This window comes from Phyllobates terribilis, unplaced genomic scaffold, assembly GCF_046119375.1.
Source record: "Phyllobates terribilis strain yellow unplaced genomic scaffold, ASM4611937v1 Scaffold_8__6_contigs__length_399053987, whole genome shotgun sequence".
Classification (NCBI taxonomy): Eukaryota; Metazoa; Chordata; class Amphibia; order Anura; family Dendrobatidae; genus Phyllobates; species Phyllobates terribilis.
In genome coordinates, this window is record NW_027362768.1 from 134,568,778 (window position 1) to 135,145,493 (window position 576,716).

At 46.3% G+C, this 576,716-nt stretch overlaps 1 protein-coding gene across 8 annotated transcripts; it reads right to left on the bottom strand.

Annotated features, from left to right (window-relative positions):
• Positions 1 to 77,985: 77,985 nt before the first annotated feature.
• RASAL2 (RAS protein activator like 2) lies at positions 77,986 to 374,410 on the bottom strand. 8 transcript variants are annotated; one of them, XM_073643345.1, is made up of 19 exons: positions 273,787 to 274,608; positions 231,689 to 231,816; positions 218,816 to 218,942; positions 144,326 to 144,432; positions 129,637 to 129,749; positions 114,954 to 115,107; positions 114,759 to 114,857; positions 113,145 to 113,699; positions 101,061 to 101,205; positions 100,801 to 100,945; positions 98,313 to 98,549; positions 93,647 to 93,848; positions 87,880 to 88,079; positions 85,188 to 86,049; positions 83,861 to 83,998; positions 82,817 to 83,019; positions 82,645 to 82,732; positions 81,378 to 81,405; positions 77,986 to 78,419 (listed from the first exon to the last, which is right to left on the bottom strand). In XM_073643345.1, the coding sequence occupies exons 1-19, from the start codon at positions 274,385 to 274,387 to the stop codon at positions 78,343 to 78,345; spliced, it is 4,209 nt and encodes a 1,402-aa protein (XP_073499446.1). In that variant the 5' UTR covers positions 274,388 to 274,608; the 3' UTR covers positions 77,986 to 78,342. The 8 variants fall into 8 exon arrangements, with proteins under 8 accessions (XP_073499446.1, XP_073499448.1, XP_073499447.1 ...); XM_073643347.1 differs by lacking the exons at positions 81,378 to 81,405; positions 273,787 to 274,608 and adding an exon at positions 373,974 to 374,410 and having other exon boundaries at positions 87,880 to 88,058; XM_073643346.1 differs by lacking the exons at positions 81,378 to 81,405; positions 273,787 to 274,608 and adding an exon at positions 373,974 to 374,410.
• Positions 374,411 to 576,716: the final 202,306 nt, after the last annotated feature.

The window sequence follows — 576,716 nt, forward strand, 5'->3', positions numbered from 1 at the left end:
CAATACCTTGGCCACTTTGTCATGTTCCTCAGACCATTCCTGGACAGTTTTGCTCCTGCTGAGCATTAGGGAATACCACTGCCATAAGGGGATACTTGGTCAGTACGTGTCCATCCACATGACCACCAGGACCCTAAGATTCCCAATAGAACATCGTCCCATCATGCAGCTCGTCTTACTCCTATTGTATGTCCTAGTATCACATCTCCCCCAGGTAAGTGACTTACACACCTGTCCGTCCACATGACATAAAAGACAATGTCACTCGTCAGTCCAGGCCTCGCTCTCCATTGCTCCATGGTCCAGTTGTTCTGATGCTCATGTGTCCATTGTAGATGCTTTCGATGGTGAACAACATGAGACTCTGGCCTGCCTGTGGCTGCACAGCAAGGAGCAATGCTCTGTGATTTCTGCCTTCTTCATATCATACCCAGCAGTAAATACAGTACAGACCAAAAGTTTGGACACACCTTCTCATTTAAAGATTTTTCTGTATTTTCATGACCTTGGAAATTGTACATTCACACTGAAGGCATCAAAACTATGAATTAACACATGTGGAATTATATACTTAACAAAAAAGTGTGAAACAACTGAAAATATGTCTTATATTCTAGGTTCTTCAAAGTAGCTACCTTTTGCTTTGATGACTGCTTTGCACACTCTTGGCATTCTCTTGATGAGCTTCAAGAGGTAGTCACCGGAAATGGTTTTCACTTCACAGGTATGCCCTGTCAGGTTTAATAAGTGGGATTTCTTGCCTTATAAATGGGGTTGGGACCATCAGTTGTGTTGTGCAGAAGTCTGGTGGATACACAGCTGATAGTCCTACTGAATAGACTGTTAGAATTTGTATTATGGAAAGAAAAAAACAGCTAAGTAAAGAAAAACAAGTGGCCATCATTACTTTAAGAAATGAAGGTGAGTCAGTCCAAAAAATTGGGCAAACTTTGAATGTGTCCCCAAGTGCAGTTGCAAAAACCATCAAGCGCTACAAAGAAACTGGCTCACATGAGGACCGCCCCAGGAAAGGAAGACCAAGAGTCACCTCTGCTTCTGAGGATAAGTTTATCCGAGTCACCAGCCTCAGAAATCGGAGGTTAACAGCAGCTCAGATTAGAGACCAGGTCAATGCCACACAGAGTTCTAGCAGCAGACACATCTCTACAACAACTGTTAAGAGGAGACTTTGTGCAGCAGGCCTTCATGGTAAAATAGCTGCTAGGAAACCACTGCTAAGGACAGGCAACAAGCAGAAGAGACTTGTTTGGGCTAAAGAACACAAGGAATGGACATTAGACCAGTGGAAATCTGTGCTTTGGTCTGATGAGTCCAAATTTTAGATCTTTGGTTCCAACCACCGTGTCTTTGTGCGACACAGAAAAGGTGAACGGATGGACTCTACATGCCTGGTTCCCACTGTGAAGCATGGAGGAGGAGGTGTGATGGTGTGGGGGTGCTTTGCTGGTGACACTGTTGAGGATTTATTCAAAATTGAAGGCATACTGAACCAGCATGGCTACCACAGCATCTTGCAGCGGCATGCTATTCCATCCGGTTTGCGTTTAGTTGGACCATCATTTATTTTTCAACAGGACAATGACACCAAACACACCTCCAGGCTGTGTAAGGGCTATTTGACCAAGAAGGAGAGTGATGGGGTGCTACGCCAGATGACCTGGCCTCCACAGTCACCAGACCTGAACCCAATCGAGATGGTTTGGGATGAGCTGAACTGCAGAGTGAAGGCAAAAGGGCCAACAAGTGCTAAGCATCTCTGGGAACTCCTTCAAGATTGTTGGAAGACCATTTCCGATGACTACCTCTTCAAGCTCATCAAGAGAATGCCAAGAGTGTGCAAAGCAAAAGGTGGCTACTTTGAAGAACCTAGAATATAAGACATATTTTCAGTTGTTTCACACTTTTTTGTTAAGTATATAATTCCACATGTGTTAATTCATAGTTTTGATGCCTTCAGTGTGAATGTACAATTTTCAAAGTCATGAAAATACAGAAAAATCTTTAAATGAGAAGGTGTGTCCAAACTTTTGGTCTGTACTGTATGTGTTAGCAATTTGTGCTGAAAAAATAATTATTTGGTGGATTTGAACCAGACAGGCTACTCGTCACTCCCCACAAAAATCATTGGACACTTAATTGCCTTATGTCCAGATCACCGGTTCTCCATCCTTTTGGTAGATGCTCAACACTGCAAACTGGGAGCAACATGCAAGACCTTTCATATAAAGGTGTTGTCCAGGACCTTTCATATAAAGGGATTGTCCAGGACCTTCCATATAAAGGGGCTGACCAGGATCTTCCATATAAAGGGGTTGTCCAGGACCTTCCCTATAAAGGGGTTGTCCAGGACCTTCCCTATAAAGGGGTTGTCCAGGACCTTCCCTATAAAGGGGTTGTCCAGGACCTTCCCTATAAAGGGGTTGTCCAGGACCTTCCCTATAAAGGGGTTGTCCAGGACCTTCCCTATAAAGGGGTTGTCGAGGAACTTCCCTATAAAGGGGTTGTCCAGGACCTTCCCTATAAAGGGGTTGTCCAGGACCTTCCCTATAAAGGGGTTGTCCAGGACCTTCCCTATAAAGGGGTTGTCCAGGACCTTCCATATAAAGGGGTTGTCCAGTAGTTTTATATTGATGGTCTATCCTTGGGATAGGTCATCAATGTCTGATCGGTGGAGGTGCGACACCCGGCACCCCCACCAATCAACTGTTCCCGGTGTCAGTGGTGGCCAGAACTACTCAGCTATCCATGGAATAGTGGTCGCAGCCAGGTACTGCACATCCACCCCTTATTGATTTGAATAAGGGGCCGATGTGCAGTGCCGTGGTCACTATTCGGTCAACGGAGCTGTGTTGTGCAGCTCTACAACTGAGCAGTACCAGCCACTGCTGACACCAGGAACAGCTAATTGACGAGGGTGCCGGGTGTCGGACCCCAACCAATCTGACATTGATGACCTATACTAAGGATAGGCCATCATTGTTGGGGTAATGGGGTAATGCACATGGTGCATTTTTAAAGAGTTTTTGCTGCAGTAAATCCGTGCAGATTTGGCCCCAAAAACGCACTTCAAACCTTATCCCACCATTTTCTATGGGATTTTGGAAGATCTGTGCACATGATCAGGTATTTTCCTGACAGGATTTCATGTGCGGAAAAAAAGAAACAGCACGTCCATACTTTGTGCGGATTTTCCAGCGTTTTTCCTGTACAATGCATTGGAAAAAACTCATGGCAAATCCGCAGGCAGAAACGCACATAAAACGCATGTAAATGCAAAAAAATGCATCGAAACACATCGAATTTCTGCAAGCAATTCCTGATCATGCGCACATAACCTTAAAGTCCCAGACATCCCCTTTAAGAGACGCTCTGACCCATAGGCATCTAGACATCACAATATGACCTGTGTCAAAGATTCTCCGATCCTTACCTTGCCTTTTTTGCTTCCAACACATCAGCTTCAGGAACTGAGTGTTCATTTGTTGCCCATTGACAGGTGTCATTGTTACAAAATAATCAATGTTGTTCACTTCAGCTGTTAGTTGTTTCTTACTGTGTTTTATACATATAAATTCTTTATGAATCACTCTGCTTGTGGATCCAGTTCATGCTTTGGGGATGAATGCAGTGTCATGCAATCTCGCACACTGACAATACACCCAGTATCGTAATGCAATTACCCATAGGGTGCCATATAAATTGCATGGCACTTTGTGATTACTTTTCTTGACCCTCAACAACTGAGCGCCTCTCCTAAATTTCAAAAGTTACATGTACAATCACTTTACTGTTCCCTGCGATGGGATCATGTTAGATTGTATTGTGGTGGCCCGAGTGATATAATACCATGGGGCCTCATCATATTATGGGCACTTATAACGAGTAACTGCTGCTTGGTGCACGTGTGTTAGGCTATGTGCCCACGTTGCATTTATGAAGCAGAAAATTTCTGCTGCATAAATGCAAGTCCTCTCCAGGAAAAACGCATGCGGAATTCCGCACGCGTTTATCGCGCATTTTTCGCGCGTTTATCACGCGTTTTCCACATGCGGAATTGCCTTGCGTTTTTTATGCATTGGACAAAGGCAATTCCTCTTGCGGAAACGCAAAATTAAATGACATGCTGCGGATTTTTGAACGAGGCATAAACGCTGCGGAAAAGTCCGCAGCATGTGCATAGAACTTGCGGAATCCCATTGGGGACCATGGGGTGCGGATATACATGCGTTTTTCAAGCGTTTACGCTGCGGAAATTCCGCAGCATATACGCTTGAAAAATGCTACGTGGGCACCCAGCCTCAGGGCTGGTGCAGAAGAGCATTTTTTTGGGTTCAAGTGTGATCAGACAAATGTTGGATTGCACTCAGACAATCCCTTTATGTTATGGGGCTGTGCATATGTCAGATCAAGTGGTCCAAAGAAAAAAATTGCGGCACGCACAATTTGTCTGTGATAATTAAAACGCACTCTGCAATTCAATTCTATGGGTCTGAGAAAAAAACATCAGATCCCACTCTGATCATACTCTGATCAGAGTATGATTAGTATTATCAGACCGTTATTCTCAGATGGAGAACTTAGTCGTGTGGCCCTAGCCTTAGGGCATATTCAGACGTCTCTGCAAGTTGGTCCTAGATCGGACTGCAATGCACGGACTGGCCATGGGTCTCCTGATCTCAGCGTGACAGTTTCATATATTTCTATGAAGCTGTCACACTCGGGTCGGGAGATCCACGGTCAGTCCGTGCATTGCAGTCCGATCTTGGACTGGTTTGCAGGGACGTCTGAATGTGCCCGTAGGATGAGAATGGTCACTCTCAGTTCAGCATGTTGGAGGGTACGGTTCAATATATCAAGTGCGCAATGAATGCCCATGACATCATCTTCAAATTGGCTCCAAAGGTGAAGCGTAATTTTACCTTAAAAGCCTTGTGGACATGGATTGACGACAATGTACACAATGGCAGAGGTGGGTATTTGTGCAGTCCTGAGCTGTCCTTGGAGAATATTGACTCTTGAACAGTAGGAGAGTTTGCTAATCTGGAGTCGTATATATGGCGTCAGTAATAGTGACACAAAGCAAATATTTCCTAATTTTACATTTTTTTTTATTTAATTTAAACTAATGCAACTGGGCTGCTCCTAAAGATGATGGCTGGGGAACAAGACAAAGCAGAAATTGAAGATTAGGAAAGTTTTATAGAATGGAAGAAAAACAATCACTGGTCAGCTGCAATGGCTGCAAGTTAAAGCAGATCTGTCACTAGAGTTCACAACAGAAATTCCATACATTAATAGTAAATACACCTCATCAAGTTTTAAAAATAAATCTATTTATTAAAGTCCATGTCAGGATGACTCTATAATATCTGCTTACCTAGCCTCAATGTTCCTTCTCCCTGCTGCAGATTCTGTTCCCACCTAACCTTAATAAAATTGGACTCATGAACTCTTAGACTCATCTTAATATCAAGATTACACAGCAATTCTGACATGGATTTTTACAGTAAGTATACTAGCCTCATCAGGTCTAGGACATCTATATGCAGTTTGGATTAGGTATTAGGTTTTATTTACTGCTGATATACAATTATGACATTATGATGTGGCGAAACAGTGGAAGAACTTGTAGAAAGTTTGGAGGACCTTCAAGTATGCAAACATGTTTCAAAAGTGAATTTAATTTATTTTATTTTTACTTCTTTTTATTAAATTAATAGGAAGAAGGGAAATAAATTGCAACATTCTTGCTTAGTAAAATAATTGGCGATTTCAGTTTGTAACTATATTGAGCTGCAAATTTAAAGGTTTCCATTCACAGGGTGTATACGGCTGCTTACCCCTATCCCCATGCACCGCTGACTCTGCCTATTCCTATTACTTTCCTATTAGCTCAGAACAGCTGAAAATTCATAGCAGAATTGAACAAGTTACAGGTGAATAAATACATCAAACCCATACATTTGCACAGATTTGTTTTCTACATCGTGTCAATAAGACTTTTGTCGAAGCCCACTCTTATATAATGAACCCACTCGGACAGATTCACACAGACTATGCATAACATGGGCATCCATTGATTTGCAGTCAATATTAGCTGATTGCTGGGAGCAGCAAGAACTGTCCATGGGTTGATCAGGTGATTGCAAGGTGGCTTTATTTTTTTTTTATTAATGGTCAACTTTGGAAAACAAGCCATTTACCTCTTAAAAAGGACCAGTTGCATAGATATGTATGTGTGGCTTTTATTTATTTATTTTTATAAACTTAGTGTAAATGTCTATATTATTATTTATAATGTTTTTATTCCGCAGCACTTTGCAGACATTATATAGCCTCTTGCACCCCAATTTCTGCCTTTTCTTCACTCCTTTTACTTTCCGGACATATACAGTGCTCACTTTGGGGATCCTATAGCTTTACCCTGAGAAATATAAAGTCTCTTTACCCTGAGAAATATAAAACTCGGTGATTACTTCACCGGATAATTGGTTGTTAAACATGAATGCACCATATCATTATCTTTTTAACCCTATTTGCTGGAGTCCTGTAATTGAGTTGCTAATGTAAGGTGTTCAGGCCAATATTAACAGGAAGTCCTGTTTCTTTAACTTTCGGAGCCTGAGGGTGTAGGAGGGGGGTAATTAGAAGGGAAACTTAATTATACAAAATGAATGGAGTTTTAAAAGGAAATAACAAATGTAACACTGTGGCATTGTTTAGCCAACAAAACTTGTCAATGCACCTATGAAGAACAGTCATCACCTTTGTCATGGGTTTGGGTAATGTCACAAGCAAGAAAAATCTATGTACAGACAATAAATGATAATGGTATTGGTACAAATAGTCCGCCATGCTTTACACTCCAATCCTGGTAAATCGTACACTCACGCATCAAGGGTTAATTATGGCAAAACAAATTTAATTGCAATTTGTGCAGATTCCCCAAATATCTTCCATCATCAAACAGCCTGTATTGGACATTACAGATACCTGTGATCCGTGCAGATCAACTACTTGAATATTTTTGATAAATAATACTGCTGAGCGAGTACGCCTCTTTAACCCTTTCGGCAAGCACGCTCGGGTGCTCGCCGAGTATTTGGCGTGCTCGGTGTTTCATTCATTGTCGCCGCGCCAGCAAGTGTCACGGCTGTTAGACAATGTATGAAACGCCAAGCACGCCAAAATACTCGGCGAGTACCCGACTCTTAGGATAGCTGCTTCCAATAGGTGGCGCTAGAGTTCTAGTCTTCTTCCTCGGTGAAGAGGCAATTTGCATATTTAATTTCCCAGAGAAGCATGCATGGCTTATAAGTCTCCTCACTCTGACATGCCAGGATTGTCACTCTCCTCAAGGAGAAACGTTACTGTGGCACCCCTGCGGGTTCAGTCGCCACAGAGGTACTGCATCTCACCCAGAGGTGTGGTATCCCACTCTCAGATAAGGAAGGAGTACTGCCCAGGACCCACACACTTGCATCCATTACACTCCACTTCAGAGGGAAGGGCGAGATTTCTCCTAAGGGAGAGCACAGTCCCTGGTCCCTAGCTGGAGGGTGGAACCATGTAGTGGGTGTGGGTGGAGGAAGGAGTTTAGGGGAGCACTTCAGTAGGAGTATAAGAAGGAATGGAACCATCTAGAAGGAGTTCAGTCAGAGCCAGTCCTGCTCACTGCTCAGGAGAGCAGTGGAGGAGGTCCAGGCTCCTGGCTCCAGTGCTTGGAGTAGGAGTTGAGAGGAGAGAGAGAGGAGTGGGGCCTAGCCTGAGAGGCCCAGGAGAGAGAGTGAGAGAGGACGGGAGCAGAGGGAAGGCTCCAGAGACAGAGGGGATCCCAGGGGCACGGGAAATGTGGATGCCACCCGTGCGCCCGAATCTGCAGGAACGTGGAGGGATCAGGCCGCAGAGGGGACCGGCCCCTAAACTAGTAGAGAACTGCAAGCATCAGCTGGAAACCGGAGGCTGCTGTACTTGCAAGGTGCAACTGCCAGCCACCACAATTACATCGCTGAAAAGGTGGCCACAGAGGGTCCAGGGGACTGCAGGTCGCCCGACAAGACCAGAGGCTATCTGCTTAGGACACTGATTGTGAGGCGCAGGGCAGGAGGGTGAGAGCCAGTGCAGGAAGACGACCGAGGAAGGCACATAGAACGGGGTCCCGTTTAAGTACTCCTGAGATACTTGAGAGCTGCAGAACCCCTTCCTTGGTGAATGCAGGATGACGTGGGAGGTTACCCTGGTCCTGGTAACCTGGAGTTCAACAACTGTGAGTAAATCTTGAAGACTGCACCCCACTGTGTCCTAGAATTATTATCTGCGCCATCACCTGCACTACACTGCACAGCAACATCTACCTCATCATTAACCATCACAGCACCTCCCTGGAGCTTAGCTCTACCTGTGGAGAGCTGAACCAACTCTGCTGCATTTACATCAGCTCCAGGGGATCTGCACCGCAGCGGCGGCCCCATATAGCCGCATACCACAGGTGGCGTCACGAACATTAAACTATAAAATCTATAATCCCCTTTTATTGACCGCCCTGGGTCACGGACCGGGTCACTGCCACTGTGACATCCCCTGTACCGACCGGCCCGGCATTGAGTACCCCACGGCCCAGGGGGCGCGTCATTACTTCTTAGACTCTAGTCCCTTTCCTAATTTTCACCCATTCATTTGTGACCTACTGCCTTTTCTAAATTCTTTTTAACATAATCCCTTTCTCCTTTGCTTCAATTTGTTCAACCTAATTATAAATTATATAAATTTCAAAGTGATTCTTTAATATAAAGTGTAAGTTACAATTATAATTCCCTAATGATAATGCCTGTAAACCGCTGTGGAATATGATGGTGCTTTATAAGTAAGTAAAATAAATAAATATAAAGTCGCTCACTCTAAATGGTGCTGTCCACTAGTGGATATCTCATCGTTACTGGGCCCATGGAGGTGAGCAAAAAAATGATACTAATCTCCTGGACTGGCGCCACTGCTCTGTACCCTGCGCTGAGTCTTCATCGCTAAAGTTACGACCCTGTCTAATGCTGATCCCAGCAGACTGGCGGGGGATAAAGCACTAAATACGGAGGTCCGTCTAGTCCATGAAATGAGTATTAATTAAAAAAAAATACATCCTCCCTGGGCCAATTAATAGAGTCCGTCCAGTGGTGGACAACCCCTTTAAAAGTTCTTTGTTTGCTGTATTTCTTATTCCGTGATATAGTTAAAATCACCTAAAGTCTGACTTCCAAATTTAGCATGCGAATCATGAATGCTTAAAAAAAACAAAAAAAAAACAGAAAAAGTAAAAAAGAAAATTGTATAAATATTTTAAATTGAATTTCTGCCAATAGTTTCCTTTTTCTAACTTGGTTACATCTCTGTACATTTAGTAGCGGCTGCACTTGGTATTTTTGCTGCGGAGTCCTCCTGATTACACTGTATGCAGAATTATTAGGCAATTTGTATTTTTGATGAGTAATTTTATTATTGAACTACTACAGTGCTGTCTGTCAATCCAAAAGGTTAAAGGGAACCTGTCACCTAATTTTCCCAATATAAACTACAGTCACCAATTTTACAGCCTCTTTTTACAGTAGTCTAGCAACCTGCATATAAGCCCCCAATCCCATCTGCCTACCCCAAAAAATACTTTTTATAATTCCCCCCATTCGGTGATGTCTGGCCTGATGGGCGTCGCTGGTCTTCCTCAGCGCGTCGCTGGTCTTCCTCAGCGCGTCATTGGTTTTCCTAAGCAATTCCTCTCTCCCAACAATCTCTGTCCTCCTGCCCTGCTTCATGTGGATGACGAATCCTATGTCATCCACACAGTGTCCTCTAATCGCGCTCCTGCGCAGGCGTACTTCACTCTGTCCTGCTGAGGGCAGAGCAAAGTACTGTGCATATGTCAGCTTTACTTCTGGGTCACCGGATTTTTTTGTCCTCTCCCGTGCACGCACATTACAGTACTTTGCTCTACCCTCTGCAGAATGAAGTATGCCTGCGCAGGAACATGATGGGGACACTATGAGAGAGGGTGTGATGGGGAAGAAGTATGGGAATGGGAGACACTAAATGTGCGGTTAGTGAGGTACGAGGCGATCCAGGAGAGGGCAGTTCCTCCTGTACTCCGTACCCATGCCTCTGACCCTCCGGTCAGCTGCTGCAGACTCGGTCACTGCCTTGGAGTGGTACCTGGTGACTACCGGTGGCAAAGCCTATCCTCACCATTAGAGGCGCTAGTAAATAATAATAATCTTTTTATTTATATAGCGCCAACATATTCTGCAGCGCTTTACAATTCAGATAATTTACAGACATTAACAGTACTGTCCTCATTGGGGCTCACAATCTACATTCCCAGTATGTCTTTGGAGTGTGGGAGGAAATCGGAGAACCCGGAGGAAACCCACGCAAACACGGGGAGAACATATAAACTCCTTGCAGATGTTGTTCTTGGTGGGATTTGAACCCAGGAACCCAGGACCCCAGCGCTGCAAAGCAACAGTGCTAACCACTGAGCCACCATGCTGCCCATAATACCCAGTAATCACTTAAATACGCCCCTCCAGGGTAAGCCCGGCCCGTGGCGCATTGGGTTCACACCCACCAGTGTTACAGTTAGTAATTTTGAAAAGACCTGGGAGTCTGAACTGAAATGTAAATTGATGTGCATGCAAAATGTAAATGCATGTTCACATAAGGCCATTAGAGAGTAAAAAAACAAAGACAAAAGCTAAATACACTAATACCTAAATGTAAATGGATAAATCGCACAGTGCATAGAAATAATGATAAATAATAAAGGGTATTTAGTTAACAGTTTTTTTCTTTGTAGTCTAATGTGCAGTAGTGCATATAAGGGTGTGGCCACCCTTTGTCCAGCACAATTTAAAGGAAGAAAACTGTTGTATCTGCTCTTCTAAGACCACAAGTGTTTGATAGGACTTTGTAGTGAATATTCTAACAGTGGGGGACGTGATCTACATAAAATGACTATATTTACCAGGTCACGTTGTGTCTTCTTAAGATCTGTCCAGCACATCTGATCCAACAGTTCAATTGTTTACAGAAAGGGCTGTATTGTGAGAGACTTGGGAAGTTCGAAAAATGTGTTGGAGGCGCACAAGAGTATATCTAGTTATTAGTCATTGCCTTCTCTTTGGAGGAGCATATCTTCTTTCGTCCTTGAGACTATAGTTGGTTTTTCTTTCCTCTGCTTTGTGAGTTGTTGCTCTAATTGAAAAAGTGTGTTCTAGAAAAAGAAAACATGGAACAAAGCAGATAAGGCAGGTGTTCCTGGGACACGACTCCTCACCAAACATATGCAGCCACAGAACAGACCAGCTGTTCACAGCAGAAACTTTTCATTCATGTCTCAGTAGATAAACAACATATTGAAACTTTCCACAAAAGCAATAATAAAAATAATAATACTTGCACATTATTATTGTAGTGGCATGGGAGACCAGGACTTATTTTTGCTGTCCCAAGACTGTGTCCAATCATTTCCCTAAAGAAACAATAAATGTTTCAATTTAGCAAAAATTATAATTTCTGCGGGATCGTGAAACAGTCTCAAAAATCCTGCAGAGGACACAGGAGTTCATCTCCTGCTCATGCTTCTTGGGCTGGTGGCAAAATTAAGCCTTACCTATCTTAGGCAAAAAAGTTAAGCTTTCCAATTTTTTGTCCTACTGCAGAAAGAGCTGAGGGGAGAGACTCCTGCTGCAGCCAGATGTCTTAGCCTATGTGCCCACGATGCAGAAATGCTCCGGATTTTTTCCTGAGCGTTTCTGCATCTCCCTGGCAGAAAAAACGCATGCGGATTGTACATGCGGATTGTACATGCGGATTGTACATGTGGATTGTACATGCGGATTGTACATGGGTTTTTCCTGCCAGGGACAAGCGGATGTGAAGCGTTCTTCACATGCATTTCCGCATGCGGGTTGACAAGCGCTTTCCAAGCGATTTTAGCATCACTTGGAAAGTGCTTGACAACTTGGTCACACTATATAAATCCATGCAACCGGCATGGATTTATATACTGTGACCGTAAAGAATGTTAAAAAATAAAAAATAAATCTATACTTACCTTCCGATGGCCCCCGCAGTCTTGCTTCGCTCCGTCCTGGCTTGCCGGCAGCTCGCGGTACACTACACTGAAGGACCTGCCGTCACATGACTATGACGTCAGCGCAGGTCCTTCAGTCCACCGCAAGTTGCCGACAAGGACAAGGAGACCGGGGGCCATCAGAAGGTAAGTATAATATTTATTTTTTATTTTATTCTTTTTTTTACAGGTTCTATGGTACCCGGGTCCGGAGGAGAGTCTCCTCCTCTCCAGACCCGGGTACCATCCGCACATTGAAACGCTTGGATTCTGCATGTACAGATGCAGTGATGCGTAATCCATGCGTTCCAATGCAAGTCAGTGGCAGCGAAAACGCAGCGCTTCCGCAAAATAATTGGTAGTGCTGCGTTTTTTTCCGCAATGATAATCCGCAGCGGAAATTTCTGTAGCATGTGCACAGCACATGCGGATTATCATTGGGGAACATGGCAGACCTTCTACCAAGCGTTTTTTAAGCGTTTCTGCAGCGTTTTTGCCGCTGCGGAAACGCTTAAAAAACGCATCGTGGGCACACAGCCTTATAGTCAAACACAGGACAGTAAGGAGGAGGAGGGGAGACATGGCTGAGCTCCTGAGACACACAGAGAACATCTCTTAATATATTTTATTGTAGAGTAATAAAATATGAAATAGAATTAAAATGAAGGAGGAGATTAAGGGAGGAGATGCTAGGAAAGTGATTATTTTTAATGGGCATGAGATGGAAAGAAAATTATACACTTTTATCCAACAGATCCATTTAGAAACTGCAGAAAAATAGGGAAAAAAAATTCACAGTTGCTTCGCTTTTCAGGAATGAAATGCGGCTGCTAGAAAAATAGTTGTGAAGGTGAACAAACCACATACAATTACAGATATTTGTATAAGAAAATGCAATCACATGTGCAGCATGCATCTTATTCATTCATTGGTATAACACAGCTTTTCTTGTAAGGAAAAGTCAACGTTATAAAGTAACCATTTTTTTAAAAATCAACAGTACTTGTGAAAATAAGACATTTTGTAGTATTTAATAGTATAATATTAATTTTCAGAATTCATAATTAATGGAAAAATCTGTATTCATTGAAAACAAATTTTTACATTACTGAGATAGGAGATGACAGTGAGTGCTTGTAACATTATATATAGATGGGAAAGGGGAGGAGCTCTATCTTTGGCTCCCTCCCTACATAGAATGTTACAAGCACCAACTGCTATCTCCTATCTCAATGTTTTCGCTGAATACAGATTTTACATCCTGGAGGAGAAAGAAGCAGATTTTACGAATAATATATATCACAAAGTTCCTTATTTTCATGTGTGCTGTTGATTTCCAAAATACAAAAATTAAAACAACGGATACTCTTTAAAGTAACATAATTAAAATAATTAGTTTTGATTTGTATCTATTAATTAATAATCTATATAATCTATTTGGTATTAAAAGTAGTGATGAGCAAGCACTAAAATGCTCGGGTGCTCGTTGCTCGGGTCGAGCACATTGGAATACTCGGGTGCTCGACCTGAGCAACGAGCCCAATGTAAGTCTATGGGAAACTCGAGCATTTTTCAGGCTGCTTCCCCCGGCGGTCTGCAGAGGGCCTAAAGATTGCCCAAATCGTTGGGAACAGTGCTCAAATGACATGGGGACAGCATGGGGAAGACCCCTGGAAGCATTTCTGACTCCAAGGTCACTTCTGTCAACAACGTTGCCAGAGGTATTATGCCACTTTTACGGACTCACAATAAAACATACCAAAACAAAACAAAAATGGATTTTCCTGAGAAATATGTTAAGGAACATCCTTTCCAGGGTAATGACTTGTATATAAAGCAAAATAAATAACCAAAAACAAAAATGCTCCTCCACACCTTGGGCTATGTTCACACGTAGCGTTTTTGATGCGTTTTTTTCACTTTTGCATTGCTTTCAACCGTGACAAATGCATTCACTGGGAAATGTAATTTTAACATTTTACAACCTTATCTGGCCATGTGGTGTGTGAGACATGATCAGACACATCCTGTTTCATTTATGAAGGAGGGACTCTGAAAGTCACAAACTCTATTTTTATAGGGCCATCAGGTGGCCTTTACTATTCTTAAAGGACCAGCAGTCGGCCCTCACTATTCTTAGAGAGCCATCAGCCGGCTATGTTTTATTGTTCCCATTAGTAAAGAGTGGGTCTCCTATACTGTTATTGCTTATGCAGTGAGTGCCAGGGCTGCCCAAAATTTGGACGCACTCCAATACCACTTTGAAAATTTGGATGCACCCCAATACCCCTTTGAAGAGACTTAGAGGAGGGCCTCCTGAAAACAATGTTCCCATTATTAGGAAGTAGGTCTCCCATAGTGTTGGCTTATGCAGTGAATGCAAGGGTTGCCAAAAATTTGGAGGCATTCCAATGCTCCTTGGAAGAGACATGGAGGTCAGAGGGCCTCCTCAAAACAATGTTCCTATTATTAGGAAGTGGGTCTCTCATAGTGCTGGCCTATGCAGTGAATGCAAGGGTTGCCAAAAATTTGGAGGCACTTCAATGCCCCTTGGAAGAGAAATGGAGGTCAGAGGGCCTCCTCAGAACAATGTTCCCATTATTAGGAAGTGGGTCTCCCATAGTGCTGGCCTATGCAGTGAATGCAAGGGTTGCCAACAATTTGGAGGCACTTCAATGCCCCTTGAAAGAGACATGGAGGTTAGAGGGCTTCCTCAAAACAATGTTCCCATTATTAGGAAGTTGGTCTCCCATAGTGCTGGCCTATGCAGTGAATGCAAGGGCTGCCAAAAATTTGGAGGCACTTCAATGCCCCTTGGAAGAGACGTGGAGGAGGGCCTCATAAAAAAATGTTCTCATAAGAAAGGAGCGGGCCTCCTATACTTGTAATGCCCATGCACTAAGTGTATGGGCTGACAAACATTTACCTCTTGGGGGTATACATGAACATACTGTATAAAAAATTTTTTTTAAGGGCATCATAAACACTCTTTAAAAAAATTATGTGGGTGTTGCATCACGGACCACGGTCACCCTGGTGATATGGTGGTGGAGGGTGAGGAGAAGGAGGAGGACAAGAGCAAATAGCCAAAATCAGGAAGCGTATACCCATGTCTGGGTGTGAAAAGGTGCATGGGAATACACCTCCCAAGAAAAGACACTGGATTTGAGTTTATGTTATGCTGCTATCATTCGGTGGTGTTGAAAAGTCTGGCCCAATGCAGCCCTTGTTCATTTTTATAAGAGTCAGCCTGTCAGCATTTTTAGTTGACAGGCGGATGCACTTATCAGTTATAATTCCACCAGCGACACTAAAAACTCGCTCTGATAAAACGCTGGCGGCAGGGCAGGCCAGGACCTCCAAGGCATAGAAAGCCAGTTCATTCCACGTATCCAGCTTGGATACCCAATAATTATAAGGAACAGAGGAATCACGGAGGATGTTGGTACGGTCGGCAAGGTACTCCCTCAGCATCTTCCCAAACTTTGCACTCCTTCTGAGAGTACCCTGCGCCTCAGGGCCTGTGAGATGGGAGGGGCTGAGAAAACTCTCCCAGAACTTTGACAGTGTTCCCCTGCCTCTGCTGGATTGAAGTTGTGTCTCTCTCGCCTGTACTCCTTGGTTGTCCAACAAAGTGTGCCCTCTGCCGCCAGCGTTTTCAGATTAGAATTTTTTTAACAGTTCCGCAACGAGGGCCTTCTGGTACAGACCCTTTTTTGTAGACCTGTACGCCTCAGGAATAAGAGATATAAAGTTATCCTTGTAGCGTGGGTCTAGAAGTGTCACCAACCAGTAATGACCGTCACCCAAAATTTTGAAAACGCGAGGGTCATGGGAAAGGCAGCGTAACATAAACTCAGCAATGCGTGCCAGACTGCTAACAGGCAAGACTTCCGTGTCCTCACCAAGAGGATGACTGACCATGCTCTCCTCCTCCTCCTCTCTGTCCTCTGGCCATCCACGCTGAACAGTCGGTTTGACAGCTGTGCAGGTAGTACCGTCTATAGCGCATGAAACTAGCTCCTCTTCCTCATTGTCACCCAATCCACGTTGGGATGAGATGAGGCTGGGCTGTGTGTAATCACCCTGTATGGTTCCTTGCTCCACCTCATCGTGCTCCGCCTGCAATGCATCCTCTTTGATTGTGAACAGAGAGTGTTTCAGAAGACAGAAAAGCGGGATGGTGACGCTAATTATGGTGTCATCGCCGCTCACCATCTTGGTGGAGTCCTCAAAGTTTTGGAGGATGGTACATATGTCTGACATCCATGTCCACTCCTGAGGTCTTATGTGTGGAGTCTGAACTGAATACCGATGGCCTTGTTGATGCTGGTACTCAACAACTTCACTCTTCTGCTCACAAATCCTTCCCAACATCTGCAGTGTAGAGTTCCAACACATGGGGACATCACACACCAGTCTGTGAGCTGGAAGCTGCAAACGCTGCTGAAACACGGCAAGGGCGGCGGAAGCCGTAGGTGACTCTCTAAAATGGGCACACAGACGGCGTACTTTAACAAGCAGATTTGGCAGTTCCGGGTAGGATTTGAGAAACCATTGAACCACGAAGTTAAGCACATGGGCCAGGCATGGTACATGTATGAGCTCTTCTCGCCTCAGAGCTGCCACCAGGTTCCGGCCATTGTCACACACGACCATGCCTGGCTGTAGGTTCAGCGGTGTGAGCCACAGATCTGCCTGCTCTTTCAGAGCTGTCTACAACTCTTCAGCATTGTGCGGTTTGTCACCTAAGCATATTAGGTTCAGCACAGCCTGTTGCCGCTTGGTCGAGGCAGTGCTGCAGTGCTTCCAGCTTGTGATTGATGTGGTCATGTCGGAGATGGAGGCTGAAGAGGAGGAGGAGGCTGATGTGGATGAGGTGCAGGAGCTGTAGACCATGGGGGCAACCCTGATTGACCTAGGGCCCGCAATCCTTGGTGTCGGGAGGACGTGTTCCGTCCCAAGGTCCGACTGGGTCCCGGCTTCCACTATGTTAACCCAGTGTGCCGTCAGCGAGATGTACCATCCCTGCCCATAAGCACTTGTCCACATGTCCGTGGTTAGGTGGACTTTCCCGGAAACTGCGTTGTTGAGAGCACGGCTGTTTTGGGACACATGCTTGTGTAATGCGGGGATGGCACACCGGGAGAAATAGTGGCGGCTGGGGACCGAGTACCGAGGGACGGCCGCCGCCATCAGGTTGCGGAATGCTTCCGTCACCACGAGTCTGAAAGGCAACATTTCGAACCAAGCAGTCGTGAAGTGTGAGAATTTAGTAGTGTGGCCTGTGGGGTGTTGGCTGCATATTTGCGCTTGCGTTCCAAGGACTGGGGTATGGACAACTGAACGTTGCGCTGGGACAAGGACATGGACGTGCTTCCTGATGCTGCTACTTGAGAATGTGCAACGACAGGTGCAGGGCAGGAGGCATCTTCGCATGCACCATGGACAGGGGATTGGCTTGCATGCACAACAGCGGAAGAAGCAATGGTGCCACCTGCAGACACTGTTCCTGGACCCTGGGGTTCGGCCCACAAAGTCGGGTGCTTTGCTGCCATGTGCCTGATCATGCTGGTGGTGGTCAGGTTGTCGTTTTGCCACCCCTGCTGATGCTGGCCTGGCAGGTGGTGCAAATGGCCTTTTTGGGGTTATCAGCAGAGTCTTTAAAAAACAACCAGACTCGGGAAGACCTAACAGTTGTACTGGCAACTTCCTTCGTGTTGGTGTTACGGGGAACGGTTGCCTGCCTTCTGTCTGCAGCCACCACACTGCTTCTTCCTCCCTGTTGGGGTGCTCTGCCTCCCTCCCACTGTGTGCTGCTGCCCTCGCTCTGCATGTCCTCCTGCCAGGTTGGGTCAGTTACTATATCATCCACCACCTCGTCTTCCACTTCCGCACCCTGGTCCTCCTCCTGACTTTCTGGCTATTGTGTCTCATCATCGTCCACCTCTTGTGACACTTTCCCACTGTCGCCTTCGTGTGACCGTGGCTGATCAAATATTTGGGCATCGCTACATGCGATCTCCTCTTGCCCCGCTTTAAGTGGACCGGGTGAGAGGCCCGAATCTATAAATGGAAAAGTGAACAGCTCTTCAGAGTGTCCAAGTGTGGGATCAGTTGTCTCCAGGCACTCGGCATGGTGGGAGAAAGAAGGATCAGGGTGAGGAATATGCGGTCCAGACTCACTGCTACTAAGACTTGACACTGTGGAAGACAGGGTGGTGGTGGTGGTGGCTAAGTGACTGGAAGCATTGTCCGCTATCCAACCAACAACCTTTTGACACTGCTCTGGGTTCAATAGTGGTGTGCTGCGATCCCCTAGGAATTGGGACAGGAAGGTCGGGCGAGAAGATGTGGGTGTTTGTTGTGGCACAATTTCAGCTTGCCCACGGCCTTGTCCTCGACCTCTGCATGCACCATCACCATCACGTCCAGTTCCCCGTCCCTTGCCATGTGCCTTGCCCATTTTAAATGGAGGACAATATCTTCCACACTCACTACAAATGACTGAGTTTGGAGCGAACTTATATGTGATCCATGTGACAAAGAAAACAGAGTTTTAAATACCTGGCCTGTAGGTATCTAGTTTGACAGCAAACCGGTGTCAAAAACTTTGCTGACACAGTGAAAAAAAATTGGAATGGAGGCCAAAAATGGCAGTATTTTCTGAAAACGTATATGTGATCCGTGTGACGGAGAAAACACAGTTTTAAATAGCTGTATTTCTAGCGCTGCAATATGGAAAGGACCTGGCTGTATTCTGCAGTGCCAACAAGCAAATGACGCAGAAAAACGGTGTTCTCTGGATTGCTTTTTAAGCAAATAATGAGGATTAAGATCCCAAAAAAATTATTCCTGGCCCCTGAGACCTGGTCCTTTGTATAGAAATATCTAACAGCAGCAGAATGCAGAATTGGAATGGAGCCTCTTGTGCTATATGCACTGCAGTCTGCTATATACACTGCCTGCCTGCCTATATACACTGCCTGCCTGATATCTCTGCAGATGGACTAGTCCTCAGAAGAACTGTTTGTTAAGATGGATATGTGTAATGTACGGTTTTTCTCCCTACACTACCTAATACACAAGCAAATCTCTCCCTGACGCAGCAGCACCTCTCCCTACTCTGCCTGATTCCGGAGTGACTGTGACGAGTATGGCGGCACCAGGTCTGATATAGACCTGATGACGCTGTGTGGCCAGCCAATCACTGTAATGACACAACCTCCATGGCTGCGGCATTACAATGAGTGGCAGGCAATCCCTGCATGTTCATTGGCTCTCTAAAGAGCGTGAAACATGCAGGGAGGGGACCCGAGCATCCGTCCGAGCATCTCGCAAGTACTCGGCGAGCTCTGAGCATTTCGAGTACTGAGATGCTCGGGAGAGTACCGAGTACTTGTGAGTATGCTCGCTCATCACTAATTAAAAGGTATCTTTCACAAGATTTTTTCATATAAACAGAGTACCTCCTCCAGTTGCTTCTCCATTGTTTCTGGAACAGTTTTCCATTTTCTTCTGACTGCCTCCATTGGAAAGGTATACCCCTCTGGTAATAATGGTACAAATTGTTCTTTCAACCAACTGGACGTATACCACAAAACTTCCCTGTGGTCATTAGCTTTTTCTCCTCTGAGGCTGGCCAATCTTAACACGGCCGTGCCAACAGACAAGTTCAGTGTTATACACCCAGTTGATTTAAGGGAAAATCTGCACCTATCTTTTCGGAGGGCATAACTGGAATGCAGGGGCTCAGAGAAAAAAATATTCCCGAATCTTTGGAGCAGCAGCAATTTGCACTTTTATTTTTGGGGGCATAACTTTGGAATGGAGGGGCACAGGAAAAAAAATATTCCCAAATCTTTGGAGCAGCATCAATTTGCACTTTTATTTTTGGGGGGCATAACTTTGGAATGGAGGGGCACAGGAAAAAAAAAATATTCCTGAATCTTTGGAGCAGCATCAATTTGCACTTTTATTTTTGGGGGGCATAACGTTGGAATGGAGGGGCACAGGAAAAAAAATATATTCCTGAATCTTTTGAGCAACACCAATTGAAGGAGATACTCAGTTTACATTAAATAATCCAGCGAAAGGTCTCCTTTAATCTATGTAATAATATCCCAAAATAATCCCCTTTAATTGAAATTTGTTAAGGTGAAATTTTCCTTTAGGTGAGACGTGACCCACAAGGGAAAAAAATTCTGGAGTATTGTTATTATTCCTATTATAATCTATATATTACAGCGAGTGAATGAAAGTTCAACAAGTGAAAGCTATGTAAGAGGAGAACGCATGGAGACATTGTTATCTGGAGCTTGGCCAAGCGTCCAGGCATCTGTTTCTATGATCTGCTGCTCAGGAATGCACTTAAAAGTAACTTTTGCTCATCTGGGTTCAGCATTGATGTAGTTTTATTTTGGATTCCACAATGAACAGTTGGGGGGTTATGTTTGGATAATGTAATACAAACCAGGATTGGACATATGATTATTAAACTGGAACATTGTGCTATGGATAACCAGTAACAAAATTTAAACATTTAAAGGGTACCTGTCACAAAGCATAGTCCTCATCCACAAGATAAAGCTTCTTTTTGTACCATACCAGTTTAATATGTCCAGCAAGTATCATGAATTCTTTATGCTCTATAATTTGTAATCCATTTGTAATGCAGGTGCCGGAATGCAACGCACAGAGACACAAGGCGAGAACAGTCAGAGATGTTTGTAAACAGTTTTATACAACAGGTATACTGAAACAAGGGATTAGCAACAAGGGTAATGAACAGTGGTTTGAAATATCAGAAAAATACGAAATTTCTCAAAATAAGGCGCAGTCTCTTAAAATAAGGCGCAGTCTCTTAAAATAAGGCGCAGTCTCTTAAAGTAAGGTGATGCCCTCAAGCATGAGAAGCACCACACAAGTTCTTTAACCGTGAATTTGGCCCTAGCGGGGGTCACCGGTTATTCCCGCTAGGCCGTGAGTCTCTTTCCGGATGAATTCAATTAAATCACGTTGTGCTACTTTAGCCCCAACCGTCCCCCTCCCAACCTGAGTACTTAAACCCAATTGTCCCCGGTACCGTGGGTGAGCAGTGGAAGTGACGGCCCTGCTCACGTATGCAGCTCCTCTCTGCTTGGCTGTTGGGGGCAGTCTCTCGAGCCTTGGATAGGGGGGTCCAGGCCTCGTCTGTCGGCGGCCGACGTCGGGTTCCGCGAACTCACTCAGCACAGCGATCAGGTTCCTAGTATCCTCAGCAGGCACAGCACTCGAGTCACAACTGTGAGGGATCCGGAGCTCTTTTACCGGTGCCCGGCTGGAGCACCTCTCAGGCCTCTGGATTTGGCCTGTCACACGGGGTTTCTCAGGACGCAGGGAGCACGTCTGCTCCTCTCTGCTGCTTGGCGCCAAAGACCCCTCAGGTTTGGCGCGCTGGCCTCTTATCTCTCTGAACTCCTTCCTGGAAGTCACCTGATCGGGTCCAGCCTCTGAATCTCTCCTGCCTGCAACTTCCTTTGTGTATTTTGGTTCCGCTTGACTGTCTCTGGCCAGTAGATGGCAGTCTCGCTCCATCCTTGAAACGTCATGTTGAAGTTCTGTTACAAGCTTTTTAGCTCGTTCTACATTCCTCCCTCCTTTTTGCTCGCCAGTCCTCGGGCGAGTGGACTCCTCGCAGAATTGATGTCTCCTTCCAGGCAGTGCAAGCTCAGACAGGAGTTGGGCACACTCCTGCGTTTTCTGTTGGATTCGAGACCAGATAAACTCTTCCTGAGCATACCGGTTAGGATGAATTCCGGCATTAGCCCGCTCAGTTCTGCGGGGCTCTTCTTGCGGAGGAGACTCCGGGAGATCCGAGGAATCAACTACTGGGGATTGCAAATCATTTCCTGACTCATTCTGACTTCCACTCGGGAGTGGCACCAACGGTTCTGACGGGCCCAACTGCATTGTGGCCCACCCTTCTTCATCCCCCAAGGTTCCTGTATGTGGCACTTCAGCCAACACGTCTGAGGGCCCAGCCCTGTTACAGACTTCTGCTTCAGAGGAGCAAGGTCGCAACATATTACGGTGCAACACCCTGGATGTCGCGGTGTCATCCCCTTCGGGCCTAACCTCGTAGACGGGGTTGTCTGGGTGAACCTTCTTCACCACCCGATATGGTATTGCCTCCCAACGATGGTCCAGCTTACTCCCAAATAGTTTAGCCCTCACCAGCACTCGGTCTCCTGGCTGAAGCGATCCACCTGTGGTCGGGGGCCGAACTGCATGCTCTACTTCCTGAAACTTCTGAGCAACCAGTCTTCTCACGGTATGGAGTCGACGCTGGTGTTCTCGAATCCAGGTACTTGGGCTACTGCCCGGACCGGGGTCTTCTGAGTCTAGCTCCAGTTCGGTGATTTCTCGGCCACTTCTTCCAAACAGCAACATGTAGGGGGTGTAGCCGGTGGTTGCATGAACTCGATTATTATACACCCACACCAGCTCGGACACGAATTCGGGCCACTTCATCTTTTTGTCCGCTTCCAGTGTTCGCAACATTTGCAACAGTGTTCGGTTAAAGCGCTCGCAAGCCCCGTTCCCTTGCGGGTGGTAGGGCGTTGTCCGGGAACGGTCGATCCCATAGATGCGGTATAGCTCATCCATCACTTGTCCTTGGAAGCAGGCCCCCTGGTCAGAATATATTCGCTTCGGGCACCCATAAATCCGGATGAAATCTTGACAGATGGCCTTGGCTGCGGCTTCTGCCGTCTGATCTTTAGTGGGCGTCACTACTGCAAACTTGGTGAAGTGATCAGTCATGACTAAACAGTGTCCATAACCGTTGTATGAAGTTCCTACCATCAAGTAGTCAATCATCAAGACTTCCAAGGGGGCAGAAGTTCGGATGGTCTGAATGGGAGCTCTTTGCTCCGGGGGCTTGTTCAACTCACACTGGCGACATGTTCGGCAGACCCCCTCGACTTCTTGTCGCAGTTGAGGCCAATACACCAGCCGTTGCAACCACCGGAAGGTCTTTTCTACTCCGAAGTGAGCACCTCTTCTATGAGCTTCTTGGGCTAGCTGTGTTACTAGTGCTCCTGGAACTACCACTTGCCAGGTAACATCAAACTCTCGAGGCAGCTGGATTCTTCGGCATAGCAAGCCATCCTTCAGGAGGAGCCTCTCCCACTGGCCTAGGATTTGTAGGGTAGTTGGAAGTGAAGCGGCTCTGGTTTCCTGGTCGGGTCTCTGATTAAGGGCGACCCATTCTCTCAACTTTGCTAGCTCCGGGTCGGATTGCTGCAGATGTATCCATTCGTCTCTTGAACGTCCCAGAATCTGAGTGGGCCTCGGCTCCCCTCTGGTCTCTTGGGCGTCGACCACAGCAGCGGCGAACTGGCTGAAATCCGGGATCTCGTTGCCTTCGAGCTCCTCATCTCTGTCCTTCTTCGGCCCCGCCTGAGTGACCCGGGACAGGGCATCTGCATGTGTGTTCAGGGCCTTGGACCGATAGGCGATTTTATACTGGAATTTGGACATCCTTGCGACCCACCGCTGTTCTAACGCGCCCAGTTTGGCGTTCTCCAAGTGGGCCAAAGGGTTGTTATCTGTCCGCACTTGCACTTCTGACCCTGACAGGTACTCAGCAAACTTCTCGGTCATGGCCCACACCAGTGCCAGTAGCTCCAGCTTAAACGAACTGTAGTTGTCCGGATTTTTCTCCGTATCTCGGAGTGACCTGCTGGCATACGCGATCACTCGCTCTTTCCCTCCTTGTACTTGAGCCAGCACTGCTCCCAGCCCATGCAAGCTTCCATCAGTGTACAACATGAACGGCTGCGAAAAGTCAGCGTAGGCCAGAATCGGGGCATCTGTTAGCGCCATTTTCAATGCTCGGAATGCCTCTTCTTGTCGTGGGCCCCACTGAATGGCCTGCCGCTTGGCTCCCCCGGCTGTTCCTCTCAGCAATTCATTGAGCGGGTTCGCAATCTTAGCGAAGTCTTTAATGAATCTGCGGTAGTATCCAGCGAGCCCCAGGAATGCCCTTAGTTCCCTTAGATTGGCGGGCGTGGGCCACTTCTGCACGGCAGCTACTTTCTCCGCAGTGGGGTGCACCACTGCACTGGACACAGTGTGCCCCAGATATTAAATTTCTCGTTTGAAGAGACGACACTTACGAGGCTTAATTTTCAGACCGTGCCTTTGTAGCCGTTCTAACACTTGTTCCAATCGGCGGAGATGATCCTCAAACGTTGCGGAATAGATAATTATATCGTCCAGATATATTAAAGTGGCTTCAAAGTTGAGGTCCCCCAAGCATCTCTCCATCAGCCGTTGGAAGGTTCCTGGCGCATTTGTTAGTCCGAACGGCATTCGATTGAACTCAAACAGGCCCATAGGGAGAATAAAAGCTGTCTTCGGACGATCCTTCTCAGCTACTGGGACCTGCCAACAGCCACTGGCCAGGTCGAGGGAGGAGAAGAATTTGGCGCTCCCTAGTGCAGATAGAGACTCTTCGATTCGGGGGAGTGGATAGGAGTCCCGTACTGTACAGGCATTCAGCTTCCAATAGTCTACGCAGAATCTCAGGGTACCGTCCTTCTTTCGGACCACCACGATCGGAGCCGCCCAGGGGCTCTGGCTTTCACGGATCACACCGTTCCGCAACATGTGGGCCAATAGCTCTTTCACCTCCTGGTACATTTGAGGCGGGATCTGCCGATATCTCTCTCGGATGGGAGCAGTATTTCCGGTGGGTATTTCGTGCTGAATGTCCCGAGTGCACCCGAAATCATCTTCATGCTGTGCAAACACTCCCTGATATCGCTGTAGAAGTTGTTCGATCTGCCTCACTTGTCCAGCAGAAAACTCAGTCAGGTTAGCTTCCATTTCTTCCAGGAGGTGGCGTCCAGCCAACGGTTCTCTTCCATGTTCCTGGCTATTGAGGGACACCTCTAGGGTCCATGGCTTTCCTTCCACAGGTGCCAGCCCTATAGCGTCAGCTCTAGTAAGGGCCTCCGGCATTACGCACACTCGCGCCACCTCTTGTCGGGGCAACAACTGTAAACTGGTGCCACTTAAATTGATGCAGCGCACGGGTACTCGACCGTGCCGCACGGTGGCCAGAGTTCGAGCAATCAGGAGTCCAGAGGGCGCTTCTTCTCCCTCCATTGGTTCAACTTGAATGTCCACGCCCTCTAAGGACACATGTGCCAGCACCGGCAAAGTGAGTACAGTCTGTCCCACCGGCAGTGTTATTGTGGCTTCGGGCGGTATCGATACCTTACCAAGGTACTGGGAGGTAGTGGGCAACTTTTGAATCTGACTGACCCGCACGAGGTGCTGGAACACTCTCTTGTTAGCTGGGTCTCGAGTGGCGCGGGTCCAGTTGTTTTTGCTACAGCCCTCAGCCAGGAACTGTCCGACTTCTTTCAGCACATTCATGCCCAGGGTTACAATGGGCCCATCGCCTCCGGGCCCGGTGGTCAGTACAATCCCTTTTCGACCGAGGTCCTTTCCACATGCCCGCACAGACATCCATACTACTCCCGCTACTGGGATAGGTAGTTGATTAGCCGCCACCAGTTTGACAGTGGGTTCCCGGCAGGAACGAGCGACTTTAGGAAAGTGACTTTGGAAGTACGTCTCAGGCATAGTGGTCACTTGAGACCCGGTGTCCATCAAACAACGGATCCGCTGCCCATTGAATTCAGCCCAGATAATGGGCCTCTTGGAGACAATGTCTTCAGAGCTCCCTCTTCTACTCTCTGAAGCTTGAGACCCCACGGTATGCTCCACATCCGTGGGGCATTTTAGTTTAACGGCTGTCCCCTCCTCCTCCTTTCTCGGTTGGGACAGTCTTTGGAGATATGCCCCCTACCTCCGCAGGTCCAGCACTCCGGTCCTCGTTCTGCCGATAGGTCGGGTACATGTCGTGCTGGGGCCGGATAGGAACGTCTTTCTCGTTCTGGTCTCCGTCCGCGTTGAGCAGTACGGTCTGTCGGCAAGGGGGCAGTAGGAGTCTTCCTAATAGAATTCAGCTCACCCCGAATGTCTCGAATTTCCTGACGTATTTCCCGTACCCAATCAGGCTCTTGGTTGGTGAATCCAGGAGCAATTGCCTCATGACTTCTAACTGTGGCTTTGAGAACAGGAACTTCTCTCTCCAGGACTCTAGCTTCAGCCCCTACCTCCAGGAAGCCCATATCAGGGCTCAATCGCAGCCGCTCCTTCAGGATCTGCCTCAGGGAAGGGTCTTTCAAGCCAGCAATCAGTTGGTCACGCAACACCTCATCCAATGGTCCCAGTCCTCGGTTCCCATCTCGAGTTTTCTTAGTGATATGGGCCGTCACTTCCTGTAATGCATTAACATACTGATTTACTGTCTCATTTTCCCCTTGGACCCGCTGAAACAACCGTAAGCGCAAGTGTCCCAAATCTGTAGTGTCACCGTGCATGTCCTCTAGAATTTTTATCACTTTATCCACGGTGTCACGGTCCCCAGGTGGGCGGTACATCACAGTCTGTCGGGCCTCTCCATCAAGGGTTAGGAGGGCCAACTCCGCCTGGGCTAGAGGGTCAAGGGGATACATACGTAGCATACTTCTCAGTCTTTCTGCCCAGTTCCAAAGTGACATGCCATCCCCTGTAAACTTGGGAAGATGGCTGAGCATAGCCCCCAGGGGTATATGGCTCCGGCCGGACCCAGCCATAGACTGATCCGCCATCTCTGTGTCTGAATGTTGCATCCTGCCGACTACGCCAAATGTAATGCAGGTGCCGGAATGCAACGCACAGAGACACAAGGCGAGAACAGTCAGAAATGTTTGTAAACAGTTTTATACAACAGGTATACTGAAACAAGGGATTAGCAACAAGGGTAATGAACAGTGGTTTGAAATATCAGAAAAATACGAAATTTCTCAAAATAAGGCGCAGTCTCTTAAAATAAGGCGCAGTCTCTTAAAGTAAGGCGCAGTCTCTTAAAATAAGGCGCAGTCTCTTAAAGTAAGGTGATGCCCTCAAGCATGAGAAGCACCACACAAGTTCTTTAACCGTGAATTTGGCCCTAGCGGGGGTCACCGGTTATTCCCGCTAGGCCGTGAGTCTCTTTCCGGATGAATTCAATTAAATCACGTTGTGCTACTTTAGCCCCAACCGTCCCCCTCCCAACCTGAGTACTTAAACCCAATTGTCCCCGGTACCGTGGGTGAGCAGTGGAAGTGACGGCCCTGCTCACGTATGCAGCTCCTCTCTGCTTGGCTGTTGGGGGCAGTCTCTCGAGCCTTGGATAGGGGGGTCCAGGCCTCGTCTGTCGGCGGCCGACGTCGGGTTCCGCGAACTCACTCAGCACAGCGATCAGGTTCCTAGTATCCTCAGCAGGCACAGCACTCGAGTCACAACTGTGAGGGATCCGGAGCTCTTTTACCGGTGCCCGGCTGGAGCACCTCTCAGGCCTCTGGATTTGGCCTGTCACACGGGGTTTCTCAGGACGCAGGGAGCACGTCTGCTCCTCTCTGCTGCTTGGCGCCAAAGACCCCTCAGGTTTGGCGCGCTGGCCTCTTATCTCTCTGAACTCCTTCCTGGAAGTCACCTGATCGGGTCCAGCCTCTGAATCTCTCCTGCCTGCAACTTCCTTTGTGTATTTTGGTTCCGCTTGACTGTCTCTGGCCAGTAGATGGCAGTCTCGCTCCATCCTTGAAACGTCATGTTGAAGTTCTGTTACAAGCTTTTTAGCTCGTTCTACACATTCTTTTTGAGTAGGCAGTTCTTTTTCATCCTTCCTCTCACATCCAAGCAGACATTGCTCCTGACATTGTCCCATGACTTGCCTGCATTGAACTGAAAGCCCACCATCAGTAAGCCTGCCTGCAGATTAACAGAATAGCAAGAATAGAGAGGCAATCATTTGCCTCCACTTCCTTTAATCTGTGGATTAAATTAGACAACATGCAGATTACACAGAAGTGAGACACTTGGTGGCCAACACTTTGGAATTATTTTCCAGGGGTATGAAAGTACACTGACAATTTAACTGCATTTTAATGCAAAATGATATATGTACATATATAAGTACCGTATTTTTCGGACTATAAGACGCACCAGACCATAAGACGCATCTAGGTTTTAGAGGAGGAAAATAGAAAAAAAACTTTAAGCAAAAAATGTGGTCATGATGAACTGTTATGGGTTTGCTGTTGACACTGGTATTGGGATAATTCTGATAATATCCCCCATCCTGGTATATATGCCCCCCCTTCCTGGTATACATGGCTCTCATCCCCATGCTAGTATACATGGCCCTCACCCCCATCCTGGTATACGTGGCCCTCATCCCCATCCTGGTATGCATGGCACCCAAATATCCCATCCTGGTATGCATGGCACCCCAATATCCCATCCTGGCATGCATGGCACCCCAATATCCCATCCTGGCATGCATGGCACCCCAATATCCCATCCTGGTATGCATGGCACCCCTTGATCCCCCATAGTGGAATGCATGGCACCCTTGGATCCCCCATCCTGGCATGCATGGCACCCCTTGATCCCCCATCCTGGTATGCATGGCACCTTTTGATCCCCCATCCTGGCATGCATGGCACCACTTGATCCGCCATCCTGGTATGCATGGCACCCCTTGATCCGCCATCCTGGTATGCATGGCACCCCTTGATCCGCCATCCTGGTAAGCATGGTACCCCTTGATCCCCCATCCGGCATGCATGGCACCCCTTGATCCGCCATCGTGGTATGCATGACACCTCTTGATCCCCCATCCTGGTATGCATGGCACCCCTTGATCCCCCACCCTGGCATGCATGGCACCCCTTGATCCGCCATCCTGGTATGCATGGCTCCCCTTGATCCCTCATCCGGGCATGCATGGCACCCCTTGATCCGCCATCCTGGTATGCATGGCTCCCCTTGATCCCCCATCCGGGCATGCATGGCACCCCTTGATCCGCCATCCTGGTATGCATGGCACCTCTTGATCCCCCATCCTGGTATGCATGGCACCCCTTGATTCCCCATCCTGGCATGCATGGCACCCCTTGATTCGCCATCCTGGTATGCTTGGCTCCCCTTGATCCCCCATCCTGGGCATGCATGGCACCCCTTGATCCTCCTCATCCTGGTATGCTTGGCACCCTCTGATCCCCATCACGCTGCCCACAAAAAAAAAAACCAATCATACTCACCTCCTCTCTCCTCCAGCGCTGTGTCTTCCTCTGCTGCAGACAGGGATCTCACTGTGTGAGCAGCGCATGGTGTTCCTGCCATGCACCCTCACACAGTGAAGTGCTGTGCCGGAATAGTCACTGCTCCCCCGCGCCGGGACTGTGTGCATGGGGAGCTGTGACCATTTACTCTCTTCAATAGCCGGCACACTGTACCGCAGCGCGGCTCCTGCTGCCGCTCTGCGGTCTGTGTGCCCGCTATTAAAGACCATTCATTTTCTTTAGCAGCTGTTAAAGGGAATGTTCATTTTCTTTAGCAGCGAGCACAGCGTAGGCTGCAGCAGGCGGCTCCATCCTCCTGTGCCACGCTGATCCCCTACACCACCCACAGCCACACTATATAGTACGGACATTTATAGTTCGGGCTATAAGACACGTCTTATAGTCCGAAAAATACGGTGTATATATATATATATATATATATATATATATATACTGTATTTGCTAGTACATTCTGATGGGGAGGAAACTGTATTTATATTTCACAGGGATGGTGCAGGCACAGGAGATGTAATATACAGCTGAGCGTCCTCTGCAACAGCTGGGTCTAGAGCAGGGATGTCAAACTCAAATACACAGAGGGTCAAAGTTAAAAGCTCGGACAAAGTCGTGGGCCAACCTTGATATTTATTACAAAATGTCTACAATTGAGGAAGTTTTTCCTTATCAAATATAACAATTAACTTCTTTATATGGAAACAAACTTAAATGAGTTGTCCCACGAACAAAGTACAATTTAATTAATAGATCTTAGAATAAAATATTTGAATAATATAATATGTTATATAAGAGCAGTAAAAAGCATATGGACAAATGGTCTAATTTAAATATTTAATAACCAAGGATACTGTACACATACTGGCTGGCGACCAGTTCATGTAGTGTTATGTACTTACGCTATTTAGTATATTAAGGCTGTATTATACAATAGTTGTATATTTTACCTTTTGTGTCTCCCCTATTTCCTTATAGACTGTAAGCTTGCGAGCAGGGCCTTCACTTCTATTAATATCTGAGTATGCTTATTCTGTAATGTCTTTTTGCCTGTTCAAGGCCCCCCTAAAATTGTAAAGTGCTACGGAATATGTTGGCGCTAAAAAAAAAATAAAAAATTATAATTTATTATTAAAGGATAAAAACCTTAAATAAAACACATAATAAAGTATGATGCCAAGAAAAATGTCCCCCAAACGCAGTATGACACCCCCACAGTGAATTCCTTCACAGTACCCTCCACACATACAGTATGATGACCCTACAGAGAACAAAAGGGTTAGACAATAGGATACAGACATCTTAGATCAGCGTTTCCCAAACTCTTGTCCTCAGGGCCCCCAACACATCATGTTTTCAGGATGGAATTATTATTAAGGCATCAGAAATGGCCACAGTTTCTCTCACCTGTGCAATACTAGGGAAATCCTGAAAACATGATGTGTTGGGGTCCCTGAGGACAGGAGTTTGGGAAACACTGTTGGTTGGCCGATTCTGGTGATAAATAGACAAAGAAGGGGTCTGGCTTAGCCACTGGAATAAATGGTCAACCAGCACATTTACAGACAACTCTAGTCATGTGCAGACACTGAAATCGCTCTCACTGGAATGCAAATCATAAGTTTAATTTCCGGGACAGCTGCCCATATATCTGGAGGTATGGGCACTTCTGTTAATTGAAGCATCTGAATACATTATCTTTAAGTGTTTATAAAATAACAGCATTCAACTTAATGTCTGAAATGGTGGAAAGTCTAACTCATTAAGTTGGTAATAACTGTTGTTCCCGCACGGGCGTCCTAATGGTTTATACGAGCCCTTCCTTTAGGTGACATATTCTTACAAACATTAAATTAATAATGTCTTACGTCTTTTGCAGTGGGTGGCATTGACAGGATGCATTCTGTGTGAAGGCCAAAGAGGTACATTTATTTCAAATTACAGATAAAATCATGTTTAACGCACTTTGAATTCTCCGGGATTAAAATAGTGCAAGCCATGAATTCCATTTGCACTACGTTATGTAGAAGAGCTGATAATTGGGAGTGAAGGTGTTGTGTGATAGGATACTTTCCCGTAGCTGGTTTTACTAAGTGGAAATAAGATTTTAAATTCCATAAAGACAAAAAGATTAGATATTCCCAAAAGCACATCCCTTTGGCCAATTCCTCCCACTGTGCTATTAGAGGGTGTGACACTAGAGAGAAAAATTTACATGATAATTAGGAAGAATGAAATCCACAAATGTATTTCAGGTTGGTTGTTGTCAATACTTTTATGGCCAAAATTGACAAAAGTATTCTCGGAGTGATACCTTTATTGTCTAACCAGAAAAAAATATATATGCAAGCTTTCAGAGCACAGAGGCTGTAACAGGGCCGGGAGGTGGAACCTCTGAGCTGCAATACAAAGGGGAAGTCCTTGTAAGGAAGCGGGTGACTCCCAGGGAAGGCAAGCAGGTAGCCACAGCAAGTGACGGGGACAGTCTCTGGGTAAGCAGGCAGGTGGTGACGGCAAGTGACGGGGACAGTCTCTGGGTAGACAGGCAGGTGGTCATGGCAAGTGACAGGGACAGTCTCTGGGTAGACAGGCAGGTGGTCACGGCAAGTGACGGGGACAGTCTCTGGGTAGACAGGCAGGTGGTCACGGCAAGTGACGGGGACAGTCTCCGGGTAGACAGGCAGGAGGTCACGGCAAGTGACGGCAGGATCTCCAGGCAGGCTGGCAGAAAGCAAGCAGGTGCTCCCAGGAGAGCGGGCAGACAGACGAGGCGGATACCTGACAGGTAACTGGCGGGCGCTCCCAGGTGAGGGGGCTGACGGAGACAGCAGGTAACAGGCAGGTAACTGGTGGACGCTCCCAGGTGAGCGGTCTGACAGACGAGGCAGGTGACAGGCAGGTAACTGGTGAACGCTCCCAGGTGAGCGGTCTGACAGACGAGGCAGGTGACAGGCAGGTAACTGGTGGACACTCCAGGTGAGCGGTCTGACAAACAAGGCAGGTGACAGGCAGGTAACTGGTGGACGCTCCCAGGTGAGCGGTCTGACAGACAAGGCAGGTAACTGGTGGACGCTCCCAGGTGAGCGGTCTGACAGACAAGGCAGGTAACAAGCAGGTAACTGGCGGATAACAGGCTGGCAGGCAGGACGAGAAGTCAGGCTAGCAGCGGGACCTGAGGGCTGAAGCACAGGAAGACACAGTGCAAACAACTTTGCTGGGGCACCTCCATTTTGGAGGAGGTGCCTTATATATGGGAGATCCTCTGGCAATTGGCCGGGGACTCCTTAGGACGGCGCGCGCGGCCCCTTTAAGAGAGAGGGAGCGCGCGCGCGCGCCCTAAGCACAGTGCCTGGGAAGCAGTATGCGCTGCCAGCAGCGCGGGAGGAGGACGCCGAGCACAGAGCAGAGAGGTGAGGGGAACGGCGTCTCTGCCTAGCAGGGGGCAGAGACGCCGATGCTACAGTACCCCCCCTTTAGGCCCCCCCTTTCTTATGCCAGAGAGAAATTTATCAAGGATGAGCGGGGCATGGATGTTCTCCCAGGGCTCCCAAGTTCTCTCCTCAGGACCAAACCCCTTCCAATCCACTAGAAAAAAGGTCTTTCCTCTTACCCTCTTGATGGCCAGAATGCTCTCTACCTCAAACTCGTCTACAGCGGAGACCGGAGCAGGAGGCATACCTGTAGACTTGAAAAAAGAGTTAAGTACCACGGGTTTGAGGAGAGATACATGGAAGGAGTTGGGGATCCGCAAGTTGGCCGGGAGTTTCAATTTATAGGCCACCGGGTTCATTTGCTTGATAACTTCCAGTGGGCCGATGAACCGGGGCCCTAACTTGTAGGAAGGAATCTTGAGCCGGACATATTTGGACGATAGCCAGACTTTATCTCCAGGACGGAATTGGGGCGGATCCAGACGTCTTTTGTCAGCCTGTTTCTTCATCCGCTCGGAGGACTGAAGAAGTGTGGATCGGGTACTCTCCCAAATGGAGGAGAATTTGCTAACAAGAGACTCCGCGGCCGGGTTGTCCACGGAGGTGGAGACGGGAAACGGGATCCGGGGATTTTGACCGTAGACTGTAAAAAATGGTGATTTGGAAGAGGATTCACTCTCGTGATTATTATAGGAGAATTCGGCCCACGGTAAAAGATCCACCCAGTCGGAATGGTGGGCATTAACAAAGTGCCGGAGGTAACTGGTTAAAATTTGGTTGATCCGCTCTACTTGACCATTGGACTGTGGGTGATAAGCAGAAGAGAAGTCCAAGGTGACCCCCAGCAGTTTACACGTGGCTCTCCAGAAGCGAGAGGTGAACTGGACCCCTCGATCGGACACGATGTGGAGAGGAAGACCATGGAGACAGAAAATATGATGAATAAAGTCCTTAGCCAACTCAGATGCAGACGGAAGACCCGGCAGGGGAATGAAGTGAGCCATCTTAGAGAAGCGGTCAGCGACCACCCAAATGACCGTACAACCAGCAGAGACAGGGAGATCCGTTATAAAGTCCATGGCTATATGCTGCCACGGGGCAGCAGGTACGGGAAGAGGCAGAAGGCGGCCGGCTGGCAGATGTCTAGGAACCTTGTTGCGAGCGCAGGACGCACAGGCCGAGACAAAGTCTATTACCTCCTTGCGCAGGGTAGGCCACCAGTAATGCCGGGTAATAAGCTGGAGGGTCTTCTTTTGGCCAGCATGGCCAGCTAGCTTAGACGAATGTCCCCAGTGCAGAACCTTCTCACGATCAGGTACTGTCACGAACGTCTTACCGGGTGGAAGACGATTCAGATCCACGGGGGCCACCTGCATTACCTTGGCGGGGTCGATGATGTGCTTTGGCTCCTCCTCAAGATCGGAGGACAGAAAGGATCGGGACAAGGCACCGGCTTTGATATTTTTCTCTGCCGGGCGGAAATGAAGAATGAAATCAAAGCGGGCGAAGAACAAGGACCACCGGGCCTGGCGCGGGTTAAGTCTTTGGGCACTCTGGAGGTAAGCCAAGTTTTTGTGGTCCGTATAAATTATTACCGGATGAAGAGCCCCCTCGAGCAAGTAACGCTACTCCTCCAGTGCCAACTTAACGGCTAACAATTCTCGGTCTCCTATAGAATAATTGCGCTCAGACGAGGAGAAGAGTTTGGAGAAGAAGCCGCAGGTTACCATTCTCCCGGATGACGACTTTTGGGTGAGTACCGCTCCGGCTCCGGAGGAGGAAGCATCTACTTCTAAGAAGAATTGTTTGTTGCAGTCCGGACGGTGCAGCACAGAAGCGGAGGAGAAAGCTTGTTTCAAAGAAAGGAAGGCCTCCTCTGTCTCGGGCGGCCATTCTTTGGGACTAGCGCCCTTACGGGTGAGCGTGGAGATAGGGGCAGTCCGGGAAGAGAAGTGCGGAATGAAGAGGCGGTAGTAATTGGCGAAGCCCAGGAACTGCTGAATAGCCTTCAACCCCTCCGGTCGGGGCCACTTCAGGATGGCAAAAAGTTTCTCTGGATACATTCGTAGGCCGGTCTGGGAGATGACGTAGCCCAGAAATGGAAGCGAGGTCTGCTCAAAGAGGCACTTCTCAAATTTTGCATAGAGGTGGTTTTGCCTGAGCAGGACTTGACGAACGTCCCTCCGGTGTGTGGGAAGATCCGGAGAGAAAATCAAGATGTCGTCCAGGTACACCACCACGCAGGAGTAGAGAAGGTCACGGAAGATGTCATTGACCAACTCTTGAAAGACGGCGGGAGCATTACAGAGGCCGAAGGGCATTACGAGGTACTCATAGTGGCCGTCCCAGGTGTTGAATGCCGTCTTCCATTCATCCCCCCGACGGATGCGGACCAGGTTATACGCCCCACGGAGATCCAGCTTGGTGAAGATTCTGGCACCCCTCAGACTGTCAAATAATTCAGGAATGAGCGGAAGGGGGTATTTATTCTTCACCGTGATCCGGTTAAGACCTCTATAGTCAATACAGGGACGGAGTGAACCATCCTTTTTTTTTAACGAAGAAGAAGCCTGCTCCCGCCGGGGAGGTAGATTTCCGAATAAATCCCCGGGCCAGATTTTCCTCGATATATTCAGACATGGACCGGGTCTCGGCAGCGGACAACGGGTAAATACGCCCACGGGGTGGAGTAGCGCCGGGTACCAGGTCGATTGGGCAATCGTATGGTCTATGAGGGGGTAATGTCTCAGCTTCTTTCTTGTTGAAAACATCAGCATAAGACCAATAAGGGACCGGTAGGCCGGGTAGATTGGCTGGAGAAGGAGAGGGACAAGCAGGACGAACAGGAACTAAACAAGTCTTATGGCAGTCCTGCCCCCAGCGTAGGACTTCTCCGGTCTGCCAATTCAGCACGGGTGCATGTCTCTGGAGCCAAGGTAGGCCTAACAAAAGGGCGTGAGAGAGTCCAGGTAGAACATGGAAGAAGATGCTCTCAGAGTGCAGCATTCCCACCTGCAGAGTTATGGGTTTGGTGATGAGTTTGATAGTTTGCGGTAAGAGACCCCCATCCACGGACGCGACAGATAAGGGTTCAGCCAGAGGTTTAGTGGGAATGCGGTATTCCTCTACCAGGGATTGAGAAATGAGATTTCCGGCAGCTCCAGAATCAAGTTGAGCTAGTTCAAAGTAACGGTTCTCCCCGCAGATGATAGAGACCAACAGCATCAGAGATGGAGAGGGTTTACTCTTGTCTAGGACGACCTCTCTGAGCGATCCTAGACACAGGCGTTTCCCGGCCTCTCTGGGCAGGAACGGATCCGGTGCTCCTTACTGCCACAGTAGAAACAGCTCTCCTCGGCACGGCGTGACTCTTGACGGGTTTTGACCATCTTGGTCTGGTCGACCTGCATGGGCTCTGGTGAGTGCGTCCGGGGAGTTACAGGTGAAGAGACGGGTCTCTGGAAAGTAGGAGCAAGGCGGGGAAACTTCCTCTCACGGGTGACCTCTTTGGTACGCTCCTGGAACCGGATGTCAATCCGGGTGGCAAGTGTCACCAAGTCATCCAGGGTGGTTGGAATGTCCCGATCGGCAAATTCATCTTTAATCCGGCTGGATAGGCCCTCCCAGAAGACGGACACCAGGGCCTCGTTATCCCAGGCAAGCTCGGAAGCAAGGGTACGGAACCTTATGGCATATTGGCCCACGGTGAGACTCCCTTGGCGGAGGCGAAGCAGAGAGGAGGCAGAAAAGGTCTTTCGTCCTGGTTCGTCGAAGACTTTCCGGAAAGCCGTGAGAAAGGCTGGTAAGTTGGACACCAGGGGGTCTCCTCTCTCCCATAGAGAATTTAGCCAGGCCAGTGCCTCCCCAGTGAGATGGGACATGATGAAGGCCACCTTGGTCCGGTCGGTGGTGAACTGGTGTGCCAAAAGTTCGAAGTGCAGGGTGCACTGGTTAATGAAGCCCCGTGCCAGGCCGGGGTCTCCACCAAAACGAGGCGGGGCGGAAAGGCGGGGACCGGGAAGGGATGCCATGGTATTGATGGGCAGCGACGCTGCCGGGATAGTAGTTGTGCGAGTGGAAGCAGCTCCTGATGAGGCAGTCAGTGTGTTCAGGCGGGAGTTAACACTACGCAGGTGACTCAGGATGGACTCCTGTTGGGACCTCTGACGGGATAATTCATGGCATAGGTCCGAGAGTGAGGGAGCTTGGGTGCCACCGGGTTCCATGGCCCGAGCAAACTGTAACGGGGCCGGGAGGTGGAACCTCTGAGCTGCAATACAAAGGGGAAGTCCTTGTAAGGAAGCGGGTGACTCCCAGGGAAGGCAAGCAGGTAGCCACAGCAAGTGACGGGGACAGTCTCTGGGTAAGCAGGCAGGTGGTGACGGCAAGTGACGGGGACAGTCTCTGGGTAGACAGGCAGGTGGTCACGGCAAGTGACAGGGACAGTCTCTGGGTAGACAGGCAGGTGGTCACGGCAAGTGACGGGGACAGTCTCTGGGTAGACAGGCAGGTGGTCACGGCAAGTGACGGGGACAGTCTCCGGGTAGACAGGCAGGAGGTCACGGCAAGTGACGGCAGGATCTCCAGGCAGGCTGGCAGAAAGCAAGCAGGTGCTCCCAGGAGAGCGGGCAGACAGACGAGGCGGATACCTGACAGGTAACTGGCGGGCGCTCCCAGGTGAGGGGGCTGACGGAGACAGCAGGTAACAGGCAGGTAACTGGTGGACGCTCCCAGGTGAGCGGTCTGACAGACGAGGCAGGTGACATGCAGGTAACTGGTGGACGCTCCCAGGTGAGCGGTCTGACAGACGAGGCAGGTGACAGGCAGGTAACTGGTGGACACTCCAGGTGAGCGGTCTGACAGACAAGGCAGGTAACTGGTGGACGCTCCCAGGTGATCGGTCTGACAGACAAGGCAGGTAACAGGCAGGTAACTGGCGGATAACAGGCTGGCAGGCAGGACGAGAAGTCAGGCTAGCAGCGGGACCAGAGGGCTGAAGCACAGGAAGACACAGTGTAAGCAACTTTGCTCGGGCACCTCCATTTTGGAGGAGGTGCCTTATATATGGGAGATCCTCCGGCAATTGGCCGGGGACTCCTTAGGACGGCACGTGCGGCCCCTTTAAGAGAGAGGGAGTGCGCGCGCGCGTGCCCTAAGCACAGTGCCTGGGAAGCAGCGCGCGCTGCCAGCAGCGCGGGAGGAGGACGCCGAGCACGGAGCAGAGAGGTGAGGGGAACGGCGTCTCTGCCTAGCAGGGGGCAGAGACGCCGATGCTACAGAGGCTCCTTCTTCAGGCAGGATTACTGCCTGAAGAAGGAGCCTCTGTGCTCTCAAAGCTTGCATATATATGTTTTTCTGGTTAGACAATAAAGGTATCACTCCGAGAATACTTTTGTCAATTTTGGCCATAAAAGTATTTACATTGATTTTTTCTGGCTAACACGGTACCACAAAATAACTTTTTATTGTACATCATGATTGGTTGTTAAAAACTCACTGGCAGTCAACAAGTATAGAAAGTTGGAAGCATGTCATGTGTATGAGAAGACATGAGTAAGGAAAGAGCATCTGTATACTTATGTTTTAGTAGTAATATTATGGGTATGTTCCCTTGGGATATGTGCACTGCAGAAAATGTACAGATTTTATGCACATTCTAAACCGTTCACCTTTTACATTACAAATCCTCAGGACATGCCAGTTTCCGCTGATGACTCACCCGAGAGTGTGGATGGGATTTATTTTAAAGGTTATCATCATTTGCAGAATGTATAGTGTTTTGAAGCATTTTTTTAGCCAAAAACACTGCATCTACAACCCTTGGCAAAAATTATGGAATCACCGGGCTCGGAGGATGTTCCTTCAGTTGTTTAATGTTGTTGAAAAAAAGCAGATCACAGACATGGCACAAAACTAAAGTCATTTCAAATGGCAACTTTAGGGCTCTAAGAAACACTTAAAGAAATTAAGATTAAAAATGTGGTACTCAGTAAGGGTAATTTTTTTCAGACCAAGCAGAGGGAAAAAAATATGGAATCACTCAATTCTGAGGAAAAAATTATGGAATCACCCTGTAAATTTTCATTTCCAAAACTAACACCTGCGTCAAATTAGATCTGCTCGTTAGTCTGCATCTAAAAAGGAGTGATCACACCTTGGAGAGCTGTTGCACCAAGTGGACTGACATGAATCATGGCTCCAACACGAGAGATGTCAATTGAAACAAAGGAGAGGATTATCAAACTCTTAAAAGAAGGTAAATCATCACGCAATGTTGCAAAAGATGTTGGTTGTTCACAGTTAGCTGTGTCTAAAATCTGGACCAAACACAAACAACATGGGAAGGTTGTTAAAGGCAAACATACTGGTAGACCAAGGAAGACATCAAAGCGTCAAGACCGGAAACTTAAAGCAATATGTCTCCAAAACAGGAAATGCACAGCAAAACAAATGAGGAACGAATGGGAGGAAACTGGAGTCAATGTCTGTGACCGAACTGTAAGAAACCGCCTAGAGGAAATGGGATTTACATACAGAAAAGCTAAACAAAAGCCATCATTAACACCTAAACAGAAAAAAAAGGTTACAATGGGCTAAGGAAAAGCAATCGTGGACTGTGGATGACTGGATGAAAGTCATATTCAGTGATGAATCGCGAATCCGCATTGGGCAAGGTGATGATGCTAGAACTTTTGTTTGGTGCCGTTCCAATGAGATTTATAAAGATGACTGCATGAAGACAACATGCAAATATCCACAGTCATTGATGATATGGGGCTGCATGTCAGGTGAAGGCACTGGGGAGATGGCTGTCATTACATCTTCAATAAATGCCCAAGTTTACATTGATATTTTGGACAGTTTTCTTATCCCATCAATTGAAAGGATGTTTGGGGATGATGACATCATTTTTCATGATGATAATGCATCCTGCCATAGAGCAAAAACTGTGAAAACATTCCTTGAAAGAAGACGCATAAGGTCAATGTCATGGCCTGCAAATAGTCCGGATCTCAATCCAATTGAAAATCTTTGGTGGAAGTTGAAGAAAATGGTCCATGACAAGGATCCAACCTGCAAAGCTGATCTGGCAACAGCAATCAGAGAAAGTTGGAGCCAGATTGATGAAGAGTACTGTTTGTCACTCATTAAGTCCATGCCTCAGAGACTGCAAGCTGTTATTAAAGCCAGAGGTGGTGCAACAAAATACTAGTTATGTATTGGAGTGTTCTTTTGTGTGTTTGTTTTTCATGATTCCATATTTTTTCCTCCGAATTGAGTGATTCCATAATTTTTTCCCTCTGCTTGGTCTGAAAAAAATTACCCTTACTGAGTACCATATTTTTTATCTTGATTTCTTTTAGTGTTTCTTAAAGCCATAAAGTTGCCATTTGAAATGACTTTAGTTTTGTGCCATGTCTGTGAGCTGCTTTTTTTCAACAACATTAAACAACTGAATGAACATCCTCCGAGCCCGGTGATGCCATAATTTTTGCCAGGGGTTGTAGTTGTTACACTAAAAGGGAACCTGTCATTCATGCTTCCCTGATCCACAGGCAGCATAGATCAAAGCTTGGCTGTGTTATTACAGCCTTGTATGTTTTCTTCTGAAATGCTGCGATATTTTAGAGAAAGCATACTTTGATAAGTAGGCCGGGGGCGATACATCTTGGCTGATTAGTCAGAGGCCGGTCTAAAGTTGCTTCTCCCGCTGTGCTCTCCTAAGACTGACAGGTATCGCCAGGATTGGACTGGCCCACCAGAGAACCGGAGAATCCTCCGGTGGGCCCTGGCTTGTCATTCAGGAGAGTTCATAGTGCAAACCTTGCAGCTGCTATGGGGCTCTGAGTGGGGGAGAAAGGTGGGCCCTCAGAATCAAATCCTCTGGTGGGCCCAATGTTCTTCAGTCTGACACTGGGTATCTCCCTATATGTGTGCACATAGGGAGAAACTGGTAAATGGGATTAGTCTGGGAAAAGCCCCCGGGTACCTGCCTCAGACGATCAGACTAGTTAGTTAAAACACATAGAAGCCGATTCATTATTATTATTATTTATTATTATAGCGCCATTTATTCCATGGCGCTTTACATGTGACAAGGGGTATGCATAGCAAAAACAAGTACAATAATCTTGAACACAGTGTGACAGCGACTGGTACAGGAGGAGCGAGGACCCTGCCCACGAGGGCTCACAATCTACAAGGGATGGGTGAGGATACATTAGGTGAGGGTAGAGCTGGTCATGCAGCGGTGGTTACTGCAGGTTGTAGGCTTGTCGGAAGAGGTGGGTCTTCAGGCTCCTTTTGAAGGTTTCCACGGTCGACGAGAGTCTGATATGTTGGGGTAGAGAGTTCCAGAGTAGGGGGGAAGCACGGGAGAAATCTTGTATGTGATTGTGGGAGGAGGAGATAAGAGGGGAGTAGAGAAGGAGATCTTGTGAGGATCGGAGGTTGCGTGCGAGTATGTAACGGGAGACTAGGTCAGAGATATATGGAGGAGACAGGTTGTGAATGGCTTTGTATGCCATGGTTAGGGTTTTGAACTGGATTCTCTGAGCAACGGGGAGCCAGTGGAGAGATTGACAGAGAGGAGAGGCCGGGGAATAGCGGGGGGACAGGTGGATTAGTCGGGCAGCAGAGTTTAGGATAGATTGGAGGGGTGCAAGAGTGGTAGAAGGGAGGCCACAGAGCAGGAGGTTGCAGTAGTCAAGGCGGGAGATGATGAGGGCGTGCACTAGTGTTTTTGCAGATTCATGGTTGAGGAATGTGCGGATCCGGGAGATATTTTTGAGTTGGAGTCGGCAGGAAGTGGAAAGGGCTTGGATATGTTGTTTGAAGGAGAGATCAGAGTCCAGGGTTACTCCAAGGCAGCTAGCTTGAGGGACTGGGGAGAGTGGACAGCCATTGACATTGATATATCGGTCAGTTGGGGGGGGTGAATGGGATGGCGGAAAGATGATGAATTCTGTTTTGTCCATGTTAAGTTTTAGAAATCTAGCAGAGAAGAAGGATGAAATAGCAGACAGGCATTGTGGGATTTTGGTTAGTAGGGAGGAGATGTCGAGTCCAGAGAGGTAGATCTGTGTGTCATCAGCATAGAGGTGATAATGAAAGCCATGAGACTCTATGAGCTGTCCCAGGCCTAAGGTGTAGATGGAGAAGAGCAGAGGTCTGAGGACTGAACCTTGGGGGACACCGACAGATAGGGGGCGAGATGAGGAGGTGGTGCGTGAGTGGGAGACAATGAATGTCCTGTCTGTTAGGTATGAGGAGATCCAGGATAGGGCTAAGTCTGTGATGCCGAGAGATGAGAGAGTTTGTAGTAAGAGGGAATGGTCCACTGTGTCGAAGGCAGATGACAGGACTAGGAGGAGGAGGACGGAGTAGTGTCGCTTAGATTTGGCGGTTAGTAGGTCGTTGGTTTATTTAGTCAGTGCAGTTTCAGTAGAATGGTGCGGTCGGAAACCAGATTGTAGGCGGTCAAAGAGGGAGCAGGAGGAGAGGTGGGAGGACAGTTCAGAATGGACGTGTTGTTCCAGTAGTTTTGAGGCATAGGGGAGAAGTGATGTGGGGCGATAGCTAGTCAGAGAGGATGGGTCAAGGGAGGGCTTTTTGAGGATGGGTGTGATAGAGGCATGTTTGAAGCATGAGGAGAAGACACCAGTTGTTAGTGACAGGTTAAAGAGGTGGGCTAGGGTTGGGATGAGGATAGTGGTAAGGTTTGGGATGATGTGGGACGGGATTGGGTCAAGTTCACAGGTGGTGAGGTGTGATTTGGAGAGTAAGGAGTAAAGTTGATCTTCCGTAATGGTGGAGAAGGTGGTTTTGGAGGAGGAGGGTTGAGTAGGTGTGGAGAGGGGCTGTGGGGGCTTTAGGCAAAAGCTTTGTCTGATGGTGTCAATCTTCTGCTTGAAGAATGAGGCAAAGTCTTCGGCTGAAATAAGAGGAGAGGGAGGAGGCACTGGGGGACGGAGGAGAGAATTGAGGGTGTTGAATAGTTGTTTGGGGTTGTGAGACAGGGAGGATATGAGAGATGCGAAGTATGTTTGTTTTGCTGCAGTGAGTGTGGACTTGAAGGTAGTGAGGGATTGTTTGAATGCAATGAAGTGCTCATTGGAGTGGGACCTTTTCCATCTACGCTCAGCAACCCTGGAGGCCCGTCGCAGTTCTTTAGTTAGGCTGGTGTGCCAGGGTTGTCTGTTGATTGTGCAAGCCTTGGTATGTATGAGGGGGGCGACCGAATCGAGAGCTGCAGCTGTTGTGGTGTTGTATAAAGTGGCAGCAACATCTGCATCATGTAAGGAACTAATGTCTGTAAGAGGGAGGAGGGATTCAGAGAGTGAATGTAGGTCAAGTTGTCTGAGATTTCTGCGAGGGTGTGCAAGTTTGTGGAGTGGGGATTGTTGACCCGGAGAGGAGAGGGAAGAGAATGAAAGTAGGTTGTGGTCAGAGAGAGGGAGAGCTGAGTTAGAGAGGTTAGATAGGGAACAGAGGCGGGTGAAGATGAGGTTCAGCGTGTGGCCGTCTTTGTGGGTGGGTGTGGAAGACCACTGAGTAAGACCGAAGGAGGAAGTGAGGGATAGAAGTTTAGAGGCAGCTGAGAGGGAAGTGTCAATGGGGATGTTAAAGTCACCCATGAGGATAGTGGGGATGTCAACGGAGAGGAAATGAAGTAGCCAAGTGGTGAAGTGGTCAAAGAAAGTGGTGGTTGATCCTGGAGGGCGGTAAATGACAGCCAGTTGGAGGTTGGAGGGGGAGTAGATACGCACGCAGTGCACTTCAAAAGAGGGGAGAGTAATTGAGGGCGGCAGTGGGATATGGGTGAAGGAGCAGTTATCTGAGAGGAGGAAACCTATTCCTCCACCGTGCTTACCGGTAGGGCGGGGGGTATGGGAGAGGTGGAATCTGCCGTACGAAAGTGAAGCAGGAGAGGCCGTGTCAGAGAGGGTGAGCCAGGTTTCAGTGATGCTGAGGAAGGAAAGTTTGTTAGTGATGAAGAGGTCGTGAATGTAGGAAAGTTTGTTGCAGACAAGAGCGAGCGTTCCATAGAGCTCCTGTTAGTGGGACTGGGGAAGCAGGGGCTGGGCATATAGGTATAAGGTTAGAAGGGTTACGAGAGTTTGGGGTAGATCGTGGGTAGGAGGTGGAAGTGATTGTAGGGATGTGGTGAGGAGGGCCAGGATTTGGAGAGATGTCACCGGCAGTAAGGAGGAGCAGAGAAAGCGTTAGTAGGTGGGAGTAGGAGAGGGCATGTGGTGGCTGTCTGTGTTTGGAGATCCAGGATTGAATGTTGAGGAATAGCTCTGAGGAGGAAGTGATGTGGGTGGGGAGAATGGAGGGAGAGATGAAGAGTTCTTTACTAGGTGTAGGGATTAGGGTGGTTGTATGAAGTGAAGGATTAAGGGGGTGAGAGTATCCAGTTCCCTTCAGGTTCAATTCAGGATTAATTCTTATTTCTCATACTTCAGCTAATGGTCATACTTAAGGTAATGGCCACGGACTAACGTCTAACAGATTCCTGGCTCACAATCTATTTGCAACAGAATGCATTCAGCTGTGAACCAGAGGGGAGTGCTCTGTGCTCATCTTGATCAGCTGATTAGGCTGAGCCAGATGCTGGATAGTCAAAGACTGAGTAAACAAGGTCATAAATGAAAGTGGAGGGTAGCTGGTGTAACTTGGAGAACATACCATTAGTACATAGGAGCAGAGAGGTATAGAAAACTGCATGGAAGTCAAGATGGCAAAGCTTTTATGACAAACAAATGGAGTAAAACGCTTTGAAAGGTAAGTTGCAACTTTTGTTGTTTTCAGTTTCAAGCGTTTCCTCCAAAACGTGTGGAGCCCGTCAACTTCATTAAAAGTGTCGGCGTTTCTTACGCCAGAAATGCCACTCCAGTCCCTGAACACTTCAAAGACTCTTCAAAACCGCTTCAGGAAAGAGAGAAATTCTTCCATAAACTCCACAAAAAGGACAGTTTTTTCTGAAGCGGCTCCTGCTGGAAAAACTATTAGTGTCTGAAAGTCTAAAAAATCTCCATGTGCCCATAGCTTTAGGAAACCAATAAAGAAAAAAGGACGTCCTTTGTTTTTCTTGTGTTCGAGCTGTGTTTTTGACGCATAGGACATGTTCCCGTTATAGCCAGGGTGGATGTTCAAATGTCGTATTATTAGTTTTTTGCAGACCATTTGTGCACAAAAAAATGGGAAACATGTCTGTTTTTGATCCTAAGCTTATTCACATGAATAGGTCATTAAAAAAACCATCACCACCTGGAAACGGCTTTACAAAATGCCCGGTGATATCTATTGGAGTCTACTGATCTCTATAGATTCCTGCAGAACTTCATAACTAAGGAGTCCATACACAATACAGTGGTGGCCAAAAGTATTGGCACCCCTGCAATTCTGTCAGATAATACTCAGTTTCTTCCTGAAAATGATTGCAATCACAAATTCTTTGGTATTATTATCTTCATTTAATTTGTCTTCAATGAAAAAAACACAAAAGAGAATGAAGCAAAAATGAAATCATTGATCATTTCACACAAAACTCCAAAAATGGGCCAGACAAAAGTATTGGCACCCTCAGCCTAATACTTGGTTGCACAACCTTTAGCCAAAATAACTGCGAACAACCGCTTCCGGTAACCATCAATGAGTTTCTTACAATGCTCTGCTGGAATTGTAGACCATTCTTCTTTGGCAAACTGCTCCAGGTCCCTGATATTTGAAGGGTGCCTTCTCCAAACTGCCATTTTGAGATCTCTCCACAGGTGTTCTATGGGATTCAGGTCTGGACTCATTGCTGGCCACCTTAGAAGTCTCCAGTGCTTTCTCTCAAACCATTTTATAGTGCTTTTGGAAGTGTGTTTTGGGTCATTGTCCTGCTGGAAGACCCATGATCTCCGAGGGAGACCCAGCTTTCTCACACTGGGCCCAACATTATGCTGCAAAATTTGTTGGTATTCTTCAGACTTCATAATGCCATGCACACGGTCAAGCAGTCCAGTGCCAGAGGCAGCAAAGCAACCCCAAAACATCAGGGAACCTCCACCATGTTTGACTGTAGGGACCGTGTTCTTTTCTTTGAATGCCTCTTTTTTTTTCCTGTACACTCTATGTTGATGCTTTTTCCCAAAAAGCTCTACTTTTGTCTCATCTGACCAGAGAACATTCTTCCAAAACATTTTCGGCTTTCTCAGGTAAATTTTGGCAAACTCCAGCCTGGCTTTTTTATGTCTCGGGGTAAGAAGTGGGGTCTTCCTGGGTATCCTACCATACAGTCCCTTTTCATTCAGACGCCGACAGATAGTACGGGTTGACACTGTTGTACCCTCGGACTGCAGGGCAGCTTGAACTTGTTTGGATGTTAGTCGAGGTTCTTTATCCACCATCCGCACAATCTTGCGTTGAAATCTCTCATCAATTTTTCTTTTCCGTCCACATCTAGGGAGGTTAGCCACAGTGCCATGGGCTTTTAACTTCTTGATGACACTGCACACGGAAGACACAGGAACATTCAGGTCTTTGGAGATGGACTTGTAGCCTTGAGATCGCTCATGCTTCGTCACAATTTGGTTTCTCAAGTCCTCAGACAGTTCTTTGGTCTTCTTTCTGTTCTCCATGCTCAATGTGGTACACACAAGGACACAGGACAGAGGTTGAGTCAACTTTAATCCATGTTAACTGGCTGCAAGTGTAATTTAGTTATTGCCAACACCTGTTAGGTGCCACAGGTAAGTTACATGTGCTGTTAATTACACGAATTAGAGAAGCATCACATGATTTTTCAAACAGTGCCAATACTTTTGTCCACCCCCTTTTTTAGGTTTGGTGTAGAATTATATCCAATTTGGCTTTAGGGCAATACTTTTTATGTTTTTTCATTGAAGACAAATTAAATGAAGATAATAATACCAAAGAATTTGTGATTGCAATCATTTTCAGGAAGAAACTGAGTATTATCTGACAGAATTGCAGGGGTGCCAATACTTTTGGCCACCACTGTAGATGTCAGTTCTCGATGAGAGGTCAGCTGTCAGACTCCTCTGGCAGAGGCTTATATTCCGGAAAACAATAGGATGGGCTGTTGAAAATACGGCGAGACAGATCCTTCTCTCCCCGACATCATTTGTCCTGGAAGTTTTGGGAGGCCCGATACTCATTAGACTGTCGGCCGATTCCCCCTACACATTAGGCTGAGATCACCTATCAATAAGATGTGATTTGCTTATTTCATGGATTGGTGTTTGACCATTAGATACCAGCCTTTCCTATTCTGTGCTGATGACCTAAAACGACTCGCACACTATAACCGGATGTCTGACTACACAAAAGTGTGACATCTCCTGCAGCAATTGTCACTGGAGGTGGTAAAAATTCATTGGATCCTATAAAGATTTATAGAGCGTTAAACTCTCCTCCTCCATCCACTTACGGGATCAATGGAGTTTTACCTGTGTTTACCAACAGTAAAAGATGCAGGTAGACATAACTGTGATGTCAGAGGGGCCCATGTGCAAGGACAGGTTTTTGGAATTTTCCTAGAAGCTGTTCTTGTTTAGTGACAAGTTCATGACATCACTTAAGTATTTGCAGCGGTTATATCTTCTCATCAGTGCAGGCAGGATGGGGGCGATTTATAACAAGCAGTGTAACATATCTGTCTTGTTGATCGGAAAAAAATGTGAAAAAATACAACATAAAATTGCAATTGTGAAGTGTCCTGCTTCTTAAGGTTACTTGGTTCTCTCGCTCTAAACCTATGGAAAAGCATGGTGGAGCAGCCCTAAGTTTCCACAATTTATGGAGCACGTGCCAATCTATTATGTCCAAAAAGTGTCCCAATTCTCTTAACGTGCGATCCATTATTTTTTACTAGGCCATTCCTCTTCATCAACATTCTGCATGGCTGCCAGTAGTCCCAAATTTTACAGGGCTGTTCCTATTTTTCAGATATAGTCCCTGCAAATTCAGGGTTGTCACAGACTAGAATAGGTGCAAAGTCAAGAGGGTTGGGGCATTCTCATTTGGGGCAGTCCCATTCTCTGGGGGGTTGGGACTATACTGTCCCTATTACCACAACACTAATGTTGGTAAGTATGCATTCTGACAGCACTATAATTGCTAGAACTTCGTTTCCCCATACTTACCAGGATTCATTATTCCTGGTCTTATCCTGTGACTTGCATGCCCCAAAATAAAAGCACGCCTCTCTGTTATACCTGTATGCAGTACGACAGGAGAGCAGGAGGAGAGAGACAAAGACTTCTCCCCATTTCCTGTAATCCATCTTGGCGTCACTGCTGCTACAGACAGATTACACTTGACAACAGGCAGTGGACAGCAAGTTAGAGAGAAAGGAGAGAGACACCTTGTGGCCGGCACTTTGGAGTCTTTTTTTTGGGGTGGGGCGACAGACAGCATAATTTTTCAGATGAGATCAAACTGTCTGAGAGTACAGGGACTACTTAGGTTTCTGTAGTTCAACTTGTTAAAAATGTATGAATTGCTGCAAAACTTTTTCAAAACTTTTTTTAATACAGATGAAAGTAATAATCTCATACAAATGACTCAGTTGCTTCATTTTTTTAACGATTCTGCTGTGAATAGTGTGTTGCATAAAGCAGAGTACAGGCAGCTACTGCTGGTAATAGCCTCTGCTGTGAATAGTGTGTTGCATAAAGCAGTGTACAGGCAGCTACTGCTGGTAATGGCCTCTGTATGAACAAGATGCATTTCCTGCCGCTGGACTCATTTGTTTATTTATATTGACTTATGATTTTCTTGGCACATGATGGCGGCATCCTGTACATGTACTCTTCCTACTGAAGGAACAAATAAGGCAAAACATTACACACAGAAAGTGAACATTAGTGTTGATGAAGGAAATTGTGGTAAAGTTGCTGTTGGGTTTAGACTCCATGAATTCCTGATAGTAATAAGTCACAAGCGACCAACATTGCCAACAAAAGTCATATGATGCTTGTGACTTTTTTTATTTCAAGGTACCTGATCCTTTATTACCAGGAATGATAAGATAATTTGGCAATGCCTAACTCTCCTTGCATTGAAGATAATCATGTGTGGCGCCCCTGCAGGTTCAGTCGCCACAGAGGTACTGCATCTCATCCAGAGGTGTGGTATCTCACTCTCAGATAAGGATGGAGTACTGCCCGGGAGCCTAACACCTGCATCCAACACTACATTACTCCAGACCAGCAGGAGGGGCAAGATGCGTCGCTCTCCTGCTGAGCCCTGTCCCTGGCTGGAGTCACCCGTACGCCCGAGTCTACCAGGCGGTGGAGGGATCGAGCCGCAGAGGGGACCGGCCCCTAACTAGTGAGAATTGCAACGTTCAACTAGGTAACCGGAAGTTGCAGCATTTCAGGTGCTACAGCCAAAAGCCACATCTAACTCACCGAAAAGGTGGCCATAGAGGACCCAGGGGATAGAGAAGATGTCGCCCGACAAGGCCCGCGGTCACTGGCTTGGGACACTGGGTGTGAGGTGCAGGGAGACGGCCAGAAGGAACACACAGAAGGGGGTCCCGTTATGTACTCTGGAGGCACCTGCGGATTTGCTGAACCCCTCCCTGAGTAAGTGTAGCACCCCGAGGACTCGGCTGCTACAGGGGTATTGCACCTCAAACCAGAGGTGTGGTATTCCACTCCCGGGTAAGGATGGAGTGTGGGACCAAGCTCAGTTAGTTGCATGCACTACACTCATCCCATTTCCGGGGGACAGAACAACGGTACTCCCACTAGGTAGATGTGCAGGTACGACAGCGTCTGTCCCTGGCTGGAGTGGGAGGGGGGGGGGAACATCCCAGTAGTGTAGGAGCAGTCAGGGGAGGGACTCTGGGCATAGGAAGGAGCCCATTGGGTGCTAGTCACCTGGGCTCGGGTGTCAGAGGGAGTATAAGAGGTGGGCACCATCTTTAGACAGAGTCCTGTTCAGAGGAGAGCCTGTGCAGAGAGGAGCTCAGCCAGAGAGGGCTGACAGGGAGGTGTGGCTCCGGCTGGGCCCAGCTCCAGGGCCAGGCCTGAAGCGCAGAGAAAGAGGAAGAAGAGGAAAAACCCAGTGAAAGGCCCAGAGACACAAGCAGAGGGAACCCTGAGATCCCACAAGTGAACTAAGACGGGTGAAGGGTTGGCAGCAGAGGGTACCGGATCCCAAACTGGTAGAGGCTAAACATCCTTAGCCAGGAACCGGAGGTCGTGGACAAGTTTTGGCGCGACCCCTCACCATATCCACCAGGAAGGCAAACCACGCATAGGGTCAGGGAAGCCGGGAAAGGTTTCGCCACCAAAAGACCCGAGGGAGCCGGACAAAGGGGGGTCCCTGGTGAGGACGGCCCGTATGAAGGAATAGAGGGGAGCTTGGGACCACGCTCTGGAACTGCCTGGGAGTTGGCCGAGTCCCGCACCTGGTGGACGCAGCACGGCTCGGGTGGTCACTGCTGGCCGAAGTGACCGGAGCAACACCTGTGAGTAAAAGCCTTGAAACTGCACCACACGTCTCTGAGCTTCCTTGCTGCACCATCACTACCACTATCATCCACATCTGCTGCCCTGAGGCCATACCCCTCCCGTTGGGGGTTATACCATCAACGCTGCACATCCGTACCACCGGCCTCAGCGGTCTGCCCTGCAGCGGCGGCTTCATAGCCGCATTCAACGGGTGGCGTAGTCGAACATTCTAACATCTACTGCTAAGACTGCCGCTCAGTTTGACTCCCTGGGCACGGACCGGGTCACCGCCACGAGACTACTACCCCATCTGATCCGGCTCCGGGTAAGCCCCCGTGCGCACGATGCCGCACGACACAGCAGGCCCAGGGGCGCGTCATCTTTGGCGTAGTCGGCAGGATTACGTGCCCGCAACTGACGGGTACTGCGTGCCTGAAGAAAAGTTCACATTTACCGTAAAAAGGAGTCTCCCGCCAATTTCGGAGGGTCCCCGCCATCGGACGCCATCTCGGATCGTTTCCCGCCGTTTGCCCGCCATCTGCAGCCTTTTCCCGCCATCCACGGAGTTTCCCGCCATAAGGAGACGATTCCCGCCATCTGAGACGATTTCCCGCCCTGGCAGAGCGGACTCCATTATGGGCGTGCCAGAGGGTGGCAAGAGGCCGCCTCCCATCGTGGGCCAGGTCCAGGAATGGCGCCAAAAGCGGAAACCGCCCCCACCAGCAGAGACTGCAATGATAGAAATGTCCATCAGCGTGAGAGGGCTGCCCCTGGAACTGACAATCACTAAGTTGCCCCGGGACCACCCTCAATGGGGGCAGATACAGAACAAAACAGAGAAGATGGGTGCGGCCTGGAGGAGTCTGGACAGATCGCACCCGGAGATGGAGGGAGAGTCGATCAGCACCGACCCTGTGGTCCGGAACATGTTACAGGCTGCCACCCCAGAAGGCCTGGTGGAGATCCTGGCACAGCTTCCCAGAAATCGGGAGCGTGCACAGACCGCGCTGGAGGCCTTGGCCCGGAAGATGGCCCGGGTACAGCAAGAAGCGCTGGCCGAGTGGAGGAGAGAGATGATCCAGCAGGCTGGAACCCGCCAGCAGAGGATGCCACCCGCAACGAGGAGCGTGTCTGCCCCTGAGGATGGTGCAGGAGGAACGGAGGCCGGAGACGACGCCGCGGAGGGAGCCGCAGAGATGGAAGCAGGTAATGGGGACGTAATCACCCCATGCCCCGTAGCCGCAAGCCTGCCCCAGCTCCCCGTCGCAGAGCCCGAAGTTCCACTTACCGCGCCCGTTGCCGCACCGCCGCTGCTTCCAACTAGGCCTCAAGCGGCAGGAGCCGCGGTCGTGCCCTCTGTTACGCCACGCCCCTTGACCCTGAGCGCGGCAAAAGAGGAAGGGCCCCCGGCCTGGTCGCAGGGCCGAGTACCCCCGGGCGCCGCAATCTCCACAGCGCCCTCTACCTCCACAGCGTCACCGGCCTGGTCGCAAGGCCTGGTGAATCCGGGCGCCGCTGCCCCCACCGCGCCCTCAACCTCCACAGTGCTGCCCCTGGGTGAAGACCTATTCGCACAGCACACTTGCCCGGATGGGCAGTCCTTCGTGTGGCCACCGGAGTACACCAACCCCCGACTCCGGAAGGAGTGGCCCCAGTGTGAGCCTCTGATCCTGGCTCCAGCGCCCGCCAACATTGTCTCGCTCCCATTGGAAGAGGCCCAATTTGCGTGGGACCCCACCGGCGAAGACCTCATGGGGTTCACTCAAGAGACCCGGGCGGCCGCAGCCCAACGTGAGGAGTGTTGCCGACAACAACTGGAAGTCTTTCAGAGGGAACGGCGAGAGAGGCGGGTCCGCGAGGAGCGGCTGCAGGTCCAAAGCGCGGAGCAGAAAAGCCGGTCCCGACGAAGCCGCCGTGCGGCCCACGGTCCCCGCGCCACCGGGACTGTAATAAAGTTTCAAATGGAGCACGGCTGGGGCTTTATCCGGGATCACAGAACCCCCGGCGACGTCTTTGTCACCCGCAGGGATGTCGAGTCTCACCTGCCGGAGGGACACCGAGGACGTGACCTCTACCCGGGTGATGAGGTTACCTTCACCCGGCACCAGTGTGCCAAAGGACCATACGCCCTTCACGTGCACCGGTTGACGGAGGAGGAGTTGCAGTATGGGGAAGATCAAGAGGACCCGGACGGGTCTGAAGACTATCCTCAGGAGGAGACAAGGAGAAGACACCGCTACTGAAGGGAAGTAGCCCAAATAAAGTACTGTAAATAGTTACCCGTAAGGGTACTTGACATGCTGCTAATCAGAGTATGGTCCCCGTTGGGACTAGTGTGGAACTGTTTAAAAGAACTGTTTCCTGTGTGCCCCTATCCCTTACCAGGCTGAGGACTGTGAGCAGCCATTTCCCTATTCCCCACTGGCCGAGGACTGAGAGCGGCCATATCCTGTAAATAGTTGCGCTTCCTAAAGCGCCCCCTTCTGGTTTTATAAAGAACTGTTTTTCTCTAGTGACTGTTGCACTTAACCCGGTCATAAGTTGCACCGTGGCCGGAGGAACAAGAATGCTTTATATGGAAAAGTTTTATATCAAAAGTTTATGATGCTAAGAGAGTTAATGATATTTTTCTGATAATGTTTTCGTAATGTTTTATACCCGTAAGGTTAAAAGAGAAAAGTACCTCCCATAAAGGGATGAGTTTGTAGTTAATGTTTTATATGTTGGTGTATACTTTAAAAATTTTGTATGTTTTGTTTTATTCTTTTACAGCCCGAGGACGTGCTGTGGTTTACCAGGGGGGAATGTAGCACCCCGAGGACTCGGCTGCTACAGGGGTATTGCACCTCAAACCAGAGGTGTGGTATTCCACTCCCGGGTAAGGATGGAGTGTGGGACCAAGCTCAGTTAGTTGCATACACTACACTCATCCCATTTCCGGGGGACAGAACAACGGTACTCCCACTAGGTAGATGTGCAGGTACGACAGCGTCTGTCCCTGGCTGGAGTGGGAGGGGGGGAGGAACATCCCAGTAGTGTAGGAGCAGTCAGGGGAGGGACTCTGGGCATAGGAAGGAGCCCATTGGGTGCTAGTCACCTGGGCTCGGGTGTCAGAGGGAGTATAAGAGGTGGGCACCATCTTTAGACAGGGTCCTGTTCAGAGGAGAGCCTGTGCAGAGAGGAGCTCAGCCAGAGAGGGCTGACAGGGAGGTGTGGCTCCGGCTGGGCCCAGCTCCAGGGCCAGGCCTGAAGCGCAGAGAAAGAGGAAAAACCCAGTGAAAGGCCCAGAGACACAAGCAGAGGGAACCCTGAGATCCCACAAGTGAACTAAGACGGGTGAAGGGTTGGCAGCAGAGGGTACCGGATCCCAAACTGGTAGAGGCTAAACATCCTTAGCCAGGAACCGGAGGTCGTGGACAAGTTTTGGCGCGACCCCTCACCATATCCACCAGGAAGGCAAACCACGCATAGGGTCAGGGAAGCCGGGAAAGGTTTCGCCACCAAAAGACCCGAGGGAGCCGGACAAAGGGGGGTCCCTGGTGAGGACGGCCCGTAGGAAGGAATAGAGGGGAGCTTGGGACCACGCTCTGGAACTGCCTGGGAGTTGGCCGAGTCCCGCACCTGGTGGACGCAGCACGGCTCGGGTGGTCACTGCTGGCCGAAGTGACCGGAGCAACACCTGTGAGTAAAAGCCTTGAAACTGCACCACACGTCTCTGAGCTTCTTTGCTGCACCATCACTACCACTATCATCCACATCTGCTGCCCTGAGGCCATACCCCTCCCGTTGGGGGTTATACCATCCACGCTGCACATCCGTACCACCGGCCTCAGCGGTCTGCCCTGCAGCGGCGGCTTCATAGCCGCATTCAACGGGTGGCGTAGTCGAACATTCTAACATCTACTGCTAAGACTGCCGCTCAGTTTGACTCCCTGGGCACGGACCGGGTCACCGCCACGAGACTACTACCCCCATCTGATCCGGCTCCGGGTAAGCCCCCGTGCGCGCGATGCCGCACGACACAGCAGGCCCAGGGGCGCGTCATAAGCACAGGACGACATGGGAAGTTACCCTGGCCCTGGTAACTTGGAGTCTAAAAATCGTGAGTAAAACCCTGAAGACTGCATCCCACTGTCCTTGCAAATTATTACTGCGCCATCACCCCCCTGCACTACACTGCACAGCAACATCTATAACATCACCATTTCCTGCCCTGGAGCTAAGCTCTGCCTGTGGAGAGCTGAACCAACTCTGCTGCGTCATCATCAGCTCTAGAGGTTCTGCACCGCAGCCGCGGCTCCATATAGCCGCATACCACAGGTGGCGTCACAAACTGTATATAAGAACTTTAATTCCCCTGTAAATATCCCCTTTTATTGACCGCCCTGGGTCACGGACTGGGTCACCACCACTGTGACATCTCCCCTAGCAACAACCGGCCCGGCACTGAGTACCCCACGGCCCAGGGGGCGCATCATACTTGGTGTCACGAACAAGATATGAACCCACCCGTTATCACCGGGTATTGTGCACCTAGAGACTGTGTTCTATACTGAATGTGGCGCCCGCCCCAGAAGAACGGGCGCCATTATGTGCGTTACCAAAGACAACAAGAAACCACCTCCCATCGTGGGCCGGGTTCCAGAATGGCGCCAAATGCGGGGCCCGCCCCGAGCAGCAGTGGACATGTATGTAGATGTGTCCATCAAGGTGGGGGGGCCGCCCCTAGGTGTGGCCGACAGCAAGCTGCCATGGAACCGCCCCCGAAAGGGGAGAGGAGAAGAGAAACAGTGGAGACAGGGTGTGGTCTCCAGCAAACCAGACAGACCGCACCCGACAGGCAGCAAGGAGAGGAGTCAGGAGCAAGCTCCCGTCCGTGGCCTGCAGCATGCTGAGATGCCTCTTACCCTGGAAGAAGTGATCTCAAAACTATCCCTGGAGGACACGGAGTTCCTCCACGCCGAGGTACGGGAGCTGGGCCGCAGGATGGAGAAGGCCCAGCAGGCTGCAATCGCAGGTTGGAAGGAGGAGCTGCTGGGGAAGATTGCGACCCGGCAGCAGCCAACACTGTGCAACATCGGCAGCGTCCCCGCCCCGGCAGAGCCTGAACGGAGCCAGGAGGCAGAAAGCAGCACAGGAGCAGCCGCGGGAGCAGGTAAGAGGAGTCTCCCTGTCCCGGGCGCTGAGAGAGCTGACCTGCTCCTGGGCCCCCTGGCGGAGCCTCCAATCCCAGGCGCCTATTCCACAGACCTACTTCTAGGCCCCCTACCAGAGCCACCTGCCCCCGCACCCGAGTGGGTGTACGGAAGCCCCGTCTGTGACTGGTCCGCCAAGTTTGAGGACCAGCAGGGACTCCCTCTGACACCCACACCCCCGGTTGCCTGCCAAGGGGGAGAGGAGTTTCGGTGGGACAACCGGGAGGGGAACCTCATGGGGTTCCCATGGGAGACCCAGACCCAGGCCCTCAGGAGGGAGGAGCACTGCAGGCGGGAGCTCCTGCGGTTGGAAAATGAGCGGCACAACCGGCAGGTGCGTTGGGAGTAAATGGAGGCCCGGAATATGGCGGCCAAAACCCGGGCCCGCAAGATGAGATCTGCCACGCCCAGTCCCCATCTGGAGGGGATTGTGGTAAAATTTGACCTGGAAGCCGGGTGGGGCTTCATTAGAGAGCCACAGATGTGCCGGGACGTCTTCGTGAATCCGCGGTTCGTCGAACCCCATCTTCAACAGGGACATCCCGGCAGAGACCTCTGCCCCGGTGACCGTGTCACCTTTACCCGATACAAGGGAGAGCGTGGATGGTGTGCTCTCCAGGTGTACAGAGTAGTGGAGAAGGGAAAGGACATGCCCCCGCAATGCAAGGCTGATGACCCGGCTGGGCCAGCCTACAACAGCGAACAGGTGTCCCCCAGGAGGGAGCACCACTAATAAGTGACTTGAGAGAAGCGGAACTGTAAATAGTTACCTGGGAGGGTATAGCAGAAATGCTGAAAGTTTAACAGAGTTATGTGTGTGTTTACTTAATTACCCGGTAAGGGTACCAAAAACTGACAGGCTGAGGACTGTGAGCAGCCAAAAACTTTACCTGTAAATAGTTGGCACTTATTAAAGTGCCTCTTATTGGTTTTATATACAAAGACCTCAGAACAAAAAACCGTTTGGCGTGGCCGAAGACGTGGTCCAACGACCGGATCAGCTATGCCCTGCAGCCACGCCCAGGGCATACGTTTAGGGTTTTCGGACAGGACCCTCATGTTAATCAGAATTGCACCTTGTTTAGTGGAATGGACACCCGGTTACAGATCGCGCTGTAACCTGCTAAAAATGTTTTATCAGTAAAATGTTTTACATATATGAAGAAAGTTTTATAATGTTTGATAGAAATTAATAAGAAATATGTAACATTCAAGAAGTTGTTTGAAAGTTCTTCTAAGTGATGTATCTAAAAATTGCATGTCTTTAATATTGCTTGTTTTTACTCTGTTCCAGCCAGTGGACGTGCTGTGTTTTACCAGGGGGGTATGTGGCGCCCCTGCGGGCTAAGTCGCCACAGAGGTACTGCATCTCACCCAGAGGTGTGGTATCTCACTTTCAGATAAAGAAGGAGTACTGCCCGGGACCATAACACCTGCACTACAACTATAACACTACATTACTCCAGACCAGCAGGAGGGGCAAGATGCATCGCTCTCCTGCTGAGCCCTGTCCCTGGCTGGAGTGGGGGGAACCAAAGTAGGGGGAACCATGTAGTGGGTGTGAGTGGGGGAAGCAGATTAGGGGAGATCAGTAAGAAGCGATATAAAAGAGAGGGTGGAACATTCTAGAGGGGAGTCAGTCTGAGTCTGAGGAGATTGAGTCAGAGGAAGAGTTGGGAGCAGGAGCTCTGCAGGAGCTCTGCTCAGGGAAGCGCGGGCCTGAGTGAGGAGGCTCAGGAGAAGGAGAGGAGGAAGGAATGGGAGCAGAGGGAAGGCTCCAGGAGTGAAGAAAGGATCCCAGGGGTACGGGCAGTGCTGGAGGCCACCTGTACGCCCGAATCTACCAGGCGGTGGAGGGATCGGGTCGCAGAGGGGACCGGCCCCTATCTAGTTTGAATTGCAATGTTCAACTAGGTAACCGGAGGTTGCAGCATTTCAGATGCTGCAGCCAAAAGCCACATCTAACTCACCGAAAATGTGGCCATAGAGGACCCAGGGGACAGAGAAGACGTCACCCGACAAGGTCCGCGGTCACTGGATTGGGACACTGGGTGTGAGGTGCAGGGAGACGGCCAGAAGGAACACACAGAAGGGGGTCCTGTTATGTACTCCGGAGGTACCTGCGGGTTTGCTGAACCCCTCCCTGAGTAACCACAGGATGACGTGGGAAGTTACCCTGGAAGTTCACTTGGTAATGGATTAGTCACATCACATTACTCATCTGTCCTGCTTCCTGGATTCCGCCTTTCCTCCTGTGCACCAGGTTGCCACAGTGACCTGGTTCACTAGAATGACATCATCAGCCTAGGTCATTTAAACCTGGCTCAGACAGAAGTATGCTGCCTGAGCATTTTGGTAGTTGGAGTGCTGCTGCTGCTACTTCGTGATGCTATATCATCATTTATTGGCGATCCATCTCTGCTACCACAGCCATCATTGTTCCAGCTCTACTACATCTGATATAAATGAAAGCCATGTAAATGTGTACAGAGCCTGGCATCATCCTTTATCCCAGCTCCCAGAGTTTTGCAAAAATATAGTGGTTAGCTAGCTGGCATATTTTTATTTCTGTATATTAGTCAGACCTCTTATAGAGATGTTCTTGCAGGTCAACTTGCAAATTTGGTATACAAATCAGACTATTGCTATATGACCCCGATTGTTAGGTATAAATCACTTGTTTGTGTGCTATAGATTTTAATATATGGAAATGTGCATGGGGAGGGAGTGAAGAACATCTGTATGTAACCACAAGTATACAAGACAAAGGACAGTTCAGCTGCTGTAACAATGTGTCCTCCATGGTTTCTAATTTATCTTTCCACTGCAGGTAAGAACCTAGGAATATCCTAATATTTTCATACAAACCCAAAGGCACAATACGGGGCTCCAACACTAACCTCTAGGAATCTGCCATTTACCTTTCACTTGTTATACACACTTTCATAAAGTATAGTAACTTGTATTATATGGATTGGATACATATTAGCTGAACTTTTCTATTTACTCATGTTCTTCTCCTTTTTTCATGATTGGATCCAGTGATTTTGCTGTCAGCTCCCTGTAAAGCAGGTAAGAAATTGCCGGCTGTAGGTTTTAAAGAACCTAAGTTGGCTGTACACATGAGGCATTTGCCATTGATTCCCATATATGTACAGTACAGACCAAAAGTTTGGACGCACCTTCTCATTTAAAGATTTTTCTGTATTTTCATGACTGTTAAAATTGTACATTCAGAAAAATCTTTTAATGAGAAGGTGTGTCCAAACTTTTGGTCTGTACTGTGTGTATATATATATATATATATATATATATATATATATATATATATATATCTCCATCTATATAGATAGATATATATCTATCTCTCTCTCTCTCTCTCTCTCTCTATATATATATAGTACAGACCAAAAGTTTGGACACACCTTCTCATTTAAAGATTTTTCAGTATTTTCATGACTTTGAAAATTGTACATTCACACTGAAGGCATCAAAACTATGAATTAACACATGTGGAATTATATACTTAACAAAAAAGTGTGAAACAACTGAAAATATGTCTTATATTCTAGGTTCTTCAAAGTAGCCACCTTTTGCTTTGATGACTGCTTTGCACACTCTTGGCATTCTCTTGATGGGCTTCAAGAGGTAGTCACCGGAAATGGTTTTCACTTCACAGGTGTGCCCTGTCAGGTTTAATAAGTGGGATTTCTTGCCTTATAAATGGGTTGGGACCATCAGTTGTGTTGTGCAGAAGTCTGGTGGATACACAGCTGATAGTCCTACTGAATAGACTGTTAGAATTTGTATTATGGCAAGAAAAAAGCAGCTAAGTAAAGAAAAACGAGTGGCCATCATTACTTTAAGAAATGAAGGTCAGTCATCCGAAAAATTAGGCAAACTTTGAATGTGTCCCCAAGTGCAGGTGCAAAAACCATCAAGCGCTACAAAGAAACTGGCTCACATGAGGACCGCCCCAGGAAAGGAAGACCAAGAGTCACCTCTGCTTCTGAGGATAAGTTTATTCGAGTCACCAGCCTCAGAAATCGCAGGTTAACAGCAGCTCAGATTAGAGACCAGGTTAATGCCACACAGAGTTCTAGCAGCAGACACATCTCTACAACAACTGTTAAGAGGAGACTTTGTGCAGCAGGCCTTCATGGTAAAATCGCTGCTAGGAAACCACTGCTAATGACAGGCAACAAGCAGAAGAGACTTGTTTGGGCTAAAGAACACAAGGAATGGACATTAAACCAGTGGAAATCTGTGCTTTGGTCTGATGAGTCCAAATTTGAGATCTTTGGTTCCAACCACCGTGTCTTTGTGCGATGCAGAAAAGGTGAACGGATGGACTCTACATGCCTGGTTCCCACCGTGAAGCATGGAGGAGGAGGTGTGATGGTGCTTTGCTGGTGACACTGTTGGGGATTTATTCAAAATTGAAGGCATACTGAACCAGCATGGCTACCACAGCATCTTGCAGCGGCATGCTATTCCATCCGGTTTGCGTTTAGTTGGACCATCATTTATTTTTCAACAGGACAATGACCCCAAACACACCTCCAGGCGGTGTAAGGGCTATTTGACCAAGAAGGAGAGTGATGGGGTGCTACGCCAGATGACCTGGCCTCCACAGTCACCAGACCTGAACCCAATCGAGATGGTTTGGGGTGAGCTGGACCGCAGAGTGAAGGCAAAAGGGCCAACAAGTGCTAAGCATCTCTGGGAACTCCTTCAAGATTGTAGGAAGACCATTTCCGGTGACTACCTCTTGAAGCTCATCAAGAGAATGCCAATATAAGACCTATTTTCAGTTGTTTCACACTTTTTTGTTAAGTATATAATTCCACATGTGTTAATTCATAGTTTTGATGCCTTCAGTGTGAATGTACAATTTTCAAAGTCATGAAAATGCAGAAAAATCTTTAAATGAGGTGTGTCCAAACTTTTGGTCTGTACTGTATATATCTATATCTATATCTATATATATCTATATATATATATATATATATATATATATACACTACCGTTCAAAAGTTTCGGGTCATTTAGAAATTTCATTATTTTTGAAAGAAAAGCACTTTTTTTTCAATGAAGCTAACATTAAATGAATCAGAAATACACTCTATACATTATTAATGTGGTAAATGACTATTCTAGCTGCAAACATCTTGTTTTTATTGCAATATCTACACAAGTGTATAGAGGCCCATTTCCAACAACCACCACTCCAGTGTTTTAATGGTACATTGTGTTTGCTAACTTTGTAACAAGGCTAATGGATGTTTAGAAAACCCTAGCAAACCCTTGCACAAGTTGGTTAGCCCAGCTGAAAACGGTTCGGCTGATTTGAGAAGCTATAAAATTGACCTTCCTTTCAGCTAGTTGAGAATCTGGAGCATTACATTTGTTTGTTCTATGAAACTCTCAAAATGGCCAGAAAAAGAGAACTTTCATGTGAAACTCGACAGTCTATTCTTGTTTTCAGAAATGAAAGCTATTCCATGCGAGAAATTGCCAAGAAACTGAAGATTTCCTACAATGGTGTGTACTACTCCCTTCAGAGGAGAGCACAAACAGGCTCTAACCAGAGTAGAAAGAGAAGTGGGAGGCCCCGCTGCACAACTGAGCAACAAGACAAGTACATTAGAGTCCCTAGTTTGAGAAATCGACGCCTCACAGCTCCTCAACTGGCAGCTTCATTAAATAGTACACGCAAAACGCCAGTGTCAACATCTACAGTGAAGAGGCGACTCCCGGATGCTGGCCTTCAGGGCAAAGTGGCAGAGAAAAAGCCATATCTGAGACTGGCTAATAAAAAGAAAAGATTAATATGGGCAAAAGAACACAGACATTGGACAGAGGAAGATTGGAAAAAAGTTTTATGGACAGACGAATCAAAGTTTGAGGTGTTTGGATCACACAGAAGAACATTTGTGAGATGCAGAACAACTGAAAAGATGCTGGAAGAGTGCCTGACGCCATCTGTCAAGCATAGTGGAGGTAATGTGATGGTCTGGGGTTGCTTTGGTGCTGGTAAAGTGGGAGATTTGTACAAGGTAAATGGGATTTTGAATAAGTAAGGTTATCACTCTATTTTGCAACGCCATGCCATACCCTGTGGACAGCGCTTGATTGGAGCCAATTTCATCCTACAACAGGACAATGACCCAAAGCACACCTCCAAATTATGCATGAACTATTTAGGGAAGAAGCAGGCAGCTGGTATTCTATCTGTAATGGAGTGGCCGGCGCAGTCACCAGATCTCAACCCCATTGAGCTGTTGTGGAAGCAGCTTGACCGTATGGTGCGCAAAAAGTGCCCATCAAGCCAATCCAACTTGTGGGAGGGGCTTCAGGAAGCATGGGGTGAAATTTCTCAAGATTACCTCAGCAAATTAACAGCTAGAATGCCAAAGGTCTGCAATGCTGTAATTGCTGCAAAGGGAGCATTCTGTGACGAAAGCAAAGTTTGAAGGAGAAAATTATTCTTTCAGATAAAAATCATTATTTTTAACCTTGTCAATGTCTGGACTATATTTTCCATTCATTTTGCAACTCATTTGATAAATAAAAGTATGAGTTTTCATGGAAAACACAAAATTGTCTGGGTGACCCCAAACTTTTGAACGTTAGTATATATATATATATATATATATATATATATATATAAATAAACATACACACTCACAATTATATAGAAGCTAGGCATGCATTAAAGGGAACTGTCAAGAAGATTAACCCCCTATATAATGCGCCCACCACCTGAAAAAAATCTTTCTGAGGCTATGTTCACATGCAGCGTTTTTGCTGCTTTTTTTCTGCAGCCAAAACCTGCTCTCTTGGCAGGAAAAAATGCTCGTTTTCAGCTTTTTTGTTGCATTTTTGCCACTTTTTTGCAGCATTTTTAGATTACATGTCCTTTGTCTATAGTATGTTTAATAAAATTAGTTTTAATCACCAAAAACGCTGTTGCATTTTTGCAGTATTTTTTTCCACTTACTTATTGATTTCTATGGATGAAAAAATGCAGCAAAAAAATGCTAAAAGAATTGACATGCTGCAGATTTAAAAAATGCAGCAGTTTTCCAATTTAGTCAAGAAAAAAATCAAAACAAGTGTGTGCATGAGATTCCTGAAATCTCATAGCTTTTGCTGGTACTTTAAAAAGCAGCTTTTAAAGATGCAGCAAAAAATTTAGGCAAAAATGTAACATGTGAACATAGCCTTAAGCAGTCATTTGCAGTAGTGCATGTTTAATAATAATAATAACATTGTTTGTAGATAATGCGTCCCTTGCTGGCTGTCTAAGGGTGTGTGCACATACTGTCTTTTTAAGGCAGATTTTGCCTGAAACCTGGATGAAAAAGCTCTAAAAAAGCCAAAAAGAATTAACATATGCACAGAAAAGGCAAAACGACTTGCTGTGCATAGCTTCTGTCTTTTAACCACTTCAGGCTGTGATAGCCATGAAGCCGCTAAAAGAAGTGATTGCTGCTGTTTTCTGGCAGCTTGGACGCCTCCACTATGTTATATACAGGATTTAAAAAAAAAAAAAAAAAAAAAAAAAAGTTGCCAAGGACGTCTGTAAAATACTCCAGAAATACACTACAGTGAAAAGCACCACTGGCGTTTTCCTGAAACGTCTTCTGCTTCAAAAAACGTTACGTGTCCTAAGTAATCTTTTCTGACTTGTCCATTTTAGTTTTAAAGTCACTTTTTCTTTTGTCTTGTGGTAATTGCGCAAAGTTGATGACACACGGGCTCTATTTTAAAGAATTGAGCGCCAAAAAATGGCGAAGTAATAAATCATCTTTATTTTTGTCATTAATCCTTAATGCGACTTTTGAGCGCAAAAAGTCACATTTAGCAAAATATTGTAAAAATTGCTGTCATACATAAAATCTCTCCAGGGAAGGACTGGAGTTACATAACGCGCAAAATAATTGTAACTTTTTGAAAAGTCGCAAATGATGAATTGGGGAAAAAATATCTGGAAACGTCAAACCCCACACACAATGCTGAACTAAAAAAATAAAATAATAAATATATGAAAAAAAAACAGCTTTAAAAAAAAGCTCAAATTAAAAGAAGAATTACCGTAGGCTATATTCACACATGTTGTGTTTTTCAGCGTTTTTTGCTGCAGATTTTTATGCAGATTTTCAGCTGCGTTTTGCAGTACCAGCAAAGTCTATAAGAAACCAGAATTCTCTGTTCGCACATCATGCTTTTTTTTTGGTTGCATATTTTGTGCCTCGGTTGGGTTTTTGGAAAATAGAGAATGTCAAAAAAACCACCAAAATTTGCATCAGCGTTTTTGATGGCAAAATAGAATGGGGTTCTCTTTTTTTCACAGAACTTTATGTACATGCATAAATAGAGACAGAAGGACAGTGAAAAAAACAAGCAGCAAAACCTGCATTTTTTACACAGCTGATTTCCTGCCAGAGATCAGGTTTGCTGCAGATTTGTGATGTAAAAAAAAACACAACGTGTGTGAACATAGCCTAAGGCGCAAATAAAAACCAGGTGTAAACCAAAAACTAGATAAAAAAAAGTGCAAATGCAATAATGATATGGACCCTTAATTTATGTGTTGCCGGCCATTGTAAGATGTTTCTTTTGTATAAACTGCAGTAAAACTCTGGCGCATTTAGGGTATTAAATCTCCCCCAATGGGTCCTCTTTGTCAAAACAGTCTATAGGAAAACACGCTTTTGTTGTCCATAGCAACCAATCAGAGCTCAGCTCTTATTCCTCAAACTGCTCTGATAAAATGAAAGCAGCCCTGTGATTGGTTGCTATGGGCAACACAGACAGGTTTTATCTTTTAGTCAGTTCGGATAGCTCTTCGTCACTGAGCTCAGTCTGACTATAAATTTCACTGGTTACAGAGTATTAATCTTCAAGCGTACAGCCGTGAGAGGGTTAACTGCTCCTGACTGTATATATATCGATAGATATGGGGTCTGACCGCGTAATTGAATCCAGAGATGATTATTGATTGTAAACAACCATTTGCCAACGAAAAGAAATCCATTTTCTTGTGAATTGTATTTGAGGGAGGATTAAAAGTAAAGTCCTGTCCTCCTAAGTGGCCTCTCCTCACATTGACGAGCACTTCGGATAGGATGACGCCATATTTACTTACTGAGCGCGTGACATCAGAGAGATTACAAGAAATGATGTCATAAGTGCGGCCCTCCTCCCCCCACCTAACACCTCCGAATCCTAAAGATCCTAAATTCACAATCCAGACCCTACCAGCAAAATATATTCCCAACCCAGGCCACATCCAGGCCATTTTTATTGCTTTTTTTAGGAGAAGTCAAGTATTTAAAAAAACATGGATTCTGCCTTTTTTCCCCTTTCATTTCAGCATGCACCGTACAGGATGAATATTTAAAGGCGTTGTCCACAGGTTACTGGAGGGATTAGTGAAAAAAAATGAAGATTAAACTCTCCACTGCCCCCTTGTGGTTACAGCTAATATATGCATTATTTGCAGCCTCTGCCCAAATTCTAATATTCATTCAGATTTATGCAATCCTAATAGTAATCTGGTTATATTATTTTATGTTTCAATACTTTACATTTTGCATACTATTCTAAACAATATTATTAAACTATGAAAAAGGGCACATTACGCTAAAATCACTGTAGTCTGCAGAACAGGCCCCTGTGTAAAACAGCAGGGTAGTAATGGAAGTAGAGATAAGCAGGGGCATAATTATAATAGGTGCAGGGATTACAATCGCACCCGGGCCCTGGAGCCTAGGGGGCCCCAAAAGTCCTTTTTGCTTATATAAAAAGACCAATGCTATTAAAGACTTGCAATATTTGGGGACCCTATTGGAGCTTTTGCATTGGGGCCCACGAGCTTCAAGGTACGCCACTGGAGATGAGCAAAAAATATTTGCGGTACCCAGCTCCAGCCAGACTTCACTTCTGCAGCTGGCATCTTCTGGGTGCTGGTGTTGACCAAGAAATGTTGCAAGGCCTAGGAAGCAACAGAGGCGCCAGCTGCAGAAGTGACTGCAAAAGAGGAATGGACCAGAGGTCGGAACGGAGTAACAAGTCTTTTTGCTCGTCCCTACATGAAAGTGTAAATTTGTGCATTAAAGGGGCTGTTCAACATGAAAAAATACCTATAAAAGTGCTTTAAAATAGGAAAATATACAATATACTAATGTCAATAGAAGGCTCCTTGACCTCTGGAGACCAACGCTGGTGTCCGAAAAACGTCACTTCTGGCTTGGGTTTGAAAAAAAATAGAATATCCTGTGTCGAGACATAACAAAGAGTGGGGACTGGCTTAGCTACTTAAAAGAGCCAGTCAGCCAGCCCCCCACATATCACTGGTAAATGCCCTCCTGTGTTGGGGGTAGAGCTGTGGAGACCCAGGACCAATGCTCATAGTGGGACACCTTTAGTAAATTAAATATTTTACTAAGTTGTATATCGTTCTGTTTTAAACACATTAAAAGATAAAGGTTCCTGTTGATTCGGGTCTTTACCCACTTACACCCTTTATCTTTGTAGAACAGGGGAGCCCCCATGTTGATGAACCCTATAGCAGCTGCTTAAACCCCTACGTTGTGTAACCCACTGCTACATAGATTATAAATTGGGAATCAGTTATTAGCTGAAGTTTTATATAGGTTTTTATTATTTACGAGTATATAACCGCTCCCAAAGTTGACAATTCAGCGCCAAAGGTGGAATCTGATTCCGTGCTTTGAGATCATGGATCCTACAGTGATCGGTGGTGGAGCAATGAATAACAGGGGGTGCACAAAATCTATCCCGATATGTTCTCCTTATGTTACAGATTTTGGATGGCTGATCTTCAAGGTGGATTTCATTCCTATCGGTGACACAGAGTTCACGGCGGCAGCAGACTCGCTTGTCAACATGGTGAGCATAAAACCACTCTCTGGATCCTGTAATGTTCTTTAGAAATGACGACTTTATAAATTTATATCTTTTTTTGCTCATAAATACGAGATTGTCCAGTACAGGACGGCAGCTGCCTATGTCAGTCAAACCCAATAAAGCAACATATAATGTAGCAATGCAAACTGCTTTTACCAAGGTGCCATTTGCGACTCACTGGTTTACCTACAGGCAGTGTCAGTTTTAGCTGGAAACAAACTAAGCCCCTCCGTTTCAGAGCCCACCCATCTACCTTAAGGATAGGACCCAGAATTTACTGCCGAAAATTGCCTTATGTAGGCAGGGACACAAAAAAAAAAAAAAGTGGTTTAGGCTATGTGCCCACGTTGCATTTATGAAGCAGAAAATTTCTGCTGCATAAATGCAAGTCCTCTCCCGGAAAAACGCATGCGGAATTCCGCACGCGTTTATCGCGCATTTTTCGCGCGTTTATCACGCGTTTTCCACATGCGGAATTGCCTTGCGTTTTTTATGCATTGGACAAAGGCAATTCCGCTTGCGGAAACGCAAAATTAAATGATATGCTGCGGATTTTTGAACGCGGCATAAACGCTGCGGAAAAAACCGCAGCATGTGCATAGAACTTGCGGAATCCCATTGGGGACCATGGGGTGCGGATATACATGCGTTTTTCAAGCGTTTACGCTGTGGAAATTCCGCAGCATATACGCTTGAAAAATGCTACGTGGGCACACAGCCTTAATGGGGCACCTCGTTCACCAGTCCTGTCTGAAGGACCAGACATTTTGACAAGTGTCTGCTGTAAATCTGTTTGTAAATTCCTGTAAATGTTACATCCCTAAATCATAGAACTTTATGCAGACTTTTCACTGGATTTTTCTTTTATTTAAACTGAGTGCCTCTGCTCATTCTGGAAAAGGTTTTGATTTTCTTCTCTTATAAAGTTATGGAACAGAATAAATAAAAAATAAAAATAAAAGTTACAAATTTTCTCTTCAGCCCTCTGGGCATGTACCCACAGAACTTCTCTGTGGGCACGGACATATTTTGATTGGCCAGCATTAAAGGAGAAAAAAAGATCTAAGGGGTAACATTTCTCCTTGTGGAGAGTGACAAGCCAGGCCTGGCATGTCAGAGTGAGGAGAAATTAAATATGTAAATTGCCTCTTCAGAGAGGAAGAGGCTTGTCACTCTCCACTAGGAGAAACATTACCCCTTATATCCTAGTCTTAAGCCTCTCACCTAGCCAAATCAGATCTCATACTTTGCACTGATGAGTGGCAACACCCAGAAACAAATTTGTTTGCAAATTGAGATTCTGATTTGGCTTTTATTCTAGGTCATATGGCAAAGCTCATTAAAGGGTCGATATTGACTTTTAGGATTGCTACTTCCAATAGGTGGCGCTAGAGTTCTAGTCCTCTTCCTCTTGGAAGGGACAATTTGCAAAGGAGAATAATCAAACACCCACAGAAAAGTTCTGTAATATACGCCCAGCTGGTTGAAGGGAAAACGTGTATCTTTATTTCGGGGACCATAACTTTGGAATGGAGGGGCACAGAAGAAAAAGAAAAACTGTTCCAGAATCAGTGGAGCAGCACTAATTAGAGGAGGTACTTAGCTCAAAATAAATAAAAATAATAAAAAAATCCAGTGACCAGTTCAAGGCCATGTTCACAAAAAGTTTGTAAAGTTGTAAAGATATGCCGCTGATTTCTGGATTTCAGAAAACTGTATAAAATAAGAAAATAACCGTGCCATGCCCATAATGTGTAACCCAACCATAATATTTTATACAATGATCTTGCCTTTGTTAATTCAACAATGACTGAAGCACACCATTTGTGTATTGTTTTTTTTTTCTCCTGCAGATGAGTAGACTATTGTCCACAAAAATCCCAAATGGAGAGTTTAAATTGGTGGTGATAAGCAATTCTACAAAATAATGAAATTATCGTAACTTCATGGCTCATCTAGGGGGAAGCGAGAAGATCCATCCTGAAGATCAGCTTTCTTGCCCGACTCCTTCATACGCAGAACGCTCCCGTCTTCTCCATGAGCCGCTTGCAGTCTCCTCTTGCAGAGGCTTTTCTTCCAGAGAACGAAAGGATCTGCCATTGGAAATCCAATAGGTTGGACCATTCTCTCCCCCGACATCATGATGACATGTCAGGGGAGAGTTAGGAAGCCCACAAACACATAAGACTGTTAGCCAAACCCATCGCTATCGGCTGACTTTAGACTAATGTGTATGGGGGCCTATACTTGACCATGGGTATCATATTTGCTTAGATCCACCTCCACAGCTTTTCAATTATCCTCTTAATATAATGTCACCAAAGTGTTCAGTATCTCCGCACTGTCTCCTCTCTACTAATGACTTATGTCTTATGTCTTTGCCTGCTCCGGACAAAGCCACATCAGAACTTTACTGTGGTACATCTCTTTTTGTTTATGGCACCATCACCCACCTCAGCTGTCAGAGGTGTGCCACATATCAAATGATAGTGAACCATAGAAGTTAATTTGACAACCATTACCTTATAAAATTCTTACAAATCTATTGCAATTTATCATCCGATTGTGGCTTGTAGAATTCCATTAACATATTGCAAGAATCTACTGTGTGTAAATTCATCCTTAAAGAGTTATTCCACAAAAATGAAGTTATCCCCTATATACAGGATAGGGAATATCTTTCTGATCGCTGGGACCCTCCGCAATCCTGAGATCGGGGCTGTATTAGGAAGTCCTATAGATAATAAATGGAGCAGAGGCTGAGCAAGTGCACTGCCGCTCTATTCAAGACCAGATCTCAGGACTGCCTGGGATCCCAGAGGGTGGATCTCCAGCAAATTACCTCCTATTCTTTGAATAGGAAATAACCATTTAATGATAATTTCAAAAAACAATGTAGTAAAATGCTGCACTACCAAAATCAAGACTTTAGACATTGGCTGGAAAATATCATCTATGAGACTAGGGGATGAATGGAAGGGATGTAATTAGATTAACTGGATTGTTCAGATTTTATTAGTTCTCATTCACACACTGTTATGGCACCACAGAATCTCTGTTTCTTGTGCCAAAGCCATAGGCATTCCTTGTGCCACCATAATGTGCCTCCATATCGGCAGTGTTCAAGAGTTTTATATTTTACTAGATGGTGGCCCGATTCGAACGCATCGGGTATTCTAGAATAGGTATGCGGCCGACGGGGCGCAATTAGCAGAGCGGCGTTTAAATTTGGCGCCCAAATCGCTGATTGGTCGCGTTAGGCAACTGCGACCAATCAGCAAAGCGGTGTTTAAATTTGGCAGCAATATCGGTGATTGGTCGCGGGCGGCGGCCGCGACCAATCAGCGAACCGTGTTAGTGAGGAATGGAGAGCGTGTTTAAATTTGGCACCAAAATCGCTGATTAGTCGCGACCACGACCAATCAGCAAAGAGGTGTTTAAATTTGGCGCCAATACTGCTGATTGGTCTCGGCCGCCGACCGCGACCAATACGCAGAGCGATACAGAGCGGGGTTTAAAATTGGCACCAAAATCGCTGATTGGTCGCCGGCCGCGACCAATCAGCAGAGCGGTGTTGAAATTTGGCGCCAATCTCGCTGATTGGTCGTGGATGGCGGCCGCGACCAATCAGCAGAGCGGTGTTTAAATTTGGCGCCAAAATCGCTGATTGGTCGCGGGCGGCGGCCGCGACCAATCAGCGAACCGTGTTAGTGAGGAATGGAGAGCGTGTTTAAATTTGGCACCAAAATCGCTGATTAGTCGCGACCACGACCAATCAGCAAAGAGGTGTTTAAATTTGGCGACAATACTGCTGATTGGTCGCGGCCGGCGACCGCGACCAATCAGCAGAGCGATGCAGAGTGGGGTTTAAATTTGGCGCCAATCTCGCTGATTGGACGCGCCTGGCGTCCGCGACCAATCAGCAGAGCGTTGTTTAAATTTGGCGCCAAGCTCGCTGATTGGTCGCGGCTGGCGTCCGCGACCAATTAGCACAGCAGTGTTTAAATGTGGCGGCAAGATCGGTGATTGGTCGTGGCCGCTATTTAAATGTGGCGCCCAAATTGGTGATTGGTCGCGGGCAGCGGCCGCGACCAATCAGCAGAGCGGTGTTTAACTTTAGCGCCAAGATTACTGATTGGTCGCGTGCGGAGAGCGCGACCAATCAGCGAATCGTATTGGTGAGGAGCGGGGAGCGGAATCGTATTAGTGAGGACCGGGGAGCGCCGCTGCCTGTGCGGCTACTTCCGCTGCGAGAATCCGGGGCATGAGCAACTGCTCGCAGCAGAAGTATCCCGACCCGCAGCGCCGCTCCCCGGTCTTCCCTTCACACCCTAGCCGCTAATCTCCCCACAGTATCCGCATGGTGTTACAAAGGTCCGGACATTTGTGTTAAAAATCGCTGATTGGTTGCTGGCGCTGCCTGCGACCAATCACCGATTTGGGCGCCAAATTTAAATATCGGCCGCGACCAATCACCGATCTTGGCTCCACATTTAAACACCGCTGTGCTGATTGGTCGCCGACGCTGGGCGCGACCAATCACCGATTTTGGCGCCACATTTAAATAGCGTCCACGACCAATCAGTACAGCGGTGTTTAAATGTGGAGCCAAGATCGGTGATTGGTCGCGGCTGATATTTAAATTTGGCGCCCAAATCGGTGATTGGTCGTGGGCACCGCCAGCGACCAATCAGCGATTTTTAACACAAATGTCCGGATCTTTGTAACAGCATGCGGATACTGTGGGGACATCAGCGGCTAGGGTGTGAAGGGAGGACCGGGGAGCGGCGCTGACATCCAATTGGTCGCGGCCGCTATTTAAATGTGCCGCACAAATCGGTGATTGGTCGCGGTCTTGGCCCGCGACCAATCACTGATCTTGTGGCTAAAGTTAACCACTACTGTGCTGATTGGTCGCGGCCGATATTTAAATTTGGCGCCCAAATCAGTGATTGGTCGATAAAAGTCTGAACGACCCCTTAGACTGAAGATAACCACAAGGGGTTTGCTGTGTCACCAACAATGTATGTCTAAGGGTCGACTACCAGGACCGTATTGCAGTGATATTTTCTCAGTCTATTGTGGCAGCTATTTCCAGGCTGGCCGAACTTTCGTGACCAGAAGTAACAGCATTGTACAGTAGTGTTCAAAATAATAGCAGTGTGATCAAAAACATGAGTTAAGCACAAAATCTTTATACTAGTTTTTATTTCCATGCATTTGGAACATTGCACACTGTTTTATAATTCAAAACATGGAGAAATATACACTGCTCAAAAAAATAAAGGGAACACAAACAACAGAATATAACTCCAAGTAAATCAAACTTCTGTGAAATCAAACTGTCCACTTAGGAAGCAACACTGATTGACAATCAATTTCACATGCTGTTGTGCAAATGGAATAGACAATAGATGGAAATTATTGGCAATTATCAAGACACTCTCAATAAAGGAGTGGTTCTGCAGGTGGGGACCACAGACCACATCTCAGTACCAATGCTTTCTGGCTGATGTTTTGGTCACTTGAATGTTGGTTGTGCTTTCACACTCGTGGTAGCATGAGACGGACTCTACAACCCACAGAAGTTGCTCAGGTAGTGCAGCTCATCCAGGATGGCACATCAATACGAGCTGTGTCAAGAAGGTTTGCTGTGTCTGTCAGCGTAGTGTCCAGAGGCTGGAGGCGCTACCAGGAGACAGGCCAGTACACAATGAGACGTGGAGGGGACCGTAGGAGGGCAACAACCCAGTAGCAGGACCGCTACCTCCGCCTTTGTGCAAGGCAGAACAGGAGGAACACTGCAAAATGACCTCCAGCAGGCAACAAATGTGCATGTGCCTGCACAAACGGTTAGAAACCGACTCCATGAGGGTGGTATGAGGGCCCAACGTCCACAGATGGGGGTTGTGCTCACAGCCCAACACCGTGCAGGGCGCTTTGCATTTGCCACAGAACACCAGGATTGGCAAAGTCGCCACTGGCGCCCTGTGCTCTTCACAGATGAAAGCAGGTTCACACTGAGCACATGTGACAGACGTGACAGAGTCTGGAAATGCCGTGGAGAGCGATCTGCTGCCTGCAAAATCCTTCAGGATGACCGGTTTGGCAGTGGGTCAGTAATGGTGTGGGGTGGCATTTCTTTGGAGGGCCGCACAGCCCCCCATGTGCTCGCCAGAGGTAGCCTGACTGCCATTAGGTACAGAGATGAGATCCTCAGACCCTTGTGAGACCATATGCTGGTGCGGTTGGCCCTGGGTTCCTCCTAATGCAGGACAATGCCAGACCTCATGTGGCTGGAGTGTGTCAGCAGTTCCTGCAAGATGAAGGCATTGAAGCTATGGACTGGCCCGCCCGTTCCCCAGACTGAATCCGATTGAGCACATCTGGAACATCATGTCTCGCTCCATCCACCAACGTCACGTTGCACCACACACTGTCCAGGAGTTGGTGGATGCTTTAGTCCAGGTCTGGGAGGAGATCCCACAGGAGACCATCTGCAACCTCATCAGGAGCATGCCCAGGCGTTGTAGGGAGGTCATACAGGCACGTGGAGGCCACACACAATACTGAGCCTCATTTTGACTTGTTTTAAGGACATTACATCAAAGTTGGATCAGCCTGTAGTGTTTTTTCAGTTTAATTTTGGGGGTGACTCCAAATCCAGGCCTCCATTGGTTAATAAATTTGATTTCCATTTTTGATTTTTGTGTGATTTTGTTGTCAGCACATTCAACTTTGTACAGAACAAAGTATTCAATGAGAATATTTCATTCATTCAGATCTAGGATGTGTTATTTGAGTGTTCCCTTTATTTTTTGAGCAGTGTATATAATTTTTAACTACTTTACAGAAAATAACAAAAAATGAACATTGGGCTGTTCTAAAAGATATCAGTGTCTGTATTTGTCTTTACAAACTCACAATATGTACTCTCTTATTTGAGGATTTAGCATTCCTGTGAATCACTAACCTAATATTTAGTTGTATAACCACAAGTTTTTTTTAGAACTGCTTCACATCTATGTTGCATAGAGTCAACCAACTTCTGGCACCTGTCAACTGTTATTCCAGCCCAGGATGCTTTGACTACATCCCACAATTTTTTGGCATTTGTTGGCTTTGCTTCAGAAACGGCATTTTTGATGTCACCCCACAAGTGGTCTATCGGATTAAGGTCAGGGGATTGGGTTGGCCACTCCATAACCTCAATTTTGTTGGACTGGAACCTAGATTTTGCTCATTTACTGGAGTGTTTAGAGCTGTTGTCTTGTTGAAACATCCATTTCAAGGGCATATCCTCTTCAGCGTAAGGCAACATGACCTCTTCAAGTATTTTAATATACGAGGGTCAGTCAATAAGTAATGCCTCCTATTTTTTTCTCCTTTTAATTGGCAAGAAATTCAAATGCAATTACATAGGTTGAAAACCACAACATTAACGATTAATTTGTCACTTTTCAATATAATCTCCATCCATTTCCACAGTCTTGGTCCACCGTTTAACAAGGGCATGTATTCCAGCATGGTAAAAAGCATTCTTGGGACCCACCGTGCACCAACTTTTCTGTATCCCAGTTGTCCAATAATTTTCATCACACTGCCCTTACTGAGGCAAATAATGCCACACAATTCATCTGCAGTCATCCGGCGGTCACCATGAATGATGTCATTGACTCGCTAAATGTTGCTTGGAGTCACTGCGGTTACTGGCCTGACACTCCGCATTTTGTCAGCCAATGGTGATGGCCCTTCAGCTGTGTTACAGCGACGAACCCATCGTCTAACAGTACTGACATCCACTGTTGAATCACCGTACACATTTTTCAGTCTCCCCTGAATTCGAATGGGCGTTTCACCTTCTGCATGCAAGAATTCAATCACAGAACATCGTCTAATACGAACATCGATGTCAGCCATTTTGCAAACGGATACAGTCCTGCCACCTGTTGGTGCAGGAAGTTGCAATTGCTGTGGATTGGAGAAGAAGGTTTGAGGAATTGTGCCAAATTCGAATATTTAACATAACTACCTTATTTAAGGAGAAAAAAAATAGGAGGCATTACTTATTGACTGACCCTCGTATGCAAACTGGTCCATGATCCCCGGTATGCGGTAAATAGGTCCGGCACCATTGCAATAGAAACATGCCCATATCATGATGCTTGCACCACCATGCTTCACCGTCTTCAGAGTGTACTGTGGCTTGAATGCAGAGTTTGGGGGGTCGTCTGACAAACTGTCTGCGGCCCTTGGACCCAAAAAGAACAATTTTACTTTCATCGGTCCACAAAATGTTTCTCCATTCCTCTTTAGGCCAGTTGATGTGTTCCTTGGCAAATTGTATCTGCTTCAGTGCATCTCTTTTTTTTTTTATCAGTGGGACTTTGCGGGGACTTCTTGCTAAGAGATTAGCTTCACACAGGCGTCCTCTAACTGTCACAGTCCTCACAGGTAACTTGAGACTGTCTTTGATCATTCTGGAGCTGATCATTGGCTGAGCCTTTGCCATTCTTCGATCCATTCGAATGGTAGTCTTCCGTTTTCTTCCACGTCTCTCTGGTGTTGCTTTCCATTTTAAAGCATTAGAGATCATTTTAGCTGAACAGCCTATCATTGGCTGCACTTCTTTATAAGTTTTACCCTCTGCAGTGAACTTTTTAATCAAAATATACAACATGTGCTGGCTTCACCCTTAAATAAGGGCCCCCTGATTCACACCTGTTTCTTCACATAATGATTGACCTCACTAATTGAACTCCACACTGCTATTATTTTGAACACACCCCCGTACAATTAATTATTCAAAGACAAACTCAAACATGCAGATCATGAATGCGGAGTCTGTTGGTTTTCTTACAATCTACTGCAACAACTCGTAAATTTTTGACATGAAGTAATTAGTGTTGAGCGAGTATGTTCTGTCCGAGTACGCTCGGGCCGAGCTCCGAGTATTTACAGCTGCTCGGTGATATGTATGAATCGCTCCCGTGTGCATGATTTGCAACTGTTTGACAGCTTTAATACATGGGAGGAATGACGGCAGACGTTGATACAAAGTAGCACAAAGCAAACGTGACTCCAATCATTAAGTACATAACTTCCTTTTATTGTAGATATCAACAATATTAAAATAGCTAATTTCCTTACTGGTTTCAAAAACCACTTTAATTATCCACAAAATCCCTGGATGTTACAGAGGAGAACAACAAATAAAATGAAGAAAATCAGCGGAGGGATGAGAAATAAATAAATAAAACACGTGCGCACGTCGTCCTCTCGCATCAGTCACTCTAGAATCCGTTCACACCGGTTGATTAGCCCTTTTTGTAGAGTTTGGTATCTAAAATCCATCAGAAACCGTAAAGTCAGTACACCCCTCACCCACTTTGTTATACGGACAGTGGATTAAGAAATCCAAAAAGATGATTGGAAAAAGTCTTTACTTTAATATGAGCGACAAAAATGGTGCCGTACCCAGGTAATATGAATGACCCAAATCCTAAGTAGGGTACAGGAAATGGTGTACCCTACATAAAAAAGGGGCACTGTGACATCACGGAGATATTGAGGCACTAAGACATTGTAAAGTTGGCCTAGAGATCAGTTTTAATTGTTAAATTGGACTATAAAAACCGAAGTGGAGCTTGGGTTGGATGCAATATGGCCGGGTATACAGTTTTGATAAATGATGCCCATGATTACCGGTAAAGGGATAGCATTGCCTAAATAGTATAGTTAATGATAAAAAGCTGTCCAGTGTCGATAATTCATCCAATCTTACAAATTCATTCATCACATAAATCCGCAATCATACAGCGCTATGTCATTAGTCCCAAACTCTCAAGATTCATGCCTTCCTACTATTAGGTGCAAAACATTCTGTAACAACCAGGGTCTCCACAGATTTACATTGTACAAGATAGTTCACAAAATCTGCAATATGGCCCTTGAAACTAACACTCTTAAATCAGCAGGAGATGGGTGTGCTTAATCCCTGACCAGAAAAAAATGTAATAGGGTTTCAATAGGGAACCTGTCCTGTGAAAAATGCATTATTATCTACAGGCTGCATGTTACAGAGCAACAGGAGCTGAGCAGAATAACATATAGGTTGATATATATATTTTTTAAAGATTCTGTATAACTTGTATTTCACTCAATCTTTCTTCCTAAGCTTAAGAGTCCAGTGGGCGGGTCCTACCTTATTTATAACCGCCCACTGGACTCCTAGAAGAATCGGTTGTTTAGATCAGGGTTCCCCAACTCCAGTCCTCAAGGCCCACCAACAGGTCATGTTTTCAGGATTTCCTTAGTATTGCACAGGTGATGTAACGATTGCCTGTGCTGATGATGGAATTATCACCTGTGCAATACTAAGGAAATCCTGAAAACATGACCTGTTGGTGGGCCTTGAGGACTGGAGTTGGGGAACCCTGGTTTAGATCACTGCTTTATACAAGTTATACTAATTCTTTTGAATAAAACAATGTATCAATCTGCTCACCTCCTCCTATTCTATAGGCTGCTACCCTGCAGTTTTAAAGTGAGGGGTTCCTTTAAAGCGTAAAGAATTGAAAGATATGAAATGAATCGATTGCTATTGTATCAATGAAAGTATGAGAGCTCTTCAGTGCTTACTCTAGACCGTCCATACATCAGTAGCAGTGTGAAAGTCATCCATCAATCAAAGATTATTCTATTGTTCTGTACACTTTGGGATAAAAAATATAGCAGTATGGGCCTACGAATCCACACAGGGACACATTCGGCTGCGACTTCCTTGTGTGGCGATAATGTCGTCATGGGTGAACTGTAGAATTTCATTTTACAACCAAAAATATACATATATACACATCTGTAAACTTCAAAATGTAAAAAAAAAAAAATATAAAGCAAAATCAATAAAACTATTTAGGGGGTATGGTCCAGGGGCTTGTGAAATGTCGTGACCTAGCGTCATCGTCCTCAGTTTGCAGCCATTAGTGTTACGTCTACTCCAGCGGAAGGCACTTGCAACGTAATGCGAAATGCTTTGCTGGCATCGCCATGCATCAGAGTCAGGTCTGAAGCTTCTACGAAAGAAAACATACTCGACTGGTTTGGTCTTTTCTGCATTTTGCCCTGCAATATACATAAAGAGAACCTGTCACTTGACATAAATATGCCATGTCTTTACCCGGTGTAAATGCTGCTGTTCTCCTGAATCCGGCGTGGTTTTTCTTTCGCTCCTGCGCCTCTCCTAGCCTGAGATTTGGCCTCCTCTTCCTTTTTAAGTGAATCTAGTCTCTTTAACAAGTGGGTGTGGTCTTAAACTGTTCTCTATTGGATGCTGCTTGTGCACCACACCCACTTGGCTAAAAGACAAGATTTATATACAGGAAAGAAGAGGCCATATCTTAAGGATGGAGAGGTGCAGGAACAAAAGAAAAACAACGCCGGATTCAGGAGAACAGCGGCATTTACACTAGGTAAAAAAAAAAAGACATTTATGGCAAGTGACAGATGTGTGTGTGTGGGTATTGGTGTGATATATACAGCTCTGTCTACTACACTTTTATCTGATTGTTTCTCTTGACAAGTGGTAAGCTAACACAAATAAAAATATGTAATTTTTTTCGTGTTTTTTTTTTCTTTATACATATAAAAAGATCTTCTACATATTATTAATTTCCATTTGGTATGTTACATATCAATTTCTGTACAGAACACAATGCAGTCACTCTGTATTTACAGTGCGCTATGGCGGGAATCCATCCATAGCCGCAAAAGGCGTAGTTAGGCGTCACTCGTCCATGGACTCTCGCTAGTCGTTTGGTTTAGCAGCATTGGAGAGATGGCACGGAGGTCCCGACTGGAGACTAGCAACTGCTGTTCTTGAACTCTCCGTTCTCGGTTATGGACAGTTTGGTGGGGTTGGTTGGAGAGATTCCGTTCCGCACTTGTGAGCTATAGCGCTCCTTCACTTGCGTTAGTGCACTCATCAGGCGCGTGTTGGCTGCGTCCAGCGACATGATCCTCTTCTCCTAAAACAGATCAGACACCTTGTAAGAAATTGCAGATGTATGTTCTCCGGAGGAGTGCACCGGGCAGACCTGACTACTTTCTTTTATGCAAAATGGAACCTTCATCAAGCACCTAAAATACTGTTGTCATACGGACTGTCTCCATCATTAGGAGTATGGACTGTCTCCATTATTAGAAGCCAGACTCTTGGTATGTTTTAGCACTTCTACCAGGCGGAAACAACCTACTAACTGGAAGACATTGAAAACAGATGTGTACCTATATTCTGCAGTTATGTTCTAGCCTCGCTCCACTGTTGGTGAATCTAGTAGCCCATTAATGTGCACAGAGTGCCGCTACCATTGCTGCAGTGGGCATCCTCTAATATTATTGTTGTTGGCAGGAGGTCGCCTATGTAAATAGGGTCAGTATGATCTCTGTAGGGACAGTATGATCTCTGTAGGGACAGTATGATCGTATTATCAATCATTCTGTTCCGATAGGTTTATTGGACGTAACCGAAAGCTTGTTCATCAGCAGAAATCGTCGGAATGGGTCTCACCTGGGACCTTTATGGCATATCGATCGAATATGTCACAAATGTCCGATACAATTGGGGTCCCTGCTGGGACAATGGGGTCATGGTGCACACTGTTAAGAATGGAGAGGAGACATTCCCAATAAATATGGTAACCTCAGGGTATCCATCTGGTTTGATCTCCAGAGATTAAGTGGTGGAGGCCGGCAGGTGGCATTCAATTCCGCTGCAGCGCCACCACATGGAAAATGAGACATTGCACAGTGCCTATTGATAAATCAATAGGATATCTGTGTAACGCATGGACATGATGAGTCCTCCAGAGTTGTAGAGAGGACCCAGATCAGGACATCTCCACCTAACTTTTTAGGATTCCCTGAAAAAGTACTTAATAAAGGGGATCCCCGACCTTACAGGACAGCACTAGGATTGCGCTAGGGCTACGAATAAGGCGTTAATGTTCCAAAATTACTAATTGTAATACTTAAACGGAGATGTGCATTGAATGTTTCATTTTGCAAAGAAGAAAATATGCTGTGAATGGACGCAATCATTCAGGGGTCTACAAGGAGGACACAGAACCTAACAGGAGACAGTGTAACGGATGGCTTGTTTCGCCGGCAGCGGAGGAGACACAGCGACATAGGAGTGAAGCAGCCAGAAGCTGGAACTGAAAGGTTGTTCTGAGCGTGGGTGATGGGAAGGTAGTGAAGGTTTGCTCAAAATAAATCAGAAAAAAAACAATAAAAAAAACAAACATAAAGGACCAAAAATGCACTGCTCCAACCCCATTCCAGCTCAGAGGGTGTGGGAAGGGAAATGGGGGCTATAAGCCTGCGGGGCTCGGTAACATACCATCCTTACACCTGCACACATTTAAGGCGGACTCCATTGTAGATTAAGAAGGCACCGGATTGAATATTGCTTTCTACACGACTATCAATATAACCTAGTAGATACAGGACTGGAGAATACACAGAAACATACAGAGTAGAAGAGGTCTGTACTACAAGAAACGTGATCTCTGCAGTAGATGGTGCACAATAAATGTCCTAGTCCATGGAGTTGTGAACCATCCTGATAGCTCCCAATACCACGCTGATCTAGGCCCCCATAAACATTCAATTATCGTGGGATGGACCTGCTGATTTCGGCTGGAATGGACACCATCTAATGAGAATTATGGCCTCCCAACTCTTCCCCAACAGATGTTTCAGAGTTAATAAAAGTTTGGGCATGTTGAACGCCAACGCCCGATCCTTTTGTTCCCGAGGGAGATAAGTTGTCGATGCCAGGGGTTTCTAGCAGCAGCATATTTCCATGTCCGTATTGAGAAAAACAAGCATGCTCAGCTAAACTGAAAGTGCACACCCATGGGGGCGTCGGGCGAGATAGCGGTCAGTCAAGCAAGTTTTTGGATGACAGCTATCTAAGGTGTATTGGCTCATAACTTGGGATAGCCAACGGGCTTGATACTGGTGATTATAACAGTGAGGGGCCCTTTAAAATGCCTGAATAATAGTGTTGACTGCAAGATGGCGGTATTCTTTTTCTAATATTTTAGCTTATCCTACTATAAGAGGTTTGTAACATGGAAAGATGATTTGAAGAAGATAAATGAAGCTTAAAAGGGATATTCCCATCCCAAGATCCTATCCTAATATGTATTAGGTGTAATAATAATAATATTAGCAAATACCTCCAATTAGAAATGTAGTATAGTTCTTCTGATTTACTGTCTCTTTCCTCATGTGCAGGGCATTGCAGGACCTTAGGTATCCATAGTTACGACCACTAAAAGCTAACTAACTGTCACCATATGAGTGGTCATAACCATGGATACCTAAGGTCCTACAATGCCTGCACATGAGGAAAGAGACAGTGCATCAGAAGAACTATACTACATTTCTAATTGGAGGTATTTGCTAATATTATGTTTATTACACTTACTACATATTGGGATAGGATCTTGGAGATGGGAATACCCCTTTAAACTTCAAAGCTTGGGAATGGTGAAACTACCAAAAGACAAGACCTCTATGAAGACAATGGATCCAACGATCTTATAGTAAGGCAAGAATAAACCAGGAGAGGTTTTCTTTGCTAACAGGACTAATATTGGACTGACTCTATAATGGAAGGAGTAAAATGTTGACAACGTTACCGCCCAGCTCCGGCCCCTGCTTATCACCCCCTGCGGTGCCCTAAATGAGCCATAACCCTTAAAGTGGCTGCCTGCACTAAATGTATGAATGGAGCAAGCAATTATGGGAATGTAACGTGGTGTGTGAGGGATGTAGTCTGTATACGTCTATTATAGCTATAGGGTCAGGGCTCAATGAGAACCCTGAAGAGAGAAGGAGCTGGAATGTGTAGGAGGTCAGGCACCGGCCATGTCTGGGGACACTGCTTAGCTATTATGCGCACGTCTTTTACTTGCCTGTTTGCGTTACACTCCCATTAATGACCTGTAATTTAACACAGTTGTGATGAGACTAATATGAGAGAGAAAGTCAGTGGTTATTTTATTTTATTTTTTCCTTGGCGAGGAAGGAAACCGGAACCCCACACTGGAAGCTTTGCCGACGCCATATAATGACACAAGACAGATGGTGTGAGGTTCACAAAGGACACGGACATCTATACAGGGAAGTGATTTTTATACTGGCTCGACCAGCCCTCAAACGCTGAGCCATAGCTAGACTTTCTTTTACCTGGGTTAAAGGATTGGTTTTCTGCTTTTAGCACTATGTCTCTTTTTCTCACCCTTGGGGAACATGCCCTTTTCCCCACCCCCTCCCCATATCTACACCCCTGCTTACATTGAACGTGGCACTGAATAAAACCTTACATTCACAGAGGGTTTTAGAATTATCATCTCGCCAACATTTCGGCCAGAAATAATCAGCTGACCTAAAAACGGAAGGTATCGTCATACAGAGGAGGATTAGGTGAACTTCGGCTTTCCAGCTGTTGCTGGATTTAAACATGTAAGCGGCCAAACTGGTTACCTAACTGGTGCTGCCCTCTGCTAAGGATCCTTTCCATCAAGATAGTAAAGGAAAACTGCATCCCTTTAAATAGTGGGGACTTGCACGGAAAGTCAAAACACTTTGTTTTCAATTCTATTTTACCCCTGACTGCTCTTCCTGGCACTGAAATGTCATGTATAAACCCTTCATAAGAGTACTGGTGCACAAGCAGAACAGCCTGATCCGTGCCACACTTTTACGAATGGAGCATGCACGAGATTTGGGGCAGTGGAGGCTGCTGTAATGCTTGATTGACAGTGCTGGCTTCTGCAGAAATCTTGCGCATGCGCCGTTTGTAAGAGTTCTAGCATGAGCTGATCAGCTTTTATCCTTGGAGTCGTTGTGCAACCTGTTCTGCGCCAGTACTTGACGCACGTTCAAGATTTCAGTGGAAGCAGAGTTGGCAGGTGCTGTCAATCAAGTACGACAGGGGCGAATGACATGTACATGAGAAGGTGCACTGAGTACCTAATTAGCATCTAGGAATAAAGGATGATTTAATAAAAATAAGGCAACAGGTTTTAACATAAAAGGTCTGATTTTTCTCGCAGCCTTGGAAAGCGAAATCCAACAAGGAGAGGTAAATAACTATGTTTTAGCTGTTTCTTTTCACCTTTCCATATACGTGAAGTCAGAATAAGTGCAGTAAGGTGCTCGGCGGGGGAAACCACATACCTGTGCATCGATGATTTTCTGCTTTGCATCGATGACAGCCTGCATCTCCGCATGATCTTTTTTCAGTTCCTCTTCCACGGCGATCAGCCTGGAAGGAAAGAACATAAGTGACGTGAGACGTGGCCTACATGCAGAGATAAGGAGAAGCTAGAGCCTCTTGTCTGAACCTCACCTGCTGATGACACTTTTCATTTGGCTGTCCTTCTCCTCCTGCTGACGCCGCAGTCGATCCTCGCTGTCCTCTAGCCTAGATTTGTATTCCATTAGTAGCTTCTGCATCTGTTGCTCCTGCACCAGGAGCCGCCTCTCATATTCCTCCAGGCGACGGCTTGAAACCTTCAACTTCTCCTTTAGTTTGGCAATCTCTTGCTCATACTGGGAAGCAAAGCAGAGCAAGTTACTGGGGACACAAAAGTCCATTCTGTGTCACTTGAAGATACAATTATCAAAGACCGATTGTCACTTCCAAACAGAACAGGTGCATATTAAGAATAGCCATCTCCATATATAACTAACAAATAAAGTAGCACTATGTAGCGCTATAGCACGTAAACATGAAATATATGAAATTGGAATTCAATTTCTGCTCTACAAAACAGAAAAAATGAAGATACTTAGTGTATAAATTGGCCAATTCATGTATGCCCAGCAGCCACGGCAAGGCGATCTTCTTTGCTGGGGACCTATCCTAATGTGATTTCTCTTCTGGGCTGATCACCTACATATATATATGGGTAAGTAGGATCCTGCTTTAATTAAAACCCGGCTGCTGGGCATACAAGAATTGGCCAAATGATGTGCTAAGTATCTTCATTTTTTTCTATTTTCTAGGGCAATAATGCAATTCCAATTTCATATATTTCATGTTTGCATGCTATAGCGTCACAGAGTGCAATATTATTTGTTACTTATTTGAAGATACAGATTGGACTTATTTTACGTCAGTTCTTAAAATAACTTTATAATATGCCGGTTGGTCACTCCTGATTGGGGAAGTGGTTTAGTTTTACAACCACAAATGACTTTACAACTGCATGTACGATCTTTCGATGTTGCCTAATATTGACTGACAAATGAGTAGATAATACAATTCTAGACTATATTAATAATGGACGTAATAAAGAATTACTTTACGCCATCGGTGCAGAGAGGCTCATATCCATAGACAATGGACAGAAAGGCAAACCTCCTGCCATCCATTTATCTGTGCACTCACCTTCTCTGCAGGTTTTGCTTCTTTATTACTTTGGTCCGCAGTTTCCTCTTCCTCATCTTCATACTGGCCATTATTCAGCACCCACGCGGCGGTCCTCTCCACCGGGGACATGGTTGCAGACTCCACAGGTGACTGTACCTAAAGAACAAAAAATGACAGGTATAAGGAAACAGAGAATTCTCCTTATATACCAGTGCAGTGAATAAATAAGTGGAAATAAAAGCACTATTTTAGTGCATCAGCCACTCTTTTGCTTTAAACTGATGGAATCAGAGAGTCCATTCAGCATCTAAACACATTCAATATCAGCATGGTTTTCCGACATGTGCACGTTTTCATATTGTTCACGAACATGACTTTACAACTAACAGCCACAAGGAGGCAGCATTGTGCCGGCAGACTGAATCACACTGTATACAAGTTACCGCTGCTGCTTTAAAGGGCTCTGCAGCAACAAAGTCTTATTTTATTTGAGTTATGCAAATGTTAGTTATTTCCATAAATTGATAAAGCTCACAGTATATTACAGGTCTATTATTATCTTCTCTGCACCCGAAAGCCTTCACCCACCCAACTTCCTGAGAAGCAATATACAGCAATTAGGCAGTGACAGAGCCCTGTGACTTCCGGATGGAGAAGCATCGCCTCCTGAGCCAGGGCAGACCTCCGAAGCAGCCTGCACTAGATTCATGAGGCTGCAAGTACATGAGTAGGTCTCTGTAACTCCACTCCACTCTTAGAGATGAGGTTCCTTATCAGTCTACTATTACATAGGTTATCCAGTTTGTATTTATATTTCCCTGCAGCACTCCTACAGGGGAAATTGAGTATTACACATTGCCCCTTCAGATCAATTATCCATGTAATGAAGGCTAAGTCAGGTTCTCCAGTGATGACTCCTCTAGGTAACTCCTTTCCGTACTGGCCAAGAGATGAGGATACCGAACAGAGGACCCCTGTCTATTAACTTAAAATTTCCAAAAAATATGTATGAAATAAATAGGCCATATAAACTGGATAACCCATGTAATAGTAGATTGATAAGGAACCTCATCTCTAAGAGTGGAGTGGGGTTACAGAGACCGTCTCTCGCTCCTTAGGACCCCTCCTGACAACCATTGATCTGAATGTGGTAGTGGGGGCTGCAGGGAAACTAAACCTTTACTTCCGGGTTTCCCATTGACTAATACATCATTGGGGTCCCAGCAGGACCCTTTGTAGTAGCGATTGTCCAAAGCAGAAAACCTCTTTTAAGTATATAAAGCTGAAGAGATCAGATAGACGAGTGAACAGGGCACGTGCCGGTGATAGATGCCCACTCCCTTACCTGCTGCGTCTGCTGGCGGTGAACGGCTCGTAGTTTGGGTACAGGGCTCTCACGGGACGAAGTTGACTGCTGTCTTGACCGGTTTCCATTCTGCACAGGCTCAGCGAGTAGTGTGGCAGAAATGCCCGACATGCTGCCTGTGCTACGTAAGGAGGCACTGTGTGGCAGAGACTGTGGGGCCTTGGCTCGAGCACCAAGAGCCGCCTGGTCGGTCTTTCGGATCTGGGCTTGCCCTGTGCTGTTCTGTCTTGGCAGTGCTATAGGAATGGGTCTTTCCGGCATGGTGTGCCGCCTGCTGAAGTCCTCACTTTGGGTACTCCTTTTGGTGAAGTCTTCCATACTGCTGTTGCTTGGTCCGCTGAGGATGAATTCCTCACTGTTGCTCTGGCTTCGAGAACTGGCAGTGCTTAGGTTTTCAAGACTAGAGTCCACAGATGCTTTGGGCATGGTTGGCGGAGGGTTGTTGAGGTGGTACACAGGGTTTTGGAAAGATAGGGGCTGCAAGCTGCTCTGCTGACTCAAGGCTGGGTGCAGGGGTCTACGAACTTGTGGAGCACTTTGTGGCGTGTTCTGGTTATCCCGTAATTGCTTGATGGTGGCTACATGTGCAATAGACAACTGGCTGCCAGTTAAACGCAATGGTGGCTCTTGAACGACAGAGGAACGCTCGCTGGTATTGACTGTAGAGTCCTGCAGGTCCATCAGGGACACGCTACGCCCATTGGGGAGCACATTGTCCCTCTCATCTTTGTCAGAATAAGACATGCTTTGTGTTGATGCTTGCTGCACAAGAAGCAATGTTTTCCCCCTGAAGTAGTTATCTGCATTTTCAATGGCTGGAGACTTCAGCTTCAGAAGGTCACTGTACAAAAATAACCTCTAATTAGACATCAGAAGCCGCGGCAAATTACCAGGTAAGAACTCACATAATGACATTTCTGGGATCGCTGCCCTCCTCAGCTAATGTAACCAAACTAAATGTTTAGCCCTGATTATGAAGACTCAATGTAATTAATGCCTAAAAGTATTACAGGAAAGGACCGTAGTCCAGCACAGGAACGGTCACATCAAAGTTACGTCAGTTGTCACTGATGCATATTAATAAAATCCTGATAACGGCGACTGATTGCCCCAGAGAATTCCTTTAACGGTTCAGCCACCTGGTGCACACAGGGGCCAAAGTTAGAAGCCTGCACAGTGTCTAATATGGGGCGATAGTGCTGGATACTGAAGATACAAGCATGTTTTAGGAAAGTGAGAGATGCCATTTGGAGATTTTTTTTTTTAAAAACTGTAAAAGGAGTCACTCCATCGAAGACAATCCCTTTAATATAAGAGTAGCTGTTAATTTAAAGGAGTTGTCCACTACGCAGACAACCCTTTCTCACCCTGAATGTTTTCCTGCGTTAAAATAAAAACAGTTATACTCACCTCCAGTGCAGGCGCCATTTTAGCGGTATCAGCAGTCATGTTCCCGGGGCACAGGGATCACTTGACATAATTTGAAGTGAGCCCCGGGAACATGACTGCTGATACCGCTAAAACACTAAATCAGCACTGCAGTCACTGTGTCCGCCTTCGGACAAATCGAATATCAAGAGGAAGTTAGAGAGCAGCCGCGGCCCAGATTTCCTGTTGATGTTTGATACGTCCAAAAGCGAGGACAGTGAAGGCGGAGCTGATTGAGCGCAGGGCTTGCGTGACATAATGTCACGTGAACCCTGAGAACAGGAGTGCTGTTCCGTATGGAACAGCGCCAGCATGGGAGGTGACTAAGTTTTTTTATTTTAACGGGGGCAAACATTCAGATTGAGAAGTGGTTGTCCTAGTAGTGGACAACCCCTTTAATAATCATCAGATGCTCATTTTACCTATAGAGACCACTAGAGGAGAAACGTAGCATTACATGTAGCCATGAAGTTGTCTGCCAGAGCCCTTGGATGGCCACACACAATTATTACATATTGGACAAAACACCATTTTTAACCAAACATCTAATGTGTATGATAATCTCTGATGGCGTTAAAGATGGTGCAGATAGATTTCAACTGACTGATCCTCTGGTTCTTGAGAAATCTGTCAGCAGCTTACTCATCTTGTCTTACTGAAAAATACGCATGCTCGGCCAAGCTAAGCGTACATGTGTATAGGGGTTACATAGGTTGAAAAAAGACCTAGGTCCATCAAGGTCAACCTTCCTCCACCAATTCTTGGGTCAGGAGAGATAGCAGATTGGCCAAAAGCTATGTAACGTGTGGGAACAGTCTTTCAAGATCCAAGTATGAACTGCAATGTCCGGACTGGCTGTGGGTCTTGTGACCCGAACTCAACACCCCAATCAATGCCTATGAGGCTGTCGAGTTCTGGTCAGGATACCTGAGGCCAGTACTCAGATCCCGAAACATGGATGTGTGAAACCATCCTTAGTCTTGAGCAGGGGACCTCATGTACAGCTCTGGCAAAAATTAAGAGACCACTGAACAGTTTTCTATTGGAAAGCATGGAAAGACTGGTGGAAAGCATGTAGACTTGAGCTGCCCAGATTGGATCACTACATCACACACAACAAATTTTGGCACTTTTGCTGACTATTCAGCACAAATGAAAATAATTTGCATTACATCTGAACATATTGTATAGACCACACCAAGAATAATCCAAGGATAATACACATTGACTATATGCTGCTCACCTGTCTGCAGGGTCCTCAAAGATTTTCTGGAGGCCTGAAGAGAGGCTGCCACTTACATTCGGAGAGGAGCTGTGCTCACTGAATCGTCGTAACTGTTGCTGGATGGGAGTGGGATTGGTCAATGATTTGGTGATGTCCGTAAGGATACGTGGTAGCGGTCCCAGCTTTTCCACGGTGGCCTGTAGGAAGGAATTTTCACCCTGATTGGACAACATGCGTGGCAACGTCCGCCATTGTGACGGGGAGGAAGGCCAGGAGGGGTTCGGAGGGCAGGTGTTGTATTTGTTTGTTTGTTCATATGAATATGTGAGCGCATGGCATGAGCGGAGAGCCATATTATCAACCACGATGTGACGGATGGAGGAGACGGGGTGTAGCCAGGCATCGGGGGAGGAGAGGGCAAGGGAGAAAAGGAAATAGAGAAGAAATTAGGACTGCTCAAATCCAGAAGGAAAATAATTAATTCATGCTTAACATAGCTAAAACTATAGCCATTCCAACTCAAAACAGACATGCAAAGCTAACGGACTACAAAAATGCCAGGAGAGACGAGGGGAAGGTGGCACGGGGTCCAGAAGTTACATGGGCCTCTGGGTTAGAGAGTGGGGGCATGCGTCCATTCTAGTGACAGGAGGAAGGACAGAAAGGTTCACGGTGTTAAGGGGAGGATGACTTCTCTAAGGGATCAGCCAGGTGTGGTAGTCAGTCTGTTACTGATGGATGATGTCAATAGGCCATGGAGATACTGTATGTGAGATTGGCTGATCGTGGCGGGAAGAGGGGCACAATCGGTGAAATATGAGGGGGTATCAGACATCACAACACAGCTAGCGACAAAACCGCAAGTCAGAAGACAGAATACATAGTAACCCATTGGAAGAAAAGCAGAAATCATCACGCTCACTTAACAAGCCAACTTACCAGTAAGTGCTGAGAGAGATGGCATCATTTAAGAGAATATATCTTTAGGACTCATTTTTATGGTATTCACATGAGATCTATAACATATACAGTAGTACAGTTATATGAAAAAGTTTGGGCATCCCTATTAATCTTAAGCTTATTGTTTTATAAAAATTGGTGTTTTTGCAACAGCTATTTCAGTTTGATATATGTAATAACTGTTGGACACAGTAATGTTTCTGCCTTGAAATGAGGTTTATTGTACTAACAGAAAATGTGCAATCTGCATTCAAACAAAATTTGACAGGTGCATAAGTATGGGCACCTCACCAGAAAAGTGACATTAATATTTAGTAGATCCTCCTTTTGCAAAAATAACAGCCTCTAGTCGCTTCCTGTAGCTTTTAATGAGTTCCTGGATCCTGGATGAAGGTATTTTTGACCATTCCTCTTTACAAAACAATTCCAGTTCAGTTAAGTTTGATGGTCGCCGAGCATGGACAGCCCTCTTCAAATGATCCCACAGATGTTCAATGATATTCAGGTCTGGGGACTGGGATGGCCATTCCAGAACATTGTAATTGTTCCTCTGCATGAATGCCTGAGTAGATTTGGAGCGGTGTTTTGGATCATTGTCTTGCTGAAAGATCCATCCCCTGCGTAACTTCAACTTTATCACTGATTCTTGAACATTATTGTCAAGAATCTGCTGATACTGAGTGGAATCCATGCGTCCCTCAACTTTAACAAGATTCCCGGTGCCGGCATTGGCCACACAGCCCCAAAGCATGATGGAACCTCCACCAAATTTTACTGTGGGTAGCAAGTGTTTTTCTTGGAATGCTGTGTTTTTTTGCCGCCATGCATAACGCCTTTTTGTATGACCAAACAACTCAATCTTGGTTTCATCAGTCCACAGGACCTTCTTCCAAAAAGAAATTGGCTTCTCCAAATGTGCTTTTGCATACCTCAGCCGACTCTGTTTGTGGCGTGCTTGCAGAAACGGCTTCTTTCGCATCACTCTCCCATACAGCTTCTCCTTGTGCAAAGTGCGTTGTATAGTTGACCGATGCACAGTGACACCATCTGCAGCAAGTTGATGCTGCAGCTCTCTGGAGGTGGTCTGAGGATTGTCCTTGACTGATCTCACCATTCTTCTTCTCTGCCTTTCTGACGTTTTTCTTGGCCTGCCACTTCTGGCCTTAACAAGAACTGTCCCTGTGTTCTTCCATTTCCTTACTATGTTCCTCACAGTGGAAACTGACAGGTTAAATCTCTGAGACAGCTTTTTGTATCCTTCCCCTGAACAACTATGTTGAATAATCTTTGTTTTCAGATCATTTGACAGTTGTTTTGAGGAGCCCATGATGCCACTCTTCAGAGGAGATTCAAACAGGAGAACAACTTGCAAGTGGCCACTTTAATAGCTTTTCTCATGATTGCATACACCTGGCTATGAAGTTCAAAGCTCAATGAGGTTACAAAACCAAAAAGAGTGCTTTAGTAAGTCAGTAAAAAGTAGGTAGGAGTATTTAAAACAAGAAAATGATAAGGGTGCCCATACTTATGCACCTGTCAAATTTTGTTTGAATGCAGATTGCACATTTTCTGTTAGTACAATAAACCTCTTTTCAAGGCAGAAACATTACTGTGTCCAACAGTTATTAGATATATCAAACTGAAATAGCTGTTGCAAAAACACCAATTTTTATAAAACATTAAGCTTAAGATTAATAGGGGTGCCCAAACTTTTTCATATAACTGTATGTAAAAGTTTGGGCACCCCTGGTCAAAATTACTGTTATTGTGAACAGTTAAGCAAGCTGAAGATTACATGATCTCTAAAAGGCCTAAAGTTAAAGATGACACATTTCCTTTATTTTTTAAGCAAGAAAAAAAAAAAGAGTATATATGGTCATTTTTTACATTTACAAAAAAGGGAAAATTGGCCGATGCAAAAGTTTGGGCACCCTGCATGGTTAGTACCTAGTAGCACACCCTTTTCCAAGTATCAGGGCTTGTAAACGCTTTTTGTAGCCAGACAAGAGTCTTTTAATGCTTATTTGAGGGATTTTCTTCCATTCTTCCTTGGAAAATTCTTCCAGTACTGTGAGATTCCTGGGTCGTCTTGCATGCACTATTTTGAGGTCTAGCCACAGATCAGGGGACTGTGAGGGCCATTGTAAAACCTCCAGCTTGGGCCTTTTGAGGCAGCCGATTGTGGATTTTGATGTGTGTTTAGGATCATTATCCATTTGTAGAAGCCATCCTCTTTTCAACTTCAGCTCTTTTACAGATGGTGTTTTGTTTGCATCAGGAATTTCTTGAAATTTCATTGAATCCATTCTTCCCTCTACCCATGAAATGTTCCCTGTGCTATTGGCTGCAACACAACCCCAAAGCATGATTGATCCACCCCCATGCTTAATGGTTGGCGAGATGTTCTTTTCCTGAAATTCTGTGCCCTTTTTTCTCCACACATACCTTTGATCATTGTGGCCAAAGAGTTCTATTTTAACCTCATCGGTCCACAGGACTTGTTTCGATCTTCTTTCGCATACTTCTGACACTGAATTTTATTGTGAGGATGCAGGAGAGGTTTTCTTCTGATGACTCTTCCATGAAGGCCATATTTGTGCAGGTGTTTCTGAACAGTAGAATAGAACAATGTACCATAACTCCAGAGTCTGCTAAATCTTTCTGAAGGTCTTTTGCAGTCAAGCAGGGGTTCTCAATCCTATGAGCAGCTCTCACTGACATTTTGCTTAGTCTTCCATGCCTTATCTTGACCTCCACTGCGCCTGTTGACTGCCATTTCTTAATAACATTTCAAACTGAGGAAAGGGCAACTTGAAAACGCTTTGCTATCTTCTTAAAGCCTTCTTCTGCTTAGTGGGCCTCCACCATTTTCAGAGTGCTAGGCAGCTGCTTAGAAAAACCCATGGCTGCTGTATTTGGCACAAGGTTAGAGGAGGCTGGGTTTTTATAACGCTGGGAAATTAGCATCACCTGGCCCTTCCTAACGATGATAGTGAACAAGCCATAACCCTAACAGGATAATTAAGGTCTGAAATCTTGGTCAAAGTTATCTGAGCACACAAATCTCCAAAGGTGCCCCAAACTTTCGCATCGGCCCATTTTTCTTTTTGTAATTTTTTAAATGCAAAAAAATGACAATATTTTTTAATTTTTTGCCTAAAATACAAAGGACATGTGTCATCTTTAACTTTAGGGCTTTTAGAGATCATTTCAACTTCAACTTGCTTAACTGTTCACAATAATAAGTAATTTTGACCAGGGGTGCCCAAACTTTTACATGCCACTTAATATAATGCATCTTTGCAGCAGCTTTTCTACATTATTCATTTCCATACACTGAACACTCAATTTCCCAAAATTGCTTCTTCTATTCTGTAGGAAGACACATCTGCCATCTGAGATGATAAACAGAGCCACTTTAAATGCCCTGTACACATTAGATAAAAGCAGATCAATGCTACCAGCCATCTAATATAGATGATGGGGAGGCCTCCAGAATCTGCCATGACAGATTATATCGGAAAGACATAAAGATCAGGCGGCTGGAATTCAATCTTTCAATTCTTTTGTTAAGCGGAAAGCTAAAGCCGCTGCCAAGTGATTCTGGCAGCGACCCTTTCATCGAGAACACAGCAGAGCTCCTGTGTATGGAACGGAAGATATTGCAGTCAGCCGAAAGATATTTGTGCCGACTGCTTGCTAACGTGTATGGCCATGGTTCAGGTTTGTCTTATCATGGACAACACATTTAAAAGGGAGCTGAATGTAGCAGGTCTGGGTCCCGGGCGAGAGCTGATTTTGCGAAATATTTCAGCAGAAGTGGGAAAGGAAATTTACTATTACAAGGCATCTGTATTGAGGAGCGCTGCTTGTTAGTGTCTCTCCACTTCAGGTTATAGAGGGGAACACATTGACAGAGGAGGTCCTTGTGGGACATTTTCAGGTTATGGTCACGAGACAACTTTTTCGTCCAGGGTACAGAAAATCCACCGCAAAAATTGACTGGGGTGAAAAAAAAAAATCACATATCGGTGCTCTAGAAACCTCTAGTAGAAAAAATACATAAATATATAAAATGGGCACAAGAAAAAAGGATGATTTTTTTGTGCCTATTCATTTGCTTATGAACAGAGCTTTCTTGAGTGCTGCGGCAATGATTTGGCTTGATAGAGAAAGATTAAAAATCCTGTAGGTGATAGCGTGTGGGGAGACTGCCATGGGTAAAGCTAAAGAGGAACATCATGCTTCCATGTGAACGGACTATTTGGGCTAATTTTTCATCCAGGGCAATTTTCTTTGTCAACCAAGTCTGTGTCATGTCAGAGTCACCAATGTAATCGGTGTAATGACGGGTTTGGCTTTCATGTTAGAAGATGATCCAGTAAACGTTGTGTGGCGTAATCACAGAACGCTATAATCACCAGCATCTGCACCTGGATGATGGGATGTGTTACTCATGGAAAAGTATGGGTGCAAAGTGACCCATCTACCACACCACAACTCCGATGGAGGATAAAACAGCTCTATGGTGACTAAATACACTCTCACAGTCCAGCGTTATGGGATCAGTGGACAGAAAACCATATCATATAGTCTAATTTCATCCACTAAACGGAAAATCCACTTTATCAGACGGTAATGACATTTCAGGTCCGGCTGAATCATCAGCGATCAGTAGAGAACGAGGCGCTGCCGGTTATCCTACAGCGCCTTATGCAGAAAATCTAAACCTCCATTAAGATAAGAGATTTCTGGCCAATATAAATAAAAACTAAACTAGACATTTTCCAGGCGAAAAGGCCCCCCGGTCCTGTGTGCATTTTACCTTATCGAGCTGAGACACCACTTCCCACAGGAGGCCGTGCAGCACCGAGAGCTCCCGGCCAAGGTCGATGTAACCTTCAAATCCCGGCGTGTTCGAGATGGTATCTGGGTTGGAGATTTCTTGGAGAAAACGTTTCATACCACCCCACTCGTGCTCCAAGAAGTCGTTCATGAAAGCCATGTATTCTTCCTTATTGCCAAATCTGGTTAAAAAGAGAGACGACACTAAAGGTAATAATACGGACTGCAGTTTGCAAGGTCATTATGTGCGATGTGGCAGCACGTGGGGGATTTTTGTCTACTGCCTGTCATTACATGTTACAACAGCCACATCAATCAGGCACATACAGGTGCCCCCATTACTTTCCTGCATACATGACCTGGGATCACCGCAGGCAGCACGGGAACATCGCAGGTGGATACACAGACGGCCCGAAGGCTGCACGACGTCATGTAGAGAGTGGCTGTCTAAATGCTGACGTAGGACAGGACACTCACTTCAGGCAGGATCACATGTAGGGAACTTAATGCAAAATTTATAACAGGAGCAGCAAAGTCAAAATGGATGAAATGTGAACAAATTTCATCCAAATGCTGCGGAAATTTTATGCATAGACTTTCTTCTTTGAGTAGCATGAAAATTTTTTCATTTGCAACAATCTCCAAATCTGCAAGTTTATTAAGAGTATGAAATACCCGCAATGATATTTGCTCAAAAATAGTCTATTCTCTAGCACTAGCAGAAATGTAATTAAAACTTAGCCTTTAATACTAGAGGATAAAAACATTGGTGGAATGTGCACATATTAAAATAAAACTAGAATACTTACGCGTTTCGGGTAAAGAAAAAACCTCTGATAAAGGTTTTTTTTTTTTTCTTTACCTGAAACGCGTCAGCATTGTACATTTTTTTTTAATATATGCACATTCCACCAATGTTTTTATCCTCGGTTATTAAAAGTTTAACTACCTTTTTGCTGGGGCTAGGGAATATTCTCTCTTAAAATATTTTTTAGCTATCTGACCTGGAAGCCAGACCATAATCCATGCATCATGCCCACACCACAGATTGGCTACTCTGGAAGTTTCCTGGGATACTTTTTCCTAATAATGGAGTAGTGAGCTGAATTGACATTTTCTTTAATTTTTAGCAATGATGTTTACTACTGTGGATATCATGTCAAAAAATGGTGTGTGTGAGCAGCATATGTCGCCTTTTATATTGTAAAGGTTAAAATACTTAAAGAGGCACTCTCATCAAAGTTTTTATCCTCTTAATATATTGAAATTATCATATTATATGGCACGGTGTACTTACAATTGCTCATTTTGCCTTTCTACCCAGATAATTCTTCTCTTTCCCATTGAGCCTATGACATCATGTGATTAAAAACTGACTAGCTGAATCCTTCTAAGCTCTATGTAGAAACAGGAGGTCAATTTTCTCTGCACAAGTCATAAGTCACTGCAAGAGTCCCTGGCAGGGGGGATGAGGGAGCAGCGGGGTCAGGAGTTGAAAAGGGGAATCATTTTTGCAAGGACAAGAAACTTCCTGTTTCTACATAGAGCAGAGAAAAGAGAAGAATTAGCTGGGTAGAAAGGCAAAATGAGCAAATGTAAGTACACAGTGCTGTATAAAATGATGATTGCAATATATTAAGAGGATAAAAACTTTGATGGAAGGAGGAGGAGTGCTTCTTTAAGGGTATCAGCAGTATAAATTGAGATGCTGCAGATTTCATAAACACAGCATTGGTCAATTTATGCTGCAAATATTTTTTGTACCATGTACATCAGATTTTTGGAGATCTCATTCACAATGCCGGTACTGCAGCGTATTTTCTGCACATAAATCCACAATGATAAATTTGCTGTATCGCCCCTTGGGAATGTAACCTACAATAAAAAAACTCAATGTATTCAACGCTCCTAGTGCTCCCATGGCAAAGCTTCTCTGATCCCCCCCCCATTCCAATGATGACGTGTCATCATAAGTCAGCACTGCAGCCAATTATAGGCAACAGTGATCACATAATATCATGTCAATGAAGGAGGCCGGACCAGGTAGCATTACCACAAAAGTGCCAGGGAAGCAGCAAATCTGCACTAAAATCCACAAGATCAGCCACTCCGGATATCCCTGCAGCAAATCCTCTACATGGGAACCTTCCCTTTGTGATGCACATACTGTTTGTATTCATCGTAGGCATAAAAGACCTTACAAGTGCTTAAAAGGAATGGAAAACGTGACACACTAACAATTATCAGTAAAATAATGTCTCGAGCTCCAAGTGCATTAAGGACACATGCAGAAATGACAATCTCTAAAGCAGGGGTCTCAAACTCAGCTGGCGTTATCGGCTGCACACGGAAAAACATTTAATTTGGGGGGCCATATTATTTGCATGACAAAGTGACATTTTTACTGATACCATTTTATTTTCTATACACCTTTTGAACTGGTCCTCATCTTGCAGACATAGTCTCCCCCTCCAGGTCCCCCATATTGCAGACATGGTCTCCCCCTCCAGGTCCCCCATATTGCAGACATGGTCCCCCATATTGCAGACATGGTCCCCCATATTGCAGACATGGTCTCCCATCCAGGTCCCCCATATTGCAGACATGGTCCCCATATTGCAGACATGGTCCCCATATTGCAGACATGGTCTTCCATCCAGGTCCCCCATATTGCAGACATGGTCTCCCATCCAGGTCCCCTATATTGCAGACATGGTCCCCCATATTGCAGACATGGTCCCCCATATTGCAGACATGGTCCCCCATATTGCAGACATGGTCTCCCATCCAGGTCCCCCATATTGCAGACATGGTCCCCATATTGCAGACATGGTCCCCATATTGCAGACATGGTCTTCCATCCAGGTCCCCCATATTGCAGACATGGTCTCCCATCCAGGTCCCCTATATTGCAGACATGGTCCCCCATATTGCAGACATGGTCTTCCATCCAGGTCCCCCATATTGCAGACATGGTCCCCCATATTGCAGACATGGTCCCCCATCCTGGTTCTTATCTTGCAGACATGTCCCCCATCCAGGTCCCCGTCCCCCCAACACTGCGCACAGGGTCCCCATCCCCCCAATGCTGAGCACAGGGTCCCCGTCCCCCCAATACTGCGCACAGGGTCCCCGTCCCCCAATACTGCGCATAGGGTCCCCGTCCCCCCAATACTGCGCACAGGGTCCCCGTCCCCCCAATACTGCACACAGGGTCCCCGTCCCCCCAATACTGCACACAGGGTCCCCATCCCCCCAATACTGCGCTCAGGGTCCCTGTCCTCCCATACAGCACTCAGGGTCCCCGTCCCCCCCATACTGAGCACAGGTCCCCTGTGGTGTATTTCACATGACGGAGAAAAAAAAAAAAAAAAAAAAAGAAAGATTCTCACCTGTCCTCCGTTCCCTCGGCGTCCTTTCTGCACCTGTGGCCCGCAGGCACATAGACCCCGTAACTATCGCGGCTCTCTCCAGCAGCTGGCAACATCAAGCGCTGTAATGCAGTGCCGGCTCTCTGCACAGCAATACCAGTGTCAGCCGCCGGCCTATGAGAGGCCAGCAGCTGACATCTGCACATGGCAGTGACGTCATACGCCGCTGCGCTGGGACGCAGATGTCAGCTGCTGGGCTCTGATAGGCCGGCGGCTGACACTGGTATTGCTGTGCAGAGAGCCGGTCTCTGCGCGGCAATACACTGCATTATAGCGCTGATGTCGGCGGCTGCTGGAGAGAGCCGCGATCGTTACCGGGTCTATGTGCCTGCAGGCCTCAAGAAGCAGCCGGAGGGGCCGCGTGTTTGACACCCCTGCTCTAAAGCATGGATGTCAAACTCAAACACACAGAGGGCCAAAATGAAAACCTTGGAACGGGCACCAGTCTTTCATACAGAATATTGGGGCCCACACAATCCTCCATACAGAATAATGGGCCCCACACAGTCCTCCATACAGAATATTGGGGCCCACACAATCCTCCATACAGAATAATGGGCCCCACACAGTCCTCCATACAGAATATTGGGGCCCACACAATCCTCCATACAGAATAATGGGCCCCACACAGTCCTCCATACAGAATATTGGGCCCCATATAGTCCTCCATACAGAATAATGGGCCCCACATAGTCCTCCATACAGTATAATAGGCCTCACATAGTCATCCATACAGTATAATGGGCCTCACATAGTCCTCCATACAGTATAATGGGCCTCACATAGTCCTCCATACAGTATAATGGGCCTCACATAGTCCTCCATACAGAATAATGGGCCCCACATAGTCCTCCATACAGTATAATGGACCCCACATAGTCCTCCATACAGTATAATGAGCCCCACATAGGCCTCCATACAGTATAATGAGCCCCACATAGGCCTCCATACAGTATAATGGACCCAACATAGTCCTCCATACAGAATAATGGCCCCACATAGTCCTCCATACAGTATAATTGACCCACATAGTCCTCCATACAGTATAATGGGCCCAACATAGTCCTCCATACAGAATAATGGCCCCACATAGGGGTGGTGGTTCTGGTGTCGGGGGCCAGGTTTGACCCACAGGCCACACGTATGCTCTAAAGAGAAGAATTATGGCAGAAAGTGATTAATAGTGGTTGGGAACCGTTTATGGTCATCACTTACTTTGCAAAGTTGGCAAGGTTCTGGATCACCTTGGCTATGAGTGTCAAAGTCCGGGAAGTGCGATCATCAGGATATTCCTGCATCAGGCCAAACAGGCTGGGGGACATGATTGATGGGCAGAGGAACCGGAGGAACAGGGAGGCGCTGATCAGCCGCTCGCTGATATCTTGCTTGCCCCTATTGATACATTGTTGCTTCCAAGATGCAAAGACTTCTTTCAGCTCCCTGGGAAAAACGCTGTAACAAAACGGAAGAAATGCAATGTGAGAAGATGAAACCCACATGAACTATAACGGCTGCAGCAGCTCCAATACAACATCTAGAATGGTCGGATTCACTCTGCAGATCGCTGGTTGTGACGCCATTCTCTGCAGCTCATATAAACAGATGACATTTAATTTTGGACTAATAATCCATCGGTGTAACTGGAAGGGGCGAATAATATTAATAAATAGGTTATATTTGTCCTTTGGGTTTATGCAGCAACCACAGAAAGTGCACAGTTACACAAGGAGTTCTGTGTGATGTAAACACATCCAATCATTGTGCGGGGAAACAAAGGCCGCATTCAGCCCGACATAAAAGGCATTGCCACCATTATAACGTGGTGCTGTGACAATGTGACGGAGCTTGGCACGTGCTCAAACTAGCATTTTTTTCTTTCAATAGGTCCGCTATGTTCTTGACATTTTCGGGCTACCTGTGTTACGCCATCTGTTATGAGGCTACATTTTCCAAAAATCTCTGACAGCCTGCAGACAGTTTCCGAATTTACCTAACCCCGCTGAACACACTGCATTGCTCATGGAGTGGACATTTAAAGAGAAGCAGTCATATTTATTTTATTCTCTTTACCAATGGAAGATTGATATAATCTCGTTATAGAGCCTTGTAGGTACGAGTAGCTGCTGGCCATGAGAGCCCACTGGAATATAGCAATAAAGGCGCGTCTATGGAATAATTATATAATATATTTGAAAAGGGAATCTTTCAACAGGTTTTTGCTATGTAATCAGAGAACTGCATGGTGTAGGGGCTGAGACCCTGATTCCAGCGATGTGTCACTTCCTAGTCTGTGTTTTGCTGTTTCTGTAGTGTTTTATCAGGAGATTAACACTACAGGACTAGGTGTCTCGCCCCTCCTGGTCCAGCCACGCCCCCACACTGTAAACAGAAAGCAGCCAATCAGAGGTGTAGGCGGGGTTATACAGGGCTCAGCATTTCGAGCTCTGCTAGATCTGCAGCAGAGAAAACATGGATTCTATCACAACTGCTGCACATAGTAAACTAACTGCTACATCGCTGGAATTAGGGTCTCTGTCCCTTATCATGCTGCTCTCAGATTACATAGCTAATTCCTGCTGACATATTCCATTTAAAGGAAGTTTCCCGCTATAGATGAGAAGGGTAAAAAGTACTTTGTTTGTCTTTCTTTTCTTATAACTGTCGCACCATATGGAGCAAAGCTTCCTAAATGAGGCCCTTTAACCATCATTCTGACCCAATACAATTTAGTCAGCCTTGTGTGAATGGGCCATAAATGATCACTTGTATATGGTCGGTCATTTAACACCCATCAAACAGCATAATAACCCAAGGATATTATCTTACATATGCCTGTCACAAGGGGATTATGAAGTAGGGATTAGTGAACGGCAGGGGTTCCTCAAGATGATATTGCTCTTGAGAAGCAATGTTTAGCCTCGTCTGAACAAAAATCTCCTCTAGTTTGCTTGGCTAGATCAGGAGGGGGTTTTATTTCTATCTAATCGGCCCAGGTTTATTTATTAGGTTGAACTGGCCAACTTTGGCAGGACCGGTAGACAATCTTACAGGAAAAGCAAGGATTGGTCATGCAGAATTTTAAGACCCGATCCTTTAGTTTTCAGGGGTGACATGCCGATGAGGCTAACTCCCCTGCGCCCATTGAGAACATTTGATGGATCAATAGATGGATCAAAAGGAAGAGATGTCAGCCAAAACGAGCCTTGGGTCACCAGCTACAGAAGGTGTATGGCTGACCATTGATCATGAGCTTACAAAAGAACAGAAAAACCATTTAAAAAGGCCCTGTCTGGTCTCCTAATTTAGTAAAACAAAAAATTGCATTTCTCATGAAAAATTCTAGATCTTTTTCCCATAACTCTGTGTTGTGGCTTTTCAATTATTCCTCTAAATTGGCTATTATCAATTGGGAGTCCAATCAGTATAAAGGTGTATGGGGACACACACCTTTGAAAATGGGAAAGGTAACACCCAATTGTCACTTTATTCATACATTTCGAAGGGGAATAACAGAGGAACAATACAATGCAGAGTTCTAAGAAAAAAAGGGCTCCAGAACGGTTATATTATGGGGAGTAGAAGTATAAGGCGAGTCAGGAGATCAGACCGGTCCTCCACACATCACATTTCCTCATTAGGGCACAGGAGGAGATGTACACACCATGGTCTTCCTCTAGCACGTTGGACTCGTTGGGTTACTTACCAGTAGGAATTGATGATTTTACAGAAAGCCAGCTCGCAACACATCTTTAGGTTGCTCTGATGCTCATGGAGCTCGCTAGACGAACATTTACTGGGATCCACCTCGCAGTTCTCGTCTGACTCATACAGAGCCTTGATAAACTCCCCTGAGAGAGGAAATGGCAGATACAAAAACACAACGTGAAGAATAGATGGAGAGCAAAAAAAAAAATAAAAACACTATAAAGCAGCAGACAGGCATCGCAATATGCCGACACTTACCGAGAGCATCGTGCAGGTATTTCTGTCCCACCAATTTCAGATACTCCTCGATGGCTTTAGTGGCGAGTGTATTTTCCCTGAAGATTAAGACATCGTGGTCACCGCACCGGTCCACCTCTGACATCACCAGGTCGGTCAAGAAGTCCTATGAATAAAACACAGCACTTCAATAACGTTACGCTGTCATTAGATTAAGTTCTTTTCTTTCTAGAAGCAGCACCACTCTACAACTCATAGGCTGCATTTAGTATTGAAACTCAGCCTTCAATACCAGTCACAATGTGCTACAATATACGTAAAGAACAAATTCAATCCAAAAAATCCTCTAGGATATATATATATATATTTTTTTAAAAAAAGGTCTGTGCCAACTATTTACTCATGTGGTGCCAAAAGACCTAAACTGGCAGCTCCTGAACTGAAACACCTGGCCTGGCATACAGGGAAAGAAACCTTCCTGTGCAGAAGAACATATATCCATGTAAGTATGAAGAAATGGTGAATACGTTCTTTATAGTTCACTGTAACCTGGACGCCATAGCTTCCTAAGTCTGGAGAATAATTATGTATGTATACAGAGCAATGGCCACTGTAGATGTATACTCTGCATTCCCAGGTATACATTGGAATAGGATTACAAAAGTGACCAAACTGGGAAATAATATGGTTCGTATATTCAACAACAGTGTCCATCATTTCCATGCCATTAATTTACCAGTGAGATATATAGTTACAGCAGTGCAGAAATGTGGCGGATGATCTAGAGGGAGGTACAGGGAGGCAGGTGGCAATCAACAGCGAGGCGGGGGGACGGCAATCAACAGCGAGGCGGGGGGACAATCAACAGCGAGGCGGGGGGACAATCAACAGCGAGGCGGGGGGGGCAATCAACAGCGAGGCGGGGGGGGGCAATCAACAGCGAGGCAGGGGGGCAGACAACAGCGAGGCAGGGGGGCAGACAACAGCGAGGCAGGGGGGCAGACAACAGCGAGGCAGGGGGGCAGACAACAGCGAGGCAGGGGGGCAGACAACAGCGAGGCAGGGGGGCAGACAACAGCGAGGCAGGGGGGCAGACAACAGCGAGGCAGGGGGGCAGACAACAGCGAGGCAGGGGGGCAGACAACAGCGAGGCAGGGGGGCAGACAACAGCGAGGCAGGGGGGCAGACAACAGCGAGGCAGGGGGGCAGACAACAGCGAGGCAGGGGGGCAGACAACAGCGAGGCAGGGGGGCAGACAACAGCGAGGCAGGGGGGCAGACAACAGCGAGTGAGGGGGGCAGACAACAGCGAGTGAGGGGGGCAGACAACAGCGAGTGAGGGGGCAGACAACAGCGAGTGAGGGGGGCAGACAACAGCGAGTGAGGGGGGCAGACAACAGCGAGTGAGGGGGGCAGACAACAGCGAGTGAGGGGGGCAGACAACAGCGAGTGAGGGGGGCAGACAACAGCGAGTGAGGGGGGCAGACAACAGCGAGTGAGGGGGGCAGACAACAGCGAGTGAGGGGGGCAGACAACAGCGAGTGAGGAGGGCAGACAACAGCGAGTGAGGGGGGCAGACAACAGCGAGTGAGGGGGGCAGACAACAGCGAGGCAGGGGGGCAGACAACAGCGAGGCAGGGGGGCAGACAACAGCGAGGCAGGGGGGCAGACAACAGCGAGGCAGGGGGGCAGACAACAGCGAGGCAGGGGGGCAGACAACAGCGAGGCAGGGGGGCAGACAACAGCGAGGCAGGGGGGCAGACAACAGCGAGGCAGGGGGGCAGACAACAGCGAGGCAGGGGGGCAGACAACAGCGAGGCAGGGGGGCAGACAACAGCGAGGCAGGGGGGCAGACAACAGCGAGGCAGGGGGGCAGACAACAGCGAGGCAGGGGGGCAGACAACAGCGAGGCAGGGGGGCAGACAACAGCGAGGCAGGGGGGCAGACAACAGCGAGGCAGGGGGGCAGACAACAGCGAGGCAGGGGGGCAGACAACAGCGAGGCAGGGGGGCAGACAACAGCGAGGCAGGGGGGCAGACAACAGCGAGGCAGGGGGGCAGACAACAGCGAGGCAGGGGGGCAGACAACAGCGAGGCAGGGGGGCAGACAACAGCGAGGCAGGGGGGCAGACAACAGCGAGGCAATCAACAGCGAGGCAGGAAGGCAGACAACAGTGAGGCGGGGGGAGGCAGACAACAGTGAGGCGGGGGGAGGCAGACAACAGTGAGGCGGGGGGAGGCAGTCAACAGAGAGGTGAGGGGAGGCAGACAACTGGGGTTCTTTCTCCAACTGTATTCTATGGTAAAGGGGACTTCCCATTATTTAGGAAATGAATTAGCAATAGGAAATAAAAATAAATAGAATTAGAGCAAATATTACTGATTGGTTAAAACAGCCCCTCCTCCAGTGTCGCTCCAGTGCTGATGCTCCGCTAATCCCTGCCAGCCTTTGCTTATTCAACGTGCCACAGATACAAATAACTGCTGCAGCCAATCATTGGCCACAGCAGTCACTAAAGTTAGTGATTGGCTGCAGAGGTCGCATGGAAAGCACTTGATTGTTGCAGAAAGAAAAAAATAAAGAAACTAAAACTCATAGGGTCCATTCAGCATTTGCAGTTTTTAAATTCACTTTTTTTTTGTTGTTTTGTGCCAAATTCTTCAAACTTGTGCACGGAGGTTCATAAATTTTGCACAAAATAAAAACATGCTTTAACCTTTTCTGCGACTTTTTTAAGCTCAAAAAGTCACAAGTTCCGATAAAATGTTGCAAAACTAAACACAAAACAAATCCAGGCGTACATTAAAATCACTACCGGAATACATTTATGGCATTCTTTTGTGACTTTTTAAAAAGTTGCAACTGATGAAAGTCTGAAAAAATATGGAAATGCCAAACCCCATCCACAGTGAAGAACATTAAAAAGTAAACAAACACATAAAATAAAACTTTAAAAAAAATAGTAAATCAAAAGAAAAATGAGGTGCAAATGAAAAACAGGCAAAAAAAAAAACAAATAACACCAAAAACTAAAAATGGGCAACTGCAATAAAGAATCAGGTGCAAGGTTCTAAGAAAGAATGTTTCAGAATCATTAATTGATGAAGAATGCAGATATTTATTACCCGCAGTGGTCAGCCTGGGCGCAACATGTGGACCCAAAAATAGTGAAGGGCATCTACAATCATCCTATTATGGAGAGGATATTATAAAGACGACTGCAGGGTCTCCTATTCCCTCCCTGCACGTTCCCAAACTTCTGCTAGGACTCACATGTTCTAACAAATGGCAGTAATGAAAGCCACGTGCACAGACCGCTCACAGCGCAGTTCCTGATAAGTGTACGCTCTGCCCAAAAATTGACAAAAATTATGGTGAAATTAAATCTTGCGATGCTGCAGAACAATCGGGTTTTTATGTGATGTTTCTATGAGCAATTACATCTATTCATTGCGCGTTGCAGCGATCTTTATGTAAACTACAGGAAAAAAAAACAACCACAAAAAAAAAAAGAGAAGTCATTGGAAATTTACTGGTGAGAAATGTTCTCCGAAAGCTCGACAATCTGTAATACAAGCCCGACAAACACTTCCAAGTGCTCAGCGTGTGAACTCCGAGATGTCGACGCAAGTAATCAGTATAATAAAAACGGATCACAAAGGGATTAATCAGAAGATTAACTTCAGCGGAATAATTACTTTGTGGGTTTTTTTCTCCACTTTTTCCAAACGAACAAAAACATTTAGCGCCATTCAGAGTCACAAAGGAAAGTTTACGTCTTTGTACTTGAAGGAAAGCAATGATCAGCATAGAAATGTTACACTCGCATCCTGAGAAATTCAGGTTAGCTGCAGTTAAAGTGCACAGATCCTTTACCAAAGAAAAACCCGTAGAAAAGCCTGGTCTTGTCCACCTCTGATATACTAGTCTACAATGTCCAGGAACTGTCCTAATTCTCATACTTGGTATATTGCCATCAACTCTTTTAAGGTGGACGTTTTTTCTTTATCTCCACTCTACCAGAACTATAGGTGTTGGATCAACCCATTCCTCATTTCCCAGCATATGCCTGGTCTGAACTGAAAGCCTCTTTGTTATGCAGTCTGCAATCTCTTCATATAAAAATTATGTTGTCCACCAAACAATCACTTCAAAGTGCCGGCCACTAGGTGTCTCCCTTCAATCTAACTAGCTGTTCGCTGCCTGTTGTCGAGTGTAATCCGTCTCTAGCAGAAGAGGGTAGATTTTTGTGTCTCGGCTCATGCTCTCCTGTCTAACTGCATAAAGGCAAAACAGAGAGACAGCTTTCAGTTCAGGGCAGGTATACCATTAGACAAAGCAGAAGCAGTGTCTGGTGGGAGATGAGCTGACAAGTTAGTTTTAGCACCTATAGTGCTGGCAGAATACTCATTAGGAGGAAATAGCCGATGAAAAAGACTAGTATGCGCACCAAAAGCAGTTTTATCTGGTTGTGGGGGATAGGGTCAGTAAGGCCCTGTGAGTCTATGGGTTATTGTGTTAAATGACAAGATTTAAAGGAGTTGGTCTAAAATTAGAAGAAAAAAAAAAAAGATTTGTTTTGAAATTTTCCCCCCCCGGAAACAGTGCCATTTTTGCCTAGTGGTTGCGTTTGGTATTGTAGCTATGTACAAGTTAAACAGACGAAAACAAGAAACAAAAAATAGTAATAATCCAGATCAACCCCTTTAAAAAAATGTGTTTTAAGGGAAAACATTTCATCAGGTGTGGTCACTATGGAGTCTTTGAAATAAAAGGGACAATATTAGCAAACAATAAAAACCCTTTATGGGAAAGCAGAGTGAAGCGCAGAGGATTTGCAGGTATCAACAGATCTAAATGTCTTACACTGATGCCGTGCGTGTCGTGTAGCAGTGGTTGGTACACCAGGGACCTTACTAACGCAAGGTACAAATATAGCAGTGTGTCTATGGAAACATGGGGCCGAGGTATTGTGCGCAGCTATTCGAGAACGGCTGTGTCCCTGAATGTTAGCATCATACAGGAAAGCAGCCTGAGAAATATGGGAGGCATCAGGGCTGCCATTATCTTAGTGCCGCGCTGTAAACCTGCGTTATTATAGTGTCTGTAGGCAGCGACGGGTCATCAGCACTAAAATCACTGACAAGCAGCAATAACTATCTTCAGTATCGCTTTCTCGGTAAGAGATACGGCACTGCGCAGACATTTCTGTAGGAAAGTGACAAAAAAAGGAAATCTTGCTGCTTTCTGTGTTATCCATTGGGCTGTATGTGAATAATGGCGCCAATACACTGTAGATAACAGTCTGCGGCTGACCGCCATCTCCCCCGACCGGCCATACACATGAGCACTCAATCAGGGCGAGTGTGCACGTGTTTTTCAGTGGGGATGAGTAGATATATTTTCACTTTTTGGTCTGTTTCCTAATGATATCTATTTTGGGTGGGTAGAGGCTACAATGACAGGCATTTTATATGTCACCTAACTTTCCCAAAAGCAGATATTACTAAGAGAAGGAACTCTGTGTCGGCACTCGCGAGCCCGGGACTCTCGTGTTGTTATGTCACAGGAGCCCTGAACACAATCAGCGCTGGCGTCACTGTCCCCACCTTCAGGTAAATTGATCATCAAGAGGAAGTCAGAGATCAGCTGCAGCCCGGACTTACTGTTGATGTTTAATATGTCTGTAGGCGGAGACTGTGATGCCACACGAGAGTCCCGGGACCGCGAATGCCGACACCGGAGGCGAGTATAAGTGTTTTTATTTTAACAGGGCCGAACATGAGGAATGAGAAAGAGTTGTACTAGTAGTGGACAATCCCTTTAAGTATTTTTTTCAATGTCAGCATTTAATCACACGATTAAAAGGGAGTGAAAATGACTGTTCAAACCAAGCACAGGTGCTCTGTGCACCTTCCCACCTACTTGTTTTATACCTATCTCAATCTTCCTTTTCATTGACTGATAGCCAGGGGAGGGCAAAAGGTGGAAAAGAAGAGAGCTGCTCGGCCACCTCAAGAGGGGCACCGAGTGCATGTGCTTGGTTTGAACAGTCATTTTGTTTCAACACGCTCTATTTAACAGGAACCTACAAACAGCCCTTGCTGAAGCTTATATGGGGGCTAAGGCATCCAACACCATTATCAGGGTCACAGCTGCTCGCACTGTTCTAGGGGTCACTGCAGCAGACCACGAGGGGCTATTGCGACGGATGTTGATATAGGATGGGGAGGAGTCACTGAAGCCATCACTGCTTCATCTCAGCTTTGAAAAATTGCATGATCAAGAGCGGTATAATAAAAGATATGCAAAAAAACATCTAATAGAAAAGCAATAAATGTACTAAAATTAATATTTCTTATAAGTGAAAGCCATAAGGGATGACATGACACATTTCGGTGTGTACCTGTCCTTTCACCATAATGTGTACAAAAGCAAAGTTTTGCTGCCCTCATCTCCCACAAGTTAAAACGGCTTTTTGTACACGTATCAGTCTAATATGTCCAGGAACTGCTAAGTAACTTGCCATCAATTCTTTTCAACATTCTTACAGCACTCTATGTGAAGGAACATCCTTTTCTTCAATTTCATTTTATCAATGGTTTGCCTGCCCAGACCTGAAAGCCCACCTCTCTAGGATGCCTGTTGCATTTTGACAAATAGGAGAGCAAGAGTGCAAAGACAAAAACTCTCCCCCACTTCCTGTAATCCATCTTCGCTCGGTATCTCTACTGCTGGAGATGGATTATACTTGACAATGGCAGCGGACTGAAAATTAGATAGAAGGGAGACACCTGGCGGCTGGCACTTTAGGGTGAGTTTTCAGGGGTAACAACAATTTTTGCATAAAGTATTTTCTCAGCCCATCAAAAGAGATCATGTCTGAAAATACGGAGGCATTGAAGAGTATTTTACATAGAGACTTTGTTACTATTCCCCATGAAACTCGTAGTGTAACATGCAGGCATATTCGTTTTTTTACTCTGCACAAATAAATAAGGGGACAGTCATGATCTCTGTCAAGGAAAAGTGAAATATTATATGTTGACCCACTAGAACAGAACTCTTAATGGACAGCAGACATTACAGGACGCACGCTTGTATTACCAATCAATAGTCATAAAAGCAAGAGGAGCTGCATATAATGTGTGTCTTCTACCAACTGTAATCATCCAAGCTAATGTGCTGGTGTATCAAAGCCTGAAAATTATTAAAAAAAAGGCCCCACGGCTCCTCACTTCTCATGGATGTATTGCATTGATATTTTAACATCAAAATGGAAAAATAAAAAAGCCGTACAACAGGCATGATGGCATAATGATTGGCCACTTTTTTGGATACGGTGCTTTATTGGTACATTATGAAGTGAGACTGACTACAATAGTACACCTGTGTTTGTTTTCTTAAATCTTGCCTTGTTCAACCCATTACTAGATTATGTAAAGGGATAGCCTAGGGTTGCAAAATCAGTGCCACTCCTATTCACAGGTTGGGTGTGGTATAGCAGCAAGGCTCCCTTGATGTGAATAGGGTAGAATGTTTTTATTTTTGGTGTTAATTTTTAAAGCAGATCAGCCATGTTTTTCTAATCCTAGCCAACCCCTATAACATAGGATTGGTAGAGAAGTCGCTTCTTTTTGCATTTAGTAAAATTCTGAGTAAACCAGCAGAATGCTTAGGTGCATCACAAGAGGAACTTCCACCAGATAAAGTCTCATAAGATTTAAATACATCATTTTTTTTTTGAAAAGTGGCAGAATCAAGGTACTAATATTACAATTTACTGTACAAATCAGCTGTACTGTACAGCTGATGAACTACAAATTACTGTACAGCTGATGAACTACAAATTACTGTACAGCTGATGAACTGGTTAAAACTAACAGAATGGTAATATCACTTTTAAGCAGGTCTTGGATAGTCTCCAATCTACTCTAAAATCTCTCTACTTATGGTAAATATTTCCTGCCATCACTTTTCTATATTTGTATAGTTTAATTCTACTCTTGTAAGCACATTAATTTCATTGCTTAGACTTCTGTAGAAGTTATGATACAGATAGTCGTAAGTAGTTGTAGCGAAACAGTTGACATGTAAATCTGCACAGTCACAATAATGAAAACTGAAGAGCAAATCCGGGTTTGTTAAAGGATAAGACACACTGCGGTGGTGGCCATTCGTAATAGCTACTGAGCATTTATCACGTGGAGGAGACAAAGTAGCTCAGAAATGGTTAACAATTGAAGGGAAGTCGAAAAGTCTCTGCAATTATTGAAACACAGGTTTAAAGAAGACCAGTCATCAGATCAAAAGTGGCCACTTATTGCCCTTATTTTAATCCCGCTCCTCCCCTGAACATACCAATGTTTGTTTCTTTTAAATCCGCCATACGGTTCCAGAAATATGGGCTTTTTTATTTAGTGCTAATTTTTATTTAGTCTTCCCTGAGGAGGCGTGGCTCACAGGGTAATAATGCAGAAGACACGCCCCCAGAGAATCCCACCAGCCACGCCCCCTTAGGAAAGAACATAAAAATTAACACTAAATAAAAAGACCAATATCTCAGGAACCGTAAGGCGGATTTAAGAAAAACAAAAAACTGTGTACTCAAGGGAGCATCGGGAATAAAATAAGAGCAAAAACTGGCCACTTTTCACCAGGTGATAGGTCTCCTTTAAGGGCTTCTAACTACCTGAAATATCATGTCTATTTTTTAACCCTTTGTGATACCGTACAGGTATCTTAGTAGAGTAGATTTCTTATAAAAAATTTGTATCCATTGCCTCCTATCACCCAGCTACGACAGCGCACACGTACTTCACATCCCATGGTAGTTAATGTGCTTTCCCAATTAGGTGTTTGGTTGCTATGGGCATGAAGGTTATTTATAAAGCTTTCTAATTGGGAAATCACCTGTGCCTATTACATAAAAGCATTAGAGGACGGTGCCTTTACAAAGCCTATAAAATGTCCTTGCTGATATTAGCAATTTAACAGGAGCCCGGCTACGTGGCCAACAGACCGATCGTTAAAGATGGTTGTTTTAATAAAACTTGTGGCATTTCTGTGGGTCACTGGAGAGTCGGGCAAATAAAGATAGTGAGAAATGCTCCGAGCTGAAATCTTCACTGGTTACCGAGCTGGAACATAACAGATCTGATATACTGACATCAATACAAACCCTTCCCAAGACTGCAATTCTTCCCATGCATTATGGGCTGCCCGACTCAAAGAGTTAGGTTCTCTGTCTCTTAAACACCACAAAAAGCATCATTTATCTGGGGAGGCGTTACATATATCTGGAGATGGGAAACTTTCATTTAACTGAACAACGATCTGCAGTAATAAAGTCTTTAATACATTCCCAAACTCATGGCGGCAAACTTTCAGAAGCGCTTACGAACACCAACTCCTGCCTGCAGATGATAGGAGTTGTATCAAAAAGATTTGCAGGACCCTGGTCCAGTGGCCATGTTGGTAGTCAGTAGCCACCGGACCACAACCCTGCAAAACGTCTTCATACCCATCGTTCTGGCACAATATGCATTCATCTACTAATCTACATGCCGGCGTCCCTGGCGCCTCTTGAAGCAGCTTCTGGCGGCCATGGGCTACTGACCATGATCCTACAAATCTTCGAGTTGTTTTGATTATTTTGCTATAAAATCGGGTGGTCCTCATTTTGAAATTAAAGTGGCCTGGTGACCCATCTGATCATCTCAGGTTTGGCATCTAAAATCCCTAAGGATCAGCAGGCACAGAGGAGGGACAATGATCCAGCCATAAATTTCCACCCGCGGTTGCTGTAACATAAGAATTTTGGATCGATTTATAGACATTATGGGATATGTGACCAACACGTGCATAAGGAACAGAAACTGGGATAGAACTGAGGACACTTAGAGCAGAATGCTGTGGTTTTTTGGATGGAAGGTCTGAGGTCCACACTGTCCCAGACTGGATGCATCACGTACATTTAGCCAAAATATTCTCTATACAATAGAAAACACCACCGCATATTACTGTGCTGCCGATGTCTCCATGTAGCTCTAGTATAATAATAAAAAATGCACCAAAAACATTCCTCGTGTGGTCCCACGAGCACAGAAACATGGAACGACATAAGCTTAAGTGCCGGAGAAGCAGCAACATCCATGTACAACCTGTGAGTGTGTCTGAGCTCTTGCGAAACATTTCTCTATTCTATATCAGAAGATATCAGGGGTAACAATAAAGTTGTTTCAGTGCGAAATTTCCTAAGGTGTATAAAATTAGGAAGAAGTAGGGCAGCAAAAAAAGTTGCGATCTGCTAAATCAGTGCAGGTTTTATAGTCGCCCTCGAGGGTCGCAGGAAAAGGGGCTGTCATTGTGGAAACCACATAGGTGGCTATAATCCAACCACACTTTCTCCATGCAGTTTGATGAAGGACCCTTGAGGTCTGAAACGTCGCTTGTTTTTTTGTGAGGCTGGAGCTACAAAACCCGCACTGATTTAGTATCGCGGCGTCCTGTCCTACTTTCTGCATCTTATTCGACCCGGTGGGACTTGAACCAAGCTCTACATTAGGAGAAGAAGAGGGGACTGCCTGAACAACACATCAGATATTCCCTTTAAGTATAAAAACACATTTTAGTTCCAATTCTGACTCTGTGGAACAGAATATCGGTCTCTTGGTAATGTACAAGAAGCAATTTGTCTTATTTTATGTAAAAGGTCATTGCTTGGAGCTAATGAGACGAAAAAGTAACCCTAACAAAAACATTTAAAAAGATCAAAAGTCATAGATACATTTACTACCAAGGTTAGACCTGTGCCTTCCAGAGCAAAAAGATTTGCATGATGTAGCCCTGAACTCCGTGGCATCCAGACCATGGTCCTCGGCCCGCACTGGAATGCCGGCATCCAGACCATGGTCCTCGGCCCGCACTGGAAGGCCGGCATCCAGGCCATGGTCCTCGGCCCGCACTGGAAGGCCGGCATCCAGGCCATGGTCCTCGGCCCACACTCAGGCCATGGTCCTCGGCCAGCACTGGAATGCCGGCATCCAGGCCATGGTCCTCGGCCAGCACTGGAATGCCGGCATCCAGGCCATGGTCCTCGGCCAGCACTGGAATGCCGGCATCCAGGCCATGGTCCTCGGCCAGCACTGGAATGCCGGCATCCAGGCCATGGTCCTTGGCCAGCACTGGAATGCCGGCATCCAGGCCATGGTCCTCGGCCAGCACTGGAATGCCGGCATCCAGGCAATGGTCCTCGGCCAGCACTGGAATGCCGGCATCCAGGCCATGGTCCTCGGCCAGCACTGGAATGCCGGCATCCAGGCCATGGTCCTCGGCTAGCACTGGAATGCCGGCATCCAGGCCATGGTCCTCGGCCAGCACTGGAATGCCGGCAGCCAGGGAGCCTTTCCTGATAACGAGGCCCCTACAATGTTGCGGTGTGAGAGTCATCATGATGTCACATCAAGCCTTGTGACAACATCATGATGTCGCGGTGGCTAAGTAGTAAGAAAAGACGGGCAGGAAGTTTGCAGGACCCTGGCCCAGCTGCCACACAGTATGGCGTGAATGTTGGACCAGGGTCCTGCAAATCTTTTTGCTTAAAGAGGTTGTCCACTACTTTTTCCTTGATGGCCTATCCTTAGCATAAGTCATCAATGTCTGATCGGTTGACGTCTGACACCCAGTCAGACCCACAGCTGGAATACTCATTTGCGGAGCTGGCCATCTTCTGATAGTGGCCGAGGCTTGGTACTACACATCCGAGTCCTATTAAAGTCAATAGTAGGCAGATGTATACTACCCTGCAGCAGCCACTATCAGAAAACGGCCAGCTCCACAAGTGAGTATTTCTATCCGGCAGCCGCTGACCCTGATAACAGCTGATCGCCGGGGGTGCCAGGTGTGGGACCCCAACTGATCAGGCATTGATGACATATCCCAAGGATAAGCCATCAATGGTAAAGTAGTGGTCAACCTCTTTAACTCTAGCATTTTTTCAGTCACTGCAAACCAACAAATCCATGCATGCCCTAAAAGTGTCTGTTAGGGTATGATGGGAGTTATTTCCGCAGGTTTTGCGCAACTATGATGTAAGGATTCTTACCTTGGCCCTTCCTGTACTCTGCAGGATGTGCACCAGGGCACAAGCCATCTCCTCCTTGTTGCGGACGCTGATCACTGGCTCCAGCACAGAACAAAGCATTGTATAGTTCACGGTAATAAATTCTGCAAACTCCTTGTACTGCTCCATAGGTAGAATGGTGATCGTCTGATACCGGGACTTGATCCGGATAGAAGGTCCCACGGTTTTGCCTTTGTTTATGGTCGGTGTGCTTACAGGGTACCACTTCTCTACAAACTGTCTGCCAGTCACACTGGCCATAGGAATATTCACTAACCCCACATAATTGTTCTTATCTTTCTTCTTTTTCTTCTCTACGTCCTTGTAGATGTGCACGGTGATATTGTGGAGAGGGGGCAAACCATAAAACTCAAAGTGCTCTCCCCAAAAGATATTGTCTGCCTTCGTTTTGCTTGTGGTGCGTGCAAACAGAGTATCGTCCAGACAAAGCTCACAAAAATACTTCTTTTTAGGGGCCAAGTCCTTGGCCTCGATGATCCACAGGCGCAAGACATTTTCTGCCCGACGGCAATTGTCCTAGGGGTGCGAGAGGAGGTTAGAACATTATTTTTTGCAATTTCTTTCTACAAGTGCAAGAGGCTATTTTCATGTTTCCACTGTCTTTACATCAAGCACATGCCATCTTGTTCCAGCCCAAATCCAGGATTCAAACTGGTTTATTGGTCATCCCGGGCTCTGACATGACAATATGACTAGTCCACTTTATGGGGCTTGAGGGGGTCAATATTTTTGGGTTATTGAAGATGTGACCTGTATGCGAAATAACAGTTCACAGTGCAACAAAAATTGGACATTTTCCATTTAGCTTTATAGTGGCCTCTCAAACATATTTACTGGTGGACCCTCAAGGAAGCATCAATGATGACCATTGCATTCATTAATTGGTGAGGCCCCCGGACATCCGGTACAACTGCTGAGTTACTCATTAAAGTCATACCAGAAATAGGGGGTCTACATAGGGAAATTCCTTCCAGCCCCTGGCACTGTTACGTGAATTTCAAGTAAATTGGGGACTGCCAAAATCGCAAATATCCTGCTTTGTGCACAGAATAGGGGATAAATGCTCATTGCCGGAGGTCTGAACGCTGGCACCACCAGTGATACTGAGAATGATGCTCTGGAAACCCCCAAAAATGGGTCTCTGCCGAGTCCAGTGATAAATAAAGTGGAGGTGCACCTGCTCAGCATCTGCTCCATTCATTGTTCATTCATGGGACTGCTGGAAAAAGCAGAGTATTTCCATCAGTCTCATTGGCAATGAATGTAGAGTAGGCCGAGCAAGCGCACCTCCACCCCATTTAAGATATGGCTTTTGAAAACCCCCAATCATGTGGTACTCAGAATCGCTGGGGTCCAACTACTGAGACCCCGATCTCGTGACTCCCTATGGATATGAGATTCTGGGGAAACCCCTTTAAGACATCAAAAGCAAAAGAAACCTCTAAATGCATCTTATAACCTTATCTCTCATAGCGTTAAGTGGGAAAATTCCCTGCGTATTCTTGAAGATGCACTTAATCCAGTTATGGAAGCAGGGAGACTTTCCACAGACGGCTCACTTTACTTTTCGCTTACCTTGTTTGGCTGAACTGTTCGTCGTAGGTTTTCCATCCACTTATCTCTCTCGGCAGCTGAGGAACAGCTGAAGCATTTACTACCACTGGAGTAAGTTACCTGGTGGAGGAACAATGGGGAGAGAAACACAAAGAAAGGTCACAAAAAAGACTGAATTTAATCATTTACTCTCATAATAATACATATTTATGTTACCTCAAAACAGAAGTCTTGTCCCAGGATGCTGCTGTGTAACGGTTTTACCAAAATTTTATCTTCTGATCCCAGATCCAAAGCTTCTACTGCACTTCCAGGACTCAGCAAGGACTCATGAGAACGGGATTCTTTCAGTTTGGGTAGCCCACGTGTTCTACATGGAGAAGACAGTCTCGTTAGCATGGTGGGCGGACATAAGGACATAACACTTATGCAAGCCCAAGTAATGGTCCTACCAATTTGGTCTCGAAACGATCTCCATTAAAAGCCTCTAATCAGTCAATCAGAACCACACTCTGCAATAATGGGTGACAAGGGGCGGTCATTGGGCGACAAGGGGTGGTCAATGAGTGACAAGGGGCGGTCAATGAGTGACAAGGGGCGGTCAATGAGTGACAAGGGGCGGTCAATGAGTGACAAGGGGAGATCTATGAGTGACAAGGGGCTGTCAATGAGTGGCAAGGGGAGATCAATGAGTGGCAAGGGGCGGTCAATGAGTGACAAGGGGCGGTCAATGAGTGACAAGGGGCGGTCAATGAGTGACAAGGGGCGGTCAATGAGTGACAAGGGGCGGTCAATGAGTGACAAGGGGCGGTCAATGAGTGACAAGGGGCGGTCAATGAGTGACAAGGGGCGGTCAATGAGTGACAAGGGGCGGTCAATGAGTGACAAGGGGCGGTCAATGAGTGACCAGGGGCGGTCAATGAGTGACAAAGGGTGGACATGGACTTATGCGGTAGCTACCTCCAATAGGTGGCATCAGAAAGACAACTTTCTTCCTAACTTGCTTGCCTTTTTCCCAGGGAGCATTTTCTGGTCTATAAGCCCTCAATATCCCAATCTGGTCATCTCTACCAGGCCCCACCTAGACAAATGATTCTTTACAGGGTCAAACACAGGACAGAGGGTGGCCGTCAGCAAATATTAAAATGGGCCCCTATCATTTTTATTTTTGCTACAGTCTAAAAGTGTCCAGTTATTTTCCTCATAAATCCTTCTCCATAATCCTTAGACCAATTGGCCAATGAGTTGCACAGACTTACACAGTAATGGTTGGGCCCGGTCTCCCTATGGGCCCCATAACATATTCCCCCTTCATCCTTTGAGACAGGCGTTAAAATTCAAGAAACATTTATCCAATGGGAAACAGATTGTTAAAAAAAAAAAAAAAGCTCCCAAGTATTTTCACGCACTTTTCCCTTAGCTCAATTCACTTATCTATAAGTTGAAGAATGAATGTTATTTTGCATTGTTTTCTCCAACTCTCATACATTTTATTTTACATTTTTCCCAATAAAAAACTTAAAAGCAAAAAAATTATCATAATCATTAACGATAATTATCTGCATTAAAACACAAACTTATTCATTGAATCCTTAGTAACAAATTGCCCAAGAGGACTCTAATGCCTCATTTTCACAGATAGCACTTGTTCTAGTGATATTCTATGGGGCTATCCAAATGTCTGATTTTGTCCTCAGGCCAAGAGACATGTCGGATTTTGATCCGAGGGTTGGATCAAAATAGGAAAAGCAAGTCTATGGTTCCATTAAAAAAATTAGACCGCACTTGGGTGGCATTCAAGTGTGGTCTGATTTTCACATAAGAAAGGAGAAGGTGGAGAAACTTTTTATTATTTTTTTTAAATTTCTCCACGTACGATAAAATCAATAACACTTGAACCACACTCTGATCAGAATAATCGGTCCGTTTTCTCATACGTGGAAAAATCAGATGTGTAAATGAGGCCTAAGCGAAAGAGTAAAAAAGTGCAAATAGTCTCATTTCCATAATGAAGATAAAAATGAATGAAGTCTGAGTCTCAGCTGGAATATTCTCCACCGATGGTGAAGCCGAAGCTCTCGTTTCTGCAGGTCTTCCTCTTTTGTACACTTATCTTCTAGTTACATAATAAAGTTATGACTTTTTAAACTGCTTTTACGTCGGACTCTTCCATGGTAACGAGCCAATCTCCGCCGCTATGGAAAGTGCGGGCCTTCTACAAATAGCACAGATGAATTTTTAAATACCCGTTGACTACGGATGCATTAGTACAGTGAAAGTTATGCAGGTTGTGATCCCAAAAAATAAATAAAAATAAAATAAAAAATGGACTTACATGAAGCAATTATACAGCCACCTAGCTGAGCATGCCCAAATCATTGCTAGGATTCATGTCATTGAGTCTCGCCCATCTTCGTCCCTTTGCACGAAAGGTCGAGGGTCACATGCCACCGCCAGGAAATTAAATCTGCCGGGAGGAATGATGTCCAATTGCCAAGTCGGGCGTATTATCTGGTTGGAGATGTCTTCGGAATCTCTTAACATTAAAGAAAATGCTGAATTCCAATCATTCCGGACTCGAGGACCGAATTGGCTGCCAGTGGAATGAAATCTGGCTTCAAATAGCTGGCTACTGCGTCCTTCCCCCTCCTCCTCCTCTGTCAGCATCCCGCCCCTCAGGTAGCACAGACGGAGGTCCCGGTGTGCCCGGGCTGCTGCACTCTGGGCCTGTTGCTATGACGATGCACCTATAAGCAGATTACCGCTTGCAGGCGAGGAGCAGGCAGAAGCTGCAGCCGGGTTGGCTCAGAGAGCATGCTCTGTAAACATTGCAAAGGTGACCTTTCCAAGCAGCTTCCCTTGCATAAACCCAACCCGAGCAGGAGGCAGCTAATATGGGAAGGAGGAAAGGAAGAGGTGGAGGGGGGGTCCTTAAACAGTGCGCTGTGGTCCCAAGAGGGGACAGATCAGCGACATTCAATGCGTCAAACCTCCTGGAAGCATCTCCTCTGGGAGAAATCATCACCTTTCAGCCTTTACAGACATCTGCTACATTTCCGACTAACCTCTAAGTCATGTCAAGAAAGTGAAAAATTTGAGACGGGAGACCGTAAAAAGATGGGGGACCATAAAAAGATGGGGGACCATAAAAAGACGAGGAAGCAGAGGGGCCATAAATCTGCAGTACAAATTCCCTGCACACAATGTCTATTCTCGCTTCCAAAGCAACGTGCATTGGGTACCACCGCCTGAGGATATACTGATCCAAGTGGGAAGAAAAGGGTTAAAAGCAAAGAAAAAATCCAAGTGTCTAACGCTTTAACCCTTAAGTAACCGTAGATCAAACCGCCCGAAGCCAAGTGCACGATCCAGGGAGGATGGATTACAGAGCTCTTCCCGTATTACTGGAAAACTGAGCAGTGCTTTGCTGCCCCTGTACACACACGGGATAATCCCAGGGAAGCAGGATTACAGTAAACTGCACGAGCCACAGAGGTGGGGAGGTGGTCCTGAAAAATCATCCTTCCCACAATATCAATCTGCGTCTGCTCCGCTCACAACAAGCAACATGAGCCTAATGGTTAGTGCCCGGTATCGGAAGACGCCATCATTAAGTTGGTTGTCTGATACCGGAAAAGTAAAGCCATTGGTGGCACACAGCCTACAGGCAAGCCATCATCGTACTCCTCCTTAGGGATCATTCAGACATCTGTGCAAATCTGTTTGAGATCGGACTGCGATGTATGGATCTTCTTACAGCCTCATAGAAATAAATGAAGCGGTCACTCTCGGGTCGGGAGAGCCGCGGCCAGTCTCTGAGAGGTGCGGTCCAATCTCGGACAGATGTGCAAGGACATCTGAATGAGCCTTAGGATGAAAAGTCAGACTAATAAAAAAAACTGATTATATGGTAGCTGTCCAGACCAGTGACCTCTGGGAGCATCGGTGGTCTCATGGCCTCACCTCTCTGTGTCAACCGGTAGCTAGGGCCAAGTATCGGCCTCCATTACTCAATGTCCACCTGCTCCCATACTGCTGGTTACTCACTGCAGTCCTTGCGTATATGCCGGGAGCTTATCATAGGCCCATTTACCCAACAGATTCCCAAAGAGTACCCTTCCAGCCTCTGTTCGGTTGGTGCACCTTCTTCCTGCTGAACGGAATAGAGCAGTCAATGGAGGGGGCATCTAGTAAAAAAAAAAAAAAAAAAGTATACCGTGTGGTACATGGTTTATACTCAACATGGAAGCCTTGGACTATAGATGCCCCTCGATGCCTATTTAGCGAGCAAACTTCCCAGAAAGGAGTAGAGCTTACCCGATCTCAAAAATATAGCACTGTCACGGCAATACTTACTCTAGTCCACCCCATTAAAATGACAGGGGGACCAAGTTTTCCATTGACTCCTTACTTCTATGCCAATGTTGCTATGAAGCTCAAAATAAACCCAGAGCTTTAACTAGGCTTTCCTCTACCTGGGGCAAAAAAATATAATATAGTGCCCTCACCCTGTATCTAAACACCCTGATCCCAGGAAATATATCTCTATGAGACCAGGCACCACCAGATAAATCATGCACAGACTCACTCTGTCCATGGGAAAGGGACATGAACCCGTTTTCATGGAACCCAATGCAGTCACATGGGGTACCTCATGCCCCGATGACTTCCCTAGGCCAATGTTGGAACTAGTTTTGGGTCCCATATGTCGGTATCATCTCTTTACATGTTTGACTGCTGGTCCTTGTAGTGGCAAAGTCACGGGATCGGTGGGCATCCAACCCAAAGACCGGAAAGTCATCACCTATTCTACAAATAGTGATCTGGGCATTTATAACCCATCTGTCTGCTCCGTCATTTGCCCTGGCTGTTACTTTTGTCTTACCGTTACGTCCACATTGCCCAAGCATATGAGGACTTATGTGGGAACTGTCATGGCTATGTCGTAACCTCAGCCTTCTATCCGCAGGGTTTCATGTAAACACCATTAGAGAATAAAGCAGCATCTGGGAAATGGGTGGTTGGAGCTAATTACTTTGGTGCCACTGCTGAATTTGACCCATTTAACAACTTGGCTAAAAGAGGAGGGAGCCTGTTGCAATCACTCAGCGAGCTGTAGGACTTTATCATATTGCACTGAAATCTGCCTGTTAGGATTATGAAGCAGAAAAGGATAATGCGGCATTAATAGAGCCTCGCAAACCATCAACAGCAACGACTCGCATTACATCCATTAGCCGATAAGGAGACAAGACGAGACTGGCATTCTGCGGAGCAGCTACCGTACCGCACTCATCCTCCCGGTGCCAGCCGTCAGCTCTGCTTTACTGACAGCTAATCTAACACAGCGCCATGCCGAGACCAAACACTTCAACGAGGGCACTGTAAGCAATGTGCCAACTGATTCCTGGGCCCCGTCAGACTGCACGCCCAGGTACAATTAAGGCTGCGGCTCTCGTATGCTTCACCCCGTCTAGTTTTCATTTGTTAATTACTTAAATGCCCAGTCTTCCCTGCCAACCCACTGGGGAGACGTGGCAGATCGCAGACATTGCATCTTAAGTGCTCGAGATTTATAGGGCTGAAAGGGAAGGGATGTCGGGTCGGATACGGTCACAAAAATGATTTTTTTTGTTCCCGTCTGCTGGTGCCAGTTAATGTTTAATGCAGCTTATTAACCTTATCCGTCAGTTCTTCCATAAAAGCTTCGGAGAGAAGCACCTACCGGGGATGTGTATGGACTCACATTACATTATCAAGAAATCAAACTGAAAATTAGACCTCTTTGTAACCTTTCTTGCTACTTAAGCTTTACTGGAAATGCAGCTTTTTTCTCAATAATTGTACTGGTGGATGCCTCCGAAGTGGACTATACCAGGATATATCGCTCCTGTAGGACCCTACTGGGAGATATTTACTCAGTATTAGTTATACCAGACGCTGGAAATCCAAGCTGTGATCCTCAAAAATCCTCAAGGCACGTAAAATATTACAAATGAGAAAATATCTGCTATCCTTACTGCTTATGTGGCAGCAATAGATTGTATAACACGGCACAAACTGTAATCACAAGTCCCTTGTGTCTCAGAGTCTGATATCAAAGATGCAAAAAACTATTTCATAATAAGCCAGAAAACTTCATCAAAAAGTTCCTACACTTTTTTTTTTACTTTAATATGTGAAAGACTTGCAGGTCCAGCATCTAAAACCCCCATCAATTGCTCAAAACACTTGTCACACCAGCGCTGCTCAGGAAGCAAGCGTACTGAGCTGCAGGGGATCGTAGACTCGCCAGGAGCCTGTACATTGTGGGAGCAGGACACATGCGACAAGTGTTCCTAAGCGATTGATCAGAGTCTCTAGAACTGAACTTCCACCAATCTGCATGACATTTTAGAAAACAACAAGGGCAACAACAAAAAAGTACCCTTTAAGTTTTTGGAGTATGGGAGGAAACCACATTACCCCACAGGAAGCCCCAAACTCCTTGCATATGATGTCCATTGTTGTACCTGTGCCAGTGGTTAAGTCACCATAATTTTGCAGTGCGAAATCAGCTGATGGCATCACTGTTGCAGCACATCTCACCAAGCAGACGGGATGTGCCACTGGCACTACGCAAAGTGTATGGGGGACTGATTGATCATATTAAGAATCATTTAATCCCACATACAGCTTGCATGGGTCCGCATAACAAGGCCTTTAGTTATAAATCAGTTGTGGGAAAATACTCATTTGGTCAGACTATGTACTATGTCTGAATTGGCTGTGGTGTTCACCACTGACATATGCCACCATATAGCAGCATGTGTCTTGCTAGTATACCACGCTATATACATCCTTTTTGCAGCGTTCCTTTGTGCAGGGAAGCACATTTTGATGAATATCACCCCAACAGAAACCAAAAGGACACCTTTGGCCTTCACTGGGTAAATGGGGCCCTATAGATACGCTGGACTGGTGGACATAGACAGAAGAGGGCCCAAGTGCAAGAACAGTAATGGGCCCTTTACAGTCCATCATATTGCACAGTTCCACCTGTTTGGAGGCGGATGTGATCCCCTTACCTCTTGGTCCCGTGCGGCTGCACAGGTGGCACCAATGATATATCCCCCACTTCGCTGGACATATACACCAGAAGCTTTTCCAGACATTTTCACCAATTGTTGGTGCAGCGTGAAAGCCGGTTCCCCCATCCCAAAAACATAATGACAAACCAGGCTTGGCATGCCATTATATGCACCCCTGATAAAGAGGCATAACGACATATTATACTGGTGATAATCCAACCGTAGGAGAAAAATAATAGATTATTTTATATAAATGGCCTTGTTGTGTGTATTTTTCAAAGCATTTCTCCATATGGCTTTTCCCTCGACTGCTTTCCTATAACATACGCTGGGCTCGGAGTGTACGGATCAGTGGCTGTTACTGGCCAACGGCAGGATAATGCAGCAATGGTAATCTTCTGCTCCTTGCACATTTACACCGCGGAGTGGCACGCTCCATCAGAAAGTCACATGCAAATACTAGGCGGATTATGCCAAGTGTCAGAGCGCACATTCTACTTTCTGTGTTTTGGGCAAAATTGATTTTGAAACTACTGTTCATGAAAGGGGTAATACATAAAGTACAATAATATGTGCAGCCTATTGGGCTCTGCCGGGCATGGTGTATGAGTCTGCCAACGGAGACTGCAGCGGTGAATGAAGACTTACTCTTCCTGGAAATGTAGGAGTACTGTGACAACGAGGGGTTATATTTACCATCGTTGGAGTGTGACCTTACACAACCTGATAGTCTCACCCTGGACAGAAATGTCGTACTAGCAAGGGGAATAGTAACAACGAATGGTGTCCCAGATGGGTTATTTCATAGACCTGTAATGAAAGCGGATTGGCAGCGGCCTATCCAGTACTTAAGTCTAAATCAGGGATGTCAAAATCAAACAGAGGGCCAAAATGAAAAACTTGGACAAAGTTGCGGGACAACCAGTATACAGTATAATGGGCTCTACATAGTCCTCCATAAAGAATAATGGGCCCCATATAGTGCTCCATACAGTATAATGGGTCCCACATAGTCCTCCATACAGTATAATGGGCTCTACATAGTCCTCCATAAAGAATAATGGGCCCCATATAGTCCTCCATACAGAATAACGGGCCCCACATAGTCCTCCATACAGAATAATGGGCCCCACATAGTCCTCCATACAGAATAATGGGCACCACATAGTCCTCCATACAGAATAATGACCCCACATAGTCCTCTATACAGAATAATGGGCCCCACATAGTCCTCCATACAGTATAATGGGGACCACATAGTCCTCCATACAGAATAATGAGCCCCACATAGTCTTCCATACAGAATAATGGGTCCAAATAGTCCTCCATACAGAATAATGGGCCCCACGTAGTCCTCCATACAGAATAATGGGCCCCACGTAGTCCTCCATACAGAATAATGGGTCCACATAGTCCTCCATACAGAATAATGGGCCCCACATCGTCCTTCATACAGAATAATGGGCCTCACATCGTCCTTCATACAGAATAATGGGCCCCACATAGTCCTCCATACATTATAATGGCCTCACAGGGGGGGGTGGTTCTGGTGTCGCAGGCAAAATAAAACCACCCTGCGGGCCAGATTTAGCCCACGGGCCAGAGTTTGACATGTGTGGTGTACATGTAGAAATATGGACGGGGAAAGTTGGGTAATCAAGAGGCGTATCAGAAGGGAATTCAATGTCCTTTAAAAGGGTTTTAAAGGGATTGTCCAGCTCCACTCACTTCAGCAACCGAATTGAGCAGTGCCGATGATGTTACGGCCTTGAACATCTGCCATGATTGTGCACGTGTCCGGTTCATTAGATACACATGCACACGTCTTCGTAGCGTCATCGGCATTGCTAACCTCTAATGCGGAAGTGGGCGGCACTGGATAACCCCTTTAATATTGACTTATCTTAAACATAGACCATTAAAAAGTGATCGGAGTGCATCTGACCCCCGGGACCCTGAAGCTCTGCACAATAAATGGGTGCGGTGCAGCAGCCATGTCCCCCCACTGCAGTACCTAAGGGGTGTGCCGGACACTGCTGTGCTGCTTTTCATGCGGATAGTGAGGACTGCGAGGGTCCGACCCCACAAATCACACATGGATGTTCTATCTTATAAATGTTAAAACTGGGAAAAATACAGTTTTACCCATACGGAGTTCTTTTTTCCATATTCAACTGTTCATTCTTTTGGGGCAAATATTTTTCCAATGGGTTTCTCTATAAGAAAATTTTGCAAAAACGCAATGATTGATTGCATGGCATATCTTGAGATGGCATTTAAAAATGGGCATACCTGGTAGCATCAAAGCTGATGGTGCTGCCACACGTCCGTCATTGCTCCAGGACAGTCATTGGCGCTAGGAATTTAACAGATGAGTAATATTTGTTTTATAACCTTTCCTGCAGCAACTTTAATGTCTTTTATACTCTTGGACGACCCCTTTAAGAGGCATTGTGCACCGTCAGTGTAGTGGAGGGAGAAGAGCAGTCATTCTGGCCGTCAGCACTTCATGACATCTCCTCTCCTCTGACCGAGCACAAATGCTGTAAATAGCGCTTGGATTCTGCTGAAGGAGCTGGGAGATCAGCGGGGCCGAATTCTTGGGAGAAGCCCTCCAATATTACCCCAAGTGCTCACACTAAAAAAGTAGAACTGAAAACTATGGGTCATGGATGGTGACATATAGGATGGCTCACGCACAGCAGTGCACTGTCCGGCACAATATCGTGCAAAAATGTGAAATGCTGAAGATATCAGATTTTCATTTTAAGAGTGGTCATTGGAGAATAGGATTCCCCCAAAAATGTCAATACAAGAAATAGTTAATATTTAATCATGGCCTCCAAGAACCGAGCAGTATGTGTCGGCACATGAAGTCCTGATCGTTGCATTAATAGGTAGCGGTGAACTTACCTGGTGTAGAACGAGCAGGCAGAGCGGCCGCCCCGGGGTCTTCTGAGAGTAAAAGCCATGTCAGTGGTCCGTCATGTCAGAATGGCTGGTGTGAGGCTAGTGCGCTGGTCAGCCGGCACACACGGTAATGCCAGAAAATGACTTTCACTTAATCTGCAGGAATCTGTCCCACGTGTTCAGCCGTCCGGAGGGGAAAGGAATCCAGCCCAGCTGTCAGAAGAGGCCGAGCTGCAGCCCTCCCATATCGCTTACATACATATTCCTCAGCTATTTACTAAGCTATTTTGAAAATACATACAACTACCGGCACCGTACATTGGCCCATACAGATGTGTAATAAAAGGGTTTTCCTACCAGTAGAAGCCAGGCCATAAAGATAAATGAGAACGGTCATCAGCGTGGTGGTCTCCAAAGGAGAAACTATACCCTCCCAGGCCCCCATCAAAGGCCGCTCACCCAGTGAGTTACCCAATACCCTGCTCTACACTGATGAGGGGCATAAATGCCAAAACATGCCGTCTACAAATGAAGACTTTCTTTGGCAAGAAGGCTCATTAAAGAGTTGGACGCTGACTTAGAAGATAGAAACCTCCAATGAATGGATGGTGCTAATGTTACTTTAGTGATAGGATCCTGGAATAAAAAGGTTCCTTCCAAGTGACCATTTAAGTCCTTCTAGATGTCATTGCTCTCCAGATTTCTGAAACTCATGATGTTTGTCAATACTAAAGAAGTAATACCATCTTAGAAGTATGCAAATAGCCCCTTCACAGAGGAAGTGAACGCAGTCTATTGCGCCACCTATTGTAAATAGCAATCTGATAAGTGGGTATTGGCCCTTTAAAGAGCCATATGGAATGTATCGAGGAAATTATGCCAAACCACAACCTCCATTTGCAGACGGTTTCACGGTAGGAAACTGGTTGACTGGGTGAGAAGCCTTCGACAGGGGTAAACACTGCCAAGCTTGCAGAGGGAGACTTATAGGCCATGCAATAATTCACATCGAGTATGTGCTACAAGTCTCCCTGTGCCACCGTGGCGGTCAACTCAAGGAGAAACTTTACCCATCTTAGAAAATGTGATAACATATCTCAAGACTGGATCCCCCAGCAATCGCTGAGGATGAAGGTGACAGTGCCCCTTCAGCGCGGTGTTCCCGGCCACTCAACCCCGCAGAGAACGGCAGCCTGGTCAAGAAACCTGGGAGGTGGGAATAACCCTTTTAAAGTGGATGTATAATCAGATAATGACCTATTGTTTAAATCAGGTTCTAGTGGCAATTGTATATTTTTTTACATGAGTGATTTTTTTTCCATATAGCTACCGGCATTAAAAAGAAAAATCCTAAAAAATTACACTGACCACTAGGGCCATTTTTAAACTCCCACTTCCTGTCTTAGAGTAATGACTTTTCAGCAGTGTCATTATCATCACAGATCGAAAACACATCTATACAAAGCTAATAACACATGATCCACCAATCACAACAGGGGATGTCACACCACCCTTCACAATGACCTTTGCACACACTCATTAACTGCATCAATATAATAGCTACAGCCTGAGCCTGTTCACTGCAGCTAATGTGCATGTTAATTTCCGGAAACAGCAGGAAGTACAAGTCTAAAATATCCCTTGTGGATAAACATGAAAATTGCAAGATTTCTACATATATTTCTTTTTTTGCATTGTTTATTTTTTTTCCACTTTTTTATTAAAAAGAACAAAACATTTAGCATAACAAGGATTTTAACAGTAGGTAATTTTCTGATCACAGCTTCCCTTTAAGCACCATCACAAAATGTGGGCTGCAAAGGCCTCTGGGAGCTCGAACCAATAAGTCAGACGTTACGAGCCGACAGGTATTGCTGTATAGAAGGCAAATTACTTTTGAGAAGATAAACGGGAATATGAGCTAACACATTCATGCCAGAGACTTCATGCCAAAACTAGAGCTGTAAAAGGAACATTAACTTTAGAGAATAGTCCAACAGATACAATTGCTACTAAGCATGAATACACAAGGAACAATAAAGCCCAGATTATGAATGCATCGCACAGTTGTGTTAAGAAAGGAAACATTTACGGAATTCGCCGAACAGAAAAGCTGGGGGCAAGTTACAAGAGCAAAACGTACAGACTCTCAGCGAGCCCTGGAGGGTGGGGAGGGGGGAAATGTTCTGCAACAAAGGGAGAGAAACAGCGTCTGGCTGGTGGGAATATATTCCAAGAGAAAAGTTTCACTGCACCTTTTGTGGTTGGGCTCTATGGGCTTGGGAAAAGTAGACATGTGACCTATACATATACCCTATGGCAATATTTTGTAGTAATTAGTGGCCAATCATTCTATTGACCATTGATCTCAAACATCATCCAAATTTGCAAATATCACTGCACCAGACAGTAAAACACATCTGTGTCTATGAGATGCGTTATATCAGTACCAAGGGTAGAAATCCAGTTTACAATAGAAAAGGAATCTGTCAGCAGCATGATGTAGGGGCAGAGACCCCGATTCCAGTGATATATCACTTAGTTTACTGGGTGCAGCAGGTGTGATAGAATCATAGTTTTCTCTGCTTCAGATCTAGCAGAGCTTGGAATGTTGAGCTGTGTATAACCCCGCCCACACCTCTCATTGGCTGATATCGGTGTACACTCTATATTGACAGAAAGCTGCCAATCGGTGGTGGGGGCATGGTTGGACCAGGAGGCACAAGACATCTAGTCCTGTAGTGATAATCTCCTGCTGATAAAACACAATCATTGTATTGAAACGTAAAACACAGCCCAGTAAGTGACACATCGCTGGAATCAGGCTCTCAACCCCTACATCATGGGAGTCTCAGATTACATAGCAAAAACCTGGTGACAGATTCCCCTTAAAAGAAGAATCTTCAAGGTGACCCTCTAGTTCACAATAAATGCATAATGCCCAATTAAAAAACTCGGTGCCCCCATTTTTAATTTTACCAGTATGACTGGTCTGATTTTCAGTCTCCATTTTCTTTCTAAAGTGCCAACTTTTCAGACCTATTGTGCTTTAGTAGTCCGAGACACTTGCCCCCCCCCCCCCTCAGGTCTGGTCAAGAGTAAAGGGTGAAAGTGTCCCAGACTGGAGACTATGCACAGTACTAGGAGACTATGCACCGTACTAGGAGACTATGCACTGTACTAGGAGACTATGCACCGTACTAGGAGACTATGCACCGTACTAGGAGACTATGCACCGTACTAGGAGACTATGCACCGTACTAGGAGACTATGCACAGTGTGCTTGGAAAGTATGAGACACCCCACCCTGTTCCCAGTAGGTCCATCCATGAATAGTGGGGAGTCTCAGACTATTCAATATCACTGTGCCTAGTCTAGTCTGGGATGGTCTCCCCTCCTCTTGAATGGACCAGCCCTGATCAGGGGGAGTGTCTTGGACTACCAATGTAAACTATGCTTAAAGTAGTCACAGAACCTAGTAGTCATTTTACAGAAATAAAACAAGGAACTGAAAAATTGGAGAAACCGCATCAAAAAGATTAAGAAGGACAGATAAGTTACTGTACAAATTTGATTGAGAATCTTAGGGTCCCTTTAATTATTTTGCAGGCTATTACAACCAAACTATTATTATACGCACATTGGGGGATCGCTGATCCTCATTCTTAACTCTGTGTGTCGCTCATATTGCAATTAAAAAGACGGTACTGAAAAATTACATGAAGAGATTCCCTAAGTGACCAATCAGTAGAAGAAATGATTCCAGAGCATTCGTTTCACACCTAAGGAACATGACTTTTTTAAGTATGGCGGTGCTTGATCATATTATCTCAGCAGTGTATAAACTGTGGGTCCTGTAATGTGTTATCGACTAATCCATGACTTTTAGTGATGGGATACAATTAGCAGACACGGGTTCCGAGTACCAATTACACCGTTAAGCAAACATCAATGAAATACTTCAAGGGGTATTCCACTTTAGCTACATTTTAAGCCATTAGATTTGTGTGGGTCTGATGACAGGGACCTCAAACAATCCAAAGTACGGGGGATCTATGTCCCTCATGTAGCTCCATTTGCTGGAAGGAGTTGAATGGAGTGGGCTGGTTGTACATGAGCACTGATGAGCATAGCATTGAGATATGGTGGTGGGTGGGCTCCAGTGGCTGGACCTGCACACTCCCGACAACCAGGACCTGCACACTCCCGACAACCAGGACCTGCACACCCCCGACAATCAAGACCTGCACACTCCCAACAATTAGGACCTTTATAGCTATAACTTTTTCTTATGCGATTGCGAAACAGTCCCTGGTCCAATGAAAACGCTCCCCACAAAGCAAAATAAAATCACCATTATGACCTACCTCTATACAGCCAGCAAAGAATGCTGGGAGATTTCAGCTCTGAAGCCTGCAGACTAAAAATACAGCTCTGACCTAGGATACAGGCTGTATATCTGGATCAATATCAAGTCAATTAATTTATTTTTATGATTCTATTATTGTCCTACATCTATTAAAGCAAGTAGACAAGTTGGAAAAAAAATGTGCAAGAGACGACAATCCTGTCTTCTGCCACAGACCGGGATCCCACCGGGTCAGATTCAGCCCAATTAGTCAGCTAATTGCTGTAATAAACCCACCTTCGTCCTGTGAAGATGCTATAAATCTCCTCCGCTATATTTTACATGTAGACATCGCCCCTTGGGATGCTCGTCACAAGTATTTTATATCCTGGCCACAACTCTGCAAATTAATAAGACTCTGGCCGCTTCTCTGTGCGCCAGATTTATGGTGCTATACATCACTCAGCAATGGGAGACGAGAGGACTGGGTCACATGAGTACGCCGCAGCGGTACGCCAGGGCCGCACGAAATTGCCAAACACATCATCCAAATTGGCGCAGCCAATCTTACCTGTCACTGTCCGCCGGCCGCAGTGATGGGAGGCGGAAGCTCGTGTTTCTGTCCAGCTTTGACTGACTCTTTGTCCTCTTTATTGAGCCTTTTAGACGCTTGCTGAAGAAGCCCTGCGGGGAGAAAGCGGGAGGTGGTGAGAGCCGTGCACATCTGCAGATGGAAACCGGTCCTATCCTCAATGTCAGATCTGCTAGATAGAGGAGACCACAGATTTCAGTGGAAGGCCTCACTCAGACGTCCATGTTTTGGGGATAACATTTCTCCTTGTGTAGAGTGACAAGCCAGGCTTGGCATGTCAGAGTGAGGAGACTTTTAAGCCATGCATGCTCCTCTGGGAAAATAAATATGCAAATTGCCTCTTCAAAGCAGAAGAGGACTTGAACTCTAGCGCAACCTATTGGATATAGAAATCCTAAAAGTCAATATCGACCCTTTCCATATGACCTAGGATAAAGCTAAGGCAGAATCTCAATTTGCAGACACGTGTTTCGGGGTGTTACCCCTCCTCAGGGCAAAGTATCAGATCTGATTTGGCTATCTGAGTTTTTCATATGCCCATTATAGTCTATGGGGCTGTTCATATGTCAGGTTCTTTTGCCGATCAAGGGACCACAAAAAAAACAAGAGACATGTCCGTTTTTGATCCCACAGATCTAGCTCGCTAATGCAATGGGTCTGTGAAAAAAAAAAATGGATAACCTACTGATCTGTGCTTCATCCAGGTGTATGTTTTTTTGGTTTAATAAGTTAAAAGCAGCTCCAAAAGGTTTTATTTTTTTTAAAACAAAATGAAGCTTGGAGAAAAAAATGCTGAAAAAAAATGCTGAAAACATATATACAAAAAAAGAAGGGACGTATGAATGGAGTCTTACTTGCTGACAATAACCGTGATAATAATGCCAAGCACAGCAGCATTTTACCATGTAGTAGGGACTTAGAGCATTACACATCCCGAGCCTCCTGATTCACAAAGCCAATAAGGCTGTCTGCACATTGCATCTGTGCCCTAAACCAGCAAGAACAACTGGCGCACATGTATGTAGAGAGCTCCATTCACCGAGAGAGTCCAAAAGAGTGCGCCCGTCTATATCGTTTTTTTTTCACAACTATAGGAAAGCGTTGCTGGCTGTGCTATTCTATCCAGAAGGCTATCACACAAAAAAATTGTGCAATACCGGAGGACCATCCTTAGGGGCGCTGCAACGGCTGCCATTAGTATTTGTCACTGCGCATCTCTGACTTCTCCAGCAGACCAAGAGAATACAGAGGCAGCTCCATAAAATATTAAACCACTTCTTCACACAAGGGGATAAGTCAAAGACTAATATTTCCAGGTGTAGAAGACATAGGGATAAATGCCCCGTAACGATCAGGATGCTGTCACATTGAGTGGAGCTGGATACGTCCCTTGGAAATTAGGAAACCTGCGCTAAACAGAAATGCTCCAGTTACAGCGATGCCACGGGGACTGATCTTAGAGGACGCGTCGTCTGCAAATGACTCATTTTTTAACCCACCGTGTAACAAGTGACTGGGCTGGAATATCACATCCAATTAATAGAATACAAGAAGGGGTCGGTCAGAGAAAAAGACACCATTTCCAGCAGCTTTTTCCTTTGGCTTAAAAAAGGGGGTCCCTTGTGCCCCAATATGATAAAGACCCCCTTTGAATGCGTTGTGCCCCAGCGCTACTGGAATATGATCAGGGCAAAACCTCCACGATCAATGAAAAATTAATTCTATTCACTGACAACAAGCGGAGAAAATATTTAAATACCAAGGAAATGACAAAAAAAGAAAGAATATGAAAGTTTTCTAACTTTATTGACCTGAAACTAATTATACGAGTCATTACACAAAAAACTGGAGAATCCTTTTAGAAATCTGATCTAAGATACTAATTAAAGTCTACATGTGAATGATAACCAGAAGAAGTTCATTGAAGTCCTGCTGAAATTAACAGATCTGCTGTGTCCGGCCCTGAAATGAGTGGTTCACAGATGGAAACTGAACAAAGTTTTTATAAGCGTTTCCTAGAACTGCGTAATGGTACCGTAAACTAAAACCAGATTAAAAATAATATAAGTACTGCCTTTATCTACCAAAAGAAGTTAAAACTGCTTTTGCTGCACATACAAGTCTAATATGCCCATAGACTGTCACAATTCACATGCTCGCTAACTTGCCATCCACTCTTTTTAAATAGATGCCCTTTCCAGAAACATTCTTCCAGCACTATAGGTACTGGAACTTCTTTACCCTCACTTCTCAACCCCGAACTGTAAGCCGCCTTCGTTATGACTGTATGCAGTGTAACAGACAGGAGAGCAGGCACAGAGAGAAAGATCGGCCCAGACTTCCTGAATCCATCCTGACTGAGACAGATTACCCTTACGCTGAAGGCAGGCACCTAGTAGCTGACATTTTGAAGATTTGGGGTTGGAAATATAGTTTTAAAAGGAAGTTATAGTCAGAAAATGACCCATTGCTTAAATCAGGTTTTCATCTGATTGTTCAAAAACAAATATAGTAGTTTAGCAATTTTCACTTTTAGACCCATACTTCCTGTTCTTTCAGGAAGAGCTTTCAGCAGGCTTCTTTATCTTATCAACAGTCAGGACTGCAATTACTGGTAACACCTCTATACAGAGCTGATAATATAGGATCCACCAATCATCATAATAGATGGTTTCCTCCCACACTCCAAAGACATACTGATAGGGAATCTAGATTGTGAGCCCCGATGGGGACAGCGACAATAATGTATGTAAAGCGCTGCGGAATATGTTAGCGCTATATAAAAATAAAGATTATTATTATTATTATTATTATGTAATTACTCCCCCTCCTTTCACAACATTTGCACACGCTCATTAGATGCTTCAATACAAACTATAGGGTCTCAACATTGCTGCCAATGTACATGTGTTATTTCCTGAAACATCAGGAAGTTAGAAACTATAAAAGCCCCAATGGTCAGTGTGCAAACATGGCAAAATTTCTATTGTTTTTTTTTATATTTAACACAGATTATAATATGGAAAAAAAATTATATTTTTTTTAAAATACATGCAAACACAAAAACCTGATTTAAACAATAGGTCATTTTCTGATGATGGCTTCCCTTTGAGTAAATAAAATCCCTGACAGTTTTTTCAGTCGTTGCATTGGCCACCAAATAAAACTATGTGATAGGAGAGAAAAAGAAAGAAAATATCAGAAAGAGTATAGTATTCAACATATGCAGTAATAGCAGGGAAAGTATTGCTTTCACTGTCAGGCAGCTCTGCTTATGAAAACCTGTATGGCATCCATAGGGCAGGCTGTATGAACAAGTGCCAAATACCTGCAAATCCTTGGAAACAACTTCAAAAGAGCTTAAAAAGAACCCGTTAATTGCAATTAATTTGTATTTTTCTTATGTGGTCTAAATGGGCTTATCTGTTCCTGGGATATAGCCTCCTCTATCCTGTGTGTAAATCTAGTCTTGTTAGACAAGTGGGTGTGGTCTTCAACAAGGCCCTCAAAGGATGACAGTCTGGGACTGCGCCTCCTTGGCTAACCAGACTAAATTTGCATACGAGAAGACGGAATATTTTTCTTTATTTTTTTCTATTCCCGGAGATACCCTTTAATTTGAGCGCAGAGGATATTGGGGTACATCTGGTGCGCAGCTCAAGTCCTGTTAATTAAACCTTATGCTGTTTTACTCCTGCTAATAGCAAATTAATCAGCCGCATACCTAAAATTCATCTCACTTGGTTTACAAATTATCATCAAGTTGGTTGTCGCTCTTTATATAAATCATCCCGACTTAGTCTCTGTGAATAAAACCCGCTATTGGGTCCTGTAATTAGACAATCAATGTTAATAAGCTAGAGATAAACCTCTAACGACGCTCCGGGCGTTCTGCGCAACAACGCTCCGATCAGCTCCCATAAGCAATTTCATGCACAATATGTCTGTGTGTTCAGCCGTCAAAACAGACATGCAACGAAAAAATGGAAATGGTTGGAAATATTTGGAGATTTCATGAGGACCATTTGCTGCCGATTCAGTGAAGCAGAAACGGTGATTTTCTTCTAGTCATTAAACATATGCTTATAAAGATAGATTAGATAAATGAGAAGAAGAATCCTCGTAGACATCTCCACAGTCTTAACTCATAGGTTTCAGGATTCTGCACGCCATATAAGCCTATACTAATTCATAGAAATGTATCAGCTGAATAATATCTAATGTCTGTGGCCTGCTTATGCTACATAGTAAAAATGTATTTGGCCTGCTTATGCTACATAGTAAGAAAAAAACAAACAAAACAAAACAAAAAAACAACAAAACACTGGTTACCATTTTTCAATGTCCCAGTCATTTAAATAAAAATCTTCAAAAATTAATAGTGCAAGTAAATATATATATATATATATATATATATATATATATATATACATACATATACACATACACAGTACAGACCAAAAGTTTGGACACACCTTTTCATTTAAAGATCTTTCTGTATTTTCATGACTATGAAAATTGTACATTCACACTGAAGGCATCAAAACTATGAACTAACACATGTGGAATTATATACTTAACAAAAAAGTGTGAAACAACTGAAAATATGTCTTATATTCTAGGTTCTTCAAAGTAGCCACCTTTTCCTTTGATGACTGCTTTGCACACTCTTGGCATGCTCTTGATGAGCTTCAAGAGGTAGTCACCGGAAATGGTTTTCACTTCACAGGTGTGCCCTGTCAGGTTTAATAAGTGGGATTTCTTGCCTTATAAATGGGGTTGGGACCATCAGTTGTGTTGTGCAGAAGTCTGGTGGATACACAGCTGATAGTCCTACAGAATAGACTGATAGAATTTGTATTATGACAAGAAAAAGAAGCTAAGTAAAGAAAAACGAGTGGCCATCATTACTTTAAGAAATGAAGGTTAGTCAGTCTGAAAAATTGGGAAAACTTTGAAAGTGTCCCCAAGTGCAGTTGCAAAAACCATCAAGCGCTACAAAGAAACTGGCTCACATGAGGACCGCCCCAGGAAAGGAAGACCAAGAGTCACCTCTGCTTCTGAGGATAAGTTTATCCGAGTCACCAGCCTCAGAAATCGCAGGTTAACAGCAGCTCAGATTAGAGACCAGGTCAATGCCACACAGAGTTCTAGCAGCAGACACATCTCTACAACAACTGTTAAGAGGAGACTTCGTGCAGCAGGCCTTCATGGTAAAATAGCTGCTAGGAAACCACTGCTAAGGACAGGCAACAAGCAGAAGAGACTTGTTTGGGCTAAAGAACACAAGGAATGGACATTAGACCAGTGGAAATCTGTGCTTTGGTCTGACGAGTCCAAATTTGAGATCTTTGGTTCCAACCACCGTGTCTTTGTGCGACGCAGAAAAGGTGAACGGATGGACTCTACATGCCTGGTTCCCACCGTGAAGCATGGAGGAGGAGGTGTGATGGTGTGGGCGTGCTTTGCTGGTGACACTGTTGGGGATTTATTCAAGATTGAAGGCATACTGAACCAGCATGGCTACCACAGCATCTTGCAGCGGCATGCTATTCCATCTGGTTTGCGTTTAGTTGGACCATCATTTATTTTTCAACAGGACAATGACCCCAAACACACCTCCAGGCTGTGTAAGGGCTATTTGACCAAGAAGGAGAGTGATGGGGTGCTATGCCAGATGACCTGGCCTCCACAGTCACCAGACCTGAACCCAATCGATATGGTTTGGGGTGAGCTGGACCGCAGAGTGAAGGCAAATGGGCCAACAAGTGCTAAGCATCTCTGGGAACTCCTTCAAGATTGTTGGAAGACCATTTCCGGTGACTACCTCTTGAAGCTCATCAAGAGAATGCCAAGAGTGTGCAAAGCAGCCATCAAAGCAAAAGGTGGCTACTTTGAAGAACCTAGAGTATCAGATATATTTTCAGTTGTTTCACACTTTTTTGTTAAGTATATAATTCCACATGTACTAATTCATAGTTTTGATGCCTTCAGTGTGAATGTACAATTTTCATAGTCATGAAAATACAGAAAAATCTTTAAATGAGAAGGTGTGTCCAAACTTTTGGTGTGTACTGTATATAAAAAACAAAACTTTGCAATATATTTCATTACGATGATATGATTTTTTTCTGTGCCACGGCTTCTTCTCCACCTGACCTCCCGAATTCATCGCTTGCTCTAAAGAACTGCAGAAAATCCATTTTATTTAAAAGAGGACAGACCTTTTAAGATCCTTAAGAAACAAGGGGAAGGAACAGGAGGAGAGAGAGGAAGACAAACAAGTCATGCTTCTCCTTTCTTGTATCCAACCCTGAGCTTGATTCAAAGCTACAATGCTCAGTACTTCTGTATAGTATCTTCCATGCTGTGCTGCTGTTTTTGTGGTTCAAAGAGAAAAGAGGACAGACTGATGAATTCACACCTTGCCACCCACCTGATGTCACAATTACATCAGACGGATCACGTGATACGGATCTGCCCGTTGAACCAACGTGATATTCCACAGCCCCTCAGGGATGTGTAAGGTCAGATTGGTACAGTTCTACACAGACACCCCCTTTCCACACGGGTACATGAAGGCACCGGGAGTGAGAAGAGGCGGCCCACTCAGTCACTGAAGTGGCACCACATTGACTCCCCTGACAGGCTGAGCGGTCCCTTCACTAGCCCCAGTGAAGCAGAACATTGTCGGCCTGGGAGAGCTGCCACCAGTTTCTATTAGATATAATTCACGCTAGGACCGGTTGATTATATCGGGCCAGAATCCAGCCCGGTAGCGTGTTCGTTGGACCAAACAACGGACGTGAGTGTTCATAGATCGAGATAGAAGAGCAGCCCAAAGTTAAATTATAAATTTAACCACCTTAAGGGCACACTAGACAATACACTATATACATAAGGGTTATACATACATAATGGTCAGAGATGCAAACACAATAGTAGTGGTACAAAAGGTATAAGCAGTTATGAAGAGTCAGTTACCAGTCAGATGGAAGGTCTGGCTTGCGGGGGAGGGACTGCCACATGGGAGGCTTGTGGTCCTCTTTGTTGCAGGACTTCTCCCACACGATGTGTCGTTGCGACCTCCCAGGAAAAAGACACTGAGCTAGGGCTACTGGAGCTCTTAACCCCTCTGGGTCACTCCCCCTCCTGCCACCTGGCTGGACTTAGATCTCCACCCCTGGTCTCTCTCAGCTACAAACGCTAAAAACGACAATGGGCTATACTTCTTTAATGGACGGTCATAGGGAGCAGGTTCTGATGTCATCAGATCCAGCTGGCTGTGCCGTATATCTCCTCAACCCTGCGCGCTAGACTGTGCTGGGAGCTAGGGTGACATTCCTCCTGTTCGTGATTCCAAAAATCTATTTGGTGTATGGTTGGGATGTATCGTATTCCCATAACTCTGTATTGAATTATACTTGTCTGACACAAAGGACATGCCGCATTGCTGGGGTCCACAGGGGGTCTTTCTGTGGCAGCTCCACAGCAGAAGGTGGGGGTTTTATCACTCACTGTTCCTCAGCCCCCTCCCTTCTTGTTTAGCTGCAAACATGTCCGGTTACAGCTGTATATTGTAGAACTCTATAATCCCCCCGCCTAACAGGGCACAATGATTGACATGGGGTTATATCTACAATATTCTTCACACACGCCTTTTAAGATCCTTGAGAAACAAGGGGAAGGTACAGGAGGAGAGAGGAAGAGAAACAAGTCATGCTTTTCCTTTCTTGTATCCACACCCCTGAGCTGGATTCAAAGCTACAATGCTCAGTACTTCTGTATAATATCTTCCATGCTGTGCAGCTGTTTTTGTGTTGCAAAGAGACAAGAGGACAGACCTTTTAAGATCCCTGAGAAACAAGGGGAAGGAACAGGAGGAGAGAGAGGAAGACAGAAAAGTCATGCTTCTCCTTTCTTGTATCCACCTCTGAGCTGGATTCAAAGCTACAATGTTCAGTACTTCTGTATAATATCTTCGATGCTGTACTACTGCTTCTGTTATTTGTGTTACAAAGAGACAAGAGAAAAGGAATCCCCCATGTCTCCATGTACTTTGTATGGGAAAACTTTTTTAGCACCTAGTTTCTACCCATTAGTTCAGAGGGAATTGAAAATTAAAGAAAGAATGCGGAGGGGAAAAAGTGGTGACATCTGCCATTTATAGTAGAAATCCATTTGGACTAGTACCCGTCCAGCATGTATACAGTATTTCACCTTGCTGTAAAGAATAGATAATACCAGACACTGTCCAATGGCAGGAGTGCTGCAGTTTCATGAAAGAAAAAAAAACTTTTTTTACAATTCTGGACAACTCTTTATTAAAAATGAGTAATCTCTGCCATTAACAGGTAGGGCAGACGGATAACAAAAATTGAACTTAACGTAATTTCCCTCTCATCTATTTGCAAATCATGGGGAAGATATTTTAAGATTGTTGGGTTAGTTATTTTGGGCAGTAAAAGCAACACCCGTTTTTGCAGAAGACTTTTTTTTATGGTTTATACAGTTGTCACCATTTTCTAAAAAGTACACTGCTCAAAAAAATAAAGGGAACACAAACAACAGAATATAACTCCAAGTAAATCAAACTTCTGTGAAATCAAACTGTCCACTTAGGAAGCAACACTGATTGACAATCAATTTCACATGCTGTTGTGCAAATGTAATAGACAATAGATGGAAATTATTGGCAATTATCAAGACACCCTCAATAAAGGAGTGGTTCTGCAGGTGGGGACCACAGACCACATCTCAGTACCAATGCTTTCTGGCTGATGTTTTGGTCACTTTTGAATGTTGGTTGTGCTTTCACACTCGTGGTAGCATGAGACGGACTCTACAACCCACAGAAGTTGCTCAGGTAGTGCAGCTCATCCAGGATGGCACATCGATGCGAGCTGTGGCAAGGTTTGCTGCGTCTGTCAGAGTAGTGTCCTGAGGCTGAAGGAGCTACCAGGAGACAGGCCAGTACACCAGGAGACATGCAGGGGGCCGTAGGAGGGCAACAACCCAGCAGCAGGACCGCTACCTCCGCCTTTGTGCAAGGAGGAACAGGAGGAGCACTGCCAGAGCCCTGCAAAATGACCTCCAGCAGGCCACAAATGTGCATGTGTCTGCACAAATGGTTAGAAACCGACTCCATGAGGGTGGTATGAGGGCCCGACGTCCACAGATGGGGGTTGTGCTCACAGCCCAACACTGTGCAGGACGCTTGGCATTTGCCACAGAACACCAGGATTGGCAAAGTCGCCACTGGAGCCCTGTGCTCTTCACAGATGAAAGTAGGTTCACACTGAGCACGTGACAGACGTGAGAGTCTGGAGACGCCGTGGAGAGCGATCTGCTGCCTGCAACATCCTTCAGCATGACCGGTTTGGCAGTGGGTCAGTAATGGTGTGGGGTGGCATTTCTTTGGAGGGCCGCACAGCCCTCCATGTGCTCGCCACAGGTAGCCTGACTGCCATCAGGTACCGAGATGAGATCCTCAGACCCCTTGTGAGACTATATGCTGGTGCGGTTGGCCCTGAGTTCCTCCTAATGCAGGACAATGCCAGACCTCATGTGGCTGGAGTGTGTCAGCAGTTCCTGCAAGATGAAGGCATTGAAGCTATGGACTGGCCCGCCCGTTCCCCAGACCTGAATCTGATTGAGCACATCTGGGACATCATGTCTCGCTCCATCCACCAACGTCACGTTGCACCACAGACTGTCCAGGAGTTGGCGGATGCTTTAGTCCAGGTCTGGGAGGAGATCCCACAGGAGATCATCCACAACCTCATCAGGAGCATGCCCAGGCGTTGTAGGGAGGTCATACAGGCACGTGGAGGCCACACACAATACTGAGCCTCATTCTGACTTGTTTTAAGGACATTACATCAAAGTTGGATCAGCCTGTAGTGTGTTTTTCCACTTTAATTTTGGGGGTGACTCCAAATCCAGGCCTCCATTGGTTAATAAATTTGATTTCCATTGATGATTTTTGTGTGATTTTGTTGTCAGCACATTCAACTTTGTACAGAACAAAGTATTCAATGAGAATATTTCATTCATTCAGATCTAGGATGTGTTATTTGAGTGTTCCCTTTATTTTTTTGAGCAGTGTAGGTAGGGATTAGCTGGAGGTAGCCCAGTAGCGGGCTGACAGATTTACTATAGGTGCAGACTGTGCTTGTGTGCTCACTATTGGTTATATACATTCTGGATGTAGGTGTCCAATATTGCGCAAAAACAAACAAAACAATCCAAACCTAACCCTAAACTCACAATTGCAGTTTGCATAAAATTTACACCAGAAGTTTCCAAATTATAGCAGAAAACTATGATGGCTATAAGCAGCTATTTTAACCAGTGGTGCATGGACCGCCCAAGAAGTTTATTAGTGGGCATGCACATGTTAATGGGAATCTGTCAGCAAGTTATTTTCTATATAATCTGAGAACAGCATGATGTAGGGGCAGAGACCCTGATTCCAGCGATGTCACTTACTGGGCTGTGTGCTGCGGTTTCAATAAAACCAGTGGTTTATCAGCATGAGATTATCACTAGAGGACTAGGTGCCTCGTGTCTCTTTGTCCAATCCTGTCGACACCACTGATTGACAGCTTTCTGCCTATGCACAGTGTACACAGAAAACAGCCAATCATTGATGCGGGCAGGGTCATACACAGCTCAGTATTCTGAGCTCTTCTCTATCTGCAGCAGAGAAAACTGTGATTCTATTACAACTTCTGCACCCAGTAAACTAAAGGATACATCACTGGAATCAGGGTCTCTGTCCCTACATCATGCTGCTGTCAGATTACATAGCAAAACCTGTTGACAGATTCCATTTAATAAATTTGGCGCATCTTATTCCAGAAGACTACTGTATAACTCATTAGTCTTTTCGAACATAAGTGTTTGCAGCAGTCTACAATCCGCGTTCTATACTGCCATAAACCATTATCGGATTGTCACGCAGGTGAAGCAGAGTCGCACTTCATTTTGGGTCATTCTTGCTACTAACGGAGTTTATTCATTATTTTTGAGCATTAACATTGCAGGTTGCAATAAGCCGCCTCGTCTGTGGTCTCCAATGGCTGTGAAACCACAACTCCCAGCATGTACCGACAGCCACAAAACTTACTTATAAGATAGGAACCCAAGACCAGAAATGGCTAAGATGATATCTTACTGGAAGCAGCAGCCTCCCAAGACTGATGGTAAAGCCGATGAGTTACGGCATATAATCGGGATATCCCAGCACAGAAGATATCCAAAACAGCAGCTTATTGTATTAAAGGAATATTGATCCAAGATGGCGGGAAATCGTCTGGAGGAAGCCGCGTTAATGCACGGTGGCACTGGTGCAGGATAATTTCATCATAATAATGCAGAGTTGGGAATCACTGACTATAAGTCAGTAATGTGAGACCAGGCAAGAAAGAGAGAATAAGACACCCCTGCTGAGAAGAGCAATGTCTAAATGGCTCCATCATTGAGAAGATTGTGTGTCCATCACAACCTGACCCGGGGGATGGATGAGGGGCTGGGGACCAAAGTCTTTATGGAAAAAAATATTCAGAATTACAGTCCACTGTAAACGTGCAGCGAGCAATCAGCAACAATTCACTTGTTTGTCGCTGACCGCTTTTTAGACTGATCCAAAAATTATCATTTTTTTTTTTTTGGCAGAGCATTCACTCATGTAAGAAGCCATATGCTGTTCGATAGTTATGGAAACCGCATAAGAGGAGGAAAGACACAAATTATTACAAATATGAGAAAAACCCACACAAATATTAGAACATATGAGTGCGATTCTTGCAAACGCTAAAAATTGTGGGTTTTATTAATCACTGACTCTCCAGTAGGCTATGTTCACACACAGTTTTTGAGATGGTAAAAAAAAAAAACACAAGAGTTTCTTTTAAGGCTGTGTGCACACAGAGTCTATTTCCTGAGTTTTCATAGTAGAAACTGAGAAGAATTGATCAGTTAAGCAGTTTTAAGATTTGAAGGGTTTCCAATGCAAAAACTCAGCAAAAAACTAAGCGTGCATATGGCCTAAATGGAAATTGCTTCAGTAAATTCTCTTGTTTTGGGAAGTTTTTATTTTTGTGAAATGTTTGCTGAAGAAGTTTCGTAAAGTTTTGGAAGAGTTCTTTTCCCGAAGCTTTCTTTGCAGCCTTGTGATTGGACAGTGCAAAGTTTGGAGAGCTTTCCTTCAGGATTTACTTGTAAAAAAAAAAAAAAGTGACATGCACTTTCTTTCTTCCACCAAATGTTGGTTAAATAGGGAAATTTAAAAAGCATATAGATGAGGAAGCGCTAGATATATTCTAACTTTATAATCTGTTCACTGCCATTGTCCATACTGATGGTGGTTATGTGGAGGGAAGCAAATGTTAAAGGGAGCCTGTCAGCAGGATTTTGCTATTTAAGATTAGAGCAGCATAATGTAGGGGGTGAGACCCTGATTCCAGTGATGTATCAATCACTGGGCTGTGTGTTGTAGTTTCAATACAATCAGTGTTTTATCAGAAGGAGATTATCACTGCAGGACTAGGTGTCATGTGCCAGGCAGTCCAGCTAATCTGTGTAATCCCGCCCTCACCCCAGATTGGCAGATTTCTGTATCCGTTGTCAGCAAGCTGCCAATCAGGGGTGTGGGCGGGGTTATGCTCAGCTCAGCATTGTGAGCACTGCAACATCTACAGCAGAGAAAACTGGCATTCTATCAAAACTGCACCAAGCAAAAAAAAAAAAAAAATTAATTCTGATTAACTCAGCTGTCAAAATTGTAGCAGCCGTATTAAATTGCACCAAATTTGGGCCTAAAAGCATTCCAAAAAAAAAAACATCATCATATTAGCGGGAAATTTCCACGATTTGATCTCATTAAAGAAGATGAACGTCTACTGATCAAACGTCATAAGAAAACAGCCTGCGAGACACGCCGGTGAGACGCAATGATGGGACTAAACCCGGCCAGACTTCATTTTACAGCAAAAACTTGTCACTCAAAACGGCGGCAGGTTCCCTGGGAAGCAATTAAAGCTGTAATGTTAGCATATGTCAGACCCAACTAGAGCAGAGCTAGCAATCCGTATCCCCCATTAGGATTTCATCTGCCCGTCTAGCAGTTCGGCTACGCAGCATAACTGAAATGATAGAAGGAGAAAAAGAAAGTTTCTGGGGAAAGCAGCTACAAAGTAACGCAATCTGCAGTGTGTGTATTCTTCTATATCATGAATTGGGAGATTATGGGGGGGCTTATCCCGCAGATCTGTACCCAAAACTCACTGACTACACGTAGGATGTTTAAACATACCCTTAATTTTTCTCTTAAAGGGGTTGTCCACTTTCTATCAAAGTGTGTAAAATGTGGTGTTCAACTTAATAATTAATCTTCTGGTGGCATTTTCGTTCCTGTGGTGACGTGCGCGCTCCTCATCTATATTATATACTTGTGGCCATGTTGGTCTCCAGCTGTAATTCCATCTGTGCAGGCGCTGAGCTATACCGCTGCATCCCGGGCCATGGACACTCATAGTATATGCAACATAAGCTCCTGTTCGCACTCCTGTGACGTCACGCACAGGTTTCCATGCTCTTCATTAGTACCGGAAATGGTGCCAAATGCCCGCGTGCAGCTATGCCGGCTGTACATACGGGACGCCTACCCGCCTGCCACTAGCATTTGTGGTCCAGGAAGAAGGAGGCTTCATGATATCGGTTTTTACAAGATTTGCCAAAGTTGATATTTTTCCGGCTTTTGCATTTTGCCAAGTGCTGCAGAACGTTGGCTGCTGCAGGTCAAATTAATAATATTAACGTTCTTTCAGGGATGAGCCGTTTGGATACTGTAATGTGCTTTATACAGGTACATGGTACAATGTAGGTGAGTATACCGTCATATTGTGCACTTCCTGCCTTGCAGTGCCGGACGGGCACATAGAGGTGGGTAAAGATCTGGGACTGCGGAAGATAGGAGCACCAGCAGCTGGAACATCTCAGCAGGTTTTTCCTGACCTTCACTTTTGCTGACTGAGTTGGCTTTTGTTACATTTCCCAGGACCAGAGGAGCTAGCAGACGGCATTCCCTCACATCCAATTACACTCTCTGCTAGACAAAAGTAGGTCCTTGCCGCATCGGTATTAACACTACCAGGGGCATTCATACTGCACCTAATGTACCATCATACTGCCGTAGTGATTCTTAATCAGATTGGGCACTGATGGTTATTACTTGCAGAGAAACCTGACATCCTGCTCCTTCCACCCAGCTACTAAACTATGCTAATGGTAGAAACCAGCTTAACCCCTCCGCTACCTGCACTTAGTAATACCGCTATACTCTGCCGTAGGGGCTGGAAACTGAACGGCACCATTATGCAATGTCATAGTGGTTGAAAAACTGTCATTGATCATCTGTTCCCCACGTGGGATATCGGCGTGCAGGACACATCTATATGCATGTGCATGCTACATATGATGGAGGATGCGCAGCAAAGAGTGAAAAATTACTGACCGGAGTTTCTCTGCCATTTTCTAAATTAATGCAGCACTATCTTCCCATATATGAATCCAGCAGATGCTGCAGATCCGCTGCCGGCTCGTTCTGTATGCAGCACACTCGGGAAAGCAACGTCTAACACACAAATCATTACAAGCCACTTACGGGGACTTTAAATGGAGAGGTGCTTGCAGGGTCCATGGAGTTGGCCTTGTCGGATGTACTGGTCCCAGAGATACTTCTCCTTCGCGGTGACCTCTCGGCTGGCACCTCTGCGGAGAGGAAGAACGAGAAGAAAGACAAGACATGAGAAAGAGGGAAGCTGTCAACATTCTGCACCCAGAACAAGAATGACAACCTCATGACCAGTAATAGCAAGCATCTTTTTGTCTAAACGTCCGGGGTGAAAAGATAATTGGTCTTTACATTTCACAGTTGGATTCCTTTGAGCAGAGAGAAAAAAAAAAAAAAAGATCTTTGCAGATGCCGAAAAATACACATCTGTGGGAGCGGAGGAGAATATACCTCGACGCGTTGAACAGGTGAATTCCTACGAGTCGTTACAAGGCGAACAGTTCACGGAAACTTGCACACAACTTGTAAAATCGGGAAAAAAAGTGCAGAATACAGAACGAACATCCTTATATGATCCATTCTGCCTTGCCGTGATGTTACACACTTGTAAAGAAGATTTTACGCATTAGATAAACACATAAAAACAAGTTATTGCAATGCTCTGAATGCACAAGACAAACATAAAAAAAGGCAAAAAAAAAGCAAAAGATGTTTGCATGTATCACGATAAGCAATGTCTGGAATTAACATGTCATTTAAACGACCAATTTAAGGGTTAAAAATAGCCTCCGGGACGCTGCACATGCTCAAAGGAAATGAGAAAAGAAGTCGGCCACATTCTTTAGTACCTTTATCACAAGTGCTACCCATTTCTACGTCAAAGGTTGGGCTGTATCCAACTTCTGAGATGCAACAAAGAATCCCACACATGGAAGCGGGTTTATATCTTACGCAGCCGTCTACCGGTCCTTGGGAATGGCAGGAGCGATCGCTGAGCCCGGGCAGCCTGGCATATTCCACTCTTCCAGGGGAATCTGGTGCAGGAACGACAAACAATCCTGGCCTTTTGGCCCAAGGGATCCGTGCTACTTCCAATTCTGAAAGAAGCAGGATCCGATCCGTCTGCTCCCCCTCCCCTGCCAGTGTGCAGAAAGCAAGGAGCTACACACAAGACTGCAGCTATTCAATCAATTGCCTGAACTGCACATCCTCATTAGACATCAAGCTATTTACAGATGCTGGAGCACTCTGGCATTTAGTGGGAGAAAGTGTCATCAGTGCTCCCCCAGTCTGTGCAAATAATAAGCACTTACTGAAAAGTGCTGCCAGCCTGTGCCAGCGCAGAACGGCTCCCCCCGAAAGGAGAAATGATCAGCTATCCAGGCAACGACACCCTCCGAGGAGGTAACTATACCCCTCCATAAATGAAAGCAACATGGAAAGCTCAATGTATCGCTTGGCACAAAAAAAAAGATGCAGAACATAATAACAGTAAACACAACATAAACACAAAAGAAAATAATATGGAAGAGCAAACTGCAACAGAAAACTACTGTTCCTTCTGCACCTGGAGATCCAGGACTCCAGAGAAAAGAAAAAAAAAAGGAAAGATTCTTCTTCTCAGATCTACTCGATACCCAAGACAACAGGACAATTAGGAATTTTTCCCAAGACCCAAGAAGAGCAAAATTGTAGCAGGGATAAAGCAAACAAAGTCAAAGAAGAAAAAAAAAGATCTCATGGTGTCCTGGATAAAAGCACAATAGTCCAGTTCCCCCCTTTAATATTCCACGATAATTGTCTCCTCTGCAAAATTACATCTCACTCAGCAGCCGGAGAAAGGGATGTTTGTTAACGTGAAGGTGCAGTCCCAGGCTCCGATATTCCCAGCCTGAAGCTTGGACTGGAGGTTTTTTCTATCTTGCATATCACTGGCAGATACAATGTTTCTCATTGCTGATTTTTTTTTTTTTTTTGTTAATATATTCTGAGCTGCCTGCCATGCAGATCTACCAGAAAGTTGTTGCTATGTTGAGCTCAGGCTGCGGTTCCTTCGAGCTGGGGAGAGAAATCTATACCATCTCAGCTCTTCCAAAATTAGATGTCCCCCCCCCCCCCCCAAACCGTCCACCCCGGCTTGCTACTATTGCATTATCACCTGCTGCAAAATCAATGCAGCCGTCCTCTGCTCAATGGCTTCTATTTCATTTCTTGTCATCTGCACTTAGTCCGGGGAAAGAACTGGCAGGCGATAAACACAAAAATGAGCACGAATAAAAGAGGGGTAAGAAGAGGCACCGTCCAGTCTCTGCCGCAGTCCAAAGCAGGGCAGGTCAGCCCGGTACACCGGCCAGGAAATAAAAAGAACAACAGCAGCAAAAGTCCTCTATTTATTTTTTAGATCAAAATAATACTGAACGGTATCATTATCCAAAGTTATTATCGACCTGAGCAGGTTGGAGAGATTACAGGGAGAACAGACAAAACTATGTAAGGAATTCACAAACTAGAAATAATACAGGAAAAAAAAGATAAGATATATAATATTGTTTTTTCTTGCATTATTTCTAGTTTGTGAATTCCTTACAGATATTATATACCATATGTGCGTATATTAAATATATATACACACATACATATATACACACACACGGTATATAATATCTGTAAGGAATATATATATATATATATATATATATATATATATATATATATAAAAATATATGTTATTTATTTTATTGTTTATTTTAAGTACAGGCAGATTTGCTGTGAAGAAATCTGCAGCAAAACTGCATAGAAAAAAAAAAATCTGCAAAATAACCAAGTGGGTGTTAACATGGATTTTACCTATTCTAAAGCAGAACAGATCTCACTACAGACATGAAAACATTTACTACTTTACATTTATCTGTACCAAAAGTCTTCAACAAATAAGCCACATGGAAACGTAAAGAGACTTAGAAAAAATGGCTTTGTTATGCATTTAAAGCGAACATGTTCTTTCCCCACAAAACCTGGAGAAAAACATGGTCTTGCTACCTTCATCCCCAGAACAAGACACAAACTGCTTGTGGTGAACATAAAGTCTAATATGTCCAGGAACATTCCCAATTCAATGTTCTGTATCATTATGGCTAGAGCCTCTTTATTAACTTTCTTCCAGCACTATAGGTGCTGGAACTTCCCTCAGTTCCTAGCCTAAATCTTTTCCTACCCCAAACTGAAAGCCCGCCTCTCCGTTATGTCTTCATGCAGTATGGCAAGACAGGAGAGCAGGAGCAGAGAGACAAAGATCAGCCATCACTTCATGTATTCTATATCTAAGTCTCTGCAGCTAGAGACGGATTAGACTCAACAACAGGCAGTGGGCCAAGGATAGACAGAAGGGAGACATCTAGTGGCCGGGACTTTGAACTGATTTATAGATTATTTATCGCATTATCTACCAAATGAAATCAAGTTGTCAGGACAGTGATCACTAGACTAGGCCCGGTTTGCCAAAACTTATCCTAAAAAATCCTTAAACTTACCCAAAAATTATCCTTGTGAGAAAACTAACATTTTGATCCTCATTGAGGGGTGTAAAGATGTCCCCATAGGTTTTCACTAGGTGCTCAGAAATCCATGTGGCTGTTTTTAAAATATTTTTCAGCTCATGAATGTGGTCAAATACTAAATACCTGAGTGTTCAGTTGATTTTTATAGAGGTATCCTTGCATTTCCCAAAGGACAAGATACCAAATGAGGGACTGAACAGTGATTAATCTTGAATCAGAGGAAATTATTATTACATCTCTACTCCAAGAAGGTAAAAAAATTTAGATTATAGAGAAGCTGCTTTTTCTGACCAGTAACAGTGCCACCATTTGCCAGAGGCCAAGCCTGGTATTGCAGCTTATTGCAGCTTAGACTGTTTCATTTGAAGTTTGCAATACCAGACATAGCATGGATGCAGAATTCTTTTTCTAATCTCCGACAACCCCTTTGACATGTTTGCATACCTGCATGTGAAAGCTTTTAGTATCACTTATAGAACGCAGCTTGCTTTTTAGCTCGGTGGTCTTTTAATTGATGTGGTGCGATGCTTCCTTCCACAGAGCGTGCAACCACCGCAGCCTATAGAGAGCCTTTAATCATGGAGGCAATGACAGTAATAGCATCATTTACAGGTTGGAAGAACCGTCCCATCAGACGAGACTTCCATCATCTCCTTCTTTACTGTCTTTGGAATAATAGAAGGAAGAAACAAGGATGGATAATTGGATATTCTTCCTTAGTGATGTGACATTTCCGACATCGAAACGTTACTTAAAATAAGCAGATAAATGCTTTGTGCCTGAAGGTCGCCGGAGCCAGATCCATTTCGGCAAATTGAGTTTTTGAACTTTTTTAAATTTTTTTTTATAATGTTAACCCAACATTATGTGACCATAGAAAACAGGAGCCGAGTAACATGAAGACAAATGACATCAAGGTAGAAAGGAAAAGCTTCACTGCGCGACAGATCAACCGGCGATGACGGGAATAGATCGTCCGGGAAAAGTGCAGAATCAGGATTTCGCCCCAATCTGCTATTTTTTTTGTATACTTTGTAGGGTTTTTTTTGTTACCGTGGAGCTTAGTGTATGAAGGGAGTTGTGATGATCACCCGACCCGGAGATATAGCAGTGCAGGCTCGTGTACATCGACAAGCTGTAAGGTCGCTCAATATGTCATGTTGCAATATTTATGCTCTCTAGAAGATTGCTAGATCAATGCAAAACCATTGTATGTTTCCAAGCTTGCTGTTGTGCTACAGTGTAATCATTACTTGTAAGGGGAAAACGCTCAACCGTACCCTTCTGTTGATGGACGTGACAAGTGGTTACTGACTCATAGCCATGCTATATACGTTAATGGAGCTACATCAGGGGCAGAAATTATGGTTGTATTTGTGTCCTATCATACATTTTGCATTAGGGTCCTAAAACTTCTATCAAAGTGAATCTGTCAGCAGATTTTTGCTATTTAATCTGAAATCAGTATGATACAGGGATAGAGAGCCTGATTCCAGTGATGTGTCACTTATTAGGCTGTGTGCTCAATCAGTGTTTTATCAGCAGGAGATTATCACTGCAGGACTAGGTGGCACGTGCCAGATAGTCCAGCTAATCTTTATGACCCAGCCCCCGACCACTGATTGGCAGCTTCTTGTGTACATTGTGAGCAAGCTGCCAATCAGTGGTGTAGGCGGGGTTACATACAGCTCAGCATTCACAGCACTGCTACATCTACAAAAGGGATTTTTATCAAAACTGCACCAAGCGGCCTAGTAAGTGACACATCACTGGATTCAGGCTCCTACATTATGCTGCTCTCAGATTCCCATTAAGGGCTCATTCACACATCAGTGATTTTTCTCGTACGCAAAAATCGGTCTGGGTTTCATCAAAATAGACTGACCCATACATTTTAATTGGCGAGTTTGACCTGACATTGGGATCAGACATGTCCCCATCATAGGTTTGAGTGCTATCCGTGTACGAGAAAAACGGACGTCTGAATAAGCCCTTACGCTTCTGTGCTACATTACGATTTTGCTACCCCAAAGGTGGCTATCCATAGTAGCCAACATATATCTTTTATTGGCTAACCTGCAGTAAGGACAGAGAAAGAGGCCGGTCGGTGTGTAGGGCCATTGTCCTTCATCAAGGATGTGTTCACGTATGATCAGGTTTTCTCACAGGTGACAGCTGTCACCAGTCCACACCAATGTATGACCATTGATGACATTATTTATGGGACTTTGCTTCAAAAGAAGTGAGTCTGGATGAGGCATGCCCAAACTAACATTTTTCCTTGACGTGAGAAGAACATATAGTGCCGAGATAAGGTCCCTGATATTATTCTGGTGCTAAAATAACCTTACAAGTATGGTTTCACCAACATCTAAAGTTGGCACGGAGCAGCCATATTCAGACCCCACAATGCTCAGCTGGCAAGGGGGGGGTCTGATCCTTTCTTTCTGATGAAAAAAAAAAAGTCAATGAACTGAAAACAAATTTAGAAGAATAGAACATTCGGACGAAGAACAATATCAAAAGTTTCTTGTTGTTGCATCTCCCCAGCAATGGCCCCATTCTTGGCTCAACCATGGCATCAGGCTGCAAAATCTGACCTCGTATGGCTCCCGTAATACTTCCCTATGCCTGAACCTCAAATCTATCCATATATGCACTATATATTATTTATTATTATTTTTTGAACATTATGGTCATACTCAGGAATACATGAATACTGTTTTCTGGGGGCGAGAGACCAGGAACACATTTGAGAGCTGCTTATGAAATGCACTACTGATGACATGAATAAATTAAATGAATAAACTGAGGAAAAATGACGCTCAGCTAAAAAAATAAAGCTGACCCCCCTGACGAAGCTAAAGCGAAACGCGCGTCGGGGTACTGGGCAGTGCTGGTAGGTAAGGGGTCCCTGAACGGTGCACTTTAATGGTTATTAGGCTCTATTCAGGTGATTAATTGGTTGCTGTTTTTTTCCAGTCAATTGTTGGGGTCATTGTTTACATACCAGCTTTATTTTTTAGCTGAGCATCATTTTTCCTGAGTTTATTCATATAATTTAATTTTATATATGGTAACCCCTCTTCTCTTGGTTATTGTGTTTGACTTTTCATGATATGTGTATCATTATTTGTTATATATTATGTGTTGAATGTCACAATGCGAGTTCATTTTGACCAAACTGTCCCTTTTTCAGGTTTTATTGGGTGTTTTTGTTCTTTAGTTTTTGTGTTTTTTATAATTAATAAAATTATAATTATTCCGGATTAAAGATTTTTGGGGATTTTGGTACTTTTTTTTTTATTTTGATAGGTTATTTATAGGTCATAGGTCATAATATCTACACAACAGTATCTAATTTTTCGTCTACAAAAATGGATCTGTGAACGCGGACGGCTTCCGCAAGCATTCATTTTTTTCCACCACTCCCATAGATTTGAATGGATGATACCATTTCACAAAAAAAGATCAGGCAGTGAAAATCAACATGCCCGATCCTTCTCTATTCCAACATCAGCTGTTGGTGAAAAGTTTGGAGTCCCCCAAAAACATTTGATAGTCATCCGTCCGGCCAAATGACAACTTTTGGACAACTGGACAACTTTTCTTTGCACGTAGGGGGTCCTTCTTCATTCATTACCGATTCGGGGGTCTTTACTTGTGCACACATTACTGTCTATTGTAGCATTTTCCTGCAGACTTATTAACAACATATTTCTATCCTCTCCATAAACGAGAATCTGGAGTCCCGGGAGTCTATTTTAGATGCCCAATTTCTAGAGGATCCTAATAAATATTCAATGCCAACACCACAGAGCAGTTTAATAGATACAATTCTTTGTGATTAAAGTTCCAGAACATAGAAAAAAAAAAAAAAAAGAAACCAACATACATCCCACGGAGAGGCAGGAAATTACATTGCCATCTCTGCGGCATCTGACAGATGCAAATACCTGCGTGTCTTAGGCGAGCGGCCGACACTCGACAGTGCTACAAATTTACTAGTAAAATGAACATCGACAAAGAAAACCGAGGTATTCATGTCGTTTTTTTTAATGTAGAAGGATGAAACATCGCAATGTAACATCAAGTCGCTTATTCCTTTCATAATAATTATTTAAAAAAAATAGTATTTAAAATTTTTAAAGTTAATTTTAAATTGAATTTAATTTTAATTTAAAAACAATATTTGATTAATATGCATTGGAGCAAAAAAAAATAAATAAAAAATTGCTAGTGATGGTTGTCTGACGTGACATCATCCTGGAAGCACGCATCAAGCCTGGGATACAGAATGCAACACAAGTGCACCCGACCTTGCATCCAAAGCCTGTAGGAAAACATGCTGTTGTGGCGCCATCAATGTCAAAATTGCTTTTAGCGTACGCACTAGTCTGATAAATCTAGGAAATGTCCAGATTCTTATGCTCTGTGATTTGCCATCCATTCCTTTTCAGATCCTCCTTATCAGCATTCTGCCAGCATTATAGGTGCTGGACCTTCCTTTCCCAGGATGTATTGATCCTGCTTTTGCCCAATGGTTTGAGTCCCCTGAACGCTTTGTTATGGCTGTATTCCTCTGCGCCTGTGCATAAAGATCCGCTTGCATTTCCTGTAATCAGTCACGGTGTCTCTGCTATAGTGGTGGATTACACATGACTACAGGAAGTGGACTGAAAGTTACGCAGAGGAAAGACACCAAGTGACTGAAGCTTAGAAGTGATTTTTTAAAGGGTAAAGCAAAACGTATTTATTTTTTTTTTAAAGGGATTTGCAGATTTATTAGTTAGCGCTTTTTTAATCAAATGAGAAAGTTTTCTGAAAGAAAAATGGCAGAAATAAAAAGTTTGCAAAGTAAATGTCGCCATCCTCTACAACTGAATAGGCTAGCCAAGCTGCAGTTCTCAACAGTGGCCACTACACAGTGCTGTCCCGACACCATACCCTGCTGACAGATGATCGATGGGGTGTCAGGCCCCTGCAGACTTAATATTGATAAAATACATTATTTAGCATTTATGTACTCACTGCTTTATACTTGCAAAAAAAACATAAAAGGACAAAATCAACATCAAACTATCACCATGTACAATCTGTATGTCACCGGTTTCACACAGCGCCTCCTGCTGGTGACTACAAGAAACACAATGAAAACACAACTGAGAACACACAGATGTAGCAGTACTGAATTTGCGGTCTAATCAATTAGGGCTGCATTGTATGTGCCTTGTAATGGAGCAGGTTGAGATAATGCATATTCTTATGTCACAACAAACTCCATTCTGCTACATTTGCGTGTAAATGAAGCTAAACAGCCGCATAAATATTGATAATATAAGCTACAAAAAAGCACCTCCTAGCAAAACTAAATCAGGCTGCGTTGACTACATTGCACCAACATGGGAACAAATACAACTACACAGAGCACTTAAGAAAATGCGAACAATGAATATAATAAGAATTGTGAACTGCACTGCGCCCACATTTTGATCAAATTATGTGAGCCCATCTACTGAGCGCCCCTCCTGCCAGCCGTCCCAAGCTGGTTTGTAATTAGAGCTAGATCCTACCTGCTCTTTAAATTTGTAGGTCTGTACCTAAGAAAGGTGTAGGTTCTTATTTAGAGAGGTCGCCTTGTCGTTGGCAGATGGGCCCAAACAATTTGATCAAAATGTGAGCGAAGCACCTCGGCGTTATAACTATAGTCTACACAGCAGTAATGACGGTCACTATTCACACATTCAGTGCTTACATAGACTTTACAGCACTCAGAGGCTGGATTTGATTAGTAATGTAGCCTTTAGTCCTGGCTACAATCTTAATTGTGCAATGTGATTTCTGGCACAGATCGGTCACACAACTCAAGTGAAAAGATAAAATTTTGCCCCACTACTTTATAAATCAAATAAATGTCCACTACCTGGACAACCCCTGAAATCTCAGAGCAGCATGATGTAGAGGCCGAGACCCTGATTACAGTGATGTGTCACTTACTGGGTTCAGTTTTGCTCTTTCAATAGAATCAGTGTTTTATCAGCAGGAGACTATCACTAGAGGTCTAGGTGTCTTGTGCTTCCTGGTCCAACCACACCCCAAGCACTGATTGGCTCCTTTCTGTGTGCACTGTATATTGATAGAAAGCTGCCAAACAGGGGTGTGTAGGCGGGGTTACACAGGGCTCTGCATTCTGAGCTCTGCTAGATCTGCAGCTGGCAAAACTGCGATTGTATCACAACTGCTGCATCCAGTAAACTAAGTGACACATCTCTGCAATCGGGGTCTCAGCACCTACATCATGCTGCTGTCAGATTGCATAGCAGAAACCTGCTGAAGATTCCCCTTAAAGACTGATGTGGAACTTCCTTTCACAACTCCTTTTATCCATGCGAGGTCAACTCAGGAATCGCTGGAATCAGGGTCTCTGTCCCTACATCATGTGGCTGTCAGATTACATAGCAAAAACTTGCTGACAGATTCTCTTTAAATGCCCCATAAAAAAAAAATAAAAACAAACTTTATACTCCTTTCCAGCACTGGCAATGTCGACGCTGCGTCTCCTGGAGCTTATGTGACATTATGTGAGCTCTGAAGCCAATCAGTGGTCGCTAGTGATCTTCAGAACTCAAGCCTCCCACAGACGTATGAGCTGTGTCCGAGAGCAATGTGAGCACCACAGCCCATTAGTGGCCGCTAACTGGCTGCGGGGCTCACGTGGCATAATAATGTCAAGCAAGCACCAGGATGCCCGGCGGTGCACCCATCGCTGTAGGGGCACTAGTGCGGGAGGTGAGAATCTGTCACAATGCCTGAAAAGGATAAAGCGTGGTCTTCTTTACAGGGAGTCTGCCAGCACAAAATGACTGTTCAAACCAAGCACAGGTGCCCGATGCACCCTTGGGGTGGCCGAGCATTTCATTGCCCTTTCCCATAAAATTAATTGCATTTATATCCACCCTCTCTTCCTTGATTAACAACTTTTTTTTTTTTTTTTTACCAGGAACGATAGGAGGCAGAGATAGCTAGAGAAAAGTAAGTGGGAAGGTGCCCTGAACTGTTCGGTCACACCAAGAGTGCACCGAGCGCCTGTGCTTGGTCTGAACAGTCATTTTGTGCTGACAAAGCCCCTTTAAGCATTTTCATTATGCTCTATTTTTTTTTTTTTTGCTGTCCACGGACAAAAGTTCTGAAAATTTCTAAATCCAGTGATGGTATAGGAGACGCACACTATGGATGTTGTCTTTATATCAGCGTTTTGTTTAGGAACAGTGAAGGAAAAAAAACAAACAATTCTATAAAATATTAATGGGTGTCCTCATCAAAGTGGTAAGTGTTCATCTAAAGTGAAACACTGCTGACAGTTCGCGGGAATAAAAAAAAAGAAAAGAAAAAAATCACGTGAAAGACTACATTATCACCTACGTCATCAAGCTTTTCACATGCAGAAAATCTGTTTTAGCAGCCCTGAATCTGTGACTTTTTTTCCCCTTTATACTGATGGGTAAGTCTCCACTTAACCGCTTTGCTCACATAATCGAGCGCAAATATAAATTCTGAAATATTCCGAAGAGAAGATAATTAAAAGAAAGTCTAATTGAAGAAAAAGGAGTTTTAATTTCCCAATAATTATCACTTCAACATGTATTAATTATTTAGGTAGATATGGAGCTCAGCAAGACACGTGCCAGCGCCGGAGAATCTATTACCATACATATTAGCTGAACAGAAATTATAACATGACAGGTCTGAGTGGTTACACCCATGGGGAAACAAAATAAAGGCCCCTTTACATTGAGCCCGTGCATAAGCACAAATGTGAAGCGAAACAACTCACATATTCTACAAGTGATGGAGCAATGAAATCTAAAGTCTAAAACTAATGACAGCGCCACCTAGGAGCAAAATTTTGTGACAACGCCAATAAGGATGCAACGATCTTGTTGTAAAGAAGAGAGAAAACTCTAGAAGCAAAGCTCGAAGGATAAAGCAGCATGAAGCCTCTGACAATCTATAATCACTAGTGCAATTATGTATTGACCATCATCCATTTCGCCTTCTCCGTATTAACCCTTTCTGATGCAAAGTGGACTTCAATCAATACCTAATGCACGGCTAAGGCTATGTGCCCACGTTGCATTTATGAAGCAGAAAATTTCTGCTGCATAAATGCAAGTCCTCTCCCGGAAAAACGCATGCGGAATTCCGCACGCGTTTATCGCGCATTTTTCGCGCGTTTATCACGCGTTTTCCACATGCGGAATTGCCTTGCGTTTTTTATGCATTGGACAAAGGCAATTCCGCTTGCGGAAACGCAAAATTAAATGACATGCTGCGGATTTTTGAACGCGGCATAAACGCTGCGGAAAAATCCGCAACATGTGCATAGAACTTGCGGAATCCCATTGGGGACCATGGGGTGCGGATATACATGCGTTTTTCAAGCGTTTACGCTGCGGAAATTCCGCAGCATATACGCTTGAAAAATGCTACGTGGGCACACAGCCTAAGACTATATTCTGAATTATCTAGTAGATAAAAGGCACAAAAAAACGTTTGACATAAAAACAAGTAAAACAAACCAACAAAGGGAAACATAAAAATAAGTGTATAAACAAAAAAAAGCATCAAGCATAACTTTACTCCTTTGAAAAGTTCTTCGAGCCAATGACCCTACCAAGAAATGACAGAAGGCTCCTCTCTTCCTCTGTGCTGCTGTCCAGCCAGTCTCCATCCCCGGGTGAGAGGAAGCTCATGTTTGAAGCAGAAAACTTCACCACGTGGTGCACCTGACCTCGAAAGCTAGGCGGGATATGCCAGCTCTTAGGATCAGGGAGGTGGGGGGTCAACAGGACAGTCTCGCTATGCAAAAGGATATGGATTCCCAGGGCATTCCCGCCGCCGGATCAATAGGGGTAGGCCTTGTTTAACTGCTCTTTGAAGCGGAAAGGATTGAAGGCACAGCGGGAGATTAACAGGCTCCTAAATGAGGCGAGGCGGCTGGATCCAATGAGAACAAAACGGAAAAAAAAGGATAAGTGAATGGAAATCTATTTCTCTGAGCTGAAGGCGAATTCTGGTAAATGTTCCCATTCATCAGATGTGATGGCTGGAAAATGCTGGGTCAAAGAGTTCTTCGGAAATGCTACCAGCGACAGCAGTAGTCCTCTCCGCTGGTGATGGGATGGAGCATCCTCCCTTCTAAGCCTCCTTCGCTCTCTGCACAGGCAGGTTCATCAATCTCTGATTAGGAGGCACCGGATGCTCCCGTCCTCCCTCCTTTCTCCAGCCTGTTTTCCACCCCCTTTGCAGCCCCCTACCTAGCGTGTGACGGCCGCATTGATCGGTAAAAATGGAATAGGCAGTTAAACTGCCAAAAGCGACATTATGGACCACTCCACAGCGCTCTCATCAGAAGAAAGAAGTGGACTGGTTGGATGCCCGGCGGTGCTTCCGGTCCTTCTGCCCGGTGGGAATAGTAGGCAGGGGAGTGTTATGTGCAGAAGCCTCTGCGCTGCTCTTTCCTGTACACAGCTTATAATGCACGGGGCGGACGAGAACCTATTTTTGTAGTGTTATAACAGCCCTGCCTATTTTTCTTTCCAGATGACAACACTTCTTAAGTTTAGCTAGGAGATGGCAATATATGCCTGGCACCGTGCCCCACAATGCAGCAAGTATTTGTACAAACCAAAACTTGGCCTGGGAATTTTTTTTTTTTTACTTCAATACATAAACACATTTTTTAATTGTTTGTTAAAAGAAGAGCTGGGCAAGAGACTTTTCAAATAGTTTGCCCAAAGTTTTCGGTCTATATTGAATTAAGGAAAAAAAATAAAAATAAAAAAAATTATATATATATATACATACATATACACAGAAATAAATGATATATATATATAAACTAATTATATATATATATACACACACTTTTTATTTCAAAAGATAAAAGGGAAAAGATACATTATTATATTTGGAAAATTAGAGATAATGTCCACATTTTAAACTAGATTTTGAGCTTTGACTTCCACATCTGAGCCCTCTTTTAAATGGACTAGGTGTCCACGTGCCAGGTAGTCCAGCTAATCTGTGTAACCCCACCCCCACCACTGATTGGTAGCTTGCTGACAGTGTACAGATGAAGCAGCCAATCAGGTGTGTGGGCGGCGCTATACACAGCTCAGTATTTATAGCACTGCTACAATCTACAAAAGAGAAAACTGTGATTTAATCAAAACTGCACCAAGAAGCCCAGTAAGTGACACATCGCTGGAATAAGGGTCTCTGTCTCTCCATTATGCTGCACTCAGATTCCATAGACAAAAAAGCTGCTTACATATTCCCTTTAAACACAATTTTCAGTTTGTCTGAAATAACTTTTTTTTAGTTGTCTGGTGGTAGTTGCTGCTCTTTTCACGCCAAATTTCTCAAAATGGTGTACAACTATTGATACATTTTTCTGCAAAATTAAAGAGGTCTTTATTATTTTACTTTTTTTTGGTGACGTTTCAGAGCAAAAAAGTCACATGTTCTAATAAAATGGTGCATATCAGTCTTCAACTGTGCAAAAATAAAATTAGACAGGTTTTGTACTCTGCTAGGGTTCTGCAGTACAATTGCACCTCAATTTTGCAACATTTCAAAAAGTCACAAGAGAAGAATTATCCTAAGGGCAGGTGCAGATGACTGTACATTCTAGGGTCGACTATGCAAATCACAAACTCTGAGCTTGATCAAAGTGTGATCCGATTCTGTCAGATGAGAAGACGGGAGAAAAATATTTCTCCATTCTGTTAGTCTGTGAAAATCAGACTGCACTCAGATGTCATCCGAGTGCAGTCCCATGGTTTCCTCGGGTTCATTGGCTTGCATGGCGGAGTACAGTCCAAATATCCAATGAAACTCTGACATTCAGTGATTTTTTTGTTCCTTGGACCTACTCTGTCAGAGAAAAAAAAAAATCGGATGTGTGCCCAGCCCCATAGACTAACATTGGTTTGAGTGTGATCCGATGTTTTGTCTGCTCACACTCGGACCGAAAATACGTTTGTCTGCACGAGCCCTAAAACATCTGAACAACCCAAAAAGTTAATATAAAAACCATTTTTACTCCAGATAAAAAAGGAACAAATACAATGATGAATCGGGATTGTAGTTTCCAAAAAACGCACCAGCGTACAGTTTTATCGCAAAATGCTCTATTATGTTCACCTTGTGAGATAACAATGCTGACATGAGCAATCCATAACTCTAAAATGATGACAAAACGCAGAGGTGGAAATACCATTGGTGCGACATGTACAGCTGCACAGGGGCCCAAGAGTTAAGGGGGCCACATCCACCTCCAAAATGATAAACTATTGGGCTCCAAAGGGCCCATATACTGTTCATGCACAGGGGCCCTCTTTTGTCGCTGTCCTTCCCTCGTAGAACGCCATGACAGCGCAGTTTTCAAATGCAGCAACAACCACTTTATGTAGATATACTCTGTATTTAAACCTTAAAGGGGTATGTGACGCTAGTCACTACTCAAGGACAAGTCATGACGCTGGGTAGTCAAGAAGTCTGAAGTCAAAAGCCAAAAAGAGTACGTCATAGACAGAGGTGAGACAAAGGCGTAGTCAGGAAATGGTCCGAGGTCAGAATTCCAAGAAAATAGCAGATCATGACAAAAGGGCTAGGCAAACGGATGGTCAAGGCAAATCCAAGGTTGAGCAACAAAGATCAGAATACAAGACTAGGAGCATAAAGCAAACACACACCTCATGAGCAAAGCTACAGTTGGCAGCAATCAAAGGCAGAGAGCGGACTAAATAGCCAGGTAATTACTCTGAACAAGAGACACATGGATAAAGCCCCGGCACACCCTCGTCCAGATTGGACGGCTAAACTGTCAATCACCATACTGACAGCTCAGCACGGCTCTGTCCTAGATTGGATGGCAGAACAGTCATTCACTGCGTCAAGAGACACTGATAGGAGGAATCGTGACAGAGTACTTCCCATATCAAGACATTTATGGCATATTCAAAGGGACCAGCACCCATTTTCTTCGGAACTACTACACGAGAGTCACCTATGTGCGGCGTCCTCGCTGTGTACTGAGGAGTGGGATTCGCATCTGTCAGACATTTATGTACATCCTGTGTTAGGTTGGAATACTCCTTTAATTAAATATTTTTTTCCACTTTAAATGGCAGATTACACATAGTGGAATTTTTTGCACCATGGTTTTGTATGACGTGGCATTAATGGGGCATGTACGCCCACCTTCTCTAATATGGTAGCAATTGCCGGAAACCTAGCTGCTTCACCTCTAATACCTGTAGATGATGAGCATTGTAATACCTACAAGTAATTACAGCGCTGGCATCGGTGGAAACGTTCGCACTATACTTACTGTCAAAAATTTGCATGAAAACAGAAGTATTGATGTTTAGGGCGATCAATTGACAAAACGCAAGCCCAGCAAATATGTCAAGGTGATATGATCCAGTGCTCTGGCGCTGAGATGTGCCTTTAAAATAACCTTTCACGCTACCCCCGGTGCAACGTCAACCAGACTGAATTACAGTCAGGAGCATATTGAAAGGAATGGTAATACTGGGCACGGAGGGTCCGGCATGAATCTGATTTACCAGCTCAGGAGGAGAGAGGACACAACCTGAGAACTACAAAGGAACGATGCCCCCATTGCAAAGAAGTCTACATCCATGGCACCCTACCCGTATATACATATATGTGCCATTGATTTACATAGTTGCCAACATTTTTTCGAAGTGTTTCGTTCCCAAACCAAATTCACCCATGCCCTCCCTGGAGCAGCCCACGCGTTCTGGGAACAACCCCGATCCACCCCTAGGGAAATCAGGAGAGTTGGCAACTATGGATTTCTAAACTGGAGAAGCCCCTAATATCGGCATCTGTCTACTACGTCAAGGAACAGAAGTATTTGTCTTCCGCTCTCCTTGGGGTTCTTCCTATCCTTATACAACTTCCGAAAGGTGTTCTATTAAGAAGTATAAGGACCGGAAAAGCTGGAAAGTTTCCTTCAGCTCGTTTAAAGAGAGAGAAGACCAGTAATAGCTACCTAAAAGTAAGTGCTCATGTACCACACTGAAACAATTCACTAGCACTGCACTGGAGGAACTAACCCACTGGTGGTATCCTCTGTGGAATTTATCCAATGAAATATGCAGCAGCAAAAACCACTACAGATGATATTGCGGAAGTGCGGGACTCTTTGTATTGCAGAGGGTAAAATCTGCACCAACATTCACAGCATGAAAATACTCGCTTCATCAGGGTATGAGCACGCAATGTCCTTTTCAGTTGGGACGGCTCCAAAATCAGCTTCAAAAACCAGCGGTCAAAAGAAAAGACAAAAAAGCGCTCAGAAAATAACCAAAAAGATGCCAAAAAAAAATAAAGAAGACGTGTCCTGAAGTGTCTTCTTTTTGGAAAACTGTGAGTTCGCCTGCGTGTAACACTAGTCCTTTGCACAAAAAGGATCTTGCTCTTCCAATTAGAAGCTTGAACCACCTTAAATGGAGTCTATTATAACAAAATGACTGTTCAAACAAAGCACAGGCGCTCGGTGCACCTTTGAAGGGTCAAACAGTTCAGGGCACCTTCCAACCTAACCTGCTTTGCATCTGTCTCTGCCGGACTCTTATCTGATTTCAACAGCTCTGGTTTGACAGTCAACAAAAAATCTGCTGGGTTTGAACAGTCATTTTGTGATGACAGACCTTTAAAAACCTAACCATACAGATAAGTATAAGCCATAATATGGACACACAGTTTTATGTCAGATTGACAGAAAAAGTTCTCCCCCAAAATTCCTATCTGATCATATTTTTGGCCCATTGACATCAGTCATCGTAAGCACTGATGGGCTGAAGGGGCGACAACTGGCCAGTTTATCCACATTTTTAGGGTGCTGAGCTGTTACATTGCTTATAAGAAATAATTTGGCACACCGCTGAGAATGTGGTGCTGCGGCAAACCCCCATAAAATGTTCCATATCGCTCCTCCATGTGATCAACGCTCTCCTCATCATACCGAGCACTCACAATATACATGTCGAGCTGACTGATGTGCAGCATAAATGGGGAAAAAAACACATTGTAAAGTATGTGGCTCAGCCACAATCAATATTTTTCCAAAGGGAAAGACAATAGGAAATGAAGTCTGAAGCAATTTCTTCCGCTCTGCCCTGTTTAACCCTCTCTCTAAATGAATACTTTGCACATAAAGCCATAATTAATCAGGAATGTGGAGCTGTCACCATACCATCGCACAATGGCCATTCATTATAGTCTTAGTCGTCAACCCCACAAACAGGATATAGGAAACAATCATCTGGGCATGGAGATGTCAACAATGACGATATATGGACAGACCAGTTTAACATGTAACTAAAAACAGAATTAAATATTCCAGGAAAATAAAGCTTGTTTGTTTATTTGTTTTTTTTTACCAACAGCGCCACTTGTCATAATAGCTTGTGCCTGGTATTGCAGGTGAACTTGAATGGAGCGGAGTTGCAACACCAGAAACAACCCTTAGGGCTTGTGCACACAACAGATTTTCTCATACGAGTGCCATTTGTGGTTTGTACGGATAGCACTCGCACCTATGATATTCTATGAGACTGTACACGCCTAATGAAAAATCGGAGACGTGTCCAATTCTGATCCGAGTGTTGGATCAAAATCGGCAATGCAAGTCTATGGGTCCATGAGAAAAATCGGACCACACTTTGATTACATCTGAGAGTGGTCCGATTTTCATGGACTTACAGAATGGAGAAGGTGGAGAATTTTTTTTTTCTCTCCACGTACAAGAAAAACTGTGGACCACGCCGTGGACCAAGCCGTGGACCAAGCCGTGGACCAAGCCCTGGACCAAGCCCTGGACCAAGCCCTGGACCAAGCCCTGGACCAAGCCCTGGACCAAGCCAGCCATATCCCCACTGCAAGGTGTAAAATTATGCCACATGTGACACAACACATCTATTCCATAGCAGCCATCAAAAGGTGCAAGTATTACTAATAGTGGACACACATATTACAAGAATGTCAGGCAAACTCATTGCCGATCCTTTAGTCTAAAGGGAGATAAGACGAGTACAGAGGTTTGTGGCAGTGGTAAATGCCATCTTCCTATTCAAAACGCATTAGTGCCTGGCAAAAAGAAGTATATATGTGTATGGAGAAGTCGGAACGAAATGTTGCTGACCAAATTAGCAATCTGCCAACGGCTATTGAAGGTGTACAGCCAACAATGTCTAGAGAGGTCAACAGAAGTTGATCGATTCATTTTGTGCCAGACTTCACACAACGCAAGTACAAAGAGCAAACAAAACAGAAAACGTGCTGAACAGTCCTCTTTACCAAAGGATTTTCTGCAAATGTTTGGATTACTAGGTGAGAGGGCTACCCCATGAGCTAAGCTGAAGCCACGTCACGACGCGGATATCAGAGCTGGGGGAAAAGTTCAACAAAAGTAAACAGCACAAACTTTTGTGGTTTTTAGCTGAATGCCATGATGCAATGAATGAGGTCGTCATCATCGCAGTTCAGTAGCTGAAGAGGTGGTTACCGAAGATAATTAATTCATCACTCAAAGTTGTTTAGAATTAGAAAATATTCTCAATCCTACGCCACCTCCCCTCCCCAAAAAAATCCATCCATCCCAAAAATACCATTGGGCCAGACTGCAATATCAGTGCCAGATTTCGCTGTGGAAAATCTGCAACAGATCAGTCCTACTTGCATGTTTCTTTAAATATTCAGTTGCTCAGAGACTTAAGGTCTGTGCATATGTTGCGTTTTTTGTCGTGTTTTTGTCCCAAAACCAGAAGGATTTCCTAGTCAGAGCAGAGTGAGTGAGATTCTTGAATTCTCATGGGCATGTTGCTTATTTTTTCCTTATAGATTTGCAGTGGATTTCAATCTGCAGCATGTAAATTTTTTTTGCTGCAGATTTCACCCATACTAATGAATGGAAAAAACGCATAAAAAAAACCATGCAAAAAAAAAAGTTAAAAAACTTGCAGCAGATTTGAAGCAATTTTCCTCCTCTAATCTCCTCCCTTTCCTTTCATCCCACTGTGCTCCATATTGCAAATAAAACAAAATATATGGTTAGCACTGTAGCCTTGCAGTGCTGGGGTCCTGGGTTCAAACCCACCAAGGACAACATCTGCAAGGAGTTTGTATGTTCTCCCCGTGTTTGTGTGAGTTTCCTCCGGGTTCTCCGGTTTCATCCCACTCTCCAAAGACATACTGATAGGGAATCTAGATTGTGAGTCCCAATGGGGACAAGTGCCCATTAGTGTTGAGCCACCCCCGTAGTGTTCGAGTTCGGTTCGTCGAACACCCGTGTGTTCGCCGAACTGTTCGTCGAACACCTTCGAACACCGTTAAAACCAATGGCAGGCAAACAAAAACACATAGAAACACATAGAAAACACCTTCAAAGGTGTCCAAAAGCTGACAAACTGCTCAGAAGACATAACTAACACATGGAAAAGTGACAAGTACATATAGTCATGAGAAAAGAACAGAGGTGGAGGAGTAAAAGGAGGGGGAGACACAGATATAGGCATGTCATGCCCTTCTAAAATCCAAAAAGTGAGAAGCCGACACGTTCAGTCCGCTCCTGCCCGTGCCACCTCCGTGTCGCCGGGTTTGTGCCAGAGCCGCGGTGAACCCTGACGGCCAGCCCCCCTCTCCCAATACTGGTGCCTGTCCGCTGGTGGGTCGAGCGAGCCCCCCTGTGGTGGAGGCAGCTCTAAGCTTTTTAATTTAAATTGTCTCTCTAATTTGAATGAATACACTTTAAATCCATTTACAAGGATCTATTGGAGGGCAAGTCTCATGCCAGCAGCCGCGGTAATTCCAGCTCCAGTAGCGTCCACTAAAGCTGCTGCAGTTAAAAAGCTTTTATAAGGATCGAGCTCGGCTGTCCACCGCAAGGCGTCCTACCGCCAGTCCCAGCCCCTATGCCTTGGGGTGCCTCCTGATGCTCTTCACTGAGTATCCCGTGGTCCCGAAGCATTTCCTTTGAAAAAATTAAGTGTCCAAACTACAGGTGGTGTAGCTTGCTTAACAGCCGGGATAATCCGCTGACTAGCAGACACTGCTACTAGGCACAAAGTAATTCCTGGGCTAGATGCAGTTAAAAATTTGTAATTAGATACTCTCGTTGGATGCTGAGAAAGCATTCCATAAAGTCTCCTGGCACGCCATATATGATTCTCTTAAAAAGCTTGGGGTAGGGGTCTAGGGGACCCTTTTATAGCCAAAATCACGGCCCTGTATCGCAATACGTCACCTAGGCTGAAGATAAATGGAACTGTAGCACCCTGAGGGCTCGGTTGCTACAGAGGTATTGCACCTCACCCAGAGGTGTGATATCTCACTCTCAGGTAAGGATGTAGTGTGGATCAGGACCCGACACCTGCATGCATTACACCACATTGCCGTGGGGCAGGGCGACCAATATGCCCCTGAGATGGGCACGACAGTCCCTGTCCCTGGCTGGAGTGGGGGGAGGGAACACTGAGGAAGGGGAACCCTGTAGTGCAGGAGCAGGGAGGAAGCAGTTCCTGGGTGCATTGAGAAGGGAGTATAAAAGGTGGGCACCATCTTAGTTCAGTGCAGAGAAGTCTGAGCAGAAGTGGCAGGGAGCAGGGGCTCTGCATGAGCTCTGCTCCGGAGGCGGGCCTAGTAACAGAGGCCCAGGCCTGGAAGAGGGAGAAGGAAGGAAGAGGAGCGGAGAAGGCTCCAGGAACGAGGAACGAAGGGATCCCAGGGGTGCGGACGGGCGAGTCGCCACCGCACGCCCGAATCCACCTGCGTGGAGGGGTCAGGCCAAAGGGGGAGACCGGTCCCCGAAACTAGTGGAGGCAGGAAACGACCCTCAGCTAGAAACAGGAGGCTGTGACATTTTATGTGGCGCAGCCCCTCGCTACACCCGCTAGGAAGGCACCACATAGGGTCAGGGAAACTGGCGCCAAATTTACCAAGAGGAGGCCCGAGGCAGCCGGACAGAAGGGTTGGTAAGAAAGGCCAGACAAAGGACACACAAAGGGGGTCCTGTGAAGCGCTCCAAAGTTATCTGGGAGTTGTCTGAGCCCCTCACCTGGTGAGCACAGTACGACGTGGGCAGCCGTTACCTGCAGACGTGGTCTGGATAATAAGAACTGTGAGTAAAGGCCCTGGACTGCATCACTGACTCCGTGTCATTACTGCTGCTGCCCTGCACCATCACCCCCATCCTCCGCATACACTGCCCTGAGGCTATACTCCTCCCGTGGGGAGTTATGCTACGCTCTGCTGCACCCACAACACCAGCCTCAGCGGTCTGCCCTGCAGCGGCGGTTCACTCTGACCGCAATCCACGGGTGGCGTAGTCAGACATTTAAACATCAAAACCACATAAATAGTTCCGCCACTGGTTTGACCGCCCTGAGCCACGGAACCGGGTCGCCGCCACGGAGACTACAACCACCAGCATCCACCAAAAAGGGTCCGGCTCCGGGTGTCCCAAGGCCCAGGGGGCGCGTCAGAACATTTTCATCACCTTTCACAATCACCAATGGGACAAGGCAGGGATGTTCTCTGTCCCCTCTCTTATACATCCTAGTGACGGAGCACCTGCTCTCATCAATTCGCCATAACCCCAATATTAGGTGGATTGAGGTGGGAGACACAGAGTACAAGTGCTCTCTATTTGCTGATGATGTCCTAGTATATATCACTCAATCACATATATCCATCCCTGCTGTTATGGCTGAAATAGATCACTTTGTTACATGGTCAAATTTTAAAATCAATGCAGCGAAGTCTGAGGCCCTCGATGTCTCCCTCCCCAAATCCATATAGGATTCCATCCAGTCCAACTTTCCCTTTGCCTGGCCCTCACAGGGTATCAAATACTTAGGAATTCCTATTCATAGAGACCTCTCCCATCTATGTTATCTTAACTTTGGGCCCTTTATTGAACAACTCCATACAGACCTCGGTTGGCAAGTTAGAACTGTAAGATTCACTACGTGAACCACTGGTGTTTTGTGGAAAAGCACATGTACACTGCGTTCCAAATTATTATACAAAAAGTGTTTAGGAGTGATAAGGGAAGAATTTGTTTGTTTGTCAGTTAAACTCATTGATGGTGATGTGTGTCAGGGCTCTTTATATCACTGTAAGCAATTGCAGACACCTGTGCTAATTAGTTTGGCAGGTGTGTCCAATGAAAGGCAAGACTACTTAAGAAGGCTGTCTCACATTATTAAGCAGCCTACATTTTCTGCCAAAATGGGAAAGAAAAAGGATGTGTCGGCTGCTGAGAAGCAACAAATTGTGGAGTGTTTAGGTCAAGGCATGACTACAATCAACATTGTGCGATGATCAGGATGAAGTGTCTTGGCAATCAAGAAGTATGTAGCTGATTCACAGTACACACGTGTGCGTGCTGATAAGGGCAAACTGAGGACTCTTTCCTACAGGCAATTACGTCAGGTTGAAAGAGCAGCGGCAAAAAAGTCTTGTCATAGCAGCAGACAAGTTTTTGAAGCTGCTGGTGCCTCCAACGTCCCCTGAACAACAAGATGCAGGGTCCTTCAGAGGTTTGCAGCTGTGCATACGCCATCCTGTCGACCTCCTCTATCCACTTCACACAAGCAGAAACGGCTCCAGTGGGCCAAACATTACATGAAGACTGATTTCAAAACTGTTTTGTTCACGGATGAGTGCCGTGCAGCGCTCGATGGTCCAGATGGATGGAGTGGAGGATGGCTGGTTGATGGACACCCCACACAAACACGGCTACAGCGCCAACAAGGAGGAGGTGGAGTAATGTTTTGGGCTGGAATCATGGGGAGAGAGATTGTCGGCCCCTTTAGGATCCCTGAAGGCGCTAAAGATGAACTCCATAATGTATGTGGATTTTCTCAAACAGCACTTCCTGCCATGGTTCAAGAAGAAGAGCCGTGTATTTCACAGCAAGATCATTTTTCTGCATGATAATGCACCATCTCATGCTGCACATAAAACATCTGCATCTCTGGCTGATATGGGCATAAAAGGGGACAAACTTATGGTGTGACCCCCATGCTCCCCTGACCTCTACCCCATTCAGAACCTTTGGAGCATCATTAAAAGGAGTGTCTATGATGGCGGGAGGCAGTTCACATCTAAGCAACAGCTCTAGGAGGGTATTCTGTCCTCATGCAAAACAATTGAAGCAGAAACCATCCAAAACCTGACAAATTCAATGGACGAGAGAGTTCAGAAGCTCCTTTCGAACAAGGGGTCCTATGTGAAAATGTAACATCACCTAGAATAAAGTTTTGAGTTGAAAACTGTTTGATTTCAGTTTCTAACAACCTGCTAATGCTTATAATTTCAAAAATGACCATTTTTTTGGTCTTTATTAAAATGAAAAGGTTGATCGAAAAGTTTGGGGGATCTAAGAGTGTGGCAACCCAGTAGTCATGATTACTTCGAATTCTGACAATATGAGGGTCATGCTGCAGGTAGTGCAGCAAGAAGGCACTTATGTGTCTTGCGCATCTCGGAGCCCCAAAATTATTTTCCGGGCTAGATGCAGCTAAAAATTATTATTAATTTTAAATCTGGTGAAGCTTTAGTATAGATGGCCTAATAGGATCAGTGCTGCACACTGCTACAAAGCCCAAATTATTTTCCAGTCAAGATACAGATAAACATGATTAGTAATTTTAAATCTGGTGGAGCTTATTATAGATGGCCTAATTGAATCAGTGCTGCACACTGCTACAAAGCCCAAATTATTTTCCAGCCAAGATACAGATAAACATGATTAGTAATTTGAAAGCTTAAAACGGTTGGTAGGGTGATTTTAACCAATCATCAAGCTTTTACTCTCCCCAGGATGACACAGGGGTAGAAACGTCGTTTCGGATCCATGATTTGTTCATCTTTATGAACGTGAGTCTGTCTACATTATCAGTGGAGAGCCGCGTGCGCTTATCTGTCAGCACACCACCAGCAGCGCTGAACACACGTTCAGACAGAACGCTGGCTGCGGGGCATGACAAGATCTCCAAGGCGTAAGTGGCTAGCTCCGGCCATTTATCCAGATTGGAAGCCCAAAAAGAGCAAGGGTCCAGTGACACAGTCGTGGCTTCAATGTTTACTTGGAGATACTCCTGTACCATCGTCTCTAGGCGTTGACTATGTGTCAGACTTCTTGTCTCCTGTGGCCTTGCAAAGGATGGGCTAAAAAAGTGGTGAAATGATTCCGCAAAATTGATGTTACCAGCAGATACTGTGGTTCTGTTACGGTTTGAGTGCTGAACACTTGACGGTCCCACAGTTGGCAAGTTGGAACTGTGAGATTCACTACGTGCACCACTGGTATTTTGTGGAAAAGCACATGTAAGATTCTGCAACAGTCTCTGCTGATACTCCTGCATGCGTGCATCCCTTTCTATGGCAGGAATAATTTCTGCAAATTTACCTTTGTACCAGGGATCTAACAGTGTGGCAACCCAGTAGTCAGGATTATTTCTAATTCTCACAATTCGAGGGTCATGTTGCAGGTAGTGCAGCAAGAAGGCACTCATGTGTGTTGCGCATCCAGGAGCACCAAGTCCCTGTTGTGTTGGTGGCGAGGTAACAATCATGCTTCCTTCCTCTGTCCTCTCCCCCCAACCTCGCACAACAGAAATGTGATCAAGGTCTCCCTCATCTGATGAGTCTTCCATCAGTTCGTCCTCCACTTCTTCCTGGGCTCCTGCACCTTCCTCACTAGTTTGGCTGCTACCATGCGCCCTGGTAAAACCATCTCCCCCACCCTCACATGCCTGCCGCCTTGGTGCTGCCGACCGTCTGGACCTTGCAGATGTTAGCCCTTCCGCATACAACTCCTCCTCCTCTACTTCCTCCACCTCCTCTTGTGCCACCACCTGACTCCGAATGCTCCAGCATGTAAATCACCGGAATAGTCATGCTGATAATGGCATCGTCAGCACTAAACATCTTCGTCGCCATTTCAAAACTGTGCAGAAGGGTGCATAGGTCCCTGATCTGAGACCACTCCTCCAGCGTGATTTGCCCCACCTCTGGATCTCGTTGGCCCAGGCTATACGTCAGAACGTATTGCACCAGGGCTTGTCGGTGCTGCCACAGTCGCTGCAACATGTGCAGAGTTGAATTCCACCGGGTAGGCACATCGCATTTTAGCCGGTGAAGTGGCAGGCCCAACGACTTCTGTAGAGATGTAAGTCGCTGAGCTGCGGGATGCGAACGGCGGAAGTGAGCACACAGCGACCGTGCCCTCTGCAGAAGGCCATCTAGTCTGGGATAGTGGGCTAAAAATTGCTGGACAACCAGGTTCAACACGTGAGCCATACAAGGCACGTGTGTGACATTGCCCCGGCGAAGGGCCGCACCCAGGTTTGCAGCATTGTCGCACACGGCCTTCCCTGGTTTCAGGTCCAGTGGAGACAACCATTCATGAAATTGGTTCTCCAGAGCTGACCACAACTCCTCAGCTGTGTGACTCACATTTCCCAGACATTTCAATGTAAAAACCGCCTGATGACGTTGAGCCCTACTGCCAGCATAGTAAGGAGGTGTGCAGGATCCCTTCTGCGCAGTTAGAAAGCTTGTGGCATGACCAGACAGGCTTTGAGTGCAGGTGGAAGACCGAGAGGAGGTTGAGGAGGCAGAAGCAGTGGAGGAACTTTGACATAAAGAGGATTGACGCACAACTCGTGGGGACGGCAAGACTTGGACAGCAGCCCCTTGTCCTGCTGTCACCATAGTTACCCAGTGCCCAGTCAGCGACATATAACGCCCCTGTCCATGCCTACTCGTCCAAGTGTCTGTGGTGAAATGCACCCTGTCACACACAGAGTTTCTCAAAGAAGCGGTGATGTTGTGTGCGACATGCTGGTGGAGCGCAGGCACACCTTTCTTTGAGAAGTAGTGCCGACTGGGCATCTGGTACTGGGCACTGCGACGGACATAAGGTCTCGAAAATCCTCTGTGTCCACCAGGCGGAAAGGCAGCATTTCTGTAGCCAAGAGCTTGCAGATGGTGAAATTCAACCTCTTAGCTTTCTCATGGCTAGGAGGAAATGGTCTTTTACTTGTCCACATCTGAGGGACCGAGGGCTGGCTATTGTGCTTAGACGGGGTTGATAAGGGTGTCCCCGGCAAACTGCCGGTCTGTGAGGAAGATGCAGGCGGACATGTTAGGTTGCCTTCATCCAAAGGTGGTGCTATCGATGTCGGACAGCGCTCAACACCAGCTGGTGTTACCACCTCCAAAGAAAATGATGACCTGCCAATCACGCTGGCTGTTGCGGGTAAAGAGGTGGCAGGTCTGCGCCCCAAAACAGGTGTGACTGCTGTCCCCCCAGTCACAGAGGATGAAGAGGCCGCGGATGCACAAGATATGGCAGACGGTGGTTGGCCCGGCCGGCTAGGCCGCATTGTAGCACACTGAGCTTCCCACTGCAACTTATGCTTCATGTCCATGTGCCGGTTCATGCATGAAGTACTCAAACTATGTATTTTTGGGCCTCTACTTAGCTTTTGCTGACAAATGTTACAGATAACAAGAGTTGGGTCATCTTTATCGATCTGAAAAAATGCCCAGGCTATGCAAGGCTTAGCACCCATGCGACCTGAAGAGCCACCACGACTTGTGGTGAGAGGCAGAGTTGTGTTTGAGGATGCAGTTGTTGACGTGCTTCCAGTACTACGTCTCTGTCCAGGAAGGCGCAACCTGACCTCGTCGTCACTAGCATTCTCCTCCACCTCCTCTGCTGACCTCATCTCTTGGCTGACTGTGGGTTGACAGTAAGTGGGATCTCCGACCTCATCATCATCACCCTGTGCGTTATCACACCCGTCGTCCTCAGAGCCAACCTGTTCCTGCCCTGACAAAAAACTAAAGTTGTCGCTCCAATCAGGTATTTGAGTCTTATCATCGTCTTCCTCATTGTCTCCACCAACAGGAGTTACAGTTTGGGAATGAGGGTCTACATTATGGTCAGAACCTTCTGCGTCTGGTCCTGGATCCGACTCAAAGATTCTTGGCATCAGTGCAGATCATTTCCTCGTCTGGATTCACAGAAGCGCTGGAGTCGACCTCTGATTCCCAGGCTATAGTATGAGTAAACAGCTCTGCAGACTCAACCATCTGTTCTACCTCATACTCAGACGGGCAGCTGGAGATTTGGGAGCTGTGAGGAAGCAAGTGCGATTGGGGTGACACCTTTGAGGACTGGAGTATTTGTGATGTTGAAGTTGATGTGGAGGAGAGCCCACTTAAAGGAGCACTTGATATCCGTTGAAGCACCTGCTGTTTTTGTGCCTCATCTGGAATTTGTAGCGATTGGCGTGGCCGTAAGAAAGGGATCTTATCACATTGTCCGCTAAAAGAAGTAGACATTTTAGTTTGGCTGGAAGATGGTCTTTCTTCTGCAGATGTTACTGTTGCTTTAACACCTACCCCACGGACACAACCTTTTTTCCCCTTCCCAACACGCCTATTCCCCTTTCCACCAGCAGCAGGCCTTTTTCCACTCATTTTGGTGGTTGACTAATTCACAACTCTGGAGTTGTTTGCACAAAAAAACAATGGATGGGAACCGAGCAGAGCTGAGTGGCCAAACTGTGGTATTAGGCCAAAACTATTGGCTGGGTTAGATGCAGAAAAAAATTATATTCAATTTGCAACCTGATGGAGGTCAGTATAGATGGACTAATAGAACAAGTCCCACACACAGCTAGAAGCCCAAATATTTTTTCAGAGGTAGATGCAGAAATTTTTTTTATTCAGTTTGCAACCTGATGGAGGTCTGTATAGATGGATTAATAGAACAAGTCCCACACACAGCTACAAGCCCAATATTTTTTCAGAGGTAGATGCAGAAAAAAAATATATTCAGTTTGCAACCTGATGGAGGTCAGTATAGATGGACTAATAGAGAAAGTCCCACACACTGCTAGAAGGCCAAATATTTTTTCAGAGCTAGATGCAGAAAAAAATTATATTCAGTTTGCAACCTGATGGAGGTCTGTATAGATGGATTAATAGAACAAGTCCCACACACAGCTAGAAGCCCAATATTTTTTCAGAGCTAGATGCAGAAAAAAATTATATTCAATTTGCAACCTGATGGAGGTCAGTATAGATGGACTAATAGAATGATGCTATGCCCAAAAGATTTTACTTCACTAGGTGCAGTAAAAAAATTGGTATTCTATACACAGGTGGTATATCTTGCAACACAGATAGTCTACTCCACTGACTAACACACTCTGCAATAGGCCAAAAAGGATTAGCTTTGCTAGATTCAGCCAAATGCTGTGAAAAAAACTTGCACATCACTGGCACAGACCTGCCTGGCAAAAACTGATAGGAACTGATGTAACCTAGTCCTGAAAAGGACTGCAATTACAATTAGTCTTTACTCCCACAACCTATCTATTTAAGAGCACAGACCTGCCTGATAAAAGTCGTAGGAAATGCTGTAACCTAGTCCTTAAAAGGACTGCAATCACAACTATTCCCTACTCCCAAGCTATCTGTAGATTTGTGCGAAAATTGGCTTGAAATTAACAAGGTATAGCGCACACAGCAACAGCGGTGCCGTCTAACACGCAGCTGCAGCAGTGAGAAAATGGTGGCGACGGGGAAAATGGCTTGGTCTTATAGGGCAAGGACATGTGACATACACTGCCAATGACACATGCCCTTGCTTGTGTGAAAAAAAGCACTTCGCTCCGTGTGTGCGCTGCTGATAGGCTGACATATTGCACCTCCCCACTGCAAATGCGGGAAAGAGAAAAAAAAAATGGAGATCTTCATTGTTCCTGCAGAGATCCATCCCCTGCCCCTCCCCCCACCCCGCTGTACACTCAAACTGCGTATTAACATTAATTTTCATCATTACTGAGAAAAAATCCAGTTATGATTTTGGTGCACGAACAGTTATCGAACATAACCTCGAATAGCCGAATTTTTCTCAAATTGTTCGTGTTCGCCAAATGGCTCGAACACCGCCCAAAACAGCTCGAATTTGAGATTGGCGAACAGTTCGAGTAGAACAACGCTCATCTCTAGTGCCCATAATGTCTGTAAAGCGCTGTGGAATTAATGGCGCTATATGAGTAAAATACATAAAATACTTGTCACAATTGAACAGTAATTTCTGCCCTCCACCTCCTCCTTATTGCATTGTGTCTGGCTGTAAGACAACTTGCTGCAGCAGGACGCAAAGATTGTTGAGTCCCATCCCTTGGCTGTTCATCAGCCAAAAAAGGAACAGATTAACTATGTTGTCTAAATGAATTCCACAAGAACTACTAATGTCCAATCAATGGAAATCAACTCTAAAGGGCATTGTGTACTTTTTTGTTTACTGAGCAGTTTATGTTGATTTCCATCTTGATATTTGGATCTGAATGTTTCCCCTCTCCCTGTGAGAGATGGGCTTTCCAGCTAAACAAACCAAGTGCACATATAGAAGTGTGATATCAGAATTAAATTTCGAGCCCTCGGGAGACGAAGAAAGCTGCACCTGAATACACCACGTAAGTTGGAGAAGCTGGGACTTCGAGCGCCGCCACAACTGGAGCGCCACAGGTTGTTTATTCTGCAGGTTCCTCAAGAGATCGGGGCCTGCAGGAGAGGAAGGGGTTACTGCATCCTGCAGGGGAGAGGTCTTATATTTAATTTAGGACACAGCCGGCTTTGTCTCCTCTCATTCTTATATGCAAGTGCAATGTTATAAATATTCATTGTCCTTCGCTGCCGAAAGAAAAAAGCAGTTTTTAGATAATTGGTAGGAAAATAAAGGAAATGGAGACAACAATTCTGGCCGGCTTCACGCCTATTATTGCTATTTTTTCTCCATGAAGCTATGTTATACATAACATATACTGTGCTGGTGAAATGTCGATGCGGCTAGGCTCCACGTTTCGTGGAATGGGATTCGGACTGAGGCCTGGTGCCATCTGTGCTGGGGGAAGGGGGTTAAATTTATGGGGAGACCATACAAAGCAGACAGCTAGCAATGCAGATATTTAAGGAAAAGCCATTAATGGAAGATCAAATGCCGGTGCAGGATGTATAGAAAGTTTCATGTAGCTCTGGATGTGGCTGCTGAAAAGACTTTCACACAAATTAAAGATGTTTCACGCTGAAAAGTCAAGACCGATGCAGCGAGACCTTAACGCGCGTCGCCGTGACCTGAACTTTCCGACCCAGGAACAGCTGACAGGATCCAGCAGTGTAAAACGATCAAGTGTTGAGATGAAGACCTCTACTGGTTCGTAGGACATGGATGTCCTCAGTTGACCTCACATGGATAAAAGGAGTTGTGATAAAAGTTCCACATCAGTCTTTAAGGGGAATATGTCAGCAGGTTTTTTTGCTATGTAATCTGACAGCAGTGTGAAGTATGGGCTGAGACCCTGATTCCAGCGATGTATCACTTAGTTTACTGGATGCAGAAGTTGTGATACAATCCCAGTTTTCTCTGCTGCAGATCTCAGAATGCTGAGCTCTGTATAACTCCGCCCACATCACTGATTGGCTGCTTTCTGTCAATATACAGTGTGTACAGAAAGCTGCCAATCAGTGGTGGGGGCGTGATTGGACCAGGAGGCATGAGACACCTAGTCCTGTAGTGATAATCTCCTGCTGATAAAACACTTTTTATTAGAACAGGAAAATACAGCCTAGTGGGTAACATCACTGGAATCAGGGTCTGCTCTCAGATTACATACCAAAAACCTACTGAAAGATTCCCTTTAAGCAATTTGTTGGGTCACTTCTATGATATAAGAAAAAGATTGAAATGATGTAATTCGGTCTAAATATGATAAAAGTGTAATATCATTTGCGTAGGCGGCTGATTTTATTTTTACCATTTCTGGTCATCTACGCTGGTTTTTATTAAAAACTAGGCCAAAAAACATGTAAGACCAGAAGAGAAGTGGCCAATGTACAAATTACAATGCATTTTCACAGCTCGTGTTGTAGTACAGCTGGAATCAGAGACTAAATAGGCTGTAATCCATGTCATACCGGGCATATGTGATATATTGATTAAAGTTTACGATGGCGGTTAACAAAACAAACAGGTTGATGCAGTGAGTAATCCGGTTCACAGACAGGATTAGACAGCTCTGTAATAGGATATTGAGACATCCAGAAGCATCATAATACTCGTGACCCTCTATACAATGAGTGGGGGACCCTACCTGCCAGTATACAGCCCACAGGAAAGCTGGCCCAGAATGCTGGTTTTTACTTTAGGAGACACACCATCGGCCGGGGCAATCGCCATACAACTTTTACTAGACTGCTAAACAAAAACAGGAGGCTTCAAGGAAACCAGATCAAAGTCGAATACAAGGGGTGATATGGGTTACGATAAAGGAGGACTTTTAGATTGACCAATTATCATGATCTGCTGATTATCGGCCAATATGAGATCTGCTATTGAATGTACCATTTGCCTTGTTTAGTAGCTCAGCAAAAAGAGGTTTAATAGCGATCAATATAAAGTAACCCCACAACAGCAGAAAATATCCAAGGCTATATTTATGTGATGGAAAAAATAAATCAATAGTAAATTTTGCTGTAGATGTTCTAGTAGTTACATGCAGATGTTGCTGCAGATGTTCTAGTAGTTACATGCAGATTTTGCTGTAGATGTTCTAGTCGTTACAAGCAGATTTTGCTGCAGATGTTGTAGGAGATGCATGCAGATTTTGTTGTAGATGTTCTAGTAGTTGCATGCAGATTTTGCTGCAGATGTTGTAGGAGATGCATGCAGATTTTGTTGTAGATGTTCTAGTAGTTGCATGCAGATTTTGCTGTAGATGTTCTAGTAGTTGCATGCAGATTTTGCTGTAGATGTTCTAGTAGTTACATGCAGATTTTGCTGCAGATGTTCTAGTAGTTACATGCAGATTTTGCTGCAGAAGTTCTAGTAGTTACATGCAGATTTTGCAGTAGATATTCTAGTAGTTACATGCAGATTTTGCTGCAGATGTTCTAGTAGTTACATGCAGATTTTGCAGTAGATATTCTAGTAGTTACATGCAGATTTTGCTGCAGATGTTCTAGTAGTTACATGCAGATTTTGCTGCAGATGTTCTAGTAGTTACATGCAGATTTTGCTGCAGATGTTCTAGTAGTTACATGCAGATTTTGCTGTAGATGTTGTAGGAGATGCATGCAGATTTTGTTGTAGATGTTCTAGTAGTTGCATGCAGGGTTTACTATAGATGTTCTAGTTACATGCAGACTTTGTTGTAGATGTTCTAGTAGTTACATGCAGATTTTGAAACAGAGCTCGACGCATTGGAAAAACTGAAATAAGTGGTGAAAATCCTCAGAAAGAACTGACATGAAATGAAGTTATAAAAAAAATGCAGCAAAAGTCAATTTCTGCAAAATAATTTATCCGCAGCGTGTCAATGAGTTTTTTATTTTAAATCTGCAACAACTGTAATCCACAAATCCAGAAGAAAATCCACAGCAAATCTGCATCGTGTAAGAGGGCCTTTTTACAAGTGCCTGTAACAAGCACTGACCTACGATATGGCGAGCTGATAGGTGCTCTGCTACTGACATTTACACGCTGCAAATATTCTCAATGTGTCATGGACGATTGTTTGTCTCCATACAGATTCATTATTATCGGCACCACTGGGAACGGGCTGCCGACAATAATGGGGGATGCGCTGCAGTCCATGATTTTTATGCGTAAAAGTGAGCGATGAATTGCAAGCGAGCAAGTTGACAATAATGGGAGAAGTGCAGCAGACAATGATTTTATGCATAAGAATAAGTGATCAATGACAAGCGAGCAAGTTGACAATAATGGGGGATGCGCTGCAGTCCATGATTTTTAGACGTAACAAAAGCAATCAACGACAAGCGAGCAGGCGAGTGAACCATACAGTGCAATGCAGCGTCTACCTGTCTCCTTGGATCTGTAGAGCGTCAGGGTTACATTTATTTAGGCCTTTTGATAGCTTACATAAGAGGATACGTAACAACCTCTCCACAATCCTGTAGTAGAAACCTGCTCTTAAAAGAGTTATGGGTGTGTGAATCTTTGTTGGGGATGTGCCATTAAAGAGTTCAGCGACCCTGCCCAAAACACATCGCCCACATGTGAAATCTGGAAAGACTTCACAGAGCCTGAAGAGGTATCCGGAGTTAGTATGGACTGATCGAGAATCTGACCAAATAGTATATATAATGATCAACGCCTCAGTATCACAAGGTCATATAATCCCAAATTGTGTGTTCACAATAACATTAAACTTAATGGTCTGCATCTTATTACTAGAATCAGCGCCACTACTGTCCGCGGGAAATGACTGGGATGGCAGCTCATGTAGTAAATTGGCAGAGCTGCAATACTAGATACCGCCTGAAGCCAAGAGTGGCGCTGTTTCTCAGGTGGAAAACAAGCATCCATATTTATTTCAATAGGTAAAAGGGGGAATACACTGCTGCTGGATACATCGGAAAATGACTCGTCTCTCACAGGATACGTCATATTGAGGGACAGTTGTGATATCGGCTGCTCCAACCTGCACCAGAGAAAATCTACGGACAGGTACGGCACAGTTCCTGGAAGAAAACAGCCATGTTTCCTAATCGGGAACAATTGCTTAAAAGTACATCTGCTCTGTCTTTTCACCTGTAGAAAAGCACAGTATTGCTACCCTCACCCCGCACAAATTAAAGGTTCTTTTGGCCTGCATACCCAAGAAGTCTAGGAACGGTCCTGATACTCAAGCTCTGCCACTTACCATCCATTCCTGTTAATTGGCATTTTTTCTTCTTCATCAGCATTCTGCCAGCATTATAGGAGCAGGAACTTCCTTTCCCTCACGTTGCAGCATGCACTGCACCTACTGTAAAATAGCTTGCCTGCTCTTTATTGAAAGCCTTTCTCCCAGTTATCCAAGTGTACAGTTTACAGAAGCATATCAACTTTTCCCCATCACCTGTGCCTCGTCTCTTTATCAGCATTCTGCCAGCATTGTAGCACCAGGAACTTCCTTTTCCTCACTTTCCAGCATGTACTGCACTTGCCTACTCTTTATTGAAAGCCTTCCTCCCGGTTATATACATGTATAGTTTGCAGAAGCATACAACATTTCCCCATCACCTGTGCCTCGTCTCTTTATCAGCATTCTGCCAGCATTGTAGCACCAGGAACTTCCTTTTCCTCACTTTCCAGCATGTACTGCACTTGCCTACTCTTTATTGAAAGCCTTCCTCCCGGTTATATACATGTATAGTTTGCAGAAGCATACAACATTTCCCCATCACCTGTGCCTTGTCTCTTCATCAGCATTCTGCCAGCATTGTAGGTGCAGGAACTTCCTTTTCCTCACTTTCCAGCATGCACTACACCTGCCCTTGTTAAATAGCTTGCCTACTCTTTATTGAAAGCCTTCCTTCTTGTTTTGTACATGTACAGTTTGCAGAAGCATACAAACAAAATCCTCCCCCATCACCCGTAACCTGTCTCTACTGCCAGAGCCGGATTACACGTGACAACAGGCAATGGGCAGGTCAGACATAACAAAACTCTGATGGCCGGCACTTTGGTGTGATTTTGAAGGCTAAAATGTCATTTTGGGTAAAAAAAAAAAAAAAGTACTATGCAGTTTCGTTAATCATTGCATTGGCCATCGGATGAGCCCAAGTTTATTGAAACGACAGCGGCTATTTAGGTTGGTTCAGACTTTGTGACTTGCAAAGCAGTTTACAAACCAGTAAGTGCTGACAATCTAGATGTTTCTTCCATCCACCTGCACTATATATTTCATTCTTAGCTGCTGGCGATGCGCCCAGGACATGGAAAGATAGAAAAGTAACCTTCCGACTGGGTTCTCTGTGGTAAATATGGGATAAACATTTCATACTCACCTAATCTATTCCTTCCAGTGTTGTGTGGAGAGGCAGCAGTGGGATGTGGAAGACGAACATTTCACATCTAATCCTCTCTCCGATGGTATTTTAGTACAGAATACCAAGCGGTGCTTAGGTTTAACCCTTAGTACTCCCAAAGGGGTCATCCCAGCCACAAAACAAATGTGTGACAGATCTGCCTCATTAAAACTGGGGATCCCGACAATCCCGACGATGGTACACGATTTAAATTGAATATTGAATGTAACCAGAGACAGAATTAATGTGTATGGTGTTGATTTGTACTGTTTCCCAACGGCAGATTTTGGGGCAGAAAGATAAGCTGGACATATTGGATTTCAACATGCCCAATCATAGAGTGTTTGAATTGGAAGATACCTCCAGGGTCCTGGTGTCCATCCCCCTGCTCAATGCAGGAGTCACTAAACCATCTCAGACAGATGTCTGTCCAGCCTCTGTTTGAAGACTTCCATTGAAGGAGAACTCACCACCTCTCCGGCCGCCTGTTTCACTCATTGATCACCCTCACTGTCAAAAAGTTTTTTCTAATCTCTAATCTGTATCTTCTCACTTACAGTTTCATTCCATTGCTTCTCGTGTTTCCATGTGTAAATGAGAATAAGGATGATCCCTCTACAATGTGACAGCCCTTCAGATATTTACATGTAGACAGCTATTAAGTCTCCTCTCAGTCTTCTCTTTTGCAAGCTAAACATTCCCAGCTCCTTTACCCGTTCCTCGTAGGACATAGTTTACAGTCCGCTCACCATCCTGGTAGCTCTTCTCTCTACTTGCTCCAGTTTTTCAATGTATTTTTTAAAAAATCTGGAGCTTAGAACTGGACACAGAACAAAGCCCAGAACAATCCTTTTGTTCTCCCGGCTCTCCTCTGCACCTTGAGAAGTGTTAGCAGATCCAAGCATGCAAATAAAGGGGGGCAAGAAGGGAGGCAAAAGTTATCGCCGTCAACGGAACAAGCTGTCAACCAACTGCTGCCTTATGGCACTGCATCTCCCACTATAAGTAAAGTCTCAAGGGGGGAATACATTTGCAATATGGCTTCTGATGGAACATGCCACAATTTTGTTCCATTTGCTTTAGGAATTGGAAGCACATGGAGGTGCAATATGGGCTTCATAGTACCATAGAACACGGATCCATAACACAGTAGTGTACAGGAGGTCTAAAGACGCGGATGCCACAGTAATTTGCAAATTTTAAAGGTGTTCTCACAGACTGCAGAGGTGGCCGGTACCCTAGACAACAAGCAGTACAAAAAAAGATTTTACAATCCCTCCTGTTCTTTGGAGCGCAGAGGATTTCTTCATAAGTAAATTGCAAAGTTTCTTGTTTTAAACAAGCACTTTGAAACTTTACAAACTATGTAACGGACGCCTTGAAAGCCAGAAGAAAACTATAATAAAGCGCAGAACACACCTTTACAATATAAGCTAAAAAAAAAAACCTGTCCACAGATCCAAGAGTAAGTCAATGCCGGAGAAACCTGCCCTCTTCTAAGTGCTGTCGAGTCAAAGGAATCAACCCGAGTTCAAGACGTTATCTTTATAGATTTTATAAATGTTATAATGCACCTTCCGAATAACACTGCATTGACTTTATGTGTGACCAAATACTTCTGAAATGCCATTTTATAGGGCATGAGGTTGGTACAAAAGATCTATTTATATTCAGCTCCCAGTATAGTAACAGATGATTTAATGTGCACTTTAAGAACAGCCAAACTATTTAAAAGGGCTATAAAAAAAATCAATGCACATCATAAGGTGGCTATGACCAAGCTGTGATTGTCCTGCTGTTAGAGAACCACAACTCCCATTATGCTTGTTAATGCATTTTTGCTTCTTTGTGCACTCTTAGGGGCTAATGCACACTACATATACAGTACGATGGCACCAATAGACTCTAATGAGCACTCCCATATACCTCTGATTTTATATGGGGGGCAGATCTCATGTGCCATGTTTTTTAAAAGGCAAATTCACGCATGCAGCACTACACATAATGGCTATGGCAATGTACTATGGAGGCGCAGGGTCTCCGCGTGCCTCTATTCTCCACCATTTGCATGAGGACTTGAAGGAAAAATTGCTAAAATATGCTACTACATAAAGTTCGCTGGGGGTTCAACCTCTGGCATACCCAACCACCTATGTCAACGCTATTTGATTCAAGTGCATGAGGTCAGTTTCGCTGCCCTGCATGGCTACGTGGGGTTCCCGGTGTGCAGGGGAAAACCGTAAGGCTATGTTCACACGTTGCGTTTTTGCTGCATTTTTCCCCACAGGCAAAACCTGCTCTCTTGGCAGTAAAGAAGCTGCTTCCAAAAAGCAAGTTTTACTGCTTTTTTGCTGCGTTTTTGTCAGGGTACATTTGTCTCTTCTGCACGCTGATAAAAGTTTAGTGCATAAATAAAACATGATTCAACTTCCTCAGGTTTTTGCACCAAAAACACAGCAAAATCTGATACCTGCGGTTTGCACTTACCCATTGCCAAAAACCCAAGGTGTGTGCATGAGACTTCTAAAATCTCATAGACTTTGCTGGTACTGTAAAACGCAGGTAAAAATTTGCATAAAAAGCAGCAAAAAAAACGCAGCAAAAAAGCAATGTGTGAACATACACTAAAGCTACCCCTTCATTCTCACGATTGGTGGGGGACACAAACTTCAGTCTCCTAGCAATCATTAAAATAATGGCAAATCCTCGCAGGATGATATCACTTAAAGGGGTGGTCTGAAACTACACATTTTATTTCCATCCTAAACTCTAATGTCATAATCTAACTCTCTCTCTAATATACTTTAAATTAAAAATTCCCTATCCTTCCCTAACTTCCTTTTTTATGACTCTTCGTTTGAGAATCCCCAGTGCATGCAGGGATGCTTAAATGAGCTGTCATCAGAGGGCAGAGGCTGAGGTCACGGTCGCACCCTCTGCCCGCTCCCTGAAACAAAGAATCATCAGTGACGTCAGTTTCAGGGGCTGGGCTAGTCCCCGCTTTACAGAGCATGCATTGTTTGTCAATTCCGACGTATGCTCAGTAGGTTCTTGTCACTGTACACTGTTCTTCTCAGTGCACGGTGACAGTGCGCTCTCGCCGGCTCTGATCAGAAGTGATGAGCTGGCAACAGAGCGCACTATCATTGCACAGTATAAATAAAGAACAAACATGCAGAGACAAGCGCCGCCCCTGGAAATGACTTGATCAATGTCAGTTAAACTTCGTTATTTTGGGGCCCACTTGATTATTTAATGTATACAATATGTGTGTACTAACACTCCCTTGAAGGTAGACATTGGGGGTAAAGAAGAATTGGACTTGTAAAGTTTCAACACGCCTGATCCTTTGTTTTGATGGGAGACAGGTCACCGGTAGGGATGAGCGGACGCGTGGAAGTTCGGGTTCAACCAAACTTTAGTCCAAAGTTGGGTTCGGAAACCAGAACTATACACAAATTTGAACAAGGACCCCACAGAAAATGATGGGAACCGAAATCAATCTTTCTCTCTCCTCCCAAACTGTAAAACGTCCATGTCTCGAGTTCTTACAGTTCACTGATGTCTAGTCACCAGCAGATGTATCCATCAGTGGCCATTTCTCGTTTTCTTGTTGATAACGCGAAGGTCCCCATATAAATTAAAGTCCGGAACTATTAGCGGTATCATCCAACAATTTATATGTTTGGGGGCCTCCCAACTCTCCACCTCGACAGATCATGTACTGGAAAAGAAGAGTTTGGCCACTGGAATACCAACGACCGATCGTTTTATTTAGTCGGTAGACGAGTCAGTAGAGCTGAGTGTTCCTGTGTATGGAGAAGTCTGGAGAGGAAGCCCTGGGCTAAACGATCGGCTGATGGCTATTTAATACAGTCTCATTTAAACTCCATAGCTCTGTAATATCTAAGGCCAGTGTAAGGTTCAACCGAAAGTCTAGATTTCATGTGATCATGCTGTACATGAGAGGAAGCCTGCTAATCTCCTGACATCTACCCAGACAGGTATCCCTGCTGCCGAGAGCAGGACAGGATGACTGACAGCCATGTTATCTGAATGCTGGATTATGTCCTGGCATGCCACTGAAAAAACACCACGGGGGACATATAGTATCTGGTTTTGGATCAGTGTCACATTCAAAGCCCCAAGGAGGAAAGTAAGACACGTTAATAAGAAAAAGTTACATACAACAACCTGTTCACTATAAATGGGGCGAGAGGGTCAGTTTTATCACAAAAGCATAGGGACCTTAATTAAAATAATAGTAATAATAATTATAAAAAAAACATGGGGATATATTCCCTTTAAACTACTAAATAATGTCTGTAAAGCTCTGTGGAATTAATGGCGCTATATAAGTGAGTAAAATAAATAAAAAAATAAAATACTTAGGGCAATTGTGTAGGTGTAGGAAGAATTTCATACTGGTCAATTTCACACATCAGTATCGCCCCTGGTACAGAATATTGACCACAGTAATTCTGTGAGAAAGTCGCCTTATAGAAAATCTTGCAGCACCGTGTCATGTTCCCTAGGAACTTGCTAGAGGAACAAAGGCGGATGATGTGTTGTGAACATACTGTTTCTTCTGGAATGCAAAAGTCGCACATCAGCTCTTAAAGGGAACCTGTCATGCTGAAAATGATGATGTCCTGCTGATTGGCAGGAAGGATGATATAAAGGAGGAGCTGATCAGATTGATAGACATTTTTGTGGCAGAAGTTTCAGCAAGTTCTTCATATTAATCCGTGGTGTTTGTACACATGAGTCCAGTGGGCGGACCTATCAAATGATTGACCGTCTTCCCTATATGACTGTGCATGCAGAGATAGCTGTCAATCACTCATAGTCCTGCCCACTGGACTCCTATATACAAGCACTAGGGATTTCAATGAATAAAATACAAGATATACTTAATCCTTTCCAACAAACCGATATATCATTCTGCTCGGCTTCTCCATCTCTCTTCCCTGCTGCACGTACATGAGAGGTTCCCTTTATTTCTGTAATCACATATCCAGCACATACTCATTAAATCTAATATATGCTTTACATTCAGCACCAATAACCATAAGGAACTCTAATAAATACCTCTTTTCATGTGACAAATCCGATTTATAAGTGCGACGCACAAACGCGCCCGAGGCACCGGTCGGGAATGTCAGCTATGCACAGAAGTTATGTTTTACACCGCCATATTATGTACACTATGCCGGCCCCGATTCACGGCGTGTTCCAGATAATAAAGCATCTTTTTATATTACGCCCTTCTGCGCTTCGTAAAAGCTTATTCCCATGGTATCAGAGGGAAAGCTCGATGAGCGACGAGATCCAGGAAACCTACTAATTGACCGTGTTCTGCGGAGTAAGCCTAAAGCAGGTTCTTATGTAAGGTTGAGGGATCAGCTATGATGAGAAGTCTGCCATGGAAAGCTCCTTCCGCACATTACACCGCAAGAAGAACAAACCCTTTGAGTAACAGCGATGAGTGTATTACAAGCTTAAAGCGATCACCCAGTTTCAAACGCCTCAATTACACAGATTACGGCACAATCCCCCTTAATGTTTGACTTCTTTATTTTTTTTCCCTAAATTATGGCACATACGGGGGATAATCCTCTCATTACCTCCTCACCTGGCCTGATTCCCGTTTCAGGCTCCATGAGTCACTTTCTTAAAAGGAGAGTAGAAGGATGGGCGAACAACGTGAGCTTCATTGTTCTGCGACATAACAAGGCCGACATTGGAGATTGCCGGCGACCCTCGGAGCTTCAGCGGGTCACAAGTAGCGGGTGACGCACGGCTGCTGGGACGCTTAGTCACGATGCCAGCTAGCTGAAACTTATTAAACTATTGTTAAAGGGCATTTCCTCCAAGAATACAAAAATACAGAGTAAATTTTTGTCCCCTAGTCATTGTGTTCTGTGCAGTCATTAGAAATTCCTCTCCGTTGTATAAGATTCTGGAATGGTTGGGTGACAATCAGTATGGTGGCCATCATTAAAACCCATTGGGATTGTCACCTGATATTTCTTGAGATGGTGACATCACCTTTACCAAGATTTTTTTTTTTGCTTGGGATTTAAAAAACCATAGAGACAAAAAAGTTTTTTTTTTTCTGCTACATCCCTTAGGGTCCCTTTACATCATACATGTCAAACTCTGGCCCTTGGGCCAAATCAGGTATGTATGGTTGTCTTACTTGGCCCGCGACACCAGAACCACCACCCCTATGTGAGGCCATTATTCTATATGGAGGACTATGTGAGGCCATTATTCTATATGGAGGACTATGTGAGGCCATTATTCTGTATGGAGGACTATGTGGGGCCCATTGTTCTGTATGGAGGACTATGTGGGGCCCATTGTTCTGTATGGAGGACTATGTGGGGCCCATTGTTCTATATGGAGGACTATGTGGGGCCCATTGTTCTATATGGAGGACTATGTGGGGCCCATTGTTCTGTATGGAGGACTATGTGGGGCCCATTATTCTGTATGGAGCACTATGTGGGGCCCATTATTCTGTATGGAGCACTATGTGGGGCCCATTATTCTGTATGGAGCACTATGTGGGGCCCATTATTCTGTATGGAGCACTATGTGGGGCCCATTATTCCGTATGGAGCACTATGTGGGGCCCATTATTCCGTATGGAGCACTATGTTGGGCCCATTATTCTGTATGGAGGACTATGTGGGGCCATTATTCTGTATGGAGGACTATGTGGGGCCCATTATTCTGTATGGAGGACTATGTGGGACCCATTATTCTGTATGGAGGACTATGTGGGGCCCATAATACTGTATGGAGGACTATGTGGGCCCATAATACTGTATGGAGGACTATGTGGGGCCATTATTCTGTATGGAGGATTATGCGGGGCCCATTATTCTGTATGGAGGACTATGTGGGGCCATTATTCTGTATGGAAAACTATGTGGGGCCCATTATTCTGTATGGAGGACTATGTGGGGCCCACTATTCTGCATGGAGGACTATGTAGGGCCCATTATACTGTATGGAGGACTATGTGGGGCCCATTATTCTGTATGGAGGACTATGTGGGGCCCATTATTCTGTATGGAGGACTATGTAGGCCCATTATTCTGTATGGAGGACTATGTGGGGCCATTATTCTCTATGGAGGACTATGTGGGCCCATAATCCTGTATGGAGGACTATGTGGGGCTATTATTCTGTATGGGGGGCTATTATTCTGTATGGAGGACTATGTGAGGCCATTTTTCTGTATGGAGGACTATGTGGGCCCATAATACTGTATGGAGGACTATGTGGGGCTATTATTTTGTATGGGGGGGCTATTATTCTGTTTGGAGGACTATGTGAGGCCATTATTCTGTATGGAGGACTATGTGGGGCCATTATACTGTATGGAGGACTATGTGGGGCCCATTATACCGTATGGAGGATTATGTGGGGCCCATTATTCTGTATGGAGGATTATGTGGGGCCCATTATACTATATGGAGGACTATGTGATGCCCATTATTCTGTATGGAGGACTATGTGGGGCCCATTATTCTGTATGGAGGACTATGTGGGGCCCATTATTCTGTATGGAGGACTATGTTGGGCCCATTATTCTGTATGGAGGACTATGTGGGGCCCATTATTCTGTATGGAGAACTATATTGGGCCCATTATTCTGCATGGAGGACTGTGTGGGGCCCATTATACTTTATACTGGTTGACTCTCGACTTAGTCCCAAGATTTTCATTGTGGCCCTCTGTTTGAGTTTGACATCCCTGCTTTACATGGACATATTTCCACCCTTGATTAGCGCTGAGCGCTGATCGACAATATAACAAAATCGATCCCTACTCGTTTAAAGGCCCTTTTACATGGACTAATGCAAACTGTATAAGAACATGCAAACATTAAACAGGTTGTCTACTCTTGGACACTCCCTTTTTTTAATGGTGCTAGCCTGGTGCATAAATGTAAATGTTACCTCCTTTACCGCCACCGCTTCTTCACTTTCAGCATCTCCTGACATAAACAACGTCATGTGACCACTGCAGTCAATCAGCGGCCACTGATTGGATACAGCGTTCATAATTATGTCGAAGAGGTAAAAACACTTTTTTTTTTTCATTTATGCTCCACTAATATGGGGTTTTTCTTTAGTAACACCTTTAAGATGATTGTTTGGCCCCCATACAGGTTGCACAATGTGTGTAAACAGTCGACAAAAGAGCAGTCTCTCGTTCGTCATCCGAATGCTTCTTTTATGCAGGCCTAAAAAATAATCGCTGTCGGCAGCACATCAAACGGTGTATACAGATGCGGTGCTGATGACAATTATTTCTGCGAAATGGGTGAAAGAATCAATAGGCTCATGAACAAGAGTTTGTTCTTTCGTTGGTTGATCATGGCTAGGTTTGCGCAGGGCAATGGTCAGGATTCAGGGGCTCGTATTAACTTTTTTGGAAAATGGCCAGAATACAGAATATTAGCTCTACCTAGAGGGAGCCGCTGCAGAACTACTGAGCTTTGTTTTTGATGAAACTAGAAAAGCCTGACCCATTTTGGAGCTCTAGTTACCACCATTTAACCGGCTTTACCAATAATAAAATATACCAAGAGCTGGTTCTTAGAAAAAATAAAAAAAAGAGGGCAACCCGCATACTTTATTTTTACGACACAGTTGTGATTCTGTCTTATTGCAGTGGAATGACACAGTCATTGTCATAAACCAGATCAGGAATTCAGCAATAACTGAGAATTACACATACACATCCTCTATCACTGTTCTCTGACCTAGAATCACACATGGCTTTATGACGATGAACCGCACTTGTATTCTCGCATAAACCGGCTGCTCCCATGCATACCGCACTCACGTCATACTTCGCATACTATAACCATACCATATAGGTCTCATCTGTGATATATTAACAGTCTTATGGCTAGTAAGGCTAAATAATATTCACCTATTTATATCACATTAGGCCTATAAGTCTCCTTACTCTGACATGCCAGGCCTGGCTTGTCACGCTCCACAAGGAGAAACATTACTACTTACTAACCCTAAAAGAGTACAATGCAAAGAGACTGTGAGACCCTATAGCTTCAAGCTGGTGCATGGGGACATAGTGGGCCTCACATATGGCAGTACATTTATATCAGTCATTTCTAGCATAATTTGCGGTGATTTTCATAATTATGTCAAAAATGCACCCACTTTTGTTTATAAAAAAAAAAAAAAAAAAAAAAAAGCAGAGTATTTTTTTTCTTGATGGATTGTCCATGCACATGATTCGGTGAGCATGCATGTACTACTACTCCGACAATACCCACCAGCTATAATGTCTCTAGGCACAGTTTGTTTTATAAAAGCCTGAGCTAAACGCTCACCGATCGACTATATATATATATATATATATATATAAAAGCCGTTTGTTGGAATATTTGGACGGGTCGACCCGAATTCATCCGCATAGAACGATTGTTAATACCATGTTATCGTCAGCACATTTCCGTGCAAACAGGCAATGTGCTGCCGATAAATAGGATTTTTAAGCTTGCAAACAGTCATTGCACCCGATGAATAAGCATTGGATAATCCCATAGTCGGGAGTGAGTTTCCCAATTATCGGCCTGTTTATCTGGGCCCTCACAATTACTGCATTTATAGGACACTTCCTCCTTCTAAACTCCTATCCAGGGTTGAAAAATTGCATATTAGCCCCGCTGAGATCCGTCACCCAATCAGGAGACAAGAGAGGGGATTTAAGTGACCATCCACAAATTGTAATAAACTGGACGTCTATCAAACAATCTGAGAATCAAGAAACTTGTCCTAACGAAACTTTGTATCACAATCTAAAATGTGTCAAACTTTCTATTATTTGCTGCCAAATCGGCAAAAATGTCAAATTGACTTTTACTTAGTTTCAAACTTTTTTTTTTTAGGATGTCATCACGTGTGCGGCTTTCCGACAAATATTCTATCAATCAATACTGGACGTCTAATGTGGACGTCTACAGGTCACCGGCCGTCCTCTCATTGCAAAACACAGGAAATCCCCAGAAACTAGGGCCGAATTCAGACGTCCTGGAAAAACAATCCAAGTTGATATCTGGACTGATCGCGGATCTCCTGATCCAAACTCAATGGTCTCATATGTCTACGATGCTGCAGAGTTCTGGTTAGGAGAGACCCGCATTCAGACTGGACATTGCGACCCTTACTTGGACCATTTTAATAGAAGACATATTTCCTCTGGAAAGTCAGCGCCGAAAACCTGCAGCAAAATCCGCATCGGCAAAGAAATCTGCAGATTTCATTATGGAATTGCTGCCGATTTGTCACATATTTCGCCAAAAATTGACAAATGGGGGGGGGGGATAGGATTTGAAGTCTGGACAATTTACACAAACCTCCGCAGGTAAATGACCTCACCATGTATATAGTACGTCGACAATCAATGCTGATCTCATTACAGGCAACTAATAACGTACAAGAAAATGACTTCAGAGTTATGAGATGATTAATCTGATCAGATAAATCGCTTACGATACCGCACATATAATTGCCAGCGCGCCTCTTACCTGTAAACTGCATTTCATCCCGGGATCACATTGCAGGACACCGAGCAGAGAGTCAAACACACACACAAAAAAAGTTTCCGGCTCCTATTTGCCTTCCTGTCTGAGAACAGCCTCACATTGAGGAATGCAGAAAATCAAGAGAGTCCAAAGCCAGAACAACCCAATGAGATCCCCGATCTGCCACATCCAAACAATGGCTGTCTCAGAGCACACTGACGAGCCTGATCCACCCTGGGAAAACTATGCTACAAACTCTCAGTGACACTAACAATGTGCCCGGCTCTTCCTCCTATCACCAGGGCGGGTGTTAGCTTTTGGGAGGTGTGGGAGGAGGGGGCAGGGGTGGGAGAAACTCCAGGGAAAGAAAACCTTCATTTTATTAGATCAGATCCTTCCCAGAGTGCTCAGATTGTTTTCCTCTAAATACTGACACATCCCTGTAACATACATTGATCCGTACATATTGTTGTATCTTATTTACATAATATACACTTTATTATGTTTTTAACATTTATGCTTAAATATAAATAAAGCGAAACCTCTCCAAAAGATCACCCCTCTAATACAGAGATCTACATGTGGATGAGTGTTTATATTATCAATTATTCACATTAGTTTTATATGACTGATATATGTACGTCAAGATTTAATTTCAGCAGAAAATAAGTGGTTGAAGAGGAAGTCCAACTAGAACAAGTTATTATCACCTATCATTAGGCTAGGGTCACACGACCGTATATTCTCTTATCCGAGAGAATCGGGTCTATTATTCTGAGCCACACTCTGAGCCACACTCTGAGCCACACTCTGAGCCACACTCTGAGCCACACTCTGAGCCACACTCTGAGCCACACTCTGAGCCACACTCTGAGCCACACTCTGAGCCACACTCTGAGCCACACTCTGAGCCACACTCTGACCCGATTCCCTAAAATGAAAAGATGAAGAAAAAAATTTCTCCATTCTGCCAGTTGGTGGAAATCAGATCGCACTCAGATGTCATCAGAGTGCAGTCCGATGTTTTGCATGGACTCACTGACTTGCATGGCTGAGTGCAATCCGAATATCGGATCAAAATCCAGCATGCTGCGATGTTTTCCCCGGTCTGGCTCGGTCTGAAAAAAAAAGGACATGTGCATGGCCCCATAGCATATAATTGGTTCGAGTGCGAGCCCTTGGGATAGATCATAACTTTTCGATTGACTTGAACCCTCATTGACTGCCAGAATCAGGCACTCTAGAACAGAGCAGCAGTGAGCATGCTCAGCCGCTCTCCATTCACTCGCTATGAGACTGCTGAGCGCTCTATTCAGTTTTCTCTGGCAACTCGCATAAGGAATGAATGGAGCGGCAGTCGAGTATCTGCACTGCTGTTCTGTTCACATGGGGATAAAAATGTTCCATTTTGGAGATCGGTCAGCATTGCCGCAGTTGTACTTGATGTTATCACCTATACTATTAAAAAAAAAAAGTTATGATTGGCACTCGAGGTATGTGGTGGTGCCAGGATGGAAATCCAGACAATATAGGAAAGAGCACGGCACTCCCACAGAACGCTGACTACTCTGATTTACCAGGCTGTGGCTAAATTCCAGGTGGACCGAAACATTGGCCACCTTGTAAAGTGTGGTACCCCTGAACATGACACGCTGACATATCAATAAATGTCATTTTTTTTTTTATTATTGGAATAAAAGAGTGCCTTTCCTATCCTAATGCTTTATTCCAACCAGAACACCCCTTTAAATGTGTTTTTTATAAGCTATATATGGCAGAATCTATGTATGATGAATCATGTCATGCTCCAAAGTTCGGTTCCTGTACAGTGTTACATTGTGGAGTATTTTTTCGGCATGATGATTTTTCTGCAGCCCTTACCTCTCTATGATGAAAAGGAAGAAATCCACGGTCAAAATCCGCAACAGAAATTAGCATGCTAGTAATTTTAGGGCAGGACCTTTTGCATTGGATTTCCTAAAGAGGAAAATCTGGCTTGAAATCTTCAGTTGTAAAAAAAAGAAAAACTGCAGATTTTGTTGCAGAATTGCAAAAGGTGAAATCCGTAATGGTATTCATTGCATAAACTGACATGCCGGTACTGTAATACGCTGTGGATTTTCCACTCACGGATCTGCAGCAAAGAACCAGCTGGGTGTTAGCCCCATGGGAACAAGCTGTTAAAATCCACATTGAGGGTCAACTTTTCTGTACTAGGTAGATGACATTTGGTAAAATCTCACTTGCCTAATACTGGAAACTATTGCAGATTTTACCTGCTCAAATGGACAGGTAAAGTGTAAAATATAGCTAGTCCGTGTGGTCTTATAATATACGCTAGTAAAATGGTGAGATTAAAGGGAATTGAACAGATCATTGTGATTAAAATCAAACTATTTTTTTATTTCCTCTTCAAAATTATTCAGCTGATAAACCTGGGTTAGGAAACTTAGACCTAGCTGCTGCAGAACCTCAAGTGGCCCTATGTGGAAGCTGGAGCTGCATGCTGGGACTTGTTCCCTGCCAGCTAAGGGCTGCAAACCCTTAAAAGTGAAGTAATGATAACCTGGATATTGGCACGTGCTTCTAGTAAACCTAACACACAGGAATATCTGGATCATTTTCTCCCAGGATTTTGGGTGGCGGAGTTCAAAAGATTTTAATTAACAGGCAGCAAAACACAGAGCCCATGTTGAAGCTGCTTGGGATCTCTCCATATCATTTTCAGCCCATAGTTTGTTTGTTTCTTTTGCACTGAAGGGCTCCACACATACTGAGGGGCCTTTTCTTCAAGGGTCTCCCCTCCCCCTCCTGATGGTCTGTAGTTCCCCCCAGCAGGAAGGAGCTGTCCTGCCACACACTCTCTGGGAAATTTCCATATAAACAGCAGGCCAGTCCATGAACTATGCAGTGAGGGGGGGAATCATTGGCATTATACATATTTATTAAAAGCTCAGCTGTAGCATCATCATCATTATCCTGCAAAACAGATATATATATATGTTTTGCAGGATGATTGTAAACAGCTATCGCGGATATCCACTATCAATAGTCAAAAATGGAGTAGCAAACTAGTATTAAAATATAGCATTTAATAGATATATATTAAAATCAATATTTAATAATCTCAAAAATAGACAAAACCAGAAGTCTTCCACAAACTTAGGGTCTTCTGATTCAACCATCAACAGCTAATAGCCGTGCATACGTAACGTATATACTGAAATGCCAAATCACAGATATATAGGGTTCAATAATCAACCTCTGCTGTATAAAACACAAGTGTGTACAGTTTAAATATTAACCCCTATTGGCATTTAAAGTTCAAATTCATCAGGGGATAACATAATTATGCTCAAAGGGACATATACTGTGTAATGCTTTCACTCAACACCCGAGTATATATGATTCCTGTGGATAATCTCCAATGGTGTATGCCATACATTCATATACTTATAAACTGTTAATGCATATATAGGAGATACCAGGATTTAAAAATCAGTGCATATTGAAATCCCACATAGCTGTAGAAAACATAATAATAATTATATAATAATATTTTTTTATTTTTATAGCGCCAACATATTCCGCAGCACTTTACACATTTTAGGGGGGACATATACAGACAATACAGAATAAGCATATCTCATATCGAAAGGAGTGAGGGCCCTGCTCGCAAGCTTACAGTCTATGAGGAAATGGGGGAGACACAAAAGGTAAAAAGTACATATATTGTATAATGCAGCCTTGATATACTAAATAGGATAAATAAATACATAATGAAACAGTCTCACCCAGTCCTACAGTGTACCATGGCTTAGAGCGTCCTGGTGTAGTATCGTCCATCTATGTTTCACCACCAGGAATTATATGGAGGTATGATGCTCCCAACGCGTCTCCTCCCATTTAGATTCTTCAGGGGAGACTTAAGAGGCGCTGAGGGACTCCACCACGAATATCAGCCCTTATCCTCCTCTCTCCGGGTACATACAGAAGACCCAGAGTTCCATATTGTCTCCCACTAGGGAGTCCCCTTTAAATTCAGCCATGCTATCACCACGTCACTTCCGGTCACGTGGGCTGGTACATCCGGTATTTGGAGCGCATCCACCTTCCGGTGGAACGCGTCCAGCATCTCACAGGCGTCATCCCCTCACAGTGATGTCATCCCTATTTCCGGTTACTGGAAATCATATTATCCTCATCAATAGCGCTTCACTGGTATGGACCGCCTCTCCCAATCTGGAGTTTTCAGAGGGAGGACAGACATAGGCAATCTACTTTAAAGGTCCATACGGAGGGTATATAATATACCTCCTCATATCCACACAGACGTATTGATCATATTCATCATCATATGGCAGATACAAATATTGGGAACAACATTGTCATGGCAAATCGACCTTTTAATGCGTCGTCCCACCCCTTTAGGGTTATGCAACCACAAAAATATCAACACCAGCAGCTGGGCAGGCAAAACTGGAGGCTAAATCCCCACATACATTTGACCATATTAGAACTATTTCATGTCAAAACCTGAGATAAGCAAAAAATGTAAAGAAACAGAGATCGGGCAATCCAAAAAATGTAATTAAATAAATAAATAAAGGGACCCTGGCAAAGGTAAAGTAGCACTGGTTATGTAGGGCCCTAAATGCAGAGATAGTAAAGGGTGCACACTGCAATAACACTAGACAGAACCTACACATCTTCCCATACCTATCAGTGGAGGTTGGCACCTTAAAAACCTGTGCAGTGGCGCCCCCACTCCACGCCGGCTATCCCTACACTCCTATCCCTACAATGTCCCTCATCCTACAGAAAACATTTATAGGAGACTTGCCCACTGGGTGCCAGTGTAGGTAACTCATGGATCCATTTAATGGCTCTCTGAAGTAGAGCTTTGTCCCAGTCCCCACCTCTCTGTAGTATCCTGATCTTATCAATACCTACAAACTTAACACAATCAACTTGTCCCTCATGCATGATGCTGACATGTTTAGCTAGGGGTGTTTCCTTTTTCTTGATAATATCACATAAATGTTCTCCTATACGCTTCCTTAGTTCTCTCTTAGTTTTACCCACATATTCGATGTTGCACTAGCATGTGGCCTTATAAATAATCCCTTTTGATCTACAGTTGATAAAGGAGTTAATGTCATACACTTTTCCAATCACCTTGCTGTCAAAAGTTTTGCTTTGTGTGATCGCCTTACAGGCCACACAGCCACTACATGGAAAGCATCCTTTGACAGTGGATTGATGCCAATCGACACCTGATTTTGAGATGTAGTGGCTGTGTACAAGCCTATCACGAAGGGATCTCCCCCTACTGGTATGTGACCTGTGGGGTCGACTTGACATAACTCCCTATGTCTTCGTCCATCTGAAGAATTTTCCAATGTTTCGGGAGAATTTTCTGACCTCATGTGCCTTATTTGAATAAGTAGTTATCAATCTGCACGTGTCATTCTCCTCCTGATCTTGTGGGGATGGGTAAAGAAGAGCAGTACGATCCTTCGCCAGGGTCGCCTCATAAGCTTTGAACAAAACTTTCCTTGGATATCCTCTTTCAATGAATCTATCTCGTAGTTCGCCAGCCTGCTGATCAAAAACTGCATTATCTGAACAGTTTCTACAAACTCTCAAAAACTGGCCCTTTGGAATCCCTTTCTTCAAGGGCAGGGGGTGATTGCTCTCCCATTTAGCGAATTCGTAGCTGTTTTTTTAAGGTACGTCCGAGTGGAAATGCTGCCATCCTCATTTTTACACAACAAGATGTCTAGAAATGGTAATGTGTTATTACCTATCTCACAGGTAAACCGTAGGTTAAGGGTATTTTGATTAAGTGACCTCACAAAAGTGTGAAACTGTTCAGAGTCTCCCTTCCCAAAAATTAGGATATCATCAATATATCGTATCCACAGGGATATCCTATCACTGCCTTCCACGGGATATCCTCCGAAAATGACTGCTTCCTCCCACCAGCCCAGGTAGAGATTAGCGTACAACGGGGCACAGGGACTCCCCATCGCCGTCCCCCTGAACTGGTGGAAGTACTCATGGTCAAACAAAAAACATTTCTGTTCAGGCAAAACTCAAGTGATCTTATAAAGACTCATTGTGGTTGGCAAATTGCCACCCTCTGCTGCGTAAAAAATAATCCACCGCCTCCAAACAGTGGCGTACCGCGCCAATGGCGGCAGACCACGCGACTGCTATGGGGCCCGTGAGCTGGGGGGGCCCATAGCAGTCCAGGGGCGGACATACCGCTGCTGGTGCAGCTGCGCCGGGGGGCCCGCCGATGCAGCGTCTCCCTGCTCGTGGCGGGCAGGGAGCGATCCCTGCAGTTCTGCTGCAGACAGGACAGAATGGCAGCGGAGCTGCAGAGATCCGTCCTCTGCTTCCTGCCCGCCGCTTCCTCCCTCACACAGACACGCGCTGCTTGATGACGTCATCATGCAGAGCGGGCCTGTGTGAGGGAGGAAATTGCAGACAACAAGGATGCTGCAGCTTGTGGGGGAACGGGCAGAGAGGTAAGTGTTTTTTTTTTAATTTTTACTGAAACGATGGGGAGAGCAATAATGGGGATGATGGGGCAGGAGAGAGCAATAATGGGGCTGGGGAGAGCAATGGTGGGGCTGGGGAGAGCAATGGTGGGGCTGGGGAGAGGGCAGATGGAGCTGGGGAGAGCAATGGTGGGGCTGATGGGGCTGGGGAGAGCTGATGGGTCTGGGCAGAGGGCTGATGGGGCTGGGGAGAGCAATGGTGGGTCTGGGGAGAGCAGTGATGCTGCAGCTTGCGGGGGAACGGGCAGAGAGGTAAGTGTTTTTTTTTTATTTTTACTGAAACGGGCTGATTGGGCTGGAGAGAGCAATAGTGGGGCTGATGGGGCTGGGGAGAGCAATGGTAGGGCTGATGGGGCTGGGGAGAGCAATGATGGGGCTGGGGAGAGCAATGGTGGGGCTGGGGAGAGCAATGATGGGGCTGGGGAGAGCAATGGTGGGGCTGGGGAGAGCAATGGTGGGGCTGGGAAGAGCAGTGATGGGGCTGATGAGGCGGGGAGAGCAATGATGGGTATTAGTAGACCAATGATGGGGATGGGGAGAGCAATGATGGAGGTGCTGGCAGAGCACTGACGGGGGTTGCTGGGAGAGAACAATGACGGGGGTGCTCAGAGAGAGCAATGATGGGGGTGCTCAGAGAGAGAATTGATGGGGGTGCAGGGAGAGAGCAATAATGGGGGTGCAGGGAGAGAGCAATGACGGGGGTGCAGGGAGAGAGCAATGACGGGGGTGCTGGGAGAGAGCAATGATAGTGGTGCTGGGACAGAGCAATGATACCAGTCAAAACAGGCCAATAAACGACCATTGCATGGCTGACCCCACTTTGGATAGGCTGCTATTGTTCTCGACAGGACCATGTGCTGCTGAGAACGATGATCTTTTGTGCAAACCAAAAGATAATTTCACCCGACAAACGATCATTTTGCTTGTTTGTCAGTGGATCGGCAGCCGGTTTAGACTGCACAATTAATGTATAACGAACGTTTAGCAATCGTGAAATGAGCATTTAACATCAAACGAGTGTTTCAAGAGCCACAAGCCAAAACCTGTGGGGGTTATCTGCATGCAGGAAATCCTGGTCAATACTGGGTATTCTCTGCCCCTTATCAGAAAGCCAGAAAAGATAAGGATGTGAAACAAGTGCAGGGAGCTCAATTATAAAAGACCACTGATTTCATATTACTAAATGGTTTTAAATTCTGCCATTTAAGTAGCTATTTTAAAAGCGGGATAATCAATTACGGTGGCCAGAGACTTGGGAGATAACCTGGTCCAGTCTGATCGATAACTGGTCGGACTGGTAATCAATACTGCCATCACGACCACGTTTGGCTAGGAGGTGAGGGTAGAGCTCCAGCCATAGCTTTAGTTGAAAACTGGTGACAATTAAAGGCCATGTGCACACATTAAGTATTTGCAGCAGTAAAATCTGCTGAAAATACTCCAGTGTTGGCAAGAAAAACGCATGTTTGTAATGCATTTTTTTATTCCCTTTTTTCCCCCCAACTCATTTTAATAGATGAAAAATGTTGCAAAAATACTGATGGTATTGACATGCTGCAGACCCGAAACTGCTTCAAATCTGCAAGGAAAAAATAAGCAAGGTGTGCATGAGATTTCAAAAAATCTCTCGTTGCGTTTCTTCGCTGAAAAACAAAATGTGTGAACAAGCCTTAAAGTCTCCACACACAAAAGAAAACCGTGGAATCAACCAGATATCTATTATACATGGGGGTCTCGTATCCCTCCCCTCGCGGCTGTTGGGGGAGAAAAGGATCGGGCACCTCAATTTTCAATGCCTGATCATTTTCTTCCCTTGAAAAATAAAATGATGCCACTATCCCAAACACTCTGCCTAGGGGGCATCGTAAGTGACAGCTGCCGGCCAAGGGAGCATTCAGCCAACAGTCATCTAAAGCGCGTGGGCGATTTAACATGGGTTACACGAGGTTAAAAAAACATGGCTGATGTCTCCCACAAATAGCGTCGCACCTGTTCGTTGGTTGCATCTGGTTTTTGCAGCTCGGCTCTATTGAAGTGAATGGGTGGAATAAGCTGCAATACCAGTCACAACCTTTAGTCATATGTGGCGTTGTTTTTTTGGGAGGAAAAAAGCAGCTATGTTTTTGTGACTGTAGAAACTCCTTTTGAATAGGACAGAAACAAAGGCCACCTGAACAGTTAAAAGAGTTGGCGGAGGGCTACTTGACATATAAAGCCAGATTTGCCTAATTTAACCTGGCATTAGGGGTTGACATGACATTTTTTTTTTTACATGTTAGTGGTTACTTTATTGCTCTAAGTTTCAGTCTGCAATCTTCATTCATTTTTAGTCCCTCCCTGATGCATTTTACAGCCTGACCCAAGTTTCAGATTTTTCTCTTGTGGGAGTGTCTCTCCCTGTAATATAGGCTGGATGTGAGGCCTGTGTTTATCCAGGGTGCTGCTGATATATCAGCACAGCTTCTATCCTGTTCACCTTCATGTGCTTTACTCCTTTTCTATAACCTGCTTTCTTTACTCTCCTTGAGATATCTTCTTCCCTCTCTAATCTGCCGAAATCTGTGTACAACCCCCTCCACAGCCTGCTGCTATCTCTAACAGTGAGAGAAGGGATGAGAGAGTAGAGAGGGAATCAGATTCAGGAGCAGAAGTTCTGATGGGCTTTTTGCAGATCGATCAGCTAGATAAAAGACTTATGAACACCCAGATGTAGCAAAATGTTAGAAATGTTTTTTTTTAATAAAGATGATTTAGAAAGTTGCTTGTTTTTGCATTTTTCAAGCAAATATGCAAAGTTAAAATTCGGTGCATAGCTTTTAAATACTACCCCATAAATAACTAATAATCCACAATACAGGACATTAAATATTATTAATATTATTTATTATTACAGAGAACCCATCAGGTCCGATTGGTTCGGGATCTAAGGAATACATACACACCTCCATAATTAAGCTTGGATATTTTCTAAGAAATGTGACATCAGCACAGAAAATGACGGCCTCCAGGCGACAGGTGACCTTTAAGTCTTCTGTCCTATATCAGCATGCCTGAAATACACCAGAATTGTCAGCCACCACAAAGATATGCTAACAGTTTGCACATCTCTGATTGTTGAGTACCTAGAAAAAGTTATATTTTTTTTCCCAGAAACAGCGCCACTCTGGTCCTTAGGCTGAGTCTGGTATTGCAGGTCATCTCTATCATTATTAAAGGGAATCAGTCACTAGATTCATACTGCCTGAACCACATGAATCAGAGTCTGGCTGCGCAATTGTAGAAAGGTATGTCTTCAGAAGAAACAGGTTGAAAAGCCAACCGGAGACTATAGGGATAAACCTGACGAGTCTGGTGCTCCCCCAGCACCACTCCAGTTGATTGACAGGTCTCCCCATAGACATACCGAGCTGCATGCCTTTAAAAACTCCTAGAACAACAAAAAAACGAAACTCCTTCCATACTGCAAAAAGTTTCTAAAAGGATTAGAAAAAGAAGGGTAAAACTATATATAGATGCCAAGTTATAGTCAAACATGGCACAATGCATGCCCCATCTATGCCCACCCTCGCTGCTCTGAACAATGCCAGCGCTGGCAGCTCATTTCTGCCCACCGCATTCCACATAGGTCAAAGCCTCTGTGTGACAATGGGACTGCAGCTAATTAAGATCCCAGTAATTCAGCACTCACCCACATAGTGCTCGCCCCTCCGTCGGGGGGTCTTCTTTGAGAGGGATTTGTGAACTTAACACAAATACAATGTTTTTATCCCCAAACCTCTTAAGGGACCGCTGGCCCGCATTACCTCAAAGGAGATTAGAACTTCATCTGTTGACCTGACACATTTACGGGTGCATTATTGTATGGCGAGGGCTCAATTTAACCTCTCGACAGGACGCATTTAACTATTTAGATTCAAGCAGGAGATCTGTACCTTTTGATTTACCGTTTATACTGCATTACACTCGGTATGGATATTTTTACCCAAAAAGTTTGGGTAAATATATAGCCTTTATCTGCACTGCAGATAAAGGCTATATACAGTGGGTACAGAAAGTATTCAGACCCTTTAAAATTTTCACTCTTTGTTTCATTGCAGCCATTTGGTAAATTCTAAAAAGTTCATTTTTTTTCTCATTACAGTACACTCTGTACCCCATCTTGACTAAAAAAAAAAACAGAAATGTAGAAATTTTTGCAAATTTATTAAAAAAGAAAAACGGAAATATCACATGGTCATAAGTATTCAGACCCTTTGCTCAGTTTTGAGTAGAAGCACCTTTTGAGCTAGTACAGCCATGAGCCTTCTTGGGAATAATGCAACAAGTTTTTCACACCTGGATTTGGGGATCCTCTGCCATTCTTCCTTGCAGATCCTCTCCAGTTCCGTCAGGTTGGATGGTGAACGTTGGTGGACAGCTATTTTCAGGTCTCTCCAAAGATGCTCAATTGGGTTTAGGCCAGGGCTCTGGCTGGGCCAGTCAAGAATGGGCACAGTTGTTCTGAAGCCACTCCTTTGTTATTTTAGCTGTGTGCTTAGGGTCATTGTCTTGTTGGAAGGTGAACCTTCGGCCAAGTCTGAGGTCCAGAGCACTCTGGAAGAGGTTTTCATCCAGGATATCTCTGTACTTGGCCGCATTCCTGTTTCCTTCAATTGCAACCAGTCGTCCTGTCCCTGCAGCTGAAAAACACCCCCATAGCATGATGCTGCCACCACCATGTTTCACTGTTGGGATTGTATTGGGCAGGTGATGAGCAGTGCCTGGTTTTCTCCACACATACCGCTTAGAATTATCACCAAAAAGTTCTATCTTCGTCTCATCAGATCAGAGAATCTTATTTCTCATAGTTTGGGAGTCCTTCATGTTTTTGTGCAAACTCTATGCGGGCTTCATATGTCTTGCACTGAGAAGAGGCTTCCGTCGGGCCACTCTGCCATAAAGGCCCGACTGGTAGAGGGCTGCAGTGATAGTTGACTTTGTGGAACTTTCTCCCATCTCCCTACTGTATCTCTGGAGCTCAGCCACAGTGATCTTGGGGTTCTTCTTTACCTTTCTCATCAAGGCTCTTCTCCCACGATTGCTCAGTTTGGCTGGACGGCCAGGTCTAGGAAGACTTCTGGTGGTCCCAAACTTCTTCCATTTAAGCATTATGGAAGCCACTGTGCTCTTAGGAACCTTGAGTAATGCAGAAATTTTTTTATAACCTTGGCCAGATCTGTGCCTTGCCACAATTCTGTCTCTGAGCTCCTTGGGCAGTTCCTTTGAGCTCATGATTCTCATTGGGTCTGACATGCACTGTGAGCTGTGAGGTCTTATATAGACAGGTGTGTGCCTTTCCAAATCAAGTCCTATCAGTTTAATTAAACACTCCAATGAAGGAGTAGAACCATCTCAAGGAGGATCACAAGGAAATGGACAGCATGTGACTTAAATATGAGAGTCTGAGCAAAGGGTCTGAATACTTATGACCATGTTCTATTTCAGTTTTTCTTTTTTAATAAATTTGCAAAAATTTCTACATTTCATTTTTTTTTTCAGTCAAGATGGGGTGCTGAGTGTACTTTCATCAGAAAAAATGAACTTTTTAGAATTTACCAAATGGCTGCAATGAAACAATGAGTGAAAAATTTAAAAGGGTCTGAATACTTTCCGTACCCACTGTATTTACCCAAATATATATATATATATATATATATATATATATATATATATATATATATATATATATATATATATATATATATATATATATATATATATATATATATATATATATATATATACATATATATATACATACATATATACATACATATATACATACACAGTGCCTACAAGTAGTATTCAACCCCCTGCTGATTTAGCTGGTTTGATAAGATGCAAATAAGTTAGAGCCTTCAAACTGCAAACGAGAGTAGGTTTTATGAACAGAAGCATAAATCTTGCAAACCAAAAAGTTATGTTGCTCAGTTGAATTTTATTAAATTTTAAACATAAAAGTGTGGGTCAATTATTATTCAACCCCTATCTTTAATATTTTGTGGAATAACCCTTGTTTGCAATTACAGCTAATAATAGTCTTTTATAAGACCTGATCAGGCCGGCACAGGTCTGTGGAGTTATCTTGGCCCACTCCTCCATGTAGATCTTCTCCAAGTTATCTAGGTTCTTTGGGTGTCTCATGTGGACTTTATTCTTGAGCTCCTTCCACAAGTTTTCAATTGGGTTAAGGTCAGGAGACTGACTAGGCCACTCCAACACCTTGACTTTTTCCCTATTGAACCAGGCCTTGGTTTTCTTGGCTGTGTGCTTTGGGTCGTTGTCTTGTTGGAAGATGAAATTACGACCCATCTTAAGATCCTTGATGGAGGAGCGGAGGTTCTTGGCCAAAATCTCCAGGTAGGCCGTGCTATCCATCTTCCCATGGATGCGGACCAGATGGCCAGGCCAGGCCCCTTGGCAGAGAAACAGCCCCACAGCATGATGCTGCCACCACCATGCTTGACTGTAGGGATGGTATTCTTGGGGTCGTATGCAGTGCCATCCAGTCTCCAAACGTCACGTGTGTGGTTGGCACCAAAGATCTCGATCTTGGTCTCATTAGACCATAGAACCTTGAACCAGTCTGTCTCAGAGTCCTCCAAGTGATCATGAGCAAACTGTAGACGAGCCTTGACATGACGCTTTGAAAGTAAAGGTACCTTACGGGCTCGTCTGGAACGGAGACCATTGCGGTGGAGTACGTTACTTATGGTATTGACTGAAACCAATGTCCCCACTGCCATGAGATCTTCCCGGAGCTCCTTCCTTGTTGTCCTTGGGTTAGCCTCGACTCTTCGGACAAGCCTGGCCTCGGCACGGGAGGACACTTTCAAAGGCTGTCCTGGCCGTGGAAGGCTAACAGTAGTTCCATAAGCCTTCCACTTACGGATGATGCTCCCAACAGTGGAGACAGGTAGGCCCAACTCCTTGGAAAGGGTTTTGTACCCCTTGCCAGCCTTGTGACCCTCCACGATCTTGTCTCTGATGGCCTTGGAATGCTCCTTTGTCTTTCCCATGTTGACCATGTCTGAGTGCTGTTCACAAGTTTGGGGAGGGTCTTAAATAGTCAGAAAAGGCTGGCAAAAGAGATCTTTAATCCACACATGTGAAGCTCATTATTCTTGGTGCCTGAACTACTTCTTAATACTTTAGGGGGACCAAACAGAATTCTTGTGGTTTGAGGGGTTGAATAATAAATGACACTCTGAATTAACTTTTAACGTTTTTAAAAAAAAAAAAAAATTTGCTGCAGTGCATTTCCCACTTCCAGGCTGATCTACAGTACAAATGTCACAATGCCAAGTTAATTCCGCATGTGTCAACCAGCTAAATCTGCAGGGGGTTGAATACTACTTGTAGGCACTGTATATATGTTACAGACATACATATACATAATATATGCATATATATTATATATATATATATATATTAATCATAGTGATCTTAAATAGGATATATGTCACCAGATCCAAAGTGACCAGTTTTTGCTATTTTTTCCCCACTACTCCTGAGTATTCCATTCTTTGTTAACATTTGCCAAGCGTTTCCAAAGATATGGGCCTTTTTATATAGCGCCAATTTTATGGTCTTTACAAGGGGGCGTGACTCAGACAAACCTCGGGGGCATGTCTTTAGGCAGCTATGCATTATTACCCTGTGAACTACACCCACTTGATAAAGACCATAAAAAATAGCACGAAATAAAAAAGGGCCATATCTTTAGAACTGTATGGCGTATTTTTAAAAAAAATAAAAAATTAAATTAAATACTCAGAGGAACAACAACAAAAGCAAAACTAACCACTCTGCAGACATCACTGATGGATGCTGCCATGTAATGTTCTAGCTGTGGGACACTGTGAATAAAAATATTTCATTCAATTGTAGACTCTAGGTGGCACTGGTGAGACTTAGTTTGCATATTTAACTTAAAAGGTAAAGTTTTTCATATGGAAGTAGGGGTACGGGTTTACAGATGCTTGCATCCCAATAAAAATGAAAACCATTTTGTAGATACGATGTACCGGTCATGTGAAATCTCGCCACATGCAGATCAGGGTGGAAGTGCACTGGGGGCGTAGCATTGTACCAAGTACCCCCAGTGCACTTTTAGTCTCATTTGCATAGGACTTCAACACTAGATTTCTCATGACTAGCACATCAGATCTCAACAAAAAAAAAAAGGTTTCATTTCTATTGCGGTCCATGCACCTATGCAGTCATACAAACACTGCCATATATAAAACTTGTGGACATGTCAGTTGGAAAATAGTGCTGGACCTGAGGCCACTATTTCACAACTATAGAGACACTGAGTGGCGGGGTGCAAACATCTGATGAGGTGTTAGATGTGTCAGAACGTGCTTTGTGTCGGCGTTCATGACTAGGAGGCTGGTGGATTCATGACATCCATTGGTTACTCCTTTCTGCCGCTGGATTGACAGCTTTTTTCCCATCAGCTCTATAGGGAGAATTCTGCGAAGGGATGGTGCAATCTTGGGAAAAAATGCAGGACAATGAAAGAAGGATGGCGCGTTAGCACCCCTAAGAAACTGCCATCTTATCCGTTGTTATTCTCTTATGACTTTGAACCAGTACCCTTTGTGATAGCCAAGTGGGAGGAGTCAATGTGAGGTCCTAATCTTAACGAAGTTTTTTTAAAAATATATTATATAAACAGATTCCAATAGAGTTGAGCAAAAAGATTTGCAGGACCCTGGTTGGTTGTCCACTTCGGTACTCACCGACAGCCAGACCAGAGCAGTGGGAACTCTCAAAACGTTTACTAAGCCCTGCAATGTCCTGGACAAGGAAGGTCGCATTGCCCTGATCCAGCAGCCAAGGAGTCCCGATGAGGATGCCGGACCAGGGTCATGTAACTCTTTTTGCTCATCTCTAATCACTGAAAAATCCTTCTAATTTTATGCTTTTCCCAGCAAAAAAAACACAAACTGTGCCTTACTCACTCTCCTCAGGTCCGGTGATGAGTTTACCCTGCTACTCCCCATGTCTGTTATTGTTTCATAAACTCTAAACTTGGCGTTTCTGCCCAAGTTGAAGGCGCAACTTGCCAATCTCATTGATTGGCTGCAGACAATAACAGACACTGGGAGCAGTGGCGGAGATTCAGCGCTGGACCAGATGAGAGTGAGTAAAGCCTATAAAAAAAAAAAGCAAACTGCAGCAGGGGGTAAGGGGTTTTCCAAAATGTTCACTGTTAAAATTGTAGCCCTCGGCACTCAGGTCCTTCAGCCTTGGATCTGAGACTGTTCTCATTAGCCGCTCCAATGCACCGAAGCTCTGTAACCTGTAGCAGCTAAAGGACTCAAAAAGAAGTTGAGTAACGAGTTACATGCCAACAGGTGGCACACGAAATGGACGTTATACATCCTTCGTCTTTCCAGTGCATGCAGGGTTAATCCCAAAACAATGAAGTCACCATCTGCGGAGCTTGCGACTGAGTGTTTAATGGCAGCCTCAATCTTGTATGTAATGAAAGAGAAGCCGATGAGAATGATATTCTTTGACTCATCCGAAATCAATCCAATTCATTCTGTGCGCAGATGGAGGAAGCGATCTGTTGCTGCCCGAACAGCTAATGCCTGGCGCAGTGCGAGAGACCAACATCCGATAAATTAACTCTCTTATACCACAAGCCGTTCAGTGACGTACACAAGGAACATTAGCCTTACAGGGTTAAACATTGCAGGATAAGCAAGAACTTAACTTTTCTTAAAGGGATATTCCCATCTCCAAGATCCTATCCCAATATGTAGTAGATATAATAATAATAATAGCAAATACCTCCAATTAGAAATGTACTATAGTTCTTCTGATTAGCTATGCCGCTTTCCCCATGTGCAGGGCATTGCAGCAGCTTAGGTATCCATGGTTATGACCACTCATATAGTGACAGTTAGCTAGTTGCTAGCGGTCATATCCATGGATACCTAAGCTACTTCAATGCCCTGCACATAAGGAAAGAGACATGGCTAATGAGAAGAACTATATATTTGCTATTATTATTATTATTATTACTATTACACCTACTACATATTGGGATATGATCTTGGAGGTGCTCCTTTTTTCCCATACTTTCAGATATGAAGGTTTTCAAATGTGCTTTTAAGTCTAGAAGAACTTTTCTTTTTAAATCGGTAACGCATACATCTTCTAAAGAAAAAAAAAAAAAAAAATCATAAAAATGTAAATATAAAAGAGGTAAAAAAATAAATAGATATTAATCAATTGGCAGCCAAAGGAAAACTGAAGGCACACGATGATCATGGCGAGAGGAGGACAAAGCACCATGTTCAATATGAGCCTCTTGGACTGTTGCAGAAATGTAAAGCCGCCACTGTTGGTCCTTTATGCTCAAGTGCTTTACATATACATTCACATAGCTGTCAGACAGAGGCCAAAGGAATACACTTTTAAGCCCTATGGGAACATTAAAGGGAACCTGTCATGTTGAAAATGATATTTGATCTGGAGGAGTTGGAAAAATTTCCATGAAACTCGTATTTCATTAATTGAAGTCCCTGGTATTTGTGCATGAGTCCAGTGGGCGGTCCTTTTCAGTCTTCCCTTCATGGCTATGTATGAAGAGAATGCTGTCAATCACTAGTAGGACCGCCCACTGGACTTATGCACAGAAACACCAGGGATTTCAATGAATAAAATAAGAGTTTTACTCAATTTTTTTTGCAAAAAACAATAGACTTCTCTGCTTGGCTTTTTCTCTTTCCCATGCTGAACACAATTTGGACTGTATGAACAACAAAATAGGATCCCTTTAAAGTATTTTACGACAACAGCTCTTGAAGTTTACTTTTGCGTCAGTGCATGAACAAAGCGTGCATGGACCAGCTGATTTCAGACGCCTATCGAATATATACAAGTCGATCGGCGCTCGTTTAAGAGTCTGCTCACATAGGTCACCGAAACAGATGGGAACAGAACAATTGTTAGGATACTGTTCTGTTCCCATACTGTATCATGTTGTCAGCAGCACATTTCTGGTTTATACAGGGCGATGTGCTGACGATACCAGTCTAAACAATTTGACTTCCCGACAAACAAGGGCTTTGTTTGTTCGTTGGGCGACAGCCGGCACATTCACATGGGTCAATAACTGCAAACAAGCGTTTTCAGTAATGGTCGTCCAGAGATTCTCAACCCGCATAAAATGCACCTTTAAGCCCTTCATACATATTACGGTCGATAGTTCAGCCGACAGCTACCCCCCCCAACTTAGATCGCTCAGCCGACAGCTACCCCCCCAACTTAGATCGGTCAGCCGACAGCTACCCCCCCAACTTAGATCGGTCAGCCGACAGCTACCCCCCCCAACTTAGATCGGTCAGCCGACAGCTACCCCCCCCAACTTAGATCGGTCAGCCGACAGCTACCCCCCCAACTTAGATCGTTCAGCCGACAGCTACCCCCCCAACTTAGATCGTTCAGCCGACAGCTACCCCCCAACTTAGATCGTTCAGCCGACAGCTAGACCCCAAATTAGATCGTTCAGCCGACAGCTACCCCCCCAAATTAGATCGTTCAGCCGACAGCTACCCCCCCAACTTAGATCGTTCAGCCGACAGCTACCCCCCCAACTTAGATCGGTCAGCCGACAGCTACCCCCCCAACTTAGATCGGTCAGCCGACAGCTACCCCCCCAACTTAGATCTGTCAGCCGACAGCTACCCCCCCAACTTAGATCGTTCAGCCGACAGCTACCCCCCAACTTAGATCGTTCAGCCGACAGCTACCCCCCCAACTTAGATCGTTCAGCCGACAGCTACCCCCCAACTTAGATCGTTCAGCCGACAGCTAGACCCCAAATTAGATCGTTCAGCCGTCAGCTACCCCCCCAACTTAGATCGGTCAGCCGACAGCTACCCCCCCAACTTAGATCGTTCAGCCGACAGCTACCCCCCAACTTAGATCGTTCAGCAGACAGCTACCCCCCCAACTTAGATCGTTCAGCCGACAGCTAACCCCCCCCACCCCCCCACAACTTCTCCTGTGTTGTCTATGAGAGATCCGCTGGCAGGCGCCTCTGGGAAGAGGATTATCTCCCAGGAGAACAAAAGGCTATTGGAAATCTGACTTGCCAGAGCCTTTCCTGCCCCGACATCATCTGTTAGGGGGAGAGTCATGAAGCTTTAAGAAAACCTTTTTTTTTTTTTTTTTATTTCTTTCCAGTGATCTATATACAGCATTTCTGGGCACTTGGAAGATGCAAAGGAAAGAAAAATAATCCACAGGTATCAAAGTAAATTCCTTTGGTATTTGGATTAAAGACGGGCGGAGGGTAATGTCATGTAATAACACCTATGATGGCATCACCCGGTTTTTTTACTAAGAGAAAAACAGAGTCATCATGGTTTTTTAGAAAGAGACACATATTTTATTAACAATCAATTAAGACAAATCTTATAATCAGAAAAACAAAAGAAAATTGATCAAGAACAAGTGAAAAGGCAAGGTGGACAATGAATTATCCACATAAGCCCAAACGGACCTGCCCCAATATTAGATGCTATAATCAGAAGTAAGCACAACTCTTGTAGCTAAAAATAAGAGGGGATTTCTCCACGAGAAAAATGGAAAACCCGCTGCACCTAGAATTTCCAACCAATACGATTAAAATAGCATAAATGATGGACCAATAATTTATCTCAATGGAATAACAAGATTGAGGGACTGTCATTAAATTTAAACGCCTAGTGGCGCCCTATAGTATAATGAAAAACAAGCATCAAAGACAGACCCATCAATTAAGGTGCAGCGTGCATATTAATGTAAACTGTAGAGTTGGACAAATAGAAAAGCATCTCCACATATTTCCTCCCATCCCCCAAACGCCCACTCCTACAAAATAAAAGGAGGGGAGAGTGACCTCTTAGACATTTCAACATAAAGTGCCATAAAGGGCATGACACTTAAATAAACAATGGGGGAGATGTTACTCTTACCAGGGGTGGTGGTGGTGGTGGGCAGTCAAATGGGCTTTGGGACAAATAGTACGTCCCCCGACGCGCGTTTCGCGGCGATTACGGCCGCTTTCTCAAGGGGCAGTGTAGATAGAGAGGGACAAGCACCCTTTTTAAATCATTAGTGCCGGTCACGTGAGTGATCACGTGACCGGTCACATGTGTGATGGGGGCATGCACTGGTGCCCTAGCGACGCGACGCCGGCGCATGCGCCCGCCGTAACCCGCGCCAGGCCACGCCCCCAAGCCGTCAAGACATCATCGCGCACGCGCGGGCACGCCGCTCATAGAGCGGAGGTGCCCGACCGTGCGCGGACGTCATAATGACAGCCGGAGGCGCGCCCACCAGCAGGGAGGCCGGCGCATGCGCACCACGTCCCAGGGCAGCAGTGCATACAACAAAGTAAATGTACACAAGAACCAAGGAAGGCAAGGCAGGAATTAAACAGGAAATTTCCTATCATGACACCATATCCATGACAATTTATCCATCAGGCCCTTTTCTTTGTCTTTTTCCATATTTCTGTCATCCCATCCTTAATTTCTATGGAGCATCTGCATCACAATCATATTGAAATAAATGAAGATTGATCCGATAGGGTGCTAAGAGAGGAGTAATATGGTTATCTAAAAGAAAACTAAGAAATGTATACAGTTAAAAACACAAAATTGATTTAAAACCAAACAAAAAAAGAAAAACATGAAGACAGATATAACCCCAGACAAACATATATATCCCTCGAACACAGTGAGGGTAACAGGGAGAGGGTAAATTGTATGAATTTACCAGAAAATCAACCAGAAAAAACCAACATCACAAAAAGGAGGAAAAAGAGAGGGACTCATTAAGTCCACGGGGCGACAATGTCCCAAGTGTTACTATCCACTTAGCTTCAACCTGCGCCAAAATCTTTTTGACATTGCCGCCCCGTGAACCCAAATGTATCACGTCTATCCCCCGCACTTTGAAACAGCGAGGGTCGCAATTATGGACAGCCCTAAAATGCCTAGGAATACTTTTAAGTTCGCTAACATCGGTCGCTGTCCTGGCCGCACCAATGTCGCGCACGTGCTCACGCACACGTATTCTCAGTTCTCTGGAAGTAAGGCCAATATAGATTAGGGGGCAATCACATGTGGCATAATAGATGACATTACTAGTGCCACATGAAATATAGTGTCTTATTTTAAAGAGTCTGTTGCCATCTGAGGACGTAAACGTGTTGCAGCGCGCGACATTGGTGCAGGCAAGACAACGACCGCAGGGAAAGGTTCCAAGGGTCGGTCCACGAGAGCCAAAGGGATTTGGTTGTGTCGGAACATAGTGGCTCGACACTAAAAAATCTTTAAGATTCTTGGCCCGTCTCGGTGTCATAAGGGGACGATCCCCAAGAATTGGTCCCAGGGAGGGGTCGGTTGCCAAAATGTCCCAATGCTTGGTCATAATCCTCCTCATATTCTCCCACTCATGGTTATAATTCGAAATATACCGAATTTTTGCCTGTCCGGTCTCCGATCCTCTAATAACGTTGGAATATAATAAATTGTTGCGTGGGGTTCGTCTAGCCCTGTCATATCCATGCTTGATACATCTGTTACTGTAACCTCGTTGTTTGAATCTGAGCCTCAAATCCACGGCCTGACGCTCAAATCTAAGGTCAGAGGAGCAGATCCGCCTCGCCCTCAGGAATTGCCCGACGGGGACGGCCCTTATAGTGGTAGGGTGGTGAGCTGTATCAGCGTGTATTAGGGCATTAACTGACGTAGATTTTCTAAAAATGTCGGTCTGGAGGCACCTCCCACCATCAACCTCCAGCTCGACATCCAGAAAATCAATTTTAGTAGTATGAAATCTATATGTCAGTTTAATGCCCCATGTATTCTGGTTCAATTGGACCATAAATTCATCGAGCTCCTGCACCGTCCCTCGCCAAAAAAACAAAATATCATCAATATAGCGGAGCCAGCATAAAATTTGGTCCGTGGCCCCCGCGCCCTCATCGCCAAAAACTTGTCTTTCCCATGCCCCTAAAAAAAGGTTAGCATACGAGGGCGCGCAGGCCGCCCCCATCGCTGTGCCCCGCCTTTGCAGATATACTGCATCTTTAAACAAAAAATAATTATGGGTCAGGACTAATTGCAAGAGCTCGATGATTAACCCACACAAAGGGCCGCCCAGGTCGGACGCCCCGAGGAAGAGACGGACCGACTCCAGACCAATGGTATGCTCAATGCAGGTGTACAGACTTTCAACATCTGCTGTAACAAGCAAAACCCCACTGTCCAAAAGGACACCATCGACCCGCGTAAGGACGTCCGCCGTGTCTCTGATGTACGAAGGAAGCGTCTCAACAATTGGCTTCAAATAAAAGTCAATAAATCTGCATATGGGTTCACATAGACCACCCAGACCTTTTTTTTTATTTCTTTCCAGTGATCTATATACAGCATTTCTGGGCACTTGGAAGATGCAAAGGAAAGAAAAATAATCCACAGGTATCAAAGTAAATTCCTTTGGTATTTGGATTAAAGACGGGCGGAGGGTAATGTCATGTAATAACACCTATGATGGCATCACCCGGTGTAGTCATTCATACAAGTGCTAATGCATTCAGGCCGTAACCACTGGAGGACACGAGGAAAAACAAAAACACAACCCCATGCCGAAACTGCGAGGTGACGTCGGAGCGGAGTGCCGGGTAAGATCTACTCACTAAATAAACAGGACATATCGCTACCAGGTAGGGACCGCGACAGGTGTGAAGAGCTCCAATAAGACAAAAATGACTTCATATCGAGTGTCATTCATATGTATGTTTTAATGGAGAGCACACACATTATAATCTATGGCACAGAGATGTGTCTGAGTTTGGTCCGATTCTTGGACCAAACTTCTACGAATCACTTCAAGACGTGAATCGATAGTCTGTGGACACCACCTCTACGTCTGATGCAATCACAGAAGTGTGAATTTGGCCTTATACCGGACCAGGAATAATACTGCTACTTCCGGACTTGTATCATGGGTCCTCTATGCTGCACAAAATGTGTCTTACACCCCTCTCCCCATGGAAGACATAACCAAGTGCGCAGATATCTGTATGAGGGACCAAAGAAATTGCTGTTCTGTCGACAGATATCTAAGGTGTATGGTGATTTTATGCCATCTAGAGATGGCTTATCTCCTGGGAGAGCACAAGGATTGGGCATGCTGTAAGTGAACATGCCTGACCCAACATCCGCCGTTATGGAAAGGTCGGGACATTCCATACACATTTCTCTAATGTATGTTGGCACCTTAAAAAAATAATTTTCCTAAATGGCCGAGCAAATGGGGCAACTTTAAAGAGGACCTGACGCCAGATCAAAAGTGGCCAAGTTCTGCGCTTATTTTATTTCTGCTGCTCCTCTGAGTATACACCAGTTTTTGATTATTTTTTTTTTTATCCGCCATACAGTTAGTTCCAGAGAACTGGGCTTTTATATTCGGTGCCAATTTTTATGGCCTTTACAAGGGGGCGTTGTTCACAGAATAATTATGCAGAGCAGCCTAAAGACACGCCCCAGAGGATCCCGTGAGCCACACCCTCTTGGCAAAGAACATAAAAATTAGCACTAAAAAAAGGATTATATTTATTTATGAAACCGTATGGCAGATTTGCCAAAAGAAAACAAAAAAGCCAAACAGAATACTCTGCGGAACAGTAAGAATAAAACAACAGCAAGTACCGGCCACTTATGCAATTGTTGTTTTAAGACATTATCTGTCAGAACAAAGTGTTGCTTCAACTAGTAGCAGAAATATCTATGGCGGCTCGTGTTATTCATGACATTATATATTTTCATTTCCTCTGAATCCCAGATCCGCCTGCCACCCTCTACACGGGATGTAATGTACCACCACCGCTATTTAAAACTATAAATGCTAGAAGCCAAAGATCCTCTAAATACCTGCAGTGCTAATAACATTTCCTGTATGATAAGTGAAAACATCTGGGGAATTCAGAGGTGACGCGGGGTCGCTCAACACCTTGCCGTGAGCTGTATTCTTGAAAGAAATTAAATTTTTATTTTCGGAATGTGTGAAAAGGCCCCAGAAATGTGGAGAGGAACGTCTACGTGAAGCCACCAGCATGTGAGAGACTGATGAGATCACAAGTCCTGCTAAAAACACATTATCAGACACTGGTGTTTTTGTAGCTATTTATACGACGTGCTAATACTTCTGCTTGTTGAGCACTTGGAGCAATCAGAAATCCCTTGTGGCCTTTAAATAAAAGCTTCCATTCATACATTGTCTCCCTATGCGTCATTAGGCTTTGTACAGTCCTGAGCCAAGGTACAAGAAGACGGCAGATCAACAAGGTCTTGTGTGATTTGTGATGATCCATTTGCCAATTCTAGATATAAATAAAAAGTTGGATGACAAGGTTGTGGCCACCCAAATGCTCCTGGAACCGGGAGAATCCACATTGTCTTCTTCTATGCCAGGTGGCCTTTGATGGACATTGGACACTTCCTTTTTCTTCAGTTGACCATGCTTCTTTTCTTTAAATCTGAGTCAACCAGTAATGATAGGTATCCTGGGTGGTTATTTGTATGAAGTCCATGGGTGATATATGGTTTTGACCCAGTTTTTTCCAAAAATCCATGGCTTTAAAACAGTTATGAAGCTGGACCGGTAACCAGCAGATCGCTGTGGGCCTCACTTCTCGAATCCTCGGCCATCAGCTGTCATTTCTGGAGGAAGCCCTGTCTGACCTGATCTTTCCCCTGAAGCAAAATTGTAGAACGAAGCAGAGCAAAACAGGCGATTAAATAATGGATCGTCATCACATGGACTGGTGGTGCCTACCAGAGCGGTAGCAGCTCTCCATACTTGCTTACAAAATACAGGGGTGATGTTATCAGCGGACTACTCTCATCTATGATGTCCCTAAGCTACAGAAGAACATATGGACAAGGGTTAAATTCAGGAGACGACCTGAAACATCCAGCAGACATGATCATCTGGAAATTAATTCAGGACTGGAAATTAAGGTAAATTCTTCTACCAATTGTGATAGATAGTAGCAGAATTAAAGATGGATGGTCTGTAGAGATGAGATGGATCTTCACATCTCTGTCCCAACCTTTAAATAACATTCAAGGTAGAACTTAACCTTTGATATTTTCTAATGAATCGATTCTGCTTTTCTACGACAAAGTCAAAAACGGGAGGAAATGCATCTACCAGGAGAAAAACTATATGGAGAAAAGTACTGGGACAATACTGGTCAATCATTCAGTCCAGCTGCCCCGTTGTATAACCACCAGCCCCTCGTTATGCCGTCTACTAACATGGTGGGGCAGAGCTCACTGATACCAGTGCGGTCCTGTAATAGGAGCCACCGGGGTAACAAGTCCACTCATGAAATTTCTTTCTTCATCCCCTGTGAGTGATAGTATTGAGAGGTGGAAGGAACCGCAGAAGCTCAGCCACTAAGTGGAGACCCCGTAACGTTACAGAGCGGGGTCACCGAGTGCTGAGGAGCAAAGGGCAGAAAAGTCACCATCGCTCTGCTGACTCCATAACTGCAGAGCCCACACCTCCTCTGGTATTACCATCAGCACCAACACTGCGCCCCCGCCGGGAGCTTCATGGCCAAGCCTTACATCACCAAGCACAATTCCGAGCATCAGATGGAGTGGTGTAAAGCTGCCATCACTGAACTCTGGAGGAAACGTGTTCTGTACAGCGATGGATCACACTTCTCGATCCAGCGTCTGGTGGATGAGTTTGGGTTGTTGAATGCCAGGAGAACGTTACCCACCTGACTGCATTGTACCAACTGTGATGTGTGGAGAAGCAGAGTTAATGCTATGGACATATTTTTCTGGGTCAGCTTAGGCCCCTTAGTTCCAGTTTTGGAAAATTGTAGTTTACAATTTCCTGGGAACAGTTTGGGGAAGGCCCTTTTCTGTTCCCCATGACTGTGCTCCATGCCAAAGGTCCATACAGACATGGTTGGCGGAGTTTGGTATGGAAGAGCCTGACCAGCCGCACAGGGTCTGGGCCTCAACCCCATCTAACACCTTTGGGATGAGCTAGAACGGAGACTGTGAGCCCGGCCTCTCCTCCAACCTCACAAATGCTCTTCTGGATGAATGGGCACATATGCATCATAGGACAAACTCAGTAAATGACATCATCATATTTAGGATTACATCACAAGATGATTGTGCGGTTACGTTGCTTAGATTGAGCAAGATCCAATTTATAGGTGATCTCACAGATCCGCATTTCTTTCCATATAATATGCTGAAAACCAAATGTACCAGTATTGCAGGGGGTCACAAAGTTATGGGGCTAAAGGCAATAAACAATATCACCTTACGACTGACCTGAGCAGCAATCCATCCTTCCATAGGATACACACAGACATACAGGGGCCGCACACTGCACTACTTACCTTGCCCTGATCCTGAGTCACCGCCTGCACCGTAGCCCAGAGCTGCAGTCACAATTCAGCAGAATTCTCCCAGCTTTCTGTGCTGGATGAACATCAGCTTGTTGTGATGATTTGCATTCTGGGAAGTGTAGTCTTTACAGGACACAACTATCCCACCCTGCACTGGAGCTCAGCAGAGCAGTTACGATGGGGTCTAATGACAAACTGCTTGACCGATTCCAATGATAAAATGAGTAACTGTGATTGCTGCTCTGGGGTAGAGAGAGATGTAATGCAGAGTGTACACAAAGCTCCATGTCGGAGCCAAACGGTGGGAAAACTCCCATTTGAGTCCAAGGGATATGCCATAAGTGTCTGATAGATGGGGGTCTCTTACATGGTCCCACCGCAGGCCACCAAGTACGTAGAGAAAGCCGCGCATGTGGATCCAACTCCCCCACCCACGGCGGTGACAGGAGAGCCCAGCACTTGAGGTAGGTGGCAAAATCTAAAGCTGTAGACCACCACAAGAAAAAAAAGTCTCAATCTGGCCACACACATTAGATGGCTGTCATATGGAAGAAGCTTTGGCCAATTGTTTGGCCGACAGCCATCTCAGCCGTCTCCCCCATACACAGATGCTCCGGTGTTCTCCATGAGAAAGCCGCCATCAGACATCTCTGCCAGTGGCTCATTCCCGGGAGAACCATGTCCAAAATCGAACATTTGCCATCAACATCTCTCCCGACCATCAGTCGTCCGGCGCCCTCCATACACATTAAGCTCTGGGCCGATCCTGTAGATATTGGCAGGATCCGCCAGCATTAGCCTAATATGTATGGTGGCCTTCAGCGACTGTGAAAAATTTATTGGAAACTTGGTGCCTGATGACCCAATTTCTTGCAGTGACGAATACTTGTGACCTCACGAATCATTATAAAGAGGTATTCCCATCTCAAATACTATCCCAATTTGTAGTAGGTGTAATAATAATATTAGCAAATACCTCCAATCAGAAATGTAGTATAGTTCTCCTGATTAACTATGTCGCTTACCCCATGTGCAGGGCATTGCAGTAGCTTAAGTATCCACGGTTACAACCACTCAGTGACAGTTGGTTACTTAGTTGTTAGTAGTTGTAACCATGGATATCTAAGCTTCTGCAATGCCCTGCACATGAGGTAAGAGACATAGCTAATCAGGAGAACTACCCTACTTTTCTAATTTGGAGGTATTTGCTAATATTATTATTACTACTCCACTTACTACATATTGAGACAGGATCTTGGAGATGGGAATACCCATTTAAACACTGTGATTAAACTAAGGTGGTTCTTGCGGAAAAAACAGTGCACTAAAACAGCAAAGCCACCACAATTTTTAGTCAAACTAATTGCTTTTTTTTTGCTCCATGCAATTTTACCCTACGGGGTAAGGCTATGTGCAAACAGAGTTGTTTTTTTTGAGGTGGTCAAAATAAAGAGTTTTTAGTTTAAATCGTTTCAGGAAATTCTCCTTCTTTGGGGACTTTTTGGAGGAGTTTTTCGTTTCCTGAAGCAGTTTTTGAAGCGTTTTTGGAGTCTTTTTTTATGCAGCCTTTTGATTGGCCAGTGCTTAGTTTGGAGCGGATTCCATCACGTGCCCATTCAGTGCAGCGTGCAAGAACTCAAAAGACTGAACATGTGAACAGCCAAGTGGTTTTACTATAGAAATGAATAAGAAGAGTTTTGATTTTTTTGTTTTTTTTAACAATTTTTCAAGCGTTTTTCTGGAATGGACCAGACTCCTCAAAAAACTTTGCATCTATATTCCCCAACACTCTCAGCTCAAAGTAGATCTGTCACATTGCAAACTGCGCACATTATTAAACTGATCTCTTAGACCTGATGAAGCTGGTTTATTTACTTTGGAAATCCATGTCAGACAGGCTGTATAATTGGTTGTGAACACTTCCCTGCCTTACATTGAAATGAGCTTTTTTGATCATTTTAATATCAGGATGTTTCGGCCACTCTGACGGGAATGTTCACAGTAAGTACACCAGGCTCATCAAGTCCAATAGATCAGAGTTTATATTGTGAAATCTGATGACAGATCCTGTTTAACCGTTACGTATGAATGAACCTTCAGTCTGACAGTATTAGTAGTCGTTCTTCTGGAGCGATTGCTTATCAGGCGTCTTCAGCAGATGAATAATTTGCTCGTTACAAAATACGACATAATGACACTAATTGTCTAATTTGTCTCGACTCGGATCTGCGCGGTATGTACAGTCGAGAGGGCAATTAACGAGTGCGACACATTCCCGGAGTCAGGGCTCTACAGCTGTCAGTCTCCAGACACGCACCGAGGAAGCAAAATCGTCTGCGGTCACATATGGCCACTACATACATGATTAGGACTTACCCAGCTTTGAGGCGCCCTCTGGCGGGTATTCCGGAAACTGCCCCTCAGAGGGGACGCTCACTGTCCTCCGGAGGCTCCGACTTTTCGTAGATTCGGGAGTGGAGTCCTGCACGGTTTCCGCAGACATCTACAAGTAAATGAGAGACAGGGTGACTATGTACAGTAACAAGTGCTGCTAATCTCCAGATAAGTCGTCCCCCCCACTTGATCTCTTTATCCTGCGTGTGATTACAAGCCGAGAAGCGATTCCCATGACTAATGAGCGCCCTCTAGAGGACACAGGTGGTAGCGCGGCTGTTTAACCTTATCTGATTTGATACCTTGTAAAACAAGTCGGTGTAGATGGTAAAGACGTATGAACGAGTTGGAGACAAAACCATTTACCACATTCCTTAAGAACAGCCTGAAACCCTACCCAGAACTTGTGTAAATCATGATCCTGTAAATGTGTCATGTCGCCTGTCACTAGAGCCAGTCCTATGGGACACTTTACATACTGTCTGAATGGCGTCATAGCAGAGAAAACGGATTTTATAAGCAGGTCTGTTTAATGGCAACATCACATAAAATCCTGTGCAGGCAACGATACTTGGTGAAAACATGAGGACAACTCCGAGAAATGGCCAAGAAGCACCAATTATATGACCGGATCACAAGAGAGCCAGCATCTCCCATAGGTATCCACAGCCCCCATGCTCCCACAGGTGTTCACAGCCCCCATTCTCCCACAGGTATCCACAGCCCCCATTCTCCCACGGGTATCCACAGCCCCCATTCTCCCACAGGTATCCATAGCCCCCAATCTTCCACACATATCCATAGGCCCCATATTCTCCTATACATATCCATAGCCCCCAATCTGCCACACATATCCATAGCCCTCAATCTTCCACACATATCCATAGCCCCCAATCTTCCTCACATATCCATAGCCCCCAATCTTCCACACATATCCATAGCCCCCAATCTTCCACACATATCCATAGCCCCCAATCTTCCTCACATATCCATAGCCCCCAATCTTCCTCACATATCCATAGCCTCCATTCTCCCACAGGTATCCATAGCCCCCAATCTTCCACACATATCCATAGGCCCCATATTCTCCTATACATATCCATAGCCCCCAATCTGCCACACATATCCATAGCCCCCAATCTTCCACACATATCCATAGCCCCCAATCTTCCACACATATCCATAGCCCCCATTCTCCCACAGGTATCCATAGCCCCCAATCTTCCACACATATCCATAGGCCCCATATTCTCCTATACATATCCATAGCCCCCAATCTTCCACACATATCCAGAGCCCCCAATCTTCCACACATATCCATAGCCCCCAATCTTCCACACATATCCATAGCCCCCAATCTTCCACACATATCCATAGCCTCCATTCTCCCACACATATCCATAGCCCCCAATCTTCCACACATATCCATAGCCCTCAATCTTCCACACATATCCATAGCCTCCATTCTCCCACACATATCCATAGCCCCCATTCTTCCATTTCATATCCATAGCCCCCATTATCCCATTGGGGGTCTAAAGAGTGTTCTTTTCGCCTAAATTGGACGGGTACACGTTTGTTATACTGTTTATCCACAGACATCGGCGTGGTATTTTTTTTTTTTTACAATGGGAGACAGATGACATTGCAGTGGCATCTATTGGAGGTAGAAACGTTGGCAGATCCTCCCACAGACACTACAAAATGCATTGTGAAGGTGCAGCATATGGTCCCATGTCAGAATAGTATACTCAGTCATATCTCATCATCAGCTGGAGTCAAGAATTGGTCCTCTAAGGCCATGTGTTCTGACGGCCGTATTTGACGATCTGTAAATGTACAGCAGTGCCCAGACTGATTGCGGGACAGCAAGTATATATGAGGTTAAGATCTGGTCAGGAGACCAGAGTTCAGTCCGGCATTGCAAACTGTATATATTAATTTTTATTTTTATAGCGCCAATATATTCCGCAGCACTTTACAATTTAATATGACCCCTGAGGAAGCAACCTCTTGCGGCGATACACTTGGCATTCTCAATCCCACATGATGTTTCTTCCATGAGGCAATTCTCCTCGGTGACTACGCACATGGCACTTTATTGCACATTGTCAGTGCTTACTTCTTTTATATTATTTCATACTGCACCACTTATGTATTATCTGTACATGTGCATTGCAAGGCATATATAATGCAGTTGTGTCCGGTGAGGAGACTGGCGGCCAGTCTGGAAATAAAGGTCTGTAATCAGGATGAATTCAGACCTCAGATTATCACAGTCCAAGACAGTCATGGCACTTGGTGCGCTTGTCGCACACGTCCAATGACTGTCTGCTGAGAAGTGGTTTCCTAAATGTTGCAGTAGCATCGTTAGAAGTTCATCGCCGCATGGTTTTGCTGGATTTTGGTAATTAATTCACATCAATAATTGGATACCCAAAACTAAAAGTGAAAGTTACACAGAGAAACATTAAAATGGAGAGACTTCCACAAGATCTTCCATGATTTGGATCCACTCTTGGTTTTAGCTTGCAAGCTCTATTGGAAAATACTGACCAAAACATTGTAAAATATTCATGGAAGAGAAGAAGTCTACGGCCAGCTTGGGCTTCTCTCCACCCTATCACAGACCGTGAGACACGCCGACATCCCTGCCTCATCGTGGTAATATATTTGAAGCTCAGTAGATGTGGATTATCAGTCACAACTTCATGAAATTGTTTTCTTTGAACGAGCAGAAAAGCCAACAATCACCACGTGCAAGACCATGTGTTGGCTGGAGTGGTGTGAGGCGCCCTCCTCCACCTGGACTCTGGAACAGGACAAATGTATTCTTAGGTAATGAATCCATCTTATCGTCTGGCAATCCGCCATCATGATCCTGGTTAGGCGACATGTGTAGGAATATCGCATCTAATAATTTCCTATGGTGTCACTTCGAGACCTGCGATCTACAGTGATGGAGTCACCAAGGATTCCAGACATGTTCGATTTCCAAAGTTGGACACAATTCACTTGCCGTAGACTTTACCGCAAGCTGCAAGCGACTTATCTGTGACAGCAAGTTGCGCAAATATTTTGGTCTGAGAATTGTTGTCATGCAACAGGTCACGGGGAAGCCACAGCCTTAGGGCGCAGTCAGACGGCCGTATAAATTGGACTGAGATCAGAACGCAGTGCACGAACCGGCTGGCGGCTCTCCTGACCTTAGAAATACATGAAGCTGTCTGCCTTACGTCGGGAGAGCCGCCAGCCAGTCCGTGCACTGCTTTCCGATCTCGGTCCGATTACTAGGGCCGTCTGACTGCGCCCTTACTGATCACTGGAGAAGGACATCATATTCGGAAGAATAGAAGGAACAAGAAGAAAAGGAAGAACAGTAAATTAGGAAGACCAGCTAAATTTTTGGCACAGTTTTGTGCCAAAAATTGTGCATCAACAATTGCAACTTGACTGCAAAATTACAAGGAAAGTGGATAGTAATTTTAGTGCACCCGGCATAGTACACCGTACATTTTGGTTTTCTATCATAGTCTCAAAAATGGCAAATCAGTAAGGAGGCATATGCATCTTCATATAATTTAGTGCATTGCTCCAACTAAATCCTTTAGGGCTAATGCACATAACCATATAGCTGATATATTCTCTTGTCCGCATTATGGTTGCGGGTCGGGGCCGGACTGACAGCTTCATAGGCATATGATGAGACGATTGACCCACGGACGGGTTGGAACTTGTGGCTTTGATATAGATGAAAAAATATGACTGCTATATGGTTAAATTAATCCTCCGTTGATGGGACTGGTTTGGGACATGTTGCCAGTGCGGAGAAACTGCCATATTTCTTGGTATACCAGCCTCCATATATTTTAAGAGTCCCCTTTGTGGTCACTTTTCGTTATACCCATGTACTGAAGGTCTGACACACGAAGTACGCCGTGGTAAATGTTTTTTTCTCTTCTGCACGGATTTAGAAGATGCTTCACGTGTCGCTAACAAGACTAAAGAATCCGGACTTGAAGGTAAAATGACTCAGTCGCACCATGACACGACCACAGAGCTATTTATTTAAGCTGGTTTACATGGTAGGTAATAATTAGGCACAAGGAGATAATAAAACACAGGAATTAACTGCACCGAGCTGCGGGAGCCTTCCAGAAATAAAACGAGTACGTCAAGCTTAGTAATTGTGGCTCTACAGAAGCCATGCGGTGCCCGAGCCGCAGGACGCCCGCACACACTGAAGACCTCTTCTGCCCAAGGAAGCAGATCGTGGTGGGATATTAGCTCTATAAATATCAACCCAAAGGATTTGCTTGATCCGGGAAGACTTTCCGCAGGTGCGGTCAGGCTAGAAGACTCGTAACGATAGATAAATCTGCGGGCTGTCGTACAAGTGCCAATCACTTGCTGGCGACTCAGAGACGAGAGCATGTAATTGTAATTACGCAGTGAGAGAGAAGATCCTTCTTTGCCAGCTCCGGGCACAAACAGCAACAGGAAAACAATTTTTTTGGCAGAAGGGCGCGTTTTCTGGAGGGCTCCCTTCTGTGTTTCTTATCATTACGGTGCTGAGTAATCTGTTCAGCGGTGGCTGACGACTGATTGTAGAGAGGCTGATGGGACTTGGAGGAGGAATTCACAGAAGCTGGATGGTGGAGATGCCACCGAACAAGCACAGGTGTCAGGTTAGGACCTCGCGGGGCATGCAACTGCAAGTCTCAGACAAGGCATGAGGCCAAAACATATGTGGCACTTGCTGTAGCCATAGACTTAAAGGGATTGCCCATATTTTTTTTTTTTAAATTCTACAAACAGGCCCATGGTGGTCTTCCAGTGGGAATAGATCTGTTACACACGTGTCCTGGGTATCCCGGGCTCTGCTCCCTTCTCCTGGGTCTGCTGCCCTCAGTTGTGCTCCACATCAGGTTTTCAAGGATGACATAATCTGCCTAGTCCTATTTAAGGCCCAATGACACACACCTGGGTTTAGGGATTGCGTTTCTAGACCTCCATGGTTGGCGAGATCCGCCTTTTGTGTATACTGAGTTTTAGCCGCTTGCACTCCTGCTGGGTTCCACCTCATCCGACCAGCAGCTCACGAGGGTTCCTGAGTGTACCAAGTCTGCGCTGCTTATGTGGCACCCCAGGGGTCTGGTTTCCACAGTAACGGCAGTGTTATGTCTGAGAGCAGGTGGGAGGTCTCTTGGTCAGGAATCCTATGCATGCCACACCTCCTGCCCAGTCCTGGGAGGGGAAGGACTTCCCCTATATAAACCTCGGGCTGAGGCAGGGTTAGAGAGTTGAGAGGGAGAGTTCAGCCAGGAGGGCTGACAGGGAGCTGTGGCTCCGGCTGGGCCCAGCTCCTGGGCCATGCCAGCAGTAGAGAAGAGAAGCAGCATAGGAAGAAACAACAGGAGCTCTGTGGGAGCAGTGTTACAAAGAGTCAGGGGCTGGCAGCTGCAGAGCTCGCCCTGACTGAGAAGATTTCTTACCGGACCCGGAGTCCGAGGCTGTGGGGACTAACTCCTACCCAGCAGCAGAATCCGTCAGGCAGGGGATTTCAGGTCCTCTGGCCAAGAAACCCGAACGCACGGTCACACGCATGGGACCAGCACCGCCGTTGTGGAGCGGAAGCTACTAGAAGGCCCCGAGTCAACGGCCATACGGGTGAGCACCACACGGTACACTCAGGGACGTGGGCTACTTATACTCGCTTCTAGCAAGGTAGCCAGAAGAGTATCGTTAGTTTGGGAGGCCTACAACTCCGCCTGGCCAGGGGAGATCCCATCTGCTCAAGGACTGACCAGGCCCCAATCGCTAGCCAGTACTCCGGGAGGGTCTATCGTTGTCACCAGTAAAGACCCTGAACTACACCGTACCGTCTCTGAGTGGTTCCTGCTACCCCCATCATCCACGTCGGCTGCCCTGAGGCCATACCCCTCCCGTTGGGGGTTATACCATCCACGCTGCACCATCCTTCCACCGGCCTCAGCGGTCTGCCCTGCAGCGGCAGCTCCATAGCTGCATTCAACGGGTGGCGTAGTCGTCCATCATCTACCGCTGATACAGCGCCACTTAGTCTGACTCCCTGGGCACGGACCGGATCACCGCCACGAGACTACAACCCTCAACAGATCCAGCTCCGGGTAAGCTCCCGCGTGCGCAACGCTGCGCGACACAGGCCCAGGGGCGCGTCAACTTTTGGCGTAGTCTGCAGGATCACGTGCCCGCAACCACCGGGTACTGCGTGCCTGAAAAAGACTGTTCAAACTTACCTGTGGTGAAGATTCCCGCCATCCGGCGCCATCTTCCGCTTCCTTCCCGCCATCGGTGGAGTTTTCCCGCCATTCGGCGCCATCTTCGGCCTTCTTCCCGCCAGCCGTGGAGTTTTCCCGCCATTGGACGCCATCTTGAGGACGCCGCGCGGGAAGAAGAGGGGCGTGGACTCCGAAAGCGCGCGAGAAACTGAAGCCCCGCCTCACGTCCGGACGTTGCGTAAGGTCCTGGAAGGAGCCCAGTAGACGCCGACGTCACAGGAGCGCGACGGAAGGTCCTCAACCCTGACGATCCACTGCGGAGCCGCGGCCTACGGAAGAGGATCATCGCAAGGTAGGCCACGGTCCACTAGGGGGGAGAAGGATGCCGGATATGCAGGAGAGCTTCACCGCTTCAACCCCCGCCAGCGCCACCGCTGTTGCGGTCATGCCTTTCACCATGCCCTATATCCCGGGGGCAGCCTGGCTACCCCAGTACTCAGGGGAGTCACATACCCTGCATGACTTTAGAGAAAAGCTGGATAGCCTCTTCCAGGTGTACCCCCTCACAGAGGAGCAAAAAGTGAGCATCCTGGTGGCCCAATTAACCGGGGCAGCCCAAAGGGAGGTAAAGTCCTGGCCACCTGGGAGGAGGACTGTCGCAGAGATACTAACCCAGCTAACCGAGGAGGAGCTGCAGTACTACCAATACGAGGAAAGCCAAGAGGACCCGGACGGGTCTGAGGACTACCCTCAGGAGGGAGCACAAAGAGGACATAGCTACTGAAGGGAAGTAGCGTGAATAAAGAGCTGTAAATAGTTACCCGTTCGGGTACAAGGACTGCTGCTAATTAAAATATGGTCCCCGTTGGGATTAGTGAATTGTTCCCCGTGTGTCCCTATCCCTTACCAGGCTGAGGACTGTGAGCAGCCATCCCCTATCCCTTACCAGGCTGAGGACTGTGAGCAGCCAATCCTTATCCCCACTGGCCGAGGACTGAGAGCGGCCATATCCTGTAAATAATTATGTGTTTCTAGTAATTTATAGGAGTCCTTGGTGGATTTACCGGGAATCCTTTGTACAGTTAGTGGAGCGTAACCCAGGATGGACTAAAAGACTGTTAAGGACTCGGGGCAGGACAGACCCCTACCTGGTTACGTCTCCCTGTTTTGGTGAAATGGACACCTTTGTTTTCTTCAAAGACTGCACCCGGTTGCGGACACGCCGTAACCATCTTTATGTGTTTTTCTTATTGTATTATTATTGTTTATACCTTGTTATGTTTTTCTAAAAATATGTTTAGTCCCGGAGTACTAAATTTCACTAGGGGGGAATGTGGCACCCCAGGGGTCTGGTTTCCACAGTAACGGCAGTGTTATGTCTGAGAGCAGGTGGGAGGTCTCTTGGTCAGGAATCCTATGCATGCCACACCTCCTGCCCAGTCCTGGGAGGGAAAGGACTTCCCCTATATAAACCTGGGGCTGAGGCAGGGTTAGAGAGTTGAGAGGGAGAGTTCAGCCAGGAGGGCTGACAGGGAGCTGTGGCTCCGGCTGGGCCCAGCTCCTGGGCCATGCCAGCAGTAGAGAAGAGAAGCAGCATAGGAAGAAACAACAGGAGCTCTGTGGGAGCAGTGTTACAAAGAGTCAGGGGCTGGCAGCTGCAGAGCTCGCCCTGACTGAGAAGATTTCTTACCGGACCCGGAGTCCGAGGCTGTGGGGACTAACTCCTACCCAGCAGCAGAATCCGTCAGGCAGGGGATTTCAGGTCCTCTGGCCAAGAAACCCGAACGCACGGTCACATGCATGGGACCAGCACCGCCGTTGTGGAGCGGAGGCTACTAGAAGGCCCCGAGTCACCGGCCATACGGGTGAGCACCACACGGTACACTCAGGGACGTGGGCTACTTATACTCGCTTCTAGCAAGGTAGCCAGAAGAGTATCGTTAGTTTGGGAGGCCTACAACTCCGCCTGGCCAGGGGAGATCCCATCTGCTCAAGGACTGACCAGGCCCCAATCGCTAGCCAGTACTCCGGGAGGGTCTATCGTTGTCACCAGTAAAGACCCTGAACTACACCGTACCGTCTCTGAGTGGTTCCTGCTACCCCCATCATCCACGTCGGCTGCCCTGAGGCCATACCCCTCCCGTTGGGGGTTATACCATCCACGCTGCACCATCCTTCCACCGGCCTCAGCGGTCTGCCCTGCAGCGGCAGCTCCATAGCTGCATTCAACGGGTGGCGTAGTCGTCCATCATCTACCGCTGATACAGCGCCACTTAGTCTGACTCCCTGGGCACGGACCGGATCACCGCCACGAGACTACAACCAACAGATCCGGCTCCGGGTAAGCTCCCGCGTGCGCAACGCTGCACGACACAGGCCCAGGGGCGCGTCACTTACGTGTCTTCCATCATGCTACATGAATGCCCAGTGTCCATGTGCCCACCCAGGCCTGGGGCGTAGAGGATCCACCTCATCTTGAGAGCCTGACAACATCACTAGTTGCTGCAGGCAATCACTGGCGTGCCATTCTTGCCAGATTAGGGACTAAGGAGACTGCTGTTTCCAGCTAAAAATGTCATGTGACCACTGCAGCCAATGCTATGAACACTGATTGGCTGCAGCAGAGATGTGATGTCCTCCATGTTTATTTTCAGATCAGATCACCATGGGTCCATGTTTATAAAAAAAAAAAATAACTTAAAAACTTGACTTTGACAACCTTCCGGTCCACCTGGTACCTCCACCGTTCAGCTGCTTGCAGCTCCAGATGTAAAAAGTGTATCCAGCGGAGCACACGTCTGCCACACTGTGTAGTGGTCGCTCCCGGTACTGCAGATTAGCCGCTATTCAAATAAATAAATATCAAAGTACTTGAACATTCCTTCAAACTGTGACCCCACAGTGCCAGATTTGACTAATATATACATATATTTTTGTTGGCATAACTGTGAACAAGCAAGCATCTAGAGCAAAACCAGACACCCTGCGGACAGGAGTGGCACTGTTTTTAGCAGAAAGTGGCAACGGTTTCCAATATTGAACCTGAATCTCTTTATAAAGGGGTTGTGCTGGTGTTTTGTCCCATGCAATCGCGTACAGAGATGAAAATATATAAAACAATATATATTATAAAGCTAAGAAATTATAGCTGAATTTGGGATAGAAATGTCATCAGAAGGCTGAGCCATGCGTATGAAGCTTGTATGGCTGCCCGATGCATAGCCGTACGCCCTCCGTGTGATGCATTATGTATGGAGATCGCTAGTTTAAAAGATTTTACCACCGGAGGAAAGTGAAGTGTTAATATTTCCAGGTTTCTATTCCCATTTCCCCTGTAAACACTTTAATTCAGAACAACGAGCGAAGAGCACAAATATTCCTCCTAGTAATGGGGTGAAATTATTTTTTCCGGCGCTCCCCGTCTCATCCCCGGCTGCTGCACCAGCAGGAAGCGCACACGGGCGACATGCACGGCACCGTAATAAGATCATTAGACGGAAAGGGTGAGCCAGAGGGGACGCACTAGAAACTAGTAAGTCAGCGTGACTCCCCTGCACACAGCGCAGCTGTCACAAAATAATAATATGCTGTGCACAGAGGTCACAGCCAGGAATGAGGCTGTCACAGGAACAAATGTGTCACCGGTCACCGAGAGGTAACAGCGAGCGCCGTTACAGCACGGCACAGAGGTGTAAATGACTGTCCGCAGTGCTGAGGGTGCACCGCCCCGCACCGTCCACAACATCCCAACTGCAAAGGATGATTATGGGAACGGCCACAAATAACATTTGTTAGTCTAATTACTGGAGGATGTGACCCGATAAATCATTGTCATAAGAGGAGGTGTCGCTAGAAAGCTGCCTTCTGGAGGAGAGCTAATTTTCATATCTTATTGCATTGCCCGGCCAATGAGACTCCGCTACTAAAACAAACAATAGAGGGGTATTCCGATAATCTTAATTGATTGGCGTCCAACCCAGGACCCCCACTGATCGCCAGAACTTGCAAGAATGGAGGGGCAGAATGGATGCTCAAACTGCCGGTCTATTCGCCAGTCCCATAGTGAATGAATGAAGCGACAGTCCAGCTCGCGCTCTGCTGCTCCACTCACAGGAGTCCCTTCTACTGGCAATTGTTTGGGGTCTTAGGGGTGATCGAAAAGTATCCTCTTATTACCGCTTACTCAGGGTATAGTACCTTGCTCTGCATCTCGAGGGACACAACGTACAGCCATTCCTATTAAGTGACTTACCTTCATTAGCCCCACAGAAGATGTACAGCTGGCCATACACATGGAATAGTTTTCAGCCATCCTGCCCTGTACACATGACCATAGGCCCGAGGATTCATACGTTTCAATAGGGAGAAAGCAGTTTCCAAACTCAAGGATCGGGCATGCAAATTTCAGCATGCCTGGTCCTCATCTCTCCAGATGTGTTGAGGGAGAATTGGCAGGCCCCCGTAAACACTAGTCCCTATTCACATGTCCAGTTGCTATCCGTTCGTAACAGATCCAGGATCGCAAAAAAAACCAAAAAAACAAAAAAAACCTGGATCCGTTACAACCTGAGCAAAACCGGATGCCCACTTTGGTTTTTGTTTTGCACCCCTTTTTTTAGTAGGTTATAGCTGATCCATTTGTACTAGTCTCTGGGGATACCGCTGGTGTTTAATGGATCCATTTTGTTTTTTTTTTTAGGGCAGCGCTAATGGATGACATTAGAGAGGACCACCTGTTATAATCTGTTTCCCATAGACTTCTATGTTAAAAATCAGCCCGGGGGGGGGTTAAGACTCCGCGGTCGTGTACTATACAGCCCCCCTTTGTTACCAGAAGTTGGTTCTTGTAGGTGGTTTTCTTCTAGTGATCCTGGTGCTGTGGCTAATGAACACCCTCCATGGCAAGTTGCCACGTTTCCTCAAAATCTCAGCTTACGTTCACATGCATGTAATGATTTTAATTGGATCCCTATCATGTTACTGTGTCAACAGCAAAGTATGAGGTCCAGACTTTTTAATTTACTCATACGAAAGCCAAGTGAATACATGAGTCGTTCATTTTTTGTCGTTTTGCTATTTTACAGTTTTATTATATAAGCTGACTTTTTTATATATGGTATATCATTTTTTTATTAAAGAAAAAAACCAACAAGCTATAAAAAACAGAACTAGATTTAATCTAATAAAAATGAGTGGTTACATTTTATGCAGCTTGTTTTCTAGGAAAACTAATGGATTGCAAGGAAATTTTTTATTTAATCGGCATTTACATTTTTAAGGAATTGACGGGAAAATCTAGATGTAAGCGTTCTGTAATGACAGAGGAACGCCGGCCTCCTGCTGTAATTATTGTCCGGTCACCTGACTGTGGGATACGTGGTATAAGCAGGTGTAACTACTTCCAGTAGGTGGCACTAGAGACCGTTTTTCTTCCTTCTGGAGGAGAGCTAATTTGCATACTATTTTACCCAAGAAGCACAGCTTGGCCTATAAGACTCCTTACATCACCTGCAGGAGAAGAAACAGTACCCCATTAAACTCATTGTTAAAGGGGTTGTCCATTACTTGGACAGCTCCTCCTTAAATGCTCTAGTCCCCTGAATAAAATAATAAAAGATGATTAATAAAAGATGATACCAACCTCCTGAACAACTTCTGGCGCTTGCATGACTTTATTAGGTCATGTGAGTGCTGCAGCCAATCAGTGGCTGCAGCTCACCAATATACTTTTGGAGCAGAAGTCCGCTGTGCTCTGACAAGGTATTGAAGACTGCAGCTGATCAGCAGCCACTGATCGGCTGCAGCAGTCACCCATTGGGAACAGCTTGAATGGTGCTGCTGCGGGAGGAGAGTACACATTGTTTTTATTCTCTATGGGCCACTGAAATGATTAGGAAGGGGGTTGTCAAGTAGTGGACAACCCCTTTAACACCTGTAGGTGGCACTAGAGAGACATTTTCCTTCCTTTTGGGGGGAGAGCTCATTTACATATTTTTTTCTCTTAGATCTTTGAAAATAAAATGAGTACCTGCCAAGAGCTGGGAGATCACCATTATTTACTCTCTGTTGAAAGGGTAAATCTAAGGGGTCCCATAAAAAAAAAGTCCCAAAAATGTGCAAAAGCACAGGGGCTGGAAAACATAACAGAAGGAAGCAGGTGGGAAGCAATGGGGCACCTATGGTCACATTTTATTGCTGTCATTTCTTACCAATAAAAGTGATGTATTAGAGGTGAAGCACTGAATCTGCCATGGAGGTAAGAGCTTTATTAAATGAGCGGCCGAGGCGGCCTTGAAAGCGGTGGCACGTAATGTGAAGCAGCACGGAGCTCCCATCCGCTGCCTTCCGTGTGCCGACAGCACTTTCACATAATTAGGTTACTTCCATGACATTAACGAGGTGTGAATAGATGTAATTACATGTTCCATGTGGGACGGAGGGGAAAATTAATAAATTAGGGCCCCCCTGCCCGCTTCCAGCTGCTGGAGACCAGGCTCAAGTTTTGTGCTGGAAACGGGAAAAGGTTTCTTAATAGAGAGATGTAAGTACAGCCCATTGTGCCTGTTCCGTGTGCGGCCAGATTCGGGGGCCTCACCTCGTCCTCGCGGTTCAGGAGCACCAGCTGGCTCTCCGTCAGGATGCAGTACTTCCTCTCCCACGTGGTGGTCTCAGTGTAGGGCGACTGACCGCATGACAGACGGTGGGTGGGGGGTCCCTTCACATCTAGAAAACACAAGAAGAGACAACGTGAGCAAGAGGGGTCCCGGCAAAAGTAACAACACAGCAACTGTCGGCTCAGAGGCTTCAGCAACTGTATCAAGGCGGCAAAGTGATGTAATATAATGCTGCTGATTATAGCGCCAACCTGCTGGCGTTCTGCAGAAAATATACGTAAAGGGGAATTGTACAGTCTATTCACATGCAACGAAATTAAAACCTATGTAGAGGGACGCACGGAGAAGCCTAGGATTCTTTAGTCCTAAATGGTTACGACAAACTTTGTATAAATCACAAGCAAATATAAGAAGCTTTGTAATCCGTCTTATCAGAAAAGAATGATGCTTTCTCCACTCATGAGCCACTTCTCCTCCTGGACTCTTCATTCACTAAGGAACAGATTAAGTCGGCTTTACTTAAAGGGGTTTGCCAGGTAAAAACAAGTCATTACCTATTCTCATGATAGCCGATAATTTATTGATCAGTGTCAGTCTGAACGCTGGGACCGATTGGGTGAACTTTTATCCCCGTGCTTGAATTGCGCTCCATTCCCACCCTATCAGGCTGCCAAGATCTGTGCTCGGCGTATCTGGCAGTCCCATACAGAATGAATGGAGAGGCGGTAGGGCATGCGCACTGCGGCTGTAATCAAACGGAAATGAAAAATCCCAGTAGGAGATAAACATTCCCCGTTCAGCGGATCACTGCGGCGATCAATAACTTATCACTTATGCTGTACATAGGTGATAACTTGTTTTCACTGGAGAACTCCTTCAAGACCGAACTAACTCCTAGCTCACTGAGGGATCAGGTTACAGCTGCCTTATAAAGTCTATGAAGAGATACGGGGGTGAATGAGTGAAAAAGAGAAGCCGAGACACAAACAGATAGTGCTGTTCCTCTCTAGTAAGTGTTTTTCCTCATCCTAGTGCTAGATTCACAGCTACAGAGCTCAGTACTGCTGTGCAATGTGCTTAATGCTGCTGCTGTTTAACAATTTGTGGATTCTGCTCTGCTTGTCAGATCGAGAGGTTTTACAAACATGTCAAAGTTGGTCCTAAGCTTCACCCTGATCATTAAATGCATCAACTGAGGTGTCAGTGGTCGAACAGCCACCAATCAGACTTCGTACTATGCTGAAGAGGTCTCAGCCCATCCTTACACCAGCTGCTGTGTGCATCCATGTTATCAGCACTTCCTTACTATAAAGGGAAATTAAAGGGACAATAATTGTGAATATAAAACAGATGTAAGATCGTGACTGGCGACAAGATTACAAATAATTAACTCAGTTTTTCATTTAATCATTTGGTTCACTTTGCTAAATTTACATTACGACGTGCACTTTACAATTGGCCACTAGATGGCAGTGTAAACTTGTCAAGAAACCACTCAGATCTGCAGGCTGAGACAGAAGACACAAACACATATTATCTATATTGGATGAAACAAGTCACAGGAAATCATATGGAAATCATCGCTGGATTTTACCCTTTATAGTAAAATATGAGGCAGATCCACAGCAAAATCAACGTGTAAACCTGCTACGAATGAACATCCTCAAAGCCTCTCCGACAGTCCCATAGAGAATAGAAAGGAGTGGAGGTCCGGATGCTCAACCCCTTCATTGTTGTAATTGGAAGTACACTTTGGGTGTTAAAGGGGTTGTGCACTTTTGAGATTTTTTTTTTTTTTTTTTACATAGAGGTTTTTGGGGCTAAAAATTAATTTTGCAATCGGGTTTCATTAAAAATTTCAAATTGTTTGAGGTCTACAGATTGTTTTCCTGCACATTTGTCATTTATGTGATCTGAGCTCAACTGTTTCCACTGGTTGTGGATCAATTTCTCCTGCTGTTGTGCAAATGGAACAGACAACCGGTAGAAATGATCGGCAATTAGCAAGATACCCCCTATAAAGGAGCAGTTCTGCAGGTGGTGACCACAGACCATTTCTCTGTTCTCATCCTTTTTGGCTGTTGTTTTGGTCACTTTTTCATTTTGCCATTGCTCTCACCCCTAGAGGTACAGTAGCATGAGGCGGTGTCTACAGTACAACCCACAGAAGTTGGTCAGGTAGTGCAGCTCATCCATCACTTTCATGTTTTATTGCTCTCAACACATTCCACTATGTAATGAATAAAGATTTGCAAGTGGAATATTTCGTTCAGTGATATCTAGGATGTGGTATTTTAGTGTTCCCTTTATTTTTTTGAGCAGTGTCTATATAGATATCCAAAAGTGGACTATCCCTCTAATGAGCAGCCCCCCAGTTTAGTGCGACTCTCCATGGATCCTCTTTGCTCTACAGCCACGTTACAAGGCAGTTGGGACTGACGTCTGCCGAACCTGCCGATATCTGAGGGATCAGACGACGGTCTATGGATGTCTGGCAGCGGCTCTCCATAGAGAACACAGGAGAGATTAGCAGAACGAGCGTTCCTAGATTGGAAAAGTCAGGAGAGATCTCTGTCCGCCAAACCGCCGTTCGGCTGAGAGTTCTCTATAGTGATGGGGGGGTGGGCTAAGAGTCCTTCCACCCCACAAAGAATTAGGTTAGCATTGGAAGGGAACCCCATGTTTTGTCCTTTGAGCCCACCTCTCCTCTGGTCCCTTCCGTGGGGGGTCTTGGCATGCAACTTATTTTTCCGAAGTTTTGCTCCATTTCTTCTTCAGCGCAGAGAATAATCATCTGCTATCACTGAGTAACTACAGAGTCATAACCCCGCGGGGAGCAGAGTCCACCGGACAGACGTACCCAGACTACGGACCAGGACCACTCCCGGCCCACCGGCTGCAGCTTGCTGGGATCTGCACATGTCGTACTTCTCTCCAAGTATTCCAGCGATCTAGAAGGGAAATGAGTCAGCCCATGGTGGGAATCTTTATTGCAGCCCAAAGGGAGATGGATTTTTTCCCAGAACAGTAAAACGCATTCCTTCCCATGGCATCAATGTGACGAGAAGCAATCCTGTGCGCCTGTGACTGACAGTCCGCTGATGTTAATAACCCCTTTGTAAAAATGTCACCGCTTACAAGGGAGACAAGAATACCCGGCTCCAACCTGAAATGGCTGATACCAGTGAACAAAAGCTCCTTTATTGGGCAGCAGAGATATAATTGAGCAAAATAAGTCTGTACGGCATCCATTACTTTTGCACACTTAATCTATGGGAAAATCTCATCCAAAACCGGATGGTTTTAGGGCCTATTGCAATTTTTTTCCGCACAGATTGTTGGCCCTTGTGCAAAAACATTCCTGCGATACACATGGATTAACATTGGTCTGTTTTGCAAACAGACAGCGCAAGGACCGAAAATAACCTGTGGGCCTGAGGTTAACATATGACAGCATGGATCATATGTGGCTGCACCATGCGGGATTACCTGTTTCTCCAATTTGTGCCATTTTTAATCTGTATATAAGTTACTTAAATTCAGTTTTTTGCTGTTTTTAGCAGTTGCAAATAAACAGATCATAAAAAAAAATAAACCCTGAAATAATTCACTCATGGGAACAATGCAAAAAAAAAAAAAGCACATCTTTAAATGAAAATCAGTGTATTGACTTCTATAGGCTGCAACCATGCATGTTAATATGCTACATACAGAAAAACTAAAAAAATATGTAAATAAGGTATTGCAATTATAAAAACAAAAACGGAAGTGATACAGATTCGAAATACACAAGTGTGAATGAGCCTTAAGATCAGTTGAGAAACCATGCCAGGATGGTCAATATTCCTCTGCTCCGTGAGTCTTGGACGCAGTGACTGACAGCTCAGTAGTCCAATCTAGTGCAGGGGTGTGCTGAATGGTCAGCATTTTCATAGCACAGCTCAGACGTCCAATCTGGTGGTTTGCCTTGTATTCATGTGCTCTGTTTGTTTGATCTACTGCTGCCTGACCTTGGACCACGTTCTGACCATCCATTTGCCTAGCCCCTTTGCTCTGATCCGCTATCTTCCTCGCATTCTGACCTCAGACCGTGAGCTGACTTTGCCTTTTCCCTTTAGTTTACTGCTCTCTTGGTATCTGACCCTGGAACGTGTGACTACCCTGCCTCTGGGCTTGTCCGTGAGTTGTGACTAGCGTGACATTGATAAGTGCCATCGAACCATAAAGGCTTTCATTATATATGTAGTATTGGGGGTCATGCAGACAGCTGTGCAGATGGGTCTGTGCACGGTCTGCCGTGGGTCTCCCGACCCGAGTGTCACGGCCTCATAGATAAAGCAGTCTTGCTCGGAATGGGAGACCTGCGGCCAGTCCATGCAATGTGGACCGTACTTGGACCGATTTGCCCAGACATCTGCATGAACCCTAAGGGGGAGGAAGGCGAGCACTGTAAACATCAGTGGTCTCCATCCTGCATCTCTCCAGCTGTTTCAATACAACAACTCCAAGCATACTGGGAGTTGTAGTTTTTCAACAACCACAGGCAATTTACAGATCTAGCGCACTAGACTGAAATATGTATCAGCGCTGGGCTCTCGAAACCACCTTCCCACATATGTAGGTGCCCCCAATCAGGACCCCACACCACAATCCCGAAAACAGACCGATCTAAGAAAAGGATCTGTTTCCCCTTTATGCTCCATCCATGGTCAATGCCACCAACTCCGTCACCTTGAATGGAACGACCAAGCGAAATTAGCCAGGCCATTATGTGCCGCCGAGAAGCAATCTTGGGAACCGTTTCATGGTGGTGAAGCGTTATTCAGCAAGTCTTTTCAGCTGAAGTATAGCACAGAGTAATAAAAGGGGGGAATGTCCTAAAAAAAATAAAATAATAAAGCCGGATCGCACACACAGAAGAGCAGCGGACAAAGAAAAATTCCAGCGCTGTGGGAGAAAGCGAAGGATTCATTTTCGGTAACTTTTTCACAAGCATTGAAAATCCTCTCCGCCCGCCCCAGTGTTACACAATGAGGCATTGACCAAAACGGGGTCATCTCTGCTCCGCAGGGGATCAGAGGTCGCCCAGTTTTTGTTCAGATGGTAATGTGGATAAGGGGCAGAGTGACGCAGGGACGCCTCCTTTGCCTATATTGGGGCTTGTTAGCGTACACAAAATAATGGAGGAGATACACAACTCTGCTCAGCGTTCCCAGGCATTGCGAGATGGGTGGGATATAAATATTCAGGACTTGCCTTGTATTTCAGACTAAGCCAAGGAATAAATAGACGGTCGCTAAGCCAGAAAGAGGAATTATATGTGATGAAGTTGTCGTGATTAACAGAAGGAGTCACTGGATAAAGGAGGAAGACTTTGGAGATTACCTGCATATATAGGAAGAATAGAAATATAGAGAGCATGCTTAATCTAGAAAGCGCACTATGATACGGCACTATATGTCAGCACAGGATAGCAATATTAGGCCACAATCCCAATCTAGCATCAATGATGCGGTTTTCTTTTTTTCCTCCTGCTTTTTTTCTATGAGCAGAAAATCCACAGGTTAAAGAAAGAGGATGTGATTTTATACACTTTTTTGGGTAGTTTTTTATTTCCCCCTATAGGTTTCTGAAAAAAAGTAAAAAAAATTCAATTGCATTTTTAAATACAACTAAAAAATAATGCATAAACATATTGAAACCTGCACCAAAACGGATAAAAAAAGGGGAGAAAACGCAGCAACAATGCAGAAATTATTGGGTATTTTGGTGCAGAAAAAAGGCACCTATTTCACACGTGGGAACATGGCCTCACACAGGATCTCACCAGATCACAGCTAAAGTGATTACAAGACCCCGTTGATTTAAAAAAAAAAAAAAAAAATTAAATATTATCGGAATGTATGTTTAAAGATCAGATGATTTTCCTGGCCGGCTCCAGTTCTGGGACAAGACGTGGCGGGACAGACGTTTCTCCTGCAGCAGCTGTGCCGGGGAAAATGTACTTTACATGGAGGTCATGGCAGGAGAGCCTATACTATGGTGTCCAATAGGACATATGGACAAGGGATCTCCTCCGGAGATTATCCTTTTAAGGCCACGTTCACACGTTCAGTATTTGGTCAGTATTTTACATCAGTATTTATAAGCCAAAACCAGGAGTGGGTGAAAAAAGCAGAAGTGGTGACGTGTTTCTATTATACTTTTCCTCTGATTGCAGAAACTCGTGCTGTGGATTTGTCATCAAAATCCACAGGGTTTGGTGAAGATTTTACAGCTGTGAATTTCCACAGCAAATAAATCCTGGGTGGAAATATCTGCAAGTTCTACATAAGGTTATTTTTCTATGACCATGTTGGAAAGTAGAATTTCTGACATTCTGGTGCCTCCTGGGTCCCACTGATGCCAGATATCAGAACATTTCCTGCAGCGAGCTATTAGAACTACAGACTATATTAAAAAGTTTTTTCCACCTTTGGGAACATTTATTTTCTTTTTTTTACTTAAATGCATTTTTGGAGGCTAAAAATATATATATTTTTTTGCTATTAGGTTTCATCAAACATTTTGCATAGTTTCCCTTCTACAGCTTCTGTGTGTTGTACTATGTACTGCCGGCTGCAGAATGAGTTAACTGAGAATCAGTTAGTGAGATGGTCTAGAATTTGTAACTCTGTTATCTGTCTTTTTTTGAGCTCCTCTCAGGTGATTTATGACCGTAGACCACATCAAAGTTGAAAGTGCCTGTAAGAGCCAAAACAATGTAAATTTTTTAATGGAAACAGACAACAAAAATTGAGCTTTAGCACAAAATACATGCATTTAAGTAAAAATAAATGTCCCCAAAAGGTGGACAACCCCTTTATTTGTCCAATGCCCTACTCCGGCACCACCCATGTTATACCCTACCCATTGAATGTTAATTACCCTATTCCTGCTATATCAGCTTATCCTGCCATATACCCCACCATCCATCAGTAAGTCAGCAGAACTCAGAGGCCTTGCACGGCAGCCATATGGGGTCACTATTGCTTTTATCATATGGCGGTATTGTAATCACACCAGTCCCCCCTGGATAACGTGTTTCATTGTGAGATAGAATTTATCGCCTTTGATTAAATTATTGCAATAGAGCTAAAGTGAATCAATCTGATATACATGCACCAGGGGATAGCGGTAGTTTTCTATCGATGGCTGATGGGATGCACGGGCGGTAGATTTCCAGCAATGCTATAAATTACACTTGCGGTTATTAAGAAAATGATCACTTTAACCACATGAAATGTGCTGAGAGCGCGGATGTACGGTATGTAGGTAAGCAGCGGCGTGTTATAGGTATGGATGGCTTGTAAATGGGGTCACGTGATGAGGACCATTAGTCACATTCGACCTGAAGATCAGACATATTGCGGAGGCTTTTACAGTACAGGCTACAGAGAGAATTGACAGATATGTAATATGACTTAACGGCCATCTAATCTGTCTATCAGCTTAATGTAATGATGTTAAACGCCATTACTCCGAGGCTTAAGCGCTTGCAGTGTATCATAAAGCGGAAGGAACCGATGTGTTACAGTCATACACCGCCATGCAGATCCTGCGCTACCTACCGTATGTAAGGCTTGTGCAGCGGGATGGGAGATGGCCTGCAGAAAATCTGCAGCTTGATCTCATAGTCATGGAGGAAATCTATAAAACCCACATGTGACCACTTGCAGATTTAGGCTATGTTCACATGTTGCGGTTTTTTTCTGCTCTCTTGGCAGTAAAGTTCAGCTTTGCTTCCATCACAGAAGCATGAACAATGCAAGGTGTTCGGTCACCAAACTATTTTAGAAAAAAAAGGGCAATTTGATCAAATTATTTAGTGGAAAAAGAGGTTTATGTCTGAAAAAAATAGTGACTATTCTGAACAAAAAAGTTGACTTGAGTTCATGAAAAAATAAACAGTTACAAATGTAACAGCTGGGGGAGGTGAATAGGTTGGGAATAGTTTACCTAAGACACTGGCAGAGCATTGAGTTTGTAGGACACTGTTTACTTTCACACTTTGGTCGGCCCTTGAGTTGCTCTGGTATTGTTCAATTTCACACCTTGGTTGACAACAGGTGGTATTCAATTTCACACCTTGGTCGGCCAATGTTTACTTTAGACACATCACTAATTTAATGAAACTGTACTAATCCTATCTGCCATTCTCAGGTGAAAACATGAAGACATTAATGGTTTAAATTTGGGTAAGTCACAAAAATAAATGGGTTTCACACAGTGCTGTACCTGCTTTTTTCACTAAAAACGCAACAAAAACTGATGCCTGCATTTTTTTGCTGTGTTTTTGCACTCTCAATTTCTATGAGTGAAAAAACGCTGAAAGAAGTGACATGCTGCAGTTTTCAAAAATGCAGCAGTTTTCCAATTCAGTCAGGAAAAAAAAAAACAATGTGCGTGCATGAGATTTCTGAAATCTCATAGCTTTTTCAGGTGCCGTAAAACGCAGCTTAAAATTTGCATAAAATAACAGCAATGTGTGAACATAGCCTTAGACTTTTGCTGTAAAGCCTTGTCCACACAGTGCAGTTGTCAGAGCTCTGAATGTGTCGAATTACATCAGCTCCTCTATACTACTGTTCAGACATGACCTCCTATACATTTCCTTAGTGCTTGGATGCTTCCTAGCTCCGCTCCATTAGGGTGGGTTTACACTAGATGATGGCGGCTGTTAAATGGCAACAGGCTTAATGATCGGTGGTCCTTTAATAGCCTGTATACGCAGGCGGACCCCGCTTCCAAAGTGCACAGAATGATCAGTAATAGATTGTTTGGCGTGCATAGGCTGTCATTGGCTAATGTGCTGCCGAGAACCACTCTTTTTAAGCTGGCATAAAAATCTTTTTCACCTGACGAACAAGTACTTTGCTTGGTGTCTGGCTGGGATGCAACTGTATACTGTTTATCTAAGTGAATAGGAAAGCGAAGCAGACTGTTTTCCTCTTCATAGAGCCACCGCGGTATACGTTTCTTTACAGTGTGTCCCTATGGTGGACGGTTACCGCCATATGCGCCTGACAGTGTGGCTCAGACACAGTGTGGACTCAGCCTAAGCTACAGTGCCTACAGGGAGACATAGGTAGTCAGAAACAAGCCCCTTGTTAGGATCAGAAAATTATCTATTGGAATATTGGGCAATGTTTTGTTTCTTCCATATCACAAAATCAATATTAAAACTAAAAAATATTGATCTTGCTATTTTCACAATGAAATCTGGATCTTTTTTTAGACTTCTTATTGTTTTAGGAAACAACACATGTACATTAGCCGCAATGGTCAGACCCCGATCCTATGTTTTGTTTGAAGCATCTAATGAGTATGTGCAAAGATCATGGTGAGAGGGATGGGAGCGCCTATTGTGATTGGTGGATCCTGTGTTATCAGCTGTGTATAAAGAGGTTATCAGTCATGGTAATCGTAACTGTGATAAGGAAATTGCTGTAAACTCTTCCAGAAAGGCCAGGAAGTCTGAGTCTAAAAAAGTCCCATTGTGCGGTGTGAAAAAAGCAAGATTACTCTTTTTTTTTTTTCAATAAAGATCGTGATATATAACTAAAAAAATTGCTTTTTGGGGGAGTTTTAAACACATGTAACACAAACACCTGATTTAAACAATAAGCCATTTTTTTGATGATGGTTTCCCTTTAAGACCGCTGTTCTCACATCCCCGGCAGCTGTGCCTCCATCTGGCTCTGGATGAGACCATCACCTGCAAAGTGCAAAAGAGCACATTTCCAGTACTGAAAACTTCTTGTCTTGTACTTTTTCATTCTTTTTTGTTTTCTGTACAAAATTAAGGGTTGGCCTTTTTGTCTCCACAGCATTTAAGACTTATATAGGAGTTTTTTTAGGCATGCTCTTTGTTCTGTGCAGAGGTCACTGCGCAGGGAGGCTGTGTCATCACCTATTGTGAATGGTGGATTCGGTGTTCACTATATATAGGTGTGACCTTTCCTTTTTTAGCTATATAAAAGGTATAACCTTTCTTCCTGCCTGTGATGATAATGAGATGACCGCTAAGACGTTATATCTACAGAATGGGAAGTACCAGTTTATTTAAAGTATATATAAATATATATATAAAATACAAAAAAAAATCAGCAAAAAGTCCCCAAAAATTATGTATGACTTGAAAACTTGATTAAAACAATGGACCATTTTTAGAAGACACATTCCCTTTATTGATATTTCTTTATGTTAGGCGACAGCCATATTGGTTATCTCCTTTGATTAAAGAGTTTTTTTCCAGGATGACAAGTTATCCCCTTATCCATGGTCTGACCGCTGGGCTCCCAGCAATCCCTAGAAGAGGGACCTGTCCTGAATGGAGTGGGGGTGCGTATGCTCGGCCGGGGGTGCGTATGCTCAACCTGTGCTTCATTCATTGTCAATGGGACTGCTGGAAATAGCAGAACACCGTTCTTTAGTTTCTCAAGCAGTCCCATAGACAGTAAGTGGAGCTGAAGCCACACATGAACACCACCGATCCATTCAGGAATCAAGAGTCCGGTTTACAGACAGCAGTTCAGGAAATGTTTGAAGTTCAAAGCAGTCGGACCCCCTATAGATCAGCAAATTATTTACTATCCATATGGATATGGGGCAACTTGTGATTTTGGGAAAACCCCATTGAATGGGCTGTCCCAAAAAAAAACCCCAGCACCGACAGCCAAGTGCTACAGATCAGCTACAGATCAAGTCTCCTTAACCAAGATGATCTGCTGGCGTATTAACGGCCATTAAAGCTGATAAGAAACAGCAAAAAGAGTAAATCAAATTATAATATAGTTATCCACATAATGTTGGTGTCAGACGCCTTGGGAACAGGCTCAGGCTTCATTACAATGGTAATTTCTCGTGATATCCTTCTAAACTGTGGCCAATCGATTGGTCTGGGATGTGCTACGTCTTCACATCAGGAGATGCAATCAGGAGTCACAAGCGATCACTTAGGGACAATTTTAAATTACCCAAGGATAATATATCATGATTAGGACGCAAATCTATAGATTTCCAGGCTGATAAATGAGGACTTTGTTAGGCAAGAGAAGAAAACAGTTGCATCAAGAAGAAGCTCTCGCGAATAAGGGGCCGAATCAGCGACGTCGCCTCTTCACTGATATTCATTATATAGTGGCCTCGGCCTGTTCACTTGAAAGAGCTGTGCGGCAATCCAGGTGGGTGGGAGGCGCTGTGCAGGGAAAGACGACAGCACTGATTCAGCACTCAGGCTCAGAGGCTGGATCACTAATCATACGGCCTCCACTGATCTTAAAGTGATGGCATATCTTAAATATCATGTGACAATACCCCTTTAAAAGGGTTGTCTAGAATTAGAAAAACACAGCTGCTTTCTTTCAAACACAGTGCCACCCTTGACCATAGTTGTGTCTTGTACTGCAACGTTAAATTAAATGGAGTTGAGGCGCACAGCCCATGCTTTTCCAATCCTGGACAACCCTTTTGATTGACTTTTTTTATAGGGCTGCTTTAAAGGGCCCCTACATCCGGGGTCAGAATATTGACTACACACTTCGCCTCATAGTCACCCTATCTGGTGCCTCCCGCTGCCCCCTCCGCCCAGATAGGCGTTTCCTTCTCCCTGCATCCAAGATATCCGTTGCATTGGCATGGCGAGTGTAGAGGTCCGTCTAAGTTGCACATCCCCAGCCTTTCTTGTGCTGTGGGATAGGAAAGGGGTGGTTCAGACGTACCACTGCACTTCCCATGCCAATGCGACCATCTTTGATGCAGAAGGAATGGAGTGCCGATCTACGGAGCTGCAGGTAGGGTGACTACACATGGAAAATGTGCAGTAAATTTCCAGGAGTGGGCGATCCAGGGCTGGTGATCCAGGGTGCTCCAGGGCAGGTGATCCAGGGCGATCCAGGGTGGGAGATGATCCAGGGTGGAAGATTCAGGGTGGAAGATTCTTTAAGTAATAGTGATTGTACAAGATAGGGCCTGGAAAGTGCATGCAAAAAATTGAAAATCAAAAAAGGTGTCTAGTCCTTAATTCAGATCTGTGTCTCGTGACCATCCAAGTAACTGCACTGGCATCAAGTGACCACGACTGAAAACTATTAAAATTATAAGTTTCTATTAAAAACCATAGGTCTTAAAATAAAAAAAATGGGCGTTATTAAAATAAAACAAACGACACCTTACACTAGACAAGACATCAGAATACTCCTTTAAGGAGAACAGATCCAGAACTTCCCGAGGCGGATAGAGCGAGGTGGTGGAAATCTTAATTCACAGGCACGCTCATGATAACGCCGCAGCGTGAGAAACTGGAGCGGATCCAGGAATGACACAAAGACATGGAAATGTAAAGTGCAGAACAGAAAATAACGACGCTTCCATTTGTGGGGATGAAATAGTCCAGTTTCCAGAGGAGTCAGGACGTGGTTTGGGCTATAGGCTAACCGAGCACTGGCGACCAGCCCACTCTTCCAGCAGCATGCCTGCTTGCATGGAGCGCAATTACTTGCCAAGTGTAAACTGCAATTATCTACTTAGGAGCTGTGCAAAGCCTGACGGAGAATTCCCTGATCCGACTCCCACACAGCAATCTGGAGAGAAAAGGCTGTAGCATGCCTGCTATTCAGCTCCAATGAACTCGCTGTGAATGGGATCAGCGAGATAAAAATACAGCAAGCATGGTGAATATTTCAGCATTCTCATTGTATATGTGCAACAACCACGCCAATTACACCCCGGGAGGCCAGACGCGCTCCATGTCCCCTCCAATATTAACGCTTTCCATTTTCACTCCTAAAGTCAATTTTGTGATATATTAACAAGTGCAAAAAGTAAAACGTTCAACAGAAAGCAAGAGAAACTAAATATACTGTAATTCTTATATTAAAGGGGATGTCAAGGTTTAGAAAAACATGGCTGTTTTCTTTCAGGAACAGCGACACCCCTGACGATGGTTTAGTTCTCAAAAAGGAGTAAAGTTGTGGATTTTCAGGGCAGCTGATCAATAATGGAGATCCAGATCGTAATATAATGGTGGTCGATATTTTATTAATGGTAATTAGTCAACGCGTTTCGAAGTTACTCCAAACTTCTTCTTCAGGACATAGCCATGATGGTTTACGTCTGACATTGCAACTTATTCCCAAACAAATGAATGGAGCGGAGCTGCAATACTATGCACAAGCCATTGTTAGGGGCCCCGACAATGGGGCTCTGAAATGCCCTGTTATAATAGAGGGGTGACCAACAGTTTTGAGACGGCCACAAATTTTGTTTTTCATGTTTGCTGCTTCAGTGTTTTTCGATCTTAGTCGGATATTACTATTGTTACTGAAGTACAACTATCAGCGTTTCATACGTTTTTAAATTTTCGACAAATACGTCAAGTTTTTTTTTTTTTTTTTTGCAAAGGCTCAAAATTTACAGTGTTGACCCTTATTTTTCATGACTTCAGCACTTCGCCCCGGCATCTGGATATCGGCTTTTGGGACGAGTCCCGACTGATGACGACACATTCAAGTCTAATCAGTGCTTGGAGTTTATCACAACTTTTGTGTTCTTGTTTGTCCACTCCCTGTTTGAGGATTGCCCACATGTGCTCAATGGGATCGAGATCTGAGGAGTTTCCTGGCCATGGACTCGACATTTTTAATGTTTTGTTCACAGAACCACTTAAGTATCACTTTTAACTTGTGACATGGTCTCCATCATGCTGGAGGAACAATTGTTCATCACCAACTTACTCCTGGATCATTGGGAGAAGTTGCTGTTGAAGGATGATTAGATCCCATTCTTTATTCATGGCAGTGGTCTTAGGCAAAATTGTGAGTGAGCCCCCTCCATTGATGAGAAACCCCCACACATGAATGGTCTCAGGATGCTTTACTGTTGGCATGACACAGGACTCATGGTATAGCTCACTTGTTCTTTTACGGACAATCATTCTTCCAGATGTCCTAAATAGTCTCAAGGGAGCTTCATCAGAGAAAAAGGACTTTACCCTAGTCCTCTGCAGTCCAATCCTTAAACTTCCTGCAGGATGTCAGTCTGTCTTTGATGTTTTCCTTGGAGAAAACTGTTGTCTTTGCTGCCCTTCTTGACACCAGGCCATCCTCCAAAAGTCTTCACCTCGCTGTGCCTGCAGATGTACCGACACCTGCCTGCTGCCATTCCTGAGCAAGCTCAGCACTGGTGATGAACTGATCCCGTAGATTGAATCCTCTTTATGAGACTGTCCTGGCTCTTGCTGGACTTTCTTGGGTGCCCTGATGCCTACTTCACAGCACTTGAATCTCTCTTTGAATGTGTTTTTTTTGTAATTTAGGTAATTTTCACGAAAAGGAAATGACTTTGCAATTTTTTTTGCTATTCATCTGACCACTCTTCATAAGAAATTAGAATTAATGCAAGTTACCACTATAAAAACGGAAGCTGTAAACTTTGTGAAAACCCAAATTTTTGTCAGTCTCAAAACGTTTGGCTAGGACTATAAACACGGCCAATGTTCCATTCTAATGGGGTATTTCAGAGTCGCAGAATTGGTGGGGGTCATAGTGGTCATGCCCCAAGTTAACACCTATCCTATCATATGGATCGCTGAGGGGGGAAGGGGGTGAATGACCACTGGGTCCCCCCCAGCCATCTCAAAAACGAGGATCTGGAACTGGGCTCCATTAATAGTTTATAGGACTGCCAGTGAAAGCTGAGCATGTAGACAATGAGTGGAGCAGAGGTCTCCCTTTCATTTAAGAAAAGGATCTCCCGAGCCCATAACTCAGTTCTCGGCTCCCGAGCATTATTCTTGCGCTTGCTAGAAATCCCAGCGTTCGGACCCCAAGCGATCATTAATCCCCCATTGTACGGATAAATTTATATGAAGATCGTCACTCAGTGAATTCAAAGGTTATTCCATAACCTTCAGAACATCAGATATGACGCGTTTCGGATTAATCAAAGCTTTACGTGAGTGCCAGTCTTCATATACAGATTTAGCTGTGGGATGCCAAACCTTGAGACGAGCACCACCATCATCACGAGTGCCGGCTGGAAATATACTTCCATTGCACAGATGGGGAGTAACGCAATGTCATGGGAATAATCCTTAAAATAAGCACAGATGAACTTTCTATATTGGCAAATGCAGCTCCTTGGAGACGGAAATCTATCCGAGTAAACGCTATTCTCAAATTCGATCTTCAGGCAGCTGAGCCGCTGGCTCGTACCATTTACTCCAACATGCTGTAAACTGTACGGCAAAGAACTTGCAAGCGATGTGCTATTGACTTGGAAGCCGACCACCTCTGATACACTGCAGGGGAGGCTGGTCACCTAGGCAACGAGAAGTAAACTCTCAAATTAAAGATCTTTTGGTTCTTAAGAACAGAGAGGATTGTTCATAAGTCATAAATTGCAAAATTACTTGTTTTTTTTTAAGCAATTTGCAATTTTAACATTTCCCATAGATGAAAAAAAAACCCTCTTTAACTTCTTATGTAGATTATATTTCTGTTTAAATTTGCAAAATGGCTTCAAAGGTGAACCAGTGCATCAATGTAAGCTTATTTTTGGAGCGTGGGGGAGGAAAACCACGCCAGCACTGGGAGAAAACGCAAACGCCATGAAGATATTACACAACCAACTGCTCAAATTCTGAGAAGCGGATATAATAACCACTGAGTCACCCTGCCTACGTACAGAAATGATTCAAGTTGTGCTTTTGTAAGGAATTTATTCCGTTGTATCTGGGACTTTTGTGATTAATCAAAAAAAAAAAAAAAAAGAGGAAAGAATAGGAGAAAACTAAGTCTAGGATGGGAAGTGTGAATTTGGCCATGCAATGGACAGAGTTATGCGTAATGCACCTGCATGATGCAAGGGGGCAGCAGAGAGCACGTCATCCTACATGGGGGAGATGTGTGATCTATCTTCTCCTGGCGCAGAGTAGCTGATGCCAGTCACTCATGGTGGAGAAAGCCATTTTGTGAGCTTATTCAATATTTATCATTAGAAAGCATCAGCATGGCTGGTCCGCGGAAGCGCGAGAGGAGAGGATTTCTCGGCCCTTTCCGTGAACAGAGCTCCGGCATAAGACTTGGCAGCCGCCGCGGTTTGTACATTACAGGTACAGTATAAAACACGAGATTATGTATATTTAATGTGCACCATCCTTGGCTTCTTGTCAAGTGGACCGGACACTAATAGAACTTGCAATCATCAAACAGAAGTAACGAAACGAAGATTTAGAGAGTTTCTGCTCCAAAACCTCATCAAAAATCTCTGTGTGCACCTAACTCTATGGGGCCAGTATAACCCCGTAATGTGATCAGACACTTTACAGCCTTCTTTTTTTTTCGTATTATTCATGAAATTCGGATTATTTTTAGTAAGGTTTGAGGATAAGTATGAATTACCATTTGTTTTTCTTTCCCTAGTTAAGCGGGTACAGAAAAAAAAGCAATTTTGCAATCATTAATATTTTTACACTCAATAACTTGATAAATTCTTCAGCAGGCTTTCTGAAGGTGCTTTGTGGGTCCCCAGGGCTGACGGCAGTGGGGTCTACCAGTCTCCATCCAATCTCATGCAGCGATCATTGGTCTGAGCAATCAAAGGTTCAACGGTGAGTTTCAGAGCCTCCTCCGTCCCTTGCTGTAATCTGCATAAACCAAAAAAGAGCTTGAAGATTTTCTTCTGGCTCAGACAGGACATAACCGCTGCTGCAAATCAGTAACTGACTGCAGAGGTCATCCGACACAACCCAAACCAGAAAGGACAGCCAGGAGACAACAGCAGCAGTATGGATGTACATATATACACACACATTATATATATATATATATATATATATATATATATATATATATATATATATATATATCTCTATCTATATATATATACAGTACAGACCAAAAGTTTGGACACACCTTCTCATTTAAAGATTTTTCTGTATTTTCATGACTATGAAAATTGTACATTCACACTGAAGGCATCAAAACTATGAATTAACACAAGTGGAATTATATACTTAACAAAAAAAAGTGTGAAACAACTGAAAATATGTCTTATATTCTAGGTTCTTCAAAGTAGCCACCTTTTGCTTTGATGACTGCTTTGCACACTCTTGGCATTCTCTTGATGAGCTTCAAGAGGTAGTCACCGGAAATGGTTTTCACTTCATAGGTGTGCCCTGTCAGGTTTAATAAGTGGGATTTCTTGCCTTATAAATGGGGTTGGGACCATCAGTTGTGTTGTGCAGAAGTCTGTTGGATACACAGCTGATAGTACTACTGAATAGACTGTTAGAATTTGTATTATGGCAAGAAAAAAGCAGCTAAGTAAAGAAAAACGAGTGGCCATCATTACTTTAAGAAATGAAGGTCAGTAAGTGCGAAAAATTGGGAAAACTTTGAAAGTGTCCCCAAGTGCAGTTCCAAAAACCATCAAGCGCTACAAAGAAACTGCCTCACATGAGGACCGCCTCAGGAAAGGAAGACCAAGAGTCACCTCTGCTTCTGAGGATAAGTTTATTCGAGTCACCAGCCTCAGAAATCACAGGTTAACAGCAGCTCAGATTAGAGACCAGGTCAATGCCACACAGAGTTCTAGCAGCAGACACATCTCTACAACAACTGTTAAGAGGAGACTTTGTGCAGCAGGCCTTCATGGTAAAATAGCTGCTAGGAAACCACTGCTAAGGACAGGCAACAAGCAGAAGAGACTTGTTTGGGCTAAAGAACACAAGGAATGGACATTAGACCAGTGGAAATCTGTGCTTTGGTCGGATGAGCCCAAATTTGAGATCTTTGGTTCCAACCACCGTGTCTTTGTGCGACGCAGAAAAGGTGAACGGATGGACTCTACATGCCTGGATCCCACCGTGAAGCATGGATGAGGAGGTGTGATGGTGTGGGGGTGCTTTGCTGGTGACACTGTTGGGGATTTATTCAAAATTGAAGGCATACTGAACCAGCATGGCTACCACAGCATCTTGCAGCGGCATGCTATTCCATCCGGTTTGCGTTTAGTTGGACCATCATTTATTTTTCAACAGCACAATGACCCCAAACACACCTCCAGGCTGTGTAAGGGCTATTTGACCAAGAAGGAGAGTGATGGGGTGCTACGTCACATGACCTGGCCTCCAAAGTCACCAATCGAGATGGTTTGGGGTGAGCTGGACCGCAGAGTGAAGGCAAAAGGACCAACAAGTGCTAAGCATCTCTGGGAACTCCTTCAAGATTGTTGGAAGACCATTTCCGGTGACTACCTCTTGAAGCTCATCAAGAGAATGCCAAGAGTGTGCAAAGCAGTCATCAAAGCAAAAGGTGGCTACTTTGAAGAACCTAGAATATAAGACATATTTTCAGTTGTTTCACACTTTTTTGTTAAGTATATAATGCCACATGTGTTAATTCATAGTTTTGATGCCTTCAGTGTGAATGTACAATTTTCATAGTCATGAAAATACAGAAAAATCTTTAAATGAGAAGGTGTGGCCAAACTTTTGGTCTGTACTATATATATATATATACACACACACAGTGCCTACAAGTAGTATTCAACCCCCTGCAGATTTAGCTGGTTTGATAAGATGCAAATAAGTTAGAGCCTTCAAACTGCAAACGAGAGTAGGTTTTATGAACAGAAGCATAAATCTTACAAACCAAAAAGTTATGTTGCTCAGTTGAATTTTATTAAATTTTAAACATAAAAGTGTGGGTCAATTATTATACAACCCCTATGTTTAATATTTTGTGGAATAACCCTTGTTTGCAATTACAGCTAATAATCGTCTTTTATAAGACCTGATCAGGCCGGCACAGGTCTGTGGATTTATCTTGGCCCACTCCTCCATGCAGATCTTCTCCAAGTTATCTAGGTTCTTTGGGTGTCTCATGTGGACTTTATTCTTGAGCTCCTTCCACAAGTTTTCAATTGGGTTAAGGTCAGGAGACTGACTAGGCCACTCCAACACCTTGACTTTTTCCCTCTTGAACCAGGCCTTGGTTTTCTTGGCTGTGTGCTTTGGGTCGTTGTCTTGTTGGAAGATGAAATTACGACCCATCTTAAGATCCTTGATGGAGGAGCGGAGGTTCTTGGCCAAAATCTCCAGGTAGGCCGTGCTATCCATCTTCCCATGGATGCGAACCAGATGGCCAGGCCCCTTGGCAGAGAAACAGCCCCACAGCATGATGCTGCCACCACCATGCTTGACTGTAGGGATGGTATTCTTGGGGTCGTATGCAGTGCCATCCAGTCTCCAAACGTCACGTGTGTGGTTGGCACCAAAGATCTCGATCTTGGTCTCATCAGACCATAGAACCTTGAACCAGTCTGTCTCAGAGTCCTCCAAGTGATCATGAGCAAACTGTAGACGAGCCTTGACATGACGCTTTGAAAGTAAAGGTACCTTACGGGGTCGTCTGGAACGGAGACCATTGCGGTGGAGTACGTTACTTATGGTATTGACTGAAACCAATGTCCCCACTGCCATGAGATCTTCCCGGAGCTCCTTCCTTGTTGTCCTTGGGTTAGCCTTGACTCTTCGGACAAACCTGGCCTCGGCACGGGAGGACACTTTCAAAGGCTGTCCTGGCCGTGGAAGGCTAACAGTAGTTCCATAAGCCTTCCACTTACGGATGATGCTCCCAACAGTGGAGACAGGTAGGCCCAACTCCTTGGAAAGGGTTTTGTACCCCTTGCCAGCCTTGTGACCCTCCACGATCTTGTCTCTGATGGCCTTGGAATGCTCCTTTGTCTTTCCCATGTTGACCATGTCTGAGTGCTGTTCACAAGTTTGGGGAGGGTCTTAAATAGTCAGAAAAGGCTGGCAAAAGAGATCTTTAATCCACACATGTGAAGCTCATTATTCTTGGTGCCTGAACTACTTCTTAATACTTTAGGGGGACCAAACAGAATTCTTGTGGTTTGAGGGGTTGAATAATAAATGACACTCTGAATTAACTTTTAACGGTTTTTTAAAAAAAAAAAAAAAAAAAAAATTGCTGCAGAGCATTTCCCACTTCCAGGCTGATCTACAGTACAAATGTCACAATGCCAAGTTAATTCCGCATGTGTCAACCAGCTAAATCTGCAGGGGGTTGAATACTACTTGTAGGCACTGCGTATAATATATATATATATATATATTATATATATATATATATATACATACATACATATATACATACATACATACACACACATATACATATATACATACATACATACACACACATATACATATATACATATATATATATATATACACATACATACACAGTATACAGTGTGTATATATATATATATATATATATATATATATATACATACATACATACATACACACACATATATATAGATATAGATCTTATATATGCACACACACTATATACCAGTATATATGTGTGTGTGTATATATGTATGTGTATATTATACACACACACACACATACACATATTATACACACACACATACACATATTATACACACACACATACACACCTATTGGACATGTGCCACTTTATATATATTTATTTTTTTACTTTCTGGCCACCACCATGGGCCGAATTTTAAACTAATACATTGATGGCCCCTTTAAGGGGTTAATTAGATTTGTCAGCAATGCGGTGATGCTAATGTGAACGCAGTTTTACTCTACATATACGAGGTTATATCCAGATCTAAATCCATTAATGCACGAGAGATGTACAAGTATCTAAAGGTTACAGCGTATCCCAGTATCTAATTTCATTCTCACACGTAGATGTGCTACCATAAAAAAGACAAATTCAATTCCCATTCTTGAATTTCTCAATAAACTCGTTAAAACAGAGGTTCTTCCAGGAATATCATGTGGTCTCCAGCTTCAAATGAGATAATATATTTCTGAGCTCTGAAAAATCAAGAAAGTAGACAGGAGCCCACCACCAAAATCGACATAAAAAGGCAGTCGCTTCTTTCTGTACTGGGTTATGAGAATATACATCAACCAGTCTCCGCAGGACTTGTTTGATAGGACGGATATTTCCTTTTTTTTTGGGGGGGGGGGGCGGGGCGGCAAATTGCAAATTTGTCCTTTACAAACTATGTCAGTAACCATGCTAGGATAAATATCTGGATCGCCAGAAAGCTTTGGAAGGAAAATTGGGTGGAGGTTGGATGTATAAAACCGGCTCACCTCGTAGGATTGTCCGACCTTCAGGAGGTCCCAAAGTAATTGCAAAAATTTCAATTGCTTAAAAATCTTAATTTTGCTTGCAAACAAAAGTGGAACCTCTCCAAAAAGACCACTTCTGATCTACACCAGAATTTATGTGAAACATTTTTAATTCTCCTCCAATATGTTGGCCTTCTTCGAGAGACACTCACCTGTAACTTCTGACTCTAATCTTACGTGATCATCGCAAAAAAAGGGTTCATTCTTTGAATTGCTCAAATTTCAAGGAATTTCTCTGCAGATTTATCAGTCTAAGATTTTAGGGCAGATTTGCGAATACGGTGTTAAAAAAGGACAGTTCAAAAGGGACAAACTGTCTCTCTCAAGCTGGACGATAATTTTGGCCCACGTGTAGACAATTTTGTATAACCCTTCACTATTGAATGGTTAGCTTACTTCTTTGAGCCTAAATTTTGGCGCACCTTGTTGCATTTTAAGTCACGCCTCTTCATGTGAAGTCTCATCCACTTTTAAGAGAGTTTTACACACAATCAACAGATCTAAAACAAGAAACACCAATTTCGTAGAAGGGGAGAATAGTAAATCTGCTCCATTATCTGTATAGTACCGAGTACATTTTCATACGTCCAAAGAAGAAAGGAGATTGCACGATCATTGTCCTTAGGAATGCTCTAATCGTGCAGTCTGAACACGCTGCAGATCACCCGAAAGGGCAAAAAACGCTCGTGAAACTATCTTCTAATTTTCCCAAAAGATCATCATTCTTGGTGGCGCATCTTCCTATGTGAAAAGGACCTGCATTGTCGACAACAACGGCAGCCCATGCACACTGAACGATCTACTACAGATCACATTTATAGGGGGGTCGGCCCATGTAAACAAGCTATTAAACGACCGCCCGTCAGCCAACAAGCAGCGGATAGTCGGGTGTTTGGTGCTGCAGATTGGGTCATCTAAACAGACACTTAGAACAAGTAGCTCAACTCAAAAGGCTCCGTCACCACTGACAGATTATGGGAATATGCATTTTAAGCTTTTCAGATTCAGCCCAGTGTGACAAATTTTAGTCACGCCATGCTTAATATTCATGAGAATAGTTTATTAATGAATGAATGAAAGCAGGCTAGCACAAAAATGCTCTACACAGTGTGAATATATCCTTCTCACTCTTAAAGGCGAAGCCATCATCAGAGAATGACCTTTTGATTAAAAAAAAAAATCAGGTATAGTTTTCAGCAGTTTCATTATCATCAGAGACAGGATTCACCAATCAAAATAGGCAATGCCCCCATATCCCTTCACAATTACAAAGAGGCACTTTGCATGCACCTCCTCTATTAGCATTCCCCAGTCTTAGAAGCGCCCACTGTGACTTTAACCCTTTCTCATATCCAGCTAAATTTGGGGAAATCTGCTGAGAATCTGATTTGTGTGCTGGTCAAATACATAAAAAAATAAAAATAAAAAGCCGATGCTACTAAAAAACCATTACACGTTAGATAGCTGTCGGCCAAACGATTGTTCGGCGGAACGGCAATCTCTCCCGAGTCCGTCATACACAAGAACTCACAGCCAAACACTCCGTTCTCCATCAAAACTACCGGAGAACAAGAAGGATCAACCGGAGGAAATCTGATAGTCTGGACTCTCTTCTTTCCCAACCTTATTTAGCAGGGGAGAGTCAGGAGGCTTCTAAATACAGAGAAGGAGTATGGGGTCTCAAGAATACATCCGCACAAAGGTAAATGCTGGGGATTTTCTGCACACTGAAAATGGATTACAATGCTAGTCAAAGGGATGAAATCTTAGCGAATATCACCCTCATGCTGCACACATTAATCTGCATAAAATCTGACGTTTACTGCAGATTTTTAAATCCACAGCGAGTAAAGATCTGATGAATAGCGAATCTGAAGTGGGTTTTTCTGAAGTATGTATAGTTTTTTTTTTTTTTTAAACTCTTTTAATTGAAAAATTCCACAGGATAATGGTTACAAACAGATACTGTCATAATATAAAGTCAGGGTAATCCAAACATTAACCATTCTCAGTTAAATACAGTTTACATCACGTTCTCAATAATTGGAGTAAACAGTTGAAGAAGATAAAAAAAACAAAAAAACAAATAGTTTGAAACATAAGTTTCACTGTGGAGCACTGCACTCTACTAAACCGGCCAATTCCCTATCAGAATTTAATATATATACAGTTATATGAAAAAGTTTGGGCACCCCTATTAATCTTAAGCTTAATGTTTTATAAAAATTGGTGTTTTTGCAACAGCTATTTCAGTTTGATATATGTAATAACTGTTGGACACAGTAATGTTTCTGCCTTGAAATGAGGTTTATTGTACTAACAAAAAATGTGCAATCTGCATTCAAACAAAATTTGACAGGTGCATAAGTATGGGCACCTCACCAGAAAAGTGACATTAATATTTAGTAGATCCTCCTTTTGCAAAAATAACAGCCTCTAGTCGCTTCCTGTAGCTTTTAATGAGTTCCTGGATCCTGGATGAAGGTATTTTTGACCATTCCTCTTTACAAAACAATTCCAGTTCAGTTAAGTTTGATGGTCACCGAGCATGGACAGCCCTCTTCAAATGATCCCACAGATGTTCAATGATATTCAGGTCTGGGGACTGGGATGGCCATTCCAGAACATTGTAATTGTTCCTCTGCATGAATGCCTGAGTAGATTTGGAGCGGTGTTTTGGATCATTGTCTTGCTGAAAGATCCATCCCCTGCGTAACTTCAACTTTATCACTGATTCTTGAACATTATTGTCAAGAATCTGCTGATACTGAGTGGAATCCATGCGTCCCTCAACTTTAACAAGATTCCCGGTGCCAGCATTGGCCACACAGCCCCAAAGCATGATGGAACCTCCACCAAATTTTACTGTGGGTAGCAAGTGTTTTTCTTGGAATGCTGTGTTTTTTTGCCGCCATGCATAACGCCTTTTTGTATGACCAAACAACTCAATCTTGGTTTCATCAGTCCACAGGACCTTCTTCCAAAAAGAAATTGGCTTCTCCAAATGTGCTTTTGCATACCTCAGCCGACTAGGTTTGTGGCGTGCTTGCAGAAACTGCTTCTTTCGCATCACTCTCCCATACAACTTCTCCTTGTGCAAAGTGCGTTGTATAGTTGACCGATGCACAGTGACACCATCTGCAGCAAGTTGATGCTGCAGCTCTCTGGAGGTGGTCTGAGGATTGTTCTTGGTTGATCTCACCATTCTTCTTCTCTGCCTTTCTGATGTTTTTCTTGGCCTGCCACTTCTGGCCTTAACAAGAACTGTCCCTGTGTTCTTCCATTTCCTTACTATGTTCCTCACAGTGGAAACTGACAGGTTAAATCTCTGAGACAGCTTTTTGTATCCTTCCCCTGAACAACTATGTTGAACAATCTTTGTTTTCAGATCATTTCACAGTTGTTTTGAGGAGCCCATGATGCCACTCTTCAGAGGAGATTCAAACAGGAGAACAACTTGGAAGTGGCCACTTTAAGTAGCTTTTCTCATGATTGCATACACCTGGCTATGAAGTTCAAAGCTCAATGAGATTACAAAACCAAAAAAAGTGCTTTGGTAAGTCAGTAAAAAGTAGGTAGGAGTATTTAAAACAAGAAAATGATAAGGGTGCCCATACTTTTTCATATAACTGTATCAATTAGAGTTGCAGTAGAGGTACACTCTTACAGCCCATATATATCGTTTATCATTTCCCATGCACTCAAAAGGGCATATATCAGGACTCATAACTTGAGATTAGTGAGGTCATGGCACCAGGGGACAAGTGTGTTAAGGACGAATCACACCATCTTTCCCATATTCTTTGGAATTGCAGCATGTATAGTTGTTATGCAAATTACCTCTTCAGAGAGAAAGCGGACTTGAACTCTATAGCGCCACCTATTGGAAGCTGCAATCCTACAAGTCACAAGTGACCGTTAAAGGGTCGATTGTGTCTTGTAGGACTGCTGCTTCCAATAGGTGGCGCTATAGAGTTCAAGTCCAATTTTTCTCTGAAGAGGCAATCTGCATATTAAATTTCCCAGAGGAGCATTGCATGGCGAATAAGCCTCCTTACATTGGCATGCCAGAGCCGGTATGTCACTCTACACAAAAGGAAACATTACCCCTTAGTTGTGGCTAGACATATATACAACACACATAAATACACAGGTGTATACACACACACATTTATACATATATAATTACACATATATATATTTGCACATATACACACACACACACATTATATACACACATACACTGCTCAAAAAAATAAAGGGAACAATCAAATAACACATCCTAGATCTGAATGAATGAAATATTCTCATTGAATACTTTGTTCTGTACAAAGTTGAATGTGCTGACAACAAAATCACACAAAAATCAAAAATGGAAATCAAATTTATTAACCAATGGAGGCCTGGATTTGCATTAGGAGGAACCCAGGGCCAACCGCACCAGCATATGGTCACACAAGGGGTCTGAGGATCTCATCTCAGTACCTAATAGAAGTCAGGTTACCTCTGGCGAGCACATGGAGGGCTGTGCGGCCCTCCAAAGAAATGCCACCCCACACCATTACTGACCCACTGCCAAACCGGTCATGCTGAAGGATGTTGCAGGCAGAAGATCGCTCTCCACGGCGTCTCCAGACTCTGTCACGTCTGTCACATGTGCTCAGTGTGAACCTGCTTTCATCTGTGAAGAGCACAGGGCGCCAGTGGCAACTTTGCCAATCCTGGTGTTCTGTGGCAAATGCCAAGCGTCCTGCACGGAGTTGGGCTCTGAGCACAACCCCCATTTGTGGATGTTGGGCCCTCATACCACCCTCATGGAGTCGGTTTCTAACCGTTTGTGCAGACACATGCACATTTGTGGCCTGCTGGAGGTCATTTTGCAGGGCTCTGGCAGTGCTCCTCCTGTTCCTCCTTGCACAAAGGCGGAGGTAGCGGTCCTGCTGCTGGGTTGTTGCCCTCCTACGGCCCCCTCCACTTCTCCTGGTGTACTGGCCTGTCTCCTGGTAGCGCCTCCAGCCTCTGGACACTACGCTGACAGACACTGCAAACCTTCTTGCCACAGCTCGCATTGATGTGACATCCTGGATGGATGGAACTACCTGAGCAACTTCTGTGGGTTGTAGAGTCCGTCTCATGCTTCCACAAGTGTGAAAGCACAACCAACATTCAAAAGTGACCAAAACATCAGCCAGAAAGCATTGGTACTGAGAGGTGGTCTGTGGTCCCCACCTGCAGAACCACTCCTTTATTGAGGGTGTCTTGATAATTGCCAATAATTTCCATCTATTGTCTATTCCATTTGCACAACAGCATGTGAAATTGATTGTCAATCAGTGTTGCTTCCTAAGTGGACAGTTTGATTTCACAGAAGTTTGATTTACTTTGAATTATATTCTGTTGTTTAAGTGTTCCCTTTATTTTTTGAGCAGTGTATATTGTGGCGCCCCTGAGGGTTCAGTCGCCACAGAGATATTGCATCTCACCCAGAGGTGTGGTATCTCACTCTCAGGTAAGGAAGGCGTACAGCTCAGGACCCTAACACCTGCATTCACTACACCACATTTCCGGGGGACAGGGCGAGATTGCTCCTACGGGAGAGTACAGTCCCTGGCTGGAGTGGGGGGAACCACCTAGAGAGGGGGAACTATGTAGCGGATGGGGTGGAGGACGTAGATCCTGGGAGCAGTTGTCAGGTGATATAAAAGGAAGGAACCATCTTGGTTCAAGGAGTCCGGGGAGTTCCAGTCAGACAGACTGAGGAGAAGTCAGGGAGCAGAGGCTCTGTATGAGCTCTGCTCCACAGGCGGGCCAAGTCAGGAGGCCTGAGCCTGAGAGAGAGGAGAGGGAGCAGGACGGCTCCAGGAATGAGGAGTGTAGGGACCCTAGGGGTACGGGCCGTGCAGAAGGCCACCCGTACGCCCGTTGCTACCAGGAGGTAGAGGGGTCAGGCCAGAACAGGGAACCGGGTCCCTCACCTAGTAGAGAAACAGCAAATGCTTAACTAGGAACCGGAGGCTGCAGTGTTTCAAGTGCTGTAGCCACAAGTCCACACCAGTCACACTAAGAAGGTAGCCATAGAGGACCCAGAGGACGGAACATACGTCGCCCACCAAGGCCCGAGGGTACCGGATAGAAGTGGCGCTGGGTGTGAGGTGCAGGAAAAGGCCAGAGGAAGGTACACAGAACGGGGTCCTGATAAGTGCTCTGGAAATACCTGAGGGTGGACTGAACCCCTCACTGAGTACGCACAGCACGACGGGGGAAGATTGCTTGGTACCTGTAATCTGAACTACAACAACAGTGAGTAAAGACCCTGGGACTGCACTATCTTGTCTCTGTGTTCCTTGCGGCACCAGCACTCACAGCACTAGTACGCCCTGCACAATCACCACCATCATCCAGTCACGCTGCCCTGAAGCTACACTCCTCCTGTGGGGAGTCACATCACCTTGCTGCACATACCACCAGCTTCAGCGGACTGCTCCGCAGCGGCGGTTACCAATAACCGCATTCCACAGGTGGCGTAGTCAGACATTAACATTTGTACACATAGACTACCCCCTTGGTTTGACCGCCCTGGGTCACGGACCGGGTCGCCGCCACGGTGACTACAACCCCCAGCATCTACAAGGCCCGGCTCCGGGTATCCCCACAGCTCAGGGAACGCGTCAATATACACACACACACATTATATATATATACACACACACACACACACATTATATACACACACACATATACACACTCTCATATATATACACACATACACATTATATATGTACGCAAACACACAGATTTAAAAAAAGTGCAATTTCTTATCTTCTCCAACCAGAAGGTCAGAGTGAAGGCTATGACTAACATTAGTTTCGTCGTGCTCACACATAGGTTGGTCTCTCGGCTTCCAATATGGTTTCCTATATAGTGTGAATACAGCAGGATCTATTGTTTATACCAGGCGACACAACCTCAGCGAAGCACAAAAGGCGCAAAAGATTTATTAGATGTGAGACACAATGGGAGAAGGCCGGGAGCGCTGACGACAGCTCATGTTCTGGCTGCGGCCTATTATAACACTTCCATTGAATGAGGAACTGAGGTGACATCACTGAAATTCTAGCTGATTTCCACAAACACGGCATCTCCATAGCTACATAGGATACCTGCATACAGCAGATGTCATGTCACCAAATCCCACCGGGGCTTTCCTGGTGCACCATGCCTGCCGGTCTCCTCACCCCTTATGTCAGGCACCCAGTGTGGAGCCGGTTCACACCTTCCATGCCTCCCAATGGGATTTTTATGTTCTGCTACACTTTATCCAAAGGGAAACTAAACATAAATTGCCAGGAATCAAGCAGGTTTGGATTTCTGGTGACTAGTGGTGTCATGATTGTGGCTAGTGGTGTCATGATTGTGGCTAGCTGTGTGTCTGATGGAGGTCTGAGGTCTGCTTTAAGAGCATACAGAGCATTGACTCCTTTATATCTACCCCTTTTTCTCTCTCTAATTTTTGGGTTCGATGTCCCTTTAAATGTGACTGCACAGAAGTCGGCCTTGTACATCTATTGTGATAACCTAACATTAGCCAATCACACGAAAAATGGAAAATGTACAGCGCTCAGGTATATGTCAAACAAGATGTGGGGTTGTCATAGCAACAATCTGGAGAACCTGCCGAGTGAGGGGTGACATTTTTTTTGTCGCGCTGCCTTAATGTTTTTTATAGACTGACGGCACATGACAAAAATAATGATGGGAATTTTAGAGCAACTAAACGTTAAACATACCCCCCAAAAAAATTTTGGCTTTTAAATTCCCAGAGGTCCCCACTTATAGCTCAAAAGAATGCTGAGAAGTACGCCGCTCGGGAGGTCACAAGCGCTCAGCTCAGAAGACCAAAAAGGCACTGCTCGGGAGGCCACCAGTGCGCAAGCTCAGGAGGTCACAAGTGCACAGCTCAGGAGGTCACAAGTGCACAGCTCAGGAGGTCACAAGTGCGCAGCTCAGGAGGTCACAAGTGCGCGCACGTCAAGAGGCCACAAGTGCGCGCACGTCAAGAGGCCACAAGTGCGCGCACGTCAAGAGGCCACAAGTGCGTGCACGTCAAGAGGCCACAAGTGCGCGCACGTCAAGAGGCCAAAGGACAAATACCAAGCAGAGTATGGTTTCAATAGAAAGTCTAGAGACAAAACAAAAGCCTACACTGTGTGCAGAATTATTAGGCAAGTTGGATTTTAGAGGATTATTTTTATTATTGATCAACAACTATGTTCTCAATCAACCCAAAAGACCCATAAATATCCAAGCTTAATATTTTTGGAAGTTGGAGTGTTTTTTTTTTTTTAGATTTGGCTATCTTAGGAGGATATCTGTTTGTGCAGGTAACTATTACTGTGCAGAATTATTAGGCAACTTAATAAAAAACAAATATGATCCCATCTCACTTGTTTATTTTCACCAGGTAAACCAATATCAGTGCACAAAATTTAGAAATAAACATTTCTGACATGCAAAAACAAAAACCAAAAAAATTAGTGATCAGTATAGCCACCATTCTTTATGATGACACTCAACAGCCTTCCATCCATAGATTCTGTCAGTTGCTTGATCTGTTTTCGATCAACATTGCGTGCAGCAGCCACCACAGCCTCCCAGACACTGTTCCCAGAGGTGTACAGTTTTCCCTCCCTGTAGATCTCACATTTTATGATGGACCATAGGTTCTCTATGGGGTTCAGATCAGGTGAACAAGGGGGCCATGTCATTATTTTTTCTTCTTTTAGACCTTTACTGGCCAGCCACGCTGTGGAGTAGTTGGATGCATGTGATGGAGCATTGTCCTGCATGAAAATCATGTTTTTCTTGAACGATACAGACTTCTTCCTGTACCACTGCTTGAAGAAGTTGTCTTCCAGAAACTGGCAGTAGGTCTGAGAGTTGAGCTTCACTCCATCCTCAACCCGAAAAGGTCTCACAAGTTCATCTTTGATGCTACCATCCCATACCAGTACCCCACCTCCACCTTGCTGGCGTCTGAGTCGGAGTGGAGCTCTCTGCCCTTTACTGATCCAGCCTCTGGCCCATCCATCTGGCCCATCAAGAGTCACTCATTTCATCAGTCCATAAAACATTTGAAAAATCAGTCTTAAGATATTTCTTGGCCCATTCTTGACGTTTTATCTTATGTTTCTTGTTCAAAGGTGGTCGTTTTTCAGCCTTCCTTACCTTGGCCATGTCCCTGAGTATCGCACACCTTGTGCTTTTTGATACTCCAGTAATGTTGCAGCTCTGAAATATGGCAAAACTGGTGGCGAATGGCATCTTGGCAGCTTCACGCTTCATTTTCCTCAATTCATGGGCAGCTATTTTGCGCCTCTTTTGGCCAACACGCTTCTTGTGACCCTGTTGGCTATTTGCCATGAAACGCTTGATTGTTCGGTGATCACGCTTCAAAAGTTTGGAAATTTCAAGACTGCTGCATCCCTCTGCGAGACATCTCACAATTTTGGACTTTTCAGAGCCCGTCAAATCTCTCTTCTGACCCATTTTGCCAAAGGAAAGAAAGTTGCCTGATAATTAAGCACACCTTATATGGGGTGTTGATGTCATTAGTCAACACCCCTCCTCATTACAGGGATGCACATCACCAGATTTACTTAATTGGTAGTTGGCTCTCAAGCCTATGCAGCTTGGAGTAGGACAACATGTATAAAAAGTATCGAAGTGATGAAAATATGCATTTGCCTAATAATTCTGCACACAGTATATAACGAAAAAAAAAAAATAATCTACGCTTTCATTGCCTACAAAAGAATATAACTACAGACTGTCTAATCAGCTTATGATATATTCTTAGAATTTACAGAAGGAGGTCTTTTTTACATAACTGATAATATTCATGTAATAAATCTTTCCACAATCCCGCTCTCTTATCTCTGTACAATAAAAAGGCACAGCACGACTAGGATAATTATTAGGAATTATGCCGAACCCATGAAACCGCTCAGTACAACGGAAAGAGAGGGCGCAGTTCCTGTTAGCCAGTTACTTGTAAGCAGTGAGACAGAGATGTGTCCAGCTGATAAGAACCTCATGCTGAGGAGATGACTATCATTCACAGAATGTGCCAATTGCACCTAAAACCAAATTTAATCTCCTTGTTAAGAAAGGATTTTTTAACTCGCACGTTACACACGGCCTTCAAAGCAGAAGTGACCATGAGCAGCAGGGAAATCAGATACTACAGTAAGAGTAGATGAGACAGATCCTGTATCTCACAGTCCAGCAGATACGTCTGTAGTAGACTTCATGGTCCATAAATCATCTTTTCTGCTTCCAACTCCTGAGTTCTTAAGGCTATGTGCCCACGTTGCGTAAATGAAGCAGAAAATTTCTGCTTCATTTCCGCATGTCCTCTCCCGGAAAAACGCATGCGGAATTCCGCACGTGTTTATTGCGCGTTTTTCAAGCGTTTTCGACATGCGGAATTGCCTTGCGTTTTTTTCATGCATTGAATAAGGCAATTCCGCATGCGGAAACGCAAAATTAATGAACATGCTGCGGATTTTTGAACGCAGCATAAACGCTGCGGAAAAATCCGCAGCATGGGCATAAAACTTGCGGATTCTCATTGGGGACCATGGGGTGCGGTTTAACAAGCGTTTTACAAGCGTTTACGCTGCGGAAAATCCGCATCAAAAACGCTTGTAATCCGCAACGTGGGCACCCAGCCTCAATCCTCTGAAGCAGGCGATCACCAGGTCATAGCATGCAGGACAGTGGTGGTCAACCAGACATGTTGTTTGGACTTTCTAAAGTAGTTCTTCTTGGAAAAAGGACCACGGTCATATAAAAACCTCATACACAGATACATATCCATGACAAAGACATCCTGTTAAAGAAAGGGCTAGAAAACTCTGATTTATTGCTTTAATGCCTAAAGGTAGCCAGCAGCTATATTGCCTAATTCTCTCATACACAGCTGCGTTCAGCTGGCCGAGATCGCCAGTGCTCTCTAAGAGATGGAGAACAAAAGAATCAGAAGTCCGAAATTGGACAAGCCAGATCCTTCTATCCCCCAACATCATTTGTTGATAGACAGTCAGGAGGTCCCCATACTGTGGGCCAAACCTTTCAATACATGGGTGGATTCAGCTGACGTTAGTCTATTAAGGGGTCCTTAATGAACGTTTTCTGCATGCTTGTGTTGGTTTCCTTGGGTTATTCGTTTTTTTTTTGTTAACACGCCAAGAACACAGGAATAGGTTAACTGGCTTCCTATAAATTAGTGTGTCATGAATATCCAGCCCGACCACTGGGTCTCTTGACCAGAGTAAACTGCCTGATAGGCACATATGAGGCAGTAAGCTTAGCTTAGGAGATCCGGCGGTCAGACTGGGTACTCCCATTTGAGCACCAATCGTTTTATGCCAATTTTTCACCCTTTTCCCCCGACCTTCACGCCCAAAGTGTCAAACGTGAAGTTTGGACTGACCATAGGTCTCCTGCCCTGGACTCAAAAGCCTCATAAGCATAAAGGAGACTGGAGAGTTTGGATCAGGAGACCCCCACCGAGTGCGGGTGTTGTGTTCCAGATTAGACCATAAATATTGGAAATGTGAAACCGCCCTTATGTAGGACATTATATTGAATCATTGGGTAGGATGCTGAGAAAAATTTGGTTACAAAACTTTTCTAATTTATATGGCCAACATACCACAAACCAGAGTGGTAGTTCTAGTTATCTGGGAAGATGTGAGTGCCCAAAATCCCACCCATGGCCCTACTTATCTAGTACATAATGAGAGCACTTCAGCGACATATTTGAGTGGTCGTCCCTGTTGCTAAGTGCGGTGAGACTCGACAAACATTGCTTAATTAATTTTCATCGCCGCACAAGAGAATTGGAAAAAAGAAAAGCTACTATGTGGCACGGTGCCATGCTGCCATCCCAGACTGTGTACGACGAGAGGTTTCACGCTGGGTATAAATATCAAAGGGCAGTTTGGTGAATGACTAGCCGTGCATGGTGTTTTCATAGGGCGGCTGCCACCGTCACACTGCCCTACTTGACACGTGAACCCTAGAGATCAACCTGTCAGGGCCGCAGCACAGACCCGGATACGTTTACCAGAGGAATGCCAGCTGTCGGAGGGGAAGGAACAGACGCCTCTTTCAGAGAAGAAATATACACAACTACGACCACAAGACCAACATTTCTGAGTCACCGAGTCAGCCCGATTCTGTCATCCGTGAGTAATGTGACCCTGCAGAGGAATACACGTCCCTTTCATAGGGTGCACCTGTACATACTGTAACAGGAAACGTAGACACTTCTGAGCCTGTGCAGCAGGTATCACATCCAGGTCTGTGATGACCACCCCGAGAGCCATACATCTGTCCTACAGGGGGACAGTGAGCCTTTTATAACGCCTGTGGGTTACTGGCTGGCAAGAAGAGGTCCACATGGCTCTCATCACCGTGCCCGACCAGGAGAAAGGTGAAGCCGTGAATATACTCATTATGGGGAAGCGCCGCGCTCTACCCAATATGTATTCAAGCGTAATGTGTGAACCGCGGAGCCGTGGAAGGTCATGGGTATGGACCTAAAGTATAAGGCTTCAGCCGTTTTGCAGCTTTGTCATTTTTTTGAGGGGGGTGCGGATTACATGTGTGCTTTTGTGTACAGTGCATGTTTAATAAAGTTAGTTTTATTCCCCAAAAATGCTACAAAAAAATAAGCGAAGAATGTTTTTTCACTTTCTCTTTGCTTTCTTAGGGTGAAAAAACACTGCAAAATGCTGAAAAATTTACATGCTGCAGATTAAAGAATGGCAGTTCTCAAATTCAGTTTGGAAAAAAAACAAAACAAATGTCCATGAGATTTCTGAAATCTTACAGCTTTTGCAAAAGTACAACTTTTAATTTGCATAAAAAAATGCTGCATGTGAACACAGCCTAACGGTATGTGCACACGTTCAGTATTTGCAGCAGAGTCTGCTGCAAATACTGGAGTGTTGGCAGGAAAGAAGATGCGTAACATATGCTGGTTTTTGGTGCATTTTTTGTGTTTTTTTTTTCCTCTCCTTCATTCCAATGGGTTGAAAAATGATGCAAACACGATAAAAGAATTGACACGCTGCAGATTTAAAGCTGCTTCAAATCTGCAAGGAAAAAATAAGCAAAGTGTACATGAGCGTTCGGAAGTCTCATTCACTTTGCTGGTACTATAAAATGCAGCGATTTTTCCATGACAAAAAGTTGCAAAAAAGAACACAGAAAAAACACATGTGAACAGAACCCAATAAAACATTTTTTTTTCATGAATAAGAAGTAAAAAGGAATATATGAATGGGGCTAAGACTGCACCTCCTTGCATTTCTGACTAATCAGACGGATATTACAGATAACATAGTAACATAGTCTTCCTTCAACCTTAAAAACTAAGTCCATCTAGTTCAACCCATAGCCTAACATGTTGACCCAGAGGAAGGCAAAAAAAAAACCCATGTGGCAAACACCAAGCTCCACATTGGGGAAAAAAATTCCTTCCTGACTCCATACGACAATCAGACTAGTTCCCTGGATCAACGCCCTATAAAGGAACCTCGTATATATAACTTGTAATATAACTTGTAATATTGTACTTTTCAAGCCCTTCTTAAATTTTAATAGTGAATCACTCATTACAACATCACGCGGCAGAGAGTTCCATAGTCTCACTGCTCTTACAGTAAAGAATCCGCGTCTGTGATTATGATTAAACCTTCTTTCCTCCAGACGTAGAAGATGCCCCCTTGTCCCTGTCTCAGGCCTCAGAGTAAAAGGATCAGTAGAAAAGTCTTTGTACTGTCCCCTCATATACTTGTACATAGTAATAAGATCACCCCTAAGCCTTCTTTTTTCCAAACTAAATAACCCCAAGTGTAATAACCTTGCAGACCCCCCAGTCCTCTAATAACCTTGGTCGCTCTTCTCTGCGCCGCTCTAGTTCAGCTATGTCTTTCCTATACACCGGAGACCAGAACCATACACAGTATTCTAAGTGTGGTCGCACTAGTGACTTGTATAGAGGTAAAATTATGTTCTCCTCATGAGCATCTATGCCTCTTTTAATGCATCCCATTATTTTATTTGCCTTTGCAGCAGCTGCCTGACACTGGCCACAAAACGTGACCTTGTCGTCCACCAATACACCCAGGTCTTTTTCAGTGACAGTTTTGCCCAGTGTTTTACAATTAAGCATATAATTATACATTTTATTTCCTCTGCCCAAGTGCATTACCTTACATTCATCCCCATTAAAGCTCATTTGCCATTTATTAGCCCAAGCTTTTAGTTTACATAGATCCTCCTGTAATATAAAATTGTCCTCCTCTATATAGATTACCCTGCAGAGTTTAGTGTCATCTGCAAATATTGAAATACTACTCTGTATGCCCCCTACAAGGTCATTAATAAATATGTTAAAAAGAAGCGGGCCCAATACTGACCCCTGTGGTACCCCACTGTTAACTGAGACCCAGTCTGAGTGTGTTCCATTAATAACCATCCTTTGTTTCCTATCATGAAATTGACTGTTCACATACACATTTTGTCACAAATGGTCATCTTCCTCATCTGTTGCAATTGTCCTAAAATAAAACCTCTTTTCTCAATCTCTGTGACTGGCCAGGATCAGAAAAACATGGGTGTATTCTTCTAAAAACAGCACCATACAGGTGGCTTCTAGTATTGAAACCCGACTTCATTGAAGTGAATGGGTCTGAAGTACAATGCCATAAAACACCTGCAGATAGGTGTGGCAGCCATGTTTTTCTAATCTTAGCCAACCCCTTTAAAAGAAGCACTTCTAGTTTTTTTTCCTATAACTGCACCCCCACTTTTACATATAGTGTACTTACATCCATGCAGTTCAGTCTCTATCCAACCTCAAATCCTACAATTTATTCATCCATGCTTGGCTATGAATTCCATAAGGCACTATCACAGGAGGACATGAGTAGCAATAGACAGTACTAGTTCCATCAGGTGAGATGAGAATAGGATTATCCTCTACACTATATTCCCCTAAATAAGCTATCATAACGGCATTATAATTATCCAGTCAGGAAGGCTGAACTGTGATCTCCTACATTATAACTGTGACAGGAGCTGTACAGTTATCATCACCATCTGTGATAGGAGCTTCCATCTTCCTCCTCTGGAGAACTCCAGCTGCAATTTCATTATACAGGAAGTTTTTGTGAAAACCTTCAGAATACAAAAAAACATGTAATTCACGGGGAAGGGAAGCCGAGGAGGGGAAAGAGTCATGAGATGACACGATCCAAAGAGAAGGATTATATGAGTTTACAAATTGAAATGAATAACTAAATAAGGTAATACTATCTAAATTATATATATTGTGGGACTGATGACAAAATAAAATAAAAAAAAAAAACAACCTGTGCTCCGGCTCACTGCCATCAGCTACCTGCAAAAAAAAGTATTTTGGGAGGTGTATTTTCCAAAAATCTGGATAGCAAGAGGTATAAGTCAATGGTATTGCAGATATGGAAACATGTTGTATGAGAAGACAGTTTGGGAAGTGCTAAAGGAATTATAGCACAGATTAATTTAACAGGTAAAAATATATTCATGCCTATAGCAACTACATGCAGCAAATCATCTCATAGCTAGCGAGGTGACTTACCGGTGAGCAATGGAAAGACCTTTCCTACCTCAAAGCCATAAAAAGCTGAAATTTCTTCCCGATGAGCTCAAATGTAAATCACAACTGACTGAAGGAATGACACGATGCATTACTAGCCACATTACTAAGCAGTGAGGTAATGATGATGTGGCAAGAACATATAGAAGGAGCTGTGCACAAGGAATGTTAATGAGATCGATAAGAGACAGATATGACACGGGGTAAATGGCGAAACTGATGAGGAACAGATAGAGAGGGAGATATTAGAGGAGTTTTCACAAGTTCACTCTTCAGCTAATTATTCTCCTGGTTCCTGGCTTACTGTTTGCAGAGAGGGTTGGAGGAGTGTGGGGCAGCTCCTGAGGATTGACAATTTGGACAAGTGGCATAGTAGAGTCGCTGGCCAGAACTGGGATCTTTCCGATGCTGTCAATAGAGACAGCTTTGCCTCTGTAGCATAATTAGAGCTCAGTGACATTGAAGTTGCCGGATCCAGTGATCTAGCTAACTTTAGAGCTGTATTTTGTTTTTACGGCCTTCGGCTAGATCTTGAGACATGACAACTTGATGGATGAATGATCTGTAGGAAGACCGATCTTCTGTAAACTTAGATAGGTCCACCAGGGTCTCCTCCGCCATTATTTTAATAGTATCAAGCCACGCTGCACATACAGTACATACCAGACTGTCTCTTCTTAAGTTCCTATAGACTCCTGCAGTTAAAGAACCTGTGGTGACATCATGGTCACATGACCGTGATGTCACCAAAGGTCCTTACGCCGTCTTAACCTTGGAATGGAAATTCTGGAGGCCAGTAAGAGAGAGGAAGCCCTGAGAAATTGACTAATTTGCCTACACCCCAAATTCCAGTCCTGAGTGTAACTAGAGCTTAGTTTTTGAGTAGAGCTTATATGCAAACCATACTTAATAAGTCCTGTAAAATCATGCTAGGGAATATTTTCGGGGTAGGTCTTATTTACGAGAAATTAGCCTCGTCATGGACAGCTATAATGTGTGGTTAGCTGAAGAGACACAGATTCCACGTATGTAATTATTATCTCCGAGCTCATCTCCATTCCCCTATAGTAAGCCAGCATAGTAAGTTTCCTTATAAGAATCCCTCAAAGTCTATTCTTAATTGGTGTTTTATTTATTTATTTTTTTTTAAAGTTTACCATCTGTATCTTCGCTTTTGAAATTTTGGCATCTGTGCCCCCCCATCATCACCTGGAGATCAGTCTGTGGCAAACACTAGTGCAGAACTCTTTAACGAGCTCCTACTCCTCTAATTATCTCCTGGCCCCCAAGGAGCCTCAGCCTGTATCCACAAGGTGCTCGTCATCTAAATATACATAGTTTTGGAAACTGTCCTTATTATGGGTTTTTGTGACTCCACGAACAGGACAAAATGCAAAATTTAAATTACTTGTGGGCATTTTCGTTTTTCAAGCAGGAAAAAGATGTTTAAGGATGGTATTAAATGTAGCATAACAATGGAAGCGATGCTGAGAAAAAGCATTACTAATTAGCAGCGGAAAACAGAAAGTCATTATCAGGCTGTTCAATCAGAATTATATATTCATGCATTAAAGATGCAATAGCCCCACACACTGAAGTGCCATCTGTCGCCGCAGGCATTACACCGTGCAATGAGGCCGTATTGTAAGTTTTTTGTTTACAAATAATTGTAATTATGATCCGGACTAAATAATGGTCGTCATCCTGGGCAGACCCATCATTCCTTGTTGCTTTTTCATCAACAATGGAGTTGATGTATCTTATACCCTTTGCCCACTTCCACTGCAAGGTCGATGTTAAATCGCCTGGTTTGTACAGCCTGCGACCCGCAATGCCATTCTGCACGACCCCAAACCATCTGTTCACAGACACGCTTCTCTATGTCTGCAAATTGCCTCTTCAAAGAGGAAGAGGACTTGAACTCTAGCACCACCTATAGGAAGTAAGAATCATCAAAGTCGATATTAACCCTTTAAGGAGACTCGGTCAGCACAGAATGACTGTTGAAACCAAGTACAGGAGCTCGGTGCATCATGGCGGAGCCAAACATTTATATACACCTTCCCACCTGATTGGCTTCCATCTATCTCTGCCTCTATGAAGCCAGAGCGGTCAATCAAAGCAGAGAAGGGTGAAGATAGAGGGAAACCAGCAGGTGAGAAGGTGTATATAAATGACTGGCCCCGCCATGGTGCACCGAGCGCCTGTACTTGGTTCTAACAGACAATCTGTGCCGACAGAGTCCCTTTAACGAGCTTTGCCATATGACTTAGGATAAATGCCAAAGCAGAATCTCAATTTGCAGACATGATGTTTCCGTGTGTTGCCCCTCCTCAGTGCAAAGCATGAGATCTGATTTGGCTGTATGGGACGCCTCTGACTGGGGTCGGTGGAGTAACTTTTCTCCTTATGGAGAGTGACATATCAGTATAAGGAGACTTATAGGCCATGCGATAAACCTCTGGGAAATTAAATATACAAATTGCCTCTTTAGCGAGGAAGAGGAGCAGAACTCACCCCAAAATACGTGTCTATGTCTGCTCACATGAACGGTCCATGTCAAAGGGAAGAAGAGTGGTGCAACCGTGGGAGCAAGTACCCATGGTACACAGTGTGGCCATCTTTGAAATCCCCACATAAAGGCAGAAAGGGGGTCCCCTGGTCCCTGTATGGCTCTTAAAGATTTTATGTGGTAGAGAGGTGGCATGTGTACAGAGGAGAGTGCCACATGCATGGACTTTTGCCTTCTAGAGTACTAACTGAGGAAGAGGCCGTCGTTCTTCCAATAGGTTGGAACTTACGAAGAAGAATGGGCGTTTACCATACATTTATGGCACATAGTTTTCAAGATGGTAATAACTTCATTGGATTATCTTCATGCATTATACTTGTTATTTTTACCAACCTGTCTATTGCACCCATGCACCCTGGCATACCACCATGTAAAAAGAATTTTGAAGCTTTATCAAGTCCTAGTCCAACGAGCTCTGAATGGTGAGATGAGCGTCTCCAGACCATGCTCAGCATCCGATGTGCGCCTACTAAAGCCTCTCCCCTCTGACCTTAACCGATATGATGTCCCATGCATCAGTCACACAGCATTGCAAATATTGTGCTTGCCCCGCTGGTTAGAAGACACGCGCAAGTACAATTTGCTCTGCTCCTGCATGTGGCTGGTCTACAGCAAGATCTTCCAAGTCACGGCCGGTATTCTACACCTGGAAGACGACTCCACCATTGTTACTCTTCACAATTCTGGCTGCACATTCTGAACACAAAAAGGGCCAGATCTACCTTTACAACGATATTTCACATACACTTGTTCTATACAATGAGATCTATTTCAATCCTCTTTTCTTATAAATTGTTGCTGCTATACCAGAATGCTCCCGTTTTGTGTCACTGACTTGTCTTTTTGTGAAGTGATGACTTTTTCAAGAACAGGCAATGAGAAGATGTAAGTAGCAGCCGCAATCAATAGTCATTTGTAGATATAGTGAAAGTTTTGAAAGGAATCCAATGGCCTTTGTATAATACACAAGCATTTACTTAGAGGATCGTCATGACTCAAAACACATTCTCATTAAGAAATGGCATTGAGCTGGCGGCGCTGCACCCGGCTGATTAATCATTTGGTTTTAACTACTTGTATAAAATGAGACAATGAATACAGTTACCTGATCGAAGATATATTGTACAACGCACAAGCAAGTTCTGGGACTTTTGGCTTGAAATGGAGAAATCGTATAGCCAGGAAAAAGGGGTATTCCAATCTTTAGGATATGCCATCACTTTGCGATCAGTGGGTCTCCACCAATCTTGAGACTGAAGGCTCCTTTCACAATCTTTCCATTTGTAGTGGTCTCTCACAACCTTCATTTACCAAATCGGTGGAAAGCCTCCCCACCCCAGAGGTCAGATCTCGACTGACCATAAAGTGATGGAACGTCCTACCAATATCACATTATATTATGGAAGGTTCCTTTTAAATGGGAAGTCCCATTAGGGCAAGCTTTGCCAATGTGATCTATTCGAATGTCATAGATGGGGGAGGTCCTCGGATCCAGCCATATAAGTCAACTTGACAAGCATGGGTAGTGACTATCAGTGGCCGTCAAGTATGGATAATTATGCATTTAAAAGGGCCATTATACAATACTAATACTATGCCCCAGATGTGGCTAGGAGACCTTTCCCCAGAGATCTAGCTCATGATGATCACCACACTAAGGGTGTACTCAGACGTCCGTGCAAATCGGTCCGAGAATGGACTGCAATGCATGGACTGGCTGCGGGTCTTCCGACCGGAGCATGTCCGCTTCATATACGGTATATTTCTATGAGGCTGTCACACTCAGGTCGGGAGACCCACGGCCAATCAGTGAACTGAAGTCCGATCTCAGACCGATTTGCACGGACGTCTGAATACGCCCTAACGGCTGTCAAAATAGAAACTAGTTAAAAAAACAATCGTACTTTTTTAGTGGCCAGATAATAATAACCATTATAGAAATGAATAGAAAACAAATCAAAAAATTATCTGCCAAAAGAAAAATTCTGGATGCCACCACTTGTCCAGCATCGTCTAACCCCAAAACATTTAAAGGCCTAAACCACCAGTTCCAATAGCAGAATTCTCAGTATCTGAATTCCCTTGCTCTTCAAAATATTCATTTTGGTTCGGTTGAATGTAAAATGTGTAATTATACACGTCCGAACTTCTGTCAAATATAAGACTATGGATGATGACTCAACTGCAGACGATTTTAGAAATTGCAACCCGTTATTAGGAGGACCATCGATACGTATAGCCAAAACCGCCAAGATAATTATTGGTATAGGATATCCCAATTATAATAAAAATATGTATTCCACAAGAAGCAGTTTCAAACTTCAATGTTTAGCTTCCTGAAAGACTTTGTGATATCCAAAAATGGCAAAAATTGTGCTATACATCTACCATATAGTAACAAATCCACCGAGGTCAACTGGCGACTATACAATACATGGCTGTGCTTTGCTCCCTTTCAGTGTCTCCCCAGTATAGCTACTGTCACATAATGGTAAATGTATAGTATTTCAGAACCTCTATTGTACCACATGATACTCGTTCTTACCTTCCTCCTCTTCAATAGATGCCGGGATGTCTCTAGTTGAGCGAATCACTTTAGAGAAACCATTGGAAAAAGCAGAAAATATTCTACGATGAAAGAATCCACGTTGACCAGAATCCAAAGAATGAATTCTCCTCATTGAAGGATGTCTAAGGCTGCTCATCCATGGTGGTGGACCAGATGGTTCAGATGATGACCTTTCAAAAGTAACCCTCTTGACTGGTCTATTAACAGGTGATGTTCCTCTGTTTATTTCCTGGGATCTTCTTAAGCTGGAGACCTTGTGGCGAGGATAGATTCTACGTGTGAAGATAAACTCAGGTTCTTCTTCATCTTGTGGAGAAACTTGATGATGGCGAGGTGGGTTATCATAATTTGTTCTAAAGTTGAGCCTTGAAACAGATTGGCTTCTACTTCCGAGAGTTTTACCAAAGAAAGGATGTCGGAGAAAAGCTGTCTTTGACCTCACGCGATAATGCCAATGATAATTATGTAATCCATTAGGTTCTTCTTTGGGATCCACTCCAACTGGGGCGGACATGGATCTTTCAAGTACAACATGGCGTGAAAGCCTCTTTTTTCTGAACTGGTTTATCCGTTCCATACCACCGTGTATATTTTTTATGTTGATGTCTCTTCTTTAATGTACAAGTCACTCACTAAAAGCTCCCCACACTTTAAAATCCATTGTACTGTAGAAAATTAACAACCATCTTAGGAGAGACTGGAGCAATGTGTCCCGGGCTGAACACCAGTAGCAGCACTCACCGAATGCCGTGAACCCACGCCGTCTCCTTGCACTAATGAAGCACCGGCCTATATGAACTATCACTTCCTCAACAAACCTTTTCTTTTAAAAGGTCTACAGGAAATGAGTACAAAGAAAATGCAGAACCACTGACAGTCATGCACAACCTAGCTCAGTTCTGCATTATGTGAAAATCTATGGCATTAAAAAAAAAAAACTTTTCAAGCTGAAAACCGACACTAAAATTAACTTACTGTTGTTCCATCGAGTTGTATGAAAAAGAAAGGTTAAAACAACACGGAGAAATGACACCTAAAACATACGGAAAATGTATCAACGCCAAGAATAGTAGGCTGGCTGATAAAAGATCAGATCTACATGCCATGCGAAGAGGGGGACGTTACTGATATCGCATAAAAACTTTTTTAATTCCACAGCTGATCTAAAGCAGATTTGTCAGATTAATATGCTGCTTTATGTAAAGGAAAAGTGTTACGGCTACAAGTTTGCTTTGGCTACTATGAGCACGGACTAGTAGCGGAAATCTGCTGCACTTACATAAGATAGCATTTTAGATCGACAGATGTGCCGCCCGAACAACAGGCAGCATGAATCAGACAGACTCTGTTATTGCAGCCGTGTATGTCTTACTCGGAAATGCTGCAGCATTTTAGAGAACACATACTTTGAAAATTTGGCCACAAACTATTCATCTTCACACCGATGTTGTTGAGAGGGAGTGTTGGAGTCCGATGATTCTGATTCATTAGGAGGCTGGCACCTCTGGAAAGTGTAATGCGGGTTGCCACAAATCTTACTCTGGTCAGGGACTGGAGTAAGATTTCTCGTGTAGGGATCAGCGTCCTGCCCTCAAACGGGCATAAATTTTTTGTGACTTCAAAATGATTATACCAGAATTGTGGCATAAATTAATTTGATGCGTAGTGATCTGTGAGTTTTAGCTGAATATTCCAAGGTAAGAACCCAAGAGCTTCTTCCCCGTTCTTGGCATTGCTGCCGCACCCCAAGGGATTGTTAAAGAGGTTATCCAATGAAGGGAAATTATTTCTCCACGGGACCCCCATTGATGGGTAGAATGGGGGATTTTTATACCTGTTAGAATGGAATGGCAGCGCACATGCTCCATTCACTCTCTATCAGGCTGCTGGGAAATGCTGAGCGGCATTCCCAAAGAGAATGAATGGAGCGGTGGTCGGTTATGAGCACTGGGACTGCATAATAAAGGGAATAAACCTCAACCATTCTGCTGATCGGTGGTGGGCATCCCAGCGGTTGGACCACCACCGATCTATAAGTTATCACCTGGTAACTTCTCTTCCCTGAACAAATCCCTTTAAGTTGTCCCCTGTTGATCGGATAGGAGATAACTGAAAAGCTTGCTACAACCCTTCTAATATTAGTGGATACCCTAGTGGTCAGTTTATTAATATAAAATGGACAGAAGTACAATTCGTGCGCGGCTTTATGTACTGGGCACAAACTTAAAATGAAAGCAATTTTTGCCAAGTCTGAATCCACATAAAGAAGAAACTTCGGAAGAACGGGTATTTTTGTCTTCCTATTTTTAAACTGAATTTTCCTTATTTCATATTCCATAGCTGCTTTCAGAATTCCGGTTGCCGTTGGAAACTGAGAAGGGTTATGCATTCGCTGTCAAACAACTTCACTCTAATGATGTAACTGCTGTAGCTCCCACAACACATGGCTCTAGGAATCCAATTATTAGTGGAATTTTACTTTGCTCATGAATGGATAGGAGAAAAAAATGATGGGGGATAAGAGATGCAAAGTTTTTGTACAATTGCTCAATATTTGATGAAAATGTACTACCTGTTGAAAAGCATCATCTTGCAGCCCTCACCACCCAACAACAAATACTTTTGATGCATATACAAGTGCAATATGTCCAAGAATATTCCAACTTCTCATGCTCTGTCACTTGCCATCTACTGTCTTTCCGTAGGCTGTTTCTTTAACATCAGCATTCTGACAGCATTAAAGGTGCTGGAGCTTACTTTCCCTCACTTCGCAGCATCCAGTGCTCTTCCCAACATTTAATATTTTGCCTGTCTCGAACTGAAACCTCCGCCTTTAGCAGAAGAGCAGAGCTGAGAGAATAAGACCAGCCTCAAAGAGATTAGAGAATAAGACCCGCCTAACAGTTAAGAGAGCAGGAGCAGAGACAGAATGAGACCCGCCTCTAACAGCATAGAGAATAAAACACATCTCTAACAGTTAGGAGAGCAGGAGCAAAAAGAATAAGACCCGCCTCTAGGAGCACACAGAATAAGACCCGCCTCTAGGAGCACACAGAATAAGACCCGCCTCTAAGAGCACACAGAATAAGACCCGCCTCTAGGAGCACACAGAATAAGACCCGCCTCTAGGAGCACACAGAATAAGACCCGCCTCTAGGAGCACACAGAATAAGACCCGCCTCTAGGAGCACACAGAATAAGACCCGCCTCTAGGAGCACACAGAATAAGACCCGCCTCTAGGAGCACACAGAATAAGACCCGCCTCTAGGAGCACACAGAATAAGACCCGCCTCTAAGAGCACACAGAATAAGACCCGCCTCTAGGAGCACACAGAATAAGACGCGCCTCTAAGAGCCCACAGAATAAGACCCGCCTCTAGGAGCCCACAGAATAAGACCCGCCTCTAGGAGCCCACAGAATAAGACCCGCCTCTAGGAGCACACAGAATAAGACGCGCCTCTAGGAGCCCACAGAATAAGACGCGCCTCTAGGAGCCCACAGAATAAGACGCGCCTCTAGGAGCCCACAGAATAAGACGCGCCTCTAAGAGCCCACAGAATAAGACCCGCCTCTAGGAGCCCACAGAATAAGACGCGCCTCTAGGAGCCCACAGAATAAGACGCGCCTCTAGGAGCCCACAGAATAAGACGCGCCTCTAGGAGCCCACAGAATAAGACGCGCCTCTAGGAGCCCACAGAATAAGACGCGCCTCTAGGAGCCCACAGAATAAGACGCGCCTATAGGAGCCCACAGAATAAGACGCGCCTCTAGGAGCCCACAGAATAAGACGCGCCTCTAAGAGCCCACAGAATAAGACCCGCCTCTAGGAGCCCACAGAATAAGACCCGCCTCTAGGAGCCCACAGAATAAGACGCGCCTCTAGGAGCCCACAGAATAAGACGCGCCTCTAGGAGCCCACAGAATAAGACGCGCCTCTAGGAGCCCACAGAATAAGACGCGCCTCTAGGAGCCCACAGAATAAGACGCGCCTCTAGGAGCCCACAGAATAAGACGCGCCTCTAGGAGCCCACAGAATAAGACGCGCCTCTAGGAGCCCACAGAATAAGACGCGCCTCTAGGAGCCCACAGAATAAGACGCGCCTCTAGGAGCCCACAGAATAAGACGCGCCTCTAGGAGCCCACAGAATAAGACGCGCCTCTAGGAGCCCACAGAATAAGACGCGCCTCTAGGAGCCCACAGAATAAGACGCGCCTCTAGGAGCCCACAGAATAAGACGCGCCTCTAGGAGCCCACAGAATAAGACGCGCCTCTAAGAGCCCAGAGAATAAGACCCGCCTCTAAGAGCCCAGAGAATAAGACCCGCCTCTAAGAGCCCAGAGAATAAGACCCGCCTCTAAGAGCCCAGAGAATAAGACCCGCCTCTAAGAGCCCAGAGAATAAGACCCGCCTCTAAGAGCCCAGAGAATAAGACCCGCCTCTAAGAGCCCAGAGAATAAGACCCGCCTCTAAGAGCCCAGAGAATAAGACCCGCCTCTAAGAGCCCAGAGAATAAGACCCGCCTCTAAGAGCCCACAGAATAAGACCCGCCTCTAAGAGCCCACAGAATAAGACCCGCCTCTAAGAGCCCACAGAATAAGACCCGCCTCTAAGAGCCCACAGAATAAGACCCGCCTCTAAGAGCCCACAGAATAAGACCCGCCACTAAGAGCCCACAGAATAAGACCCGCCTCTAAGAGCCCACAGAATAAGACCCGCCTCTAAGAGCCCACAGAATAAGACCCGCCTCTAAGAGCCCACAGAATAAGACCCGCCTCTAAGAGCACGCAGAATAAGACCCGCCTCTAAGAGCACGCAGAATAAGACCCGCCTCTAAGAGCCCACAGAATAAGACCCGCCTCTAAGAGCCCGCAGAATAAGACCCGCCTCTAGGAGCCCACAGAATAAGACCCGCCTCTGAGCCCACAGAATAAGACCCGCCTCTAAGAGCACGCAGAATAAGACCCGCCTCTAAGAGCCCACAGAATAAGACCCGCCTCTAAGAGCACGCAGAATAAGACCCGCCTCTAAGAGCACGCAGAATAAGACCCGCCTCTAAGAGCACGCAGAATAAGACCCGCCTCTAAGAGCACGCAGAATAAGACCCGCCTCTAAGAGCCCACAGAATAAGACCCGCCTCTAAGAGCACGCAGAATAAGACCCGCCTCTAAGAGCACGCAGAATAAGACCCGCCTCTAAGAGTCCACAGAATAAGACCCGCCTCTAAGAGCACGCAGAATAAGACCCGCCTCTAAGAGCACACAGAATAAGACCCGCCTCTAAGAGCACGCAGAATAAGACCCGCCTCTTACAGCTAGGAGAGCAGGAGCACAGAGTCACTATTTCCTGTAATGCACCTTGGCACCGCTGCTGATTCGCAACTCCTCGTTTGTAGTAGAGAGAAAATGAGCGTTCAGGAATGTAACTTTAATACACTGTTAGGAAGGACTGGTACAGCTTTTTTTTTTTTGTTTAAATCTTTTTAGGCCTTATTGTACTAGATAGAATATTTTACACCCATTGCCAACTCTGTTCAATCATTATACATCCGGGGATGTCATACACAATTCCAAGAGCACTCTCACCATGCGCAGAGCCACTTATTTATGCTACAACTCAATAGTCTTCACAGTAGATAACTGTTGCACTCACATTTAATATAAAAGCATGGAAAGAGTATCTTGGGTGGGGTTCTTCACGTCTGACCTCAATTACCCGCACTGTACCACAATGGGAAATGTGTGCCTGCAATTTTAATTCAGAGCATATGTCTGCACTTCATTTTCTAGGACACTGTTCAATGTTGATTAATTGTTAATCTTTTATTCAAAGCCAATTTTTAATTATAAATGAAAACCTATATTGCAGGCAGAAAAATAAACTGATAAAAACTACAATGATAAAAGAGTCCGCAGACCGAGGTGCTGTACAGAACAGGAAAGCAAACGGCACATAAGACTCCGAGGAGCCCGACGTCTTATAGATGGAGAAAGGTGCAGGGTAATGAAAGACAAATGGCCATTTACATGACTTTGTTCCGTCTGAATGCAAAGAGCATTTCTTAAATCATAGGTGAATAAATTTACTGACTCTACGCTGAAAATGACTGCTATAATAACACTACTATAAAAAGTACTCGGGTCCTGCAGGAAATAGATTCTCTTAAAGGGGTTGTCTAACAAAAGACATTATTTTTTAAGCAGGAAAACTTATTGCAACCCCACCAATGAACAGCTGGTGTTTCATGAGAAAGCCCCATGTGGCCATACCCGAGCCGGTTACAGGAGAAATTTAGTAACAAAGGAGAAGAACCACTAACAAAACGTATGACCTATCTAGCGGACAAATATATGATAAAAATACCCTGGGGGTCCCAAGGGTCTGAGTAACTAACAGAAATAGGCAAGCACTGTACTACGTAAACTCCATTTGTCACGCATGCATTACAATGGACCACCATCAATTTCAGGGACAGAAGAGAAAGGGAGAGCGCGACAGAGGGGGAGAGCGCGACAGAGGGGGAGAGCGCGACAGAGGGGGAGAGCGCGACAGAGGGGGAGAGCGCGACAGAGGGGGAGAGCGCGACAGAGGGGGAGAGCGCGACAGAGGGGGAGAGCGCGACAGAGGGGGAGAGCGCGACAGAGGGGGAGAGCGCGACAGAGGGGGAGAGCGCGACAGAGAGGGAGAGCGCGACAGAGAGGGAGAGCGCGACAGAGAGGGAGAGCGCGACAGAGAGGGAGAGCGCGATAGAGAGGGAGAGCGCGATAAAGAGGGAGAGCGCGATAAAGAGGGAGAGGGATAAAGAAAAAAAGAGAGAAAGAAAGGTCGGCTGCTCCATCTTGGCTGACACTGGGCGCCTCTCTCCTGCTGTGTTAATGCCCTATGTGCACTCAGACAGTCGAGTTTTCAGTTCAGGTAGCACTTGCTCTGAGAACGGGGGATGGTGATATAGAGGGACATAATGGTGCCTGGGCACTTGGCCATGCCAGGGGTGCATCGATCAGCCCATTTACATAAGAGCGAAAGATCATTTTCTGCATAAGCAAGTCGGAGAAAAGTACACTATATGCATGATTTTTTTTCTATAGGGGCCAAGTCTCTTATGACTGAATAATTTATTGTAAGTTTAAATAGGTGGGGGAAGACTTTCTTAATAATTATCAGATATTATGTAATCATAACTTATGGAATTTGAATGAGTAAACCATTTTACATACATAATATCCCACGTACAGTAATGTGTGGCCTTCTGCACTTTACCATTAGTCTATTTCTAGTCGAGGCTTATTATTCCCCAAGTACAGCCGGATAATCCCCTGACAGTGCAGAGAGCTCCTAGACTCTATTATGTCACATTAATATTTAATGAGACGTATAGGGAGAATGTACTGGACAGCTCCAGAGAGGGGACGACTTCTGCACAGACCCGAGATTTATATCCTTATCCTCATCTGCGAAAATAGAATTCAATTAGGGATTTTTCTAATGAAGTTGAGCTTGCTGTCATTACTAGGAGATTTGTCATCATTCATGGTTATTAAATATTATAAAGAGCTAAAATTCTGCGCAAAGTTTTTGGCAGGTGTGGAAAAAAAGCTGCAAAGTAGGAATGTTTTTTTAAAATAGAAGTTTTAGTAGTTTATTTTTATCAATTAACAAAAAGAAAAGCGAATGAACAAAAGAGAAATCAAAATCAATATTTTGTGTGACCACCCTTTGCCTTCAAAACAGCTTCAGCGATTCTAGGGACTTGCACTCACTGTTTGAAGGATCTTGTTCCAAACATCTTGGAGAACTAACCACTGATCTTCTTTGAATGTATGCTTGTGCAAAACCTTCTGTTTCTTCATGGAATTCGAAATAGATTCAATGATGTTGAGATCAGGGCTCTGTGGGAGCTGTATCATCACTTCCGTACTCACTGTTTTTCTTTACTCTGAAGATATTTCTTAAAAACATTGGCTGTATGTTTGGGATTGTTCTCCGGCAGCAGAATAAATTTGGAGTCAATCAGATAGCTCCCTTATGGTATTGCATGAAGGATAAAACTGCGACCCAAAACGAACAGCCAACGTCATTAAGAACAACAACGTATCTTTAAAGTAAAGAACAAGGAGTCCTGGAAATGATAATACGGCCCCCACAGAGCCCTCATCTCAACATCATCCAGACAGTCTGCGATTACATAAAGAGAAAGAATTTGTGCAAGCGACATCCACAGAAGATCTGTGGTCAGTTCTCCAAGATGTTTGGAACAACCTTTTAGACCAATGAGTTCTCCGAGATTAAGAGTATTAATTGATCATGCAGGTGTCCAACCACAAGAAGATTTTGCTTCCACTTCTCAGTTGTGAGGTCAAGCAGCTCTGTATGCGGCATAGTGTCTGAGAGAGCAGACATCTTAAAAATGTTGAGGAACTGAAACACCTAATTTAGAGAGTTGCATAACTTTTTATAATTCAGTGATTAAAAGAGGTTGTCCCGCTTGGGCATCCCATTTTCTAGCGGCAGGTTTACCATGAGTGAGTGGACCATTAAACGTCCACATACTGAGTGAAAACCTTTATCTTCAGCTCATATATAGGAAAAATTGCCGGACGGTAACGTGGAATGACATCTACTGAGGCCAACTGGCAAAACATGGCCACCCTTGTTCCTCCAGAGAGTTTCCATTCACAGTAAGCAAAGGTATATTACAAAGTTACAGAACGTTTCATTGCACAATGTTTGAAGAGGTTATCTAGTGGCATAAATTAAGTCTTTCTTTGCTTATGTAATAGTAAAAGTTGCAACTTAATATTGTTTTTATCTTTTGGACCTTTCTTGGTTTTGACTCGCCAAGCGGGTCAAATTCGACAGAACTACTGTAGTTTTTCTTAACTGAAGATGTACGGACACAGTTCCAAATGATCAAGAAAGGTCTCCCACTCCCATTTAACCATCAAATTACCTGTCTGCCATAAGTTGGCTCTGTGGGGGTCATCTTGGAAAGCCAGCCCCCACTTCTTTCATGCAATAGAAGAGACCTACATATAGTCACATAATTACATAGGTTGAAAAAAGACCTAGGTCCATCAAGTTCAACCATGACGCATGTGCTTCAACCTCATAAGGCCATAAGCCCATCCTATGTGTGGTGGCCAATGGGGGCATGATTTTGAAGGTAATATCTCAGTTTGACCCCCAAATCTGTGCGACCATTGGCCACTGCACGCAGATGGGGCTTCAGTAGCAATCAGCTGCCGCAACGTGGGATCCTGGCCATTCAGAGGTTAATGAAGATAATGCTAGGACTTGTCTCCTTCTTTGGGGGTAACCTAGCGCGTTTTTCCAAATAAAACTAGTTGGAACGCTAAGAAATATATGTAAAAGTCTTTTGGGTGATTTTATTGAAATTTTGGATCCCTCTAAGATTTATTTAGGCTAAATAAAATGATTTTTTTTTAAAACATTTTCTCCATAATTAAATATCGTCCATGCAACATAGTCCCCACCACAATGGTGTTCGTTTGCACCTTCAGTCAATGCTAAATAGAGAGGAGGCTGGCAAGCCATGTCAACCCGATTGGACTCTCAGGAAGACCTCTGGGTGCCTGCAGTATTGGGGGTTACACATGGGCTTGTCTCACCATCTAATTGAATACATTTAGTACTTGTCAGATTACTTTCCAGCTCACGGAGTCTCTTAATTGCTGCCAGCAGAGACGTTTCCATGATGAGGAGGAAAAAAGGCTTCCGAGGGGGGATTTCAATTCAATACTGTTCAGGGCAAGGATGCTTCATGTTTTAGAAATGAGAATGAAACCAAGTACTTGCCAGTGACTACTCACAAGGGTCGAGACATCATGATTTCCATTAGTCAAGCAGTTAAGTGAAACATTAGTAATAGAAGGCGTCAATGTGATACAGTAAAAAGCTCTAAGTGATCAGTTGAGTAACGAGCCACCAAATATGGCCGGCCACCGAGAAACGGACTCTGGCAACCATGTGAAACTAGAGGGGCTACAGATGTAGCAGTCGCCATCTATCTATCTATTAATACAGTATCTCTACTTGGAAAAATATGACACCATCTTCTTCTGATAATGAGGTTACCACCACTCAAACCAGGAAAAACAAATATTCTTTGCGGTCTTCTCGAGAAGGAAATAAGGAACATCTGGTTAGCTGACTTTAGTAACACATTCAAGACAAAAAAAAATCTGAGAGCTGAAAATTGAGATAGAAGGAGAAGACGAGTCAAAAAGCCAAAGTGCTTGGCGCTTTTCCTCCTTTGGTTTAGCGGGACCCAGACCCCTCCTAACACCTTCCCTCCCCCGCCTCGTCAATTGAAACTTCTGATAAGTTGTAAACTATATACAGAATTAATAAACTAAAATAACAAATGTGGTAATTCTTAGCTGGGACCTAAGGTACCTAAATCTTGGAAGGTGTTCGCTTTCTTAATGGAGATCCAGCTAGTATGAGGAGTTTTATATACAATGTTTCTTGGGGGAAAAGTATCTACATTAGCTCTTCTCTAAGAGAATCTGTCACCAGAGAGCAGCACGATGTAGGGGCAGAGACCTTGATTTCAGTGATGTGTCACTTACGGGGCTGCTTGCTGCAATTTGATCAAATTATTTAGTGGAAAAAGATTCTTATGTCTGAAAAAATAGTGACTTTTCCGAACAAAAAAGTTCATGAAAAAATACACAATTACAAATGTAACAGCGGCCGACTGGTGAACTGGTTTGGAATAGCTTACGTAAGGCTACGTTCACACCAGGCATTTTTTCAGCATTTTTTTATGCAAATTTTCAGCAGCATTTTACAGTACTAGCAAAGTCTATGAGATTTCAGAAATCTCATGCACACACATTGTTTTTTTTTGTCTCACCAGTATTTTGTGCTTTGGATGTTTTTTTTGCACAATAGAGCAAGTCACTTCTTTCAGCGTTTTTTCACCCATTAAAAGTAATGGGTGGTGAAAAAACACTGAAAAAATGACTAGTGTTAGGTTTTGCTGCGTGTTTAATGAAGAAAAAAAAAAAAAAGTACAGCAGTATGTGAAACTCATTTATTTTTAGGTTTTCACCATCTTGTCTGTCACCTGAGATGGCAGTTTGCATTAGGATAGTTTAATTAAATTAGTTATATGTACAGTGTAAACATTGGCTGAGCTAGGTGTAGGATTGAACAATACCTGTGGCCCATGTAGGTGTGAAATTGAACAATCTCTAAGCAACTCAATGGCTGACCATAATGTGAAAATAAATAGTGTCCTACAAACTCAATGCCCTGCCAATGTCTTAAAAAAACTATTCCTGAACAATTCACCTCCCCCCACTGTTACATTTGTAATTCTGGTTAATATGATTTCACAAATGTCTTGCATTGGTGACCCGTGTTCATGCTTCTGTGGTGGAAACAAAGCTGAAATTTGGGATCCTGAAAACGCACCAAAACCTGCGTTTTTGACACAGCATCTTTCCAGCCAAGAGGTCAGGGTTTGCTGCAGGAAAAAAAAAACGCTGAAAAAGCGCCTAGTGTGCATATAGCTTAAGACATTGGAGGAGCATTGAGTTTGTAGGACGCAGTTTACTTTAACACTTTGGTCGGCCATTGAGTTGCTCAGGCATTGTTCAATTTCATGCCTTGGTCGGCCAATGTTTACTTAGTACGCATCACTAATTAAATTAAACTGTACTAATCCTAACTGCCATTCACAGGTCACGAGGACACCAAGTCATTAAGGTTTAAACGTGGGAAAATCACAAAAATAAATCGTGTTCACATACTGCTGCACATGCTTTTTTCACAAACAGTATAAGATTTAACATCCTGCTATGACAAGACGTGAATAGACATCTTCAAGAAAGTCCACCCTCATATTCGGGCTGTCTGATGACCAGTAACACATGGGCTGTTCTTTCCTAGTTCCCAAAATGTGTGACACGAGCGCCATGAATAGAATCCATAATACAGGACAGTACTAGTCTACCGTCTGCACCATTTCACAAGGCCATGGCTAAAAATAAGCCAATTGTTTACATAGGCTAGAGCCGCGAATGATAAAAACATCCAACTCCTGTATACTAATCATTACAGGACATCTGCTTCCCTGCGATGCTTCCTGCGGGCAAAGACCACCTCGCCCCGGATCATGTAAGCAGACACACCTGACATATATACACGTATGCTGCTGCGAAAGGTCAAGGAGAATGAGGAGCCGAACAAGTCTGCAGGTCACGGAGCAGAAAACAAAAGACGAGGCAATTGATTTTCATTATCCTTAAAGGGGGTGTCCAGGTTTGGGATAAAAGTCTGAAGCCACTCTATGTGACTGCGGACTTCTCAATCCATACAGCAGCACACCGTACGCTGTCAGGATTCTCTGTTAGGATATTCATACTTCAGGCCACATTAAGACTAGATGTGCCCGGCCTCGCTCTATACAAGTCAATTGATTGAGATTGTGCACGTCTAGTCGGCATGTCGCATACTTGCAGACTCTTTACCTCCTACTCTTGCTGCCAGCACTGGAGACTCTTGACAGCGTGTTGTGCACGCGTTGTGAGGATTCAAAAGTCTGAAGTCACAGAGTGACTGCAGACATTCATCCCAAACCTGGACAATCCCTCTAAGGCTCCCATATAAGTCAGTAAGAAGTAAGATGAAACAGACCATTTAGACTATAAAGGGTCAATGGCTATGTAGGTGAAATGAACGATTCTTCAAATTGACCAATGGGCGACTGAAAAACACTCATTGTCATTCAAAAGACCAATTGGGCATCTTGGATGTTTTTTCGGACGAATCTAGGCGCCGGCTGTATCATTGGCCGGGGGAAAAAAAACACAACTGATGCAGTCTCTGATGTTTTTGAAATTATTTTCAGCCATCGGAAAAAGTCTGTTGTTTGACAGATGAACGATTGGTCTCCAGCATCTAAGGTGCGCAGGAAAACAGGTTTTGTGCAAAGATCCACCAAATACAGAACAGATTTACCACTCCATGGTGTATTGGTGAATTTAGAGGCTCAGATTTCTCCCCATAAATGAGTGCCGGTCACCTATATACAATTCGATGGGTGCTTGTTCATGGCCCGTTCACACATAGCCTTAATGTGCGCATCCGTCCTATGTGCACACAAAGCGTTTTTGATGCGTTTTCGCGTTATCCTTCGCGGAATCACTGCAAAAACGCTTGTTAATAGGTCTGCCAGGTATGGGTAACATGGTGCGGAAATTTCCACTCAGGATTACCATTGCGGTAAAAACCACAGCATGACCGTTGTGCGGGCGTTTCCGCCGCAAATTCGCACCCATTAGCTATAATTGAAACGCATCAAATCCGCAGGTATAATATTTATACCTGCGGATTTGATGCGTTTCAATTAAAGCCAATGGCCGCGAATTCGCAGCAGAAACGCGCTGCGGGTGGCACCCGGGTCGGGAGAGGAGGACTACTACTCCTCATCCTACCGCCGCTCCCGCTGATAACAGCTAGAGCGGCACGGTTAGGAGGAGCAGTAAGTCTTCCCAGCCAAGCAGGCTACCATGCAGTGTAAAAAAGAAATAATAAAGTAAAAATAATAAAAAAAAAAACCTTACACTCACCTGTCTGGCGTCCCTCGGTGTCCTCCTGGTCCCCGGTGATGCCCTCTCCCCGGAGGTATACTGCGGGAGGGCACTCGCTTTCAGAAGTATACTGTGTTTCCAGGACCTGCGGTCACATGAGCGATCAGTTGATCGCTCACGTGACCTCACCCTGGGAACATTCTGAAGAATATTCACAGGGAGATGGTGGTGAGAGCTCAACGGGGCCGATCAGCTGATGAACCCCAGTGACCTCCTGCACAACAATGTGTAAAATCACTCCTGTTAGTATACACTGCGGGCTTCTACAGCAGTGACATCAGTGATTGCTATAGAAGTGACCCGGATCGCCGTGGGACAATTGTTGGCGGTACGTGGACTGCATCGTGACGGCGGACAGGTGAGGAATATGGTTGTTTGGGTTTTTTTACTTTTTTTTTTTTTCAGAAGATCAATGGCTTCGCGGACCCAGTACAAAAAGAAAAAAAAAAAAAAGTGTGTTTTTCATTAAAATACTTTATTCTGGCCGTGTATTTATTGAAAAAGCGGTGACCATTTTACTACGCAGTTAGTAATGGGGGCGTCTTATAGACGCCCTCCATTACTAACCTGGGCTTCACGTCAGCGGCCAATACAAAGCTGACATGAACCCCAATCCCATTACCCCACTTGCCACCACTACAGGGCAGTGGGAAGAGCGGAGGCTAAGCGCCAGATTTGGCGCATCTTATTTCTGGAACTGCTGAGGGGTGATATAAATAGCCGCGGAGGGGGCCGATATTCATGGCCCCTTCCCTGGCTATTAATATCAGCCCACAGCTGTATAGTTTAGCCTTTTCTGGTTAGATTTTATAGGGGAACCCCACGTCAATTTTTTTCTCAGTTCCCCCTGTAATCTAGCCAGTAAAGGCTAAACAAATAGCTGTGGGCTGATATTAATAGCCAGGGAACATTGTAGGCTAATGGCGCCTTCCCCGGCTACTAATATCAGCCCCCAGCAGTCGGCTTTCCCTCTGCTGGTTATAAAAATGACGCAGGAGCCCACGCCATTTTTTTTTTTTTTTTTTTTACATTTTAAGCTCTGTGTCCACGATTCAGACTTAGCAGCGCTTTGGACGCATATTTTTGCTGCATCCAAAACGCTGCGTTCTATTGAATGCAGGTAAGTCCACATGTGTTCACTGAACCATGAATATTTACCGTATTCAATACATTCTAGTTGTCAAATTTCTGTTGCGGAGACTAGCGACTCCGCAAGAGAATGTGACGTCCTGAAAGATGCACCACATGTCAGTGTCCGCGGGTGATTCACAGCCTCTGATACACGTGTGGCGGCCCTGCGGGTCCAGTCGCCACAGAGGTACTGCATCTCAGCCAGAGGTGTGGTACCCCACTCTCGGGTAAGGAGGGAGCACTACCCGGGACCCACACACCCACATCCAACACCACATCTCTCCAGTAGGGAAGGGCGACATTGCTCCTGAGGGAGAGCACAGTCCCTGTCCCTGTCTGGAGGGGGGAACTAGGTAGAGAAGGTGGGTGGAGGAAGTAGTTTAGGGGAGCACTGAAGGAAGGACTGAAGGTAGAGGGGACCACGTAGAGTGACAGTTGGTGACGTGGGTCACATGACAGGTAGTACAAAAAGAAGGGTAGAAAGTCAGTCAGTCAGAGCAGTTGGTGACAGGAGTATGTCACAGGGAGTGAAGAGAAAAGGGGTCCTAGGAGCAAGAGGGCAGAGAGTGAGGACCGTTGAAAAGTGAGGGCCCAGTTAGAGGGGGCCAGTAAAAGAAAGAACAAGAGAGAAGGGCTTCAGAGACAGAGAAACGATCTTAGGGGCACTGGAAGTGCGGGGTCCACCCGTGCGCCCGAGTTCAAGCCGACAGTGAAGGGATCAGGTCGCAGTAGAGGACCGGCCCCAGACTAGTGGAGGATGGCAAGACTCAGCTAGCAAACCAGAGGTTGCAGTATCTCTAAGTGCCGTAGCCAAAACCACACACATTCGCTGAAAAAGTGGCCATATAGGCCCAAGGGGACGTCGCCCGACAAGACCCGGGGACACTGGCTTGGGACACTGTGTGAGGTGCAGGGCAGGAGAGCGAGAGCCAGCACAGAGAGACGACCTGGGATACATAAGAAGGGGGTCCCGATCAAGTGCACCCAAGTTATCCGAGAGTTGGCAGGATCACTTCCCCGGAGGATACAGGACTCGGTGGGCTGTTATAACATGGCTAGCAGTTGTAACCTAGAGCACCATAAAAACAGAGTAAAAACTTGAAGACTGCATACCGCTGTGTCCTTGACTTAATTGCTGCGTTACCTGCCTTGCACTACACCAACAACATCTAAAATTACCTATTTAACTGCCCTGAAGCCTAGCTCTACCCGTGGAGAGCTGAACCATCTCTGCTGCGTCACCAACGGCCACAGTGGATCTGAACAGCAGCGGCGGCCACCTACACTGTGTTCCAAATTATTATGCAAATAATATTTTCTCAGATTTTCCCAAATTATCTATATGAATTGCAGTCATTGTAATTTTCCAGTCAAATAACTATTAGAGTACAATTGAAAGGTTTTTGTACAAACTGCCTATGATAACAGTATATTTAAAAAAAAAAAAACAAAAAAACTCAAACTGCACTCAAAATGCATGTTCCAAATTATTATGCACAGCAGAGTTTTCAACCTTTTAATTTTAATAATGAACAAAAAAATGGTCATTTTTGAAATTATAAGCATTAGCAGGTTATTACAAACTGAAATCAAACAGTTTTCAACTCAAAACTTTATTCTAGGTGATGTTACATTTGCACATAGGACCGCTTGTTCGAAAGGAGCTTCTGAACTCTCTCGTCCATTGAATGTCAGGTTTTGGATGGTTTCTGCTTCAATTGTTTTGCATGAGGACAGAATACCCTCCCAGAGCTGTTGCTTAGATGTGAACTGCCTCCCGCCATCATAGACACTCCTTTTGATGATGCTCCAGAGGTTCTCAATGGGGTTGAGGTCAGGGGAGCATGGGTGCCACACCATAAGTTTGTCCCCTTTTATGCCCATAGCAGCCAGAGATGCAGATGTGTTATGTGCAGCATGAGACGGGGCATTATCATGCATGAAAATGATCTTGCTGCGGAATGCACGGTTCTTCTTCTTGAACCATGGAAGGAAGTGCTGTTTGAGAAACTCAATATACATTATGGAGTTCATCTTTACCGCTTCAGGGATCCTAAAAGGCCCGACAATCTCTCTCCCCATGATTCCAGCCCAAAACATTACTCCACCTCCTCCTTGTTAGCGCCGTAACGGTGTTTGCATGGGGTGTCCATCAACCAGCCATCCTCCACTCCATCCATCTGGACCATCAAGATCATTTCATGCATGATAATGCCCCGTCTCATGCTGCACATAACACATCTGCATCTCTGGCTGCTATGGGCATAAAAGGGGACAAACTTATGGTGTGGCCCCCATGCTCCCCTGACCTCAACCCCATTGAGAACCTCTGGAGCATCATCAAAAGGAGTGTCTATGATGGCGGAAGGCAGTTCACATCTAAGCAACAGCTCTGGGAGGGTATTCTGTCCTCATGCAAAACAATTGAAGCAGAAACCATCCAAAACCTGACAAATTCAATGGACGAGAGAGTTCAGAAGCTCCTTTAGATCAAGGGGTCCTATGTGCAAATGTAACATCACCTAGAATAAAGTTTTGAGTTGAAAACTGTTTGATTTCAGTTTGTAATAACCTGCTAATGCTTAGAATTTCAAAAATGACCATTTTTTTGTTCTTTATTAAAATGAAAAGGTTGAAAACTCTGCTGTGCATAATAATTTGGAACATGCATTTTGAGTGCAGCTTGAGTTTTTTATTTTTTTTAAAATATACTGTTATCATAGGCAGTTTGTACAAAAACCTTTCAATTGTACTCTAATAGTTATTAGACTGGAAAATTACAATGACTGCAATTCATATAGGTAATTTGGGAAAATCTGAGAAAATATTATTTGCATAATAATTTGGACAGTGTATAGCCGCGTACCACGGGTGGCGTCTTGAAACTTTATCCCCAAAACTTTATTCCCCTCTTTATTTATTGACTGCCCTGGGCCACGGACTGGGTCACGCCACTGTGACTACCCCAAAAGGAACCGACCGGCCCGGCTATCGAGCACCCCACGGCCCCACAAAAAATCCAATCAGCTGGTGAATGGGACAATAATCAGGAATGAGTGTTCTTAGGATTATTGGAATGTGTAACTGGGCCTATAATATCTTAATATAGGGCAATCGAGTTTCAAGTCTGGTGTGTATATTCTGTGATAACCTCTGGTATTGACATCAATAGCACCCATAGGGCTCTGTTCGTCCGATGGTGGCCTTGTTGGGGTGGAGAAGGCTGATATATATATATATATATATATATATATATTTTTTTTTTTAACTATATAATGCAGGTTGCACTGTCCTATACAGAAGACGAATTAATTGCACGGTGGGTTTTGTTGAGGTGAAGCACGCTGCACCCAAGTGCAGTCAAAAAGTGTTGCAATTTGCAGTAAAACTGCATGTGCTTGTGCGATAAGGTTCTTGGATGCATTGCGTGCATGTGTAACCTAAACTCTGCATTGAATGCAATACAGATATATATTTATTATTTTTATTCCTACATACAATATAGGACAATGCAAAGATCAATGTGCAAGGACTATATTATACATGTATAATTTACCACTGCAGCTGTAAGTCTGGAGAAACCACAGGAGGGTTACATCTCACAGCCCAGCAACACCATGCCCATACTGCTGTGATGTTAAAATCAATAGCACATCTCAGCAAGATTCCTACTGGGAGAGCGGATGAAAAACGCTTTACCGTGTCCCTTTTATTGTAAATAGCATATATAAAACTAAGGACGGCCCTGGGACATGATAAAGGTGGAAATAGAATCTAGGAGCAATTACAGTATAATATAACATGTGCAGCACGCCCTGTACATCTATACACACGCAGCGTCCGTATATCAGAGACCAGACGCAGAACGCTTCTCCATGAGAAATGACTGCAGCGGAGCGTCTGGGAATAGCGGAGCGCCTGGGAATAGCGGCGCGGGCGGCTCAGCAATTGTCATTTATTTTTGAATTCAGAAAGGTTTGAGGTGCAATGACCCGTACAGTATTTCTCGCTGTATCATAAGCACGTCTTTACAGGGCAAAATACACAGGAAAAGAATAACACAGGTGTCAAGAAAACCAGTATTTACTTAACATCATCATTACATGGCTACAACTGGTGGATATATATATATATATATATATATATATATATATATATATATATATATATATATATATATATATATATATATATATATATATATATATATATATATATATATATACACATACACATACATACACATTATATCTGTGTAGGTGTGTGTGTGTATATTGTATGTATGTACAGTACAGACCAAAAGTTTGGACACACCTTCTCATTTAAAGCTTTCAAACCTGAACCCAATCGAGATGGTTTGGGGCGAGCTGGACCGCAGAGTGAAGGCAAAAGGGCCAACAAGTGCTAAGCATCTCTGGGAACTCCTTCAAGATTGTTGGAAGACCATTTCCGGTGACTACCTCTTGAAGCTCATGAAGAGAATGCCAAGAGTGTGCAAAGCAGTCATCAAAGCAAAAGGTGGCTACTTTGAAGAACCTAGAATATAAGACATATTTTCAGTTGTTTCACACTTTTTTGTTAAGTATATAATTCCACATGTGTTAATTCATAGTTTTGATGCCTTCAGTGTGAATGTACAATTTTCATAGTCATGAAAATACAGAAAAATCTTTAAATGAGGTGTGTCCAAACTTTTGGTTTGTACTGTATGTATATACACACACACATGTATGTATAGATACAGATGTATATATAGATATATAAATATATATATGTTTATCTATATAAGTATGTGTATATATAGAGAGATAGAGATATGTATAATAAAAACTGTAAATTTGATACTATTTTTGTATTTTGCTAAGAACTGGTAATATCTGCTAATTCTGTTTTCCTGGAAACGTTTGCAGGATCATCAAAAGTCAGAATAAAATCATTTTGCAGTAAGTACTATATAGAACTAATGAGGATGGAAGGGGATACAGGGCTGGAAAACAAGCAGCAGATACCAGAAAACGTATACTAGGGTGAAGACAAACCCATAGTTCTGGATGTGGAAGCAATAGCTGCTCGGTGCCAGTTAGTGAAGGAGCTCTGCAGGTCATAAATTCCCCTGTTTTGCTGGCCATATGCAGGTGGCATTGGCACAAACGGATAACATGCCTTCTCCAGTCCTTTCTCCTTCTTCCTATAGACTTGTCCAATTATCCACTGGCGCCTGGACGGAGCAGTTTTCCACCCCACAGATTGTTGGTATTTTAAATCACAGCACAACGCCAGGAAATCCTGAGAGCGAGTAGCCAGCAGATAAGCCGTCTTCTAGAAAACACTGGCAAAACAAGACCGCAGTCCTCCAGAGGATTGTAAACGCTCAAGAGTCCACTGCCACCACCACAATGGCTGCAATCCTGCCTCAGATTTAGATTCAGAACTGATGAAAAGTGGCATCAGGCCAAAGCTAAAAAAGTAGATCAATTTTCCTATTCTGGCGTGGTGACTTAGTGGCCAACAGTCGCCATAGTGCAACCAGGAGACAGCCTGTGACCTTCATGCAGGACGGCTACGGGGCCATTTATTTCTAGATTATTGCAGTGGTCAGTGTCAGTAGGTTGTTGGATAGATGTATTTGCAGCCACCTCCGCTAGAAAACAAGGAGGAACAACTACAGCTGATTAAATGAACACAGACTCTCTTTAGTTGCAATATATTTTATTTTTCTGTTACTAAATATATTGCAGTACATATTTGCTTCCCAACTTTCCAAATGGTTTTTCCTAAAAATTTTGTATCATTTTGCTGCTGCAAGATCTTTCACCTAGCTTTAGTGGTCTGCAAAATCTGAGCTCTGCTTCTGGCTCTGACGGCTCTTTCTGCTCCTTTCTCACAGTGCTGGGCCTCATTTATATGAGAGCATTTTAATAACTGCATTACAGCAGCAACTATTGGCACTGACGCAGGTCTTCTAACCTGAACTTTCAGCCATAATATATATATATTATGGCTGTAGCAGGGATTTATTATATCCGCTGTAGCAGGGATGGACACAGACAGAAGAAGACCCCTGTGTAAGAACTGTATATATGGGTTCCTTGCTGTCCAATAGCTTATTATAATGCTTCATCCCACCTGCTTAGGAGGTGGAAATTGACCCCTTTACCTCAAGGGCCCCGGTTGCACCAATGGTATGTCAGCCCCTGGGCTGTAGTACAGAAACTAAAATGCTTCCATATTATGGTCGCCTGAACAAGACCTTAGTGAGACTAGGAGGGAGAGCAGAGGTTGTACGTAGAAGATCAAAATATGGAGGGTGGGGGGGAAGCATTTAGGTTTCTGGGAGGGGAAGTGGGGAGAAGATAAAACCAGCAAAAAACATGAAGGGGAAATCACTCCAGGAATGAATCTGTGCTGATACATGAGAGCTAGTGAATACATTAGCAGCACCCTTGGCACACAGACTTCAGATAAAACATGTGTTACTTGGAGGACATGTTTAGGAGCAGTTTGCAATCTTTTTTTTCTTAATTAATAAAGGATATTATTAAAATATGTAAAATAATATTATCACTGTCCACGGTGTTCACAGTCTTTAAATTGAAGGTGCAACGTCCTACAAGAGACTCCTTATTCTGTAGCTGGACTATATATAACAGCATTGATGGATAGGACAGAACTGATTGTGCGGTACATTTGGCACTTGTATTAGACTATACCTAAATTACACACATGATATACTAACAGGATTAAATGTTTGTGTTCATGCATCAGTGACGACAATCCTCATTTGTTCTAATTACCTAATAACAGAATGAATGTATGCAAAGGCCCGGACAGCGCCGCATACCCCACTGAAACGAAGCATGCTGCAATATGGGAGGAATATTTCACGCCATTATGTTTGCATGAATTAATCTTGCACAGAGACGCCTTGTGGATCCTCTGCTCAGCTAGAAATCTGCCTTACTCTTTCCAATCCAATCTTTCAATCTTTTTGCATGATTCTGCAGTCCCATAGAGCACAATGGGTAAATTGATTTATCTAATATTCTAGTGGGCAGTGAACAGAGCTACAAATCTGCCGAAAGAAAAAATGCTCATGGAATAACCTGAAAATTGTGCAAGAACAATGAAAGTGGAAAGCTGGCCAGAGATACTATCCATCTCCTAAAGATTATCTGACGGCCTAGACTCCCGTAACATGCTCATTTGGATACGCCGAGAAAGCAAGTTATATAAATAGCAAAGAGGAGATGAACACCTGCAGACCCCCGTTAACTTATGCATCTCTAGGGGAATCAGATAGATCAAAATCCAACGTCTACAGCCAAAGGCCCCCCTCCCTCAAAGGCAGATGTCTGGAAGCCCTTAAAGACACAAGATGATTGGAAGGATACTATACCAAAATGTAGAGTTTTTGTTTTACCAATTTAAAGCGAATCTGTCAGCAGATTTTAACCATGTAATCTGACCGCAGTATGACGTAGGTGCTGAGACCCCGAATCCAGAGAAGTATGACTTAGTTTACTGGGTGCAGCAGTTGTGATACAATCACAGTTTTCTCTGCTGCAGATCTAGCAGAGCTCGGCAATGCTGAGCTGTGTATAATCCTGCCCACATCACTGATTGGCTACTTTCTATGTACACTGTATATTGGCTGCCAATCAGTGGTGGGGGCGTGGTTGGACTGGGAGACACCTAGTCCTGTAGTGATAATCTCCTTCTGATAAAACCCTGATTTTATTGAAACAGTAAAACACAAACTTCTAAGTGATATATCGCTGGAATCAGGGTCTTTGTCCTTACACCATGCTGCTGTCAGATTACATGGCAAAAATGCTGACATGCACACATATGTATCACGAATCCATTCAAACTTCAAGTTTTATGGGTGCTAGATTATGTCTCAGTAAATTTTAGACATTACTACTACTACTTAAATCAGGCCCAAATTAGGTCCACGCCCTTTTCGGCAGGGTTTGAGCTCACCCTTGTGTTTGCTGACATCATGTACACAAACAAACCTGGTAACCAGAGCAAACGGCTGACATCACCGAACGGTCTGAAGACAATTGATGAATGCTTCCTTTGGCAGGAAAGAGTCGCGCACCAGGAAGTAAATGTTGGGAGGATTGAGGCAATGCTTTAAAAAAAGAGAACAAAAAGAAAACCTGGCAGTCAAAAGAAACTCCATCAACAGATTGGTGCCACCCAAACACGAGCTAGAACAGCCGGCATTACCCATCACTTAACTTGAAGAGCTGGTTCTCTGTTCATAAGACAAGACTTTACGTAACACCATGAAATCCACGTGTGGTTTAGAATACAAATTGTACATAAACTGGTACAATAAATAGAACAGGAATTTTTATTTTTTTTAAATAAGTGTAATTTTCACATTTTTTTTTTAACAGCTAATTAAAGTGGTTGTCCACTTCTCATACTCCTATTTTCTATTCGTGCATCTTAAAGGGATTCTTCCATTTCAAATTTGTTTAGTCCATAGGCTCGCAGACATTCAAAATAGCAAAACAGCGCTCACATTTTGCTGCTGCTCCAGTCTTTGTTGATCGGCTGCAGCGGTGACATCACTTCAACAGCACTACAGCCGATCACTTGGCTCAGCGGCTCTGAGCCCACTGATTGGCTACAGAAGTTATGAGAGGTTATAGGCATGACGACATCGCTGAACCTGTTCAACAAAGACCAAAGCAGCAGCGGAGAGGCATAACTGGACACAGGAAGGGGGAGAGGGGCGAGTACAAGCTCAGTTTTCTATTTTATAGCTCTCCAAGCCTATGGACTAAACATTTTGACCAGGATTACCCCTTTAAAAGGTAATGTCAGCTGGATTTCACTATTTATATGTGCATGTAGCTCTTGCAAAGATAAGTTCAGCGATACCTTTACATGGCCAGTCCGTTCCTCCGTTACTGAGAAATCAGTGTTTGAACTGATATGCAAATTGCAATGGTAGATTTGAAGCCTCTGTCACTCCAGCTCTATTCCCACCTCCTCCTCCTGCTTGACTGACAGCTCCTTCGCATGAAGTCACACAGCAGGGAGGCCGTCAGTTAGGCAGGAGGAGGCTGCGCTGGGTAGGGAATAGAGCTGGAGTGACAGAGGCTTCATGGTTCTTAAGTCTCATTTGCATATCAATTAAAAAGATGAATTCTCAGCAACATAGGAATGGACTGGCCATGTAAAGGTATTGCTGGACTTGTCTTTGAAAGAGATATATACACATATAGTTTGGGGGGTGGTGAAATCCTGCTGACAGATTCCCTTTAAGATGATATAGGGGATAGACTTTAATCTGAATTGAGAGTAATGGACTTTCTGACTAATTGAGAATGGATGCTATTCAATGCGCTATTTTTCCTTTTAGTTATTCTCTAAAACTATATTATAAAAAATAATTCTATATAGGTTATACAGAATTAAAAAAAAAAAAAAAAAAAAAAGAGGAAAGAACATGATGAGGAAATAGATGGATAGAAGCTGTGTTGAGAAATTATTGAGAAATGTAGCAACCTGGATGCACACAGGTGTCACATCCAGCCTATATTACTGGGAGAGACACTCAGACTAGGAAAACAAATCTATAACTTGGATCAGGCTGCAAAATACATATCAGGGAATTATTGAAGAAATGAATATTGCAGACTGAAATTTAGGGCAATGTTATTAGGTGAAAGGTATCCACTAATATATATGTAAAAATCATCTATTTTGTATCAAAGGAGAGCATATTTTTTTTTAAGTTTAGAAAAAAAAAGGGAAAAGCAACTACGTTACCTGTTGTCTTATACTTTATGCATGATGGCGTACCGGATACATAATGATACATTGGGCAGATATTTCCATAGCACCAAAGCCACAGTTTCCTAGGAGCGCACACTTCTACATGTACAGGGTTCGCTTTTATTCTCTGAAACACTGCCATTGAGTTCCCAATTACATAATGTTCCAACACAAGGAGGAAGCAGCACGCCTGCAGTAGGAGATGCTTTTAATTAAACCCACTTCGTGCTACTTCCTACTCACCGCATATTCATTACCGCTACTAAAGTTGGGAGTTGCCAATTATTTCGATCCAGGAATTAAAATTGATCTTACATCCTTACGTGCCAATTCCTTTGAGCAGTTACATGAATATTACAACCCTGGTTAGACAGTTCCACAGCTCAGGTGCAATCATGAATGCAAATGAATATAACTAGGATGGATTTTCACTATAATATTTAAAAGGAGAGGAAAGAAATCAGCAAGGGACGACTGGGGAAGAAAACATGGGACTAGAGCAAAAAGTTACAGTACCCTGGTGTTCAGCATTCACTTCGATACTCCCTTGCAGCAGCACCAGGGAGGCACAAACTTCTTCGTCCGGCATCCTAGGTGCCTCTTACCATTGAGCCCTTGTCATGATAGGGTCTAATGATCACAAGAGGTGCCACTGGCACAATAGCAGTAATAACGACTGGTCCTTTACATTTACAACACATCAAGCACCGTGCGTAAACGTAACCTAAGGCCTCATTTCAGAGGTCAGTGATTCTTCTTGGATGCAGAAGAAGGTTTGGATCTAATATTCATCAGAGTTGGCCAGTTTGGCAGTTTTTATCATCAAAATTTCATAAAAGAAAAGAAGGGGGGTAGGTAAGCGGCTACCTGGCGTTCACTGAAGCTCCTGATGGTGGAGACAGATGGGGCTGCAGGTAGCCGCCAGGTACCACTCCTAGGCAAGTCCAGATACTGCAGCTGCTGACATGGGTTCGCTGACACGGACTAGGCCTATGTTCACACACAGGTCTCGGATACTGATTTAGAAACTGACCGCACCAGGACCATGAGACAACGTTCAGGCACTGGGACCAGGGATTTGGGATCAGGCACTGGCCACACCGGAACCAGGTGAAAGATTGCTGCATGCCTGAGTTTGACCCAATATTCGGATCGCTGTGTAAGTCAATGAGTGAGTGGAAAACATTGGACTGCACTCGGATGACATCTGAGTGCAGTCAGTTTTCAACGCACTTACAGAATGGAGAAGATGGAGACATTTTGTTTCTCCATCTTCTCCTCATACGAGAGAATCAGATCACACCATGATCAAACTCTAATCAGAGTGTCTTTTCCATAACTGACGACCCGATTCTATCAGATGAGACAATCTACAGCCGTCTGCATGACCCCAATAATCATAAATCAATCTGGGTGGCTTGGTGGTCCTCTGAAATTCACAAAACATGTAACAATTAAAAAGAGATTTACGACTTGTATTAAAGTGAGACGTGTACATAAAATGTGCAAAAACAATCAGTGACCAGCCAGCCACTCCTCAGCTGTAAGGATTTTACATTTCCTTCCAATGAAAAGAAGATCAATTCCAGCAGAAATCCACAGCAAATCACCTTAAGAGGTTAACAAGCTTTTCCTAATACCCAGCTCTCTAGATATAAACGTCAGGAACAGTCACAAAGCCTGTGAAATGGAGCTTTATGACACGTGAGGTCTTACTGAACTAATCCGCCAGCACAGCGGCTCAAACTGAACGCAAAGTTTGATTCAATAATACTTTTCTTTCTACATTGGACACATTTTGTGTAATATGGACGGCGAGAAAGAAAGAAAACGTGTGACACTGTGTAAGAGAATGTGCTGGAAAAGGGGCATTGTCGGCTCCTGAACCCCGGGGGTTGTCCAAAGCTGTCAATGTAGGTGGGATCACTCGACAGCCAAATGGGGCCTCTCGACTCTATGCCATAGAGTCTATGATTCTGGGGCAGATAAGAATCGGAGAATTTTAACTTTAATGCTCCTAAAACAATTTTTCTCATTCAAGGAGAAAAGCAGCTGCCAGAGCCATTTGGCAGTGGCTTTCACCACTTTCCCATTTGATGACACATGAACGCTCGTCTATGTGTATGGGAAGTTAGCCAAATGCGCGCTCGATCATTAGCTATCGCATGTGGTCAGCCTTAATCTGCCATAAACTAATGCCAGATCTCATCAAGACCACCCTTGTGGTCATGTTCACACGATGCGACCAAAGAGCGTTTATTTAACTGGGATTTTCTTAAATCATGGTAAAAAAAAATAGGTAGCAAAAAAATGCAGTGCAATTGCATAATGAGAACATGGCCAGAAGCTGGTCCCAAACTGGCTGCAGAAAACCCCAGTTATTTTTGGGGTAGCTTGAAGTTGGGTGAAGTTGCAATCAGCCATATATATCCCCGACTGCAGGCACTTCTGGGGAAAAGTAATATAACATACCGGCCACACAAATAAATGGTTGTCCATGTAGTAGAAGGATATGAGTAGGGTCGGGATAGGTGGGCAACAGAGACTTTGGATCAGTGACTTGACGAAGTGAACAAGACCTTACAGACTAAACTAATGAACCTCAACAGTGGGGCCGGCACCCATATTATCACGGGTGCACAGGGGACAGCGATGGCACGGTTGCGTGGTTACAAAATTGATTTTTGTTTGCTTTTAGTTCCTTTCGTGGAGACTTGTATCATACAAACTGAACATTTGATAAAAATATCTTGAGAGCAGGGTGGCGTGCGACACCGTTTCCATATATCCTTAAGAGGGCAATAAATATTTCCCGTTGAACGGATAAGCAGAAGACAAGGAAAGAGGTCACGATAGGACTAACAATTATGAAGATTTACAGCATAGCACAGTACTTCACTTAACCCGGCAGGCCAGGAAGAAGAAACCCAATCATTAGTGGTTGGCCAGGACCAACGACCTGAATAAGGAGCGGGTAAGAGACCAAGTGCATGTATACTAAATACCTGCCCCATGGGTGACCTAAAGAAATATTTTGGAATCTGTATGAGGCATTTTACTTAAAAAAATAAATAAATAAAATACATGCATTTGAATAAATATAAAAAGTATTTTTGCTATAGGGCTAAATTAAAATTGTGTTCTACTGTGTGGCTTCTACAACCTATATGTATCAAAGTACATAGCAGGCTGCAGAATAAGTTAAAGGGGTTGTCCATACTTGCACCATGAAGTCTGTGGTTACAAAAATTTGACCAAAACCATTTACATTATTGCATCATTTTACATTGAGGAAGCAAAAAGGTACTTAAAGGGGTTGTCTGGTCTTAAACTACAAGTCTGCAGACTTGTGAATCCGGACATCGTACACACTGCGCATTGTGAGGATTGCTGCCTGCGCAGGGAGAGTGACTGCAAGTATGTGATATGCATACATGCAGTCACATGCCAACTAGACTGTATCCGGCCTCGCTCAATGCAAGTGTAATGAGCGAGTCCAGATACAGTCTAGTTGAAATGTGACCGGAAGTATGCAAATCACATACTTGTCACATGCCCGCCGCTCCCGACCCGGGAGAATACTTATAGTGAGCAGGATGTGACGATTCACAAGTCTGCAGTCACATATAATGACTGCAGACTTTTATTTTAACACCAGACAACCCCTATAATAAAAATGGTGGCCATAGATTTAAGAGACATGAATCAGACTCTTGCTAGCTTTGGAGGAAACAAAACATTATTTTAATGGATTAATTTGGAGATGGCTTTTCCTTACTAGTAGTTGTTGTAAAAGACCCATGGTCAAATTTCCTTAATCCTGTTTGTCAAAGTCCCAGACACAAACTATAGAACATCTCGTTCCAACAAGTTTAGCCTTCACATGAGAGGTTACAGCAGGTCTACTACGTACATGGTATACTATTACTGAACTGGAACAGAAGAAGAAATATGGCCGATTTGTGGCAAAGGGAAGGTGAATTATACTACACTGCTCAAAAAAATAAAGGGAACACTCAAATAGCACATCCTAGATCTGAATGAATGAAATATTCTCATTGAATACTTTGTTCTGTACAAAGTTGAATGTGCTGACAACAAAATCGCACAAAAATCATCAATGGAAATCAAATTTATTAACCAATGGAGGCCTGGATTTGGAGTCACCCCCAAAATTAAAGTGGAAAAACACACTACAGGCTGATCCAACTTTGATGTAATGTCCTTAAAACAAGTCAAAATGAGGCTCAGTATTGTGTGTGGCCTCCACGTGCCTGTATGACCTCCCTACAATGCCTGGGCATGCTCCTGATGAGGCTGTAGTATTGTGTGTGGCCTCCACGTGCCTGTATGGCCTCCCTACAATGCCTGGGCATGCTCCTGATGAGGTTGCGGATGGTCTCCTGTGGGATCTCCTCCCAGACCTGGACTAAAGCATCCGCCAACTACTGGACAGTCTGTGGTGCAACGTGACGTTGGTGGATGGAGCGAGACATGATCTCCCAGATGTGCTCAATCGGATTCAGGTCTGGGGAACGGGCGGGCCAGTCCATAGCTTCAATGCCTTCATCTTGCAGGAACTGCTGACACACTCCAGCCACATGAGGTCTGGCATTGTCCTGCATTAGGAGGAACCCAGGGCCAACCGCACCAGCATATGGTCTCACAAGGGGTCTGAGGATCTCATCTCGGTACCTAATGGCAGTCAGGCTACCTCTGGCGAGCACATGGAGGGATGTGCGGCCCTCCATAGAAATGCCACCCCACACCATTACTGACCCATTGCCAAACCGGTCATGCTGAAGGATGTTGCAGGCAGCAGATCGCTCTCCACGGCGTCTCCAGACTCTGTCACGTCTGTCACATGTGCTCAGTGTGAACCTGCTTTCATCTGTGAAGAACACAGGGCGCCAGTGGCGACTTTGCCAATCCTGGTGTTCTGTGGCAAATGCCAAGCGTCCTGCACGGTGTTGGGCTGTGAGCACAACCCCCATCTGTGGACGTCAGGCCACCCTCGTGAAGTCAGTTTCTAACCGTTTGTGCAGATACATGCACATTTGTGGCCTGCTGGAGGTCATTTTGCAGGGCTCTGGCAATGCTCTGCCTGTTCCTCCTTGCACAAAGGTGGAGGTAGCGGTCCTGCTGCTGGGTTGTTGCCCTCCTACGGCCCCCTCCACGTCTCCTGGTGTACTGGCCTGACTCCTGGTAGCGTCTCCAGCCTCTGGACACTATGCTGACAGACACAACAAACCTTGCCACAGCTCGCATTGATGTGCCATCCTGGATGAGCTGCACTACCTGAGCAACTTCTGTGGGTTGTAGAGTCCATCTCATGCTACCACAAGTGTGAAAGCACAACCAACATTCACAAGTAACCAAAACATCAGCCAGAAAGCATTGGTACTGAGATGTGGTCTGTGGTTCCCACCTGCAGAACCACTCCTTTATGGAGGGTGTCTTGATAATTGCCAATAATTTCCATCTATTGTCTATTCCATTTGCACAACAGCATGTGAATTTGCTTGTCAGTGTTGCTTCCTAAGTGGACAGTTTGATTTCACAGAAGTTTGATTTACTTGGAGTTATATTCTGTTGTTTGTGTTCCCTTTATTTTTTTGAGCAGTGTATATCAGTATACAGCAAACTGCTTATGAGGCTCCCAGTAGAGCGGAGACCCAGTGAGCTCAGGTCCAATGTGGTAAGTGGGGTAGAAGGAGATGCTACTTTATGTGATAGAATTGCAGTTTTCTCTGCTGCAGATCTAGCAGCTTGGAATGCTGAGCCCTGTATAACCCCGCCCACATCACTGATTGGCTGCTTTCTGTGTACACTGTGCATAGGCAGAAAGCTGACAATCAGTGGTGGGGGCGAGGTTACACACAGCAGATGACTAAGAGGCTAGGGACACCTAGTCCTGTAGTGATGATCTCCTGCTGATAAAACACTGATTTTATAGAAACAAAAAACACACATCTCAGCAGGTAACACATCGCTGTAATCAGGGTCTCCGTCCCTACATCATGGTGCTCTCAATTACATGGCAAAAACCTGCTGACAGATTTCATTTAAAGAGATACTGTCACCCATGCCATGAACAATACCCCTTTAATTCTGACGCTATGTTGCTTTACCCACCCTTGTAAAGCATTGTTAAAATTCCAGTCATTTTGATACTTCAGCCATGTCACTTTTTTTTTATAGATTTATCTTAATCCTGACATTAATTTCAACAGAAGCTTTGCTAAATGTTAAGTTACTGGCAAGCGCACTTATTGTTTAAAAATTGCAAAAGGAAGGAGACAAATTTAACGTTCTAAGGAACTGGCCCCAGCCTGCAATTGTCTTAGGAGGTTAGCTGCCAAGCAAAAGGTTTAAATATCAAGAATAATGCTTTAAAGGCTCCAACACGGATTTACAGGGGGGCTATTAATTATACTCTGATTACTGGATTCCAAAAAAGTCTATCTATCTATCTATCTATCTATATATATATATATATATACATATATATATACACACACACACACATACAGTACAGACCAAAAGTTTGGACACACCTCATTTAAAGATTTTTCTGTATTTTCATGACTATGAAAATTGTACATTCACACTGAAGGCATCAAAACTATGAATTAACACATGTGGAATTATATACTTAACAAAAAAGTGTGAAACAACTGAAAATATGTCTTATATTCTAGGTTCTTCAAAGTAGCCACCTTTTGCTTTGATGACTGCTTTGCACACTCTTGGCATTCTCTTGATGAGCTTCAAGAGGTAGTCACCAGAAATGGTCTTCCAACAATCTTGAAGGAGTTCCCAGAGATGCTTAGCACTTGTTGGCCCTTTTGCCTTCACTCTGCGGTCCAGCTCACCCCAAACCATCTCGATTGGGTTCAGGTCTGGTGACTGTCGAGGCCAGGTCATCTGGTGTAGCCCCCCATCACTCTCCTCCTTGGTCAAATAGCCCTTACACAGCCTGGAGGTGTGTTTGGGGTCATTGTCCTGTTGAAAAATAAATGATGGTCCAACTAAACGCAAACCGGATGGAATAGCATGCCGCTGCAAGATGCTGTGGTAGCCATGCTGGTTCAGTATGCCTTCAATTTTGAATAAATCCCCAACAGTGTCACCAGCAAAGCACCCCCACACCATCACACCTGCTCCTCCATGCTTCACAGTGGGAACCAGGCATGTAGAGTCCATCCGTTCACCTTTTCTGCGTCGCACAAAGACACGGTGGTTGGAATCAAAGATCTCAAATTTGGACTCATCAGACCAAAGCAGATTTCCACTGGTCTAATGTTCATTCCTTGTCTCTTCTGCTTGTTGCCTGTCCTTAGCAGTGGTTTCCTAGCAGCTATTTTACCATGAAGGCCTGCTGCACAAAGTCTCCTCTTAACAGTTGTTGAAGAGATGTGTCTGCTGCTAGAACTCTGTGCGGCATTGACCTGGTCTCTAATCTGAGCTGCTGTTAACCTGCGATTTCTGAGGCTGGTGACTCGGATAAATTTATCCTCAGAAGCAGAGGTGACTCTTGGTCTTCCTTTCCTGGGGCGGTCCTCATGTGAGCCAGTTTCTTTGTAGCGCTTGATGATTTTTACAACTGCACTTGGGGACATTTTCAAAGTTTTCCCAATTTTTTGGACTGACTGACCTTCATTTCTTAAAGTAATGATGGCCACTCGTTTTTCTTTACTTAGCTGCTTTTTTCTTGCCATAATACAAATTCTAACAGTCTATTCAGTAGGACTATCATCTGTGTATCCACGAGACTTCTGCACAACACAACTGATGGTCCCAACCTCATTTATAAGACAAGAAATCCCACTTATTTAACTTGACAGGGCACACCTGTGAAGTGAAAACCATTTCCGGTGACTACCTCTTGAAGCTCATCAAGAGAATGCCAAGAGTGTGCAAAGCAGTCATCAAAGCACAAGGTGGCTACTTTGAAGAACCTAGAATATCAGACATATTTTCAGTTGTTTCACACTTTTTTGTTAAGTATATAATTCCACGTGTTAATTCATAGTTTTGATGCCTTCAGTGTGAATGTACAATTTTCATAGTCATGAAAATACAGAAAAATCTTTAAATGAGAAGGTGTGTCCAAACTTTTGGTCTGTACTGTATATATAGTGCTCAAAAAAATAAAGGGAACACTTAACCAACAGAATATAACCCCAAGTAAATCAAACTTCTGTGAAATCAAACTGTCCACTTAGGAAGCAACACTGATTGACAAGCAATTTCACATGCTGTTGTGCAAATGGAATAGACAATAGATGGCAATTATTGGCAATTATCAAGACACCCTCAATAAAGGAGTGGTTCTGCAGGTGGGCGCCACAGACCACATCTCAGTACCAATGCTTTCTGGCTGATGTTTTGGTCACTTTTGAATGTTGGTTGTGCTTTCACACTCGTGGTAGCATGTGACGGACTCTACAACCCACAGAAGTTGCTCAGGTAGTGCAGCTCATCCAGAATGGCACATCAATGCGAGCTGTGGCAATTAGGTTTGCTGTGTCTGTCAGCGTAGTGTCAAGAGGTTGGACGCGCTACTAGAAGACAGGCCAGTACACCAGGAGAGGGCAAAAACCCAGCAGCAGGACCGCTACCCCAGCCTTTGTGCAAGGAAGAACAGGAGGAGCACTGCCACAGCTCTGCACAATGACCTCCAGCAGGCCACAAATGTGCACAAGTTTGCACAAATGGTTAGAAAATGGTTAGAAACCGACTCCATGAGGGTGGTATGAGGGCCCGATGTCCACAGATGGGGGTTGTGCTCACAGCCCAACACCGTGCAGGACGCTTGGTATTTGCCACAGAACACCAGGAATGGCAAAGTCGCCGCTGGCGCCCTGTGCTCTTCACAGATGAAAGTAGGTTCACACTGAGCACATGTGACAGACGTGACAGAGTCTGGAGACGCCATGGAGAGCGATCTGCTGCCTGCAACATCCTTCAGCATGACCGGTTTGGCAGTGGGTCAGTAATGGTGTGTGGTGGCATTTCTTTGGAGGGCCGCACAGCCCTCCATGTGCTCGCCAGAGGTAGCCTGACTGCCATTAGGTACCGAGATGAGATCCTCAGACCCCTTGTGTGACCATATGCTGGTGCAGTTGGTCCTGGGTTCCTCCTAATGCAGGAAAATGCCAGACCTCATGTGGCTGGAGTGCGTCAGCAGTTCCTGCAAGATGAAGACATTGAAGCTATGGACTAGCCCGCCCGTTCCCCAGACCTGAATCCGATTGAGCACATCTGGGAGATCATGTCTCGCTCCATCCACCAACGTCACGTTGCACCACAGACTGTCCAGGAGTTGGCGGATGCTTTAGTCCAGGTCTGGGAGGAGATCCCACAGGAGACCATCCGCAACCTCATCAGGAGCATGCCCAGGACTTGTAGGGAGGTCATACAGGCATGTGGAGGCCACACACAATACTGAGCCTCATTTTGACTTGTTTTAAGGACATTACATCAAAGTTGGATCAGCCTGTAGTGTGTTTTTCCACTTTAATTTTGGGGGTGACTCCAAATCCAGGCCTCCATTGGTTAATAAATTTGATTTCCATTGTTTTTCCACCAGATTAATTCATATTGGAGTTAGATTTATAGCAATAAGGGTATGGTATAAAAAAAAAAATAGCTCAATAAACATTGATATACACATAGTTCATGGTGATGCATCAGAATAATGAAGGGGTAGTCCACTACACGGATAACTCCTTCTCAAATCAGTATGCTCCTCCCATATACAATGATAACCTCTATACTCATCTCTGATGCAGGAGCCGTTCCAGCGGTGTCAGCAATGGCCCTTGCGGGACTTGTGTGACATTTTTATGTCACGCGAGTCCTGCAGCCAATTAGCAGCCGCTTTACTCTCTCCTCTTTCGGACGTAACTTGACATCCGGAGAAGGCGAGACAGCAACTGTAGATATGACTTCCTCTGGATGTATGATTTGTCCGAAAGAGGGGAAAGGGAAGTGGCCGCTAATCGGCTGGCTGCATGGCTTGCATAACAATGTCACACAAGCCCCGGGAGAGCCAATGTTGACACTGCTAGAATAGCACCTGCACCAAAGGGGAGTACAGCTGCTATTTTATAAGGGGGGAACATAGTTATTAAGAAGTGGTTGTCCGAGTAGTGGACAACGCCTTAAAAGAGGAGCTAGCTGGACCTTTTAGGGTTGAAGATAGACTCAAAAAACAACTCCCAAACCTACGGTCAGTTTTTAAAAAACATTTTCTTCAAGCAGTGGTACATGAAACAGTCTGCATCTTTCAAGAAAACCATGACTTTGATGCAGAACAATGCTTTATCGCAGCATCAAAGTCTCCACTGCTTGGCTGCCGGTAAAGGAATTAAAGAATAATGACCCGGCCCCTTCCTCACCTAAACCCTGCGTCGAACTTGTGGGCAGATTTACGGTGAAGGAAAGCAATCACCTCTCTGATCAATGTCTGGGAGGCTGTGGTTGATGCTGCCTAAAAATTTGATGGTCAACAGATTAAGAAACTGACAAGACTTCATGGATTGAAGTCTTACGACTGGTATTGAGAAGAAGGGCGGCTATATTGGTCACTGATATTTTTTCTGGACATGTTAGAAATGTATTTTTGCACATTTTGATTTGTTTGGTTATTTTTCTCACTGTAACAGATGAAAATAAACAAATCAGATGGGATAATTTACAATTTTCATTTAGTTGCATAATAATTCTGCACACATAGATGTCCCAAGAAAGACAAAACCCCTCGATGTCATCCGAGTGCAGTCCGATTTTTTCACAGACCCATAGACTTGAATTGCCAATTTTGATCTGACACTTAGATCATATTGGACATGTCTCCGCTACTTTGCAAAAAATCACGGATATGTGAATGGCCCCATAGAGTATCACAGGTACAAGTGGTATCAGCGAAAACATGGATAGCACTCGTATGTGAACAATGGAAGTGTGAATGAGGCTTTACCCATAATATTTGTTTCCCATGCACGGCTCTTGTGCAGCTCCTTCCTATTCATTTGAATTACTAAAGATCAAAACTAAAGCGAAAAATAAGAAATAAAGTGATATTTCCCAATACTACATCTTGAAACAAACCACCAGGAAGCCTCAGTCTGCGCACTTCCCCTAAGTGATGCATGAAATCTACAAAAGCCTTGCTTCGGCCAGGCATCTACGGTAATTTTGTGGTTGCCAGTATCATGAACTATCAAATATAAAAAATAAAATGTATAAAGAGGCCGTGTCCTTTGTCTGCAACGAGAACCATATTTGCATTAAACCTTACAGCATATTACAGAGGAGACACGTAGGAATGTTTTAATGGAAAGCTCGGGAGCTCTAAATATAGTCTAGATATATCCTATATTTTTAAGCTGGCACCAAAGAAAAAAGATAAATTGTAAGTAAACGTCATGGAAAAACATTCAGCTTAAAATAGCCGGGTGCCTGCTAACGCTGGGGAAGAATCCAGTATTAACTCCTGGGAATCACAGCGAGCTCGTATTCTAAAGTTTTGTCATTGGGTCAAAATTTCAGCCCTTTAATTTTAGTGGGCAAAGCCATGATGAAATCTTCGGAGAAATCTGCGGTTACGGCTCAGTTCCTTATCTTGACATGTGCTCGAAATAATGATCAAAACCAGAGCTTGGGCACAGATCATCATTTCACAGCAGAGGGCCGGTCCAATTTTGGGAAACAGAAAAGGTCTTGTCCTCTAGTCACCTCCTCCTTCGCTAATTATTCCATCCTGCAACCCTAAAATACACATCGCAGAGGTCATCCTAGGTAGATATGTGGGCATCGGACCAGTTCGCAGAACAGGAAGGGTGTCTCTTGACGCTCAAAGAAGTATCCTTAAGTGTTTCACAGCCGCACCTCTGTCTGATGAATGTTTCCTAGCTTCAGAAGTGGCGTTTATGCCAAGGGATAACATTTATGACTTGGACATCGTAAATTGCAAATTAAAAGATGTAAAGGTGGAAAAAAAGGGGGTAAAAACCACAATATGGCAGTAAAAAAAATAAAACAAGGATTATAGTATCTGTTGCATGGTTCAAAGATCAAGCCTGCTCCTATTTTTTAAAAAAAATAAATATATTAGTAAAGTGCTATTGCTGCCATTTCCAATGTGTTGCCTCTATTGCAGATTTCGTCATACATAACAGAAAACATAGTTCTGTGGCAAGAGTATTTTTACCCGTCAAAACTTTGGATGACTCAATAGAACCCAACGCACCTTTTTATCAGTCAATGGTTTCTGTTGAGCGCCGTGTGGTGTCCCTCATGTAATAGATTTGGCAGAGCTTTGAGGCTTCAGATATGAGCCAAGGCAACAAAATGCACATGAACAGAGGTGAATCCATCAAAACCATCCGTCCGGATGGCTGTCTCAGTCAGGGCCCAGTCCTACTCGGCCCTTATTCACATTGACGTCGTTTGACACATAGTAAGGTTTTAATACTAGAGACAGGTTAGGACCGTCCCGACGGGTACAACTTGTCGTGATGGGATGGCTTATACTGTTCTGATCAAAATAGCAAACAATTGGCGCAGTGAAGCTAGGTGTCCTGGCCTCGGCTTCATCTGTGCATGCAAAAAACATTAGCGTTTTGGTATTGGCCTGATTAGGATAGGATGAACCAAACCTTTGTCCATGTGCTGACAACAGGGGCAACAAAGATTCAAGAGGGAAATTTTCTTGACCAATTTTTTTTTGCTCCCCCCCACCTAGTTATAAACTAGTGTCAAAGGTGTCCTTTAGTCTTAAGTTTTTTGGTCTAAGGTTAACTTAGAAAAGAAAGAAAGAAAAGAAAGACAAAAAAAAGAAAGAAAGAAAGACAAAAAAAAGAAATAAAGAAAACTAAAGAAAGACAAAAAGAAAAAATAAGAAAACAAAAAGAAATAAAGAAAAAAAAGAGAAAAAGAAAGAAAAATAGGAACGAACAAAAAGAAAAAGGAAGAAAAAAAAAGGAAATAAGAAAAAACGACAGAGGAAAAAAAAAAAGTAGGAAAGAAAGCAGGCACACTTTCCCGTATAATCCGGACTAGAAGAGCTGACGCTGAGACTACCAATGGTCACCTGACGACAGTTTGCAGGTCCGATCACTGGTGGACAGGACGTCATCTCCTTTGGTCTGGTGTTCGGAGTAGAGGTCAGACTCCGAGTGTTTATTTTATAAGAATCTCTTTCCATTGCAAACTTTTAAAGGCAAACAGAAAACCCCTTTATTATGGTTCAAAATAATAATTGAATGGTTCTTCCATGTCCATGGAAGAATAGTAAGACTTTAGAAATGTCTTGGAGACGGAGTGTTCTAGGTGTGCAGTATGGGACACCGCAGCCGCTCCTTCCTCGCCTGATCAGGCAGTTCTGCTTCTTCGGTATCAGCACATCTTCCATAATTCATCTGTAGAGATACGCTGCCTGTCTTCATAGGGCCCTTGTGTTGTTTCACACTGGCCATTATGTGCTTTTCTATTTCCTCTCTCCGCTTCTAGCGAGAGGTATATATTACTGACAATGGGCAGCCTGAGGCTCAGGCTGCCCATTGTCAGTAATATATACCTCTCGCTAGCCATTAGCTCTCCATGGTCATGTTTATGAGAGCGGGTTAGGATTACTCCATACTTCCTAATACAACACACAACCTTTTGTCTGAGCAATCAAAGCTTTTACACTTGGTTTAGATTTTCTAATCTGATCTGCTGCTAAATAAGCAGACAATAAAAGTGCTGGACCTTGGTTATTCACTGACTAATGTTTACTTTCCATATAATTCCTAGAAAATCCTTTCCCAACTGCAGGTCCTTCTAATGTGTATGGTCACCTTACCTTCAACTTGATAATAGATGCTTGCTAAAAAGCAGGCAAAGGAGCCAACATATCTTAGATTACTTTCCAACCCCACCCTAAGTATTAATATGATTTTCTAAAATATTATCTGGGTTCCCTAGGGGGTGGGAAAAATAAAAATAAATTCAAAGGTGGTCCCATTGTACTATATTTGGAAACTATAAGTGGACATCACTAAATTTCATAATAAAAAAAACTACTGTATATTCCGGCGTATAAGACGACTTTTGAAGACTGAAAAATCTTCTGTCTAGTCTGGGGTCGTCTTATACGCCGGTAATGCTTTTGAACTTTCAGAAATTGACATGCGGGGATACTCTGGGGGTGTTAATAAGCTGCCGTGGCCGTATCCCTGCCATGTCGGAGTTAATATAAGGTGGAGGGAGTTAAAATACGGCGGCGGTAGGTCCAGACAGTCAGCGCTTCTGTGCTGAAACTGACACATCGCTGCGTATTCCCAGCTCCGGACACAGCGCAGGGCTTCTGTGCCGACAGCTTTCACTTGTCACAGAAGCGCTGCGCTGTGTCCGGAGCTGGGAAGTTCGCATCGCTTCTGTGACAATATATGAAAAGCCGGCAATTCAGCAGCGGCATAAGCCGGCACCCGACAATTTAGAATAGAAAGAATAGAGCTTCACACATAGATTAGATAGATAGAAACATGTCAGTCACATATATATGAAGTACAGTGACAATGTTGCTTACTGTACTTGTCATTTAGTGTAAAGGATTTATTAAAACAAATAATAGTGTTTTCATGCACCGTCTCTTTAAAAAAGCCGGCCGGCAATTCAGCATCTGTACCCGACAATTTATAACAGAAAGATAGAGCATCACACATAGATTAGATAGATAGAAACATGTCAGTCACATATATATGAAGTACAGTGACAGTGCTGGTTACTGTACTTGTCATCTAGTGTTAAAATAACGGATTTATTTAAAAAAAAATTGGCGTGGGGTTCCCCTTAATTATAGTCTCTAGCGGAGGTTAAGCAGACAGCTGGGGCAGATGTTTGAAGCCTGGGAAGGGGGTAATACCCACGGAGCTTCCCAGGCTACTAATATGAGCCCCCAGCTGAATACATAGCCTTTACTAGCTATTAAAATGGGGGACCCCCCCAAAAAAATGACGTGGGGTCCCCCCCTAATTTAATAGCTAGCAAAGGCTAGGCAGACAGCTGGGGGCTGATATTAATAGCCCAGGAAGGGTGCCATGAATATTGGCCCCCTCCCAGGCTAGGAACACCAGCCGTCAGCCGCCCCAGAAATGGCGCATTCATAGGATGCGCCAATTCTGGCACTTAGCCTCGCTCTTCCACGCTGCCCTGGTGCGGTGGCAGGGGGTAATAGGGTTGGGGTTGATGTCAGCTTATAATGCCAGCTGACATCAAGCCCAGGTTAGTAATGGAGAGGCGTCTATAAGACACCCCCATTACTAACCCCATAGTCAAAGTTAAAAAAAACACAACACCCAGAATAAAGTCCTTTAATTGAAATAAACACACAATTCTTTATTGTTCTAAATTAAACCATACTTACCATCACGCCCATTCCAGCTGAAGCCAACGATCTCCTGCAATAAAAGAAAAATAATAAACCAACCTCATCCTTACCTTTCCATGGTTCCCAGGACAGCTTCAGCTCTGCTACATCGAGATGACTGGCTGGACCGCAGCAGAACGCTGCCATCCAGCCTGTCATCCCGCAGACACTGAAGCGCAGGCATGCTTGTGCTCTGCAGTGTCTGGCTGTGACGGCATCCAGATGAGCCGACAATGAACTCAGCTCACCTCCTGGACGTCCGTCACTGACAGCGTGGGAAACTTCTACTGCGCATGCGGGGAGCAGGAGAATTTTCCCACGCTGTCAGTGACGTGCATGAGGTGAGCCGAGTTCATTGGACATGATCTCGGCTCATCTGGATGCCGTCACAGCCAGACACTGCAGAGCGCAAGCATGCCTGCGCTTCTCAGTGTCTGCCGCATGGCAAGCTGAACGGCAGCGTTCTGCTGCGGTGCAGCCTGTCATGTGAATGTAGCAGAGCTGGACCGGTCCTGGGAACCATGGAAAGGTAAGGATGAGGTTGCTTTATTATTTTACTTTTATTGCAGGAGATCGTTGGCTTCAGCTGGAATGGGCGTGATGGTAAGTATGGTTTAATTTAGAACATTAAAAAATTGTGTCTTTATTTCAATTAAAGGACTTTATTCTGGGTGTTTGTGTTTTTTTTAATTACTTTACTAGAAATTCATGGCGGTCATGTCTAATATTGGCGTGACCCCATGAATTTCGGGCTTAGGGCCAGCTGATAATGCCAAGCTGGCCTTAACCCCTTTATTACCCAGTGAGCCACCGCACCAGGGCCCTGGATGAGTTGGGTACAGCGCCAGAAGATGGCGCTTCTATGAACGCGCCATTTTCCGGGGTGGCTGCGGACTGCAATATGCAGCGGGGGTGGCCCAGAAAGCTTGGGCCTCCCTGCGCTGCGGATTCCAGCCCCCAGCTGCCTAGTTGTACCTGGCTGGACACAAAAATAGGGCGAAGCCCCACGTCTTTTTTTTTTTAATTATTTCATGAAATAATTAAAAAAAAAAGGGCTTCCCTATATTGTTGTGTCTGGCCAGGTACAAATAGGCAGCTGGTGGTTGGGGGCAGCCCGTTCCTGCCTGCTGTACCTGGCTGGACACAAAAATATGGCGAAGCCCACGTCAACATTTTTGGGAAAAATTAATTACAAAATTAATAATAATTTAGGGACTGCATCTTTATTAACCCCTCAATTGTCATTTAGTGTTAAAATAAAGGATTTTTTAAAAAGAAAATTGGCGTGGGATCCACCATCATTATAGTCTCTAGCGGAGGTTAAGCAGACGGCTGGGGCAGATGTTTGAAGCCTGGGAAGGGGGTAATACCCACGGAGCTCCCCAGGCTACTAATATCAGCCCCCAGCTGAATACCTAGCCTTTACTAGCTATTAGAATGGGGGACCCCCCCAAAAAATGACGTGGGGTCCCCCCTATTTTAATATGTTTATGAGTGACAGTTTTCCGGCTATATACCTGCATGTCATAAGAATTTAAATTAAAAAAGGACCATGTTAAATTCAAATCTGTTTTTTTTTAATTTTTACCGGTGTTTGGTATGCGTTGGAAAAGGGGTAGTCTTATACGGTGAATATATCCTAAACTCTATATTTTAACAGGAAAGTAGGGGGGTCGTCTTATACACCAGGTCGTCTTATACGCCGGAATATACGGTACATAGTTAAATAGTCTCATACCTGATAAGGCTGGTGTACTTACTTTGAAAATCTAGGTCAGAATAGATGCGTAATCTATTTTGAAAATGTTTTCCTTGTTACCCGATATTAAAATGACCACCAGCTAGATAGCATCACCAAAACATGGCGCTAAATACTATGTAAAAATCACAGAGCTTTCCTGATTCTGCAGCTCTTTGCTGTTCTGTGCTGCGTCGCTCCATTGCAGAGATATTCACATTTGTTGCTTTTGAAGCTCAGTATGTGAAATCTCTGCTTGTAGTAAGGGCCTTTCTTCAGTATTGTCCAGTGATGAATGCTTTTAACTCTCTCTCCTAGGTGTTGCCAATCACAGCTCAGCAGGCGATCTAGCAGTCTCCCTCTCGGATTGGCAGTGTCGGGTAGGAAGAGGTGAAATTTCATGCTCCCAGAGAAGACTGCATAGCAGAGATTTCACATACTGAGCTCCAAAAGCAACAAATGTGAATATCTCTGCAATGGAGTAACACAGTGCAAAACGGAAAAGAGCGGCGAAATCAGGGTAGTCAGGTGTTTTTTTTTTTACAAGGTATTGAACTCACTTTTTTTGAGCAAGCAACAGGTACAGGGAATCTGTCATCAGGTTTTTGCCATATCATCTGAGAGCAGCATGATGTAGGCAGAAGGCCCTGAATCTAACGATGTATCACTTAGTTTACTGGGTGCAGCAGTTCTGACACAATCATTTTTTAGATTTAGCAATGCAGTTTACCAGGCTCTGTATGTACATAGACTATAGACAATGAGCTGCTTATCAGAGGAGGGGGCGGAGTCGGACTTGCACGCGAGCGCCAGCTAGTCACAGCAATGATAATGTCCTAGTGATAAAACCTTCATAGTAAGTAAACAGCACAGAGCTTGACAAGTGACACATCATTGAATTCTGTGCTTTAACACCTACCTCATTCTGTCATAGCACAAATCCGCTGACAGATTCCCTTTAAAGTTGGCCTCATAACTCATAACATGCTCGTATTAAAAAGTTTCCAAAATCAGTACACCTGCGTCACTGCAATGAACTTTTAATATTTTGACCTGATCAAAATGCAGCTGTGCTTCTGAATTTGGAGCTGTTGTTCCTACGTTTCTCAGTTTGTAATAAATGGCCCTCTCTTCCCTGTATATAAATCTAGTTTTGTTAGACAAGACCTTGAAGAGCAGTTAAAAACCACACCCAATTGGCTAAAAAAGGGATCAATTTACAAAGGGGAGAAGGGGCCATATCTCAGGTATGGAGAGGTATAGGAGCAAAAGAAAAACAAATCCAGATTCAGAAGAACGGTGCCATTTACACTAAATAGAAAATGACATATTTCTGGAAAGTGATATCCTTCATAGTAATGTATATAGTGTGTATTGTGAAATCCCGCGACGGATTCTTTACCCTTTTACCTGTTGGACTAACAAGAATGTTCCCGATAGTATGGCACGCCATTATCAGGATCGTATATCGCTATGTACATATATAGTGGACTTTGCAGATTATCTGAATATTTTACTATTTGTACTAAACAAGGAAAATGCCCGTTAGGAAAAACAAATCTTTACACTCTGGCATTTTAGAATATCGTCGATTTTCCAGAGATAATTTCCATTTCTCAGCAGTGCGGTGATTAGCGTTAGTCCTTTAGATGAACATGTTAGTTGCAGGTCAGCCTTTCATGCTTGCACTTGGCTGCAACAATATGGCAGCTGTCAGACTACAACAGGACGCTGGCTCCCAGCGGAGGAGCCTTGTCCATATGATTTACATCTGACATGGGGAAAAAATAATCAATGCCGTGGGTACGCTTTCTCATTACAGGCACACGCTTCCATCCGAAGGCTCACAGCACTCCACTAACTCCCTGTTGGGCAACGAACAAATGCAGAAAACACATCATTGGGCTAAAAGCATATTAGGCTGACACCGATGGATTTATACCGCCACAGAGCGCAGGTTCCATAGGGTGAATATGACACCGATGTGCCAGCGTGGATTGGGAATACTCATCAGCGCTGCTCTGACGTAACCTACATGAGATATACCGCATTCTGGACGGGGACACTAGTGACCTGGAAATTAATGTGGATACACCCTATTAATGTGCCAGAACTAATTAGTCCCCGTCATTAGCCAATATAAGAACACATATAGTATCGGTAATAATTAAAACTCGGGATTGTATTTCCTGACAATTACGCCGAGGCAGTCATCCCCTGGCTGACATTTCACAGACAGGAGAGATAATGATACCGGGAGCGATTGTTCTGCTGACTTGGCAGATCCTCGTTTTATTAAGTGCTCATCTGAGTGCTATAGATTTCAGTCCTGAATCGTACGCTATTCTGCCCATGTCCCTCCTAATTCAATTCACTTCTTATTTAGCCAACATGTCGTGTAGAACAAAGGAGCTCAACCACTAATGCTCCACCACGTGCCGGAGAGCAAGAGGAGAAGCACCGCAACGTTCCCCTTCTAGTTGCATACGTTGCATATTTGGTGTGAATTTTCTATACGAAAAATCAGCAGCATTTTACAGTACCAGAAAAGCGGATGACAACTTAAGCTAATAGCTCTATATGAGGGGAAAAATTCCTTCCCGACTCCACTAGTTCTCTGGATCAACACCACGTCATAGAACTCATTACAACATCATGTGTCAGCGACTTCCATAGTCTCACTGCTCTTACAGTAAAGAATCTGCGTCTGAGATTGTAACGAAACCTTCTTTCCTCCAGACGTAGAGGAGGCCCCAATGTCTACAAAAAGTTAAAAATAAAATTTCATCCGACAAATGAGCATGTTGAATATTCATCCGGTGATCGGCAGCCGGTTTACACTAATCAATTCTCTCAAAAGAGCGTTCCTAGAGAACGCAGGGTAAATGCACCCCAAGATTACACCACCTATTAGTTGCCTTACTTTGTGCCAGAAATGGGTTCCATAATTTTGGCACATTGTGCAGCATGTTAAGCCATGACCCTTCTCTGGTAACCCAGTCCCTTTTACCGAGGCCAAGTGGTAAAAAGTGTCTAAAACACAAATATGGTGCAAGTAATAAAAGGGTTTTTTGTGTGTAAGATGCACCACAATTTTGGTTAATTTAATATGATAAAAACTGGGGAAAAAACTATTGTTTATCAAATTCATTCTGGGCAGATGGGAGTCAATAAGAATATATATATAAAACACTAGAAACAGTACTTACAGCGCAAAACTACTTGGCAATGTTTGGAAACTTTTATATATTTGCCTGTTTGACTTTAGTATATTTCAGATACAAATATGGAACATGGCAAACCCCACATTACTAACAGTCTGGGTAACACATACAGGAGCAACGTCATGCGAGTGTGTGAAGGGTGGAAAAGTTTAGAAAAGTCAGGGCTCTGTTCACATAGTGTTTAGACTTCATGGGGCCGAATCATCAAGCAGTTTATACCAGTTTTCTTATGGTGTTTTTTACCAGTCTCTGCCAGCTCTGCTATCTGTTGAAAAGTGCGAAAAGCTTCGCTGGGGGGGTCGCGGCTGAGCATACCTGTCAAATTAATAGAGCGCGAGAGCGACAAAGAGAGCGCGAGAGCGACAAAGAGCGCGCGGGAGCGAAAGAGCGCGCGGGAGAAAAAGAGCGCGCGGGAGAAAAAGAGCGCGCGGGAGAAAAAGAGCGCGCGGGAGAAAAAGAGCGCGCGGGAGAAAAAGAGCGCGCGGGAGAGAAAGAGCGCGCGGGAGAGAAAGAGCGCGCGGGAGAGAAAGAGCGCGCGGGAGAGAAAGAGCGCGGGGGAGAGAAAGAGCGCGGGGGAGAGAAAGAGCGCGGGGGAGAGAAAGAGCGCGGGGGAGAGAAAGAGCGCGGGAGAGAAAGAGAGCGGGAGAGAAAGAGAGCGGGAGAGAAAGAGCGCGGGAGAGAACGAGCGCGCGAGAGAAATCAAAGTTTGGTTGAACCCAAAGAACCTGAACCTTCACCAGACACTCGCTGCATATTACTGACAATAGTATAAAATCCTGTTTCATGAACAATAAAATCAAGTATTCTCCAGGCAGCACAGTGACTCGCGCTTTTTTACAGACTCTGTGCAATACTAAATTCTTGTAACAATCAGGAGACCATCACTGTCCACGTAGACAAACCCTTCTCAAAAGGAAGTGACACCATCGAGCAGTTGATTATCCTGGGTCTGGCTGCTGAAGCTGAGAAGATGGGAAAAGTCGCAGACGGCCACAGCAATGTAGAAAATGGAGAAAACAGTCATGTGATCCTACTCCATGTGTGTGTATGGGGAGACACCTGTCCGTCAGAGGGATCGAACCCGGGCAAGCCACCGGGAAACTGCCCCGGACTAGTCATCCAAGACGCATAAACCCGGGTCGGCTTTCAAGTGTTTTCTCAAAAACGCTGCAGCGTTTGATTAAAACACCCTGCTGCAATAATGCAGCGCCGGCATCTGATCTGTGCCGTCTGAAGTTCGGGCAGCATGAATCTACTCTCAGGATAATTTTTATTTTTATTTTAGAAATCTACAAATGCCAACAAATTGATAAGAGTTCTTTTTCCAAGACAAGTCTACACGGCTCTCGTTTCCAAAGGTCTCAATGGTCTAAAAAAAATAAAATAAATAAATGGTGCAATTTTTTTAAATTCCAGTGTAATTCACTTAATTAACAGCTCGTAGAATCGAGAAATCTGACCCCGTGTCTCCCCTGGACAGCACAAAGCACAGTCCTTAGATCTCCCTGAAGAGCTGGCAGGTTACAGCCACTTTATCCACAGACTATACATCCAAATTGACTCTTTTTAGCACTTATTATTCACTGTACGATCACAGCTTTTATGTCTTTGTGCAGCCGATCACAATGACTGGATTATGCAGGTATGAATTCTCGACACAATAAAGAAATCTGTACCTTCACTCGCCCATTGCTTTATCTAGAGATAACTGAAAAAGACTGCAAGGGCTCCTTGTCAACCAGGATTTTCTGCAAGAAGGTATTTAAAGGGAATCTGTCAGCAGGGTTTACTATGTAATCTGAGAGCAAAAAAATATAGGGGTAGAAACCCTGATTCCAGCGAATCAGCCCTCAAAGACATAAGATGAGTAGAAGTACTATACCGAAATTTAGAGTTTTTGTTTCACCAATTTAATGGAAATATGTCAGCATTTTTTAACTATGTAATCTGACAGCTGCATGATGTAGGGGCAGAGACCCTGATTCCAGCGATGTATCACTTAGTTTACTGAGTGCAGAGATTGAGATACAATCACAGTTTTCTATGCTGCAGATCTAGCAGATCTCTGAATGCTGAGCTGTGTATAACCCCGCCGACATCACTGATTGGCAGAAAGCTACCAATCAGTGGTGGGGGTGTGGCTGGAATAGCAGGCACGAGACACCTAGTCCTGCAGTGAAAATCTTTCGCTGATTTTATTGAAACAGCAAAACACAGCCCAATAAGTGATACATTGGTGGAATCAGTGTTTCTGCCCTTACACCATGCTGTTCTCGGATTACATAGCAAACACCTGCTTACAGATTTAAAGGGAATCGGTCAGGGTAAAATGACTGTTTAAACAAAGTCTGCACCCTTGGCATGGACGAGAAATGCATTGCATCTTCCCACCTACATGTTTTCCATCTATCGCTGCCCTTCGCCTGTAAAGACAGAGCTGTCAAACAAGGAAGAGGCCGGTGGAGGTAGAGGTGGGAAAGTGCACGGAACTGTTTGGCCACACCAAGGGTGCACCGAGCGCCTGTGCTTGGTTTGAACAGTCATTTTGTGCTCCCTTTTAAGAAGTCCGGTGATTAATTTGTAGGGTAATTTATTTCGTTTAGTACCTGTGAGCAAATCTGTAAAGCAACCTTTAAAGAAATTCATCCATTGCTTTATCAGAAACATCTGTAACGAGCCGGTTCTCTGTATTATTCCACGATTCTTAGGCCGCATGGACGATAATACAACCCACATACTGAAAACGGTGGATGATTACTTAGGCATGACCCCATATTCCTCATTATATAATGTGTAAAACAAGATAATGATAATGTTTCTAGAAAGAAAAAGCTTCAAACGCTCGGTCCCTGGGCATTCAGACTCCATTTTTGATGGTTGCAAACAAGAAGGATTTAGAAATGTCAGAGACTAATCCCACTGCGCTCAAAAGAGCGGGGACAGAGGAAATGTCACACATCGGGTGATTAATATTGTATTATTCAAAGATTTCTTCAAGAGAGGACGACTACTAGTGGAAAGCTGTGATCAGATGTGGCCTGTGAGCCGAGGATGAGATCTGGACCGTCCTCAATGCGAGAAAAGGACATCAAGCGCTTACAAGATGAAATACCAGCTCAATTATACGCCGCTATACCGTGTGTTACATCTTTATTCACCTTTATCAAACTTACTGGGAATAGAAACAAGTAAAGTTAGTTTGGTTTTGAAAAAAAAAAAAAGCGCCGCTCTTGTCTATGAGCTATAGGGATGAGCTGCAATATTAAATACAGCCAATGGATAAGCTGTACTATATCTGAAATGGAAAGGTTTACTTTAAAAAATGATTCCTTTTACCAGCATTCTGCCAGCACTATAGGAGCTGGAACTTCCCTTCCCTTCTTTCTCTCCACTTGCCACTGTTCACTGCCTTGCCTGCCCGGAACACAGTGCCTGTCTCTCTGTTATACCATACAGTGTAACAGTCAAAAAGGGGCAAGCAAAGAGACAAAGACTCTGCCCCCATTCCTGTAATCTGTCTCTGCTGCTAGAGACCGATTACGCTTCACAACAGGCAGCGGGCGGCAAGTTAGGTAGAAGGGAGACACCCAGTGGACAGTGCTTGAGTGATTTTTAAGGGGTAAATCAATATTTTTTCAATAAAGAGATTTCCAGATTTCATATTTATCAGATTAGATCGCGTTGCCTGAACTTTCAGCTATAATTTAAAAATTGCGTGAGGAATTTGCATATGAAAACGCAAATCGCACTGTGGAAACTATGGAAAGTCGTTCATACCATGCCACAATTCTAAAATTGAAGGGTTTTTCCCCAAATCACAGGTTATCCCTTCTCCATAGAATAGGGGATAACTTCCTGACTGCTGGGAACCTCGGCGATCCCACGATCGGCGTTATGAAACCTTTAGAATGGGGCTCTGTAGCTCCATCTTGAATGGTGCAGAGGGGTTCATATTCGACCTCCGATCCATTCATTGCCTATGGGACGACTGCTGGAGAAAGCCAAGTGCTGCACTCAGCAATTTATGACAGTCCCATTGACCATGAATGGAGTCCGAGCATGTGGGCCTTCACACCATTCTACATGAGGCTGTAGAGTCCAGTTCTTGAGGTTTCAGAAGCCCATTCATTGGATCAGGGGCTGGTGTTCCCAGAGATCAGACCTCCGATAATCAGCAAGTTATCCCTTATACCAATGTTCCCCAACTCCAGACCTAAAATGCCACCAACAGATCATGTTTTCAGGATTTCTTTAGGATTACAGTACATTGGTGATAATTTATCACCTGCACAACACTAAGGAAATCCTGAAAACAAGATCTGTTCGTGGCTCTTGAGGACTGGAGTTGGGGAACATTGCCCTATACTATGGATAGGTCATTACTTGTGATTTTGGGGATAATACTTAAAATCCACAAAGGTTCAGGTCTCGTGAAATATAAGTTTGCTATACAGTTCTGTGCGGGACCTTTAGATTTTGTAGACTATCAGACACGGGTTTAAAGAGGTTATCCAGGACTAAAATTGTTTTTTGGCGCATAGTAAAAAAAACAGAAAGGTAGTTGGTAACTAGTTTGTGGCGGCTTCTTAACGTGATGTAATTAGCAACTACCTGTCTGTTCATCCGGCGCCGGCTCAAAGTGGTCACAGAAGTTTCCTGTCAGCGATTCAGCTGTTCCACGTCAACCGAGCAGCTCCTCTTCTTCCGGGCTGCTCTGTCGACAGGGCGCGAGTGCCGACATCACGCTGATTGACAGCCCGCTCCCCGCAGTTATGCAGCAGGGAGCCCGCTGTCAATCAGCATGACATCAGCTGTCATGCGCTGTCGACAGAGGAGAGGGGAAGAGAAGACAATGTTCAGTCGACATGATGTCAATGGAAGCCGCAGAATCGACGTCAGGAGCAGTCTGTGATCCACTTTGAGCCGGCGCTGGATGAACAGACAGGTAGTTAGCCACTACCTGCCTGTTAGTAAAACATTAATTTGGTCTTGGATAACCCCTTTAATGGTATACATCAAAGTGTGCACCCAATAAATTGCATCTACGTCATAACAGATGACAAGTAAGAAGAAAAGTGTGGTAGACTGTAATACAAAGCCGCTTTTACCTGTATTCAGCAGAGCACTGGTGCGTGATCACACCTAGGGCAGACATGGCTGCTGGGCTCTGCCACTTCCCATGTCATTGAGGTGTGTCAGTAGACGAGCTATTGAAGTCCTGTAGGCTGCAGGAACGCTGTGATTACATAAGTCTTATATTTAATGCGGATTATAATCAGGAGTCTAATTAGCAATGATTCATCACCACATTATGTCACACACTTACGAGCCGCGCTGACAGATGGGTTCTGAGCGATGCAATGCCATAGTGTCAGGCTCCGGCTGTATGGACGGCAGACATTCCCCCAATAACCCTCAAAACAAAGTAACCTGAAGGCGCGGCCACAACTGGTGAAACTGGACGCATAAATGTAGAGGAGCCCCATTGTGGCTTTAAAGAGAACGAGGTTATCAGAAAATTACTTATTGTCCAAATAAAAGTTTTTAGGTTTTATGTAATTTTAAAAAGTTAGATTTTTTTTTTCATTTTTTTTTTAGCAGTATAACAAAAATCTGAAATCTTGCAAGTAACACATTAGCTACTAGGCCTTATACTAGATTAATTCTTCCTATTCTGTAGAATGGATGTTTTTTCAGCAGTCTCATTGTCATAACAAACAGGATTACATTAACAGAAAACATATATATATACACCGTAGATAACACAGGACCTATTCACAATAGGCGACGTCACAGCTCACCTCCTCCTGTACAATGACTGATAACACGGGACCCGCTATTCACAATAGGAGACGTCACAGCTCACCTCCTCCTGTACAATGACTGGTAACACAGGACCCGCTATTCACAATAGGCGACGTCACAGCTCACCTCCTCCTCCTCCTCCTCCTGTACAATGACTGATAACACCTCTACATACAGTAGATAACACAGGACCCACTATTCACAAAAGGCGATGTTCCAGCTCACCTCCTCCCCCTCCCTACAAAATGACCTTTCCTCAGATCAGAATATGCTCAGACGTGACGTGTCACTTACAGGGCTATGTGCTGTTGCTTCAATAAAATCAATGGTTTATCAGCAGATCACTAGAGGACTAGCTACCTTGTGCCTCCTAGTCCAACCCCACTAGTCATCAGGTCTTTCCCATATAAAGTAGGGCCAGCACCTGTAGCCTTCATATACAGCATTCTAGTATATTGTATATATGTTCCCAATGTGCTCAGAATAACACACAAAAATAGCTTTTACTATACTCCCCTACTGCGCGGTCCGGTCTGATGGGCGTCGCTGTCTTGATCTTGTAATCATCGTCCTCCTTCTTGCTTCGTATGGATAACGTGTTCTACATCATCCACACAGCGTCCTCCACCGCGCTCCTGCGTATGCGTACTGCGCGTTGCAGTACTTTCCTCTGACCACGGCAGGGCAGAGTGAAGTGCGTCTGTGCAGGAGCGCGATGGGGGAAGCTGTGTGGATATGGTAGGACGCGTCATCCATATGAAGCAAGGAAGAGGACGGCGATCACAATAAGAGAGGAAGCGCCGGATCAAGACCAGAATGCTGTATATGTAATATGGGAACAACCTGGTGACAGTTTCCCTTTAAGAGTAAGTTCAGTCATGGTGGATTCCACACCCACACTGTAAATGATAGTACTATACATGTGGACGGGGATGGGGGGGAGGGGAAGGTTTTGGGGTTGCCATCCACAGAGAGGGGAAATTTTTGCATGCAGAAAAGTGAGCATGCTCATACAAAGATGCTGAATATTTACCTCTACAATGTATAGAGCTGTGACAGGTAACACATGACTATTAACCCCCGACTAGTGGGGAGACCTCCAAGAGAAATATTCCACCTAACCTGGACTTGTCCTGATTTTTTTTCTGATATGATTCATTCCTTAATATCACCCTATGTTATGAGGAATGGAAGTAAAATATGAACAAAGTATAACTAGTTCAAAACAAAACTTTTTTTCCCCCCATCACATATATACCAGCAACCTTAAATCGAGCCTTGCAGAATTTCTCGTACTGATCTGCTGGAAAAGAAGAAACAAAAGTGATCCAAGAAATCCATTAGTACTAATAATATAATGTCGTGTTCCACGAATATTTCACAAAATTCCCCTAAAATGTCTACTGATGTAATTCAGCGTCGGCCAAGTGTCAGAGCAGAGAGGGTCATATTTCTGTTTTAAATTGAAGGTTACTGCTGAACTTATTTTATCACACACAGAGACACAAAGAAGCCTATGGAGGGTGGCACCAGGCCGCCCGCGAGACAGATCAGATCACCCGGGCATTAACCAAATGTAGCCTGAATGTTCTCCCACCTCTCGATACTGGTCATAGCTTCGATACTGGTAAGCGGAGGGTGGTCAGTCAGTGGACCTCCGACTACTGGCCGACATAAAACTTCCAGCAAGGGAAGACTGACTGGACGGGGAGCACAAGGCAGTGCTCGTTCCCAGAGGAGCATGCATGGCTTTTAAGTCTCCTCACTCTGGCAAGCCAGGCTTGACAGGTCACTCAACACAAGGAGAAACGTTACTCCTTAGACCTCTATTAAGTTTATTAAGACGCGTTCTCTGGCTTATTAGATATAACTCATCTCAGTGAGCCTTTTTGTCAACTTAATAGCCTATAAACTTGGAAGGAGATTTCACTAGCCGCCACTTCACATCACATTAAGAAGCCGCCACAAACTTTTATGACTATTGCAGAACAAAGACACATTCATCTGACCCGACCATAAAGTCTGACCCCACAGGTACAAAATACAAAGGTGAATCAAGGCTTCATAGAGCCAAAAATGTCATAATATAATAATAGAATACGATACAGATCGATACCTTGACAAACACTCCATAACTGGCCAAAAGGGAATATTCACAGGATAGGTGTATAATTGCTGGGGGTCTGACTTTTGGGACCTCCACAAATCATGAGAATGGGGATCCTAGAGTCTCCTATGTGAATGGAAGGGTGTATAGGAATGGTGATCGCCCATGCTCACGAATTGGCCCCCAATGCTCATAGATTTATCATCTATCCTGTGAGTTCAGACGTCCATAAAACACATTAGATTAACATTGTCTGAACCCGCCGATATCTATGGGATCGGCCAACAGTTCGGTGTATATAGACCTCCGACTGATGATTGTGGGGGGAGATAAAGGACCTGGCATGTCTGATTTGGTACTTTCGATCCTTTTGTTCTTGAAGAGATCAGAGATGTCTGGCAGTTGCTCTCTCACATAGGACATAGGAGCTTTCAGTCTGCCGAGCCTTCCTGTGTATGGGAAAGTTGGGAGAGATAGCTGCCGGTCTAACGATCGTCCGACAGCCATCGAATGTGTATGGAGGGGCTTTAGATTTAAAGCAGGGGTAAAGCTCGTTAGCATCATTTCCTAACGATAAAAAGGATCACACATGATCACAGGCTCCAATAGCAGGTTCTCCAAGATCAGATTATTAAGGGCTAGGTTTAGCAGACAATTCTTAAGTCGGGCTCGAGATAGTCTGACTGTAATGCAATGGATCATCTACAGGAAACCAGAAAGGTCTCTGCCCCCATGGTCTAAATTCACATTTAAAATGAAGATGCAATAAAAGGCACCAAAGTCCGGTTCCTCATCAGCATCAGAAGCTGAATATGCTCATTGTCATCATTACCCAATAATCGGTGGATTGTCTCCTCTGCATCTCCGTGACATGACACACCTGACGCTTCCTCACAGGTGGAAACCAAAACTACGGGGGAAGACAATGCACATGCCGAAAGAATAACTATATCACTTCCACGCCCTCCTGTAAGCCATATATATGCAATAGCATCGCCAAGAAAAAAAAAATCATTCGTTGTTATAAAGGCTTGATGTTGTGTGCTGCCAGGTCTTTCCATAGAAAATGACTAAGGTAGCTTTTTCATGAGAATTTACGGATATTTTTTTGTAATTTCTTTTAGGGAGGACAAGCTCATGCACATTAGAGGATAGTTCGCGTGATCGGCCGACCATCTGATGTGTATCATGATGTCTGAGGAGAGAAGAACCAGGCAGTTGGCATTTCAGCGCCCAATCCTTTTGTTCTCAGGGGAGTTAAAGCCACTGCCAGAGGTGTCTGACAGCGGCTTTCTCCTCTTAATTAAAAATTAAGTACGCTTGGCTGACTGAGGTAGCCAAATACAGTGCCGTCAACTTTGACATAGCAAGGCACATGCTCGACCGGCTCCGACATCTGCTAAGTGGGGGACCAGGAGTTATCACTTATTTGGACCCCTTTAACACACAACCTGTTGACACCGTGGCACTGTTTCTGGAAGAAAGCAGCAATGTCTTTCCAACAAGTAAAAGGTTATTGCACAATGGAGAAGTAGAGAAAATGCCATACGGAGACTGTCAGTCACGAAGGGGCCACTCTAATCTACAAAACAAACAATCATGCCATAAGAGCAAACCCCAAGGTGGGCGACGAGATAAGCATTGAGCAAGGTGGAATAAATGAAGGTACAGCGGGAACATGAGACCCCCAATACTGCCACTCATCCTAATCTGCAATAACAATGCTCCTGGAGGCCGAGCGCCTTCACCCTCTGCGACAGCGAGATACGGACCGTTCACATCAGACATGGAGTTCAGCTGACGAGGTCGGAGCTAATGAAATACATTCGAAGCGTTAATTAAAAGTAATGAAGCAGAACTGCTCTAGGTACAGAGAACTTGTAAGTGAAATTGCAGAGGTCACCTGGAGCGTGCAATAAAAGCAAACATTAAAACTGCAAATAGAAAATAGACGACAAAAAAAAAAAAAAAAAAAAAAGAGATACATAAAGAAATCTGCCGGTATCAATGATTGGCACCATCCATGATGATCTCTCGGGTTTCTTGGGGGGGAAATAATGAAGTTTCTGTCTCCACCGTAGCTGTCTGCGTTCACCACCCCAAGGACGAGGCTGGGATGCATGTCATTATATAGATCATTGATCACTAAGTTAAATGATATATCCGCATCTAGTGTGGAGTGAGCAGAGCACGTGGGACGCGCGTTGGGGAGTATTTCTCCTATATCACACTCTGCATTAATTGTCTATGGTTTTGTAGTGATTCTAGAGCATACATTTTTTATGTTTATAGGCAGGAAGTGCCAACTACCAAGATTAGGTTATGTATATTTTACTGGGGTGATGCCATATGTCAGCTACTTCAGCCCTTTTTCACATGTACAACATCATGGAATTAAAGCGATATTTGTAGCTCTTAAAATTACGGGCAAAAGACGACCCATTCTCATGTGAATGAGAGATGGCCACATCTGTCCATTTTGCTCAATTCACTTCTCCGCAAACTCCAAAAAATAGCATAGCAGCCATCACTGGGAGGGGATGTGGAGTGCGTACCACTGAGAGTCAAGCACTGCCCACTGGACACTTGCAGTAGCGTTGCGCTCCAGATTGAAATTTCACCTTCTCCATCATGCGACTATTAAAATCCTGCACAGACGTATGGTCAACACTAGAGCTGGTGCAAATTGATTCACAAGACCTGGTCAAGCAGCCATGTCGGCAATCTGTGGCAATTGGATAACAGCCCTGTGAACCGCCACCTACCTGCCAGCAACTGCGGCTCCTCTTTTGATTAGCTGGCTTGACGTAACATCACATATCTGTCACGCTACAACGATGGCCGACTAATGGAAAGAGGAGACGGGGATGCCGTCAAGTAGGAGGCGGTTCACAGGGCTCCCTTCCTGCGGCCAACGTTGCTGCTGGACCTTTGGTCCTGCAAATCGATTTGCCCCATGTTCATTGAACACCTTTCTGGGATTCCTTTATAACATTATCCCTAGTTTTCAAAAAGTGAGTGCTGCCGACAGTCTTTTTAAAAGGTCTGACTACTGGAAAGCCAACAATCACCCCATTAACGTGTGTCTGGGACCCGAGCTCTGCAGAGCCTCGTCACGCTCGACCTCATAGTCTATGGGACTGCTGGAGAAAGCACCAATGCAAGCGACAAAAACATAATGTCTATACTTTCAATCAGGCGGTAACACCATAGGAGCCGCCAACCGTAAACCATCACGGGAGATTGAGATCTTCTAAAAACTGCTGTTGCTATCCTTTTAGGATATTGTTTTAGAATGGTACTGTACCTCTGAGTAACATAAAAAGTGTTATATCCCACTAATTAGAGCAGAAGCATCGTGATAGATGGCATCACTTAGAAGCGGGAGGCAGATATTTGGCAGTGACTGTAATGGTGACATTATCTTTTGATTAGCACCCGTCGATATATTTACAGAGGAGGCATTCATTCATGTCAGACGCTTCCCACAAAAGGAGCTTACAATCCCAAATTTCCCCTAGGTTTCCATCCATGACCTTTAAAAGAAAAATTGAAAATAGCCCATGGGTATGTGTGATTCTGGAATTACAGCTGTTCCCACAAAGAAATACAGAAAGTACCAGGCTAGACATTGGCTTTATTACATATATTAAAGGGGTTCTCTATAAATATATGAGTAAAAACCCAGACAACTCTGGGTTCTGATCTCCAGCAATATCACTGACAGTTATACATCAATCACATTATCTTTGCATGGATCTTGCATTAAAAATAAATTATGAAGTCGTCATCCCCGCCATTATCATCTCCTGTGACATGACCCCATGCAGTGGTGTTAGGCTATGTTCACATGTTGCATTTTTTGCTGCGTTTTTTATGCAAATTAAAAGCTGCTTTTACAGTACCAGCAAAAGCTGAGATTTCTGAAATCTCATGCACACAAATTGGTATTTTTTCCTGACTGATTTGCAAAACTGCTGCGTTTTTGCAAACTGCAGCATGTCACTTCTTTTAGCAATTTTGCAGCGTTTTTACACCCATAGAAAGCAATGAGTAGGTGCAAAAACGCAGCAAAAAAACCGCAGGTATCAGGTTTGGCTGCATTTTTAATGTAAAAAAGCATGTACAGAGGTATGTGAAACCCATTTATTTTTGTGATTTTCCCAAGTTTAAACCTTGTCTTGGTATCCTCACCTGAGATGGCAGTTAGGATTAGTATAGTTTAATTAAATTAGTGATGCGCACAAAGTAAACATTGGCCAGCCAAGGTGTGAAATTGAACAATGCCTATGGCCGACCAAGGTGTGAAATTGAACAATGCCTGTGGTCGACCAAGGTGTGAATTTGAACAATACCTGAGCAACTCAATGGCTGCCCAAAGTGTGAAAGTAAACAGTGTCCTACAAACTCTGCCAATGTCTTAGGTAAACTATTCCCCACCAATTCACCCCCCTCGCCTGTTACATTTGTAATGTATATTTTTTTCATGAATATATATGTCTTGGTGACATTGGGACCTGTGTTCATGCTTTTGTGGTGGAAGCAAAGCTGAACTTTGGGATTCAAAAAAATGCAGCAAAACCTGCTTTCTGTAAGCAGCTTCTTTATCGCCAAGAGAGCAGGTTTTGCCTGCAGAAAAAAAAACACAGCAGAAATGCCACGTGTGAACATAGCCTTGAACCAGATGATGCTTTTAACGATCCCCCATCATGATATCAAAAAGACGGGTGATGTGCCACGAAAATGGACAGAAAAGGTGCCAAGAAAGATGTTACAAGAAAACCACCGCCTGCTTGAAAAACTCATCTAAAAGGCGTCACGTGCACATACCCTGTCAGATTCCCTTTAAGGATGGGCTGAGCCTTTGGCACGCTCACAATCCCATTAGTAAAACCAGTAGCACAATTTTCTACCCTATATGTGTCATCGAGTAAAAGGTGAATCAATATTTTTGCCAGTTATGTTCTTGTAGTAACAATAGCCATTGTTGTTCTTGTTGGTGGGTGGCATAAAATATTCATGATCGCTTGGCCCGTCGTACCACTTGGCATCCTGTATGCAGGCTGGCATCGCCGTCACCATACAATAATCCAGATTACGGAAATATAGGTGTGCATCCATGCAAATTTTTCGGGTTTCCAAACTAGTTCTTAGGGTTACATGTCTTAGAATTTGCAGCGTAGTCTATTTTTGTAGCACTATGGTCACAGGTATATTGTTATTTCATCCATCTGTGTCACATGCATTGGGAGTGCAATCTGCAGATGACATTTGGACAATGAAACCTTCAGACATAATCCAGGTTCTGCCCTTAAACCCCGGCTGGCCCATTTACACTGACCTTGATCTGACTGCGCAGCAATTCCAGCTGATGTGCGGGGGGCCGCAGTAAGAAATGTTTTAGTGTAGCATTCTCGGGATAACATCCAACCTAATCTTTCAATCATTACCACAGATCAGAACATCAGCAAGATTATAATTCAGATTAAAAACATCAAAACAAACAAAAAATCTGCAACAGGGCAAATAAAAATGGCACATTCCTCTAAAATCTGGACATTTCCTCTTCTAATAGAGTTGTCAAACCCCAAAACGACTTGTCCGCAGTATCAGAATATCGGGTAACATGCCAATAATCCAGCATTAAAGGGGTATTCCTATCTCCAAGAGCCTATCCCAATGTGTAGTAGGTATCCTATTAATATTAGCAAATACCTCCAATTAGAGTATAGTTCTTCAGATTCACTATGTCGCTTACCCCATGTGCAGAGCATTGCAGTAGTTTAGGTGTCCATGGTTACGACCACTAAGAGCTGTCTAACTCACTATACGAGTGGTCATAACCATGGATACCCAAGCTACTGCAATGCCTTGCACATGGGGTAAGAGACAGGAAATTGGAAGAACTATACTAAATTTTTAATTGGAGGTATTTGCTAATATTATTAATATTACACCTACTACATGTTGGGATAGGATCTTGGAGATGGGAATATCCCTTTAATGACATTTTCCCCTTGTGCTGGATTATGAGGAGTTTCGGTGATTGATTATAGTAATTTTTGTCGTACTTTCCATCATCTTTAATTCGTCACACATGATATTGTCTCATCCTTAAAAAAATCACTTCCAAAGTGCCAGTCACTAGGTGTCTCCCTTTTGTCTAACCTGCTGTCAAAATGTAATCCTTCTCTAACAAGAGGGACACCGTGATGGAAGAGAGGGGTGCTCCTGCTCTCCTGTCTGCCAAACTCTATACAGGCATAAATAAAAAAGAGGCGGGCTTTCAGTGCTAAGTAGGCGAGCAATTGGACAGTGTCATGAGCAATGCATGCTGAGAATTGAGGGAAATGAAGTCCAGCACCTATAGTGCTGGCAGAATCCTAATGAAGAGACATTGCCTACTCAAAAAGAGTGGACGGCAAGTTACAGAGGATGAGAACTGGACTGCTCCTGGACAGACATGTTCACCAAAAACAATTTTAACTTGTGGGTGACTGAGTTAGGAAGACCACACTTTTCTACAGGTGTGAATTGAGGTCACTTGTGAACCAAAGCCACAATGTGAAGGATATTTGTTCTTCTAAAGAGAAACTTTACGTAAGGATGCAAACTTCAGATGGTGGAAAGTGTTCTCTATACCATTAGGCAAAATTGGGTTGATGATTGACCAAATGATGGCTACACAGCCCATATTGGCCATTACATTGGTTCAGACTGGCCATATCTGTTGAGTGACAGTCCGAGAAGAACGAACAATCTTTCCGAACAGATTCGTAACTTCTTTACAGACAGGTAGCCATCTTTTGGCTAAAATTATGGTTCGTTGTGAAATTTCACTCCGCAAAAGATTGTTCTGGATGAATTGTCCGCCCCCTAGCACCGTGCTACTGTAAAGGAACTTTCAGCACACAAGTGCTTCTTCCTAAAGTGAAGGTTTATTATTCTTACAGAACCATTTATGCTCCAGTAATGACCCCATAAACCACAGCTATCTCTGCAACAGTTGTCATGACCAGAGATGTACGACACGTGAATCCACGTAAAATCATAGAAGCAGAAGTACAACCGTAGGCGCCAGGGCTCAGAAGTAGTAAACACGCCAACATTTCTCTCCTCCAGAAAACTACAGCCGGCTCATAAATCCCCATCATAAAACACAGGAGTCTCTGGGTTCCTGCTGTACAGACACCATGAGGTCTGGAGTTCCATTATCACTCATACTGTGTCCTGGGCAAAATTATGGTGAAATGATTCAGGCCGGTCATGTGCAAATAGCTGCAAATTGCTGCGGTCATTGTACATTCCAGCAAGAAGGAGCAGAGGATGAGCAAGGTGTTCTCCAGGAGAAGGGAGAGAAAGACTACAGGCGAGGGATGTCGCGCGGTCACGCCAGGGACGTCGCGCGGTCACGCCAGGGACGTCGCGCGGTCACGCCAGGGACGTCGCGCGGTCACGCCAGGGACGTCGCGCGGTCACGCCAGTTATTACGTACATGTAACAAAAAAATCTACACATATTAGGTATCTACATGCATGACAGTAATAACCTGGAAAATTCACTTGAACTGTAAAAAATAACAAAAAAAAAACTGAAAATAGCTATTTTCTACATCAATATATAAAGTTATGGCTGCTGAAAGAGAGGCAAAAATGAATAAAATCGGCCAGGCATAAAAGCAAAAAAAACACAAAAAAAACCCTGGGTCTCCCAGGGCTTGCAGTACATTATGTCATGTGACGTGAACGCTGCAGTCAATCAGCAGTTGCTCATGAGCTACAGTGCTCACACTTTTCTTGGACGAAAGTCCGATGTTCCGGACACGGTGTGAACACTGCAGCCCAATAGCAGATGTGATTGTCTGTAGCGCTCACGCGGCATAACTATGGCATCGCTGTACTGACAATGGTGCAAAAGGCGAGTACTAGTTTTGTTTTTATTTAAAGAGGGGAATAGCAGTGGACAACCCCTTTAAGGCCTTTTCTGATCTAGCTGTGCAGCCTCTATATTTCACAGTAAATAGATGACAGCAGAACGAGTTAACAGTGAGTCAGTCAGTGATGTCATTGACCACAGAATCGGTAACCCCTATCGCTCTTCTGATGAACCATCTTCTAGGCTGCCTTATGTCATAAATCATATTTAGATTATATGGAAAATAGGTTTTAGCAAGAACTTCCCTTCACCAACAGCTAACATGATAAATGTGTTCCATGCATAATTTCAATCAAATATATATTTGCTTTGCCGGCAATTTTTCCATCTTTTTGCAATTTCCGCTTTCCTACAAACATTCCAGTAATGGATAAAATACTGAAAAGGCTCATCTAAATGGGAAAAAACTTTTGACGTCAAACCCTTTAATTTGCAGGTTTCCTCTGAAGGCAGCGCGGTGCGAGAATGGCAGTACAGTACAACTCCTCATTACTAATTAAAACGACATACAACATAATGTACCCGACGCTTTAATCAATTTTCTAAAACAGCGCCCAGAGAGTAAATATTTTCTTGGCGCTGAATCAAACCTTAATTTTATCAGACAGAGCAGCAAACAGAAAATAAGACGGTAACCACCCACTGATAAGCAGGCAGCGTACAACAGCGGCTTCTACAGCTGTCTGTAGACATGACGAGCATATTTTCTCATAATTCTGTTCCTCTGTTATTCCTCTTGGAAATTCATGAATAAGCAGTCAGCTGGGTGTTACCATTCTTCTAGTCAAGAGGGCGTGTCCCTACACAATCTGAAGCTGATTAGACAGGGTCACAGTGTATAGGGACACCCACTCAACTATGGACACTTAGGGTCTACTTCAGAATTGTATTTGCACATTTTTTTGGGGTTTAGTTTTTGTCGTTTTTTTTTGCCTGGTTTTCATTTGCACCTTTTTCAAAGTATTTTATGAGTTGCTTTATTTTTAGGTTTGTCATTGCAAAGTGTGATTTAGTGTTTCCAGATGTTTCTGATTTATTTATCAATAGCAACTTTTTAAAAAAGTTATACAATTTTGGCTCCAGTTCTCTCGCTTTTGTGCAAGACGTATGAATCAAGTGCGCAATTTTAAAGAATTTAGTGTAAAGAAAGTCAATGATTACCTCGAGGCAAAAAAAAAAAAGGACTTCAAAACCCAACATATAATGAATACGGTCTTTAGTTGTTGTCATTTTATTAATATAATTCCAGGAGTCATAACAGAGGAATGGTACAATGCATGGTGCTAAGAAGAGAGGTTCCAGAACCTCATAAGGGGTTGTCCAGTAGTAGACAACCCTTTAAAGAGGACCTTTCACTTTCTCAAAAAATGAAGTTAAATACATTGCAAAAATTCCTGAGCTCCCATGATTCTATCGCTTTTTTCCCATTTTGTGCTGCGTTGCTCCATTGCAGAGATATTAACATTTGTTGCTTTTGGAGCGCAATATGAGAAATATCTTCTTTACAGTCCAACTGGACGTTTCCTCAGAGTCTTCTCGGGGGGCGTGCGCATCAACCTTTCGCTCCCAGACGCTGCCAATCACAGCTCGGAAGTTGATCTAATAGGGCTATGATCCCACGATGAGCTTTTTGATGTTGCAGATTTTAGGCACCATTTCTTGCCCCCATTAAGTAAAATAGGTTACTTGCATTGTTTTGAAAATATGAAACGTTAAAAAAACTCTAAAAAAAATCATTGTGGGATCATTGCCAATTACAGCTCCACAGCATTGGAGACTGTTAGGCTGTCAGGGAGGGAAGGATGAAAATGCAAGAAGCAACAATTTAGAAAGAACGCCCAGTTTGTCTACAAGTAGAGATTTCACATACTGCGCTCCTAAAGCAACAAACGTGAATATCTCTGCAACGCAGTGATGCAGCGCAAAAAGGGTAAAAGCAGAAGAATCAGTGAAGGACAGAGATTTTAACAAGGTATTTAATTCAAAGTGGCAGGTCCTCTTTAACATAATATTAATGTAAAGTTTATTCTTATTGATACTCATTTAAAATGTGTCAAAGATTAGTACCAGCATGGTAAAGTACACTTAAGGAGTCAATCTTGAAATTTAAGAAATGGTTTGACAAGAATCACATTTATTTTATTTCATTACTATTATTATTTTTTAAATAAAAGCCCTGTACTTTCTTAACACGTAGAGAGTTAATGTCCCCATATAACCTACCAGTGGGGTTCCCATCTGTGGTATTTAACTCTTGTTCCTCCTTTGGTCTTTTCTTGCTCGGTGAGCAAACCAGGCGAATTTTCAGTGAGCTTCAAGTGACTTGTATTTTACTCTAGGAATCTACATTTCCCAGCAGCCGGTTGGCTTCTCTCCCCCCATCTCCCGACACCTACTTGTACTGGGGTCTTCTCCGTACAAGTTCACACTGTATAGTGCATGCGCAGATTCATGGCACGGGGAAAGTGGGGACTGCACAATGCTTGACCGACCAATTAAAGACATACGGGAAGACGTATCAAGTATGATTGCTGGGGTCTGACTGCCGAGTCCCCCATTGTATCCCAGGACAGGATGGAGTCCAAAGTTCCCAGTGTGAATGTAATTAATGTTAAGTGTGAATATCCAATAAAAGCAGTTATCATAAAAACAGACAGAGGGAGAAGCAGTGTCCTCCTCTAGAGAAGGAATTTGTGGGGAGCAGCCAAGGTCGTGACTATCACATTTTACAGGGATGATTCCTCCTTTGTCAATATTTATTCAGAAGAGATGTGGAATCTTGTATGTATACCCTCGCTGTGACTCCTAATAACTATCTAATCACTGAGCACGGGTCCAAGTCCTGCCGAGGGAGTGCGGACCACTCCCTGCACTTGTCTGGGAACATGTTATGCTATGCTTTAATAATAAAAAAATAAGGAAATATTTAATTTACGTCATTATTGATATAAATCACCTTGCACATTATTCAAAAGCAACAATGAATGAAGAAGATACAGAGCCATGGACAATATTATCACACTCCGAGCACCATTACCCACCAGGGTCTACAGTAAGGTGCCAGGGTCCACAGTAGAGGCCAGAGCCACTGGTGGACACAGAAAGAAGAGGCCTATATGCAAAAGCAATATATGATGAAAATGGGCCCCCTGACCTCTTGGGCCCCTATGAAGCCACACAGGTTGCACCAATGATGGGTCTGCCCCAGGTGGTATTCCATAGAGGAACCCATACATAACACCAGGTATCCAGTTTTGCTTTCCATTGGGCATGTTCACATAGAGACTTCTGCAACTGAAAACTTAATTTTACACATTAAAAGAAAATGTCTACGAAAAGGTCATCAATATCATTTGCCCAGACAACTTCTTCAAAGTGAACCTGTCGCATGATTCATGCTGCCCAAACCACGTGCAGTATGATTCAGAGCCCGACTTCTGCATTACAAACATCTAGGTTTTAGGCTTAATCCAGGAGTGTTACCATCAAAGAAAAAAGGACTGATTATTTGTTTCAGGTGTCATCCTAGTTGCTTCTGTTCTTTTCCTCATCCTTTTCTTCCTATCCACTGCCTCTTGGATTGGTAACCTCGTTTTCTGGCCACACGTTCAAGAATCTTGTACCATGAAACGCTGCAGAGTTTAAGAGTAAACTGCGGGGACAGTCACGCCCCGTTGACAGAGCAGCCCTGAATAAGAAGAGCTGCTCTGTTGACATGGAGCAGCTGATAAGTCGGAAGGAGAAGTCAGAGACTGATCGGAGACGGCACCGGGTACACCAGGCAGGCAGTTTCCTCTGTTAGTAAAAGAAATAAATAACAGACAGGGAGTTGCTATGGGTCTAAAAACTAAAATAGTCTTGGACATCCCCTTTAAATTAAACTACATAGATTCATATAGGGAACTTGGCCCCTATAAGAATCATATTGTTTGTACAGATTTTACTAATTTTGTTTTACATAAAAACTGTTTTGTTTCATATGTAACTGAGGGGTCCTCTGTGCACCCTTGGAGTGACCAAGGGCTCAGGGCACTGACTTACCCCTTCAATTACACTCCGCACCTCCCCTTGTGGTGACACTTTGGAGTGCTGCCTGAATGGAGTCTCCAGTCCTGCACGCCACACACTAACAGCGCAGGAGCCGAGAGCGCACAGTGTCAGTAGTTTTAGTGATGGCATCACAAATCTGGCTTTAGTTTCAGATTAATATATTATATACACACACACACATGCACAAATACATATACACACAAACACACACGTGTATATATAGAATAATAAACTCTCAGTCATACTTAGGTGCTACACGTCACAAACAGTTGATTGCAAATGTGTCCGCAGACACTCCCAACAACTATGTAATATTGATTACTCACAGCAATTAGTAAATTGGCAGCACTCACATGATGACAAGGAAAGGGTGTGTAACAAAACTGGAAATCAGAATGACTGAAAGCTACACAGAAAACAGAAAAAAAAATAAAAGCAGAAAAATAGCCAGGCTCTCTCTCTATACATCTACCTACCCATAGATAGCCATTTAACATTGCAGTAAGGCACACATTGGAGCGGTTCTCACATTTACACATGTTCCATTGTGGCTTTTGTGACAAATATGTGACAAATCTGCCTCAAGATCCAGGCAGAAAACCTGCAGTGAATAAGCTACATATGAACATACCATAACTTTATACATTGCCTTCCCTTTCCATCCCCTTTTGTCTTTTGTTCAAATAACGGCATCAAAAACTGCAAATGAAAATACAGCTTAAAGGGAGTGCATCACCTATATATTTTACTAATTAAACAAGATAGCAAAGGAATTGGCACTCTAATATAGCGCTTTCTTCTACTGTTTCACTTTGCTAATCTCGCAATCCGTTTGGTCAGGTGAAGATCCGAGATTGTGGACTGAAAAGTCACGAATGTTCTGTTTTGGACTGCATAAGAAAGAATAAATGAATTTGCCAACTTCTCATACTAGAGTGCAAAGTAATTCATTATTGATCTACATGAGGAATGATGCCCTACTCAGGCACCGGTGAACTAGGAGAGCCATATCACCTACACAGGCACCGGTGAACTAGGAGAGCCATATCACCTACACAGGCACCGGTGAACTAGGAGAGCCATATCACCTACACAGGCACCGGTGAACTAGGAGAGCCATATCACCTACACAGGCACCGGTGAACTAGGAGAGCCATATCACCTACACAGGCACCGGTGAACTAGGAGAGCCATATCACCTACACAGGCACCGGTGAACTAGGAGAGCCATATTCCCTACACAGGCACCGGTGAACTAGGAGAGCCATATCACCTACTCAGGCACCGGTGAACTCGGAGAGCCATATCACCTACTCAGGCACCGGTGAACTCGGAGAGCCATATCACCTACACAGGCACCGGTGAACTAGGAGAGCCATATTCCCTACTCAGGCACCGGTGAACTAGGAGAGCCATATCACCTACACAGGCACCGGTGAACTCGGAGAGCCATATCACCTACTCAGGCACCGGTGAACTAGGAGAGCCATATCACCTACACAGGCACCGGTGAACTAGGAGAGCCATATCACCTACACAGGCACCGGTGAACTAGGAGAGCCATATCACCTACACAGGCACCGGTGAACTAGGAGAGCCATATCACCTACACAGGCACCGGTGAACTAGGAGAGCCATATCACCTACACAGGCACCGGTGAACTAGGAGAGCCATATTCCCTACACAGGCACCGGTGAACTAGGAGAGCCATATCACCTACTCAGGCACCGGTGAACTCGGAGAGCCATATCACCTACTCAGGCACCGGTGAACTCGGAGAGCCATATCACCTACACAGGCACCGGTGAACTAGGAGAGCCATATTCCCTACTCAGGCACCGGTGAACTAGGAGAGCCATATCACCTACACAGGCACCGGTGAACTCGGAGAGCCATATCACCTACTCAGGCACCGGTGAACTCGGAGAGCCATATCACCTACTCAGGCACCGGTGAACTCTGAGAGCCATATCACCTACTCAGGCACCGGTGAACTCGGAGAGCCATATCACCTACTCAGGCACCGGTGAACTAGGAGAGCCATATCACCTACACAGGCACCGGTGAACTAGGAGAGCCATATTCCCTACTCAGGCACAGGTGAACTCGGAGAGCCATATCACCTACTCAGGCACCGGTGAACTAGCATATCCATATCACCTACTCAGGCACCTGTGAACTAGGATATCCATATCACCTACTCAGGCACCTGTGAACTAGGATATCCATATCACCTACTCAGGCACCTGTGAACTAGGATATCCATATCACCTACTCAGGCACCTGTGAACTAGGATATCCATATCACCTACTCAGGCACCTGTGAACTAGGATATCCATACCACCTACTCAGGCACCAGTGAACTAGGAGAGCCATATCACCTACTCGGGCACCGGTGAACTAGGAGAGCCATATCACCTACTCAGGCACCGGTGAACTAGGAGAGCCATATCACCTACTCAGGCACCGGTGAACTAGGAGAGCCATATCACCTACTCAGGCACCGGTGAACTAGGAGAGCCATATCACCTACTCAGGTACCGTTACCGTTCAACATATTCCTGCCTGTGATGATAATGAGATACCTGCTGAAAAGTGACCTCTACAGAACAGGAAGTGTCAGTATTTTAGGAGCCTCAGTGGCCAGATAGAAACTGTAAGATTTCAGGATAATACATAGATTGTGAAATACAAAATAATAAAAAATTAAAACACTTTTGTGATGACACATTCCCCTTTAAGCCCTTCCTAACCTAACCTTGCTTTTTCCTAATGGAATACTAGCAAATCCAAAAGGGTCTCATTGGTTAAAATGAGCTCACGAGCACGAACCATGGCCGCCGTCCTGAGACCACATTGTACTCTCTAACCTCATTGCATTGAAAGGGATTCCACAGTAATGACAATACATGTCCTGTGATTAACACTCCTATATCTAGAGTGAGCGCACAATAGATATGTCAGCTACTCATTATGTGCCAGTGATGTATTCCCTCCCTGACCATGGCTGCATACTCCAATACATCAGGACGAGACTTCGGTCACAATGATGGCCTGTATGAAGATGGACAATGTCTTTGTGTCTACAAGTGAAGTCCTCACTACGAGGGTCAACCCTCAACCCAGCTGAGCAAAACCGATAAGAGGGGGTGCGAGGGTTAAAGGATATGCCTATAATTAAATTAGCTTGCCAAAGAAGCCTTTCATCCAAGTAACATCCACTGCAACATAGAACTCCCCCAACCCACTCCCCCAAGAAAAAAAAAAGACGAAAAAAAATTCAAGGATCCAAAAATAGTCCAATATCTCATATTGATCAGCAAGCAAAAGCCACCATGATGGTGGAGGTCCGACCACTGGGACCCACACCCATTGTCAGAACGGCAAACTTTTACCCCCCCCCTTTAAAACGGAGGGGTAGTGGGCATGCTCGATTGTCCCTCCATTCATTACCTATGGGGCTGTCTAGCGCTGCGCTTGGCTTTTCCCTACAGGCCTATTGAGAATGAATGAAGCGGCTGTTGGGTGTCTGACCCATCATGCCATTTTGTACTGCGGATAAAGATTGCCCAATCAGCCAATCAGTGCAGGTTTCAGCGATGGGACACCCCCAGATCAGCAAGTTATCACCTATTCGCGGCACACCCCTTTTAAATCTAAGCCGTAGCAAAGTCAGTAATATTGGGAAGTAGCCATCCACCCACCAGCTTCACCAGGTGTCGTAGGCAGCACTGGATTAGTAATGTCTAATTCTCAATACTACAGGCGAAAATAAGAAATTTTGTAATATATCTTATCAGACTAATCTACTTCTTTTTCCATTTATGAGCTGCTCCTTTCTCCACTTATGAGCCATTTCTTAAAGTCATCATGTACAAAAAACCCATCTCAAATCTGTTTTGGTCAAAGCAAGACTTGACTGGCCAGCACAGTGAGGTATCAGGTTACACCTCCTTTGGGAGAAGAGTGAGAGTGTACAGATCAAGGTGCAACTTGAAAGCAACTCTCTACCTTCACCCCAGAGCTGGATTCACAGCCACACAGCTCAGTTCTGATGTAGAATGTCCTCCATGATGCTTCAGTCTCATGTTCTCTACAGAGAAGGAAGAACAGGAATCCCTCATGTTTGTATGTGCAGTGTATGGGAGACATCATAGCAGCTAGTTTCCATCCACTAGATCAGAGACAACTGAAAGAGATGGAGCATGTAGAGGGGAGAACTGGTGAAAAATGAATAATGGCCAGAAATAGTATTATTCCTCATGTACACATATGACAGCTTATGCAGAAATGTTACCTGAAACAACAGGTACGCTTTAAAATAAAAATAATAAAACATGGTGGTTCATGCCAGCACATCATAGAAAGTAAACTTTGGAGAAGGCAGTAATAATTTATTCACCAACTTGGATTAAACTACAGTCTGGAAACGATGGAAGTGATGTGCAATATACAAACAAAACAGAGATCTTCAGATGTAGCACAATGCTGACTAATGTAATACCACGCTGCCAAATGTTGTTAGCATAGGGAGACTGCTAGAGCAGAACAATGAACGCTGGTATAGAGTAATAAACTGCAATGCCTATTGCTATACAAGTGTGATAAGCACATGATAGGGTTTCCAAAAAGCCAGGGGCATCTTCACTGTGCATACACAAAGCTCAAAAGATGGGAAGGGCAGAGTTCAGAAAGTGTAGGCCTGCCGGAGGGATCTATGCAGGATCAGTCAAGTTCAATCACTTTTAGAAGTTACAGAATTCTGACATGTTGCACATCAACAAATTCCCACATTAACCCCTTAAAGAGGACCTGTAACTTGCTAAAAATAAATAAATAATTGCTTGTAAAAATCCCTGAGCTCCCCTGATTCTGCTGCTCTTTTCCATTTTGCATTGGGTCACTCCACTGCAGAGATATTCACATTTGTTTATTTTTCTGGAGCGTACTATGTGAAATCTCTGCTTTGGGTATTTCATCAATCTTCTCCGAGGGCTTGCGCTTTTGCCCTTTCCTCTCAGTTACAGCCAATCACAGCTCAACAGCTGATCAAGCAGTCTGGCTGTGGAGTGGAAAGAGTGAAAGCACACGCCCTCAGCGAAGACTCTGAAGAAACAACCAAAACAGAGATTTCACATAGTGTGCTCTAGAAGAATAAAGAAATGTGAATATCTCTGCAATGGAGTGACGCAATGCAAAATGGAAAAGAGTGGCAATATCAGTGGAACGCAGGGATTTTTTTTACAACATATTTATCTCTAGATTTTAATCAAATGACATGTTTTATTAGGATTAGGCGATGTTTTCAGTTTTGCACATTTTTTTCCTTGCCTTCTTCCAAGAACCATAACACGTTTTTAATTTTTCAGTCCACATCGCTGTATGAGGGCTAGTTTTTTTGTTTTACTGGATGAGTTGTTGATTTGAATAACACTATTTATTTAAGTATGATGAAATGGTGAAAAAATGCAATACTGAAACGTTTTTTTTTTATTTTGTTTTTACAAGATTATTCTACAGGTCAGTAGGATTAAGATGATAAGGAGAAAAAAAAACTATGCAAGTTTGGTATTTCAAATGTGAAAAAAAATTCTCAATTTTCTTAAGAAAAAAAAATGTTTGTTTCTGTTGCCATTTTCCAGAAAACCGTAAAGTCTTTATTTTTTCATCGATATGGATGTGTGAGGGCTTGTTTTTTTGCATACTGAGCGGATTATTTTATTGATATCAATTTGAGTTACATTCAACATTTTGATCACTTTGTATAAGTTTTTTTTGCGGAGGTGTAGTGACTGAAAAATTACAATTCTAGAGTTTTATTTTTTTTCCCCCACTTTAGAGCATTTAACGTATGGGTTAATTTTAAATGTTGATAGACTGGACTTTTACAGTCGCAGTGTTACATTATTTTTTGTTTTAATAGGGGAAAAAAGGGGCGATTTGAATTTTTTTTCTTTTTTTAGTCTCTTTGCAAGACTTGAACCTACAATCTTCTGATCGCTTAAACAGTATACTGTAATATCACAGTATTGCAGCATATAGTGAAAACAGAAATCTTCTATGAAGCTCAGCCTGTGGCAGAGCTTCAGAGGAGTACAAAGATGGCAGTGATGGGAACCTTTAGCAGACCCCTTAGGTTATCAATGCTATCACTGCCACGCAACTACATCGCAGGAAGCCAAAGGGAGCCAGTACGATATGCATCAGCATCTGCTCCAGAAATAGGTAACAGCAGCACTGAGATCTCCGCTTTGGATGCTGCTGTTAGACACAAATGCCAGCCTTGTACTTATATAGCTGGTATCTACCATGTATGGCTGAAGCTCAGCCCCTGAAACACCGCCATGCAAGGACACCCCAATGCTGACGTACATATTCCAACATTTTGCGCGAAGAGTTTTGAAACAAGGACATCACTAAAAGGTTTTTGGAACCAAACCGATCAGCTGCAATATTTTGGGTCGTGCTTCAACAAAGAAATGAGACATTGTACAGAGCAAGAACTCCAAAGCAGATGTCTACAGATGAGGGTCTCTGGTTTCCGTAATCATGTGTTAAAACTCTTTAATGGGTTAGGTATTGAATGTCAAGGGTAGCTACTGATCGGTGGCACTAGAGGGATTCACTCCTCCTAGGGGAGCGCTAATTGCAAAATTTTACCCCAAGAGCATTGCCTGTGAGACTCCCAACACCAGCTGACTTTCTATAAAGGAGAATCTTTGCAAAAACACGTTGGTGCTTCTATGACAAGCAAATCCCTGCAAACGTTGTCTAGTAGATGAAGGCTCTGGACAGAGTCAGGAAACTCCCATCTATTAAAGCAGAATTTCCTAAATAGTCATTAAATAATTTTCTAAATAGTCAATATGTTTCAAAGAACTTTGCACAAATCGATAGTACAAGCGAATATAAGAAACTTTATAATATATCTCATCAGAAAATTGAGATTCTTTCTCCACTTATGAGTCACCTCTCCTTTCCACCTGCCTATTGACCTCATCGCTCACTAAACATTTAGAATTATCTTACAGTTTCTGCTTTTGAAGGTAAACTACATAGAGACCGGAAAGAAAGAATGCCTCATGTCTGTGTGTGCTGTCAATGGGAGACAACGTAGAAAGTCCACCCACTAGCCCTGAGACAAATGCAAACTTGAGATGGAGACTGCAGAGGACAAAAATGGTGAAAATGTAGGATATAAGTGATATAATGGCTAGGGATAGTGTTCGGAATAGTTACACGAAGCAACAGGCTTAAAAGTAATACTGGCACAAACCAGTAGCTCTGCAGGAGCAATATTAGGTATGGTAGATTTACTTCAGATGCCAGATTTGGGTCAAATTTTCAGTAAGAGATACAGTTACTAACTTGGAAAAATACATTAAAAATATATCTCTGCTCCTAAAATTCAAGGGTAGATGGGGTGGTGACAATGGCTTAATTTCCCTCCAGACTCTAGAAAACAAGAACAAGTGCATATTGTTTCCCAAGTAACCCCGTTAGTGGTTGATAGGTCTTCAAAGCCTGAAGCGTTGCTGCACTTTACCCTCCTCTGGATCTGCATTGCTTCTATAAATACCAGCTCTCATTTTGTAAACCCAATTAACGGGGCAGACTTTATCCATCCTAAATGGTTTGTCCAGGAATTGAGCCCTGAAGAACCCTAATCTGCGCTGACAACACACAAATTGATATTGATTGAGAGAGACAATAAGATGTTTCCAGGACATATTGAATAGCATTAAAAGGAACTCTATATAAGGGTTAAGAACAATGACGGGTCTTAAGTGCCCACATGGAGCATTACCCTAAGGACGTAGAGATCCAGACAGGTTAAAATTGCCATGAGTAATTAGTCTGCGTTATCCCAAAATATAGCTAGCCAAGCAAAAATCTAGCCAGATACAATGTATCTAATCGAATATTATACAAACCTTGCGTTGCCTAATAATGATACAATGTTTCACTTCATTAATATATTATGATAAATTAACCTGCTGATCGTGATTGATGTCTGCCACAAACTAAACATGGATCTTGAGCTTCTTTTGAAACCTGTGACCCTCTCTTCTATTAACTAATACACAGTGACACATTGAGCGTCGACATTGGGGGACCACAGGCATTCATTAAAGGAAAGTGTGACCAATCATTTTAATGGACATTCTACCTGATTCACATGTCCAAATAATATAGCTTAAAAAATGCAAATACAGTATCCTTTAAAACTATATAACCAATCCAATTTTCACCCCCATGATCTCTCCCATTCAGATGTCAATCAAACTGTTGGCATGGCCATTAAGTCAATGAGGTGGTCTTCAGCCAACATGTCCCAAACACTGGTAAAATGATAAAATCCAGTTGATTATAATTACATATAATAAAAGAAAACTGATAAACTCTTACTCTATACCATTCGTGTAGAGTATTTTTTATTTCATTTTTTTCACATTTGAAGCTTCCAAAAAGTCACAGTCATAAATAATAACTAATACAATAAAAAATAAATCTGGATTTTACTAAAACAGTCTAATCTATCATTCATTGCAAAGGGAACACGTTGAGTGTATATAATTTATATAAATAAAATTAAATTGTAAACAAATAAAATACATCAATTATAAATATTTGATATGCAAATTGTCTCTTCAGAGAGGAGGAGGAGAAGGACTAGAACTCTAGAGCCACTGGTGTCGCTGGAGTTCGAGTCCTTTTCCTCTTTGAAGAGACAATGTGTATATTTAATTTCCCAGAGGAGCACTCCATGACTTATAAGTCTCCTCACTCTGACATTCCATGCTTGGCTTGTCACTCTCCACAAGGAGAAACGATACCTGTTCGATTATAAATATTTGAAAACATACTGCCCAGCCAGAATTCCAGTTTTGTAGAAGATATACGCTTGTTGCTTTAGCTCTAACAGATATTCCAAAGTATTAAGAAAAGTGACTTTTCCCAAGGTTAAAAAGAAGAGATTCAGCAATGCAAAAGAGGTCACGTTCATCTACTTCAAAAGGCAGTGTTGATGGGATGCAGCCGTCTCTTTGGAGGACGCCGAGGACGTCAGTCATCTCTTCACAAAGTCTGCAAACATGGAAAACTGAAGCAAAGGAGGGAGTAGGACTTCCTTTGTAGGATGTCATTGTTTAGTGATACTTTCTTTTTCAGGACATTACCTTCCCTGCTCTCCCAACCCCCTTCAATAACGAGATTCACTCTGCAAAATTAAAAGACCTTGATGCAGGGCTGCCAAATCAATTACTTAAATCCAGAAACAATCTGGGTAAGTAGAACAGTCATTATGTATATCAACTTTGTGCAGTGCCTAGCACAAAACACACAAAAAAATATTGTAAATGAAGAAGTTAGCAATAAAATAAAATAAAAAATTTGTATTGTGGATCCTGAGGAAGACACAGATTGGGTGGCAATATGCTTGGGGTTGTCTTTCCTTACCTAATTTTTGCCTAACTTTACAGGTTCTTTTGGTTCTCATATCGATTACACCATCTTTTCTTAGAATTTTTTACTCTTGGTAGTCATCTGGATTGATGGTTATTTTGTGCTGGCAACATATTGTTCTATATGCTATTATTATGTGTGGAATATTTGTTTATATTTTTTCACTTATATTTATTGGGTTTGGCGCGGCGGTACTTATTTCAGATTTATTTTTATTGACTACTTATCCAAATCCATTTTTAAGTATATTATTAATCTTTGTAGGTATCCTACAACCTCATTTTATTTAGGCTGATGAGGACAGGCGGTTGTCCTATTGTGGGCACGCCCAATTTTTGTATAGATATTGGCATTTTTCATTGTTTTTATATTGTGTGCTTTTTTGTCTCCTTGTATCAATAAAAAATATATATTTTATAGGTGATGCCTCCACATTGGTAATACTTTTTTCTCCTGTGTTTTTTGGTATTTTCTTAACTATGTGCTAGGTTGGTTGGTGGTGCCCTCTTTTCTCTTCATTTACATGATGATCAATGGTGGATGTTACAGGTGTGATCCAAAATTAAGCGATGCGATTTTCAGGCAATTCACACCTTTACATTTGAAAAGCTTGTCGTGTTTGAAAGCCTCAAATGATTTTTTCTTAGGTGTTTTTTTAAAATGAAAGCCTTGAATGGGTCACAAACAGAAGACACGAGTGAGATTTCTGTGTATTGAATCCACTTCTGCCGTTCGGCTTTAAAAACATGAATTCGTGAGCTTAGTCTTAAGGCCTCACTCAGACATACATAATGATTATACACTTTAGCCTGCGTATTATTGGCGCAAATCCTGGCCTTTTTGTGAGTCTACCAACCCAGACTATCTAGCATCATAGATCCCTGTAATACTGCAAGTCATAAAACTCAGGTTTGGGATGGTGCTTGTAGCCATAATGAGGAACCATGAAGCTGGGTGGCGGCCCACCCTCAGCCGGCGGCCCACCCTCAGCCGACGGCCCACCCTCAGCCGACGGCCCACCCTCAGCCGGCGGCCCACCCTCAGCCGACGGCCCACCCTCAGCCGGCGGCCCACCCTCAGCCGGCGGCCCACCCTCAGCCGGCGGCCCACCCTCAGCCGGCGGCCCACCCTCAGCCGGCGGCCCACCCTCAGCCGGCGGCCCACCCTCAGCCGGCGGCCCACCCTCAGCCGGCGGCCCACCCTCAGCCGGCGGCCCATCCTCAGCCGACTTCTCCGAAGACAGGATCGCTTGTTTGGCAAAGCACATCCTGTGTTCTCTGTGAAAGTGCCGCAAAGTGACATGTCGGCTGGCAGTTTATCTCAGGGAGAACAATGCGATCAGCAGTCAATATTCAGACGTGCGATCAACATCTCTCCCAATAGTTGGCCAGCACCTCCATACACAGATCGTCAACTGAACCCGTAGCTATTGGCAGTTTCTGCTAACATAAGTCTAATGGGCAGCACAACGGCTCAGTGGTTAGCACTGTAGCTTTGTAGCACTGGGGTCCTGGGTTCATATCCCACCAACGACAACATCTGCAAGGAGTTTGTATGTTCTCCCCGTGTTTGTGTGGGTTTCCTCCGGGTTTTCCGGTTTCCTCCCATACTGCAAAGACATACAGATAGGGAATTTAGATTGTGAGCCCCAATGGGGACAGTGATGGTAAAGCGCTGTGGAATTAATAACGCTATATGTGAGTAAAATAAATAAATAAAAATGTCTATGGCAAAGTTTAGGACAGAATAATAGTGCAACCTACAACTTCCACTGCAGCTTTGGTGGAAACCAAAATTCTCATTCCTGTATTCCGATTCAGAATTTCACTTTCATCTTTAATAGACGCACGGCAGTAGGCATGTGAGCTCGCCATCTAGGCTTAACAAATATGCACCAGTTTTAGGTTCTACAAACCAGGACACAGGGTGCAAATAGAAATGTGTGTATACTTCCCCTGCAGGACAGCCCATCTGTTACATGAAACACAGGTCAAAATTGCAGCTGTTCCAGTCCGTTCCTATCACTTTTAGGATAGGTTGGGTCAAGAGGACACATCTGACAAGCTGTACGGAGCCAGGGGAACAGAGATTCCTGAGAACAGCTGAGTGTAGGGACTAATGAGGAGCAGCGCCATCATATTAGAGACTATTCACACAGTACGGTAAGCAGGGATAGATGCTGATAAACAGGTGATAAATGTATGATCACTGGGGGTTCGACCACTGGCACCCGTTTCCGATCACCTGGTTATATGGGTCTCTTGGCTTTCCGTCTGTTTCGCAGACAACAACCTTAATTTTTTAGGGTATGTTCACAAGTAACAGTTTTCTGCTCCGGATTTTCCTTGTGGATTTAATGAAGATTTTCTTGAGATATGACTCTATGCATCCTCTACTATTTTGCTACTGCAGAATGCAAGTTTTCCTCCACCAGATTGTTCTGCAAAAAATGATCCAAAAGGCACCAGAGCTCCTGGTTCTGAATGCTCTCTCTTCTCACCCCTTCATTCCCTACATAAAAGCAAGTGAAAACAACTGCACCCTGGATTCACACAGACCTCTCAACCAGCCTATATTACTGGGAGATACACTCCCACAACAGAAAAATCTAAAACTTGGATCACACTGCAAATTGCATATCAGAGGTCTAAAAATGAACAAAATGAATGAAGATTGCAGACTGAAACTTACTGCAATTTTATAAAATTAAAAAGTAACCACTAATAAATATAAAAAGAACTTTTTCATGTCAAAGGTGCCCATAGACTAATAGTTTGTACAGAAAATAGTTTTTTTTCTTTATTTTTATAAACAGCGCCACTCCTGTCAACAGGTTGTGTTGGGTATTGCAGCTGGAATCCATTTACTTTCATTAAGAATACCCAAGACACCATAGACGAGAGGTTTTTTTTTTTTTTTAACGGGAAAAAACTGACTTTTTTTTCTAATTCTGGTCTTCATTTACTGCATTACCTTCAAGGCAGACAGAAGGATTACCATTTCTATGTACATTAACATATGGAAATCACAGATACACAAAACTCCTCTCTGAATAATCTCCGAAACAGTTAAATTTTAGGAAGCGTTCCTCAAAGCCTCCATATTTCCAGGATCCATACATTAATATTTCATAAAACATGTCCTGGGCAGCTGATAATGACTTTCCAAGTCTTGGTGATGGCACATACAGGAAGGCCGAGTGACTGACGGACTTCTCCCGGAAATGCTTTCATGGTAGAATCGATTCTCTGCAGGTCTTATGAATGACAGTGATGAGGAGCTACTGGTTTGGGAAAAGCAAAAGCTACTGACTCCCATTCAATCATGTCCCGGAGCCGCCACATCATCTTTTTCTAAGCCAAAAGCAATGTTTCCATGCTGATGTTCTTACAAGTGGAAATGCCTTATCTGCACCCAATTATTCCTGCAGTGCACACGGCACATCATCTCCAGCGGTCGACTTGCCGTATTAGACGGGTAGATGTTACACGAATGAGATTTTCCACATGATCGGCAATTCTTTCCAAACTGCTGTCTGCAAATGGCTATAAAACATGGACGGATTAATGAGGATTGCAAAAATGGTAAAACCGTAAAATGCGATCCTTTTAGAACCAGTCCAGATCAATTACTGTAAAATAGTAACATTTTATTTTTTTATCTGATATATTTTGTTTCATTCCTGATATGTTTTAATAGTTTTCATACTTTGCTTAATATTAGGAAGAGAGCGCCAAATTTTCTGCTTAAAGGGTTATTCTCATCTTGATTGGGTAAAATTGCAAAGTGCTTGTAAAATCAACCAACTTATTTACCCCTTAATAAAAAATCCTCTTCATTCTCAAGAATTAAACGGATCGTTGCCAATGTTACCAGCCAACTCTGCAGCGGTGGTCTAGCTCCTAGGCAAGAAGCTTTTTGCTATAGAAGTGTGCAAGCACTGCTCTGAAGCTGGCCGGATGGCTAAAGCTGCAGGGCCCCTGCAGGATCAGAGAGTGCAAACTTCGGGCCAGCAGAGCGACCAGGCCACTGGCCCAAACTGTCAATCAATTGGGAGTGCACCACCGCCCCAACAAGCAGGAAGTCAGAAAGCAAGGGAGCGGTCTGCTCCTGAAAATCCTTCATGAGACAACCCCTTTAAAAGGTAGATTTGGCCCCATAAACAAGGAAATGTGAAAAATGTGATTGGTGGGTGTAGACCGCCACTTCACCCCTACACCCCCTGATTCAAGCAACAGAGCTCTGAGGAGCACTACTTGAATAAGGCGGTGGTTGATCATGCACATCCCTTTCCCATTCACTGTCTATTGATAAGTTTATAGATAGCTTTAAAACTTGGCACAAACCCTTTAAAAGGGATTGTCCAAGCTTGGAGTTCAAGTCAGCAGTCGCTCTATGTGACTGCAGATTTGTGAATCCTCACAGTGCGCGCTGTCAGGATTCTCTGATACATGCGATCATGTGCCGACTAGACGTCCACGGCCTCGCTCAATACAAGTGAATTGAGGGAGGCTGGACAAGTCTAGTCGGAATGTGGCCACTGGTATGCAAATGACATACTTGTGGTCACATGATCACCCACTGCCTGCAACAGAGAATCCTGACAAATTCACAAGTCTGCAATAGTATAGAATGAATGCAAACTTGTACCCCAAGGCTGGACAACCTCTTTAAACTTAATATACTTTTATTACGGTACCTATCCTGCTGTCAGCGCCAGTTTTGCTCAACTTTCCTGCTTCATTCCAACACATAAAGGGGGCTTTCTCCTCTTCTCTTTTAGCATGTGACTAGTGATTGGCTTAAATGAGGCTGGCTATGTGGCTCAGTTAGAAAGTTAAGCCAGCCCCCTTCTGTGCCTCTGCATAAGCAGTTATATATATTTATATAACAAATCCAATTGACATGTACATTGGCTATCACACACATAAGGCAGTCGGCCATCACCTAAAGATTACGTAATGGTCATTTAACGCTGCTTTTTATTGGTAAAAAATCCAACCCCCATCCATAAGGATATTTGCCTCCACGATGTGCAGATAAGTTTAAAACCTAGTACTGGGGAAAGGGGGGTGAGGAGCTCATGACCTACATGAATTGTAGCTGTGTACATAGCTACAGCAAACAGAAGAACACTTACAGGAGTCAATGACGGGCTGTTAACCTCATAGAAAATACAACAACCGGGACAACTATACTCATTATTCACCTTGTGTGAAAAGTGCACATAACCTAATCGCTAAATGATTGGTAAAACTCGAGAGATGGAAACCATGAGTGCACATTAACGCCTGCAAAATATAAATGACTACATGATGTCTGGACAAACGAAACGTAGAAACATCAGAAGAGATCGGCGAATGTGCTCTGCAGAACCTGTCACCTGCTACACAGCAAAGCCACTGACACCCAATGTTTTGTGGTCCTCCTGGAATACAAAGGGCCTGATTCATTATTGCATTTGCAACTTTTTTTGGTCTACTCTATGGCATTTTTTGCCTGGTTTTCATTTGCACCTTAGAGGGACGTTTAATTCCTTTGCTCTCAATGGAGATAATTTATGGCTAGAGGTGTCTGGCAGGAGCTTACTCCCCTTTCCCCATTAAGAACACATGCACACTCATCTTAACCGGGAGTGCACGTGTATATAACTCCACCGAGAACACATGCACACTCGGCCAAGCAGAGGCTGCATATGTATATGGGGGATCAAGAGGAACAGCTGTCGGCTAGATGGGAATTTGGGAAACAGATAGCCACATGTAGGGGAAATAATAAAAATGGCCAAAAATACTCACTTCTCCTCCAGTCATAAAGTCTACAGGCAGCTCCAATCTCACACGTTGGAAAGAATTAAAATATCTGCTCCAATGGATCAGTGAAACTTTCCAAATAAAAGTTCATAACCAAGACTGAAATTTCATGAGATTTTGTTTTCCAATTTAAAGGGAATTTTGCCATTTTTTATATATGGCAGTAGTGATATGGCTGTAAGGGTACTTGTTCCCCAATAAAAAAATGTACATCTTGGCAGAGATCCGATGTGCCAGTCATGAGAAATCTACTGTAGAAGCCATATGCAAATTTGGCTGGAAGTTCACTGGGGGAGGTATCTGTGCATTCACAAGACATTGACACGCAGGGTGGTTATATTTGGTCCGTGACACCAGAACCTCCACCCCTATGTGGGGTCATCATACTGTATGGAGGACTACGTGGGGCCCATCATACTGCATGGAGGACTACGTTTCGGGGCCCATCATACTGCATGGAGGACTAAGTTTCGGGGCCCATCATACTGCATGGAGGACTACGTTTCGGGGCCCATCATACTGCATGGAGGACTACGTTTCGGGGCCCATCATACTGCATGGAGGACTACGTTTCGGGGCCCATCATACTGCATGGAGGACTACGTTTCGGGGCCCATCATACTGCATGGAGGACTACGTTTCGGGGCCCATCATACTGCATGGAGGACTACGTTTCGGGGCCCATTATACTGCATGGAGGACTACGTTTCGGGGCCCATCATACTGCATGGAGGACTACGTGGGGCCCATCATACTGCATGGAGGACTACAGGGGGCCCATCATACTGCATGGAGGACTACAGGGGGGCCATTATTCTGTATAAAGGACTATGTGGGGACCCATTATTCTGTATAAAGGACTATGTGGGGACAGATTATTCTGTATAGAGGACTATGTGGGGCCCATTATTCTGTATAGAGGACTATGTGGGGCCCATTATTCTGTATAGAGGACTATGTGGGGCCCATTATTCTGTATAGAGGACTATGTGGGGCCCATTATTTTGTATAGAGGACTATGTGGGGCCCATTATTCTGTATAGAGGACTATGTGGGGCCCATTATTCTGTATAGAGGACTATGTGGGGACAGATTATTCTGTATAGAGGACTATGTGGGGCCCATTATTCTGTATAGAGGACTATGTGGGGCCCATTATTCTGTATAGAGGACTATGTGGGGCCCATTATTCTGTATAGAGGACTATGTGGGGCCCATTATTCTGTATGGAGGACTATGTGGGGCCCATTATTCTGTATAGAGGACTATGTGGGGCCCATTATTCTGTATAGAGGACTATGTGGGGCCCATTATTTTGCATAGAGGACTATTTGGGGCCCATTATTCTGTATGGAGAACTATGTGGGGCCCATTATTCTGTATAAAGGACTATGTGGGGCCCATTATTCTGTATAGAGGACTATGTGGGGCCCATTATTCTGTATGGAGGACTATGTGGGGCCCATTATTCTGTATAGAGGACTATGTGGGGCCCATTATTCTGTATAGAGGACTATGTGGGGCCCATTATTCTGTATAGAGGACTATGTGGGGCCCATTATTCTGTATAGAGGACTATGTGGGGCCCATTATTCTGTATAGAGGACTATGTGGGGCCCATTATTCTGTATAGAGGACTATGTGGGGCCCATTATTCTGTATAGAGGACTATGTAGGGCCCATTATTCTGTATAGAGGACTATTTGGGGCCCATTATTCTGTATAGAGGACTATTTGGGGCCCATTATTCTGTATGGAGGACTATGTGGGGCCCATTATTCTGTATGGAGGACTATGTGGGGCCCATTATTCTGTATGGAGGACTATGTGGGGCCCATTATTCTGTATGGAGAACTATGTGGGGCCCATTATACTGTATACTGGTTGGCCCGCAACTTTGTCCAACTTTTTCATTTTGGCCCTCTGTGCGTGAGTTTGACATCCCCATTCCTAATAACAGGCATCCTTCAGCTACTAGTGAACGCCATGCCCTATGATGTCAAGGCATCAGATTACTACCATATCCTGTAAACAGGTCTCAGGCTACAAGCCTTTTTCTCCATTACAGAACTTTCAGCCATGGCTTTTCTTTTTCTTAGAACATTTAGTAAAAGACATTCCTAGACATCAAAGGGTATTGTAATAGCCAATGACTTCCTGCGCAGCCCATATAAGAATTCCAAATATGCCGTTCATTTCCCATTACCAGTCTGACTATCTACATATATGCAAAAAAGGCCCAAAGAATAGGAAGAACTTATTTTCATAAGACAAACTGGAGCAAGTTCAGAGAAGAGCGACCAGAATGGTGACTGGTCTGCAAACCATGTCCTATGAGGAACGGTTGCAGGATTTGGGAATGTTTAGCTTGCAAAAAAGAAGACTGAGAGGAGACTTAATAGCTGTCTACAAATATGTCAAGGGCTGTCACATTGTAGAAGGATCATCTTTATTCTCATTTGCACAAGGAAAGACTAGAAGCAATGGGATGAAACTAAATGGGAGGAGACACAGATTAGATATTAGAAAAAACTTTTTGACAGGGTGATTAATGAGTGGAACAGGCTGCCACGAGAGGTGGTGAGTTCCCCTTCAATGGACGTCTTCAAACAGAGGCTGGACAGACATCTGTCTGAGATGATCTAGTGAATCCTGCTTTGAGCAGGGGGTTGGACCAGATGACCCAGGAGGTCCCTTCCAACTCTACCATTCTATGATTCTATGATAACGTGTCATTGCAAAAAATCTGTGCTTTTTAACTGAGAGCGCTCGGATCCACCGACTCTGCATTTATCCGGGGAGATGCGCGCCGAGCTGTCTCCGTGTGAGGCGCATTTATGACATGCTGCGGCAATTAGTAGAATTATAAAAGTGTGGGGCTATGACAAGCTGCGAGGATATGCACTATCTCGGGAATACTCTTGCAGCCACCTTCTAGACAGTATGTGGGGTCTGACTGCTGAAGGCTCCGCATCGTTAACCCTAAGGCTGCCTGCCGAGACCACAAAGCATGGAGCAGCAGTGCGCCAGGGCCGACTGTGTCGCTCAAAAGGGTTTATAGGACGCGGCCCACATCCCTAACGCCAGGAGGTATTGTCTATCTTTCCTTCCCCTCCAAAAGGTTGAAGCATTGCACAGATGTCTCTTCTGTGTGAAAGCGTCCTCTCATATACAATGGAGGAGAAAGCCTGATTAGACGCTGGGAAAAGAAGCGGCTTTGACATGCTAATCGGTTATACAAGTCCTACACTTTGTTCCTGTTTTTGTGGCCAGCATTCATGCCCGCTTTGGCTTGAGGATGGCTTAAAATCTGTTTCAAAAGGGCATTATTAGGACTATTTTTTTTTTTTTTTATTGTGGACCTCTCAACAGGTCCCCTCCCCCCCCAAAAAAAATATTTTATCTGACCAGGGAAGTGCAAAGTATTCCTCTGTGTTATGTAGTCTCCTCTTGGTTTAGTGAAACAGATGCAGAATATTTCAGAGGAGAACACAATGGGGGCAATGTCAAATGGGGTGAAGTCTCCAGTCAGCTATCTCTTTTGATAACAAATATTGATAATTCCTTAAAAAATACAAATATCGGAGGTCTGTCCCCAGTCCCTGGGAAAGAGCGAGTCTTTATTTCTCAGGTCCAGGGCTTGGTAATGCTGGTGGCACATTATCAATACTTGCCAACCTTTATCTCCTTTGTGACAAAGCCCGCTGGGACCCCCACTGATCCCAAAAACTGGGCACTGAAGTGTACAGCACCTGGCTACATCCAGCAGTCCTGAAGAGAATAAATGAGGTGGTGTGCGCAAGCTCAATCTCCACTCCATTCAGACAGGAATCAGTGTGGGTCCCAACTAAAAAGTTGTCCCTTTATCCTATGTAAACACCCTTTATCCTACATAAAACCCCTAAAGGACCGATTTATTTGTTCTCCAAGAAGATAAGCCATGCCATAGGTGTCTGGCAGTGGTTTACATTGTTCACCATATACAGAACACATGCACACTCAGCTGAAATGTGCATGCATATGTAGGTGAGGGCTGGGAGGGATGGTCTCTCAACAATCTAGATCCCCGAATTAATGATTACCATCCAAAGATTTCATGAACATCAGTCTTATGGTCTATTTATATCTCAATTAAAAGATGTTGTCCACCACTCAGACAACCCATTCTGAATTCCTATGTTCCCCCCAGTAAAATAACACTATATTCACCTCCAGTGCCAGCGCCATTTCAGCGGCGTCGGCACTGGCTCTTCCGATGCTCGCAACACTATCACTGCGGCCAAACGGCACTGGCTCTTCCGATGCTCGCAACACTATCACTGCGGCCAAACGGCACTGGCTCTTCCGATGCTCGCAACACTATCACCGCGGCCAAACGGCACTGGCTCTTCCGATGCTCGCAACACTATCACTGCGGCCAATCGGCACTGGCTCTTCCGATGCTCGCAACACTATCACTGCGGCCAATCGGCAATGGATCTTCCGGTGCTCGCAACGCAATCACTGCAGTCTGTGTTAACAGAGAGTTCTGGTTTCTCAGACTTTGCTGGTACTGCAAAAGGCAGCTGAAAATTTGCATAAAAATCTCCAGCACAAAACGCTGAAAAACACAACATGTGTGAACATAGCCTAAGTGTTATTCTTTTACCAGGGGGAAATATAAGGCTTCAGAATATGTTGTCCAAGTAGTGGACAACTCCTTTAAGTATGGCATTAGCGCATCCAAAACCAAAAATCAAGCAAGTGTATAGTTGTAAATCATGGATGCCTTGATATGAGAAATTTGCAGTTTGAAGACAAGCCCATAAGTAAGGCTATATGCTGTGGTCTCCCATTGGCAGTCGAAGCAAGTGGATAGGAGTATGATGGATCTCACCGATGAGCCCACGTCGCCACACGATTGAATCTGACAACACAAATGGATCAGAGAATTGCTCATAATTCCTAATAATATAGTTATAAGATCTTTACATTAAATAATGTTCAATCCCTCCCCGACCCCCTGCAAAGTCTCTGATTAAATCTGTAAAGTTCTAATAAGCGGCAGACTTTTTCTCTTCCTATACACCACATGACATCGCATAACATGAGCGCTGTGTGATTCACATTCCACCAGGGACAAAAATAGCCTCCGATAGAAGAGCGGATATGGCAGAAGGGAAAAAATGTATTTATACTCTGGAGCCCTTCGAGCAGGCAGCGATAACTCAGAGGATGCCAATCGCTGGTACATACAATGATGTCAAAGGCAAGAGATCTGGAAATAAAAACTCAGCAAGGGTTGACAAGGGGGCAAAGCATGGCCGCCCCGATTCAATGCAAGCCGGCTCCCGCTCCTCACAGAAAGATTTGGAAGCTGCCCACACTGCTGGCTGGAAACTATTACGCTGCCACAATTGTAGGAACGTTCCTGTGCGCGCTAAAGTAATAAGAGCACCACCGATCGCTGGTACACGGGGTCTGATGCCAATATAAACATTAAAGGGCATAACAGCATAAAAGACAGTACACCCTTGTATACTACTCTGTTGATTAAAACAATCTGACAGACGTTAAGGATATTTTAATATCTAATAAGGTTTTAGGTAATGTTTCACCTTTTGGAGACTGCCAGTGGACATAGGATCCTGGCAATTGGGCATGCAAATTAGCTCTCCTCCACCTATGGTGGGTATTAGCCCTTTAATTATTATTATTATTAGGCTACTTACAGGAAATCTGTCAGAAAGTTTTTGCTCTGTAATCTGAGAGCATCATGATGTAGGAGCAGAGACCCTGATTCCAGCGTTGTATCACTTACTGGACTGCTTTTTGTAGTTTCAATAGAATCCCCGTTTTCTTTGCTGTAAATGTGACAGTGCTCAGAATGTTGAGCTGTGTATAACCCCACCCACACCCCTGATTGGCAGCAAGCTGCCAATCAGGGGTGGGGGGCGGGGTTACAGAGATTAGCCTGACTTGCCTGCACACTAGACCTAGTCAGGTAGTGATAATCTCCTGCTGAGAAAACACTAATTGAAACTAAAACACTATTGAAACTAATAAACACACATGCTAGTAAGTGACACATCACTGGAATCAGGCTATCTTGCTCTATATTATGCTGCTATCAGATTAAATAGCAAAAAAATACGGGCAATTTTCTTTTAAAGGGTTGGACACTGATTTATAGACTGGCTACAGGTGGAACTATGGAGACAGTTTTTATTTTGTCAAGGAGAACAAACTTACATATATACGTATATAAAGCATATATATGGATAAAAAGCATCAGTAAAGAAGCTAAAATCCTGACTCATTTGAGCCTGCCAGTCGTATGCTTCCTATGGATATGTATAGTCAGATCTACATCAGGATTGCAGTGAAGGACATACATCATCATCACGGTCCCCATTGGGGCTCACAGTGTAAATCCCCTATCAGTTTGTCTTTGGAGTGTGGGAGGAAACTGGAGAATCCGGAGGAAACCCACACAAACACAGGGAGAACATACAGACTCCTTGCAGATGTTGTCCCCAAAGCTACAAAGCAACAGTGCTAATCACTGAGCCACCGTACTGATGCCACCCTCCGACTCCAACCACAGCGCCACACCCCCTGTAGTGGCTGTACTGGGTACTGCAGCTTCTTGCAGTGCAATACCATCCAAGAATATATTGATACAATTGTAAAACTCAAAATGCAAATATGTGTGACAGATTTCTAAATGTGACAGAAATTGACCGTTTCTACTCAATTGAGCACTTCCAGAACAATACTTATAAGATAAAGGAAAAAGAGCTATGAGAATCTAATTTATAATTAAAATATATAAAATCCTAATCGGCAGCAAAATCCGCACCGCTGCTGACTTCTATTATTACTCGCAAAACTGTCATTTGCAGTTGCCATGGAAACTTTACTTGTCATGACTACTAATCGAAATGGCCATTTCATATCTCCAAAAATGGATTGTTTTGTAGCACCAAATCTGGAAAGGTGAGAGAAAATCATATATCTTTAGATACAAAAACACACTTTAGATAGAAACGCAATAACAGTTTTTCTATGGATTAATAACATAGTGAAAAGATCACAGGAGGACGAGGGGTAAGAACTCAGACACAGCGCTCTATGGAGGGAGGACATTACCTTATGCAAAAGGACACAAAAAAGAACCCTCTGGTTTGTCTGATATCCTAAGTCATGTGACACAGCTTGTTAAAGGGACGGACCTTGGCTTACAGGCTGACCCCCCCCCCAATCACTCGAAGGCACCCCTATTTATAATCAATCCTAGGAGGCGTAACGTCCCCCTTAATATTAAAGGGGTAGTCCCATATGGCATATTAACAGTATATATGTCTGAGTAATGCGTGTTCCATCTAAAGAACGGGTAGGAGTGCAAGCTCTCTCCATTCATTTCTATGGGAGCTCACAAAATTGGTGAATGTGTGAGCACTAGTCAATATTTGGAGCTCACCTAAAGATTAATGGAAAGAGCTGTGTGTGCATGGCGACATCTGAATTCCTGAGCGACAGAGCTAAGGTTACGTACGCATTGCGGGCGTGCATCAGACAGTGGGCGCAGCCGGGGTGGGGGTGGGGCATGCGCCCAACAGGGGGCACGGCCGGGGTGGGGCATGCGCCCGACAGCGGGCACGGCCGGGGTGGGGCATGGTCCTGACAGTGGGCACAGGCAGGATGGATGCAGAGGCTTCCGTCCACCATAGGGACCCGCAGTATAGAAACATATACCGCGTGGTATACAGTATATGCTTCCCTACAGTGACTATGTATAGTAACGCACAGTCTGCTGGGGTTGCCTATACAGTTAATCGAATGGTGTGCAGGTGCAAACAGACTGAAAGAACGCACTTTGACCTCCGCCTGGTGAACGCCCCCGCCTTTGGCCACATTACAGTGGGAAACGTTTGTTCCCCAAAGTTGGGATCCGCATCCATTAGATATTTGTGGCCTTTCTCATCAATATGTCATAAATATCCCAGATGGAACAACCCCTTTTATGCAGGTGCAATCAGCAGTAATTCCTATTCCGGTTTTAGGTCTTATGCAGAAAGCCATATTACAAATTTAGGAGGTGTCCATATTTTATAGTCACCCTCTATTATTTATTTATTTTTTTTACTAGTGGATTCATACAGAATCCATAAGAAACCATGGCATGTTTATGGAAGAGGAAGAGTGAATCAGTAAGAATGGAAGGTGGAATACGGGAGGAAGCGGCGTCCCATCACGCCACTATATATATTTTTGCACAATGACTGGCCATTATTCAGGGTCACTATGTGCAGGTGCTTATTGCTGCCCCAGATATACAGACCACCAGGACGGTGCGGCGTTCCTGCGTTATATGTTTTATCACCTCTCAAGTCTCCAGCAGATGCTCTGCCAGATCCCAAGACACTAATGTAAGAAGCCTGGGGTTAGTACATACAGCAGACGCCTGTGTGCCAACAACTGCCGAAAAGCAGCAAATAAACTCTGATTATTTTATCTTAGTCTGATTTTATCCATTTGCGACTTTACATGCCTCATGTTAACTGTCAGTGTGCAAAATTGTGAATATGTATTGGGATGGGATCTAAGGGGTAATGTTTCTCCTTGTGCAGAGTGACAAGCCAGGCCTGGCATGTCAGAGTGTAGAGACTTATATGCCATGCATGCTCCTTTAGGAAATTAAATATGCAAAGAGTGGCGCTAGAGTTCTAGTCTTCTTCCTCTCTGAAGATTCATTTTGCATATTTAATTTCCCAGAGGAGCATGCATGGCTTGTAAGTCTCCTCATTCTGACATGCCAGCCCTGGCTAGTCACTCTCCACAAGGAGAAATGCTACCCCTTACATCCCAGTCTTAAGCCTCTCACTTAGCCAAATTAGATCTCATACTTTGCACTGATGAGGGGCAATACACTGAAACACTGTCTGCAAATTGAGATTCTGGTTTGGCTTTTATCCAAGTCATGTGACAAGGCTCGTTAAAGGGTCGATATTGACTTTTAGGATTCCTCCTTCCAATAGGTGGCAATAGAGTTCCAGTCCTCTACCTCGCGAAAGGGGCAATTTGAATGGGGATGTGATGGCACATTTTATCCTCCCATATTCCCTGGAGGGTGTTAGACATGACAGTCGTAAAAATGTCTGCCACCAACCTGCCACATTGAATACACTCATGATGAAACTGCTGATAAGACATTTTCCTCTTCACTGCTCTCTACACAGTACCAATCCAGCTTTCCGTGGACCAGACAGTCACGACTGAGAGACTGCTTGCTAGGAAATAAACATCCTAACAACAGTCTGTTCTTTAGCTGGCCATACACATTAGATAGCTGTCTGCTGTGTTATCTACCCCCACTCCCCCATACACAGGGCAGATGGCAGCTGCATGTCTCCCAACAAACAAAAGCATCAGGAGACTGAATTCCACCTGCCTGATCACCAAGTTGCCCAACATAATCTGTTGGCGGACAGTAGGGAGGCCCCCCACACACATTAGATGGTCAGCGGGTTCGGTCAACTTTGTTCATCTTATCTAGATCCTTAAATAGAATCTTTCGGCAGGTTTTTGTTATCTGAGAGCAGCATGATGTATGGGCAGAGACCCTGATTCTAGCGATGTATCCCTTATTGGGCTGCTTGGTGCAGTTGTGATAGAATCCCTATTTTCTCTGCTGTAGATGTAGCAGTGCAAAATGCTGAGCTGGTATAACCCCGCCCACACCCCTGATTGGCAGAATCCTATTTACATTTTCAGCAAGCTGTCAGTAAAGGTGGGGTTACACAGATTAGCTGAACTTGCTGGCATCTGAGATGTAGTCCTGAAGTGATAATTTCTTGCTGATAAAACACTGATTGTACTGAAACTACAGCACACAACCTAATAAGTGACACATACTTGGAATCAGGGTCTCTTGCCCTATATAATACTGCTCTCAGATTAAATAGCAAAAAAACCTGCTGACAAGATTCCCTTTAAAGAGTAACAGTCATCTTGTTTTCTACATAAATTAATAGTACTAGTGAAAATAAGAAACTTTGTAATATATCTTATCAGAGAAATAAGCTTTTATCTCCTCCTTGGCTGATCTTTCATTTTCAAATTTCTCAATTCCTGGATAAAATCTGTCTTCAGTGACTACAGACTTTCCCCATTAGTGAGATAAGAGATGACAGTTAGTTACAGTTTTCCATAGAACCTTATGAGTACTATCATTTCAGGAGAACTTGCAGCAGAATGTCTGTCTCGGCCTCCAGCACCTTCTCTATAAAATTTTAAAAGCACCAACTGTCATCTCCCAACTCAGAAATGTGAACATCTGTCTTCACGGAATAGAGATTTTACCCATGAATTGGAAGTGAAAGATCAGTTCCGGAGGAGAAAGAAGCAGATTTCCCTGATAAGATACAATATATTACAAAGTTGCCTATCTTCACGTGTACTATTTATTTATTATATAAAAATTAAAACGACGGATACTCTTTAAGGGGTTATTCCCAACTCGAAAAGTTATCACCTATCCACAGGACAGCTGAAAAACTGCTCAACGCTGGGGGGACCCATTGATCCCAAAAATGGGGTTCTGAAAAGTCCTAATAGAATGGAAAGACTCTGTTCATAGTCTATTGCTGAATACAGCGTTCAGCCATGTCCGGAAGTCCAATAGGCAATGAATAGAGCAGTGGTGTGACCGCTGTTCCATGAAGAAGGGGCACTGCAGAGACCCGCTCTTAGGATTGGTGGGGGCCCCAGTGGTCAAGTGATCAGGACATTATCCCCTATTCTATGGATAGGTGGTAACTTGTCAAGTTGGTACTACCCCTTAAAGTCAAGGCACAACAACCACTGAAATGAGAACGGCCAAGGAGCCTTGTCTTCTGAAGAGCTTGTGATTATTAGGTCACCTGTAGGGATACCCGCACCCTCTCAGCCTTCTCCTCGCTCGCACCCCACCAAGCCTTCTCTTCGCTCGCACCCCCCCAAGCCTTCACCTCGCTCGCACCCCCCCAAGCCTTCTCCTCGCTCGCACCCCCCCAAGCCTTCACCTCGCTCGCACCCCCCCAAGCCTTCTCCTCGCTCGCACCCCCCCAAGCCTTCTCCTCGCTCGCACCCCCCCAAGCCTTCTCCTCGCTCGCACCCCCCCAAGCCTTCTCCTCGCTCGCATCCCCCCAAGCCTTCTCCTCGCTCGCATCCCCCCAAGCCTTCTCCTCGCTCGCATCCCCCCAAGCCTTCTCCTCGCTCGCATCCCCCCAAGCCTTCTCCTCGCTCGCATCCCCCCAAGCCTTCTCCTCGCTCGCATCCCCCCAAGCCTTCTCCTCGCTCGCACCCCCCCAAGCCTTCTCCTCGCTCGCACCCCCCCAAGCCTTCTCCTCGCTCGCACCCCCCCAAGCCTTCTCCTCCCTCGCACCCCCCTCGCCTTCTCCTCGCTCGCACCCCCCTCGCACCCTGCCAAGCCTTCTCCTCGCTCGAACCCCCCTCGCCCCCCCAAGCCTTCTCCTCGCTCGCACCCACCCAAGCCTTCTCCTCGCTCGCATCCCCCCAAGCCTTCTCCTCACTCGCATCCCCCCAAGCCTTCTCCTCACTCGCATCCCCCCAAGCCTTCTCCTCACTCGCATCCCCCCAAGCCTTCTCCTCGCTCGCACCCCCCAAGCCTTCTCCTCGCTCGCACCCCCCAAGCCTTCTCCTCGCTCGCAACCCCCTCGCCTTCTCCTCGCTCGCAACCCCCTCGCCTTCTCCTCGCTCGCAACCCCCTCGCTCGCAACCCCCTCGCCTTCTCCTCGCTCGCAACCCCCTCGCCTTCTCCTCGCTCGCACCCCCCTCGCACCCTCCCTCGCCTTCTCCTCGCTCGCAACCCCCTCGCTCGCAACCCCCTCGCCTTCTCCTCGCTCGCAACCCCCCTCGCCTTCTCCTCGCTCGCAACCCCCTCGCCTTCTCCTCGCTCGCAACCCCCTCGCTCGCAACCCCCTCGCCTTCTCCTCGCTCGCAACCCCCTCGCCTTCTCCTCGCTCGCACCCCCCTCGCACCCTCCCAAGCCTTCTCCTCGCTCGCAACCCCCCTCGCCTTCTCCTCGCTCGCAACCCCCTCGCACCCTCCCAAGCCTTCTCCTCGCTCGCACCCCCCCTAGCCCCCCCAAGCCTTCTCCTCGCTCGCACGCCCCCCAAGCCTTCTCCTCGCTCGCCCCCCCAAGCCTTCTCCTCGCTCGCCCCCCCCCCCAAGCCTTCTCCTCGCTCGCACCCCCCCCCCCAAGCCTTCTCCTCGCTCGCACCCCCCCCAAGCCTTCTCCTCACTGGCACCCCCAAGCCTTCTCCTCACTGGCACCCCCAAGCCTTCTCCTCACTGGCACCCCCAAGCCTTCTCCTCACTGGCACCCCCAAGCCTTCTCCTCACTGGCACCCCTCAGCCTCTGCTTACTCTGTTCCTCAGCCTTCTTTTCACTGGCACACCTCAGCCTTCTCCTCACTCAGTTCCTGAGCCATCTCTTCAGGAATGCACACTGAAGAATCCAGCATCATCTACATAAAGAGCCCCATTCATTCCCCGGGTGAGGGTAGTGACTTAAACTGACCCCATGGACGGCATAGGGCAACAGCATCACATGCAGGAATAAGCAAATAAGCCGGTTTCACAAATGATACATGCAATCTGGTGCCGCTTTTCAGTACTGTTTCTATAGTAACCATCGCTTCTTCTACGATGTCTAAGACAAATCACGCCAGGGATGCGTAGATGGTAACGTCCTAGTAAAACAGGAAAAATTGAAATTTCACCAAAATGGACAGATTAAACAAGAGAAGCTTGTTAACCATGGTGCAGAAAAGTCAGTAATCTCCCCGCAGATACTAGGATTCATTATCAGATCTCAATGAATGTCTCGCTGAAATCCGCCGGTGGAAGGATGCCAGCTGGCTGAGATAGGGACAGTCAACCAGGGTTCAACTTTGGGTCTGCGATGGACAGAATGCTGGCACTGTTCATAGTCATCATTTACAAAAGGGTTAATCCCCCAACAAAGAAGATATCCCCTATATAAAGGATAGGGGGTGACTGCTGGGACCCAAAGCGATCCCAAGATCGGAGCTCTGGAGCTCCCAAGGTCAAGGCTTCCCAAATGCAGTGGAGATGTAGACATTCGATTCTCTGCCCCATTTATCGTCTAAGAGCCTGTCTGAAATAGCCTAGCGCTGTATGTACCATGCTCCAGTCAGGATGAGGCTGCAGGACCCTGTTTTTGGGATTACTAGGCATATCAGCAAGTTCTCCTCTACTCTGAGGATAGCATATAACCCTTTACAGAAATCTCCAACATCACTTCCAACATCTAGAGCTTTCCCAAATTATAGCAGAACATTTGGTGCCAAAACCAGTGAACAGCTCTACAGTGTCCACGTCCAAAAAGGAGTCCTTGTATACATTTCATCAAAGTGCCACATTTATTGGACAGCAGTATACTAAGGCCGAGTTCACACGTAGCGTAAACGTTGCATTTTTTACTAAAGGTGTAAGCAACAAATTACATAATTATTTCTGATTATTGTTTTTCTGAGTTTCCCTTATCTGATGCATTTTTGGTGTATATTTGAAGTGTTTAATGCTTTTTTTTTTTTAGTACAGAAAAGCTCTAATTCTGCACGTAAAAATACAAGCGTGTAGTTTTCCTGCTTCTTTCAGGCTCCCCATAGAAGTCTATGGGGAGAAAATGAACTTGGGTGACAACGTGTCTTCAGACTCCCTCCTGTCATGGAGGATTTGAGTGGATTTGCTTAGGTTTTACATAGTCTTCTCTAACCACTGACTTCATTGTGCAAACAGTCTGCTGTCCCTGCCTGAAACAGGCTGTCATAAACCTGGCTGGGCAGGGTTATTAACCAGCTGTGTGCTGCAGCCATCCATTACCCAGGGCTGCTGACCTGACAATCTTTCTCCGCTGCTGAAGTTGTCATCTAGAGGGACATAATACACCATGAAACCACAGGAGATCTCTGTGCAGCGGAGCACGGTGGACGGTATGTGATGGAGAACAGAGGTTTAAAGGGCAATGCACTGACATATCTAATATAGATGGAAAACATCACAGCTGGAAAAGGGAGCCTGCTGTCGTTTTCAACATAATTATTTATTGCAGAGGTTATCCGACTCAGAAGCATTAATTTAATGAAATAATGCTGTGTAGAAAAGGATGGCCACTTCAAGAATGTGTTCACGTGGCTCCGATTCGGAGCGGATTTTCCAATCCAAATTTTCAGACATAAAATCCGCTGCATATTACACTACCAGGTGTTACAAAATTTCATTCATAAATCTCAGAGAAAGTCCGCAGAGGAAACTGACTGCCACAGTACGTCCATTTCTTTGGCTGTGGATTTTCACCTTTTGCAATGAACAGGTGAAATGTCGGCAAATCTGCAGGACTGGTGCAACAAAGCCCGCAGCGAGATTTCCAATAAAGCCGATGGGAATCTACCCGTAAGCAGTACCATTCTAGGGCGCAGTGAAACCGCCATATAACACGGATGATGATTGCATCGCAGTGCTCTGACTGGCCAGCGGCTCTCCTAACAGCTGCACAGAAATACATGCTCTCCTGTTTAGCCCAGGAGGGCTGCTGGCCAGTCCGAGCAATCATCGTCCGTGTTATACGGCCATCTGACTGCGCCCTTATTCACACGTCAGTATTTTGCATCAATATTTGTAAGGCAAAACCAGGAGTGGAGCAATCAGAGAAAAACTATAATTGAAAGATAGACACCTGTTCTGTTTTTTAGGACACTCTCGTGGTCCTGGCATACAAATACTGATGTGTGAATAAAGCCTCACTCGTCACCATGCCAGCTAAGTAGAGGTTCACCTAAGTTTTGGCAGCTGCTTATTACCAATGGATATGACTCATGGACATACAAGTCACTTCAACAGAAGAGGATGGGGGTATTCATACAAACTCACTAGTTCCCTTTTCTTTTTTTTGTAATTAATGAATAACCAATTGTGTAATAAAGAATCAAGCAATTTACTAAGATACTTTGTGTTTGAATACTCCATCTTAAAGCCACGTTCACACCTTCAGTATTTGGTCAGTATTTTACATCAGTATTTGTAAGCAAAAATCAGGAGTATAATAGAAACACGTCACCACTTCTGTATTTTTCCCCTACTCCTGGTTTTGGCTTACAAATACTGATGTAAAATAGTGAATGTGGCCAAAAGGGAATCTATCATTTCATAAGATTTCTTTAATAAGTCCTAGAGGCTGCTGACAATTGGTTGGGGTCCAGGTCTTGAGGACCCCGCTGCTTTTAAGCGTGCAACCCCTTTATGAGTGGGACCTCACCTTTGGCATCTGACATGACAGTAACCCTTTATGATCTCAGCCTCGGTATCTGAATTGCTGTATTATTAATACTGTGACCCACCCAGCGAGAAGCAGACAATAGGCGAACATAAAGTTTACCCGGGAGGATATATTTACAATCAGCTCATGGAAGTAAAGAAAGCGGTCAGGATCAGAGTTCACCATCACGTAACATGTGATATCTGCAGAGAAGCCTGCCACAACATTTACTCAGGGATATTAAACAATATATTGATAATGCGGGGTCTGGAGACCGATAAGAACAGTGAACATAGCAGGAGCCGAGCCAGGAACAACCCAGCAGAACAGGTCATAGAAAGATCTCCTTTTATGTGGAATCCAACAGGAAACTGGATTATTAAATTATCTGAAAGAAACGTAATATATTTGTAAAGCAATAACGCACCAAAAATAATAAAACATGCAACTAAAAAATGTATATGTGCACTTTTGGAAACATTTTTCTTTTTTTTTTTCTTAATATCTTAAAAAAATCAAAACCTTTAATTGTAACATCTTGATTATTAATTTTACTATATTCACAGACATCATCATCGCTGTCCCCATTGGGGCTCACAATCTAGATTCCCTGGCAGTATGTCATTGGAGTGTGGGAGGAAACCCACACAAACATGGGGAGAACATAAAATCTCCTTGAAGATATTGTCCTTGGTGGGGTATGAACCCAGCAGGGTTCATTTCAACCAGGGGCCCTAAAGTTAAGGGGGCCCATTTCCACTTCCAAAGCACGTGGAATTGTGCATTATGATGAGCCTATTGGACTGCAATGGTCCATATATGTTCTTGCACAGGGACCCTCTTCTGTCTGTGTCCGCCACAGGACCCCAGATTTGCAAAGCTACAGTGCTAATTAAAAAGCAACAAAAACAAAAAAGGGAAGATACACACCTGATGAAGACTATGAGCAGAAACGCGTTGTGTGATCCTTTTTAAAAACTCCCTTCTCCCTTCCCTTTTTTGTACATCCATGTCCCTTATGTGTATTCACGGTTTTATGATTTTTTAATAAACCTACAAATATTAATCCCTTGTGGAATATCCTCCATGTGATTGCACCACATTTGGAAGATTCAACAATTTTTTGGTTCCTCTGTCTTCCAAGGGAGCTCCTCCAGAATCCATTTGTCTCAATTTGTTCACGTGGTGGATGTCTGTCGGGTAGGACAAATATACCACCACCGTCTATGGAAGAGCCGCAAACAACCGTGGTCTGAGAACCCTAATAACGGACAAATTCCTCAAATAGAGTTGTACCTATCAGCACAACTTGCTCAGGTGAGCATAAAAGATTTTATATTCTTTTAAAATTTTTAGTCTCTACTTACTAAACTCAGGTAGCACTCTCTTTCTTCCACATCTTTCTACCCAGGAACAATCATTCTACAGATAGCATAAGGCTGTGTGCCAACGATGCGTTTTTAATGCGTTTCCGCAGCTGCGGAAATGCATTAAAAACGCATCGTAGAAGGGCAGCAATGTTCCCCAATGATAATTCGCATGTGCTCTGCACATGCTGCGGAAATTTCCGCTGCGGATTATCATTGCGGAAAAAAACACAGCACTACCAATTATTTTGCGGAAGCGCTGCGTTTTCACCGCCATTGACTTGCATTACAACGCGCCAATTCCGCAAGACTGCATCTGTACTTGCGTAATTGGCGCTTTCTAATGTGCGGATGGTACCCGGGTGTGGAGGACAGGAGGCTCTCCTCCACACCCAGGTACCATTAAAAGCTGTAAAAAAAAGAGTAAAATAAAAAATAAAGATTATATTCACCTTCTGGCGGCCCGCGGTGCGCTCCTTCTCCTTTGCCGGCACATCGCGTTGGACTGTAGGACCTGCGGTGACGTCACAGTCATGTGGCGGTAGGTCCTTCAGTACAGGGCATCGCGATATCCCGGCAGCCAGCAACGAGCGCAGCAGCACACCCCGGGCCATCGGAAGGTAAATATAGGTTTATTTTTAACCATTCTAAAGGTCACACTATATACACTGTGTTCCAAATTATTATGCAAATAATATTTTCTCAGATTTTCCCAAATTACCTATATGAATTGCAGTCATTGTAATTTTCCAGTCAAATAACTATTAGAATACAATTGAAAGGTTTTTGTACAAACTGCCTATGATAACAGTATATTTTAAAAAAAATAAAAAGTCAAACTGCACTCAAAATGCATGTTCCAAATTATTATGCACAGCAGAGTTTTCAACCTTTTCATTTGAATAAAGAACAAAAAAATGGTCATTTTTGAAATTCTAAGCATTAGCAGGTTATTACAAACTGAAATCAAACAGTTTTCAACTCAAAACTTTATTCTAGGTGATGTTACATTTGCACATAGGACCCCTTGTTCGAAAGGAGCTTCTGAACTCTCGTCCATTGAATTTGTCAGGTTTTGGATGGTTTCTGCTTCCAATTGTTTTGCATGAGGACAGAATACCCTCCCAGAGCTGTTGCTTAGATGTGAACTGCCTCCCGCCATCATAGACAATTAAACATTGAAAAACTGGAGCAAGTTCAGAGAAGAGCTACCAGGATGGTGAGCAGACTGCAAACTATGTCCTACGAGGAAAGGTTAAAGGATCTGGGAATGTTTAGCTTGCAAAAGAGAAGGCGAAGAGGAGACTTAATAGCGGTCTTAAAATATCTGAAGGGCTGTCACAGTGTAGCGGGATCATCCTTATTCTCATTTGCACATGGAAAAACGAGAAGCAATGGAATGAAACTGAAAGGGAGAAGATACAGATTAGATATTAGAAAAAACTTTTTGACGGTGAGGGTGATCAATGAGTGGAACAGGCGGCCGGAGAGGTGGTGAGTTCTCGTTCCATAGAAGTCTTCATACAGAGGCTGGACAGATATCTGTCTGAGATGGTTAAGTGAATCCTGCATTGAGCAGGGGGTTGGACACGACGACCCTGGAGGTCCCTTTCAACTCTAACAATCTATGACGCTAAATCTAATAAATGTACCAGGAATATACCATATATGGCTGTCCTAAAAGGAGACAATCACTGGCAACCATCTGAGAGAGAGATGCACCTGACCAATAATGTTTCGGAACAGGTAACAGTAAACCTTTAACTACTGTAACACTAATACGGACCCTTAGCCATCCAATAATAAGTACAGTCTCATATCAAACCTCCAATCCCACCCAATCGTACCGTAAAGAGCGCTTCAGCCAAGAAAAGCAGCATATCAAATGCCAAACAAAAGAAGCCAATAAGTTATCACATTGCGCCAATAGATAACTGAAGACTTACTTTGACCTTGTCAAGGTCTCTGCACCATTCCCAATCTTCTTCTGCGCTTGCAGCTAAATTAAGCCATACTTTGATGGTTTTGGAGGAAATACAAGCGGTCGACATTACAAAAGCCGCAAGTGTGTTGCTATTTTCAGAAAATAATTCTGACAATTGCTGGAATATAGAAATGCCAATACATATGCACTTAATAACTTGTGTGTGTGTATTGCGGCCAAAAAGGAAATAAAAAGGGTGTTCTCTGCTAATACTGGGTGCAGGCACTGGTCTTAATTAAGCTAAAAAAAAATTGTCCGATAGCAAATGAAGAGGAGTCTGCAGAACATTCAATAATAAGATCAATGTGAGAACTTCTTCATAACATATGACATACAGTCGCCAAGGATTTACAGCAGGCGGAACAATGCTGGGGAGTAGAAAAGAGTAAATAATTGCAATAAAAATAGTAATAAATATTTTAAAAACAAACAAACAAAGAAACAATGAAGATTGATACATTTTGGTCAGACTTGTCTTTCTGCTATCACTGGATGAGATCTGATCCAACTCCTGGCACTAAATACAGGAGTGGTGATCCGGGCATGTACCACCATAACGGGGGTCCAAGGATTGAGGCAAACAAGTCAAGATGAAAGAATGGGATCGTTCTCACTTATAAGACCCAGATAATCTATAGATGACAACCACGATGTTACATGACAAGGAATCACAAGTCCCAGCACACAGCCCTGACTTCTATTTCAATATGACTTCTCAGGTGACAAGCCGAAACTAAGCCAAAAATCACAGCCTTCTGCAAAATGTGGGCAGAGCCCCTCAACCTAACACAAGATGGGCAAGATAATAACCAGAAGCTTCTTTTTTGGTCCAAAGTCCATTGAAATCAATGTTAAAGGGGTTGTCTACCCTTGGGGACCATTGTATTCTTTTTTTTTTAATTAAAAACATGTACACCTTTTTTTTGCTTTTACAGGCTCATTTTCTTTCCCCCTTGTACATGATCTGTGGCCATAAATCAGCTGAGAGAGTAGCCTCGGGCAAAGTCAGAAAAAAATGACAACCTTTTGTCAGAAGGAGCTCACTGATGGGTTCCCAATTGACTCATTCTGCAGCTGGCAACAAACAGAGGCTATAGGAGGCAAACGGTGCAACATTTTTTAATGAAACCCAATTGACAAACTGATATTTAGCCCCAAATACTGACATTCATATAGTAAAATTATCCCCAAAAGGTGGACAAGCCCTCCCTTTCTGCCTGGCATCACACGGCACAGCCAGCCCTATGGATGCCACTGTATAGGAACAAGTCAATCAACATTGCTAGTAACTTTTTTAATACGACAGGTGAGAATAAAATCGCATGACGATCAGATCGTACGACTTGGGTCCCAGCAGCCCCGATCCAGCCTCTTACCGTAGACCCGCATCCAGCCCTGCTGCTGACACACCGACTCCATCAGGATCCGCTCCAGCATCCCGCCGGCCCCGGCCACCGTGCACGGGGAGTCCAGCTCCTCGGAGTCCTGGAAGCTGTGGAACAAGTCATGTCCGCTGGATAACGAGTCCCCTCCCGGAGACAGATCCATCCTGCTCCGCTCCTCTCCCCCCGCACCTTCTTCCTTCCCCGGGGAGAGGGCTCCGGGTGCCGCCCGCCGGCTTCTTCGCTGTGGTGCAGCGCTCCCGGCGCCTCTCTCTAGCTGACAGGGTGTCCGTGCGGCCCCGGGCTCTGCGCTGCCAGCTGCTGCCCGACCGAGAGCGACGGCGGCGACTCCACTGTGCGAACCCCGAGCGGCATCAGCGGCATCCCTGGGAGATAGACAGGAGCAGCCGCCCGCCTATCCACAGGAGGGGGCGGGGCCAGGGCTGGAAACGCGTGGAACAATCGGGATGCTCGGGAATACCGAGCTCATCGATAATGGCTTCAGAAAGCGCTGTGCAGGCTCTATCTAATGGCGGCTATGGGGTATGACACTACACTGAGATTATCAGGTATATAGTAGGATGGTACAAGGTAGCAGGTTTAGGAGGGTCCTGAGAGTCCCTGAGCCCATCTTTTCTTATAAATTTTACTCTTTGCCTTCTAAGAGTGCTAGCTTTTTTTTTTACTTTTATTATTATTATTATTATTTATTTTTACCATTTTGGACTCCATACCACTTTTTTTTACCTCTTTTTAGCCCCTCTGTTTTTTTTGAAGGTGGAGTGATCAAATATATTCTTTTTTTTTTCGTTATTGTTTTTTTACTGAATGAGATATCAATGTTATAACATTTTATTAGTTCAGACAGTTACCTAATATGTTATTTTTTATATTTCTTACATTGTAATAACTTTTTTTTTTGTCATTGTATTTGGTATTTCTCGCATAAGATATAAATGTTATAATATTTTACTAATTCAGATAGTTATTTTGTTATATTTCTTACATTTGAATAACTTTCCTGTTAAAAATAAGGCACTGGTAAGTTTTATTGTTATTTTTTCTCTCTCTTTTTTTTGTCATTGTATTTGGCATTTATTGCATAAGATATAAATGTTATAATATTTGATTGGTCTGGACAGTTAGCTTTTATATTTTTTATATTTTAATAACTTTCCGGTAAAAATAGAGCACTGGTAAGTTTTATTGTTGTTGTTTTTTTTTTTTTCTAATTAGTCTCCCTAGGGAGCGTGAACCTATATAATACAAAGCCAAAGAAATGAGCTGGAGCATATGTTGGTATAAGTGCAATGTGTAGGAGCAGGTTCACACTGTGGTCACTTCACAGACAAAACCTAAGGTAAAAACAAAATGAGCAAACACCCTGTGATAAGTAAGAAATAGTAATAGTACATGTAAATAACATAGGGTATTTAGTTATCACTATTTTGATCATAAAAGACATCCACTGCGACAAGGTGACCCAATAGAGACAGTCCTATCCTGCCTCTAGTATTAAAACCTCACCTTGTGTCAGCCGACCTCAATATAAATGGGGGCAGATGGGATGGAATACTCTATCTACACACGTGGTCAAAATTGTTGGTACCCCTCGTTTAATGAAAGAAAAACCCACAATGGTCACAGAAATAACTTGAATCTGACAAAAGTAATAATAAATTAAAAATCTATGAAAACAAACAAATGAAAGTCAGACATTGCTTTTCTGCTTCCACAGAATTTAAAAAAAAAATTAAACTCATGAAATTGGCCTGGACAGAAATGGTGGTACCCCTGAAAATAATGTGACAAAGGGGACATGTTAAATCAAGTTGTGTCCACTAATTAGCATCACAGGTGTTTACAATCTTTTAATCAGTCAGTGGGCCTGTATATAGTGACCATTGTGGGTTTTTCTTTCATTAAACGAGGGGTACCAACAATTTTGACCACGTGTGTATGATAAGTTGATGATTGGTCCGCTTTATCTGTATTCACTCTTTATTAGTTCTATTATGAATATGCTGTTTAGATCTGGTTCCTGTCTGATATGTTATTGCTCAGTGGTTTGATTATTGAGTATTGATATCATTTGCAAATTATTAATAGCCTGACACAGTATGTGTACTGTAGTTGGTGACACTGTGTATCGCAGTTACAAGAGCCTGTCTCTGCAACTAACCCGACTATTGATACACTGATATTATTTACTGAATATCTTTATAAGCACTTAAGCACTTTATGTGGGTGGGGGTGCTGGCTTTGGTTAGGGAGGTCCGGTTAAGGGTCAGGTAGGGATAGCCTATGTGGAGCAGGGGCGCCCATAGGCGGATTATAATGAGGACGATCTGGGCTACCACCCGGGGCCCCGAACCTCCAGGGGGCACATACAGGCAGACAGTGGCGGGAGGGGGGGCCCGGACCGCTCCCCCAGCAGCTGCGCACGGCCGCTGCTTCTTCGGCCGGGCCAGCACTGCAGCAGTTAACTTCCCTGTGCTGGCCCGGCCGCGTCACTGCTAGGAGACACGGCCCTGTGCGCGGCTGTGTCTCCTAGCTGTGACGTCACGCAGTGCGCGCCCGGCCTGCACTGCTACTTACCACCGGAGAGGAGCAGGAGCCAGGAGGACTGGAGCCGAGCCGGGGGATGGTGAGTCTGTGTGTGTGTGTGTGTGTGTGTGTGTGCAGGCAGATATCATTGTGTGATGTCTGTTTATATGTATTTTTGTGTTTCAAATGTGTTTATGCGTGTATGTATATGTTTGTGTGCGTGCGTGGCTGTGTGCGGCCTCCCGCTGTGTATAGATGGCACCGTGCGGCCTCCCGCTGTGTATAGATGGCGCTGTGCGGCTTCCCACTGTGTATAGATGGCATCGTGCGGCCCCCTGCTGTGTATAGATGGCATCGTGCGGCCTCCCGCTGTGTGTAGATGGCGCCGTGCGGCCTCCTGCTGTCTCTGGGGGGGCGCCGTGTGGCCTCCCGCTGTGTATAGATGGCTACGTGCGGCCTTCCGCTGTGTATAGATGGCTACGTGCGGCCTTCCGCTGTGTATAGATGGCTACGTGCGGCCTTCTGCTGTGTATAGATGGCTACGTGCGGCCTCCCACTGTGTATAGATGGCTACGTGCTGCATCACACAGTGTATAGATGGCTACGTGCGGCCTCCCGCTGTGTATAGATGGCTACGTGCGGCCTCCCGCTGTGTATAGATGGCTACGTGCGGCCTCCTGCTGTGTATAGATGGCTACGTGTGCTCAATATTGAGTCATACAATTAATGTAAGGCTATGTGCCCACGATGCAGAAATGCTCCGGATTTTTTTTGAGCGTTTCTGCATCTCCCTCGCAGAAAAAACGCATGCGGATTGTACATGCGGATTGTACATGTGGATTGTACATGCGTTTTTCCTGTCAGGGACATGCGGATGTGAAGCGTTCTTCACATGCATTTCCCCATGCGGGTTGACAAGCGCTTTCCAAGCGATTTTAGCATCACTTGGAAAGTGCTTGACAACTTGGTTACACTATATAAGTCCATGCAACCGGCATGGATTTATATAGTGTGACCGTAAAAGAATGGTAAAAAATAAATATTTAATTACCTTCTGATGGCCTGCTAACGTCAGCAGTCGCGTGACCCGTCACATGACTAAATGACGTCACGGCAGGTCCTTTTCAGACCATCGCGAGCTGCCGGCAAGCCAGGACGCATCGGATAAAGACACCGGGGACCATCAGAAGGTAAGTATAATATTTATTTTTTATTTTATTCTTTTCTTACAGGTTCTATGGTACCCGGGTCAGGAGGAGAGTCTCCTCTTCTCCAAACCCGGGTACCATCCGCACATTGAAACGCTTGGATTCTGCATGTACAGATCCAGTGATGCGTAATCCATGCGTTCCAATGCAAGTCAATGGCGGCGAAAGCGCCGCGCTACCGCAAAATAATTGGTATCCTTTTCCGCAATGATAATCCGCAGCGGAAATTTCCGCAGCATGTGCACAGCACATCCGGATTATCATTGGGGAACATGGCAGACCTTCTACCAAGCGTTTTTAAGCGTTTCTGCAGCGGAATTGCCGCTGCGTAAACGCTTAAAAAACGCATAGTGGGCACACAGCCTAAAAAAAATTATTATAATTAATATTGTGCCAAATTAATTTCACGTGAACTATCACATGATCTATCACAGGGGATCATGTGACGTGATACATCAGATGTGTGTGTTTGTGTGTGGGGGGGGGGCACGTCTTCTAAACTGCCTGGGGCCCTTGCTACTCTTAATCCACCCCTGGGGGCGCCATACCGTATCTCCTAGGGTGCCAACCTCCGCTGTCAGGAAGGGACACTTAGGATAAGATACCATCTACAGTATCTCCCTTAGACTATTTTCCATAATTTGATTAGTATTGACTATTTTTTCCTGACATTGCATAGTCTATATGACGTTTATGGACTTGATTCACTTAATCATGGTTCTTTGCTTGATGCTTTTTAATGAATGCAACTAAAAGTTATTTTTTAGAGGGTTTTTTCTCTTGGTTTTCTGGGCAGAATAGGACCCAGGTCCGACTGTTCAGATACCTGCCAATGGGAAGCTGTATAAAAGAAATGCTCAGCTCAAAAGGAGGGCCATGCCTCTGTTTGTAAAAAGTACAAGAAACTACAGCAAAACTAAAGAAATGAGCTGGAACATAAGTTAATATAGGTGCAACGTGTAGGAGCTCGTTCACACTGCGGCCATTTAACAGCTTTTTTATCAAAATAGTGTCAACTAAGTACCCTATGTTGCCCCTGTGCCAGAAATGTGTCTGGCCCCCCCTTCTTTTATGACGACAAAGCTACAGATATATATATATACATATATATATATATATATATATATATATATAGCCTCACATATATTTCTTACATAGCCTCCTTTATTATGTATATTGCTGCCCCTGATTACACAGCTCCCTCTCTTACTATGTACAGATCCGTCCCTTACATATCGGGTTATTTATAGCGCCCTGTTTTTTATTACATACCGTCCTCTCTTGTTAGATATATAATGCAATGTCGGCTGATGAACCGTGGGAAAGCTTCTTTTCTGATGGATGAGATGATGGACTGGTCTTCTGGTCAGACGCTGCCCCATCAGCAGTCATTTTATATCTAACAAGAGACGACTATGTAATAAAGAAAGGGCACTGTGAATAACAAAAAATAACGAGAATACACTATGTAAGGGACAGCACTATACATAACAGCATAGGATGCTAAATAACAAGAGTCAGCACCATATATAATTAGAGAGGATGGTACATAATAAGGGACGGTGTTATACATAATAAAAGCGGAAACTATGTAACTAAGGATGGCGCTATACAGAATAAGTGAGTACACTATATACTAAGGGACTGTGCTATACGTAATAAGGCTACATTCCTGAATCTGTGTGCAGTGTCAGTGTGCTTCCCGCTTTTACAGACGCATTGAGCATGTCCTATTCTAATCCTCAAAATGGGATCAGAACAGGACATTCTCTGACCCTCACAGATCTCATTCTCAGATCTGTGATTTTCATGGATGTGTGATGGGACTAATAAAACTGTACAATCCGTGTGGCAGCACACGGACATTTCAATCAAATTTGAGAATGCAGCCTAAGGGATTTTACAGATAACATTATCACTCCAAGTCACACAGTGGAAATATAGAATAATATTTACATCCAGGCACTTGCCGCTGACGTCTCAACTGATCAGAGTCGGTTTCTGCTGTTTCTTCTCCATCTGGTCAAACCTTCATGCCGACATCTCCCAGTCACAACTCATCTTGTCACGATGATCGCTGCAGCCCTGAAAATTACAAGGTCACATACATTGTATACAACCCCTGGCAAAAATTATGCAATCACAGGGCTCGGAGGATGTTCATTCAGTTGTTTAATGTTGTTGAAAAAAAGCAGATCACAGACATGGCACAAAACTAAAGTCACTTCAAATGGCAACTTTAGGACTTTAAGAAACACTAAAGGAAATCAAGATAAAAAATGTGGTACTCAGTAAGGGTAAATTTTTTTCAGACCAAGCAGAGGGAAAAAATTATGGAATCACTCAATTCTGAGGCAAAAATTATGGAATCATGAAAAACAAACACACAAAGGAACACTCCAATACATCATTAGTATTTTGTTGCACCATCTCTGGCTTTAATAACAGCTTGCAGTCTCTGAGGCATGGACTTAATGAGTGACAAACAGTACTCTTCATCAATCTGGCTCCAACTTTCTCTGATTGCTGTTGCCAGATCAGCTTTGCAGGTTGGAGCCTTGTCATGGACCATTTTCTTCAACTTCCACCAAAGATTTTCAATTGGATTGAGATCCGGACTATTTGCAGGCCATGACATTGACGTTATGTGTCTTCTTTCAAGGAATGTTTTCACAGTTTTTGCTCTATGCAGGATGCATTATCATCTTGAAAAATGATGTCATCATCGCCAAACATCCTTTCAATTGATGGGATAAGAAAACTGTCCAAAATATCTCTATAAACTTGGGCATTTATTGAAGATGTAATGACAGCCATCTCCCCAGTGCCTTTACCTGACATGCTGCCCAATATGTGGAAATTTGCATGCTCTTCATGCAGTCATCATTATAAATCTCATTGGAACAGCACCAAACAAAAGTTCCAGCATCATCACCTTGCCCTATGCAGATTCGCGATTCATCACTGAATATGACGTTCATCCAGTCATCCACAGACCACGATTGCTTTTCCTTAGCCCATTGTAAACTTGTTTTTTTCTGTTTAGGTGTTAGTGATGGCTTTTGTTTAGCTTTTCTGTATGTAAATCCCATTTCCTTTAGACGGTTTCTTACAGTTCGGTCACAGACATTGACTCCAGTTTCCTCCCATTCGTTCCTCATTTGTTTTGTTGTGCATTTCCTGTTTTGGAGACATATTGCTTTAAGTTTCCGGTCTTGACACTTTGATGTCTTCCTTGGTCTACCAGTATGTTTGCCTTTAACAACCTTCCCATGTTGTTTGTATTTGGTCCAGATTTTAGACACAGCTTACTGTGAACAACATCTTTTGCAACATTGCGTGATGATTTACCTTCTTTTAAGAGTTTGATAATCCTCTCCTTTGTTTCAATTGACATCTCTCCTGTTGGAGCCATGATTCATGTCAGTCAGCTTGGTGCAACAGCTCTCCAAGGTGTGATCACTCCTTTTTAGATGCAGACTAACGAGCAGATCTAATTTGATGCAGGTGTTAGTTTTGGAAATGAAAATTTACAGGGTGATTCCTTAATTTTTTCCTCAGAATTCAGTGATTCCATAATTTTTTCCCTCTGCTTGGTCTGAAAAAAATGACCCTTACTGAGTACCACATTTTTTATCTTGATTTCTTGTAGTGTTTCTTAATGCCCTAAAGTTGCCATTTGAAATTACTTTAGTTTTGTGCCATGTCTGTGATCTGCTTTTTTTCAGCAACATTAAACAACTGAATGAACATCCTCCGAGCCCGGTGATTCCATAATTTTTGCCAGGGGTTGTATAAATGCGTCTCCCTCGCACTGCGCCCCTGACTACAGATACAGTGCTGGCCAAAAGTATTGGCACCCCTGCAATTCTGTCAGATAATACTCAGTTTCTTCCTGAAAATGATTGCAATCACAAATTCTTTGGTATTATTCTCTTCATTTAATTTGCTTGCAAGGAAAAAACACAAAAGAGAATGAAGCAAAAATCAAATCATTGATCATTTCACACAAAACTCCAAAAAAGGGCCGGACAAAAGTATTGGCACCCTCAGCCTAATACTTGGTTGCACAACCTTTAGCCAAAATAACTGCGAACAACCGCTTCCAGTAACCTTCAATGAGTTTCTTACAATGCTCTGCTGGAATTGTAGACCATTCTTCTTTGGCAAACTGCTCCAGGTCCCTGATATTTGAAGGGTGCCTTCTCCAAACTGCCATTTTGAGATCTCTCCACAGGTGTTCTATGGGATTCAGGTCTGGACTCATTGCTGGCCACCATAGAAGTCTCCAGTGCTTTCTCTCAAACCATTTTATAGTGCTTTTGGAAGTGTGTTTTGGGTCATTGTCCTGCTGGAAGACCCATGACCTCTGAGGGAGACCCAGCTTTCTCACACTGGGCCCAACATTATGCTGCAAAATTTGTTGGTAGTCTTCAGACTTCATAATGCCATGCACACGGTCAAGCAGTCCAGTGCCAGAGGCAGCAAAGCAACCCCAAAACATCAGGGAACCTCCGCCATGTTTGACTGTAGGGACCGTGTTCTTTTCTTTGAATGCCTCTTTTTTTTTCCTGTACACTCTATGTTGATGCTTTTTCCCAAAAAGCTCTACTTTTGTCTCATCTGACCAGAGAACATTCTTTCAAAACGTTTTAGGCTTTCTCAGGTAAGTTTTGGCAAACTCCAGCCTGGCTTTTTTATGTCTCGGGGTAAGAAGTGGGGTCTTCCTGGGTATCCTACCATACAGTCCCTTTTCATTCAGACGCTGACGGATAGTACGGGTTGACACTGTTGTACCCTCGGACTGCAGGGCAGCTTGAACTTGTTTGGATGTTAGTCGAGGTTCTTTATCCACCATCCGCACAATCTTGCTTTGAAATCTCTCGTCAATTTTTCTTTTCCGTCCACATCTAGGGAGGTTAGCCACAGTGCCATGGGCTTTAAACTTCTTGATGACACTGCGCACGGAAGACACAGGAACATTCAGGTCTTTGGAGATGGACTTGTAGCCTTGAGATTGCTCATGCTTTCTCACAATTTGGTTTCTCAAGTCCTCAGACAGTTCTTTGGTCTTCTTTCTTTTCTCCATGCTCAATGTGGTATACACAAGGACACAGGACAGAGGTTGAGTCAACTTTAATCCATGTTAACTGGCTGCAAGTGTGATTTAGTTATTGCCAACACCTGTTAGGTGCCACAGGTAAGTTACAGGTGCTGTTAATTACACGAATTAGAGAAGCATCACATGATTTTTCAAAGGGTGCCAATACTTTTGTCCACTTTTCTAGGTTTGGTGTGGAATTATATCCAATTTGGCTTTAGGACAATTCTTTTTGTGTTTTTTTCATTGAAGACAAATTAAATGAAGAGAATAATACCAAAGAATTTGTGATTGCAATCATTTTCAGGAAGAAACTGAGTATTATCTGACAGAATTGCAGGGATACCAATACTTTTGGCCAGCACTGTATGTATCTGACGCGCCCCTGGGCCTGTGTCGCGCTGCGTTGCGCACGCGGGAGCTTACCCGGAGCCGGATCTGTTGAGGGTTGTAGTCTCGTGGCGGTGACCCGGTCCGTGCCCAGGGAGTCAAACTGAGCGGCGATGTATCAGCGGTAGATGTTGGACGACTACGCCACCCGTTGAGTACAGCTAAGGAGCTGCTGCTGCAGGGCAGACCGCTGAGGCCGGTGGTAGGATTGTGCAGCGTGATAGTATAACCCCCAACGGGAGGGGTATGGCCTCAGGGCAGCCGACGTGGATGATGGGGGTAGCAGGAACCACTCGGAGACGGTACGGTGTAGTTCAGGGTCTTTACTGGTGACAAAGATAGACCCTCCCGGAGTACTGGCTAGCGATTGGGGCCTGGTCAGTCCTTGAGCAGATGGGATCTCCCCTGGCCAGGCGGAGTTGTAGGCCTCCCAAACTAACTGTACTCTTCTGGCTACCTTGCTAGAGGCGGGTATAAGTAGCCCACGTCCCTGAGTGTACCGTGTGGTGCTCACCCGTATGGCCGGTGACTCGGGGCCTTCTAGTAGCTTCCGCTCCACGACGGCGGTGCTGGTCCCATGCGTGTGACCGTGCCTTCGGGTTTCTTGGCCAGAGGACCTGGAATCCCCTGCCTGACGGATTCTGCTGCTGGGTAGGAGTTAGTCCCCACAGCCTCGGACTCCGGGTCCGGTAAGAAATCTTCTCAGTCAGGGCGAGCTCTGCAGCTGCCAGCCCCTGACTCCTTGTAACACTGCTCCCACTGAGCTCCTGATGTTCTGTTCCTATATTTGCTTCTTTTCTCTGTCTCTACTTCTTCTCTACTCACTAACCCTGACTCAGCCCTAGGTTTATATAGGGGAAGTTCTTCCCCTCCCAGGACTGGGCAGGAGGTGTGGCATGCATAGGATTCCTGACCAATAGACCTCCCATCTGCTCTCAGACATAATATCTCTATCACTGTGGCAACCAGACCCCTGGGGTGTCACATTCCCCCCTAGTGAAATTTAGTACTCCGGGACTAAACATATTTTTGGAAAAACATAACAAGGTATAAACAATAATAGTACAATAAGAAAAACACATAAAGGTGGTCACGGCGTGTCCGCAACCGAGTGCAGTTTTTGAAGAAAAGCAAGGTGTCCATTTCACCAAAACAGGGAGACGTAACCAGGTAGGGGTCTGTCCTACCCCGAGTCCTTAACAGTCTTTAGTCCGTCCTGGGTTACGCTCCAACTATGTACACAGGATTCCCGGTAAATCCACCAAAGACTCCTATAAACAACTAGAAACACATAATTATACACAAGCAACAAGAAAAACAGGTAACCACAAATAAAACAATTTATACACTTCAAATCCTCCAACGTGCGGGTAACTGGCCTCTAGTGGCCCTAGTGGACCTACGGAGCTGACTGTCTAGCCCTGAACTACAGGGTGTAGGAGCTGTCAAGGGTAAACTGGGCAGCTGTCTACCGGCTCCTTGGCTCACTAGGGGTACGGCAGGCTCACTATAAGCAGAGGGTTGATCCTCCTGTTCTGCTTGTGTGGAGTCTTCTGCCTCCTGGACCGGCTGCTCTTCCAGCTCTACCTGTCGCTCCGTAGGTGCTTGGGATGCTGGTTGGAGGAAGGTGAGTACGGGTACCACAACTGCGCCATTGACTTGAGTCCAAGACCGAGGGAAGTCTCCGAGCACAGTACTAACCATGTCTTCCCTTTCCTCTACGGGTCGAGGGTCTTCTTGTTCCTCTTCAGGGTTCCGTAGCTGTTCGGGACACTTCTTCAGGTGATCCCGGGATACAATGGTCGTGGTTTCCCCTCCGTCTTTACTGATGGTACAGACCTTTGGGTTGTCGTGGCTTGAGGGCAGTACGGTGTACGGGTCCTTCTCCCACTGGTCGTCCAACTTGTGGAGCCGTCTCTTTCTCTTCAAGACCTGCTCTCCGGGTACCAGGGGAACAGCGGGAGCATACTGGTTGTAAGTTTTCTCTTGTCTTTCCCTAGCCTGACAGAGACTTCGCTCCACACTCTCCTGTACTCTCCGGTACTGCTGCTGCCTCTCTGTGTCCCAGTCTGCTTCTGGTGAAGTGTCCTCGGGTGTCAGGACTCCCATTTCCAGGTCAACAGGTAACTTACCAGGTCTCGCCCTCATTAGGTAAGCCGGGGTACAGTTGGTGGAACCTACCGGGATGTGGTTGTATAGGTCCACCAGATCGGGCAGCTTCTCAGGCCACAGACTGCGTTCTTCCAGGGGCAACGTTTTCAGAAGATCCATTACCACCTGGTTCATTTTCTCACAAAGTCCATTAGTTTGCGGATGATAGGGTGTTGTCCTTATCTTCCGGCAGCCATACAGAGTGCAGAATTCTTGGAAGACCTCCGCTTCAAAGGCAGGTCCCTGGTCTGTCAACACTTGGTCCGGGTACCCGTGTGGACGGCAGAAATGCTGCTGGAAGGCTCTAGCCGCTGTTCGAGCTGTTAAGTCCTTGACGGGGACGACAACCAAGAACCGGGAATAGTGATCCACGATGGTTAGTGCGTAGACGTAGCCACTTCTGCTTGGGGTCAGTTTTACATGATCCAAGGCTACCAGTTCCAACGGCTGCCGTGTGACGATGGACTGCAGGGGAGTCTTCTGGCTGGCACGGTCCTTCCTTCTTAGGTTGCACGGGCCACAGTCTCTGCACCACCTCTCGATGGTTCCCCTCATGCCTACCCAGTGAAACCGCTCGCGCAGCAGGAACTCCAGCTTCTTCCATCCGAAGTGTCCAGCCCCGTCGTGGTATGCCTCCATCACCATGGCTGCGTCTCTTCGTGGCACCACTACTTGCCAGATTAGTTCATGCGTCCGGGAGTTAACCATTCTGCGGCACAACTTCCCCTTGTAAAGGAACAGTCAACTCTTCTCAGCCCATAGTTGCTTGGCTTCCTCCGGAGCGTCTGGGTCAAGGCGAGCCTCTGGCCGAGTCAGCATCTCCTTCACCAGTCGGACGGCAGGGTCACTGTCTTGCGTTTCCTCCCAGTTGTAGTGAGGCAAGGGGTTAAACGTAGCGGCTTGCTTACTCTTTACCCGATGGGAATACTGGATAGTCCCATGACGGTGGAACGCGGGGAGTTCAACTTCTTCCAGTCCCTCTGGATCTTCTCCTACGTCCGGTAGGTTTGGCATCCTGGACAGGGCGTCCGCGTTGGTATTGGAGCGTCCTGCCCGGTATTTGATTGTGAACTCGTAGTTGGACAGACGGGCCATCCATCTCTGCTCTAGGGCACCGAGTCTTGCCGTGTCCAGGTGTGTCAACGGGTTGTTATCCGTGTACACGATGAACCGGGAAGAAGCGAGGTAGTGCTTAAAGCGTTCGGTGACTGCCCACACCACTGCCAGGAACTCTAGCTTAAATGAGCTGTAATTCTCAGGGTTTCTCTCGGTGGGTCGCAGTTTTCGGCTGGCGTAAGCGATTACTCGTTCTTTCCCCTGCTGGATCTGGGACAGCACGGCTCCTAGCCCGATGTTACTTGCGTCGGTGTAGAGGATAAAGGGCTGGCTGTAATCAGGGTATGCCAGGATTTCATCCCCCGTGAGGGCCATCTTCAGCTGGCGGAAGGACTCTTCTTCTAACTTCTCCCATCTGAAGGGTGGCTTCTGGTTCTTGGCCTTCCGGGACTGGCCTATCAGGAGGTCCTGCATAGGAGCTGCCTTTTTGGTGAAACCGGGGATGAATCTGCGGTAATAGCTTACCAACCCGAGGAACTGCCGCACTTCTTTTACACTGGAGGGACTTGGCCATTCCTTAATTGCGGTGATCTTATCAGGGTCGGGAGCCACTCCGTCAGCGCTCACCACGTGTCCCAGGTACTGCACCTTTGGTTTCAGGAGGTGACACTTGGAGGGTTTCACCTTTAGGCCGTAGCTTGCCAGAGCTTCGAACACTTCCGCCAGGTGTTTCAGGTGGTCCTCATACGTCTTGGAATATACGATGACATCGTCCAGGTACAACAAGACAGTCTCGAAGTTTCTGTGGCCCAGACAGCACTCCATTAATCGTTGGAAGGTTCCTGGTGCGTTGCAGAGTCCGAACAGCATGCAGGTAAACTCGCTAAGTCCCATCGGGGTGGTGAATGCGGTCTTCTCCCGGTCCGCCTCTGCTACAGGAACCTGCCAGTACCCACTAGTGAGATCCAAGGTAGAGAAGAAGTTAGCAGATCTTAAAGCAGCCAAAGACTCCTCTATCCTTGGTAAGGGGTACGCATCCTTGTGTGTGATACGGTTGATTTTCCGGTAATCTACACACATCCTCATGGTGTTGTCTTTCTTTTTGACTAAGACTAGTGGAGCTGCCCAGGGGCTACAGCTATCCCTGATCACCCCAGCCTCCTTCATGTCTCTAAGCATCCCCTTGGCGTGTTGGTAGTGTGCAGGGGGTACGGGTCGATACCTCTCTTTTATGGGAGGATGGTCTCCCGTGGGGATGTGGTGTTCTACCCCCTTGACTCGCCCGAAGTCTAACGGGTGTTTACTAAACACTCTCTCGTACTCTTGAACCACCCGATAGACTCCCTGTTTCTGGTGTGAGGGAGTGGAGTCAGTACCCAAATGTAGTTGCTGACACCAGTCCTCCATCGTTTTCTTAGAGCCGTTACCTTCCTCCGGGGAAGATGGAGGCAAGGGTTCTACGGACTGTATGGAATCTTGATTGATGGTATACAATTTGGCTAGCGTGGCATACCGGGGCAGGTACACTTCCCTCTTCCCGATATTTATTATGCGAACGGGCACCCTCCCATGGCGTACATTGACCACCCCCCGTGCTGTCAAAATGGTGGGCCTACTATCTGAGTAAACTGGTTCTACCATTGCCTGGTAATCTCTACCTCTCAGACCAATAGCTGCCCGGCACCAAATCATCATTTCACTTTTTGGGGGCATGGCAATAGGGAAAGGGTCACACATTCGCACGCTACTAATCTCACCACCGGAGAGTTCTAGCTGTTGCCGTCGCATCAGTGCCCGGATCTCTTTCTGGAGCACTCGCTGCTGGCCAGAGCTGGCGTTCTTGGCAACCTGCTGTAAAAGGAAAATCACCTCTGCAAGACAATTTTCAATTACATTAGTTCCTAGAGTTATCTTTGGGTGACTCTCGTGTTTGTCAATGTCTACAATGATCAGTCCCTGTGCCGCCAATTCGACTCTACCGATTTTAATGGTCACCTCTTTAAATCCAATCTGTGGCACGGGCTGACTATTGCTGGCGATGATACTCAAGTCGTCGTCAGGGTAGCGGGTGATATCCGAGTCATTCCAGTACTGCTTGAAGAGCACGTACGGGATGGTGGTGACCTGTGACCCGGTGTCCAGCAGGGCACTCATAGGAATGCCATCCAGTACCACGGGTAAGACCGGACGTCCTCCCACATATTTGTCGCGCCAGTTCGATGGGCCTGGTGATCTTTTTCCTGGGGGTTGGCCCTCTACCCCAGGTTGTGCCAGTTTAAAGGACAGTACCTTGCCATATGTCCGGGTTGATTGCAGCGGCGGCAGATGGGTCGTCCGTCCTCGTTGTATCGGTCGCTGGGTCTTCCTCTGGCCGGTGGGGTCCTCCTTGGTCGACGCCACGGGATGTCCTCCGGTCCGGATGCCAGCTGGATCTTCCCTGGAGTAGAAACCTGTAAAGACTGCACAGTTCGGGTTAGCGCAGCAACGCATTTAGCTAGCTCTTGGACCTGATGGTGCAGGTCTGGAGCCGGGTCATTGCTCAAAGCCTGCGCATCAGCTCCCACAGGCCCTGCCGACAAGGGCGCCGCCTCCTGGTGGTAAGTAGTAGTGGGGCGTCTGTGGGTCACAACGCCACCTGGTGCCGGTTCTCGGAGCACCCGGATGGCTCTGTCCTTGAACTGTGCAAATCCCAGATGAGGGTCCTGTAAGGCCATTGCCCGCAACTGGGTTCGGTGGGCATTGCAATATAAACCCTCTATAAATTGTTCAGTCAACAGCCTGTCCTCGTCTCCCACGCCGTCAGGGTCGGTCTGCTTAATGGCTCTCAGGGCCTCTTGTAGGTTCAGGGCATAGTCCCTTATACTCTCATGTGCCCGCTGTTTGCACCCGTAGAATCTAAGCTTGATCTCGGCTGAGGTGCGGGTATCAAAGGTGTCCCTCAGCCGGGTTAGTATCCCTGCGACAGTCCTCCTGTTATGCACACGCCCGGGCTAAGCGGCGTGTGCGGGTGATTGGTAGTGATTCCACTGGACCGTGCCGGAGAGTGAATGCCTGGAGGGGCGTAACTAAGTATCTGCCCGATCCGACCAGGGTGGCACGACGGCATACGACGCCAGAGCACCAAGGAGGAACCGAGCAGAGGGACCAGGTGCTACTCCAGGACAGACCCCGGACACGGCTGTTGACCCACACAGGGGAATACAGGAACAGACTGGTAGACTGGCACACAGACTGGGATGCAGGCAGGCGGGTATGCAGGCAGGCGGGTATGCAGGCAGGCGGGTATGCAGGCAGGCGGGCAGGCAGGCGGGTAAAGGTAGGCACAGCTAGAGTGCAGACAGGGAGGCACTAGCAAGTAGGAACACAGGCGGGATAGGACCCAGTACACACCGGGATTCAGGAACAATACAGGCAGAGGGGTACAGGCAAGCACAACTAGAGTGCAGAAGACTGAGCAGGGAGGACAGAGCTCTGTTCACACTGAACAGACAGGAAGGGAAAGGCAGAGCCAGACACCCACAGGGTACTTGCAGTGAAGTAGCGAGTGGACCTCAAACTCACAAACGGGAGTACAGAGACAACAGGCAGGAGTTAGGTACAAGTTCAGACTCTGCAGAAAAAGGAAGGGAACGGGCATAGAGGCAAAACAGGTAAAGGATAGGAGAGAGTTCAGACTGGAACTGAGTGTACGGAGGAGACCGACACTGCAGCGGGATACAGGAGCGGGTCTGGGAATACTGCCCCCAGAGAGGCGGGACGAACAGGCAAGGAGCGTGTTCAGACAGGACAGACAAGATAACACAGAAAGGACTCAGTTCAGACACGGGAGCTGACACCACAAAGCAGGAGACATACAGGACTTAGTTCAGACACGGGAACTAATACCGTAAAGCAGGAGACATACAGGACACAGTTCAGACACGGGAGCTGACACCGCAAGGCAGGAGACATACAGGACTTAGTTCAGACACGGGAACTAATACCGTAAAGCAGGAGACATACAGGACACAGTTCAGACACGGGAGCTGACACCGCAAGGCAGGAGACATACAGGACACAGTTCAGACACGGGAGCTGACACCGCAAGGCAGGAAACATACAGGACTTAGTTCAGACAGGCCTGGAAATAAGCCTCCAGGAAAGGCGGACAGGGAAACAAAGACGGGACCTGGCACCTTCAGAGTGCAAGCACACACTGAAAGAAACACATATGCACAGGCAGGGATAGAAGGGAGCTGCTGAGCTATATACCAAGAGACAGACAGCGATAGGCTGAGGACGCACAAGGGGTGTGACCCACAGCAGGTACAAAAGGCAGGAAGTGATCGGGCGCCGCCCTTAAGCAGCAGAAACAGACACAGACACAAACAAGACAGCATGGAGGGAAGCCAGAGAGACATTCTGGACAGGAGATCAAGTGCGCGCTCCTGCACAGTGGGAGATGGACCACTATGCAAGGACGCCGCCAGGTATGTTACAGTACCTCCCCCCTTACGCCCCCTCTTCTTCAGGCCTGCCAGAATCTTCCGCAGGGAATTCGAGGACCAGTCGTTCACTGGGTTGGAGGGGGACAGAGACTTGAGGGTAATCTCTGCTTCGAGGTACATCTTGTCAAGCTCACAGGAAAAAATAGACGGGTTATCAGGTACATAATGAGGAAAAGTCACTGTCTCTTTGTTATCTGGTGGTACCCCGGAGGATTCAGGAAACAACTGGAGGTCCTCCGCCGGGTCAGAAGAGTACTGAGGCTCAGAGAAAACATCTGCTTCAGAGTACACTAGGTCGGACTCACTGGAGGAAGCAGGCGAGGTATCAGGTACAGGAAATAGGAAAGTCTCTGTCCATTCACCACCAGGTGGCACCCCGAAGGGTTCTAAACACAACTGGAGGTCCTCCGCCTGGTCGGAGGGGTGTAGAGACTCGGGAGTAACTTCTGCTTCGGAGAACACTAGGTCGGACTCACTGGAGGAAGCAGGCGAGGTATCAGGTACAGGAAATAGGAAAGTCTCTGTCCATTCACCACCAGGTGGCACCCCGAAGGGTTCTAAACACAACTGGAGGTCCTCCGCCTGGTCGGAGGGGTGTAGAGACTCGGGAGTAACTTCTGCTTCGGAGAACACTAGGTCGGACTCACTGGAGGAAGCAGGCGAGGTATCAGGTACAGGAAATAGGAAAGTCTCTGTCCATTCACCACCAGGTGGCACCCCGAAGGGTTCTAAACACAACTGGAGGTCCTCCGCCTGGTCGGAGGGGTGTAGAGACTCGGGAGTAACTTCTGCTTCGGAGAACACTAGGTCGGACTCACTGGAGGAAGCAGGCGAGGTATCGGGTACCGAGTATAGGAAAGTCTCTGTCCATTCACCACCAGGTGGCACCCCGAAGGGTTCTAAACACAACTGGAGGTCCTCCGCCTGGTCGGAGGGGTGTAGAGACTCGGGAGTAACCTCTGCTTCGGAGTACACCAGGTTGGACTCACTGGACGAAGCGAGCGAGGTATCAGGTACAGAGTATAGGAGAGTCTCTGTCCTTTCGTTACCAGGTAGCACCCCGAAGGGTTCAGGAGGTCTCAGGGAGGTCAGACCCAGGCGTGACTGCTTGCCTCTAAGTCTAGCACGTCTGGACTGCCTCTTGAGGTTGGGAGAAGTATTCCGGAAAGCGTAGTCACCCTGTGAGGATTCTGGGTGGGCAGTAGTCTCATTGGGCTGGAGAACTATTACGCTACCCACACACATTACCCATTGGGGCTGCTCCGGGATATTGGGAAGTGAAGCTTCAGCAGGAGCCTCCGGGTTAGGATCATCGAAGACCATTAGAAAGGCCACCAGGAAGGCCATTAGGTCCCGGAGGATCGGATCCTGTGTCTCATATAGGGGGTTGATCCATTCCAAGGCATCCCCCGCCAGGTAAGACATAATAAAGGCCACTTTAGCCCAATCGGAAGGAAAATAGAGAGGGTAGGCCTTAAAGTGTAGCATGCATTGCTCCACAAATGCACGACACTGTTTTGGATCCCCATAGTAACGTGGCGGATCCGCAGGAACGAGAGCTGATAGATCCATCTGGACGAGTGCGCAATTCGCCTGGAACTCAGCTAAAGGAAAAAAAAATTTATTTATTTATTTTAATGCATGTATTCGCTGGAAAAACTTCTCAAAGAGCGAAGGCCGTGGGGCTCAACGGGAACCATGGCCTGTGCATGCTGTTATGCACACGCCCGGGCTAAGCGGCGTGTGCGGGTGATTGGTAGTGATTCCACTGGACCGTGCCGGAGAGTGAATGCCTGGAGGGGCGTAACTAAGTATCTGCCCGATCCGACCAGGGTGGCACGACGGCATACGACGCCAGAGCACCAAGGAGGAACCGAGCAGAGGGACCAGGTGCTACTCCAGGACAGACCCCGGACACGGCTGTTGACCCACACAGGGGAATACAGGAACAGACTGGTAGACTGGCACACAGACTGGGATGCAGGCAGGCGGGTATGCAGGCAGGCGGGTATGCAGGCAGGCGGGTAAAGGTAGGCACAGCTAGAGTGCAGACAGGGAGGCACTAGCAAGTAGGAACACAGGCGGGATAGGACCCAGTACACACCGGGATTCAGGAACAATACAGGCAGAGGGGTACAGGCAAGCACAACTAGAGTGCAGAAGACTGAGCAGGGAGGACAGAGCTCTGTTCACACTGAACAGACAGGAAGGGAAAGGCAGAGCCAGACACCCACAGGGTACTTGCAGTGAAGTAGCGAGTGGACCTCAAACTCACAAACGGGAGTACAGAGACAACAGGCAGGAGTTAGGTACAAGTTCAGACTCTGCAGAAAAAGGAAGGGAACGGGCATAGAGGCAAAACAGGTAAAGGATAGGAGAGAGTTCAGACTGGAACTGAGTGTACGGAGGAGACCGACACTGCAGCGGGATACAGGAGCGGGTCTGGGAATACTGCCCCCAGAGAGGCGGGACGAACAGGCAAGGAGCGTGTTCAGACAGGACAGACAAGATAACACAGAAAGGACTCAGTTCAGACACGGGAGCTGACACCACAAAGCAGGAGACATACAGGACTTAGTTCAGACACGGGAACTAATACCGTAAAGCAGGAGACATACAGGACACAGTTCAGACACGGGAGCTGACACCGCAAGGCAGGAGACATACAGGACTTAGTTCAGACACGGGAACTAATACCGTAAAGCAGGAGACATACAGGACACAGTTCAGACACGGGAGCTGACACCGCAAGGCAGGAGACATACAGGACACAGTTCAGACACGGGAGCTGACACCGCAAGGCAGGAAACATACAGGACTTAGTTCAGACAGGCCTGGAAATAAGCCTCCAGGAAAGGCGGACAGGGAAACAAAGACGGGACCTGGCACCTTCAGAGTGCAAGCACACACTGAAAGAAACACATATGCACAGGCAGGGATAGAAGGGAGCTGCTGAGCTATATACCAAGAGACAGACAGCGATAGGCTGAGGACGCACAAGGGGTGTGACCCACAGCAGGTACAAAAGGCAGGAAGTGATCGGGCGCCGCCCTTAAGCAGCAGAAACAGACACAGACACAAACAAGACAGCATGGAGGGAAGCCAGAGAGACATTCTGGACAGGAGATCAAGTGCGCGCTCCTGCACAGTGGGAGATGGACCACTATGCAAGGACGCCGCCAGGTATGTTACACCTCCCCCCAGGTGGCCAGGACTTTACCTCCCTTCGGGCTGCCCCAGTTAATTGGGCCACCAGGATGCTCACTTTTTGCTCTTCTGTGAGGGGGTACACCTGGAAGAGGCTATCCAGCTTTTCTCTAAAGTCATGCAGGGTATGTGACTCCCCTGAGTACTGGGGTAGCCAGGCCGCTCCCGGGATATAGGGCATGGTGAAAGGCATGACTGCAGCAGCGATGGCGCTGGCGGGGGTTGAGGCAGTGAAGCTCTCCTCCGTATCCGACATCCTCCTCCCCCCTAGTGGACCGTGGCCTACCTTGCGATGATCCTCTTCCGTAGGCCGCGGCTCCGCAGTAGATCGTCAGGGTTGAGGACCTTCCGTCGCGCTCCTGTGACGTCGGCGTCTGCTGGGCTCCTTCCAGGACCTTACGTGACGTCCGGACGTGAGGCGGGGCTTCAGTTCTCGCGCGCTTTCGGAGTCCACGCCCCTCTTCTTCCCGCGCGACGTCTTCAAGATGGCGTCCAACGGCGGGAAAACTCCACGGAAGGCGGGAAGAAGGCTGAAAATGGCGCCGGATGGCGGGAATCTTCACCGATGGCGGGAAGAAGGCTGAAGATGGCGCCGGATGGCGGGAATCTTCACCACAGGTAAGTTTGAACAGTCTCTTTCAGGCACGCAGTACCCGGTGGTTGCGGGCACGAAATCCTGCTGACTACGCCAAAGGTTGACGCGCCCCTGGGCCTGTGTCGCGCTGCGTTGCGCACGCGGGAGCTTACCCGGAGCCGGATCTGTTGAGGGTTGTAGTCTCGTGGCGGTGACCCGGTCCGTGCCCAGGGAGTCCAACTGAGCGGCGATGTATCAGCGGTAGATGTTGGACGACTACGCCACCCGTTGAGTACAGCTAAGGAGCTGCTGCTGCAGGGCAGACCGCTGAGGCCGGTGGTAGGATTGTGCAGCGTGATAGTATAACCCCCAACGGGAGGGGTATGGCCTCAGGGCAGCCGACGTGGATGATGGGGGTAGCAGGAACCACTCGGAGACGGTACGGTGTAGTTCAGGGTCTTTACTGGTGACAAAGATAGACCCTCCCGGAGTACTGGCTAGCGATTGGGGCCTGGTCAGTCCTTGAGCAGATGGGATCTCCCCTGGCCAGGCGGAGTTGTAGGCCTCCCAAACTAACTGTACTCTTCTGGCTACCTTGCTAGAGGCGGGTATAAGTAGCCCACATCCCTGAGTGTACCGTGTGGTGCTCACCCGTATGGCCGGTGACTCGGGGCCTTCTAGTAGTTCCGCTCCACGACGGCGGTGCTGGTCCCATGCGTGTGACCGTGCCTTCGGGTTTCTTGGCCAGAGGACCTGGAATCCCCTGCCTGACGGATTCTGCTGCTGGGTAGGAGTTAGTCCCCACAGCCTCGGACTCCGGGTCCGGTAAGAAATCTTCTCAGTCAGGGCGAGCTCTGCAGCTGCCAGCCCCTGACTCCTTGTAACACTGCTCCCACTGAGCTCCTGATGTTCTGTTCCTATATTTGCTTCTTTTCTCTGTCTCTACTTCTTCTCTACTCACTAACCCTGACTCAGCCCTAGGTTTATATAGGGGAAGTTCTTCCCCTCCCAGGACTGGGCAGGAGGTGTGGCATGCATAGGATTCCTGACCAAGAGACCTCCCATCTGCTCTCAGACGTAATATCTCTATCACTGTGGCAACCAGACCCCTGGGGTGTCACATATCCCACCATTAATATACTATTAGCCATGCACCAAGCAAAATATAAAGTGAAAGCAGCACTGTGCCCCCCATTAACTATAATCTCAGCCGCCCAATAATATAAATATTCAGGCTCTGGTACTCTCTCCAATTAACTTTAAGGCTATGTGCACACGGAAAATATGCAAGGTTTTACAGTGCCAGCAAAGTGAATGAGATCCCTGAAATGTCATGCACACGGTGCTTATTTCTTCCTTGCAGATTTGCAGCAGATTAAAATCTGCATAATGTAAATTCTTGCAGCGTATGTCACTCGTACTAATGAGTGGGGGAAAGTCCTCAACAAAACCATGTCAAGAATGTGGCAAAAGATGTATTTTACACAGCGTTCTTGCTGCCAACAGATTAGGATATGCAGCAGAATTTTCCACTGCAAGTCCTGAACGTGTGCACATAGCCTTATTCTCTGTCCTGTGTCCCCCCCATTCATTACAAGTCCCCGATAGCATCTTCTTCCACCTTTGAATCCATTATAAAGTGTCCTATGCACCTTACCCCCTCCTCTCCCACTCCCCAATAACTTTTAAGTCCCTGATAGTGTCATAATGAATTGTAAGATGGGGAGGACGCTATCAGGGGTTTTGCACCTTCCTCTACCACTTAATCCATTTTACATCCATATCTAACGTCCTCCTCCCCCTCCGCCTTTTCATAAGTCCATTTTAAGTCCCCCTTACTCCCATTCCAATCCCCCATCCCCTTCATTGTCCCTCTCCCCCACATCCCTGATTGTCATCTCCCCTACATCCATTATTGTCATTATTCTCCACCCCATCATTGTCCTCTCCTCCACATCCATAATTTTTCCTCCCCACATCATGACTGTCTTTTCCCCCATCCCCATCATTGTTCTCCCCCACCACACCTCAGTGTCCTCTCCACCACCCTCATCATTGTCCTCTTCACCACCCCATCATTGTTCTCCCCCACCACACCTCAGTGTCCTCTCCACCACCCCCATCATTGTTCTCCCCACCACACCTCCGTGTCTTCTCCAGCACACTCATCATTGTTCTCCCTACCACACCTCAGTGTCCTCTCCACCACCCCCATCACTATTCTCCCCACCACACCTCAGTGTCCTCTTCACCACCTCCATCATTGTCCTCCCCACCACACCTCAGTGTCCTCTCCACCACCCTCATCATTGTTCTCCCCACCACACCTCAGTGTCCTCTCCACCACCCCATCATTGTTCTCCCCACCACACCTCAGTGTCCTCTCCACCACCCCATCATTGTCCTCTCCACCACCCCATCATTGTTCTCCCCGCCACACCTCAGTGTCCTCTCCACCACACCCATCATTGTTCTCCCCACCACACCTCAGTTGCCTCTTCACCACCCCATCATTGTTCTCCCCGCTACACCTCATTGTCCTCTCCACCATCCCATCATTGTTCTCCCCACCACAACTCAGTGTCCTCTCCACCACCCCCATCATTGTTCTCCCCCACCACCAGTGTCCTCTCCACCACTCCCATCATTGTTCTCCACTGCCACACCTCATTGTCCTCTCCCCAGTGTATTGCTTAAAAAAACACTACAACACTCACCTCTCCATCCGTTCCCCAGCAGCACTGTCGTCACTGGCAACTTTTTCTGTGACACAGGCTCGCGCTGCATGCTGACGTCATCAAGCCGCATGCGCCTGTGTCAAAGAAAGAGCCGGGCAGGAAGCAGAGTATCTGCTGCCATTTTCTCCTGTAGGCAACGGAGCATGTGTGATGAGGCATTATGAGGGCAATCTGGCCATGTGCTCCCAGAGCCTCGGGCTCCAAGAAACAGGCCAGATTGCCCTCATTATTAGCTGTCCTGCAAGGGTCCCTCTCCACCTCCAGGCCCAGGTGCTGCTGCAGCGGCTGCCCCGGCAGTATGTCCGCCCCTGCTATTACTATTTATTTGTATACTTACTACAGGGTATTTGCTCATTTTCTTTTTATCTTAGGTTTTGTCTTAGTTATATACAGTTGAAACCAGAAGTTTACATAAACTATATAAAAAGACACATATGCATGCTTTTCTCAATATCTGACAAGAAATCAGAATAAACCTTTTGTTTTAGGTCAATTAGGATTACCATAATTTTTAATATTTGCCAAATGCCAGAATAATGAGAGAGAGAGAATGTTTTAAGGCATTTACTCACTGCAAAGTCAAAAGTTTACACACACTAAAATTACTGTCTTTAAACAATTCTGGACGGCCCATATGATGATGTCATGTGTTTGGAAGCTTCTGATAGTTTTTTTGGCAACATCTGAGTGAATTAGAGACACACCTCTGAATGTATTTTAATGCCACCTGAAACACACTGCTTCTTTGTGTAGTATCATGGGAAAGTCTAAAGAAATCAGCCAAGGTATCAGGAAGAGAATTGTGGACTTGTACAAGTCTGGCTCATCCTTGGGTACAATTTCAAGATACCTGAAGGTGCTGCGTTCATCTGTACAAACAATTATACGCAAGTGAAAACAAGATGGGAATGTCCAGCCATCATACCGCTCAGGAAGAAGACGGGTTCTGTGTCACAGAGATGAATGTACGTGCTTTGATTCAACATGTGCATATCAATCCAAGGACAAAAGCAAAAGACCTTGTGAAGATGATGGCGGAAGCTGGTAAGATTGTGTTAATACCCACAGTGAAACGAGTACCGTATCAACATGGGCTGAAAGGCCACTCTGCCAGGAAGAAGCCATTACTCCAAAAGAAACATAAAAAAGCCAGATTAATGTTTGCAAATGCACACAGGAACAGAGGCCTTAATTTTTGGAGGCATCTCCTCTGGTCTGATGAAACTAAAATTGAACTTTTTGGACATAATGACCATTGTCAGTTTGGAGGAAAAAGGGAGAAGCTTCGAAGCCTAAAAACATCATCCCAACTGTGAAACACAGAGGTGGCAGCATCATGTTATGGGGTTGTTTAGCTGCGCTTCACAAAATAGATGGTATCATGAGAAAAGAAGATTATGTGGCAATACTGAAGCAACATCTCAAGACATCTGTAACATACCTGGCGGCGTCCTTGCATAGTGGTCCATCTCCCACTGTGCAAGAGCGCGCACTTGATCTCCTGTCCAGAATGTCTCTCTGGCTTCCCTCCATGCTGTCTGTTTGTGTCTGTTTCTGCTGCTTAAGGGCGGCGCCCGATCACTTCCTGCTTTTTGTACCTGCTGTGGGTCACACCTCTTGTGCGTCCTCAGCCTATTGCTGTCTGTCACCTGGTATATAGCTCAGCTGCGCCCATCTATCCCTGCCTGAGCATAGTGTTTCATTCAGTGTGTGCTTGCACTCTGAAGGTGCCAGGTCCCGTTCTGTGTTCTCTTGTCTGCCTATCCTGGAGGCTGTATTTCCAGGCCTGTCTGAACACGCTCCTAGCCTGTTCCTCCTGCCTTCTAGGGGCCGATTACCTAGACCTGTTCCTGTATCTTGTCTGACCTGTCTGAACACGCTCCTAGCCTGTTCCTCTCGCCTTCTAGGGGCTGATTTCCTAGACCCGCTCCTGTATCTTGTCTGTCCTGTCTGAACACGCTCCTTGCCTGTTCGTCCTGCCTCTCTGGGGGCCGTATTCCCAGACCCGCTCCTGTATTCCGCTGCAGTGTCGGTCTCCTCCGTACACTCAGTTCCAGTCTGAACTCTCTCCTATCCTTTACCTGTTTTGCCTCTATGTCCGTTCCCTTCCTTTTTCTGCAGAGTCTGAACTCGTACCTAACTCCTGCTTGTTGTCTCTGTACTCCCGTTTGTGAGTTTGTGGTCCACTCGCTACTTCACTGCTAGTACCCTGTGGGTGTCTGGCTCTGCCTTTCCCTTCCTGTCTGTTCCGTGTGAACAGAGCCCTGTCCCCCCTACTCAGCCTAGCCTGCTCTGACTCCTTTGCTCACCGCTCCGGCGGTTCTAGCCTGCTCTGACTCCTTTGCTCACCGCTCCGGCGGTTCTAGCCTGCTCTGACTCCTTTGCTCACCGCTCCGGCGGTTCTAGTCTGCTCTGACTCCTTTGCTTACCGCTCCGGCGGTTCTAGCCTGCTCTGACTCCTTGCTCACTGCTCCGGCAGTCCTGTCCTGCCCTGCTTCTGCCCACTGCTCCGGCAGTCCTGTCCTGCCCTGCTTCTGCCCGCTGCTCCGGCAGTCCTGTCCTGCCCTGCTTCTGCCCGCTGCTCCGGCAGTCCTGTCCTGCCCTGCTTCTGCCCGCTGCTCCGGCAGTCCTGTCCTGCCCTGCTTCTGCCCGCTGCTCCGGCAGTCCTGTCCTGCCCTGCTTCTGCCCGCTGCTCCGGCAGTCCTGTCCTGCCCTGCTTCTGCCCGCTGCTCCGGCAGTCCTGTCCTGCCCTGCTTCTGCCCGCTGCTCCGGCAGTCCTGTCCTGCCCTGCTTCTGCCCGCTGCTCCGGCAGTCCTGTCCTGCCCTGCTTGTGCTCGCTGCTCCTGCAGCCCCGTCCTGCTCTGTTCTTGCCCACCGCTTCGGGCGTTCCCTCTCTGCTGTGGTTGTCTACCGCATCTGCGGTTCTGTGACCCAGTCTGTACTGGGTCTTAACCTTTCTGTGCTCCAGCCCGTCCTTTCGGCCAGTACCTCCCTGCCTGCATACTCGCCTGTATCCACCCATCTGCATACCTGCCGTGTTTGCTTATATCCACCAGTCTGTGCCAGCCTAACCTGCCTGTTCCTGAGTCCCAGTGTGTACTGGGTCCTATCCCGCCTGTGTTCCTACCTGCTAGTGCCTCCCTGTCTGCACTCTAGCTGTGCTTGCCTGTACCCCTCTACCTGTATTGTTCCTGAGTCCCAGTGTGTACTGGGTCCTATCCCGCCTGTGTTCCTACCTGCTAGTGCCTCCCTGTCTGCACTCTAGCTGCGCTTGCCTTTACCCGCCTGCCTGCATACCAGTCTTGCCTGCCTATACCCTCCAGTCTGTGCGCCAGCCTAACCAGCCTGATCCAGTAATCCCTGTGTGGGTCAACCCCCGTGTCCGGAGTTTGACCTGGAGTAGCACCTGGTCCCTCTGCCCGGTTTCTCCCTGGTGCACTGGCGTCGTATGCCGTCGTGCCATCTTGGTCGGATCGGCCAGATACTTAGTCACGCCCCTCCAGGCACTCTCCGGTTCATGGTCCAGTGGAATCACTACAATCACACGCACACGCCGCTCAGCCCGGGCGTGTGCATAACAACATCAGCCAGGAAGTTAAAGCTTGGGCGGAAATGGGTATTCCAAATGGACAATGACCCGCAGCAAACTGCCAAAATGGTAACAAAGTGACTTAAGAATAACAAAGTCAATGTTTTGGAGTGGCCATCACAAAGCCCTGATCTCAATCCTATTGAAAATTTATGGGCAAAGCTGAAAAGGCTGTGAGCAAGGCGACCTACAAACCTGGATCAGTTACACCAGTTTTGTCAGGAGGAATGGGCCCAAATTCGACCAACTATTGTGAGAAGCTTGTGGAAGGAGATCCCAAACGTTTGACCCAAGCTTTTCAGTTTAAGGGCGATGGTACCAAATACTAATGAAATGTATGTAAACTTTTGAATTTGCAGTAAGTAATAAAAATGCCGTAAAACATTCTCTCTCTCTCATTATTCTGGCATTTGGCAAATATTAAAAATGATGGTAATCCTAATTGACCTAAAACGGGAAAGGTTTATTCTGATTTCATGTCAGACATTGAGAAAAACATGCATATGTGTCTTTTTATATAGAGTATGTAAACTTCTGGTTTCAACTGTAATACACTGTAATATACTGCAGTGCTATAATATTTAGAAAAAAAGTTGTGTGCTTTCAGCTCACCTCTCAAATGCTTGGTTAGATCCATGGGAAGTGCTAGAAAGTTAGTGGAAATCTAGCTCTTGTAATCCAATGTCAATAAAAGCAAAAACTTTTATTGAAACATCCAAATTAAAATGATTGAAACATAAAAAACAGGACATCGTGGAGATAATAGCAAAAACATACACAGAAACTGGGTAACAAAGTTTGGGGTTAAGGCAACATTTTAGAGGTAAAATAATTTTTTTTTCATTTCCTGACAGCAGTTTTGACTTATTTAAGGGGTACGGTTTTAAAAATGGCCTCACTTTTGGGGAGTTTCCAATATATAGGCCTCCCAAAGTCCATTTAAATCTGAATAGATTTTCTATATTTCTTGAAAAAATGAAATATTACTGCTAAACTTTTAAGCCTTCTAACAATTTAAAAAAATAAAATTACGTTAGAAAAATGATGACTGTGTAAAGTAGACATATGGGAAATGTTATTTATGAATTATTTTGTACAGCATGACTAACTGGTTTAAGGATATAAAAATTGAAAGTTTGAAAATGACGACATTTTCCAAAGTTTCTCCAAAATTCTGATATTTTTATATATAAACGTAAAAAATTTCAGCCTAAATATACCAATTACATAAAGTACAATGTGTCACGAATAAAAAACTCTAAATCACTGGGATACGTTGAAGCGTTCCAGAGTTTTTGCCACATGAAGTGACACTGGTCAGATTTAAAAAGTTTGGCTTGGTCATTAAAGTCAAAATTGGCTTGGTCACTAAGGGGTTAATGAATGTTAATTCTACTAAGGGGTATCTATTATAACAATTTTTAGCGTTTCCATAGACACAAAGATCATTTAGTTGATAGAGCACGTACTTAGCTGATGGTGATAAGCTCGGCTTCGGGGGTACAAAATCAAACTATCATTTCTGTCTGAAGCCTCATTTATCCTGAAGATTTACTAGTTTCATGGCGATGGTAGAAAAAGCGTCCAATGGTAATAAAGAAGGTCAGCAGTAAATCATTTATTGCTGATTATTATTGTTTTTGACATCTGCAATAAATTCTGGGCATGGCAGAGGTCACCTCTCGCTGGCTCTAATGCAAATGTCTCATTTTTGTCCAAGATTTTTTAAAACATCCATGGCTCGGCGAAACTTTGTGATATATGAAGGAACCTGTATAGGCGAAACACCCCTCCCAGAGCCCTTGAGCTGCAGCGCTGTCAACATGATATCAACTCTGCAGCCCACATCAGATACCACGAGTGGTGGCGGCGTAGATAACTGGACTTGTAGAGGGGGAGTAAAGCACAAGTTTTTTTTTAATAAACAAATTGCACCCGGAGACTGGAATTTTCTAAAATGGAACAACCCCTTTAACTTATATATTATGCATCCATCACTGTTTTTCAATGACGTCTTGCTATTCTATTACATGTGTTGCGATTGGTTTTTCTTGTTTTTTTAATGTTTGTTTAGCACATATTTTTGTTAAAGGGGTTGTCCGGTACTTTTAAAAAAATGCCAGGGTGTTTTAATGATAAATACAACCTTCTTTCTAATTACCTTGCGCTGCTGATACTGCCTGTGAGCGGCGCTATCGGTGGCCGCACACAGGCAGCACCTGACCCCCGGCTGCAGCTGGTGCTGACATCCGCTGACGTCACGACAAGTTGCGGCTGCAGCCGGGGGTCCCTCTTCCGCGTTCCATCGGTGGCTGCTGGGCTGTGGGCGGGGTTATTCCCCTGTGTCACACCCGGCATCCACCGCGCGCTCTCCTTGTCCTCATTCACTGGGAAAACGGGCGGACCCCACTTGTCGTGACGTCAGCGTGGGGTCACGTGCTGCTTGTGAGCGGCCACCGATAGCGCCGCTCACAGGCAGTATCAGTAGCGCAAGGTAATTAGAAAGAAGGTTGTATTTATCAGTAAAACACACTGGCATTTTTTTAAAAGTACCAGACAACGCCTTTAAATATGCCTTTTACAAGGACTGAAACGCGTTGGAGTTCCGGTTTCAGCATGTTTTAATAGATTTTGAATTAAGCTACCTGGTTTTATCTACCAGTGCTGGATTTACATCTTTTGGATTTGGATTATCCTTAGGATAGGGCATTGTTTCCCAAACTCCAGTCCTCATGGCCCAGAACCAGTCATGTTTTCAGAATTTCCTTAGCATTGCACAAGTGGTGGAACTATCATCAAGGCATTAAGAATACTCTCACCTGTGGAAAACTATGGAAATCCTGAAAACATGACCTGTGGGGGCCATGAGGACTGGAGTTTGGGAAACACTGGGATAAGGCATCAACATAAAAGTAGTGGAAAAAGTCTTTCAGACATGAATTCTAGTTTTACTCCTGCTAATAACATCCTTGGTGAGTAATGGAAGCACTGACTGACTGTGTTGTATACATTGTCTGAATGGGGTGCAAAGGGCGCCACCAGTAACATTGACTTTGAGGGACCTCACCTGCATGCAAATATTACACTATCCTCATTCACGAATTCACCTATATCTCTATATACCGTAATAATAAACTGGGTAGTTTGGTTAACAAATGATGAGATGCTGCTTTTTTTCTTTACAGAGTGGATCAAGTGAATTATGCTACGTACTGCCCATACAGTGGGATTGAAGGCCTATATCTGCATAGGAGCCCACACGGGGATTTCACTGTTCCCCTATGGGCCATCCAAGCCTGGTTGTATATGACAATATTCTAAAATATAGGGTGTTATGAGAAAAATCAACCCTTACTTCACACAGTATGAACCAACGGAGCAATATTATAGATGGCTACAGGCTACAGAATGCAGCAACTATGGATTAAAAGGCTCAGACAACTTTACATTCCACATCTTTTCCTTTCTGCTCTTCAGACATATTGCTTCAAGAGACACAAAGCCTTCCTGTGCCTTGTAGTTGAATACCGTCTATTGTTCTCTTTAAGCACGAAAACTGCCTCCACGAAAACTACTTCATGTAAAACTGGTGTGAACGTTATGAGTAGCTCTTTTATAAGTGTCACTTGCAGGAACCTCTTCATTAAATTTTGTGACCCTTCAAAATCATGCAGTCGAAATTTTGATAATTACACTGAATACAATCTTGTTTTTCTCCCTTGAGCTAGCACTGGATTTAGTAGTTTGCTAAAGCTCCAAAAATTGATGGCTTAAAGGGATATTCCTATGTCTGTCTATATCTGTCTCTATCTAGCGCCCACAAGTGGTTGGGGCTATAGAGACAACCTACGCTTTTTTCCTAGCTGTTGCACTACTGAGATAGTGTAAGACCCATAGAAAGGAATGAACATTGTGGAAACAGCTTGACATAACTCCCGAGTTTTGTTAAGGGCTTGTGCAGACGACCGTATAACTCGGGACGTGTGCTATCCGTCATTTTGATTTATGAACACAGGCAATAGTAAAGTGGAATGTGTAGGGAAATAAAGATCCTGTAAAAGCAAAATGGTACAAAATTTGTAGTGAAACCCTATTGTAATAATGAGTTTTAGTCCGTAAATCAGTTCTCATACTTTGCACTGATGAGGGGCAATAGCCCGAAACACCATGGCTGCAAATTGAGATTCTGATTTGGCTTTTATGCTAAGTCATGTTGAAAGGTTTTTTAAAAGGTTGATAGTGAATTGTAGGATTGCTGCTTCCAACAGGTGGGGCTATAGAGTTCAAGTCCCCTTCCTCTCTGAAGAAGCAATTTGCATATTAAATTTCCCAGAGGCACATTACACGGTGAATAAACCTTCTTACATTGGCATGCCAGAGCCGGTATGTCACTCTCCACAAGGAGAAACGTTACCCCTTAGACCTCAGTCCAGAGCCTCTCACCTAGCCAAATCAGTTCTCATACTTTGCACTGATGAGGGGCAGTACCCCGAAACACCGTGTCTGCAAACTTAGTTTCTGATTTGGCTTTTATCCTAAGTCATATAGCAAAGCTCTTTAAAGGGTCGATAATGACTTGTAGGATTGCTGCTTCCAACAGGTGGCGCTATAGGGTTCAAATCCTCTTCCTGAAGAGGCAATTTGCATACAGTCCTTAATACATGCATTTAATAAAAAAAAAAAAAAAAAAAATCCCCAAAGGTGGACAACGCCTTTATAATTATTTGTACGCATGTTAAAACAGTGATTTTTCTCTTGAACAGACAATGACAAAAATGGCACTATCCCTAGTAGAACATGTTTATAACTTCCTAATTTTTGGTGAAAGAAGCATCTGTGTCATCACAGAAAATTTCAATCAATGACATCCCAAGCAGCCTTCGACTACGACTACCCACAGTGCAGTTGGTAAACTTCATTTCAAATTTTATGATATAGGTTCTGATGCCAATAAAAGGAAAACTGGAGAAATCCACTCGGGGTGTAGCAACAGCAGCCGCTGCTCTGGCCTCATTCAGTGAATCCCACAACTGCTCTATGAGTAATGGGAGGCTCGTCCAGGCGACGTCGGTGAACAGAATGGTCTCCTTCTACCTTTTCAATACAAAATGTGAAGAAGTGAATGAAGCAGGACATATCAGCATTAGGCTTCATTCAGACGTCCGTTTTTATCGTACGAGTACAATCCGTGTTTTTCACGGATACCACTCGTACCTATGATGGTCTATAGGGCTGTTCACATATCCGTTAAAAAAATGGAGACATGTCTGATTTTGATGGGTCCGTGAAAAAAAATCACACCGCACTCCGACGCCATCCGAGTCCATTTTTCATGGACTGTCAGAAAGGAAAAGATGGGAAAACTTTTTTTCTCCATGTACGAGAAAAAATGATGACATTTGGATTACACTGTGATAAAAATCTGAGGCCACGTTCACACTATCAGTATTTGGTCAGTATTTTACATCAGTATTTGTAAGACAAAACCAGGAGTGGAACAATCAGAGGAAAAGTATAATAGAAACACGTCACCGCTTCTGTATTTATCACCTGCTCCTGGTTTTGGCTTACAAATACTGATGTAAAATACTGACCAAATACTGAAATTATGAACAAGGCATGATCTTTTTCTTGTACGTGAGAAAATCGAACGTCTGAATGAGGCCTTATGCTTTCCTTTAAACACCTAGCAGACTGGCCAGAGGTCCCCAAAATAAGAATTCCTAATTCATGAAGAGAATGGGTGTTTAGAAACATTGGGCAGAATATGTAATATAAATAAACACTTTATAAACTTTTTGAAGGAGGCATCTACTGAGTAAATGACAATTTCATCATGTTCCAGTCACTTACATGCAACTCCCAAATGTTAGACCGATACCACTACATTGTCGGAGGTGCATTTAACTCCATGTTTATAGTTCTACAATTTAGACATTGGTGGAAGAATTAAACATTTACGGTTGCATGAAACTTCTATTGTCTCAATAACAACAAATAGATATTATGTATACCAAAGCTTATGGATTTTTCCATTATTTATAAAAGTTCCTAGGCTGTTTATACAAGAAACTCAGTCCATGCAGATTGCGAGGGTGGCTATAGGTGGAGCATTTGCTTAGTCAACAGCACCACCTGCTGTATTCATAGGAGAATGCAGGCCTTGCAAATTGTAATAAATTTCAGTTAAAGCACCACAGAAGAACTAGCTGCACAAACAGTGCCAGATGGGAATGTCAATTGAAAAAGTGACTCCGGGAGGACAGTTACATGCAAATATTGCCAGTTCATTTTCTTTTACAGAGACAGACATGCTTTTGCACATACACGTTTAGTTACATGTTACAAGCGTGCTTACCTCCGACTGGCAAACCCTGTTACTGTGCACATCTGGTTACTGCCTCTGATGACACATGCTTAGGTTTTGTAGGCCAGCTCAGATGGCGATGCGTCGCTTGAGTGTTTAGGTAGTCCAGCGTTCTCACCACTACTGCGTCTCTGGATTGAGTTTTAGTGTGAGGATGAATCTAGCTCTGTTTAACTGCTGGGTTCTGCTTCATATTGCTATAATACTCCTCTTTACTTGTCTGGAAACTCGGTTCAGCTGTTCCAAAGTGCCTGTCCAAATACTCGGTTCAGCTGTTCTAGGATGCCTGTCCACACACTTGATTCAGCTGTTCCAAAGTGCCTGTACACATACTCAGTTCAGCTGTTCCAAGGTGCATGTTCACATACTCGGTTCAGCTATTCTAGGGTGCCTGTCCACACACTTGATTCAGCTGTTCCAAAGTGCCTGTACACATACTCAGTTCAGCTGTTCCAAGGTGCGTGTTCACATACTTGGTTCAGCTGTTCTAGGGTGCCTGTCCACACACTTGGTTCAGCTGTTCCAAAGTGCCTGTACACATACTCAGTTCAGCTGTTCCAAGGTGCGTGTTCACATACTCGGTTCAGCTGTTCTAGGGAGCCTTTCCACACACTTGGTTCAGCTGTTCCAAAGTGCCTGTACACATACTCAGTTCAGCTGTTCCAAGGTGCGTGTTCACATACTCGGTTCAGCTGTTCTAGGGTGCCTGTCCACACACTTGGTTCAGCTGTTCCAAAGTGCCTGTACACATACTCAGTTCAGCTGTTCCAAGGTGCATGTTCACATACTCGGTTCAGCTGTTCTAGGGTGCCTGTCCACACACTTGGTTCAGCTGTTCCAAAGTGCCTGTACACATACTCAGTTCAGCTGTTCCAAGGTGCGTGTTCACATACTCGGTTCAGCTGTTCTAGGGAGCCTTTCCACACACTTGGTTCAGCTGTTCCAAAGTGCCTGTACACATACTCAGTTCAGCTGTTCCAAGGTGCGTGTTCACATACTCGGTTCAGCTGTTCTAGGGTGCCTGTCCACACACTTGGTTCAGCTGTTCCAAAGTGCCTGTACACATACTCAGTTCAGCTGTTCCAAGGTGCATGTTCACATACTCGGTTCAGCTGTTCTAGGGTGCCTGTCCACACACTTGGTTCAGCTGTTCCAAAGTGCCTGTACACATACTCAGTTCAGCTGTTCCAAGGTGCGTGTTCACATACTCGGTTCAGCTGTTCTAGGGTGCCTGTCCACACACTTGGTTCAGCTGTTCCAAAGTGCCTGTACACATACTCAGTTCAGCTGTTCCAAGGTGCGTGTTCACATACTCGGTTCAGCTGTTCCAAGATGCCTGTCTGCATACTCGGTTCAGCTGTTCTAAGGTGCCTGTCCGCATACTCGGTTCAGCTGTTCTAAGGTGCCTGTCCGCATACTTGACTCTGTTGTTCCAAGCTGCTTGTGACTCGCCCCCTGGGCCGTGGGGCATTCGGAACCGGGCAATAGGGAGACGCTGGGAGTAGTAGTGGCGGCCCGGTCCCGCGGCTCAGGGTGGTCAGACCAGTGGTAGTCTTTCAGATGTTTTAGATAATGTCCAACTACGCCACCCGTGGATTGCGGTTATTAGAAACCGCCGCTGCAAGGCAGTCCGCTAGGGCTGATGACGTGTGCAGCTGGGATGGTGTGACTCCCCACGGGAAGAGTGCGGCCCCAGGACAGTGTAGTGGATGTTGGGAGTGATGGTGGTGAGAGTCCCAGTACCGGTAGTGCTGGAGGCGCGAAGGAGCACACAGACAACAAGTTACAGTCCAGGGTCTTTACTCACAGTTCATGTGCTCCGGGTCACTTCGGCACCAGTAGTGACCGCCCGAGCCGTGCTGCGTCCACCAGGTGTGGGGCTCGGTCAACTCCCAGGCAGTTCAGAAGTATGGCTCAGGATCCCCTTTTGTCCTTCCTCTGGCCTGCCTCACCAGTTACCCACTTTTGTCCAGCTGCCGCGGACCTGTGCGGTTAAACGTGGGCCCCGTCCCCCGCTGTCCTATATGGTGCCTTCCTAGCAGGTTTGATGAGGTGTCGCACCAATAAATGATCACGACGACCGGTCTTTGGCTGAGGGTAGTTTCTCCTCCACCAACTTGGGATCCGGTACCCTTAATCTGCCTGACCCTTCACCCTGGATTCTCATGGGTTCTTAGGGTCCCTTCCACCTTCTTGTTCCTGAGCCCTTCTGTTTCTCTGTCTCTTCTTCTCCTTCCTGTTCCTTTCTGTTCCTTTCTCTTGGAGCTGGGATGAGCCACAATCTCAGCTCCCCTTCACCTCCTCCTCGGCCTCTCACTAGGCCCTTCTGGAGTAGAGCTCCTACAGAGCCTCTACTCCCTGTCTTCTCCTCTCTGGACAGAACAAACCTGGATCTAAGATGGTGCCCACCTTTTATACCTCCCTCTGACCATGAGCCCAGGTGACCAGCAACCAATGGGCTCCTACCTACGCTCAGGAACCAACCCCTATCTGCCCTTACAGCACTGGGTGTTCCACCCCCCTCCCCACTCCAGACAGGGACATAGTCGGTCGTGCCTGCACTTCTGTCTAGTGGGAGCACCGTTGAGCTGTCCCTCGGAAATGGGGTGTGTGTGCTGTATGCCGCTAACTGAGCCCTGGTCCATACTCCATCCTTACCTGGGAGTGGAATATCACACCTCTGGCAGAGGTGCAATACCCTGTAGCGGCCGAACCCTCGGGGCGCTACATTCCCCCCTGGTAAAGCACAGCACGTCCTCGGGCTGGAAAAGAGCAAAACAGTTGATTACAGGACATGCAAAACTTTTTCAATAACTTTTTACATTTAGAAACGGACGACACAGTTCAATTCCCTTTATGGGACACACTTTTCTTTCACTAGGCACTATAAAATATTTTCAACACTACTGGAACTCTTTTGTCACTTGTCATATAAAACGGTTTCAAGATTATGTAAAACATTTTCTAGCAGCATATTAAACTCTTCATATAAAACATTTTTAATCAAAACACATTCTTGGATTCTTGGATCATGGCCGCGGTGCAACTTGCGACCAGGTGTTCTTTCTTCTTAAAGGTGCAACAGTCCAGCAAACTTGTCTTGAGGTAGACGTTGCAGTCTTTTTATAAAACCAGTAGGGGGCGCTTTAGGAAGCGCAACTATTTACAGGGGATTGGCCGTTCCCAGTCCTCGGCCGGTTGAAAAGGGGGAATGGCTGCTCACAGTCCTCAGCCTGGTAAAGGGAAGAGGGATGGCTGCTCTCAGTCCTCAGCCAGGTTACTTAGGGGATGGGGCAGCAGTCAAACAGTCCTCTATCAGTCCCAACGGGGACCACACTCAATTTGAAACAGTCCCAAACAGTTCCTTTGTACCCTGACGGGTAACTATTTACACTGGTATGCCACTGTTCACTGGTAGCAATACCCTCCAGCTGCTCATTGCTCCTCATAATCTTCAGGCCCGTCCGGGCCCTCTTGGTACTCAGAGTCCAAGTGGTACTGCTCCTCCTCTTCTACCACTCTGTGAACGTGCAGGGCGTGCCATCCCTTCACGCCTTGGTGTCGGGTGTAGGACACCACGTCTCCTGGATATAGATCCCGCCCTCGATGACCTTCTGGCAGGGGGCTCTCTACATCCCTCCTAGTCACGAACACGTTGCTGATGGCCTCAGGATCTTTAATGAAACCCCAGCCATGTTCCATGTGAAATTTTACGACAGTCCCGGTGACTCGGGGACCGCGGGCAGCTCGGGGATCTCGTCGGGCCTTCATCTTCTGCTCCGCACTTTGGGCCTGCAGCTTCTCCTGTTTCATGCGCCGCTCCCGCTGCTCCCTCTCGAACACCTCCAGCTGTTGGCGGCAGTACTCCCGTTGACGTGCGGCGTCCGGGGGCGCTAGGCCTTGCGACCGGGCCTGCAATTGTGGTCTGCTGATCACGCCCTGGGTCAGAGGGCACGGCGTGGGGCGGGGCTCGCTGGCGGTGTCGATGGCCTGGGAACCGGTTGGTAGCGGTGGAGGCACGGTGTCGATGGCGGGTTCAGGTACGTTGGGCTCCGCAACAGGGTGCAGGGGCAGGTCGGCGGCCCCAGGGTTCGGGGTAGGGGCGTCTCCGTTACCTGCCTCTGATGTCGCGGCCTCCTCCGCAGCGTCGGCCTCGGCCTCCGCTCTGCTTTCACTGCCCTCGGTGGCTGGTGTGCCGCTGGATGTCGACGGCGCCTCTAACTGCAGGATCACAGCCTACCGGGCCATTTCTTCTTTCCACCCGGCAATCACGTCCCGCTGCGCCTGGACCATCCTCCGGTGCAGCTCCCCCAGCGCAGCCCGCACATACTCGGGGTCTTCCTTGGGGAGGTGTGCTAGCGGCTCTGTGAAGCTGCATGGGGATTCGGCCTGCAGCAGGCCACGCGCCAGGGCGCTGGAGCTGGTTCCTGTCTCTATCTTTGGGTGCGGCCTGGCCAGACTGATCCAGACTACCCCCTGCCCAACAGTTTTCTTCTCTTTCCGCCCCCATGGGGGGTGGTCCTGGGGCATTTTGCTGACAATCACTCTCAGGGGCAGCCCCCCCACCTTGATGGACATCTCCACTGCTGCACTCATGGCTGGTGGGGGCGGGCTCCTTCTTTGGCGCCATTCTGAGACCTGGCCCACGATGGGAGGTGGCTTCCTGTTGTCTTTTGGCCCGCACATTATGGCGCTTGTTCTTCTGGGGCGGGCGCCATCTTTAGTACAGTGAAACAGTCTCTTTTCAGGCGCGCAGTACCCGTTGTTAGCGGGCACGAAATCCTGCCGACTACGCCAAAGCTGGATTGCGGTTATTAGGAACCGCCGCTGCAAGGCAGTCCGCTGGGGCTGATGACGTGTGCAGCTGGGATGATGTGACTCCCCATGGGAAGAGTGCGGCCCCAGGGCAGTGTAGTGGATGTTGGGAGTAATGGTGGTGAGAGTCCCAGTACCGGTAGTGCTGGAGGCGCGAAGGAGCACACAGACAACAAGTTACAGTCCAGGGTCTTTACTCACAGTTCATGTGCTCCGGGTCACTTCGGCACCAGTAGTGACCGCCCGAGCCGTGCTGCGTCCACCAGGTGTGGGGCTCGGTCAACTCCCAGGCAGTTCAGAAGTATGGCTCAGGACCCCCTTTTGTCCTTCCTCTGGCCTGCCTCACCAGTGACCCACTTTTGTCCAGCTGCCGCGGACCTGTGCGGTTAAACGTGGGCCCCGTCCCCCGCTGTCCTATATGGTGCCTTCCTAGCAGGTTTGATGAGGTGTCGCACCAATAAATGATCACGACGACCGGTCTTTGGCTGAGGGTAGTTTCTCCTCCACCAACTTGGGATCCGGTACCCTTAATCTGCCTGACCCTTCACCCTGGATTCTCGTGGGTTCTTAGGGTCCCTTCCACCTTCTTGTTCCTGAGCCCTTCTGTTTCTCTATCTCTTCTTCTCCTTCCTGTTCCTTTCTCTTGGAGCTGGGATGAGCCACAATCTCAGCTCCCTTTCACCTTCTCCTCGGCCTCTCACTAGGCCCTCCTGGAGTAGAGCTCCTACAGAGCCTCTACTCCCTGTCTTCTCCTCTCTGGACAGAACGAACCTGGATCTAAGATGGTGCCCACCTTTTATACCTCCCTCTGACCATGAGCCCAGGTGACCAGCAACCAATGGGCTCCTACCTACGCTCAGGAACCAACCCCTATCTGCCCTTACAGCACTGGGTGTTCCACCCCCCTCCCCACTCCAGACAGGGACATAGTCGGTCGTGCCTGCACTTCTGTCTAGTGGGAGCACCGTTGAGCTGTCCCTCGGAAATGGGGTGAGTTTGCTGTATGCAGCTAACTGAGCCCTGGTCCATACTCCATCCTTACCTGGGAGTGGAATATCACACCTCTGGCAGAGGTGCAATACCCCTGTAGCGGCCGAACCCTCGGGGCGCTACATTTGTCCACATATGCAGTTCTGATGACCCAAGGTACCCATTTGCATATTTGGCTCTGCTTTCTAAGATGCTAGTCTGCCTACTCAGCTCTGTTGTTTAAAATTGCCTGTCCGCATACTGGGTTTGCTGATTCATGTCACCTTTTTGCATACTTGGCTCTGCTATTCCAAGGTGCCTGTGCACAGATCCGGCTCTGCTATTCCACAACATCTCAACCAGTATTCTCAGCTTTACCGTTCCATGACCTAAGTGCCATCCAGCGTTTTCAGCTCTGCCATTCCATGGCCAAGGTGATGTTCAAAATTCTCATCTCTGCTATTCCATGACTAAGACTCTATCCGGTATACTGAGCTCTACTGTAACATGTCCGGGTGCCATGCAGCCTTTCCAGCTGTATTGTTCCTCGTTCCAATTGCCGTCCAGCTCATCCGGCTTTGCTAATCTACGTTGCTTCAGTATATCCAGCTTGTCTCTTTGCATCAAGCCTGCGGTCTGTGCGCCTCATCCCGACCTGCAGCTTAGAGAATCTCCCTCAACAGGTGAGCCATAACACATACTTCTATACACACAGGCATACTTTTATACATATACTGCTACACATGTAGGCACTGTTTTACACATACGCATACTATATTTTTTACAAAGCAGACATGTTTTCTCAATTTATCTTATCTTTCTCAAAGGTCACTTCTAATTAGAACATATTGTATTGTAACAATACAATAAGTCGTTTAGTTCAGTTGAAACCAGAAGTTTACATACACTATATAAAAAGACACATATGCATGTTTTTCTCAATATCTAACATGAAACCAACATAAACTTTCCGTTTTAGGTCAATTAGGATTACCAGAATTTTTAATATTTGCTAAATGCCAGAATAATGAGAAAGAGGCATTTAATGCATTTTAATTACTTACTGCAAATTCAAAAGTTTACATACACTAAGATTACTATGCCTTTAAACATTTGTGGACTGCCCATATGATGATGTCATGTGTTTGGAAGCTTCTGATAGTTTTTTTTGGCAACATCTGAGTTAAATAGAGACACACCTGTGAATGTATTTTAATTCACACCTGAAACACACAACTTCTTTGTGTAGCATTATGGGAAAGTCTAAAGAAATCAGCCAAGATATCAGGAAGAGAATTGTGGACTTGCACAAGTCTGGCTCATCCTTGGTACAATTTTAAGATACCTGAAGGTGCCTCGTTCATCTGTACAAACAATTATACGCAAGTACAAACAACATGGGAATGTCCATGTCACGGGTGTGTCAGATGTAACAGACTGTGGCTCTGCGGCTGGCTGTAGAAGATCTCTTCGATTGGCATTGCAGACGCCTTCTTAAATCTGTCTTACTTTAGGACCCAACGGCTACCTCCCTCCTGCTCTGATTGACAGCCTGGCCTGGATGCTTAAATACTTTCAGTTTGCTACAGGCAGGCGCCGGTGATATTCACATGTTCCCTTGTGAAGGTTTGGAGCAATTACAGTCGGCTTACTTCCTCTCTGGTGCTTCGGAGGACGTTTGGTGTAATCTCTCTGAAGTCTGCTCAAGCTAAGTTTCTTTCCCCTTTGTTTGTCTCCCTTGTTGTCTTTAGTTTATAGTAGGGACTGACCAGTGCTCAACCACACCCCCTTCCTTATCCAGGGCCTAGCTCTAGGGATTTACAGGGCTTAGGTTTCCTGTTCGGCGATTGGTGAGAAACCAATATAGGGACGATAGGGAAGACAGGGTTATATTAGATCAGCCTAGGGGGCTCCACTTCCCCTTTCCCTTGTGTCTGGGCACCCTTCCCCTCATCCCTTTGTGTTGCACTTAGTCTTTCCTACACTGTGTGTGATATTATCCCCTGCTGTGCATATTTAGGAAAAAAAAACCTGACGCGTGGTTCTATTTGTGTTTTTTGTTTTGTGCGTGTTTTTTTCCCTTTCTCCCTTGGCTATGGTTTCGGTTGCAGAGCTCACAGAGCGGATGCGCTGTCTGTCTCTGGAGGTGACTGGCCTCTGCTGTGAGGTTCAGCAGCAGCATCAGTGGCTGCAGGTTGCTAATGTTGGGGCCTCTGCAGGTAGGCCAGTCCAGCTTGTGTCCAAGGTTGCTCTCCCGGACAGGTTTTCAGGAGGTAGGGACAAGTTTTTTTGTGTTCAACGAGGCCTGCAAACTGTACTTTGAACTTCGTACTTACTCCTCTGGAAATGACGAGCAACAAGTGGGAATTGTAATCTCACTGCTGCAAGGAGATCCTCAATCCTGGGCTTTTTCTTTGCCGCAGGATTCGGTTTGTCTCCAGTCTGTGGAGGAGTTTTTGGGGGTCCTGGCCCTCATCTCTGATGACCCTGACTGAGTCGCCTTGGCTGAATCTAGGCTACGTCGCCTCCAGCAGGGTAATCGGTCAGTGGAGAAGTACAGCTCTGAATTCCGTAGATGGGCAACGGATACAAAATAGAATGACTCAGTTCTTAGAAGCCAATTTTGTGAGGGCCCTACTGAAAAGTTGAAAGATGCTTTGGCAGTATATGAAACTCCTGAGTCTTTGGAGTCTGCCATATCATTGGCTATACGTGTTGATAGACACCTTCGGGATAGGTGGGTGAGACCATCTTCTCCGGGGCCTTCTTGTCGGGGTTATGCCCCTTTGCTGGGGAAGCGGTCTGGTGGTGAACCAGTACTGGGGGAGGTGAAGGAACCCATGGAGTTAGAGGGTGTCTCTGCATCGTACATTTCCCCGGAGAGTCGCAAAAAAAAGGCATATTTTTTTTGTGGAAAAAAAGGACATTTTATTTTGGCCTGTCCTTTGATTCCGAAGCAAAAGGAGACTCGGTTAACCCTCTGTAGTCTGTAGTTGGATAAGCAAGGGGTGCATTTGTCGTCAACCTGCAGTTCCCAGTTTGTCCTGACAGCAAAGGTGGTGCTAGAGAGCCAAACCAAGAAAATTTCTGTGTTTGTTGACAGTGGTGCTGGAGTCAGCATGGTTGATGCTGAGTTTGTGAGAACTCATGGTCTTGCTTGCTGTACTTTAGCTAAGCCTATTCCCATCTTCGCCATTGACTCAGTGCCACTGGCACAGAAAGCTGTAACTCAGATTGTACATAATGTAAGACTGAGGGTGGGGTAAATTCAATGTGAGATAGTCCTTTGCTATATCCTGGACGGTCTTCCCACCCCAATTGTTTTGAGTCTACCCTGGTTGGTGAAACATAATCCATTGGTGGATTGGCAAACCACGGAGATCCACTTGCTCAGAGATGTCTGACACAGATTGTACATGATATAAGACTGAGGGTGGGGCCTTTTCATTATGAAGTAATTCCTTGTTATGTCCTGGAGGGCCTTCCCACTCCTGCTGTACTGGGTCTACCCTGGTTGGTGAAAAATAACCCGGTAGTGGATTGGCAATCCAGGGAAATTGTGGAATGGGGATATATGTGTCATGAAAACTGCTTAAACATTTCCCTTTCTGCAGTGTCTACCGAGACCTTACCTGCATTTTTGTCCGGTTTTGAGGACATATTTTCTGAAAACTGGTGTCAGGATTTGCCTCCTCATCGTGCATATGTAAGGTGCCCCAGCGAGGTAGTCATGGGCGAGCTGTAGCCCCCTCTCGCTATGGCACCCTACAGACAATACGTGTCCTCCCTCTGAAGTGTGGCTGTGTAGGTGGTGCTCTTCACTTACTTCAAGCCATCCGATCGCGGCCGTCTCCAGGCATTTTTCTTCTGGGACCAGGGCAGCAATAATTTCAGAGGACACGAGGTTCTTAACCAGAACTTGGACTTTACTCGGGGAAGAGGAATATGTACAATATTTACAGGCAGATATAATGGATAAGGCCCGACAGGTTATCATCTCTCTCACAGGTGCTGGTAACTCCTTCAGCCCTGGCTCCCTCTTTAAGCGAAGCATCTCCGTGACCCTAATCTCTGGCCCAAGAGACTCTTCTGTCTTAACAGTGACCTGGATCCGATATCTCTCCCCCATGTGTTAGCCTGGAGTCCTATTTATCTTCCTCTGCTTCCTGCAGACTAGAAGTGCCCCGTGTCCTCACTCTGTTTGATGAGTTTCTCCGGCGGGCGAACAGGACTCGTGCTCTTGTGTGGGGAGAATTGCGCACTGGGATCTCACTGTCTGAGGGTTCGGAGCGCCCGTCTACCCTAGCAGCCACTATAGTCAGGCTGTCTGAACAACTTGCAGTCTCAACTCGTACTGAAGAATCACTTCCTGATTCTGGAAACTAAACAGAGACTTTCCTAATATGCCCACCCTCAGTGAGCTGTCATCACAGAACTTTAACCCATCACTGTCTATAACTCTGCTGGCAGACTGAACCTGACATCTGCATCCAGAACAGTGGCATCTTGTGGCTGTTTTCAGGTACTACAGCCCAGAAGGAATTATACCAGGAACAAGCTCTATATCCCTCAAGGCTTGATCAGGGCACTAAGTTCCCTCTCTACTCTACGGACTGGACCACTGAAGCTAACCCCTTAGCTTGGCCTACCACAGTTCAGAGAGGATTAACTAAGGGAACATTTTCCTTAACTACTTCAGTGCCTAGGGAAGGCTACATCCTTCCCCGCTATTACATTCCCCAACACTTTAATGTTGGTCGGCCCTGACCACACTAAACAATCAACAAAATTCAGCAGCTATGACATCATATCACATTACTATAGTTACTAAAACACTTTAGTATACGACTGGTCCTGAAGTCGTCTTCTTAGATGGGAGACCGGCCCTTCTCGGTTAAGGGCCCCGGAACAGCAATTCAGGACAGTCCATTATCAACTTTTCAAAACTTTCTCAGGAATACCGGTCCTTCTTGGTAAGGACCCTGGAAACACAGTGTCCATGTCCATATTTTTAAGACAGGCCAACACCTCAATAGCCCCCAATCTCCTTCAAGGGCTGCATTCTGAAGTACACAGTCACAGATAACACCCTGTGAGTCTCTTTCTTCTTGGCCCTAGCGGGGGTCACCAGTTCTTCCCGCTAGGCCGCAAGTCTCTTAGATTTGGAGGATATTCATCCTCAAGGTGTGCCTCAGCATTTTAAATTCCAGCAGAAAAAGGCGCAACAAGCGAAAAATAAAAAGTAAAAACAAAAAGAGCAGCTCTCCTGGGCACACAACTTTGGTGCTGCTTAAGGCTTTCCTGGCCTGGGAGGTAGGGGAACAGTCTTCCATTTTTCTCTCCAACCTAATTCAACATGGGGCACTCCGCCCCCATTGGGAAACAGTCCCAGAATCAGGACCACAGCTGGTGGGTCCTAGTAGAAGAAAAGGTGAAAGGTCAACGGACCTTTTAGCCAGCTCACTTCTTCCGGGCCTCCTTCCGTTCCTTCATGAAGGCGGCCCATGCTGCAGAGGAAGGTGGCTTCTTCCACCTCCAAGGCTGATCGGGGTACTTAGTAGGCCCAGGGTCCTCGTCCGAGGATGTAGCACTGCCACAGCCGACCTGGGTAGGGCCGTAGCTGGTCACTGTAAAGCTGTGGACGACATTACTGGTGCCAGCTTGAATTTCCCCGACAGCTCTCTCAGCCCCTCCTGGGTATTGTGGCACCGACTCCTCCTCTGGCACCTCACTAGGGAAATCAGCTTCCTTGCCACTTGCGAGATCTTCCTCTTCCTTGCTCACAATCTCCCCCCACTGCCGCCTCCTAGGCTTCTCTGCTGGCGGAGCACTTGCCTTAGGTGGGGGCAGAAAGCCTTTAGGGGCTTCCCTAGCCCAGCGCTGCTTAGCCTCCCTCTTGCCCTCCTTCTGAAGACCTCTTCGTCCTTTTCCAGGACATCTTTCCATTCATACGGTCGGGTGAGCGCAGCCGCGTACCACCCTCCGGAACACTCGCACTTAACGAAATGCACTATGTCCCCCACACGCAGATTGTGAAGGCGATCAGGCAGATAATCTCGCTTAATTACCTCGCGAGTAACGAACACCTCGTGCCCGGTCCACTCTTCCTCCAGGAATCCGTACCCCTCACGGATGTGGAACTCAAGGACTCGTCCCCGAGTCTGGGACGCCTCCACCGACTCTCTCCACGCCGCGTTGGACCCTTCCAGCCAGCCTCTGAGGAAGGCGTCTGTCCATCGCCGCTGCTCTCGTGGCGTCATCGGGGGGTTGCGGGTAGTCCACTTCAGACTCCCGAGCTCGGCGTAACACTTCGCCGAGGGGGTGTTGAGGGCCACCACTGCCAGCTGCCAAAAACTCTCTTGCGGGGCCCTCTTCCTGGGAGGCCTCGCCTCTGCACCATCCCCTTCAGGCCTAGGGGCCCCTGTCGCCGTGAAAGCTGTCGCGGCAGGCGCCGCAGGCGAAATCGGCCGCTGGGGTATAGGCTGCTCACCTCCGTCAGGCTCCGCTGCAGCTGTTGCTCCGGCCCCACCAGAATGTTCTTTACCCTCGGCCGAGGGGGACGGATCTTCCGGCATCCGGCTCCAGCACCACATGCGGAACTCATGAATAAGCAGGCCCAGCTCTGGATCGGGCCTAGGGGACCACTGGACAGCCACTGGGGGTAGAAACTCACGGGCGGCATCCGCGAGCGAGCGACTCTCGCCTGCAGCCCTCGGGGTACTCAGCTCCAACATCTCTTCCTCACTACGCACTCCGGACAGGTCGTCCGATCCTCCGTTTGCCATTCTCCCGGAGTGTTCACCGCAGCACCTCTTTCTCCTCACGTGCCGGACAGAAAATGGCGCCGGTCGCTTACCGGTGACGCGCGTCCTGCGTGTCCAACTCCGCCTCTTCCTAGGCCGGCCTTCTGACGTGACCGCAGCGTCACTCTTGGCCGCTCCGCTTTCAGCCGCGCCCCTTCTCTGTGCGCGCTGATACTCACGGGGCCGGACTTCACTTTACGCCGCGCCCTCTTCCTCACTGGACGTCCCATCCTGGGACGCATCTTCACTGTTTGGCCCATCCTTCTTTGGGCCAGAACTCGTAGGGGCTGGACATCTTTTCACGCTCTCCGGCGCCGTCCACTCCCACGATAGGCGGTTCTTTTCCCAGACTTTACCGCCGTTGTCACCATCTTGGAATCCATGCTTCGGGCCGCCATCTTGGGCCGCATGCCTTCCAACACTTTCTCCTCAGTGTTCTGCGTCAGCTCTTCCCCGCTTTCTTCATGCGAGGAACTCGCATCCTGCCAACTACGCCAAATGTAAGGTGCCGCAGCGAGGTAGTCGTGGGCGAGCTGTAGCCCCCTCTCTCTATGGCACCCTACAGACAATACGTGTCCTCCCTCTGAAGTGTGGCTGTGTAGGTGGTGCTCTTCACTTACTTCAAGCCATTCGATCGCGGCCGTCTCCAGGCATTTTTCTTCTGGGACCAGGGCAGCAATAATTTCAGAGGACACGAGGTTCTTAACCAGAACTTGGACTTTACTCGGGGAAGAGGAATATGTACAATATTTACAGGCAGATATAATGGATAAGGCCCGACAGGTTATCATCTCTCTCACAGGTGCTGGTAACTCCTTCAGCCCTGGCTCCCTCTTTAAGCGAAGCATCTCCGTGACCCTAATCTCTGGCCCAAGAGACTCTTCTGTCTTAACAGTGACCTGGATCCGATATCTCTCCCCCATGTCTTAGCTTGGAGTCCTATTTATCTTCCTCTGCTTCCTGCAGACTAGAAGTGCCCCGTGTCCTCACTCTGTTTGATGAGTTTCTCCGGCGAGCGAACAGGACTCGTGCTCTTGTGTGGGGAGAATTGCGCACTGGGATCTCACTGTCTGAGGGTTCGGAGCTCCCGTTTACCCTAGCAGCCACTATAGTCAGGCTGTCTGAACAACTTGCAGTCTCAACTCGTACTGAAGAATCACTTCCTGATTCTGGAAACTAAACAGAGACTTTCCTAATATGCCCACCCTCAGTGAGCTGTCATCACAGAACTTTAACCCATCACTGTCTATAACTCTGCTGGCAGACTGAACCTGACATCTGCATCCAGAACAGTGGCATCTTGTGGCTGTTTTCAGGTACTACAGCCCAGAAGGAATTATACCAGGAACAAGCTCTATATCCCTCAAGGCTTGATCAGGGCACTAAGTTCCCCCTCTACTCTACTGACTGGACCACTGAAGCTAACCCCTTAGCTTGGCCTACCACAGTTCAGAGAGGATTAATTAAGGGAACATTTTCCTTAACTACTTCAGTGCCTAGGGAAGGCTACATCCTTCCCCACTATTACACATATGACTGCCCTATTAACCTGATTCCTGGAACTAAAGTACCCAAGTCCAGACTGCATAATCTTTCTGGTCCTGAGAGACAAGCCATGAAGAATTTCATTGTGGAAAGTCTGGAGAAGGGACATATCAGACCCTCATCTTCGCCCGTGGTGGCAGGGTTCTTCTTCATGAAGAAAAAAGATGATGGCCTATGTCGCTCTTTAGAATTCCAGGAATTAAATCAAATTACCATCCGAGATCCATACCCTCTTCCTCTGATTCCAAATTTGTTCAGCCAGGTTGTGGGAGCTAAGGTATTCTCCAAGTTGGATTTAAGGGGAGGCTACAATCTGCTTAGAATCAGAGAAGGAGATGAATGGAAAACAGCGTTCAATACCCCTGAGGGGCATTTCAAGAGTTTGGTTATGCCTTTCGGTTTGACCAATGCATCTGCGATGTTCCAGCATTTCATAAATTATATTTTCCATCATTTAGTGGGCAGGTTTGTGGTGGTCTAACTGGATGATATTTTGGTTTATTCACCTGATTTTGAGACACATTGGGGGCATGTTAAACAGGTGCTCCAGATATTAAGGGATAACAAACTTTATGCCAAACTAGAAAAATGTGTTTTCGCCATCTAGGATATGCAGTTTTTAGGGTACCTGTTGTCATCTTCGGGTTTTCGGATGGATCTGGAGAAGATCCGTGCTGTCCTTGATTGGGACCATCCCGAGAACCTGAAGGCTCTACAACGTTTTCTGGGCTTTACTAATTTTTACCGGAAATTCATCCAAAATTATTCAGTAATTGTGAAACCTCTTACTGACATGACTAGGAAGGGGTCTGATTTTTCCAAATGGTCGGATGCCTCCCTCCAGGCTTTTTCCTCCCTAAAGAACTGTTTTGCCACGGCACCTATACTCAGGCAACCCGATGTTTCCCAACCCTTTATTGTGGAAATTGATGCATTGGAGGTGGGGGTTGGGGTTGTGTTGTCTCAGGGTTCGTCCCCTGGTAAATTGTGTCCATGCGCTTTCTTTTCTAAGAAATTGTCTTCGGCTGAAATTATGACGCGGGTAATAGGGAACTTTTCGGTATCAAATTGGCGTTCGAATAATGGCGGCATTGATTGGAGGGGGCTGTCCATCCTGTTACTGTTATTACTGACCATAAGAACCTGTCATATGTTCAATCAGCTAAACGTCTCAACCCTACGCAAGCTAGACGGCCCCTGTTTTTTACTAGGTTCAATTTTGTTACTTTTCGTCCAGTGGTCAAAAATGTCAAGGCTGATGTTTTGTCCTGGAGCTTCCCTGGTGGTGGTTACTATGAAAACCCTGCCCCGATATTACAGAATGGGGTAGTCATTTTGGCATTGTACCGTGAACTGGAGAGTGAGGTGTTGGAGGCCTAGGGGGACGCCCTCCTCCTGCCCTTCAGTAAGGTTATTTGTATCATCTAATGTGCGCTGCAAAGTAATTAAGGAACATCACAACTCTGTGCTTGCTGGTCATCCAGGTGGTAAGGCAACTACAGACCTCCTCTCTCTTCGTTTTAGGTGGCCGGGGTTGAATCGGGATATGGTTGAACACGTATCTGCTTGTAGTATTTGCACACGTTTTAAAGTATCGCATACCTGTCCGTCTGGTACTCTTCTTCCACTACCTATTGTTAGCAGACCATGGACACACTTGTCCATGGATTTTATTACTGACCTACTGATATCTGCAGGCAAAACTATGATTTTGGTGGTTGTAGGTATGTAATGCCAGTGATGCACCACTCTGCCATAGGTCACGCACTAGGTGGTGTGCGGGTATTACCACTTCACCAAGGCAGGAATAAAAGTAAAAGAAAATTTAGTTTGTGATGCCAGGGTGCACTGTATGAACTTCTGTTTCCCAGTGTGATGACATGTAGTGCACCTGAATGTCCATAAAACAGAGAGGCCAATAGGCTATTGATAAGCTTTACTTGTTGCTTACAAACACAGGTACATCCAGACAAATGATAATTCAGCAGAGATTCAATTCCAATTGCAGTGTGGCACCCTGCTACCACAGGTACCACAGGACCCAAAAGGGTGCATGGATGGACTTCTCCACAAGAGGCCCTCACTACAAACAGACACCTCCACCCTTCCACCTCAGACCACCAGAGGGATATATAAACTGGAGGGTGGAGCCAGTCAATTAGTCAGTTAGTCAAAGAGTGTGCTGACACTGAGAGCAGTAAACATGCAGTACGTCTGCTGCTGTACTGAGGGCCCCGAGTGTGGCCGAGGCAAGGAGAGAGGAGAGAGGAGTTAAGGGGGAAGAGGAGCATCTCAGGCTCACCCCAAGACACAAGCCGGACACCGGGTCTGTGCCTGCAGGGTCCTCTACACCCAGCAGGGACAACTGGCATACCAGGAGGCTTCCAGACCCCTGGTCATCCTGAAGCTACCATCAATTACAGGACTAGGAACCACGAAGACCCCAGCATCCAGGGATAGTGGTTGCCAGAGAAAAGTCCTACTACCAAGCAGTCAGGTGAGAGAGCGAAACAACATAGAAGCTAGGCCAAGTTCCAGGCTGGCCAGAAACTTATAGAGAGGAAGACACGGACCAGGAGGCCTACAACCCGCTCACTGGGGAGAGTTCTGAAGTGCACCCTTCCTATTAAGTACTCTGGACCCTACCTGCCGTTACACCAGTAAAGGTACTGAAGCGAATTCCCTGTGTGCGTGTCCGTCATTCCCCCTGACCCGACCGGGCCACCTCTCACCTGCATCCCTTCCATCAACCCTGCACCGGGGGCCCGCTCCGCCTGTGGGGAGCAGAAACATCCCAGCTGCCATCCCATCACCCCCGGAGGTCTGCAGCAGCGCCGGTATTCATTACCGGGAACCACAGGTGGCGTCACGAGACAAACTGTTAACAAAAACCCCCCTTTTTAAAGAGTGACCCCAGAGGACGGGCCCGGGAGCCGACTGCCGTGACATCTTACAAAGAAGGTAAGGGCCCGGGTACCGAGTCTCCCCCATATCCCTCCTGGGTGAGTCAGCAGCAAGCACAGTTGCTTTCCAGTACAGTAATGCAGATACATAAATGGTGCAGTGATTCCTGAGTACTAGCTTGTGCTTATATGTGTAATGCAGGTGCAGGAATGCAACGCACAGAGACACAAGGCGAGGACAGTCAGGGATGGATATAAACAGTTTATATATATATTTAACAGGTGTTCTAAACAAGGAAATAGTAACAGGGATAACACACATTAATTTGAAGTAATAATGCAAAGTCTCTCAAGGCAGAGTGATGCACCCAATCGTGGGAGTCACCATGTTAGCTGTTTAACTCTGTATATGGCCCTAGCGGGGGTCACCGGTTATTCCCGCTAGGCCGCAAGTCTTTGCCGGACAAGGTCAATCAAATCAAGTTTAGCTTCTCCCGCCCCAACCGGTCCCCTCCCAACCTGAGATCCTAAACACAACTGCCCCTTGTACCGTAGGTGAACAGTGGAAGTGACGGCCCTGTTAACTTGTGCAGCTCCTCTGCTTCCGCTGGCGTGACTCTCCTGGCACAGCCTTCTCCCAGCTCCTCTCTGCTTGGCCGTTGGAGGCAGTCTCTCAAGCCTTGGGTAGGGGGATCCAGACCTGGTCTGTTGGCGGGCGACGTCAGGTCCTGCAAACTCACTCAGCACCGCAAACAGGTCCCGACTCTCCTCAGCAGGTGCAGCACTCGAGGCACCTCTGTGGGGAATCCGGAGTTCATCCACCGGTGTCCAGTTATTATGCGTCCCAGGCCTCTGGCTCAGGCCTGCCATGCTGGACTTCTTAGCACATCGGGAGCGTGTCTGCTCCTCTCTGCAGCTTGGCGCCAATCCTGCCTTAGGCTTGGCACGCTGGACTTTTATATTCAGGAAATCGTTCCTGGAAGTCACCTGACTGGGTCCAGCGTCTAAATCTGCTCCACCTTCAACTTTTGTAACACATCTTGGTTCCGTTTGATTGTGTCTGACCAGCAGATGGCAATCTCTCCTCATCTTTGACACATCCTGCAAAAATTCTCCTGAAAGCTTTTTTTCTTCTACTACATTCCTCTCCCCCTTTTTGCTCGCCAGTCCTCAGGCGATTGGATTTCTTGCGGGATTGATGCCTCATTCCATGCAGCACAAGTTCAGACAAGAGTTGAGCACACTCTTCTGTTTTCTGTTGGATCTGAGACCAGATAAACTCTTCTTGAGCATACCGGTTAGGAGGAATTCCGGCATTAGCCCACTCAGTTCTGCAGGGCTCCTCCTGCGGAGGTGATTCCGAGGTATCTGACGAATCAACCACTGAGGATTACAAGTCGCCTCCTGATTCATTCTGTACTTTACACGGGATTGGCATCAACAGCTCTGATGCGCCCAAATGCATTGCAGCCCATCCTTCTTCATCTCCCAAGTTCCCTGTGTGTGGCACCTCAGCCAATTCGTTTGGAGGCCCAACCCCGTTACAGCTCTCTGCTTCAGAGGAGCAAGGCCGCAGCATATTGCGGTGCAACACCCTAGGTATCGCTGCGTCATCCCCTTCGGGTCTGACCTCGTAGACTGGGTTGTTCGGGTGGATCTTCTTCACTACTCGGTATGGTATCGTCTCCCAATGATGGTCCAGCTTACTCCCACATCCTTTGGCCCTTACTAGCACACGGTCTCCTGGCTGGAGTGATCCACCCGAGGTCGGGAGCCGACCTGCATGCTCTACTTCCTGAAACTTCTGCACAACCAATCTTCTCACTGTATGAAGCCGGCGCCTGTGCTCCCGAATCCAGGTACTGGGGCTGCTGCCCGGGTCGGAGTCTTCTGGGTCTAGCTCTATTTCAGTAATTTCTCACTCATTCCTTCCAAACAGCAACATGTAAGGGGAGGGGTGTAGCCTGTAGTCGTGTGACGCCCTGCAGCTGCAGGCTGTCACAGAACTCCTTGGTGTTGCACAGATGGGATTCTCCCCAGTGGCCTCAATACATGCAGAAACCTCCACCCAAGTCCACTAGATGGAGCCCTATCAGGTATATATATACTGGGGGGTGGAGTTCAGGAAGTCAGTAAGAGGAAGCAGTGTGACACGATGCTGCAGCACCAGACAAGCTGAAGTATGTGTGGCTGAAAGCCAGGCTAGGCCCAAGCTGCGGGCTAGTCTGGCCAGTGAGAGCCTAGAGTGGGCTAGAAGGCAAGAAGGAAGAGAAGAGCCATGAGGGACAGAGGAACCACAGAGGGTTCGTCCCCTGATGCAAGCCGGGCACCGGGCTCGAGCCTATTGGGATCTCTATGCCCAGTAGGGAATCCAGCATATTGGGGAGGATTTCATATCCCTCAGTCCACCCGTGAAGAGCGCACACTCAGAGGACTAGGTACCATGAAGGCCCCAGCGTCCAGGGATCGTGGTAACCAGTGGGAAAGCCCTCGCCGCCAAGCAAGACGAATGAGAGAAACATCAAGGTAGCTAGACCCTGTTCCAGGCAGGTCAGAAGCTCCAGGTAGAGAGACAGGAAGATACAGAAAGGAGGCCTTACACCCGCTCACTGGGGAGCAAGACCAGAAGTGCACACCACCTACAAGTGCCCCGGACCGTACCGGACTACCATCTGCAGTAAAGGTACTGAAACAAGCCCCAGTGTGTGTATCTGTTCTTCCTCTGACCCGGCTGGGTCCCATCTCCCCTGCACCACCATCCATTACACCCCACGCTGCCCTGGAGCTAGCTCTACCTGTGGAGAGCCACGCCATCCCTGCTGCCGTAACACCAGCTCCAGAGGACTGCTCCGCAGCGGCGGCTCCCCTTTGGCCGCATTCCACAGGTGGCGTCACGAACTTTCCAAATCCCCTGTAAATATCCCCTTTTTTTTACTGACCGCCCTGGGTCACGGACTGGGCCAGCTACCGTGATATCCCCCAGCAACCAGAGGCCCTCATGAACTCGATATAATACACCCACACGAGCTTGGACATAAATTCGGGCCACTTCATCTTTTTGTCCTCTTCCAGCATTCGCAACATTTGCAACAGGGTTCGGTTGAAGCGCTCGCACGCTCCATTCCCTTGGGGGTGGTAGGGCATTGTTCGGGATTTGTCGACCCAATAGATACAGTATAGCTCATCCATCACTCGCCCCTGCAAGCAGGCCCCCTGGTCAGAATGTATTCTCTTCGGGCACCCATAAATCTGAATGAAATCCTGACAGATGGCCTTAGCTGCAGCTTCTTCTGTCTGGTCTCGGGCAGGTGTCACCACTGCGAACTTGGTGAAGTGTGTTACGGATCCGGGTGGTGGAACCTCTGTGCTGCAGTGCAAAGAGGAACCAGAGGGGCGTAACTAGGTAGCAACTCGGACCGACCAATGTCGTACGGCGGCTCAATCGACTCCGTGACCAGGGAAGGACCGAGCAGAGGGACCAGGTGCTACTCTGGGACCGACCTTGTATGAGAGCAGGTGACTCCCACGGGTCAGAAGGCAGGGACTGAACGATACAGCAGATGAGCACGGCAGGCAGGCTGACCGGTGATCCGGGCAGATGGACTGGCAGACACGACAGGTAACAAGCAGGAGCCTCCAGATAAGCGGGCTGGCAGGCACGGCAGGTAACAGGCAGGTGCTTCTAGGTAAGCGGGCTGGCAGACACGGCAGGTAACAGGCAGGTGCTTCTAGGTAAGTGGGCTGGCAGGCACGGCAGGTAACAGGCAGGTACTTCCAGGTAAGCGGGCTGGCAGGCACGGCAGGTAACAGGAAGGTGCTTCCAGGTAAGCGGGCTGGCAGGCACGGCAGGTAACGGGCAGGTGCTTCCAGGTAAGCAGGCAGGCAGAGCCCATAGACAGACTGGCGGACTGGACTGTAGACAGACTGTCGGGCTGGAGAGTAGACAAGCTGGTGGACTGGACTTGTAGTCAGGCTGGCGGGCTGGACTGGTAGTCAGGCTGGCGGGCTGGACTGGTAGTCAGGCTAGCAGTGGGACCTGAAGGCTGAAGCAGAATATAACACACAAAGCTACAACCTTACACGGGCACCTCCATTTTGGAGGAGGTGCCTTTTATATGAAAGGTCCTCCGGCCATTGGCTGGGAACTCCTTAGGACGGTGCGCGCGGCCCCTTTAAGAGGGAGGGAGCGCGAGCGCGCGCACCCTAAGCACAGTGCCCGGGAAGCTGCGCGTGTCAGCAGCAACGAAGGCAGGAGCGCCAGAGGACGCCGGGCAGGGAGCGCGGCGGTAAGTGGGATGGCGTCTCTGCCTGTCAGGGGGCAGAGACGCCGATACTACAGTACCCTCCCCCCTTTACGCCCGCTCTTTTTTAGGCCTGAAAGAAACTTTTTAAGGAGAAGTGGGGCGTGGATGTTCTCCCTGGGTTCCCAAGTTCTCTCCTCTGGGCCAAACCCCTTCCAATCCACCAGAAAAAAGATTTTTCCTCTTACCCTCTTGGTGGCCAGAATGTTCTCTACCTCATAGACGTCCTCAGTGGAGACCGGAGCTGGGGAGGTACCTGGATTGTCGGAAAAATAATTAAGCACAACTGGTTTGAGGAGAGATACGTGGAAGGAGTTGGGAATCCGTAAGGTGGCCGGGAGTTTTAACTTGTAAGCTACTGGGTTGATTCGCTCGAGGACTTCAAATGGGCCGATGAACCGTGGACCCAACTTATAGGAGGGTATTTTGAGGCGAACATGTTTGGAGGAGAGCCAGACCTTGTCTCCTGGACGGAATTGAGGCGGATCCAGACGTCTCTTATCAGCATGTCTCTTCATCTGCTCGGAGGATTGAAGAAGTGCTGACCTAGTGTCCTCCCAAATGGTATAAAATTCGCTGACCAGAGACTCCGCGACAGGGTTGTCCACAGCAGCGGAAACGGGAAATGGAATCCGGGGATGTTGACCGTAGACCACAAAGAACGGGGACTTGGAAGAAGATTCGCTCTCATGGTTGTTGTAGGAGAACTCGTTCCATGGTTTGAGCTCCACCCAATCGGTATGGTGAGCGTTGACAAAGTGTCAGAGGTAGCTGGTAAGGATCTGATTGATACGTTCCACTTTGCCATTGGACTGCGGATGGTAAGCAGAGGAGAAATGCAGCGTGACATCCAGCAGTTTACACGTAGCTCTCCAGAAGCGCGAAGTGAACTGGACCCCTCGGTCAGACACTATGTGGAGGGGCAGGCCGTGGAGATGAAAGATGTGATGGATGAAATCCTTAGCCAGCACAGATGCAGATGGGAGACCAGGCAGAGGGATGAAGTGGGCCATTTTAGAAAAGCGGTAAGCGACCACATAAAATAACCATACAACCGGCAGAAACAGGGAGATCAGTAATAAAGTCCATAGCAATGTGTTGCCACGGGGCAGCAGGTACGGGAAGAGGCAGGAGATGGCCGGTTGGAAGATGTCTGGGAACTTTATTGCGAGCACAGGACGAACAGGCCGTGACGAAGTCTACCACATCCTGGCGCAGGGTAGGCCACCAGTAATGCCGGGTAATGAGCAGGAAGGTCTTCTGCCCAGCATGGCCGGCTAGTTTGGATGAATGACCCCAGTGAAGAACCTTCTTACGATCCGGAACCGCTACAAACGTCTTACCGGGTGGGAGACGAGAAAGGTCCAAGGGGGCCACATTCATCACTTTAGAGGGATCGATGATATGCATAGGCTCCTCCTCTTGATCGGACAACAGGAAGGATCGGGACAAGGCATCGGCTTTAATGTTCTTGTCCGCCGGGCGGTAATGTAGGGTAAAGTTGAAGCGGGCGAAGAACAAAGACCACCGGGCCTGACGTGGATTGAGTCTTTGGGCATTCTGTAGATAAGCCAGGTTTTTGTGGTCAGTATAGATGACCACCGGGTGCAGAGTCCCCACGAGCAGGTAACGCCACTCCTCCAGCGCCAGTTTGATGGCTAGCAGTTCTCGGTCTCCTATGGAGTAGTTGCGCTCAGACAAGGAGAAGAGCTTGGAGAAGAAGCCGCAGGTTACCATTCTTCCGGATGGAGATTTCTGGGTGAGCACCGCTCCGGCTCTGGAAGAGGAAGCATCAACCTCCAGAAAGAACTGTTTGTTGCTATCTGGACGGTACAGCACAGGGGCGAAAGAGATGACTTGTTTTAAGGAAAGGAAGGCCTCCTCCGCTTCGGACGGCCATTCCTTAGGATTTGCTCCCTTTCGGGTGAGCGCAGATATGGGAGCAGTCCAGGAAGATAAATGTGGAATGAAGAGACGGTAATAGTTGGCGAAGCCCAGGAATCGCTGAATCGCCTTAAACCCCTCCGGACGGGGCCACTTTAAGACGGCAGAGACCTTCTCGGGGTCCATCCGTAGACCAGTCTTAGAGATAATATAGCCCAGGAACGGAAGGGAGGTCTGCTCGAAGAGGCACTTCTCAAATTTTGCATAAAGGTGATTCTGCCTGAGCCTAAGCAGGATCTGACGAACATCCCTCCGGTGTGTGGGAAGATCCGGAGAGAAGACCAAGATGTCGTCCAGGTACACCACCATGCAAGAATACAAGAGGTCACGGAAGATGTCGTTAACTAATTCTTGGAAGACGGCGGGAGCATTACAGAGGCCGAAGGGCATCACATGGTATTCATAGTGACTGTCCCGGGTATTGAATGCCGTCTTCCACTCGTCTCCTTGGCGGATCTGGACCAAGTTATACGCCCCACGAAGATCGAGCTTGGTGAAGATCTTTGCGCCTTTAAGGCGGTCGAACAGCTCAGAGATGAGCGGCAGGGGGTATTTGTTTTTGATAGTGATTTGGTTGAGACCTTTATAATCCATACATGGGCGTAATGAACCGTCTTTCTTTTTTGCAAAGAAAAATCCGGCTCCAGCCGGGGAGGAAGATTTCCGGATGAATCCCCTAGCCACATTTTCTTCGAGGTACTCCAACATGCCCCGGGTTTCGGCCAACGACAACGGGTAAATACGCCCACGGGGTGGAGTGGCACCGGGTATCAGGTCGATAGGGCAGTTATACGGCCTAAGAGGTGGCAGTGTCTCTGCCTCCTTCTTGTTGAAACATCGGCATAGGACCAGTAAGGTGTCGGTAGACCGGGTAAATTAATCGGAGTAGATGGAGGTCGAGCAGGGCGAATCGGAACCAGGCAGGTCTTATGGCAATCCTGCCCCCAACGGAGCACCTCACCGGATTGCCAGTTCAGAATGGGTTCATGTCTCTGTAGCCAGGGCAGACCTAGCAAAAGAGGGTGAGAGAGTCCGGAAAGCACATGGAAGGAGATCCTCTCTGAGTGCAGCATTCCCACCTGCAGGGTTACGGGCTCTGTGACGAGCAAGATGGTCACCAGAATGAGTCTTCCATCCATGAAAGCGACTGCCAATGGTTCAGCTAGAGGTTTGGTAGGAATCTGATATTTCTGTACAAGGGACTGGGAAATGAGATTCCCAGCGGCTCCGGAGTCCAGATGGGCGGTCTCAAAGAAGTGGTTCTCTCCACAGGAGATAGAGACGGACAAAGTCAAGAACGGAGAGGATTTACTCTTGCCCAGGGCGACCTCTCCGAGCGGTCCTAGACACTGGAGTTTCCCGGCTTCACCGGGCAGGAACGGATCAGGTGTTCCTTACTACCACAGTAGAAGCAGCTCCCCTCGGCTCGGCGTGTTTCTTGGCGAGACTTGACCATCTTGATCTGGTCGATCTGCATAGGTTCGGGCGAGCTTGCCCGGGGAGTTGCTGATTGGGAAGCTGGTTTCTGGAAAACCGGAGCAAGACGAGGAAATCTTCTCTCTCGGGTAGTGTCCTTAGCACGTTCTAGGAAACGGATGTCAATCCAGGTTGCTAGTGACACCAGGTCATCCAGGGTGGTAGGAATGTCCCGGCCGGCTAACTCGTCCTTAATCTGACTGGAAAGGCCCTCCCAGAAGGTGGACACCAGGGCCTCGTTGACCCAGGCAAGCTCAGAAGCGAGGGTACGGAACCGTATGGCATACTGGGCCACTGTGAGACTCCCTTGGTGGAGATGGAGCAATGAGGAGGCAGTAGAAATCCTTCGTCCGGGTTCATCGAAGACCCTCCAGAAGGCAGTGAGGAAAGCCGGAAGATCCGACACCAGGGAATCCCCTCTCTCCCATAGAGGGTTAAGCCATGCCAATGCTTCCCCGGTGAGGTGAGACATGATGAATGCCACCTTGGCCCGGTCGGAGGGAAGCTGATGTGGCAGAAGTTCAAAGTGCAGCGACATAGGACGGGGTCACCTCCAAAACGAGGAGGCGCAGAAAGCCGGGGTCCTAGGCTGGATGCCGTGGTATTGGTAGGCAGCGGCGCTGCCGGAGCGGGTGTCGCTCAACTTGGGGCGGACACAGGTGGAACAGACAGCGTGTCCAGACGAGTGTTGACAGACTGCAGGTAGGTCAGGATGGTTTCCTGTTGGGATCTCTGACGAGAAACCTCCTGGTACAGGTCAGCAAGCGAAGGGGCCTGGGGGTCACTGGGTTCCATGGCCCGTGCAAACTGTTACGGATCCGGGTGGTGGAACCTCTGTGCTGCGGTGCAAGGAGGAACCAGAGGGGTGTACCTAGGTATCAACTCGGACCGACCAAGGTCGTACGGCGGCTCAATCGACTCCGTGACCAGGGAAGGACCGAGCAGAGGGACCAGGTGATACTCTGGGACCGACCTTGTATGTGTAAGAAGGAAGACTTGCCTAGGGACAGGTGCGGAGCTCCGGTGCCAGAACTGCCAAGGTCCTGCCCAGTGTTGCCAGGGGACGGGATTAAGAGTGCACGGGGGACTTCCTGGACAGTGCTGGGGGACAGAGGAGAGGGACAGAAGAGAGGAAGTCAGGTGTCTGGGCTCGCGCGAAAGAAACAGTTGGTTGTGGAGAGCAGACCGGCAGTTGGGGAGAAACAGTCTGACCTGCCGACAACGAGAGAGAGACGTGCTGCCCTGTCCTCGGTGAAATAGAGACGTGCTGACCTGTCTACGGTGACGGACGAATGGGTGACACAGCTTGCCGCAAAACAAGGGGCGTGTGGTCTGTACCAGGCCTACAGAAAGTGATTGTTCAGTTACCTGCATCACCACAGTTTTCAAGACATCTGACGGTGACCTATGGATGAGGACGCACCCGCAGTTTGTTGTACGCCGGAGGAGCTTGTTACGGCTCTTAAAGGAGTGACCACTGTCGTGTCATCAAAAGGACTGGGGGCCCAGTGGGTGAGACTCGAGACTGCCCACTGCCGCCGGAAGACGGACACCCACCGGAGTGAGTGTCTGAAGACAGACGTAGTTATCGCTAAAGGACAGATAAGTGCAAGCCTCCAGTAATCTACCTTCTCTTATTCAGCCTGAACTTTTGGGACTGCGCCGTATTGTTCATCCTTTCCGTGTTATAGTTAAACCACAATCGTTTATTGTCCGATTTTACTGTTTTATTGTTGTGTCACTTAAATTTACACTCCCTGCGTGGAGAAACCAAATCTTGAATTAAACCTCTGCCATACTCTCTGCGTGCTGTGTGCGGCATCCGAGCCTTTTAACATATGAGAGCAGGTGACTCCACGGGTCAGAAGGCAGGGACTGACCGGTGCAGCAGATGAGCACGGCAGGCGGGCTGACGGGTGATCCGGGCAGACGGACTGGCAGACACGGCAGGTAACAAGCAGGAGCCTCCAGGTAAGCGGGCTGGCAGGCACGGCAGGTCACAGGCAGGTGCTTCTAGGTAAGCGGGCTGGCATGCACGGCAGGTAACAGGCAGGTGCTTCTAGGTAAGTGGGCTGGCAGGCACGGCAGGTAACAGGCAGGTGCTTCCAAGTAAGCGGGCTGGCAGGCACAGCAGGTAATAGTCAGGTGCTTCCAGGTAAGCGGGCTGGCAGCCACGGCAGGTATCGGGCAGGTGCTTCCAGGTAAGCGGGCGGGCAGAGCCCATAGACAGACTGGCAGAGTGGACTGTAGACAGACTGTCGGGCTGGAGAGTAGACAAGCTGGCAGACTGGACTTGTAGTCTGGCTGGGGGACTGGACTTGTAGTCTGGCTGGCGGGCTGGACTTGTAGTCTGGCTGGCGGGCTGGACTTGTAGTCAGGCTGGCGGACTGGACTGGTAGTCAGGCTGGCGGGCTGGACTGGTAGTCAGGCTAGCAGCGGGACCTGAGGGCTGAAGCAGAGTATAACACACAAAGCTACAACCTTGCAAGGACACCTCCATTTTGGAGGAGGTGCCTTTTATATGAAAGGTCCTCCGGCCATTGGCCGTAGACTCCTTAGGACGGTGCGCACGGCCCCTTTAAGAGGGAGGGAGCGCACGCACGCCCTAAGCGCAGTGCCCGGGAAGCTGCGCGTGCCGGCAGCAACGGAGGCAGGAGCGCCAGAGGACGCCGGGCAGGGAGCGCAGCGGTAAGTGGGACGGCGTCTCTGACTGTCAGGGGGCAGAGACGCCGATACTACAAAGTGATCAGTCATTACCAAGCAGTGTCCGTAACCATTGTATGAAGTTCCAATTATCAGGTAGTCAATCATCAGGACTTCTAAAGGTGCAGAATTTTGGATGGTTTGAATGGGAGCTCTTTGTTCCGGGGGCTTACTCAACTTACACTGGCAACATTTTGGGCAGACCCCTTCGACTTCTTGCCGCAGTTGGGGCCAATACACCAGCCATTGTAACCACCGAAAGGTCTTCTCCACACCGAATTGAGCACCTCTTCCATGAGCTTCCTGGGCTAGCTGTGTTACTAGCGCTTCTGGAACTACTACCTGCCAGGTAACATTGAATTCACGAGGTAGGTGGATTCTTCGGCATAGCAAGCCATCCCTCAGGAAGAGCCTTTACTACTGGCCTAGGATTTGTAAGGTAATTGGGAGTGAAGCAGCCCTGGCCTCCTGGTCGGGTCTTTGACCCAGGGCGACCCATTCTCTCAGATTTGCCAGTTCTGGGTCGGATTGTTGCAGATGTATCCACTCGTCCCTTGAGTGGCCCAGAATTTGAATGGGCCTCGGCCCCTCTCCGGCCTCCTGGGCGTTGACCACAGCTGCGGCGAACTGGCTGAAATCCGGAATCTCGTCTCTTCCAAGCTCCTCATCTATATCTCTCTTCAGCCCCATCTTAGTGATCCGGGACAGGGCATCTGCATGAGTGTTCAGGGCCTTGGACCAATAGGTGATTTTGTACTGATATTTAGACATCCTTGCGACCCACCGCTGCTCTAGTGTACCCAGCTTTGCGTTCTCTAAGTGGGCCAAAGGGTTGTTGTCTGTCCGCACTTGTACTTCTGACCCTGACAAGTACTCCGCAAATTTCTCGGTCATGGCCCACACCAGTGCCAGTAGCTCCACCTTGAATGAACTGTAGTTGTCCGGATTCTTCTCTGTATCCCGGAGCGACCGACAGGCATACGGGATCACCCGCTCTTTTCCTCCTTACACTTGAGCCAGCACTGCTCCCAGCCCATGTAAGCTTCCATCAGTGTACAACACGAAAGGCTGTGAAAAATCAGCGTAGGCCCGAATTGGGGCATCCGTTAGCGCCATTTTCAATGCTCGGAACGCCTCTTCTTGTCGTGGACCCCACTGAATGGGCTGTCGCTTGGCTCCCCCAGCCGTTCCTCTCAGTAATTCATTGAACGGGACTGCAATCTTAGCGAAGTCTTTTATGAAGACCCAGGAATGCCCTCAGTTCTCTTAGGTTGGCGGGTGTGGGCCACTTCTGCACTGCAGCTACTTTCTCCGCGGTGGGGTGCACTCCCTCACTGGACACAGTGTGCCCCAGATATTCAATTTCCCGCTTGAAGAGATGACACTTACGAGGCTTGATTTTTAGTCCGTGACTCTGAAGTAGTTCTAACACTTGTTCCAGTCAGCGGAGATGATCTTCAAATGTAGCGGAATAGATAATTATATTGTCTAGATATATTACAGTGGCTTCGAAGTTGAGGTCCCCCAAGCATCTCTCCATCAGCCTTTGGAAGGTCTCTGGTGCATTTGTTAGCCCGAACGGCATCCGGTTGAACTCAAACAAGCCCATAGGAAGGACAAAGGCTGTCTTTGGACAATCCTTCTCAGCTACTGGGACCTGCCAATAGCCACTGGCCAGGTCGAGAGAAAAGAAGAACTTGGCGCTTCCTAGTGCAGATAGAGACTCTTCAATTCGGGGTAGCGGATAGGAGTCCCGCACTGTACATGCATTCAGCTTCCGATAGTCTACACAAAACCTCAGGGTACCATCCTTCTTCCAAACCAGCATGATAGGGGCTGCCCAATGACTCTGACTTTCGCGCATCACGCCATTCCACAACATGTGGGCCAACAGTTCTTTCACCTCCTGATACATTTGAGGTGGGATCTGTCGATATCTCTCTCAAATGGGAGCAGTATTTCCAGTGGGTATGTCATGCTGAATGTCCCGAGTGCCCCCAAAATCGTCTTCATGCTGGTCAAATACTCCCTGATACCGCTGTAGAAGTTGTTCGATCTGTCTGCCTTGCCCGACAGAAAACTCAGTAAGGTTAGCCTCCATTTGCTCTAAGAGGTGGCGCCCAGCCAACGGTTCTCTTCCATTCTCTTGGCTGTTTAGGGACACCTCTAGGATCCATGGTTTTCCTTCCACAGGTGCCAGCCTGGTAAGATCCTCTGGCATTATGCAAACTCGTGCCACCTCTTGTCGGGGAAACAACTGTAAACTTGTGTCACTTAGATTGATGCAACGCACAGGCACCCGGCACTGCCGCACGGTGGCCAGCGTGTGAGCAACCAGAAGTCCAGAGGGCACTTCCTCTCCCTCTATTGGTTCAATCTGAACGTCCACGCTTTCTAAGGACACATGTGCCAGTACCGGTAAAGTGAGTACAGTCTGTCCCACTGGCAGAGTCACTGTGGCTTCAGGCAGTATCGATACCTTACCAAGATACTGAGAGGTAGCAGGCAATTTTTGAATTTGGCTGACTCGCACGAGATGCTGGAATACTCTCTTGTTAGCTGGGTCACGAGTGGTGCAGGTCTAGTTGTTTTTGTCAGGGCCCTCAGCCAGGAACTGTCTGACCTCCTTCAGCACATTCATGCCAAGGGTTACAATGGGCCCATCGCCTCCAGGCCCTGTGGTAAGTACTGTCCCTTTCTGACCGAGGTCCTTTCCGCATGCCCGGACAGACATCCATACTACCCCCACTACTGGGATAGATAGTTGATTAGCCGCCACTAGCTTGACAGTGGGTTCCCTCCAGGAATGAGCAACTTCAGGAAAGTGACTTTGGAAATACGTCTCAGGCATAGTGGTCACCCGAGACCCGGTGTCCATTAGACAACCAATTCGCTGCCCATTAAATTCAGCCCAGATGATGGGCCTCTCGGAGACAATGTCTTCAGAGCTTCCTCTTCCACTCTCTGAAGTTCGAAACCCCACGGTATGCTCCACAACCATGGGGCGTCGCCGGTTATACTCATTTCTACTTGGAACTTGGCTGAAGCAGCATCACGTCCTCTCTGGAGTCTTGAGGCCGTGTGCCCTGTTGGAGTTCTTCTAAATCTAAGTTGTTATTCCCCTGTGTTGTTTTCCCCTTTTGTCTTAAAAATGCTAGCGGAGATTGACTAGTGCTCATCTCCTTCCACTCACAGCTATAGCCTTACGCCAGGGATAGTAGGACGAGGCACATGATCGGCGACAGCTGCGGAGGCTGTATAGGGACATTAGGGGGAGACAGGGTGATGCTAGTCAAGATTAGGAGGCCACATCTTCCCCCATTTTCTAGTATCTGGGCTCCCTTTCCCTTTCCCCTCTGTGTTGCACTTACACCTGGCGTGACTCTCTGTGTTGCACTCACACCTGGTGTGACATTATAACTGGACGAGCACGTTTTGGAAAAAAAAAAAAATGACACAAGATTGACATTTTGTTTTTTTTTCTTTGTGTGTTTTTGGGCGTGCACCTTTTTTTTCCTTACTCCCTTTAGTATGGGATCAGTTGCAGAGCTCGCAGAGCAGTTCAACTGTCTGTCTCTGTAGGTGAATGACTTCTGCTGTGAGGTTCAGCAGCGGTTACAGGTCGCTAATGTGGGGGTCTCTGCAGGTAGGCCTGTCCAGCCTGAACCCAAGGTTTCCCTCCTGGACAGGTTTTCAGGAGGTGGGGACAAGTTTTTTGTGTATAAGGAAGCATGCAAATTGTACTTCAAACTTCGTCCCTATTCCTCCGGAAATGAGGGGCAACGGGTTGGTATTGTGATCTCTTTACTGCAGGGTGATCCTCAATCATGAGCTTTTGCGTTACCACAGGACTTGGTGTGTCTCCAGTCTGTGGAGGTGTTTTTTTGAGCTCTTGCCCTCATCTATGATGACCCTGACTGAGTCGCTTTGGCTGAGTCTAAGCTATGTCGCCTTCAGCAGGGTGGAAACGTACAGTTCGAAATTCCGTAGATAGGCAATGGATTTCAAATGGAATGACTCAGCCCTTAAAAGTCAACTGAAAGGTTGAAAGATGCCTTGGCTGTATATGATACCCCTCAGTCCTTGGAGGGGGCCATATGTCTGGATAGGCGCCTTTGGGATAGAGGGGTGCAACCTTCTTTTCCGGGGCCTTCTTCTTTTCGGAGTTGTGTACCTTTGCCAAGCGAGCGGTCTGGGGCTTAACCAGTACTGGGGGAGGTGGAGGAACCTATGCAGTTAGGGGTTGTTTCTACATCCTACATCTCCCTGGAGATTCACAAGAAAAGAGGCGTATGTTTTTTTTGTGGGAAAATGGGACACTGTGTTGGGACCTGTCCTTCAATTTCTAAACAAAAGGAGACTCATTTAACTCTCGGTAGTCTGGAGTTGGATAAACAAGGGGTGCATTTGTGGCCAAACTGCAGTTACCGCTTTGTCCTGACAGCAGAGGTGGTGCTAGAGAGCAAAACCGAAAAAATGTCTGTGTTTGTTGACAGTGGAGCCGGGGTCAGCATGGTTGATGCTGAATTTATGAAAACTCATGGTCTTGCTTGCTGTGCTTTAGCTGAACCTATTCACATCTTTGCCATTGACTCAGCGCCTCTTGCACAGAATGCATTTACTGAGATTGTACATAATGTAAAATTGAGGGTGGGGTCAGTTCATTGTGAAATCATCCCTTGCTATGTTTTGGAAAATCTCCCTACTCCGATTGTTTTAGGTATCCCCTAGCTTGTTAAACATAATCCGTTGGTGGATTGGCAAGCCGGGGAAATTACTGAATGGGGAGATTACTGCCATGAGAACTGTCTGAATGTTTCTATTGCTGCTGTCCCTACGGGGATACTGCCTGCTTTTCTGTCTGGTTTTGAGGATGTTTTTTCTGAAAAAAACATCTGGGGTGTCAGGATTTGCCTCCTCATCGTGCTTATGATTGTCCTATTAACCTGACCTCCAGAGCTAAACTACCAAAGTCCAGACTATACAACCCCTGGCAAAAATTATGGAATCACTGGGCTCGGAGGATGTTCATTCAGTTGTTTAATGTTGTTGAAAAAAAGCAGATCACAGACATGGCACAAAACTAAAGTCATTTCAAATGGCAACGTTAGGGCTTTAAAAAAACACTAAAAGAAATCAAGATTACAAATGTGGTGCTCAGTAAGGGTAATTTTTTGCAGACCAAGCAGAGGGAAAAAATATGGAATCACTAAATTCTGAGGAAAAAATTATGGAATCACCCAGTAAATTTTCATTTCCAAAACTAACACCTGCATCAAATAAGATCTGCTTGCTAGGGTGCATCTAAAAAGGAGTGATCGCACCTTGGAGAGCTGTTGCACCAAATGGACTGACATGAATCATGGCTCCAACAGGAGAGATGTCAATTGAAACAAAGAAGAGGATTATCAAATTCTTAAAAGAAGGTAAATCATCATGCAATGTTGCAAAAGATTTTGGTTGTTCACCGTCAGCTGTGGCTAAAATCTGGACCAAATACAAACAACATGGGAAGGTTGTTAAAGGCAAATATACTGGTAGACCAAGGAAGACATCAAAGCGTCAAGACCGGAAACTTAAAGCAATATGTCTCCAAAACAGGAAATGCACAACAAAACAAATGAGGAACGAATGGGAGGAAACTGGAGTCAATGTCTGTGACCGAACTGTAAGAAACCGCCTAAAGGAAATGGGATTTACATACAGAAAAGCTAAACATAAGCTATCATTAACACCTAAACAGAAAAAAAACAAGGTTACAATGGGCTAAGGAAAAGCAATCATGGACTGTGGAGGACTGTATGAAAGTCATATTCAGTGATGAATCGCGAATCTGCATTGGGCAAGGTGATGATACTGGAACTTTTGTTTGGTGCCATTCCAATGAGATTTATAAAGATGACTGCATGAAGAGAACATGCAAATTTCCACAGTCATTGATGATATTCGGCTGCATGTCAGGTAAAGGCACTGGGGAGATGGCTGTCATTACATCTTCAATAAATGCCCAAGTTTACATTGATATTTTGGACAGTTTTCTTATCCCATCAATTGAAAGGATGTTTGGGGATAATGACATCATTTTTCAAGATGATAATGCATCCTGCCCTAGAGCAAAAACTGTGAAAACATTCCTTGAAAGAAGACACATAACGTCAATGTCATGGCCTGCAAATAGTCCGGATCTCAATCCAATTGAAAATCTTTGGTGGAAGTTGAAGAAAATGGTCCATGACAAGGCTCCAACCTGCAAAGCTGATCTGGCAACAGCAATCAGATAAAGTTGGAGCCAGATTGATGAAGAATACTGTTTGTCATTCATTAAGTCCATGCCTCAGAGACTGCAAGCTGTTATTAAAGCCAGAGGTGGTGGAACAAAATACTAGTGATGTATTGGAGTGTTCTTTTGTGTGTTTGTTTTTCATGATTCCATAATTTTTTCCTCAGAATTGAGTGATTCCATAATTTTTTCCCTCTGCTTGGTCTGCAAAAAAATACCCTTACTGAGTACCACATTTTTAATCTTGATTTCTTTTAGTGTTTCTTAAAGCCCTAAAGTTGCCATTTGAAATGACTTTAGTTTTGTGCCATGTTTGTGATCTGCTTTTTTCAACAACATTAAACAACTTAATGAACATCCTCCGAGCCCGGTGATTCCATAATTTTTGCCAGGGGTTGTATAATCTTTCTGGCCCTGAGAGACAAGCCATGAAGGTTTTCATGGCGGAAAGTCTGGAGAAGGGACATATCAAACCCTCATCTTCGCCTGTGGCCGCAGGGTTCTTCTTTGTGAAGAAAAAAGATGACAATCTACGTCCCTGTTTAGATTTCTGGGAAATAAATCAAATTACCATCCGAGATCCATACCCTCTTCCTCTGATTCCTGATTTGTTCAGCCAGGTTGTGGGAGCTAAGGTATTCTCCAAATTGGATTTAAGGGGAGCCTACAATCTGGTTAGAATCAGAGAGGGGGACAAATGGAAGACAGCGTCAATACCCCGGAAGGTCATTTCGAGAGTCTGGTTATGCCTTTTAGTTTGACCAATGCACCTGCAGTATTCCAGCATTTCATAAATTATATTTTTCATCATTTGGTGGGGAGGTTTGTGGTGGTCTATCTGGATGATATTTTGGTTTATTCACCTGATTTTGAGACCCATCGGGGCATTTTAAGCAGGTGCTCCAGATATGATTGTGTCAATATCCACAGTGAAACGAGTACTGTATCAACATGGGCTGAAAGGCCACTCTGCCAGGAAGAAGCCATTACTCCAAAAGAAACATAAAAAAGCCAGATTAATGTTTGCAAATGCACACAGGAACAGAGGCCTTAATTTTTGGAGACATGTCCTGTGGTCTGATGAAATAAAAATTTAACTTTTTGGGCATAATGACCATCATTACGTTTGGAGGAAAAAGGGAGAAGCTTAGAAGCCTAAGAACAACATCCCAACTGTGAAACATGAGGGTGGCAGCATCATGTTGTGGGGTTGTTTTGCTGCATGAGGGACTGGTGCACTTCACAAAATAGATGGCATCATGAAATAAGAAAATTATGTGGCAATACTGAAGCAACATCTCAAGACATCAGCCAGAAAGTTAAAGCTTGGAAGGCAATGGGTCTTCCAAATGGACAATGACCCAAAGCATACTGCCAAAATGGTAACAAAGTGGCTTAAACCCTTTAAAGCCCAAGACGTACTAATACGTATCTTCGCCCTGAGACTTAAGAGCCAGATACGTATTAGTACATCATGGCGATCGCACCCGTACACAAGCTGTGCCGGCGCGATCGCCGCCAGGTGTCAGCTGATTGTCACAGCTGACACTCGGTGCTATGTGCTGGGAGTGGTTGGGGTTGGGTTAGGGTTGGGGTTAGGGTTGGGCTAGGGTTAGGGTTGGGCTAGGGTTAGGGTGGGGGTTAGGGTTGGGCTAGGGTTAGGGTTTGGATTGGGGTTAGGGTTGGGATTGGGGTTAGGGTTGGGCTAGGGTCACTTATACCGCACGAGGAATGCCGTAAAAAATAAACTCTAGTGTTAGGGTAGGGTTAGGATTGGGCTATGGTTAGGGTTGAGCTAGGGTTAGGGTTTGGGTTGGGCTAGGGTTAGGGTTGGGGTTAGGGTTGGGCTAGGGTTAGGGTTGGGGTTGGGGTTGGGCTAGGGTTAGGGTTGAGCTAGGGTTGGGCTAGGGTTAGGGTTGGGGTTAGGGTTAGGGTTGGGATAGGGCTGGGGTTAGGGTTGGGCTTGGGGTTAGGGTTGGGCTAGGGTTAGGGTTGGGATTTTTTTCAAAAGTAAAAAAAAAAAGATGACGCTATGGCGACTAGTGTTGAGCGCATGTACTTGCTACTTGGGTTTGTATCGGGTGCTCGGGTATGCACTGAGTATCGCGGGTGCTCAAGTGACATGCCCGAGTCTCCGCCCCATATGCTTTTGTCAGAAGGAATGGGCCCAAATTCTGACCAACTATTGTGAGAAGCTTATGGAAGGATATCCCAAACGTTTGACCCAAGTCATTTAGTTTAAGGGCAATGGTACCAAATACTAATGAAATGTATGTACATTTTTGACTATGCAGTAAGTAATAAAAATGCCTTAAAATATTCTCTCTCTCATTATTCTGGCATTTGGCAAATATTAAAAATTATGGTAATTCTAAAACGGGAAAGGTTTATTCTGATTTCATGTGAGGTATTGAGAAAAACATGCATATATGTCTTTTTATATAGTGTATGTAAACTTCTGGTTTCAACTGTACCTTTCTCACACAGCACTATCATTTTGTTCACTCACATTTTATATTTTTTCAGTAAATAACAGCAAACAAAAAAAATGCACAAAATAAAGCCACCCCCAAAAAATACAAATCCACAAATATTAAGTGGAAATTCATCAAGCCTGGCATTTTGTATGCCAATCTTGGTCATCAGTGTCTCAGCTACTGTGAGAGTATCCTGCTATGTAAAGGGAGGGTGGTTTCCCCGAGGTGTTGTGTGTAATGTTGCATGGAATGCTGTTTCTGAATCTTCTGGTACAGAGGTTCCTAAAATTCTAATGGATACTATAGAGCACTATGTTCAGGGATTGTGGAGGTATGAAATCCCAGGCTACTATCAATTGTGTCTGACATGTTTTATTTGCACATTGGGACATAACCAGTAAAAGCTTGGTCTCCTTGCAAACTTTTGAATGTTTCCCACTTTGTACATGAACAGTTGCCCACTTCATACGAAAGTTAAAAGGCTATCTGTCATGAATCTGTGTAATGCACACGCCCGGACTGACTGGCGTGTGCGTGTATATGTCGTGATTCCACTGGACCGTACCGGAGAGTGAATGCCTGGAGGGGCGTAACTAAGTATCCACCCGATCCGACCAAGGTCGCACGATGGCATACGACGCCAGTGCACCAAGGAGGAACCGAGCAGAGGGACCAGGTGCTACTCCAGGTCAGACCCCGGATACGGCTGTTGACCCACACCGGGGAATACAGGAACAGGCAGGTTAGGCTGGCACACAGACTGGTGGGTATAGGCAGACACGGCTGGTATGCAGACGGGTGGATGCTGGTAAGCACGACTGGTATGCAGGCAGGGAGGTACTGGCAGGTACGACAGGTTGGAGCACAGAGTGGATAGGACCCAGTACAGACTGGGACTCAGGAACAGAACCGCAGATACGGTGGACAAACACAGCAGAGTGTGGCTGCCCAGAGCGGTGAGCAAGAGCAGGGCAAGACGAGGCCGCCTGGAGCGGTGAGCAAGAGTGGAGCAGGACGAGACTGCCGGAGCAGCGAGCAAAGGGTCAGAGCAGAGCGAGACTGCGGGAGCAGCGATCAAAGGGTCAGAGCAGAGCGAGACTGCCGGAGCAGCGAGCAAAGGGTCAGAGCAGAGCGAGACTGCCGGAGCAGCGAGCAAAGGGTCAGAGCAGAGCGAGACTGCCGGAGCAGCGAGCAAAGGGTCAGAGCAGAGCGAGACTGCCGGAGCAGCGAGCAAAGGGTCAGAGCAGAGCGAGACTGCCGGAGCAGCGAGCAAAGGGTCAGAGCAGAGCGGAAACTGCAGGAGCGGTGAGCATGGCAGAGCAGAGCAGAAACCGCAGGAGCAGTGAGCAAGGCAGAGCAGAGCGGAAACCGCAGGAGCGGTGAGCAAGGCAGAGCAGAGCGGAAACCGCAGGAGCGGTGAGCAAGGCAGAGCAGAGCGGAAACCGCAGGAGCGGTCAGCAAGGCAGAGCAGGCTAGAACCGCCGGAGCGGTGAGCAAGGCAGAGCAGGCAAGAACCGCCGGAGCGGTGAGCAAGGCAGAGCAGGCAAGAACCGCCAGAGCGGTGAGCAAGGCAGAGCAGGCAAGAACCGCCAGAGTGGTGAGCAAGGCAGAGCAGAGGGGACAGGGCTCTGTTCACACGGAACAGACAGGAAGGGGAAGGCAGAACCAGATACACACAAGATACTAGCAATGAAGTAGTGAGTGAACACTAAACTCACAAACGGAAGTACAGCGACAACGAGTAGGAGTTAGGAGCAGGTTCAGACTCTGCAGAAAAAGGGAAGGTACGGACATAAAGAAAAACAGGAAACAGGTTAGGAGACAGTTCAGACAGAAACTGTTACAGCAACAAAATACAGGAACGAGCCAAGGTGAAGTCAAGTGCTGGTTCAGACAATGCAGGAGAAAGGGAAGGTACGGACATAGAGAGAAACAGAAAGCAGGTTAGGAGGCAGTTCAGACAGGAACTGTACTGCAACAAATACAGGAGCGAGTCTGGGTATGCGGCCCCCAGAGGGCGGGACGAACAGGCTAGGAACGTGTTCAGACAAGCCTGGAAATACAGCCTCCAGGAAAGGCAGAAAGACAGCTGGCTAGAGAGCACAGACAGGACTCAGTTCAGACATGGGAACTGATACCGCAAGGCAGGAAACATAGACAGGACCAGGCACATCAGTGACTAGAAGCCAACTGACAGAACAAGATGCTCAGGCATGGATTCCAAGGAGGAGCTGGTTTAAATACCAGGTGACAGACAGCAATAGGCTGAGGACGCATTAGGGGTGTGTCTGCAGCAGCTACAAAAAACAGGAAGTTCGGTGGGCGTCGCCTTAAGCAGCCAGAGCAGAGCAAAGCAGACAGTATGGAAAGAAGCCAGAGTGGCAGTCTGGACTGGAAATCAAGTGCGCACTCTTGCACAGTGGGAGATGGACCACTATGCAAGGACGCCGCCAGGTATGTTACACTCTGTTGTAGGATATCTTGGGGCTATGAGCCCCTTGCCTATCCCTAAAGCTAGGGGTGCCCTAGCTATCCCTGCTCCCCGGATTACTTCTGATTGTGAAGACGTCAGGGCCATGTGCCTTGCTGAGCTCCTAAATCAGCCCTTTTCTGTCCCTTCCTCCACCCAGGGAAATGTGGTGTAGTAATGCATAAGCATACACAAACCAGACTAACAAGGGAAGATGTACAGGGATAAATGAAAATACCAATCATCAAATATGCACTCACAAACAACAGAGTGGAACACCGGAAGTAAAGGAAAGGAAAAACCAAATAGGAGAGGATGAGGATATGCACACAGACAAATCACCAAGCAACAGTCTTTAGAATAACACTCCAAACACCTCCTCAAATAACCAACACCTCCAACTCCAGAACCAGGCAGTATGAAACTAACACTTGCAATCCCTAAATACCAGAGGCGAGTATATATAGCAGAGGGGAGTGGTCAATACTGAACAGCTGAGACCATCAAATCAGGAAACTCCAGGAGCTCTCAACTGAAAAGATTAACCCCTGCACTGCTAGAAGAAACCTGCACTGTTTAACATGATGGTGAAGTGCTTCTAATCAATGCAGGAGTACGTGAAATCAGACACCGCGGCCTTCTGCATCCTCTCTGTTGCGGTAAACCCGTGACACTATGACTACCAGATATACAATGGATAGGTGATAATAACTGCTAGTTTTGTGAGGGTCTGTCTTCTTGGGCCCCAACTGATTGACAGAACAGGATGTAATATGCACACTATGAGCAGAGCAATGGTCCAAAATGCTGCTGCTCTATCCATAAGATAATGGTCGAATATAGCCAAAAGAGATGAGCGGTGTTCGACTAGAACTGTTCGCCAATCTCAAATTCGAGCTGTTTTGGGCGGTGTTCGAGTTGTTCGACGAACCCGAACGATTTGCAAAAAATTCGGCTGTTCGAGGTTATGTTCGATAACTGTTCGTGCACCAAAAGCGTGTCCTGCATGTCTGGCGCTATTTAGAGCACCAATCATGCAGGGATTGTCTGCCACTCACTGTAATGCCACAGCCATGGTGGTTGTGGCATTACAGTGATTGCCCAAATCGATGGGAACAGTGCCAACAGTGAAACATGAAAAGCCGGCAATTCATCAGCGGCATACACCGGTACCCGACAATTTAGAACCGAAAGAATAGAGCTTCACACATAGATTAGATAGATAGAAACATGTCAGTCACACATATAAGAAGCACAGTGACAGTGTTGCTTACTGTACTTGTCATTTAGTGTAAAGGATTTATCAAAAAAAATAATAGTGTTTTCATGCACCGTCTCTTTAAAAAAGCGGGCCGGCAATTCAGCAGCGGTACCCGACAATTTATAACAGACAGAATAGAGCTTCACACATAGATTAGATAGATAGAAACATGTCAGTCACATATATATGAAGTACAGTGACAGTGTTGATTACTGTACTTGTCATTTAGAGTAAATGATTTATTAAAAAAAATAATAGTGTTTTCATGCACCGTCTCTTTAAAAAAGCCAGCCGGCAATTCAGCATCTGTACCCAACAATTTAGAATAGAAGGAATAGAGAATCACACATAGATTAGGTAGATAGAAACATGTCAGTCACATATATATGAAGTACAGTGACAGTGTTGCTTACTGTACTTGTCATTTAGTGTAAAGGATTTATTAAAAAAAAAAAATAGTGTTTTCATGCACCGTCTCTTTAAAAAAGCCGGCCGGCAATTCAGCATCTGTACCCCACAATTTAGAACAGAAAGATAGAGCATCACACATAGATTAGATAGATAGAAACATGTCAGTCACATATATATGAAGTACAGTGACAGTGTTGCTTACTGTACTTGTCATTTAATATAAAGGATTTATTAAAAAAAATAATAGTGTTTTCATGCACTGTCTCTTTAAAAAAGCCGGCCGGCAATTCAGCATCTGTACCCGACAATTTAGAATAGAAGGAATAGAGAATCACACATAGATTAGATAGTTAGAAACATGTCAGTCACATATATATGAAGTACAGTGACAGTGTTGATTACTGTACTTGTCATTTAGTGTTAAAATAAAGGATTTATTTAAAAAAAAATTGGCGTGGGGTTCCCCATAATTTTAGGCTCTAGCGGAGGTTAACCAGACGGCTGGGGCAGATGTTTGAAGCCTGGGAAGGGGGTAATACCCACGGAGCTTCCCAGGCTACTAATATCAGCCCCCAGCGGAATACCTAGCCTTTACTAGCTATTAAAATGGGGGACCCCCCAAAAAAACGACGTGGGGTCCCCCCTATTTTAATAGCTAGCAAAGGCTAGGCAGACAGCTGGGGGCTGATATTAATAGCCCAGGAAGGGTTCCATGAATATTGGCCCCCTCCCAGGCTAGAAACACCAGCCGTCAGCCGCCCCAGAAATGGCGCATCCTTAGGATGCGCCAATTCTGGCACTTAGCCTCGCTCTTCCCACTGCCCTGTAGCGGTGGCAGTGGGGTAATAGGGTTGGGGTTGATGTCAGCTTACAATGCCAGCTGACATCAAGCCCAGGTTAGTAATGGAGAGGCGTCTATAAGACACCCCCATTACTAACCCCATAGTCAAAGTTAAAAGAAAACACAAACACCCAGAATAAAGTCCTTTAATTGAAATAAAGACACATTCCTTTATTGTTCTAAATTAAACCATACTTACCATCACGCCCATTCCAGCTGAAGCCAACGATCTCCTGCAATAAAAGAAAAATAATAAAGCAACCTCATCCTTACCTTTCCATGGTTCCCACGACAGCTTCAGCTCTGCTACATCGAGATAACAGGCTGGACCGCAGCAGAACGCTGCCATCCAGCCTGTCATCCCGCAGACACTGAGAAGCGCAGGCATGCTTTCGCTCTGCAGTGTCTGGCTGTGACGGCATAAAGATGAGACGAGTTCATGTCCAATGAACTCAGCTCACCTCATGCACGTCACTGACAGCGTGGGAAAATTCTCACGCTGTAGCGCTGAGTGCAGGAGAATTTTCCCACGCTGTCAGTGACGTGCATGAGGTGAGCTGAGATCATTGGACATGAATGAGCTCACCTCATGCACGTCACTGACAGCGTGGGAAAATTCTCCTGCACTCAGCGCTTCAGCGTGAGAATTTTCCCACGCTGTCAGTGACGTGCATGAGGTGAGCTCATTCATGTCCAATGAACTCAGCTGACCTCATGTACGTCACTTACAGCGTGGGAGAATTTTCACGCTGAAGTGCTGAGTGCAGGAGAATTCTCCCACGCTGTCAGTGACGTGCATGAGGTGAGCCGAGTTCATTGTCGGCTCATCTGGATGCCGTCACAGCGAGACACTGAGGAGCGCAAGCATGCCTGCGCTTCTCAGTGTCCGCGGGATGACAGGCTGGTTGGCAGCGTTCTGCTGCGGTCCAGCCTGTCATCTCGATGTAGCAGAGCTGAAGCTGTCGTGGGAACCATGGAAAGGTAAGGATGAGGTTGCTTTATTATTTTATGTAACGGGTCTGGGAGGCGGAACCTCTGAGCTACTATACAAGGGGGCGGTCCTTGTAAGGGAGCGGGTGGCGACCAGGGAAGACGGGCAGGAAGTCACAGCAGGTGACCGGGACAGTCTCTGAGTGAACGGGCAGATGGTCACGGCAAGTGACCGGGGCAGTCTCTGAATGAACGGGCAGATGGTCACGGCAAGTGACCGGGACAGTCTCTGAATGAACGGGCAGATGGTCACGGCAAGTGACCGGGGCAGTCTCTGGATGAACGGGCAGATGGTCACGGCAAGTGACCGGGGCAGTCTCTGGGTAAAGGGTTGGTACGACCTGTGGCGGCTGATAATAGACGTGAGCTCCCAGGTGAGCAGGCGAGAGTCTCTGGATGAACGGGTGGTCACAGCATGTGACGGCGGAGCCTCCAGGAAGACCAACAGACAGGCGGCAGATGAGCGCTCCCAGGTGAGCGGGCAGAAGTCTCTGGACAGGCGGGTGGTCACAGCACGTGACGGCAGAGCCTCCAGGTAGGCTAGCAGACAGGCAGCAGATGAGCGCTCCCAGGTGAGCGGGCAGGAGTCACTGGACAGGCAGGTGGTCACAGCACGTGACGGCGGAGCCTCCAGGTAGACTAGCAGGCAGGTAGCAAATGTGTGCTCCCAGGTGAGCAGGCAAGCTGGTCCATAGACAGACTGACAGGAGTTGGAAGGCAGACCGTCGGACCTCAGGCAAGCAGGCAGGTGGCTGAAGTGCGCTCCCAGGTGAGCGGACAGGCTGGTCCTTAGACAGACTGACAGGAGTAGTAAGGCAGACCGTCGGACCTCAGACTAGCAGGCAGGTAGCAGATAATCAGGCAGGAATCTGGCAGGAATCTGGCAGGTAACTGGCAACGGGACCTGAGGGCTGAAGCAGAGTAGCGAACAGTGCAACAACATTGCTCGGGCACCTCCATTTTGGAGGAGGTGCCTTATATATGGTGAAGTCCTCCGGCCATTGGCCGGGGACTCCTTAGGACGGCGCGCGTGGCCCCTTTAAGAGGGAGGGAGAGCGCGCGCGCGCGCCCTAAGCACAGTGGCCGGGAAGGAGCGCGCGCTGCCAGCAGAGCGGGAGGAGGACGCCGGGCACGGAGCAGAGAGGTGAGGGGAACAGCGTCCCTGCCTAGCAGAGGGCAGGGACGCCGGCGCTACAGTACCCCCCCCTTTAGGCCCCCCCTTTTTTAGGCCAGACAGAAATTTAGCTAGGATAAGAGGGGCATGGATGTTCTCCCGGGGCTCCCACGTTCTCTCCTCAGGACCAAACCCCTTCCAATCTACTAGAAAAAAGGTCTTTCCTCTTACCCTTTTGGTGGCAAGAATGTTCTCTACCTCAAACTCGTCCTCAGCAGAAACCAGAGCAGGAGGCGTACCTGTAGACTTGGAAAAAGAGTTAAGTACCACAGGTTTGAGGAGAGATACATGGAAGGAGTTAGGGATCCGTAAGTTGGCCGGGAGTTTCAATTTATAGGCCACCGGGTTGATCTGACTGATGACCTCCAGAGGACCGATGAACCGAGGCCCTAACTTGTAAGAAGGTATCTTGAGTCGGACATATTTAGATGAGAGCCAGACTTTATCTCCAGGACGAAATTGTGGAGGATCCAGGCGTTTTTTGTCAGCGTGTCTTTTCATCCGTTCGGACGACTGAAGGAGTGCGGATCGGGTACTCTCCCAAATGGAGGAAAATTTGCTAACGAGAGATTCCGCAGCCGGGTTGTCCACAGAGGTGGAGACAGGAAAAGGAATCCGAGGATGCTGACCGAAGACTACAAAAAACGGGGATTTGGAGGAGGATTCGCTCTCGTGATTGTTATAGGAGAACTCGGCCCAAGGTAGGAGATCCACCCAGTCTGAATGATGGGCATTAACGAAGTGCCGGAGGTAACTGGTCAGGTTCTGATTGATCCGCTCCACTTGACCATTGGACTATGGGTGGTAAGTGGAAGAGAAGTCCGGGGTGACGTCAAGCAATTTACAAGTGGCTCTCCAGAAACGTGAGGTGAACTGTACCCCACAATCCGACACGATGTGGAGGGGCAGGCCATGAAGACGGAAGATGTGGCGGATAAAGTCTTTGGCCAGCTCGGGTGTAGACGGGAGGCCTGGCAGGGGAATAAAGTGAGCCATCTTGGAAAAGCGGTCAACGACCACCCAAATGACCGTACAACCGGCAGAGACGGGGAGATCAGTTATGAAGTCCATAGCAATATGCTGCCAGGGGGCAGCAGGCACAGGAAGCGGAAGAAGGCGACCGGCTGGCAGGTGTCTCGGGACTTTGTTGCGGGCGCAGGACACACAGGCAGAAACAAAGTCTATTACGTCCTTGTGCAGGGTAGGCCACCAGTAGTGGCGGGCAATAAGCTGGAGGGTCTTTTTCTGACCGGCGTGGCCAGCTAGTTTAGACGAGTGACCCCAGTGTAGGATCTTCTCCCGATCAGGTACTGATACGAACGTCTTACCGGGAGGGAGACGATTTAGACTCACGGGAGCCACCTGCATTACTCTGGCGGGATCGATGATATGTTTAGGTTCTTCCTCGAGATCGGACACCAGAAAGGATCGGGACAAGGCATCTGCTTTGACGTTTTTGTCAGCCGGGCGAAAATGAAGAACAAAATCAAAGCGAGCAAAAAACAAGGACCACCGGGCTTGGCGCGGGTTAAGTCTCTGGGCATGCTGGAGGTAAGCCAAGTTCTTGTGGTCAGTGTAAATTATTACCGGGTGAAGAGCCCCCTCGAGTAGGTAACGCCACTCCTCCAATGCCAGCTTGATGGCCAATAACTCTCGGTCTCCTATGGAATAGTTGCGCTCAGAAGAGGAGAAGAGTTTGGAGAAGAAGCCACAAGTTACCATTCTCCCGGAAGATGATTTTTGAGTAAGTACCGCTCCGGCTCCAGAGGAGGAGGCATCGACTTCCAGGAAGAACTGCTTGTTGCCGTCCGGGCGATGCAGCACCGGGGCGGAAGAGAAGGCCTGTTTTAAGGAAAGAAAGGCCTCCTCTGCTTCGGGCGGCCACCCTTTGGGATTAGTACCCTTACGGGTGAGCGTGGAAATTGGGGCAGTCCGGGAAGAGAAGTGTGGTATGAAGAGGCGGTAGTAGTTGGCGAAGCCCAGGAATCGCTGAATGGCCTTCAACCCCTCCGGTCGAGGCCATTTCTCGATGGCAGACAGTTTCTCTGGATCCATTCGTAGGCCGGTCTGAGAAATAATGTAGCCCAAAAACGGAAGCGAGGTCTGCTCAAAGAGGCACTTCTCGTATTTAGCGAAGAGGTGATTCTGCCTGAGCCTGAGCAAGACCTGACGAACGTCCCTCCGGTGAGTCTGGAGATCCGGAGAGAAGACCAGGATGTCGTCCAGGTACACCACTACGCAGGAGTAGAGAAGGTCCCGGAAGATGTCATTGACCAACTCTTGAAAGATGGCAGGAGCGTTACAGAGACCAAAGGGCATTACCAGATATTCATAGTGGCCGTCCCGGGTGTTGAATGCCGTCTTCCATTCATCCCCCTGACGGATACGAACCAGGTTGTACGCCCCACGGAGGTCCAGTTTGGTGAAGATTCTAGCCCCCCTCAGACGATCAAATAACTCCGGAATAAGCGGAAGGGGGTACTTATTCTTCACCGTGATCTGGTTAAGGCCTCTATAGTCTATACAGGGACGGAGAGAGCCGTCCTTCTTTTTGATGAAAAAGAAGCCTGCTCCCGCCGGGGAGGTAGATTTCCGGATGAATCCCCTGGCCAGATTCTCCTCAATATATTCGGACATCGACCGGGTCTCAGCAGCGGATAATGGATAAATACGCCCACGGGGAGGAGTAGTACCAGGTAACAGGTCGATAGGGCAGTCGTATGGTCTATGAGGGGGTAGTGTCTCTGCTTCCTTTTTATTAAAGACATCAGCATAAGACCAATAAGGAATCGGAAGTCCAGGTAGATTAGCTGGGGTAGGAGAAGGACGGACGGGATGGACGGGAACCAGACAGGTCTTATGGCAGTCCTGTCCCCAGCGAAGGACTTCTCCGGTCTGCCAGTCAAGCACGGGTGCATGTCTCTGGAGCCAAGGTAGGCCTAGCAAGAGGGCGTGAGAGAGTCCAGGCAGAACATGAAAGGAGATACTCTCAGAATGCAGCATTCCCATCTGCAGAGTAATGGATTCGGTGATGAGTTGGATGGGGCGTGGTAAGAGACCCCCATCCACGGCAGCAGCAGACAAGGGTACAGCCAGAGGTTTGGTGGGGATGCGGTATTTCTCTACCAGGGACTGTGAAATAAGATTCCCGGCTGCTCCAGAGTCAAGTTGGGCTAGTTCGAAATAACGGTTCTCCCCGCAGACGATTGAGACTGACAAGAGCAGAGATAGAGAGGATTTATTCTTGTCTAGGTCGACCTCTCTGAGCGAACCTAGACACAGGCGTTTCCCGACCTCTCCGGGCAGGCACGGATCCGGTGCTCCTTACTGCCACAGTAGAAACAGCTCCCCTCGGCACGGCGTAAATCCTGACGGGTTTTGACCATCTTGGTCTGGTCGACCTGCATAGGCTCAGGAGAGTGTACCTGGGTAGAGACGGAGGGAGTGACGGGTTTCTGAAAAGTAGGAGCTAGACGTGGTAACCTCCTCTCACGGGTGACCTCTTTGGCACGCTCCTGGAACCGTAGGTCAATCCGGGTGGCAAGAGTTATTAGGTCATCGAGAGTGGTAGGAATGTCCCGACCGGCAAGTTCATCTTTAATACAGCCGGACAGACCCTCCCAGAAGACGGATACCAGAGCGTCGTTATCCCAGGCCAGCTCCGAGGCAAGGGTACGGAACCGTATGGCCTATTGGCCCACGGTGAGACTTCCCTGACGGAGGCGTAGCAGTGATGATGCGGATGAGGTCTTCCGTCCGGGTTCGTCGAAGACTTTCCGGAAAGCCGTGAGAAAAGCAGGCAAGTTGGACACCAGGTGGTCTCCTCTCTCCCATAGAGGATTTAGCCAGGCCAGGGCCTCCCCGGTGAGATGGGACATGATGAATGCAATTTTGGCCCGGTCGGAGTTAAACTGGTGGGACAATAGTTCAAAGTGCAGGGTGCACTGATTTATGAAGCCCCGAGCCTGGGCGGAGTCGCCTCCGAAGCGAGGAGGTGCAGAAAGCCGGGGTCCGGGGTAGGATACCATGGTATTAGTGGGCAGCGGAGCTGCCGGACTGCGAGACATGGCACTGGCGGAGGTTGTTGGTGGAACAGTCAGAGTGTCCAGGCGAGTATTGACATTCCGCAGGTGACCCAGGATGGACTCCTGTTGGGACCTTTGACGGGACAGTTCATGACACAGGTCCGAGAGCGAGGGAGCTTGGGTGCCACCGGGTTCCATGGCCCGAGCAAACTGTAACGGGTCTGGGAGGCGGAACCTCTGAGCTACTATACAAGGGGGCGGTCCTTGTAAGGGAGCGGGTGGCGACCAGGGAAGACGGGCAGGAAGTCACAGCAGGTGACCGGGACAGTCTCTGAGTGAACGGGCAGATGGTCACGGCAAGTGACCGGGGCAGTCTCTGAATGAACGGGCAGATGGTCACGGCAAGTGACCGGGGCAGTCTCTGGATGAACGGGCAGATGGTCACGGCAAGTGACCGGGGCAGTCTCTGGATGAACGGGCAGATGGTCATGGCAAGTGACCGGGGCAGTCTCTGGGTAAAGGGTTGGTACGACCTGTGGCGGCTGATAATAGACGTGAGCTCCCAGGTGAGCAGGCGAGAGTCTCTGGATGAACGGGTGGTCACAGCATGTGACGGCGGAGCCTCCAGGAAGACCAACAGACAGGCGGCAGATGAGCGCTCCCAGGTGAGCGGGCAGAAGTCTCTGGACAGGCGGGTGGTCACAGCACGTGACGGCAGAGCCTCCAGGTAGGCTAGCAGACAGGCAGCAGATGAGCGCTCCCAGGTGAGCGGGCAGGAGTCACTGGACAGGCAGGTGGTCACAGCACGTGACGGCGGAGCCTCCAGGTAGGCTAGCAGGCAGGTAGCAGATGTGTGCTCCCAGGTGAGCAGGCAAGCTGGTCCATAGACAGACTGACAGGAGTTGGAAGGCAGACCGTCGGACCTCAGGCAAGCAGGCAGGTGGCTGAAGTGCGCTCCCAGGTGAGCGGACAGGCTGGTCCTTAGACAGACTGACAGGAGTAGTAAGGCAGACCGTCGGACCTCAGACTAGCAGGCAGGTAGCAGATAATCAGGCAGGAATCTGGCAGGAATCTGGCAGGTAACTGGCAACGGGACCTGAGGGCTGAAGCAGAGTAGCGAACAGTGCAACAACATTGCTCGGGCACCTCCATTTTGGAGGAGGTGCCTTATATATGGTGAAGTCCTCCGGCCATTGTCCGGGGACTCCTTAGGACGGCGCGCGCGGCCCCTTTAAGAGGGAGGGAGAGCGCGCGTGCGCGCGCCCTAAGCACAGTGGCCGGGAAGGAGCGCGCGCTGCCAGCAGAGCGGGAGGAGGACGCCGGGCACGGAGCAGAGAGGTGAGGGGAACAGCGTCCCTGCCTAGCAGAGGGCAGGGACGCCGGCGCTACATTTTACTTTTATTGCAGAAGACATTGGCTTCAGCTGGAATGGGCGTGATGGTAAGTATGGTTTAATTTAGAACAATAAAGAATTGTGTGTTTATTTCAATTAAAGGACTTTATTCTGGGTGTTGTGTTTTTTTAAATACTTTACTAGAAATTCATGGTGGTCATGTCTAATATTGGCGTGACCCCATGAATTTCGGGCTTAGGGCCAGCTGATAATGCCAAGCTGGCCTTAACCCCTTTATTACCCAGTGAGCCACCGCACCAGGGCCCTGGATGAGTTGGGTACAGCGCCAGAAGATGGCGCTTCTATGAACGCGCCATTTTCTGGGGCGGCTGCGGACTGCAATTTGCAGCGGGTGGGGCCCAGAAAGCTTGGGCCTCCCTGCGCTGCGGATTCCAGCTCCCAGCTGCCTGGTTGTACCTGGCTGGGCACAAAAATAGGGCGAAGCCCCACGTCAATTTTTTTTTAATTATTTCATGAAATAATTTTTTTAAAAAAGGGCTTCCCTATATTGTTGTGTCTGGCCAGGTACAAATAGGCAGCTGGTGGTTGGGGGCAGCCCGTTCCTGCCTGCTGTACCTGACTGGACACAAATATAGGGCGAAGCCCCACGTCAATTTTTTTTAAATTATTTCAGGAAATTCATGAAATAATGAAAAAAAATTGATGTGGGGCTTCGCCCTATATTTGTGTCCAGTCAGGTACAGCAGGCGGGAACGGGCTGCTCCCAACCACCAGCTGCCTATTTGTACCTAGCCGGACACAACAATATAGGGAAGCCCTTTTTTTCTTAATTATTCCATGAATTTCATGAATTTAAAAAAAAAATACGTGGAGCTTTGCCCTATTTTTGTGTCCAGCCAGGTACAACTAGGCAGCTGGGGGCTGGAATCTGCAACACAGGGAGGCCCAAGCTTTCTGGGCCCCACCCGCTGCAAATTGCAGTCCGCAGCCGCCCCGGAAAATGGCGCGTTCATAGAAGCGCCATCTTCTGGCGCTGTACCCAACTCATCCAGGGCCCTGGTGCGGTGGCTCACTGGGTAATAAAGGGGTTAAGGCCAGCTTGGCATTATCAGCTGGCCCTAAGCCCGAAATTCATGGGGTCACGCCAATATTAGACATGACCACCATGAATTTCTACTAAAGTATTTAAAAAAAACACAAACACCCAGAAAAAAGTCCTTTAATTGAAATAAACACACAATTCTTTATTGTTCTAAATTAAACCATACTTACCGCCACGCCCATTCCAGCTGAAGCCAATGATCTCCTGCAATAAAAGTAAAATAATAAAGCAACATCATCCTTACCTTTCCATGGCTCCCACGACAGCTTCAGCTCTGCTACATCGAGATGACAGGCTGGACCGCAGCAGAACGCTGCCATCCAGCCTGTCATCCCGCAGGCACTGAGAAGCGCAGGCATGCTTGCGCTACTCAGTGTCTGGCTGTGACGGCATCCAGATGAGCCGAGGTCATGTCCAATGAACTCGGCTCACCTCATGCACGTCACTGACAGCGTGGGAAAATTCTCACGCTGAAGCGCTGAGTGCAGGAGAATTTTCCCACGCTGTCAGTGACGTACATGAGGTGAGCCGAGTTCATTGTCGGCTCATCTGGATGCCGTCACAGTCAGACACTGAGGAGCGCAAGCATGCCTGCGCTTCTCAGTGCCTGCGGGATGACAGGCTGGATGGCAGCGTTCTGCTGCGGTCCAGCCTGTCATCTCGATGTAGCAGAGCTGAAGCTGTCCTGGGAACCATGGAAAGGTAAGGATGAGGTTGCTTTATTATTTTTCTTTTATTGCAGGAGATCGTTGGCTTCAGCTGGAATGGGCGTGATGGTAAGTATGGTTTAATTTAGAACAATAAAGAATTGTGTCTTTATTTCAATTAAAGGACTTTATTCTGGGTGTTTGTGTTTTTTTTTAACTTTGACTATGGGGTTAGTAATGGGGGTGTCTTATAGACGCCTCTCCATTACTAACCTGGGCTTGATGTCAGCTGGCATTATAAGCTGACATCAACCCCAACCCTATTACCCCCTGCCACCGCACCAGGGCAGCGTGGAAGAGCGAGGCTAAGTGCCAGAATTGGCGCATCCTATGGATGCGCCATTTCTGGGGCGGCTGAAGGCTGGTGTTTCTGTAGCACCCTGAGGGTTTGGCTGCTACAGGGGTATTGCACCTCAACCCAGAGGTGTGATATTCCACTCCCGGGTAAGGATGGAGTGTGGAACTGAGCTCGGTAGGCTGCATGCATTACACACATCCCATTTCCGAGGAGCAGACCGACGGTACTCCCACTTAGAAATGTGCAGGTACGACCGAGTCTGTTCCTGGCTGGAGTGGGAGGGGGGTGGTACATCCCAAGTAGTGTAGGGGCAGATAGGGGGAGCAGCCTGGGTAAAGATAGGAGCTCATTGGGTGCTGGTCACCTGAGCTCACACATAGAGGGTGTATAAAAGGAGGGCACCAACTAAGATCAGGGTCAGATGCAGAGAACAAGTCAGCCAGCAGAGGAGAAGAGAGACCCAGAGTGAGAGAGGAGAAGAGAGACCCAGAGGGGGAAACAGAAAAGGGGACTCCAAGAACCCAACTTAAATCCCCGGGTGAAGAGTCGGCACAGGGTACCGGATCCCAAACTGGCGGGGGCAGAAAACACACCCTAGCCAGAGACCGGAGGCCGTGGGCAGCATCTGCCACGGCCACCCATCACATCCACCCCGAAGGCACACCACATGAAGGGTCAGGGAACCCAAGGCCAAGGGTGTCCCAACAGAAGGCCCGAGGGAGCTGGACCTAGGTGGATCACTGGTGGGGACGGCCAGAGAACGGGACAGAAGGAGAGCTCAGGGCCACGCTCCGGACTTGTTTGGGGGTTGGCTGGATCCAGGACCTGGTGGACGCAGCACGGCTCGGGTGGTCACTCGAAGCTGGAGTGACCAGTACAACATCTGCAGTAAGTAAACACCCTTAACTGCACAACCCGACTCTGTCTTCATTGCCGTCTGCACTGCACCACCACAACCCCCATCCTCTGCACCTGTCCCCCCTGAGGCTATACCCCTCCCGTTGGGGGTTATCCCACCAAGCTGCGCACCCACCATCAGCCTCAGCGGACCCTGCTGCAGCGGCGGCCACAGTGACCGCATCACAACGGGTGGCGTAGTCGACACAAAAGAACTCTTAATAACATCTGTAGGACTGCCACATAACACTGAGCTTGACGCCCTGGGCACGGGCCGGGTCACAGCCGCTCGGAGACTACAACCCCCCATCTGATCCGGTGCCGGGTATTCCCCTCAAAAAGGAATATGTCCCAGGGGGCGCGTCAACTTTGGCGTAGTCGGCAGGATTACGTGCCCGCAACAACCGGGTACTGCGTGCCTGAAGGAAAGTGCAAGTTTACCTCAGAAAGAAGTCTCCCGCCGGTTCCGGAGGGTCCACGCCATCGGACCCCATCACAGGTCGTTTCCCGCCGATTGTCCGCCATTTCCAGCTTGTTCCCGCCATCTGCAGAGTTTCCCGCCACTGGGCGACGCTTCCCGCCAAATCCGAAGATTTCCCGCCTTGGAAGAGCAGCGGACGCCATTATGGGCGTGCCAAAGGAGGGCAAGAGGCCGCCTCCCATCGTGGGCCAGGACAGAAAATGGCGCCAAAAGTGGAAACCACCCCCACCAACAGAGACTGTGATGCTGGAGGTGTCTGTCAGCGTGAAAGAACTACCCCTGGAGCTGACAGTCACCGAGTTGCCCCGGGACCGCCCTCGAAGTGGGAGGAGACGAAAGAAAAGAACGAAGATGGGTGCCGCCTGGAGCAGTCTGGAGCGAGCGCACCCGGAGACAAGAAGTCTAACGAGGAGTCTGGAGCGAGCGCACCCGGAGGCAAGAAGCCTGGAGAGGAGTGGCGGAGGAGCTTGCCCGGAGATGGAGAGAAAGCAGAACAGCACCGGCCCGCTGGCCAGGAGTCTGCTAGAGACCGAGGAAGGAGAGCAGAGCAGCACCGGCCCGCTGGCCAGGAGCCTGCTGGAAGAAGAGCAGAGCAGCACCGACCCGTTGGTCAGGAGCCTGCTAGAAACCACGACCCCACTAGGCCTAGTGGAGGTCCTTGCACAGCTCCCCCGAGACCGGGAGTGTGCACAGACTGCCCTGGAGGGCCTCGCACGGAGGATGGCCCGGGTACAGCGAGAGACATTGGCGGAGTGGAGCCGAGAGATGGCCCAGCAAACCAAGACCCGGAGCACGCCAGCCAAGATGAGGAGACAGACCGCCTCTGAGGATGGCGCGGGAGGACCCAAGGCCGGAGACGGCGCCGAGAAGGGAGCCGAACGCATGGAGGCAGGTAAAGGGGACGCCTATACCCCAAGCCGGGAAACCGCCCACCTGCCCCAGCTCCCCGTCGCAGAGCCCGAAAGTCCCCCTGCTGTGCCCGTAGCCGCCATGTCACCGCTATGGACTAAGCCCCGACCGGAAGCCGCCGCAGCGACCCCTGTGACGTCACGCGCCTCGACCCGGAGCGTGACAAAGCAGGAAATACCACCAGCCTGGTCGCAAGGCCTAGTACCCCCGGGCGCCGCATCACCAACAGCGCCCCCTACCTCCGCGGAGCCTCCGGCCTGGCCGCAAGGCCAGGTAGCCCAGGGCGCCGCCGTCCTAACGGTGCCCTTCACCTTCCAGGTGCCCCAGGCCTGGCCGCAAGGCCTGGGCAACCCGGGCGCCACCACCACCGCGCCCGCGCCCGTAAAACCAAGGGTGCCACACCTGGGGGAGGACTTGTTCAGCCAGCTCACATGGCCGGACGGGCGGCCCTTCATCTGGCCCGAAGAATTCCATGAGCTGGAACGGCAGCAGAGACTAGGGCCCTTGTGTGAGCCCCTGATTCCGGCTCCGAAGCCCGTGGCACGGATCTCGCCCCCGCTTGATGAGGCCCAATTTGAGTGGGACCCCACCGGAGAAGACCTAATGGGGTTCACTCAGGAAACCAGGGCAGCTGCAGCGGAGCGTGCTGAGTGTTGCCGACAGCAGCTCGAAGAGTTTGCGAGGGAGCGGAGAGAGAGGCGGGTCCGGGAACAGCAGGCCCAAGTACGGAGTGCCGAGCAGAAGAGCCGGACCAGGAGGGACCCCCGTGCAGCGCATTGTCCCCGCACCATCGGGACAGTGATCAAGTTCAACCAGCAGCATGGGTGGGGCTTCATCCGAGACAACAACACCCCCGGCGACGTCTTTGTCACGCGCAGAGACGTGGAGTCCCATCTGCCGGAGGGGCACAGAGGTCGTGACCTCTACATCGGAGACGAGGTCACCTTCACCCGGCACAAGTGTGCCAAAGGACCTTACGCCCTCCACGTACACCGCCTGACGGAGGAGGAGTTGCGGTGCGAGGAGGAGGAGCAAGAGGACCCGGACGGGTCTGAAGTTACAACCAGCTACAAGCAAAGAGCAGGAGGAAGACGCCGTTGAGTGCGGCAGAGCAGTAGATGTAAATAGTTACCCGACCGGGGTACAAAGAAACTGTTGCTACATATATATAGTCCCCGTTGGGACCAGCATGAGTGAACTGTGTACCCGTTATTCCGTATCCATACCAGGCTGAGGACTGTGAGCAGCCATTCCCTTCCCTTTACCTGGCCGAGGACTGAGAGCGGCCAACTTCCCCTGTATATAGTTGCGCTTCCTAAAGCGCCCCCTACCGGTTTTATAGGAAAACCAGTTTTCCAGAGAGACTGTCGCACTTTACCCGGTCACACGTTGCACAGTGACCGGAGGAGGAGCCAGAGGCGACGAGAATGTTTTATATATATATAATGTTTTATATGTTTTATATGTTTATGCAAAAAAAAAAAAAAAAAAAAAAATGTATGTTTGGTGTTTATGTCTTACAGCCCGAGGACGTGCTGTGATTTACCAGGGGGGAATGTAGCACCCTGAGGGTTCGGCTGCTACAGGGGTATTGCACCTCAACCCAGAGGTGTGATATTCCACTCCCGGGTAAGGATGGAGTGTGGAACTGAGCTCGGTAGGCTGCATGCACTACACACATCCCATTTCCGAGGAGCAGACCGACGGTACTCCCACTTAGAAATGTGCAGGTACGACCGAGTCTGTTCCTGGCTGGAGTGGGAGGGGGGTGGTACATCCCAAGTAGTGTAGGGGCAGATAGGGGGAGCAGCCTGGGTAAAGATAGGAGCTCATTGGGTGCTGGTCACCTGAGCTCACACATAGAGGGTGTATAAAAGGAGGGCACCAACTAAGATCAGGGTCAGATGCAGAGAACAAGTCAGCCAGCAGAGGAGAAGAGAGACCCAGAGTGAGAGAGGAGAAGAGAGACCCAGAGGGGGAAACAGAAAAGGGGACTCCAAGAACCCAACTTAAATCCCCGGGTGAAGAGTCGGCACAGGGTACCGGATCCCAAACTGGCGGGGGCAGAAAACACACCCTAGCCAGAGACCGGAGGCCGTGGGCAGCATCTGCCACGGCCACCCATCACATCCACCCCGAAGGCACACCACATGAAGGGTCAGGGAACCCAAGGCCAAGGGTGTCCCAACAGAAGGCCCGAGGGAGCTGGACCTAGGTGGATCACTGGTGGGGACGGCCAGAGAACGGGACAGAAGGAGAGCTCAGGGCCACGCTCCGGACTTGTTTGGGGGTTGGCTGGATCCAGGACCTGGTGGACGCAGCACGGCTCGGGTGGTCACTCGAAGCTGGAGTGACCAGTACAACATCTGCAGTAAGTAAACACCCTTAACTGCACAACCCGACTCTGTCTTCATTGCCGTCTGCACTGCACCACCACAACCCCCATCCTCTGCACCTGTCCCCCCTGAGGCTATACCCCTCCCGTTGGGGGTTATCCCACCAAGCTGCGCACCCACCATCAGCCTCAGCGGACCCTGCTGCAGCGGCGGCCACAGTGACCGCATCACAACGGGTGGCGTAGTCGACACAAAAGAACTCTTAATAACATCTGTAGGACTGCCACATAACACTGAGCTTGACGCCCTGGGCACGGGCCGGGTCACAGCCGCTCGGAGACTACAACCCCCCATCTGATCCGGTGCCGGGTATTCCCCTCAAAAAGGAATATGTCCCAGGGGGCGCGTCATTTCTAGCCTGGGAGGGGGCCAATATTCATGGCTCCCTTCCTGGGCTATTAATATCAGCCCCCAGCTGTCTGCTTAGCCTTTGCTAGCTATTAAATTAGGGGGGACCCCACGTCATTTTTTTTGGGGGGAGTCCCCCATTTTAATAGCTAGTAAAGGCTAGGTATTCAGCTGGGGGCTGATATTAGTAGCCTGGGAAGCTCCGTGGGTATTACCCCCTTCCCAGGCTTCAAACATCTGCCCCAGCTGTCTGCTTAACCTCCGCTAGAGACTAAAATTACGGAGAGCCCCACGCCAATTTTTTTTAATAATAAATCCTTTATTTTAATACTAAATGACAAGTACAGTAACCAACACTATCACTGTACTTATTATATATGTGACTGACATGTTTCTATCTATCTAATCTATGTGTGAAGCTCTATTCTGTCTGTTATAAATTGTCGGGTACCGCTGCTGAATTGCCGGCCGGCTTTTTTAAAGAGACGGTGCATGAAAACACTAATATTTTTTTTGATAAATCCTTTACACTAAATGACAATTACAGTAAGCAACACTGTCACTGTACTTCGTATATATGTGGCTGACATGTTTCTATCTATCTAATCTATGTGTGATTCTCTATTCCTTCTATTCTAAATTGTCGGGTACAGATGCTGAATTGCCGGCCGGCTTTTTTAAAGAGAAGGTGCACGAAAACACTATTATATTTTTTAATAAATCCTTTACACTAAATGACAAGTAAAGTAACCAACACTGTCACTGTACTTCATATATATGTGACTGACATGTTTCTATCTATCTAATCTATGTGTGATGCTCTATTCCTTCATGTCTAAATTGTCGGGTACCGGTGTATGCCGCTGCTGAATTGCCGGCCGGCTTTTTTAAAGAAAGCGTCTTCTGAGCAGTTTGTGAGGTTTAGGACACCTTTGAAGGTGTTTTCTATGTGTTCCTATGTGTTTTTGTTTGCCTGCCATTGGTTTTAACGGTGTTCGACGGTGTTCTAAGGTGTTCGACGAACAGTTCGACGAACAGTTCCTCGAACATCCCGGTGTTCGACGAACCGAACCGAACCGAACACTACGGGGGTGGCTCAACACTACTCAACACTAATAGCCAAGTACTGCACTTGTCTGTCTGCGTCAGTTCTATAGCCTTAACATGTATGCTTGACTACCCCTTCACTCATTTGACTCTCTGGTAATTCATTCTCTACCAATCTAGCAGGTATCACTTATCATTGAATATTGAAAAATTCCATATTACCAGAATTTCCCTTTAACCCTTTCACAACGTAACCAATTCCGTTTTTGCGTCTTAGTTTTTTCCTCCCCTTCTTCCCAGAGCCATAACTTTTATATTTTTCTGTCCACATAGACATATGAGGGCTTGCTTTTTGCAGGACGAGTTGTACTTTTGAATGACACCATTCATTTTGCTACATAGTGTACTGAAAAATTGGAAATAAATTCCAAGTGAGGAGAAATTGTGAAAAATACGTAATTCTGACATTTTTTTTTGTGAATTGTTTTTACGGTGTAAATTTTGTGGTAAAAATGACATCTGAATATGATTCTCCTTATCAGTACGATTACGGTGATACCAAACAAATCCAGTTTTTTTTATTATTTCTGGGGTGAAAACAATTCAGAAGTTTGCAAAAACAATTTTTTGAGGTTGTGTCGTCATTTTCCGAGACGCGTAACATTTTAAATTTTAAGTCTATAGAGCCATATTAGGGCTTATTTTTTGCAGAGTGAGACAATATTTTAATTGATACCATTTTAGGATAGCTCTGATGTTTTGATCACTTGTTACAGCATTTTTTGTGATATTGCAGCGACCAAAAAAATTTGATTTTGGCGTTCTTGAATTTTTTTAATTTACTGTGTTTACCGTTTGGGTTAATTATTTTTATATTTTGATAGATCGGACTTTTCTGAACGGGATGATACCACTTATGTGTATTTTTTATTTTTTAATTATCTTTTTTAAAGGGGAAAAAGGGGGAACTTTTATGTTTTTTTGATTATTTTCATATTTTACATTTTTTTTTAAATATTTTTTTTATTCAAAAACCTAGAAAAGGACACATCAAATTCCTGATAGGGTCATAAAATCTCAAAATTTATTAGATCATAAAGTTAAAAACACGATAAGAGGATAAGGGAAAAGGGGGGAGAAAAAATACAAAGAAGGGGCATACATAGGGGGATATATAAGTAAATGTCGGTAGTAGATGAAAAGATGACTGTTATGTCCACATCACATAGCATATATAACCACAGTGGGAGAAAATATCACTTAAATGTGTAAATGTTGATAACAAATACCACAATTTTGAATGGGAGCAAAAGCATAAATAAATAAAGTGCACAGTGCCTGAAAGATAATAATGCCCCTAGCTGGATATTCAGAGGATCTGTATGTAACAGAGTATACTACAAGTGAACATATAATTCTTTTCTTTTTAGGGACACCTTCTTCCTTCAGCTCCAGGGCACGACCATGGGGGCAGCTTGTGCTCCCTCATACGCCAATTTGTTCCTGGGGCTGTGGGAGAGAGAGGTGTTCATGACTAATCCAGTCCTCCAGATTGATAAGGTTCTACATTGGGGTAGTTTTATTGATGACGTATTTTTTCTATGGCAGGGCTCTGAGGAGGATCTTACATCATTTATGACTGTCCTGAAGGACAATGACCTCAATATTAGACTTACCTTCAAACATGGACGACATCAAATTGACTTTCTGGACGTCCTATTAGACATCGACCAAGATGGATTCATTCAAACGGATGTCTACCGTAAACCGACCTCAGTAAACTCTCTTCTATCTGCTGCCTCTTCACATTCTAGAAATCTTGTTGATAGCATCCCAACCGTACAATTTCTCAGAATGCTTCGCATTTGTTCCAGTGATACGAAGTTTGAGATTCAGGCAAATCTACTGAAAGATAGGTCCCGCGGGGGCTACTGCGACAAAATAATTCAACGTAGCTACCGGAGGGCTAAATTTTCCAAAAGGAAGGATTTATTATCCAAAACACGAACACCGGAAACATCGGACCTAGTAAGATTCATCTCTACCTTCAATGCTAGAAGTGGGGAAATATGGGCTGCGCTTAAGAAACACTGGCGAATCTTGCAATTAGATCAATCATTGGCACCTTATGTCTCACGAAATCCAACAATCACCTACCGACGGTCACAGAATTTACGGGACTTGCTGGTCCATAGTCATTTAGCATGCAGAAAAAAGAGCCTACTATTTGGCTCTAAGGGCCCACAATGGGGTTGTCGCCCTTGTGGTGGATGTGTAGCCTGCCCACACATTGAATCAACAAAGACATTTACTAATGCTGACAACTCAAGGAGTTTCAAGATCACTCACACCATGTCTTGCGATACAGTAGGCGTAATTTACAGCGCCAGGTGCCCTTGTAACAAAATTTACATTGGGATGACAACAAGAGAATTTCGTAGGAGGACACGGGAACACGTCCTAGATATAAAGGCAGCTAGAGAAGGTGACACCTTTGAAGAACTGAAAACTATTCCCCGTCACTTCAAAAAGTTCCATGACTGTGATCCCTCGGCATTGAAGGTGAGTGGTATTCACAGGGTTTACCCTGGTATCCGGGGGGGGGTAACTGGAAAAAGCTATTAGCACAGAAGGAGGTGAGATGGATAACTATTTTAAATGCCATGTCACCTTATGGCCTGAATGAGTCTTATAGCTTTACACCTTTTCTCTGAGCATCTCCTGGTCCCAATGTGCTTCATTCTTTGTCCTTGTATGTTGTTTGTTTTTAATATAGTTTTTTTAATTAGATTTTAATTTGTGTCTTTTATCCCATTTTCCTTAGTTCTTTCGCCCATTGACATTCACTTTGTGCCTGGTGTATCTTTTTTCAAGTGGACTGTGAACAATAACCATGGAGGATTTAAGCTTGTTGTGTGCTTATTCCTAGAGGAAGAACCCCTAAGTTGCACTTGACACTTTATTTACCTTTGCACTTTTGCACTTGCCTTTGTATATTATACACTGTATATATTCACATATACCCGAATGTTGGGTCCAGGGTCACATGCACTTGTGCCCCATAATCAATTGTATTTTTGTGACTGTATTGTATTTTGCTTTATTTTTTATTTATTATTTATTATTATTTTTCATCTGTAATATTGTATTATTCATTGCTATCTTTATTGTTGTCACTTAGCGCTATTCTGCACATGGGGTATTCTATTCAAAATTGTGCATTTGTCACATTGATCTTTTCACTTGTTTCTGATCTGTGGTGCCCAGGGATGGACATTCTCTTCCATGCGCTGCATTTTGTATTCAGCGTTTATAGCGTCACTATACATACCTTGAAACCCGTTCTGAGTTCCTAACGATACGTCACTTCCGGGATTCCTTCTTTGCGGTCCACGCTGACACGCATGCCGACGTCACTTCCTCCCGGGCGGCCGCGCTCCATGGAGACGCGTCTGCCTGGCAGGATCTGACGCCGAGATTACCATGCATGGCGCTTCTGTTTCCGCATCACCTGTCCACACTAAACGGTCACCGGCCTTCCATATATATACACCCACCTATATGTTTGACTCATATCTTTGACAAAGCATTGGCGAAATGTGCGTCGGATGTGAGGTGTGGTGCCCAAGGGGTCAGTATTTTTTACCAACTTCATTGCATTTTGACCTCATGTTTCTCCGCATATTATATGTTCACTTGTAGTATACTCTGTTACATACAGATCCTCTGAATATCAAGCTAGGGGCATTATTGTCTTTCAGGCACTGTGCACTTTATTTATGCTTTTGCTCCCATTCGAAATTGTGGTATCTGTTATCAACATTTACACATTTTAGTGATGTTTTCTCCCACTGTGGTTATATATGCTATGTGATGTGGACATGAGAGTCATCTTTTCATCTACTACCGACATTTACTTATATATCCCCCTATGTATGCCCCCTCTTTGGATTTTTTCTCCCCCTTTTTCCCTTATCCTCTTATCATGTTTTTAACTTTATGATCTAATAAATTTTGAGATTTTATGACCCTATCATGAATTTGATGTGTCCTTTTCTAGGTTTTTGAATTTTGAGTGACACACAAATACTATTCATCTGCAATTTCAGCTAACTTTTGTGGTGATTTTTTTTTATTCGTCTGATTGCTTGTGCTACATACAGCGATACCCCAATATTAGGGAATATTGTGAAAATTATAGTCTACTTTGAAGCCTGGCCACAGGCGTGCAGATGGGTGCATGGAATGACTCTCCCCCATGCCTGCGTCTATTAAATGCTGCTGTCAGAGTTTGATAGTGGCATTTTACAGGTTAACAATAGCTGGCGGAGCTCCACTCCACCCGCGATTGTCAGAGGCAGATCCAGATTGTATTACACAGTCATCAACTGCCGGGCATGGGTCAAGCTCACCTCATGAGCCTTCTCCACACACCCACTTCTGACTTGCGCTGTACATGAAGGGGTTAACATGTCAAGATGCATTTAAAGAGACAGGGGCGTAACTATAGTAGGTGCAAGGGTTATAGTGACATCCGAGTCCAGGAGCCACGGGAGCCTACAAGGTCCTATTGACCAATACGAGCAGACAAATTCTGTTAAAGGTTCATGATGGTTGGGAGCCACGTTTGAGATTTTGCATTGGGGCTCATGAGCTTCAAGTTATGCCACTATACAGAGATGCAGACTGATTAATTGACTTCAATATCCACCAGTCCCGACAGCCACAGAAAAGTAGTCAAGAAGGCAGGCTGCTAATCTCTGTTCAGGTCCAGAGACAGAAATCTGGTCATCTGGCTTGTGTATTCTAGCTCAGTAGACCACAATCTTAGTGCATTTTTCATCCCATGACATACTGTTATGTCATATAGCAGGTGTGGGTGCATGGGGCTCGCTCAGGAGCTGAGCCTGCTCCACACAAGGCAGACACTGACTGTGTTACACAGGCGGCATCTACCTCTAACATCGGAGGACAAGGTGAGTTCCGAACCACACAATCCTGCTCAGTATCCATTCTAGGTAGAGGTTTATCTAGGTTTCTGGCACCCGGGGCAAAAATTCAGTTTGGTCTCCCCCCTCCCAAGCACATATGCAATTTGCACACTTAGTCATGTGCCGACAAGCTGCTCTCCATAATTGTCTCAATGTTCCATGAAAAATTGAGAGAAGCAGGAAGAGAAGCTCGTTGTCACGTGATCGTAAATATGAAAATCGCATATGAGTGAAGTGGCCATGTGATGACTGCTGGAACCAGTAAGCAGAGCTGAATTCTGACAGTGAGTATATTACATGCTTGGCATGCTACAGGGCTTCATTTTATAATTAAAGGGTTTGTCCAGGTTTGAGATGAAAGTCTGCAGTCACCCTATGTGACTTCAGGCTTCTGAATTCTCACAGAGTATGCACTGCACACTTTTAGGATTCTCCCTTGCCTATGGCAAGAATGGACGGTCATGTCAGAACAAGTATGTGTGGCACCCCAGGGGTCCGGTTGCCACAGTGGCATTGCCTCCCTCAAAAGAGGTAATGCCATGCCTGGAAGCAAGCAGGGATCCCCTAGTCAGGTATACTAAACATGCAACACTTTCCTGGCTCCAGACCAGCAAGGGGAGCCACTCCCCTTGGCAATTGGGATCTGGGGGCGGGGTTAGTGAGTCTTAGTGTGAGGAGTTGAAGAGAGGACGTCTAGGAGAGAGGAGTTGGGGACTGGAGCTGCGCGGCAGCTCACCCCAGAAGAAGTACCGCACAGAAGAACCGGAGTCCAAGGCTGGGGGGCACTAAAGGCCCAGCCGCAGAAACCGGAGGGCAGGGGACTGCAGGTCGCCTGGCCCCATCAGACGCCTGGAGGCTCAGCAGCACCGCAGGGTCCAGCACCGCCACGTGGGAGCGACGCACCAGCAAGGCCCGAGCTGCCTGCCATACGGGTGAGCACAGAAATGCTACACTCAGGGATGAGGGCCACCGCACAGCTACAAGCAGCAGGGCCAAAGAGTTTAGTGGAAAGGGAAGGCCTCCAACTTCACCTGGCAAGGAGGATTCTTTACTTGCTTCCAGACTGCCCGGACTTCCACTTCTAGCCAGTACCCTAGTCCCAGCTTGTCTAATCACCACCAGTAAAGACAAGAGGAAACCGCCATTAAGTTGTGGACTGATTGTTGCTGCGCCATCAACCCCTGCACTACAACGCCCAGCACAACCTGCAACATCTACACTGCCCTGGAACTAAGCTCTTCCTGCGGGTAGCCACACCATCCCTGCTGCAGTAACATCAGCTTCAGAGGACTGCTCCGTAGCGACGGCTCCCCTAGCCGCATACCACAGGTGGCGTCACGAACTCTATAAAAACTCTATAAATCCCCTATCCATAACCCCTTTTATTGACCGCCCTGGGTCACGGACCGGGTCACCGCCACTGTGACATTCCCAGCATCCACTGGCCCGGCACCGGGTACCCCCCGGCCCAGGGGGCGCGTCATATGCAATTTGTATACTACTGGCCACGTTCCGACCAGACGTGTCCGGCCTCGCACAATTCATTTTCATAGAGTGAGGCTATGCATGTCTAGCTGGCATGTGACCACATGTATGCAAATCACCGGCACCAAAGAATCCTCTCAGCGTGCAGTGCGCACTGTGAGAATTCAGAAGTCTGCAATCACATAGAATGACTGCAGACTCATCACAAACGTGGACAACACCTTTAATGCTCCTAGCAAAAATATAAACATGAGAATTAGTCAGCATCACAAAAAACATTTACATCCAGGTACCTTATAGATGACTCTGTCTCCGATTGGAGTCGTTCTCTTTCTTTTCTTCATCTTGTCCAGACTCCATGATGACTTTCCTCATCCACAGCTCGTCTCTGCAGACGTGAATTTTCTCTGATCTTCTGCAGCTCATCCCCACATGATGCACCTAAACATAGCAGTGTCATTATAATGCTCCTGAATAATAATATCTGCCCTTCCCTGAGCCCCTGAATAAATAATTGCCACTCACTATATTCCCTGCACAAAATATGACCCCTACACTGTTCCGCTTATGGTACATGTGACTCGCCCAGGATGATATGGGGGACTCGGTACCCAGGCCTTTACCTTCTTGGGATGTCACGGTGGTCGGCTCCCGGGCCCGTACCCCGGGGTCACTCTTTAAAAGGGGGTTTGCTAACAGTTTTGTCTCGTGACGCCACCTGTGGTTTCTGGTAATGGGTACCAGCGCTGCTGCAGACCTTCGGGGGTGATGGGATGGCAGCTGGGATGTTTCTGCTCCCCACAGGCGGAGCAGGTCCCCGGGGCAGGGTTGATGAAAGGGATGCAGGTGAGATGTGGCCCAGCCAGGCCAGGGGAGAATAACAGACACGCACACAGGGGGTTCGCTTCAGTACCTTTACTGGTGTAGACGGCAGGTACGGTCCAGGGTACTTGATAGGAAGGGTGCTCTTCTGGACTCTCCCCAGTGAGCGGGTATAAGGCCTCCTGATCTGTTTCTTCCTCTCTCTCTGAAGCTTCTGACCAGCCTGAAACTAGGCCTAGCTTCTGTACTCTTTCACTCTCCTCACCTGCATGCTTGGTGGTAAGAACTTTCTTCTGGCTACCACTATCCCTGGACGCTGGGGCCTTCGTGGTTCCTAGTTCTTTAGATGATTGTAGCTTCAGGTTGACCAGGGGGTCTAGAATCCTCCTGGTATACCGGTTGTCCCTACTGGGCGTAGAGGACCCTGTAGGCGCGGACCCGGTGTCCGGCTTGTGTTCTGGGGTGAGCCTAAGATGCTCCTCTGCCCCTGACGCGCCCCCTGGGACATATTCCTTTTTGAGGGGAATACCCGGCACCGGATCAGATGGGGGGTTGTAGTCTCCGAGCGGCTGTGACCCGATCCCGTGCCCAGGGCGTCAAGCTATGTGTTATGTGGCAGTCCTTACTGATGTTATAAGAGTTCTTTTGTGTCGACTACGCCACCCGTTGTGATGCGGTCACTGTGGCCGCCGCTGCAGCAGGGTCCGCTGAGGCTGATGGTGGATGCGCAGCTTGGTGGGATAACCCCCAACGGGAGGGGTATAGCCTCAGAGGGGACAGGCGCAGAGGATGGGGGTTGTGGTGGTGCGGTGCAGCCGGCAATGAAGACAGACTCGGGTTGTGCAGTTAAGGGAGTTTACTTACTGCTGATGTTTCGGTCACTCCAGCTGCTAGTGACCACCCGAGCCGTGCTGCGTCCACCAGGTCCTGGATCCAGCCAACCCCCAAACAAGTCCGGAGCGTGGCCCTGAGCTCTCCCTCTGTCCTTTCTTCAGCCGTCCCCACCAGTGATTCACCTAGGTCCAGCTCCCTCGGGCCTTCTTTTGGGACACCCTTGGCCCTGGGTTCCCTGACCCTTCATGTGGTGTGCCTTCGGGGTGAATGTGGTGGGTGACCGTGACAGACACTGCCCACGGTCTCCGGTCTCTGGCTGGGGAATGTCTTTACCCCCACCAGCTTGGGTTCCGGTACCCTCTTGCTGACTCCTCACCCGGTGCTCTAATTTGGGTTCTTGGGTCCCTTCAGTCTTCCCCCTCTGGGTCTTTCTCTGCTCCACTCTCTCTCTCCAGGGCTGCTGTTTCCTTCTCTCTCCTCTCCAACTGACTTGTTCTCAGCGTCTGACCCTGATCTAAGTTGGTGCCCTCCTTATATATCCCTCTATGTGTGAGCTCAGGTGACCAGCACCCAATGAGCTCCTATCACTACCCAGACTGCTCCCCCTATCTGCCCCTACACTACATGGGATGTACCACCCCCCTCCCACTCCAGCCAGGAACAGGCTCGGTTGTACCTGCACATTTCTAAGTGGGAGTACCGTCGGCCTGCTCCTCTGGAATGGGATGTATGTAGTGCATGCAGTCTATCTGAGCTCAGTTCCACACTCCTTCCTTACCCGGGAGTGGAATATCACACCTCTGGGTTGAGGTGCAATACCCCTGTAGCAGCCGAATCCTCAGGGTGCTACATTCCCCCCTGGTAAATCACAGCACGTCCTCGGGCTGTAAGACATAAAACACCAAAACATACAAAATTTTTATATGAACATATAAAACATATAAACATTATATATATATAAAACTTTTTATATAAACATTCTCGTAGACTTCTCTTGTCTCTGGTTCCTCCTCCGGACACTGTGCAACGTGTGTCCGGGAAAAGTGCGACAGTCTCTTAGAAAAACTGGTTTTCTATAAAACCGGTAGGGGGCGCTTTAGGACGCGCAACTATATACAGGGGAAGTTGGCCGCTCTCAGTCCTCGGCCAGGTAGAGGGAAGGGAATGGCTGCTCACAGTCCTCAGCCTGTGGGATTAAGGGGTTAACGGGTGAACAGTTCACTCAGCTGGTCCCAACGGGGACTATATATAAGTATCAACAGTTTCAGTTTCTTTATACCCCGATTGGGTAACTATCTACAGCTTCTGCTCTGCCGCACTCAACGGCGTCTTCCTCCTGCTCTTTGCTTTTTTGCTGGTGGTAACTTCAGACCCGTTCGGGCACGTATGCTGGGCAAACAGGTCCTCTCCCAGACGCGGCACCCTTGGTTTCACGGGTGCGGGCGCGGTGGTGGTGGCGCCCGGGTTGCCCAGGCCTTGCGGCCAGGCCTGGGGCACCTGGAAGGTGAAGGGCACCGTTAGGACGGCGGCGCCCTGGGCTACCTGGCCTTGCGGCCAGGCCGGAGGCTCCGCGGAGGTAGGGGGCACTGTTGGTGATGCGGCGCCCGGGAATTCTAGGCCCTGCGACCAGGCTGGTGGTACTTCCTGCTTGGTCACGCTCGGGGTCGAGGCGTGTGACGTCACAGGGGTCGCGGCGGCGGCTTCCGGTTGGGGCCTAGTCTGCGTCGGTGACATGGCGTTTTCGGGCACAGCAGGGGGACTTTCGGGCTCTGCGACGGGGAGCTGCGGCAGGTAAGCGGTGTCACGGCTTGGGGTATAGACGTCCCCTTTACCTGCCTCCATGCGTTCGGCTCCCTTCTCGGCGCCGTCTCCGACCTTTGGTCCTCCCGCGCCATCCTCAGAGGCGGTCTCCTTCCTCATCTCGGCTGGCGTGCTCCGGGTCTTGGTTTCAGCTTGCGTCTTGGTTTCAGCTTGCTGGGCCATCTCCCGGCTCCATTCCGCCAATATCTCGCGCTGTACCCGGGCCATCCTCCGTGCGAGGCCCTCCAGGGCAGTTTGTGCACACTCCCGGTCTCGGGGGAGCTGCGCTAAGATCTCCGCTAGACCTAGCGGGGTTGTGGACTCTAGCAGGCTCCTGACCATCGGGTCGGTGCTGCTCTGCTCTGCTCTCGGCAGGCTCCTGGCCAGCGGGCCGGTGCTGCTCTGCCCTCCTTCCTCGGTCTCTAGCAGACTCCTGGCCAGCGGGCCGGTGCTGTTCTGCTTTCTTTCCATCTCCGGGTGAGCTTCTCCGCTACTCCTTGTTAGACCTCTTGCCTCCGGGTGCGCTCGCTCCAGACTGCTCCAAGCGACACCCATCTTTTCTCTTCTCTTTCGTCTCCTCCCACTTCGAGGGCGGTCCCGGGGCAACTCGGTGACTGTCAGCTCCAGGGGGAGTTCTTTCACGCTGACAGACACCTCCAGCATCACAGTCTCTGTTGGTGGGGGCGGTTTCCACTTTTGGCGCCATTTTCTGTCCTGGCCCACGATGGGAGGTGGCCTCTTGCCCTCCTTTGGCACGCCCATAATGGCGTCCGCTGCTCTTCCAAGGCGGGAAATCTGCGGTTTTGGCAGGAAGCGTCGCCCAGTGGCGGGAAACTCTGCAGATGGCGGGAACAAGTTGGAAATGGCGGACAATCGGCGGGAAACGACTGGCGATGGAGCCCGACGGCGTGGACCCTCCGGAACCGGCGGGAGACCTCTTTCCGAGGTAAACTTGCACTTTTCTTCAGGCACGCAGTACCCGGGTGTTGCGGGCACGTAATCCTGCCGACTACGCCAAAGTTGACGCGCCCCCTGGGACATATTCCTTTTTGAGGGGAATACCCGGCACCGGATCAGATGGGGGGTTGTAGTCTCCGAGCGGCTGTGACCCGATCCCGTGCCCAGGGCGTCAAGCTATGTGTTATGTGGCAGTCCTTACTGATGTTATAAGAGTTCTTTTGTGTCGACTACGCCACCCGTTGTGATGCGGTCACTGTGGCCGCCGCTGCAGCAGGGTCCGCTGAGGCTGATGGTGGATGCGCAGCTTGGTGGGATAACCCCCAACGGGAGGGGTATAGCCTCAGAGGGGACAGGCGCAGAGGATGGGGGTTGTGGTGGTGCGGTGCAGCCGGCAATGAAGACAGACTCGGGTTGTGCAGTTAAGGGAGTTTACTTACTGCTGATGTTTCGGTCACTCCAGCTGCTAGTGACCACCCGAGCCGTGCTGCGTCCACCAGGTCCTGGATCCAGCCAACCCCCAAACAAGTCCGGAGCGTGGCCCTGAGCTCTCCCTCTGTCCTTTCTTCAGCCGTCCCCACCAGTGATTCACCTAGGTCCAGCTCCCTCGGGCCTTCTTTTGGGACACCCTTGGCCCTGGGTTCCCTGACCCTTCATGTGGTGTGCCTTCGGGGTGAATGTGGTGGGTGACCGTGACAGACACTGCCCACGGTCTCCGGTCTCTGGCTGGGGAATGTCTTTACCCCCACCAGCTTGGGTTCCGGTACCCTCTTGCTGACTCCTCACCCGGTGCTCTAATTTGGGTTCTTGGGTCCCTTCAGTCTTCCCCCTCTGGGTCTTTCTCTGCTCCACTCTCTCTCTCCAGGGCTGCTGTTTCCTTCTCTCTCCTCTCCAACTGACTTGTTCTCAGCGTCTGACCCTGATCTAAGTTGGTGCCCTCCTTATATATCCCTCTATGTGTGAGCTCAGGTGACCAGCACCCAATGAGCTCCTATCACTACCCAGACTGCTCCCCCTATCTGCCCCTACACTACATGGGATGTACCACCCCCCTCCCACTCCAGCCAGGAACAGGCTCGGTTGTACCTGCACATTTCTAAGTGGGAGTACCGTCGGCCTGCTCCTCTGGAATGGGATGTATGTAGTGCATGCAGTCTATCTGAGCTCAGTTCCACACTCCTTCCTTACCCGGGAGTGGAATATCACACCTCTGGGTTGAGGTGCAATACCCCTGTAGCAGCCGAATCCTCAGGGTGCTACACCCCCATAACTCCTCTCACTCTTTTCCTTGCCTCCGGCCCCGCTCTAGGCCCCAAGGCTTCAGCACGTGCTTTAGGCCCTGGCTGGCCCTCAGCACAGCAGCTCACATGCTGCTTCTTTACTGATCTCAGTGCCAGCACACACTCTGACTACCTAACTCCACCCTCCAGTATATATATCCCTAACAGGGCTCCCTCTGGTGGTATGAGGTGGAAGGGTGGAGGTGTCTGTTATGTAATGAGGGTCTCTTGTGGAGAAGTCCGTCCATGCACCCTTTTGGGTCCTGTGGTACCTGTAATAGCAGGGTGCCACATTCCCCCCTAGTACAGCTCAGTACTCCTGGACTGAAGCATTTCTGAAAAACAGGTAACAACAACAATTACAATTATAATAATAACACATATCAAAGTTACAGTGAGTCCCATAACCAGGTGTCCATCTCACTGGTGAAGGTGCAACATGAGTAGCATGAGGGACCCGCCTGAAAACCCTCAACGTAGGCCCTGGGCGTGGCTACAGGGCATAAGTGATCGAGGTGTTGGACCACGTCTTCGGCCACGCCAAACGGGTTTTTGTTCAGTGGTCTCTTAATACAAAATCAATAGGGGGCACTTTAATAAGTGCAACTATTTACAATGGACAGTTTTTCGATTATTCACCGTCCATAACCTACAGTCTCTATACCCTCACGGGTAACTAAATGCACACATGTATTTTTCAGTTCACACACAAATATAACTTTTTGTACCCTTACGGGTAACTATTTACAGTACTTTCAAAGAACAGTTTAATAGTGGTGCTCCCTCCGGGGAGGCACCTGTCCACAATAGGCTGGCCCAGCCGGGTCATCAGCTCTAGATGGCGAGGGTTCACTCTCCTCCACCACCCTGTGGACGTTCAGGGCATACCAGCCCCTCTCACTCGGTGCCTGGTGTAGATGACATGATCACCAGGGTACAGGTCTGGGGTGTGAGCGCCCGGGATAAGCGGTTCCGGCAGGGGGACCAGGGATGGTGCAGCGCCAGCTGCGTCCAGGACAGGGACATCAATCCTACCTGCTCCCGCGACCGCTTCAGCTCGGCCTATCACCTCCCGATCCATGAGCAGCTCCGCCGGGGCTTGGACGCCGCCGATCACTTGCAGCGCCGACCGCTGCCGGGTCGCCAACTTCTCCACCAGCTCCGATTTCCAGGCAGCGATCGCAGCTTGCAGGGCCACTTCTAACCGCCGATCTAGTTCTTGCATCTCGGCGTGGAGGAACTCCGCATCCTCGAGGGATAACTTTGCTAGCACCCCCTCCAGGGTGAGAGGCACTTCTGGCCGCTGCAGGCCATGGACGGGAGCTTGCTCCGGACTCTCCTCCATGTTGCCTGCCGGGTGCGGTCTGTCTAGACTGGTCGAGATCACACCCTGTCTTTCAGTTTTCTTCTTCCCTCTCCCCTTTCTGGGGCGGTCCCATGGCTGCTGGCTGTCGGTCACACTTGGGGGCGGCCCCCCCACTTTGATAGACACATCTACATACATGGTTCACCGTTGCTTGGGGCGGGCCTCGCTTTTAGCACCATTCTGGGACCCAGCCCACGATGGGAGGTGATTCCTTGTTGTCTTTGAGTACGCACATAATGGCGCCCGTTCTTCTGGGGCGGGTGCCAAATTCAGTGAAGAAAAACAGTTCAAATACGGCAAACAGTACCCGGTGATAACGGGCACGAAATCCTGTTCGTGACGCCAGGAAGAGATGACTCGCCAAGGGGGATATGGGGGACTCGGTAGCCGGGCCTTTACCTTCTTGGGATGTCACGGCGGTTGGCTCCCGGGCCCGTATCCTGGGGGCGCTCTTTAAAAGGGGGTTTGTTAACAGTTTTGTCTTGTGACGCCACCTGTGGTTTCTGGTAATGGGTACCAGCGCTGCTGCAGACCTTCGGGGGTGATGGGATGGCAGCTGGGATGTTTCTGCTCCCCACAGGTGGAGCGGGCCACCCGGGGCAGGGTTGATGAAAGGGAAGCAGGTGAGAGGTGGCCCAGCCGGGCCAGGGGAGAATAACAAACACGCACACAGGGGGTTCGCTTCAGTACCTTTACTGGTGTAGACGGCAGGTATGGTCCAGGGTACTTGATAGGAAGGGTGCACTTCTGGACTCTCCCCAGTGAGCGGGTATAAGGCCTCCTGATCTGTTTCTTCCTCTCTCTCTGAAGATTCTGACCAGCCTGAAACTAGGCCTAGCTTCTGTACTCTTTCACTCTCCTCACCTGCATGTTTGGTGGTAAGAACTTTCTTCTGGCTACCACTATCCCTGGACGCTGGGGCCTTTGTGGTTCCTAGTTCTTTAGATGATTGTAGCTTCAGGTTGACCAGGGGGTCTAGAATCCTCCTGATATACCGGTTGTCCCTACTGGGCGTAGAGGACCCTGTAGGCGCGGACCCGGTGTCCGGCTTGTGTTCTGGGGTGAGCCTAAGATGCTCCTCTGCCCCCATAACTCCTCTCACTCTTCTCCTTGCCTCCGGCCCTGCTCTAGGCCCCAAAGCTTCAGCAAGTGCTTTAGGCCCTGGCTGGCCCTCAGCACAGCAGCTCACATGCTGCTTCTTTACTCATCTCAGTGCCAGCACACACTCTGACTACCTAACTCCACCCTCCAGTATATATATCCCTAACAGGGCTCCCTCTGGTGGTATGAGGTGGAAGGGTGGAGGTGTCTGTTATGTAATGAGGGTCTCTTGTGGAGAAGTCCGTCCATGCACCCTTTTGGGTCCTGTGGTACCTGTAATAGCAGGGTGCCACACATGCCCTCCACACTGTCCTCTCATTTCCATTCTGGGCCCCCTCTTCACACTGTCCTCTCACACTGTGTCCCCCCTATAGGGCCCAGTCTCTATGCTGGGCCCCCTCATCACACTCCCCCTCCTTAGCATACTGTCCCCTTCTGGCTGTGCCCTTACACTGTCTCCCCATGCTACCCCTCCACACTACTCAGTCTCTATTCTGTGCCCACTCCCACTTTTCTCCCCCCACACTGTCTCCTCACACTATTCCCTTCAATAGTCTCCTCACACATTTCCCCCTCCTTCCTCATACTGTTTCCTCTCATATCCCCCTGTTAAATATACTGTCTCCTCATATATTTCCCCCTCACTCTCTATACATTCCCCTGACTCCCCATAATGTGTCTGCACAGATCCCATCACCCTCGCTCGCCATACTGTGTCTGCACACATCCCATCACCCTCACTCCCCATACTGTGTCTGCACATATCCCATCACCCTCACTCCCCATACTGTGTCTGCACACATCCCATCACCCTGGCTCCCCATACTGTGTCTGCACACATCCCATCACCCTCGCTCCCCATACTGTGTCGACACCCATACCCCCACTCACTCCCCATACTGTGTCAACATACATTCCCCCCTTCGCTCCCCATGCCGCATTTGCACCCATCCCCCACTCACCATTCTGTGTCTGCACCTATCCTCCCCTTGCTCCTCATACTGTGTCCGCACCCACCTCCCCATTCATCATACTGTGTCTGCACCAATCTCACTCATACATGCGACACATCTCCTGCCTTGCTCCTCATTTTGTGTCTTCAAATTTCTCCAGCTACCTATATTGTGTCTCCACCTGTCCCTTCCTTCCTTCCCAAACTTGTGTCCTCAAATCTTCCCCACCTCCATTACACTAAATCTCCCCACACACACTAAATACCTCCATCCCCACACTAAATCTCCCCACACACATTAAATACCCCCATCCCCACACTAAATACCCCCATTCCCACACTAAATACACCCACACACAATACTGTAAATACTCCCATGCCCACACTAAATCCTCTCCATCCCCACACCAAATCTCCCCCCACACACTTAATCTTCGGTGACTGCAGCTCCACTGGAGCACTTACCACTAATGTGCGCCTCTGCAGCACTGGCGAGTGACGTCAGCAGTGTGATCACAAGACCTGATCACGATGCTGATGTCGCTCACCCATCGGTCAGAAAGATGCAAGTACAATTGATCACTGGGTGCCGGCGCGCTGCAGCTTCTCTGAGTCGGCTGTCAGCTTGACTGCCAACTCAGAGAACGACTGACTCCCAGTCCAGGGGCGGCAAAATGCAGCCTTTGGGGGAGACACTTCGGACCACCGCATTAGGCGGCCTGACGGCGCCACCCTACTGGCAGTGCCCGGGGCACATGCCTCGCCTGCCCCCCATAGATACGCCTCTGGTTCTGGGTGCCCCTTGGCATCGGTGCTGAGGGGTTGCCATGACCCCTATGCCTGCCATGACAGTTTTCCTGTCAAGACTAGCCTATGGCTGGCTGTTCATGAGAGACTGTGATTAGAAGTATGACCTGCAATACTGAAGTATTCACATGTAGAAAAAAAAAGTGTGCTTTCAGGTCACCTCTCAAATGCTTTGTTAGGCCTCCTTCACATGTATGTGAGGCATCCATTTATAAACATACCGGAGACATATAACAACACATACCCATTATAACCTAGGGGCTGCGCACATGTCCGTGTTTTTTCTTAGACCGTGGGTCAATGTGACCCACAGGTCATTTTTTTCGTGCAGCACGGATGACAAGGGTCAGTAAAAGTCTATGGGTCTGTGTAAACACGTACAGCACACGGATGACATCGGTGTGCTGTCCGTGTGACACGTACTGGAATAGAATGCAGGATAAAAATTATAGATTTAGATCTGAACTCATTGCTGGCCACTTAAGAACTCTCCAGGATTTGTTTCCATCCATTTCTGGGTGCTTCTTGAAGAAGATTTTGGGTTATTGTCCTGCTGAAAGACCCATGACCTCGGTCACAAACCTAGCTTTGTGACACTGGGCACTACATTCTGACCCATAATCCTTTAGTAACCTTCAGATTTAATGATGCCTTGCACACAGTCAAAGCACCCAATGCAAGAGGCATCAAAACATCCCTAAAGATCTTTGAACCTCCACCATATTTGCCTGTAGGTACTATGTTCTTTTCTTTGTAATCCTCACTCCATTTTCGGTAAACAGTAGAATGATGTGCTTTATCAAAAAGTTCTTTCTTGGTCTCATCTGTCCACAAGATGCTTTCCCAGAAGGATTTTGGCTTACTTGATTTTGTAGCGCACCGTGTGGACAAAAGAACATCAAAATCTCTGAAAATGGATTTGTAACCTTGAGAGTGTTGATATTGTACAACAATTTTGATTCTCAAGTCCTCAGACAAAGTTGTCTACCCACAATTTTGGAAAGGTACCAACAATTTTGTCTGGATCATTTTTGGGGTTATGTGTGAAATTATGTCCAATTTGCCTTTTTTTCTCTATTTTTTTCTCTATTTTTGAGGAGAAATACTTCATTTTCTGGAACAATTTCAAGGGTGCCAATACTTTTGACCAAGACTGTATGTTCCAAGCATGAATACAGAGTTAAAGGGGTTGTCTTGTGAAAGCAAGTTATCACCTACCTACAGTATAGGTGATAATAACTTGTTGATCGGAGGGGGTTCGACCTCTGAGACCCACATTGATTTGCAGAATTGGGAACTTGTATCCCCATTAGAATGAAGCTGCAGTGAACTTGCTCAACCTATGCTCTGTTCTTTCCCGATAGGGCTGCCGTGCACTGTGATTGGCTTTTTCCGGCTGCTCCATAAAGAATAAATGGAGAGGTAGTCAAGCTGTCGACCTGCCACTCCATTTTGTAATGGGGATAACATTTGTCCGTTCTGCCGATTGTTGAGGGTCCCAGCGATGAGGCTTCCACCCATCAGCAAGTTATCACCTATCTTCTGGATAGGTGAGAAGTAGTGTTGAGCGACCACTAAAATGCTCGGGTGCTCGAAGCTCGGGCCGAGCTCGCCGTGATACTCGGGTGCTCGACCCGAGCAACGAACCCAATGTTAGTCTATGGGAGACCCGAGCATTTTTGCGGCGGCACCCCCGGCAGTCTTTTAGAAGCCTAACAAGTGCCCAAAACGATAGTGACAGTGCTCAAATGACATGGGGACAGCATGGGGATTGCCCCAGGAAGCATTTCTGACCCCCAGGTCACTGCTGTCAACAACGTGGTCAGAGGTATTAAGCCACTTTTAAGGGCTCACAATAAAACGTTCAAAAACGAAACTGAAACTGCTTTCCTGTGAAATATATTAAGGAAGTTCCTTTCCAGGGTAAAGACTTGTGTATAAGGTAAAATAAATAACAAAAAAAAAAAATACTCCGCCACACCTTGGGCTATGTTCACAAGTAGCATTTTTTATGCGTTTTTGCACTTTTGTATTGCTTTCAACCGTGACAAATGCATTCAACCTTATCTGGCCATGTGCTGTGTGACACATGCATACAGTGCTGAAAAGACATGGGAACAGCATGGGGAAGAACCCTGGAAGTGTAGCGCCCCGAGGGTTCGGCCGCTACAGGGGTATTGCACCTCAGCCCAGAGGTGTGATATTCCACTCCCAGGTAAGGATGGAGTATGGACCAGGGCTCAGTTAGCTGCATACAGCACACACACCCCATTTCCGAGGGACAGCTCAACGGTGCTCCCACTAGACAGAAGTGCAGGCACGACCGACTATGTCCCTGCCTGGAGTGGGGAGGGGGGTGGAACACCCAGTGCTGTAGGGGCAGATAGGGGTTGGTTCCTGAGCATAGGAAGGAGCCCATTGGTTCCTGGTCACCTGGGCTCATGGTCAGAGGGAGGTATAAAAGGTGGGCACCATCTTAGATCGAGGTTCGTTCGTTCAGTCAGAGGAGAAGACCGGGAGTGGAGGCTCTGTAGGAGCTCCACTCAGGAGCGGGCCTAGAGAGAGGCCGGAGAAGAGAGAGAGAGGAGGTGAAAGGGAGCTGTGATTAAGTCTCATCCCAGCTCCACGAGAAAGGAACAGAAAGGAACAGAGAAAGAGAAGGAGAGACAGAGAAACAGAAGGGCTCAGGAACAAGAAGGTGGAAGGGACCCTAAGAACCCACGAGAATCCAGGGTGAAGGGTCAGGCAGATTAAGGGTACCGGATCCCAAGTTGGTGGAGGAGAAACTACCCTCAGCCAAAGACCGGTCGTCGTGATCATCTATTGGTGCGACACCTCATCAAACCTGCTAGGAAGGCACCATATAGGACAGCGGAGGACGGGGCCCACGTTTAACCGCACAAGTCCGCGGCAGCTGGACAAAAGTGGGTCACTGGTGAGGCAGGCCAGAGAAAGGATTAAAGGGGGTCCTGTGCCATGCTCCTGAACTGCTTGGGAGTTGACCGAGCCCCACACCTGGTGGACGCAGCACGGCTCGGGCGGTCACTACCTGTACAGAAGTGACCTGGAACAAATGAACTGTGAGTAAAGACCCTGGACTGTAACTTGTTGTCTGTGTGCTCCTTCGCGCCTCCAGCACTACCGGTACTGGGACTCTCACCACCATCACTTCCACCATCCACTACACTGCCCTGGGGCCGCACTCTTCCCGTGGGGAGTCACACCATCCCAGCTGCATTCATCATCAGCCCCAGCGGACCGCAATCCACGGGTGGCGTAGTCGGACATTATCTAAAGCACGTAGCAGACTACCATTGGTCTGACCACCCTGAGCCGCGGGACCGGGCCGCCACTACTACTCCCAGAGTCTCCCTATTGCCCGGTTCCGCGTGCCCCACGGCCCAGGGGGCGAGTCAGAAGCATCTCTGACACCCAGGTCACTGCCTAAAAGCGTGCCCATCAGAAGTCATCCTTGCCGCATCAGAAGATGCAGACTTGCAACTATCCCCGTGCAAGTTGTTGTCCCAGGGCAGTGTTCAATTGTACCTCCCCCATTCCTTGCAATGCAAGCGCAAATATGCAGCCAACCACCCACCCACCCCCAGGCTGCAATACCATACTGCTTGCTTGCACTTGAAATTGGGCCTTTTAGGCATGTGGAGGTGGAATCTGGCCACCACGTCATGGCTGCATTGGCGGCCTGGTATCCATACTCAGTCCCCAGCCGCCCGGCGGCCGGGTGTCCATACTCGGTCCACAGCCGCCCCGCGGCCGGGTGTCCGTACACGGTCCCCAGCCGCTTGTGGGCAGCCAGGTGTCCATAAACGGTCCCCAGCCACCCCTATTTCTCCTTGGAACATCCCCCCACACACTTTTCTTAGCCCGGCCTGCTTTAGGGCAGCATTGGACGAGCCCACTAGAGAACTAGATTCTTCCGGTGGGCCCTGGCTTCTCCATCAGGGGAGTTGAGAGTGCCAAGGTGAGGACCATGATGATGATGATACAAGTTAGCATCTGCTTTGTTTTCTTGGAATGCAAGCGTTAGTGTGCAGCCTGCCACCCACCCAACCCCAGGCTGCAATACCATACTGCTTGCTTACTTGCATTTGAAATTGGGCCTTTTAGGCATGTGGAGGCGAAATCAGGCCACCACGTCATGGCTGCGTTGGTGGCCTGGAATCCATACTCAGTCCCCAGCCGCCCGGCCGCCGGGTGTCCACACTCGGTCCCCAGCTGCCAGGGGGCGGCCGGGTGTCCATACTTGGTCCCCAGCCGCCCCGCTTCCGGGTGTCCACACATGGTCCTCAGCCGCCTGGGGGCAGCCGGGTGTCCATAAACGGTCCCCAGCTGCCCCTATTTCTCCTTGGAACATCCCCCCACACACTTTTCTTAGCCCGGCCTGCTTTAGGGCAGCATTGGACGAGTCCACCAGAGAACCAGACTCCTCCGGTGGGCCCTGGCTTTTCCATCAGAGGAGTTGAGAGTGCCAAGGTGAGGACCATGATGATGATGATACAAGTTAGCATCTGCTTTGTTTTCTTGGAATGCAAGCGCATGTATGTAGTAGCGGCTAGGCCTGTGGTGGTCAGCGTTTTGGCGCATATCCTACCTCCTCCGAGGATAGCTGGATGTTTTCCTGCTACTATCCCAGTTCTATGACTCCCGTTAAAACAAAGCTTCAGGTGATAAATGATGGATGAGGTAGTGGCAAAGGAGAAAGAGCAGGAGGAACAGGGACCATTCACATCAATATCAGGCCAGTCAACCACATATGTCTTGTAGGATATGTTTCTGTAACAAAAGGAGCGGTTCGGCTACACAGTTATAGGGCATACAGTGAGTGCAATGCCTACCAAAAATTTTGAGGCACTCCAATGCCCCTTGGAAATGACAAGGAGGAGAGAGGTCCTTAACTAAACCATTTTTTCCATTTATAGCAACTGGGTCTCCTGTACACTGTTGGCCTAAGCAGTGAATGGAAGGCTTTCCAAAAATTATGAGGAACTGCAATGTCCCTTGAAACAGACGTGGATTACAGCGTACTAAAAACCATCTACCCATTATTGGGGAGTGGGTCTCCCTTAGTGTCCGCCTATGCATTGAAAAGCAAAAGCTGATGAAAATTAGGAGGAAATGCAATGCCCGTTGGAAGAGTCGTGGAGGTTAGAGGTAATTAAAACAACATTTCAATGCCCCTTGGAAGAACTGTGGAGTTCAGAGTGGCTTAAGAAGACGCTTTTAATGCCCCTTTGAAGAGACGTGGAGGTCACAGTAGCTTAACAAGACGGTTTTAATGCACCTCGGAAAGGATGTGGAGGTCCCAGTAGCTTAACAAGACGGTTTGAATGCCCCTTGGAAGAGACGTGGAGGTCACAGTAGCTTAACAAGATGGTTTTAATGCCCCTCGGAAAAGTGGTGGAGTTCGCAGTAGCATAACAAGACGCTTTTAATGCCCCTTCCAAGAGCCATACAGTACAGCATATTACAAACATTATTCCCATTATTGGGGAGTGGGTCTCCCATAGTATTTGCTTATGCCTTCCAAGCAGAAGCTGCCAAAAATTAGGACGGAGGAACTTGCAATGCCCCTTACAAGAGCCATGCAGTACAGCATATTACAAACATTATTCCCATTATTGGGTTGTGTGTCTCCCATAGTCTTTGCTTATGCCTTCCAAGCAAAAGCTACCAAAAATTAGGACGAAGGAACTTGCAATGCCCCTTACAAGAGCCATGCAGTACAGCATATTACAAACATTATTCCCATTATTGGGGAGTGTGTCTCCCATAGTCTTTGCTTATGCCTTCCAAGCAAAAGCTGCCAAAAATTAGGACGGAGGAACTTGCAATGCCCCTTTGTAGTATGAACATGAAAAATGGCTATTTTATGTTTCAAATCCATATTGAAACCAGACATCTCAGCATTTGTAGGTGTCTTACCTTAGTGGACTAGGGGTTATTAGTCCAGACATACTAAAGCATTAGGTTAAGTTTGCTAAGTCTGGTTTAATCTTTATTACTGAAGGGAATTAGCCTTTTGTATACGCTGTGTTTGCCAGCCGATGTAGAACCAGAGACAGACGATTGCACAAAATTGTAAATAAAACTACAGACATATGATTTAAGATGGAGAAGCTTATTGTAGTACCAAAAATATAAGTGGCTATCTGAAACCCATTATGATGTATCCAATCTTTAATCAATATTCTAATTATATATTCTGTGTTAAGGTGTACTTTATCTGTGAATGTATCTCACTGATACATAGCTTCTTAACACAATATACTGTCTGGGAAGAAAACCTTGTTCTAATTTATAACCCGATGTAGGATTTACTCTTATCATATGTAAACATTATGAAGAAGAATGGTCCATGAACAGGTCTTGTCCAGTATTGCTCATCTGTGATAGCTGGCCACTGTCACAAGATTGGACTGTTGGACAACAACCTATGAACTTTCATGCTTACGTAATATTAGGTTGGGTAAGCGTTTTTCTAAAGTATAAAGCTGTTGAAGACTTCAGTTATGGCAGAAGCATTGTGGACCTTTGAAGAGGACGCTCTTCAAAGTGTAGGACCTAGGACGCATTCTCTGCCCATCGCTGAGCGCTTCTCCAGCTGAAGTTTCCGGACAGATGATGTATATGCTACTAGGGAAATCTTTTTCTTCTTCTATCCAATAGTAAGTATGTAACCTTTCTAAGTATTTAACCTTAGTAACCTTTATTCTACAAAAGTGTACGCAATATCATAATATCATACTATTCCTTTGATTCTGTATTTTATCTTTCAAATTATCTATTATAAATAAAATTGCGTTATATTACAAGTGGTTGCCTTCTTTAAAGCCGTATCCGAACCTTATTGCTAAAAACTTGGCAATACACCCTTACAAGAGCCATGCAGAGCAGCATATTACAAACATTATTCCCATTATTGGGGAGTGGGTCTCCCATAGGATTTGCTTATGCCTTCCAAGCAAAAGCTGCCAAAAATTAGGAGGAAATGCAATGCCCGTTCGAAGAGTCGTGGAGGTTAGAGTTAATTAAAAACAACATTTCAATGCCCCTTGGAAGAGCTGTGGAGTTCAGAGTGGTTTAACAAAACGCTTTTAATGCCCCTCAGAAGAGATGTGGAGGTCCCAGTATCTTAACAAGATGGTTTTAATGCCCCTTAGAAAAGTGGTGGAGGTCCCAGTAGCTTAACAAGACGGTGTTAATGCCCCTTGGAAGAGACATGGAGGTCCCAGTAGCTTAACAAGACGGTTTTAATGCCCCTCGGAAAAGTGGTGGAGGTCTCAGTAGCTTAACAAGACTCTTTTAATGCCCCTAAGAAGAGACGTGGAGGTCCCAGTAGCTTAACAAGACGGTTTTAATGCCCCTTGGAAAAGAGGTGGAGGTCACAGTAGCTTAACACAACGCTTTTAATGCCCCTCAGAAGAGACGTGGAGGTCCCAGTAGCTTAACAAGAAGGTTTGAATGCCCCTTGGAAGAGACGTGGAGGTCCCAATAGCTTAACAAGACGGTTTTAATGCCCCTCGGAAAAGTGGTGGAGGTCCCAGTAGCTTAACAAGACAGTTTTAATGCCCCTTGGAAAAGTGGTGGAGGTCGCAGTAGCTTAACAAGACGGTTTGAATGCCCCTTGGAAGAGAATTGGAGGTTCCAGTAGCTTAACAAGACGGTTTTAATGCCCCTCGGAAAAGTGGAGGAGGTCACAGTAGCTTAACAAGACACTTTTAATGCCCCTCAGAAGAGACGTGGAGGTCCCAGTAGCTTAACAAGATGGTTTGAATGCCCCTTGGAAGAGACGTGGAGGTCCCAGTAGCTTAACAAGACAGTTTTAATGCTCCTCGGAAAAGTGGTGGAGGTCCCAGTAGCTTAACAAGACGGTTTGAATGCCCCTTGGAAGAGACGTGGAGGTCCCAGTAGCTTAACAAGACGGTTTTAATGCCCCTCGGAAAAGTGGTGGAGGTCACAGTAGCTTAGCAAGACGCTTTTAATGCCCCTCAGAAGAGATGTGGAGGTCTCAGTAGCTTAACAAAACGGTTTGAATGCCCCTTGGAAGTGACGTGGAGGTCCCAGTAGCTTAGCAAGATGGTTTTAATGCCCCTCGGAAAAGTGGTGGAGGTCGCAGTAGCTTAACAAGACGGTTTGAATGCCCGTTGGAAGAGACGTGGAGGTCCCAGTAGCTTAACAAGACGGTTTTAATGCTCCTCGGAAAAGTGGTGGAGGTCCCAGTAGCTTAACAAGACTCTTTTAATGCCCCTCGGAAAAGTGGTGGAGGTCACAGTAGCTTAGCAAGACGCTTTTAATGCCCCTCGAAAAAGTGGTGGAGGTCGCAGTAGCTTAACAAGACGCTTTTAATGCCCCTTACAAGAGCCATACAGTACAGCATCTTAAAAATATTATTCTCATTATTGGGTAGTGGGTCTCCCACAGTCTTTGCTTATGCCTTCCAAGCAAAAGCTGACAAAATAAGGACGGAGGAACTTTCAATAATGGCAGCACGGACCACGGTCACCCTGGTGGTATAGTGGTGGTGGAGGCTGTGGATAAGGAGAAGAACATAAAACAGCCGAAATGAGGAAGCGTATACCCATGTATGGGTGTGAAGCGGTGGATGTGAATATACCTCCCGAAATAACACAGTGGATTTGACTTTATGTTACTCTGCTGTCATTTGGTGGTGATCAGAAGTCTGGCCCAATCCAGCCCTTGTTCATTTTGATAAGGGTCAGCTTGTCAGCATTGTCAGTTGACAGGCGAGTGCGCTTATCAGTTATAATTCCCCCAGCAGCACTAAAAACACGCTCCGATAACACGCTAGCGGCAGGGCATTCCAGGACCTCCAAGGCGTACAGAGCGAATTCATTCCAAGTGTCCAGCTTGGATACCCAATAATTAAAAGGCACAGAGGAATCACGAAGGACGCTGGTACGGTCGGCAAGGTACTCCCTCACCATCTTTTGAAACTTTCCACTCCTTGTGAGAGTACCCCGCGCTTCAGGGCCTGTAAGCTGGGCGGGTCTCAGAAAACTGTCCCAGAACATTGACAGTGTTCTCCTGCCTCTGCTGGATTGGAGTTGCCTCTCTCTCGCTTGTACGCCTTGGTTGGTCAACGAACTGTGACCTCTGCCGCTAGCGTGTTCAGATGGGAATTTTTTTAACAGTTCTGCAGCAAGGGCCTTCTGGTACTGCCCCATTTTTGTAGACCTCTCCACCTCAGGAATAATAGAGTGAAAATTCTCCTTGTAGCGGGGGTCTAAAAGTGTCACCAACCAGTAATGACTGTCACCCAACATTTTGACTACGCGAGGGTCACGGTTAAGTTAGCGTAACATAAAGTCAGCCATGCGTGCCAGACTGGTAACGGGCAAGATTTCCGTGTCCTCACAAAGATGATGACTGACCATGCTCTCCTCCTCCTCCTCCTCCCCCCTGTCGTCAGGCCACCCACGCTGAACCGACGGTATGACAGTTGTACAGGTACTACCGTCTACAGCGCATGATACAAGCTCCTGTTCTTCCTCCTCCTCCTCCTACTCTCCCTCATTGTCCCCCAATGCACGTTGGGATGAGATGAGGCTGGGCTGTGTGTAATCGACCTCTACGGCTTCTTGATCCATCTTCTTGATCCATCTCATCATACTCTGGCTGCAATGCCTCCTCTTTAATTCTCTGCAGAGAGCGTTGCAAAAGACAGACAAGTGGAATGCTGACGCTAATGATGGCGTCATCGCCACTCACCATCTTGGTGGACTCCTCAAAGTTTGTCAAGATGGTACATATGTCAGACATCCAGGTCCACTCCTGAGGTCTTATGTGTGGAGTCTGACCTGAATATCGACGGCCTTGTTGCAGCTGCTACTCCACAACTGCTCTCTTCTGCTCACAAATCCTTTGCAACATGTGGAGGGTAGAGTTCCAACGTGTGGGGACATCACACACCAGTCGGTGTGACGGAAGCTGTAGCTGACTTGCAAAAATGAGCTGACAGGCGGCATACTTTGACGAGCAGATCTGGCAACTCGGGGTACGATTTAAGAAACCGCTGAACCACGAGGTTAAGCACATGAGCCAGGCATGGTACGTGTGTGATCTCGCCTCGCCTCAGAGCCGCCACCAGGTTACGGCCATTGTCACACACGACCATGCCTGGATGTAGGTTCAGCGGTCTCAGCCACAGATCTGCCTGCTCTTTCACAGCTGTCCACAACTCACAAGCAGTGTGAGGTTTATCACCTAAGCTTATGAGTTTTAGCACAGCCTGTTGCCGCTTGGTGGAGGCAGTACTGCAGTGCTTCCAGCTTGTAACTGATGTGGTGATATCTGAGATGGAGGCTGAACATAAGGAGGAGGAGGAGGATGATGCGCAGGAGCTGTACACTGTGGGGGCAACTCTGACTGACATAGGGCCCCCAATCCTCGGTGTGGGGAGGATGTATTCTGTCCCAAGGTCCGACTGGGTCCCGGCTTCCACTATGTTTACCCAGTGTGCCGTCAGGGAGATGCACTTGTCCAAGTGTCCGTTGTCAGGTGGACTCTCCCAGTAACTGCGTTGTTGAGGGCACGGCAGATGTTTTGGGACACGTGCTTGTGTAGTGCGGGGATGGCACACCGGGCAAAATAGTGTCGGCTGGGGACCGAGTACCGAGGGACGGCCACCGCCATAAGGTTGCAGAAGGATTCCGTCTCCACCAGCCTAAAAGGCAGCATTTCCAACGCAAGCAGTCGTAAAATGTGCGAATTTAGGACTGTGGCCTGTGGGGCGTTAGCTGCGAATTTCCGCTTTCGTTCAAAGGTCTGGGATATGGAAAATTTAACGCTGCGGTGGGACGTGGACGTGGACGCTGATGCTGTTTCTTGAGAAACTGCCATAACAAGTGAAGACTGAAAGGAGGGGGCATCTTTGCATGCAGTATGGACTGGGGATTGCCTTGCACACACAACAGGGGGTTCTATTGCACGCACAATTGCGGAAGAAGCAGTGGTGACACCCGCTGACACTGGTCGTGGACCCTGGGGTTCGCCCCACAAAGTCGGGTGCTCTGCTGCCATGTGCCTGATCATGCTGGCGGTGGTCAGGCTGGTAGTTTTGTCACCCCTGCTGATGCTGGCATGGCAGGTGGTACAAATGGCCTTTTTGGGGTTATCAGCAGAGTCTTTAAAAAAATTCCAGACTCTGGAAGACCTACAGGTTGTACTGGCAACGTCCCTCGTGTTGTTGTTACGGGGAACTGTTGCCCGCCTTCTGTGTGCGGCCACCACACTCCTTCTTCCTGCCTGTTGGGGTACTCTGCCTCCCTCACCCTGTGTGCTGCTGGCCTCGCTCTGCATGTCCTCCTGCCACGTTGGGTCAGTTACTAGATCATCCACCACCTCTTCCTCTTCCACTTGCGCACCACGATCCTCCTCCTCACTTCCTGGCAATTGTGTCTCGTTATCGTCCACCTCTTGTGACAAATTGCCAGCGTCGACTTCCTCTGGCCGTGGCTGTTCAAATATTTGGGCTTTGCTACATGGGATCTCCTCTTCCACCACTTCAAGCGGAGCAGGCTAGGGGCACAAATCTGGAAATGGACCAGTGAACAGCTCTTCAGAGTGTCCAAGTGTGGGATCAGTTGCTGTCTGACGACACTCGGCATGGTGGGAGGAAGGAGCATCAGGGTGAGGAGGAGTATGCGGTCGAGACTCACGGCTACTAAGAGTTGACCGTGTGGAAGACAGACCGGAGGTGGTGGTGCCCAGGTAACTGGATGTATTATCTGCTATCCAATTAATAACCTGTTCACACTGATCAGTTCACAATACTGGTGTTGTTCTGTGCTTCCCTAGTAATTCGGTCAAGAAGTGGGAGCGAGAAGATGTGGCTGTTGGTTGCGGCACATTTTCACCTTGGCCACGGCCCCGTCCTCTGCACGCACCATCACCAGAACGTCCACTTCCACGTCCCTTGCCACGCGCCTTGCCCAATGTAAAGGAAGTAAAATAGCTTACACTAGCACTATCAATGGAAAAAGGGTAATAAAGTAGATTAGAACCGTGGAAGAGGAAAACCACAGTTCTATTTCTCTGGCCTACACCCGACTCTTTTAACAAATCTGAACAATCAGGGAGAAACTATTACTGTTTTTCTTTACAGAAAAAATACCAAAAGCTGAATAATAGAGATTTTTTACTGTGGAATGGCAAAACCACAGTTATTGTTTACTGGGGTATACAAGAAAATTTTAAATAGATATATTTGCGGCTGAACAGTGAGCGACACACTCAAACTGTTTTTTTTTAGGTAAAAATGGCCCAAAAGTGGATAATACAGAGATTTGACCCGTGGAACTGCAAAACCACACTTGTATTTCTCAGGCCTACACCAGACTATTTTCAACAGATATATTTGTGTCTGAACAATCAGGAGACACTACTGTTTTTCTTTACTGTAAAAAATGCAAAAAAGCAGGATAATACAGAGATTTGACCCATGGCACTGCAAAACCAAACTTGTATTTCTCGGGCCTACACCAGACTATTTTCAACAGATAATTTTGTGTCTGAACAATCAGGAGACACTACTGTTTTTCTTTACAGCAAAAAATGCAAAAAAGCAGGATAATACAGAGGTTTGAACCGTGGAACTGCAAAACCACACTTGTATTTCTCGGGTCTATACCAGACTATTTTCAACAGATATATTTGTGTCTGAACAACCAGGAGACACTATTAGTTTTTTTTTACGGCAAAAAATGCCAAAAGCAGGATAATAGAGATTTTTTACCGTGGAACAGCAAAACCACAGTTATAATTTACTGGTGTATACCAGACTATTTTCAACAGATATATTTGTGTCTGAACAATCAGGAGACACTACTGTTTCTCTTTACAGCAAAAAATGCAAAAAAGCAGGATAATACAGAGATTTGACCCGTGGAACTGCAAAACCACACTTGTATTTCTCGGGCCTACACCAGACTATTTTCAACAGATATATTTGTGTCTGAACAATCAGGAGACAGTACTGTTTTTCTTTACAGCAAAAAATGCAAAAAAGCAGGACAATACAGAGATTTGACCCATGGAACTGCAAAACCACACTTGTATTTCTCAGGCCTACACCAGACTATTTTCAACAGATATATTTGTGTCTGAACAATCAGGAGACAGTACTGTTTTTCTTTACAGCAAAAAATACAAAAAAGCAGGATAATACAGAGATTTGACCCGTGGAACTACCAAACCACACTTGTATTTCTTGGGCCTACACCAGACTATTTTCAACAGATATATTTGTGTCTGAAAAATCAGGGAGACACTATTAGGTATTTTTTTACAGCAAAAAATGCCAAAAGCAGGATAATAGAGATTTTTTACCGTGGAACAGCAAAACCACAGTTATAATTCACTGGTGTATACCAGACTATTTTCAATAGATATATTTGTGTCTGAACAATCAGGAGACACTATTATTTTTTTTTTTACGGAAAAAAATGCCAAAAGCAGGATAATAGAGATTTTTTACCATGGAACAGCAAAACCACAGTTATAATTTACTGGTGTATACCAGACTATTTTCAACAGATAAATTTGTGTCTGAACAATCAGGAGACACTACTACTGTTTTTCTTTATGGCAAAAATTGCCAAAAGCAGGATAATAGAGATTTTGTACCATGGAACAGCAAAACCACAGTTATAATTTACTGGTGTATACCAGACTATTTTCAACAGATATATTTGTGTCTGAACAATCAGGAGACACTACTACTGTTTTTCTTTATGGCAAAAAATACCAAAAGCAGGATAATAGAGATTTTTTTTACCGTGGAACAGCAAAACCACAGTTATAATTTACTAGTGTATACCAGACTATTTTCAACAGATATATTTGTGTCTGAACAATCAGGAGACACTACTGTTTTTCTTTACAGCAAAAAATGCAAAAAAGCAGGATAATACAGAGATTTGACCCGTGGAACTGCAAAACCACACTTGTATTTCTCGGGCCTACACCAGACTATTTTCAACAGATATATTTGTGTCTGAACAATCAGGAGACAGTACTGTTTTTCTTTACAGCAAAAAATGCAAAAAAGCAGGACAATACAGAGATTTGACCCATGGAACTGCAAAACCACACTTGTATTTCTCGGGCCTACACCAGACTATTTTCAACAGATATATTTGTGTCTGAACAATCAGGAGACAGTACTGTTTTTCTTTACAGCAAAAAATACAAAAAAGCAGGATAATACAGAGATTTGACCCGTGGAACTGCCAAACCACACTTGTATTTCTTGGGCCTACACCAGACTATTTTCAACAGATATATTTGTGTCTGAAAAATCAGGGAGACACTATTAGGTTTTTTTTTACAGCAAAAAATGCCAAAAGCAGGATAATAGAGATTTTTTACCGTGGAACAGCAAAACCACAGTTATAATTCACTGGTGTATACCAGACTATTTTCAACAGATATATTTGTGTCTGAACAATCAGGAGACAGTACTGTTTTTCTTTACAGCAAAAAATGCAAAAAAGCAGGACAATACAGAGATTTGACCCATGGAACTGCAAAACCACACTTGTATTTCTCGGGCCTACACCAGACTATTTTCAACAGATATATTTGTGTCTGAACAATCAGGAGACAGTACTGTTTTTCTTTACAGCAAAAAATACAAAAAAGCAGGATAATACAGAGATTTGACCCGTGGAACTGCCAAACCACACTTGTATTTCTTGGGCCTACACCAGACTATTTTCAACAGATATATTTGTGTCTGAAAAATCAGGGAGACACTATTAGGTTTTTTTTTACAGCAAAAAATGCCAAAAGCAGGATAATAGAGATTTTTTACCGTGGAACAGCAAAACCACAGTTATAATTCACTGGTGTATACCAGACTATTTTCAACAGATATATTTGTGTCTGAACAATCAGGAGACACTATTAGTTTTTTTTTTACGGAAAAAAATGCCAAAAGCAGGATAATAGAGATTTTGTACCATGGAACAGCAAAACCACAGTTATAATTTACTGGTGTATACCAGACTATTTTCAACAGATATATTTGTGTCTGAACAATCAGGAGACACTACTACTGTTTTTCTTTATGGCAAAAAATGCCAAAAGCAGGATAATAGAGATTTTTTTTACCGTGGAACAGCAAAACCACAGTTATAATTTACTAGTGTATACCAGACTATTTTCAACAGATATATTTGTGTCTGAACAATCAGGAGACACTACTACTGTTTTTCTTTACGGCAAAAAAATGGCAAAAGCAGGATAATACAGAGATTTGACCCGTGGAACTGCAAAACCACACTTCTATTTCTTGGGCCTACACCAGACTATTTTCAACAGATATATTTGTGTCTGAAAAATAAGGGAGACACTATTAGTTTTTTTTTTACGGCAAAAAATGCCAAAAGCAGGGTAATAGAGATTTTTTACCATGGAACAGCAAAACCACAGTTATAATTTACTGGTGTATACCAGACTTTTTTAAATATATATATTTGCGGCTGAACAGTGAGCGACACACTCAAACTGTTTTTTTTAGATACAAATGGCCCAAAACTGGATAATACAGAGGTTTGAACCGTGGAACTGCAAAGCCACACTTCTATTTCTCTAGCCTACACCAGACTATTTTAAACAGATATATTTGCGTCTGAAAAATCAGAGACACACCTTTTTTCTTGGGGGGGGCGGGAGACACCAAAAGGTTAATAAGACGGGTATTTGTTAAGTGTGAAGGAGGAAAGAAAAAAGAGGATTTAGATGAAAAAAAAAGGATTTTTCCTGGCCCCCGAGACCTGGAGCTAAGTCCAGCAATTTCAGCAACAGGAGCACACAGGACTGTAATGCAGCATTTGCTGGTATAACCACTGCTTCTCCTATACAGCCTGCCTGCTTGCCTGCCTGATATCTGGGATGGATATTAGTCCTGAGAAGGACTGTTTGTTTGATCTGGCAGCCTTTACAGACCCTACACTAACTATTTCGCAGGATATATCTCTCCCTAAATCAGCAGCGCTGTCCCTACACTGTCTGATCCGGAGCGACTGTGTCCAAGATGGCGGCGCCCGGTTTTAAATACTCGAGGTGACGCTGTGCGGCCAGCCAATCACTGTAATGCCCACAAACAACATGGCTGCGGCATTACAGTGACTGGCTGGCAATCCCTGCATGTTCATTGGCTCTGTAAAGAGCGCCAAACATGCAGGGCGGAGACCCGAGCTCCCGCCCGAGTAACCCGGAAATGCTCGGTGCTCGCTGAACATCCCGAGTAGCGTGATGCTCGGGCGAGTACCGAGCAGTGTCGAGCATGCTCGCTCAACACTAGTGAGAAGTTGGACTTGTTTTTACTCCACAACTTAGGCCCATTAGATAGCTGACAGCCGAACAACTGTACGGTTGACAGTTGTTTCCCTGTCTCCCACATACAGAAACGCTGGGCCATGCGTTCTTAAGTTTCCTGAGAGTAGAGAACAGATCCTCCGGCGACTTAGTTTCAGGGAGAACAAAATAATCAGCCTGTGATATTTAGCAGGTAAGATCCTTAACTCCAAGACATCATCTATCAAAGGAGAGTCGGGAGACCCCATACGCATTAGTTAGTTGGCTGATCCTGCTGACTTTTGTCTTATTAGTATGGGAGCCGTTAGTGTAGCCTCTGGAATATGCTACACTGCAATAACAAACCAAGAGAAGGTTTCCTGTTCTTATTTTAAAAGCTTTGTCCACAACCAGGTGACCCCCTTCTTAATTGCCCCAGCGTGCACCATAAAATAAAATACACTTTGCTCCCGGACGGACGCCGTTCCTTTGCTTGTATACTGACATAAACACTGACTGACACATGGCCGCTGATTTGTTGCAGTTGTCACTATTCCGAGAGAACGATGGTCACATGATATTTTTTTGACAGGATATCGACAGTGTCAAAGGTGCCAGAGGGCGGTAGTCGTGGGTGAACTGCTGCTCCATGTCGCCCTGGCACTTTACAGAAAAATCGTGTCCCAGTTCAAATGTGTTGTCGCCTGTAGGGTGCATTACACTCACTTGTAGGTCGCAGATCTCAGCTGTCTCCAGGTCTTCGACTTCAGGAGCTGCCGCACATAGATCAGGGGACACCCAGTTCGTTTCAACACACAAAAGTTTACTCGACCATTCAAGTGCATCAGAACTCTGGTTCTTGTTTCCACAGTACAATATATTTCCAGCATTTCTTTCTATTCTGCCTGGACTATCCCTACTTTCACTGATCCTGTCAGCCCCAGGGATTCCCTGTCCACTTCAGCAGAACACCCGAGATCCGTTACCTCTCCCAAACGTGCTTCCATGTCCATCTTCCTCTGTACAGAAGGGTTTAAAGTGCTCAAAATAGAGCAACAATAGAAAAGTGAAAAGAGCGGCACTGAGTGGGAATGTGCTGTCGAAAGCAAGATGCTGTAAGGGGACAAGGCCATCATATTAACAATTGTTCTGTTCCCATAATTTCTCGTTGACTTATGTTAATGAACACTGACCCACAAATTTACTATTGATTAGTGCTCATAAATAGGAAACTGAGATAAACCATTCGGTCTCATTCAGACATAAAAACAAGGACCGTTGTTCATCAGTGTTCGGGATCTGAGTTTCATCAGTGTTTGGTCCGGGTCAGTTTTTACCATCAGTATCATCAATGATTTTCACATATGGATAAATAAATTATTAAGCTTCTTTTATACATTACAATGATACAATGTGTTTTCCCAAAGCCATAGACTTGTATAGGTAATGCCGTATTCAAAAATCCATGTGTCATGGTCTGTCTCCTGACCTGAATGTGACAGCCTCCTGGGCAAACGCTGACAAGCAAAAGGGTATCAATGTTTTGAATGTTTGACTTTCAGGCTCCATATCTCACCATCCACTACTGCTTCGAACGTGAGACTGCCATCATTTTATAGACAATCATCTTGGCTATCTCATACATAAATGTAGTGCCGGCGTCCCTGCCCTCTGCTAGGCAGGGACGCTGTTCCCCTCACCGCTCTGCTCCGTGCCCGGCGTCCCTCTCCCGCTCTGCTGGCAGCGCGCGCTCCTTCCCGGCCACTGTGCTTAGGGCGCGCGCGCGCGCCCTCCCTCCCTCTTAAAGGGGCCGCGCGCGCCGTCCTAAGGAGTCCCCGGCCAATGGCCGGAGGACTTTACCATATATAAGGCACCTCCTCCAAAATGGAGGTGCCCGAGCAATGTTGTTGCACCGTTCTACTCTGCTTCAGCCCTCAGGTCCCGTTGCCAGTTACCTGCCAGTTACCTGCCAGATTCCTGCCAGCTTGCTGTCCTAATCCTGCCTGATTTCCTGTTACCTGCCTGCCTGCCTGAGGTCCGACGGTCTGCCTTACAACTCCGGTCAGTCTGTCTAAGGACCAACTTGCCCGCTCACCTGGGAGCGCACATCAGCTACCTGCCTGCTTGCCTGAGGTCCGACGGTCTGCCTTACAACTCCGGTCAGTCTGTCTATGGACCAGCTTGCCAGCTCACCTGGGAGCGCTTCTCCGCTACCTGCCTGCTTGCCTGCCCGGAGGCTCCGCTGTCACGTGCTGTGACCACCAGCTATTCCAGACTCTTGCCCGCTCACCTGGGAGCGCTTCTCCGCTACCTGCCTGCTTGCCTGCCCGGAGACTCCGCTGTCACGTGCTGTGACCACCAGCTATTCCAGACTCTTGCCCGCTCACCTGGGAGCGCTTCTCCGCTACCTGCCTGCTTGCCTACCTGGAGGCTCCGCCGTCACGTGCTGTGACCACCTGCTATTCCAGAGACTCTCGCTTGCTCACCTGGGAGCACACATCCTCCATCTGCCTTGCTAGCCTACCTGGAGGTTCAGCCATCACAGGTCGTACCTACCCTTTACCTAGAGACTGCCCCGGTCACTTGCCGTGACCTCCAGCCCGTTCTTCCAGAGACTGCCCCGGTCACTTGCCGTGACCTCCAGCCCGTTCTTCCAGAGACTGCCCTGATCACTTGCCGTGACCTCCTGCCCGTACACCCAGAGACTGTCCCGGTCACCTGCTGTGACTGCCTGCCTGGTCGCCACCCGCTCCCTTACAAGGACCGCTCCCTTGTATAGTAGCCCAGAGGTTCCGCCTCCCAGACCCGTTACAGTTTGCTCGGGCCATGGAACCCGGTGGCACCCAAGCTCCCTCGCTCTCGGACCTGTGTCATGAACTGTCCCGTCAAAGGTCCCAACAGGAGTCCATCCTGGGTCACCTGCGGAATGTCAATACTCGCCTGGACACTCTGACTGTTCCACCAACAACCTCCGCCAGTGCCATGTCTCGCAATCCGGCAGCTCCGCTGTCCACTAACACCATGATATCCTACCCCGGACCTCGGCTTTCTGCACCTCCTCGCTTCGGAGGCGACTCAGCCCAGGCTCGGGGCTTCATAAATCAGTGCACCCTGCACTTTGAACTATTGTCCCACCAGTTTAACTCCGACCGAGCCAAAATTGCATTCATCATGTCCCATCTCACCGGGGAGGCCCTGGCCTGGCTAAATCCTCTATGGGAGAGAGGAGACCCCCTGGTGTCCAACTTGCCTGCTTTTCTCACGGCTTTCCGGAAAGTCTTCGACGAACCCGGACGGAAGACCTCATCCGCATCATCGTTGCTACGCCTCCGTCAGGAAAGTCTCACCGTGGGCCAATATGCCATACGGTTCCGTACCCTTGCCTCGGAGCTGGCCTGGGATAACGACGCCCTGGTTTCCGTCTTCTGGGAGGGTCTGTCCGGCCGTATTAAAGATGAACTTGCCGGTCGGGACATTCCTACCACTCTCGATGACTTAATAACTCTTGCCACCCGGATTGACCTACGGTTCCAGGAGCGTGCCAGAGAGGTCACCCGTGAGAGGAGGTTACCACGTCTAGCTCCTACTTTTCAGAAACCCGTCACTCCTTCTGTCTCTAACCAGGTACACCCTCCTGAGCCTATGCAGGTCGACCAGACCAAGATGGTCAAGACCCGTCAGGACTTACGCCGTGCCGAGGGGACCTGCTTCTACTGTGGCAGTAAGGAGCACCGGATCCGTGCCTGCCCGGAGAGGTCGGGAAACGCCTGTGTCTAGGTTCGCTCAGAGAGGTCCACCTAGACAAGAATAAATCCTCTCCATCCCTGCTGTTGTCAGTTTCAATCGTCTACGGGGAGAACCGTTATTTCGAACTAGCCCAACTGGACTCTGGAGCAGCCGGGAATCTTATTTCACAGTCCCTGGTAGAGAAATACCGCATCCCCACCAAACCTCTGGCTGTACCCTTGTCTGTTGCTGCCGTGGATGGGGGGCTCTTACCACGCCCCATCCAACTCATCACCGAATCCATTACTCTGCAGGTGGGAATGCTGCATTCTGAAAGTATCTCCTTCCATGTTCTGCCTGGACTCTCTCACGCCCTCTTGCTAGGCCTACCTTGGCTCCAGAAACATGCACCCGTTCTTGACTGGCAGACCGGAGAAGTCCTTCGCTGGGGACAGGGCTGCCATAAGACCTGTCTGGTTCCCGTTCATCCCGTCCGTCCTTCTCCTACCCCAGCTAATCTACCTGGACTTCCGATTCCTTATTGGTCTTATGCTGATGTCTTTAATAAAAAGGAGGCAGAGACACTACCCCCTCATAGACCATACGACTGCCCTATCGACCTGTTACCTGGTACTTCTCCTCCCCGTGGGCGTATTTATCCATTATCCGCTGCTGAGACCCGGTCGATGTCCGAATATATTGAGGAGAATCTGGCCAGGGGATTCATCCGGAAATCTACCTCCCCGGCGGGAGCAGGCTTTTTTTTCGTCAAAAAGAAGGACGGCTCTCTCCGTCCCTGTATAGACTATAGAGGCCTTAACCAGATCACGGTGAAGAATAAGTACCCCCTTCCGCTCATTCCGGAGTTATTTGATCGTCTGAGGGGGGCTAGAATCTTCACCAAACTGGACCTCCGTGGGGCGTACAACCTGGTTCGTATCCGTCAGGGGGATGAATGGAAGACGGCATTCAACACCCGGGACGGCCACTATGAATATCTGGTAATGCCCTTTGGCCTCTGTAACGCTCCTGCCGTCTTTCAAGAGTTGGTCAATGATATCTTCCGGGACCTTCTCTACTCCTGCATAGTGGTGTACCTGGACGACATCTTGGTCTTCTCTCCGGATCTCCAGACTCACCGGAGGGATGTTCGTCAGGTCCTGCTCAGGCTCAGGCAGAACCATCTCTACGCTAAATATGAGAAGTGCCTCTTTGAGCAGACCTCGCTTCCGTTTCTGGGCTACATTATCTCTCAGACCGGCCTACAAATGGATCCTGAGAAACTGTCTGCCATCGAGAAATGGCCCCGACCAGAGGGGTTGAAGGCTATTCAACGGTTCCTGGGCTTCGCCAACTATTACCGCCTCTTCATCCCGCACTTCTCTTCCCGGACTGCCCCAATTTCCGCGCTCACCCGTAAGGGTACTAATCCCAAAGAGTGGCCGCCCGAAGCAGAGGAGGCCTTTCTTTCCCTAAAACAGGCCTTCTCTTCCGCCCCGGTGCTGCATCGCCCGGACGGCAACAAGCAGTTCTTCCTGGAAGTTGACGCCTCCTCCTCTGGAGCCGGAGCGGTACTTACTCAAAAATCATCTTCCGGGAGAATGGTAACTTGTGGCTTCTTCTCCAAACTCTTCTCCTCTTCTGAGCGCAACTATTCCATAGGAGACCGAGAGTTATTGGCCATCAAGCTGGCGTTGGAGGAGTGGCGTTACCTACTCGAGGGGGCTCTTCATCCGGTAATAATTTACACTGACCACAAGAACTTGGCTTACCTCCAGCATGCCCAGAGACTTAACCCGCGCCAAGCCCGGTGGTCCTTGTTTTTTGCTCGCTTTGATTTTGTTCTTCATTTTCGCCCGGCTGACAAAAACGTCAAAGCAGACGCCTTGTCCCGATCCTTTCTGGTGTCCGATCTCGAGGAAGAACCTAAACATATCATCGATCCCGCCAGAGTAATGCAGGTGGCTCCCGTGAGTCTAAATCGTCTCCCTCCCGGTAAGACGTTTGTTTCAGTACCTGATCGGGAGAAGATCCTACACTGGGGCCATTCGTCTAAACTAGCTGGCCACGCCGGTCAGAAAAAGACCCTCCAGCTTATTGCCCGGCACTATTGGTGGCCTACCCTGCACAAGGACATAATAGACTTTGTTTCTGCCTGTGTGTCCTGCGCCCGCAACAAAGTCCCGAGATATCTGCCAGCCGGACGCCTCCTTCCGCTTCCTGTACCTGCTTCCCCCTGGCAGCATATAGCAATGGACTTTATAACTGATCTCCCCGTCTCTGCCGGTTGTACGGTCATTTGGGTGGTCGCTGACCGCTTTTCCAAGATGGCTCACTTTATTCCCCTGCCAGGCCTTCCGTCTGCACCCGAGCTGGCTAAAGACTTTATCCGCCACATCTTCCGTCTTCATGGCCTGCCCCTCCACATCGTGTCGGATCGTGGGGTACAGTTCACCTCACGTTTCTGGAGAGCCACTTGTAAACTACTAGACGTCACCCTGGACTTCTCTTCCGCTTACCACCCACAGTCCAATGGTCAAGTGGAGCGGATCAATCAGAACCTGACCAGTTACCTCCGGCACTTCGTTAATGCCCACCATTCTGACTGGGTGGATCTCCTACCATGGGCCGAGTTCTCTTATAATAATCACGAGAGCGAATCCTCCTCCAAATCCCCGTTTTTTGTAGTCTTTGGTCAGCATCCTCGGATTCCTTTTCCTGTCTCCACCTCTGTGGACAACCCGGCTGCGGAATCTCTCGTTAGCAAATTTTCCTCCATATGGGAGAGTACCCGGTCCGCACTCCTTCTGTCATCCGAGCGTATGAAAAGACACGCTGACAAAAAACGCCTGGATCCTCCACAATTTCGTCCAGGAGATAAAGTCTGGCTCTCATCTAAATATGTTCGACTCAAGATACCTTCTTACAAGTTAGGGCCTCGGTTCATCGGTCCTCTGGAGGTCATCAGTCAGATCAACCCGGTGGCCTATAAATTGAAACTCCTGGCCAACTTACGCATCCCTAACTCCTTCCATGTATCTCTCCTCAAACCCGTGGTGCTTAACTCTTTTTCCAAGTCTACAGGTACGCCTCCTGCTCCGGTTTCTGCTGAGGACGAGTTTGAGGTAGAGAACATTCTTGCCACCAAAAGGGTAAGAGGAAAGACCTTTTTTCTGGTAGATTGGAAGGGGTTTGGTCCTGAGGAGAGAACGTGGGAGCCCCGGGAGAACATCCATGCCCCTCTCATCCTAGCTAAATTTCTATCTGGCCTAAAAAAGGGGGGGCCTAAAGGGGGGGGTACTGTAGTGTCTAGCAGAGGGCAGGGACGCTGTTCCCCTCACCGCTCTGCTCCGTGCCCGGCGTCCCTCTCCCGCTCTGCTGGCAGCGCGCGCTCCTTCCCGGCCACTGTGCTTAGGGCGCGCGCGCGCGCCCTCCCTCCCTCTTAAAGGGGCCGCGCGCGCCGTCCTAAGGAGTCCCCGGCCAATGGCCGGAGGACTTTACCATATATAAGGCACCTCCTCCAAAATGGAGGTGCCCGAGCAATGTTGTTGCACCGTTCTACTCTGCTTCAGCCCTCAGGTCCCGTTGCCAGTTACCTGCCAGTTGCCTGCCAGATTCCTGCCAGCTTGCTGTCCTAATCCTGCCTGATTTCCTGTTACCTGCCTGCCTGCCTGAGGTCCGACGGTCTGCCTTACAACTCCGGTCAGTCTGTCTAAGGACCAACTTGCCCGCTCACCTGGGAGCGCACATCAGCTACCTGCCTGCTTGCCTGAGGTCCGACGGTCTGCCTTACAACTCCGGTCAGTCTGTCTATGGACCAGCTTGCCCGCTCACCTGGGAGCGCTTCTCCGCTACCTGCCTGCTTGCCTGCCCGGAGGCTCCGCTGTCACGTGCTGTGACCACCAGCTATTCCAGACTCTTGCCCGCACACCTGGGAGCGCTTCTCCGCTACCTGCCTGCTTGCCTGCCCGGAGACTCCGCTGTCACGTGCTGTGACCACCAGCTATTCCTGACTCTTGCCCGCTCACCTGGGAGTGCTTCTCCGCTACCTGCCTGCTTGCCTACCTAGAGGCTCCGCCGTCACGTGCTGTGACCACCTGCTATTCCAGAGACTCTCGCTTGCTCACCTGGGAGCACACATCCTCCATCTGCCTTGCTAGCCTACCTGGAGGTTCAGCCATCACAGGTCGTACCTACCCTTTACCTAGAGACTGCCCCGGTCACTTGCCGTGACCTCCAGCCCATTCTTCCAGAGACTGCCCCGGTCACTTGCCGTGACCTCCAGCCCGTTCTTCCAGAGACTGCCCTGATCACTTGCCGTGACCTCCTGCCCGTACACCCAGAGACTGTCCCGGTCACCTGCTGTGACTGCCTGCCTGGTCGCCACCCGCTCCCTTACAAGGACCGCTCCCTTGTATAGTAGCCCAGAGGTTCCGCCTCCCAGACCCGTTACAATAAATTTGACTTACAATTGTTTAGCATGTGATTACGGTAGTTCTGCAGATTGTTATCATGTCATTGCATTGTTACTGTTTTGCTCCTGTTGGTGGAAAAATTATTTTTCTTCCTGTATACTACAAAATACATCCTGTTCTCCCATTCCCTAATAGCTCAGTGTGTTATTAAGTTGATTCCCAAGGGAAAGGTCACTGGTTTGAATAGAGGAGCAGCTATGAAGAAGATTTCCCAAGAAAAGAGAAACAGCATCATCCAGCTCATCAATAGCAGTCTCTTGGCCAAGAAAATTTCCAAACTGCATCATATGAGCGCCATGACAGTTGGATGAATAGGAAATTAAGTCTGTCCATCAATTCAAAAGCCAAGAGGTGGATGTCCAGGAAAAATATCGGAGTCAACAAGTCAGCTCATTACAAGGTCTATTAGTTCTGGATTGACAAACACAGCAGTGGAGGAGGTTCGGATGCTTCATAATAGTAAGATCAAAGATGTCCATGCAATCAGCATGCTACGCATGTTGCACAAGTCTGGAATGGTGGCCTAAAAAAGGGTGAGCTTCAGCCCGAGTTTGCAAAAAAGTACGAAAAGTGGACACTAGAAGATTGGAAACAGGTGATTTCGAGCGATGAGACGAAAGTCAATAGACTAGGCTCTGATGAGTGCAAATGGGTCTGGAAGAAACAAGGTAAAAGGGGCTAATGGATCGAGAAATTGAAGCAACTGTGAAGATCGGTGGAAGAAGCCTGATGATATGGGGTTGTTTCACATCCAAAGGGGTTGGATACTTGACCAGGATCAATGATGGTCTCAATGCTGAGCTTTATGTGAGTATCCTACAAGATGAGTTACTTCGTACACTTGAGTACTATGGGTATGAAAAGGATGACATAGTGTTCCAGCTCGACAACAACCCGAAGCATATGTCTAGATTGGCGAAGAAATGGTGCAATGACAATGAAGTAGAGGTGCTGGATTGGCCCTCACAGTCCCCAGACCTCAACCCAATTGAACACTTTTTGGTAGAGTTGAAGAAAAAACTGTATACATACCCAAGTGAGTCGATCAGCAGTGGCCTACAGCCAATGGCGGCAGGCCACGCGACTACTATGGAGCCCGTGAGCCGGGGGGGGGCCTGATGTCAACACCTGCATTGGGCCCCCTCCTGCATCAGGCTCCCCCCGCAAGCCAGCGCTGCCCCCCCAACCCGCATTCAACTGTATCGGCAGATGCCGATACAGTTGAAAGCAATGATGGAGGAGGGAGCGTCATGTGACACTCCATCTCCCATCATTCCTCTTCTGCGTCTGACGCAGCAGCGCGCTGGGTCAGGCAGTGGAGCTGCAGAAATGCGCTGCAGAGACCGAAGCAGTGGGGGAACGAGGAGCAGTAAGTGTGTATTTATTTAAATTTGGTGCCCATATTACTGGAGGACTGTGGCTGCACTATACCCTATGGGAGCCCGCACTATGCCCTATGGGGACCCGCACTAAGCCATATGGGGCCACACTATGCCCTATGGGGGCCCGCACTATGCCCTATGGGGGCCGCACTATGCCCTATGGGGGCCTGCACTATGCCCTATTGTGACCCGCACTAAGCCATATGGGGTCGCACTAAACCATATGGGGCCACACTATGCCCTATGGGGGCCCGCACTATGCCCTATGGAGACCCGCACTAAGCCATATAGTGCCACACTATGTCCTTTGGGGGCCCGCACTATGCCCTATGGGGACCCGCACTAAGCCATATGGTGCCGCACTATGCCCTATAGGGGCTACAGTATGCCCTATGGGACCCGCACTTTGCCCTATGGAGGCCACACTAAGCCCCATGGGGGCCGCATTATACTGTATGGAGAATCATGGGGTGCATTATATTGTATAGAGGACCATGGGGGTGCATTATACTGTATGGAGGACTATGGGGATGCATTATACTGTATGGAGGACCATGGGGATGCATTATACTGTGTGGAGGACCATGGGGGTGCATAATATTATATGGAGGACCATGAGGGGTGCATGTTATTGCATGGAGGACCATGGGGAGTGCATTTTATTGCGTGGAGGACCATGGGGGTGCATTATACTGTATGGAGGACCATGGGGGCCGCATTATATTGTGTGAAGAACCACGGGGGTGTATTATGCTGTATAGAAGACCATGGGGTGCATTATATTGTATAGAGGACCATGGGGGCACATTATACTGTATGGAGGACCATGGGAGTGCAATATACTGTGTGGAAGACCATGGGAGGTGCATAATATTGCGTGGTGGACCATGGGGGTGCATTTTATTGCGTGGAGGACCATGAGGAGTGCATTTAATTGTGTAGAGGACCATGGGGGTGCATTATACTGTATGGAGAACCATGAGGGCCGCATTATATTGTGTGAAGGACCATGGGGGTGCATTATACTGTATAGAAGACCATGGGGTGTATTATATTGTATAGAGGACCATGGGGACACATTATACTGTATGGAGGACCATGGGGGTGCATTATACTGTATGGAGGACCATGGGGGCCGCATTATACTGTGTGGAGGACCATGGGGGCCACATTATACTGTGTGGAGCACCATGGGGTCCCATTATACTGTGTGGAGAACCATTGGGTGCATTGTACTGTATGGAGGACCATGGTGTGCATTATACTGTTTGGAGGACCATGGGGGTGCATAATACTGTATGGAAGACCAAGGGGGTGCATTAACTGTATGGAGGACTATGTGGGGCCATTAAACTGTATGGAGCACTATGTGGGGCCATTATACTGTATGGAGCACTATGCGGGGCCATTATACTGTATGGAAGACTATGGGGTGCATTATACTGTATGGAGGACCATGGGGTGCATTATACTTTATGGAGGACCATGGGGGTGCATTATACTTTATGGAGGACCGTGTTAGAACCCTCCTATTTGTTTTTTCCATCTTGTCTTTTGCGGTCACGTGATCATCTGCCTTTATATTCCAGCTCCGCTCTTTTTGCTGTGCTGGACTTCAGTGTTTGACGGTTTCTCTAGCCAGGTGCTTCGGTGCCTTTCTCTGTTTCTTTTGCTTGGTCCTTCTGGGACCTCTAGTACCTTTTTGTCAGTTTGTCTTTTTGTGTTCTGCAACTACTTCTCTGTTTAGGAGGTGTCCCATTTTTTGTTCCAGTCCTTAGTTCACTTAGGGACCCCTCCCTTTATGCTATAGGTCTTGGTTTAGACTAGCCGAAGACTAAGGCGGGTCTGTTCGCTAGGAACAGGCAGCCCGCTACATCGTAGGGATTCAGCTTAGTCTTACTGTAGGGACAGCTTTCCCCTATCTTTCCTTAGTTCATGTTGCAGATCATAACAGACCATGTGGGTGCATTACACTGTATAGAGGACCACGGGGGTGCATTATACTGTATGAAGGACCATGGTGGTGCATTATACTGTGTGGAGGACCATGGGGGGTGCATAATATTGTGTGAAGGACCATGGGGAGTGCATTTTATTGCATGGATGACCATAGGGGACACATTTTATTGCATGGAGGACCATGGGAGGTGCATTATACTATATGGGGGACCATGGGAGGCGCATTATACTATATGGAAGGCTATGTTGGGCCATTATAATATTTGGACGGTTATGTGGGGCCATTATACTGTGTGCAAGCAATTATACAGTGTGAAGGTTTGTGTGGCTTCCATCTTACTGTTTGGAGGGCTACTGTGGGCCATTATACTGTATGTAGGCCCATTATACTACATGGAGGGCTGTGTGCGGGTCACAGTTGGGGGATCATGCTGTGTTGGGGTCACCATACTTTGCCTTGGGAGTTGAAGTGGGGTACAGTAGGGTCATTATACTGTGCATGTGGAGGAATTCACCATGGGGGTATCATACTGTGTTTGGGGGGTTACTTTTGTTGGCATCATACTTTTTATGGGGGCAATGAAATAGGAATCTAGGACTTCAGCAGGAGGAAAATTACTATGTAAAGGATGGAAAGTTGTGAGATATTCTCTTCTGTGACCCGGACAATTATTAAATTTTTGTTTTTGCTTTTTTCTTTTTTTTCTGGGGGGAGGGGAGGGCAATTATAACTTCTGCTATGGGGCCCCATGATTTCTATGTACGCCCCTGTCGACCAGTATGCATCAACTTTGGGAACGTGTAGAAGAGACCAGGGATCAGATTTCAGTCAAGCAATGAATCTGACCGAGAGCATGCCCAGAAGGATTCAGGTAGTGTGAGCCAAAGGTGAAGTTGACGTGCCCCCTGGGCCGTGTGTGTGTGGGGATACACGGAACCGGACCCGTTGTGGATGCTGGGGGTTGTAGTCCTTGCGTGGCAGGGACCCAGTCCCGTGGCTCAGGGCGGTCAACCCAAATGGCAGTCTATTTATAGGGTTTTGTGATTAAATGTCCGACTACGCCACCCGTGGATTGCGGTCAGAGTGAACCGCCGCTGCAAGGCAGACCTCTGAGGCTGGTGTTGTGGGTGCAGCAGAGGATAGTATAACTCCCCACCGGAAGAGTATAGCCTCAGGGCAGCGAGCGCGGATGCTGGGGGTGATGGTGCGCGGGAGCAGCAGTAACGACATGGAGTCCTGTAATGCAGTCCAGGCTATTTACTCACAGTTCTTTATCCACGTTACTCCAGCTGGTCATAACGTCCCACGTCGCACTGTGCTCACCAGGTGAGGGGCTCGGCCTACTCCCAGATAACTTTGGAGCGTTTCACAGGGCCCCCTTTGTGTGTCCTTTCTCTGGCCTGTCATACCCTCGTTTCTGTCCGGCTGCCTCGGGCCTTCTCAGGTAAACGTTGGTGCCGTTTCCCTGACCCTATGTGGTGCCTTCCTTCCCTCCCCCCACTCCAGCCAGGGACAGGGACTGTCGTGCTCTACTTGGAGCATATCGGTCGCCCTGCCCCCCGGAAATGTGGTGTAATGCATGCAGGTGTTGGGGTCCTGATCCACACTCCATCCTTACCTGGAAGTGAGATATCGCACATCTGGTTGAGATGCAATACCTCTGTAGTGGCCGAACCCTCGGGGCACTACAAATTTACAGAAAAAATTAGGGCAGTAGTGGGCGGATACTTTTAAGGTCGCAATGCCAGGAGTCAAGCAGTAGTGAATGGCGAGATATGGAGCCTGGAGGTCAAAAGTTCTAAACATTGTTACCCTTTTGCTTGTCAGTGTATATAAAGCTATCAATTGTAAATCAGGAGACCTGCATACAGTCTGTGTATCATGGTCCATGCTTGGACTATGACAAATGCAGTAGTAGGTCTTGATTTCCTCCAGGCATGGTAATATTAATAATTGAGACCCCAATCTGGAGAAGGGGGGCAGCATGCTTCTGTGTGCTTTCAAATGCCAGGGCTGAAGTTTAGTCCCAGGCAGTCCCTGCTACTGAGTAAATATTTGGTGCAACCACTGACCACCATACATTGACCATACAGAAGTGGATATCAGGTCTACACAAGTGCTTTGTAAACAACACAAACATCCCATCTCTAAAGAGTTTTTCTCAGAATTAACACTTTTCAGCTATATACAGGAAAGTGAGAAGTCTTTGATCGCTGATGACCCCATGTTGGGTTGCCCAATGATCAGAAAAACAGGGATCCCATTGTAACATGGCGTGGGACGGTAGCCGTTGGCGAGGTACTGTGATGGGTGAAAATGGGGGTCCTGGCTGGGTGTGTGGAATTTAGCTATGGAGGCATTACGCTGTTGCAGGCTGCATGCTGCCGGTGACTTTGGCTGGCCAGGACCAGGTCTTGAAAAGTTCAATGAGGGAGACTGTAACATCGGCGTCTCTGCCCCCTACCAGGCAGAGATGCCGTCCTTTTCACCTCCCCGCGCGGCGTCCTCCTGCGCTCCTCTACCTCCTGCTGCCGCCGCGCGCAGCTTCCCGGGCACTGTGCTTAGGGCGTGCGCTCCCTCTCTCTTAAAGGGGCGACGCGCGCCATCCTAAGGAGTCCCCGGCCAATAGCCGAGGTTCCTCCCATATATAAGGCACCTCCTCCAAAATGGAGGTGCCCGAGCAAAAGTTGTTGCACAGTATACTTACCTCTGCTTCAGCCCTCAGGTCCAGTTGCCAGCCTGACTACTGTTCCAGTCCGCCAGTCTGACTACTCTCCAGCCCGACAGTCTGCCTTCCGTTCTACCCGCCAGTCTGTCTATGGGTTAGTCTGACTGCTTACCAGGAAGCACCTGCCAGTTACCTGCCAGCTACCTGCCGTGCCTGCTAGCCCGCTCACCTGGGAGCACTCGCCTGTTACCTGCCTGTTACTGCCCGTTACCTGCCTGCTACCTGCCGTGCCTACTAGCCCGCTCACCTGGGAGCACTCGCCTGTTACCTGCCTGTTCCCTGATAGCCTACCTGGAGGCTCCTGCTGTCACTTGCCGTGACCACCTGTCTGTTACCTAGAGACTTCAACCTGCTCTGCCGTCACGTGCCGTGACCACCGGTCAACTATCCAGAGACTTTCGCCTGCCTGTTGTGTCCATCCGCTATACCGGTCAGTCCCAGTCTGCTGACCCGTAGGAGCCACCTGCTCTCTTACAAGGTCGTCCCCAGAGTAGCACCTGGTCCCTCTGCTCGGTCCCTCCCTGGTCACGGAGTCGTTAGCCGCCGTACGACCAGGATCGGTCTGAGTTGATACTTAGTCATAGAATCATAGAATCATAGAATGGTAGAGTTGGAAGGGACCTCCTGGGTCATCTGGTCCAACCCCCTGCTCAAAGCAGGATTCACTAGATCATCTCAGACAGATGTCTGTCCAGCCTCTGTTTGAAGACGTCCATTGAAGGGGAACTCACCACCTCTCGTGGCAGCCTGTTCCACTCATTAATCACCCTAACTGTCAAAAAGTTTTTTTCTAATATCTAATCTGTGTCTCCTCCCATTTAGTTTCATCCCATTGCTTCTAGTCTTTCCTTGTGCAAATGAGAATAAAGATGATCCTTCTACAATGTGACAGCCCTTGACATATTTGTAGACAGCTATTAAGTCTCCTCTCAGTCTTCTTTTTTGCAAGCTAAACATTCCCAAATCCTGCAACCGTTCCTCATAGGACATGGTTTGCAGACCAGTCACCATTCTGGTCGCTCTTCTCTGAACTTGCTCCAGTTTGTCTATGTCTTTTTTAAAATGTGGTGCCCAAAACTGTACACAGTATTCCAGATGAGGTCTGACCAAAGAGGAGTAAAGACCGATAATGACTTCACGTGATCTAGACTGTATGCTTCTGTTAATACATCCCAGAATTGTATTTGCCTTTTTTGCTGCTGCATCACACTGTTGACTCATGTTCAGTCTATGATCTATTAGCATACCTAAGTCTTTTTCACATGTACTGTTGCTTAGCTCTATTCCTCCCATTCTGTATATGCTTTTTTCATTTTTATTGCCCAGATGTAGTACTTTGCATTTTTCCCTGTTAAAAACCATTCTGTTGGTTGCTGCCCACTGCTCCAGTTTATTTAGGTCTTTTTGAATCCTCTCTCTCTCTTCTCTAGTATTAGCTATCCCTCCTAGCTTTGTGTCATCAGCAAATTTAATCAGTTTACCCTCAATTCCTTCATCTAAATCATTGATAAAGATGTTGAACAATACAGGTCCCAGGACGGAGCCCTGTGGTACCCCACTTGAGACATTCATCCAGCTGGATGTGAAGCCATTTACAACCACCCTTTGAGTCCGATCACTAAGCCAGTTATGAATCCACCTAACAGTTGCCTGGTCCATTGCATACTTGGTCATTTTTTCAATAAGGATGGTGTGAGATACTTTGTCAAATGCTTTGCTGAAGTCAAGATATACTATATCTACAGCATTTCCCTGATCCACCCAGTCAGTGATTCTGTCAAAGAAGGAAATTAAGTTAGTCTGACATGACTTGTTAGTTACAAACCCATGCTGACTCTGGTTAATCACTTCATTCTTATCCATGTACTTACATACATGTTGTTTAATAATTTGTTCAAAGATCTTTCCTGGTATAGAAGTCAGACTCACCGGCCTATAGTTCCCTGGGTCCACCTTCTTCCCCTTTTTGAAGATAGGAACAACATTTGCTCTTCTCCAGTCTTCTGGGACTTCTCCTGTTCTCCAAGAATTTTCAAAGATTATGGAGAGTGGTTCTAAAATTTCTTCTACGATCTCCTTCAGTACTCTGGGGTGTAATTCATCTGGACCTGGAGACTTGAACTCATTTATGTTAGCTAAAAATTCCCTCACAATCTTTCTGTTTACAGATAACTTGGATTCCTCTATTCCTTTAAAAGGACAGTGAAGATCAGTTGATGTTACATTTTGTTTCTGAGAGAAAACAGATGCAAAATAGGAATTAAAAAGTTCGGCCTTCTCAACATCCTCTCTTACCATTTCTCCATTTTCATCCTGTAAAAATCCTATAGCATCTTTCACTTTTCTTTTACTTTTGACATACCCCCAAAATCCTTTTTTATTGCTTTTGACATCTCTTGCAAGCCTTAATTCATTGTCAGCTTTAGCTAACCTGATACGTGCCCTGCAGGATCTGCAGACTGCATTATAATCTTCTTTAGATATGCCTCCCTCTTTCCATTTAATAAACATTTCTTTCTTTCTTTTTAGCATGTGTTTAAGTTCTGTGTTCATCCATCCTGGTTTCCTTAAATGCTTCCCATTCTTCCTACTTTTCGGGATTGTTAACGATTGTGCTTTGAGAATCTCATTTTTAAAAATTTCCCATCCTTCCTGGACATTTTTGTCCTTAAGGACATCCAGCCATTGGATCCCTCCTATTCTCTTTCTGAGTCTCTTAAAATCTGCCTTTCTAAAATCTAACCTTGAAGTTTGAGTCTTCACATGTCTTCCTCCTCTAGTTATCCAAAATTCTATAATAGCATGATCGCTGCCTCCTAGGGTCCCAGCCACCTTTACCTCCTCAACCATTTCCTCCCTGTTTATAAGGATTAGATCCAAAGTAGCAGATCCCCTTGTTTTCTCCCCTACCTTTTGGAAGATAAAGTTGTCAGCAAGAGAGGATAAGAATTTGCTTGACCTGTTAGTTTTACTTGAGAGAGATTCCCAACAAATGTCTGGATAGTTGAAATCTCCCATGACCACTACGTCATATTTTTTGGAGAACTTGGTCATTTGATACATAAAGAGTTCATCCATATCTTCAGCTTGCCCAGGTGGCCTGTAGTAAATGCCTACAATGGTGTCCTTTCCGTTGTTCTCTCCTTGTATTCTTACCCAAACAGTTTCCACAGAACTCCCAGTCTCTGAAGCTTCAATCTCTGTGCAGATATACGCTTTTCTAACATACAATGCAACACCTCCTCCTCGTTTATCAAGTCTGTTTCTTGCAAATAAGTTGTATCCTTTTAGCCTTTTATTCCAATCATGTGTATCGTCCCACCAAGTTTCAGTGATTCCAATGACATCATATTCCTTTTCCTGCATTAGTAGTTCCAATTCTCCTTGTTTGTTGCCCATGCTTTGTGCATTTGTATAAAAACATTTTAGTTTGTGATTGGTTTCTCTTCCTCCCATATTTTTATTATTTAAATTGTTTTGTCTTTGTTCTTCCTTTCCACTTCCAGTAGCAGAGATCTCAATAGTATTTGTCAGTTGTATGGCTTTTTCTGGCCTTTTGCTTCCCTTCCCACATTGTTCTAGTTTAAAGCTCTTCTGATGAGTGTAGCAAGGCGACTTCCAAATACATGTTTTCCAGTCTTCGTAAGGTGCACCCCGTCTCTAGCAAGTAGTCCATCGTATAGGTAATTCATTCCGTGATCCAGAAATCCAAATCCTTGTTGACGGCACCATCGACGTAGCCAGTTGTTCACCTGTAGAATCTTATTCCACCTCATTGTTCCATGGCCATCCACTGGGAGGATGGATGAGAAGACCACCTGCGCTCCCAATTCTTTCACTTTCTTGCCTAAGTCTTCAAAGTCACTGCAGATGGTTTCTAGGTCCTTTCTTGCGGTGTCATTTGTCCCCACATGTATTAGCAGGAATGGGTAGTGATCTGTAGGTCTGAAGAGTCTTGATATCCTGTCAGACACATCTTTAATTTTTGCTCCTGGAAGACAGCACATTTCTCTTGAGGTTATGTCTGGTCTGCAGATAGCGGCCTCTGTTCCTCTTAACAGGGAATCCCCCATGACCACCACTCTCCGTTTTTTCTTCACAACATTCTTCTTTCTCCATCCAGGAGGATTTTGAGGGCTTACAAGGTTATTCATTGCTGGCAAAGTCTTATTTTGCTGTATTTCTTCATGGTTCTCCTGCGTGAGAGCCTGGTACTGGTTCCTGAGCAGTATGGGTGCTGACTGCCTCTCGATCCTCCTGCTTCTGTGGGTCACATGCTTCCATTCCTCTGTTTCCTCAGGTGCAGTTCGAATTTCTTCTCTTTCTGAATCATGAAGAGATAATTCTGCTCTGTCTAAGAACTCTTCACCTTCCTTAATGATTTTCAAGGTAGTTAACCTCTCTTCTAGATTTCGCAACTTTTCCTCCAACAGGGACACAAGCTTGCATTTCTGGCATGTGAAGTTTGGCTTTTCCACTGGCAAGTCTGTGAACATGTAGCAGGATATGCAGTTCACCAAATGGCTCCTGGACTCTTCCATGTTCTTATTGTTAATGTTCTGAAAACAGTGAAAAAAGCTTAAAAAAAAAGCTTCAAAATTTACCGATGTCCTCTTTTCAGCTCCAACAGCCAAAATCCAGTGTTCTTTGAGCTCGCGGAGACTCTTCACTTACCCCAAAATGCAGTGGGAATATGCAAATTATCTCCTCAGGACTTCTCCCCTGGTTTACCGATGTCCTCTTTTCAGCTCCAACAGCCAAAATCCAGTGTTCTTTGAGCTCGCGGAGACTCTTCACTTACCCCAAAATGCAGTGGGAATATGCAAATTATCTCCTCAGGACTCCTCCCCTGGTTTACCGATGTCCTCTTTTCAGCTCCAACAGCCAAAATCCAGTGTTCTTTGAGCTCGCGGAGACTCTTCACTTACCCCAAAATGCAGTGGGAATATGCAAATTATCTCCTCAGGACTTCTCCCCTGGTTTACCGATGTCCTCTTTTCAGCTCCAACAGCCAAAATCCAGTGTTCTTTGAGCTCGCGGAGACTCTTCACTTACCCCAAAATGCAGTGGGAATATGCAAATTATCTCCTCAGGACTCCTCCCCTGGTTTACCGATGTCCTCTTTTCAGCTCCAACAGCCAAAATCCAGTGTTCTTTGAGCTCGCGGAGACTCTTCACTTACCCCAAAATACAGTGGGAATATGCAAATTATCTCCTCAGGACTCCTCCCCTGGTTTACCGATGTCCTCTTTTCAGCTCCAACAGCCAAAATCCAGTGTTCTTTGAGCTCGCGGAGACTCTTCACTTACCCCAAAATGCAGTGGGAATATGCAAATTATCTCCTCAGGACTTCTCCCCTGGTTTACCGATGTCCTCTTTTCAGCTCCAACAGCCAAAATCCAGTGTTCTTTGAGCTCGCAGAGACTCTTCACTTACCCCAAAATGCAGTGGGAATATGCAAATTATCTCCTCAGGACTCCTCCCCTGGTTAGTCACGTCCCTCTGGGTCCCTCCTTGCACCGCGGCACAGAGGTTCCACCACCCGGATCCGTAACAGTTTGCTCGGGCCATGGAACCCGGTGGCACGCAAGCTCCCTCGCTCTCTGACCTATACCAGGAGGTGTCCCGCCAGAGATCCCAGCAGGAAACCATCCTGAACTTCCTGCGGAGTGTCAACTCCCGCCTAGACACACTGCCTGTCCCTCCTCCGTCCACCTCGAGTCGTACGACTCCCGCTCCGGCATCGCCGCTGCCCACCAATACTATGGCATCCAGCTCCGGTCCCCGGCTTTCTGCACCTCCTCGTTTTGGTGGCAGCCCTGCCTTAGCTCATGGTTTCATAAACCAGTGCACCCTGCACTTTGAACTCTTGGCACATCTGTTCATCTCCGACCGGGCCAAAGTGGCATTCATCATGTCCCATCTCACTGGGGAGGCACTGGCATGGCTAAATCCCCTGTGGGAGAGAGGGGATCCCCTGGTGTTCGAGGAAAACCCTTTTTCTGGTGGATTGGAAGGGGTTTGGCCCAGAGGAGAGAACTTGGGAACCCAGGGAGAACATTCATGCCCCGCTTCTCCTTGAAAAATTTCTTTCTGGCCTAAAAAAGAGGGGGCATAAAGGGGGGAGGGGACTGTAGCATCGGCGTCTCTGCCCCCTACCAGGCAGAGACGCCGTACTTCTCACCTCCCCGGTCCCCGCGCGGCGTCCTCCTGCGCTCCTCTTCCTCCTGCTGCCGGCGCGCGCAGCTTCCCGGGCACTGTGCTTAGGGCGCGCGCGCGCTCCCTCTCTCATAAAGGGGCCGCGCGCGACCGTCCTAAGGAGTCCCCGGCCAATAGCCGAGGGTCCTCCCATATATAAGGCACCTCCTCCAAAATGGAGGTGCCCGAGCAAAAGTCGTTGCACAGTATACTTACCTCTGCTTCAGCCCTCAGGTCCAGTTGCCAGCCTGACTACTGTTCCAGTCCACCAGTCTGACTACTCTCCAGCCCGACAGTCTGCCTTCCGTTCTACCTGCCAGTCTGTCTATGGGTTAGTCCGCCTGCTTACCAGGAAGCACCTGCCAGTTACCTGCCAGCTACCTGCCGTGCCTGCTAGCCCGCTCACCTGGGAGCACTCGCCTCTTACCTGCCTGTTCCCTGATAGCCTACCTGGAGGCTCCTGCTGTCACTTGCCGTGACCACCTATCTGTTACCTAGAGACTTCAACCTGCTCTGCCGTCACGTGCCGTGACTACCCGTCAACTATCCAGAGACTTCCGCCTGCCTGTTGTGTCCATCTGCTATACCGGTCAGTCCCAGTCTGCTGACCTGTGGGAGCCACCTGCTCTCTTAAAGGTCGTCCCCAGAGTAGCACCTGGTCCCTCTGCTCGGTCCCTCCCTGGTCACGGAGTCGTTAGCCGCCGTACGACCAGGGTTGGTCTGAGTTGATACTTAGTCACGCCCCTCTGGGTCCCTGCTTGCACCGCGGCACAGAGGTTCCACCACCCGGATCTGTAACAGAGACCACCACTTAAGAATAAACTGTCTTTTACTGAGCAATAACTTGGTGGGAATTATATACAGCAGATAGCGGGTACATAACTTCATGAACGTTTCTCTTAGTACGTGGAACATCTTTATACATATTCTCTCCGTCCTTCCCAGAATGACTCAGTTCTTCCTGGCTTAGTCCTCTGTCTTCACCACAACTCAGCACAATATTTCAGGAACTTCCCTTTCCCCAATAAGGATTCTACAGTCAGTGAGAGTCCTGTACTTCAACCCGCAGTTCCGCCTCCTTTTGCCTCTTGGGGGAGCTGCTTCGCCACTATGGCCATTAATACTCAGCTTCTCTGCTTGTTGATGCCTTGGAACTACTGCCTGGGGCACTCTCTTCATCTCACGTTCCCTGCTCTGATCCGTCCCATTACCTTCTGGACATGCAAGCTGGTATTGAGTTGCTAGGTTTCCTGCCCCCAGATTCCGTCTCCGGAGAATCACTCAGACCTTCTGTCACTTTCTCTTGTCTCTTTCCTGGATCTTGCTATTCGTTCCCTCGGTCTGCACCCAAGGAAAACCCACGTCATGCGGCTCTGCTTACTTAAGTTACCATAGGTCTGCCTCTGCTGCAGGCTGGGCCCTATCTCACTTCCTGACAGGAAACTGTCTCTCTCCCTTCACTTTAGCCCTTCCCACTCTGGGCTAGTCCCAACTATTAACCCTAACGGTCCCTATTAACTCCCTGCTGCTGGGCAAAACACAACTTATTACTAATAACACACAGTACTAAATATGTCACACATACATTACAACAATACACTTGTCTTTCAGGGGGAATGTGGGCAACACTTCCATCTTCTAATACCATGTCCCCTGTTTGAATGGAACGTCGATTGATCACGCAAACTTACACTGCATTCAAAGTCTGTGGGACTAATGAAGTTAACTGAGTTCTGTACTTTCATAAACTTTGCAGGAATTTTTTAAAATAAAATCTATACTGTAGATGTGACAGTAGATGGCACCAGAGCCCTAATGCACTGTGGAAAGTCTCATTTCACAGTTTAGTAAAGTCAAATTAGCAATAACTGTAGTTGACTTGGAACTCAATTAATGTTACATACAGTGTAGAAAATGGTGAATCCTGTCAAACATAATTTAACTGCAATCATTATATTATATGGTTTTCTTTTTCTGCTTCTCTCCTGGGTCCTAACTAGGATTTTTCTTTGCATATGACCACCAGAATTTACATTAAGAAATTCAAAACCTGCTGTAGTTGGTAGTTTTGGTAAGATACACTGTCTATTGTTGCAAAAATTTGCATCCATATGGAGATGGAAACTAAAGATTATTCCTCAAGAATAATCTTTGTGTGTACCTATAAATAATAGGTTATTAATTTGGGTTAAAGAGATATCCTCAAAGTAGTAACTTGAACCCCTAGAGCCCTAAAAGAACCCATCACATACCATGTACCATTTATAATACTAGTCTTACATCGGACCTGTTCAGTAATATATGACTGATGGTTTAAAAAACTGGTGTCTTGTGTTACATAGATGCTGAACTGTTGGCTTGATCTAATAGTATGGGCATGACAAATAGGCTGTGCATTACACATAACTGTGTGAATGGCACCTTATATAACCCTTATCCATGTGTATTGATAATATTAAGCAACCATGCGTTCATGCATGATGGATGTGTTAGTGGTTGTTCATTTTGCAATCTCCACCATATATCATTGTGGCTTGTCTGCATCCTGGAGTATATTGATATTGTAACCTTGTATTGGTAAATATGACTTATTTTATTCTTTGTAACTTGTTTTAAGACAGTGGGAACTTTGGGCCCCTTTAAGCATCTTAGCTGGGAACAACTATTACCTCTATGCACTCTACAACTTTTGCACTGGGAGTCAGCCCAAAGGTTTTTTTTTAATCTATATCCTAGTGTCAGGAATTACAACGCACACAGAGGGACGACACCGGGGAGATCACGCAATATCTCACCGTGCCGTCACGCTGTCCATATTTTGTCCGGAGTCGCGAGCACGAGATCCAGACTACTCGCTACGTGGATATCGGCATGCGACCAGTGAGCATATGGCGCCACACCTCGGGGATTCCAAAGCCTGGAATCCGTGTTTAACGCCCTCCGTACGGTCACTGCCAGCTTCACGATAGCCCAATTATTAATATTCTCTGCCACCACTGGCCGAGTTTGAAATATAATACAGGCCTGGCCGGCGCCTGAGTTTTGGTAGCGTATATGGCTTCGGGGAAGGGAACGATTACAGAACAAAAGAAACAGAACTATTAAATTTTATATTTAATCCAAAAGGGAGGCAGTGTTGGCAGCAGGAAAAATATATACAAGGACGTTACAAAGGAGACATTAAAATACATAGGCAGTTACATAAAATAAACAGGATAAAAAGAAGACAACTTACGCTATACGATCACGGAGATGATTCAATATAGGTGGAGGAGGGGCTCCCCAGATAGATTATGCTGTTATTGAACAGGACCCGTTGCTTATAATTCTTATTCCTCCCTGGCAATGAGTGCTCTTGTCTTCTCCAGGGATTCTCTTATACCTAAGGGGAGATCTGGCCACACGCCCCTTGTGGTGACATCATGTGGGCCGGTCTACAGCCTGTACATTTTTATTAAAAACGCTAACTTCTGCGATAACTCATCGCTCGTTGATCGCAGAAGCTTGCAAACTACGCCATTTTTTCCCTTATGATTTTATCTTTATTTAGAGACCACACATCACATAGCTGCAGTCTGCTATTCTGGTGTTTTTGCGCTAGAGCTCTCTGATTTTGGTTACAGCCCTGTAAAACTACCTATACATTCCTGGGCTGATTTGGCCACTACACATATGGGTCCCGTTACTGTCAGACGTATGGAACTCATAATATTTCATATTTCATATCGGAGTCAGTTCGTCTGCAAATTTCCCTTTGAGGCTCGGGAAGCAGCCTCACGGGTACACACAAATTTGTGCAAGCCTGCGTTTTAATTACATCCTGCGTCTTTCAGAGACAAGATGCTTGCTTCCTAACAAAGTTATAACACTCCTTGCCTGGCATCGTTTGCATAAGCTATTTCTCAGGCGCGTGCTAATTGGGGCTTTTGTGCTGAGGAAAATGGGACAGCTCGGTGCTGACAAGTGGTGATAATTTGCAGTAAGACACTGTATAATTGTCATCTCTGGACAAACACTACAGGAGATGGCATGGGAGAAGGGGCTAATGTTCTGTTAATATGTCCCTGACATTAATATTTTCCTGACACCTAGTATGCCAGAAGATTAAGGTGAATAGAGTGCATGAACTCAAAGGTCCAAAAATATCAAACTTTTAGGGCATGGGTTGGAAATTTCCAATCAGATGCTCTTTGCTACTAAAGAAACAGCAATTCAAATAAATGGTGTTAGGTATGATCCTTGTAGTTAAGGTGATCTGCAGCATCCAGTAACCCCTTCATTCTGGAATTCAGAAATAACCCAAGTTCAAGAACTCGACCAATACAATCTACTAACATCTGTCTATGACATATTGTTTTGAGCCTTTAAACCTTGCTCTTCTATCCATCCCCGCATTTTAGTATATGCTTTGTATCTAATATTCCAAACGTACAATATAACACAAGGAAAACGCTAGAAATGTTCTAGTAAATTTACAAAAACAAAAAAAACAAGCTGCATTAGAATTTAAATACATTTTTCTGTGTCATTATAAAATTAGGAGAGGTGATAAAAAATTGAAATTAGAAAATTAAAAGTAGCCGTTCTGTATTTATTTACTGACTTTTATTTGTTAATGACTTTCCAGTTAGTTCTTCTGTAATACCATTAAAATTAATAGCAGTTCCAGTGAGTTAATTGTAAAGCCACAAATGCTACATTTGATTTATATAATCATGATTACATGGCTTCCAAGGACTCTTGTATTATTTAAACGGCTTGATACACAAGTTGTTCTTTTCTTCGAACAGAAACATTTCATTTTTATTACAAAAGAAAAGATTATGAAATGCTTTTTTGTATAAAACCAGTTTACAATTACCATAGAGATATCTAAGTAGCTTACAAACAAATATAGATATATTAACATTAAGCCACTTAACCATCTGGGATCTACATTTTTGTCACAGCCCTGTTGCTTAGGGCTGTACTGAACCTGGTTCATCCATGGCAGATTCCAGCTGTGCTGCATAGCCAGCATATGTCCCTAACAGCAGAGCCAGAGCTAAACTTTGATCACTGCTGTTAACCATTTAGATGCTGCTGTCAGTTACCGACAGCGACCTTTATGACGTAATTTCCTATATTCGCGCACCCAACAGACTGAGCTTCATAGGTGAACCGTAATTTCACTATATACTGCAATACTATGGTATTGCAATATATAGTACAAGTTGGTCACAAGTTCAAGTCCTCTTACGAGGACTAGAATATAAAGTGAAAAAAAGTTTTAAAAATATATAAACTTTCAATCAACCCCTATTTTCCCCATTCAAAAATATAGAAGTTAAAAAATGACAAAATAATCAAATTTGGTATCAGTGTCTAAAAAACTCCATTTTATCAAAGCATAACAGTATTTTAATTGTTCATTAAATGACGAATATAAAAAAAATCAAAATGCTAGACTTGCTGGGTTTTTTTGGTCACCGCGCTCCCCTTAAAAAATACAATAAAAGTGATTAAAATGTCATATGTACCCCAAATTGGTATCACTAAAAACATCAGCTCAATGCAGAAAAAAGAACCCTCACTGTAGAGGAATTTAAAAAAAAAAAAAGTTTCTGAAATTTTTTATCGTTGTAATCATACTGACCTAGAGAATCATATTACCATATGATCATATTAAGAACCCAAACAACAATGGCGGAATTGTGTTTTTTTTTTCATCATATCACAGCATTTGGAATTTTTCTCCCATCTTTCAGTACGACATTGGGTCATGTAAAAAAATGGAAAAGTTAATGGCTCTTGGACGAAGGGGATGAAAAAAACAAGTACAAAAAATGAACTGTTATAGGGGTTGTTCACCACCAAGGCCGCATTTTGTTTGTTTGTTTTAACTTAAATGCATGTAATTGAGGCTAAAAATCAGTTTTGGGTTTCATTAAAATGTTTTAATGTTTTGCCTTCTGTAGCCTCTGTGTTGCATTGTAAATTAATGGCTGCAGATTGTGTTAATTGCAAATACATCAGTCAGTCCGCTATGACGGTCTGACGAGGAGTTTTGTAACTCTTTTTTCCTAAGTTTCTCTCCGTTGATTTATGACCACTCAACACTTCAAAGTTGAATGTGCAGGGAAACAAAGAATACGCTATCCTCATACACGTTAGCATGGTGTGTAGTGAGACATGTAGCTAAGCCATAGCTCCCAACCATCCCGGATTCAGCGGGACTGTCCTGTCACATCACAGCTTTTGTCCCGGCTTCTATACTCGCCTCTCTTCTCCCCAATGTCTTCTTCGCTCCGTAGGTCCTCCTCTGGAGGTGGGGCTGCTTCTCTCTGCATAAATTAAACATTCACTGCTTCTTCCTGCAGTGTTCGAGTCTCACCAGGAGTTGAACTCACATCTCCATGTTCGCAAGCTGTTTCTCTACCAATAAGCCACAGCATATAATTTGATAATCTTGACCTCTGTTGCAGGGAGTGAACCCAGAAGCAGTTTATACATGTTCATAGAGATACATTGTAAATCTATAATATAACCGGGGATGAGTGTCTCTGTCTGAAGCCTTTATAGACTGCGCAAGCGCGACACGCCTGTGCAGTCTGGCTCCAGACAGAAGCACGCATGGATCCATTACAGGTAAGAGGAGTGTATGGCGCCGGAGATCACAGTATGCGTAGACACTGAACGCATACCGCGATCTCCGGCGCCATACTTACATACTTACCTGACCGGGAGGAGCGTTGCTGCGACGCCTCTCTTCTCGCCGGAGACCGGGGCAGGAGTGAAGGTGTCGGAATCGGCGCATGCGCATAGCGCTATGCAGCGCCATTTTACTGAAGACACATTTGCAGTGTGTCTTCAGCAAAATGGCGCCGGACAGCACGGTATGGGCACAAGCGTACTCCGGTGCCACACTCCTCCCCCGGCCTCCGGCAGAACAGGACGCCGCAGCACTGGAGCACAGGGAAGAAAGGTGAGTATAAGTGTTTATTTTTTTTTGTATGTGTGCAGCGTGAAAGGGATGAGTGGTACCATGCATACCAGGATTGGTGGATGAGGGGGCCACACATACCAGGATTGGGGGATGATGGGGCCACACATACCAGGATTGGGGGATGAGGGGGCCACACATACCAGGATTGGGGGATGAGGGGGCCACATATACCAGGATTGGAGGATGAGGGGGCCACATATACCAGGATTGGGGGATGAGGGGTACCTGTTATGATCTGCAACATGTACTAAGGAAAGATAAGGGAAAACTGTCCCTACAGTAAGACTAAGCTGAATCCCTACGATGTAGCGGGCTGCCTGTTCCTAGGGAACAGACCCGCCTTAGTCCTCGGCTAGTCTGAAGGAAGACCTATAGCATATGGGGAGGGGTCCCATAAAGAACTAAGGACTGGAACAAAAATGGAACACCTCCTAAACAGAGAAGTTGTTGCAGAACACAAAAAGACAAACAGACAAAAAGTTACTAGAGGTCCCAGAAGGACCAAGCGAACAGACAGAGAAAGGCACAGAAGCACCTGGCTAGAGAAACAGTCAAACACTGAAGTCCAGCACAGCCAAAAGGGTGGAGCTGGAATATAAAGGCAGGTGGTCACATGACCGCAAAACACAAGAAGGAAAAAACAAACAAACAGGAGGGTTCTAACAGTACCATGCATACCAGGATGAGGGATGGGGTGCCATTAGTGTTGAGCGAGCACTAAAATGCTCGGGTGCTTGAAGCTCGGGCCGAGCTCGCCGTGATACTCGGGTGCTCGACCCGAGCAATGAGCCCAATGTTAGTCTATGGGAGACCCGGGCATTTTTGCGGCGGCACCCCCGGCAGTCTTTTAAAAGCCTAACAAGTGCCCAAAACGATAGTGACAGTGCTCAAATGACATGGGGACAGCATGGGGATCACCCCAGGAAGCATTTCTGACCCCCAGGTCACTGCTGTCAACAATGTGGTCAGAGGTATTAAGCCACTTTTACGGGCTCACAATAAAAAGTTCAAAAACGAAACTGAAACTGCTTTCCTGTGAAATATGTTAAGGAAGTTCCTTTGCAGGGTAAAGACTTGTGTATAAGGTAAAATAAATAACAAAAAAAAAAATACTCCTCAACACCTTGGGCTATGTTCACAAGTAGCATTTTTTATGCGTTTTTGCACTTTTGTATTGCTTTCAACCATGACAAATGCATTCACAGGGAAATGTCATTTTAACATTTTACAACCTTATCTGGCCATGTGCTGTGTGACACATGCATACAGTGCGGAAAAGACATGGGAACACCATGGGGAAGACCCCTGGAAGCATCTCTGACACCCAGGTCACTGCCTAAAAGTGTGCCCATCAGAAGTCATCCTTGCCGCATCAGAAGATGCAGACTTGCAACTATCCCCGTGCAAGTTCTTGTTCCAGGGCAGTGTTCAATTGTACCTCTCCCATTCCTTGCAATGCAAGCGCAAATATGCAGCCAACCACCCACCCACCCCCAGGATGCAATACCATACTGCTTGCTTGCACTTGAAATTGGGCCTTTTAGGCATGTGAAAGCGGAATCTGGCCACCACGTCATGGCTGCGTTGGCGGCCTGGTATCCATACTCAGTCCCCAGCCGCCCGGCGGCCGGGTGTCCACACTCGGTCCCCAGCCGCCAGGGGATGGCCGGGTGTCCATGCTCGGTCCACAGTCGCCCCGCTTCCGGGTGTCCACACACGGTCCCCAGCCACCTAGGGGCAGCCGGGTGTCCATAAACGGTCCCCAGCCGCCCCTATTTCTCCTGTTAACTTCCCCCCACACACTTTTCTTAGCCCGGCCTGCTTTAGGGCAGCATTGGACGAGCCCACCAGAGAACCAGACTCCTCCGGTAAGCCCTGACTTCTCCATCAAGGGAGTTGAGAGTGCCAAGGTGAGGACCATGATGATGATGATAGAAGTTAGCATCTGCTTTGTTTTCTTGGAATGCAAGCGTAAGTGTGCAACCTGCCACCCACCCAACCCCAGGCTGCAATACCATACTGCTAGCTTGCTTGCACTTGAAATGGGGCCTTTTAGTTTGGAGGAGGCCGAAGCTGGCCACTACCTCATGGCTGCTTCGGCAGCGAGGTATCCATACTCAGTCCCCAGCCGCCTGGCGGCCGGGTGTCCACGCTTGGTCCCCAGCCGCCAGAGGGCGACCGGGTGTCCATACTCGGTCCCCAGCCGCCCTGCGGCGGAGTGTCCACACATGGTCCCCAGCCGCCTGGGAGCGGCCGCGTGTCCATAAACGGTCCCCAGCCACCCCTATTTCTCCTTGGAACATCCCCCCACACTTTTCTTAGCCTGGCCTGCTTTGGACGAGCCCACCAGAGAACCAGACTCCTCCGGTGGGCCCTGGCTTCTCCATCAGGGGAGTTGAGAGTGCCAAGGTGAGGAGCATGATGATGATGATAGAAGTTAGCATCTGCTTTGCTTTCTTGGAATGCAAGCGCATGTATGTAGTAGCAGCTAGGCCTGAGGTGGTCAGCGCTTTAGCGCATATCCTACCTCCTCCGAGGATTGCTGGATGTTTTCCTGCTACTATCCCAGTTCTATGACTCCCATTAAAACAAAGCTTCAGGTGATAAATGATGGATGAGGTAGTGGCAAACGAGAAAGAGCAGGAGGAACAGGGACCATTCACATCAATATCAGGCCAGTCAACCACATATGTATTGTAGGATATGTTTCTGTAACAAAAGGAGCGGTTCGGCTACACAGTTATAGGGCATACAGTGAGTGCAATGCCTACCAAAAATTTTGAGGAACTCCAATGCCCCCTGGAAATGACATCGAGGTCAGAGGGCCTTAACTAAACCGTTTTTTCCATTTATAGCAACTGGGTCTCCTGTACACTGTTGGCCTAAGCAGTGAATGGAAGGCTTTCCAAAAATTATGAGGAACTGCAATGCCCCTTGAAACAGATGTGGATTACAGCATACTAAAAACCTTCTACCCATTATTGGGGAGTGGGTCTCTCTTACTTTTCTCTTTTGCATTGAAAAGCAAAAGCTGACTAAAATTAGGAGGAAATGCAATGCCCGTTGGAAGAGTCGTGGAGGTTAGAGGTAATTAAAAACAACATTTCAATGCCCCTTGGGAGAGATGCGGAGTTCAGAGTGGCTTAAGAAGATGCTTTTAATGCCCCTTTGAAGAGACGTGGAGGTCACAGTAGCTTAACAAGACGGTTTTAATGCCCCTTGGAAAAGACGTGGAGGTCCCAGTAGCTTAACAAGACGGTTTGAATGCCCCTTGGAAGAGATGTGGAGGTCACAGTAGCTTAACAAGACGGTTTTAATGCTCATCGGAAAAGTGGTGGAGGTCGCAGTAGCTTAACAAGACGCTTTTAATGCCCCTTCCAAGAGCCATACAGTACAGCATATTACAAACATTATTCCCATTATTGGGAAGTGGGTCTCCCATAGTATTTGCTTATGTCTTCCAAGCAAAAGCTGCCAAAAATTAGGACGGAGGAACTTGCAATGCCCCTTACAAGAGCCATGCAGTACAGCATATTACAAACATTATTCCCATTATTGGGGAGTGGGTCTCCCATAGAATTTGCTTATGCCTTCCAAGCAAAAGCTGCCAAAAGTTAGGAGGAAATGCAATGCCCGTTCGAAGAGTCGTGAAGGTTAGAGTTAATTAAAAACAACATTTCAATGCCCCTTGGAAGAGCTGTGGAGTTCAGAGTGGTTTAACAAGACGCTTTTAATGCCCCTTGGAAAAGTGGTGGAGGTCGCAGTGGCTTAACAAGACGGTTTGAATGCCCCTCGGAAAAGTGGTGGAGGTCGCAGTAGCTTAACAAGACGCTTTTAATGCCCCTTCCAAGAGCCATACAGTACAGCATCTTAAAAATATTATTCCCATCATTGGGAAGTGGGTCTCCCAGAGTTTTTGCTTATGCCTTCCAAGCAAAAGCTGACAAAAATAAGGACGGAGGAACTTTCAATAATGGCAACACAGACCACGGTCACCCTGGTGGTATAGTGGTGTTGGAGGCTGAGGATAAGGAGAAGAACATAAAACAGCCGAAATGAGGAAGCGTATACCCATGTGTGGGTATGAAGCGGTGCATGTGAATACACCTCCCGAAATAACACAGTGGATTTGACTTTATGTTACTCTGCTGTCATTTGGTGGTGATGAGAAATCTGGCCCAATCCAGCCCTTGTTCATTTTGACAAGGGTCAGCTTGTCAGCATTGTCAGTTGACAGGCAAGTGCGCTTATCAGTTATAATTCCCCCAGCGGCACTAAAAACACGCTCCGATAACACGCTAGCGGCAGGGCAGGCCTGGACCGCCAAGGTGTACAGAGCGAGTTCATTAAAAGTGTCCAGCTTGAATACCCAATAATTAAAAGGCACAGAGGAATCACGGTGGATGCTGGTACGGTCGGCAAGGTACTCCCTCAACATCCTTTGAAACTTTCCACTGCTTGTGAGAGTACCCCACGCCTCAGGGCCTGTAAGCTGGGCGGGTCTCAGAAAACTGTCCCAGAATGTTGACAGTGTTCCCCTGCTTCTGCTGGATTGGAGTTGCCTCTCTCTCGCTTGTACGCCTAGGTTGGTCAACGAACTGTGACCTCTGCCGTTAGCGTGTTCAGATGGGAATTTTTTTAACAGTTCTGCAGCAAGGGCCTTCTGGTACTGCCCCATTTTTGTAGACCTCTCCACCTCTGGAATAAGAGAGTGAAAGTTCTCCTTGTAGCGGGGGTCTAAAAGTGTCACCAACCAGTAATGACTGTCACCCAACATTTTGACAATGCGAGGGTCACCGTTAAGGCAGCGTAACATAAAGTCAGCCATGCGTGCCAGACTGGTAACAGGCAAGACTTCCGTGTCCTCACCAAGATGACGACTGACCATGCTCTCCTCCTCCTCCTCCTCCTCCCCCCTGGCCTCAGGCCACCCTCGCTGAACCGACAGTATGACAGTTGTACAGGTACTACCGTCTACAGCTCATGATACAAGCTCCTGTTCTTCCTCCTCCTCCTCCTCTCCCTCATTGTCCCCCAATGCATTTTGGGATGAGATGAGGCTGGGCTGTGTGTAATCGACCGCTACGGCTTCTTGATCCATCTCATCATACTCTGGCTGCAATGCCTCCTCTTTAATTCTCTGCAGAGAGTGTTGCAAAAGACAGACAAGTGGAATGCTGACGCTAATGATGGCGTCATCGCCACTCACCATCTTGGTGGACTCCTCAAATTTTGTCAAGATGGTACATATGTCAGACATCCAGGTCCACTCCTGAGGTCTTATGTGTGGAGTCTGAGCTGAATATCTTCGGCCTTGTTGCAGCTGGTACTCCACAACTGCTCTCTTCTGCTCACAAATCCTTTGCAACATGTGGAGGGTAGAGTTCCAACGTGTGGGGACATCACACACCAATCGGTGTGACGGAAGCTTCAAACGCTGCTGCAACACAGCAAGGGCGGCGGAAGCTCTAGCCGACTTGCGAAAATGAGCTGACAGGCGGCGGACTTTGACGAGCAGATCTGATAACTCGGGGTACGATTTAAGAAATCGCTGAACCACGAGGTTAAGCACATGAGCCAGGCATGGTACGTGTGTGATCTCGCCTCGCCTCAGAGCCGCCACCAGGTTACGGACATTGTCACACACGACCATGCCTGGATGTAGGTTCAGCGGTCTCAGCCACAGATCTGCCTGCTCTTTCACAGCTGTCCACAACTCACAAGCAGTGTGAGGTTTCTCACCTAAGCTTATGAGTTTCAGCACAGCCTGTTGTCGCTTGGCGGTGGCAGTACTGCAGTGCTTCCAGCTTGTAACTGATGTGATATCTGAGATGGAGGCTGAACATGAGGAGGAGGAGGAGGATGATGCGCAGGAGCTGTACACTGTGGGGGCAACTCTGACTGACATAGGGCCCACAATCCTCGGTATGGGGAGGATGTGTTCCGTCCCAAGGTCCGACTGGGTCCCGGCTTCCACTATGTTTACCCAGTGTGCCGTCAGGGAGATGTACCATCCCTGGCCACAAGCACTTGTTCACTTGTCCATTGTCAGGTGGACTCTCCCAGTAACTGCGTTGTTGAGGGCATGGCAGATGTTTTGGGACACATGCTTGTGTAGTGCGCGTGTAATGCACACGCCCGGGCTGAGTGGCGTGTGCGTGTGTATGTAGTGATTCCACTGTGTCATGAACCGGAGAGTGCCTGGAGGGGCGTAACTAAGTATCTGCCCGATCCGACCAAGGTCGCACGACGGCATACGACGCCAGTGCACCAGGGAGAAACCGAGCAGAGGGACCAGGGTCTACTCCAGGTCAGACTCCGAACACGGCTGTTGACCCACACCGGAGAATACAGGAACAGGCAGACTAGAGCGCAGGCTGGGTAGGGTCCAGTATCGAATTTGTCTGGGAGACAAATTCGAAACCGCAGACGCGGTGGACAGGGCTGAGCAAAGCGAAAACCGCAGACGCGGTGGACAGAGCTGAGCAAAGCGAAAACCGCAGATGCGGTGGACAGAGCTGAGCAAAGTGAAAACCGCAGACGCGGTGGACAGAGCTGAGCAAAGCGAAAACCGCAGGTGCGGTGGACAGAGCTGAGCAAAGCGAAAACCGCAGACGCGGTGGACAGAGCTGAGCAAAGCGAAAACCGCAAACACGGTAGACAGAGCTGAGCAAAGCGAAAACCGCAGACGCGGTGGACAGAGTTGAGCAAAGCGAAAACCGCAGACCCGGTGGACAGAGCTGAGCAAAGCGAAAACCGCAGACGCGGTGGACAGAGCTGAGCAAAGCGAAAACCGCAGGCGCGGTGGACAGAGCTGAGCAACGCGAAAACCGCAGACGCGGTGGACAGAGCTGAGCAAAGCGAAAACCGCAGACGCGGTGGACAGAGCTGAGCAAAGCGAAAACCGCAGACGCGGTGGACAGAGCTGAGCAAAGCGAAAACCGCAGACGCGGTGGACAGAGCTGAGCAAAGCGAAAACCGCAGATGCAGTGGACGGAGCTGAGCAAAGCGAAACCGCAGACGCGGAGGGGACAGGGCTCTGTTCACACGGAACAGACTAGAAGGGAAAGGCAGAACCAGATACCCACAGGGTACTTGCAGAGAAGTAGCGAGTGGACCACAAACTCACAAACGGAAGTACAGTGACAACGAGCAGGAGTTAGGTACGAGTTCAGACTCTGCAGAAAAAGGGAAGGTACGGACATAGAGAAAAAATAGGAAAGGGGCTAGGAGAGTATTCAGACAAGAACAGACACAGCAGCAAGATACAGGAGCGGGTCTAGGTATGAACGAACAGGCTAGGAGCGTGTTCACACAAGCCTGGAAATACAGCCTCCAGGATAGGTAGAAGACAACAGGCTAGAGAGCGTGTACAGACTGCAGATTAGAGTACATAGGTAGGACACAGTACAGACACGGAAACAGATACTGCAAGACAGGTAACATACACAGGACCTGACATGTCAGAGACAAAAAGCCAACTGACAGGGCAAGATGCTCAGGCATGGGTTAATTGGAGCAGCTGGTTTAAATACCAGGTGACAAATAGCAATAGGCTGAGGACGCACAAGGGGTGTGACTGCAGCAGGTGCAAAAAGCAGGAAGTGATCGGGCGCCGCCCTTAAGCAGCAGAAGCAGAGGCAAACAGACAGCATGGAGGGAAGCCAGGCTAGCAGACTGGACTGGAGATCAAGTGTGCGCTCTTGCACAGTGGGAGATGGACCACTATGCAAGGACGCCGCCAGGTATGTTACAGCGGGGATGGCACACCGGGCAAAATAGTGTCGGCTGGGGACCGAGTACCGAGGGACGTCCACCGCCATAAAGTTGCGGAAGGATTCTGTCTCCACCAGCCTAAAAGGCAGCATTTCCAACGCAAGCAGTCATGAAATGTGCGAATTTAGGACTGTGGCCTGTGGGGCGTTAGCTGCGAATTTCCGCTTTCGTTCAAAGGTCTGGGATATGGACAATTGAACGCTGCGGTGGGACGTGGACGTGGACGTTGATGCTGTTTCTTGAGAAACTGCCATAACAAATGAAGACTGAGAGGAGGGGGCATCTTTGCATGCAGTATGGACAGGGGATTGCCTTGCACACACAACAGGGGGTTCTATTGCATGCACAACAGCGGAAGAAGCAGTGGTGACACCCGCTGACACTGGTCGTGGACCCTGGGGTTCGCCTCACAAAGTTGGGTGCTTTGCTGCCATGTGCCTGATCATGCTGGTGGTGGTCAGGCTGGTAGTTTTGTCACCCCTGCTGATGCTGGCATGGCAGGTGGTACAAATGGCCTTTTTGGGGTTATCAGCAGAGTCTTTAAAAAAATTCCAGACTCTGAAAGACCTACAGGTTGTACTGGCAACGTCCCTCGTGTTGGTGTTACGGGGAACTGTTGCCCGCCTTCTGTGTTCGGCCACCACACTGCTTCTTCCTGCCTGTTGGGGTACTCTGCCTCCTTCACCCTGTGTGCTGCTGGCCCCACTCTGCATGTCCTTCTGCCCCGTTGGGTCAGTTACTAGATCATCCACCACCTCCTCCTCTTCCACTTGCGCACCACGATCCTCCTCCTCACTTCCTGGCAATTGTGTCTCGTCATCGTCCACCTCTTGTGACAAATTGCCAGCGTCGACTTCCTGTGGCTGTGGCTGTTCAAATATTTGGGCATCGCTATATGGGATCTCCTCTTCCACCACTTCAAGCGGAGCAGGCGAGGGGCACAAATCTGGAAAAGGACCTGTGAACAGCTCTTCAGAGTGTCCAAGTGTGGGATCAGTTGCTGTCTGACGACACTCGGCATGGTGGGAGGAAGGAGCATCAGGATGAGGAGGAGTGTGCGATCATGACTCACAGCTACTAAGAGTTGACCGCGTGGAAGACAGACCGGAGGTGGTGGTGCCCAGGTAACTGGAAGTATTATCTGCTATCCAATTAATAACCTGTTCACACTGATCAGTTCGCAATACTGGTATTGTTCTCTGCTTCCCTAGTAATTCGGTCAAGAAGTGGGAGCGAGAAGATGTGGCTGTTGGTTGTGGCACATTTTCACCTTGGCCACGGCCCCGTCCTCTGCACGCACCATCACCAGAACGTCCAGTTCCACGTCCCTTGCCACACACCTTGCCCATTGTAAAGGAAGTAAAATAGCTTACACTCGCACTATCAATGGAAAAAGGGTAATAAAAAGTAGATTAGAACTGTGGAAGAGGAAAACCACAGTTCTATTTCTCTGGCCTACACCCGACTCTTTTAAACAATCTGAACAATCAGGGATAAACTATTACTGTTTTTCTTTATGGAAAAAATACCAAAAGCTGAATAATAGAGATTTTTTACCGTGGAATGGAAAAACCAAAGTTATTGTTTACTGGGGTATACCAGAAAATTTTAAATCGATATATTTGCGGCTGAACAGTGAGCGACACACTCAAACTGTTTTTTTTTTAGGTAAAAATGGCCCAAAAGTGGATAATACAGAGGTTTGAACCGTGGAACTGCAAAACCACACTTGTATTTCTCGGGCCTACACCAGACTATTTTCTACAGAAATATTTGTGTCTGAACAATCAGGAGACACTACTGTTTTTCTTTATAGCAAAAAATGCAAAAAAGCAGGATAATACAGAGATTTGACCCGTGGAACTGCAAAACCACAGTTATAATTTACTGGTGTATACCAGACTATTTTCAACAGATATATTTGTGTCTGAACAATCAGGAGACACTACTACTGTTTTTTTTTATGGCAAAAAATGCCAAAAGCAGGATAATAGAGATTTTTTACCGTGGAACAGCAAAACCACAGTTATAGTTTACTGGTGTATACCAGACTATTTTCAACAGATATATTTGTGTCTGAACAATCAAGAGACACTACTACTGTTTTTCTTTACGGCAAAAAATGCCAAAAGCAGGATAATACAGAGATTTGACCCGTGGAACTGCAAAACCACACTTGTATTTCTCGGGCCTACACCAGACTATTTTCAACAGATATATTTGTGTCTGAAAAATCATGGAGACACTATCAGTTTTTTTTTAACGGCAAAAAATGCCAAAAGCAGGATAATAGAGATTTTTTACCGTGGAACAGCAAAACCACAGTTATAATTTACTGGTGTATACCAGACTTTTTTAAATATATATATATTTGCGGCTGAACAGTGAGCAACACACTCAAACAGTTTTTGTTAGATACAAATGGCCCAAAACTGGATAATACAGAGGTTTGAACTGTGGAGCTGCAAAACCACACTTCTATTTCTCTAGCCTACACCAGACTATTTTCAACAGATATATTTGTGTCTGAAAAATCAGAGACACACTTTTTTTTTTTTGGGAGGGGGGGGACACCAAAAGGTTAATAAGACGGGTATTTGTACAGTGTTAAGGAGGAAAAAAAAGAGGATTTAGATGAAAAAAAAAAGATTTTTCCTGGCCCCTGAGACCTGGAGCTAAGTCCAGCAATTTCAGCAACAGGTGCACACAGGACTGTAATGCAGCGTTTGCTGGTATAACCACTGCGTCCCCTATACAGCCTGCCTGCCTGCCTGCCTGATATCTGGGATGGATATTAGTCCTGAGAACGACTGTTTGTTTGATCTGGCAGCCTTTACAGACCCTACACTAACTATTTCGCAGGATATATCTCTCCCTAAATCAGCAGCGCTGTCCCTACACTGTCTGATCCGGAGCGACTGTGTCCAAGATGGCGGCGCCCGGTTTTAAATACTCGAGGTGACGCTGTGCGGCCAGCCAATCACTGTAATGCCCGCAAACAACATGGCTGGCAATCCCTGCATGTTCTTTGGCTCTGTAAAGAGCGCCAAACATGCAGGGCGGAGACCCGAGCTCCCGCCCGAGTAACCCGGAAATGCTCGGTGCTCGCCGAACATCCCGATTAGCGTGATGCTCGGGCGAGTACCGAGCAGTGTCGAGCATGCTCGCTCAACACTAATCATGAGTCATGACTTTTTTATTTTTGGAGGTAGGTTTTACCACCAAATCACGAGGCACTGCAATAGGGATCCAATGTGCCCCCACCTATGCTAATGTGCTCCTAGGCTGGTGGGAGGACAACATTTTCTTTGGCAAAAAATGAAATGGCATGGTGGAACTCCTAAATTATTTTTTGGGGATGGTAGATAGACAATGTCTTGGTTGTAGTATCGGTGCCTCTGCGCCGTCCCTCTTACCGCCGCGCTCCCCGCCCGGCGTCTCCCGGCGCTCCTGCTGCTGCCTGCACGCACAGCTTCCCGGGCACTGTGCTTAGGGCGCGCGTGAGCTCCCTCCCTCTTAAAGGGGCCGCGCGCGCCCTCCTACGGAGTCTCCGGCCAATGGCCGGAGGACCTCTCATATAAAAGGCACCTACTCCAAAATGGAGGTGCCCTTGCAAGGTTGTAGCTTTGTGTCCTAAACTCTGCTTCAGCTCTCAGGTCACACTGCTAGCCTGACTACCAGTCCAGTCCGCCAGCCTGACTACCAGTCCAGTCCGCTAGCCTGACTACCAGTCCAGTCCGCCAGCCTGACTACCAGTCCAGTCCGCCAGCCTGACTACCTGTCCAGTCCGCCAGTCTGACTACCAGTCCAGTCCGCCAGCCTGCCTACTAGTTCAGTCCGCCAGACTGACTACCAGTCCTGTCCGCCAGTCTGACTACCTGTCTCCACCAGCCAAGTGTACTCTCCAGCCTGACGGCCTGCCTACGATCCAAACCCGCCTGTCTGTCTATGGGCCTGGCTTGCCTGCCTACCCGGAGAACATACCAGTTACCTGCCGTGCCTATCTGTCAGCCTATCTGGAGGCTCCTGCCAGTTACCTGCCTTGCCTATCTGTCAGCCTACCTGGAGGCTCCTGCCAGTTTACTGCCTTGCCTATCTGTCAGCCTACCTGGAGGCTCCTGCCAGTTACGTGCCGTGCCTATCTGTCAGCCTACCTGAAGGCTCCTGTCAGTTACCTGCCGTGCCTACCCAGAGGCTCCTGCCAGTTACCCGTGGGAGTCACCTGCTCTCATACAAGGACAGGCCCAGAGTAGCACCTGGTCCCTCTGCTCAGTCCTTCCCTGGTCACGGAATCGATTGACCCGCCGTGCGACCTTGGTCAGTCCGAGTTGATACCTAGTTACGCCCCTCTGGTCCCTCCTTGCACCGCTGCACAGAGGTTCCACCCCCCGTATCCATAACAGTTTGCACGGGCCATGGAACCTGGTGGCCCCCAGGCCCCTTCGCTTGCTGACCTGTACCAGGAGGTTTCTCGTCAGAGATCCCAACAGGAAACCATCCTGACCTACTTGCGGTCTGTCAACTCTCGCCTGGACACACTGTCTGTCCCACTTGTGCCCGCCTCGAGTCGAGTGACACCCGCTCCGGCGGTGCCGCTGCCTACCAATACCACGGCATCAAGCCTAGGACCCCGGCTTTCTGCGCCTCTCCGTTTTGGAGGTGACCCCCTCTTATGTCGGTGCTTTCTGAACCAGTGCACGCTGCACTTTGAACTTCTGGCACATCAGTGTCCCTCCGACCAGGCCAAGGTGGCGTTCATCATGTCTCACCTCACCGGGGAAGCATTGGCATGGCTAAGCCCTCTATGGGAGAGAGAGGATTCCCTGGTGTCCGACCTTTCGGCTTTCCTCACTGCCTTCCGGAGGGTCTTCGATGAACAAGGACGAAGGATTTCTACTGCCTCCTCTTTGTTTTGTCTCCGCCAAGGGAGTCTCACCGTGGGCCAGTATGCCATACAGTTCCGTACCCTCGCTTCTGAGCTTGCCTGGTACAACGAGGCCCTGGTGTCCACCTTCTGGGAGGGTCTTTCCGGTCGGATTAAGGACGAGTTAGCCGGCCGGGACATTCCTACCACCCTGGATGACCTGGTGTCATTAGATACCCGGATTGACATCCGTTTCCTAGAATGTGCTAAGGAGACTACCCGGGAGAGAAGATTTTCTCGTCTTGCTCCTGTTTTCCAGAAACCTGCTTCCCGACCAGCAACTCCCGGGGCACGCTTACCCGAACCTATGCAGATCGACCAGACCAAGATGGTCAAGTCTCGCCAAGAAACACGCCAAGCCGAGGGGAGCGGTTTCTACTGTGGTAGTAAGGAGCACCTTATCTGTTCCTGCCCGGTGAAGCCGGGAAACTCCAGTGTCTAGGACCGCTCAGAGAGGTCATCCTAGGCAAGAGTAAATCCTCTCCATTCTTGACTTTATCCATCTCGATCTCCTGTGGAGAGAACCGCTTCTTTGAAACCGCACATCTGGATTCTGGAGCCGCTGGGAATCTCATTTCCCAGTCTCTTGTAGAGAAGTATCAGATTCCTACCAAACCTCTGGCTGAACCATTGGCAGTCGCTTCCGTCGATGGAAGACTCCTTCTGGTGACCATCTTGCTCGTCACAGAGCCCGTAACCCTGCAGGTGGGAATGCTGCACTCAGAGAGGATCTCCTTCCATGTGCTTTCCAGACTCTCTCACTCCCTTTTGCTAGGTCTACCCTTGCTATAAAGACATGAACCCGTTCTCAATTGGCAATCCGGTGAGGTGCTCCGTTGGGGGCAGGATTGCCATGAGGCCTGCCTGGTTCCGGTTCGCCCGGCTCGACCTCCGTCTGCTCCGGCTAATTTACCTGGTCTACCGGCACCTTACTGGTCCTATGCAGATGTCTTCAACAAGAAGGAGACACTGCCACCTCATAGGCCATATGATTGCCCTATCGACCTGGTATCCGGTGTCACTCCACCCCGTGGGCTTATTTATCCGTTGTCATTGGCCGAAACCCGGGCCATGTCGGAGTACATCGAAGAAAATCTGGCTAGGGGATTCATCGGGAAATCTACCTCCCCGGCTGGAGCCGGATTCTTCTTCGTAAAAAAGAAAGACGGTTCACTACGTCCCTGTATCGATTTTAGAGGACTCAACCAAATTACTATCAAAAACAAATACCCCTTGCCGCTCATCTCTGACCTGTTCGACCGCCTTAAAGGCGCGAAGATCTTCACCAAGCTCAATCTTCGTGGGGCGTATAACTTGGTCCGGATCCACCAAGGAGACGAGTGGAAGACTTCATTGAATACCCGGGACGGTCACTATGAATACCGTATGATGCCCTTCGGTCTCTGTAATGCTCCCGCCGTCTTCCAAGAATTAGTTAACGACATCTTCCGTGACCTCTTATATTCTTGCGTGGTGGTGTATCTGGATGACATCTTGGTCTTCTCTCCGGATCTTCCCACACACCGGAGGAATGTTCGTCAGGTCCTGCTTAGGCTCAGGCAGAATCACCTATAAGCAAAATTTGAGAAATGCCTCTTCGAGCAGACCTCTCTTTCGGTCCTGGGCTATATTATCTCTAAGACTGGTCTACGGATGGACTCCGAGAAGGTCTCTGGCGTCTTAAGGTGGCCCGTCCGGAGGGGTTGAAGGCGGTTCAGCGATTTCTGGGCTTCGCCAACTATTACCGTCTCTTCATCCCACATTTCTCTTCCCCGACTGCTCCCATCTCTGCGCTCACCCGAAAGGGAGCAAATCCTAAGGAATGGCCGTCCGAAGCGGAGGAGGCCTTCCTCTCCTTAAAACAAGCCTTCTCTTCTGCCACCAGTGCTGCACCATCCGGTAAGCAACAAACAGTTCTTTCTGGAGGTTGATGCTTCCTCTTCCGGAGCCGGAGTGGTGCTCACCCAGAAATCTCCATCCGGGAGAATGGTAACCTGCGGATTCTTCTCCAAGCTCTTCTCCTCGTCTGAGCACAACTACTCCATAGGAAACGGAGAACTGCTAGCTATCAAATTGGCGCTGGAGGAGTGGCGTTACCTTCACAAGGGGACTCTGCACCCGGTGGTCATCTATACTGACCACAAAAACCTGGCATATTTACAAAATGCCTAAAGACTCAATCCTCGTCAGGCCTACATTACTGCCCGGCGGACAAGAACGTTAAAGCCGACGCCTTGTCCCGATCCTTCCTGTCTTCCGATCACGAGGAGGAGCCTATGCATATCATCGATCCCTCCAAAGTGATGAATGTGGCCCCCTTGGACCTGTTTCGTCTCCCACACGGTAAGACGTTTGTAGCAGTTCCGGATCGTAAGAAGGTTCTTCACTGGGGTCATTCATCTAAACTAGCCGGCCATGCAGGCCAGAAGAAGACCTTCCTGCTCATTACCCGGCATTACTGGTGGCCTACCCTGCGCAAGGATGTGGTAGTCTTTGTCACGGCCTGTTCGTCCTGTGCCCGCAACAAGGTTCCCAGACATCTTCCAGCCAGCGGTCTCCTGCCTCTTCCCGTACCTGCTGCCCCGTGGCAACACATTGCTATGGACTTTATTACTGATCTCCCTGTTTCTGCCGGTTGTGTGGTCATTTGTGTGGTCGCTGACCGCTTTTCTAAAATGGCTCACTTCATCCCTCTGCCTGGTCTCCCATCTGCATCTGTGCTGGCTAAGGACTTCATTCATCACATCTTTCTTCTCCACGGCCTACCCCTCCACATTGTGTGTGATCGCGGGGTCCAGTTTACTTCGCGCTTCTGGAGAGCTACGTGCAAGCTGCTGGACGTCACCCTGGATTTCTCCTCTGCTTACCATCCGCAGTCCAATTGCCAAGTGGAACGCATCAACCAGATCCTTACCAGCTTCCTCCGGCACTTCGTCAACGCTCACCATACCGATTGGGTGGAGCTCCTACCATGGGCCGAGTTCTCCTATAACAACCATGAGAGCGAATCTTCTTCCAAGTCCCCGCTCTTTGTGGTCTACGGTCAACATCCCCGGATTCCGTTTCCCGTCACCGCTTCTGTGGACAACCCTGCCACGGAGTCTCTGGTCAGCGAATTTTCCACCATTTGGGAAGACACTAGGTCCGCACTTCTTCAATCCTCCGAGCGGATGAAGAGACATGCTGATAAGAGACGTCTGGATCCGCCTCAATTCTGTCCGGCAGACAAGGTTTGGCTCTCCTATAAGTTGGGTCCACGGTTCATCGGTCCATTTGAAGTCCTCAAGCAAATCAACCCAGTAGCCTACAAGTTAAAACTCCCGGCCACCTTACGGATTCCCAACTCCTTCCACGTAACTCTCATCAAACCAGTTGTGCTTAATTATTTTTCCGGCAATCCAAGTACCTTCCCAGCTCCGGTCTCCGCTGAGGACGTCTATGAGGTAGAGAAGAGGGTAAGAGGAAAAAACTTTTTTCTGGTGGATTGGAAGGGGTTTGGTCCAGAGAAGAGAACTTCAGAACCCAGGGATAACATCCACGCCCCGCTTCTCCTTAAAAAATTTCTATCAGGCCTAAAAAAGAGGGGGCGTAAAGGGGGGTGGGGGTACTGTAGTATCGTCGTCTCTTCCCCCTGACAGGCAGAGACGCCGTCCCTCTTACTGCTGCGCTCCCCGCCCGGCATCCCCCGGCGCTTCTGCTGCTGCCTGCATGCGCAGCTTCCCGGGCACTGTGCTTAGGGCGCGCGCGAGCTCCCTCCCTCTTAAAGGGGCTGCGCGCGCCGTCTTAAGGAGTCCCCGGCCAATGTTGTAGCTTTGTGTCCTAAACTCTGCTTCAGCCCTCAGGTTCCGCTGCTAGCCTGACTACCAGTCCAGTCCGCCAGCCTGACTACCAGTCCAATCCGCCAGCCTGACTACCAGTCCAGTCCGCCAGCCTGACTACCAGTCCAGTCCGCCAGTCTGACTACCAGTCCAGTCCACCAGCCTGCCTACTAGTCCAGTCCGCCAGCCTGACTACCAGTCCTGTCCGCCTGCCTGACTACCTGTCTCCGCCAGCCAAGTGTACTCTTCAGCCCGACGGTCTGCCTACGATCCAAACCCGCCTGTCTGTCTATGGGCCTGGCTTGCCCGGAGAACGTACCAGTTACCTGCTGTGCCTATCTGTCAGCCTACCTGGAGGCTCCTGCCAGCTACCTGCCTTGCCTATCTGTCAGCCTACCTGGAGGCTCCTGCCAGTTTACTGCCTTGCCTATCTGTCAGCCTACCTGGAGGCTCCTGCCAGTTACCTGCCGTGCCTATCTGTCAGCCTACCTGGAGGCTCCTGTCAGTTACCAGCGGGGCCTACCCAGAGGCTCCTGCCAGTTACTCGTGGGAGTCACCTGCTCTCATACAAGGACAGGCCCAGAGTAGCACCTGGTCCCTCTGCTCGGTCCTTCCCTGGTCACGGAGTCGATTGAGCCGCCGTGCGACCTTGGTCAGTCCGAGTTGATACCTAGTTACGCCCCTCTGGTCCCTCCTTGCACTGCAGCACAGAGGTTCCACCCCCCCGTATCCGTAACATTGGTGTTGTAGTCATGGGACAACCTCTCTTTTAACAAGTTTGTCATGGATCTCAATACTAGTGAATTGGGCTGAGATTTACATCAGAAATTAAACATAATTAATTTTCTTGATTTCACAATAGAGAGACAGAATAGGCCAACTATCTACCAGGACTTTCCGAAAACTTACATCTACTAATAGTTCATTGCATTGGGAGAGTCATCATCCCCAAAATTTAGAAATAGGAATCCTCAAAGGACAGTACTATTGCATTAGGAGAAATTGCTCCTCTAATGAAGCTTTCTACCAACAAGTGCATGAGTTAAAAAACAGATTCATGGAAAGGGTATCCACTGAACATCTTAAACACAGCATACAAAGAGGCCAGGTCCAGGGCTTGGTCCACACTACTGCAGCCACAACTGAATTAAGAGTGTGAACAACTTATTAGATATTGAAAAATTTGATGATCACTCTCTAGATGTAAGAAACATTCTTAGGAAACACTTGGACATTCTTCTGGTTGACCCTGACATTAGTGAAATAATACAGGCCTATCCTGATATCACAATTAAAAAGCGAAGTTCCTTATGTGACCAATTGGTCCACAGCCTTTACACTTCCCCTAAATAACCTGGCAGCTAGTTAGAAAAAAAACAGCTGGGTACCTGTCACTATTCCTTCGCTCAGTCAGTGACTGTTTTGCTGCCCTATGGAATCTGGGTCATGCTGAGTTGTCGGTGTTTTGATTGACAGCTATGCCATCCAATCTTGTTATGGGCATGCTGAGCTGTTGGAACTTTGATTGACAGCTCGGCTGTCCAATCTGTGACTGTGCTGGGTCTTTTTTCCAGATGTTCTCCATTTTGGAGATTGCCCAGCTACTTAACTGAGCTGTCAGCCTCTGATCCCTGCCAGACGTAGTTTGTGCTTCCTGATGAATGTTTGCCTGATTCTGTTGTGCTGAGTTCTGATCTTCTGCTGCCTGACCCTTTAGACCATGTTCTGACTATCCCTTTGTCTTGTCCTTTTGCTTTGATCCGCTATCTCCTGGTATTTTGACCCCAGACTGTGACCTGCCTTTGTCTTTCCCCTTGGTTTTCTACATGCTCTCTTGGTACTGATCCCGGAACGTATGACTTCTCTGCCTCATGGTCTGGCCGTGAGTAGTGACTAGCGTCACAGTACCTTTAAAGGGGTTTTCCCACAAAGATGATAAAAAAAACCCAAAGCCTACACTTAAGCCATTTTCACTTCAAAGCATGTATTTTCCTACCACTTAGCTGAGTTTTTACAGGACATCAGTCAACAGAAACTTCTTGTTCACTGAATGTATTTGCCTGTGGGTGTGCCAACAGCCCATCATCACATGGCTTCCTCCAGGATGTTCTTACTTTATCTCCCAGAGTTTCCTACTTATGTGCACACTCCCGAGTCCTACAATGACGTCAGAGACCCTCTGGTAACAGACTGACTGCATAGAAACTGAGTATGGTTCATAGCGTGAGTTTCTGTTTTGATGTGATTGCGGTGCTACGTTGCCTATTAGCTATGAAGCAGAACATTTCTGTGAAAAACTGACATGCAGTGTGTCTGCATTCCTCTTCATTCAGTGAAGCAAACTTGCTCCGTGCTGATGCTGCCATCCCCACACACACTCACCCAACACTGAAGGAATAAAGTGCTGCTCTCAGCATCTGCCACAGTTACCCTCTGTTGGATTACTAGGTCATTACTTGGAGATGTAAATGAAAAAGCTGTGCTGTATGTTCAGACTCTATAAACAGGTGTGCATATGTATTTGTGCAATATTGTTGCCTCTATGTAGAGAATACAGTGGCTTGGGAAAGTATTCATCCCCTTAGTATTTTTTGTGTTTTGCTACCTCACTGCCTGGAATTTCACAGTTTTTTTGAGGTTTTGCATCAGTTCATGTAAAGAACATGCCTACAACTGTGAACATTTGTTTTTCTTTTTCTTTTGAAGCAAACAACAAATAGAATAAAATTAATGAAAACTCCAGTGTGCATGAGTATTCACCCCCTAAAGTCAGTACTTTGTAGATCCTCCTTTTGCTACAATTACAGCTGCAAATCGCTTAGGATAAGTCTTTATGAGCTTTCCATATCTTTCCTCTGTGATTTTTGAACATTCCTCAAGGCAAAACTGCTGCAACTCCTTCAAGTTAGATGGTATCCTCTGGTGAACATCATCTTCAAGTCTGACTACAGATTCTCAATTGAATTAAGTTCTGGGTTTTGACTAGGCCACTTCATAACATTTACACGTTTAAACCACTTGAGTGTTGCTTTAGCAGTATGCTTTGGGTCATTGTCTTGTTGGAAGGTGAACCTCCATCCCAGTCTCAAATTACTGACAGACTAAAACAGGTTTTGCTCAAGAATATCCTTGTATTTCGCATGATCCATCTTCCCCTCGACTTGGACAATTTTCCCTGTCCCTGCTGCCAAAAAACATCCTGACAGCATGATTCTGCCACCACCATGTTTCACTGTGGGGATGGTGTTCTTGGGGTGATGAGCTGTGTTATTTTGGCGCCAGACATAGCATTTACCTTGGTGGCCAAAAATGAACATTTTGGTCTTATCTGACCACAGCACCGTTCTCCATATATTTGGGAAGTCTCCCACATGTCTTTTGGCAAAATCAAAATGAGCCTTACAATTTTTTGTGTAAGTAAAGGCTTTTTTTCTGCCCACTCTTCCATAAAGGCCACCTCTATGGAGTGTACGGTTTATTATGGTCCTATGGACAGATACTCCAGTCTCTGCTTGGGAACTCTGCAGCTCCTTCAGGGTTACCTTTGGTGTCTGTGCTGTCTCTCTTATTAATGCCCTCTTTGCCCGGGCTGAGAGTTTTGGTGGGTGGCTCTCTCTTGGCAGGTTTATTCTTGTACCATGTTCTTTCCATTTGATGATAATGGATTTGATGGTGGTCTGGGGGATCATCAGAAATTGGGATTTTTTTTTTATAACTAAACCCTGCCTTGCACTTCTCAACAACTTTGTCACTGACTTGTTTGGAGATCTCCTGAGTCTTCATGGTGTTGTTTGGTTAGTGATGCCTCTTGCTTAATTGTGTTGCAGCCTCTGTCGCCTTTCAGAAAAGGTGTGAATATACTGACTGACAGAATCTTAGATTGCACACAGGTGGACTTCCTTTCACTAAGCATGTGACTTATGAAGGTAATTGCTTGTACTAGAAAAGGGATGAATACATATGCGCATGCCAATTTTTAGTTATTTGATTCCATACATTTAATTTATGCACATATTTTTCTCACTTCACTTCACCAACTTAGACTATTTAGTGCTGATGCATCACACACAAATCGGAATCCAAAAATATTTAAACACAGTTTGTAATGTAACAAAATAGATAAAAAACCAATGGGGGTGAATACATTCACAAGCCGCTGTATGTGCATTTGTATGTACTTACATGAATTACAGTGGGGAAAATAAGTATTTGACACACTGCTGATTTAGCAAGTTTTCCCATCCTACAAAGAATGAAGAGGTCTGTAATTTTCATTGTAGGTACACTTCACCTGTGAAAGACAGAATCTAAAAATAAAAAACAGAAAATCACATTGTATGATTTTTAAATAATTAATTTGCATTTTATTGCATAAAATAAGTATTTGATACAATAGGAAAACAGTACTTAATATTTGGTATTGAAATCTTTGTTTGCAATTACAGAGGTCAGCTCCGACTATCTCTGCTAGTAAAAACCATCCTTCGGCTCTTATTGATGTGGATGACGTGTCCTGTGTCAACCACATAGCTGAACCAGTCTCGCGCCTGCGCAGCAGAATCGGGAGCCACGCAGGAGCACTTTGCTCTGCTCTACTGTGGGCCCACAGTAGAGTAGAGAAAAGTGCGCCCGCGTGGCCCCCGATGCTGCTGCGCAGGCGCGAGACTTCATTCATCTATTTGGCTGATGCAGGACACGTCATCCACATCAATCAGAGCCGGAGGATGGGTTTTTTACTAGCAGAGAGGAGGAACAGATGCCTCAAGGAGGTCATCCATCAGACCGGACCAGCCTCATTTATATACAGCGTGGGACCAAAACATATGGCATTTTTGAAGTGTACAAGGGGAATCAGGAGGCAATGTAATAATTTGTGAAATGCTGAACAATAGCAGAAAAAAGTGGTGGCATTTGTTGGGATACTAAAAAACTGATGACAGTTTCCCATTAAAACCAATTTTATTTTACCTTGTGAAATAGAATAAATAATAATTTTGTCTGTGGTATTCTGATTATTTGCGTTGGTTATACTTACACTCCACTAACCAATATAAATTTCAACTGCTGTTGAATAGGTAACTATTAGAGATGAGGCAAAAATCAAATTTGTCTGTTTTCATGGATTTTCTTGTGAAATTCGATTTACAGCTCCTTTATGATGCTCTAGGGTTTCTAATAAAAATAAACGTAATTTGTAAAATTATAAACTTTTACTCACCCTCCTCTCACCTTTCCGCTCCTTACTGCCACCCATCTGGTTCTCTTCACAGATCGTCGTTGCATATGCTGAAACCCCAAGCATAGAGTGGATTTAAAACTTAACTTTTACTATCAAAAGGTAAAACTGCAAATAGACTATTGACATTATACATAACAGCAACATAAAACATAAAAGTGACTGAAAATGTTGCCCCTGTCCCTGTATGGGATCATAAGCCGAAAGTAGTCAGGAAATAATGGCAATGGTGTCAGCAAACACCCGAAATCCAGCTTTTAGATAAAACCGGATATCCATACAAATGATGGAGCTAAACGGATAAAAGAAAAGGTCTCACCCAATATGTAGTTCCTTGAGCACTTTTAATATCTTTCTCCAAGATACTCCATCCTGTCGAGTCTTGGTGGTCGGCTGTCCCTGTCAGTCCCTATAGCTGGAACTGACCCTCAAACCTCAAAGACTCCTGCCCTTACAAGGGCAGTACACAGCTGACCCTGTTGATAGTAAACAGCCCTGGACTGACCTTATGCGCCTCCCGACACGTTTCTTCAAAACCTTGAGTCATCAGGGCATTGGCACATAAAGCTATATAATCAGAGACATAGGGCTTTGTACCTCCTATCTGGGGTATAATATAGGCAATGGCAGAGGCAGTATAGACTTCCAAACATTTATAGTCCTTCCGCATGGGGCGTGGTAAGAAGCACCTGTAACAAGGTGCACCACCCCCTTGTTATGTAAGGATGTCATGATTGGTTTGTTTAATTGTAAACACAGCAAGTGAATAAATCAAAGAGGTTCTCACCTTACATAGTCGAATGAGTGTCATCAGACTGAGGTCATGCTTCATACATATGCACCCAAACACGCATGTTAGGGACGACGCCCACTTGTCCACAAAGGAACGCCATGTAGCAAGACCAGCCATTACCTGCGTGCGGGCAGTTTCTGCGCGATTCATTTCCGGTGCATTCATACTGGCCATAGAATACTGGAACGCAGACCGCGTTCCACAGTCCGCGTGTTAGAGGCTTAGAGCGCCTCACTTCCGGCTCATGTACGTCACTTCCGGCACACTGGAACGCAATATGCGCTCCAGCGTGTACAAACCACCAAAGGATCATGCGCTTCACTTCTGGTACATTGGAACGTACTATGCGTCCCACAAGAAGATTATATTAGCATGACATGGAACTTACTGAGACCTAATGTGTGCATTCATAATGGGACAAATCACATAAATACTCATCATTATGTCCAAACATCACTATATAAATTGAAGTCACATAAAATATAATACAATATTAAGTATGCTCCACGGAGTTGACCAATCATAGATATAATTGGAAGAAGAGTGAGAATACATCAAGGATTAATCACCCAGTGATGATAGTTCACTAAATCTTAGTGTAGCATCGGCGTCTCTGCCCCCTGCCAGGCAGAGACGCTGTCCCACTCACCTCCTCGCTCCCCGCGCTCCCCTCTCTGCGTTGTCCAGCGCTTCTCTTCCTGCTGCCGGCGCGCAAAGCTCCCTGGGCACTGTGCTTGGGGGCACGCGCGCTCCCTCCCTCTTAAAGGGGCCGCGCGCGCCGTCCTAAGGAGTCCCCGGCCAATAGCCGAGGGTCCTCCCATATATAAGGCACCTCCTCTAAAATGGAGGTGCCCAAGCAACAGTTGTCGCACAGTATACTTACCTATGCTTCAGCCCTCAGGTCCCACTGCTAGCCTGACTAGTCCTGCCTGTTAGCTGCCGTACCTGCCAGCCCGCTTACCTGGAAGCACCTGCCTGTTACCTGCTGTTACGAAAACACACTCGGTCATACCTTGCAGCCCTCTGGTGCCCCATTATCCTGCTGGTCAAACACGGTATTAACCAAGGATAAGCACGGGCGCAGCTGCTCTAATTTATTTCGACTATTGTGGCACGTGATGTGACAGGACGTATATATACCACCAGTTCCTTCCAGGAACGTATATATACCTCCGTCCAGCCACCCTCAAACCACAATATCACATAAATACTGGTATACTGCCACCACCGATTGCTTAATAGGTGGATCGGGTACCTGTTAGGTAACGTGAATTAGCGGGTGAGGAACGTGTTTGCTCGACATAGGACAAGAAGAACGAAGCTGGTAAATAATAATGATTTACTCCCGAAAGTGGGCAGTGTTTACAAAAGATATACAAGATATTATAAAAGAGACAATTGACATGTATGCATAAAACAGTTATTAAAATAAAAGGGATAAGTAATAGCAAAACCTGCACCACGAGGTGATGGTCTCAGATTCTGTGGGGGGAAGGCTCCCCGGAAATTAAATGTGATTCTTCCACGCAGCGAGGAGTGCATGCGTCTGACGTCCCGGGTAAGAATCAATTAAAATGGCCGTTCTGGTTTTTAGTAAGGGGCCAAAACATTAGGAGACACCCATGTTGTTTACCTCACACGGGGGCTCGGTTTTGTGAACCCACCCAGCTGCATAAGACATAAAAATCCTTCAGATTTCATATCTTGGTATGGGGGGTTCCCACATCCAAGATGGAGACATTATGTTTGCCGTCACCACTATTCATGAAGATGGATATCAAATATGATATCTCTATGATGTTCAGAAGCTCAGAACCCATTTCCCCGATTCCTGGTGGTCTCCCAGCCACGAAAACCACACCATCACAATTGGAAAAAGGTAAAAATCTCAAAAATGTGGTCCCTGTGTTTGTGACAGTCATGTGCATTATTAAAATCGACATTAAAAGTTTGTACAGGTAGACAATAGGATCTTGGAGGGAATTTCCAGTTTAAACCAGAATGCTTGTTCTCTTGGCTGAGGGTTTTATGGCGATCATTAAAATTCCTGGTTTTGGGGGAAGTAAGAGAAGAGTTCTATGTAGCCTCTTCCAAAGGAGCAGGGGGTGGAGATTTAAGACATCTCTCATTTTTAAAACTAGGACAAAAATATATTTTGCCTGACACCTCCCCCTTTTTAGACTGCGCTATGGAAGTAGGACCTTCTGGTACTCCTCCAGGTGTATCTCTGGAGGTTCCCCTCGCCAGGACAACCCATCGGCATTGCCATGCTCGCTGCCTTTGCGGTTTTGAATGGTAAAGTCGTACTGCTGGAGGGTGAGGCTCCAGCGTAACAACCTTCCGTTGGCACCGGACATTGTGTGCAGCCAACTCAGGGGGTTGTGGTCAGTCACGACAGTGAAGGGGCGCCCGTACAAGTAAGGCTATAAACGGTTGAGGGCCCGTTACAATGGCCAGGCACTTCTTCTCTCTGGTGGAAAAGGCCTCTTCCCTCTGCAGCAGTTTCCGACTTAGGTACAACATGGGGTGTTCTTGGCTCCCCATGTTGACCTGGCTGAGTACAGCACCGAGGCCAAACTCACTGGTGTCGGTCTGTACAAAGAGTGGCCGTGTGCCGTCGACCGCCTTTAGCACATGAGAGCTGCTCAGGGCAGTCTTCAAAACCCGAAAGGCCACCTCGCATTCCTCTGTCCATTTGACTGAATGGGGTAGGCTCCACCTGGTGAGGTCTGTCAAGGGCTTCGCAAGGCTACTATAGTCTTGTACAAAGCGTCTATAGTACCCTGTGGTGCCCAAGAAGGACTGCACCTGCTTCTTGGTCCTGGGGGTGGGCCAGGACATGATAGCATCCACCTTCCCAGGCTCTGGCTTCAGAGTACCCCCACCTACCCGGTGCCCCAGGTAGTGGACCTCGTTCATGCCCATCTAGCACTTTCCTGGCTTGATGGTCAAGCCCCCTGGTGAATGCGCCCGAGAACCTGCTGCAGATGCTCGAGGTGATCCTCCCAGATGGGACTGAAGATGGCAATGTCATCCAGGTACGCCGCTGCGCACTTCTCCAGTCCCTGGAGCAGGTGGTTGACCATTCGCTGGAAAGTGGTAGGGGCATTTTTCATGCCAAAAGGTATGACCGCGGATTCATACAATCCGAAGGGGGTGATAAAGGCGGACTTCTCCTGGGCCCAGGGGCTCAAGGGAATCTGCCAATATCCAAGACTCAGATCCATAATGGAGAGATAGCTTGCGCTGGCTAACCGCTCCAGCAGATCCTCAATGCGTGGCATTGGTTGTGCGTCAGAGGCTGTGATAGCTTTGAGCCCCCTGTAGTCCACACAGAACCGGGTGATCCGGTCCTTCTTTGGCACCAGGACTACAGGTGAGGCCCACGCGCTCTTGGACCGCTTAATCATCCCCAACTTCAGCATCTCCTCGACCTCCAGGCGCATGACATGCTGCGCCTCGTCGGAGATTCGATAGGCTGTCCGCCGGAGTGGGGCATGATTCCCGGTGTCCACTTCATGGACCGCCACTTCAGTCCTGCCAGGCAGGTTGGTGAACACTGCTTGGAAGGGTTTCAGCACTGCTCGCATCTGAAACCTGCTCTGCGGATAGCAAGGCGCTTATCTCTACATCCTCTAGGGACCCGCTGGCCTTCGCTTGGGCCAGCATGTCCAGGAGGGGGTCGTCCTCCCCATCCTTGGGCAGGCTGCAGACCAGTAGGACGCAGGCTCCACGTTCTTGATGAGCCTTCATCATATTAATGTGAAAAGCCTTCCGCCTACCCCGCGTGTGGTCAAGAGTGATCACGTAGGTGACCGGGTTGAGCTGTTGGTGAACGATGTACGGGCCTTCCCAGGCCGCCTGAAGCTTGTCCTTTGGTACGGGGACCAGCACCCACACCTTCTGACCCACCTGGTAGGTTCGCTCTCGGGTGTTCTGGTCATACCAATGCTTCTGGTCAGCCTGGGCTTGCGCCATGTTGTCATGCACCAACTGCGTCAAGGTCTGCATCTTGTCACGGAAGCGCATGACATACTCCACGATGGACACTCCTGGGGAGCTCGGCTCTTCTTCCCAGAATTCCCTTATCAACCCAAGGGGTCCTTGGACACGCTTGCCATACAGGAGCTCAAAGGGGGAGAACCCCGTTGAGGCCTGTGGAACCTCTCTGTAAGCAAATAACAGGTGTGGGAGGTAACGCTCCCAGTCGCGTCCCTGGGTCTCAACCAGCATTTATAACATCTGTTTGAGGGTACCGTTGAATCGCTCACACAAACCATTGGTTTGGGGATGATACACGCTCGATACCAGATGCTGCACCTGCATTTTCTTACATAGGGCCTCCATTAAGAGTGACATGAACTGAGTTCCCTGGTCGGTAAGCATCTCCCTGGGAAAGCCTACTCGCGAAAAGATGGCCAAGAGGGCGTCTGCCACCTTATCCGCCCTAATTGAGGACAGGGTTACTGCCTCCGGATACCGGGTAGCATAGTCTACCATGGTAAGGATGAAACGTTTTCCAGAGCTGCTGGGTATGGCCAGTGGTCCCACAATGACCACAGAAATCCTCTGGAAAGGCTCCTCTATCACTGGCAAAGAGATCAGGGGGGCTTTGGGAGCCGGCCCTGACTTTCCCACTCTTTGACATGTGGCACAGGAGCGACAGTAGTTCACCACATCCGTCCTCATTTTGGGCCAACAAAAGTGGTGAGACAGCCGGGCCTTGGTTTTGCTGACCCCCAAGTGTCCAGCAAGTGGAATTTCATGGGCAATCCGCAACAACTCATCCCTGAATTGGTAGGGGACGACCAGCTGTTTTTCTCTTAGCCACTCCTGTTGGGGTGTACAGGGAACTGTCTCCCGGTACAACCTCCCTTGGTCCAGAATACCCTCTCCTTATCAGACTCGGAGGTGGGCTTCTCAGCGAGGCTCCTTAACATCCCTAGGCTAGCATCTGAGTGCAGACCTGCCTGAAACTCCTGGCTGGAGGAAACCAGAAGTGAGGTTAAGGCCACGTCCTCACTGGGACCCTCTAGGACCGGCTCTGGGTCCATACCTGATTCTGTTATTCCTCTGTCCGAGGAGGGTCCAGAAGGCAGGGCGTTACTTGCGTTCTGGGCACTCTGACTGCGGGTAACAGCGGCTATATAGGCCATCTCCCCGGGGAATAACACCGTCCCATCAGCCTGTGCGGCTATGAGTACTACTTCCCCATCCTTCCCCATTACCTCAGGTTCAGTGCTACGTATGGGGCAACTACCATCAGCCAGGTCACCATCTGTTGTGACACTGGTCGCTGGCACATCACCACCTGCTTCATGGTCCTTGTGCCTCTCCCCATTACCCTTAGCACTGACACTTGCTCCTGCTAGGGGATCCTCAGCAATATCACCCCGCAGCGTGACATGGCTGAGTTCTCCTGTACCTTCCAGTACATCATCATCATCATCATCATCATCATCATCATCATTATCAGGAGGTAAAGCACTGACATTCACAGTGTCAGCATTAACCTTACCAACCGTATCAGATCGAGGAGGAGGGTCAGGGACATAATAAGCAAACATCCTCCCCAAATCAGTTCCCAACAAAACATTTGCAGGTAGATTTTCAGATACTCCCACTTCCTTCACCCCACTCCCCGCACCCCAATCAATAAAAACCCGGGCCATGGGCAAGGGGCATCGGACGCCCCCAATCCCGGTGACAGTCAGGGTCTTTCCCGGAATAAGCTCTTCAGCGGACACCACTTCGGGTCGGATGAGGGTTCGTTCGGCCCCAGTGTCCTTGTGGCCTACCGTGACAGTGTCCCCCACCATGACAGACTGCAAGTTTTCACAGACCCTCCCAACCGGCCCACCCACCAAAAGAACTGATGCATTAGGCCCTGGGGCCTTGGATGGGGGTTTCTTCCTCTGCTTCACTGGACAAGTGGCGCTGAGATGACCAGTCTGGTTGCAGAAATAGCACCTGCGGGCATCAGATGCAGGCCGGGCATTGGTAACGGGAAAAAGGCCTCCGGAAGGTTGGCTGGCAGGGGCAGGGATGGTGGTTGATGGCTTACCCCCTTTCCAGCTGGCGACGACCGGCTTCCGCACCTCTGGTCTCCGGTTGGCCTCGTAGGTGTCTGCAATCTGTGCTGCTTTATTGGCATCTGGTGGCTCCCGATCCATCACGTACCTCAGTCGGACACAGATGCAGGAACTGGTCTTTCACCATCAGATCCTTTAGCTGCTCAAAGGCGGTCGCTGACCGTCCTTGGATCTGACTAGCCCAGGGGAAGATGGGGGATAACTCGGTACCCGGGCCTTTAGCCTCGCCTTTAGGGATGTCGAGGTGGTCGGCTCCCGGGCCCGTACCCTGGGCCTCTCTTTAAAAAGGGGTTGATGTTTTGGGTTAAGTTTATAAAAGAAAGAGTTCGTGACGCCACCTGTGGCATCTGGTGAGGATCACCAGCGCTGCGCAGTCCACTGAGGCTGATGATAGGGCAGCTTGATGGTATTGCTCTCCACAGGTAGAGCTGGGCCTCAGGGCAGTATAGGAACCGGGATGCAGAACAAAGAGACGACGCCGGGCCAGAGCAAGAACAGGGACGGACACAATAGTCACTTCAGTACCTTTTACTGGTGGAATTTCAGGCACTCCCCGGAGCACTGTAGGGTGAAGGGTGTATGTCCGGATCCTCCCCAATGAGCAGGTTTTGGGCCTCCTGGTTCTTGCTGCTGCGTAGTAAGTTTCTGACCTGCCTGGAGCTAGGCCTAACTTTGTCTCTGTCCTGCTCTGGCTGACCTTGTGGTAGGGCCTTCTCTTGGAGTGCACTCTCCCGACTTATGGGGCCTATGTGTCTCCTGGCTCTGGTAAGTATCAGCACTTTAGCGATCCTGGGACCTGTAGTTCTCCAGGGATTCCGGTTTATCTTACTGGGTCATGGAGATCCCAGTAAACTTCGGACCCGGTGTCCGGTAACTGATTCTCCTTCTGGGGTGAGCTAGTTAAGCTCATCTGCCCCCTATGTACTCACTCTCTACTCCTTCGCCTTCGGCCTACTCGAGCCCTCAATAAGCCACTCACACAAACGGCAGCGTGCCGCGATTCACCGATCTTATGGCGCCGGCACACCTACAGCTCACCTCACTGAGCTACACCTGAGTCTGGACTCCACTCTGTATTCAGGCTTGCACCAACTGAACTCTCAGAGGAATTGCTGAGTCACTGAGCTCCACTGCAGACTGACCTGTTTCTGTGTCTCGCTCTGCAGTAATTCATCAACAGACTAACTGCTGCCTGGCTCCACCTTCCCTTATATATCTCCCTAAGGAGCTCCCTCTGGTGGTCTGAGGTGGAAGGTGGAGATGTGTGAATGGTTATGGGGGCCTCTTGTGGATGAATCCTTCAATACACCCTTCTGGGTCTGTGATGCCAAGCACAGCTGGGCTTCACAGATCCACTGCTCTAAGTTGGTTCGGAGCCCATGCACCACATCGCTGTAACTGTCGCGCAGTCCACGTTGGAGGTTCCGGAACTTTTTTACGGTACACCTCAGGAGTCAGTTGGAACCTCTGGATTAGGGCCTGCTTAATGGCATCATAGTTCCCATCGAGGCTCGGAGGAAGAGCCACAAACACATCCAGAGCTTTGCCTCGCAGCTCTGCAGTTAAGTATCGCGCCCACTGTTCCTCAGGCAGCTGGTACTGTCTGCAAGTCTTTTCAAAACCCCTCAGAAAGGTGTCGAGGTTGCCGTCCTTTTCCATCACAGGAAAATGCTCTAGACGGGGCTTAAACAGGGTTGCATTGTTGGTCTCCCCGTTCCGTGAGATGGATGCTGAGATCCCAAGTTGGGCCATCTGCAGTTCATGGGCCCTCTGGGCTTGGGCCTCTCGCTCGGCTCGCTCGGCCTCTCGCTGGGCCCTCTCGGCCTCTCGCTCGGCTCGCTCAGCTCTCTCAGCCTCTCGCTGGGCTCTCTCGGCCTCCTGGTGCTGCTGAATGACTTTCAGCCGTCCTTCATGATCCTCTGCAGGAAGTTGCTGTAGAGCCATCTGCAGATAGGGGTCCACGCTGCCCTGGTCGCTGACAAGGCGTGCGTCTACAGGTGGGACCCCTGCAGTAGTACTGTCCATATCTCGGCTGACCCCTGGCCCTGTTGAGGTCTGGAGACGGGCTTGCTCGGTCTCCAGTTGCGCCAGTGCAGCAGCCATTTGTTCTTTGTTTTTGCCGAGGGGATCAATGCCTTTGGTTATACATATTCCAATAAGAGTGTCCTTTTTCTGCTGACTGTACCCGAGCTCCCCAACTACGAGCATGATCACCAAAATAAAGATAGAAAAGAAAAAACGAAGAAGGGTAGGGGTAACTGCTACACATACAGTTTTGTCTCAGATCTAATAAACACTGAGTTCGATCTTCAAAACTTTTGTGCAGGGTCCAGGTACGAACCGTGCAAGTTTTTAGTGAGAGGAATGATTGCTCAAACCAGATCACTAATGTCCTATGATCACACCGCTGCCACCAATTGTCACTAAAACACACTCGGTCAGACCTTGCGCCCCCTTATCCTGCTGGTCAAACACGGTATTGACCAAGGATAAGCACGGGCGCAGCTGCTCTAATTTATGTCGACAATTGTGGCACGTGATGTGACAGGACGTATATATACCACCATTTCCTTCCAGGAACGTATATTTACCTCCATCTGGCCACCCTCAAACCACAATATCACATAAATACTGGTATACTGCCACCCAGGTGGATCGGGTACCTGTTAGGTAACGTGAATTAGCGGGTGAGGAACGTGTTTGCTCGACATAGGACAAGAAGAATGAAGCTGGTAAATAATAATGATTTACTCCCGAAAGTGGGCAGTGTTTACAAAAGATATACAAGATATTATAAAAGATACAATTTACATATATGCATAAAACAGTTATTAAAATAAAAGGGATAAGTAATAGCAAAACCTGCGCCACGAGGTGATGGTCTCAGATTCTGTGGGGGGGACGGCTCCCCGGAAATTAAATGTGATTCTTCCACGCAGCGAGGAGTGCATGCGTCTGACATCCCGGGTAAGAATCAATTAAAATGGCCGTTCTGGTTTTTAGTAAGGGGCCAAAACATTAGGAGACACCCATGTTGTTTACCTCACACGGGGGCTCGGTTTTGTGAACCCACCCAGCTGCATAAGACATAAAAATCCTTCAGATTTCATATCTTGGTATGGGGGGGTCCCACATCCAAGATGGAGACATCATGTTTGCCGTCACCACTATTCATGAAGATGGATATCAAATATGATATCTCTATGATGTTCAGAAGCTCAGAACCCATTTCCCCGATTCCTGGTGGTCTCCCAGCCACGAAAACCACACCATCACAATTGGAAAAAGGTGAACATCTCAAAAATGTGGTCCCTGTGTTTGTGACAGTCATGTGCATTATTAAAATCGACATTAAAAGTTTGTACAGGTAGACAATAGGATCTTGGAGGGAATTTCCAGTGTAAACCAGAATGCTTGTTCTCTTGCCTGAGGGTTTTATGGCGATCATAAAAATTCCTGGTTTTGGGGGAAGTAAGAGAAGAGTTCTATGTAGCCTCTTCCAAATGAGCAGGGGGTGGAGATTTAAGACATCTCTCCTTTTTAAAACTAGGACAAAAATATATTTTGTCTGACACCTGCCTGTTACCTGCCGTGCCTGCCAGCCCGCTTACCTGGAAGCACCTGCCTGTTACCTGCCTGTTACCTGCCGTGCCTGCCAGCCTGCTTACCTGGAAGCACCTGCCTGTTACCTGCCTGTTACCTGTCTTTTACCTGCCGTGCCTGCCAGCCCGCTTACCTGGAAGCACCCACCGTCACTTGCCGTGACCACCTGCCGAGCCTACCCGAGGCTCCTGCCGTCACTTGCCGTGACCACCTGCCGAGCCTACCCGGAGGCTCCTGCCGTCACTTGCCGTGACCACCTGCCAGCCTACCTAGAGACTCCTGCCGTCACTTGCCGTGTCTAACTGATAGCCTACCTGGAGGCTTCTGCTCTCCAGCCTGTCTGCTGTGCCTACCTGCTATTCCGGTCAGTCCCTGCCATCTGTACCGTGGGAGTCACCTGCTTCCTTACAAGGTCGTCCCCAGAGTAGCACCTGGTCCCTCTGCTCGGTCCCTCCCAGGTCAAGGAGTCGTTAGCCGCCGTACGACCAGGGTCGGTCCGAGTTGATACTTAGTTACGCCCCTCTGGGTCCCTCCTTGCACCGTAGCACAGAGGTTCCACCCGTAACACTTAGAAATTAAAAAAAACAAAACAGTAGAAATTGAGGTTGGATTAGGAATTAGATAGGCCAGAAAAATAATCATATAAAGCAACTATATGTCAGTTGCTCATTTAGACCCCGTGGAGATACTGTCTTCATCATGAAGATCCATTTGGTCTCTTTTTGGAGTAATTTACGATCCCAGTTACCCCCACGGCGAGGTTTGGCTACTTTTTCAATGCCCATAAATTTAATGGCATTTTTGTCGACACCATGGAGTCCATTAACATGCCTAGATATAGGGGTTGTCTCTATTATGCTCTATGTCACCAAGGTGCTCGCCGGTCCTGCGCCTCAATTCACTCTTTGTTTTGCCTATATACTCTAGGCCACAATGGCAAACGCCTCGGTAGATGACACCTTGCATACGGTAGTTAATGAAGTCCATGATGGCGAATTCTTTGTAAATATTAGTGCCTCTGAAAGTCTCTACATTCTCGATTGAGAGACTGATTACACAATTGCCGCACTTAAAACACCCTTTGACATCTGATTTGAGCCACGACTCACTCCAGAGTGCCAAAAAATTACTCTGCACCAGTCTATCACGTAATGAGCGACCCCTTCTACTGTATATGTAATATGAGGGCAGCCACCCAAGAAACAAGCAATATCTTCATCCATCTCCAGGATGGGCCAGTATTTTTGGAGGATTCATTTAACCTCCCCTGCTCCATTACTGAAAGTGGTGATAAATCTCACCACATTCTCAGGTTCAATTTGCATTTTGGGGGTTAGAAGGTCCGTTCTATTCTTAGACTTGCTGGTATTAAACGCATCACGGAGGACCCTTTGGGGAATATTCTCCCCAGACCGTCTGCCTGTTTTTTGAACACTTTATCATTGGAGCAGTTTCTGCGTATTCGCAGATACTGCCCTCTAGGATTCCTATTTAAGAGGGGTTGGGTGGTTACTCTCCCAGCGCAAAAGCGCATTCGTTGCAGTGGGTTTTCTGTAAGTGCAGGTTTCAAGGTGGCCACCCTCTGTTTTTTAATCAGAATGTCCAGAAATCGCAGGCATGTGGGGCTGGATTCACTGGTGAATTTTAATCCGATAGGATTGATATTAAGATCCTCTACAAATGTGATAAATTCTTCTAGGGATCCTCTCCATATAACGAATATGTCATCAATATAACGTGCTTACAAGTCTACCGTCTCAACATTTCGTTGGCATTGTATACTCCTAGTAGAGAGATAATGTTTCACAGCAGTAAGGCCCATAGGATGCAGAATTGGGGAATAAAGGGCTCGACAACTATGCTAACAAAAATAGTGTCTGGGCCTACTGTTATGCCCTCAAGTTTCAAGAGTATGTCCGTAGTGTCCCTCGTGTATGATTGGAGTGACATCACAAACGGACTTAGAATTTGATCAACACAAATACCCAGATTCTGACATAAACTGTCCACTCCCGATACGATAGGTCTGCCTTTCAACGGATTGGTGCCTTTGTGCACTTTGGGTAGACAATAAAATGTTGCCAGGACAGGATTTTGTGGTAACATAAATTTATATTCATTCTTGACGATTAGAGATGAGCGTTGTTCTACTCGAACTGTTCGCCAATCTCAAATTCGAGCTGTTTTGGGCGGTGTTCGAGCCGTTCGGCGAACACGAACAATTTGAGAAAAATTCGGCTGTTCGAGGTTATGTTCGATAACTGTTCGTGCACCAAAATCATAACTGGATTTTTTCTCAGTAATGATGAAAATTAATGTTAATACGCAGTTTGAGTGTACAGCGGGGTGGGGGGAGGGGCAGGGGATGGATCTCTGCAGGAACAATGAAGATCTCCATTTTTTTTTTCTCTTTCCCGCATTTACAGTGGGGAGGTGCAATCTGTCAGCCTATCAGCAGCGCACATGTGGCACCCCAGGGGTCTGGTCTCCACAGTAATAGCAATGTTATGTCTGAGAGCAGGTGGGAGGTCTCTTGGTCAGGAATCCTATGCATGCCACACCTCCTGCCCAGTCCTGGGAGGGGAAGAACTTCCCCTATATAAAGCTGGGGCTGAGGCAGGGTTAGTGAGTAGAGTAGAGAGAAGAAGAGGAGCAGCTTAGGAAAGAAAGATCAGGAGCTCAGTGGGAGCAGTGCTAAAAGGAATCAGGGGCTGGCAGCTGAAGAGCTCGCCCTGATTGAAGAGTTACCACCGGACCCGGAGTCCGAGGCTGTGGGGATTAACCCTGACCCAGCAGCAGAAACCGACCGGCAGGGGATTTCAGGTCCTCTGGCCAAGAAACCCGAAGGCACGGTCACACGCGTGGGACCAGCACCGCCGTCGTGGAGCGGAAGCCACTAGAAGGCCCCGAGTCACCGGCCATACGGGTGAGCACCACACGGTACACTCAGGGACGTGGGCTACCTTTACCCGCCTCTAGCAAGGAAGCCAGAAGAGTACAATTAGTTGGGGAGGCCTACAACTCCGCCTGGCCAAGGGGGATCCCATCTGCTCAAGGACTGACCAGGCCCCGACCGCTAGCCAGTACTCCGGGAGGGTCTATCTTTGTCACCAGTAAAGACCCTGAACTACACCGCATCGTCTCTGAGTGGTTCCTGCTACCCCCATCATCCACGTCGGCTGCCCTGAGGCCATACCCCTCCCGTTGGGGGTTACACCATCCACGCTGCACCATCCTTCCACCGGCCTCAGCGGTCTGCCCTGCAGTGGCAGCTCCATAGCTGCATTCAACGGGTGGCGTAGTCGTCCTACATCTACTGCTAATATACCGCCACTTAGTCTGACTCCCTGGGCACGGACCGGGTCATCGCCACGAGACTACTACCCCTATCCGATCCGGCTCCGGGTAGGCTCCCGCGTGCGCAACGCTGCGCGACTCAGGCCCAGGGGCGCGTCAGCTTTTGGCGTAGTCGGCAGGATACCGTGCCCGCAACCACCGGGTACTGCGTGCCTGAAAAAAAAGAGACTTTTAAACTTACCTGTGGCGAAGATTCCCGCCATCCGGCGCCATCTTCAGCCTTCTTCCCGCCATCGGTGAAGATTCCCGCCATCCGGCGCCATTTTCAGCCTTCTTCCCGCCTTCCATGGAGTTTTCCCGCCGTTGGACGCCATCTTGAAGACGCCGCGCGGGAAGAAGAGGGGCGTGGACTCCAAAAGCGCGCGAGAACTGAAGCCCCGCCTCACGTCCAGACGTCGCGTAAGGTCCTGGAAGGAGCCCAGCAGACGCTGACGTCACAGGAGCGCGACGGAAGGTCCTCAACCCTGACGATCCACTGCGGAGCCGCGGCCTACGGAAGAGGATCATCGCAAGGTAGGCCACGGTCCACTAGGGGGGAGGAAGATGTCGGATACGGAGGAGAGCTTCACTGCCTCAACCCCCGCCAGCGCCAGCGCTGCTGCAGTCATGCCTTTTACCATGCCCTATATCCCGGGAGCAGCCTGGCTACCCCAATACTCAGGGGAGTCACATACCCTGAATGATTTTAGAGAAAAGCTGGATAGCCTCTTCCAGGTGTACCCCCTCACAGAAGAGCAAAAAGTGAGCATCCTGGTGGCCCAACTAACCGGGGCAGCCCAAAGGGAGGTAAAGTCCTGGCCACCTGGGAGGAGGACTGTCGCGAGGATACTAACCCGGCTGAGGGACATCTTTGATACCCGCACCTCAGCCGAGATTAAGCTTAAATTCTATGGGTGCAAGCAGCGAGCACATGAGAGTATAAGGGACTATGCACTAAACCTACAAGAGGCCCTGAGAGCCATTAAGCAGACCGACCCCGACAGCGTGGGAAACGAGGACAGGCTGTTGACCGAACAATTTATAGAGGGACTATATTGCAATGTCCACCGAACCCAGTTGCGGGCCATAGCCTTACAGGATCCTCATCTGGACTTTGCACAGTTCAAGGACAGAGCCATCCGGGTGCTCCGAGAACCGGCACCGGGTGGCGTTGTGACCCACAGGCGCCCAGCTATCACTTACCACCAGGAGGCGGCGCCCTTGTCGGCAGGGCCTGTGGGGGCTGATGCGCAGGCTTTGAACAATGACCCGGCTCCAGACCTGCACCATCAGGCCGAAAGAGCTAGCTAAAAGCGTTGCTGCGCTAACCCGAACTGTGCAGTCTTTACAGGTTTCCACTCCAGGGAAGATCCAGCTGGCATCCGGACAGGAGGACATCCCGTGGCGTCGACCAAGGAGGACCCCACCGGCCAGAGGAAGACCCAGCGACCGATACAACGAGGACGGACAACCCATCTGCCGCCGCTGCAATCAACCCTGACATATGGCAAGGTACTGTCCTTTAAACTGGCACAACCTGGGGTAGAGGGCCAACCCCCAGGAAAAAGATCACCAGGCCCATCGAGCTGGCGCGACAAATATGTGGGAGGACGTCCAGTCTTGCCTGTGGTACTGGATGGCATTCCTATGAGTGCCCTACTGGACACCGGGTCACAGGTCACCACCATCCCGTACGTGCTCTTCAAGCAGTACTGGAATGACTCGGATATAACCCGCTACCCTGACGACGACTTGAGTATCATTGCCAGCAATGGTCAACCCGTGCCGCAGATCGGATTTAAAGAGATGACCATTAAAATCGGTAGAGTCGAACTGGCAGCACAGGGACAGATCATTGTGGACATTGACAAGCGCGAGAGTCACCCAAAGATAACTCTAGGAACTAATGTGATTGAAAATTGTCTTGCAGAGGTGATTTTCATTTTACAGCAGGTTGCCAAGAACGCCAGTTCCGGCCAGCAGCGAGTGCTCCAGAAAGAGATCCGGGCACTGATGCGACGGCAACAAGTGGAACTCTCCGGCGGTGAGATTGGTAGCGTAAGAATGTGTGACCCTTTCCCTATTGCCATACCCCCGAAAAGTGAAATGATGATTTGGTGCCGGGCAGCTATTGGTCTGAGAGGTAGAGATTACCAGGCCATGGTAGAGCCAGTCTACTCAGACAGTAGGCCCACCATTTTGACAGCCCGGGGGGTAGTTGATGTACGCCATGGGAGGGTACCTGTTCGCATAATAAATATTGGGAAAAGGGAAGTATACCTGCCCCGGTATGCTACGCTAGCCAAATTATATACTATCAACCAAAATTCTATACAGTCTGTGGAACCCTTGCCTCCATCTCATCCGGAGGAAGGTAACGGCTCTGAGAAAATAATGGAGGATTGGTGTCAGCAACTACATTTGGGTACTGACTCCACTCCCTCCCACCAGAAACAGGGAGTCTACCGGGTGGTTCAAGAGTACGAGAGAGTGTTTAGTAAACACCCGTTAGACTTCGGGCGAGTCAAGGGGGTAGAACACCACATCCCCACGGGAGACCATCCTCCCATAAAAGAGAGGTATCGGCCCGTACCCCCTGCACACTACCAACACGCCAAGGGGATGCTTAGAGACATGAAGGAGGCTGGGGTAATCAGGGATAGCTGTAGCCCCTGGGCAGCTCCACTAGTCTTGGTCAAAAAGAAAGACAACACCATGAGAATGTGTGTAGATTACCAGAAAATTAACCGTATCACACACAAAGATGCGTACCCCTTACCAAGAATAGAGGAGTCTTTGGCTGCTTTAAAATCTGCTAACTTCTTCTCCACCTTGGATCTCACTAGCGGGTACTGGCAGGTTCCTGTAGCAGAGGCGGATCGGGAGAAGACCGCATTCACCACCCCGATGGGACTTAGCGAGTTTACCTGCATGCCGTTTGGACTCTGCAACGCACCAGGAACCTTCCAGCGATTGATGGAGTGCTGTCTGGGACACCGGAACTTTGAGACGGTCCTGTTATACCTGGACGATGTCATCGTCTACTCCAAGACCTACGAGGACCACCTGAAGCACCTGGCGGAAGTGTTTGAAGCTCTGGCAAGTTACGGCCTAAAGGTGAAACCTTCCAAGTGTCACCTCCTGAAGCCAAAGGTGCAGTACCTGGGACACGTGGTGAGTGCTGACGGAGTGGCTCCTGACCCTGATAAGATCACCGCAATTAAGGAATGGCCAAGCCCCTCCAGCGTAAAGGAAGTGAGGCAGTTCCTCGGGTTGGTAGGCTACTACCGAAGGTTCATTCCCGGTTTCACCAAAAAGGCAGCTCCTATGCAGGACCTCCTGATAGGCCAGTCCAGGAAGGCCAAGAACCAGAAGCCGCCCTTCAGATGGGAGAAGTTGGAAGAAGAGTCCTTCCGCCAGCTGTAGATGGCCCTCACGGGGGATGAAATCCTGGTGTACCCTGATTATAGCCAGCCCTTTATCCTCTACACCGACGCCAGTAACATCGGGTTAGGAGCCGTACTATCCCAGATCCAGCAGGGGAAAGAACGGGTAATTGCTTACGCCAGCCGAAAACTGCGACCCACCGAAAGAAACCCTGAGAATTACAGCTCATTTAAGCTAGAGTTCCTGGCAGTGGTGTGGGCAGTCACCGAACGCTTTAAGCACTACCTCGCTTCTTCCCGGTTCACCGTGTACACGGATAACAACCCGTTGACACACCTGGACACTGCAAGACTCGGTGCCCTAGAGCAGAGATGGATGGCCCGCTTGTCCAACTATGAGTTTACAATCAAATACCGGGCAGGACGCTCCAATACCAACGCAGATGCCCTGTCCAGGATGCCAAACCTACCGGACGTAGGGGAAGATTCAGAGGAACTGGAAGAAGTTGAGCTCCCTGCGTTCCACCGTCATGGGACTATCCAGTATTCCCACCGTGTAAGAAGTAAGCAAACCGCTACGTTCAACCCCTTACCTCATTACAACTGGGTGGAGACGCAAGACAGTGACCCTGCCGTCCGTCTGGTAAAGGAGATGCTGACTCGGCCAGATGCACGCCTTGACCCAGACGCTCCGGAGGAAGCCAAGCAACTGTGGGCTGAGAAGAGTCGACTGTTCCTTTACAAGGGAAAGTTGTGCCGCAGAATGGTTAACTCCCGGACGCATGAACTAATCTGGCAAGTAGTGATGCCAAGAAGAGACGCAGCTATGGTGATGGAGGCATACCACGACGGAGCTGGGCATTTCGGATGGAAGAAGCTGGAGTTCCTGCTGCGCGGGCGGTTCCATTGGGTAGGCATGAGAGGAACCATCGAGAGGTGGTGCAGAGACTGTGGCCCATGCAACTTAAGGAGGGACCGTGCCAGCCAGAAGACTCCCCTGCGGTCCATCATCACCAGACAGCCGTTGGAACTGGTAGCCTTGGATCATGTAAAACTGACCCCAAGCAGAAGTGGCTACGTCTACGCGTTAACCATCGTGGATCACTACTCCCGGTTCTTGGTTGTCGTCCCCGTCAAGGACTTAACGGCTCACACAGCAGCTAGAGCCTTCCAGCAGCACTTCTGCCGTCCGCATGGATACCTGGAGCAGGTGCTGACGGACCAGGGGCCTGCCTTTGAAGCGGAGGTCTTCCAGGAGTTCTGCACCCTGTATGGATGCCGGAAGATAAGAACAACACCCTATCACCCGCAAACTAATGGACTTTGTGAGAAAATGAACCAGGTGGTGATAGATCTCCTGAAAACATTGCCCCTGGAGGAACGCAGTCTGTGGCCTGAGAAGCTGCCCGACCTGGTGGACCTATACAACCACATCCCTGTAGGTTCCACCAACTGTACCCCGGCTTACCTAATGAGGGCAAGACCTGGTAAGCTTCCTGTTGATCTGGAAATGGGAGTCCTGACACCCGAGGACACTTCACCAGAAGCCAACTGGGACACAGAGAGGCAGCAGCAATACCGAAAAGTACAGGAGAGCGTGAAGCGTAGTCTCTGTCAAGCTAGGGAAAGACAAGAGAAAACTTACAACCAGTATGCTCCCGCTGTTCCCCTGGTGCCCGGAGAGCAGGTCTTGAAGAGGAAAAGACGGCTCCACAAGTTGGACGACCAATGGGAGAAGGACCCGTACACCGTACTGCCCTCAAGCCACGACAACCCGAAGATCTGTACAATCAGTAAAGACGGAGGGGAAACCACAGCCATTGTATCCCGGGATCACCTAAAGAAGTGTCCCGAACAGCTACGGAACCCTGAAGAGGAACAAGAGGACCCTCGACCCGTAGAGGAAAGGGAAGATATAGTTAGTACTGTGCTCGGAGACTTCCCTCGGTCTTGGACTCAAGTCAATGGTGCTGTTGTGGTACCCGTCCTCACGTTCCTCCAACCAGCATCCCAAGTGCCTATGGAGACACAGGTAGAACTGGAAGAACAGCCGGTCCAGGAGGCAGAAGACCCCACACAAGCAGACCAGGAAAATCAACCCTCTGCTTATAGTGAGCCTGCCATACCCCTAGTGAGCCAAAGAGTCCGTAGACGGCTGCCCAGTTTACCCTTGACAGCTCCTATACCCTGTAGCTCAGGACCAATCAACCAGCTCCGTAGGTCCACTAGGGTCACTAGAGGCCAGCTGCCCATACGGTGGAGGATCTAAATGTTCAAGCTATTTTATTAATGTTTACCTGTTTATTGTTGCTTGTGTATAATTATGTGTTTCTAGTTATTTATAGGAGTCTTTGGTGGATTTACCAGGAATCCTTTGTGCATATAGTTGGAGCGTAACCCAGGACGGACTGAAAGACTGTTAAGGACTCGGGGCAGGACAGACCCCTACCTGGTTACGTCTCCCTGTGTTGGTGAAATGGACACCCTTGTTTTCCTCAAAAGTTACACCCGGTTGCGGACACGCCGTGACCACCTTATGTGTTGTCTCTATTAGAATGTTATTGTTTGCACCTTGTTATGTTTACAAAAGTATGTTTAGTCCCGGAGTACTAACTTTCACTAGGGGGGAATGTGGCACCCCAGGGGTCTGGTCTCCACAGTAATAGCAATGTTATGTCTGAGAGCAGGTGGGAGGTCTCTTGGTCAGGAATCCTATGCATGCCACACCTCCTGCCCAGTCCTGGGAGGGGAAGAACTTCCCCTATATAAAGCTGGGGCTGAGGCAGGGTTAGTGAGTAGAGTAGAGAGAAGAAGAGGAGCAGCTTAGGAAAGAAAGATCAGGAGCTCAGTGGGAGCAGTGCTAAAAGGAATCAGGGGCTGGCAGCTGAAGAGCTCGCCCTGATTGAAGAGTTACCACCGGACCCGGAGTCCGAGGCTGTGGGGATTAACCCTGACCCAGCAGCAGAAACCGACCGGCAGGGGATTTCAGGTCCTCTGGCCAAGAAACCCGAAGGCACGGTCACACGCGTGGGACCAGAACCGCCGTCGTGGAGCGGAAGCCACTAGAAGGCCCCGAGTCACCGGCCATATGGGTGAGCACCACACGGTACACTCAGGGACGTGGGCTACCTTTACCCGCCTCTAGCAAGGAAGCCAGAAGAGTACAATTAGTTGGGGAGGCCTACAACTCCGCCTGGCCAAGGGGGATCCCATCTGCTCAAGGACTGACCAGGCCCCGACCGCTAGCCAGTACTCCGGGAGGGTCTATCTTTGTCACCAGTAAAGACCCTGAACTACACCGCATCGTCTCTGAGTGGTTCCTGCTACCCCCATCATCCACGTCGGCTGCCCTGAGGCCATACCCCTCCCGTTGGGGGTTACACCATCCACGCTGCACCATCCTTCCACCGGCCTCAGCGGTCTGCCCTGCAGTGGCAGCTCCATAGCTGCATTCAACGGGTGGCGTAGTCGTCCTACATCTACTGCTAATATACCGCCACTTAGTCTGACTCCCTGGGCACGGACCGGGTCATCGCCACGAGAGTACTACCCCTATCCGATCCGGCTCCGGGTAGGCTCCCGCGTGCGCAACGCTGCGCGACTCAGGCCCAGGGGCGCGTCACACACACGGAGCGAAGTGCTTTTTTTCACACAAGCAAGGGCATGTGTCATTGGCAGTGTATGTCACATGTCCTTGCCCTATAAGACCAAGCCATTTTCCCCGTCGCCACCATTTTCTCACTGCTGCAGCTGCATGTTAGACGGCACCGCTGTTGCTGTGTGCGCTATACCTTGTTAATTTCAAGCCAATTTTCGCACAAATCTACAGATAGCTTGGGAGTAGGGAATAGTTGTGATTGCAGTCCTTTTAAGGACTAGGTTACAGCATTTCCTACGACTTTTATCAGGCAGGTCTGTGCTCTTAAATAGATAGATTGTGGGAGTAAAGACTAATTGTAATTGGAGTCCTTTTCAGGACTAGGTTACATCAGTTCCTATCAGTTTTTGCCAGGCAGGTCTGTGCCAGTGCTGTGCAAGTTTTTTTCACAACATTTGGCTGAATCTAGCAAAGCTAATCCTTTTTGGCCTATTGCAGAGTGTGTTAGTCAGTGGAGTAGCCTATCTGTGTTGCAAGATATACCACCTGTGTATAGAATACCAATTTTTTTACTGCACCTAGTGAAGTAAAATCTTTTGGGCATAGCATCATTCTATTAGTCCATCTATACTGACCTCCATCAGGTTGCAAATTGAATATAATTTTTTTCTGCATCTAGCTCTGAAAAAATATTGGGCTTCTAGCTGTGTGTGGGACTTGTTCTATTAATCCATCTATACAGACCTCCATCAGGTTGCAAACTGAATATATTTTTTTCTGCATCTACCTCTGAAAAAATATTGGGCTTCTAGCTGTGTGTGGGACTTGTTGTATTAGTCCATCTATACTGACCTCCATCAGGTTGCAAACTGAATATATTTTTTCTGCATCTACCTCTGAAAAAATATTGGGCTTCTAGCTGTGTGTGGGACATGTTCTATTAATCCATCTATACAGACCTCCATCAGGTTGCAAACTGAATATATTTTTTTCTGCATCTACCTCTGAAAAAATATTGAGCTTCTAGCTGTGTGTGGGACTTGTTGTATTAGTCCATCTATACTGACCTCCATCAGGTTGCAAACTGAATATATTTTTTTCTGCATCTACCTCTGAAAAAATATTGGGCTTCTAGCTGTGTGTGGGACTTGTTCTATTAATCCATCTATACAGACCTCCATCAGGTTGCAAACTGAATATATTTTTTTCTGCATCTACCTCTGAAAAAATATTGGGCTTCTAGCTGTGTGTGGGACTTGTTGTATTAGTCCATCTATACTGACCTCCATCAGGTTGCAAACTGAATATATTTTTTTCTGCATCTACCTCTGAAAAAATATTGGGCTTCTAGCTGTGTGTGGGACTTGTTCTATTAATCCATCTATACAGACCTCCATCAGGTTGCAAACTGAATATATTTTTTTCTGCATCTACCTCTGAAAAAATATGTGGCCTTCTAGCAGTGTGTGGGACTTTCTCTATTAGTCCATCTATACTGACCTCCATCAGGTTGCAAACTGAATATAATTTTTTTCTGCATCTAGCTCTGAAAAAATATTTGGCCTTCTAGCAGTGTGTGGGACTTTCTCTATTAGTCCATCTATACTGACCTCCATCAGGTTGCAAATTAAAAATAATTTTTATCTGCATCTACCTCTGAAAAAATATTTGTGCTTCTAGCTGTGTGTGGGACTTGTTCTATTACTCCATCTATACTGACCTCCATCAGGTTGCAAACTGAATATATTTTTTTCTGCATCTACCTCTGAAAAAATATTGGGCTTCTAGCTGTGTGTGGGACTTGTTGCATTAGTCCATCTATACTGACCTCCATCAGGTTGTAAATTAAAAATAATTTTTATCTGCATCTACAGTACCTCTGAAAAAATATTTGGGCTTCTAGCTGTGTGTGGGACTTGTTCTATTAGTCCATCTATAATGACCTCCATCAGGTTGCAAATTGAATATAATTTTTATCTGCATCTAGCTCTGAAAAAATATTTGGCCTTCTAGCAGTGTGTGGGACTTTCTCTATTAGTCCATCTATACTGACCTCCATCAGGTTGCAAATTAAAAATAATTTTTATCTGCATCTAGCTCTGAAAAAATATTTGGCCTTCTAGCAGTGTGTGGGACTTTCTCTATTAGTCCATCTATACTGACCTCCATCAGGTTGCAAATTAAAAATAATTTTTATCTGCATCTACCTCTGAAAAAATATTTGGGCTTCTAGCTGTGTGTTGGACTTGTTCTATTAATCCATCTATACAGACCTCCATCAGGTTGCAAACTGAATATAATTTTTTTCTGCATCTAGCTCTGAAAAAATATTTGGCCTTCTAGCAGTGTGTGGGACTTGTTCTATTAGTCCACCTATACTGACCTCCATCAGGTTGCAAATTCAAAATAATTTTTTTCTGCATCTAGCTCTGAAAAAATATTTGGCCTTCTAGCAGTGTGTGGGACTTTCTCTATTAGTCCATCTATACTGACCTCCATCAGGTTGCAAACTGAATATATTTTTTTTCTGCATCTACCTCTGAAAAAATATTGGGCTTCTAGCTGTGTGTGGGACTTGTTGTATTAGTCCATCTATACTGACCTCCATCAGGTTGCAAACTGAATATATTTTTTTCTGCATCTACCTCTGAAAAAATATTGGGCTTGTAGCTGTGTGTGGGACTTGTTCTATTAATCCATCTATACAGACCTCCATCAGGTTGCAAACTGAATATATTTTTTTCTGCATCTACCTCTGAAAAAATATGTGGCCTTCTAGCAGTGTGTGGGACTTTCTCTATTAGTCCATCTATACTGACCTCCATCAGGTTGCAAACTGAATATAATTTTTTTCTGCATCTAGCTCTGAAAAAATATTTGGCCTTCTAGCAGTGTGTGGGACTTTCTCTATTAGTCCATCTATACTGTCCTCCATCAGGTTGCAAATTAAAAATAATTTTTATCTGCATCTACCTCTGAAAAAATATTTGGGCTTCTAGCTGTGTGTGGGACTTGTTCTATTACTCCATCTATACTGACCTCCATCAGGTTGCAAACTGAATATATTTTTTTCTGCATCTACCTCTGAAAAAATATTGGGCTTCTAGCTGTGTGTGGGACTTGTTGTATTAGTCCATCTATACTGACCTCCATCAGGTTGCAAATTAAAAATAATTTTTATCTGCATCTACAGTACCTCTGAAAAAAAATATTTGGGCTTCTAGCTGTGTGTGGGACTTGTTCTATTAGTCCATCTATACTGACCTCCATCAGGTTGCAAATTGAATATAATTTTTATCTGCATCTAGCTCTGAAAAAATATTTGGCCTTCTAGCAGTGTGTGGGACTTTCTCTATTTGTCCATCTATACTGACCTCCATCAGGTTGCAAATTAAAAATAATTTTTATCTGCATCTAGCTCTGAAAAAATATTTGGCCTTCTAGCAGTGTGTGGGACTTTCTCTATTAGTCCATCTATACTGACCTCCATCAGGTTGCAAATTAAAAATAATTTTTATCTGCATCTACCTCTGAAAAAATATTTGGGCTTCTAGCTGTGTGTGGGACTTGTTCTATTAGTCCATCTATACTGACCTCCATCAGGTTGCAAATTCAAAATAATTTTTTTCTGCATCTAGCTCTGAAAAAATATTTGGCCTTCTAGCAGTGTGTGGGACTTTCTCTATTAGTCCATCTATACTGACCTCCATCAGGTTGCAAACTGAATATATTTTTTTTCTGCATCTACCTCTGAAAAAATATTGGGCTTCTAGCTGTGTGTGGGACTTGTTGTATTAGTTCATCTATACTGACCTCCATCAGGTTGCAAACTGAATATATTTTTTTCTGCATCTACCTCTGAAAAAATATTGGGCTTGTAGCTGTGTGTGGGACTTGTTCTATTAATCCATCTATACAGACCTCCATCAGGTTGCAAACTGAATATATTTTTTTCTGCATCTACCTCTGAAAAAATATGTGGCCTTCTAGCAGTGTGTGGGACTTTCTCTATTAGTCCATCTATACTGACCTCCATCAGGTTGCAAATTAAAAATAATTTTTATCTGCATCTACCTCTGAAAAAATATTTGGGCTTCTAGCTTTGTGTGGGACTTGTTGTATTAGTCCATCTATACTGACCTCCATCAGGTTGCAAATTAAAAATAATTTTTATCTGCATCTACAGTACCTCTGAAAAAATATTTGGGCTTCTAGCTGTGTGTGGGACTTGTTCTATTAGTCCATCTATACTGACCTCCATCAGGTTGCAAATTGAATATAATTTTTATCTGCATCTAGCTCTGAAAAAATATTTGGCCTTCTAGCAGTGTGTGGGACTTTCTCTATTAGTCCATCTATACTGACCTCCATCAGGTTGCAAATTAAAAATAATTTTTATCTGCATCTAGCTCTGAAAAAATATTTGGCCTTCTAGCAGTGTGTGGGACTTTCTCTATTAGTCCATCTATACTGACCTCCATCAGGTTGCAAATTAAAAATAATTTTTATCTGCATCTACCTCTGAAAAAATATTTGGGCTTCTAGCTGTGTGTGGGAATTGTTCTATTAATCCATCTATACAGACCTCCATCAGGTTGCAAACTGAATATAATTTTTTTCTGCATCTAGCTCTGAAAAAATATTTGGCCTTCTAGCAGTGTGTGGGACTTGTTCTATTAGTCCACCTATACTGACCTCCATCAGGTTGCAAATTCAAAATAATTTTTTGTCTGCATCTAGCTCTGAAAAAATATTTGGCCTTCTAGCAGTGTGTGGGACTTTCTCTATTAGTCCATCTATACTGACCTCCATCAGGTTGCAAACTGAATATATTTTTTTTCTGCATCTACCTCTGAAAAAATATTGGGCTTGTAGCTGTGTGTGGGACTTGTTCTATTAATCCATCTATACAGACCTCCATCAGGTTGCAAACTGAATAAAATTTTTTTCTGCATCTACCTCTGAAAAAATATTTGGGCTTCTAGCTGTGTGTGGGACTTGTTCTATTAGTCCATCTATACTGACCTCCATCAGGTTGCAAATTGAATATAATTTTTTTCTGCATCTAACCCAGCCAATAGTTTTGGCCTAATACCACAGTTTGGCCACTCAGCTCTGCTCGGTTCCCATCCATTGTTTTTTTGTGCAAACAACTCCAGAGTTGTGAATTAGTTAACCACCAAAATGAGTGGAAAAAGGCCTGCTGCTGGTGGAAAGGGGAATAGGCGTGTTGGGAAGGGGAAAAAAGGTTGTGTCCGTGGGGTAGGTGTTAAAGCAACAGTAACATCTGCAGAAGAAAGACCATCTTCCAGCCAAACTAAAATGTCTACTTCTTTTAGCGGACAATGTGATAAGATCCCTTTCTTACGGCCACGCCAATCGCTACAAATTCCAGATGAGGCACAAAAACAGCAGGTGCTTCAACGGATATCAAGTGCTCCTTTAAGTGGGCTCTCCTCCACATCAACTTCAACATCACAAATACTCCAGTCCTTAAAGGTGTCACCCCAATCGCACTTGCTTCCTCACAGCTCCCAAATCTCCAGCTGCCCGTCTGAGTATGAGGTAGAACAGATGGTTGAGTCTGCAGAGCTGTTTACTCATACTATAGCCTGGGAATCAGAGGTCGACTCCAGCGCTTCTGGGAATCCAGACGAGGAAATGATCTGCACTGATGCCCAGAATCTTTATGAGTAGGATCCAGGACCAGACGCAGAAGGTTCTGACCATAATGTAGACCCTCATTCCCAAACTGTAACTCCTGTTGGTGGAGACAATGAGGAAGACGATGATAAGACTCAAATACCTGTTTGAGCGACAACTTTAGTTTTTTGTCAGGGCAGGAACAGGTTGGCTCTGAGGACGACGGGTGTGAAAACGCACAGGGTGATGATGATGAGGTTGGAGATCCCACTTACTGTCAACCCACAGTCAGCCAAGAGATGAGGTCAGCAGAGGAGGTGGAGGAAGATGCTAGTGACGACGAGGTCAGGTTGCGCCTTCCTGGACAGAGACGTAGTACTGGAAGCACGTCAACAACTGCATCCTCAAACACAACTCTGCCTCTCGCCACAAGTCGTGGTGGCTCTTCAGGTCGCATGGGTGCTAAGCCTTGCATAGCCTGGGCATTTTTTCAGATCGATAAAGATGACCCAACTCGTGTTATCTGTAACATTTGTCAGCAAAAGCTAAGTAGAGGCCAAAAAATACATAGTTTGAGTACTTCATGCATGAACCGGCACATGGACATGAAGCATAAGTTGCAGTGGGAAGCTCAGTGTGCTACAATGCGGCCTAGCCGGCCGGGCCAACCACCGTCTGCCATATCTTGTGCATCCGCGGCCTCTTCATCCTCTGTGACTGGGGGGACAGCAGTCACACCTGTTTTGGGGCGCAGACCTGCCACCTCTTTACCCGCAACAGCCAGCGTGATTGGCAGGTCATCATTTTCTTTGGAGGTGGTAACACCAGCTGGTGTTGAGCGCTGTCCGACATCGACAGCACCACCTTTGGATCAAGGCAACCTAACATGTCCGCCTGCATCTTCCTCACAGACCGGCCGGGGACACCCTTATCAACCCCGTCTAAGCACAATAGCCAGCCCTCGGTCCCTCAGATGTGGACAAGTAAAAGACCATTTCCTCCTAGCCATGAGAAAGCTAAGAGGTTGAATTTCACCATCTGCAAGCTCTTGGCTACAGGAATGCTGCCTTTCCGCCTGGTGGACACAGAGGATTTTCGAGACCTTATGGCCGTCGCAGTGCCCCAGTACCAGATGCCCAGTCGGCACTACTTCTCAAAGAAAGGTGTGCCTGCGCTCCACCAGCATGTCGCACACAACATCACCGCTTCTTTGAGAAACTCTGTGTGTGACAGGGTGCATTTCACCACAGACACTTGGACGAGTAGGCATGGACAGGGGCGTTACATGTCGCTGACTGGGCACTGGGTAACTATGGTGACAGCAGGACAAGGGGCTGCTGTCCAAGTCTTGCCGTCCCCACGAGTTGTGCGTCAATCCTCTTTATGTCAAAGTTCCTCCACTGCTTCTGCCTCCTCAACCTCCTCTCGGTCTTCCACCTGCCCCCAAAGCCTGTCTGGTCATGCCACAAGCTTTCTAACTGCGCAGAAGGGATCCTGCACACCTCCTTACTATGCTGGCAGTAGGGCTCAACGTCATCAGGCGGTTTTTACATTGAAATGTCTGGGAAATGTGAGTCACACAGCTGTGGAGTTGTGGTCAGCTCTGGAGAACCAATTTCATGAATGGTTGTCTCCACTGGACCTGAAACCAGGGAAGGCCGTGTGCGACAATGCTGCAAACTTGGGTGCGGCCCTTCGCCGGGGCAATGTCACACACGTGCCTTGTATGGCTCACGTGTTGAACCTGGTTGTCCAGCAATTTTTAGCCCACTATCCCAGACTAGATGGCCTTCTGCAGAGGGCACGGTCGCTGTGTGCTCACTTCCGCCGTTCGCATCCCGCAGCTCAGCGACTTACATCTCTACAGAAGTCATTGGGCCTGCCACTTCACCGGCTAAAATGCGATGTGCCTACCCGGTGGAATTCAACTCTGCACATGTTGCAGCGACTGTGGCAGCACCGACAAGCCCTAGTGCAATACGTTCTGACGTATAGCCTGGGCCAACGAGATCCAGAGGTGGGGCAAATCACGCTGGAGGAGTGGTCTCAGATCAGGGACCTATGCACCCTTCTGCACAGTTTTGAAATGGCGACGAAGATGTTTAGTGCTGACGATGCCATTATCAGCATGACTATTCCGGTGATTTACATGCTGGAGCACAAGTTAAACAGAATTCGGAGTCAGGTGGTGGCACAAGAGGAGGTGGAGGAAGTAGAGGAGGAGGAGTTGTATGCGGAAGGGCTAACATCTGCAAGGTCCAGACGGTCGGCAGCACCAAGGCGGCAGGCATGTGAGGGTGGGGGAGATGGTTTTACCAGGGCGCATGGTAGCAGCCAAACTAGTGAGGAAGGTGCAGGAGCCCAGGAAGAAGTGGAGGACGAACTGATGGAAGACTCATCAGATGAGGGAGACCTTGATCACATTTCTGTTGTGCGAGGTTGGGGGGAGAGGACAGAGGAAGGAAGCATGATTGTTACCTCGCCACCAATACAACAGGGACTTGGTGCTCCTGGATGCGCAAGACACATGAGTGCCTTCTTGCTGCACTACCTGCAACATGACCCTCGAATTGTGAGAATTAGAAATAATCCTGACTACTGGGTTGCCACACTGTTAGATCCCCGGTACAAAAGTAAATTTGCAGAAATTATTCCTGCCATAGAAAGGGATGCACGCATGCAGGAGTATCAGCAGAGACTGTTGCAGAATCTTACATGTGCTTTTCCACAAAATACCAGTGGTGCACGTAGTGAATCTCACAGTTCCAACTTGCCAACCGTGGGACCGTCAAGTGTTCAGCACTCAAACCGTAACAGAACCACAGTATCTGCTGGTAACATCAATTTTGCGGAATCATTTCACCACTTTTTTAGCCCATCCTTTGCAAGGCCACAGGAGACAAGAAGTCTGACACATAGTCAACGCCTAGAGACGATGGTACAGGAGTATCTCCAAGTAAACATTGAAGCCATGACTGTGTCACTGGACCCTTGCTCTTTTTGGGCTTCCAATCTGGATAAATGGCCGGAGCTAGCCACTTACGCCTTGGAGATCTTGTCATGCCCCGCAGCCAGCGTTCTGTCTGAACGTGTGTTCAGCGCTGCTGGTGGTGTGCTGTCAGATAAGCGCACGCGGCTCTCCACTGATTATGTAGACAGACTCACGTTCATAAAGATGAACAAATCATGGATCCGAAACGACTTTTCTACCCCTGTGTCATCCTGGGGAGAGTAAAAGCTTGATGATTGGTTAAAATCACCCTACCAACCGTTTTAAGCTTTCAAATTACTAATCATGTTTATCTGTATCTTGGCTGGAAAATAATTTGGGCTTTGTAGCAGTGTGCAGCACTGATTCTATTAGGCCATCTATAATAAGCTCCACCAGATTTAAAATTACTAATCATGTTTATCTGTATCTTGACTGGAAAATAATTTGGGCTTTGTAGCAGTGTGCAGCACTGATCCTATTAGGCCATCTATACTAAAGCTTCACCAGATTTAAAATTAATAATAATTTTTAGCTGCATCTAGCCCGGAAAATAATTTTGGGGCTCCGAGATGCGCAAGACACATAAGTGCCTTCTTGCTGCACTACCTGCAGCATGACCCTCATATTGTCAGAATTCGAAGTAATCATGACTACTGGGTTGCCACACTCTTAGATCCCCCAAACTTTTCGATCAACCTTTTCATTTTAATAAAGACCAAAAAAATGGTCATTTTTGAAATTATAAGCATTAGCAGGTTGTTAGAAACTGAAATCAAACAGTTTTCAACTCAAAACTTTATTCTAGGTGATGTTACATTTTCACATAGGACCCCTTGTTCGAAAGGAGCTTCTGAACTCTCTCGTCCATTGAATTTGTCAGGTTTTGGATGGTTTCTGCTTCAATTGTTTTGCATGAGGACAGAATACCCTCCCAGAGCTGTTGCTTAGATGTGAACTGCCTCCCGCCATCATAGACACTCCTTTTATTGATGCTCCAAAGGTTCTGAATGG

Bases quoted from the DNA above. Each gene is read 5' to 3' on its own strand.
- RASAL2 (XM_073643343.1), bottom strand. From the start codon at position 274,387: ATGGAACGGATAAACCAGTTCAGAAAAAAGAGGCTTTCACGCCATGTT. The intron at 114,858-114,953 runs GTAACATAAATA...TTCCTCCACCAG, and splicing joins GACAAGACTTCTGTTTTGAG to GTAACTTACTCCAGTGGTAG. The intron at 113,700-114,758 runs GTAAGCGAAAAG...TCGCACCCCTAG, and splicing joins GAACAGTTCAGCCAAACAAG to GACAATTGCCGTCGGGCAGA.